Source organism: Emys orbicularis, chromosome 5, assembly GCF_028017835.1.
Source record: "Emys orbicularis isolate rEmyOrb1 chromosome 5, rEmyOrb1.hap1, whole genome shotgun sequence".
Classification (NCBI taxonomy): domain Eukaryota; kingdom Metazoa; phylum Chordata; order Testudines; family Emydidae; genus Emys; species Emys orbicularis.
In genome coordinates this window covers 137,684,378-138,261,093 of record NC_088687.1, presented here as the reverse complement: position 1 = coordinate 138,261,093, position 576,716 = coordinate 137,684,378, and the positions used below count along the sequence as shown (strand labels likewise).

The window sequence follows — 576,716 nt, the reverse complement described above, 5'->3', positions numbered from 1 at the left end:
CACTAGAGATTCTAGTGAGGCTGGTAAGAAGAGCCTTTACTTACATGTTGTGCAGAGCCGAACAACATACCAGACAGTGCTGCAGTTCTTGGCTGCTTCATCTTTCTGAAGCAAAATGGCTAGAGACTGTTTATCATAGGATAGCTAACTATGCAAGCGCTTGGCTCCAGTTTCTGATCCCAGCTACACCGGTGCAAATCCAGAATCACTCCATTGCTAACATTCACGAGGACCTGATTCCCATTTACACTTGGACAGTGAAGGAGCCTCAGAGTGGCTGCAAACATGTATACCCTACTTGGTCCCTTCCCACAGGCAAAGCAGTGCAATGGGGCCATAAGGGTATGAAAATCCAGCCCATGAAACTTCCAGCACTTGTGAATGTTTCCAAGAATTCAGCCCATCGTCTGTATACTCATTGTGATGGGCTGTATAAACTTCACACTGGGTAACAGGCGCCCGAAGCCAATTAAACCACTCTTAAGTGGCACTCTTGGAAGGTGTGAGGCATAACTGAGGCCCAAACCCAGCTGGGGAAGAGCTCGGTTTTCAGAAAGAAAGGAGCACAGATGGAATGCTCCGGGGCTGGAGCACCCACGGGGAAATCAGAAAGTCGGCACCTACAAGGGAGGGGACCTAGGTGAGAGGTAGCTGGGAGTTTCCTTCTCTGGGCTAAAGGCTGAGAGAAGCATGGGAGGCCTAGAGACAAACTAGAGGGTCCTGGGCCAGGAGGAAGCCAGAGAGGTTCGGGGCGCTGAACCCTGGGGACTGAGGTGAGTTGTCCTAAGCTGGAGGCAGTGAAGCCTAAGAGGTGTTTGGACTGATGTTTAAGGGGCTACAAGGACGATTTCTGCAGTGACTCTCTGGGACTAGAAAGACCAGGAAGGTCAAGGTGGAAGCCTAGGAGGAGAGTAGGCCATGAGATCCTTTCCTAAGGACAGAAGTCTGGCAGGAGGCCAGGGGAGACGTGGAATGGCCGCTGGGGTTGGAGAAGGCTCTGGTGGTGAGGATCCCTGATCTGGACTTCCAGGGAAAGAGCCCAGGGAGGCGTTCAGTGGAGGAATGTAAAAGGCATGAAAGGTTAAGCCTGAGGAGAGCAGAAGTTGGTTTAAGTTTGGGATTTGGGGTTTGGGATTATTGGTGGGTGGGTTCCGGGGGAAAGCCTTGTGAGTTTTGACCCTGGAAGAAGGGTGAATTTAGAGAGCTTGTAGGGGGTAAGCCCAGAGAAAGGTCTGGTAGGAAGAAGATGTAGACAAGTTAGAGAAAGTCTAGAGGAGAGCAACAAAAATGATTAAGTGTCTAGAAAACATGACCTACGAGGGAAGATTGAAAAAAATTGGGGTTGTTTAGTCTGGAGAAGAGAAGACTGAGAGGAGACATAGTAACAGTTTTTCAAGTACATAAAAGGTTGTTACAAGAAGGAGAGAGAAAAATTATTCTAGTTAACCTCTGAGGACAGGACAAAAAGCAATGGGCTTGAATTGCAGCAAGGGCGGTTTAGGTTGGACATTAAGAAAAACTTCCTAACAGTCAGGGTGATTAACAGGGCCGGCTCCAGGCACCAGGCACCCAAGCACGTGCTTGGGGCGGCACCTGGTAAGGGGCGGCGGGAGGAGCGCGGCTCGACATTCCACGGGGGGGGCACTCCAGCGGCGGCGGGGGGGGCGGGCTCTGGCGGCGCGGCGCTCGGCGGGGGGGGCAGCGCGGGGCTCGCGCTGGGGGGGGGGGTTCCGGCGGCCTCGGCACGGGGGGGGCGGGCTCCGGCGCGCGGCAGTCGGCGGGAGTGGGCTCCGGCGCGTGGCGCTCGACGGGGCGGCGCGGGCGCGGCGCTGGAATGGGGGTTCCGGAGGCGCTCGGCAGTGGGCGGGGGCGGGCTCCAGCGGTGCGGGGCTCGCGCTGGGGGGGGTTCCGGCGGCGCTCGGCACGGGGGGGCGGGCTCTGGCGCTCGGCGGGGGGGGGCGGCTCGGCGATCGGCTGGGGGGGGGGGTTCCGGCGGCGCTCGGCGCAGGGGGGGGTGGGCTACTGGCACGCGGCGCGGGGGGGGGCAGCGCTCTGGGGGGGGGGGTTTTCCGGCGGCGCTCGGCGGGGGGGGCGGCGCGGCGCTCGGCTGGGGGGGGCTCGGGGGCAGCGCTTTTTTTTGCTGCTTGGGGCAGCAAAAAAGCTAGAGCCGGCCCTGGTGATTAAGCACTGGAATAAATTGCCCAGGGAGGTTGTGGGATCTCCGTCATTGGAGATTTTTAAGAGCAGGTTAGACAAACACCTGTCAGGGATGGTCTAGTTAGTACGTAGCCCTGCCTTGAGTGCAGGGGACTGGACTAGATGACCTCTCGAGGTCCCTTCCAGTCCTACACTTCTATGCTTCTATGAAGTCCAGGGAGATGGCAGCGAGGAGTCTGGTGGAGTCAACCCTGCCTGTCCTGCGCTCCTGGAACCCAACATAGAGGGCAGACCTGGCCAGAGGGCTGAGTACAAGAGAGACCACAGGACCAAACTGATGGTCAGCAGGGGGCACTAGAGCAGAAAGAGCTGCTGTGTCACGCCCAGCCACGAGAGGGCGCACCACTGGTGAGTCCACCCTTATACATTCAAGAATAATAATTTAGCAGTGGAGTCAGTTTGTTTATTCACAAAAAGAACAGGAGGACTTGTGGCACCTTAGAGACTAACAAATTTATTTGAGCATAAGCTTTCGTGGGCTACAGCCCACTTCTTCGGATGCATAGAATGGAACATTTATTGAGGAGATATATATATACACACATACAGAGAGCATGAACAGGTGGGAGTTGTCTTACCAACTCTGAGAGGCCAATTAAGTAAGAGAAAAAAACTTTTGAAGTGATAATCAAGATAGCCCAGTACAGACAGTTTGATAAGAAGTGTGAGAATACTTATGAGGGGAGATAGATTCAATGTTTGTAATGGCTCAGCCATTCCCAGTCCCTATTCAAGCCTAAGTTGATTGTATCTAGTTTGCATATCAATTCCAGCTCAGCAGTTTCTCATTGGAGTCTGTTTTTGAAGCTTTTCTGTTGCAAAATTGCCACCCGCAGGTCTGTCATTGAATGAGGAGACAGGTTAAAGTGTTCTCCTACTGCTTTTTGAGTGTTATGATTCCTGATGTCAGATCTGTGTCCATTAATTCTTTTGCGTAGAGACTGTCCGGTTTGGCCAATGTACATGGCAGAGGGGCATTGCTGGCACATGATGGCACATCTACCAATGTGATATATACCATCTTTGGGGACTTTGTCAAAAGGAACTTTGTCAAAGGCTTTCTGAAAATCCACCATGTTCACTGCGTCATCCTTGTCCACATGTTTGTTTGGTGAGGCATGATTTCCCTTTACATAAGCTGTATTGCCTCTTTCCTCAACATATTGTGTTCATCTGTGTGTCTGATTATGCTGTTCTTTACTATAGTTTCAACCAATTTGCCTGGTACTGAAGTCAGACTTACCAGCCTGTAATTGCCGGGATCTCCTCTGGAGCCATTTTTAAAAATTAGTGTTACATTAGCTAGCCTCCAGACATCTGGTACAGAGGCTGACCTAAGCAATAGTTTACATATCACAGTTGTTAATTCTGCAATTTCACATTTGAGTTCCTTCAGAACTCTTGGGTGAATCCCATCTGGTCCAGGTGACTTGTTACTGTTTAATTTATCAGTTTGTTCCAAAACTTCCTTTACTGAAACATCAACCTGGGACAGTTCCTCAGAATTGTCCCCTAAAAAGAATGGCTCAGGTGTGAGAACCTCCCTCACATCCTCTGCAGTGCAGACTGATGCAAAGAATTCATTTAGCTTCTCTGCAATGGCCTTCCCTGAGCGCTCCTTTAACACTCCAATTGTCCAGTGGCCCCACTGATTGTTTGGCAGGCTTCCTGATTCTGACATACTTAAAAAATATTTGCTGTTACTTTCTGTGGGTTTTGCTAGTTTCTCTTCAAACCCTTTTTTTCGCCTGCCTAATTATACTTTTACACTTGACTTGCCAGAGTTGTTGCTCCTTTCTGTTTTCCTCAGTAGGATTTAACTGCCAGTTTTTAACAACTTTTGCTATCCTCTTTACTAGGATCTAGCGTTCCCCCTTTAATTCATTCATCCCTAAGGGATGTCTCAGTCTGAACTGTGTGCTCCTCTGTACCTGTTGACTTTCCCCCAACACTTAGTTTAAAAACTCCTCTACGTCCTTTTTAATTTTACATGCCAGCAATCTGGTTCTGTTTTGGTTTAGCTGGAGACCATTTCTCCTCTATAGGCTGCTCCTTTCCCCAAAAGTTCCCCAGTTCTGAATAAACCAAAACCCCTCCTCCCTACCCTATCATCTCATCCACGCGTTGAAACCTGCAGTTCTGCCTGTCGAACAGGGCCTGCGTGTGAAACTGGAAGCATTTCAGAGACTAGGTAATCTCTTACCTAGCAGCCTAAATTTGGCCTCCAGGATCTCTCTCCCTATGTCACTGGCACCCACATGAACCACAACCACCAGCTCCTCCCCAGCCCTATGTATACGGCTATCTAGATGTCTTGTGTCTTCGAACCCAACAGGCAATTTACCATGTGGTTCTCCTGGTCATCACAAACCCAACTACTTATAATTCTAACAATTGAATCCCCCACTACTATTGTCTGTTTCTTCCTAGTAACTGGGGTCCCCACCCCCAAAAGAATATCCTCAGGGTGAGAGGATACCATGACATCATCTGGAAGGAGAGTCCCAACTATGGAATCATTTCCCTCTGCTTCAGCGTGATGCTCTCCTGCCCCGAGACCTTCATGCTCTTTAACAGCGCAGGAGATGGGACTGCTCTATGTCCCTGAAAGTCTCCTCTATGTACCTCCGTCTTCCTTTCCTCCTCCAATTCTGCCACTCTGGCCTCAAGAGCGCACACTCGGTCTCTGAGGGCCAGGAGTTACCTCCTATTACCCCCAACCCCCTGTCCCGATTTTTCACACTTGCTGTCTGGTCACCCTATTTACACGGCTAAGCCTTCCACATTCAGTTATAGGAAGTTCAACATTTAGGCAGTTAATCTCAGGCTAGGAAACTGATTAAAATAATGGAAATGAAAAATAAGGACATTGGCAGCTTGCTTGCTCTGTCACAGGCACTTGCTGCTTGTGATGGGGTGTCTGCCCCACACTGGTCTGTAAAGGGTTAATGGAGCCTTTGGAGGCTGTGCCGAAAGCAGCCGATAGTAGAGAGGCTGCAAGGAGCAGCCAATCAGGGCTGGGCAGGCCCATATAAGAAGAGTTGCAGGGCAGAAGAGGTTCAGTTGCTCTTTGGAGCTCAAGGAGGAAGGACTGGCTGTGTTGCAGGCAGAAGAAAGCCAGCACCCTGGACAGAGCAGTGCTGCTAGCAGGGACCTGGGGAGCCAGGGAAGAGCTCCTGGCTGGTGGTTGGGAGTTGCAGGCTGAGGCCCTGAGGCAAGGGTGAAGAAGGTGCTCAGGCCATGGGGAAGTGGTCCAGGGAAATAGACTGAGAGGTTGGAGGGAACGTAGCATGTGGCTGTCATCTACAGGGTCCCTAGGCCGGGACCCAGAGTAATGGGCAGGCCTACATCCCCCCCATACCCATGTGCCACTGAGGAAGTGGCTGGACTGTTGGACTGTGGTACTGTCCCCTGGAAGGAGGGAGCACAGGGTGCGGCACAGCCGGAGGGCTGTGTCCTGAAGAGGATGCAGCAGTCCTTGGAATGAGACGGGTCCAGGAGCAGAGGTGAGAGCGGGTTAGACACCACTGAGAGTCAGCGTACCGACCTGTGGAGCTGATCCGCAAGGTGAGCAGCAGCAAGTGCTAGTAGGGTGAGTCCCACCCTGTTACACTGCTCAAGAAGCAAAAACACCCAGTGCATTATATTGTTTGTTCCCCACTGGATAAAACCATTATGAAAATGAAGGCAGAAGCTAGGCTTTAAGGTTTGAGGCCTGTGCTTCTGATCCTGTGAGGTGCTGAAGAATGGGCCTCAATATAATCATCTTAGAGCATCACTTCCATGGAAAATCTGCAGTGCATTATGGGAGTCCTAGCCTGCCGTGCTGGCTGGAGAGACCTTTGCCCACAGGTAATGAGCTATGCAATAACAGCACCCCCACAAAAAACCTCTTGCAATGCGCTGCACCCAATTTCCATGAGTAAACAGTGTTTTACAAAGTATCTGTTTGCACTACCTCTGCCTGCCTTTTAATAATGCCGTTGTCAAATGGAGAACACACAGTATAATTGATGGGGTGTTTTTAACTCCCTCACATGGAGTGCCGTAAGAACGGACAGTACCACGGGGGGGTAAATTGCGTACAGAGGCAGCGTTCCTTGCCTGAAATGCTCTGCCTGACACAACGCCTTACGAAACCTGAGACCCACTTCGGGAGTGCTGTCCACATAGCTAGACTCGAGGGGGAGGGGGAGAACTGGAGGTGGAGTAATCTCTCTTTTCCCTTCTAGGCTACAAAGCAGGAAACCCTCACTTGACTCACTAGCTTTTGAGTGCATCCACGCCACTGAGTGCAGAGATACGACTCACCTGAGCATCCGGCTATTCTCTAAATGGGGGTAGGAGAAATCTAAGTCGCTCGTAGGCTTTAAGGCCAGAAGGGCAAATCGTGATCATCTGGTATGAGCTCCTGCACATCGCAGGCCACAGAACCTCACCCACCCACTCCTGGCATCAGAGGCGGACGATAGTTTTGTGGAGCACTGGGCGAGAGCAAGTGGGGGCCTCTCCCCACCCCTTCTGCCTGCAGTCCTCCCCCGCCCCGGTGCTCCTACCGGGGAAATGGGATCGGGGCACGGGGGCTTGCCTCGCTGCGCCCACCTGCCTGGCACTCCTGCTGGAGAGAACTCGCGCCCGGACCCGGAACCCCAGCAGGAGTGCCAGATGAGCAGGTCAGGGTTCAAGGGCACCTATTTTTCCAGGGGCCCCCAATTGGCCAAGGCCCCTGGGCCCAGGCCCTGTTGGCCCAGTGGCTAATCCGCCACTGCCTGTAGTAGGCTCATAACCTCTGGCTGTCCTCAAATCATGATTTAAAGACCTCAAGTTACAGAGAATCCACCATTCACTCTAGTTCAAACCAGCAAATGACCTGTGCAGAAGGCGGCAACAAAACCAAACCAAACCAGCCTCTCTGCTAATCTGACCTGGGAGAAAATTCCTTCACAACTCCAAATATGGTGGTCAGTTAGACCCTGAACATATGGGCAAGACCCACCAGCCAGACACCTGGGAAAGACTTTTCTGTAGTAACTCAGAGCCCTCCCCATCTAGTGACCCATCTTTGGCCATTGGTGATACTTGACATACAATTGCTTGAGTATCTGGGCAGGACCTCCCAATCCCACCTTTTCCCTCTCATCACCTTGAAGCTATGCCCTCTTCTCCCCTTTATAGGATCATAGAATCATGGGACTGGAAGGGACCTCAAGAGGTCATCTAGTCCAGTCCCCTGCACTGAGGCAGGGCTACCTAATATCTTCTAGCCTAATTTTACTCTGGTTAAAATATCCTGGGGAAGCCGTAACACTCTCACTGTGGCATTAACTCCTTGTGATGTGGGTAGGAGACACACCTGTTGTGGGGGAACCAATGGCAGTGTGGCCCTGCAACTTATTTGGCTATGATTGGGGGCTGGGGGGGAAAGGAAGGGGCCTAGGAAGGGAGCACAAAGAGACTTGGACTGCGTGTGCTCGGTCAGAGACAGGGTGAGATTAGCGTTACCTGTGTATCCGTGCCCTGTAGACCCAACTCCTGCTGCTTCCATGAATCTGCCATTCCCTAACTTAAGCAAGGGGATAATATGAAAAAAACAACCTGCTGGGTTCTGGAGATAAGCCTCCCTTTCCACTATCTTTCTACAGAACAGGTTGATTTAGCCCTCGGGTTCCCATGGCCTTTCTCATAAAACCCTTGCCAAATTCCTATAGAGAGAAAACAGTTCCTCTGTTGGCTTAATTGGTTGTGTGTTCTTCGCTTCCAGTCCCAAACTGTCAGGCAGTCTTGCTGTGTTCATTGATGCTAAGGCCAGAATGGACCTTTAGATCAGCTAGTCTCACCTCCTGTATATCATGGCCCATAGAATTTCCCATGTGTACCCTCAGTGAGGCTCCTGTGACTTCTCCCACAGAGGTGCCTATCAGTGGGTGGTGAGGTGGAAGTAGGCCAGTATATTGGGTTTGGGAGTCAGGAGATCTGGGTTCCATTCCTGCTCCTGCTGTGTGACCTTTGCTGATAACTGTCTTAGTTACCCAATCTGTAAAATGAAGATGATAACTTTGTAGAGTCCTTCAAAATCAAAGGAGGAAAGGTACCACACAAGACCTGAGTAATATTATGATGTGTACTGTACAATCTAACAAATTTTATTTGGACATAAACTTTCGTGGGCTAAAACCCACCACGAAAGCTTATGCTCAAATAAATGTTTTAGTCTCTAAGGTGTCACAAGGACTCCTCGTTGTTTTTGCTGATACAGACTAACACGCTACCACTCTGAAACTGTACAATCTGTAATTCAGTGAAGGAGTTTAAAGCCTCTGGAAGGAGCTCTATAAATCTACTTAGTATTATTATTAATAAATGAGAGGTTTTATCAGCGCAGGAGGTTGTGCTCACTGAAAGAGGCGGCGGCGGCAGCAGCAGCATGTGGAGAAAACTACTGAATTGTTACATTGAAAACCAACTATTTGTGAACCTACCAGGATATAGCGATCAGTATGTGCACAAATGTTTGTTGCATGGTGGACAATGGCGCTGCACTGAGTTCATGTGCTCTTACCCATGCTAGAGGTCGAGCATGGTGCAACACCTATTGGTAAGGTTACCCAAGAGTTTCCATTTTAAAGCCCCTTTAATTAGCTGGTCATAACTCTTTTCAAATAAGTTAGGCCAGGGGTTCTCACACTTCATTGCACCGCGACCCCCTTTTGACAACAAAAATTACTACACGGCCCCAGGATGGGGGAATGAAACCTAAGCCTGCCCGAGCCCCACTGCCCCAGGCGGCGGGGGGGGGGGGGGGGACATAGCCGAAGCCCAAGGGCTTCAGCCCCAGGCTGGGGGCCTGTAATCTGAGCCCCACCAGCTAGGGCTGAAGCCTTTGGGCTCAGGCTTTGGCCCCGGGCGCAGCACGTCTAACTCCAGCCTTGATAACCCCATTAAAATGGGGTCACAACCTACTTTAGGGTCCTGACCCACAGTCTGAGAACCGCTGGGTGAGGCCTAGATTTTCTAGTTGGGTCTCTGTGACTGGATGACTTTTCTCCCCTGATTTAAATACAATTCAGCCATTTTTCAGCAGGGAGGTGATGGGAGAACCACTTATACCAATATTTTTAAAAAAAAAGTTGTGCCTCTTTTAGAGTGCTAGCACCACTTCAGATGGAAGAAACCTGAAATCTGTCAGAGAGTTGGTTCTTCATCCATGTGCCTTGCAGGGGCTTGTGGGAAATTCCATTTTGACTTAGCTGAGTGGAGGCATCCACTGTGGTCTCAACTGCCAGCTCGGAATCTGTCAGCAGCAATGAGTGGTTGGCTAAAGACATTTGCAATGGTTTCCTCGTTGCTGATCCGACCGTTCGACCACCAGCACTTGACCTTTCATGTCAGCTTTGGACTTTGCTGAACAGGTTCTAAACTAGCCCAGGAATATACTCCACTATCCTCTACACATGAGGTTAGCGTGATGACCCACTTTGTCAATGTTGCCTCCATCAGCCAATGGCGCATGTTGACGACAGTGTCAACTAACTAGATTTCATGGTGGCCTCAGGGTCCTTCATTCTATTGATGCCGCTGCTGTTGGTGACCCAGCAAGCACTGCAAATGCTAGAAGAACTTAGCTGAGTTTCATAGTTTAAAGGACAGTCTGGGCGGAGGAGTGAAATTCACCTCCATGCAGGGGGCTAGCATGTACTTCTGCACTATGTACATCCCTATGAGCAACTCTGGAACCCCGGCCATGTGGCATAAGCATCATCGTATATCACCTGGGTGAGGTTCTATATGCAGTGGGGTCCAAACCTCACTCTGCTTATACACACGTGTGAGTGGTGCACTAGAAACCTAAGATTAACCCAAGCCAACGGTTTGCACTGGGGATTGAATACCAGTCCTCTGCTCTAATCAATAGCCAAGCCTGCCTCTAACGTGGTGGCATCCCTATAAAGCTGATTTTTAAAAAAAATAGCTTAGTGTGGGCCTTATCCTCTCTGATCAACTTTCAGTGCATGTCAAATGTGATTTCCCATAAGAGCCCCAACACTTTAGGATCTGGGTACCCTTAATTCATGCCTGTCAGGCATGAAACAGCTATTATCCCCATTTTACAGCTGCAGAACTGAGGCAGAGAGAGAGACTAAAGTCAAATCAATTGGAGCTGGGCACCGAGGTGCTTTTGAAGATCCTGCTGGGGGCCTATCCGCATCTGTAGGCTCCTAAATAAAAATTGGGTGCTACGGGTATGTCTACACAGCATTGTAAACCTGGACTCAGATTTGAACCCAACCCGCCCCCAATCATCCACCTACAAATCTCTCTAATTTGGGTCAGCAAGCACACAGGAAGGGTGGCTCAGAGCCCCAGTCCCCGAGACTCTTGGCCAAGCCCTGTCATTTTGCAGGGTGGACGCGGCTCAAGCCGCAGCCTGGGGTCAGAAGGTCTGCAGAGTGCAGGTGTGAGACCCAGATTCAGCAACTGGAAACCCAGGTTTACCAGGCAGCGAGGAAACAAAGTCCCGCAGCCCGGATCCCACAGAGCCGGGTTTTCGGGGCAGCCTAGACCGCCCCTAATAAGTGACTTGCCCAGGGCATCTGTGGCACTGGCAGGATTCGAACCCAGGTCGCCTGCATCCCCGTCACGTGTCCTACACCTCATGCTCCCCCCCCCCCCAGGAGGGGCTCGGTGCGTGGCTCCGTGCAAAAGCCTCGCGTGGCTGCGAACGGGTTAATCAGCTGCTAAACGGGGCAGCGGCTCCTCTGGGGAGCCGGCGGGTGGGGGCCGGAGCGGGAAGAGTTAAAGGGAAGCAGCCCGGGCACGTCCCACCCTCTGCGCCTCTCCCCAGCTCTGTTAGGCTGCCGGCTGGCGGGGGGTGGGCCGGGGGCTGGCTGCTCTTTGCCGCAGGAAGGGGGGAACGTGGCTGCGAGCGGGGAGAGGAGCCGAGCCCCCCTCAGACCGCGAGGAGCCAGCGGGATCGGCCAAGCGGCTGCAGCCCTGCACGGAGCCGGAGCCATTGATTGATTCTTTTCTGGGAGGCGTTTGATTCCGGGGCCAGCCTTGTATGTCTGTCTATTGCTCCGCCAGGGAGGGGATCACCCCTCCGGACGCTGGATCCAGGCAGCATCACAGCATTCCTGCCAAGAGTAAGGCTGGGGGGGGGGGCTCCTACCTTTCCCCACGCGAGGGCGTTTTGGGGGGTGCGGGGGGGAAAGGTGTGTGCTGGCTGTGGCAATGCACTTCAATGCAGTCGCTGGTGCAGCCTGGAAAATTGCATGGGAAAGGGGGGTGCAAATCTGGCGCATCTTGGAAAACCTGTATGGGGAGGGGGGGTAAGGGTGGATGGATTTGTGGGCCAGCACCCTGGTTGTAGCCATCGAATCAAACACTTTGGGGAGGGGGGGGAGGATTTGGGGGCCAGCTGCGATTTCTGCTTTGGAGAAATGTTTGTTTGTGCCTAAGGTAGCACATCATTTGTTTTTTGCTCTGCGGTGTCCATTTGGAAACAACCAGCACCCAAAATATAAACGGGGTGGGGGGAAAAAACTGCTTGTCAGTGGTGGTTGGTGTCAGTCTTTGCGATGATGTCACGAGTGGGGTTCAGTCCAGCAAGTGAGATGCTGGCGTGCGGGTGATTAACATGCGCTAGCTGTGAATTATGTCATCTGCCTCTTGTGCACTGTGTGAGACTTTAGCAGCAGCAGGGGGTACGGGGGGGAAGAGCTCTGGGGCCTGCTCCTTTTGCAATAAGGAAAGCGGGTATTTTAATCCAGCAGAGCAGGGATGATTGAACAAGGCTCTAGAATATAGATTTGGGGAGGACCCCAAACCCCTCTGGTATCTGCCTTACTATTCCAGTTCATAGTCCGGGTGTTGGATCGGCTAGGTTTTTAATCCCTTGCCTACTGGGAACCCCAATAGACCATGTGTGCACCTGCACCCTCGTAGTCCTGTATGTAACCAGCTAGCTCCTCAGCTGGGGTGTCAATCCATGGAGTTGTGGATCTGGCCCTGTACAGGGGCATTGGAACAATTTGTAGAGCAGGGGTGCTGAAAGCCATGGAACAAAACTGTAAGCCCCGTCTATGATGGGAGCCGTGCATTCAATTGCTACTATTGCTTCAAGCCAGGGGGTGCTGCTACGGCTGCACCCCTAGTTCCAGCTCCCCTGCCCTATACGCCCTACATGTCAAGGAGAAGCAAAGATAAGTTGCTGCCCTGAATGAATGCTTGCCTTCCATGTCTCTGCTGGGTATGGGCAGGTGCCTGGGGTTGGCACGAGCTCCCAGCTTGGTTTCAGAGCTGATCTCCCCGGGAGAGAGCAGGGCAGCAGCCTGACTGCAGTGCAGCAGGCAGGGAGAGAAGCTAGCGCTGCTGTGGCTCGCTCCTGCTCGCTTTCACACCACCCCTGGCTCCCTGCATGATGTCCGCACTGGCTGGGGCACCCGGGTCAGCTGCAGATGAGCAGAGGGGAGCCCCCCTCCTCTGGCGTTCACTTTACTGGGAGCGCGTGCATGTGTGTTTTGGGGGGGAGGACTTCATGCCAGACCGTAGGGCCTCGAGCCCCGTGATCTCCGTGGCTGTGAGAGAGGGAGAGGAGCTGGGGATCACCCCTGTCAATATGCAGGCTTGCTGCAGTCAGCTCCTCTCCCCAGATCTAGCACCACTGGCTTGTGTAGGCACCAACAGTAGGGTTTGGTACCACCTCGCTGCCACTCATGCAGTGCCTTGGTGGGGGAGGGGGAAACCTGACCGATTTTTAAACCATCCCAATGGCTCACGATCTCCTGCCACGGAGCCGAAGAGACGTTCAGAAAGGGAACTAGGCTCTTTGGTAAACTACCCATCTAGCCTGAATAAGGGCAGGTGCAGATCAAGGAAAGGCCTCCTGCGGTTATAGATCATGGTCTGTCTGGCTTGTAAACTCCTTCAGGCAGAGACTGAGCCTTGTTCTGTGACCAGTGCACGCTGTCACTGACTAGTAAATGGTCAAAAGCCCATGACTGGGGCGCGCCCTGTTGATAGGTGCAAATCATGAGCTGTTATGTTTAAAGAATCGTTGACACTTACGAATATCCTGCCTTTAGGATCCTGCATTTAGGGCTGTTGACGATCCCAAGGAAAGAGGGCTGGGAGAATAGTGTACGAGTGCCATTTTTTGGGTGTATGTTAGGTGTGTCTTCCATCATCGCGGGCCACTTACAGGCTGGGGTGGGGGGTTTTACCCTCTATTATAAGTAGAGAAATGAGAACAGTCAGGTTGTGTTCCTGATCCAGATCTCCGCAAAGGGGGCTACTCTGTGTTTACACAGAATCGGATCGCCTCTTTAATTGGGAGTGGGGGCAGAGGGAAGTATGCTAGCAATGCATTTTATTTAACATTGGGAGTAACTGAGCTAAATTTGAGCATGGGCCTGGGCATCAGAGCTCCTGGGCTCTATTCCTAGCTCTGCCATTGACTCACCGTGTGACCTTAAGTAAGTCACTTAGCCTTTCTCTGCCTCAGTTACACCATCCATAAAATACTTACCAACCTCTTCTGGGTGTAATGTTACTATTTATTTATTTGTATTACAGGAATCTCTAGAGGCCTCACTCAAGGATCAGGGACCCATTGCACTAGGCATTGTAATTAATACTTGCTTTTGAGATCGTCACATGGAAGATGGTATAAAATATTTATTAATAAAAGGGCGATCAACTCCCCACCAAGCAGTGGAATGGTGTCGCTATTTCAGCGAGTCTGTTCTATGTAGGTTCTCCGTCTCTCATCACTACGGTATCTGAGGACCTTCCAGGAGCGCATTAAGCGATGTGACTAACATCTGTCACATGTGGTTCATTCTTTCTCTTGTCCTCTCCCCAGGGGGAGAATTGTGTGTGCAGCGTAGTGTTGTTGCCTGTTTATATATGCGCACAGTGCTAGGGGCTATACGATTTCACATGCCCCTATATAGAATGCGACAATATCATCTGAGTTCAACTTAATTGTGGAATTATTTCCTTGAAACGTTTGAAGGCTGTTCTTTGGAAAACAAGAGGGTACAGTTATAGGCTGTGGTCCTGCAACCCTCTTACACCCGAGTAATTCTTCATCAGTGATACCAGTGCTCCTATTTGGGTGAGGAAAGGTTTGCTCGTGTCAACGAGGCATGCAGGATAGGGCTCATATGTTTTCTTGTTCTGGTAGGCCCTGTAAATTCACAAATACATTATCCAGGTGCACACCTGCAGAGACCTGGTCCAATGGTCCGTTGGTTAGGACACTTGCTAAAGTCAATTCCCTGCTCTGCCATGGACTTCCTGTGTGACCTTTGGCAAATCACTTAGCCGTCCCATGCCTCAGTTTCCCCATCTGTAAAAGGGGGTGATAGCAGTGCCCTACCTCACAGGGGTGTTATGAAGATAAATACATTAAGATTATGAAGCACTTTGAGACTTACTGATGAAAGGTGCCGTATTAGAAATAGGCATCATTAAGAGTAATTGGAGGGGAGTTACTATAAATTAAACATCCTCTTTCAACTATCAAAGTTAAAGCCTGGCCAGATAAAAATCATCATGCAACAAACAAGCTAGTGGGTACCTGCCCCCTAATGGATGAAATTGGAATTGCCCACTGTATCCGAGGCCCTATCCTGCTGATTGTTAGCAGAGATTCTCCTTTAGCTCCAGTGGATCTGAGTTCTGTCCCCGTGAATACCGTGAAGCCCAAGGGTGTGGAACAGCATATGGAGGGGACCATATGTGGGGGGAGGCCTTACCACTGCCCCCCACTTCCTGGGACTCCACAAAGGGATCTCTTTGTAGGGTCTGGGTGGTGGGCGGGGGAGAGGGGCAGAAACAAGGTAAGCCCGGGGTGGAGAATGGGCAGTTTGGGGGGTGAGGCTGGACACACTGTACACTCTTCATCCCACCCCCATGCAGCCTTGTGCCAATGATCCTGAGAAGGTTTTTTATGGCGTCTCCATGCTAAGGAAGCCCCCCGTGAGGACAGTCCCATGGGACCCCATAACCAAGAGAAGCCCTGGAAGTGAGGCTTGGAGCGAAGCTGAACTAGCCGGGATTGGCTCTAAGGGCCATAGTGCTAATACAGCATCACAGGCTCTTATTTCCTGCAGAACCCTGGATCCCCTGGGGACAGGGTCATCATGGCTTGTTCTGTTGGGGGTGGGGAAAGCCCATCCCAACTCCCAGAATGGCGTTGAGGGGAAAACGGAGTGACCTCCTGAGGGAAATTCTGCTGGGGTGGGGGATCTGGCCTTGATAGAACTGCTAGAGAGACCTGTTTCTCTAGGGGGATGTCACGATCCCGGGCTCCAATCCTGCAGCCCTCTTGCCGTGAGTGGGGACTGCAGGAAGGGGTCGGTGGCTTGCCAACTCCGAGGAGGAGGGGGTGTGAAATGCAGGCGGCTGGTTTGATCGTCCCAGGTAAAAGGGGCTGAGAACTTCTAAACCGAGCAACTTCACGACAGGGAAAGGTCAGTGTTGACACTACACCGTTGGAGCTGTTAGACGGATTGAAATCTTACTGGTTTTAGTAGGCGGGGAAAGGGACATGGAGGAGCAGGAGAAGCACAGACACTGACAATGTGCAAAGAGCCGTCAAATGCATCCAGGAAATAAACGGCTGGGGAAAAAAGAGAGGGATATTTTCCCCCTCTAACCGTTCTCAGTTAGTCATCCTATGTGTTACTTGGCATAATAGCAGGTAAATCTGAATAACAGATGTATCCAAAATATGAAAAGGGGCACCTCTCTGAGTGCCCCTGTCTCAAATGATTCAACTAAAATGAGATCTCCCACAAGCCCCCGAGCTCTCTACACCCCACATACACATTGGATTTCTCCGAGGGAAGTGCAAATTCTGAATTGGGGTCCCTTCAATTCTCACACATCTGAGGGTAAACTGAGGCCCAGAGAAGTGAAATGACTTGTCCCCTGGGTCACAAAGCAGACAGGTAAGGATCTGGGACTCATTCTGGGACCCATAGGGCCAATCCCAGCCAGTTTGGCTCCACTGCAAGCAAATTCAGACGGGAAATAAGTGTAATTTTTTAACACTGAAGGTAATTGTTGCCGTGGTTAATTTGCCACGGATTGTGGTGACTTCCCCATCGCTGGCAATGTTTAAATCAAGACTGGATGGTTTTCCTAAGAGATCTGCTCTAGGCATTGTTTTGGGGAGTTCTCTGAGCTCCTGTAGAACACAGGCCAGATGAGATGAGCACGCTGGTCCCTTCTGGACCTATGAATCAAAGCCGTTTGGGTATCATAGCTGGGACTAGAGCCCTGGAGTCCCTGCTCCTGCTCCTTGAATCCAGGGCTGCATCACAAGCCTTTTGCCCTCCGCTCATGCTGAAGTCAGTGACTGTTCAGTGCCCAGAGTTCGGCCCCATTCTGCTCCATCTTCTTAGAGCCTCCGCTGGCTTAACCAGCTCCCAGGCAATCCACCTTGGGGGCAGGAGAGTCCCTGGGTAGCCTAGAGCTGGCCAGAGCAGCCCTACAATACCATGGTTGCTGGCGCTCTAGCACAGTGGACGTGGCTAGGGTGCTCCCTTGCACTCTGGCTAGTCCTAGCTGACGAAATGGCCTCGAGTAATTCAGCACCTTGTAGGATGTCTGTTGTGTGTAGCTGACAGACCGCTGGCAGCAAAGAGCCGTCCGATCCCCTGCGGTGCTCAAAGGAGCTTTCGGTGGGGAATTTTCGATGCAGATTAAAAGATTATTGCCCTAGCTGTGGCGGTTGTGGCTCAGTGCTCCAGGAGAAGGAAAGCAAAGGTATCCCAGCAATACTGAACTGATCAGGTATTCAGTGGGCTTCTCGCGTGAGGCCATTTAGGAAAGGGATTTTCTCCATTTCCCTCTATCCATGTTGACCCCGATGCTCACTGGAAAGTGAACATGACAAGCCTTAAAGGGAGGATTACGACAATAGATCTTTGGTGCCCCTCCACGACTAGGAGAACGTTCGTTTGATCAGATGGCTTAGTATCCCGCTTGTTGTGTCAGGCCTGGGTTGGGGGCCTTCTAAGGGAAAACGCAGGTGCTGCCGGACGTGGTGTGGGTGGTTCATTAGGTGGTGCTCTTCCCTCTGTGAATCAGCACCACAGCTGGCATTGTGCTAGAGGTGCTGTGCTCCTCGAGGTGACCTCTTCCTGATGGCTGGGTGAGCTGAGGAATGGAAGCCTAATGGGCATCCGAACTCCCCAGGGCTATGTTGCAAGGGTAGGCTATCGGCATGGCCGCTCTGGGTTTTTATGTTCTGCCTCCTGGAATCCGCTCCCACAGTTTCAGTTGGATATGGCATTCTTCTCCTCTTGGCCTATATATGACATAGAGCTGCTGTGTGCAGTTAAACGGCTGCCGTGTTCTACCCCAGAAATGGCTGCATTTTGGTGGCAGGTGAAATGATTGTGTGTGTGTTATATACGCACCAGTTTGTGGTGCAGCAGTAAAGGTTGAGACACACGCACCATACCTGAGATAAAAGCAAAGAAATGAAAAATTAATCCACATAAGAGTCCATACCACTGCAGCAACAGCACCCCAAGGACCACATACCATAACTTTAACTCTGCCCCTTAGGGATGCCAGCCTTCCTTCATTCCCCAGATCTCTCTTCCAAACACACCAGACCCTCCTTTCTGCACGCACCCATTTACCAAGCTAACCCCACACAGCACTTAGCTGCGGAGGTCTGGTATAATTTGCTGGGGAGCTGGCGTCCTTATGGGAACAGAACAAGTCCCTTCTGTGTAAGGTGAATATGAAACCTCACCACCAGAGTATATGAGCGGAGAACGCTGATCTGGTGGGACTGTACAGTCGCTGCACTTGCAGGGCCTGACACGTTAGCACAGATGTTGGGTAAAGTTCCAGTGGAATAAAACGGGGGGGATTCAGACCCACTTTGCTCAGTTTAGGCAGGGGAAGGCATCAAGTGAAGGAGGCCAAGACCGAGAATGCCATTTTGGGGGGGCAGCCATCCTCCGAAGCATCAGGAATCCTGGTTTTCAGGAAGTGCTAAATACCCCCCCCCCTTTGAAAATCAGGTTCTTTCAAGGTGTCTCGAGTGGGGGTGGCCCAAACAAGAGGGATCCCAAACATAATAAGTCACTTAAATCTTGGCTTAGATCTCTCAAAAAATTGTGTCTGAATCAAATCCTCCTAGACTCAGGAATCTGACCCTGTGTTAAGAGACCCACATGGTTCCCACCAAACAAGAGTTGAGGGGAACGAATGTAGGAGAAAAAGGCATGGGAAAGAAAAGCATGTGATGACCCATATCCCATGAATCAAGGGCTCACTCCTCCAACTCTTTGACCAAGAGGCCTAAGGTCTGATCCAATTCCAGTGAAGCCAGTGGAAAGACTCCCATTGACTTTAGTGAGCTTTGAATCAGGGCCCTAATGAGCTGCATTTGACGGCAGGTGACTTCTCCATGAGCTTCATTAAACATCAGGCCTCAGAAAGCAATCCCGGATGGTTCGTAGGCCTTCTGAATACAAAGGAGGGTAGAAGGCCCTGATAACTTTTTGGACCGAATTCTGCCATCTGAATCTGACGCCAGAAAGAACACAATTCAACTCCCAGTTCCTAGCTTGAGTTTTCAATGTCTGCAATTCGATCATGCTCCCTCCCCCCAGAAGCGTCTACTGACAATCCGAGCACATTTACTGTGGAAGGTGTTGCAAAATGACGAAAGATTTCAGTACAGCTGAATGGTCACTGAGAGACGATAGCAGGACTCCCAACAAATTACGGAGGAGAGTGACTGGTGTCCATTAGTGTTTCTATCTCCGTGGAATAGGACAGAGAGATCTGCAACCTCTTTCATAGCATGGAGCCCATCTTACTAGAGAGAATGCTTAGTAGACCAACTCCCCGCTCTTGTGATCAAATACCATCCCTGACACAATCCCAATAATTCCTCACATGAAAGCAGGTTTAATAATCATGAGTCCATATTCCCACAATCATGAGATCGTCTTCAGTCAGAAAGGTTGGCCTTTTCTTTGCCCATTTTCCCCCCTTTTCCCCCCCCCCCCCAGCCTTTAGGGTGTGCTTGCTTCATGTTTTCAAGCTTTTTTCTGCAGTTACTAGCCCTTGTGGCTATCTCTTTCTTAAATGAAAGCTGACGTGGAATCCTACTAGTGCATGGAAACAGCTGGGGCTTCACGAAAAACACTAAAAATCACGAGGCTCATGATCAAATTGCAAGAGTTGGCAACACTGTGTAGGAAAAGGAGATATTTTTAGTTGTCTTTTAATGTGATGAAGCAGGATATAAAAAGGACATTAGCACCATGTGGCCAGCCAGCATTTCCTGGTCTATGGACCACAGCTTGAGACCCTCTGGAATAGCAGATGCGGGGGGAAAGGCATGGCTCCGGGACTGCGGGTGGAGAATAAGACTGAATTTTCTTACAAAGGCAGATCACAGCTTTCATGTGCCCCAGGGCTCTCCATTGGATGGAAGGTCAAATCTTATCTGCATTGCCCTCCAGTGTCTGGAGGCCTACAAGGAATCTATTACTCCTAGCAGCTCAAGTAGCAGGGTCCTGAATCACTGGAGCAGAATGCTTTGGGTTGTAGATCCCATGAAGCATGTGTGCAGTAGAGCTTAAAACCAGGATGCATGTATAGATGCAGCCACAGGTTCATTATACTGCCCTTGGTAGCTAGCCTGAGCTTCACCGCCCAAGAGCCAATCTCTATTTCACTTCAGCAGGGCAATTCCCCAAGCCTGCTTCTAGCAGATGCCGGCAGGTAGTCTGAATTGCACTGTGCATTTGAGATTCACTGGGGCAAAGATAAAGCTCTCGCTGCTCTTGCTGACGGTACAGCCCAGCAGTGTATGAACAGATAAGTAGCCCCGGCTTCTTTTAGATTCTCAGGGCCAAATCCTGATCTTGATTACGCTGGTACAGATCAGAAGTAATTCTGTCACTGATGGAACAGAGCCCCTTTGTCTTACTTTGTACCCAACTGGGAAGAAATGTGATCATGTTATTGACACACTCTGCTCTTCCCACAAGCAATCTCACAAATATTTATTAGCTGGAGAAGTTACTTAGCAGCGCCAAAGCCAGCTTATGTAATGCTAGACGCTTTTAACTAGATGTGTCATGAATTACCCAGTTCCATTGGTACGTGGCCCAGTGACATGTTTTCCTGTGGAATCAAAACAGCAGAAATAATGATCCGAGCCAGGAAAAACAAGGATCAGCAATTTCTTCTCTTTTTTTGTGTCCGTCACCTAGTGAATGCCGGTGGAAATTGGTTCCGTGCAGCAGGTGATGCAAACAGATCAACCTCTACAAGACCTTTGTCTGCTGGGGTATAAACCACTAGGAATGGTTTTAGTTTTGTAAGAGAGGTGATAGAAGCAGCCCTGACACAATAGACACAATTTCACATTGTAGTGAACTGGCTAGCATGTATGTGTATGCTGCTGCTGTACTCTGTTGGATAGACTCAGAAGTGCTGGACTCCTGTGTGTCACAGGCCCTGTACTGCTAGGAGATTCTCCTATAGGTCAAGTAGTAGGGATTTCTTGTTGCAGAGTTCTCCAGATTAGTGTCACTATTGCCTTGTCCCCCTACCCCACTCCACTGTTGTTGGTGGAATCCCTTGTCTCTTACCACATGATAGGGTTGCAAGCTCTTTGGGACAGGATCAGTCTTTTATTGCACGTTTTGTACAGTGCCTAGCACAACAGGGCCCTGATTCCTGATTGGGAATATAATACAAACGATAAATGAATTTCCAGGCAGAGGGAGATCCCTCCACCCCCAGTTGGGGCCTGCCATTCTGCAGTCCATTGGTGTGTTCCACCATGCCCCACCCCACATCTGATAGCATCCATGCAGAATGGAACACTGCAGGAATTATTCATGACATTTGGGTCTAGTCTTGTCTAGTGGTTAGAGCAGGCAGCTAGTAGTTGTGACTTGTGCCCCTGGTTCTGCCACTGTCTCTGACCTAAACCACTCTGTATTTCAGCTGACTACTCTGTACAACAGATAGAACTTACAGGGATGTTTTATCAAGTGTATTAGTGAGCTGAGGGGTGAAAACATTATCTACTATTAGCAGCTAGCTGCTCCAACTGAGAGCAGGACTCCATTGTGTACAGAAAGACATACAGTAAGAGAGTACTGCCCTGGCGACCATGCAACCAAAATCAGTTAATAGAAAGGGAGGTACCATTAGCCCCATTTTATAGATGGGAAAGTAAGGCACAGAGGGACTGGCCCAGGGACATCCAGGAAGTCTGTTGCAGAGCTGGGAATTGAACTCGCATCTCCTGAATCCCCGGTCAGTACCTTATCCAAAGACTGTCCTTCTCCTCAGGGATGATTAATACATCCACAGGGCTTAACATTAAGGGATTTCAATATACACTGCAACTCCGATTGGGTGCTACAGAGCAGCTCCATTGCCTGTCTGAAAATACCAGCATGCTCATGTGCAACGAGGGGACAGGTGATGCATCTGCCAGCAAGTCGGTGCGATTGTAAACACCGTGTGGAGGAGGCAGCTGTGGAGAGCACGCTTGCCTGTGGATGCCCAGATGGTGGATTCTTGGCTGTCTAATATTAATCTCTGGCTGCTGGAGCAGGGCGTTTTGTCTCCCGGAAGGGGGTTCGCTGCAGGCTTTGGATTTTTGCACCAGGCAAGTTGCTTTCATCGCCCTCCGGCTGCTCCACCGTACTCCGCTCCGCTCCACCGTTCAGGCGTGGTTCCTTGAGCTGTGACGTTTCCTCTGACCCTCTTCCCTCCAAACGCAGGGCGTGTGGGGAGCTCCGCAAGGAGATGTGGCTCTTGTCTTTGAGCATCCGCATCCGCAGAGAGCATGTCTGTGCGGGAGGAGGGGAAGTCTGCTCCCCAGGAGCCAATGGGTCCATTTCTGGGGCTTACACTCTACAGTCACTGCTGGCAGTCGGCCCATCCCACGTGGCTTTAGACCTGTTGGACCTGAATCTGGTCCCTCATCGGTGCGAATCAGGAGTCGCTCCATGTAAGCCCAGGGAGTCTGGATCAGGACCACGATGGCATTTCTGAGAGAGGTGCGAAACCGTTGCTTATTTTCACTGTTGGTTGCCCTGTTGGACTGGAATGAGCCATTACATCTCCAGCCACGTCTTTCTGAGTTACTGGGCCAAACTCATCCCTGGTGGATCTCCACTGGATTTGGTGCGGTTGCACCAGCTACGGATGGGGCACAAACTCCCCCAGTCAGTATCTTTCTTCCTGTTAGGAACAGACAAGGGGCCGAAGACTGCACAGAAACCTTCTCTTCAGCTCCTTCAAGCGTCCCACAGCATCTGTCCTTCTGCAGGAGAATGCAAAGGTCTCTCGTGGGAGCACAGTGCAAAGTTTCCCGGTGAGGGTGAGATTACGGGAACCACACGCTTTCCCAGCCCTGTCCGCCTTGCTGCATCACGGCTGTGGCAGGGGAAACCCAGGACAGATTGACCCGGTGAGCTTGACATCTCCAGTGCCCCATCGACTAGTGTTCAAGCAATACAGCGCTGCTCTTCAGCAGACTAGGGGTTAATTTCGAAGCATTGCTAGCAGGAAAGTCCCACTGCGCCCGGGCAGTGTCATGGCATGGCTGGCCTTGTAAAGGGAAATGTGACATTATGAACTCACCTCCCTGGTGGGGAAGAAGAAAATGGATCCTGGGTCCAGACCACTGGGATCAGTGAGAGGGGGGAGAGAAACTTCACCACAGGCCTGGAGAAGGCAGCAGATCAGGGCTGCAGAGTGAAGAAGGGTCCTGCAGGAGATCCCGAGCTGCCTGGAGAGCAGCAGAGGGGATCTGCCTGCTGGCCTCTCTGAGCCGGAGAGGGGCCAACCCAGGGAAAGTGCTGGATCCTCTCCTGGGAGGAAGGAAGGACTCCAGGTAGAAAGGCCCAGAGGTGGCTGGTTGACTGATGAAAAGCCCCAGGACTGGTAGAAAATGAGTGTTGTGGTGCTGGACTTTACTTTGGGATTTTGAGGGTTGTTCCAAAGTGTTTGTTATTAAACCAGGGACCTTCTGAGCTCCAAGAAAGCCTTTCTGGATTCATTCCAAGGACCTCAGAGGGAAATTGAGGCAGGCCCCCCCGGCCATAAGGGAACGCTGTGGAGGACAGGCAGCCACTGACAGCCGCAAGCAGCATCCAGCAAAGGGTTCCCGTTCCTCTGCTGCCCAGGTGCGCTGGAAGGAGAGCAATTGCCACGCAAGGCGGTGCAAGAGAGCAGCACAAAGATCTCCGGACTGAGCACCGGCCAGCCCACCGGCTAGGAGAAGGATGTGCTGTTATCCCCATTGTACAGATGGGGAACTGAGGCACACCGAGACTAAGTGACTTGTCCACGGTCTCACAGGGAGTCAGTGGTGGAGCAAGGAAAGGAACTCAGATCTCCTGAGACCTAATCTGGTGCTTTAACCACAAGCCCCTTTATCTGTAGTTTAGTGCTCTCCTTTACAGGGCCCTGGGTTTGGCAGACCCAGAAGGCCTTACGGAAGCTGGCTAGGCACTGTGCTGTGATTGGAGAACCCAGAGGGCAGCAAATAGCTGGAGGCATATGTGTGTCAGATTGATGAGCCTTTAGAGCACGCCTCACCTCCTGCTTCTGTAACCGGAGCTCTGCACTTTGCTCTCCTTCTCCTCCGGCCCTGTTTACCACCGGAGATGCTCGCATGGAGACTGGGAATTCTGCATGCTGACGCTGTCATTGTTCGCTGGTCTGCAGCCGGGCACGGTCTGCCGTCCGTTCTGCCAGGCCAGCCATGGTGCAGTGCTGGGGCCCCCACCGGATAATCGCTCCAAAGCAGGAGGTGGCAAGCCAGAGCGAGCCGCCCGGGCAGCACCCCGAGTGCAGGGCAGGGAGTAACGCAGGGCAGAGAAGCCAGGCAGGCTCGGTCACACAGGCAGCTCCCAACCCCCACAGAAGCCCTCTCAGAGCCATGCAGCTGTGGCCCCTTCCAGGCAAGGGCAAGCGGATTTTCAAAGCAGGACCTGGATTGCTGAGAGGTGGGAAATCAGGGGGGTGCACATGGGTGGGTTTTAGCACCTCTGGGGGAGGGAAGAGGGTCCTTGCCCTTCCTTCAGTCGCGCAGCAGGGCCAGGAGTGGCTCTGAAGTAGGTTTGCACCCTCCAGGGCAGGAGGAGAGAGCAGAATGGCTTTTTGGAGGCTGGGATGGCACGAGAGGTTCCCCGTTGTCTGGGGCATCTGGTTACCCTGTTCTCCGGAGAGGCAGGGTAACATGGCAGGCTTGGTAGGGGATGGAGCCAGAAAAGCGCATGCACTCATCCAGCCTGCTGTCGGTTTCACCAGCTCGGCTGGCCAGCGGCTGGCAGTTGCAGGGGTGATCTAAAACCCAAGCCGTCACATCTGATTCTGTAAAACCAACCAAGATGCTGGGCTGGCCCCAGAAAACGGGGCCATTCAGCACCCCTGCAACCAGGTGGGAGGTCACAGGGACCATAGCAACAGGGGTCCAAGCTAGGACTGCCCTAGTCCATGCCAAGTGTTGACCCGGCCCCAGCAAGCCCTTGACAAAAGAGGCACATGTCACCTCCCCATCACTGCTCTCACTCTGGCACCAACGCAGGGGTAAGTTGGGCCCAGATGCACCGAGTGTTCGGATTTCTCCCTGTGAGGAGCAGTACTGTAGGTTTCCAAGTGGCTGTCACTGGCAGCCAAGGATGTGCTGTGTTCTGTTGGGGAGTGGAGGAGACATAGCCAAGGAGTGGTACCAGGGGGATTGCCCACCAGTTAGACTAGGAAGCAGTTCTTTAGCTGACTTGTTCATGCTTTGCCAGCCTCCTGTGCTGAAGGTCAGAGCTGATTTGCTGTTGATACGGGGGTTGAGAGGTGACACCGATTCCTAGTATCAGGGGGTAGCCATTTTAGTCTGTATCCACAAAAACAACAAGGAGTCCGGTGGCATCTTAAAGACTAACAGATTTATTTGGGCATAAGCTTTCTTGGTAAAAAAACAAGGTTCCTAGGGGTTCTCACTGGTTCCTAGAGGCAGCCAGGGGTGACCCAGGCACTCTCGAAACTCTGCACTTTCACAAGCAATTGAGACAGGGTTACAGGCAGGAGACCAAACTTTAGGTGAGGCAGGAGTCAAAACATTAGCAGGTGATGCTTGGTGGCTAGAAAAGCATCCTCTTTTAAAGGAGAGCTGCAGGTTTAAAGGTGACCTGCAAGTGGCATGTACAGAACTTTATCCCCGAAAGAAAATATTCCATACAGAAAGTGTAGTTTTAATGCAACATTTGGATTCTGGTTCTCCGGGTTCCTCTGTGGCCCCTCGTGCCAAAGTATCTGAGGAATTGCTTACTCAGAAGTCAGGAGGGCACAGTTAAGGTTGGATGTGCATCCTTAACTCTGTTCTCTAGTGCCTTTAACCTGTGTTCTCTCTGTATATACATCTGGTAAACAATACAGTTTATAAAATGTGATAGAAAGTTCATCCCTCCCAGAGGGAGGGATAGCTCAGTGGTTTGAGCATTGGCCTGCTAAACCTAGCATTGTGATTTCAATCCTTGAGGGGGCCATTTAGGAATCTGGGGCAAAAATCTGTCTGGGGATTAGTCCTGCTTTGAGCAGGGGGTTGGACTAGATGACCTCCTGAGGTCCCTTCCAACCCTGATACTCTATTAAATGGTTGCACAATTCTATGAAAACTGGAATCTCTTATACCTTTGAGGAAAAATCCTACCATGCATGGCCCAAATTGGCAACTTACAAAACTCATATCTTTAAAATGACTGAAAACCAACTTTCTTCTAATGTGACTTGATTTTTTTTTAAGTCTCTGAAATCTTCCAAACAAGCCAAGTGTGAAGGTTTTACTTTGGATCATTTTGAAGTGATCCAAGCACAAATTTTCAAATTGGTCCGTCAGCTTAGATCACCTTTGAATTTCACCCAGTTGTGCGTAAGGTGATCTCCCTGCAAGTTTTTAGAGTTCTGTTTGGTGAGAGAGTTGCTGGTGGTTATTTTGAGTCGACTTCCGTTAATTTGCTACTAATGCTGGGCTGTAGGGGAACAGTACAGTGTCCCCTGTGGAGGAAAATTATTAAGGCATTATCCAGGTTCATTTGCAAATTCAGTACATTTTTGTTGGGGGGCCCAGGCTTTGATGTATAGATGTCTGAAGTCAAGCTCCTAAATTCATAGTTAGATGCCTAAATAACTGGTCTGATTTTCAAAACTGCCGAGTACCCAGCAACATTCACTGAAGCATGCCAGGGCCTCATCACAGTCCCCTTCTCACCAACTGTCTTGATGTATGGTCCTGTCGTCCTATCCCAAAATGGAGTGTGCCAGCTATGGAGACAAACTATTGCCTCTAGGTACCGGTAGAATCTATTTCTGTGCGCTTCCAGAGCATTTTGCTGACCCTCCCCGGAAGATCTATGTACCTGAAGAAGTGCCAATATTTCTGGCTGCTTAAGGAGTCCTGTTACATTTCCTTTAAAATAAATACAGGTATAATAGACTACCTGGGCATACATGGACTTAAGGTACAAAGGATCTCAAAGTCTTTTACAACTTATGAGCCAAATCCTGCGTACTGTAAGAGTGCTGTCCCACTGGCATGACTAAATCTAGGGTTGGCAAGAGAAAACTCACGCATGTGTAAGGGCCACTTAGAGTATGTCTACACAGCAACTGAACACCCATGGCTGGCCCAGGTCAGCTGAGTCAGGCTTGTGTAGAGCTTGGGCTGCAAAATTCCTGTGTAGACGTTCAGGCTTGGGCTGGAAGCTGAGCTCTGGGAGTTTCCTCCCTCCCAGGGTCTCAGATCTTGGGCTAGAGCCCAAGCCTGAATGTCTACACAGCAATTTTTAGCCCCACAACCGGAGCCCCCCAAGCCGGAGTCAGCTGACATGGGCCAGCCACAGCCATGCTGCAGGTCTTTTATTTCAGTGTAGATGTACTCTTAGCTCCCATGTCAAGACTATTTTGAGGGCTTAAGTGAGACTTCAGTTATAGACAGACCTGGTGTTGGGCCCCCTGCCCAGGGTTTGATTACATGTGGAACTGGCAAATGTCTCCTTGAAATCTCTCTGTACTGAAAGGGGGGAGAAAAGTTCTGTTGTTAATTAACATCCCAGGTTTCATGGTGATGGGCGCCATGACGACGCTGTTCAATATTTGCATCGCAGTAGCCCCAGGGTGCCCCCATTAGGGATCAGGCCCCTCATTGTGCTCGGAGCTGTACGAACACACTTCATGAAACACAGTTGCTGCCCCAAAAACCTACCGTGGAGAGAGAGTTCTGGATCTGCTTTTAGGTCCTGATTCAGGGAAAGCACTTGAGTACATGCTTGATTTCAATGGGACTTAAGTGTGTGCTTAACTTTAAATATGTGCTTGAGTGCTCTCCTGAATGGGGGCCATAACGAGCATCTAGAGGCCTACTAAGCATGTGCATGTGTGCGCTAATATGTCGCATAAGGAATTTTGCAAGGCATGAAATTTGTTGTTTGAAAACAAAATATTAGGAGATGAATGTTTATTAAATAATGCAGTGATCAAATATGTCATTTCTGCATCTGTTACGGATCTGGATTATTTTGGTTTTGTTTTGGCTGTCATTAAATTTCGAACTACTGTGAGCGTGTGAGACATTTCCTCTTCTTGCTGCTGCCAAAGACCTTCTAACAGGATTAGGAACCATTCCTGCAAACACTCTTGGTCCTACATAGCTTGACCCGGGGGAGTGGTTCCATGGGGCTGTTTGTGTGAATGAAGTTCCTCAAGGTGAATCAGTGTTTGCAGGATGGAACCCTGGTAAGCCCTGAGCCTGCTAACTCTCACACACAGGCTTCGCCTCCCTCATCTGAGCAGCCGCATTGGAGCCAATAGGACTACTCACATAAGTCACATTGGGGGGTGGGGGGGAGCGATAGCTCAGTGGTTTGAGCATTTGCCTGCTAAACCTAGAGTTGTGAGTTCAATCCTTGAAGGGCCATTTGGGGCAAAAATCTATCTGGTGATTGGTCCTGCTTTGAGCAGGGGGTTGGACTAGATGACCTCCTGAGGTCCCTTCTAACCCTGATAGATATTCTATGATTCTAAGTATGTGTGTAAGTCTGTGCAGGATCAGGACCTTAAAGTAAAGTTATCAAGGCAGGGGCATCCTCTTACCATACATTTGAACAGTGAGGCCTGCTAGCTGTTATAATGCAAATAACTAATCATCAACCTGGTAGCCTGAGGCAAGATGGCAAAGGGCCAGTCTCACTTATAGCTTCCCTCACGCTTACATACCCTCAGGCCTGGTGGGGATGTGCATTCCTCTCTTCCTCCCTGGGTAGCTCTGTTGAGACTGGCCTTACCTCTGCACTCCTGCAGTTTTGCGGTGTGGAAGGGAGGGTGTTAGTGTGAAAGCTGGTCACTTGCAACAACAAAGATCAGTTCAGGTCCTGCCCCTGAGACTCCCTGACAGTCTGGGGTTTCCCAGTGTAGCCTGAGCCTATAATGAATGCCAATTGGTACTCGGCTAATGAGAGGAGTGTGCTAAGGTTCGTGCCCCAGAATCAGACACAACAGAGTCAAAACTGACAAGTTCATGATCTTGTATGAAACCCCAGGACGTATGGCAAGGGCACTTGCATGGCGAGCAAAACACCCCCTTAGCCATCTTTATTAATACAATTAATAGAGCCAAGAAAGCGCCCAACCACATCAGCAAATAGCAATAACAGAGTATTGGAGAACTCTTAAAGGTGGTTATCCCTTGCATAGCATATGCTCATACACTTATATACTCACCACCCCATTCTTAGAGATCTGCTGGTAAGAGATGAAGAGACAAAGGACCAGCCCTGTCTCTGGCATGCCAAATGGGTCCGATGGTCCAGATCCCCAGTGCGTGAAGATGGGTGATAGATTATAGAACTAAAATATTGAAGAACGGAGGGCTTGCTAGCTTCTTCTTCCAGGTTCTTGCTTATGTAGGGCCTGGGAATCACCATGAATATTCATATAAACACCCAACCTCCTCTGTCCATATCCAACTTCCTCACCCTCATAATATTAGGGTCCTTTTGCCTGATAGGCTAACATATTAATCCCTATTTATTCATTACCATATTGCTAAAGCAAGTTGGTGGTGAGACATCTGCCAACGATCCTCTCCTAAAATATCCAAGTTTAGTATCGGTTCAATATTCCGGCGGTTGCTTAGTTTGATTTTTATGCCCGCTTGCCTCTTGAGCAAGTTATTCCCAGTTCCCCAAAATCTAGGGCCACTTTATCTGTGCTCAGTGTCATAGGCCTATGCTTCGCTTATGGTAACTTGCTTAAGCCAGTGTCTTACAGGACACAGGCCTGTTCCTTACTGCTAAGTAAAAGAAGGCTAAGCTGGTTTTAAGGGCTACCCCAGTCCCGTTTTCCTGCTATTTTTAACAGCGTTTTCCTCTCCCTGGGGTGGTGGGAAGGACCCACGGGTGAGCGTTCCTTGGCTTCACTGGGAATTTCTTCCCCTTGCTCAGTTCCGAATTCTGAAGGAGCCCATGGACTCTGGGTTTACTCCTCTAAAAATGTGAGTAGAATCTGGCCCGGGTGTTTTATAGAGAGGCCACTTGGTTTTCTCTTGCCTTGGAGACTCACCTAATGCGATTTCAAGAGTCACCCGAGCAGCTGGCCGCAAAGCCGAGCATAATGGGCTAGATCCTCAGTTGGCGTAAATTGATGTTGCTCTGTTGATTTAAATGGCATTACCCCCACTTTACTCCAGCTGAAGATTTCCCTTTTGGGGGGGATTGGACTTCTGGTCAGAAAAGGGGATTGGGGCCCCTGCTTCCTGTTCCGGGCCCCTGCTTCCTGTTCCGGGCCCCTGCTACAGACTTGCTATGTGATCTTGGGCCAGTAAACTAATCACCCTGTGCCTCCGTTTCCCCTACCTGCAAAATGAACCTAAGGCTATGTCTACACTGGCAACTGAATAGACAAAACCTTTGTCTTTCGGAGGTGTTACTGAAATATGTCTTCAGGGCATTGTAAGGCGGAACTCAATATTTATAAGCACTTTGGGGCCTGTGGATTACAGGGCAAAGTTCTATATTGTATTGACCAATACTAAATCATTTCTTTTCCCCCTTTGCTTGCGTACTTCAGATATTTGTCACGTGTATTTTACTGTATGTGCTTTGGTTTATAGCACTTAAAGAACCTAAATGGGTGCTTTACTTGTTACTTGTTAAAGCTGCAGATATTTTTGAAAGTCACCAAATTAAAAAAGAAGTTACCCTCCCGTTCTGTTGGTATTCCTTTCTTCCTATGCTCAGGAATGTGTGAGAGGGAGGTGTTGCTATTTCTTATCTATGAGAGAACGCTTGTGAAATAGATTACACAGCGAGCTTGGGGGGGATAGCAATCGGATATGGTGTCTTTTTCTTTTGGGTCATCTCTCTGAATCCAGCCCAGGCTTGCAAGGCATGAAATGAGTCATTCGCATCCCATGGTGGTTCAGTGGCCCCTATAAGCTAATGTTCTCCATCAGATTCCTAGTAGAATGCATCCATGTCACCAAACCCACCCCTGTTGAGGATGCTCATTGGCTCCTTTGTTGGCAGTCTCAGCAAAAAGCGGTGTTACCAATCGCTGTGATTTTTACCATGAGTCTCAGGATAGTGGGGTTTTTTTTTTAACTTAAAGCCCCAGCTCCTGGAGTCATGTGAGCAGAAGAGAATCTCAGCTTTCATTTTTTTTAATCCCGTTTCTAGCCCTCGTGGTTGCAGAGAAAAGATTGAAAACATGATCCAGGTGCGCTCTAATGGCTCTGAAGCCAGAAGACCGAGAACCGAAAGTGCTTTGAAATTGGTTGGGTTTTTTTGTTTTTTTTGAAATCTCATGATTTTTTGCAGTTTGACTCATGGCTTTTAAACACGTAAGGCTGGCAGTACTGAGAGAGGCCAACAACTGAATGGAGCTTGGGGACTGAACTCCTCTCTCATCCCTACAGGTGACCCCTCCGGGTCAGAGGCAAGACCTGTTGGGGGGCAAAATGGCAGAAACAAAATAGCCGCTATTTTGGCCAATGCACCCGGGATTGAACTGGCAACTTCCAAAGCATGAGTACACCGCTCGAGCTAAGGAGCCAGGCTGTAACAGATGCAATCTGTCATCTCTCAAGAGCATTCAATTAGCTTTAAAATTCATACAAACAAAAAAACCAAGCCACAGAGCATTATTTCTTGCACAAATAAGGGGGCTGAGGTCTGGTCCATTGCAGACACTGAGGAAAAGAGGAGAACAGTTGGTGAGGAGGGCAAATCAGACCTCTCCCTCTGTGGGGTAGATCTGTAACCCGTTCCTGGAGGGGGCGGGGGGCGAATCGAAAGCTCCTAACGGTAGAATACCTTGTGGCCCTGCACTTCCTGCTGTCTGTGAGTCATGCATGCTAATGGTTGATTGGTAAGGATAGTCTCAGAGAGGTACATATGAGGAAAGCTAGAGAATTTACTCCTTCAGCCCGCTATAAATCTGCTGCTTTATATTGCAATGTGGGATGCAGGGAGACAGCAAAATGCTAAGAATAGGGCCCTTTGCCGGCACATAATTTGATTGTTTAACAGGCATAGCTCCCTGCTGGTGTTACATAATGGAGGAGCTGCTTTTTGAATGTTTAGAAGGTATTTGTCATTTTAAAGACACTGTGGCTGAGATCTCAAAGCTGCCAAAGGGATTTAGATGCCTGATTCCCTTTCGGATGAACAAGAATTGGGCGCTGAGATGCTTTGAAAATTCCACCCGATTCCCGTATTCCACATGGAATAATAAAAACAGTTTTTTTTCTCGGCCTCTTACCTAAGCTCCTCAATTCTCCTTTCAGGAGAAACTAATGGTAAAAAGCCGCCATACCCGTGCACACAATCTCTTGAGGTGTAGCTGAACCTATAGGCTACTCAGCAGTTACTCCAGGAAGGTGGGATGCAAAAAAGTGGTTCCTCCTTCAAAAGTAGCGAACATTCTGCAGTGTTCTTTTTACCGCGGCAAATATTAATAAAAATGTGTAAATGACCTAACAAGTGTAACGCTGCCCCGCAGCGTGTGTAAATCAAGAGCAACAATGCTGAGCTGGTTCATGAGAGCCAGGAAGTGAGACTGACGAACTCTAGTTGTGTCATGCCTGACTTTTCCCTTGAAGAAAAGTAAAAAACAAAAAGATATATTGGATCATCTAGCCCAGGGGTCATAGATTCATAGATTCTAGGACTGGAAGGGACCTCGAGAGGTCATCGAGTCCAGTCCCCTGCCCGCATGGCAGGACCAAATACTGTCTAGACCATCCCTGATAGACATTTATCTAACCTACTCTTAAATAGCTCCTGAGATGGAGATTCCACAACCTCCCTAGGCAATTCATTCCAGTGTTTAACCACCCTGACAGTTAGAAACTTTTTCCTAATGTCCAACCTAAACCTCCCTTGCTGCAGTTTAAGCCCATTGCTTCTTGTTCTATACTTAGAGACTAAAGTGAACAAGTTTTCTCCCTCCTCCGTATGACACCCTTTTAGATACCTGAAAACTGCTATCATGTCCCCTCTCAGTCTTCTCTTTTCCAAACTAAACAAACCCAATTCTTTCAGCCTTCCTTCATAGGTCATGTTCTCTAGACCTTTAATCATTCTTGTTGCTCTTCTCTGGACCCTCTCCAGTTTCTCCACATCTTTCTTGAAATGCGGTGCCCAGAACTGGACACAATACTCCAGTTGAGGCCTAACCAGTGCAGAGTAGAGCGGAAGAATGACTTCTCGTGTCTTGCTCACAACACACCTGTTAATACATTCCAGAATCACGTTTGCTTTTTTTGCAACAGCATCACACTGTTGACTCATATTTAGCTTGTGGTCCACTATAACCCCTAGATCCCTTTCTGCCGTACTCCTTCCTAGACAGTCTCTTCCCATTCTGTATGTGTGAAACTGATTGTTCCTTCCTAAGTGGAGCACTTTGCATTTGTCTTTGTTAAACTTCATCCTGTTTACCTCAGACCATTTCTCCAATTTGTCCAGATCATTTTGAATTATCACCCTGTCCTCCAAAGCAGTTGCAATCCCTCCCAGTTTGGTATCATCTGCAAACTTAATAAGCGTACTTTCTATGCCAATATCTAAGTCGTTAATGAAGATATTGAACAGAGCCGGTCCCAAAACAGACCCCTGCAGAACCCCACTTGTTATGCCTTTCCAGCAGGATTGGGAACCATTAATAACAACTCTCTGAGTACGGTTATCCAGCCAGTTATGCACCCACCTTATAGTAGCCCCATCTAAGTTGTATTTGCCTAGTTTATCGATAAGAATATCATGCGAGACCGTATCAAATGCCTTACTAAAGTCTAGGTATACCACATCCACCGCTTCTCCCTTATCCACAAGACTCGTTATCCTATCAAAGAAAGCTATCAGATTGGTTTGACACGATTTGTTCTTTACAAATCCATGCTGGCTAATCCCTATCACCTTACCACCTTCCAAGTGTTTGCAGATGATTTCCTTAATTACTTGCTCCATTATCTTCCCTGGCACAGAAGTTAAACTAACTGGTCTGTAGTTTCCTGGGTTGTTTTTATTTCCCTTTTTATAGATGGGCACTATATTTGCCCTTTTCCAGTCTTCTGGAATCTCTCCCGTCTTCCATGATTTTCCAAAGATAATAGCTAGAGGCTCAGATACCTCCTTGAGGTATCTATTAGCTCCTTGAGTATTCTAGGATGCATTTCATCGGGCCCTGGTGACTTGCAGGCATCTAATTTTTCTAAGTGAAAAATTCGCGGCTCCCACTGGCCACGGTTTGCCGTCCCAGGCCAGTGGGGGCTGCGGGAAGTGGTGCGGGCCGAGGGACGTATTGGCCGCCCTTCCCGCTGCCCCTGTTGGCCTGGAGCGGCGAACTGCAGCCAGTGGGAGCCGCTATCGGCTGAACCTGCGGACGCAGCAGGTAAACAAACTGGCCCAGCCCCCTGATCTAGCCCATCCTAGTGGGGACCAGCAAAAAATCCGAATCTGTTCCCCACTGCTCTTTTGCATGTCCCCAAGAAGGAAAATACCCTTCCTTCTTTTGGGAATTTGTCCTCCAGGATCGTAGTCTCACTGGTGCAATCCCGGGCACCACTTAAATCGTCAAAACAGGACTTAAATGGGGATTAACTGGTGCCTATATAAGCTTTGTGCTGGTCTCTGTCTCAGGTGTGAATTTCATCCAGGAATCCTGCTACTCAGCCAAAATTTCCATCTCACAACTTCACCCCACTTTTCCCTGTTTAGATAACCCTTAGCATTGCCTCTCTTTCCCTGATTTACTTGGATGGTTAATGCCCGCTCCCTCTTCGGATGCCTCCAGTCTGCCCCTGGAAGCCCAGATCTGCGAGGACTGGAATGCTCAGGCGGCTGTGAAGGGAGATCAGGTTAAAGAGAGCCGACATCTTGGTGGGAAGCCTTGAAACTCTCTTTGAAAGAGAAAGCAGAGGCTCTGGCCTGACCTACGCCCCAGAGAACAGGCGGTACGGCGGTACTGAAGAGGCAGCCTCTTCAGCTGAAACGAGGCTTTTGTGCAGAGGAAAGCGAGCAGAATAGAGACGTCAGGCAGATTGCCAGCTTGGCTGCCAACAGCCAAGGGAATTTCGCTGGTTGTGATTAGATTTCAATTACACTTGGTTAGAGAGGGTGAGAGTTTTTGCTTGTCTCTGTCCCGGCCCTGTGACAAGCACCTGTGTCGCGGGGCTTGGTGAAGGGAGTGTATGTGATGAGGAGAGTCACCCCTTCATCCTTGGCTTCCAGAAATGTGAACACACAGCACATCACTGCACACACAGACCGGGCTGCATGCAGCATGGTCACTGCTCCCCAAGAGACTGGGCTGCATGAGGCCCATTTCCTCCCTGCCCCGCCATGGGCTGGATCCCCTGTGGGGTACATTCCCCCCACACAGCCGGGGTGGGGGGTGACTGCTGCCACAAGCCTATGCTTTGTGCTTGCATTTCCCAAAGGAATTTCTTGTCCATAAAAATTAAAGCAACTCTCACTTAATCCCAAAGAGGCTTCCTGTGGATTTCATTACGTGGCTGAATTCTGTTCTCTTGTTTGACACCAAACAGCAATGAGAGAGACCTCCAGGTCTGAGCATTCTATCTACATCACCTCCTGAGGGGCCTGGCTTTCCTTCGGTATGCCTGATCTGCCATAATCTCTCCCTGCCCTGGCCCTGCTCAGATCAAGTTACCTGGTTTCTAAGCTGGCTGTACCTGTTTGAAAGCCAGCCCCATCCTGCTAGTACCTGGAAACATCTGTGATCAGAGAGCCCCCCATTTCAGTGTAGAATGGATCTGGTCCATTTCTCATGTCCCAAGAATCCAGCGTTTAGATATGAAGGGGTCAAGTGTCTCAGATGCACCCTAAATAGGGAGATGCTGGTAGGTTAGAAGAATCTACTCAAAGCCTGTGTATTCATTTCCTGCATTGGCACAGTGCACACATCTTAATGTATCATCTGGGCTCTCCATCCCTCACCTCAACTACTGCAACTTTTTCCTCTTTGGCCATGCCAAGTCCCATCCTACCTCCCTTATATCTTTGCTGCTGCAAAGATCACTTTCCTGGCTCGTCAGTCTGACCACATCGCCCGTCTCTGTGCATCACTCCTTGGCCCCCACCTTCGTGTCGCATCAAACCCAAATACTTATCCCTTTCCGGGCCCTTCGCTGCCTGTCCGTACCTGACGTAGCCTGCCTCATACGCTATCGAGATGGCAGCTCTGCTCCGCCAGTGATGCCAGCTGTCCTCACTAGAGCCCTGCAAATCTGCGGATATCCACAGACCAAGTTTATGGATTGCGGATTGGATGTGGATACAAATTGTGTATCAACACAGGCCTCTAGTCATCACCCGTTTGTTGCCCTTTTGAACAGAAACCTCTGTTTTCTTCTATGCCACCCCCAGCACATGGAAAGCGCTCCCAGTAAATATCCACAGAGCCTCGTCCTTGTCCTCCTTCCAATCCCTCTTTCAAAGTCTCCTCTGCTGTGATGGCTAGAAAAAACATTGCCCGGGGTTAGGCAGCTGGTGCCCTCTGACCACTGCTGTTCATGCTGGCTAATACCATCTCCTTGTCACTTTGTGCTGTCTGCTGCGTCCACCTGTCAGCTACATCCTCCTGTTGTCTCACTTTATACTTGGATTGTGAGTTCTTTGGGACCTATTTAAACAAACTTGCGTGGTTTTATTTTTTAAAAAATCCCCGAATGTTCATAGGAATAAAACCTTAGTCTCCATTAACAACTGACTGTAACTTTTTTTTCCCCCAACCAGCTGTTCCAATGTGCAGTATCATTGTCACTCTGCCATAACCTTCCTGTCCCTTCTCCAGTATGGACCTGATCCAAACCCCACCTTCCAATAGAAAGTCTCCATTGATTTTGATGGACTTTGAAACAAGTCTTTTAATATCTGCAGTACAGAGATGGTACTTACCTGTCTCCCCCCCGCATTGCCATAGTACCAGAAGGATTGTGAGGATCAATATGCAATCCCTCTGTTAAATGGGGAAGTGCTATTATGCCCATTGTACAGATGTGGAAACGGAGGCACGGAGAGCTAATGCTACCTCCCCAATGCCACACAGGCTGACTATGTGGATAAGAGATTTGAAGCTGGGTCTCTCAAGTCATAGGCTAGTGCTCTAACCACTGGGTACTTCTGCCTCACTGCTAGATTGAAGGGGGCCATATAAGAACATGGCTAGATAGACAGATCCCTGGTATTTCCGGTGTTTGGGGTGGCTCTGGTGGGGGTGAGAGCAGAGGGGAAGTTTAGCTGAAGAGCCAATATTCTCTCTCCCTCAGGAATTTAGGGTGGATTTCTTCTGCCCTTCTCCCCCACCCCTTTTTCCCCCCCCTCTAAACTCTCAGTCAACTCCCTTAGCTCATTTCTCCAGCTCTTTCATTAGCCACTTCTGGGGTGGCTCTGGGGGGGTGAAGCAAAAGTTCAAGCTCTTTAGTTCACTGCCTCGTGTACATAACCCCAATGAGGCAAAGAGTAAAACCTCTCACTTGCTCTTTGCCTTGGGCTCAGCACATAGTGTTTTATTTCAGTTTAATTTGCTTTTAAAAGCATTTTACCAGGAGTCTTTGGAGATTTGCATCTCGTTTCCCAGGGAGGGGAATGGGGATTGGTGGCGGCGGCAGGACCAGCAAATCTCTCTTGCTCCGAGAGGGATAAGGGACCCATATAGTCATCCTGTGTGGTCTTGGGGAAGTCACTTTAGCTCTTTGTGCCTCATCTTCTCCATCTGTACAATGGGGATAATACCACTGCCCTATTTAACAGAGGGATTGTGTATTGATCCTCACAATCCCTCTGGTACTATGGCAATGGTCGCGGGGAGGGAGGGGGGACAGATAAGTACCATCTCTGTGCTACGGGTATTAGCACCAGTCCTGGATGGTAGAGATCAGAGGCCGGGCATGTGCAGTTTCCCTTCCCCCTCAGGAGAAAGAAATGGCTTGTCATCACTCTGTCCCATCCCCCCGCTGAGCAGAAGGAGGGATAATAGGGGACTGATTTCCCTGTTGCCTGAATCGATGGCCTACAAGAGCCTTTCACCTCTAGCTCTGTGGTTTGGCTTCCGTGCCACACTGACAGTGACTGGGAGTTGTTACCATCCGACGGCTAGTGTGTAATGAGTTCTTGGTGCAGTTCCTCGCGGAGGAGGACCCAGGCCACCAAAGCCCTGTTACAATTGGTGTTAACCGCCCTCCTTGCTTCTCCTCCCAGCAGAGAGGCCAAGCACGTAGTGAGCCATGGGAATGAGAGCGGCATTGATTTCTGATGGGATGCTCAGTCCCCCTTCTGTTGCGCTGACCCTTCCAGTGTTCCTAACGTGACGCCGCTGGGTGTAACGGCATGGTGAGGGTTAATGCAATGGACGAGTGAGCAAGCTTGGTGCCAGCTGGCCAGTGGAAATCCCTGATCTTGAGCCATAAACCATCCACACCCTCACTTTCAGTCCCATCTGGCCCTGACCCCCTCATCTGGTCCTTTGGGCCAGATTCTGCTCTCGGTGTAAATCCAGCATTACTGCTTATTTACACCAGTATAACAAATAGCGTCTCCAAGCCCATAACGCCACTGACTTTCAAAGTTCTTTTATTCTGGGGGCAGCCAATGCTCTAATTATAGAACTTCTCCGGGCCATCGGAATGGACCGTGAGATCAGAGGGGTGGGAAGGAAGGTCTAGAGAGCCATCCAGGCTATTCCACGCTGCGGCAGGATCAATTGCCTAATCCATAATGGAGGGGGTGTCTTATCCAGTCGTAAATGCCTCCTGTGCTGGTGAGTCCAAACCTTGCCTTCTGTTCCATTTAGCTTCTTATACTGCAGCAAAAGTAGCGGTTCTCCCCGCAGCTCCCAGCTGTTTGCCGCTGCCTTTCCCCATAGCCGCAGCTCCCAGCTTGCCGGCTCCAGCATCTGCTGGGCAGGGAGGAGGCCCGGCGGCACCATGTGACCAAACGGGGCCAGCAAACCCTGGTAGAAATCTAGGGGGGCATGTGACCCCACATGTCCCCCTCGCACATCGGCTCTGGCTTCTGCCCAGAAGGGAGGGGTCTCGGGGCTTCAGCTGTAGCAGGGCTGAAGCCCCAAACCCGGGCAGGTGCCTCCCGCGGGGCTGAAGCTCTGAGCCCCAGCAGGTACCCCCCACCTCTTGTACTTCTGAAGATTGTCGTATGCGGCTCGGAGGGTCAGTAAGTTTGGCCTCCCCTGATTTATACGGTGCTGTTCAGACACATCTACCTAGGTTCTTATATGGCCCTCCATTGCTCATGCATCTAACGGCTGCAGACCGCTTAGTGTAGAGGGAGGGGAGATCACTCAGTGCAGAGGGAGGGGAGATCATCCCCATTTGCATGCAAAGATAGAGGCCCAGATTAAAAAAAATATCAAGGCATTGCTCTGCTCAGCATTGCTAGGCCCAGCTGGCTTAGTTGCTGAAGTCTCCTCTTCAAAATGATTTAGGAGCATAAGTCCCGTTAACTTTCAATGAGGTTTAGACTCCTAAGGTCCTGATCCTCCAAGGTAGCTGGGCTCCTAACTTCCATTGATTTCAATGATTACCTCTAAATACATTTGAGGATCTGGGTCTTAAGTGTCTAAGTCACTTCTGAAAATGACTTAGGCTCCTGCGTCAGTTAGGTCTTGAAACGCGGAGTGGAGCAATGCCTGACTACCTTTAAAAACCTGGGCCAAAATGGCTTGCCCACGGTCATTTGGGAGACCAGGAGTTCTCCACCATCCACATACACTTGCTTTGCTCCTTGGTAAATGGGACCCTGTGGCAGAGTCAGGATTTGAACCTCTGTTTCCTGAGACAGCCTCATGCCTAAACTACAGGAGCAACCTCATTCCTTGCCCTAGATAGCTGAGAAAGGCTAGATAAAGTGAGACAAGACATGGGACAACAGCTCGCAGAAGGGCAGGCGTGGAGTTACTGGTCGAAGGTACAAAGTGAAGCAGATTTAGAAAGAGGGAGAAGGGGCTTGCCAGCGAGCAAGAGACAGCAGGGTCTAGTTTGGTGTTTCTCCATGAGAGTCGCAACTCTCAGGGCACACACATGGCAATGGGGGGAGGGGAGGGGTTGTAAGGAGTTAAACTTCATTACAGTCTAAAGCAGAGAGAATCTTGCTCCCCCACCTTCCCTTTATCTTCAGGGTCAGGTACTATAGAATGTAGGGCTGGAAGGGACCTCGAGAGGTCATCTAGTCCAGTCCCCTGCACTAAGGCAGGACCAAGTAAGACTAGATCATCCAAAACAGGTCTTTGTCCAACCTGTTCTTAAAACCTCCCCTGGAAGCCTGTTTCAGAGCTTAACTACCCATAGAGTTAGAAAGTTTTTCCTTGTTTTTAACCTAAATCTCCCTGGCTGCAGATTAAGCCCATTACTTCTTGTCTTACCTTCCATAGACATGGAGAACCATTGATCACAGTCCTCCTTATAACAGCTATTAACATATTTGAAGACTGATATCAGGTCCTCCCTCAGTCTTTTTTTCTCAAGCCTAAACATGCCCAGTTTTTTTCACCTTTCCGCAGAGGTCAGGTTTTCTAAACTTTTTATCATTGTTGTTGCTGTCCTCTGGACGCTCCCACTTGTTCACCTCTTCCTTAAAGCATGGCACCCAGACCTGGACACAGTACTCCAGCTGAAGCCTCACCAGTACTGATCAGAGTGGGACAGTTACCTTCCATGTCTTGCATACAACGCTCCTGTTAACACATCCCAGAATAATATTAGCCTTTTTTGCAACTGCATCACATTGTTGGTTCATGTTCAATTTATGATCCACTATAACCCACAGATCCTTCTCTGCAATATTACCACCTAGCCTGTTATTCCCCACTGGAACTGGAATTAATTTGCAAACTAGATACCATCAGATTAGGCCTGAATAAAGACTGGGAGTGGTTGGGTCATTACAAAACCCAAACTTAATTTCCCCAATACTAATTTCTCCCTACTGTTACTCACACCTTCTTGTCAACTGTCTGTAATGGCCACTCTCTTACCACTTCAAAAGTTATCTTCTCTCCCTTGGTATCCTGCTGTTAATCGATTTATCTCATTACACTGACCTAACACTTGGTAAAGCACCCCCATCCTTTCATGTATTTATACCTGCTCCTGTATTTTTTACTTCATACATCTGATGAAGTGGGCTCTAGCCCACGGAAGCTTATGCCCAAATAAATTTGTTAGTCTTTAAGGTGCCACAAGGACTCCTCGTTTTTTTTTTTTTTTATTCCCCACTGGGTAGTTCTGCATTTGATTTTCTTCCTAAGGGTAATACCGTCAGTGACCAAGTCGTGGATGGTCTTGCCTACTGGTTGGAGCAACAGTCCAGCCTACCAATTAAAGCTGAATCCAGCTGGGGCAGGGTTCTGGAGCAAAGCCAAAAGTCAGAACCAGGAATCAGAAGCCAGGATGGAGTGGGGTACAGAGACAGGAATAGGTACAGGCTGGGACAGGAACAGGTGCAGGCAGGGATGGGGCTAGAGAAAGGATAGGACCAAGCACTGCTACAGGCAAGGAGCACATTGAGCAGCCTCTGGACTGCTGCTGCTACTGACCTTAAGTATCAGCCTGCTGACTCCTGCAGCCAAGCAGGTGGTTCAGTCAATGAGACAACTTCTGTCAAGGCCAGCTGTGCTCATTAGGTTACTAAGAGACTGGCTCTGCTGCAGGCTGTTCCCTGACAAGTACTTTGCACTTGTCTTTATTGAATTTCATCTTGTTCAGTCAGACCAATTCTCCAATTTTATCAAGGTCACTTTGAATTCCAAGCCTGTCCTCAAAGTGCTTGCAACCCCTCCCAGTTTGGCATCATCCGCAGATTTTATAAGCATACTCTCCGCTCCATTATCCAAATCATTAATGAAAATGTTTACTAGAATCGGACATGGGACAGACCCCTGTGGGACCTCACTACGTACATCTTCCCAGTTTGACAGGGAGCCATTGGTAACTACTCTTTGAGTACAGTCTTTCAACCATTTCCATCCTTAGATGTTTTTAACGCCCGGCTTGACAATGCCCTGACTGGGATGATTTCGTTGGTGTTGGTCCTGCTTTGAGCAAGGGGTTGGACTAGATGACCTCCTGAGGTCTCTTCCAACCCTAATCTTCTATGATTCTATGATAACCAGTTGTGCACCTACTTCATAGTAATTTAATCTAGACCACATTTCCTTAGTTTCATGATGAGAATATAATGTAGGCCTGTGTCAAAAGCCTTATTAAAATCCAATGTATGTCATGTATACAGCTTTCTTCCTGTCCACTAGGCCAATAACCCCGTCAAAGAATGAAATTACGTTCGTTTGGCGTGATTTGTTCTTGACAAAGCCATGGTGGCTATTACTTATAACTCTATTATCCTGTAGGTGCTTACAAATTGATCGTTTAATAATTTGTTCCAGTATCTTTACAGGTATAAAAGTTATGCTAACTAGTCTATAGTTCCCTGGGTCCTCTTTGTTTTCCTTTTTAAAGATAGTTACTATGTTTACCTTCTCTAGTCCTCTGGGACCGCACTCGTCCTCCAGGAGTTCTTGATGATAATTGCTAACGATTCCGAGATTGTTTCAGCATGGTCCATATGTATCTTAAGGTGAATTTCATCAGATCCTGCCATCTTGAATACACCTAACTAGCCTAAATATTCTGTAACCCGCCCTATTCTGGCTTGCATTATTCCACCTTGTTAATATTAACTGTTAAGTACACCTCTACCTCGATATAACGCTGTCCTCGGGAGCCAAAAAATCTTACCGCGTTATAGGTGAAACCACGTTATATCGAACTTGCTTTGATCCACCGGAGTGCGCAGCCCCCCCCCCCCCCGGAGCACTGCTTTACCACATTATATCCGAATTCGTGTTATATTGGGTCGCATTATATCGAGGTAGAGGTGTATCTGCTCACAATTCGCCTTTTTAGTGAGCACTGAAACAAAATAGGCATTAAACACTTCCACCTCCTTGGTGTTGTCTCCTCCACTAAGTAGAGGACCTACACTTTCCTTTGTTTCTCTCTTGCTCCTAATGTATTTATAGAACCTCTGCTTATTGGTGTAACTCTAGATGTAAGTCATTTTGTACCTTAGTCTTTCTGATTTTGTCCCTACATGCTTGTGCAATTCTTTTGCACTCGATTTGTTCATGTTTGCATTTTTTGTAGGATTCCTTTTTGATGTTCAGGTCACTGAAGAGCACCAAAAAGAGCCATATTGGCCTCTCCCTCCTCTTCCTTTCCTTTGCATTGGGATAGTTTGCTGTTGTGCCTTTTATATTGTTTCTTTGAGAAACAACCAGCTCTTCTTAACAACTTTTCCCCTCAGATTTTCTTCCCGTGGGACCATACCTACCAGTTGTCTGAGTTTGAAAAGTCTGCCTTTTTGAAGTCCATTGTCCTTATTCTGCTGCTTTCACTTGGTCTTTTCCTTTTCCTCATCTTTTCCAATCAAGTTGCCCTCAACCTTCAAACTTCCAACCATTTCCTGCCTGTTAGTTGGAATCAAGTTTTAAATGACTGTCCCCCGGCTGCTTCCTCCACCTTCTGAAACAGAAAGTTGTCCCCAATACATTCCAAGAACTTATGGGAGATTTTGTGTTTTGCTATATTCTTTTTCAGCAGATATCTGGGTAATTAAAGTCCCCCCCATTACTACCATGTCTTGTGTTTTGGATATTTATATTCTTTTTGTGGTAGAAACGCTTCATCCACCACCTCTTCCTGATCTGGTGTGCTACAGTAGACCCATACCATGATACCCTTCCTGTGGGTTTTTCTCCCTTTTTTTTTTCTCCAGTCAGAGACTATCAACTGGTCTGCCTCTCACATCCTTCTGAACCTCAGAACAAGTATATACAGTGTTGATGTACAATGCAACACCTCTTCCCTTTTTTCCCTGCCTTGTTTTCCTTAATAAACTATATCCCTCTATAGCAATATTCCAGTCATGAGATTTAATTCACCAGGTCTCTGATCCAATTACATAATAATTTTGCTTGTGTACTAAGACTTACAGTTCTTGCTGTTTATTCCCCATACTCCTTGCATTTATGTATGAACAGCTAAGCTGTTGAGCAGATCCCCTCCCCTGTTTACCCTCTTGTTGCTCCCATGACCCTATTGTAATTGTCCACCTCCTCTCCCCCCCCCCCTCCCCACACTTGATCTACAGGCTTCTGATTGTTGTTATGGAAACTTTATTTTATTTTCACTCTTGTGTTCATAGTAAACATAAGTGGGGAGATCATGAAATTTTTTTTTTACTTTGAATAAGGGGTCGTTAATCTGGAAAGGTTGAAAAACGCTGATCTAGTGGCTAGGGCCCTGGCCTTTGAGTGTGGAGATCTGTTCTGTTCCTAGCTCCACCACTCACCGGCTGAGAGATCTCTGATAAGTCACTTCCCCTCTCTGTCTCTCCCTTCCCCTCCCACGCGTAACCCATCTGGTCTATTTGAAGGGTAAGCTCTTAAGGTCAGGGACTGTGTGTTTGCACAGTGCCTGGAAAGACGAGACCTCGAGGTGTTAATGTAATACCACTAATAATTTAAGGTGGAGGTCTAGCCAATACCAAAGTGGAGTAATTGTGTTGTAACCTAGGGTTACCATATTTCCACAATCAAAAAAGAGGACACGGGGGGGGGGGAAGCCCCCATCCATTCCCTCCCACTTCCCACCCCCTGACTGCCCCCCTCAGAACCTCAACCCCCCCGCTTCTTGTCCCCTGACTGCCCCCTGCTGAGAACCCCCCACCCTAACTGCCCCCCCTAGGACCCTACCTGTCCCCTGACTGCCCCGACCCTTATCTACTCACATGGGTGGCAGGGTTGTAGAAATTTTGGTGGTGCCCAGAACCCACCCCCTCCCCACCTGCCTAAGGCTCTGGGTGGGGGGTTGGGTGGGGGGTGCAGGTCCTGGGCTGGGGATTAGGGTGCAGGGTGCAGGTTCTGGGATAGAGTTTGGGTGCTGGGTGCAGGCTCCGGACTGGGGCAGGGGGTGGGTGTGCAGGAGGGGGTGAGGGGTGCAGGCTCTGGGATGGAGTTTGGGGGTGGGAGGCGATGCAAAGGGAGGGGGTGCAGGCTTTGGGAGGGAGTTTGAGGGCAGGAGGGGGTGTGTGGGAAGGGGGAGGGGGCTTGGGAGGGAGTTTGGGGATAGGAGGGGATGCAGGGGTGAGGGCTGTGGGTCTGAGGATGAGGGGTTCATGATGCAGGAGGGGGCTCAGGGATGGAGCAGAGGATTAGGGTGTGGGGGGCTGAGGGGTTTGGGGCGTTGAAGAGGCTCAGGGCTAGGGTGGAAGGGCAGGGTAAGGGCAGCCTGTCTTCCCATTAGTGGATGGGGGCACTAGGACCCGGGGGCAGCAGACAGCAGTTGCTGCTGGCTCTGGCAGTACAAGCAGACAAGGGAGATGCAGGGAGGGGGACGCCCACAGGGGGGATGCGCGGAGGGGGGGTGGCAGGTGGAGGCTGGGGACCCATCCAACACTCCCCCGCTCCCTGACTGCCCCCCCCCCCCGGACTCCCCTTACCATTCTGGCTCCACGTGTTTGCAAAACACGCTGCCCGGTGGGTCGGTTTGGGTGTTACACAGGGCTGCAGACAGAGGGAGGGGGGAGCAGGGGTGGGCTCTGGCTGCTGGAGGCCAATGGGAGCGGGTCAATCGGCCCAGCCGCCCAATCAGCAGCCGCATTCTGCATGGAAGGGAGGGAGGGAGGTGAGGGAGAAAAAAAACCCTGGACATTTTAACCTTGTTACCAATTCCTCCCGGACGGCTATTTAGAGACGCAAAAGCTGGACATGTCCGGGGAAATACGGACGGATGGTAACCCTGTGTAACCTATAAAGAACAGGAAGGGCACTGACAGCAATCAGGGGGCTTGAGGGACTGACTTATGATACTATCTAGCTGTAAGTTAGTGCTTTGCAGCAGGTGATCTTTACAGAGGAGGTCAGTACCATTATCCCCATTTTGCAGATGGGGAAGCTGAGGCACAGAGAGGGGACAGGACTTCCCCAAGGTCACCCAGCAGACTAGCGGCAGAGACAGGAATAGACCCCCGTTCTCCCGAATCCCAGTCCAGTGCTCTACCCACTAGGCCCCATGTTTATGAGAAGCTACATCTGCTCAGTCTGTCTAAGCACCAACTCATGGCGTGAGGCAAGGAGGACTTGATAAGTTTCCATACATACGAAGGGTGTAAACATCAAGGAGGAAGAGGAATTGCTTAGTGCAACAGCTAGGAGTAATGGAATAAAATCAAGACTGGGGAAACCGAGGCTGAAATCCCCTGGCTGCGAGTTGTATTAAGATGAGGAACAGAATCCAGGGCAAGTGGTGGAAATCAGTATATCTTTTACGTATAGCTTTCAATCTCAATAGGACAGATCCCTAGATAATCTCCTGGAGGGAGCCATCCTGCATTGTCTTCAGGGTAGACTGATGGGGGGATCCGACGGGGCTTCGCCAGCGCTGAACATTGGGTTACTTGTGCTCTGAAGCTTGCCATTCGTGCTCAGCACCGTACTGATGGTTCATCAGCAAGATTTTGATTTTCTATAATAATGACCAGCTGGCAGAAAATAGCGGTCTCTTCCGTTCCCTGAGAGGCCCTGCCTGAAGCATTCAGAGCTCAGGTGATGCTCCAGTAGGTGAATGGCTTGGAGACAGGGCTCTTATTTCCGTTGCTCCGGCTGGTCCATCTGTCTAAGCGCCCAGATTCCCAGTTCTTCCCGGATGGGTGGGAGCGAAGCTGCCCAGTCCCAGACAGTGTGCAAAGATGAGTGAAGGTCGGCCAATAAATTACCCTCCTCAGTTGTCAGTCGCGCTGTTTTCACCCAGCCCTGCTCTCTGGAGCAGACATATATAATGCTACAGAGCTCTCAGGCATAATTCTTATCTGCTTCTTTGTAAAGGACGGACGCATCAGCCGTAGCTCCAGATCTCACAGCGACTGGGGTTGGGGGAAGGGAAGGAGGGGGATGCCTGCCTCTTAATTAACTTCCTTGAGCGGTTGCCCTTGGGGCCAAAGGAAAACCTGCCCTTGTCACAACAGATGGGAGCATGTTGGACAAGCACACGGAGAAGGCTGCGGGGGAGCAGTGTGGAGAGGGGCTCAGATTAAAGGCTGGATTGTATGTTTGTATTATGAAGCCTGCCGAAAAGTCTCTGAGAGGTTTTCTGTAACCGCACATCCCTTGGCTGGACTTATCTCACAGGACTCCCGCGTAAGAAACTACCTGTGATTGGGGTCTGAAGGCTGTACTCTGGGGGAGGCAGTATATCCACGTCCACCCCAAAAAAGAAACCCCCTCCCCCCAATTGCTTGGTGGAAGGAGTCAGAGCTTTATTCCATGTGAACGGAGTAATGAACTTCGGGTTCATTAAATAACAAACCAGTGAGTGAGACAGGAATAAAACTTTAATAAAACAAACTGGAGAACAGCTGCACATAGGCTAGGGTGACCAGGTGTCTGGTTTTTGACCTGAAGGCCACATCTGGGTGGGGAAATTGTATGTAGGGCTGGGGCAGGGGGTGCGGTGTGCAGGAAGGGGTTCAGGGCAAGGGGTTGGGGTGCAGGGTACAGGAGGGGTTCTGGGTGTGGGCTCCGGCCCAGCGCCACTTATCCTTGAGTGGCTCCCGGGAGGCAGCAGGGCAAAGGCAGGCTCCCTGGCCCTGTGCCACTCCTGTAAGTGGCTGGCACCATGTCCCTGCGGCCCCTGGGGGCGGGGCAAAGGGCTCTGCACGCTGCCCTCACCTGCGGGAACCTCCCCTGAAGCTCCCATTGGCTGCGGTTCCCTGTTTCCCCCCCCCCCCCTTCCCCAGAGGCCACAGGGACGTAGTGCCAGCCATTTCCGGAAGCGGCACGGGGCCAGGGCAGGCAGGGAGCCTGCCTTAGCCCCGCTGCGCCATGGGGTTGGCAATCCCACAGGCCCGATCCAAAACCCTGATGGGCTGGATTCAGCTCGTGGGCCGTAGTTTGCCCACCCCTGCTCTAGATGTCTCTGTGCGTTGTACAGAGTTCCAGAGTGTGATAAATAAGGGAAACAAAGCTGGGACTGGAGCTGTGTGGAAGCCTGTTTTGTATCTGTAGTTGTAGCTGTGTCTGTATAATTAAGACAGCAAGTCCATGATTCCATATAACACAGAGACAAGATGGGTGAGATAATATCTTTTCTTGGTCTCTTTCCCCAGCAGAAGTTGGTCCAATAAAAGATATTGTCTCACTGACCTTGTCTCTCTAATATCCTGGGACCAATATGGCTACAGCAACACTGCACACAGTCCACATATCGTGACCGTTTGTAACTTGAGGAACGCCAATGTTGCTGATCCCTGAATTAGGGCAGGTTTCATGTGTATCTCAAGAACTTGTTAAAAGGGGGCTTCAGTGTACATTAATCTACATACCCTAAAGAATGTCTTATAAATTAAAAACAATGTTCTTGTTAATTTGTGAATGGCTTGTAGAGATATTGGCAAGTGAACTTCTTTATATTATGCACTTAATTTTGCTGCATGATAAGTGAAACATATTCCATTTTATACTAATCTGCTAAATCTCAGGGCAGCCAGTCACTGAAAATTCCCTTCCTTGTCTGTGCCGTAGTGCTTGGGTGTCATACAGTAATGTGAATGGCTGTAAAAATACAGGAATCCAGGCAATTTAATGTAAACCCAGGTCTCACTAGGACAGCGAGTGTAGCCAGACCTTGGGATCTGATTCTTGTACTCATTAAGGGCGCAATCCTGCTGTCATTGAATTCAGTGACAAAACTCCCATTGACTTCAAAGTTTTAGTTCATGGCCTAAGCCAGTGCTTCTTAGGCCTTGGCTACACTGGCAATTCACAGCGCTGCACTTGCTGTGCTCAGGGGTGTGAAAAAACACCCCCCCTGAGTGCAGCGAGTGCAGCGCTGTAAAGCGCCAGTGTAATCAGCGCCTGCAGCGCTGCACGCTCCCTCGCAGCGCTGCAAGCTATTCTCCTCGGAGAGGTGGAGTACTTGCAGCGCTGCGAGAGAGCTCTCGCAACGCTGGCGGCGCGACTACACTCGCGCTTCACGCCGCGGCAGCGCTGTGAATCCGCGAGTGTAGCCAAGGCCTTAAACTTTTTGTACTGGTGACCCGACCCCCAGTTTGAGAACCCCTGGCCTAAGCAATCCTCTCTGTTAATGTCAACATTCATTTCAGTTGTTGGGTTTATGGGGAGCTCCTGGGAGCTATTCCTCCCTGACTCACTGTGAATTGGGGCAAGTTGCCTAGGCCAAAATACGTGATGATTATTATTTCAATAGGTGCTAGCATAAATAGGCCCGAACCATGATCAGGCCCACTTTGTGCTAAGCACTGTGGAAACACATAATGAGAGCAAGTCTCTGCCCTTTTACAGTCTAAACAGATAAGCCAGACAAAGGGTAAGAGAGAGGAAGGATCGGCCTTTCGTCTGTGTTTGTACTGCCCCTGGCACAATGGGATCCTGGTGCATGACAAGGGCACCGAGGGGCTATGGTAATACAAATAATAAAGAATACTAATTATCCCCATTCTACTGCTGAGGATCAGAGAGAGGGAACGTGGCAGGGTTGGGAATTGGTCTGAGATCTCAGGCATCCTAATTCAGTGCCAAGATCACCCTTCCTCTATAAAATATGATCTCTTACGGCTTGGACCACCTCAACTTCCACTGAATTAAAATGGAGATGGGGGAGTGCCACTGTGGGGGTCAAGCTGTAAATGATTATTTAAAAGTGCCCCAATATGGACTGAGGAGCCCAACTGGAGGCAGCCAGCTTTGGAAGTTGCAGCCTCACCCTGTCAGAGTGGATTTCCCCCATCTGTAAAAAGAGGCTGTAACCCCTTATCTTCCGTATGGGGATTGCCTGAGGGACTAATGCTAATACAGTGCTTTGAGATCCTTGATGGAAGGTGCAGTACAACCAGTGCACGGAGCTAAAGGGGACAGGAGACAGTGCCTCCAGCTTTGAAGTGAGAGGGTGGAGCATTTCAGGAGCTTTCCAGCTCTTTTCCAGGGGAAGAGGTATGGGAAGCCTGCTGCATGTGCCTGAAGGAAGGAGGCACCCCTGAGCAAAAACAGCTCTGATTGGCTGCCTTCTCCATTGTCCCACCTCCCAGGGAAGGGCAGCCAATCAGAAGTGGATATCCCTTTAGAATGAAAACTTTTCACCATAGCCTAAAAACCCGCAGATCACAGGGAGTTAACAGGATTATAAACAGCTGCTGTGTCTCCTACCCAAAGGGGGGGCTGCATTTTGGCAACACCCGTGTCTAGTTTCTAAAGCACGTTAGGATCCATTGAGTTTTGTGTCACGTTATCATTTACTAAGGGGTATTATTTGGCTGGGCCCCAGCACCATAGAGCCACGTTGCACCAAGAGACTTGCCCTTGACCCTCCTGTCACAGGGTGGCTGGCCTCTTTACGGGGTGATGGGTCCCTGCCCTGCCTCTGATGCACTTTCCTCACCTTCCCAGGTGGAGAGAATGAGTAATGCCACAGGTGGCTATGTCAGGCCTGGGTGGGCAGGGCAGATAAGAGAAGCCTGTGGAGAGGGCAGAGGAGGCCTTGGGTCCTCTCCAGAGGGAGAAGGGAGACTCCAGGTAGAAACCTACTGCTTGAGTGGGAGCAGAAAAGCGATGCAAGCAGCCCTACACAAAGACTCTTCTTAGCTCCCAAGGACAGGGCTGTGGAGTGCAGAAAGGCTGGAGCGTAGGGAGCAAGCAGGCGGGGTTCTGTTTTCCTTAATAAACTATCCCCCCCAAGAAGCATGGGGGGAGGTGTTGTCTGAGTTACTGAGGAGTCTGAGAGGGGAAACTGAGGCAGCAGAGAACATGAGCCTGCAGCAGGTAGGTGGCACAGTGAGACCTCCCAATAGACCAGCTCCAGCTCAGGAGTTTCTCAGCTTGCTTAGAGCACTGGTCAAGGGGGGGCAGTGTTTGCTCCTTAATGAGGCTGTAGTGCTGGGGGGAAGTTGCTCGGTGGACAGCTATATAGACTTCATCCACAGGCCAGATGCAGCATCAGTGGCTTCCCCCACACTGTCCCAGCTCTGACCTATACAGAGCCCGTTGCAGAGTGGAATTTCGGGATTGCCAGAATGGCTCAGAGCCACAGTCTGTTTAGTCCAGGGTGCTGTCTCCGGCACTGGCTAGCCCCCGATGCTTCTGAAGAAGGTGTAAGAACCCAGCAATAGGTACGTGTGGGATAATCTGCCTGCTATGAAGATCTCGTCCTCATCCCCAATAGTTAGAGATTGGTTTAAACTCTGAAACATGAGCAATACTATTGTTAGCATTAATGATGATAACTCTGGATAGTCTTGTTATCCCTATAAACGTCCATTCCTCTTTCGAGCTTGCTAAATTCTAAGTCTTAATGATCTGCTGTGACAGTTCTGCAGTCTAATTCCGTGTTGTGCGAAAAAGCAATTGCACATTGAGTGAAAGGATAGAGTGTAGTCCCACTATGGTCCGTTCAGTCCTTGGTCCCTCTGTCAAAATTGCCAACAGTATTGCTAACGATCAGGTAGACACATTGGACGGAGGCCACCAACCACATTTCACACAGGCCACCACCCAATGCTAGCCACTTAAGGTCACTAACAGTTGGGCGGGATTTGACCTAATGACCTGTAAGTCAGAAGCCCCGTGTCCCATTACCAATCTCTTCTGAGCTAGCTACGTCCCTTGGCAAGTGCCTTACTTTTCCCTCCTCAAAAACACAACAAAATCCCCTCCCCTTGTTACTGGCCTGCTCTGGCCCTGGTGGAAACTAAGGGTGTGTTTAGGCATCTCTTTAAATGGTGAGGAAAAACACGCAGGCATTAGTACAAATCTCAAGTCTTGAAGCTTCACGTGTGGGAACCAGTTTAAGCTGAAAATAGCTCTGAGTGAGTGCAGCGAGGTCGTAGATAGCATGAGTCACTAATGCCTTCTCAAATCCTCTGCGTTTGATTTTCCCTGGCGCAACTCTGGCTCAGCAGTGCCTGGAAATATCCCGTCACACTGTTTCCATACAGGTTCAGCTTCTTGCAGGGCTTCTCTTCAGAGATTTAACCCACCTCTCCGGAGAGCCAGGGCAAGTAGGCGTGGTTTTTAGGGCTCGTGTTTACACCCCATGCAGTTGCTTTGTTAGAAGCATAGTACATAGCAGGAGTGGCTTTCATCTGAGTCACCTTGGCAGATATCACCTAGTTCACCTGTGGAAACTAGGTTTTCAGGTCAGTGCTAGTCTGATGTTTCCAGAACCCTTTGGACCCTGCTGCTGCTATCTGTGAGTAGCTGGTGAAGGTGAAAATTGGGCAGCAGTTGGATGCCGCATTCTTTGCACAATCAAAAATCCCATTGGAACGTGAGTTTGGATGCAGAAGAAACGCAGGATCAGGCCATGAGCAGGTGTGATCTCATCTAGGGAATAATAGCCAGGTTGTGATTTACTGAGAGCCGTGTGTGTGCTGGGTGCTGTATGAAAGTCTCTGCCCCAAGAGGTTTCTAATCTACACTGGATCGAATGTCCAGTTCAGACACAGATGCCGTCTGGCCAGTTTCACAGCAGCACAGACACCATTTGCTTTCCTTGGGGAGTCTACCGCTGAACGATTTTGCAGAGGATGATGTATGTGTGGAGGGACGAGAGAAGGAAGATTTGGGTAAGGACATGGTGCTCATCAAAGGGAGAATAACTTGGTAGGAGACGTACATGCAGAGATTCCCATTTGAGCGAGTTTCCAGTTTATTTTGTGAGCGTCACCCCATGGTCCTTCATTGGGTTTCTTGGGCCCTCTGTGCAACTGCTTCCCAATTACTTCCTGGGGTTCTTTAACTGTCCCAGAGGTTGCAGGATGAATCTGAGCACATCTATACAGCTCCTTGCACTGCTGCCATCCCCACCTCACTGCTGACCTGAGGCCTTATGGGGCAGGAGAGCGGTGTGATGAATTAGTGCTGGGAGGGCAGGCCCAGTGGAAGGAAGCGCAAAGAAGAGTGCGGCAGAAGTGAACAAATGGCGGGGGACACGGCTGGCGGCAGTTCAGGAGTGGAGGGGGGCTCCACTAATGTACTTTGCGTGTGTAAGGAAGGGAGGAGAGGTGGTTAACAGAGCGGGCTGGGACTTTGGATTCAGATCTCCTATTCCTAGCTCTGCCATGGCTTCCTGTCTGAGCTTGGGCAAGCCGATTGCAATGGCAGTTAGGAGTCTAAATATCTTTGAGGAGATGCCGCCAAGTTAAAGAAGTATGGGCTGGATGAATGGACTGTAAGGTGGATAGAAAGCTGGCTAGATCGTCGGGCTCAACGGGTAGTGATCAATGGCTCCATGTCTAGTTGGCAGCCGGTTTCAAGCGGAGTGCCCCAAGGGTCGGTCCTGGGGCCGGTTTTGTTTAATATCTTTATTAATGATCTGGAGGATGGTGTGGACTGCACTCTCAGCAAGTTTGCAGATGACACTAAACTGGGAGGCGTGGTAGATACGCTGGAGGGTAGGGATCGGATACAGAGGGACCTAGACAAATTAGAGGATTGGGCCAAAAGAAACCTGATGAGGTTCAACAAGGACAAGTGCAGAGTCCTGCACTTAGGACGGAAGAATCCTATGCACTGCTACAGACTAGGGACCGAATGGCTAGGTAGCAGTTCTGCAGAAAAGGACCTAGGGGTCACAGTGGACAAGAAGCTAGATATGAGTCAACAGTGTGCTCTTGTTGCCAAGAAGGCTAACAGCATTTTGGGCTGTATAAGTAGGGGCATTGCCAGCAGATCGAGGAACGTGATCATTCCCCTTTATTCGACATTGGTGAGGCCTCATCTGGAGTACTGTGTCCAGTTTTGGGCCCCACACTACAAGAAGGATGTGGAAATATTGGAAAGAGTCCAGCGGAGGGCAACAAAAATGATTAGGGGTCTGGAGCACATGACTTATGAGGAGAGGCTGAGGGAACTGGGATTGTTTAGTCTCCAGAAGAGAAGAATGAGGGGGGATTTGATAGCTGCTTTCAACTACCTGAAGGGGGGTCCAAAGAGGATGGAGCTCGGCTGTTCTCAGTGGGGCAGATGACAGAACAAGGAGCAATGGTCTCAAGTTGCAGTGGGGGAGGTCTAGGTTGGATATTAGGAAACACTATTTCACTAGGAGGGTGGTGAAGCACTGGAATGGGTTACCTAGGGAGGTGGTGGAATCTCCTTCCTTGGAGGTTTTTAAGGCCCGGCTTGACAAAGCCCTGGCTGGGATGATTTAGTTGGGAATTGGTCCTGCTTTGGGCAGGGGGTTGGACTAGATGACCTCCTGAGGTCACTTCCAACCCTGATATTCTATGATTCTATGTCCACACTGAGAAAAAGCAGGTATTGTTAACACATTGCCTCCACCAGCTAATATGTGTTGTGTGAAAATCCTTGTGGAGACGTGTTAGTTAAGACCTTAAACACACTTTTTTCCTAGTGTGGTCCTAGCCTCAATCTCGCTCTGCCAGTTTCCCCTCTGGGAAGTGGGGATCATAACTGCAGCTGGTCAGAAAACGGATTTTCCATCCCACAGAAAATGTTGGGACAAAAAGCTGAAATTTTGAAAAAAATTTGCAAAACAACATTCTGGGGGGGAAATTTTGCTTCGGGTCAGTCAAACTCAAAATGAAATGTTTTGATCTTTATTTTTTATTTATTTATATATATATATATATAAAATATTAATATAATATTATTTTGAAATGAAAAATCAAAACTTTTTTCATCCAAAAATGTCAGTTTACACTGATGTGGGGTTTCTCCCCCTCCCCCCAACACGAAACGTTGAAATTGGTAAGATTTCCTGAATATTTTTGGTTTTGTTGAAATGGCATTTTCGGATGGAAAACTCCTTGGACGAAAACTTTCTGATCAGTTCTGATCATCCTTCGTTTGTCTGTCTTGCCTGTTTAGACTGCAAGTTCCATAAGGAAGGAGTTGTCCTTTACTATGTGCGTGGACAGCACCTGGCACGCTGAGGGCTTGTCTATACTATGGCTTATGGCGATGTAATTTACATCGCGCAGGGGTGTGAAAAGACCACCCCACTGAGCAATGTAAGTCACATCAACTTAAAGAGCTGTCTGCACCACGTTGTGTAGGTGGGAGACACTGTTCCACTGACAGAGCTTCCACCTCTCGTTGAGGTGGAGTAATTACGTCAACGGGAGAGCACTGTCCCGTCGACTTAGTGCGTCTTCGCCAGATGTGCTGCATTCGCACTGCTGCACCAGTGTGGTGGTGAAGGCCAGCCCTGAGGCTCTGGGACTGTGAGGAACAACCTGACACTCTCCTCCCTAGGAATAGGTTAGTCAGTACCTACCAGAGTTGGGAGAAGAACCTACGTCTGATTCCGTAGAACTTTTCTGGCACATCCTCTCTGAGCCTTTATCGTGGCTGGTGGAGGAAGGCAGAGTAGGGACATGGCCTGGGTGCTGCACAGGGCAGGGGCAGAATTCTGCATCTATGAGCACAAGGTGAAAGGTGAGGAGTAGGACAGGGAGTGCAGGTGACTTGAGGTGACCCTGCGCCCTCATTAGTGAGAGTGGTGCCTAATGGCGGGAATGAGGGTGAAGAGAGGCACATGATATGTTATCAGCACAGTGAGAATCACACTTATGCCAGGCATGCCCGCTCCTCTCCATGCCCTGCCCCTTTTCTACCCAGTAAGGGAGCAGGCATACAGCCTTGGGGTAAGTCCTCTGTACTCAGCAGTTTCTACTGGTGCAAAACACAACTCCCACCATTTCTTCCAATGCAACAGAGCAAACTTGCCACTCCCCAGCCCCCCCAGCAAGGACTGGCGGGATGGAGACTTAGGCATGGAGCCTGGATTCAGACCACACCATGCAGCTCAGCTGGAGCTGTCAGGTTGGAAGGGTCAGGGTGTCGGCCACTGGCATCCGAAGAAGGAGCGTGTATCACATTTGGATCGACTGGAATAAACCCCATTGATTTTTGCCCCCCCCCCCAGCCCGCCAATTTCAGGCTAGACCGTTTCAGCTCCCCGTATTGCCCAGCTCTGGTGTGCATTGAGAAGGTCATTACGCTGTTTGTCAGGCTAGCTGCGGCTTTTAGAGGAGACTGTCTAGGCAGGAGCAAGTTCTGGAGGGCAGCCAAGTGGAATTCGTCCACCGCACGAGCCAGGAGGTCAGAGATTGTCTAGGTTTTGTCTCCCGTGTATTTCCCCCTCCGGGTCCATTCGTACTCCTCCCTCGCCCAGGGAACGGAGCTGCAGTTTTGTGCCCATCGGGCTCCATTTCTAATGGGGTTCGAAGTACTGAGGTTGGAAAGCAAGAGGAGACTTCCCAGGTTCTTAGGGAGTTCACACATCGGCATGGAAGGACTCGATGGAGCACAGAAGTGTCAGCTGCCCCGAGCAGGTCCCGTTGTCTTCCCACCCAACCCAGACTCAGCATTTGCAGTCAGGTTCGGGTCACCTGGTGCAGTAGGGCTCTGTCCCTATATTAGAGTTTGGGGCATTGCCACAATAATAGGAGTAATGGGATGGGAATGAGCAAAGGAGCATGGACGCTAAATACTAGACAGGTCAGGTTAATTCGATGGTGGAACTATAAATTATAACTGAAAGCGGAGCTTTCTATAGTGACTGTGTCTAGTTAGCCGTGTTGTCCCCCAACGGTGGTGCCTTTGGAACCTCTCTCTAGCCATCAGACTCTGCACATCCTTTGCCCGACCATTTCCTTGTGTTCAGTGTCACCTTTGCACACTCCTAGAATCAGGAGCCAGGGGGCTTTCCCCTATGGATGTCTGCCAGTACAACAGCAGGGTTCCTGCCCATTGGGGAATCGGTGGTCAGTGATGGTGATGCACCTGAGTGCTGATGGTCCATGATACAAGAACAAAAGGTCTTTCACTAAAACTAAGGGTTAATCAATGTGGAATCAGTGAAAGACAATGCTGTTACGTGCAATGTGTAGTGCACCTCTGGAATTTGCTGCCTCAGCAGACTGAGTCACATGATGCAACTTTAGAAAGGGCCGGATGATTTTATCACCACTCGCGACAGTTTTTTGTGTTATAAAATAGGATGTAACATCATCAGAGATGTCCCTCTCATGGTCTGTGATTCAGTAACATCACCGGCCAAGGAGTTGAAATGGAGGGTTTAGGAACCTGAGAACATAGGAATGGCCATACTGGATCAGACCAATGGTCCATCTAGTCTGTATCCTGTCTTCCGATAGTGGCCAATGCCAAGTGCTTCAGAGGGAATGAACAGAACAGGGTAATTTCATGTGATCTATCCCCTGTCATCCCGTCCCACCTTCTGGCACTCAAAGGTTGAGGGACACCTGGAACATGGGGTTGCATCTATGACCATGTTGTCTAATAGCCTTTGATGGACCTATCCTCCATGAATATATCTAATTCTCTTTTGAACCCAGTTATACTTTTGTCCTTCGCAGCATCCCATGGCAACAAGTCGCACAAGTTGACCACACATTGTGTGAAGAAGTACTTCCTTATGTTAGCTTTAAACCTGCTGCCTATTTAATTTCATTGGGTGACCCCTGGTTCTTGTGTTATGGGAAGGAGTAAATAACACTTCCCTATTCACTCTCTCAACACACTCATGATGTTATAGACCAGTACTTCTCAAAGTCGGGCCGCCGCTTGTTCAGGGAAAGCCCCTGGTGGGCCGGGCCGGTTTGTTTACCTGCCGCGTCCGCAGGTTCGGCCGATTGCAGCTCCCACTGGCCGCGGTTCGCCACTCCAGGCCAATGGGGACTGTGGGAAGTGGCGCAGGCCGAGGGATGTGCTGGCCGCCCTTCCCGCCGCCCCCATTGGCCTGGAGCGGCGAACCGCGGCCAGTGGGAGCCGCGATCAGCCGAACCTGCGGACGCGGCAGGTAAACAAACCGGCCCGGACCGCCAGGGGCTTTCCCTGAACAAGCAGCAGACCGGCTTTGAGAAGCACTGATCTAGACCACTATGATATCCCTCCTTAGCTGTCTTTTCTAAGATGAACAGTCACAGCCTTTTTAATCTCTCCTCGAATGAAAGCTGTTCCATACCCCTAATCGTTTTTGTTGCCCTTCTCTGTACCTTCTCCAATTCTAATAGATCTTTTTGAGATGGCGTGACCAGAACTGCATGCAGTATTCAAGGTGTGGGCGTAACGTGGATTTATATAGTGGCATTATGATATTGTCTGTTTTATTATCTATCCCTTTCCTAATGGTTCCTAACATTCTGTTCGCTTTCTTGACTGCCGCTGGACACTGAGCAGATGTTTTCAGAGAACTATCCACAATGACTCCAAGATCTTTCTTGAGTGGTAACAACTAATATAGACCCCATCATTTTATGTGTATAGTCGGGATTATGTTTTCCAACATGTATTACTTTGCACTTATCGACATTAAATGCCATTTGCCTTTTGTGCCCAGTCACCCAGTTTTGTGTGATCCCCTTGTAATTCTTCACAGTCAGCTTTGGTCTTAACCATCTTGAGTCATGTTGTATTGTCTGTAAATTTTTTCCCCTCACTGTCCACCCCCTTTTCCAGATCACTTATGAATATGTTGAACAGCACTGGTCCCAGTACAGATCTTTGGGAGACACTGTTATTTACCTCTCTGCATTCCGAAAAGTGACCATTTATTCCTACCCTTTGTTTCCTATCTTTTAACCAGTTACCAATCCATGAAAGGACCTTCCCTCTTATCCCATGACTGCTTACTTTGCTTAAGAGCCTTTGGTGAGGGACCTTGTCAAAGCCTTTGTGGAAGTCTAAGTACACTATGACAGGTTTCAGAGTAGCAGCCGTGTTAGTCTGTATCCGCAAAAATAACAGGAGTACTTGTGGCACCTTAGAGACTAACAAATTTATTAGAGCATAAGCTTTCGTGGGCTACAACCCACTTCTTCGGATGAAGTGGGTTGTAGCCCACGAAAGCTTATGCTCTAATAAATTTGTTAGTCTCTAAGGTGCCACAAGTACTCCTGTTATTTTTAAGTACACTATATTCACTGGAACACCATTGGTCCACATGCTTGTTGATACCCTCAACAAATTCTAATAGATTGGTGAGGCATGATTTCCCTTTACAAAAGCCATGTTGACTCTTCCCCCAACATATTGTGTTCATTTATGTGTCTGATAATTCTAGTGTTTAGTATAGTTTTAACCACTTTGTCTGGTACTGAAGTTAGGCTTACAAGCCTGTAGTTGCCAGGATCACCTCGGGATCCTTTTTAAAAAATCGGCTTTACATTAGCTATCCTCCAGTCATCTGGTACAGAGGCTGATTTAAGCAATAGGTTACATACGACAGATAGTTGTTTTGCAGGTTCATATCTGGGTTCCTTCAGAATTCTTGGGTGAACACCATCTGGTCCTGGTGATATACTACTGTTAAATTAACCAGTTTGTTCTAAAACCTCTTCTATTGACACCTCAACCTGGGACCGTTCCTCAGATTTGTCCCCCAAAAAGAATGGCTCAGGTGTGGAAATCTCCCTCACATCCTCTGCAGTGAAGACTGATGCAAAGAATTCATTTAGGTTCTCTACCATGGCCTTGTCTTCCTTGAGTGCTCTTTTAGTACTTTGGTTATCTAGTGGCCTCACTGATGGTTTGTTTGGCAGGCTTCCTACTTCTGATGCACTTAGGAAAAAAACTTGCAGTTAGTTTTGTGTCTTTTGCTAGTTGCTCTTCAAATTCTTTTTTGGTCTGCCTAACTATACTTTTACACTTCACTTGCCAGAGTTTATGCTCCTTTCTGTTTTCCTCCAAATAATTTGACTTTCAATTTCTAAAGGATGCCTTTTTGCATCTTACCTCCTTTTACTCTGTTTAGCCATGGTAGCATTTTTTGGTCCAGGAATGGGGTTTTACATTTAGGTTGAGTCTCTATTAGGGTATTTTTAAATAGTTTCCTTGCAGCTTACAGGCATTTCACTCTTGTGACTGTTCCTTTTAATTTCTGTTTAATTAGTATCCTCATTTTAGATTAGTTCCTTTCCTGAAGCTAAATGCTGCTCTGGTGGGTTTCTTTTGGTATTTCCCCTCTACACGTATGTTAAATTTAATTACACTATGGTCGCTGATACTGAGTGGTTTAGCTATATTCAACTTTTGGACCAGATCCTGTGCTCCACTTAGGACTAAATCAAGAATTGCCTCTCCTCTTGTGGGTTGCAGGACTAGCTGCTCTAAGAAGCAGTCATTAATGGTGTCTAGAAACTTTATTTCTGCAGCCTGTCCTGAGGTGACATGTACTCAGTCAATATGAGAATAGTTGAAATCCCTCATTATTATTATTATTTATTTATTATTATTGAGTTTTCTATTTTTGTAATCTCGCTAATCTCCCTGAGCATTTCACAATCACCATCACTATCCGTCAGGTGGTTGATCATATATATTCCTACTGCTATACTCCTATTATTCAATATGGAATTTCTATCCATAGCGATTCTATAGTACTGTTTGACGCATTTAAAATTTTTACTATATTTGAATCTAGTCCCCCTCCCTCCAAGTTTCTTTGATTCCTATTATTATCAATATCTTCATTTAATACCAGGCACTAAAGTTCCCCCATTTATATTTCTATAGAAATTCTGTGCCACTGCGCACACACAGAATTCATGTCTCTTGCAGATTTTTTTCTCTGGAGAAAATAGATTCTGCCAGAGAGGCGCTGCAGTTACACCTTTTGCCCACCAGGGGTTGCTGTGGTACCTGAAAAGAGGGCAGCTGGCTCAGTGCTTCAGCAGCCAGATGCAGATAGGGAGGAGTCAGAGGCTGCATTCCTCACAGCGCCCTGCCCATGGAGCCCGGTAAGGAGACATGGGATATAGGGAAAACTGACAGAGAAGGGCACATAGGGGTGCTGGGAGGGGGGGATCACATAAACTGGGGTACACAGGGGCTAGTGGGGGATAGACTGGGGCAGGGGCACAGGAGCTAGTGGGGTGACAGCATTGAGCTATGGGCTGAATGGAAGGGGGTGCAGGGATACATGGGGACGGGGTGAATGGACACCTGGGGACAGGGGCAGATGTGCCTGGCTGAATGCAGATTGGGGGTGCAGGGACACTCCGGGAAGAGGAAGATAGCCCTGACTGAAAGGGAGAGGCTAGGGGTCAGCCAGGATATGCATTGGGGAAGCTCTCCAAATCCCTAACAATCCCTCCCACCCCCACAAAAAAAAAACCTGTTCCATACTTCTCCCACCTACACCCAACAACCCTCCAGGTTCACTCCCAGTTCCTAGCAATTACTTCCCTCTCTCTCAGCTCCTCCGTTACCCTTGACTCCCCACAAGTCTTTCTAAAGGGAGCGGGAAATACATTTCTGCATTGTAGTCTAAATGCATTATTATTCAAATAATTGACACTGGTGATTTATATTGTGTTATTCTGACAAATAAAATACGCAGAATTTTGCAGAATTTTAAAATAGTTTGTGCAGAATTTTTAATTTTTTTTGGTGCAGAATTCCCCCAAGACTAATCCTAGTATTTAGACTTCTACATTTGTATACAAGGACTTTTGTTAATATTTAGTTTGCCTTCATGTGATGTAATTGAATGGGACTCTTTTTCATTTGATTGTTTCTCTTCAGTTCCTACCTGTACTTTATCAACTTCTGTCCTCTCCCCTTTACTAGAATCATAGAATCATAGACTTTAAGGTCAGAAGGGACCATTATGATCATCTAGTCCAACCTCCTGCACAACGCAGGCCATGAAATCTCACCCACTCACTCCTGAAACAAACCCCTAACCTATATCTGAGCCATTGAAGTCCTCAAATCGAGGTGCAGAGAATCCTCCAGCAAGTGACCCATGCCCCACGCTACAGAGGAAGGCAAAAAAAAACCCCAGAGAATCCCCGTTAATAGAGCCTCCCCTAAGGAATGTCTCTGTCTGGGCTACATGCTCCTCCGCACCTGCTGGCTTTCCCCAAGCCCTCATCTTAAAAACCAGATGTAATCTCGTCTATCTGTGGCACTTGCACCACGCCTGTTGTAGTATCTGAACACCTCACCATTTGGAATTCATTTCTCCTCACCCCACTCCTGGGTACTATCCTCATTTTACAGATGGGGAACTGAGGCACAGGGAGACTCAGGGGCAGAGTAGGGAATTAAACCCAGGGCTAGCATCCCAACTGTTCTGAGCGAGCAGAAAGGAACTGAGAATGGTTAAACCCTCACTCCTTCCATGCTGTCCACAAGAAGCGAGCAGTGAACTCTTTTACATGTATTACTGTTATTTAGTTGTATTCTAGCAGTGCCCGCAATAAGCCAGGCACTGTCCCCAAGAGCTGACTGCCTGAAGCTCTGATCCAAAGCCCATTGAAGTCAATGGAGAGACCTGGATTTCAAAGTGTTTTGCCCTAAGAAGGCAAGCAACCTGCAAAGGATTGGGGCCACAGTTAATAAAACTGACTGACAATATTTTTGATACTTGTCCAGCATGATGGTAACTTGCCAGCCCACGTTGGTGGATCTGGGTCAAACGTCAAGTATAATTACTGCTGTCTGGCTTCGTCTCTGGCATATTATTGGAATACCCAGTATAGATAAATACAAAACATCCAGGAGCCAAATAGTTCCCTGGTGAACTGTAGGGACTTCAGTGAAGTTCTGCCATGGATGTAGAAGACCTGAAATGTGAATAATAGCTAGCTGTTGCACCGCCCTTTCCATCCGGAGATCACAAAGGAAGTAAATATCATGATTCCCATTTGGGCTAATGAGGCAGAGGGCAGTAAAGTAGTGTGCCCAGCATGTTGGTGGCAGAGATTTCCCGAAAGCCTGTGACGAGGTCCCTCACCAAAGGCTCTTACGTAAATTAAGTTGTCATGGGATAAAAGGGAAGGTCCTTTCATGGATTGAGAACTGGTTAAAAGACAGGGAACAAAGGGTAGGAATTAATGGTAAATTCTCAGAATGGAGAGGGGTAACTAGTGGTGTTCCCCAAGGGTCAGTCCTAGGACCAATCCTATTCAACTTATTCATAAATGATCTGGAGAAAGGGGTAAACAGTGAGGTGGCAAAGTTTGCAGATGATACTAAACTGCTCAAGATAGTTAAGACCAAAGCAAACTGTGAAGAACTTCAAAATGATCTCACAAAACTAAGTGATTGGGCAACAAAATGGCAAATGAAATTTAATGTGGATAAATGTAAAGTAATTCACATTGGAAAAAATAACACTGGTCTACAATTTTTGAGAAGTCGTCTGCTTCAGAGATAAAATGTGCTATTTATTATGTATTTTGATGTGCTGAATTCAAATATGACAATTAAAACAACTGATTGGCTACTGTTTCTAAGATATTTAAGTTTTTACATTTTATGTCTATGTATATTGTGTAGGTAGTAGAGTTTTAATCATAAATTGTAAACCTAGGTCTTTTCATGTGTTTATGGTTGCTTTACATGATAATATTTCACCTGTCCTGTTTATGTAACACTTTAAAAATCAGCAAAAGGGTTATATAAATAAAATTTATTATGAAACAAAAGGCAAAAAACTATTCTGTACATAGTTTAGTCCTATTCAGTGTCTACTCGGCGCTTCTTGGCTTGTCTCTTGTATTCATTAAATGGAGTATCTCTTGTCACTGTCCAGCAATAGTCTGCAAGCATTGATGGGCTCCATTTGCCCTGATAGCGTTTCTCCATTGTTGCAATGTCCTGGTGAAATCGCTCGCCGTGCTCGTCGCTCACTGCTGTGCAGTTCGGTGGAAAAAAATCTAGATGAGAGTGCAAAAAATGTATCTTTAGTGACATGTTGCAACCAAGGCTTTTGTATGCCTTGAGGAGGTTTTCCACCAACAACCTGTAGTTGTCTGCCTTGTTGTTTCCGAGAAAATTTATTGCCACTAACTGGAAGGCTTTCCATGCCGCCTTTTCCTTGCCACGCAGTGCATGGTCAAATGCATCATCTCGAAGAAGTTCACGAATCTGAGGACCAACAAAGACACCTTCCTTTATCTTAGCTTCACTTAACCTTGGAAATTTTCCACGGAGGTACTTGAAAGCTGCTTGTGTTTTGTCAATGGCCTTGACAAAGTTCTTCATCAGACCCAGCTTGATGTGTAAGGGTGGTAACAAAATCTTCCTTGATTCAACAAGTGGTGGATGCTGAACACTTTTCCTCCCAGGCTCCAATGACTGTCGGAGTGGCCAGTCTTTCTTGATGTAGTGGGAATCTCTTGCACGACTATCCCATTCGCAGAGAAAACAGCAGTACTTTGTGTATCCAGTCTTCAGACCAAGCAAGAGAGCAACAACCTTCAAATCGCCACAAAGCTGCCACTGATATTGGTCATAATTTATGCACCTCAAAAGTTGTTTCATGTTGTCATAGATTTCCTTCATATGGACTGCATGACCAACTGGAATTGATGGCAAAACATTGCCATTATGCAGTAAAACAGCTTTAAGACTCGTCTTCGATGAATCAATGAACAGTCTCCACTCATCTGAATCGTGAACGATGTTGAGGGCTGCCATCACACCATTGATGTTGTTGCAGGCTACAAGATCACCTTCCATGAAGAAGAATGGGACAAGATCCTTTTGACGGTCACGGAACATGGAAACCCTAACATCACCTACCAGGAGATTTCACTGCTGTAGTCTGGAGCCCAACAGCTCTGCCTTACTCTTGGGTAGTTCCAAATCCCTGACAAGGTCATTCAGTTCACCTTGTGTTATGAGGTGTGGTTCAGAGGAGGAGGATGGGAGAAAATGTGGGTCCTGTGACATTGATGGTTCAGGACCAGAAGTTTCATCCTCTTCCTCGTCTGACTCAAGTGAGAATGATTCTGGTGCATCAGGAACCGGCAGTCCTTCTCCGTGGGGTACTGGGCGTATAGCTGACGGAATGTTTGGATAATGCACAGTCCACTTTTTCTTCTTTGACACACCTTTCCCAACTGGAGGCACCATGCAGAAGTAACAATTGCTGGTATGATCTGTTGGCTCTCTCCAAATCATTGGCACTGCAAAAGCCATAATTTCCTTTTCCTGTTCAACCACTGGCGAAGATTTGTTGCAGCATATGTGTGGTGCCCACCTCTTGTCCTGATCTCCAATTTTGCAGCCAAAATAAAGGTGATAGGCTTTCTTAACCATAGTGGTTAGACTGCGCTTTTGTGATGCAAAAGTCACTTCACCACAAACATAGCAGAAGTTATCTGCACTGTTCACACAAGTACGAGGCATCTCTGCTCACTTTGGCTAAACAGAAATGTGTCCCTTTGCAAAATCAAACACTGACAAATAAGAGAGCACGACACTGTATGATTTCTAGAGCTGATATAGGGCAATTTGTTCAGCAGAGTGATGTAAGCTTCGTTATGATTGCATCATCCATGACTTCTAGGAATAACATGATGCAATTCATATCATGTATGACGCAATACCAGCTTCAGATTGCATCATTCATTGTTTTGCCTAAAAAGCAAGTACTGTCCAAACCCAGTCATAGATTTATTCATAGATCCAGTCAAAGATGTATTTTGTCATTTCTGGTTTAAATTGAGATCCCTTCCCTTTATAACTCACTTATCCTCCGCCATTCCCAAGTCAAGGGTCGTATATACTGACCCAATAGCATATCTTGAAAACTAGAGCCAATCAACAATTTTAAGCATCATTTTCATTCTCAGTGACCCAGAATTAGTAAAGTTTGACTACATTTATTTCAGAAGCATTTTGGCTGTAGAGCAGTGTAACCCCAACTATACATACAATATGATGGGGGCTAATTTAGCTAAAACAAATCAGGAAAAAGATCTTGGAGTCATAGTGGATAGTTCTCTGAAGACGTCCACGCAGTGTGCAGAGGCGGTCAAAAAAGCAAACAGGATGTTAGGAATCATTAAAAAGGGGATAGAGAATAAGACGGAGAATATATTATTGCCCTTATATAAATCCATGGTACGCCCACATCTTGAAAACTGCATACAGATGCGGTCTCCTCATCTCAAAAAAGATATACTGGCACTAGAAAAGGTTCAGAGAAGGGCAACTAAAATGATTAGGGGTTTGGAGAGGGTCCCATATGAGGAGAGATTAAAGAGGCTAGGACTTTTCAGCTTGGAAAAGAGGAGACTAAGGGGGGATATGATAGAGGTATATAAAATTATGAGTGATGTGGAGAAAGTAGATGAGGAAAAGTTATTTACTTATTCCCATAATACAAGAACTAGGGGTCACCAAATGAAATTAATAGGCAGCAGGTTTAAAACAAATAAAAGGAAGTTCTTCTTCGTCAACTTGTGGAACTCCTTACCTGAGGAGGTTGTGAAGGCTAGGACTATAACAGCGTTTAAAAGAGAACTGGATAAATTCATGGAGGTTAAGTCCATTAATGGCTATTAGCCACGATGGGTAAGGAATGGTGTCCCTAGACTCTGTTTGTCAGAGGGTGGAGATGGATGGCAGGAGAGAGATCACTTGATCGTTACCTGTTGGGTTCACTCCCTCTGGGGCACCTGGCATTGGCCACTGTCAGTAGACAGGATACTGGGCTAGATGCACCTTTGGTCTGACCCAGTACGGCCGTTCTTATGTACTACCAGTCACCATCTAGAGTTAGGAATAGAACGCAGCTGTCCTGAGTCCCACTAAGGTGCCCTATCTGCTAGGCCACCCTGCCTCTCTAAATTAATCTGCCCCGTCCTAATGAAAATAAAAATGGGCCCAATCCAATGCCTTCCCATTGGTTTTAGTGGGTATCTTCCCATTGACTTCAGTAGCCATTGAATGCGGCAACAGCTGTTCAGGCAGAGTTGTCTAGGGGAAGGGTCATAGGCTAGAGTGTTAGAGAGCCCTAAATTCTAATCCCACTGCTCTCGCTAAATTGATTCGTGGCTTTGGACAAGTCGTTTGTCTTCTCTGTAAAATGGGGGATAATCATTCCAACCTACAGCCCTTCACGCGACGATGGGGACAAATGACTGTTGTGCGGCGCTTGGAAGATACAAAGTGCTAGCGAAGGACTCGCTATTAATAGTTGTGATCTGCTTGTTCCTGACAGTTAGACATAAGACTTAAAACATTAACATGGCCAGCAAGTGTCTGAGTCACCAAAACCTCACTTCCAGTCGGGGAAATAACCCTTTTAGTTTCGGAGATTGTTGTTGAGAATTAATTCATTATAGATTAACTCAGGATTTTTCTGGGAGGTTAGGCATGAACTGTGCCAAGAGGTGTTAAATCAACATGAGAAAATTGGGCCATCAAAGTACGCAGGCCAGGAGTTTAATTTTGGCTGAAAGTCACATATGCTTTCTTACTTCAGAGATCTTATAAATGCTTTGGCTGTTATTGAGAATATTATAGCTTCTTCATTACCCCCACCCCACCCCCCTCATTCTGTCTATTGGGTGCCTATTACACTAACCTCTGAACCTCTCACAATCTTTAATGTATTTGTCATCCCCACACCCCTGTGTGGTAGGAAAGTGCTCTTATCCCCACTGTAAAGGTGGGGAAACCGAGGCATAGAGCAACTAAGTGACTTGGCCAAGGTCACACAGGAAGTGTGTGGCAAAGCAGGGAGTTGATCCCAGGTCTCCAGCTAGCACTCTAAGCCCTGGCTCATACGCCTTTCATTCAGTTCTAAGCTTTGGAGGTCAGGCGCACACATGCAGAGCAATATAAATTGTTCCATGGTGGAACTAGCTATTCAGCCTAAGAGCTCACTGCTACGGGGGCTGCCGCCCAGTTAGTCCCCGTCCCACCCCTTTGCAAGGAGGAACTTGCTATAAAGGGGGCAGGGAGAGGGTTGAGGAAAGGAGAGTAATCAGAACTGTGGCTCCATCCCATCTATGCACCAGGGAAGCTGGCTAGCTGGGCAGGGGGAGGCATGCTACACTCTTTTTGCAATGTCTCCAGGGCAGCGCACCGCCGCACTGCCCCCTCCAGTAGGCTCGATGGTAAAAACGTACTCCACTCCGCACAGCAGGGAGGTCAAACCTGTTCCCTGCACAGGCCCAAATTGCCTTTTCAGCCCGAGTCCGGGGGCCAGCACTGAAGAGCTCACTAGCAAGAGGCTAATTTTGAGGGCTTGTGGGACTGCAGAAGGTGCCTCTCTTTAGCTAAAGAAGTTAAAGACCTGTGCAGAGCTAATTCAAGACCTCTTATTGCTTTATTAAACACTGTTCCCTCCTCAGCCATTCCCACTAGGCCTCCTGCTCCCTCAGGCCCCTTCAAGTGCAGTGCAGGCAGCTATAGGCATGTCATTTTGAAATAAGTAGCATGAAGTCAAGGCCAAGAAAAGGATCTTAGTGCTGAATTGACACCCCTGCCGTGTACATGAGCACTGATTATTATTAATTGGTTGTATTGGGGTAGCACCTAGCAACCCCATTCATGGACCAGGACCCCACTGTGCTAGGTGCTGTACAGTCACAGAACAAAAAGTCCGTTCCTGCCCCAAAGAGCTTACAAGGTGACTGCTATTTGAGCATTAAAGAATGAAGCTGGTGTAACCCCCACACCCCTTGGGTGTGGTGTTCTGTCCCATCCAGTGGCACCAAGACCGCTTAGAGAGATTGAGTTTGCTCTACAGCCTTAGCTAAGAGCTATATGGCTTTTAGCTAATGCAGTAGTGGCTCATGCACTAAGCTCCAGAAGCCCCAGGTTCGATCCTGCCCGCTGACGACCAGGGTCTGTCAGTATTACACTGGCATATGACATCATTTAAAATTGGCCCCTAAGACAACATGGGAAGTTCTAAAAACTCCTTTCATCTGGCAACCTGGGAGAGCTGGTCCAGACAAATGAAACGTGTACCCACGGCCTGCACAAAAAACTCTGCACTTAGTGTGGCTGTATTGACCTCGCAGTATATCTGACCCCAGGCTGAAATTAGAAATTGGCCGTCCAGACCCCTGTAGACCTCACCATGCAGCTGTCAGATCCAAGAAAGAAAGGTCTAATCCTACGAAGAGCAAGCATAGCCGGAGTTGTAATGGTAAATACTAAAGAATAAGCAAACTCTTGGGAAGGGATATGACCCGAACCGTAACCCTAAACCAACTGCTAAATACTCTGGTTTCTCTTCAGAGCAATGTGAGCAGGGGGAATACAGCACTGGACTGGGATGCAGGAAACGGCTTTTTTTCCTGGCTCTGCAAGTGGCCTTGGGCAAGTTGTCACCTCTCTGTTCCTCAGTTTCCACACCTGTAAAATGGTCATAATGGTACGGACTTCCTTCGTAAAGCACTTTGAAATCTACTGCTGAAAAATGCTAAGACCTAGGTGTTATGCCTGAAGAGAGTCACAAGAAAGCAGTGCCTGGGGGCACCATTATCCCACCTCTGCCTGCTGCGTGGTTTCTTGCCCTGTTTCTGAAGCAGGTGGTACTGGACACCGTCCGGGGAAGGATACTGGACTAGGTGGAGCAGTTTCAATTCCCAGGATCCTGCGTCTCATCCCATACTGCCCTGTGGCTAGCGCGTAGGTTTCCAAATCAATAGAGCTGCTGAGCAATGTTTCTGCCTGTATTTTTGCCTGTTTGTGTGCGTGATTTTTGACTCTGTGACAATCCTAAGCCACCTTTTGCAGATGGATCACCTCATAAAAGCCACCTCTAGCACCAGGTACGCTGTCCAGGTGCTATGGCAGCCATCTTCAGCAACTGCGGCCACTGGGAGCCGTGGGCGGCCGTGCCAGCGGACGGTCAGTGTAAACAATCTGTCTTGCGGGCCGCCAGCGGATGATCCTGATGGGCCACGTGTCACAGGTTGCCCACCACTGGTCTAAGGGCCTGTCTACACAGTAATGCTACAGCAGCACAGCTGCAGCTCTTACACCACTGAAGGGGTTTCTCCATCAGTCAATGGAAGAATTCTTCCATCAACCTAGTGTCTGTACCGGGACTTAGGTCGGCTTAATTACATCTCTCAGGGGTGTGAATTTTTCACACGCCTGAGCAACATGCCTATGTCGACCTAAGTATTAGGTGCAATCCAAGTACGTGTTTTGGGGCCATAATACATGGTCTCCAACCATGCTTTCCCTATGGGAGGACAAAGCTTTATTGCTGGGATATGCAAACAGGAAGTGATTTCTACCCTGCTATCAAGGGAGATCCAAGCACCAGCTAATACGATGGGTGACTTAATTATGTACAGTTATGGGACACTTCGGATCAATGCTGAGGATGCTGGCAAGTTGCCGACGTGGCACTTGGGGGTTGCAAAATTTGGATGGCCCATGCGCTGGAGGGGAAAGGTGCCTTATCTCTGCCTATATAGGGCAGAGAGCAGTGGGGGTGGGGGTGTTGACCATGGTGGTTCCTCGGCCAATGATGTCTATGGGAAAGGTAGTGATCAGGTTAATCTTCACCCAGCAACTTGAAAATCTGTCCTCCACTACCTGTCTTTCCAAAGGTCCTCTTGGTGCATAATGGAATTATTAGAGGCGGCTGCATTCATTCAGTTATTGGAGGTGGCTAGGTGAAGACCGCTAGTTTCAACCACCTCTAGGCTGCCCCCTCTCTCTGCCCCCCCCTGCAAGTGGGCTACAGTCAGGAGGGATGCTGCTGCTGGCAGCTCAGGGCGCAATTCTCCTTGGGTCAAGGAGAATTCTTGATACAGGGTCCTTGGCGCCCTACCCCTGGAGATGAGATGAGGCTGAGTTTGAGCCTTGACACCTTCAGAGTACTCAGTGGAAGACTCCTCTCTTTGAACAGGCCTCCCCTTAATAAAGGGGGCCAAAAGCAACCCCAGCATCCTTTCCCATGTACGCAACCTACCAGAATGATCCTTCGGAAACACAGCAAGAAGGGCAGAGAATATGGTCCTAGTGTGCTAATCCCTGTCAGTGGCACTTGGATACTACAGTGATGGATGCATTAAAAACCGGTGGGGAGGCGAGGATGTTTTCTGTACCCTGTGTAGCAAGAAGACGGTAGGCAAGAGCTTGGACTAGGCAGGAATGTTACCTAGAGGTCAGGGAGAGGTAAATGATGACTGATAGCTAGTGCTTGGTGCCATAACGTTCTGTTCCAAAGGAAGAAAATCCTAGCTTGTAAATGACTGAAAGCAGACGTGGGATGAGTCAGGAAGTTACGGAGCTCTGGGACTATGTTAAACAACTAAGGACATGTGCAAATCTGTGCTTCCTGATTCGCTTATCAGGGGTGAATACCATTTTTCTGGACCTCTAGGTTCACGGCCTCTTTAAAACGTTCCCAGCAAATAAACAAGCCACTGATACACTTGAGAAATGCATGGCTGGGATAAAGCAGTAGCCATGTGTTTCTCATGAAGGTAATGAGAGCCTGATTTTTGAAGTGCTGATCACCTGCAGCTTCCGTTGACTTCAACGGGAGTTTTGGGTTCTCTGAAAAGCAGGCCTGGAGACTATTGCAATGAACTGGATAGTGTATGTGTATGTCCTCTGCTGAATGGAAAAAGTAGTGCTCAGCTGTGTATCACGTAGGCCCTATACTGCTATCAACTGATGGAGATTCTTAGGAGGGAGAGGCCTATGCTTTTTGGAGCAGGAAACACTATCCCAACTGTCACTTGAAGTTCCGAATGGCCATGACACGCAGCATAGCACTCCCATGAAGTCCTAGGTGACCACAGATTTGTTATGATATATTAACTTAGCTCAGTAAGCCTTGCTGTTTACCTCAGCAGAAATGAGCACCTGGTTATTTTTCACTAGGTTGCAACCACCGCTGATGTCGCTGTAAATTAACCCGCAAAGCCAAGATCCCTGAACAGTCTGTCATCTGGCAGCACCCAGACATGTGGTGTTTTGGCATGTTTGTTGAATCAAATTCTGAAGAGGTAAAGCAAGGTGAAGTAAAATCAAAGGCTTCTTAAAACAAACAATAGCTCTTCTTGAGCAGATGGACCTATTTCAAGGACAGACACAGGGCAGCATTAATCATTGCACACTTATCGATTCACTCCTTGGACAAAACATAGCAGAATATCGAAAACTAGCTTTCGGTCACCGGCAGTTTACAAGGGGGAACAATAAACCTTGCCACCCTGAATCTGAATTGCAATTCGCTCCAGAGATACTAGACATGCTGTAAGAAGAAATCTGATGGGGGGGTTTTGGGAGGGGGGTTATATTTTGCAACTCCTTAGTCCATACTGATTTCAAATCTCTTTATAAGAGAAGGGGAAAAAATAGAAATAAAAAAACAAAGCCTCTATAGTCAATCTGGGAAAACTGCCTTTAATGATTACCTAAACACAAAATAGACATATGATACGCAGTTCTGAGGCTCCAATACAGACTAATTTAGATAATCTAGTAGTTTACATTTCATATGACTCACGTCATCCATTTGTATCACAAAGCACTTTGTAAGGTTTGCATACAGCTTTACATATAAGCTTGGGATCACTTTAACAGGTGTTGAAATGCAGCCACTTCTGCGGTGCAAAGTGGTGACAGTTTAACAGTACACAACAGGAAATGGCACAAATCGTATCTAATGGAAACTGAAGGGAATATTTTAGCTACAGGAAGTCAAATGTAATTATCTGAGTTGAAATTTGGCTGGAACACCAGGGCTCATGCCCTTACTCTTATTTGAAAGGCAGTGTGACGGATATCCTGGACAAACCATATTGAATTAAACTTTTTTGAATTACATTTAAGTATTTTAGGAATTCATTGTATTAAAAATGCAATTAGTTGGGGATTGGTCCTGCTTTGAGCAGGGGGTTGGACTAGAGGACCTCCTGAGGTCCCTTCCAACCCTGATATTCTATGATTCTATGATTATTGTGGGATTGCATGTAACTTCTTTATGGAGGAAACAAAGACTAATGTAAACCCTGGGAAGTGTTATGAGCTTCAAAGGACGCTTTGGAACAATGTGAGCTTTTTAAAGCTAAGTGGGTTTCCCAGGAAGTATCGAGGGGGAAATACACTCAAACGTCAACTCCTCTGGGTATGCAAAAATTCAGCTTTCGTAGGTTCTCAAGGCGGGGAGGGGACCTTTTGTCTGCTGATCACCTGTTACATGAGGACAGATCCAGAAGGCCCAAACTGGATTAAAGAGTGACTCTCAGTTTCATGGGGATGCTTTACTCTGAGCCAAAGCGGTTATGAACTTGTAAGCAATGCAAAACCGCTGAGTGGGCTTTGAAGAGCTGTTTACTAGCCAGAGCCCTTGTTGGAGACGGGGTGATCTATCGTACGCTAATTGGCACGTGTGTAGGTTCTTCTATTGCTTTTAATGTTTGCTTGGTAATGCTTTCACCTTGAGAATAAATGTGCTTGCTTAGAAAGGCCAATGTGGTACTTTGTAATGGCTGGTAAGTACACACTGTGTACCAACAGGCCTGCCGAGACAGTCTGCATTTTGGGGGATTCACCATGTAGGCAGAGAACTGTGCAGCCTGGAAAAACCTTGGGCAGGAGGGAGAGAGATGCATGTCTCCGCCCAAGAGAGGTGACAGCTGGAGAGCCAGAAACCTAAGAGTGGCTGCCCTTGATGGACCACGAGGGGGAAATACAGGTGCAGTTGCCCTGGACTGTGACAGGCAGCAGCTTCCATATCTTTGCACCCCCTAACATCACACTGGGGGTGTTGGTTCAGTACTGTCTCCTACCTAATCACCAACACCACCTCCTGCAGCATGTAAGTGTTTCTTGGAGATGGCAGCCCTGGAGAGGGAAGTTCTCCAGTCACAGAATAGGTACAGCACTGGTAGCTTCAGCAACACCAGCTTTCCCCAGCATGATCTGCCTGTGTGACTCAACCCTGACTTCGATGGATCACTTGTGTGGGGCAGAGCGTAGGTGCCCACTCAGTCCTTGCCCTCTTGGTTAAGACTGGGCGCAAGGGCATCAGTGAACACCAGTGGTCATGGTGTTTGTGACTTGGGAATTGGACTGAGACCCGCCCCAAACTCAGTTCACATGGGCCTCCAGACAGTCATCGCTTTGTCACAACTCTTGCTCATTACTGACTTCAGCTGGGTTTGAAAGGCCTCATGACCCATTACCAAACCCCTGAGCCAAGGTGTCACTCTCTAAGTCTACTGTTAAAAACAAATGCCCGAAGCCCATAATGTTTGCCTATATCTGTCTAGAGGACTAGCAGTTATCTGTTTGAATTTGCTTGCAGTAAAACCTGCAGTTGAGCAGCTTTGTCCCCAGCCTGTGATTTCTCGGAGAAGGTGGAAGTACTGTGGTGTATTGAAAACTGTTAGGCTTAAAGTAATAGCTTATAGTTTTAAGGGGGTTCCTGGGCCTGCCTGCAGGCTAGGGGGCTCTGTAGGGAAGCATGAGATCTGGTTCTTCAGCAGGCAGTTTGCAAAGAGCCAACCTAGGGCAAGGTGGCGTGAGTTGTGTCTCTCTGCCTCAGGGAGCAGCCTGTTTTTGTCTGTCCCTGTTTTCTTGTGTGTTAAAGTAGTGTTAAGTTGCAGCCTTTCAGAAAGAGTACTGTTTTTTATCTAACTTCTGCTTGTATGCCATGAATATAACAGATATGTTTCAGAAAACATTTGCCCCAGCCCAGCCACTCCCCGTCCTCTCCAGAGACTTATGTAGCACCCCTGTCCCAGAGCATTTGAATCCGAGAGAAAGAGATGTCTGGTGAGGGAAGTTCAGTGATCTGTAGTCCTCCTTTCTAACGTGTTTCTTTCAGCACATTCACTGCGCTGAGAGGCTGTTAATGTCTTATGCTGTGCTGGCTTCACCACCCACACACGTCTGAAATGCCAGCTAGCGAGAGGTTAAAAGTCTCTCACAAAGTAGTTCTGGAGCTTTGGGAATAGGAGAGACAGGGAACTCTGTGTGTAAAGAGACAGATTCATGAAAAATTACTTACAGCAGCTCTGAGAGACGCAGGCAGGGCTGACCTGTCTTCCCAAATGCTTGTATCTGCCTGCACTTCTTGAATGTGTTTATTTATGATTTTGCTGGCGTTGGTTTAAATGCAGTGGCAGCAGCCCAACACTCATGAGCAACCCTTCAGTTGCTAGTTCAGTGGTCCCCAAACTTTTACCCTTACCAGTAATAGAATGTGTCTCCCCCCCCCCCCCCGGTCACCCCCCCCCAGCCCAGGAGCAGAGGTGCAGCCGGGCTGGGGGCCAGGAGCGGAACTGGGGCCGCGGCTGGGGGTGGGGCCGGAGCAGAGCTGGGGACAGAGCAAGGCTGGCGAGACATCAGGAGGGGGAATTTGGGAGGGGAAAAGCTGGGGCATGTGTAACTCTTGTCACCTCAGCTCTGTACTGCTGTGCATTTGGGTTGCACGCGCAGGTTGGCCTAGACTCTGGCTCTTGGCCAAAAGACACCCTGGCATTTCTCTCCTCGCTCTGGCTCTCCTGCCTTCTCCGGCTATCTGCCAGGCAGGAGACACAGCCGGGGACCAGCCGAGAGAGTCCTGCAGGGGCCTCCCAGCTCCTCCCTCACTGGGTCAGAGCTGGGCCAGGCTGGCAGCAGAGTTCCCCATCCTGAGGCAGCAGGCCAGGCCGCTGTGAGGGGGTGGCTCTAGCTGCGGGGAAGCGGAGCTTGAGCCCTAAGAGGCAATTGAGGGGGAAGGTGGGTTTGTGTGTTGGAGAGGGAGAGGATTAATTACGGGGAGGGTGCAGCCAATGGCCCACTGAGCTCCAGGAGGTCAGAACCTACAGGAGACCGTGGGAGGGGCAGGGGGGAAGGCGGGAGGCAGACATGAGGGAGATAGCAATGAGCCTGCAAATGTTATGCAAATTAGTTCTTGGGGGTGGGGCACTGTAGAAAAGTCTGGTTGTGCAGGAAGGTCCACTGGGTGGAGCACTGGACTGGGGCTCTGAGGCCTGGGTTCTATTCCCACCTCTGCCAGTGACCATGGGAAAATCCCGCCCTACCTCCCATGCCTCTAAAACGGGCGCACTCAGTAGAACTGCTTGAAAAATTCTGTTCCTTTCCTCTCCTCCAGAGGCAAAATGGACAAATCAAAAAGGGAGAGAAAGGGGGAAACAACACAACGAAGAATTTGGGGAGGATGGAGGTTAAGTCCGAAAATCTGAAAATTTTGAACAAAATGAGAACTTGTAGAAAGTTTTTGCTTGGGGGTGGGTGGGAAGGGCCATTTTTCATTGAAAAATATTCTGGAGTGAAAAATTCTAAGCAGCGCTAGTGCTGAGCACTGTGAAGAGTGCAGATAAATATCAATATCTCTGTTTGGGCAAATGGAAGTATCATGGTGTTTGGGCTTTACCACCCCGTCCCCCCAGGGAGCCATTTATGGAGACAAAATAACATGAGACCTGATCTTCTCATGGTATTTCCGCCATTGAGGCACTGCGCTGCCGTGAAAAAAGCCTGTAGCAAACCAACGCAGCTACAGGACTTTGGAAAAAAGTCAAATGCTAGATCCTGCACGTGCCCCTGAAAGATCAGGCCTGAGCGCTAGATTTTTTTCACCCTTGGGGCAGGGACTGTTGTTTGTACAGTGCCTAGCACAATTTGTCCTTAATCCGGATGGCCTCCATCCAGGTACTCCTGCAATGTACATTTCAGATAATAATAATGAACTTCCACAGATCCTGCCTGCAAGGTGCTGATCGTCCTCCGCTCCCATGGAAGTCAGTGGGAGCTCCGAGCACTTGTTGGGCCTGTAGTTACCAACGCAGCCGATCACCCATCTGTTGCTTGCGATTGCTGTGGAGTTAATGATTTGGAGGAGTGGGTCACGTGAGATATTACCAGGAAGCTTGGTGATTGACTAAAGCTACCTAGCCTGGGTATTTCCTTTCAGTAGCAGTAAGTGATGAGGGCAGCCTTGTCCAGGAATAGCTCAGGGAGCTGTCTGCATAGCGGGATATCTGCACAGTTAATTTTGTCCGTGCTCTCATAAATGTGATTGAAGGCTTTTCGCACTGTTATAACTGAGTAGTCCTTTGGCACCGAGTGAAATGAAAACAAACATAAGCAAAGCTGGGTAACACGTGTAACACAAGCAGCTTTCTCAGTCCTCAGACACACCAAAGACAGTACAATGCAATTTGATTTGACCCAGTGTCTTTCACACAAACTCAGCCCCTCAAGTGCTTTACAGAATTGAATGTAGTACCAGAGAGTGGGCAATCAAGGGCACGCGTTACAGGAAACAGTGGCGTAAGCCATTGTATGGAGAATAAATTAAAGCTTTCAGAGTTAAAGCTATTAATAGGTGAGGAGGGAATTTGAGATGTTTTCAGCAGAGGTGAGTCAAGTTGGGGGCTGCTCAGATCCTGCATTTTGAGTAGGGCCCATCCTGTATTTACATGAGATTTTTAAAGAGGTGGAAAATCAGTGAAAGGAATAGTTACAGGAAGTCTGTTCCAGATGGTCAGAGTTACAGAGGAAAAGGCTCTTGCACTAACCATTATGAGTTGTAGGAAGGAAAAGAGGAGCCAGGAAAAGGAGTAGAAAGAAGGCAGGTGTGTGAACACTAGAGATGTTTTTTAGTAGAAATAAGTGAATAATGCACACAAAAAAATTTCCACAAATATTAATTTGGATTTTTCAGTGGATTTGTTTTGGTCCTGTGTGTCCCCCTGTTGTGTTCCTTTTCTGTGTGAGCATTTGATTTTGTTGATGAATGTGTTCGTCTAAAGCAAATTTCAACTGCTGGTGATGACTAGCTCGTCTCACTGAAAGAAAACGCCATCAGTGATGATATCCGTGGTGACAGGGAAGGCCGGCAGTGTCTGCCCTGCTGGAAAGCTGGTCTTGCAGCCCAGACCAGGGTTTTAATGTGTTTACAAACACTGTGATGGAACTTTCCAGAACAGGCATCAAAATCCACCTGTAAAACGTGTCCTTCACAAAACGAGTCATTGCACGTTCAGCTTCCTGTTGGTCCCACTGCAGGTTCATGTATTTGTTTTAAGCACAGATCTCAGGTGACTGTTTCTGAGAACCTAGCCCTTGTGACCAGATTGGTAAAGAGACAGAGACCCTTAAGCCTATAGGCTGAAGGTTCAACTTCAGAAGCTGGGAATGGGCGAGAGGCAGGGCCGGTGCTACCATTTAGGCAAACTAGGTGGTTGCCTAGGGCGCCAAGATTTGGGGACGCCAAAAAGCGGTGCCCCCAATTTTTTTTACAGCGTTTCTACGCCCCCTCCCCGAGCGCGCTGTCGCCGCTCCACTTCTCCCGCCTCCCAGGCTTGCAGTGCCAATTAGCTGTTTGGCGCCGCAAGCCTGGGAGGGGAGGAGAATTAGAGCGGGGGCGGCGTGCTCGGGGACGAGGCGGAGCAGAGATGAGCTGGGGTGGGGAGCTGCTGCGGGGGCGGGGTGCCTCAGGGCAGAGGGGGGAGAACTGCCTCAGGGGGGGCACCTCGGGGGGGGGGGCGGGGAGCTGCCGCAGGGCTGGGGGGGGGGGGCGCAAGGTGGAAGTTTCACCTAGGGCGCAAAACTTCCTTGCACCGGCCCTGGCGAGAGGGGATGGATCACTTGATGATGACCTGTTCTGTTCATTCCCTCTGAAGCACCTGACTCTGGCCAGTGTCAGAAGACAGGATTCTGGGCTGGATGGACCATAGGTCTGACCCAATATGGCCATTCTTATGTCCTAAACTCCATCCCAAGAATGTAGTGAATGACCAGAAGTTATCATTGTCTGATGACCATTCAGTGGCCTATGGGAAGTTAGTTTGGTGGTTGTAGTGAAGTTCCCAGTGTACAATGTCCACATTACAGTTGGCAGCCCTAGCAGAGAGGTCAAGGAAATGGGCCATGGAGACTGAAGCATCCTCTCCCTTCTCCAGTCCTCAGAGGTGGTCTCTGCAGGTCAGGGTCAAGAAGTGCTGGCAGGGAATGTGACAAAGCTTTTCATAGATTCTAAGGCTAGAGGGGATCATTGTGATCATTCAATCTGACCTACTTGCTCTGCGGCTGCCCTGTTGTACCTGCTCACTGGAGAAGCAGATGGCTCCAGCCCATAGGACTCTCCACAGCATCTTTCATGGGGAGTGTGCATGCACACAGAAAATTGGCCCTTAATGTTTTATAATAAAGTTTGTTCTCTGGCTGCTGAATCAGCATAACATCAAGATGGCAAGTTGAGTGTGTCACACCTTCTGCCACTGGGTTCCTCGCTAAAGTGCAAATGTCATAAAATGGATGTCTCTTTCAGCAAGATGCCAGCAAATCCTTTTATTCCAGGTCACAGTCTGATGAGATTAGAAAGGTGTTCAGATTATATGTACCTGTGAAACTGGATTCAGTATTTGGGATGGGAGACTTCCAAGGCTAATGCAGTCCTAGGATGCATCACGTGAGGTATTTCCAGTAGAGACAGGGTAGTGTTAGTATCATTATACAAGGCACTGGTGAGACCTCATCTGGAATACTGTGTGCAATTCTGGTCTCCCATGCTTAAGAAAGATTAATTGAAATTGGAATAGATGCAGAGAAGGGCTATTAGGATGATCTGAAGAATGGAAAACCTATCTTATGAGAGGAGAGTTAAGCGTAACCAAAGGAAGGTTGATGGGAGATATGATTGGTTTCTATAAATACGTGAGAGGGACAAATACCAGGGAGGGGGAGGAGTTGTTTAAGTTAAGTGCCAATATGGACACAAGAACAAATGGATATAAACTGGCCATCAACAAGTTTAGACTGGAAATCAGAGACCGGTTTCTAACCAACAGAGCAGCGAAGTTCTAGAACAGCCTCCCAAGAGGAGTAAAAAATCCTTTTTTGGGGGCAAAAAATCTAACTGGCTTCAAGACAGAGCTTGATAAGTTTATGGAGGGGAGGGTATGAGGAGACTTCCTATAATAGCATGTAGCCAATCTGCAACTGCTAGTAGCAAATACCTCTAGCAGCCCATGATGGGAGACCAGTTCGAGAGGGCTCTGAGTTACTACAGAGAATTCTTTCCCAGGTGTGTCTGGTTGGTAGGTCTTTCCCACATGCTCAGGGACCAACTGATCACCATATTTCGGGCCAGGAAGGAATTTTCCCTAAGGTCAGATTGGCAGAGACCCTGGTCAGATTGGCAGAGACCCTGGGTTTTTTTTGCCTTCCTCTCCAGCATGGGGCCCAGGGCACTTTCAGGTTTAAACTAGTGTAAATGGTGGATTTTCTGTAATTTGAAGTCTTTAAATCATGATTTGAGGACTTCAGTAACTCAACCAGAGGTTAGGGGTCTATTACAGGAGTGGGTGGGTGAGGTTCCGTGGCCTGTGATGTGCAGGAGGTCAGACTAGATGATCATGATGGTCCCTTCTGGCCTGAACGTGTCTCTTCAGGAACAGTCAAGTACTCCAGGAAGTGGTGTTGGTGTGTCTCTGAGCAATGCTCTTGACATAAAGAGATAAAAAGACTTCCTTTAAAAAGTGGAAGTCAAATCCTAGTGAGGCAAATAGAAAGGAGCACAAACACTGCCAACTTAAGTGCAAGAGTGTAATAAGAAAAGCCAAAGAGGAGTTTGAAGAACGGCTAGCCAAAAACTCCAAAGGTAATAACAAAATGATTTTTAAGTACATCAGAAGCAGGAAGCCTGCTAAACAACCAGTGGGGCCCCTTGACGATGAAAATACAAAAGGAGAGCTTAAAGATGATAAAGTCATTGCGGAGAAACTAAATGGATTCTTTGCTTCAGTCTTCACGGCTGAGGATGTTAGGGAGATTCCCAAACCTGAGCTGGCTTTTGTAGGTGACAAATCTGAGCAACTGTCACAGATTGAAGTATCACTAGAGGAGGTTTTGGAATTAATTGATAAACTCAACATTAACAAGTCACCGGGACCAGATGGCATTCACCCAAGAGTTCTGAAAGAACTCAAATGTGAAGTTGCGGAACTATTAACTAAGGTTTGTAACCTGTCCTTTAAATCGGCTTCGGTACCCAATGACTGGAAGTTAGCTAATGTAACGCCAATATTTTAAAAGGGCTCTAGGGGTGATCCCGGCAATTACAGACCGGTAAGTCTAACGTCGGTACCGGGCAAATTAGTTGAAACAATAGTAAAGAACAAAATTGTCAGACACATAGAAAAACATAAACTCTTGAGCAATAGTCAACATGGTTTCTGTAAAGGGAAATCGTGTCTTACTAATCTATTAGAGTTCTTTGAAGGGGTCAACAAACATGTGGACAAGGGGGATCCGGTGGACATAGTGTACTTAGATTTCCAGAAAGCCTTTGACAAGGTCCCTCACCAAAGGCTCTTACGTAAATTAAGCTGTCATGGGATAAAAGGGAAGGTCCTTTCATGGATTGAGAACTGGTTAAAGGACAGGGAACAAAGGGTAGGAATTAATGGTAAATTCTCAGAATGGAGAGGGGTAACTAGTGGTGTTCCCCAAGGGTCAGTCCTAGGACCAATCCTATTCAATTTATTCATAAATGATCTGGAGAAAGGGGTAAACAGTGAGGTGGCAAAGTTTGCAGATGATACTAAACTACTCAAGATAGTTAAGACCAAAGCAGATTGTGAAGAACTTCAAAAAGATCTCACAAAACTAAGTGATTGGGCAGCAAAATGGCAAATGAAATTTAATGTGGATAAATGTAAAGTAATGCACATTGGAAAAAATAACCCCAACTATACATACAACATGATGGGGGCTAATTTAGCTACAACGAGTCAGGAAAAAGATCTTGGCGTCATCGTGGATAGTTCTCTAAAGATGTCCACGCAGTGTGCAGAGGCGGTCAAAAAAGCAAACAGGATGTTAGGAATCATTAAAAAGGGGATAGAGAATAAGACTGAGAATATATTATTGCCCTTATATAAATCCATGGTACGCCCACATCTCGAATACTGTGTACAGATGTGGTCTCCTCACCTCAAAAAAGATATTCTAGCACTAGAAAAGGTTCAGAAAAGAGCAACTAAAATGATTAAGGGTTTAGAGAGGGTCCCATATGAGGAAAGATTAAAGAGGCTAGGACTCTTCAGTTTGGAAAAGAGAAGACTAAGGGGGGACATGATAGAGGTATATAAAATCATGAGTGATGTTGAGAAAGTGGATAAGGAAAAGTTATTTACTTATTCCCATAATACAAGAACTAGGGGTCACCAAATGAAATTAATAGGCAGCAGGTTTAAAACAAATAAAAGGAAGTTCTTCTTCACGCAGCGCACAGTCAACTTGTGGAACTCCTTACCTGAGGAGGTTGTGAAGGCTAGGACTATAACAATGTTTAAAAGGGGACTGGATAAATTCATGGTGGCTAAGTCCATAAATGGCTATTAGCCAGGATGGGTAAGAATGGTGTCCCTAGCCTCTGTTCGTCAGAGGATGGAGATGGATGGCAGGAGAGAGATCACTTGATCATTGCCTGTTAGGTTCACTCCCTCTGGGGCACCTGGCATTGGCCACTGTCGGTAGACAGATACTGGGCTAGATGGACCTTTGGTCTGACCCAGTACGGCCTTTCTTATGTTCTTATGTTCTTTCATCTGATTCATTATTGAATCAATGCCTGAGCCAGCATGGAGTCAGGGGACGCTTGACACTGCCAGAGATGCATCTCTTAGGTGAACTGCAGAACAGACATCCTGACCACTTCTGCTCATTCTCCTGGCGCTTTCTGATGCAATGTCAGGGCGTAAGGCTGGCCATATTCTAGTTGAGATAGTTACATTCTGTTCACCCCCATAGCCTTCCCTGGAGATTACAATTGAGCACAGTACTTTTTCTTCACTTCCGGTCCTAAACTGTAGCACTGTGTTGCCGTGCACTGTCAGACCAGCTGTCATGTCCCGCATTAAAAGTGGCTGCACTTAAAAAGCAGGTGGCATGATTCTAATGGCTCTATTTCAGGCATTTTTTAATGCATCCATCACTGTACTATACTAGGTGTTATATTAAAAAGCATCAGTCAAGTTAAATCAATCGCATCATGTATGTCAACTTAAAAAGCATTAGTACCATTTGCAAAGAATCTTACGGCAAAATTGTCAAACGTTGGGGACCTAAAATTGGGTTCCTAAATCCATATCTAGGCAAGTGACTTGATATACCAGAGAGGCTGAGCAGACCACAAATCTCTTTTCTGCCAATGGGAAACCATGAAACCAGCACCATCACTTATTAAGCAGCTTAAATAGGGATTCGGGACTCTCACTTTAGGCACCCAGCTGCAGAATGGGAGGCTGTGGGTGCTCTGAAAATCAGGTCCCATGTTTGCAAATGTTGACCTTAATCTGATCACTTCCAACCCTGCGAGGCATTTAAACGTATAATGAAAATGTTTAACATAGTGTTCTCTTTCCTCCAGCTCCTTCTCACTCCCTATGGTTGTGTCCATTTAGGAGTTTTGATTCATTTTTTTTTTTTTTTTTTAGCTTTGGTAGCAATCCCCCATCTCCCTCTGTTTTCCTAGAGTTGTCTGTCACGCTAAAAATTTCAAAATATTTTCCTTGTGGGCAAAAAAAGTATAATAAGGACCTTGGCACATGCTTGGGAGAGAGCTAATTATAGGATTTTCAAGCTAATGTGATAATATTTTACTTAAATGTGCGGCGTAGATGTAATTACTCCTCCAGAGATGCCAGCCGCAGAAGAGGATGAGGCAAGATGCTATTATGTAATCTCCTGTTATTGTGCTGCTGTGGAAATTTTCGCTCTCTCACCACCTTCCCTCCTGCACAGCCCCAACCTTTTCCTCCTAAACTCATCCCTGTTGCTTCTTTTAAGGGGATCTTGTTGTTGAGTCTGGTAGGTCAGCAACAGACCCAGCCTTAGCTGTTTGAGAAGCTCTTGGCAATTCCAGGGCCTCCATCTATTCCCAGTGACTGGGAGTAGTGTCTTGTTTCTCACTGTTCTCTGGGCCTGATCTGTTGATGTCAATGCGATTGGGGTCTGGTCCCATCTGCCTTTCCACTAGCAATACTGGAAAGTGGTAGCTCCTAGGCCAGGGATCTCAAACTCAAATCACCATGAGGGCCACATGAAGACTAGTACATTGGCCCGAGGGCCGCATCACTGAAACCTCCACCCCTTCCATGATGCCCCACCCCTGCCCCGCCTCTTCCCACCCCTTCCCCGCCCCCATTCCAACCCTTTCCCCAAATTCCCACCCCAGCCCGCCTCTTCCCCGCCTCCTCCTCTGAGTGCGCCACGTTGGCTGCCGGTGGGTGCAGAGCACCCACTAAGTTTTCCCAGTGGGTGCTCCAGCCCTGGAGCACCCATGGAGTCGGCGCCTATGGCGGGCCACGTGTTTGAGACCCCTGTCCTAGGCAGACTCCTCCACCCAAGCCACCATCTGGTAGCTTGGAATCCTGCAATCTTAGCCAAAAATCCATCCCACCTAAGGCATCATTGCAGATGTCCCGGTTTAGAGGTTGCTTTTCCCCTTTTATTCCTTGTAGTGCAGTATGTGTCAGGCTGTGATCTATCATGGCCACTAGAGGTCCCTAGGGCTGCTTCTGTCAATAAAATGATGGCGTGTCCGTCAGCCTCCAATCAAAGATGCTTTCAACCAGACTAGTTCTAGCCCAGTCTATGGCCCTTTTAGGGCTTTGAAGCTTTTTTAGCCAACTAAAACTGTCTCTCTCTGTCGCTTCATTGCCTTTCTGTGGGTGTAACTACAACTCTGAGCAGATTAGTGGATGATGATGATAAAAGTTGGAGGGGTTGCAAATACACAGGAAAATTGAATCAAACTGCAAAGCGACCTGGAGAAATCAGAGCAACAGGGGCTGCAGGAGGAGATCTGGTGCAGAGGACCATAAAGTCCCACACCCGGGGAGAAGACACGCACAGCCCAGGTATAAAGTAGGGGGATGGAACCAAGTAGCCAGATTCATTTTTCTGTCACATCATCTTCATCCTTACTACTTTTTTCCTGTAATCAAGCACTACAGTTGCGGGTGGGGAGATGTAGAGCTGGGATGGAAAGGCTAGGCAAAGACATGTTCACAAGGGCATTTCTGCAGGTATCTTCAGAACAGATCCATAATATGAAGGGGTTTGAGAACCACTGGTTTAGTGCACTGAGCACTGGACTGGGGTCCAGCCACTCATAAACTCTTATCCTTATCTTGTACACTGACTGCCTCTCTGGCCTTCAGCAAGTTACCTCATCCAAGGCCTGCTGAAGTCAGTGGAAAAAACACCCTTTGGTTTTGTTGAGATTTGGATCAGGCCCCTGATCTCTTTGCCTCAGCTTCCCTCCCTGTAAAATAGGGATAACGCTTACTCGCTTCATTGGGGTACTGCGAGGATTCATTCATTAATTCTGGTGAAGTGCATTGGAGATCATAGAATCATAGAATAGTAGGGTTGGAAGAGACCTCAGGAGGTCATCTAGTCTAACCCCCTGCTCAAAGCAGACCAACACCAACTAAATCATCCCAGTCAAGGCTTTGTCAATCCGGGCCTTAAAAACCTCTAAGGATGGAGGAGATACATAGCTATCGTCCAGTAGAGGGAGTAGCCATAGCCATTCTGTGGGCTGTGCCACAGGATCAGAACAGATGTGCCTAGAGGTGAGTTCTCTCTCTGTGAACTGGCCTGCAGGAGATGGTGTTTGTTTAATTCACTCACATTTAATGTCCCAGTTTTCATTTCATTGACCTTATTCCCCTCTTCCATCCGAACTTTCAGTTGGCCCAGGGAATATAGGACAGCCCTGCATCTCAGATCCTAATTTGTTTGTGTCAACAGACTTAACATGTATAATTTATAAATGATGAATTATGTAGCCAGGGTTCTGGGAAACCTGCAGCACTTGAAATCTTGCTTTGTCATCAGGGTTTCCTGCTCTGAAGTTTCCTGGCAAGGAAGTTAAGTCCAGCAGGAACCATTCTGATCATCTAGTCTGATCTTCTGTGTAACACTGGCCATAGAACTTCCCCAAAATAATTCCTAGAGCGTCTCTTTTAGAAAAACATCCAACCTTGGTTTAAAAATTGTCAGTGATGGAGAATCTACCACAACCCTTGAAAAATTGTTCCAGTGGTTAATTACCCTCACTGTCAAAAATGTGTGCCTTATTTCCAGTCTGAGTTTGTTTAGCTTTAATTTTCAGCCACTGGATCCTGTCAAATCTTTCTCTGCTAAACTGAAGAACCCATTATTATATATTTGTTTCCGATGTAGGTACTTATGGACTGTAATCAAGTCACCCCTTAACCCTTTTCTTTGTTAAGCTAAATAGACTGAGCTTCCTGAGTCTATCACTAGAAGACTTATTTTCCAATACTTTAATCATTGTGATGGCTCTTCTCTGAACCCACTCCAACTTATCAACATCTTTCTTGAATTGTGGGCACCAGAACTGGACACAGGATTCCAGCAGAAGTCACACCAGTGCCAAATACAGTGGTAAAATCTCTTTACTCCTATTCAAGATTCAACTGTTTATGAGATACTAGACATGCTGTAAGAAGAAATCTGATGGGGGTTTTTTGGGAGGAGGGTTATATTTTGCAACTCCTTAGTCCATACTGATTTCAAATCTCTTTATAAGAGAAGGGGAAAAAATAGAAATAAAAAACAAAGCCTCTATAGTCAACCTGGGAAAACTGCTTTTAATGATTACCTAAACACAAAATAGACATATGATACGCAGTTCTGAGGCTCCAGTACAGACTAACTTAGATAATCTAGTAGCTTACATTTCATATGACTCACATCATCCATTTGTATCACAAAGCACTTTGTAAGGTTTACATACAGCTTTACATATAAGCTTGGGATCACTTTAACAGGTGTTGAAATGCAGCCACTTCTGCGGTGCAAAGTGGTGACAGTTTAACAGTACACAACAGGAAATGGCACAAATCGTATCTAATTGAAACTGAAGGGAATATTTTAGCTACAGGAAGTCAAATGTAATTATCTGAGTTGAAATTTGGCTGGAACACCAAGGCTCATGCCCTTACTCTTATTTGAAAGGCAGTGTGACGGATATCCTGGACAAACCATATTGAATTAAACTTTTTTGAATTACATTTAAGTATTTTAGGAATTCATTGTATTAAAAATGCAATTAGTTGGGGATTGGTCCTGCTTTGAGCAGGGGGTTGGGCTAGATGACCTCCTGAGGTCCCTTCCAACCCTGATATTCTATGATTCTACGATTAGCTCTTTTGGCCACAGCATCACACTGGGAGCTCATGCTCAGCTGATTATCCACCACGACTCCCAAATCTTTCATAGTCCTCGCTTCCCAGGATAGAACCCCCACCCTGTCGGTGTGGCCCGCATTCTTTGTTCCTAGATGGATCCAGTTACATCTGGAGTTTTGGCCAGGAGACTGGGCTTCAACAAGCCTAAGATGAGCTACAGCTCTGCTAGCCCCCTCTCAAGTGGGTCCAGGGAGCTGCTGGGTGGCAGCTGCAGCCCAAGCACTAGGGACCTACGGACCTGGATTCAAGACCTCCAGTCCCTCACAGCTCGTATCATTCCTCCCTCAGAGAGAGAGAGAGGAGGGAGAGGGAGGGAGTTCTGTGGTAGCGAACAAACCTTTGAGGACACCGCTACAGGTGAAACAATTTCCTTAAACACTGCGCTGGAATAGGGTTATCTGCTTCTTGGGCATTGGCTGACTGCCAGGGCGGGAGCTAGCATGTGGAAATTGTTGGGAATGACCGTTCAAGCACTTGGATAATCTGGAAAGTGGCGGTTGGTAGTTTAAGGTGTGTGCACACAAACCCGTGCTCGCTAGATGCATATTGCTCGGAGCTTTGGGTTAGTGCCAAGTGGCTTTTGGACCAAGCTGGCTTGTTTTCCAGCTGTACATCGATGTATAAATAAACCCTGGAGTTCGGGTGGAATCTCAGGACAGGCAAGTCTGAGGGTATGTCTACACTACAGGATTAATTCGAATTTATATAATTCGAATTTAGGAAACCGATTTTATAAATTCGAATGTATTCGGCCACACTAGGCACCATTAATTCGGTGGTGTGCGTCCAAGCTACCATAGTAGCATCGATTTCCAGAGCGTTGCATTGTGGGTAGCTTTTACATAGCTATCCCATAGTTCCCGCAGTCTCCACCCCCCTTGGAATTCTGGGTTGAGACCCCAGTGCATGATGGGGCAAAAAACATTGTCGCAGGTAGTTCTGGGTACAGCCTCCCCCTCCCTCCCTGAAAGCAACGGCAGACAACCATTTCGCGCCTTTTTTCCTGAGTGAACTCTGCAGACTCCATTCTGCATCAAGCATGGATCCCGTTGTGCTCCAGAACGCAGTCTTGAACATTATAAACACCTCGCGCTTTCTCGTGGAGTTTATGCTTACACAGGACCAGAAACAAGAGGCGAGGAGGAGGAGGAGGCGGCGATTGCAGCGCAGCGACCAGCGTGATGAGGACATGGACACGGACACAGAATTCTCTGAGACCGCGGGCCCCGGTGCTTTGGAGATTATGATGTTAATGGGCCAGGTTATAGGCTTTGAACGCCGATTCTGGGCCCGGGAAACAAGCACAGACTGGTGGGACCGCATAGTGTTGCAGGTGTGGGACGATTCCCAGTGGCTGAGAAACTTTCGCATGCGTAAGGGCACTTTCATGGAACTTTGTGACTTGCTTTCCCCTGCCCTGAAGCGCCAGAATACCAAGATGAGAGCAGCCCTCACAGTTGAGAAGCGAGTGGCGATAGCCCTGTGGAAGCTTGCAACGCCAGACAGCTACCGGTCAGTCGGGAATCAATTTGGAGTGGGCAAATCTACTGTGGGGGCTGCTGTGATGCAAGTAGCCAAAGCAATCACGGAGGTGCTGCTACGAAAGGTAGTGACTCTGGGAAATGTGCAGGTCATAGTGGATGGCTTTGCTGCAATGGGATTCCCTAACTGTGGTGGGGCAATAGATGGAACCCATATTCCTATCTTGGCACCGGAGCACCAGGGTACCCAGTACATAAACCGCAAGGGGTACTTCTCAATGGTGCTGCAAGCACTTGTGGATCACAAGGGACGTTTCACCAACATCCATGTGGGCTGGCCGGGAAGGGTTCATGACGCTCGCGTCTTCAGGAACACCAATCTGTTTAAACGGCTGCAGCAAGGGACTTACTTTCCGGACCAGAAAATAACCGTGGGGGATGTTGAAATGCCAATTGTTATTCTTGGGGACCCAGCCTACCCCTTAATGCCATGGCTCATGAAGCCATACACAGGCAGCCTGGACAGGAGTCAGGAGTTGTTCAACTACAGGCTGAGCAAGTGCAGAATGGTGGTAGAATGTGCATTTGGCCGTTTAAAAGGTCGCTGGCGATCCTTATTGACTCGCTCAGACCTCAGCCAAACCAATATCCCCATTGTTATTACTGCTTGCTGTGTGCTTCACAATCTCTGTGAGAGCAAGGGGGAGACCTTTATGGCAGGGTGGGAGGCTGAGGCAAATCGCCTGGCTGCTGATTACTCGCAGCCAGACACCAGGGCGATTAGAAGAGCACACGATGAAGCGCTGCGCATTAGGGAAGCTTTGAAAACCAGTTTCATGACTGGCCAGGCTACAGTGTGAAATTTATGTTTGTTTATCCTTCCTGAAAACCCGCCCCCTTTATTGACTCATTCTCTGTAAGGAACCCACCCTCCCCCTTCCCCCAGCTTGCTTTCAAAGGAAATAAAGTCACCATTGTTTAAAAATCATTTATTCTTTATGAATTGATTATAAAAAGAGGGAGAGAACCTGAGTGGGGTTTGGGAGGAGGATCAGCGGGAAGGAAAAGCCCAGTAAAAAAAGGTTAAGAAAATGGCAGCCTTTTGCTTGGGCTGTCCACTGGGGTGGAATGGGAGGGTGTACGGAGCCTCCCCCCCCCCGTGTTCTTACACATCTGGGTGTGGAGGCTATGGAAAATGGTGAGGAGGTAGGGGGGTTATACAGGGGCTGTAGCGGCACAGAACCTGAGTGGGGTTTGGGAGGAGGATCTGCGGGAAGGAAAAGCCCAGTAAAAAAAGGTTAAAAAAATGGCAGCCTTTTGCTTGGGCTGTCCACTGGGGTGGAATGGGAGGGTGTACGGAGCCTCCCCCCCCGTGTTCTTACACGTCTGGGTGTGGAGGCTATGGAACATGGTGAGGAGGTAGGGGGGTTATACAGGGGCTGTAGCGGCACTCGGTTCTCCAGCAGCCGTTCCTGAAGCTCCACCAGACGCCGGAGCATGTCTGTTTGCTCACGCAGCAGCCCCAGCGTTGCTTCCCGACTCCTCTGATCTTCCTGCCGCCACCTCTCATCTCGAGCGTCTCTCCTCTCCTCACGTTGGTCCCTCCTGTCCTCACGTTGGTCCCTCATGTCCTCACGTTGGTCCCTCCTGTCCTCACGGTCACTGGCTTCTTTCCTATACTTGCAAACCGTCTCCTTCCACTCATTCAGATGAGCTCTTTCATTCCTGGTGGATTGCATGATTTCGGAAAACATCTCTTCTCTCGTTTTTTTTTTACGACGCCTTATCTGGGATAGCCTTCGGGAAGGAGGAGGGAGGCTTGAAACATTTGCACCTGCTGGAGGGAGTGAAAAAAGGAGAGAATTTTTTTAAAAGATACATTTTTCAGAACAATGCTTATACTCTTTCACGGTGTATACTATTCACATTACATAGCACATGTGATTTCTGTGCAAGGTCGCATTTTGCCTCTTAATATTGAGTGCCTGTGGCTTTGCTGCTAGAGATCACAGACGCAGGTCGGGGAAACAGAATTCACCTTGCATGCTGCCATGGTAAGCCACTGTCTTTAGGCTTCTGCGCCCTGCTTTCCCACATACCAAGCAAAGCCCGTTGTGCTGCAGTTTTCCTGTTAGCTTGTTTTCTGCTGCTGAAGGTTAACACCCCCCCCCCATCCAATTCTCTGGGATGAGTGCTTTATCCCTCCCCCCACCGCCTGGCTGGTATCAGGGAAGATCCCTGCAGGAACCAAACTAACAAACCCCCCCCACCCGCCATGAATTCTCTGGGATGAGTGCTTTATCCCTCCCCCCACCGCGTGGCTGGTATCAGGGAAGATCCCTGCAGGAACCAAACTAACACCCCCCCCCCACCCGCCATGAATTCTCTGGGATGAGTGCTTTATCCCTCCCCCCACCGCGTGGCTGGTATCAGGGAAGATCCCTGCAGGAACCAAACTAACACCCCCCCCCCCCCCACCCGCCATGAATTCTCTGGGATGAGTGCTTTATCCCTCCCCCCACCGCGTGGCTGGTATCAGGGAAGATCCCTGCAGGAACCAAACTAACACCCCCCCCCCCCCACCCGCCATGAATTCTCTGGGATGAGAGCTTTATCCCTCCCCCCACCGCCTGGCTGGTATCAGGGAAGATCCCTGCAGGAACCAAACTAACACCCCCCCCCCCACCCGCCATGAATTCTCTGGGATGAGTGCTTTATCCCTCCCCCCACCGCCTGGCTGGTATCAGGGAAGATCCCTGCTAGCAAAACGCGAAAAGCTCTGGGCCAATCCTCCCCCCCCCCTTGCACTTGGCTAAATGCAGGGAAGGATTTCTTTTCAGCCACAGGCAAACAGCCCAGTAGGAACGGCCACCTCAGTCCCCTTAATTAAATTCCCTTATTTCAACCAGGTTACCCTAAGCGATATCACTCTCCTGAGGATTACACAGCAAGATAAAGAACGGATGTTGCTTGAATGCCAGCAAACACCGGGACCATACGCTGCCAGGCTCTGTCAGGCAATGATACCAGATTACTTGCTACTAGCATGGCGTGGTCAAGTGTCCTACCATGGAGGACGGAATAAGGCTGCACTGCCCAGAAACCTTGTGGCAAGGCTTTTGGAGTACCTCCAGGAGAGCTTCATGGAGATGTCCCTGGAGGATTTCCGCTCCATCCCCAGACATGTTAACAGACTTTTCCAGTAGCTGTACTGGCTGCGAATGCATCCCAAGTGCTCAGGGCAAATTAATCATTAAAAATGCTTGCTTTTAAACCATGTTTTATATTTTAAAAGGTAAACTCACCTGAGGTCCCTTCCATGGGGTCATGGTCTTGGGTGCTGGCTTGGGAGGCTTGGGAGGGTACTTCAGTCAGGGTGAGAAACAGTTCCTGGCTGTTGGGGAGAACGGAGAGCTGGGTGCTCTCTGCCAGCTCGTCCTCCTCCTCCTCCTCCTCTTCCCCTTCCGCGGAATCATCAGGTGTCCCTGATGAGATTATCCCCAGCTCGGAATCCACAGTCAGAGGTGGGGTAGTGGTGGCGGCCCCCCCTAGAAATGCATTTAGCTCAGCGTAGAAGCGGCATGTCCGCGGCTCTGACCCGGAGCGACCGTTTGCCTCCTTTGCTTTTTGATAGGCTTGTCTGAGCTCCTTGACTTTCACGCGGCACTGATCTGTGTCCCTATTGTGGCCTCTCTCCATCATGCCCTTGGAAATTTTTTCATAAGTTTTGGCATTTCGTCTTTTCGAACGCAGTTCAGCTAGCACTGAATCCTCTCCCCATATAGAGATCAAATCCAGTACCTCCTGTACGGTCCATGCTGGTGCTCTTTTTCGATTATCAGCCTGCATGGTTACCTGTGCTGATGAGCTCTCTGTGGTCACCTGTGCTCTCCACGCTGTGCAAACAGGAAATGAAATTCAAATGTTCCCGGGGCTTTTCCTGTCCACCTGGCCAGTGCATGCGAGTTCAGATTGCTGGCCAGAGCGGTCACAATGGTGCACTGTGGGATAGCTCCTGGAGGCCAATAACATCGAATTGCGGCCACACTAACGCTAATTCGAATTGACAAATTCGATTTTGGCGCTACTCCGCTCGTCGGGGTGGAGTACAGAAATCGAATTAAAGGGCCCTTTAATTCGAATTAAATGGCTTCGTTGTGTGGACGGTTCCAGAGTTAATTCGAATTAAAGCCACTAAATCCGAATTAAAGGTGTAGTGTAGACCAGGCCTGACTCTTGTCAGAGTCCCACTGCACCGAAGCCCAGTTTAGCTTTAGGGCTAATCTAGAGGCAGCCTCGGTAGCTAGGCCAGAGGGAGAATGGGCCAAAGTGACTCTGGTCTTTACTATCAGAACTGAGACTCATTGGAGGGGAGGGGAGGAGAAGCTTGCACGGGCTGGGCTGTACCTGGGGATAAACACAGGACTTCAGTCTCCAGGGCCGTTAATCTGCCACCTTTTCACCTGTACTAAATTCACTTGACTAAAGCAGGCGTGTTGAGAGTTAAGGCACTGGGCACTCACCTCATTTCCCGGCATGCACCGAAAAATAACAAGAAGCCTGGAGTTTGTGGAATAAATTACAGCCCTCTTTCCTGCACGAAGCAGTTGGCAGACACGTGCCCCTAATTGCAGGTGAGTCCATATCGCTAGGCAGGGGAAAGAATAGAAGCTGCAAAAATCAGACGTGCTCACTTTATCCTGAGAAGGATCAAAGCCGGGAAGAACTCCCATTACACATCTGGAAAGATCCCTCCCGCCCCCCAGGAAGACTTCACTCTCCTCACCAAGCCTGGCCATGCTCACACTGCTCTGACCCAGCAGGCTGGGCTTGGCCGCTAGGTTTCATATCACAGCCTTTGTGGCCTGGCTCAGCAGGGTCTTTGTAGAGCCACTGGCTGCTCCCTGCTTCTCCCAGCACACGACTGCGACAGTGCTGCGAGACAGGCACTGCAGACCAGAGCTCTCTGGGGCACACAGCCTCTCGGCCTGTCACCACTGCTCCCCAAGCATCAGAACCACCTGGGTTATGGCCTTATACATTAAAGATTTCAAGTGTTTTGGGTTTAACTGGCAGGGGAAAAAATTGAACTGAATTTTGAAAATACTTAGTAGATGTATTGCTGGGACAATTTGCCACGTGTTCCAGTTGCTCCTCAAAGCATGTAGGGCCATGCTGCTCCGTTCCGGGTCTGGACACGACAAAGATGGAAGAAGGAAACTTCTACATCTGGATATTCCTGTAGAAGGGAAGAAGCTCCGTAGCTGCTTGGGCCATGGAGAGGTCCTGGCTTATTTTCCAAAGTGTCCGTGTAGGACATGGGATGCAGGCAGACATCAGATTTAATCCTCGGAGACTTGCACCGGAGTTGGAAGGGCTGAAATCCACTTCTAACGGGTTTCATCTTTAAAATAGAGGCTTGAACTTTCTTTCGGTCATACTGGAGTAAATCCGGATTAACGCCATTGAAGCCGATGTGTAAAGCTGCTTGAGGTCAGAATCAGAACCCTTGTCCTTAGAATCCGATACGGCCGTTCTCTCCAGTGCTCAAACATCAGTATGACCCCAGCCAGAGACTTTTAGAGTCAGCGATTTCATTTCAGTCCCACTGAATGCTGAATTCATTATAAATCTCTAGATGACAGGCCGGGTTCTGATCTCTCAGTGGTGTGAAAATCAGCCCTCCTATGGAGGTGTCCACCATTAGGTGCCCCGTTGGGAAATGTTAGGCTAAGTCTCTCTGTAGCCTGGGGTTAATGGAGTATTTACCCATTTGCTTCTCTTGCAGGGGTGGAGATGGGGGCGGTAGTTAATCACGAGTCAGATCAAAGCCTCAGTTGTTACTCAGGCAAAACTTGAACGGATTTCTTCCCCTGGGCCCAGCAACCTCCCTGTCCCCTTTCAAATCACTCATCAAAACCCCCTTCACCTCTGCCCCCATCCTATGCTGGTCTGACTATTACAAAAGACAACGGCCGTGCTGTTATTAATTGTTACTAGATTATAATATAGATTTCTGTATATATTAATAATTGAGTATATAAAATGATTATTATAATTTTGAACATATATGCATTATTATATCATCATTTATTATCTGAGTCCTTGAAGGCATGTTCCCTTGAGCAAATTCTCTCCCCCCCACACCCTTATTTTCTGGTAGCTCCCCTTCTTTTTTCACCCCAAACCCTAATAATTTATTATGTCTTACTATATTTTATTTATATTGAATACCATAGCAGCTAGAGGCCCTACTGAAGTTCAGGGCCCCCTGGTGCTACTCAGTGTATAGACAGTGAGGGATGGTCTTTGCACTAAAGACACAAAGGTTGGGAGGGGAAACCGAGGCAAAGAGAAAGTGATTTGGCCAGGGTGCCGTGGGGGGTCAGTGATAGAGCAGGGAATAGAATCCTAGAGTTCTGGGTTGCCGTGCCGTGCATTAACCACTGGACAACACTGCCTCCTTGTAACAGGGCCCTCTGGGCTAGGGAGCAGCCAGCTCTGTTCTGAAGAAGAGCCCAGCAAGCAGGTAGGTGCTGGGAAATCCAACCCAGCTGGGCAGCATGAGGTGATTGGGGCTGGTGAATCCCAGCTGGAGGACGTAAAGGAGGAAGCCTGGGCCCAAGAGGGCTGGGAAGACGTGTTTCTGTACCTGTAGCAGAGAACTATGAGGTGGTGAGACCCTGTGGACCTAGGGTTGCCAACTTTCTAATCGCCAAAAACCGAGCTTTGGTGTAAGGGCTAGGAACTGACCTGACCTGTTTTCTCAGGTTGGTGACTGAGTGCCCCAGCCTACACTACTGTTTTGCTTATTAATGGAGGAAGGGGCTACCAGACTTTCTTCGGTGGTTGAGGAAAGGAGCCGAGTGTGAGCAGGACAGTGTCTTATCCGTAAAGGGGTTTGTGGACTGTAAGCTCTTGGGGTGGGGACTGTATCTTCCTACATGACTGAACAGCACTGAGCATGCTTTGGGCCTGGATTCAGCAGTGCCAGGGAGAGCCCTCGTAATCAGGGAATGGTGTGAAGCAGGAAAGGACGTTGGGTCAGGTAGATAGGAGGCTGAAGGAAAAGAATGAACTATTTGCAAGTCTTTCACCATGGCTGGCCACATGGGAATATGTTCCTTTTTAATGATGCATTTGTATGAGCAATTCTGTCTGTGTTCTGTCACCAGTGTAACCTCTTGGGCTTTTGTTCTGGGTTTAGAGGAGACGCACACAATGGACTCTGTGAGCGTGTGGCTTTTGTCACAGACAGACGAAACATGACGGCAGGAGTCCTTTGTTAATGTGCACATTCTTTAATTCCTAGATCATATGGATGGAGCTCATTTGGGTGCACTTAGTTCCTGATCTTGCAAACGCTTATGCACATGAGCAGTCGCATTGAGTTCAATGTGACTGCTCGTGTGTGTTGAGCCTATGCGGGTGAATGGGACTACTCAAGTGTGTAAGCGTTTGCAGAATGGGAGCCTTAATGTGTGGGCGTCTGGAGGCAAAGGCTCTCCAGATTTCTTTTTAAAACTTCCATGTGCTCACACCTACTTCAGGGCCCTTGACACACTCTTGGCATTTGTACTGTTAGTGCAAAAGCCTTTTGCTCTGCAGGCACTTTTGTCTGGAACAGCCTTTCTGGCCTTTCCATCAGCTCTCCATCTCTTTTCAAATTGCATGAAAACATCCTCCCCACTTCTCCCACCCCCAGGTCCAAGCTGCTGAGGTTCTCTCTCCGGCTGCTATTATGTATCACTTAAGGATCCAATTCTACAAATCCTCTGAGCGCAGCACTCCGGTTAAAGTCCAATGGCAACTCCAGGTATGGAGGTTTGGCAGGTATGAGACCTTATTCTGAAAGGTGGTCTGAGGCATAGTTTCTATGAAAGAGTAAAAATTGCAGCAAAGTTTTTATTTTACTGCTTCATAGCAAAAGTCTAGGAAGTCCCTGGAGATGGACAGCGCCTATCACTTCTCTGTATCAGAATGGCGCTACATTGATTTACACCGGCTGAGGAGCTGGCCCTATGTTGCTAGCTTTTATGGCTGCAACGTCAGTCTTCCATATCTGAGCCAATGGGCTCCTTTCTTTCTGAATCTGCACCCAGACAAATGGTAGCTTGAAGTGAGGTGTAAACTGCCTCCAAAGAAGCAAAGGGGTCGTCATTATGGCTGAAGACCAGTGAGGGCAATTTAAAGTTTACCACCAACTCTTTTGTTGCTGATCTTTTTTTAGCGGAAACAGCCAGGTCCTTTGGGATTGTGGGCAGTGCTGGAGTAGAGAACCATCCATCTGTTTCCCTCCAGTCAGACTCGGGGAGGTTGGCTCCATTTGTTCCGGATAGGTATCCCAAAGCTGGAGGCTTGTCCAAGTCTCTCTGGGCTGGGAATTGGACAGGAAGTCTGGTGAGATCAGGTTTTCTCAAGAGATGCGAGTCTGAGACCTAGTCTGGAACGTCACCAGAACAGCCCCTTTTGTGGTATTTTGGTACTTCCAGTCCCAGCCAACATCAGGGAGCAGGGAAATGTGGCAGGGAAAATAGAACATAAAGATGCTACCTCAACTTCTTCAGATCTTGGTCAATTTTAATTTAATCCAGACTGGTTCTCTCCTCCCCAGTGGAGTCTTCATGGAGGCATTTCCCGTGGTTGACAAATAAGAAGTGGAAACCCTGATCTCATATTGGGGATGGATTTTTTTGCTAATTCTTTGAAGGGGAAAATGAGTGATTTAATGTTTCTTCCCCCTGTTGCTGAAGAAAAGTTATGATTAGCAGAGCTCTAGAAACAGACTGAGGGTGCCAGAAGTTTCACAGCACACCCACCTCAAGTTATCTTTCTGTAACGGGGGGAGGGATAGCTCAGTGGTTTGAGCATTGGCCTGCTAAACCCAGGGTTGTGAGTTCAATCCTTGAGGGGGCCACTTGGGGATCTGGGGCAAAATCAGTACTTGGTCCTGCTAGTGAAGGCAGGGGGCTGGACTCGATGACCTTTCAAGGTCCCTTCCAGTTCTAGGAGATGGGATATCTCCATTAATTAAAAAAAAAAAAAAAAAAAAAAACCTGACCTAGATTGCCTGGCCAAAAAATAACTTCTGTGCATTACAGTGGATATACACTTCTTGTGGATATATTACCCTACCGCTGGACACTCAGGGACCTAGTTATTGTTTACACCAAGGCCTGGTCTACACACACAACTTGTACTGGTATAAATGCTTCAGCTAGGGGTGTGTTTTACCCAAACAGTTGTACTAGCATAACCCCTAGTGTGAAAGCAGTTACATCACAGTAAAGATGCCTTGTACTTGAATAGCTTATTCACCTTCCTGTATGGGAGTAAACTACCCCGGTATAAAAACTTTTATAGCAGGATAACCGTCCACATGGGGGCTGAACCACTGGTATAACTAGAGCCTAGGGCCTCTTTCTCCAACTTGAGCAGTGTAAACTGGCTTTAGTGTAAATGGCAATCAGGTCTTTTCTTTTGTGCTGGGAGTAGAATCGAAAGGCTTGTCTGAACACAGTCGTACTGCTGTAGCTATACTGATATACTAAAAGCAGAATAAGTCCCTGAGCGTGAATGCGGCTATACCGGTATAAAAGTGTGAATTCCTGTCTGGGAAGAGGAGTAAACTATACTGATGTAAGGCACCTTTATACTGATATATATGGGTCCACGCTAAGGGGTTTATAGCTATTCCAGTTAAAAATCACATCTCTAGCCAAAACAGTTATAGCAGCACAAAAACTGTGTAGGCCAAGCCTAAGACCAAATAATGTAATGCTTTATCTCTCTGGAAGCATGAGTGTCCTGAGGCCAGATCTACACTACAGACTCCTGCCCGCACCTGTGTTGGGCAGGGCTGTGAAGAGGTGTGATTCCAGACGGACCTCTCTCTTGTCTATTTAGATAGTGACGGCCCCTGGCCTGAAGATCTTACTTTCAATGAGTCTGTGTTTGAGGGGATCTTCCTGGTTCTAATGGTTTTGAAAAACATGTTCACTTTAAACAAAGGATCTTTGATAGAGGTGGGGGGAAGGGGCTCTTGCAACTCCAAGAATTTTTCTGTTGAACATTTACTACCCAAAGCTTTTAAGGAAGGAATGCTCGTGAGTAGTTAGACTTGAAGCCTGGGAATTGGGACACTTGGGGTCTCATCTGTACTACAGACTTGCTGTGTGTTCTTGAGCAAGCACTTAACCTCTGTCTGCATTAGGGCTTTTCTGCATGGAGAAAAAGCCCAGAATAGCAAGTGCTGTATAGTTATTCTGCACTAGGCACTAGCTCCCCATGTGGACACTCTTAGGCTAGGTCTACACTGGGGGGGATCAACCTAAGATACGCAACTTCAGCTACGTGAATAGCGTAGCTGAAGTTGCGTATTTTAGGTCGACTTACCTGGCTGTGAGGACGGCGGCGAGTCGACCGCTGCCGCTCCGCCGTCGACTCCGCTTCCGCCTCTTGCCGCGGTGGATTTCCAGAGTCGACGGCAGAGCCATCAGGGATCGATTTTATCGCGTCTTCACTAGACGCGATAAGTCGATCCCCAATAGATCAATTACTACCCGCCGATCCGGCGGGTAGTGAAGACGTGCCCAAAGGCATTCAGTGTGAAATAAGTGTCTGCACGGAGAGTTAGTGCAGACTAGCTATTGCACTGGAAATTCACACACTAGCTACTTTGCAATAGCTTTCCCATGACTTCCCTGTGTAGACAAGCCCTTAGGTTCTCTGAGTAAAATCCTGGCCCCTTGAAATCAGGACAGAACTCGTATTGGCTTCAGTGGGGCCAGGAACCAGTCTGTAAAATACAGAAAATAATGCTTTCCCAGTTGTGCAGCTGTAATCCTTATTGTTTGTGATGTGCTTTGAGATTCTTAGGCTACGTCTTCACTACAGGGGGGGGTTGATTTAAGATACGCAAATTCAGCTACGCGAATAGCGTAGCTGAATTCGACGTATCTTAGCCGACTTACCCCGCTGTGAGGACGGCGGCAAAATCGACCTCCGCGGCTCCCCCGTCGACGGCTCTTACTCCCACCTTCGCTGGTGGAGTAAGAGCGTCGATTCGGGGATCGATTGTCGCGTCCTGACGGGACGCGATAAATCGATCCCCGAGAGGTCGATTTCTACCCGCCGATTCAGGCGGGTAGTGTAGACCTAGCCTTAGAGGAAGGGGTCCTTTGTATGTGTAAAGTACTGTTATTAGAGCTGCTCACAAAATGGTATTTATTTTCTGCACAAAAAAAAAAAATGAAAAAAAAGTTTGGGTATTCTCTAAGTTTTTAGTGGTTTTATTAAAAAAATCAAATTTTTGCTTTCCAAAACGTAACTTTTTGTTTGTTTGTTTTCAGGGTTTTTTTAATTTTGAAAACTTTTTTCCAGTTTGTCATTGAAAAGGTGGCTTTTCTTTTGAAAAAATTTTTGCCGAAACATTTCATCCAGCTCTAGTTACTCTGACCCAGAGCGGTTGTATCTCTCTCCTGTAGCAGCCAGTTCTGGGTATTCCTTGAACAGAGAAAGGAATCTGTTTTTAAGATGCAGTTACTATTTTTCCTTCCGTCCAAAGCTGCAAACCTGCACTTAAACCTGTTCTGCACTATTAAATAAACCACAGCCTAACTATTCGTATTGAAACTCACCCCCTTCCCTGCATATGAATGTAGTGGTCATGCTCTTAAGAATGGCTTCTACTCCCCACTCATATGTGGTTCAGAAAGGGTTTGTTGCCTTAGTTTGAACAGACAGAGAATGGGCATAGAAGGAGGCAAACTCTGTCTTACTCTCTGTAGTGTCATGGTGATTTCACCCCATAGAGTGTGATCAGCGTGGGTGGCGCCATACTGCAGTTCATGGTGCAAGATAGCATGTTGTCTGGAGCATTGATGCTGGGGGAAAAGAGATGGGATTTCTCTTGGCCTCAGTCTGTATCTCTGCTAACGTGGTTCTAAAAATGTCCCACCTTCTTCAAGGATCAAAGCTTGGAGGGATTCAATTCAGGTTCTCACACCACAGCCATTACCCCCATGGTATCTGAGAACTTGATTATTAGACTCTGCATCCAGTTCCTCCTCCTGAGCAGTTTCCTATCTATCTGCCCACCCATCCCATGCTCATCACAATAGCATCTGAATACCTCACCATGGTATCTGAGCACCAATACGTGTTGACATGTATCCCTTTATTTCTCCCTCCCAGTGGGGCTTTTAGTCTTAAGGATCAGAATTTCTTTAATGATTTCCCAGGTAGGAAAGAATGTCTCACCTTTCTGAGAACCACGAGGCTGCAGATAAAGAATGTAACCGCTTGTAAGAGTGCCCATGAGAGCAACTTAGAGCCTGGCTCACCTGCCTGGGCATGGAATGCCCTGAGAGAACTTGCTGTGTCTTTGCTGGAGTGAGATCTTACTCCTGTAAACATGTCTGATTTGGGAATGTCCCTCTGGATGTGGTGAGCAGTCCGGTATAATGATCAAAACAGGAGGATGCACAAATCAGTCTGATATACAAGGGTTAAACTGGCTTTCCCAAAATGTTTTCCAGAACTCTAGAACAATAGAGTTGCATTGTGCTACTCTGATACAGATAACAGTTGAAATGCATCATGTTGCAAGATGGTACCAGAAGAGCGTCAAGGCTAAAGCCTAGTTGGAAAACATGCAGAGGCCAAGGCTATACTATAACTCGGGACCACACGTATAACCAGATGCCCTGACGTGGCTTGTCTTTGTAGCATAGCTCAATTCAGATAAGCACTCAAAAGGTTGGACGCTTGTCAGAGGCTTTGCCAAACCTCTTGAGTTTGCAAAATTGGGCAGAATGGCTTGTGATACTTCTGGCTGGGCTGGAAGCAGAGTAAGGTAAGTTTGTCTCCTGGTGTTTTGACACCTCTGCTTCTCCCAGTCAGAGCCGGGAAGGGCAGTGGGCATGAGAGTGAGAAATGCTTCTTTTTTGGAGGGAGCCAGGGGGATTCGAAATTGTAAGCTCTTTGGGGCAGGGACTGTCTTTGTTCTACGTATGGACAGCACCTAGCACAATAGGTCCGTGTGGTCCATGACTGGGGTCCTAGACTGGTCCATGACGGGGGCTCCTAGGCACTACTTCAATACAAATAGTAATGCTAACCATAATTCTCAGCCTCTCCCCAAAGAGGCTCAGCTGATGTGTTGGGTGAAGGTGCTTGGGTGACATGGTGGGAGTGTGGTTTAACTGTCTAGGTCAAAAAGAAAGTGGGGAATCGGTTCTTATTTAATCCAGATTGAGGGCCTGATCCAAACCCACATTGAAGTCAATGGCACGAGTCAAATACTTACAGTTTAGCATGAGTTTGAGTGTGTCTCTGGGTAAGGGCCTGAGCACACAGCACCTTCCAGGATCGAGCCTGTCGGGACAGCAGAAACGCAGAGACTACTTAGCCTCGTTCTTTGATTGGCTGTGGGCAGAGGTGAAAGTAAGCCGGTACGGTACGGTGTACTGGCAAGAGACGGTACACAGCTGACTTTACTGGCAAGGGGCAGCTTCCCCAGGCCGGCGATTTAAAGGGCCTGGGGCTCCCCACAGCAGCCGGAGCCCCGGGCCCTTCAAATCGCCGTCAGAGCCCTGCAGCTGGAGCCCCAGGATTTAAAGGCCCGCCTCTTTCAGTTGAGGCCCCGCCCCCTTCTGGTTGAGGCCCCGCCCCCCTGCTCAGGACTCCGGCGTGCCGGTAAATCCTTTAAGTTACTTTCACCCCTGGCTGTGGCCTCATTCTCCTGTAGCACGGAGACAATTTTCCCTTAGCACTGAAGAGCAACAAGCACAGTTACTGTCATTCAAGCAGCATATCCGTGTGTGTTTATTTTCTTCCTTGCTGAGGCTGCGTCTATACTGTGACCTGCAGCGGCAGCACCGCAGCTATGCCACTGCGGTGCCATAGCGTGGGCATTTCCTGCGCCCATGCAAGGGTTTGCCTTCGATGCAGTTAGTCCACCTCCCCGAGCGGGGTTCTCTTCCATCGACCTAGCCACACCTACACCAAGGGCTAGGTTGGCCTAACTACACGGCTCAGGTGTGTAAACTTTTTTCACAGCCCTGAATAACAGGAATAGTTCGGTCTCAGTTAAGTGTCGACCAGGCCTTAGGTGAATGACCTAATGGGCTGGGGATGAGGCAAAAGCCTCTCTCATTAAGGGGCTTCTGGGAACTGATATGTTTGGAATTCCAGCTTATGCTCTTCCCAACCAATCATCAGGTAAACAAGGCCCCGGTGAGGTGAGGGGAGGGACCTGACGGCATCTCAGGAGGAACAGTACCGGCAAGTTGTATTTAAAAACAATGACCTTGTATAATTAAAACCTCTTCACTGCAGAGAGCTTTTATTTATATTTCATAGCAACGCGAAGGCAGCATTATGAATGCCTAAGAGGTGTCACAGCTTTGCCTTTTGGCTGTCACTTCTTGCTAGCTAGCATCTCTGCTCCACAAGTTCAAATCCATCATCATGTCATTGCTTAGATGAAAGAATCCTCTTCCGAAACCTAGCTTCCGGTCTGGGGTTGCCTTTGCTGAAACTGGGAATATGTTGCCAGTAGTGCAAATTGATCTTCCAGGAAAAGAACGAGATGGAGAGTGGGGAACGGTGCTTTTTAATCTTAACTCGCTGAGTCTGGAACCGTTTGACCTAAAAAAATCCCACCCACTCCACGAGATTTCTCGTGAATGGGAAGCAGGGTCTGAATGAGCACAGTCAGTGCAACTATGGGAAAGGGTATATCAATCAAGCGATTAAAGACTTGCTTAGAAACGTGCTGCTGGGAACGCTCAAAACTCTTCCTCTCAGAGGTCAAAAGTTTGTCTTTCAACCATGTGGGCATGGAGTCTGTAGAAAAGGGTTTTCCCCTGCTGTCTTCTGTGTTCTCTGAAGCATCTTCCTCTGACTTATTTATAGATGGAGAGCACTAAGACACGATAGAACTCCTGAGGAGAGAAATGAGTGTGTTCCAAAAGCAGCTGTAACGCTGGGTAGCTGCTACACCTATTTATTAAATGCTGTCACAATTAAGCCTTGAGAGCTTTGAAATCATGTTTATTAAAGGAATGGATACTTTGCACTTCCATAATACCTTTTATCTGAGGATCTCAGAGAGCTTCAGAAAGCCACACAATGTCCCATGGGTTTGAATGGGTAAGGAACCTACAGGAGAATTACTTCACCTATCACTGAAATGCAACCGCCTCTGAGGCGGAATGTTAGCTGTTTGACAGCGAACAGCAACAGCGTGTGCACATGCTAAGCATTCTGCTCACGTGATCAAGGTTTTAGAGTTTCCACATAGTCCAGCAATATATGGAATAATCGTTTCTTTTAAAATTTCGTGCTCCTAAAGTCTAAGGACTAAATTCATAAATTCCATGGCCAGAAGGGACCATTGTGATCATCTAGTCTGACTTCCTCTATAAAACAAGCCATAGAACATCCCCAAAATAATTCCTAGAGCAGATTTTCTAGAAAAACATCCAATCTTGATTTAAAAATTGTTGGTGATGGAGAGTCCACCACTATCCTTTGTAAATTGTTCCAGAGGCTCACTGTCAAAAATGTATGCCTTATTTTCAGTCTGAATTTGTCTAGCTCCAACTCCCAGCCATTGGATTGGGTTCTACCTTTCTCTGCTAGACTGGAGAGCCCATTTTTAAATATTTGTTCCCCATGGAGGTACTTATAGACTGTAATCAATCACCCCTTAACCTTCTCTTTAAGGTAAATAGATTGAGCTCCTTGAGTCTATCACTATAAGGCATGTTTTCTAATCCTTTAATCATTCTTGTGGCTCTTCTCTGAACCCTCTTCAATGTATCGACATCCTTTAGGTGAACCTAATTTAATGTAATTTACACCTTTCTTCTGCCCTCTTGGGTATATATTGCATCACCTTAAATTCATTTAGACTCCCTTAGATTTCCTTAAACTTACCCCCACTTACCAATGTGCAACTTACACCCCACTACTTATTATTATTACAGCAGCGCTATTGTAATAATACTGTTGCCTTACCTGGTGCTTTCCTTGATTTTGTAGTGTTCATGCTGATAGGAAATGCATTTGAGAGCACAATGCTATGTGAGCTGTGTAGGATTGGTTCTCTAGATTTGTTCCTCTTCAAGGTCAGAAATGGACTAGTTAATATATTCCTAGGAGGCAGGGAGCCCCCAGAGGGTAGTCCGATAATACAGCCACCGTAACACTTTCAGCAGGAGGTACCTGGCCTTGGCAAAAGAGACTGCAGTGAGCCCAAACCTGACTCCCTTGTGATGAAATTGCAAGATCCCATTTTGCTAAGCCTTCCCCCTGTACCAAAATCCTTCCAGGGGCTAGTGCATGATGGGGGACACTGAGGGACAGACAGGAGAGCAAGGAGAGAGAGAGAGAGAGAGAAGATGAAGGGGGAGGGGACAGTAACATTCTGGAACTGTGGAGAGGCAGAGAGATAAGAGCACTGGGGATGTGCTTAGTGTTAATTAGCCGTGTTTAGTGCTTAGATACGATGGTAATAGGTGCCTTAGAGATACCTGAGAGAGAGCAGCATTTTTCTAGCTAATCTGCATAAATCAAGACCTCCCAACTTTATTTGGTCCATCACAGGAATCCCTTCACTCACCACTGTGAAAAGCAGCCATACTGGAGGGCACAATACAGCAGGGCAAATTGTCAAATCTGCTCCAGCCCCCTTGTGTTGCTCAAAACTGTGGGAAGTCCTCAACTGGTGTAGCACCAACATAGCCTGCTCCAGGGCCAACCCCTGAGCCCAGCATGGGAGGTCTGCTAGAGGCTGGAGAAATACAATGCTTCAATAGTTCTCAGCTGGTGGGTGGACCTTGGGTAGTTTAGAGCAGCCCTCAGGCTGCTTTAAACTACGCTGAGAATGAGCCGCCCAGGGAGCCGCAGCTGACTTCCTTGCAGCCCCTCACCACCTACCGCAGCAGAGAAGAAGCTAGGGCAGTATCTAGTTAACAGTATAACACCAACATTACCCAACAGGTTAGGAAAGGGAGCGAGGAAAGAAGAGTGCCATGCCCAGGTGAGGTTGCAGAGGGATTTGGCAGAACGTAGTTCCCCTCACTGGGTTTTGGCTCGGACACTGGAGTTCACACACCTCTTTGATACAAGTGCCATCGCCCCAGGTGTTCTGAACTTGAGGCATAAAACCCATCTTGCACAAATAACAAATGTGCCTTATACTTGCTGTAACAGCAGAAGCCCTGGCTGGGATGATTTAGTTGGGGTTGGTCCTGCTTTGAGCAGGGGATTGGACTAGATGACCTCCTGAGGTCTCTTCCAACCCTAATCTGCTATGATTCTAAGCAAAAGCTGTTAGTATTATTACTCCCAAGAGTACCATAGATCCAGGACATGTCTCCACCTTTGTGTACTAACGTTTGGATGGCAGTTATATCCGACAAGAGACATTGACGGTATGACTCTGAAAACAATGGGGCTGTAATGGAAAGTAGGCGGTGGGGAAATAACCTAATAAAGGGTTTACTAGTTAGTCACAAAAAGAGATGAAGAAAACTGCCAAGAGATGCATGGAAGTGCATAGTGCATCTTTGGTAGAAATACATCTTAAAGAGATTGCAACATAGCAGACACACACTGTATTCAGGTTATCGTGTGCACAAAGTCGCTTTCAGTTCATACCCAGAGTTGCCGCATGTCTATCCTGCTGGACGAAGCCACCACATCACTATGTCTTTCGTGCAGGTTAGAGAAGAGGCAGGACTCAGTTGAAATGAACATAAAAGATTCTTTATTGAAGTGACCGGACACAGATCCTTTGGTCCTTTCTGGCTCGCTTGCTCCCTGACTGTCACTGGTATACATGCTGCTGTCTAGTGTCTCCTTGAATTCTGGCCTGGCTTTAGCTCTGAGGAAAGCTATGTGACTCCACTTCAGCCACTTTTGCATTGTGACTTCTTGGTGTTGTCGGTATGCCATGACACAGCCTTTGTGACGTCTCCGGCATCCATGAGTGAGGCCAGAACTTGCCATTACACTAGGCGCTGCTCTTTGGCACATCTCTAGCAGAGAGTGACTATTTTTATTAGGTCGTGTTTTGTTCAGGAAGATAAATTGGGCCCAAAATTGACCCTGGATTCACCTCTACAAATAAATATAGGGAAGTAAAAGTGTCCCATTTGCTGTCTCCCAGGAGAGTTGCTGCTGTTGCTACCAGCCTTAGCAGGGTAGTTTGTAAACAGCTTTACTCCACCACATGCAGATTATAGGTCAGTACCATGTGGCAATAAATGATGGGCCTTCCATCAGCCCTTTGGGTAACAATTTATGTATGAATTCATTGTATGGTTGAATAGGTCCTGCGAGGGCATGTGCAGCAGAGTGAGGGGAGGTATTGAAGTACCTACACTCACGCTACACACAGCAGGAATATGGGGATGCCTGTGTGTCATAAAACTGTTGCGCTATCAGAGCCATTGAAAAGAAGGTGAATGAGACATTACTAGACCAAATAACAGGAATATCCCAAACACAAGACCAGGTAGTAATGGGGGACTTTAACACCTGTTGGAAAAGCAACATGGCAAAACACACAATGTCCAATAAGTTCTTGGAATGCCTTGGGGACAACTTTTTGTTTCAGAGCGTGGCACAATTAACCAGGGGGCAGCCATTTTAGACTTTGAGTCTGACCAACAGGGAGGAATTGGTTGTGAATCTAAAGGTTGAAGGCGAAAGTGATCATGAAATACAGATTTCATGATTCCAAGGAAAAGGGGTAAGAGTAGCAGAATAAGGACAATGGACTTCAGAAAAGCAGCCTTTATCAAACTCCGAGGAGTGGTAGGTAAGGTCCCAGGGGAAGAAAATCTAAGGGAAAAAAGAGAGCTAATATTATCTCAGAGATAATATTAAAGGCACAACAACAAACTAGCCTGATGTGAAGAAAAGATAGGAAGAATAGGAAGAGGCCACTATGGCTCCATTCGGAGCTTGTTAATGACCTGAAAATCAAAAAGGAAAATGGAAGAATGGAGAAATTGTGAAGGGTGAGTACAAAAGAACAGCGCAAGCACGTAGGAATAGCATCAGAAAGGCTAGGGCATAAAATGAGTTACACCTAGCATGGGACATAAAAGGTAATAAAAAGAGGTTTTATAAATACATTAAGAGCAAGAGAAAGACAAAGGAAAGCGTAGGTCCATTACTTAGCAGGGAAGGACCACTAATAATGGACGACATCAAGAAGGCTGAGGTGCTTAATGCCTGTTTTGCCTCTGTGTTCACTAAAAAGATAAATTGTGACCAGATACTTAACACAATCAATATTAACAATGAGGGGAAGGAACGGAAGCTGAAATTGGGAAAGAATAGGTGCAAGAATATTTAGGTAAGTTAGATAAGCCGAGACTCATCAAGCCCTGGGAGCACTACCCCTTCCTGCTTCTCCACGTGGGCACCGATGATACTGCCAAGAATGACCTTGAGCGGATCATTGCAGACTACATGGCTCTGGGGAGAAGGATAAAGGAATTTGAGGTGCAAGTGGTGTTCTCGTCCATCCTCCCTGTGGAAGGAAAAGGCCCGGGTAGAGACCGTCGAATCATGGAAGTCAACGAATGGCTACACAGGTGGTGTCAGAGAGAAGGCTTTGAATTCTTTGACCATGGGATGGTGTTCCAAGAGGAAAGATTGCTAGGCAGAGAAGGGCTCTACCTAACAAAGAGAGGGAAGAGCATCTTCGCAGGCAGGCTGGCTAATCTAGTGAGGAGGGCTTTAAATTAGGTTCACCAGGGGAAGGAGACCAAAGCCCAGAGGTAAGTGGGGAAGTGGGATATACCAGGAGGAAGCACGAGCAGGAAAGTGCAAGAGAGCCCTGCCTCATACTGTGAAAATGAGACGATCAGCGAGTTATCTTAAGTGCCTATACACAAAAGCAAGAAGCCTGGGAAACAAGCAGGGAGAACTGGAAGTCCTGGCACAGTCAAGGAACTATGATGCGACTGGAATAACAGAGACTTGGTGGGATAACTCACATGACTGGGGCACTGTCATGGATGGATATAAACTGTTCAGGAAGGACAGGCAGGGCAGAAAAGGTGGGGGAGTTGCATTGTATGTAAGAGAGCAGTATGACTGCTCAGAGCTCCAGTATGAAACTGTAGAAAGACCTGAGAGTCTCTGGCTTAAGTTTAGAAGTGTGAGCCACAAGGGTGATGTCGTGGTGGGAGTCTGCTATAGACCACCAGACCAGGGGGATGAGGTGGACGAGGCTTTTTTCAAGAAACTAACAGAAGTTGCTAGATCACAGGCCCTGGTTCTCATGGGAGATTTCAATCACCCCAATATCTGCTGGGAGAGCAATTCAGCAGTGCACAGACAATTCAGGAAGATTTTGGAAAGTGTAGGGGACTATTTCCTGGTGCAGGTGCTGGAGGAACCAACTAGGGGCAGAGCTCTTCTCAACCTGCTGCTCACAAACCGGGAAGAATTAGTAGGGGAAGCAAAAGTGGATGGGAACCTGGGAGGCAGTGACCATGAGATGGTCTAGTTCAGGATCCTGACACAAGGAAGAAAGGAGAGCAGCAGAATATGGAACCCTGGACTTCAGAAAAGCAGACTTTGACTCCCTCAGGGAACTGATGGGCAGGATCCCCTGGGAGAATAACATGAGGGAAAAAGGAGTCCAGGAGAGCTGGCTCTATTTTAAAGAATCCTTATTGAGGTTGCAGGAACAAACCATCCTGATGTGTAGAAAGAATAGTAAATATGGCAGGTGACCAGCTTGGCTTAAGAGTGAAATCCTTGCTGATCTTAAACACACAAAAAAAGCTTACAAGAAGTGGAAGATTGGACAAATGACCAGGGAGGAGTATAAAAATGTTGCTCAGGCATGCAGGAGTGAAATCAGGAAGGCCAAATCACACTTGGAGTTGCAGCTAGCAAGGGATGTTAAGAGTAACAAGAAGGGTTTCTACAGGTATGTTAGCAACAAGAAGAAGGTCAGGGAAAGTTTGGGCCCCTTACTGAATGGGGGAGGCAACCTAGTGACAGAGGATGTGAAAAAAGCTAATGTACTCAATACTTTTTTCGCCTCTGTCTTCACGAGCAAGGTCAGCTCCCAGACTACTGAACTGAGCAGCACTGTATGGAGAGGGGGTGACCAGCCCTCTGTGGAGAAAGAAGCGGTTCAGGACTATTTAGAAAAGCTGGATGAGCACAAGTCCATGGGGCCGGATGCGCTGCATCTGAGGGTGCTAAAGGAGTTGGCGGATGTGATTGCAGAGCCATTGGCCATTATCTTTGAAAATTCATGGCGATCAGGCGAGGTCCTGGATGACTGGGAAAAGGCTAATGTAGTGCCCGTCTTTAAAAAAGGGAAGAAGGAGGATCCGGGGAACTACAGGCCAGTCATCTTCCCCATAGTCCCTGGAAAAATCATGGAACAGGTTCTCAAGGAATCACTTTTGAAGCACTTAGAGGAGATGAAAGTGATCAGGAACAGTCAGCATGGATTCACCAAGGGCAAGTCATGCCTGACTAACCTAATCGCCTTCTATGATGAGATAACTGGCTCTGTGGAGTAGGGGAAAGCAGTGAACGTGTTATTCCTTGACTTTAGCAAAGCTTTTGATACGGTCTCCCACAGTATTCTTGCCAGCAAGTTAAAGAAGTATGGGCTGGATGAATGGACTATAAAGTGGATAGAAAGCTGACTAGATCGTCTGGCTCAACGGGTAGTGATCAATGGCTCCATGTCTAGTTGGCAGCTGGTATCGAGCGGAGTGCCCCAAAGGTCGGTCCTGGGGCCGGTTTTGTTCAATATCTTCATTAATGATCTCAAGGATGGCCTGGATTGTACCCTCAGCAAGTTTGCAGATGACACTAAACTGGGAGGAGTGGTAGATATGCTGGAGGGTAGGGATAGGATACAAAGAGACCTAGACAAATTAGAGGATTGGGCCAAAAGAAATCTGATGAGGTTCAACAAGGACAAGTGCAGAGTCCTGCACTTAGGAAGGAAGAATCCCATGCACTGCTACAGACTAGGGACCGAGTGGCTAGGCAGCAGTTCTGCAGAAAAGGACCTAGGGGTTACAGTGGACGAGAAGCTGGATGTGAGTCAACAGTGTGCCCTTGTTGCCAAGAAGGCTAACGGCATTTTGGGCTGTATCAGTAGGGGCATTGCCAGCAGATCGAGGAACGTGATCTCAAGTTGCAGTGGGGGAGGTTTAGGTTGGATATTAGGAAAAACTTTTTCACTAGGAGGGTGGTGAAGCACTGGAATGGGTTCCCTAGGGAGGTGGTGGAATCTCCTTCCTTAGAGGTTTTTAAGGTCAGGCTTGACAAAGCCCTGGCTGGGATGATTTAGTTGGGAATTGGTCCTGCTTTGAGCAGGGGGTTGGACTAGATGACCTCCTGAGGTCCCTTCCAACCCTGATATTCTATGATTCTATGTATTCAAATTGGCAGGGCCTGAAGCAATGCACCCTGAAGTACTTAAAGAAGTAGCTGAAACAATCTCGGAACTGTTAGCTGTTATCGTCGAGAACTCATGGAGGATGGGTGAGGTCCCAGATGACTGGAGAAAGGTACTATGTTTGCCCATCTTTAAAAAGCAGAAAAAAAGAGGACCTGAGGAATTATAGCACAGTCAGATGCAGGATGCTGGAACAATTTGTATAGTGGGGGTGATGAGAGCCATTGAACCAAACTGTAACCCTGTATATAATGGTAACCACTTCAAGCCAGGGGGCGTGGCAGCACCCTTCGTTCCAGCACCTATGGTCAGATGACCTTCTATACCTGAAAAGATACTGGAACAAATTAATCAATCAATTTGTAAGCACCTAGATGATAATAGGGTTATAAATAATAGTAAAGATGGACTTGTCAAGAACAAATCATGCCATACTAACCTAATTGCTGACCGAGTGGATGGGGAGGAAGCTATAGATGTGATATATTTTGATTTTAATAAAGCTTTGGACACAGTCCCATATGACTTGCTCATAAGCAAGCTAGGGAAATGTGGTCTTGATGAAATTACTGTAAGGTGGGTGCACAACTGGTTGCAAAATCCTACTCCGAGTAGTCATCAATGGTTTGTTGCCAAACTGGGAAGACCTATGTAGTGGGGCCCCACAGGGGTCTGTCCTGAGTCCAGTACTAGTCAATATTTTCATTAATGACTTGGATAATGGAGTGGAGAGTACACTTTATAAAATGTGTGGATCCCCACAAGTTAAGAGGGATTGCTAGCACTTTCATAGAATATCACAGAATATCAGGGTTGGAAGGGACCTCAGGAGGTCATTTGGTCCAACCCTCCTTTGGAGGACAAGATTAGAGTTCAAAATGACCTTGACAAATTGGAGACATTTTGGTCTGAAATCAACAAGATTTAATTCAGTAATGACGAATGCAATGTACTACACTTAAGAAAAATGCAAATGCACAACTACAAAATGGGAATAACTAGGTAGGCAGTAGCACTGCCAAAAAGGACCTGGGGGTTATTGTGGATCACAAATTTAATACGAGTCAACAATGTGATGCATATTAACAGGAATGTCATATGTCAAACACCGGAAGTAATTGTCCCGCTCTGCTTGGAACTGGTGAGGCCTCAGCTGGAGTACTGTGTCCAGTTCTCGGCATCATGCTTTAGGAAAGATGTAGAGAAATTGGGGAGAGTCCAGAGGAGAGCAACAAAAATGATAAAAGGTTTAGAAAACCTCACCTATGAAGAAAGGTTAAGAAAAACAAGCTGGGCATATTTAGACTTGAGAAAAGAAGACTATGTGGGGACCTGATAAGTTTGTTATAAAGAGGACGGTGATCCATTGTTGTCTGTGTTCACTGAAGGTAGGGTAAGAAGTAATCATCTTAACCTGAAGTAGAGATTTAGGTTCGATATTAGGGAAAAAATTCTAACTTTAAGGAAAGTGAGGCTTCTGAGGAAGGTTGTGGAATCCCCATCATTGGAGATTTTTAAGAACAGGTTAGACAAACACCGGTCAGGGATGGTCTAGGTTTACTTGATCCTGCCTCAGCACGGGGGGATGGACTAGATGACTTCGTGGAGTCCTTTCCAGCTCTACATTTCTATGATCAGTGTTTCTGTCATTGCAAATGGTCCTACAGTGGAAGCTGCTGTTTTCCATCTATTCTGTGTTCTTTCAGAGATGGTCTCTGTCTTCTCCCTCCATCTTTGATCATCTCGAGGGGTTCCAGAAGAGAACCCCGTGTTTTAAACATTCTTAGCCAGCTGCAATCAAAGATGACCAGTCTGGGGGCGGGCGGGAGTTTGTTTGTTTTGGGGGGGGGGGTGCATTCTTTTTGTTTTTTTGGGGGGGGGTATTTTATTTTATTTTAGTTTAGTTTTTGCTTCAAGGGTTGCCCAGTCACTTCCAGCTAAAACAAACCTTCTTGTGATTGGTGGAGGAAATCCCAGCACTTTGACAGTTACCACCCGTTTGCACATTCTCTATGCCTGCCTAAAGGAAGAGCTATCACTAGCCCTACATTTGCTCACAAACTGAGCAAACGGTCAATATAGCTAGTGGTCAATATAAATTAGGATAAGTTCCAGATTTCATTTGAACTCTTTTTTTTTTTTTTTTCCCTCCCCCAGTTGTTCATAACTTTCTCAAAATTCCGTGTTGGGTTGAAATGTTCTATACTTGGTCTATGCCCAAAGGTTGGGATTTTTTTTCTAGGTAATAAGTTTGAGCTAAATTGATGGAGCTGTTTTCAGTTATTTGAGGATGAGGAAAATCTATGATTCCTCAAATATCAAACTGGGTTTCATTTGTAGATCTTAGTGAGACTTTTTTTAGATGAAGTCACGTTGAAAATAAAATTAGGCAGTTTTAAAGTTATGTATGTTTAGTCTGCCTCAAAATCAGAACTTAGAGTAGGTGCCTGCAAACTTTAGTAGGTGCTCAAGTTTGAAAATTGGGGCCCATGAAGATTAGAAAGCTCTTCTGATGATTTTTAAGTACCTTAATTAATGATCTTTTTAGCATAAATGAAAATTTTCTGCCAAACTAAGCAATGGTACTTTTACACTGTCCATTAATGAGTGACCAAAAATCTTTCAGCCATCTTTCATCCTTTCTGGTGGGTCTGCCACTGGAGTATATATGCAGTGTTGTAGCCATGTTGGACCTAGGATATTAGAGAGATCTTTTATTGGACCAGCTGAAGTATATTTTAACATTGAAGGGTGGAGGGGGAGAAGAGGAGTGGCTTATATGTGGGCGATAGATTGTGTGGGTTTGGGGCCGGTTTTCCGAAAGTGAGTAGTGAGTTTAGGTGCCGGATTTTCAGAGGCTGTGTGTGAGCACTTAAAATCAACCCCCTGTAAGGGGTCTCAGGTTGAGTCCCCCAAAAAGTAGGCACCCAAAATCACTCTGTAAAATCTTGGCATTCACTCCTGAGTCGGGCATGGATTAATTCCACAATGATTTTTTTTTTCCAAAGCTTGCATCCTGCAAGGAAAGAGTTAATGAAACTTAAGTGCTTGGAGGGAGCAGTTCCCTGGTATTAGCCAATCAGAGGGGACAAAGGTTCAGCTCTGTGCCTGTGCTGAGGTAACAGGTGATTTGTTGTTTACAACATGTAGTTTTGTAGAGTCCCCTCAGGCACCGGGCAGGTAGAGAAGACCTTGCAGCCCTGCCAGGAGAGCATGGGAGGAAAAACCTCTTGATCGCGGAGGTACATGTGCAGCTAGCTTACTTTTGCTGAAAACATTTTCTGCTTTAGTCTCTTAAAGGAAGCTCTGGGTAAGGTGACACTATGGCGCTCCTTTGTTAGAGAGCACGCTTCCCAGGAAGGGTGGAAACAGCAGAGAGCAGCCAGTCTGGACAAGGAGTACAATGCCTTACCGTCCTGTGTGCGTAAGGGAAGAGCATCTATCAGTCAACTCAGTGGATTGTGTTAACCAGGAGCATTGCTACACTGGAATGGACAGAGAGGAAAGACATACCCCAGGTTTACGACTGTTCTGACCATTTGTGTGGTGAAGGAGTTGGGAAGATTGGGTATGGTATTGTTTTCATTTCCTGCCTAATTATGAAAGGTGTAGAAAACATGACCTGTGAGGGAAGATTGGAAAAACTGGGTTTGTTTAGTCTGGAAAAGAGAAGACTGAGGGGGGACATAACAGTTTTCAAGTACATAAAAAGTTGTTACAAGGAGGAGGGAGAAAAATTGTTCTCCTTAACCGTTGAGGATAGGACAAGAAGCAGTGGGCTTAAATTGCAGCAAGGGAGGTTTAGGTTGAACATTAGGAAAAACTTCCTAACTGTCAGGGCGGTTAAACACTGGAATAAATTGCCTAGGGAGGTTGTGGAATCTCCATCACTGGGGATTTTTAAGAGCAGGTTGCACAAACACCTGTCAGGGATGGTCTAGATAATACTTAGTCCTGCCATGAGTGCAGGGGACTGGACTAGATGACCTCTCGAGGTCCCTTCCAGTCCTCTGATTCTATGATTCTAAACAGCAGCCACTTTTCACTCTAGGGGCGGCTGCTTTTTGAGACATGAGTGTAGCGTTGTGTGTATATATTTATACCACGCTGAACTGGGTGGTTTGTGGGTGCCCCACTGCTCTCTGCTGGAGAGAGTCAAAACTGCTCTACTGTGTACCATAGGGCCTATGCAGCTTATGGAGCTTTAGCATAAGTGGTAAGGAACTGGGACAGTGGAATAGTAGGATCTGACTTTGGAGCTGTTGCAGAGAAGTTTTGAATATGTGGAGCATACAGCGATCTGATATGACACTACCGCATGTAGGAAGCAAAGGAGTTGCAAGTTGTAACTGAGAATGTACCCTATGCTTTGTAAAGTCCTTTGGTATCCTTCAGCTTGAAAGGTGTTGTCTGAGGCTTAGATAATACTCCCTTCCATTCCTGTGTCATGCCTTTTATTTGCAGTGTTTGTGCCATTCTTACTGTAGAATGTAGTAGAAATGCAAATGATTCAGGCAACCCCAATACAAATCATAAGATCTACTATTTATGGCAGCAGGATTTTTAAGCAACGTAGGAACTGGCTTATTCTCCAGTCAGGCCGCTCCCATCCAGGGAGGGATAGGAGGGAAATGAATAATGAGAAAGTTTCCATTGGTAGTGGTGTGTTGCAGGGCTGCAGGTGGGAGCTGTATCAATGCCCTTGAAATTCCTTATGCCCAGTTAATTATAAATCGAGGCTGGATTCACAATACTGAGTTGTTAAAGCCTTGGCGAGGGAGGCGGAGGCGGCTTGTTCTGAAAATGGGCATGGTTTGTAAACACACCTTGAATGGTTTTTTTTTTTTCTCTCTACCCGTGAGAATGTTGGGGAGGCTGGAATGAGAGGTAGTCGCCTTAGCCTGCTGGCGCCAGAGACATCAGCCAGCTGGCTCTGTGTGCGTGTCCCACTGTGGAACAGGAGATGAGACTGGTGGCTCTGATCCTCAATGGAGCTACACCAATTCACATCAGCTGAGCATCTGGCCCGTGTACTCCCAATGCTTTTCACAACTCACTGGTTTAATAGACACCTCATTGCATTCCAAAGGGATAATTTATAAGAGGGTTCTCAACCAGGGGTACGCGTACCCCTGGGGGTACGCAGAGGTCTTCCAGGTGGTACATCAACTCATCTAGATATTTGCCTAGTTTTACAACAGGCGACATAAAAGCACTAGTGAGTCTGAAATTTTAGTTTGTACTGACAATGACTTGTTTATACTGCTCTATATACTATACACTGAAATGAACATACAATATGAATATTCCAATTGATTTATTTTATAATTCTATGGTAAAAAGTCAGAAATTTTTCAGTACTCGTGTGCTGTGACACTTTTGTATTTTTATGTCTGATTTTGTGAGCAAGTCGTTCTTAAGCGAGGTGAAACTTGGGGGTACGCAAGACAAATCAGGGTCTCGAAAGGGGTATAGTTGTCTGGAAATTTTGAGGGCCACTGATTTCGAATGTAAGAACAGCTATACTGGGCCAATGGTCTGTCTAGCCCAGTTCCAGGTGCTTCAGGGGGAACGAAGAGAATGGGACAATTATCAAGTGATCCATCCCTTGTCATCCAGTCCCAGTTTCTGGCAGTCGGAGGTGTAGGGACACCCGGAGCCTGGGGCAATGCAGAACCCATGTGTGATTGTAGAACACGGCTCTTCCAGGCCACTCCGTGCCTTAACAAAACAACACTAAGGTGCTGTGCAGCCCATAGGTCACGGGTGTGACTTGCCTGGACAGCCAGTGAGTCACACTTGTCTAACTGAGGGCAGAATTGGGCCTGTTAATTAACCATAACTGGGCAACATGCCTGAGTAAATCCCTGAGAGGGTGGAAATCCCCATTCAAACATAGGGCCCACTCCTGCAAGGTACTGACCCCTTCAGTTCTCGTTGTGGAGTGGAAGGTGCTCGGCACCTTGCAGGATCAGGTCCTTTGAAAGCTGGGATTTACTTTACTAATCACTAGAGAGTCTCCCTCTGCCAGGGGAAATCTCCACTGGCTGTTTGCAGCCACAGCTCAGCTCCCTTGTGCTGCCTGTGGGACACAAACGGGCTGGATCGCAACAGAGAATCTGGCCTTTAATCTTCTCCAACCTGTCCTTCAGCGCTGGAACGTTTATTCCATTTACATGGGGCTGACTTGTGCCAAGAACATTTCATGCTAACTCTACGAGCCCCCAAGGATTCAGTACTGCTTAGCACTTCTGTGGCGCTTTCCCTCTGGAACGCTCAAAGGGCCGTACCAAGGTGAGCACCAAGCAGTATCCCTGTTTCTCAGATGGGGAAAATTTGTTTCTTCCTGTAGACTTCTGTTCTGGTAGATTTTTGCAATTTCTCCATTTGCACCTGGCTCAGTAGGCAAATAAGCCTGCAATACACAAATAGCCGGAGTAGGAGCCAGGTGTCAGTTACCTTCACCTGAAAGGAACATCTCCGAGGTATATCACCTCCTGGTAACCTGCCTTAGTCTGGTCTACACTAGAAAACTAGGCTGGCATAACTACACCACTCAGGGGTGTAAAAAATCCACATCCCTAAGCGGCATAGTTAAGTCGACCTAAGTCCCCATGTAGACGGTGCTAGGTCCACAGAAGAATTCTTCCATCACCCTAACTACCATCTTTTGGGGAGGTGGATTAGCTACACTGATGGAAGAACCCCTCCCATCGGCATAGGTAGTGTCTACGCTGAAGCACTATAGTTCACATTGGCTTGGTCAGCCACTCACATGTTCACAGAAACCAAACCGACCAGTGAGGTCCTGGTCATCTTTGAACCTGAAGGACAAACAACATCGCTGTGCCGCTGTAGCGTTTTAAGTGTAGACAAGCTCTTAACTCCAAGACCTTAAGAACATATTTTCAGTCTAGGTACAGAACTCCTTATATAGTATCTGTATGTACATGTCACACTGATTATGCTGGCCAGTGGGCTACTGGCTCTCAGCAGAGACCTCACATCCAGCCTTTGATGACCTGTTATGCAGACATCTGACCCAGGGGTTCCCTGTAAAACCCTATGTACCCCCTGTGCCCTCTACCAGTTGACACCAAGGGTCCCTGGATCCACAGGCGCCAACTTTTCAAAGTGCCAGGGGGTGACCAATCCCCAGCTCTGCCCCAGACCCCACCCCCACTCCACCCCTTCCCCCAAGGCCCCACCCTGCCTCTTCCCGCCCCTGCTCCACCCCGCCCCACCTCTTCCCGCCCCCACCCTGCCTCTTCCCGTCCAGTTCCTCCCCCTCCTCCCCCAGAGCCTCCTGAATGCTGCGAAACAGCTGATCATGGCGGGCAGGAGGCATGGGGAGGGGAGAGGGAAGTGCAGATCTGCAGGGCCCGCCGGTGGGCAGGAGTTGTTGAGGGGATGGCGGGGAGCTGATAGGGGAGCTGCCAGTGGGTGCTCAGCACCCACCATTTTTTCCCTATGGGTACTCCAGGCCCAGAGCACCCACGGAGTTGGCACCTATGCCTGGGTCACACCCTTACCCCCCCTTCCCTTCAGTGTCCCCTCTTCCTTCACTTTTCTTTCCATTTAGCTGATTCCCCCTCCTAACTAAACCCATCCCCCCACCAAAAAAAAATGGTGGCACCAACATGCCATTTGTTGCCCTGACGTTGTACCCTCTGCTTGTGTGTTCTACCCTTCCCCCACCTTGTGCCTGTCTTGTCAACTTAGATCGTAAGCTCTTTGGCCTGCGGAGGGTATGGGCTCCGCGGAGGCAGGAGCTGTGGGGGGCCACTTTGGGGGGCCCCACAGGCCCAGAGCGGCCCGGGGGATTAGCGGGGAGCCTGGCGCCAGCAGCAGGAAGCGGAATGACCCGGCCCCAGCTGTGTCACTCGGGGGGAGAGGGCTTGGGGGAAGGGGTCCGTCCCCCCCACACACACCTGCGGCGGGAAGCAGAGCGACACAGTGGGGAGCCAGCGGAGTGGAGCAGGCTGGGGCTGGGTTCCTCTGCTTCCCACCACCGCCAGTGAGTGCAGGGGTAGGTCTGACTCCTGCTGCCAGCGTCAGGCCCCCCCGCTAATCCCCTGGGCTGCGTCCATCGCTGGGGGAGGGGGCTTGGGAGAAGGGGTGCAAAAAGGGGGCGGGGTGGGGGCGGGAAGAGGTGGGGCAGGGGCGGAGGGAGTTGTCCCCGGCCCTGCACCCCCCTAGGAACGTCCCTGCCCCTTGCAGTGGGTGCACCCCACAGGGGGGCCCGCTGGGGGATGGAGTTGGCCACCAGCACTGCTGCATACGAAACCCGCAGCTGCGTAGGGCTCCATGAAATTTGGGACAATTTGGTGCCCCAAATTTCGTGGTGCCCTACACAGCTGCGTATTCTGCGTATGCCTGAGGACAGCCCCGGCCGTATAGTTCACAAAACCAGCTTGAAGAGGGATGATCTTCTTAAAAAGAAAGGCCAAGACCCCACCCTCTTTGCCAACAGAACCAGGAGATGTTGGCAACCCTTGTGAAGGAGAAAGGAAGGGCTCCGTACTGGGCTAACTAAGGGAAATTTAATGTCCAGTGATCTACGGGAGGTCAGACTAGAAAGGTGATCTAATGGTCCCTTCTGACCTTAAACTCTGGGTGCTCCCTGTAAACATCCACAAGGCCACTTCACTGTTCTCCTTCAGATCCCTCCTGAAAACCTTTTCTGTGCTGCCTACAAGCAACTTGACAACGGTCAGGCTGCTGGTGTGCAGAGAGCACTGCCCGTCACGGTGACTGGAATTGTCTCATTGTTCCCTTGTAATCGCCCCCATCTGTCTGTACCCATCTCTTGTCTTCCGCTTAGATCAGAAGATCTTTTGGACAGGGGCCATGCTTTTTTTGTTGTTCTGTGTTTGTACAGCACCTAGTGGGGCCCTGGGCCGTGACTAGAGCTCCCAGCCACTACGATAACACTAATAATAAATACTAATGCAGCTGTGAAGATTAGCCTCTCCAGAAACTAAACCCTGGAGGGATCAGACTGTACCTGGAAGCTTCTGCAAGATCTATCTTACATTTTTTATTATGGGCTGCGGGCCAGGTTTACAAAGCGCCGGATTCTGACGGTCCTAAGAGCATTGTGCAGCATTTTACTCCACAACTAATCCCACGGCATCGTAAAGCAGGGTGTTACTCAACATAAGATGTAGGACCAGATAATCCCTTTGATCCACAGCAGAGCTCCTGCCGATAGCAGGAAGAGGCTTACACCGAGATCAAGGGTAGCATGTGTTCCCGGTGTAGTCACGGTGGGCTTTCCGAAAGCTCTCCCCACTGGCTTAACTGTGCTCTCACTGACTCCAGTGGGACTTCACTTTTGCAAACCACGCCCTATACACCTCTACCCCGATATAACGCGACCCGATATAACATGAATTTGGGTATAACGCGGTAAAGCAGCGCTCGGGGGGGCGGGGCTGCGCACTCCAGCGGATCAAAGCAAGTTCGATATAACGCGGTTTCACCTATAACGCAGTAAGATTTTTTGGCTCCCGAGGACAGCGTTATATTGGGGTAGAGGTGTACTTTTAGGGCTTGCTAGTCTTTGTATCTAGCTAGTCTTTGTAAGCATGTGTCTCCTATCTCTGTTACCCTCCTTCATCCCCTCTGATCGTTTTGCACCCCGCTTTATCTTCAGTTGGATTGTAAGTTCTTCAAGGCAGCAGGAACTAGCTTCCAGTGTGCATGCCCGCAGTGCCCAGCACATTGGGTCCTGATCTTTGTTGGGGCCTCTGGGTGCTCCCACCCCAAAAATCACATTGCAATTAGTGGGGTAAAAGTGATGCTGAGCACTTTTAGAACCCCTGCTAGCTGGCTATTTACAGGTGATTACCCAGTATGTGCACTTCATTGCAGTAACTGTATGAGTTAGGTGCATGATTTTACCCCTAAATTATTTGAAAATCTGGCTAACTTTAAAAGGCGCAGGTCTGCTCCAAAGAGCTGCAGAGGGGGAAGAGCATGATCAATGTCTCTGAAAATCAAGCCATTGCTGCTGAGCAATGATACTTCCTCACCCCTGCTCCATGCGTCTCTGGCTCCTTCTGCCATGAGAGAACCTTTAACCTTCTAACCTACCTGCCTGACCACTGTTCTCCAATAATGGACAGGACACACAGGGGCAGTAGCGTAGTATAGAATCACCTTTTTATTGTATTGACGACAGCTACTTTTTGCTCATGTACATGGCTGTGTTTTTTTCCCCCCGTGCTGAGTAAATTTAAGGTTGTTTCATTACTACTTTGTCATTTGCCATCCAGTAAATGCCTTGTCTACACTAGGGACAATAAACAATCAGAGGCCCTAGAAGGCTTGTAGAACGCTTTGTGTCCATGCACCAAAATGCCCCGAGAGGTCTAATAGCTGGGTAGCACAGCCAGCCTTCCGACAGGTTTAATACCTGGTTAAAGCTTCCCCAGTTCATTCTGAACCAGTTTAGTCCCAGTGTGGATGCTAACAAGCTGAAACAGTACAGCTAGTCCTCCTGCTACTGGCCTGGCACCATCTCCCAGAATACACTGCTGCTGGGAGCCGAGGCGGGCGTTGTGGGATAGATCCCCAGAGGGCACGGCAGTTAAAATGGGTTGGGGGAGGTTCAGCATGGCTAGTGGGGGCTCACTGAGCCGTTTGTTCTTAAATGGGTTCAGTTACAGCTCGTTCACTTTTCTAGGGTGGTTATGGCCAAAATGGAGGCTTAGCATGTCCAGAATCTCCTGGACAAAGGCTCTAGGTGTACGTCTACGCTGCAGTGAAATACCCACGGCTGACCCATGTCAGCTGACTCGGGCTAGGGCAGGGGTGCGCAAACTTTTTGGCCCGAGGGCTACATCGGGGTTGCAAAACTGTATGGAGGACCGGGTAGGGAAGGCTGTGCCTCCCCAAACAACCTGGCCCCTGCCTCCTATCCGACCCCTCCCACTTCCCGCCCCCTGACGGCCCCCCTCAGAACCCCCGACCCATCCACCACCACCCTGCTCCTTGTCACCTGATTGCCCCCCCCCGGGACCCCACTCCCTATCCAACCCCCCCTGCTCCCTGTCCCCTGACTGCCCCCTCATCCACTCCCCTACCCCCTGACAGGCCCCCCGGGACTCCCACGCTTATCCAACCCCCGCCCCATCCAACTGCCCCCAGCTCCCTGTCCCTTGACTGCCCCCTGGGACCCCTTACCCCTTATCCAACCCCACCGGCCCCCTTACCATGCCGCTCAGAGCAGCATGTCTGGCAGCCGCGCCGCCCGGCCGGAGCCAGACACGCTGCCGCGCTGCCCTGCAGAAGCACACAGCCCCGCCTCCCAGAGCGCTGCCCGCATGGCTGCGGGGAAGGGGGGACAGCGGGGGAGGGGCTGGGGGCTAGCCTCCCCGGCCGGGAGGTCAAGGGCCGGGCAGGACGGTCCCATGGGCCGGATGTGGCCCGCGGGCCGTAGTTTACCCACCTCTGCGCTAGGGGCTGTTTAATTGTGGTGCACACATTCAGGTTCGGTCTGGAGCAAAGGCTCTAGCACTATCCCCTTTCATGGGGTCCCAGAGCTTGGGCTCCAGCCGGAGCCTGAATGTGTACACCACAGCCCCGTAACCTGAGTCCCATGAGCCCAAGTGTGCAACATAGACACACCCTAGTTGTTATTTAGGAACCATCCAGGAGGGAACGGTGCAGATTAAAGACTATTTTCTTCGCAAAATGATCCCTTGGCATCTCCAAGTCGAAAGCAGCAGCACCAGTCGGTAAGAGAGAGATTCCAAGCCTGAAAAGCACAGGCGGGTTATTTTTCTCCCTGCAGGTAGGAGAGAACTGACTGAGCCTTAGCGCAGTTTCATTCCTCCGCCAGTTTTGGGTCGCTTGGGTGAAGTTGTTTCAATATGTGACGGAGGAGGAGGATGTTGGGGAGATGGGGGGGGTTCAGACTCAGTTAGCTGTGCTGACTCTGCCTTGTGTTGCTGGCTTCTAGTGAGATGTGGCCAGCACTTCGGGGGGAGGGGGCAGGAGAGGTCACAAGGGGCTGCAGACCCAGCCAAAAGATAAGTTTTTGAATTGATTCGTGTTGCTGAGAGGTGTGCTTTCAGCACTATCTTACCAAAGCTCTTGCTCCCAGATTAGAATCAAAGTTTTTTCAGACCACTTTAAGCAGTGGACCTGGTGGCTCTGAAAGGCAAACCGGAATGTCTGTGTTAAAACAAACGCAACTGGACTAGATCCTGCCAGATGCTCAGTCACAATCATTAGCAGCATTTCAGCCCCACACCTACCCCCTTTCCCATCTTCTCTTTCTCCAACACCACTTCCCTGCGGTCCCTTTACTGCTCTGCTCACGCCTGCTGGTGACCTGGGAGGGCATTCAGACCTCTGTGGCTATGGAACAAGCAAGTCTTTCCTTGATCACTTGCCGTGTGTTTTTATTTTTTTGTTTCACTTTCTCATTTCTACCACACAAGGAAATAATGTCTCCATTAGTCACACTTTAGATGAAAGTGCCAAGGATTGCAGGGTTGCCAGCTCACGGTTTGACAGCGAATCTCGTATCTTTCTGCTGGGCCGAAGGATCACGTAAATTGAAGAGAATCTCAGCTTGCAATTTAAAAAAATAAATAGGTTTCTAGGCCCTATGGTTGTGGGGAAAAGTCAGAAAACATGAACCTTAAAAGCTCAGACACCAGCAAGCAAATACAAACACCACCAAGTTGTTCTTTCGAAGCCAAGCTTACTATTTGGAAGCGGTCCAATGCATGATGTTTAATTTTTGAAAATCATGATGGGTGTGGAGAAAGTAAATAAGGAAGTGTTGTTTACTCCTTCTCATAACACAAGAACAAGGGGTCACTAAATGAAATTAATAAGCAGCAGGTTTAAAACAGATGAAGTATTTCTTCACACAACACAGAGTCAACCTGTGGAACTCTTTGCCAGAGGATGTTATGAAGGCCCAAGGGTTCAAAAAAGAACTAGATACATTAATGGAGGATAGATCCATCAATGGCTATTAGCCAGGATGGGCAGGGATGGTGTCCCTAGCCTCTGTTTGCCAGAAGCTGGGAATGGGCGACAGGGGATGGATCACTTGTTGATTACCTGGTCTGTTCATTCCCTCTAAAGCACCTGGCGTTGGCCACTGTTGGAAGACAGGATACTGGACTAGATGGACCATTGGTCTGACCCAGTATGACCGTTCCAATGTTCTTCTTATTTGGGATTGGCAATCCTGGGAGCGTGGCACGAGAAACTCAGCTTCCTGATGGCTGCAGCTTCCTGCTTTCTGAGTGGGTGGAAATGATTCCACTTTTTCCGCTGGCCCTACCCTGCAGCCCAACAGATTGGGCTTGGAGGGAACAGAGCAGGGATCTGATCCACCCTGCGTCACCAGATAACACTTAGGGCTAAGTATCTGAATGGGGGAGGGGTCAGCTGCCATTTTTGGCCATTTCCCTCCCTTGGCTTCAGGGACAGCAGGAGCCACTGAGCAATCTACCCTAACCCTAAACTCTAAAAGCCCGGGGATGGTCAAGGGGGGATAATAGCTGTTGACTGGGTCTCCTTCTCTCGCTGCCGGGTAGGGATCTGCAACTGGGCAGGCAAGGCCTTTGTGTGTTGGATTAAAACAAAAAAAGGGTGAATTGTTCCCTGTGTAACTCCACAAACTTCAGTGATGTTGCTTTGGATTTACACTGGTCTAAATATGTGCCCATTGACAGCTCTCAATACATAACAACCCCCAGGGGCTCACTTCTAATCTCACTCCGGTCACTTCAATGGGGCTGCTCCTTAAGGGGCGGGGGGTAACTCAGTGGTTTGAGCATCGGCCTGCTAAACCCAGGGTTGAGAGTTCAATCCTTGAGGGGCCATTTAGGGAACTGGGATAAAAATCTGTCTGGGGATTGGTCCTGCTTTGAGCAGGGGGTTGGACTAGATGACCTCCTGAGGCCCCTTCCAACCCTGCTATTCTATAATTCTATTGACCAGTGCACCGAACTCAGATCAGAATAGGGGTGGATGCGTGCTGGTGATTGGCTTACCTCTCTTTAGCGACATTGAGACCCTGGGCCAGTGCCCCAGCCCCATTGTAGTTACCGTGAAGTAGAGCTTTGAGCTCAGAGCCTGTATCACTAGGGATCTTGCCAATTTCTGCTTGTTTCTTTGAGTGCTTTAAAATAAAAACCTGGCACAAAATTAAATTCCTGGGTAAGATTATTTCTTTAGACTCTGCAGAGGGCAGATCTTCCACTGGTGCAAACTGGTGCAGCTCCGCGGACTTCAGGGAGAGCAAAGGATGTGTCCCAAGGACTGTGCAGTTGCTATTGGCCCCGAGCAGGATCTCCCTGACGTGACATAGGCTATCACCGCTCTTCATCTGGCACGCTGTAGACAGTAGATGGGCTTTGCTGTAACGCCTGTCTCAGTCCCAATCACCCCTGCAATGCTCCCAGAAAGAGTTTCTCTCTCCTTAAACATTCAGTAGATTTTTGTAATTAAATGCCCAGTGGGCATAGGCCACATGACCAGAAGGGCTATTCTTCCTGCAAGGTCAAATGAGTTTACCCCTGTAAGATTTTGATAGCCAGCTTTCACGACTCAGTCTTTTGGTGCTGCTCTCCTTTTTCTTTTAATTAAAGCAGTTGAAGGTCGGCGCGGGAAAGCCATGAGCTGTTTGCTGGATTACTTGACCTTCCTTAAGAATGTGTAACATAAGCAGCTGGTTCTAAAACTGTCTGCGTGAGTCTTGGCTTCCGTGTTTAAAAATGAGTCTAGCACATTGGGGTTGACGGGATATTTTCTCGGTGCTGTAATGGCTTGAGCCAAAGCCCACAGAAGTTGCTGAGAACCTTTCCATTGACTTCCGTGGGTGTTGGAATGGGCCCTGGTCTAGAAATGTTGGTGAACAGCCCGGGAAAGTCTCCACAATTCAGTTGGCTAGTGTGATACTTTGTTTAAAAAAATGTGTCCAGCTCTGATAACCAAAAGCCAGAACTTGCAGCCCTTGTGGGAGGAAGGGCTGTATCATTAGTTATAATTTGGGTGACAGGCATGCCTAGAGGCCTCACTGTGCTAGGTGCTGTACGTATAGCCTAGTGAGAAAAAGTCCCTGCCCTGATGAGCTCACAATTTAAATAGACAAGGCACAAAGGGGTGGGAGGAGACACTGAGTCACACAGAGGTGAAGTGACTTGCTCAAGATCATACAGTAGGTCAGCAGGAGAACTGGGAATAGTACACACGTCTCCTGATTCCCAGTCCAATGCTGTGTCGCCTGGCCCACGCTGTTGTAGAATTAGGTCCTCGGTACAAACTAGGAATGTTGAGTGTGAGCGGTTCATACAGTACTGGCCCATGCAATAAGGCAGTGCTGCGTTTGTATTCAGCAGGCATAACTGATGTCAGTCATCGTCATGAGATTGTGAGCGTGCCCTGTGATATCATCATTTTTCAACTTGCTCCCTGGGGTGAGCGTTCTCACTGGCAGGACCTCAGCTAGGAAACTCCTGCCTAGAGCCTTACCCTAGTTGCATTCAGAACAAAGCGGGAGACTCGATGAGAGCTTAGCTATTCAGTCGAGTCTGAATAAGGACCTTACTATTGATTGATTAGTTGTTTGTCACGTGCTTGGAACACACAAAGGCCCCATAAGTGCTGAGTCATGATTGAGTCTTACATTTGTATAGGAGCTGTCATCCAGACAAATCCCAAAGCATCTTAGGATATGTCTACGCTGCAGCTTGGAACGTGCCTCCCGACCTCGATAGCAAGACTCGCGCTAGCTTTGATCAGGTTAGCGTGCTAAAAATAGCAGTGTGGACGCTGTGGCTCGGGCTATCCGCCTGAATACAAGCTCAGGTGTCTAGTCTGAGCCATCCACTCATGCCGCAGCGTTCACGCTACTATATTTTAACGTGATAGCTGGAGCAAAACTGGTGAGTCTTGTCTACCCAGATCTACCCTCTTGTCTTGTCTTGTCTACCCTCCCAGCTGCAGGGTAGCCATACTTTACAATTGCCAGTAACGGTTTGGATCTCCCAGTGTGGCCACCTCCAGGGTGGAACATGGCAGCTGTTGAACAGCGCCCTACAACACTAAACAGCAGCTAAGGACAGGAAAGAAAGAAGCAAGTAAAATTGATAGACATTGTAGCGGGACAGAATGTACATATCCAAGTTGGTGTTTATCAAGGAGAATGAAGTTAATACCCCTACTTTTGCCAAACATGCTGTGGATCTTTGATGAGTACAGAGTGGCCAGGACCTTGGTTTTATGTTTCCATGTCCTCCTGAGGCACTGGTTTGAGTATCTCTTCGAAAAGCAAGAGCTCCACTTGCTCAATAAGCAACACCATCAATAAGTACTTTAGGACCTAAGCTATTAGGTTCGGTTTGATTGTTAAGCTGTTGCTGTTGTGTCATCATCCTAATATCTAGCTCTTATCTAGCACTTTTCATCAGTAGATCTCAAAGCTCTTCACAAAGGAGGTCAGTGTTGTTATCCCATTTTGTAGATGGGGAAACTGAGGCACAAAGGGGGAGCGTGATTTACCCAAGACTACCTGGCCGGTCAGTGGTGGAGCCAGGAATTGAATGCCCGGGTTTTCTAAGTCCCAATCCAGTGCTCTATCTGCTAGGCTGCACTGCCTCCCCTAAGACAGGGTAAGAAATGGAAAGATGTGGGCTATCTGGAGTAGCTGTTGTGTGGGCTTTGAGGACTGAGCTAGCACACAGAGAGGTACTTGCCCAGGAGAACACCATCCCCAGCCTCTCCAGCTTTAGCCTCAGTCTCAGCCTTCCACTGGATGTGGTCTTGTCCAAGCAATGAACCTACCAGCCAAGTACAAGCCCTGTGGAGATGCACACCTTCCCCTGATCAGGAAATACCCAGCAATCAACAGCTAGGACAGAACAGGCTGGGTGATTGTAAAGCACCTTCAACCCAAGGGATGCATAGCAGGATGATCGAAGGGCACATGAGGAAAAACTGAGTGCATGCCCTTGAAACAAATAGATCTGCTCTCTCAGTACTTGCACATCAGAGAAAATTGAACTGACTTTTGTTTGACCTGTTTGCTTTTGTGAAGGTGATGCTTTTTCCATTTCTAGGCAGGAGCAGCTGGGGAAGAGTCATGGGAGGCTTCCATTCAAAAAACAACAACAAAACCTAGCTCTCATGATTGCAAAGTTGGCCCTATGTATGTGAGCACAGCATAAATTTATGCAGTGCTGTCTGCCTGAGTCTGCAGGCTGACAGCGCCCATGCTGCCACTGCTACCCGGTCAGTTTTCACAGCGGCCAGTCAGAACCGTGTGGTCAGCTACGAAACTGACAAGAATCAGGTCAAGTGTTGCTGGTTGGGAATGCTTGGAGCAGCAGGAGGGGTAGAATCTGGATAATACACTTGTGACTTCTCTGCTTGGGAGTAATGCAGCCATCCAGATACAAGCTGATAAAAACCTTTACAGTCCAGCCTGCCATCACCTAGCCCCTATAGGATTTGTGTGTGTGTGTTTTGCACAGCCCGATGGACTCTTGTATGATTACATAATTGTCAGGAACACTTTCCAATCCTAGATTAGTTGTTTAGGTGCACTAGTGCCCCTTTACTCTTCCTCCTTCCCCTACTCCCTCTGTTCTCTTCTCTTGCTGCCCACATGATGACTCTCCTCTGTCCCTTGATGGCTCCCTTTATCCTCCCATGCTGGCTAGTTCCCCTTCCCCACTCATGCTTACCAACCGTCCTGTGAGCGCCAGTAGTGGCTGGCTGCCTACCACAGAGCAATCAGAGATGGCATGTGTTTTCCCAATTTCTGCTGGGTGGCCTGGGAAAGGAGCATGGATGTAGGGCTGCCCTCCTGTGAGCAGCTTGTGGGAGCAGGAGGGGAAAAGAGTTGAGTGGGAGAATTTATTTTATTCACCAGGAGAGTACATGTGAGCAAGACTGCCTCCCAAGGGAGCTGTGATCTGTTCACAGAGTGTTTGTTATGATGGTATGGAAAGCATTGTTATGATGACCCCCTCCAGCTACTTCCTTCTGAAAGGAGGCTGAAAAAACTAGGACTGTTTACCTGAGAGAGAGTGATGAAGGCATTAAAAAGTAACAATTGATCTAGAGAAGATGGATCGAGCTCCGCTATTCGTCCTTCCTCTTAATACAAGAACAAAGGCACGTTCAATGAAACTGAAAGGGGGCAAGTTTGCAAATTGAGTAAACGGAATATTTTATATACAATGAACAGCTAACCTGTGGAACTCATTGCCACAAGCCATTGGTGAGGCAAAGAGCTTAGCAGGAGTCAGAAGCTTGTTGTCTGCCTAGAGCAGCAGATTTCTGTCTCCACGGAGGCGCTGAGCCATCAGAGGTTGGGAGTAACCTTGTATCTTCAAGTCTTGTTTTGTTTCTTTTAAATAACTTAAAATAATGGAAGCGTTGTGAGAAATCCATTTTCCATGGAAAAGGGAGGGTAAACTGGCGAGCACATGTGGTTTGTATCACTGTCCCCCTCTGGAGAGAGTCAGGATTTCTCAGCTGTGTGACTTAGTCCCTATACAGCTAATGTTGAGTCTCCTTTAGCTTAGGTGGTAGGGGCCTGTGCTCTTGGAATAAGCGGAGCTGAGTTCTATCCCTGCTGTCACCATGATGTTCAGCATTGACCATCACGTGTCACACGGGCAACCGTGAAGTCCTAGGAAACCAAGTAACAAACCCAAATGAGTACAAAATACTTGTGGAAGGGCTATGAATGCAGGGTCCAGAGTGATGTCATGATGTGAAAAGTTGAGTAACGGACTATTTTTAGCGAGAGAATACCAGACTGGATGGAGCATTATCCAGCTCCAGTATGGCATTTCTTAGGGCCGAGGTCATGTATTGCGTTTGTGTGTAGCACCCTTCATCCCGAAGGATCACAATACACTCCACAGCTACACAGGAGTCAGTTCTGCCACTGTAATGCTGCCAGGAGGTGTTGAACACTCCCCAGCTGTGTAGGACAGAAAGTGAAAAATAACTTGCCCAGCTGAAACTTCAGGGGGAGCTTAGATGGGCAGAATGTGCCCAAATAAGAATCTGGGGCTCACATCCTCAGTCTAGCGAAAAACTCCATGGGAACTAGCTCCATGAGGGCTCAAGGCTTGCTCCTGTCCCCTGTAAAACATACTGGCTCTTCTGCAAAGTGTTAAGTGGGTTCTGATGCATCAGGGAGAAATTCTCTTGCTTGAATGCAATTATCTAAACATGATACAAGAGGGGGGAAAAACTTATGACACAAGAAAGTTACTCCTAAGATAACAGTGAGTATTTTTAAGATTCACAGCTCACTTGTTACTAGAGTAAATGGCGGTGTCTTTTGGGGTCACTACAAAACTCTCTCTAAATCACCCCTTTCCAAAGTGAGATTCACCCAGTCACTGCCCGTCCAGAGAAACCCCAGTTAGTCAGTCAAGATGAGCCTGATTCAAGTCCGACTGGAGTCAGGATGGTTCATTTCATTTGGAGTTAGATTGAACTCTTGGTCTGTTGAATATTGTCTCTTGCTCCTGATTCCCCTTTTCCCCAGTTTTAATAATGGATCAGATCTGTAGTGTGGCTGGCCATCAAAGGCCTGATTCAAAGGCCATTGAAGTCAACAAAAAGGTTCCTAGAGACATGAGTGGGCTTTGCATCAGACCCCAGGTGAGCACAATACTTACTTAGGTTGTAAGCTCTTTGCGTCAGGGCCTACTTAGCACAATGGGGCCTTATTCCCTGGTTGGTGACCTCCAGGCACAACCACAATACACATAATAAGTCTGATTGATACACCCGGTTGGGAGCAGGATGGCTCCCTGGAAATCACAGCCCTTTTACTACTAGGCAGTAACTGGGATCATAGAATCATAGAATACCAGGGTTGGAAGGGACCTCAGGAGGTCATCTAGTCCAACCCCCTGCTCAAAGCAGGACCAATTCCCAGACAGATTTTTTTGCCCCAGATCCCGGTGGCCTCCTCACGGATTGAACTCACACCCTGGGTTTAGCAGGCCAGTGCTCAAACCACTAAGATATCTGCCCCAGGAAGGCCCAGTGGATTAGATGCACTTCATTTGCCTGGTTGCAGTAGCCAGTTTGGTGGTTCACAAAGCACTTCTTTATATCTTTCAGAGTCTGTTTCAAGTGGCACCGATGGGATTTTTACACATGTAACTCCTAATGGATCCAAATCTGCCTGTGAAGAGAGAGAAAGAGACAGCTCAGTCTCAGCATAGTTCCAACCAGGACTTGGCAAAAGGACTGATGCTTCAACCTCTCTAAAGGTTTGGAGGTCAGTTTAGATGAGCACCCAGAAGTTTGGTTGTTTGTGTGAGCTGTCAGAACCCTATATCCTGTTTGAGTCCATCCTCCTGCAGAGAGCTCAATTTCCACCCTTTTTCCCAGGAGCTTTCAATTTCTGTTTTGTTGTTTGGGGTTCACTGGTGCTATTTTAATACAACCAAGAATCTGGGCTAGGTGCTCTATGGACAAGTAGCAAAGACGACTCATAGTCTCAGCCCAAAAGAGTTTGCAGTCAAAGTGTCCGGATGCAACAGATGAACCAAACAGACACGTAGGATACGGGCAGGAGAATTGGGAGGAAGAAATAACCATAAAACAGAGTCTATTAGAAATCTCAGCTTTAAACTTGAAAGCTTGCCTCTCTCACCAGCAGAAGTGGGTCCAATAAAAGATATTACCTCACTCACCTTGTCTCTCTCACCAGTGCCAGACAGGAGTGACTTGTCGGTATAATGGCAGAATGGTTCTGATATATAGGACCCTACCTGAAAACCTAAATCTGCAAAACTGGTCTGGAAATATTATACTATTGTTATTATCTATGCATTACTTGTATTGCAGTAGTGCCTAGGAACCCGAGTCATGGACCAGGACCCCATTGTGCTGGGCACTGTCCAAACCAGAACAAAAAGACCATCCCAAAGCGCTATACTCTAAGTATAAGACAAGAGATTACAGATGGATAAAAAGCTCTCTAGTATGTTCAAGGCTACTGTATGTTAACACTCTTAATGAACGGTCCAGGAGACAAAAATTTTATTTAATAAGCCTTTTTTATATTAACAGTAAGGGGGACAGCACAGTCTGGTGGCTGAACATGGGACTGTGACTTTAGGAGTCCCCAGTGCCATTCCCATCTCTCTCTCTCTCGTGCAGAGTCACGGATAGCTCTGTGCCTCAGTTTCCCTATCTATAAGACGTGAGTAGAAATACTACAGTACTGCACAGGGGTGTTGTGAAGGTCTTTTCATCCATGTAGAGTGCTCTGAGCTCCTCAGATGGAAAGATCACAGAAGGGCAAAATGTTAGTCAAGGAATTCAGATGTGCCTGCTTACAGTTTGCTACCAATTGACATTAACCAGTTTCTTGTTGAACACTAACTGCAAGACACTGCTTGGCTGTTCCAAACAACACTTTAATGTCAGCAAAGCCTTTTATATGAGCAGGTTCTCAGTTAGCTGCTGTTTGTGGAATCCCTCCCTCTTGCCTGACTGCCCTGTGAAAGCCAAAGACCAAACGGGCACGGCCTTTCTTGTTAGTTTTGAGAGCCTGCTCAATACAACTGGGCTCTGGGCTTTCAAGGAGCTCTGTTACAAAGGGCTTTTGCTCTGTTTTCCTTGGGATTCACTTTTGAAAATGGACATTGATGAAACAGGGTGCTGTTTTTCATTTGTCTCGCAGGGAAAGTATTGTAGCTGGATGGGTAGATTTGATTGTCAACTCTGTGTATTGGAAAACCTTACTCGGGCTTCCAGTCCTGCGTTCCTTGCACATCCAGAGCTCCTTCAGTGGGGGTTTCGGGTGTGCAGGAAATGAAGCCTCAATGCCCATGGAAGCTACTGGGAGTGATGGATGTACCAGGAATGCCATCTAGCTCTTCGTGGGGGAGAGCAGGAGACTGAGGCTGACTGCAGGTTTGAGTATAGGTGCAGGCAGGCTGAAAATACAGCAGGGACAGCGTTTTGCCACTGGCTTCAATGGAGGCAGGCTTTCACCCAGAGTTTGTTTGCTTTAGACACAACAAATCCTGCATCGTGGCAGAGGGTTAGACTAGATGACCCTTGCAGGCACCTTCTAACCAGGGCCGGCTCCAGGCACCAGCGTAGCAAGCAGGTGCCTGGGGCGGCCAACGGAAAGGGGCGGCACGTCTGGGTCTTCGGTGGCAATTTGGTGGCAGGTCCCTCAGTCCCTCTCGGAGGGAAGGACCTGCCGCCGAATTGCCGCCGAAGAAGGAAGAGGCAGCGGTAGAGCTGCCGCTGAAGTGCCGCCGATCGCGGCTTTTTTTTTTTTTTTTATTCCCGCCGCTTGGGGCAGCAAAGACGCTGGAGCCGGCCCTGCTTCTAACCCTATGGTTCTAGGATTGCTTACATAGGTTCTGTCGCCTTTCAGAACTTTCTTCCAACTTCAAAAACAGTTCAGTTAGACTTGAGGGCAAAGAATTGTAGAAAGGTCATAATTTGTGTTTTAAGATGAATTACTCCATACTCATATGCTGTTCTATTTGGTTGGTCTTGCCCTTTAACGTACAACTGTGCTCTGAAAAGTGGCTTTGTAAAAATGCTTTTGTGGGACTCCATGGTTGTGCCTCAGTGGTTCCCGATCAAACGTGCTCACTCCACAAGCAAAACCACAAGTTTTCCAGCTGCCGGCCCTGCAGCCTCAGCCTGGGGTCTGAGAGTCCTGCCAGGTTCAGGAGAACAGTGAGGAAGGTGATTTTTACCTCCTGTGGACTGCATTGATGAGACTGAGACTGGAATACTGTGTCCAGGTTTGATGCCCACATCACTTAAAAGGGCTGTTGAAAAAATTGGAGAGGATGTAGAGATAAGCCACAAAAAATATTTGAGGGCTGGAGAAAATGCTTTACAGTGAGAGACTTAGAAAGCTCAATCTGTTGCGCTTGAAGATTGAGAGCTGACTTGATTACAGTGTATAAGTACCTTCAAGGGGAGAAATTACAGGTATTTTAGGGCTCTTTAATCTAATCTAGTGGAGAAAGGCACAACAAGAACTAGTGGCTGGAAGCTGAAGCCAGACACATTCAAATCAAAAATAAGGCACAGTTTTGTAACAGTGAGGGTGATCAAGGGAAGTGGAGGAGTCACCATTTCTTGACATCTTCAAATCAAGACTTTCTGGAAGAGGCTTTAGTCAAACACAAGTTATTGAGCTCAGTGCAGAGGCAACAGTGAGATTCAAGGGCCTACGGTACACAGGTCAGACTAGATGATTTTGTGGTCCTTTCTGGCCTTAAATTCTGTGAAACTTTACTTCTCATGCAGCATTACTAGTGGTAAAGGTTCTACAGGTCAGGTGATGCTTTCAGATTATGCCTTTAGTGACACCTGTGAAACCCATTGCCTTCCCCTGGCATGGATGAAACAGATTGGAATTTAGTTAAGAATTTTGTTGATGAAAGAATAGGATCCAGTTTCCTCTCCCTCGAACCACACCGAGGCCCGAACCACCATGTTCAGGTTCTGGTCCAAACTCTCTCCCAAAGTTCAGGAGAGGCATGTTGTATCTGGGGTTTTGCCTTAGTCAGCTATTCCCCACTCCCAGTTAGAACCAGGTCCAATGCCTATTGAAATCTGTGTGAGTCTTTCCGTTGACTTCACTGGGCATTGGATCAGGCCTATAGTAACTAAGCTTGAGCAATGATAGTTTGGGATTTGCTCTGATTCAGCTCTCACCATAATAATGACGGATGAGCACAGCTGGAATGGCATGCAGTGAGTGCACGATACTCTGTCATCCCTGCATACAGTAGGCTAGTAAAGTAGCAGTCGCTTCATTACCTGCAGGTGTTGTACGTCAGCCTTGTGTTATTACCGTTGGGCAGATGCGTTGGAGATTTGTCAAGATGTCGCATTCTGTACAAAAACCCGAGAGCATTAAAGAAATGAGGCCTGAATATCTCAGCTCTGCAGTCAGCAAGGAAGGAGCTTCCGCGAAATACGGGAAATAGCAGAGCAGCTTAACTCTTCAGCTAAACTCCAGTGCACCCTGTCCCGGAGCATGGATGTGTGTGTGCTCCCTCTACTCGATGGCGCAGTGCTGCTCCTCTACACATCAGGGCTCGTTCCTTTGAAAAAGTAGCAGGACTCTTTCTTTAGCTGAAATCTGGGAACATGCGTCGTTGGAGCTTGAGGTTGTAGTTTCTCTTCCCCATGTCCCAGGTGTGTGCGCGCGCACACACACACACACACACACACACACACACTATTCTACTGGCCGATCTCCGGTCCCACTAACTGATACCGCTAACAGTGCTGGGGAAAGGGGGATCTCAGGACATTTTGGCAGGGACAGAGTAAATTACTTTTCATGATTTTTAACTGTTTCCTCTCCAGCATTTGTTAATATTGCCCTAGACTCTTTGTTCTCTACTAAATCTGTCCTCTTCCATATAGTAATCTATCTCCCGCTCGTCCCTCCACTTCCGTGTTTCAAATGGAGCTGAAATTAACATGGCCCTTTCCATTTAACATCACTTACTTTTATTTCTACAGTACATCATCATGCCAGAATGAGCCATTGTTCCTCCAAGCGGAACAACTCTCTAGGAATAGTGTCATCTATTTAATTACTGCTGTAGAACCAAAAGAGGAAGCACTAAATATTATGTTTATATGTAGGTCCTACAAAAATGTGGCCAGCATGTTTATTGGTAATAGAATGTTTTATTTAAAAAAAAAATTTAGCTAATGAGGGCCCAGAAAACTCTCTCCATTGATTATAACTATTATTAAAATGGGGCAGATATTTGACCTTCAAATACCCTTGACGACAACCCTATTCTTTAAAAATCAAACAGGGACCCCCATGCTTTTGTGTTGATGCAAATTTACTGAATTTTTCAGGCTGGTTATTAGAATTTTGTATTCCTGAGATAGCAGGTTGATTCCTTTCAGCAGCTGGAATGGTACAGAGGCTAGGTATGTCTCCCAAATTTGTTTGTAGTTACAGTGTTAACAATTAACCTACTAGATCAGAAATAGTGAGGTCTTTATAATCTGGCCTAGTTCGCTGTTCAACTGCTTATCTGAAAGCTTTTTTTAAAAAAATGCAAATGATTATAGACTTTGCAAACGAATTTGGCTAAAGCAGGTCTGACTATACAAGAGTAATCTAATCAACATTATTATTGTAGCACCTAGAAGCTGCAACTGAGATTGGAGCTCCATTGTGCCATGCGCTGCACAAATACATAGTGAGAGACCATTGCTGCCCTAAAGAGTTAATGAGCTAAATAAGCCAGAGATTGGCAATAAGAAGTCTGATCATCCTTAGTTCACAGATAGGAAACTGAGACACAGAGAGATTAAGTGACTTGCCCACAGTCCCACATTGAGTCTGTGGCAGAGCCAGAAATTGAACCCAGATCTCCTGAGGCCCAATCTAGCATCTTAACCACAAGATGATATTTCCTCGCCACTTTTAGAATTTAAGGCACTCCTACTGCAGTGATGGGCATGCAATATATTCCCAGGCAGATAGAAGGGTGATTGTATTAATTAGATATTGGGCTGGTAGGATGTTGTTAGGGCCATCTTTTCTATCACAACATTAGAGAGTTAATTTGGGGTCTGTGCACTTTTGCAAAAGGATTTGCTGGGGAGCCCGCTCCACTATAATCCATCCGGACAAAGGAATTCCTCTCCAGCTTTTACTGAACACACAAAAAGAGTTCAGATTGATATACTCGGAAATGGAAAGTTAGATCAACATTCATTCTGGAAAGGTTCCCTTGTCCTCCTTTTGTGTTTGCATAAAGCCTCTTAATCCAGGTTTTCATTTAAAGCCCCTTGGTAACCAAATGCCCTTTTGGGGGAGGGGGTGAAGAGCTGGTTCAATATTGATTTTTGGCTTAGTCATTTTTGTAGGATGCATCCTGCTGTTAAGATAAACATAACACAGGAGCGAGGATTGTAGTGAATGGAAAACCTCTCTCTCTCTCTGTCTCCCTGATGCTTGGTCCAGTTGTGTGCTGCGGATGGGATACAACACAGACACAGGTCAGTCACTAACAGGTTGCTTTGCCCTCCGGGCCCGGTCTTGATTCCCAGTCTGAGATGACTTCTGGCTGGTATGTTCTGATGCCCTCTCACCTGGGTCTCCCCTGCATCACCGTAGGGTAACTCAGACTATTTCAGGCTGCCATCGTGGTATAATGGAGGGAAGTCTGTTCCAAAGTGGGCCAAGCTTAAAACCTATTAGACAGAAGGGACAATCTAAACAGACAAGCAAAATGTTCTGGGTTGTAGATTCGTAGATTCCAAGGCCAGAGGGACCATTGTGATCATCTAGTCTGACCTCCTGTATAACACAGGCCAGAGAACTTCCCCACAGTAAATTCCAAGAGCAGATCTTTTAGAAAAGCATCTATCTGTCAACTCTTGTTTAAAAACTGTAGGGTTCAGCACAACATAGTTCAGAGCAGCATTGGTGGAGGGAAGGGGTCTCACTTGGGCACCTAAAATCATGGCCAACATTTCCAAAAGTGGCTTCTCACAGCCATCTAGCGTTTTGAAGATGGGATAAAAAAAGATAATAGAAGTCTAAGAGAAGGACGGATGGTCTTGTGGTTAAGGCTCAGATCTAGAAGCAGTAAATATGTAGCTAACAGCTATATCCCAGTAGCTTTTGAGAGGAGACTAGAGTAAGGTAGAAAGGCTGTGGACTGAGACTCTGGAGGCTTGGGATCGGTTCCTAGCTCTGCCACAGACTTCCAGGGTGACTTTGGGATCTCTGTGCCTCAATTCCCCATCTGTTAAAGGGGATGATCATGCTTCCCTTCTCCCACCCTGGGCCCATGTTCTCTATTTAAATTGTCAGGTCTTTGGTGCAGGGACTCTCTCTTAACGCGTGAATGTACAGTGCCTAGCACAATGCAACTCTGATCTCAGATATCGCCTCTAGACTCTGCTGTAATATCAGTCACGGACCCTGTGACTGTCCCTATGTATCTGGGGTTTTGTGCAGCCCCCGTGGCATGGCGTTGGGTGTACTTGAAATGTGACCGAAAGTAAGGGCACTAGGGACCCTCGTCAGAATGTTTTCCAGCCTTTCTTCCTTCCCCTCAACCAAGAGTGAAGTTTCGTGACCACTCTCTCTCTGGGGAGCTGCCCTGCGGAGGGAAGGTGCCAACCGGGCAGTGGTCAGGCTCCCCAGGAACTGCCTACAGCCGAATAAATTCCATTTAGCCAGACGACAAGAACCTGGCATAGCCCCAAAGCCCTAGAGAGGGGTGTGTACGACGTGCAGATGACAAACACCTGTCCCCAAGCTGGTAGGTTAGTTCCAGATATTTTTCGTAGCTCTGTGCTATACCCTGCAGGGCCAGGCCTAGGAATTGGGTGTTCATCCATTCAGGAACAAAGGTCCTGCAGCCTTGGCATCTGTGCCATGTTCCTAGTCCTGTCCCTGCCCAGTTCCCAGGGGCATCCCGTTCTGCTCGAGGGATGCATCAATCATATTCTTCTTTAACAGCCAGCAGCACCTCAGTCTGTAGCAGAAGAGTGGGACCACATAGATCCTCTCCTACCTCCCCCTTCCAGACCAGATATCTGCTACTTAGACACCGTTCCCCTCTCCACCAGGCAGAGTGGAGGAATGGTCCCTAAGCAGAAGAATTTCTATGTGCTGGTCAGTGGGGAGAATCTCATGAGGCCCAGCAGAGCTGGGAACACTAGATCTGCTTTTCTGATCTGTTTCTCTAGGAGGGAGGCCGTGTGGTTCAGTGGCTAGTGTACAGGCCTGAGAGTTAGCAGACTTGGTTTCTAGTCCCAGCTCTGCCACCAGCTCAGTGTGTGACCTTGGATGAGTTACTTCCCCCCTTTTATGCCTCAGTTTCCCTGTGATGGGCTAATGATTCTAGCCCATTTTTTATATCTGTGGATGAAAAGCTCTATACAGCAATTATATTATCTACCAAGGCATTTCTAATGAGTCTATCCCCATGGTATCTGGGCAGCCTATTTCCACAGGGCCTCATCCACTCAGAAGGCAGATTTGGCAGCCAAGGGATCTCTGTAAAGAAGGAGCCTTGCTGAATGTGGAGATGATATCATTAAAGCCTTTGTTTGATGTCATGTACAGTTGATAGGCAGGCTCCTGACTCCCCTCACTTTGGGCTTGTCTACACAGCATTGCAGTCAGTGCAAGCTAGGGGGAGTGGTTTCTAGCGCACACTAACTGCCCCATGTAGACCCTGCTGGTGCACTCTAAAAGGTATCTAGTGCATGTTAATGTAGTCCTGTTTGAAACGGGACTACATCAGTGCAAACCATGTACCTTTTAAAGTATGCCAGCAGGTTCTATATGGGGTGGCTGGAGCATTCTACAGTTCATACCCCCATAGACTGCACTGGGGCACCATGTAGACAAGCCTTTTGTCCTGTTCACACAACTGACCACAGGAAAACCCTCATTTCTTCTGGGGTGACCCTCATTTCTTCTTCACTATGGCAATGGGAGCCAGGCACAAAGGAGCCAGACTTCAACTCAGCTAGTAATTTGCAGTTCCTTTCTTGGCCTAATTAGCAGTGAGAGCTGCCATCCCATTGTCCTACTTTCCAAGAGAGCTTGTTTCTTTAAGAACATAAGAATGGCCATACTGGGTCAGACCAAAGGTCCATCTAGCCCAGTATCCTATTTTCCGACAGTGGCCAATGCCAGGTGCCCCAGGGGGAATGAACAGACAGGTAATCATCAAGTGATCCATTCCCAAACTTCTGGCAAACAGATGCTAGGGAAACCATCCCTGCCCATCCTGGCTAATAGCCATTGATGGACCTATCCTCCATGAACTTATCTAGTTCTTTTTTGAATCCTGCTATAGTCTTGGCCTTCACAACATCCTCTGGCAAGGAGTTCCACAGGTTGACTGTGTGTTGTGTGAAAAAAGGCTTCCTTTTGTTTGTTTTAAACCTGCTGCCTATTAATTTCATTTGGTGACCCCTAATTCTTGTGTTATGAGAAGGAAAAAATAACACTTCCTTATTTACTTTCTCCACACCAGTCATGATTTTATAGACCTCTATCAAATCCCCCCTTAGACGTCTCTTTTCTAAGCTGAAAAGTCCCAGTCTTATTAATCGCTCCTCATACAGAAGCCGTTTCATACCCCTAATCATTTTTGTTGCCCTTTTCTGAACCTTTTCCAATTCCAATATATCTTTTTTGAGATGGGGCGACGACATCTGCACACAGTATTCAAGATGTGGGCGTACCGTGGATTTATGTAGAGGCAATATAATATTTTCTGTTTTATTGTCTATCCCTTTCTTAATGATGCCCAACATTCTGTTTGCTTTTTTGACTGCCGCTGCACATGGAGTGGATGTTTTCAGAGAACTATCCACAATGACTCCACGATCTCTTTCTTGAGTGGTAACAGCTAATTTAGACCCCATCATTTTATATTTATAGTTGGGATTATGTTTTCCAAACACTCAAGTCCTTGGCTTGGTTACTTTGTCCTGTGCCATCATCCCGAGTGCATTGCATGGGAAGGCTGAAGTCCTGATGCATTAACCTGTCCAAGTTTTGGTGTCTTTGGGTGGATGTCTTCTCTCTTGGGTGCTCTTTTCATGAGAGCAAGGGCCATATTTGGTCATGCAGATATATAGCTCCACTCCCAGCAGATCAGACAGCAAGAGATGGTGAAAGAGACTCTTGCAAAGGAATATTATTCTTCCAGGGACATTCTCAGCTGCCCATCTGCAGCTAACTTGTGCTACTCCAGTCATACAAAGAGACCCTAGTGGAAGCATAAGGTCTAGCCCAGTGAATGTGAATGCATATTGCTACAGGCATAGATACAGGGACCAACATGGTCTGTGACTGCGCTATACCTTGGGAACCCCGTAATCACACTGGGGAGCAGTTACTTGTGTGAGTAGTCACACTGAATTAATCGCTGACCAGTGTGAACAAGGGGGATTGTGGTTTGAATGGGAGCATTCCGCCGTAGCCGTATTTAGGGAGTATATGCACCGTGCTACCCTACAGCAGCGCAGCTTTAAAGGACAGGGATGAGGAGTGCCCAGCCAGTTGGTTAAATGCCCAAGATTCCTAATCCTTCAGTGAGTGACACACCTAGACAAAGAAATGCCCCTTACATCACATCCTAAGCACCAAATCCTGAGAGGTGCTGAGAGCTGGGTGCTCAGCATGTTTGCAAATCAGTCCTAAGTTTAGGCACCGTTTGTTGAACATCTTAGTTATCATGTCCCTAGTAACTCCTTAGTGATAGTGATATTTTAGCCCTCCAGCCACTCGGCTGCAGAAATCCCTTCCTCGTTAACTCACTCCGAGGTAGTTTGAGAAGCCAGGTATTTTAGTCTGTGTACGTTAGGTGCTTCCCAACACCATGGTATCTGAGTGACTATGGGAACAGAGTTTGGTGGACTGGATCCAGTTTCAAGCATGCAGGTGTTCACATCACAAGCCCACCATCAACTGGCAACCAGACTAGCCTCCGTACTGGCAGTCTCAGAAGCGAAGCCAAGGAATGAGTGGGCTATGAAAAAGGCACTATCCTCCCACCACTAGAGGAAACTGTTCCAGGCAAAGGTTGTGTATATGGAACAGCATGGGAGAATACTGCATTTCCGCTCCCATTGCTGTACCATATTAGGCAGCCGGGTGTGTACATTGGTTCTGTACTGGTATCACTATTCCATGTAGGGGTGTGGCTGTTTTGATTTAAAGAAACAGTTATACCCATACACCCTACATTTCTGGGAATACGCTATACCAGCATAGGCACCTTATATATAAACTGTGTCCATGCTGGAGGTGGGGGAGTGTACCACTTTAACTGTACCAGTACAGTTATACATCTTTTGATTGTAGACAAGGCCCTTAGTGCAGAATGTCAGTCCCCCGGGCTGTCAATATGGCACCTTTCATTGACACTTCACCCACGTAATGAACACCGCGAAGGCTTCGTACAGCTCTAGATGTGTGGGGGAGGGGTAGAGGAAGGCCACGTGGAGTCAAGTGAGGCTTTTCTGGCTATAGGTTCTTTTGACCTGATGCAAACAGACTTTGGAACCTCTGCATTCCATCTCTCCTCCATGACTCCACGGTTTTTCTTTTATTTATTTATATGCGGAGCCAGATTTGCCTCTAGATCTGCAGTCTTGATATTAAATGGCACAAGAGACTTTTTCATGTCATAGATATGAGAGCTATTTATGAACATAGTAGGCAGTATAAATTATGGAGGCACCACAGCACCCCCATAGTTAGGGTTGCCTAGAGACGTACACCAAAAAGAGGCTTTAAATTTCTTTGTTTGAATAATTTAGTGTAACTTCCCTAAACGTACAGCACTTAGGGCCCAACCCTGCAAAGATTTAAGCATATACTTAACTCTACTCTTGTGAGTAGTCCCAATGGAGCCAATAGAATATTTCACATGAGTAAAGTCAAGCATATGAAGAAGTATTTGCAGGATCAGAGAGTCTGATCCAGCTCCAGTTAAGTCAATAACAGTCTTTCCATGTACTTTGAGGGGTGTTGGATCAGGTCCAAAATTAATCTACAAGTAACTCTGTAATTAGTTGGAGTTATAATCCATTATAAATTACCTGTTTTGAATTTTTGAGTGGAGCGAGTCCAACTTTTTTTCCCTCCCATTCCTCTTGCAATTAAATGGCTGATGTTTGAGATTTAATAGTTAATTTACTGCCCAAGAGACTGTTTGGATGTATATATTATCAAGTTTGCTAGTTCGTTATGGCACGGCCAATTCCTGTCTTAATGTAACTCACAAACCTCTTAATGATTTGACAGAGTTTACTTTGGTCATACCGTAGTCTTGTCCCTAATTATGTTTTCCTTATAATTATTTTGTACAGTAGGAAGAAAATTATTGTTTTATATATTTATATATGACTTTTGAGCGGGTTCTATAAAGAAACATGGGATTAAATAGATAGATGATATCCGGGTAGCCTTTAACAGTTCAGGTAACTTTTTTTCATTTTTGTAGACCGCACATGGTTGGATGAAAGCTCAAACTTTTTACAATCTTTGTATGAAAAATAACAAAAATAATTAACTACATTACAGTTTAATGGGCCATATCCTCAGTTTGATCTACACTGATTTATACTAGCTGAGGATCTGGCCCTAGGCTGCTAAAGGCAATTTAAGATCAGACATGTCCTTATTGCAGGGGTAGAGAGAGGGTTATTTGGGTGCTGATGACTGAGGATTTTTGCACGTAATGGTCTGTGTGCCTGAACTGAGAATTAAGCCTTGTATCAGAATTGTTTATGTAAACTCTGCTTGTGAGTTCCATATTTGAATTCTGGGGTTTTTTTAAGGCTGTGTTTAATGGTGCTTCTTTTGAAGCACTACGCTGGAATTGAATGAAGTTTTTGGTTGGTTACTTGTGACCTCTCTGTTGCCACTCAAGAAATTCATGGTATGCAACCATGGAGTTTGATGACAATTGCAAGGACAGAGTCTCTCCTTCCTATTCCAATAGCACAGTCCCCCTAATACTTGTGTTAAAGGGGAATCCTCTGCAGCTATTAACAGTATAAGGCCCGTGACCCATGGCTGAGCAGTTCTTATTCCATCCACTAGAGGTCAATGGTATACCATCCCATTCCTGGGCATATGTAAGGCGTTATTTTATTGAAATGCCATAGACAGGCCTTCTGTCCACTGTTCTCAGCAGATGTGAGCAAACTCCACTGCAGCCGACACCAAGTTCATTAAAAAGCCATTAGCCTCATGAAATCTTTCTTTTTTTCTCCAGCAAAAATTTGTAACGAAGGCAAAAGTTCTCTCCTCAGTGACTAACATCAAAGCTGTGTTGCATGAAGGTTTGGGATAGTTGAGGTAACCATCCCAAGATTCATAGGCTGATCTGAAGCTTATCTGAGCCTCTCTGCTTAAGAAATCAGGTTGGGAATCTCATGTGAACTGTGTTTCTGTTTTTTGCCAGCGAGGTATGGAACACTGCAAGACAGCATCTGTTATGGTATTTAATGAGCAGGGTGTTCTCTGGGAAGGACTGTTATACACTCATCTGTGATCCCAAAAGGAGACAAATCAACCAAACAGGGCCAAAGAGTGAGGTAATTAGTTTTAACCTCAGTCTTCTCTTCATGGGACTTTGTCTGAGGAAGGACTGAGGTAAAAACTGACCTAAAATCAAAGCTGGTCTTTTTTTTTTTTTTTTTTTTTTTCCCCAAACCAATTTTTTTCCCTTAAAAAATTACTTTTTTCCAAAACAAAATTTTTGCATAAACCGTCATCAACATTTTTGAAGTTTTTCAATTTCTCTGTGGAAAATGGAGTGCTTTTTATACTCTCTTCAAAGTCTGTTGTTCAAAAGGTTACCGACAGAGATTTCAAAATGCTTCATTTGCCAAAACTTGACTTTTCAGAAACAAATATATCAACAGCCATTTTGATACCAGTCTTCATGTTTTCCATTAAAATTCCAGAGGAAAAATTCATACTTAAAAAAAAAAAAAAAGAAAAAGTGGGAGGGAGAGGCGTCCCTTTCAAACCCTTCAAAGCAAAAACGTGTTGGCTATTTTGAAATGTTTCAAGAAGTAGGTGTTTGTGTTTTCCAACCAGAGGGCTCGTTTCGGTGAATAGCGCTTTACTCCAGGAGCAGTCAGTGGAATTGCCGAAGGAAGGGCACAGAATCTGGCTCTGAACAAGGGCTGGCTGTCGGTCACTATGTGTGAGGGGCTCGGGTGTTGGCTTCTTTCTGGGTGCCCACCGAGCAGAGAGTGGTGGTGAGAGTAACTTTGAATGGATGTCGTTCAGCCGCATGTTATGGGCCTGGGGTCTGCTACTTGCCCTCGTGTTGACAAGGCCTGTGGCTTTTCCTCTACCACAGGGATGGGCAGCTTTAAGGTAGGAGAAGGCCACAAAATCCACTCAAATGCTTTGATGGGTTGTGTCCTGCCCAGGGGATGGGAGGAGTTGGAGAGCGAGCCCACCCCATATTCACCCCATGGCTCCTGTCCCACAGAGTTGGGCCCAGCTCCCTACTCGTCCCATTTGTCTCTCACCACAGAGCTACATGACATGTGCAAGGTCCTCCCCCCAAGCATCCCTCCCAGCTCCCTTCCTGGCCCTGGCCAACCAGATCCCACCCCCAAGCACCTACCTGAATCCCAGCAGGCAAAGAGTTAACTCTTGGCTTAGACCTCACCCAGGTAGACAGGGCAGAGATGCAAAGTAGGGATGGAGGCTGAAGGCCTAATCAGGCCCTTGGAGTCAAGCACTCTGCTCACTGGACTCAGTGGAAAGATAGACACCCCCCCCCCAAGAGCAGCTTTATAGGAGCAGAGAGGCCAGGAGTCTCTAGGGAGGCAGGGCTCCCCTGTTGTTTGATTCCTGGGCTTTAGCCTGAGCCGGGCCTGGTTTCTTTTGTTGATGGCCGTGGTGGGCTGGCTCAGGGGGTTGCTTCGAGGACCCACTGACTTTTGGGTTAGCTCCTCATCTGGTGTAAGCTGCCATAGCTCCTTCAACTTAATGCTAGGATAGTTTTTCCACCAGCTGAGGATCTGTCCCTTGTCTCTGATGCCAGTTGGAAGCCAGCCCAGGATGGTGGTAATTGAAAGTGGTGGCCATCAGACTGGTAGCTTATAGGGGGTCAGGTGGTGGGTCTCAGGACAGTTCTCAGTGAGCAAGGGTTCACGTCACAAAAACCATCACACAGTGTTAGCAGTCTTAGTAAAGAGGCCAGGGCAGGACTCGGATACTACAGGGAAGAGGGCCATATAAGTACCCGGACTGATAAGTCCAGAAGGGGCCCTGGGGCTGTGAAGGTGGTCCCTGCAGGGCAGTGTGGGGCAAGCTTTCAGTGTCTCTGTGTTAGACATTGCCTGGCACGAGAGAGCTGCCTTGGGGAGTGTTAACAGTCTGCTTCTTTCACCAGCACTAAATTGACATGCCATTTTTTTTAAAAGGATAAAAGCGTCTCTCCGGTTACTTCATCTTGCCCTCAAAAAGTCAGTGTAAATGTCACCATGAAATTTACAAAGCTGATAACACTAAACTGGATTTCTTCCCCGAAACCCTGCTCACTTGATAGAGAACTTTGCATGGAAGTCGGTAACATTCTCTACCCTGGCCTAGAACTGGGACCTTGCAGTCACTCTGTGATATCAGCCACCGGCAGCTGGGATACCATAAAGGACAAGCGGCCTATAAAGACCAAAAATCCTCCAAAGTCATTGAAATAAAGATTACTCCTAAACACACATGTAATTAACTGAATGAAAAGTCTTCCCTGATTAGCATAATCCTCAGGCACAGGATGGGATGAGTTTTATTTGAGCCAGTTGATTTTTTATGCATCACTTTCCTGGGTGATCGTGACAAACCAAGTCTCTGCAGTGCCTAGGAGACGGCTGGATTTATTGTGAGGCAGTGCTCTGTCATGGAGTTCCTGTCATGTTCTTCCTCGAGGCCTTATGTGATGCACAGTGAGGTGGATGCAACTGTTGCACAACAGTGTAACCTACACTAACACCTTGTGGTTGTTTGTCCCCCTCTAGTGGCTACACCATCTGCAGAGGCTTATGAGTCAGCTACTGCCTCAGCTCACCCTTCGCTCCAGTAGTAGAGGCTCATGCTTTTAAATCCAGAGGTCTTGGGTTCGAGCTCTACAGCAAGTCAGCCTGGGCAATGGTTACACCAGCACATGTGAGTGAAGTCTAATTTGCCCTGAGCAGCAGCAAGGCTCTAGCCCCACTGCAAAGGAGTCAGAAGCGCACAGGGTGAAAAAGGGGCATAGAATAGAAGTGTCTGAGGTGTGATCCTCATCATGATCATGAGGCATCCCTCTCAGGCCTAGCTTCTGCCGCTGGGCTGCAACAAGTTGGTGTCTGCACAGCAGTGCTCTCATTAATGCAGGGTCAGGGTCCCCAGCACTCCCCCATCTTCATCACTGCTGACACGTTGCATTCTTCACTGACCCTGGACATAGTTGGGTCCGGAGGGGGCGAGAAGACAAACGTGAATACACTTGCGCTCTCTTTCATTTCATTTATACAATGTTTTGTGCCTTAACCGTGCAGCGTCCCCACCCTGAACTGGCAGGGCCACCTCAAGTGTGTCTACGCTGCAGTTAAAAACCCGCGGCTGGCTTATCCCAGCTGATTCGGGCTCCGGCTAACGGGCTGTTTATTTGCAGTGTAGACATTCAGGCTCGGGCTGGAGCCTGGGCTCTAGGACCCTGTATGGTGGGAGGGTCCCAGAGCTCGGGCTGCAGCCTGAGTCCGCATGGCTATACTGCAGTTGAACAGCCTCTTAGCCTGAGTCAGCTGGCACAGGCCAGCCGCGGGTTTTCAATTGCACCCTCAGTCCCTCCGCTTTCGGTCGCTAAACTGGGACAGCCAAGGGGGCCAATGTTCTGACCGGTCTGGAGGTCTTTTGCGATGTGGGCAGCTGTCCACTGGACTGAGGCTACTAACTCATTTGACACTGGTCACCAACCTGTCATCCCACAGTCGCCACTTAAAATCCCTGGCAATCCCAGGGTGAAAGGGTTCCTGTCCCTGGACCAATCCGCTGAGCCTTTTCTTTCTCAGTCAGCTGAGAGCTCTAGCTGGGAAGAAATGAGGCAGTGGTTTGTCGGTGTCTGGCTTTGCGATGAGCTCATCTGTCGGAGTTTGTTGCAGCAGCAGCTGATCACCACTATTTCCCAGCAGTGCTTGGCAGGCACTTCGCTCCCCCGGGCTCATCAAGCAAAAGAACAAACATCCAGCAGAGGAGCGTTGGAGAGTTGCCAGCCAGGTGCATGTCGCCTTACGCACCTCTCACTGTCATTTTGTCATGGAGTTGCAGCTCTGTTCAGTGCGCATGTGGTACTGGGCTTAGCACGGCCGGAGCAACACAGAGCTGACGGCGCGCCATGAGGGCGACTGCTCGCTTACAAGCACCTCTGACTCCTACTCTCCCCCCACTCCCTTCCCTGACTGCTAAGCATGTGCTCCAGGGAGCTCTGGGGAGAACCCTGACTCCCCTGCTGTTCAGACAGTTTCTCCTGTGACGCCATTTCAGCCGAGGGCAAAAGCAGCGCGACTAGCTGGAAAAAGAAGGCCCTAATCCTTAGTGCTATCGGTGTGAAAGTGAATGGACAAAAGGCAATGAACTGCTACATATACTGCTTGCACCAATATCTAACTCAGGGGGGAAACTCCCATTGACTTCAGTGGAAGCAGGGTTAGGCCAGTGCTAAGCAGCGTGGATGTGAAAATCCCACTCTGGAATGGAGAAGCCCTGTGACAGTAGATCACAAGTTCTCTCTCCCCACTGGTGCAGGTTTGTTCACTAGTGTATGGTCCATAGCGTTATCCTGCTTCAAAGAACAGAGGTTCCATGTACCTTCGGAAACTGATCTGCAGTCAAATACACCTCACTGCTTGGATGCTTTTTGTTTGTTTGTTTGTTTTGGTTTTGTTGCTCTTCAGTCTAAATTTTCCATAGTTCAGTTTCATCCCATTACACCGAATACCAACCTCTGTTTCCCTACATGACTGCTTGCTCTTTGGAGCTTACACCCTTCAAATGTTTGTGCGCATTGTAGCTGTTATACCCCCCCACACACACCCTTGTACCAGTGTTTTCCTGAGGGGGTTCTGCGGACTCCTTGAAGCCAGTGACTTATTACCTTGCCCGGATATTAAAGAAATAGGATCAGCTACCTAAAGAGAGAGGACTTAGGGTGTGGGCTGAGCAGTCCTGAGGGAGGAACCGTAGGAGCAGCCAAGCCTGAGTAGAAGGTTTGAGCAGAAGTTTGTTATATCATTGTTAATTTTTTGTTGTTAAATACAAACCCAAGGAAGGGGGTGAGCTTTGAGTCTTCCCAGTGTGTGGACACTGGTTTAGAGCAGGTTGGAAATTACATCTGCTCACACCCCTCCTTAGTGCTCTTATGGAAAAAATTCCATTGGATTTAGTGGAGATTAAACCAATAGGGTGCTGGAGACATAACTCTGAAATCCCTAGAGTGTTATATCCCTACTATAGACTCATATAGGCTTGTTTAAACACTGATAATGAGGGTATCCTTCTCTATTCACTTCTCTAGGGTTTGTCCATAAGGGATGGTCCCTTAGCCAGCCAACCCACAATAAACTTAAGCTTTCGTGCTCGACCAGATCCTCCAGCCCAGTACTTATTTAATGGCTTTTTTTTCTGCATATCCACCTTGTCGTCATTGCCTTTCTGTTACACAAGTGCCAGGGACTGGACTGGCTGATCCGAGTGCTAATTTATTTCACTCCGTTAAAAAATGACTGTGTATATTTAGATTTGCAACAATGAGGGGCTGGAGGGCTCAGTGTTTTGCCTTTCCAGTGGACTAGATCAGCGGTTCTCAACCAGCGGTCCGTGGCCCCCTGGGGGTCTGCAAGCTCTTTCAGGGGGGCTGCGGAGCCCCACGGCTGGCTCTGAGCTCCGAGCTCCGGCGCTGAAGCCGGGAGCAGCGTGGGGCTAAAGCCAGCAGCCCCACCCCCACCCCCACCAGGAGCAGTGCAGGGCTAAAGCCAGCAGCCCCAGCCAGGAGCGGCGCAGGGCTAATACCAGCACCCCGTCAAGCCCCCGAAGCCGCAAGCGGTGTGGGGCTGAAGCTGGCAAACCTCCCCCCCAAGCCAGGAGCAGCACTGGTAGCCCACACACACAACTGTACACAGCCCGTAGCTACCCCCTGCCTGCACCCTGAGCTACTCCCTCACTTCACACAGCCCCTAGCTACCCCCTGCCTACACCCTGAGCTACCCCCTGCCTACACACAGCCCCTAGCTACCCCCTGCCTACACACAGTCCCAGCTATTCCCCTGCCTGCACCCTGAGCTACCCCCTGCCTACACACAGCCCCAGCTACCCCCTGTCTGCACCCTGAGCGGTTTTTAAACTTTTTGAAGTGAGTCCCCGCTTTGAGTTATATTTTTTTGGTTGTGTCCCCCCACAGCCCAGACATGCTCAGTGGCCAACTGAATGAGTCAGGGGGTGGAGGTGACGTCCCTCCCTGCTGTGCGGAGCTGGCTCGAGCCAGCCTTACTGTAGCGGTACACCAAACAGGTGTAATTCATAAAGTCAAAAAACTTAACATTTGGATGGCAGCAGCCCATAAATCCCAGCGATAAGAACATAAGGCCATACTGGGTCAGATCAAAGGTCCATCTAGCCCAGCATCCTGTCTTCCGACAGTGGCCAATGCCAGGTGCCCCAGAGGGAATGAACAGAACAGGTAATCATCAAGTGATCCATCTCCTGTTGCCCATTCACAGCTTCTGGCAAACAGAGGCTAGGGACACCATCACTGCCCATCCTGGCTAATAGCCATTGATGGACCTATCCTCCATGAACTTATCTAGTTCTTTTTTGAACCCTGTTATAGTCTTGGCCTTCACAACATCCTCTGGCAAGGAGTTCCACAGGTTGACTGTGCCTTGGGTGAAAAGTGACAGCACCTCACTGCCTGGAAGTCACATTGAGGGGTGGGAATTCTACCGCTAACCTTGTGTCACCTCCCCTGTCCAGGGTTTGCTGTTTGAAATATATTCTGCCCATTGTACTCTCAGACTGGATTTCTGTATAGGAGCTGGGGATCTTTTATTTGCTTAAAGCTATCAGGGTGAGATTATTTACAGGAAAGACCTGAAGCTTTTACTAACAGGACACAATGAGAGACTGACCTGAACCAGAACCCCAGATCGGAATCCTCGCATGCCTTTGTACCCTTACTCGCAAGAGCACAGGGTTAAAATATGGGCAGGGTACAGGTTTGAGCATCTTCTTCATCATCATGCTGTTGGGAAGCTTTTAGCTAAGCCCTTGCCTCATAACTTGACAGCCACCTGGCACCAATCTCATTAATATGTGATCTTGGTCCCCTACCCGGTTCACCGGTTTTTCTCCTGTGCTTAGGTGCACAATTCTGCTCACCTGCCCTAGGCAGGATCAAGCCCAAGGGGGTGTAACGTGCAGGGCTGCGGTTTGATCAGGTCACCTTTTCAGAGCAGAGCCCGGGGAGGGTGGTGGCGACGCAAAGGGCAGTCTCTAGAAATACAGTTGAATAAAAGAAAAGTCCAAAATCATGGACCTTATTGTAACCTTTTATTTTTCCATTCCATTTTTAGTGCAAATAACCAGACCCGTGAGTGTGCTGTGATAACAGGGGACACTTGGGAGCGTAGGAGTTGCTGTATCGGAGCCGACCTTTAGACCTAAGCTGGCTCGCCAAAGTAAATAAAACCGATTGTCCTATTTTGCTTGGGGGAGGGCTAACCTCACAATGACACCCTGGGAGAACGAAACCTCCCACTGAGACCCCAGCATGGTCTGATCCTTTGTGTCACCGAGCTGCTATTAACAGATCAGACTCACATGGTACTTTCCATTGAGGATCTCCAGGGTGGGTCGGCATCATTATCTCCACTGTACGGGGTGGGAACCTCTCCAGGATGCCCTGAGGTTGGATTACTGCACTCCCTACAGCCAGTCCACGTCCACCCACGATCAACACTAGGTTTTAGCCTGGAAAACCTAGAACTGAAGACCCCTGCAACAAAAGACCGGCCTTGCCTCTCTCTCTCAGATGTTGCAAGGTTTAATTGCAGGCCAGGCCAGATTCTCAGCTCGTGTAAATCAGTATAACTCTACTGAAGTCAGGTGCGGCTGATTTGCATTAGCTGAGGATCTGACCCAATATTTGTAAAGTGCTTTTGAGATCCTTGGATGAAAGGTACTATGGAAGTGCCAAGTATAATTAAGCTCTTCAGGACTGGGACCTTGTCGTCTTACTGTTTGCAAAGCACCTAATGCACCTCTCGTGGGACAGACCCTGAAGTGCTTGATCAGTGCATAGTCAAGCAAAACTTGAGGTGGGTAGGAATTTACCAGAGTGAAGAAACGAGGCAGGCCCTTGGGATTTGACCCAGTTTCTATTTTGATTAGTGTCTCCCTCTTATTTCTACCACCTCCATTTCCCATCATTTTGATTGGAATAAGCATCTGCTCTTGTTAGCCAATGACCAGTCGGGTGCGTATCATAGCTTGCAAAACTCTTGGCAGTGCTTTTGACAGGCCCCGCCATGCTCAGTCAGAATGAAATCCAGGAGCCTGATTCTCCATTGCCCTGCCCACTCCATGTTGCCGTTTACACCTGCGAAAGTGAAACACGACTTCCAAGGTGCACAGAATGAAGAAATCAGGCTTGGTAGTACATTACACCCCCTTCGTACAACCATGAATGACTACAGTGAGTGTAAGGTAGTGGAGAATTGGTGGCTTTTCAGTGAAATGGGATCAGTGTCTGTCTGGATAACAGCATATAGTTCTATAAGATCTGGCCTACTAGTCATTGAAGACAATGAGACGCTTTCCATTGACTTTAATGACTAAGGGGATCAGGCTCAGATTATTGTCACATGGCTCTTCTTTGTGATTTTTCTTCTGCCCTCACATTCAGAATATTGGCCTTCTCTTCTAATAAACAACTGCCCACAGCTAGTATTGGATCAAATTCTCCAATAATAACCAGTAGGGTGATCAAAATAAAGGAATTTCAGTTTTGTTTTGTTTTTTATTGAAATGATTTCATACTGATGAGGTGCTGGATTGAATTAACTAGTGATTGAAATGAATAGAAAACCCGGTGTTGTCATCAAGTATAACACTATCATCCTCCCAGAAACCCTATTCAGACAAAATCTAGAGTGACCCGTTTTAGGGCTTTGTATTTTATGGGTTGGCCATGTCTTCAGTATCTGGTTGAGCATGGGTTGTGATGCCCTGGGGGTGCACATCTAGATGTCTGACCAGGATCATAACCAGAGACTAAGGCTAAAAAGTACATCCCAGTCTTTACACCCACCCCGTGCATGCTGGGGCAGAACTTTGGGAGCTTATTTAGCATAGTTTGGATGCTTGTGTAGTGCAGATGTGATCAATAAAGGTCATAAGCCTAAAGTTTCAAATTACTAGTGATTTTGGGTACCCAACTTGAGACACTTTTAAAGAGGGCCTGATTTCCATACACTGCTGACCAGCTGCCCTCTGAAAACCCAGCCCATTTAATGTCCCTCATGTTGAGGACCCAAAAAGTGAGGGATCCAAAATCACTAGTTGTTTTTGAAAACACAGTCCATAGTTTGTCACTCTAGAGGCTCAAAGCATTGATTTAAAGAACTCCCCTGTGACCTGGAATGTAGCCATGAGGTCATCTCTTTGGCCAATCACTTAGTATGAAGATGTTCCAAGTGAGATGCCTGCATTGGAGAGAGGATGGAGATGGTCTTCTGGGGCTGGAGGTTCAGGACTGGTGCATGCACACCTAGAGCACTCTGGCTACATTTAATGGTGATAAATATGAGGGAATTCAGAGGAAAGCCACACAAATGTTTACCAGGCTGGAGAAACCGACATGGGAGGAAAGAATTAAATACCAATAGCTTGGCTTCAGCAATAACGAGGAGGAACAAGATAAGCATCTGCAAGCGTATGAAGGGTAAACAGCCAAAGGGGACAGGGCTTGTTTAGGGTGATCAAAGGGAGAATGTTTAGGGATAAAGAGAGTAAAAATTTGTCAAGGAAAATTTTAGTATAACTGTTGTGGGGGAAAAGGTTTTTATTCCACAGCCTCCTACAGCTCACATTTAGTCTCTCCGGGGAGGTGGTGGAAGTGCCATCACTTAGGACATTTCAAACCATACTAGAGAATTTACTGGAGGGAACAATTCCACCCAGGCCCCGTGATGGACCAGGTGGGACCTCCATGGAGGAATGTTCCATCTGCAGTGACTGTATGAGGTTATTTTGACCTGAGAGATATTGCAGCAGTGACTCGGTAGCTGGGTCACCTTAAACCTATCAACCCCCAGTAGAGTGCTGTTGGGCAGCGCTGCAACACATGCCTGCTACAGCACACTTCCTGCTCCTCCAGCTCCGGTGAACACAGCCCTAAGATCCCCAGATGGAGAGGAACCAGAGCAATTCTGCTGCATGGGGATAGACAGGATTTGGGGAACCTATGCAGCAGGGCTTCCAGCATGCTCTTGCCCATAGAGGCACACAGAACTGGGCAGGGGCAGATTAGGAGAGGAGCAGAGTCAGTGGATCTGCTGCTAGCGGAATCCACCAGCCATTGCCTCCCACCGGCGAAGCAGGGTCTCAGCCGTCATGGGAGTTAACACGGTCACCGGAGCAGGTGCAGAGCAGTAGCTGTCCCGCTCCGCAGGCTGGGAGGGGAGTATTCCTGCCCCAGCACACACAGCCCATGTGCTCAGAGACACATTTGCTCCTCTGTGTTCAGTGCTGAGCAAAGGGAAGATAGCAAATAAAGGCAATCCAGTAACACTCTTCTTTTCCTCTCTTTCAGTGCCACTGACTCGTGCCTCAACTTCACCTCTGAGTTGTCATGGCCAAGTTAGAGACCCTGTCTGTTCTTAGTGACCCAAGCTACCAGAGCCAGGACACCTTCCACTCGTTTGCCTCCAGGCCCTCTGAATCTGCCTCCCAAAACACTATGGGAAGCGTGGGCAGCGGAGTCGCCAATGAGCAAGAGTTTGCGATGAAGAGCGTGGGAACCAGGACTCAGAGCAGCAGCAGGCAGGCTGATGGCTCGCGGAATGGCTATTCCACACGGGAGATCTCTAACCGTTACTCCGGGGAGGAGAAGACCTACAAGTCAGAGAAGATCTCCAACTCCCTCTACATCAATGGGGACCTGCGCAAGAGTGAGAAGATGAAGACAGACATTTGTGGGAACGTTACCACCAACAACGAGAAAAACCTGCCGCCTCCTCCCCAGTACAGAGAACCCAGTAACCCACCAAAGATATTGCCGGTCTCTGGCAAATTGGACCAGGTAAGATTCCGTTATACCTTGGTGTCCTGTGATGCTTGCAAGGCATAAGTCCAGTGATGCAAATCCAGACAGTGAAGCAGAGAGAACAGGACAGGTCTTGGTCTGTAATTCTTAGTGGTCTGAGCAGAGTAAAACTTTACCTTCTGGGAACTCGTGGGATTGGTAATGAGTCTTTCACTGCTAGGCTACTGTTAGGTCCAGATTTTTAAAGGTATTTAGACATTCTTAGCATTGCAATGTCTCTGTGAATTAGGAGCTGAAATACCATTTTCAAAAGGGATTTAGGAGCCTGTGCAGGTGTCACATATGTACGCCTCCATGTAGAGAGTTGGCTAATGGCAACAGAGAAGCTAGACTTTTATGGGTCAGGCCTGGCTGTGAAACCTTGGACAAGTCCCTTCACCTTGCTGTGCTGAACTGATATTTGAAGTATTTTGAGATCCTCCAGTGAAAGGCTCTATGTGGGTCCAATCCAAAGCTTACTGAAGTCAGTTGAAAGACTGCCATTAATTTCACTGAGCTTTATCAGAGCAAATAATTGCCATCGCTAAAGTTTTTTCCATACTAGTCCAAGGGCTTACTTTAGTTTTCAATAAAAGGGGGTATATTCCTTTTAAAAACACACCCTTATTGACTAAAGAAAAGCCTTTCAAAACATAGTCTGACGCAACAAATAGCACCATGGAACTTGAAGATAATGCTCAACAAGGAGCAATTTCTATCTGGGCTGTCAAACAACTCTGAACCATGGGAGGATGACACCTTTTTCTCTTACAGAGAAGAAAATGGTGATCACCTGAATAGAGTGTAAAAGGATGATGATAGGATCTTGGAACAAATTCTGATTCAGTTCAGTCACAGAGCGAGAGAGATTGAGAGGGGGAATGGAGTGCTTTGAGCACAGCGCTGGCAGTAGTTACTCATGATGTCTGTCAAATATGAAATCCAAAAAGCTACATTGTCTTTTAAAGTTGAGCAGTAGAAAACCATGGGGCCTGATTCTAAGCTGGGGTAAGTCAGTGTTGCTCCATTGACTCTAACAAAGCCTATAGAGTTACACTGATTTACCCCAGCTCTGGATCAGTCCCGTTAGCTTTTGTGTATTGTTACAAAGCCTGACTACGTTTGATGTGTGATTCTTTTTTCCTTTGCAGAGCAATGAGCCCTTAGTTAGACCTTCAGCCTTTAAACCAGTAGTTCCTAAAAACTTCCATTCCATGCAGAATCTCTGCCCGCCGCAGAACAATGGAATAACAGAGAACAGAAAGAGTTTGAATCACACCAACAGCAATAGCCCATCTGCAGGCAAAAGCGGACTGGAGAAGACCAGCCTTAATAGGACTACAAACCAAGTGGGAGGTCTTTCCGATTCTGGCCGTAACTCTTTGACGAGCTTGCCCACTTACGGGACGGGCTACAGTCAGCACGTTGGCCCAATGAGTGCTTCAACTAGTCACATAAACCGCATTGGCACAACCTATGTAGATAAGAACATAGTGGGATACAATGGAATATCTACCTCAGACAGTGGACGGTCTTCAAGCAAGAGTACTACTTCTTTCAATAGGCTCAACCATCTGAATGAAACAATGCCTTTCCATTCACCCTCGACAGATGACGTTATCCAGGACCTGGAGGACAGGCTGTGGGAGAAGGAGCAGGAGGTCTTGCAGATGAGAAGAAACCTGGACAAAAGCGAGGCTGCCATCTTCCAAGTGTTTGAGGAGAAGCAAAAGATCTGGGAACGTGAAATGGAGGACCTCAGGCAAAATTATGCAAATAAACTGCAGCAGGTCTCCAAGAAGGCCCAGCGGGCTCAACAGGCCTTGCAGCTCCAGATCTTCAAGCTCCAGCAAGAGAAAAAAAAGCTCCAGGATGATGTAGGGCAACTTCTCCAGCAGCGAGAAGAGCTGGAGAAAAAATTTGTGGCTTTCAAGAAAGAACAGGCTGAGTTTCTTCCCAAGATTGAAGAAACCAAGTGGGAGGTAAGGGCCCAGCAAAATCACAGCATTATACTAGTTACACCAGTGACTGGGGAGTGAAAGCATCAGTCCATGCTAACATAGATCCCAATCCAGCAAAGCACTGGAACACTAATTTCAGGGGGGCTTCTCACATGCCTAAAGCTAAACACACGATCAAGTGCTTTGCTGGATCAAAAAACATTTAGTTAATCGAGTACAACAAAGAGGCCAAACTCAGATAAAATCCTCCGGTATCTAATGGACTGAAGGATACCTTGCCCAAGCAATCTGGGCATGAATAAATAATTGCTCAACATCAAAGATTAGTAGACACGTTGGCTTGTGGCCACAGCAGAACAGTGGGACCCTAGCCTACTGGATTCTCTTCCCAGCCTCCCTACTCTTAAATCATAGAACCTCTCTTTGTGCCTTATTTTCCCCAGTGGGGTGATAATCCCATAGAGATGTTGTGAGCTAGGGTTCATGAAGCATTTTAGAAGTGCATGAACTGGTGGGAAAAGAAATGGGGGTTTCCATTGTGCCCATTTGCCTTTTATCTCTGTCAACATCTTTTACCTTATTCCCATTGGCGGCAGAGAGGTTGTGAGAATGGCACAACCACCATCAATAACTGGTGCCAATTATTATAATCCTTGTTACATCCGGATTTGGAAGCTTCTTCTGATCTGTTCTATGGCATGTGGTAATACAGCCAAGGCTTCGTCCACACACCGAGTTGCTCTGGATTAACTAAAGCCGTGATCTCTTTTTAAACTGATTTCAGTTAAACCAGTGCAACTTTGTACGTGCACTCTCTTTAGTTGAGTTAAATCTGGTTTATGTTGGTTCAGCTGGTAGGTGATAGCTAAGCTGATGTATGTCAGGTTTAAACTGATGTTGTGTCCACATAGGGGTTTGCACCACTTTAAGTAAATCAGTTTTTAAACTGATTTAAACTAAACTGGTAGAACTTCTGTGTTTAAACAAACAAACCCTTGAATTCACAGCTCAAATGCTTTGTTTTTTTATTTGAGAGAGAGAGAGAGAGAGAGAGAGAGAGAGAGAGTTGGCAGTGATGCCTATAGTTAAGGCTTCCTAATACTTTCCATTATCAGACCCAGTTTTCAGTTGCTGACACGTTTACCAAACTTAAACATTTCAGGCTGAAATTTTCCATTCCTGGTCTCTGCCTCAGGCTGACTATTTTTAGAAGTAAGCTTCGGCAAACATGAATCAGCCATTTCCAAGAACAAAGTTAGCCAAAAGGAAGTAGTTTTGCCAATGTTAACATGTTTGCCCTAATTAGGGTTGCCAACCCTCCAGGATTGTCCTGGAGCCTCCAGGAATTAAAGTTTAATCTTTAATTAAATATTATGTCATGTGATGAAACTTCCAGGAATACATCCAACCAAAATTAGCAACCCTAGCCCTAATGTTGGTTGGTTGGTTGGTTTTTGAAGAGCTCTATCACCCCCGTGCACTGGAGTGGGAACAAAAAAATTTAGAAGGGATAATTCTGGGGTCAAGGAGTTCCCCCCTGCTTATCCCATGAAAAGCCTCTGATTTGGCCAAGTTATAAGCCACTGAAAATTGCCATTTGCACATGTTGCGCTCTTGTGAATAGCTCTCACTTGCTCTTCCAGGTGTGCCAGAAAGCTGGTGAGATCTCACTACTCAAGCAACAACTGAAGGATTCACAAGCTGACGTCTCTCAGAAACTGAACGAGATAGTGGGGCTGCGGACTCAGCTCAAAGAAGGTAAGAACTTCCTGAAAGAGAAGGAAGAGCAGATCGTCACCCTGAAAGACTCCTACAGCTCCAAGACTGTCAACCTGGAGATCTGCGAGAATGAGCTGCAGAGAAAGATGAATGAGGTGCAGATGCTAAGGGAAAAACTCAACCACTGTGAGCTGGAGGTCTCTGGCCTGAAGCAGACGCTGGCCAGCATGGGGCACCATGGCCATTTCAATGCAGAGCTCACCGAGAAACTAAGGGACCCGTTGGCATGTGAGAGCGATGAGGCCAAGATGAAGCGCCAGAACGAGGACAGTGTCATTGCCCTGAAGAAGGAGGTTGAGCGGCTCCAGACGGAGCTGAAGCTGGAGCGCCAGCAGCGGGAGCAGCAGGTGATGGACTTTGAGGAGGAGCGGCGCACGTGGCAGGAGGAGAAGGAGAAGGTGATCAAATACCAGAAGCAGTTACAGCTGAACTACGTGGAGATGTACCAGAAGAACCAGCTCCTGGAGCACAAGGTGAATGAGATGACCACCAAGGCTACCAGCCCGCCTTACACCGAGGAGAAAAAACCATGGACTCCATCCAGGCTGGAGCGAATAGAGTCCACTGAGATCTAACAAGGGACCAAGTCAATAAAAGTAATTTTTATTACTGTGCATGTACTACCTACTCCAGCCAGTGATCTTCCTAAGAATAATGTGCTATTTTACCAGAGGTGTGAATGCACCGAACCCCCCACCCTTACTCTCTTCCTCAGTGCTCTGTAAGTAAACTAACCGTGGATGTACATTGTTATACTATTGATGATGCTACATCAGTTTCTCCTAGTACAGCTAGGAAGGGCCCAGTGGCCCTTTAGGAATCTGCCGTGACTGTTACTTCTCTATATGCTGCCATCCCTTCCACCATCATCAATTCCCCTGCCCTCTGCATTTGTTTTTTCCCCCCCCTATCAGTTCATGCAGCAAAACAGTGCAAAGTGACAGGGTTTTTCAGGGCATTTTAGCCACATTGGCTAATAGAGCAAATCTCTGGGGATCAGAAGAACCGTGCAGTTCAGCACGTCACGGTATTGATGATACTTGTCTGACGGCCTAATCCAGTGAAGTCAGTAGGAGGTTTGCCATTGACTTCAGTGAAACCAGGCTTTGACCCTATTCAAATAAGTCTCTATAGCAAATGCATTGCTAACAATTGCCAAGGTCCATGATGTCACTAGGGGCTAGAATAAGCCAGTTGAGGTACAATGAGCCAACACCAACCGCTGCCCAAAATGAACTGAGAGTTGCGTTTGAGGTTCCGAAAACATGCTGTGCTTTCGCTTTGCTATTTACATTCACGTCCCCTTCCACTTCTTGGCAATGATCAGGACTAGAAGCAGAAATGGCAGCAAACCCCACTATTTTTCCTGTATTTCCAGCCTGGCCAAAATAAGGAGTCCCCAGTAATTCAGGCAGCAGTTCCCATTCCTCAGGCGAGATCCCAGAGGAAAGAACTTTGACTAAGCTTCAGAGAAGCATTCAAACTCCTTCCACGTTTGTCCAAATCAGAAAGGAAGCCGTGGGGGACGCCAGGTGGCGACACTATCCTGCTCCCAAAAGAAAGCTGACTTTCCTCTTGCCGTTGTTCCCTGGAGAGGTGGTCTAGTTACAGAAGGGCCTCAGGAAACCGCCCACACATTTGCAGACTCTGCCGTGCTAGTGAACAAGCATCAGCACCATGGATAGATGTGGCAGGAGTTAAGACCCTAGCATAGGAAGTAACTTAGGCCCCAGTTCAACAAAGGACCCAAGCACTGGAATGGGTTACCTAGGGAGGTGGTGGAATCTCCTTCCTTAGAGGTTTTTAAGGCCCGGCTTGACAAAGCCCTGGCTGGGATGATTTAGTTGGTGTTGGTCCTGCTTTGAGCAGGGGGTTGGACTAGATGACTCCTGAGGTCTCTTCCAACCCTGATATTCTAGGCATGTGTCTAAGAACCATGCTGAGTCGGGGACGTAGGAAAATCCTAGGGGCCCAGGTCTGCCTGCAGATGCAGACGTACAATTGCCAAGTCTCACACCTGGACCCAAGGGCAGCATTCAGCCATAAATGGGCCTGATTCTGTCTCCTACTAAAGATGTGTCACACCCTTCCGGAAGTGTAACGGGGTCTTCAGGTGGGACTCCGTTGAAGCAGTGGTGTGTGTCACTCAGGAGGAAGCCCAGTGTCCTTTCCAGAGGGAGAGCTAGAAGGAACAAAGATGCACAGGGTGTCGAATGAGCAGCGACACAAACCCTTACACAGTGATTTCAATGAGAGTTCAGGCCCAAGCGTGTATTGAGCGAGAGCAGCAGGACGAGACAGGCTCAGCACTGTGGAAAGAGCAGCCGAGAAAAGTCATGGAAGCTGCTCATTTTCCATATGTCCCCTCAGCTGAGCTCGCACTACGAGCTGGTGGCTCACAATTCCTCGGGGGGGGGGGGGGTGTTGAACTTTGGTTGGGATTTACAACATCTTGGGGAAAGCCCAGGATTCAGCAAGCAGGGCTCACGGCAGAAAGGGGAAACTGACCAATTCTCAGGGAGTTTCAGGCTGTCGTTTTCCAGCTGACTTTGCCCTTTGAGCAGGCGCCAGCAGTGACCAGCACGGGCTATGGGTGGTGCTGGGGGATGACAATGGTCGCTGTTGCTGTACAAGTGAAGGCTTCTCGCAGGATGACCCATCGCAGCCTGTCCTGGGAGGGCTCCTCAGTTTTCCCCCTGCTGCTCTTGTACTAGGGGAGGCAAAGAAAATATATTGCATCAGTCCGGCAAAAACTAAAGCAAATACCTGTGAAACTGGCTGTCCCAGAGAAGAGCCCAAGCCAGCTGCCTCACAAACGGTGTTTGATTGATGGCCAAATGGCACTGTCCTGGTCTTGGGGTGGGCTATGTAGGACAAGGAGTGGGCTTGGCGCTTGGAGATGGGGTGCACATACTGAATATACAGGGTGGGCCTGATGCAAAGCCCAGTGGAAAGTCTCATTGACTTAACGGGCTTTGATGAGGCCCTAAATCAGCTGCTGCTCCATTGAAGTCAATGGGACTCCAGTATAACATCCTTGTGAGAGAGGAGTCCGGCTCTGACTGTAGGCCCTGTAGCCCCGTTATGGGAGCAGAAGCACTTACAGTAGGAGGGAGATTGACGTCAACAGGAGCAAGATCAGTGGCAAAGCTCCCAGTCATATGAAGAGGAGCAACCTTAGCCACCGTCATCTCTGTCTGTAGAGCCAGGACGGCGCGGGAGGGGGCATTGCTTCCCAGCCACCGTCCGTCAGCGAGGGCTTCAGCTGGGCGCGTTATTGCATTCCAGTCTTAACAATGGACGAGACCATTGCAAGCTTGATTTCTCGCTTTGCTGCCCATTTGTAATGGTACAATTGTGTCCCTGCTCGGGTCTCCAGGTGCCGATCGTTAATCCGCCCCCAGCCAGGCAGCAGAGTGGGCAATAACAGGTGCTGCTTGAGGGCGCAAAGGGCTGAGGCTGTGTGCGCAGAGCAGCATGCAGACACCAGAGAGTAGGACTCGGCTAGAACGTTGGCGTGGCAGCGCCTGCCAGTTCTGCTGCTGTTAGACCTGGCGCCGTTCCCAGGCAAGGGCTTGTTTTCCCTCCCCGGTGCCTGCAGTTACAGTCAGTGCAGTTCCACAGGCAAACGTTCTGTGCACCGGGGGCGGGAGGGGGTGTCTGTGTCTAATTTGCATGCCCAGTTGTTGGCCTGTTGGAGCCATACCTGGGCCACATAGGTCTGCAAATGCCTAGTTTGTGGGTGAAGGCTGAATTACGTGTGTACAAAATTAGGCCCTGTTTCTGTCATTTTAAATTAGCTGGGCCTGTTCCTCCACTGGCGTAAAGCAGAGTAACTCCCTTGACTTGAATGGAGCTGGCCCCCCGCCTACTCCTGCGAAGGGCCGAGCACCCTGAATCCCCGTCAGTCAGTGTGAGGTGCTGAGTGCCCTAAACCCTCAGAGTTAAGCTTCTTCATGAGTTAAGGGATGGTGGGGGCCTGTGTGACCCGGGGCAAACCCTCTTGCTGGGCCTCAGTTTCCCCATAAATTAAACCAGGATCACCATCCTTCCCTACCTCGCAGGGATGAATTTATTCCTGTTCACAAAGGGCTCTGAGCTCCTTGGGTGGAAGGGAAAAGTGCTGAGCAGCTACAAATATTTTTAATAGATTTCAGACCAACTTTACATGTAATTTTTCAGGCCATCATGTAACGAGAATTTTCAGGGAACAGTAGCTGCACTCCGAATGGGATGAGCCCCAGGACCTGTTAGATCTCCTCCATTACTATGGGTGAAATTCTGGTTCAAATGAAGTTGATGGCGAAACTCCCACTGAATTCAGTGGGGCCAGGATTTCCCCCTATCATTCTAAAGGGCCCCAATCAGCCTTTGAGAATGTTCACACCCCTGATGTTCACCTGTGTTCCCATTGATGCCATCCAGAGGACCCTTCTACCCACTCAATGCATACCTGAGATTCCTACTGATGCCCAACAAGAGCAGAACAGACCGATTGCAGATTTACATGTTCTGCAGGCTTGAAACATTCCCTAAATAACGAGTGATCTAATCAGATCAATAGTACGCCTCCTTCAGGGTATGTCTCCACAGCAAAGAAAATCCCACTGCTGGCCTGTGCCAGCTGACTTGGGCTCTGGGGGGTTCAGGCTGTGGGGCTGTTTCATTGCTATGTAGAATTCTGGGCTTGGGCTGGAGTCCGGACCCTGTGAGGGTCCCAGAAGTCTACACAGCAATGAAACAGCCGAGTCCCATGAGCCAGAGTTGGCTGGCACAGCCACAGGTGTCTAGCTGCTGTGAAGATATACCCTAGGTGGGTCCCAGAGTAGGGAGGCCAACAATCCATGCATTAAAAAGCCCCTAAATACATATTTATCCAATGCTCTGTAGCATCCCAGATCTTTGCAGTAAAGGGGGAGGGGGGGTGTTTTAAGACCTCCCTTAATGTCCATTGTACGCCATTGAGGCGGGTGTGTGAGATGATTCTGGGCCAGAACCTGAGCTACTGTAAATCGGTGTCGCTCCACTGAAGTCGGAGCTAGACCAGCTGAGGATCTGGCGATGTTTAAGTGACATTAAGGCTGTGACAGGAATCAGCCAGTGCAAAGGGAAATTAAAGAAAAAGCTGAACCTTGAACACTCCACGGCCCCTTCCTTAACTGGCTCTGATTTCTATGCAAATTAGCCAGACACTTTAACAAGCCAGACAGCAAAGTCACCGTTTCTGCAGGGTGACTGTGCTGTGAATTGCTCTTTATGTATGACACCCGCCCGCGTGTTGCCATTACAAAAGGGTGGCTGAGGGGCCCATTTGAGGTTACTTATCCCATGAATCCTGTAGGGTCCCTTCCTTTCCCTGAGTCTCCACCAGAACTGTTGGGGTTGGGTGATAAACAGACTCATTCTGCTGGACGCGCTGCCGATTTTAGGAACCACAGAGCCACTTAAGGACAGGGGAGGGTGTTGTGCAGAGAGTTTCCACCTTACAGGCAGAAGATGCCTGTTCCCAACCCTCTGGTCATGTGTCATGACCATTCTTCCTGCAGCTACGTCACCTTGGATTGGGATCTACTCAGATCTCTTGAACTATGCAGCTGTGAGCCCGCCATTCCTTCGGTGGGAGAGCCGCACCAAATACCCGAGGTGCGCTCGGAAGTTAGGCTGGTAATTCAGTAAAGGGCATTCTTCCCTCCCAGGTCAGCACTGAGCTAATGCCCCAGCGAGCTGCCGGAGGTGCCTCTTGCAGGTGAGTTGCCAAGCAGAAGGTTCTGATCCTTAATGACTCCATTGAAGTCAGTAGGGCAGGTCTTTGGCTGGTGAGCATCAGCATAACTTCATTGCCACAGAGCCCCGGACTTACGTTAGCTGAAGATTTAGCTCAAATGAGTCACACTCGTGTAAGGGAGGGAAGAATCAGATCCTTTATTTCTTTGTGTGTTTGGTTTTCTTCCATGATTTTGCTTCTGTTGCTTTAAGACGTCACACCTGGGTTGCTTTGGCTCGTCTCCAGAGCAGCAGGTGTGTAATGGCTTCACAGCCCTACGGGAAAGGATTAGAGATAAAAACTGCGCAACTAGCTATGCCCAGTACGGCTTAGTTTCCACCAATCGACTGACCGGTGATCAACCACATCGCTGCAAACAGACAAGCAAACAATAGCGTTGCTAGCGTAAACCTGTAGGAAAATCACTGACGGTTTTCTGTGTGTGAAGTGCTTATTAACTGAAATAGGAACCGAATCACATACTATATGCTGCTAAGTTATACAGAGACAAGTGTACTTGGATGTAAATAACGGTCTAGTTCTGTATATATGATTATTAAACAAAACAAAAAAAGAAACCTCTGTGACTTCTATGTGGGTGACTGGGATTGGCAGTATGAGCAGAAGTCATTTTCAAGAGCAAAGTTCTGGACTACAGGCCTGATCCTACAAGGTGCTCAGCATCCTCAAATCCCCATTGACTCCAGTAGGAATGGGAGGTGTTCTCCATCTCCCTGGATCACATCCCTTGCTGTCCTGTTTATCTGTGTGTTCCTTCTGCCCACTGATAGTCCTGTGGGGAACCTGAGATGTTGACGTCCTGTTGTTGCTTTGGCGCGAGCCTTCCACAAAGCCCACCTAGGCAAGGCCATGAAGCTCCCTCCATTCTTCTTCTGAGACTTGGATGCTCAGAAGAAATGCCCAAATCGGGATAGCCTCATAGGAAACCCACTGTTGAACTCTGCCACCAGCCCTATTACCCCATCTACCTGGCTTCAATGGCCGTGAACATGGCTAATGATCCAGTATGCTCCAGGATTTCCTTCTGCTGATGGCACTTTATAGCTTGTTTGAGATGATGAGCCCAGGGCCATCATGACCAAAGGCCAAGTTAGGGTGTTTGAATTACGGGTTTGGAGTGGTTTCCTTCATTATTTCCTTCATTATTCCTTCAATAATTCCTGGGATTATTTAGTCTGCAGAAGAGAAGAATGAGGGGGGATTTGATAGGTGCCTTCAACTACCTGAAAGGGGGTTCCAAAGAGGATGGATCTAGACTGTTCTCAGTGGTAGCAGATGACAGAACAAGGAGTAATGGTCTCAAGTTGCAGGTTTAGGTTGGATATTAGGAGAAACTTTTTCACTAGGAGGGTGGTGAAGCACTGGAATGGGTTACCTAGGGAGGTGGTGGAATCTCCATCCTTAGAGGATTTTAAGGTCGGGCTTGACAAAGCCCTGGCTGGGATGATTTAGTTGGGGATTGGTCCTGCTATGAGCGGGGGGTTGGACTAGATGACCTCCTGAGGTCCCTTCCAACCCTCATATTCTATGATTCTATGTTTCTATGATTTCAAATGGTAGACGATGCTAGGGCATTGGGTGTGGGCTTGCAGAGGAGAATCTGTCCACTGGGAAAGGGCTCAGACTCTATTAAGGAAATAAGCGTTGATCAAAACTTCCTCTACACTGGGGAGAGGGAGTTGAGAGATCTTGGTTCTTTTCACAGTTCTAGTGCTGACTTGGGCAAGTCTCTTCATCTCTCTGTCTCTGTTTCTCCAGAAACTTCACCTGCAAAAGCACATTGAGATCCTTTGATTTCAGGGGCTGTATGAGTGCAGGGTTATAGAACTGGCCTACGCCAAATGAAGGGTGTCATTTAACTCCCACGGACTCCCTGGACTTCAGTGGGAGGTGGATTGGGAATCTAAACAACTCTGTTTATCGTAGGCTAACAGCTAGCAGCAGCACTGGGTCCTGTGAGTGTCACTTTATCTCTGTCCCTAATAGCTCCTTAATGCCCAGGTTATTAGGGAATAAAAGATTTCAGAGGCAAAACCTGAAGTCAGACTCCTTTATTCATGACCCCTGCTTGGCATGTCTGGATAGACTCAGCCCATCTTAACTCAGGAGTGAGAGATGCTCCCATCGCTGAGCCCGAACTCGGGCTCCATAAAGGAAAAATTGCAGCATGTAGTGAAATGAGACTTATAGGTTTTCCCTTCGTGTATTTCTCTGCCAACCTAGTTATTCTCATCAGCCCTAGGAAGCACAGTTGAGTGATTAACGACTGGGACTGGCAGTAAGGAGATCTGGATTCAGTTCCCAACATGGCTGCTGACTTGCTAAATGATCTTGGGCAAGTCCTGGCATGTCTCTGTGCCTCCGTTTCCCCAGCTGTAGAATGGGGATAATAATCCGTCCCTGTCTCAGAATGGTGTCCATTCTTTACTGTTTGTAAGATGCTCTGAGATCTCCAGCTGAAAGGGGTTGGAAAAACAGACCTATTTTTGAAAGTGCTATGGGAGAACAAAGAGAACAGCCTTTCCCCCATGCCCCCTTGTGCCCCTCGCCTCAAAGGAGAGAACTTATTAAATGTCTCTCAAAAAGAATAAACTTCCTATAGGTAGTAACGTCTCACTGATTGAGGTGGGGCTCAAGGCCACAGCAGGCCATGGGTTGGCACAAGGGGCATGCCAGTGTGCTCTGTAGTGATCAGGCTAATGTGTGTGAACTACTGCCCACTGCTGGATGGAATTTGAACTGCTCAACTCCGTTATAGGACCTATGCTGTTCGCACCCCCTGGTGAGAGGCCATTAGCTCAAGCAGTGAGGAACTGAGCTGCTGGGGTGGGTTTCGGCAGCCAGGATGTGCAGCAGTGACAACAGTGAAAGCCTGGTTAGCCCCAGATTTGATACAGTGCGAAGAATTCTCCTGTTTTTACCCCTGTAGCTTAAGACATAAAATCCACGCACATGACCACTTCTGCCCCTCCAGGACATTTGCGACCAGGGCCCTTCTCCAAACATCATGGAAGTTGCCCCTGCACATTGCCTGGGACCGTGCAAGCACCCCTGAGAGATGTTGCACCAAGGAGCCATCGCTCCATTTCCCCTTCCCTTTGGAACTCCTAGCAACTGGCTTGGCAAGCCAGCCGGAGTCAGCCCCTGGCAGGGTGAGTCTCAGTGCCTGCTGGACAGGGGATCGCAGAAGGGCCTGGATCTTCCACTATTAAGGAAATATTGCCCATCTTTTCTTAGGAACCACCTTCTGTTAGTAATCAGCTGCCTTTGGCAGCTCCTTTGCCATGAAATTATTAGCAGGATCTGCTCTTATCATCCCCATCTGTGTTTAGAGCTTGACCTATGCTAGCTACCGGCCAATTCAGGATTGCCTCTCTGGGAGCTATGCTTGTCACCTGGTTTCCAGCACATTTATTGATCCCCATGATTTCCCTGTCCAGTGTGCGCAGATATTTCTTGGAACAACTTGTGCTAGCCAATAACATGCTCCGGACTAGCTCCCAAGTAATCTAGTTCTCATGCTCTGCCTATATTTGCCTAGCATGCGCAATTGTCGCATGGCTTGTCACTGCATTAGTTGGGGGGCTCAAAACAGTGTTACAACTGCAGCCAGCTGGCGGCAACCATGCTGGAAAACAGTTCCAAACCTAGCAACAAGCCGCAGTGCGGACTCAGCCTCAGCAACACCTCATACACGCCGCAGAGCAGCAAGTGAGGGAGGGATCCCTTAGAACTTCATTTGCCAGCTGTTACATATATACACAGCTGTTGCCACACCCCCTCACAGGTCCCACAGATCACTCTAGGTCTGAGTAGAAGAGGGAAACAATGACAGTCATGGCTCCTGCAGTGTGGGAACTATTAGCAAATGCCAGCTTGTTAATGGAGACCTCCCTTAGCAGATCAAACGGAATACAGGGTTCCGGAGCTAAGTTAGACACATGGCAGTTTATTGGAGCCATTGGGGGTATGGATGAAATTGGTAGGTGAGTCTGTTCGTTTAGATCATAAATCCTTGAATAATATCCAAAGAGATTATCATAAAATCCGTAGCTTGGCTCAGTGTCAGGCAAGGCGCCTGAAGAGCAAGGATCGTACTTTTCTGGATTTGAATGGTTATTTTCTCAGAAGAACTCAATCTTGGCTTTCCCTTACAAAGATACATTGGCCCAAACCCTGGTTCAAACTCCATCTGAGTAAGTAGGAGTCTTTCCATTGCCTTCCCTGGGCTGTGAAGCAGGCCCCTAGTATGCATGATCATGTCTCCCTCTAGGGGCTGGCCCCTGCAACTATAACAGCTTTCTACTTCTTGACAGAAGGAGTCCTTTAACTCAGGTGTAGGGCTTGTGTTTATGGCATTGAAGGTACCAGTTTGATCCCCACTGGCAACCATTGTGTCTGTACGTTTACAGGCTACATTCAGATCCAAACAGAGACCGGGGCAACTCTGAATTTTGGACTGGGATCCAAACTTGGTCAGAATCCAAGTATGGGCAGGTTGGATCCAGAGTATCATTTTGGGCCCATCTCTTAGGAAGACACTGTATTTCTCTAGTCTATCGGCATGGTACCTTGGCTCCTTTCGGATGACTGGAGGGACAAAACCACATGGGCAGATCTACCCCACTGGTGCAAAATGCCACACCCTAGTAGTGTGCTGAGCAAACCAAATGCCTATGCAGTTTCTTACCATGTGATGGTGGAGTCAGGTTCTGAGCTGGAACCTCTGAAGGGCGTTTTCATTTGCACTGCCTCAGATCTTCTCCAAGTCTGACATTTGCTCTTCTAAAAGCTCTGAACTTGGGACCCTGACAAGTGACCTGACAGGAGTGTGTCCAACCTGCCTTTACATTTACATTGGGTTTTTTAAATCAAAACTAAATTCCCACCGCTTATTTGCTTGACTCTGTCTTGTGTCTGTTCCTTTACAGGAACCATGAGCCAGATCCTCAGCTGCTGGCAATCCACGTAGCTCTGTTGACTTCAGTGGTGAGATGCCAATTTAGGCCAGCTGAGGCTCTGGCCTAACATGTTGTCTGGGTTCACCGGCAATAAAAACCCCGCAGCTGAACAGGTTGGCGCCTGGCCCTGCCGGCGGTAGGGGTTGGGTTAGCCGCAGGCGGCTTTGTTGGAATCCGCATAGACCCGCAGGCAGCACTTGGGATGGCCCTACTGTAAACATAAGTCCTGACCTTGTGTGTTGTGTTTCTTAAAGTCTCCCTCGCTATCTGCTCTTACTGTGAATTCAAACCAGAAGTTAAACTGTTCCCCTGTGTTCCGCGTTGACTGTTGATGGGTCTCTCTGAACTCGGTCTAGCAAGACTTGGAAAAAACATCCTCAAAACAAATACTTTCAAAAGAATAAGTATTAATTAAAACAGACCTAAGTGTGGCTCATGTCCCCATTCAGACACTGTCGCATTAACTGTGCCTCTGGTAAATGTCTTTAAAGAAAAGAAATTTTAAAAAAAAATTGACTTTTTGTACAGCAAAGATGTATCCATTTAGAAACCTATTGTTAAACCTCTAGCACATTTCACAATCAACTAGTCTATTGTACATCTCCATCGGGTTATAACATTGTGAAGAGTCGCTGCCTTTTGGATTTTCTACAGTGTACATATATAGATATGTCCATATAGAGATAGGTGTGTATATATATATATGTAAAGATCTATATGTATACGTATCTCTAGCTATCTCTCTATATCGATATCTGACTGTGAAGGATTTTTATTCCATCAAAATAAAATGGAGAAAGGCCCCTTTTAAGAATCTCCATTTCTGGCTGGTCTGTATTTTCGTCGATGGAAAGGGGCAGTGGGAGCGAATGCGCAGAAGCGCTCGGCGTTCAGACCTCGGCGGCTGTGTCTGGGGTGGGAGAACTCACAGAGGTTTTAAAAACAAACCACAAAAGAAAGAAACTCTCACCTCAGCTCAGGGCTGTGAGCTTGGGGCAGTCTGGGTTTTGCTGGCTTTCATTCAATGAATGGATTTGTCACAGTAATAGAAGGGGGCCTTCATGCACTGGGTGGGAGAGTATATTATTAACCATTTGCTTACTAGATAGTCCTTAAGGGATTTTCAAAGCACAACTGGGTGGTAGGCACCCAATTCCCATTGAAAGCCGAGCCCCTAACTCCCATTTGTGTCTGTGCATCCAGCTATCCCGTCCTTCCCTGATTGACAGATAAGGGCACTGTAGCAAGGAGGAGGCTCATCCAGGCCAGGTAGAGCTAATCCTAATCAGGCCTAGCTCCACCTTCTGCCCCAGCTGGCAGGTCTGATGTGCGCCTCCATCCTTGTTTCTGAGGCTGACCACCCGGCCGGGAGGGAAGCAGCAAGCTAAGGCTGCTGGACACTGGTAATGTCTCAGCAGGACGGTCAAGGCAAAAAAGGGGACAGGTAGTGAGGGGCCAAAGTCACTGGATTTGACACCAAGGGATTAACAAAGTGATCATTGTTCCTCTGTTCCACCTGAGAGCCTGAGAATGGAGCTGCGAGCACTGGGAGGGTCCTGGAATGTTTGTTCTGGAGAGGTTCCCGCCTGCTATTTATTTCAATAGGGTTATTTATTAGCTTCTTCATTCCTTTCCCACCTTTGCTACACTCCAGCCAGGCTCCAAGAGAGGCCCTACGCCTTCAATGCATGTTTCTGTCTGACAGCTGTTACAAGCAACCTCCTGCCATCACTGCCCTTGGGGAGAAAGGGCCCCCACCGCTCCCTTTTTAGTGTGATTACGGCTGTGGGTGGGCGCAGGGCCAGGCCTGCATGGATCCAACTGAGGATCAGGACCTTAATGAGATTCCCTGCTGTCTGCGTGAGGGAGGGAGAACAACTGTACAGGTAAATGCAATGGTAAAACCCCCAAATTTGCCCAGCAGACCAAAGGGCAGGAGTTGGACCTGAACTTGCTTGTAACTCCTTGAGTGACATTGACTAGGTCTTAAGCTGATGGGATTCCATCAATAAAACAGCAGGAGGGGAGGGGATCAGATGAATGGGCTGCTTAACCTGCCACCATCAGTTTGCTGCTGCATTGCCTGACGCCCCACCTATTCTGGACAGGTTTTGAGGAGGTGATTTTCAATCCCCTGAATGTCTTTGAAATCCCACCCCACCCCCAGCTGCCAGAAGTCCTGTTCTGCTCAGATGGAGCTGGAGGGAGCCCAGTGCTTGAACACAGAATGAACGCTGGTTGTTCCAGAGGCTGAATAGAAACTCCAGGGTGCAGCTTGTCATGTCAGTGTCCTGGCCTCTGCCTTACACTGTCCTATCTGCCCCAGCTCCGGAAACGTGGGCTTGTGAGCATATGATGAATAACGATGCGCTGGGAGAGGCTGGGTTGTGGTAAGGGATAAGTCACTAAAGCCGACAGGTTCTTGCACCCCGGCTACTGCTGTGGTTCAGCCATGACACTCAGGCAAGAACTTCCAAATCCCAATACACGGAGATGAGCAAGAGTGATGAGGGGTTTCCCAGAGTCGCCTGGAGGAACCATCAAATATTCTTGCTCTACCCAGGGAGCTAGCAGAGGGCTCTCTCGCCTCAGCCCACTTGCCACCATTGCTGTCTGGGTAATCAACAGGGCAGGCAGCATGAAGAGGTATCAGGGGATCGCAACCATCTTGGTCTTCCTCTACTGCTAAATGGAAGGTGGATCCTGACTAGATCCCAAGTAGGTGGGAAAGGGATCCCTGTACAGAAAAGGTTGAGTACCACTGAACTTCTGTTGGTTCTTATAACAACAGCACAGACACTGCTCTACTGTGTGTCATAAGCCAATACTGCTGATGGTGACCCTCCTTTATTTCAAGTGGTAGGGGCTTGTGCTCATGGAGCTGAGGTCTGTCCCCAGTTCTGCATGGCTGGGGTGTGCAGCATCATGAAAATGCAAAGTCCCAGGTGGGCACAGTGTTTACAGCATGAAGCAACACTCACATAAATGAATGGCGTGCAATTAGAACAAATGGGAACCAGAGCACTAGACTGGGTGACAGGAATCCCTGAATTCGAACACTGACTCTAACGCATAGGGAAGGGGAGCACAGGATGGGGGGCTGGAACAGAGAGGGTCAGAGGACGGGGAGCACAGGCTTGGGGAGTTGGATCTCTGAGGGTTGGGGGAAGAACACAAGTTGGGAGGTCAGATCGGTGAAGGTCAGGGGAGGAACACAGGTTGGGGGGTCAGCTTGGTGAGAGTTGGGGAGGAGCACAGGATGGGGGTGTTGGATCGGTGAGGGTCAGGGGAGGAGCACAGGATGGGGGGGTTGGATCCATGAGGTTTGGAGGACGAGCACAGGATGGAGGGGTTGGATCGGTGAGAGTTGGGGAAGGAACACATGATGGGGGTTGGATCGGTGAAGGTCAGGGGAGGTTGGGGAGCACAGGCGGGGGTGTCAGATCAGCGAGGGTCAGGGGAGGAGCATAGGATGGGGGAGGAACACAGGATGGGGGTGTTGGATCAGTGAGGGTCAGGGAGGAACAGATGATGGGGGGTGGATCAGTGAATGTCGGGGGTTGGGGAGCACAGGCGGGGGGGTCAGATCAGTGAGGGTTGGGGGAGGAGCACAGGATGGGGGGGTGGATCGGTGAGGGTTGGGGGAGGAACACAGGATGGGGGCGTGAATTGGTGAGGCTCAGAGGAGGAGCACAGGATGGGGGTGGATCAGTGAATGTCAGAGGAGGTTGGGGAGCAGAGGCAGGGGGGTCAGATCAGTGAAGGTCGGGAGGCAGGGGGAGTGGATCGGTGAAGGTCGGGGAAATTGGGGAGCACAGGCCTGGGGGCTGGATTGAAGAGGGTTGGAGGGACAGGGAGCACAGGTCATGGGGGACCTTATCAGGGAGGGTCACAAGTCTCCCTGAAATGAAATTGAAATGTTGGTCCGTTTGCCCGCCCTGTGTTCTGGAACACGACTGGGGAAATCTCACACACACACAGGAAGCTGGGATTCACATCCAATAGTAGATCCCTTATCTTGCCTGTGGGCTGGCACACTCATTCATCCACACAAAGATGGTTCATTGCAACACACACACAAGAGCAGGTCTGATCCCCCCAATACCCGCTCCTGGCTCACATACACCTGTTGGGACGTCACACGGTAAGTGAATGGGTGACATGTAACACCGAATTCCCAGCGACCTGAGCACTTCAGCCATCGTCCAGTTGGTCATGTTACAGCTGCTCTCTACCATAGTTATTTCACATGGCAGCGGGTGAATTGCTCTGCTCAAGATCCCCTTCTGCCCCACTGCCCAGGGGGCTGCTGCCGAGCTGACTGTATACTGGGAACAGTGAGGCCTATTTAAAACCCCAAAGTCCCTGGCGCGGTCTGACAGCCTCAGACCCAGCATGAGCCGCAGTTAGACTTTTCCTCCTGGCCTTGCCGCTGGACGAGGCAACAGCTGCACAAGGCTAATGCGGCCTGTCCTAGCCCCAGAAAAGGCAACACATCTGTCTGGAGCGGCTGGTTTCCCCTACGGCAGTAGTTGTTGCATGTTATGACTGTCAGATGGATGTCCAGGGCTCCCCCATAGCTGCAGATTAATACAGGAATATACCCTGTGATCAGTGACTTATACTAGCCACACATCAATGAAGCAACATTACACGGGAGCTTTAAGAACATTTTTTGACCTCATACAATGGTGGAACGACGTGTGACACTGTGTGGCAGTGCCATGATGCTGGCATGACCCCAGGTAGCAGGGGTGTGACACCATGTGGCACTGGCATGATACTGGCATGCCCCCAGGTGGCAGAAACGTTACACTATGTAGCACTAGCGTGATGCCAGTGTTAGCCCAGATGGTGGGTAATTTTGTCAAGTGTCCGTCGCACAACATGGTGGTGCCGATCCCTGGCGTTACCCCACATGGCTGAGGCGTGACAAAGCATGGCAATGGCGTGGCACTGGCATGTTGGTGTTAGCATGAGGCTGGCGTGATCCCAGCTGGCAAGGGCATGACATCAGGTGGCATTGGCATGACAACAAGTGGCATTGGCATGACAACACGGGGCAAGGGCGTGACATCGGGTGGCGTTGGCATGACAACTGGTGGCAGGGGCGTGACCCCCGTTGGCGCTGATGCCCCCAGCCAGGCGCGCGGCGCGGTCTCTGCCCAGGGGCCGGGCACAAGCGCAGGCCCCGGGGAGGGGGTGGGCGGGGCCGAGTCGGCCGTGCGGGGAGCGAGCGCTCTCTGGCGGGCCCACGCCGACGCCGCAGGCACAGCGCTTCCCATTACAGGCGCGGCCTGGCCCCGCTCGCCTCCCGTCGCGGCGGAAGTGCGTAAGGGTCAGGTGACCGGAAGCGTTCGGCGGCGACGGGGCAGGGTGATTCCAGGCAGAAGGGCGATACCCGGCAACGGAGACAGCGAGCGGCGCGGCCCCGGTGAGTGCGGGCAGAGAACCCGGCCCGGGGAGAGGCCCGGACCCCCACCGCCGCCTGTCCCCCGCGAGGGGCCGGTCCCCGTCTCGCGCCCCCTGCCCCGGGCGCGCGCCCCGCGAGTGTCCCTGTCACCGCCCGCCGGGCCCTTCTCGGGCCCCCGCGTGCGCGGGCAGACACACGCCTCCCGCCAGCGCGTGCACGGTGCGTGGGGGGGCGGGCGTGCCCCGCACACACGTTACACGCCTGTCGTGCCCTGCCTCCTGAACGGGCGCGTGGCGTGTGTGTGTGTGTGCCCGGCATGTGTGCGCTGCTGCTGCTCCCCGTGTGTTGCGTGTGCACTGGGCCGGGGCAGGCGTGCCTCGCGCGCGCGCACACACACACACACACACACATTGCACAGGTGCTGCTGCCGCCTCCTGCGTGTTGCCTGTGCCCCGTGCATGTGCAGACACGTACAAATGTCCTGGCCAGGCGGTGCACACGTTTAAATGCCCCTCTCGCTCAGGCAGGCCACGCAGTTTCCTGCGTGTGTCCTTCATGCCTGGTCGCCTGCTCATGCTGCCTTCTGTAGGGTGGGTCAGGTGCTCCTGGGGTCGTAGGGTGACCAGATGTCCCGATTTTGGGGTCTTTTTCTTATATAGGCTCCTATTACCCACCCACCCCCTGTCCCGATTTTTCACACTTGCTGTCTGGTCATCCTAGGTGACCCCACACAGTGCCAATCTCAAGCTTTTCTACCCAAAGTATAGCCTGCAAGTTCCCTCATGTGTCTGCCTTGTTCAACACCAGGTGGCAGCAGGCACCTGTATCTAATCCTCCATGATTCCTGGGTGTGAAATACACCCTGGAGCTCTCACCCCTCCAAATACTCTGAATACACAATTGGAGCAGCTCTGCTGAGCGCAGGTGCTTTTTTTAGTCATTCCTTTGTCCTTAACACACTTTACAGGCGTTAGCTATACTCTTAACCAAACCTGAATCCCATATAAAATATGCAATTTCACACCTAATTTTAACATTTGGGTCCAAATTTCCTGGTATTTGTTGGAAGATAATATCTTCCCTTCCATTTTTAATTTATGGGGCTAGCATAGTGTATAATACATAACTTATTTGATACATAGCAGTGAGACTGTGATGGGAAATGTACTCCAAGCGGGAATGACACAAAGATTTCTTAATGTTAGTTATCAAGTGTACATTTGTAATTTTTGAGTGTCCAAAAGTGCATTAGATGCTTCAGACTCCAGGAGAGGTACAGTTCCTGTCCCGTAGAACATATAGCCCTGGGCTCCTGTTCTGCACAATTGGAACCGTTTTGTCATCCTTGGTGCTCCACAAGGGTCCACCTGTCCAGATCCACGTGCAGGATTGGAGCCTGTATTAGGCATGACCCACAAAATGAGGGTCAGAAGGAAGGGGCTGAGGAAGGATAAGATGGACAATGTAATCTCTTGGGACTTCCATAAGACATGCATGCAGCTTGAGGGGTCCAGTTATGTTTGCTTTTTAACTTGCTTCTCATACGTGACACAGCAGAAGTGAATTTCCAGGAGGGATTTGAATGGAGAGAAGAGGGGATGTTGGCAGCCTATTTACACATGGAGAAGAGCATAGGAAAGAGTACAAAGGTGTGAGAGCAGGAAGGAACAAAGGGCATTGAGGCTGGCATGTGTCATTGGTGGTGGGAAGAGGGACCTATAAAAGAAAATACATTTGGAGGAGGAAATGAAGGACTAGCTTGAAAGTTCATCTGGCACATCGTTGGGATTCGAAGATGGGAGTAACATAGATTAAGTGATGAGCAAGAAAGGTTCTAAAGTGTCTTTCTCTCAAGACTTGGCATTTCTTGTCCACTGTCCCTCCCTCTCCTTTCTTTCTCTTCTCCATGTTCTTCTGTTGACTCTCAGGAGGGCTAGTTCCATGGATTTGAAATGAAGGGACCGGTGAATAAACTCTTAACTCTACATAGCACTTCCCAACGCACTTCTGATTTGTTTTACAAAGCTTCATACCAAACCATTCTAACAGGGTTCTTAGCATGATTCTGGTGAGCTCTGTAACCCTGGGCACATCACTGACTGGGCAAAATGGGGATAACCATCTCATAGGAATGTTTTGAAGGTTAGTTCACTAATGGTAGCAAAGTGCTTTGAGATCCTTGGCTAGAAGAGCAAAGTAGATTCATTTATTTTTAATCGATGGCACCCCTTGCATCAATGAATGTGTGTGTTCTATTAGTGGAATAATTAATATAGAGCACATAGAATAGACCAAAAAATAGACTGTAAAGAAACCTGCGTATCCTGCACTTAAAGTGGTCTGACAGTCAACGACTAGCTTATATTGGGCCACAAAGGTAACCTAATTCAAGCTCCAGCAGACTTCTGGAAGAGGAGGTGGTTTCAGAGATGGGTGGGCCTTTACTGCGAAGGTGCTTCCCAGTATACATGCTAACTACTCAGGCTACGCCCTGGGGCCAGATTTTGGGCCTTACACAAATCATACTTCTACCATTCCAGGCTATCTATCTGGAGACCTGGGAGGATGGCTCTGTGTCAGTTACGCTCAACGCCAGGTTGCCCTGACAACCCTAAGAGCTAAAAATGTTTTTGTTTTTAAAGGAAATCTTGGGTTCTGCAGGCATTGATAGGGAAGGCCAGAGAGAAGATTCCTACCCGCTGTTACAGTGGATTTGCTGTGGCCTGCATTGTGCCAATATGTAATGGCTATTTGCTTTATTTTTATTGTACGTGTACTGGGAGGTGGGTTTTTTGTTTTGTTTTGTTTTATCAGAGCATCTGATAGATTAGAGGGATTGGGTGGCATTCTCGCACATAGGATGAGCTGTTGCTTTCTGCAGCATTAGCCGAAGTCCCAAGCACAATGCGTTGCTGTGATTCGGAGCCGTCAAGACTGAAGAAACCATTATGATCTCATCTGATCTTCTCTTGGGCTACCAAAGGCATGAATTGCTATGAGGAGGCTGGTGTTGGGTCCAGCACTGACATCTAACTTTGTGCTGTGCTGACATGGACAAAAACACTGCTATTGCCCTAACCTATGCGGTTTAGACACAGATAAGGCATCAGACAGGAGTAGCTGCAAATGAGTTTTATCTACCCTTTAATATTTTTTTAAAAATAAAATGTCCTCTTTTCTAGCAATCTTTTCCTTAATTCTTTCTCTAGAATCTCTTTTTTCTTGCTTTGATTTCTCACATGATAACCATTTCCCTTCTTCTTTTGCTTTCTCCTCTGGTCTCGATCTCTTCACCCAAGTTGTTTTTTCACCTTTTTGCACTCTCCTGTTCTAGACCTCCTCCTGCCACCTCCATGTTGCCATTCTTCCAGCAACAGAAAACGTGAATGAGGCACCCTATGCAACATGGCTAGGAAAAGTAGGATAAATGATAAATGAAGCACTGTGAGAGGGCACTACTGGTCTATTTTTTTTATTGCTGCTACGCTGGAGAATTCTGCATAAAACTCAGCTAAGCATTTACTAGGCTTTTCTTCTTCTTCTTGTCATGGGGTGTGACATGCTTGTCCTCAGTCAGGAAGCTCTATTTGTATGCAGAGTCATAAAGGCATCCATAACAGCTTACTGTCCCTGTGGCCGGAGGCCTTTGTGCAGAGGAGCACAGAAGCTAATACATGTTGCTGTTGTAGTGTCTTCACCGAGCTTTGGCTTCCCTAATTACTTGGCATCCTGCAGTTCCAACACATGTTTCTTCTAAGTAATGAAAGAAAGAAAGTGAGCTTTTAAGGAAGTTGAAAATGCTAGAAGATGGCTGTCTAATACCTCCTCAGGGTTAGCCACACAAGGCGGGGGAAGTATATATTACACAGAGCAGTGACCTGGTGCTGTAACTAATCACCATCTGACTCATCCTAAAGAGGCTAAATTGGCTGCTTACCCAGGATGGCTACACTAGATTTTTGTTTTGGCAATTTTCCCATCATTGCCTTCCATCTGCAGTAGCAGTGGTGAGAGCACTCTTCTAGCCAAGGCCCCGGGTGGTGACTAGCGTTTTAAGCACTACGTCATCCAAACCTGTAGAAAACTTCCCCAGGCCTAAAGAATGGAACTCTCTTTGGTATCCTTACAGTTCTTCTGAGTACTAATTTTCAGTGTGTGATAGTGTAACAGCAGCTTGTGACTTTGGGGGGTTTCTCTCATGCTTTTCTTCCCTAACAGTGTTAACAGTCACTAACAGCAGCCATTTACTTTTGTTTTGGTGGTAGGGTGCCAATCCTTCTGGCAAGCTAGTGCCACTCCAGCTTTCATTCTGTGTACCACTTCATAAGAGAGACACCCTCTCCTGTATCCACCTCCCCTCCCAATACCCCAGCCTTACCTTATGTAGTCTCAGAATACTTCCATCTGTGGAGCAATGCTTGTCCTTGGGCCTCATTTTCAGAACTACTGGGGTTCTGGCTGGTGCTTCTTAATAGAACTGAGTCATTTGAAACACAATCTAATGGAATTATTAGAGCTTTGATGACACAGAGTTATAAAAATGTTAAAGGGACACTGTCAGCTTGAAATCTAATCAGTTTTAAAAATGAGTTAAAAGTACCTTAGGTTCTTTCACAAACTGAAGAAACAGAAATGTTTCCCCTAACGTGAGAGCCATTTTATAAGTTACTTGTAACAGTTGCATTGCCAATCCTATCAATCCATAATGCGTCAGGTCTTCCATTTTGCAAAATAACTTGGGTCATTGATCTTGGGTAGAGTTTGCGTGTGGTAGTTTTGGACAGTACTCTCAGCTGCTGACTTGCAGGGAAACACCTGCTACTCAGTAATTCTTTGTGAACCATGTGGGAAACCAGGACACTCTCATACCATCTAACGTACTATAGTGTTAAAGGTTATGTTTTTAAAAAATGCATCATGATAGATGGAAGCCACTCATTCTTCATCTGCCCTTTTTTCAGTACCTGGAGACAATTCTGAGCCCAGTAAGTTGTGATCCATGGCTACAGTGATAACATGCCGAAGATTTCCAGGAGGAGTTCGCAGCATGGTTGCATTTTCAACTACAACCAAGTGCGGGACCAAGATGAGAATTCCTAGTAGAAAACAAAAGGAGGATGAGAGCCCTGAAGTGAGTGACACAGATGCTAAAGCTGCGGCTTCTATCGGATTGCTGAACCTTCTGGAGTACAGAGTACTTTATAATCCATCGGCCTACACAGGAACCAAAACCGCATCCCATCAGAATGCTGCTAGAAACTGTGAAGATAGTGAAGGGCCACTTGGAAATGAATTCTCCAGCCTCAGTGCTAAGCAGTTTCAGAATACGTACAGTGTCACCTGTTCTCGAAGCCGGTCAAGCACAAAACACACCTTGCTGGATCTGGAGTTCCATAAAACTCTTTCCACACAGGCCAGCTCAGTACCTCCAGCCACGCTGGAGCCCAAGGAAGACAAATTGCTAGACGCTGATGTGGAGACCTTTGACTCTATGAAAGTCTCCAGAATGTTTCAGAAGCACAGACCCGAATACCGATCTCTAAGTTATGACAAGTCTGAGACCTTGCAGGTCCTTCCTCTAGAAGAAGGTGACTTGATATTACATAAAGCAACTGTACCTAAGAGTGGCCTGATCCCAGGAACCATTGTGGAATATTTTTGCAAGCTGAGCTGTTTGCCAGTGGAGCAGCATGTGATGGTGATATCCAATATTAAGTTTAAGATGCTGTGTCGTTACGGAGTTGAAAACATCCAGCTGTTTAGCATCTCAGAACTCACTGACATTTTAAAGGCCTTTATCCGTTTAGGCATTCCACCAACCGACTCCATGCTGAGTGTGTATGAAACTGAATTTTGCCATCGAGTCTGGAACATGAGCCTGGATCAGCTACTGCTGGTGGCTGACCTGTTGCGCTGCTTGGGATGCAGTGTGCCTCACTATTTACAGATCTCCTTCAGTTATATTAACTTGCATTGGCAAGACCTCACCTTGCCTCAGCTGGTTCAGTTGATTTATATCATAGGTGAAGGCCGGAGAGTGCCCCAAGCTTTAATGCAGAAGTTGGAGACTTTAGTGTTGAAGTACTTGAATTCCTTCAACTTGGAGGAAGTGGGCACCATTTCCTTGGGGTTCTTCAAGTCCAAGAGTGCCTTTTCTGAGCATCTCATGAGAAAAATTGGAGACAAGGTGTCAGGCCACTTGGCAGACATGAGCAATTATGCTTTAGTGAATGTACTTAAGATGTTCCGCTATACTCGTGTCATTCATTTAGAATTCTTGAAGCAACTTGGGAAAGTCGTTCCTCCTCGGATTGGTACTATAGGCATCCAGGGTGTCATGCACATAACTCTTGCCTGTTCAGCCTTGCATTATCTCGATGAAGGGATTATGAATGCAGCAGCCTTTTTGGTGCCTTCCAGGGTGATGTATTGCCGTAGCAAAGATGTTGCTAAATTCTTGTGGTCATTCGGATACCTGAATTATGAGCCGCCTAATGCAGAGAGGTTTTACTCCAGCCTCATAGAGCAGATGTACAGAAAGATGTATGAATTTGAGAAGTTCCCACAACATTTCCTCACCTGTTTGTTGGCTCTGGCATTTGCTGGGCACTTCCCAGATGACCTGATAGATTACGCTCTGAGTGCTGAATTTATTCAGTTAACCAGGGAGAATAAATTTGCTCTTGAAAAGGACCTGTTCGCTCTTGGTGGCAGTGTAGAGATCGAGTGTCCAGATTACAAAGGTAATCGCCTTACGCCGCAGTTTCGGCAAGAGGTTACTGAGATGCTGTGGAATTCTGTGAAGAAGGAATTCTGCGTAAAGCCGGAAGTGACAGAAGCTGTCTCTGTACTTGAGGTAATGTTAGGTGGACCCCAGTATGTCAAAAACCACATGATTTTGCCTCACACTAGATCAAATGATATAGAGGTCCACTTGGGCAAAGACCGAAAGCCGTTACCTTTTAACTTAGAAGCTGCCGCAGCAGCTAAAGGAGAACTGCAAGACATTGGAGTCAGTCTCAAATATAACTTAAAGAATCAGCTGCTGAAGGAGTCCAGTGGCAAGTCACCTGTGGGCAATAAAACTCAGACAGAGACTTGTAGCCAGAAGGAGGCAGTAGAACAGAAGCAGGCTCCACCCATTAGGAATCATTCTGCATTTTCATATGAGGTTCCTCTGACTGATACCATTTTGAATGTCTTGACCAAACCAAAGACCTCTCCTGAAAATCGTCTCTCCCAGCTAAGGCCGCTGCCCAGAGACGTGAAGCTAGCCATTCAGGTGTCAAACAAGAGCCACTATTGTTATTGTTCTAAACAGTTGTTGGGACTGCCCAGCTTGAAAAGGAGGCAGCTACAGAAACTGGGCTATGTGGTAGTCGAGGTGCCCTTTTGGGAATGGGTTCCTTTGCTCAGACAGACCTATTCAGAGAAACTGAGCTACCTGCGCCACAAAGTGTTCGACTCGGTTCTTTAAGAATAACAGTGTCCTCAAAAAGCTGTTTGACAAATTAATGCCTGAATCAAGTTCTGAAGGGGAATCTGCCTGGCTATACAGAGTGAAATAGCCATACAGATGCTTCTGTCTGTTGTTTCTCATCACTGTTTAAAATAGTCCCTCTCTTAAAGTAACTTACTTTGGTGGCAGAGCATGTAGGCAGAGACTTGACAACCATGTTAGCAGGTTCATCCTTCTGCCTCATCTAAGGCTGTAAATCCCAAGCTTGTTCAGCTGTGTAAGGAGATCCCAGAATGATTCTATTAAAAATAAAATCTCTGGTAACATACTTTTTTATCCACAACATCATTTCCCTTCAAGCGAGAGCCCCGGTGGGTTTCGTTGCTCAGTGTGTGAAAACCAGCCCCTCTTTCAGGGTGATGTATCAATGCAGTCAGGACACCTGGAGAAGAATTGGGGAATTCTAAATTGTGCACGTGCCCCCTGCTACAGACACCTCTTGCCCATGGGTACCTACCACACTGGTCTGGGTGTCGGGGAAATGGGCTTCCCTGTGCCTTGGCTCCTTCCAGTGCTTCTAGTTTGCGGATGTATGGGAAGGATTCCAGGGCTTCCCCTTTCTTGGGCTTATATCGAAAGTGAGGGAGCTGGTGAGTGGTATGGGGCTGGGTTGACAGCATGAGTGCTGGAGAGGAGGGGGATGGGTGTGAGGAGGGACTGTGCTCTGTTGGCCATTGGTTTCTCATGCATGTGTGCACACACAAAAAGCCTTAGAGGGAACATAGGTCTTGGATCACTTTCAGTGGAGAGGCATTCACCTTACACAGCTCCCAATTACATTGGTACTAATTAGCCGTGTTGATGGCAGTCTGACTCACACAGGTAAAGGCTGAACGGCCTAGAAATCCAACTATCCATCTTAAGTGGTTCCTCCAAGTTGGGGTTGAATCACATAGACCAGGCAGTGTGGCAGAAGCTTGTACTGCTGCTGTCTGGCATATCTATTCTGTAGATTAAAAGAGGGTTTTAGTCGTCACCTGCTTAGTTGATATACTTATTGCATCACATCTAAAATTAGATGGTAAAATCTTTGGGGGCAGGGAATAGGTCTTTGCTCTATAAAGGTCCTAGCACATTTTGGAGCATTATGTAAATTATCATCTTATTTTATACCATGTTTTATTTCGGATCCCATACTAATAAACCATGCTAGTAGCGGAAAGCCTGTGCTGTCGCTTGGGTGTAATTGTTAAAGTTATGTGAGTAAATATGGGGGCTCTTATTTCCACGTGCTGTGATGCAATGTTGCCCTTTGTACATGTGCCCCAAATTTTGTGCCCAGAGTTGCCCCCTGACCAGAGGCAGAACCATCTTTTTGTAGTCCCACTTCCTGTCATCAGCTGTCACGGTCCAACCACCACCGAACCCTTGGACTCCAGCATTCCATCTGGTTCTCACAGGGCCCAGGTATGATTGAACCTTGCAACATGCTACACAACATGAGCTTTCAGCTGTGCTTATCGCTGTTACCATGTCTTCCCGCTGACTCAGCAGATATTCTAGGCCTCCGAGTGACCGTCCTGGAAGAAGTATTAATTTGTGCGGGTGGCGAATGAGGGTTGTGTGCTGAGGGGAGTGTCTGTTTGGGGTTACTGTGCATGCCAGTTGAATTGAGTGGGTGGTTGTGTTGACTGGGGCATTGTGCTGGGAGATCTGCGTGGGTGGTAGTTTGGGTGTGTGACGGGTTGGATCACAGAAACCCCCTTGGGAGCTGCCACCCGATGTGCAAAGACTACCCCTGCTCCTGTTTTCCCTGCCAGCTCAGGACTCCAGCACCCTGTCTTGCTGGGCCAGACACTCCCGTCTGCTCCAACAAAGACCCAGGGTCTGAATCACTTGCCCCAAAGCTGCAAGTTTACCTGAAAACAGCTCACAGAAGTGTGCTTGTCTTTAGCACTCAGATGCCCAACTCCCAATGGGGTCTAAACCCAAATAAATCTGTTTTACCCTGCATAAAGCTTATGCAGGGCAAACTCATAAATTGTTCGCCGTCTATAACACTGATAGAGAGATATGCACAGTTGTTTGCTCCCCCAGGTATTAATACATACTCTGAGTAAATTACTAAATAAAAAGTGATTTTATTAAATACAGAAAATAGGATTTAAGTGGTTCCAAGTAGTAACAGACAGAACAAAGTAAGTCACCAAGCAAAATAAAATAAAATGTGCAAATCTAGGTCTAATCAAACTAAACACAGATAAGTTCCTCACCAGTTCCTGAATGCTCCCTTTTACAGGCTAATCTCCTTTTAGCCTGGGTCCAGCAATCACTCACACCCCCTGTAGTTACTATCGTTTGTTTCAGTTTCCTTCAAGTATCCTGGGGGGGTGGAGAGGCTCCTTCTTTAGCCAGCTGAAGACAAAATGGAGGGGTCTCCCACGGGTTTAAATATACTCTCTCTTGTGGGTGGAGACCCTCCTCCTCCCTCCTATGCAAAGTCCAGCTCCAAGATGGAGTTCTGGAGTCACCTGGGCAAGTCACATGTCCCTGCATGACTCAGTCTTTACAGGCCGAAGCCATTGTCCACATGGTATCTTGCATGTCTCCAGGAAGACTTCTTATGTGGATTGGAGCATTCCAAGATGCATTGTTCTCCAAGTGTTTCCTGATCAGGTACTTAACCTGGCGAATTCCTTCCTAAAGAAGCTGACCAAATGCCTCCCAAAGCTTACTTAGAAACCAAGCAAGCATACAGCCCATATTCTTAACCTCAAGTAGAAAATGATATATATATGTACAAATAGGATGAACAGATATAGTAGACCATGACCTTTACGGAGATATATTACATGGCACAGGCAGCACAAAACATATTCCAGTTATGTCATACATACATTTATAAGCACCCCCTCCCCATAAAGCCTTATGGGGTACACTGTCACAGGGTGCTCCGCTGTGGCAGTTAGACCAGGCAGTCCACCATCTCTTCAGTCTGTCTCCTACAACCAATGAACTGTTGCTTGCAAAGTAGCTGTCGTGTAAAGGTGGTAATTAGTTGAAGTACCTTTGATATCCCAATGGTCTAGGACTCCTGATATAGCATAGATACGTGCCTTACTGTAGCTGTACACCAAACAGGTGTAATTCATAAAGTCAAAAAGGCTGAGAACTTAACATTTGGATGGCAGCAGCCCATAAATCCCAGCGATAAGAATATAATGCCATACTGGGTCAGATCAAAGGTCCATCTAGCCCAGTATCCTGTCTTCTGACAGTGGCTAATGCCAGGTGCCCCAGAGGGAATGAACAGAACAGGTAATCATCAAGTGATCTATCCCCTGTCGCCCATTCCCAGCTTCTGGCAAACAGAGGCTAGGGACACCATCCCTGCCCATCCAGGCTAATAGCCATTGATGGACCTATCCTCCATGAATTTATCTAGTTCCTTTTTGAACCCTGTTACAGTCTTGGCCTTCACAACATCCTCTGGCAAGGAGTTCCACGGGTTGACTGTGCGTTGTGTGAAAAAATACTTCCTTACCCTTAGTTCTTGTGTTATGAGAAGGAGTAAATAACACTTATTTACTTTCTCCGCACCAGTCATGATTTTATAGACCTCTGTCATATTCCCCCCCTTAGTTGTCTCTTTTCCAAGCTGAAAAGTCCCAGTCTTATTAATCTCTCCTTGTATGGCAGCTGTTCTATACCTGTAATCATTGGTTTTTCCCTTTTCTGAACCTTTTCCAATTCCAGTATATCTTTTTTGAGATAGGGTGACCACATCTGCACTCAGTCTTCAAGATGTAGGCATACTATGGATTTATATAGAGGAAATATGATATTTTCTGTCTTATCAATCCCTTTCTGAATGTTGCCCAACATTCTGTTCGCTTTTTTGCCTGCCGTTGCACATTGAGTGGATGTTTTCAGAGAACTATCCACAATGACTCCAAGAGCTCTTTCTTGAGTGGTAACAGCCAGTTTAGACCCCATTATTTTATATGTATAGTTAGGATTGTTTTCCAATGTGCATTACTTTGCATTTATAAACACTGAATTTCATCTGCCATTTTGTTGCCCAGTCACCCAGTTTTGAGAGATCCTTTTGTAGCTCTTCGCAGTCTGCCTGGGACTTAACTATCTTGAATAGTTTTGTATCATCTGCAAATTTTGCCACCTCACTGTTTACCCCTTTTTCCAGATCATTTATGAATATGTTGAATAGGACCGGGCCCAGTACAGACGCCTGGGGGACACCACTATTTACCTCTCTCAATTCCAAAAACTAACCATTTATTCCTACCCTTTGTTTCCTGTCTTTTACCAGTTACCAGTCCATGAGAGAACCTTCCCTCTTATCCCATGACAGCTTACTTTGCTTAAGAGCCTTTGGTGAGGGACCTTGTCAAAGGCTTTCTGAAAATCTTAAGTACATTATACCCAGAAATTTGGAGCAATCAGATTTTTGAATTGCTCCGCTCCGGCTCCGGGCATAAAACCTACTGGACTGCGCTCCAGCTCCGGGCTCCGCTCCAAAGCCCTGCTATATCCACTGAATTCCCCTTGTCCACATGCTCATTGACCCCCTAAAAGAATTCTAGTAGATTGGTGAGGCATGATTTCCCTTTACAAAAACCATGTTGACTCTTCCCAAACAAATTATGTTCATCTATGTGTCTGACAGTTTTGTTCTTTACTATAGTTTCAACCATTTGCCTGATACTGAAGTCAGACTTACCAGCCTGTAATTGCCGGGATCACCTCTGGATCCCTTTTTAAAAATTGGCGTAACATTAGCTAGCCTCCAGTCATTTGGTACAGAAGCTGATTTAAATGATAGGTTACAGACTACAGTTAGTAGTTCTGCAATTTCACATCTGAGTTCCTTCAGAACTCTTGGGTGAATATCATCTGGTCCTGGTGACTTATTACTGTTTAGTTTATCAATTTGTTCCAAAACCTCCTCTAATGACACCTCAATCTGGGACAGTTCCTCAGATTTGTCACCTAAAAAGAATGGCTCAGGTTTGTGAATCTCCCTCACATCCTCAGCCGTGAAGACGGATGCAAAGAATTCATTTAGCTTCTCTGCAATGGCCTTATCGTCCTTGAGTGCTCCTTTAGCATCTTGATCGTCCATTGGCCCCACACATTGTTTAGCAGGCTTCTTGCTTCAGATGTACGTAAAAAAAATTTTGCTATTACTTTTTGAGTCTTTGACTAGCTGTTCTTCACATTCTTTTTTGTTCTTCAAATTCTTCCTGATTATATTGTTACACTTCATTTGCCAGAGTTTACTCCTTTCTATTTTCCTCACTAGGATTTAACTTCCACTTTTTAAAGGATGCCTTTTTGCCTCTCACTGCTTCTTTTACTTGTTGTTTAGCCATGGTGGCACTTTTTTGGTTATATTAGTATGTTTTTTAATTTGGGGTATACATTTAAGTTGAGCCTCTATTATGGTGTCTAAAAAGTTTCCATGCAGCTTGCAGGGATTTCACTTTTGGCGCTGTACCTTTTAATTTCTGTTTAAGTAACCTCCTCATTTTTGTATAGTCCCCCTTTCTGAAATGCTACAGTGTTGGGCTGCTGTGGTGTTTTCCTCACCACAGGGATGTTAAATTTAATTATATTATGGTCACTATTACCAAGCGGTCCAACTATATTCACCTCGTGGACCAGATCCTGTGCTCCACTTAGGACTAAATCAAGTATTCTCTCTCCTCTTGCGAGTTCCAGGACTCGCTGCTCCAAGAAGCAGTCATTTAAGGTGTCAAGAAACTTTATCGCTGCATCCAGTCCTGAGGTGATATGTACCCAGTCAATATGTGGATAATTGAAATCCCCCATTATTATTGAGTTTTTTATTTTTATAGCCTCTCTAATCTCCCTGAGCATTTCACAGTCACTATCTCCATCCTGGTCAGGTGGTCAGTATTATTCCCTACTGCTATATTCTTCTTATTAGAGCATGGAATTACTATCCATAGAGATTCTATGGTATAGTTTGGTTCATTTAAGATTTTTACTTCATCTGATTCTATGCTTTCTTTCGCATGATGATTGAATGATTGAAACTGGTGATATTCTGAAGAAAAAGAGCTCTAAGCTATGGTTATAGGGGTTTCCATCACTTCACACTGACTCATCAGACAACCTAGGCTTCAGAGTGACAATCCTGTAATAATATATAATCTTAGATAGATATATTTCAATGTAGTAGAGGCAGTAGATCCTACTGTAATATTACACACAAAACTATGTCAAATGTCAGAATTATGGTTGCCTGTGCAACCCATTCCCTCCCCCCAAGTGCAGTCATTTCTGCACCATCCCCTCCAACCTCACCATGTCCCAATGTTTTCACCCAGCTAATCCCAGTCTCCACTCCTCAGGCCCAGCTAGTCCCTAGTCTCACCCCTCTGGATTCTTCCTCCCAGTCTCCTTGCTCAGCCATTCCCAGTTCTCCCCCCACACCAGGCTCCTCTCCTGATTTTTTTTTTTTTTCTGTCCCTCATGCTGTCCATGTTCCCTGTCCCCACTGGATCCCAGTTCCAATTTCCCTCCCTGGCCTCATACTAGTCTGTGTTCACCTGTCTCTTTGTACCAGATTTTTTGTGCAGCCAAACCCAGTTCTTATCTGAGGCCAGGTCTACACTACCGCGGTAGTTCGACAGCTGGCAATCGAACTTCCGGGTTCGATTTATCGCGTCTGGTCTGGACGCGATAAATCGATCCCGGAAGCGCTCGCCGTCAACTGCGGTACTCCAGCTCGGCGAGAGGAGTACCGCGGAGTCGACGGGGAGCCTACCTGCCGCGTGTGGACCGCGTCTGAACCGCGGTAAGTTCGAACTAAGGTATGTCGACTTCAGCTACGTTATTCACGTAGCTGAAGTTGCGTACCTTAGTTCGAATTTGGGGGTTAGTGTAGACCAGGCCTGACTCCTCATCAGATCTGTCTCCCCTCAACCCCACTGGTTCTCAGCCTCTCTTGTCCAGCTAGTCAGTCTCCCCCCACCTCCTCATCCGATCCCAGTCTCCCCCCCCCACCTACTAGCGCCTCGTCTTCCCCCCCCCGCCCCTTCCCACACACACACATTCAGTTTCGCTCCCAGTTTCTTTACCCAGCTAATTCCAGTCTTCCCTCCCCCCCATTGCCAGTCTCCAGTCCAAGTCTTCTCCCACCACATCCCAACATGCTCCTTGTTCCAAGCCACTCACTCATCTTCCATTCCCCCAGGTCCGGCTCTTGTCCCCTCTGCATTTGAATCAAGTAACCTCCTTCGCCAGATTCCCCGGGCCCAACAGAGAGAGCATTGAGAGCACAGGAGGGACAGTCTTCCTGCTCTCAGTTCAGGTGCCCGGACCCAGCATAGTCCACAGCAGGGAAAGTCCTGTCCAGCTCTGGGCTGGAGCACGCCCAGTGTGGATGGAAACTTTTGGGAATTTAGCTGCTAAAATCGAGTCTATATTGAGCATGTGTGAATTTAAGTTTTTTTGAAAGGCTTTAATTTGGCTAAATTGGGGCAGATTTTCACAAGAACAGCAAAAAGCACATCCCTGACCCAAAGGCCCACTCCCCTGCCAAACTTCAAGTCCCTGCTCCAAAGCATGGGGGCACTAGAGTTTTTCAAAGAAAACATAGCCATTAACATGTGCAAATCATCATTTTTCCTAGCCTTGCTCTCAGAAACAGCTGAACTGTTCGGGCTGAAATTTAAAACAAACAATTCAGCCTGAAGCCGACGCCCAGTATGGAAAACCAAATGATTAAAGTTTGTCAAAGTTATAAGCAACTGAAAAAAGGATCTTAGGATGCAAAATGCTGGGCAACCTTAACAGTAGGTGGTATTACCAGCCCCACCTATCATTACTTTGGGGTTTGAAAGGATTGGTGGAGGGCGAGGTTTTTCCCCCCTCATCCTACTCCTGTTGTAATTTTTCCCACTCCTCAGTGGAGTTATAGTTCACCGTTGCACACACAAGCTACAGAACATGCTAACAGGCCTGACAAGCTTATTGATACCCTATTGAGCTGAATAACATTTATCTCAAATAGTAGCACCGTTTATTTTAAATCTCCAGTGTTTCAGCTCAAAGGAAATCAGTCCTTAAACTGAACAGAACATGAGCTGCCCATTGACCAAAACGCCCACAGCTCTATCCAGGCACTTATCTCACAATGGATTGCCCCTCAACCAGAATATTCCTTGCACCTCTCAATAAGGGAAGAGAATACTAAGCTACATATCATACGTGTCTGTTGCTCTGAGCTGTGCGTCTGTTGGTGCCACACCCGCTTTTCAAAATTACTATGAAATACACTTTGTTCCTTGGTCAGAAATCACTCCAGTGGAAACAAGTATTCTGTGGTCACCTACGTGAGCTGTACAACATTCTGTCCTGGGATACCTTATGTGATAAATGAAGGCGGGGGAGGGGAGAGATCTCCCTTTTATGAACACCAGCAGGCCAGTTATAAAGTCCCTCTTGGTGGCTGTTCTCTGCTTGCTTTACCTGTAAAGGGTTAAAAAGTCCCCCAGGTAAAGGAAAAGGAGTGGGCACCTGACCAAAGGAGCCAGTGGGAAGGCTAGAGCTTTTTTAAATCGGGGGGGGGAACTTCCCCTTTGTCTCTGTTGTGGTTCTTCGGGAAAGAGGGGAACAGGGAGCAGTTATGCTATGAGAAGCTTTAAGCCAGGTATGATCATAGAATCATACCTAGAACTACTTATTTGGGACCCTCAGATGTGTAAGTAGATCAGGAATGTTTAGAAAGACGCGATTAGGTTTATTTCTGTTTATTTCTTATGGCTAGTGGACTCCTCTGTGCTAACCCCAGATGCTTTTGTTTGCTTGTAACCTTTAAGTTAAACCCCCAAGAAAGCTATTTTGGGTGCTTGATTTTTGGAATTGCTCTTTTAAAATCTAGCAAAAGCCTAAGTTCCAGATGTATTTTCTTTCTTTTTTGTTTTTAATAAAATTTACCTTTTTTAAGAACAGGATTGGATTTTTGGTGTCCTAAGAGGTTTGTGCACATGTTGTTTAATTAGCTGGTGGCAACAGCTAATTTCCTTTGTTTTCTTTCTCAGCTCTTCCCCACAGGGGGAGTGAAAGGGCTTGAGGGTACCCCACAGGAAGGAATTCCCAAGTGCACCTTCCTGAGTTCCAAAAAAGGGGTTTTGCATTTGGGTTTTGCCGCGTTTAGCAAGCCAGGGTCAGAGAAACGCTGTAACCTTGGGAGTTTAATACAAGCCTGGAGTAGCCAGTATTAATTTTTAAAATCCTTGCGGGCTCCCACCTTCTGCACTCGAAGTGCCAGAGTGGGGAATCAGCCTTGACACCACACATCCCAAAAGCAGAAAAGACCACTTTGATCATCTAACCTGTCCTCCTGCATAACATAGTCCAGAGAATTTCCCCAAAAGAATTCCTAGAGCAGAACTTTCAGAAAAACATCCAGTCTTGATTTAAAAATTGCCAGTGATGGAGAGTCCACCATGACCTTGGCAATGTGGTAAGTTGTTCCAATAGTTAATTACTCTGTGTGAAAAATGTACACCCTATTTCCAGTCTGAATTTGTCTATCTTCAGTTTCCAGCCATTGGCTCGTGTAATACCTAGATAGAAGAGCTTGTTATTAAATACTTGGTCCCCATGTTGGTACTTACAAACTGTAATCAAGTCATCCTTTAACCCTCACTGTGTTAAGCTACATAGTTTGAGCTCCTTGAGTCTATCACTATAAGGCATGTTTTCTAATCCTTTAATCTTTCTCATGGCTCTTCTCTGAACACTCTCCAAATTACCACTGTTGGTAATGCACAGTCTGAGTTCTCTTCAAAGGCTGCTATGATCGTATCAGCCCAAAGCTGATACTTCAGTTCTGGGCATCAGCATAAGAACCTTGCTAGATAAATAGATTGCTCTTGTTTTTTATATATCTATATTTCTCCCTGCTGAGAGAAAGTGATTGACGAACTAATTCTTATAGATGAGAAGCAGCAGAAACAGAGGCAGATGAGATGTTTTGTTTGTATTACCATAGGGTCTAGGAGCCCCAGGTGTGGAGCAGGACGCTGCTGTACTAGGTGCTGTTCAAACACAGCACAAAGAGATGGTCCTTACCCTCAGATTGTAAGCTCTTTAGGGTATGTCTTCACTACCGGCCAGATCGGTGGGCAGCAATCGATCCAGCGGAGATCGATTTATCGCGTCTAGTCTAGATGCGATAAATCGATCCCCGAGCGCTCTCCCTTCAACTCCTGTACTCCAGCTCGGCGAGAGGCGCAGACAGAGTCGACGGGGGAGCAGCAGCAGTCGACTCACCGTAGTGAAGACACCGCGGTAAGTCAATCTAAGTACGTCGACTTCAGCTACGTTATTCACGTAGCTGAAGTTGTGTAACTCAGATCGATTTCCTCCTCCCCACCCCCGGTGTAGACCAGGCCTGAGTATAAGACAAGAGCCAACATGTTGATGCCAACAAACAGTTGAGGGAGTACAAGGAAACAGTGAGACATTATCGGTCAGCATGATAAATAGTGGTCTCATTGCACCAGCACCATTCTCAAAGGCACGGAGAGAACAATTTGTGAGGAGAGCTACACGCTAACAAATGGGACAGATAAGATAAATTGGACACTCATACATATGCTTTCTCAAAGTATAAGAACAAGGGGACAATTAAAGTGAAAGGCAGCAAATTGAACAAGAAAACATCTATGCAATATATAATTAACCTGTGGAACTCATTGTTGCAAGGTACAGTTGAGGCCAAGAGCTTAGTAGAATTCAAAAAAGGCCTACGCACTTACACTGTACTATGGATGTTCTCAGTGGATAGGCTAAAACATATTTTGAATGGATTTAAACCTAGGATTTAAGCCAGCCAGAAACTGCCTGTGGTTAGGAAGAAACTTCTCTTATGAGCAGCCTATAACGTAATTCTGCACTATAGAATGGCTAGTGCCTTCCTCTCGATTATCTAGTGCTAGTCCCTGCCAGAGATGGGTTGCTGAACTGGATGGGCCAAAAGTTCCGTGAGATCTTTAATGATCAGGAATGGACAGATGTACAGAGAGTTCTACATTTCGAGAGATGGTATTTCCAGCAGCAAGCCTGGCACTGCTATAGATTGCAGACCTGACACTTTTAAAAGAAATAGAGACTTGAAAATGCTTCTCTGTTTCTCTTACGTGACATTGACATTTATTACATGTGAGCACACTGGTCTTCTTTTAACACACAAAGCCTGATCCACCAAAAACAATCAGGCAGGCATTGGTAACATAAGCTTCAAACTCACCCTTTCGTGGGTGGCTTGAGATATTTTTTACGTTGAATTTGGACTTTAGAGCCAATGTCACCATTTATCTGTATTCTGACATCTGCACTTAATCAGTGTTCTGGCTGCATTATGCTCGCATGTTTACTAGACAGGTATAGGAAGCATTACATGCTGACCTGACCTCAGTTCATTTTATAATCCCATGTACACCTAAAAGAGCTTGCAAAAATCCAGTTAGGCTGAACAAATACCCTCCATTGGAAATCATTTAAAGGGCTCCTTTTTCTTGATAGAAGTTGGAATTATGTGATTACAAGATTGCTCCAAGCAATGAGGTTTACACCGTCTTTAGGAGGTTAAAATTCTTACTTTACAGAGAATCTTATTTTAAAAAGAATCGTGTCTAACCAGTTTGTTTAGTTCTTTGAATGCAAAAGATTGTGTGTTCTCCTGGCTTCCTTTTCTGAACATGTTTGAAAGAGTTGACTTGATCAGGGCTCAGAATTTTGTTGATCTCCCTAAAGCACCCAGTGATCTGTTGGATAACAGAAAGCAGCTACTAAATAATGATTATTAATTTTGCATTCAAGAGTAACTTTCATCTGAGGATTTCAAAGCATTTAGAAACATTTATCCTTGCAACACCATTGTGCATTGTTACTTATTTATATTACAGTAACCACTAAATCCCTTGGTTGAGACCTCACATCCTGTTGTGCTTTTACTACCACATAGACCGTTTCTGCCCCCCAGCTTGTTTACAACCTAAATAGACAAGACAGGCACAGGATGGAAGAGGAAACAAGGACAGAGATGTGAAATGATTTGCTCAAGGTCATGCAGCAAGTTGATGGCAGAGACAAGAATAGGTCTTCTGACTCCTAAACCATGGCCTAGCCCCTAGGCCATGTTTCCTAGCCGGCATAGTGTAAACTATAGAGTGATTAAGTGATTTGACCAAGGTCTTAGCAGGGAAGATTTGCAAAGACACAAAGGGGAATTAGGCTGCTGAGAGTTAGGCACCTTTGAAAATCTCCCTCAGGTTGAATGGATGGCAGGGCAAGGACTAAGTCCCTACCAAACTCTTCCTCTCTAGAGCACACTCCCCTTTGATAAGGCTTGCATCTAATCACCGGTTTATTTACAAATGAGAACTTTTCATAAAAACACTCATCCCCTAGGCTTCCTTCTCAGATGTTTTTCTCCTTTGAATCGTGAATGACTTTAACTTGATCTTGCATCTTAACCCAGAATCGCCCATGACACACTCCCTTGGGTTTCTCTTGAGTGCTAAAAGCCTCACTCACTTGAATTTGAACTGCATTTTGTGAGCAGTCAGACTTGCAATTCACCTGTGACTCAGGAACTGTTTTACACAAGAGTCTCCTATTTTCCACCGTTCACTAACATTTATGTTTTGCTTTTGCCTTTAGTTTTACCAGCTGACTCTGATGCTTGGAAGGTGAGCCCTCAAACTGCAAATATGGTGATAAACATCTGCCTCCCACAGTTCAAGCCAAGAATTCACTGCAGCAAGGTAAAAATAAAAAAGCATTGTGTTTTCTGCAATTTAAGGCATAGAGGGTCAGCTCTGGTATCCCTTGGTTAGATGGAAAGAATAAGCAGTCCTTGTCTCTGCTGGACAGAGTAGACAAAGGAGTGCTCACTCACTACATCATTTGTGTCTGAGATAATGTGGCAATGTTTCCTTAATTAAGAGCATTCTCAGATGCTCATGCAAATCTTTTCTAAGAAAACACAACCAATTTTACTCACCAGGCTCTGTGGCGAAATAGCTCAGGAAACACCTGAGCAGTGTCTGTTGGAATTATCTCAGTGTAATGTGCAGAGAGATGCTCTTGTGGCATCACACTTAAAGGGCCATGGTCAGGTAGGTTACAGCAAAAACATAACAGGATTTTTTAATTGTGCAAAACTGGATGGAACTGCTTGGGGGATTGAAAATTTATTTTTAATTTATAATTTTATTTTATTTTTTGTGAAAGCCCCTCAAATCTTCAAGACTCAAATCTTCAAAGCTAACCAGTCTTATTGCAAAGAATTGGGGTCTTGTGGTATAATGGTGAGTTAGGACTCCTGGGTTCTTTTTCTGCATCTGCTAATTTGGGGTAATCATAGAATATTAGGGTTGGAAGAGACCTCAGGACGTCATCTGGTCCAATCCCCTGCTCAAAGCAGGAGCAACCCCAACTAAATCATCGCAGCCAGGGCTTTGTCAAGCCGGGCCTTAAAAACCTCTAAGAATGGAGATTCCACCACCACCCTAGGTAACCCATTCCAGTGCTTCACCACCCTCCTAGTGAAATAGTGTTTCCTAATATCCAACCTAGACCTCCCCCACTGCAACTTGAGACCATTGCTTCTTGTTCTGTCATCTGCCACCACTGAGAACAGCCAATCTCCATCCTCTTTGGAACACCCCTTTCAGGTAGTTGAAAGCAGCTATCAAATCCCCCCTCACTCTTCTCTTCTGCAGACTAAAAAGCCCCAGTTCCCTCAGCCTCTCCTCATAAGTCATGTGCCCCAGCCCCCTGATCATTTTCGTTGCCCTCCGCTGGACTCTCTTCAATTTGTCCACATCCCTTCTGTAGTGGGGGGCCCAAAACTGGACACAATACTCCAGGTGTGGCCTCACCAGTGCCGAATAGAGGGGAATAATCACTTCCCTCGATCTGCTGGCAATGCTCCTACTAATACAGCCCAATATGCCGTTGACCTTCTTGGCAACAAGAGCACACTGTTGACTCATATCCAGCTTCTTGTCCACTGTAATCCCCAGGTCCTTTTCTGCAGAACTGCTGCTTAGCCAGTCGGTCCCCAGCCTGTAACGGTGCATGGGATTCTTCCATCCTAAGTGCAGGGCTCTGCACTTGTCCTTATTGAACCTCATCAGATTTCTCTAGGCCCAATCCTTCAATGTGTCTAGGTCACTCTGGACCCTATTCCTACCCTCCAGCGTATCTACCTCTTCCCCCAGCTTAGTGTCATCTGTGAACTTGCTGAGGGTGCAATTCATCCCATCATCCAGATCATTAATAAAAATGTTGAACAAAACCGGCCCCAGGACTGCCCCCTGGGACACTCCACTTGATACCAGCTGCCAACTAGACATCGAGCCGTTGATCATTACCCGTTGAGCCCGACAATCTAGCCAGCTTTCTATCCACCTTATAGTCCATTCATCCAGTCCATACTTCTTTAACTTGCTAGCAAGAATACTGTGAGAGACTGTATCAAAAGCTTTGCTAAAGTCAAGGTATATCACATCCACCACTTTCCCCATATCTATAGAGCCAGTTATCTCATCATAGAAGGCAATCAGGTTGGTCAGGCATGACTTGCCCTTGGTGAATCCATGTTGACAGTTCCTGATCACCTTCCTCTCTCCAAGTGCTTCAAAATGGATTCCTTGAGGACCTGCTCCATGATTTTGCCAGGAACTGAAGTGAGGCTGACCGGTCTGTAGTTCCCCGGGTTCTCTTTCTTCCCTTTTTTAAAGATGGGCACTATATTTGCCTTTTTCCAATCGTCCGGGACATCCCCCGATCACCACAAATTTTCAAAGATAATGGCCAATGGCTCTGCAATCACATCAGCCAACTTCCTCAGCACCCTCGGATGCATTAGAGCTAGACCCATGGACTTGTGCATGTCCAGCTTTTCTAAATGGTCCTTAACCTGTTCTTTCACCACTGAGGGCTGGTCACCTCCTCCCCATACTGTGTTGCCCAGTGCAGCAGTCTGGGAGCTGACCTTGTCTGTGAAGACGGAGGCAAAAAAAGCACTGAGTACTTCAGCTTTTTCCACATCCTCTGTCACTAGGTTGCCTCCCCCATTCAGTAAGGGTCCCACACTTTCCCTGACCTTCTTCTTGTTGCTAACATACTTATAGAAACCCTTCTTGGTACCCTTCACATCCCTTGCTAGCTGCAACTCCAGTTGTGCCTTGGCCTTCCTGATTACACACCTACATGCTCTAGCAATATTTTTATACTCCTCCCTAGTCATCTGTCCAAATTTCCACTTGTAAGCTTTCTTTTTGAGTTTAAGCTCACTGAAGATTTCTCTGTTAAGCCAAGCTGGTCGCCTGCCATATTTGCTATTCTTTCTGCACATATGGATGGTTTGTTCCTGCGCCCTCAATAAGGATTCTTTAAAATACAGCCAGTTCTCCTGGACTCCTTTCCCCCTCATATTAGCTTCCCAGAGGATCCTGCCCATCAGTTCCCTAAGGGAGTCTAAGTCTGCTTTTCTGAAGTCCAGGGTCTGTATTCTGCTGCTCTCCTTTCTTCCTTTTGTGAGGATCCTGAACCCGACCATCTCATGGTCACTGCTGCCCAGGTTACCACCCACTTACACTTCCCCTACCAATTCTTTCCTGTTTGTAAGCAGCAGGTCAAGAGGAGCACAGCCCCTAGTTGGTTCCTCCAGCACTTGTACTAGGAAGTGTACCAACACCTGCAACTCCTGTTGACTTCGTTTGGAGTTGTGGGTGCTCATCACTGCTAAAAATCAGTGCCAAGGTATTTCAGGTTGGGACCCCAGTTAGGAGGTCACTCTGAAAAATTTGGCCCTTTATCCTTTCTCTGCTTCTGTTAACCTCTCTGTAAAATTGGTGTCATAAAACTGTTACACCTCATAGGGGAGTTCTGAGGGTTAATTAGTTCTGAGATCTTCAGATGAAAGGTGGTAATATTTGCATTATTCAAGTGCTTACATAGTCAATATTTTAATTTTATAGAATCATAGGGTTGGAAGGGACCTCTGGAGGTCATCTAGTCCAACCTCCTGCTCAAAGCAGGACCAATCCCCAACTTTTTTTTTTTTTTTTTGGCCCCAGATCCCTAAATGGCCCCTTCAAGGATTGAGCTCACAACCGTGGGTTTAGCAGGCCAATACTTAAACCACTGAGCTATCCGTCCTCTCTCTCCCCCCCCCCCCCCCCCCCGATACTTTTTTCTCTCTCTCCCACCAGAAAATTCCCTGTGGCTCAGTAAAATGTGAAACACTTTCCCATTTTTCTTTCTAAGGTGTCAAACTACTTATAATAATGAGTTGAGCTTTCGTGTTTGATTCTTGGAGTCATAGAAATGCTTAGAGATTATCCAGTTCTTAATTCAAAGCCTATTTTGAATGGCAAGGCCCCCCCAAACTGTATCTCAAAAACAAGAGAACCTGGGTTTTGTCCTGTGAAAAACGCAACATTTATTTACACGGTATTTAAAGCCCTTCCTAGATGGGTTTGATTACATTGCTGGTCTGAGACTCCAATTAAGTCAGTGGAGTTGCCTGCTCTTACAGCAGGGCTGAATTTAGCCTCTCCTCCATATTTTAGCCTAGAATGAATATATGGCAAAATTCTTTACAATAAATGTTTTCAATTAAATTCTCATTCCCTTAAAGAGGCACTGTTATAATTGGTGAATGCTTCTAACATCTTGAGCAACATTACTGTACCAAATGGGTTTGCAGAGCCCAGCACCCCTAGAATAACAGCTCAGGGACACACATGCTCTGGGGAGTAAAATCAAGAGAGCACAGCTCATCCTTTAAGTTTTGTTATTCACCGCTGATCATTTAATGCCTCATTTACATTTTGTCTCGCAAATACTGTAAAAGTGGTTGCAAACTCACTTTCCTCTTTTGGGTCAAATCAAGCCCAGTATCCTCTCCTTTCTCTTTAAACACAGATTTCTGCTGATGGTTATGAAGTTGAGAACCTCATCTCTGAAGACCTTGCAAAGAGAAACCGGGGCTTTCGCAGTGAATATTTTATCAAGCCCCCGGTCCATGTTACTCTCTCCTTTCCCTTCAACATAGAAATCTGCAGGATTAACATAGACATCTCATCGGGTGGGTATCAGAATTTCACGGGGCTGGACATTTACACGTCTACCTCATTGAACAAAAGCTCTTGGAACAGCCCGGAGTCTCAGTTCTCAGGTCTGGCCGGTCAGCCTGTGTCGGACAAAGACGTTTTCACGCTAGTGGGCAAAGCCGTTCTAAAAAATCAAAGCAAAGTGACGTTCAGCCACAGGGGCTTCAAGCCAAGGCCTCCTTTCCATCAGATGGAAGCTGTCTTCTACCCTGGTTCTGCATCTCACGACCTATGGAATAAAGGCCCTGCCTCACTGAGCAATGTATCACATTTAAAAATTTGCATCTCCCATGTAGCAGGAGGTGGCCTCCCTTGCATTAAAAGACTGGAGGTCTGGGGGCAGCCAGCCAAGTCGTGCCCGCAGGAAGTGATGGACAGCGTGTTCCGAGTGGCCTCTGAGTGCCTGGCTCAGGGCTTGGGCGTCCAGAGTGCCAGTTTCATTTTACCAATGGAAAGCGAGTGTGTGCCCTTAAGCAACTCCGACAGCGAACAGCAGAGTCTCCAGAAGCTAGTCGATGTTGTTCAGGATATCCCTGAAGAGTTCTTGGACCCTATCACTCTGGAGATAATGCCCTTCCCAATGCTGCTGCCGTCTGGCAAGGTGATCGACCAGAGCACTTTGGAGAAATGCAACCGGAGTGAGGCTTCCTGGGGTCGGGTGCCCAGCGATCCTTTCACTGGGGTTGCCTTTAGCCAGCACTCCCAGCCCCTCCCTCACCCCTCTCTAAAGGCGAGGATAGACCACTTCCTATTACAGCACAGCATTCCAGGCACCAACCTCCTCGGGAGGGCTCAGGTCTTAGGGATGGTCACACCTTCTTCCCTAACCATGTCCTCTCTGAAAAGGAAAATGGACTGCATGGAGCAAAGCCCTGATGACAGCAACCACGTAGAACCCTCCTATTTTTCTACCACAAACTTACTAGCCATGTCTACCTCAGAGAGCAGTGCTAAAAAAATGAAAACTGAGAGTGACTCGCATTTGGCCCAAATGGACTGTTCGACAGGTATCTCGCCTCCCTAATTCTCATTGTTTCTTCACCTTCCTGGTCTCCCAGGACCAGAGTCACACACACCATCCCAAATGTGATTTCACTTAATCCTCACATCTCCTGCAGATTCTCACACCAAAACCTAGGGGCGCTTTTTGAGGCTGTTGTCTTTTAATCCTGCCAAACATTATGGAAATGGTTTTAGCGTATCATTCATGTCTGATTTTCCCCTTTCCTCTACCCAGTACGTTCTTTCTTTCATAGCCAGATTTTACTTCTGTTTTATGGTGGTTGTTTTTTCAGTCCCTGACCGCATTGTTCTGCCTATGTCAATCTACACCATTTATTTGCCCATAATTGATTCAGATCACTTAATTTTTCCATTAGTCTTTTATTTCCTTTGTCCCCATTATTTTCAGTTCATTGACAAGTTTTGCTGTGCTGGAAAATCATCTCTCTTGCAGCCTGTGCAAAAAAATTATTGGGATTCTACTAGCCCAGGCACACAATCTGCTGGCCCGTCGTCCCCATAATGGGAGGAAAAACCCTCAAATGTCTTCCCTGCGCCGAATGAACTGGTTCGTAGGATCATGTGTGGGCTGCTTACACAGATCACTGTGATCACAAATGTGGTCCTACTGACCCTTCTGCTGCTTACGCTCCTAACGGTTCTCCCCCAAGTGGCACTTATTTATCGCAGCACAGCTTTAGAAGCACTTGTCAAATCCCAGTCAATAACACTAAATGCTTGTGTTGATGGACATCCCTGCCAAGGGAGCATAAAACCTCAGAACCAATGGATAGCAGAATGAGGTGTGTGTGTGTGTGTGTGTGTCCAATCACAGTGAAGTGCTAGAGGCCAAGGGACAGCACTTGAAAGGCTGGAGGGGAAGGTACTACACATGGGCTGTGGGTGATTAAACCAGAGAGGACATTTCCAAAGAAGAAGCCTTTACAGTTGCTAAAAGTGGGCTGTAGCAAGTGTCCGGGGGCTGGCAGTTTGACACTGGTATCTCTCCTCCTTCCCCCCCCCCCCCCCCCCCCCCCCCCCCCCCCCCGGTATTGGTCGCTTTTACACTGTTAGAAAAATGTCTGTGAGCAGAGCCATTGGGCACGAGCTCGTCTGTGAATCATTTGCCAACTGTCATGTCACCAGCTATGGGCCCAGTCTTGCACCCCTGGCTCGGTGAGCAGTCCCATTGATCATCCAAGGCTTTACCACACAGCTTAGGTCCCTTCTGTGCTACAACCTGTCATTGTCAACCAAGCCAGGAGATAGCCATGTTGTGAGCGGGTTCTCTGGCTGGGGTGTACTTGCTGTAATGTAGGCAGCCTCTTGGGCTCCCTGTCACTGTACGTTGGGCGTGGGGCACTGGCTAGCTCTACCAGCGATCGTGGATTGATAGCGCACTCAAGCTTTTTAACTGCTGAGCCAGTTACACTGATGGGAGAGGCAGGATGGCTCTGGGGTTAAAGCACAAGACAAATGCATCTGCCCCTCCAGAATGAGACCTACTGCTTCTGCTCTTTCATTCTCTAACAAGTAGTGCGTTCGGTCTCTCTGTCCTCTAACGAGCAGCTTAGCACAAGGGGGATGATAGGCCTGCTGTCTCCAAGCATGCTCGGTTATGTAAAGAATTAATTTTTTCTTGGCATATTTATTTCCTTCCTTGTTTGTGCTGAAATACCTAGAATGTGTTGAACCTGGGCTCACTCTGGCTTTGCTCCAGAACGCACAGCCCTTTATATGCAGACAACTCCCTTTTGCTCTGCATCTTTCTTACCCGTTGTGTGCCATAATCGTAGTTACTGAGTTATTTAATAACATTGCCGATAAAGAGAGGTAAATGAAGTTGAATAACCAAGGGAGAAGAGACTACGTGGGCAGGGGAAATTTGAAGAGAAGTGGAGAGTCACTGAGGCAGTGAAGTTTAGGTAGTCTGGTCCACGTACAGCAATGTTAACACCCAGCATATGAGTGTCTGTTGGACACAGGAGGATTGTCTCCCTGAAGAGCTGAGTTGAATTTTCTTTAATACATTCTGCAAAGGCTTAATATAAACCAAATAGGATTTGGGCTGCAGGTGGCATGGAGAAAGTTTGTCCACAGCAGGTACATGAAAATATCAAAGGTGGGCCAAAGCCGCACACTTCAGCTCTGAAGTCTCCCAGAGTTTGGGGCTTGTTGATTCAGGGCAGGCTTCAGAAAACGTGACGATTTATTTTGTATTACAGTAGCACTTAGAGACCTCAACTGAGATTGGGTCCCCATTGTTCTAGGTGCTGTGTATACACACAGTAAATGAATCCTTGCCCCCCAAGGATCTTCTTCCCATATCTATTGAGCTTCTGTAGCCTTCATCTCTGTATCTGAGCATCCATAGTCGAAGGATCTCCCCGGGGAGATTTATTAAACAGACCATTCACACAGTAATGCCAGTTTACTCATACATGGTCTTCAGCTAAACTAGAGCTTTGGGACCATGTAGGGGGGAAATGCTGCCATACCTTGCAAAGCAGCCAGAGGGTTCCAGGCCCTGATGACAAGACACGGTCTTCTAGCTTAGGTCCCCAGTTCAGATTTATGTCTCCGAAACCAAACAAAAGTACAAAATGGAGGGGTAATGTAATGTAAAATGGAGGGGTATCCATATGAAAATGAAAACAGCATTTTCTTTTTGGTTTAAACATTCCCCATCAGCGTTAGAAACCAAACCAATGGCACTGAGCTAGTGCCTACAGACCAGAAAGTGAAACTGACCAGTCTAGCATCAGCTGGCCAAGCTGAGCGAAATGCAGAAGTAAAGAAAGGGTGATTGGGATTTTCAAAAGGGCTCAAAGGAGTTAGGTGCTTAAATGCCATTGAAGTACAGGCTTTAAGCAGGCACATAAGCATTTGCAAGATCGGGGCCTAAACGTCAATGGCATTCAGGCACCTAACTCCCTTAGTCCTCTTTGTAAGCCCCAAGCAATAAAAATAAATAAATCGTAGCATGTATATTGGGCTTGTCCTTCATAGATCTCAAAGCACTCTACCCAGCTGGGCGAGGTATCCATATCCCAACTTCACAGGTGGCCAGCCATGCGTTAACTCAGCCCTAAGGCACAGTTTTGAAGAGAAGTAAAAGGGCTTTTGTCTTATGTTGAGATCATCCCTTCAAAATTAAAAATATGTTTAGTAGCGAAGCAGCATTTATTTTGTCCCTTGATGCCTTCTCTTCCCTCTCCCCCTCCCTCCCCCCCCCGTGGCTATTTCTAGATCTCATGCCTCTCTCTGCAGGTCCAGTCTCTCATGAACAGAAGCTGTCCGAAAGCTTGGACATTGCCTTGACCTCTGCACTCAGCTCTAGGCCATCATTTACAGCTAGGTTGATAAAAGGCCAGCAGCAGCTGCATAGCGAGGGGGGTTGCAGCAGTTCGTGGAATGCAAATGCCCTAGCTGGTAAGCAGCAAACCGACTGGTTTCACTTTGGGCATGCGGAAGCCCTAGAAAAGGAATATAGCAATGGTAGTCTGTAGGTTTTGCATTAATATAATTTAGCAAGAACCCTGAGCTTCCACAGGTTGGATTGTTCAATGACTTTTTTGTTGACATTTTTCCCTTCTTTTGACCTAAAGAGTAGTTTGTAAATCTACCCGAAGTTTCTCCTAAAACGTCTTACTTAGCAGTAACCATCTGAATACCTCCCAGTCTTTAATACTTTATTCTCCCAACCCCCTGGCAAAGCACAGCTGTACTATTATCCCCATTGTACAGATGGGGAACCGAGGCACAGAGACACTATGTGATCTGCCCAAGGTCACACAGGAAGTCTGTGCCAGAGCAGAGAATTGAACCTGCGTCTCCTGAAGCTCAGGTCAGCGCTCTGACCACTAGACCATCCTTCCTCATCAGCTGAATGAAGCTGTTGCCCATTTTCTGTGTCAGAAATCAGATGCTAGGCGCTAACTTGTGCCCTCGGAGGAGATGGGACCACGTGCAGTTCCCATAGAGAGTGCAGCTATCTGAGCTGCTTTCCCCAGCGGTGTGTTATACTGTTGAGCTTTTTAGTTTATCTTTTAAAGCTATCACCATTGAGATGGAATCTGAATAGCCCGCTCTAGGGATTATGGGCACGAAAAGCAAAGTGGTATTTAAGGAAATACGTTAAGTTCTTCATACAGTGGAGTATGATACCTGTGCAAATGTCTGACGGAGACTGGGTACAGTACTCAAATTCTAGTGTTTGAAAAGAGGGGGTGATTTTTAGCCTAGACAAAAGCGAGAATTCTTTTGCTAGCTTTCGTCCTCAATAAAATTCTGGTGGTACCAAACTTCACCTTGATGTAGTCTGCCCAAACAGTAATGCTAGGAAGAAGGGGAATACCCTTGGAGTTTGGACATGGTAGCTTGTTATAAGGAAAACAGGGCCCATTCCCAAGATAATGTGAGCGCTTGCAGCTCCAGCTGCTTGTAGGTACACCTCACCTCAGAATCGGGCTTATAGCCTACGTCTAACCTCTTGTGCCAGAGTTTCAGGTGTGGAATAGGTACCATGTTGCCAAGGTTGCTGTAGTATCAACTGACTTGCATTAACATTGACAAAACTTTCTTCTTTCAACTTTCCAGAGCACAATAGCAGCCCAGTTCAAGGATGCGCTTCCTGTAATAGAACATTTTCTTCTTATTTCAAAACGGAGCCTGTTTACCAGCTTCCATGCGGCCACCTCCTGTGTCGTCCTTGCTTAGCTGAAAAGCAGAAGTCCTTAACGATACTGTGCATGAATTGTAAAAGGTCAGTCTCCGCTCATGATGTGCTGAGGGTCCACTTCTAACTTCTTGCGCGCTGCTATTGAAATGGCTGGCTGAAAGGCCCCCAGGAGAGCTGGAGCCGCTGCTGTTCTACTTGCCTGTATTGAATAGTACAAGGACGTGGTCCTTTAAAGAGCTTGCCAGATGAGTGCACATAATTCTGAAGAGGACTTTGTCTTCTTATGCTTACAAAGTAGCGGGGAGGTTAGAGCATTGCCCCAGAGCAAAGCGTTACAAGGATAATAAAGCCATACGCTTCTTTAACAAGGAAAATGTATTTATATGAAACTGACATCCATCCAATCACGCACCATCACTCCACCATTCCAACGGCTCAGTGGTTAGCATAGGTGCCTTTTGAACTGTGAGTTTAGCTTCCCTGTCATTTAAAACCATTTCAATATTTGACAAGTAGCCGTTCAGTCCTGGGCCACATGAAGTCCTTGTGATTGAATCCATGCAAGCTACCTGACTTCTCCCCTCTCCTGCCCCCACTCCTTCCAATTTCCCAGCCGTGCTAAGAGCACACAGGTCACCTGTTCTGAAGGCCAGTAAGTAATGGAAAGAGGGGCTGGAGTTAGTGCGTAAGTAACTCTGACAATGATCTCATTCTGCTCATACAACTTGTAGAAAAGCCATTGCATTACACACAATGTCACTCTGTTTGTCATGTGACAGGACCGGCTCCCGTCTGGCTGATAGACATTTAAGCCTTAATAAAATTATGGTTAAAGTCAGTTACTTTCTTCTGCCTTGTAATTGGTCTCTTTGTGAGTCTTCCTAATGCTCTCGCCTTGTGAGTTTCTTTTCAGAGCTCAGTCTAAAAGTGAAGGAAAAAACCAAGTCGATACAAAGGAATATTCTCCCCAGAGCCATATATTTTCAAGGGGGTGATCACAGTAACCTACTCTGCGGTCTATACGGACTTTAAAAATTGATATTCATATGTGTAAATCCATGGGGCTGCAGTTTGCAGATATCTGCTGAGAAAAGGCACTCAGGAAAATTGCTCGGATACCTTCTGTCACCGGCATATCCTGGATATTTTGGGAACAAATGGATATTGGAGGGGTTTGCTAATATTACTCCTACGGGAATTCTGCATCAAAAAGTTAAAAATTCTGCACACAGTATTTTAAAATTCTGCATGTAACACAATATAATCACACCAGTTTCAATTTTGGTAATTTTGTTCCAAAATAGCTGTCAACAAATATGTCTGTAACTATACAGACCAAAAAAAAAAAAAAAAAAGAGTCAGGAAATGTTTTTTGACAAATAGATTCCTTACTAGTCATATTAATACAGAACTCTGAGTAATAATTAATTTAAACTACAATACAGAAAAGTCACAATAACTATTGAGAATTTCCTAAACCTAAACACATGAAAATTAACTTACAAATACTTGGTAACCAATACCATGCATTTCAGTTATAATCCTTGATTTTCATTTAAATTACATTACAGAAGACCAAACAGCAAAACAACATTAAAGTAGAATGTCATTTTAAATTGCTCATTTTATTCACTATCGAACAAAACTGCATGCTATTGCACTTTACATGAAGTGCTGTACACACATTGTCGATCTGATGAAGGCATGAACTTTAGGTGGGCAGTCCCCTGCGCACACATGGGTCCTCACTGCAGGATCAAGGTGTAAGTTACCCTAAAATAGGAGAGATGGGAAGGAAGGAAGAGAGCAGATTAGTCAGTTGAGAGAATGCATTAGCTGAGTGGGATCTGTCCCCAGTCTCTTCCCAGGGAGAGGTGAGGGGTGCTCCCTGCTTCTCTGAGGGCAAACAGACCCCAAGACCCACTTAGCTGCACCTAGCCCCACACCCTTCTTCAGCTCCCCCTCCATCAGGATCCTTGCCCCAGTGACTGTTCTCCCTCAGCTGCTCCTCCCATACTCACTGCTCCCTCCCTCAGGGCACAACCCTATGCCCTCATCTCTCCCTTCTGGAGATTGACTCTCACACCCACCCCCATGTCTGGGGGCTCTGTGCTCCCTCGGTTCACCACGACCACTGGGGACCCCTGTGCTCCACCCTGACTGACCCCTTCCTTGCCTGCCCCACCCCCAGAGGCCTTTGTGCAGCAGAGGAAACTGACGGCTGCAGCTGGAGAACCCTGGTTCCTGGAGAAAGGGACCTGCCTGAGCAATGTTGCAGGTAAGCGCCCCGCCTGGGGTGTACGCTGCGAGCAGACCCCTCGTGCAAAACCCAGAAGGCAGCAGGTGACCCCCACCCTCCCTAAATGGCACCCCTGGCCAAGGCTCCCTGCAATTTCCCCATAGCTGCTTGTGTCAGCCCCATGCCTCTGCAGGCCATGTGCAGTGACGGGGGCAAGGGGTGCACACTCGGGCTGCTTCCCAGTAGGGAGCGCAGGCCACTGGCTGCACGGAGATGGGGGATCACCCTGTAGCCTTCCCTTACCCCTGGACACAGGCTTGGCAGCAAGGCTGAACTCGACAGTGCAAGGGCCAGGCCTGCCCCAGAAATGCACCAGGGCCCTGCCGCTCCACACCGGTCACACCCAACATCCAAACCAACGTGCCCACTCAGGACCACTGCTGGGGAGGGGCGCATAACCCCTCTCATGGTTTCCCTTTGCTTCCCTGTCAGAATCTATTATTCTGTGGGGAAACAAAGAAATCTGCGGGGGACATGAATTCTGCACATGCGCAGTGGTGCAGAATTCTCCCAGGAGTACCATATACATACTTTGATACTGCCAATCGATTGTCATGGGCAGAGTCGACTTCCCTGCCTCATCTCCTGTGCCCCTTTTTTAGGGTAGTACAGCTTTAAGATGGATCAAGTCAAGCAGTATGTAACCCCTTTTTATACCTTTACTTACAAACAGAATCCTTAATGAATAATCCTAAGGTACATCTACACTGCAGCTCCATTTGCTGAGGGTTGTCAGACCAATTTAGTGGTGATGTGAAACTGTTCTCACATCACCATTAAACTAGTCTGACTTCTGGTTTGAATTGATGTGAGATCAGAATCGAGCTCCATATGGATCAGAAAACAATACATAATCTGATGTAGCAGGGCTTCTGGACTCTACTGTAAATAATAAATTATAGAAAAATAAAATATGCAAACTCTCTAAATTCAGAGGCAATAAACACCCCATTAGGACTGCCAGGCATGCACAAGTTTGTGTTTCCAATGAGTTGAGCCATCCAGCAGCGACTCACTATTCAAGCCTCCTGCACCTCATGTCTTCTCCAAGGTACAATCCCCTCCATTGGGAGATTCTAGCATACATAGCCCTTCCTTTCCCTTTTTCTAGAGCTTAACAGAACCCAGCCAACTCCAACTCAAGCCAAACCACAGCTCAGCCAGCCAGCCCACTCCCATACCCAAAAGGTATACATGAAGCCATCCTGGAAAATGACTTGATGTCACCTCTGGAACTCCTACCTGTTGCAGAGACCATCTCTCTGCACACTGGACCAAATTCATGGACAGTAGCTGCACTGACCCTTGTGCAATGGCACTTGGGAGTAAATTTGCTCATTTGGATCTTGGTTCCTTTTTCCCTGCTTGCTCACATACCCCAGGATTTCATAAGAAAGGCCGTACTGGGTCAGACCAAAGGTCCATCTAGCCCAGTATCTGTCTACCGACAGTGGCCAATGCCAGGTGCCCCAGAGGGAGTGAACCTAACAGGCAATGATCAAGTGATCTCTCTCCTGCCATCCATCTCCATCCTCTGACGAACAGAGGCTAGGGACACCATTCTTACCCATCCTGGCTAATAGCCATTTATGGACTTAGCCACCATGAATTTATCCAGTCCCCTTTTAAACATTGTTATAGTCCTAGCCTTCACAACCTCCTCAGGTAAGGAGTTCCACAAGTTGACTGTGCGCTGCGTGAAGAAGAACTTCCTTTTATTTGTTTTAAACCTGCTGCCTATTAATTTCATTTGGTGACCCCTAGTTCTTGTATTATGGGAATAAGTAAATAACTTTTCCTTATCCACTTTCTCAACATCACTCATGATTTTATATACCTCTATCATGTCCCCCCTTAGTCTTCTCATTTCCCCCTAGGAGCACATGAATCTGCAGCACCCGCCACCCTGGGGCCATCCATCAGGTACTCAGTAGCCTAGGAATCCTCAACCTTCTGAAGGGACAAGAACAGGAATAACTGAGTGTTATTCTCCAGTACTGTGTGCATATTCCAGGGGCAGGTCTATTTCTCCAGTACCAGTGAGCGTCTTTTTTTTCCATTTTCCTTCTAAGGATGGGGAATATCCTGTTGCAAATACCTCCCCGCTCTGTGCCATTAGTAAGGTTTGGCACCAGCCCCATCTTCAAGGCTTTACATTGGCTCGGAGCAAGAGAACGAGGTCTCTTTCAGAGATGGTCACGCCTGCTCCTTACTTTGCCAGAGGGGAGATGCTGTTCAGCAGCATAAAGCGTTTTCCATCTCTTCACACAGATGGCGCAAGCACCTGGGCCTGGGAACAGTCTGGCTTCTCTCTGCAGCTAATCAGCTGGTGCTGTGACCCCATGAATTCTACCTACCCAATATCTGCCACCCACTGTGTTATCTAGGATTGCCAGTTCTCCAAGGAGAGACCTTCAAGTAACCTTTAGGGGCTGCAAGAAGTGATATCTGTGTTTTAGTCGGTGGTGTTTTCCCTTGCAAGTCAGCACAGAACCAGTTTCCCAGCAAAGCACTGGGCAAGTGAAATGGGGTCTTTTAGAGGAGACTGAAAACCAAGGTCCTGAACACTTGTGGTCTAAAGAACCCATGGAGCTTTTTCTAACATAAGGGTGCTAAGTGACTCACCCAAAGTCTCACTGAATTATTGGCAGATCTGGGAAAGGAACCCAGAAGTCTGGATCCCCATCCCTGCTCTCCAGGCTCTGCCCACTACATTGTGCTTCCTTCCTTAACAATTTTTAAATGGGGCTCGACTCAGAAAGTGACGCTCAGAATGACATGGAGAGGTGCCACATTCACTGCATCTCAGCAATTTCAGACGAACCGTGCTCCGTTAATAAATAAGAAGATGGTGGCTTTTTTGCCTCCCAATTGGCAGCTCAGAGAACTCAGCCTGGGAGCTGAGTCAAGCTGGGTTCTTTCCCCATCGCAGATCATCACTGTTGATCATTGCTGCAGACTCAATGATGCCCTTAGAAAAACTTGTGCAAGTCCATTGTCTAAATCCTGTCCCTCCAGCCCTGTCTTCTTAAATAGCTTTGCAAGGATGTAAATGTGTTAGGAGCAGGATAAAGCATGCTAGGCACAAGGAGGAGGTGCAGAATCCAGATCCCTCATCCTTAGCTGCGTTGGCTCTGTGGGGCGCAACTCATTTTTGGCACTGAAGTCGGAAGATCAGCCAGAACGTGGCCAAGGGGAAGAGCTGAATAGAAGGTGCTGGTTTTATGCCCACCTCAGCGCAGGGCCTCGCTCTATGATAACGTCACGGCACTGAATGCTTGATCTAAAGACGGCAGCGCTTAGTTTGAATTTACAGCGCGTAGGGTCTGCGTTGTTCCTCCATCCACGATAACTCCTTTACGCTATGGTGACCAGATGTCCCGATTTTATAGGGACAGTCCTGATTTTTTGGGTCTTTTTCTTATATAGGCCCCTATTACTCCCAACCCCCTGTCCCAATTTTTCACACTTGCTGTTTGGTTACCCTACTTTACACTCGTCTCCTCAACTAGCACCCTATTAAGCTACAAGCCTGCAGTCGCTTTCACTTTGGACCCCTGTGCTGTGCTCACTTAGATTGTAAGCTCTTTGGGTTATGTGGGGCTGGAGACTCTACGTGTAACGTACTGCAGCTGGTAACCTTACTACTTTGTCCTCTCTGAAATCATGGCAATGAAGCAAATACCCAAGTCCTGTGTCTTTAACTAAGCCCCTGGGCTGGGATAATGGGGTTCCATACAAGCCCTTCACCTGAACGGGTTTCAAGTGGGCAGCATGGAATGTAAAATTGGAGTTAACTGATAGTCCACACTTAGTTCATGGTGACCGAATGAAGCACCTTGAGCCTTTGCTAAGTATTGGTGAGATTCAGTCGAATTAAGGAGCATTAGTTCACCTATAAAATAAAATGGATCTCGCCTTTGGCAACATGATCTGCCTTGTAGCCACAGAACACCAGTTACGTTTATTACAAGGGATCACGCTATTCTCAGGGCTGTTAGGCAGCCATCTAATCAGCAGTCTCTGCTTGTCCATATTAAAGGGACAATTTATAAATCACACTTCAATCTGAAAATGTTTTACCTATTACTTTTCCAAGTACTGTAGCATCCAAGTTGCTATAATCTTTCTTTGATCACAATGGTCCTTTCTGGTCTTAAAATCTATTAAGCTGATTGGGTTCTTATATTGCACTGACTACTGCTATCTAAACAGCTTACCACGGTATTAAAGCGAATGCAAAAAGATTTGTCTTTCTCATTCTTACCCCCCCTCCCCCCAGCCTCCATTCTGTAGGGACTCTTAAAAGGAGATATTTTGTTGGTATTATTACTATAATGAACCATTCTTAGTACTGGGTTTTACATTTTGTTCTGGAGGTGCTGAGGCTTGTAGTCATTCAGTGGACAAGATGAGAAAAATCATTGTCCTTTCTGTACCACAAAGAGAATATTTAAAAATCTCTCTTATTTAGTGTGTGTATTTTGTGCTTTGAACAGTACAGTGTGCAGCATGGTCATTGTCATCGTTGCCACATGTCACAAAGTACCCGCTTAGGGCTAGGAGTGGAGCCGTGGCACCCTGTCTCAGTTTCCCTTCTTTGATTCCTCAGTAACTCTCAACAGACTTTCCCGAGTCCAGTGACAACAGCCCTTCTTTTGAACATGACGTTCAAAATAAACACAAAAGAGCCTGAGACCCGGGCCTGAAGCTGGACACAGCCCCTGCACCTGGAAGTCTTGGCGGACTTACTTTGCTTTTCTGCACTTCACTTTCCCAATCTGCATATTGAGTGATGTGATTCCTGATTAGTTAATGTTTGCAGAGTACTTTGCCGACAGAAATAAACCTTACACTTCCCAGAGCTAACGAATGCCCAGCCGTCACAAATCTTTGGGGCTTTTCTTTCAGAGCCGCTTACCACCCACTGTGGCGCGAAGAACTGCTTTACAAAAAGCATCCGCGGCAAATTAACTCTGCCGATTAGATGCTGCCCTGTGTTTAACTAATGACTCGCATGTCGTTACAATATTAGTGAAAACAAAGGGCCCCTCTGGGGCGAGAGTAGCCTCAGAAAAGAACGTCAACAAGCGTGTCATGCGGCAGGCAGACAGAGGCGTCAATACAGAGTTGGTGGCAGTGTGAGCTGGAAATGAGACCCAGTCACCAAGTTCCGGCCCCTCCGTAGCTGATCCATGGGGCTGCTTTTTAGTCACTGGTACAGGATGGGATTCACTTGGCCTGGCCCATTCCAGGGTTAGGCCTGCTCAGATTAGTTGCTGGAGCCAGGGCAAGGAATCAGATTTGGGATTCGAAAAAGAACAAGCAACTACTTAATTCTCAACCAGGCAAGGACACACCCAGCCTGGGGTAGATTTTCAGAAGTGCTCAAGTGATTTAAAAAGAGACTTAGGGGTCCAAATCTCACTGACTTCTAATGAAACTTAGGGATCTGAGTGCCTAAGGCATTTGGAAAATGTTACCCTTAAGACTAGATACACAAAGGGATTTAGGTACCTAATCACCATTTTAAGCACCTAAGTCCAAATTTAGATACTCAAAACCCCTGCTCAGCTGCCACCTAGCCCTGTAGGCCCCTCAGTTTCCTTTGGTAGAGTCCCCTAGGCCAGTGGGCATGCACCAAGTCACTTCAGTCCTGACACTGCCTGCAGGATACTCAAACCAGGCGTTCCCTTGCCTATCTCAGCCTATGTCTAAGCCAGAGGGCATTCTCCAAAGCCACTGAAGAGCACACCTACTGAATTAGGCCCTGCAAAAAACATGTGTTCCCCCTCTGACCAACAGCCCAGTGGTTACAGCACTCACCGTGGGAGATCTGGGTTCAAAACCCCACTTTGCCCAGTGCTCCCGCCTGTGCTGTAACCACTGGGCTAGGGTCATTCTCTTGCTGGCCCAATGAATGTTTATTCCATATAAAGTGGGGCAGCGTCAACAGGAGCAGGCTCAGGGCTGCAGATCCCCACTGCAGGCAGGCTTCTTGCTTCAGCCCAGCGTTGGGTTCCTCAGCCCTTTGAGAGGCCGGGCATAGACCCCACTCCGCTCCTCAACATTTCCTACTGGCTAGCTTGGGCAGCTCCCCACCCAGCGTGCTGCCTCCTGTGGGTCCCGTTCTCTGACACCTCACTTACCTGTGTATTTTCTAGGGAGCCTGGGGGCCTGACTCTTGGTTTTGGACTCCACTAGGCAGCAATGCAATGCTCAGCCTAAGTCCCCTTTGTGGATCTAGGCCTCAGTGACTCATTAACAGGTCACTTCCCATGCCAGAATGGACAACCATGCCTGTCACATGACACCTGCCTCTTCCAGCTCCTGATGAACGGCCCAGCAGACAGTAGATTTCTTCCGCATCAGCGTCTGTCTCCCTTATAGTGCAGCCCCTTTTGTCCTTCCCAACTACCCCCATCCTTTGTGGACGACTCGATCCATCTAGTTGCAGTAGACGTCAGTTACAGCAAGTTCACCCTGCCCATAAGGCAGCCAGTGGCAAATTTCCAGTGGGTAGAAATACACATAATATGATGACTCGTCAGCCAGGCGCACAGATGAACCTCTAGTGACTCAATCTCTCAGGAATGGAGTGCTCAGATGACTAGTGGGTTCAAACCTATGGTTCCAAGGAAATGGAGTATTTCAAAGTGGGGACTTAGGCTGTATGTGATCATCAGCAAATGGGGGGATTTTTTCCCCCTAAGATTCATAGATTCCAAGGCCAGAAGGGACCACTGTAATCATTTAGTCTGACCTCCAGCATAACACAGGCCAGAGAACTTTGACAAACCAATTCCTACAGCCGATCTTTTAGAAAAATGTCCAATCTTGATTTAAAAATTGTCAGGGATGGAGACTCCACCGTGACCCTTCGTAAATTGTTCCAGTGGTTAATTACTCTCACTGTTAAAAATGTACGCCTTATTTCCAGCCTGAATTTGTCTAGCTTCAGCTTCCAGCCATTGCACTGTGTTATGCCTTGCTCTGCTAGATTGAAGAGCCCATTATTAAATATTTATTCCCCATGCAGGTAATTATGGACTGTAATCAAATCACCCCTGAACCTTCTCTTTGTTAAGCTACATAGATTGAGCTCCTTGAGTCTATCCCTGTAAGGCAGGTTTTCTAATCCTTTAATCGTTCTCGTGGCTCTTCACTGAACCCTCTCCAGTGTATCGACATCCTTCTTGAACTGTGGACACCAGAGTTGGACACGGTATTCCAGCAGTGGCCGCACCAATGCCAAATACAGAGGTAAAATAACTTTTCTATTCCTACTCGAGAGCCTCCTGTTTATGCACCCAAGGATTGCATTAGCCCTTTTGGCCACAACATCACTTGACAGGCTTGACAAAGCCCTGGCTGGGATGATTTAGTTGGGAATTGGTCCTGCTTTGAGCAGGGGGTTGGACTAGATGACCTCCTGAGGTCCCTTCCAACCCTAATATTCTATGATTCTGTGATCACACTGGGAGCTCATGGTCAGCTGATTATCACCATGACTCCCAAATCTTTTTCAGAGTCACTGTTTTCCAGGTTAGAGTCCCCCATCGTGTAAGTGTGGCTACGTTCTTCGTTCTTAGATTTATACATTTACATTTAGCCATATTAAAACACACATTGTCTGCTTTCACCCAGTTTACCAGGCAATCCAGATTGCTCTGTGTCACTGACCTGTCCTCTTCATTATTTACCACTCCCCCAGTGATTGCGTCATCTGCAAAATTTATCAGTGTTGATTTTATGTTTTCGCCAGGCCATTAAGAAAAATGTTAAATAGGGCCATAGGGCCAAGAACCAATCATGCGGGACCCCACTAGAAACACACTCATTGATGATGATTCTCCATAATAGGCCCTACCATTGAGCCAGCTTGTAATCCATTTAATGTGTGTTGGGTTAATTTTAGTTTCTAGGGGGTTTTTTTTAATCAAAATGTGATGTGCTATCAAGCCAAACACCTTACAGAAGTCCATTACAACAACACTATTACCTTTTTCAACCAAACTTGTAAATTAATCATAAAAGATATCAAATTAGTTTGACAGGATCTATTTCCCATAAACCCATGTTGATTGTCATTAATTACATTACCCTCCTTTAATTCTTTATTAATCGAGTTCCGTATCAACTGTGCCATTATCTTGGCTGGGATCGTTTCAGACCAACAGACCTAGCATTACTCAGGTCATCCCGTTTACCTATTTTAAAGACTGACAACATTAACCTTCTTCCAGTCCTCTGGAACTTCCACGGTGCTCTAAGACATACTAAAAATTATCGTGAATGGTCCAGCTAGCTCCTCGGCCAGCTCTTTTAAAACTCTTAGATGCAAGTTGTCTGGACCTGCCAGCCTCACCAACACTCCAGAAGGGGAAAACAAGAGGAGGGGTATTAAAAGAAGACCAAGATGAAGATGGCTTGAAGGGCCTCTCCTCCCCTTACACGTGGAGAGTTGTGGTGAGCTAGCTCTGCCATCAATACAGTCCAGAGTGCCCCTAGGGCCTGATAGCAGACTTGCCCTGCTACTCATCACTGTTTGGCAGGGTAAGGGGCAATCAGGTGCTATGGGCCTAGTGTAAGTAGAGCTTTATATACAAAGACCGTGACTTGACATATTGTCAGCCATGGCTGCGCAAGTGTTATTGACACCCTCACTCCCATGTAGTGGAGGAAGCAAGCAGCCTCTGCCATTGCATAATATATAGTTGGATGAACTGTCTTCCACCAATGCTGCTGTCCATCATGAATGAGGCAACAAACCAGCCACTAGCTGCCTGTAGTCAAGAGGCAACTTCCCCCAGGGCCAGTTTATTCCATAATTGGCCCCAGGGGAGTTTCAGGCCCCTTCCTCTGAAGCAGCTGGTCCTGGCCAGTATTAGAGCCAGACTATGAACCCCAGCTCTGATCCAGTTGCTATTTATCTCCGTTATATGCAGTGGCCACATCATCCTTAGCCTCAACAAGTCCCACACCTAGCACTTTTCCTTACAGAGGCAGGGCACAGACCAAGAGAAACTTTCCCCTGATTTTCTTTGGCTGACCTGGTGTTTTCTATCCAAATGCCCTTTTGTGGCTTATGCTTTTTAAAATTTCTCTCCCTCCTGCCTTAGCTCCCTGACTGATCCTCCGCTTGATTCCATTAAGTGATTCCAGGCCGCGGCTGTGAATCCTCTGCAATGTGGAAAACATTTGATTAACCTACCTTGACTTTTAAGAGCGTGATTACATTTTAATCTTATATTCCCGCGTTGGCATTCCAGACACAGAGTCATTTGAATGCTGATCATTCCGGCTAATGTAATTTTAAGATACAGTAATGAAGAGACGGGCATGATCGTGTAACATTGTTGCCCAATTTAGCGATGACATTTGAGTTTCTTTTGAAATAAGTTTGCCGTCACATTTTTCGCTTACTCCTCGGACTCTTAGATTTGGATCAGTTGCTGAACCCACTGGGACATGGACAATGTGAGGGGAGCGTGCAGCTACCAGGTGCTGATAGTACCTAGATAGGTGCCTAAGGATATCTACTGGCTACATGTCTCGCAATGCCGGCTAACACCTGAAAGCCCAGTACCTAGCATGTGTATAAGTTAGGGAGTGTAGTTTACCACTGAGAGCAAAGGACTTTTGCAGCAGGACTGCTGGGGCCTAGTTCCCACCCTGCCACTGAGAACGCTTGGTGTCACCTCGTGCAAGTCACATGAGGCCATAAAGCACTCAGCGCCGGCTGCTGGGGAATGGCTTCTTCTAGAGAGCTCCGCTCCCATTGGGGTCCTAACTGAAAAGGGTCAGATTCCCAGCAGTGCTTGGCCAACCCCAGGGAGATGCTCACTTGCCCCACTGATAACGAAGGGAGCTGGTGGGCGAAGAGCCCTTCTGAAGAGTCTGGTCTTAGTCCCTCTGGATCTTGGTTTCTCCCAGCTGTGAAACAAGGTTTTGAGATGTGCCTGCCCCGTTGGGCTTGATTATTTTTCTTGAACCACCTGAACGTGAGTCTTAAGTCTCTGGGAATTAAGCCAATGATTCCACTTACCTTGTTTTAAGGGCAGGAGATGGTAATAGGAGGGGGGAAATAAGTGTGGGTCACGGTGACATTGATTCATTTCCCGCTTCTCAATCCTAGCACATGCTCTCCTCCGATGCGAGATCCCCGAGCTTGGCAGTGTATTTTACTGCCATTTAAATGTAAAATGCTCCTTTGTGTCATTCCAGGAAAATTGCATAAAATAAGCCTAACCTGTGATAAACTGAGCAGCGAGCATTTTTCCGTCAAACAGCTTGCATGACAGGCTGCTGGGCCCAGCACTCCGGGGCTGTAGCAGCAACGCTTGTGGTGTTGTCTTTACCAGCCTGAGGAAGCAAATCCTGCATGTTTAACGCCTTCCCTCCTCAGGGTTCAGGACACAGCCCCGTCTCTTGGTTGGCATGGCTCGTCCATCAAATGTGTACAGAGGAGCCCGTCTGTGAGGCCAGGTCCCAGGCTTGCCATTGCATCTGTAAGCTCAGATGCCATGGTGATGGGCATGGTTATAAAAACCTGAATACAGCACAAGAAAATCTTTCCTCCATTGTGAAAGCATTAGACGCTGTGAGCCTTAGTGATCTCAGCAGGCCAGGTCAATTCACGGCTGCAGAGACGCCAAAGATGACGTTAGCCCTGCCCCAAAGGGCAGGGACCTTGAGACGTCATCAAGTCCAGCCCCCTGTCCTGAAGCAGGACCAAGTGAACCTAAACCAGTGATCTCCAACCTTTTTACGCCCAAGATCACTTTCTGAATTTAAGGGCAACCCAGGATCTACCCCGTCCCTTCCCCAAGGCCTCGGTCCTTCCCCAAATCCCCACCCTGTTCACTCCATTCCCCCCTCTCCATCACGTCTCTCCCCCAACCTCACTCACTTTCACCGGGCTGGGGTAGGGGTTTGGGGTTTGGGAGGGGCTCTGGGCTGGGGCCAAGGGGTTTGCAGTGTGGGAGGGGGCTCTCAGCTGAGCCTGGGGTGCAGGAGGGGGTGAGGGTGCAAGCTCTGGGAGGGAGTTTGGGTGCAGGAGAGGGCTCTGGGCTGGGGCAGAGTGTTGGGATACAGGAGGGGGTGCGGAGTGCTGGCTCAGGGATGGGTTTGGGGTGCAGGAGGGGGTGCGGGGTGCTGGCTCTGGGAGGGAGTTTGGGTGCAGGAGAGGGCTCTGGGCTGGGGCAGAGTGTTGGGGTACAGGAGGGGGTGCGGGGTGCTGACTCTGGGAGGGAGCTCAGGGATGGGGGTTGGGTTGGGGGTGCGGCCTCCCGCCAGGCAGCACTTACCTTGGGCGGCTCCCGGTTGGCAACAGAATGAGGCTAAGGCAGGCTCCCTGCCTGCCCCGGCCCCATGCTGCTCCCGGAAGGAGCCAACACACCTTTGCGGCCCCTGGAGAGGGCAGGGGGCACGTGGCTCCGCACGCGGCTCCTCTCTGCAAGCACTGCCCCCCCATCCCCCATTGGCCACAGTTACCCGTTCCCAGCCAATGGGAGCGGCAGGGGCGGTGCTTGCAGGCAGGAGCAGCGCGCGAAGGGAGACCCCTGCCCCCCACCCGCAGCGCCACACTGGCCACTTCCGGGGGCGGTGTAGGGCCGGGGCAGGCAGGGAGCCTGCCTTAGTGGCAGCCCTGCTGCACCCCCGGAGATCGCAATCAACTGGGAGATCCTCTAGGATCGACCAGTTGGTGACCACTGACCTAGCCCATCCCTGACAGATGTTTGTCCAACCTGTTCTTAAAAACCTTCAATGACAGGGATTCCACAACCTGCCTTGGAAGCCTGTCCCAGCCCTTATCTCCCCTTAGGGTTAAAAGGTTTTTCCTACTGTCTAACCTAAATTCCCCTTGCTGCAGTTTAAGCTGATTGCGTCTTGTCCTGCCGTCAGTGGATATGGAGAACAGCTGATCGCCACCGTCTTTCTAACAGCCCTTCACGTGGCTGAAGACTGTTATCATGTCCCCCCTCAGTCTTCTTTCCTCAAAACTAAACCTGCCCTGTTCTTTAACCTGTTCTCAGAGGTCAGGGTTTCTAAACCTTTGATCATTTTTGGAGCTTTAAGAGGGAAAGAACCCAACAAGGGCTGTAACATGATATCTTAATATTATTAAGCTCCAGCAGTGTGCAAATAACCAGACGCACCACGGGTCAACTCTTCAGCTGGCGTTAAACTGGTATAATTCTATGGAAGTCAATGGAGCTAGACTGATCTACACTAGTTAAGGGCACATCCACACACCTCAGCCTTAGGGTTCTGCAGGCAAAGAGAATTGTTACTGGTCTCACAGTAGCACCTAGAGGCTTTTGTGCTAGGTGCTGTCCAGGCACATACTAAGAGACCAGCCCTGGAGCACCTACACACTAACTAGAGCAAACAGAGGGAGAAAGGAAGGGAAGGTCGCCCTACTTTGCAGCTGGACAACAGAGGCAATGAGAGATTAAAGTGACGTGTCCCCAGGAGTCTGAACCCACATCTCCGGAGTACCACTCCAGTGCCTTAACCACCAGGCAAGGCTCAAACTGAACCTGCAGTGGGGAACGCCAAGACCAGAGCTAGCCTAAGTGAGTGATGGGGGCCTTGTGCCAATTGATGGCATCAGGGTTGTGACACTGACATCAGTGGCACCAGGATTTGGCGCAGGAGGCTTAAGTCTGGGACAGTTAGTTGGGCTAAGTCTGCATTGGGTTTAGTACCAACCCTTTGCCTGCTTCCAGCACCTCTTGCCTTTAGGATCCCAAAGCACGTTACAAACCTTAATGAATTAACTGTCACAAGCCCCCTGGGAGTATCTAGCCTTGTCCCTATGGGGAAGCTGACTCCCAGAGGTCCAGATCCTCAAAGGTACTTAGGCACCAAACTCCAATTGACATCAATGGGAGCTAGGCCCCAAATCGCTTTGAGGAGCTGGGCCGGAGCGACTTGTCTGAAGTGCATAGTTGGCAAACCTCAGACCAGAACGCAGGTTTCATGACGTCCGTTCCCTTGCTCTAACCACTAGGCTGAGGCCCTGCTTCCCTGGCCCTTTTTCTATGTGTCTCCTCATTGGTTCTTGCTAGTGTAAAGGGTCGTGCAAGCCTGGAGGTGTAACACCGACAGACCCCCGGTCGTCGGCCAGCAGGATCGAACCTGGGAAGCTAAATGCATGAGCCTCTACTGCATGAGCTAAAAGCCTCCTGGCCCTTAGCGAAGGCTGTAGCAGACTCATTAATGTCTAAGGGGTCTCGGTGCCACTCGTGGGGACAGAACGCCACACCCAGGAGGTGTGGGGGTTACAGAGGCACCAGCTTGTAGTGGAGATTCTGAAATGTGGCTGTGACCCGGGTCTCTACTAGCACGTCAGCTAATGAGTCAGGAACTTTTCCGGGGTCAAAAGGACCATCCAGCCAGCTGCAACTGCCTGGCATTATTGCTGAGGGGACAGGAACGGGGGTAACCTGGAAGAGCTTAACAAAAATCAGCCCAGTGCTGGCAGACTATGTGAGCGCTACCTAGCCAGGTATCCAGGAGGAGGAGGGTGATGGATGAACGTGGAGGACGGGGACAGATGAAGGCGGCTCGACCATCACCTTGCGACGGCGTTTGTTCACTTAACCGTCTCGGTCTACGCCCAGCTGTTTGTCTGTGTATAAGGTCCTGGCTCTGCGTATTTAACATTGTCCTTTGGTGACTGCCCCGCAGTGAGGGCATGGGCCCTGCTGCTTCTCCCAGCTAACAGCGGCAGAGGCCTGTGTTTTGGGAGCAGGAGGAGGTAGATGCTAGGCTTCGCTCCTCACCTGTAGGTGATTTCTCTACCTCTGTCTCTGCAGTAGCGGTGGGGTGTGGTTTCATTGACGGAAAGGCTCTGAGATCCGGCTAGGCCTGCTACTTGCAAGGGTTAATAATGCCTGCATTCGTGCAGAATATATTCCCTTGGTGGTTTTGCTCAGCATGCCAGGAATCCCAAGTTAGCTTGTCCTCTGAGCCTTTTCTATGGCTTTCTTTGTTTAACAGCTGCCTTTCTAAGGCTCTTCCAGAGCAGGGCTTGTCCGCTTTGCTGATGAATAGCACTGCAGGTGATGTAGCCCTACCAGGATTTCGCTTTGGGGTAATTGCTCCGTTTGCAACAGTAAATGGGGGGGGGACGGGTCTAAGGATGATGTACGTTTGCGCTCAGCCTGCCCTTGCCCTAGCAAAAGGATGGGGGTGGGAGAGAGCCACAAAGGGATGTGGGTGTTGCAATGCTGAGTGTGGCAGCACTCAACTTCCAGGTGCCCTGCTGCCCAGTGGAAAGCACAGCCCCCAAGGAGGCGCCCCGGTGCCCTCTAGAATGCACGGGGGGAGTTTAGGCCCCTGGGGACTGGGTCGCTGAGCGGGGAGCCGCGTTAGGTAGCCAGTAGGACACACTGAGGAGTTGGGAGGGAAGGGGGTGCAAGCACCTACACAGCTGACCCAGTTGGCGTGCCTGGCTGACGGGCAAGCACAAACCCTCTCCTGGAGTTAGGCTCCTACACCTCGTCAGCCCTGTACATAGCCCAGAACACTTGAAACCTTCTCTCTCTCCTCCTTATACTCACTACCTCTCTCACACTAGCCCTGTGCCCCTGGCTGTCCTTTCTACAGGGGCCTGCACTGGCTCTCCTGCTGCAGGGTCTGACAGGGATCGGGTCTGAGAGCGGTCCTATGGGGTCGGGCTCCACTGGCATGCTGGGCATTCCCCCCCTACCCCCCGTAGTTTTAAAATCCCATTGTGAGGCCTCAGGGGCTTCTGCTCCAACTCGTTAGCTGTGGGGTGGCAGCAGCAGTTGAAAATGCCAACTGTGGGAAACGTAGGCACCTAGGGGAGTTAGGCACCTCCAGGCTTAGATGGTGCCTGAGCTCCTGCGTTGAAAACGTCAGTGGTGCCTACGTGGTGGACTTAGGCATCTGCCTGCTTGTTTGGGTGCCTAAATCCCTTGAAACATCCAGCCCCAGGCTCCAGCAGGATTTCACCAGAATTCATCCCAAAATGCCTCCTCCCACCTCTCTTGCAGGAGGGGCTCGCCGCTGGCTCACAATCCGACCCGGTGCTCAGTGGCGCCCGATGCTGATCGCTGCCTCCAGCTGTATGTGTCACAGGGCCCAGGCCAACACAGCTCCTCCTTCTCTGCTGGGGAACGCTTCCTTCCTCCCCCCTGTACAGACAGCCAGACACCCATGTCCTTTATACCGACCCCTCCTGCAACTACCGACCCTTCCCTCCAGCCATCTGCCATAGCTTCTCCCCACTGGCCCTTTCTCCCTGCAGCCACCCTTCCCTCTACCTCTCCCAATTGTCTGTCCCTGTTTCTTTCCATTTCCCCTGCCCCTCAATAACCCCTTCCTCCTCTTTGTCCCCCTTCTCCCCCCACACCCTGCTCCTCTATAACCCCCCCCCACACACACACACACACACACATGCTCAGCCATAACCTTTTCCACTGTCCTGCATACACCCCACCAGACCCAGATGTGACCAGCAAAATACAACAGTCATTTTGGTGCCACGCGGTTGCTTACTGTGTCGTTAGCACTTTGGGGCCCCCTCCCCCTTCGTTAGACTCTGACAATGACCTCTAATAATTGCCTCTAAAGGATGAGAAGTGGCTGCCGCGCTGCTCCGCCGGGGCCATTGGGCGCTCTCTGAGGGGGGCTGCTGACGCGCTCATTAGGCAGATGATTCCCCTCTGCATGTTAATTTCACGTTGCTAAGGTCACCCTCTGCTGGAGCCTGCCCTGGGCCCGTCCCCACCGGGATCCACACCACAGGAATTGCCTGGCTCTGGGGCTTGTGTTGCTAGGAAGAGGACCGGGGACAAAAACAATGGGAACAATAATACAGATAAACCGGGTCTTGTTTCCTCCACTGCGAACAACAAAACAAAAACCGACTGCCAAGAAAAGGCCCGTTCGGCTGGGAATGTAACTAGTTAATGTAATTAGTGGCGGTGGGGCTCTTACAGCTACTGGGCCTTTGCTTCTCGCCCATCAGGGCTTCATTGGGACCACTCCTGATTTACCCTGGTGAGAGGAGAATCCGGTCGATTAGCTCCCCTCTTTTAATGGAAGGTGCTGGGGATTTTTAACAATTCTAGGGACCTGGATCTTAGCTTTCTGTTTTGGCTGGCTAAAAGCACTGCCGCACGCCCTGCTGGAGCATTGGTTTCATAACGGCTCAGATCACACGTCTTGTGCTACATCCCCAGCACCCTTTCCTGCAGCACTAGCTGGTCCCTGGAGATTAAGGGGGTCTGTCTGCACTGCAGAGTATGCTTGGGCTCTGAGCCCACACCTCCCCTTCCATGCACACACAAATCAGTCTGACTTAGGTCACCAAGCACTCGGTACCTGGGGTCTAGGACCCTGCTAGGGGGATGGGTCTGAGCCAGAGTCCTGCTGGGACTCAAGGTCCAAGCCCGGTCATTTTGCAGGTCACATTGCAGACCCGAGTCAGAAGGCCTGCATAGTGCAGTAAGGGATAGCTTAGTGGTTTGAGCCTTGGCCTGTTAAACCCAGGGTTGTGAGTTCAATCCTTGAGGGGGCCACTCAGGAATCTGGGGCAAAATCAGTACTTGGTCCTGCTAGTGAAGGCAGGGGGCTGGACTCAATGACCTTTCAGGGTCCCTTCCAGCTCTCGGAGATAGGATATCTCCATTATTAGAAAACATGGCTGAGAGCCCCAGGGGCCCAGGTTTATAATGCAGATGCTCAAGCATAGGAGACAACAAGCCCACAAGCCTGGGCCCTACAGAGTCGGGGGTGCAGTGCACTGCAGACCCTCACTTGGTTCACCCTTGTAGGCTCTGATGGTACAGTCCCAACACTCTAGCAGGAGTAGTGTTGCTCCTAGGCTAGCAGCAGAGGGGAGTGGTGGAAAAGAGGTGCAAAACTGGGAAATAGGGCTGGCTACTAACCTGTCGCCTACTATAGTACCTGAGAGCCTTCCAGTAGTGCCTCAAGTGAGGTGATTGACATCTGTCACCTGTGGTTCCTCCTCTCCCCAGGGCAAGAATTACACATGCAGGGGTAGGTTTTTCCTTTGCTGAGGTTTTAGTTTATTTAAGATCAAAAACCCCTTTGCAGTCATTCCGCTACAGAAAACAGCCACACTGCAGCTGTCGGTCACCTGTTCAACGTTGCAAGCTCTTTGGGACGATGTCTCCGTGTGCATTTGTAGACCACCCGCTATAACCCAGAGGTGCCACCCCAATATAGGTGCTGGGTGATGTAGCAGCGCCACTGGATGATCAGGAGATTCAGTTCGCTCCACCTCCGCCTCGCCAGGAATGTGTCACAGGTACAAAGGCTTGGAATCTCAGGCTGCCAGGGAACCAGCCTGCAGGCCGCTAAAAACAAATCTGTGTGGTGCAGAAGTCAGGGCCAAAAACCACTTGGCATGACTCACTCAGCAGATGGAGCTGGGTCGTGGAGGAGTGACATGCAGCTAATGCTCCGGAGTCAGCCTTGCTGCCTTCTTCATGAAACACCAAACCTTGACTCTTGTGTTAGCATTGAAAGCGTTTTAAAGCTCTGTCAGTTCCTTGGAGCAGTGGCTCTCAACCTTTCCAGATGACTGTACCCCTTTCAGGAGTTTGATTTGTCTTGCGCACCCCAAGTTTCACCTCACTTAAAAACTACTTGCTTCCAAAATCAGACATAAAAATACAAACGTGTCCCTCCCAGCACACTAGTACTGAAGACGTTCTCATTTTGACCATAGAATTAATGAATTGGAATATAAATATTATACTGACATTTCAGGGTGATACTTGAGCCTGTTTTTCGTTTCTGAGACGTGTCTGAAGCCCAAGCGACAGGCCTGAAGCCCGAGCACCAGGGACGATGCATGTAGCGTAGTTTTGCGGGCATGGAGCCCTGGGGAAATTGCCCTGCTTGCCAGTCCCGATGCCAGCTTGCAATCCCCTTAAACCTGTCACATGACCTCCCTCTTGGGGCTGCAACCCCCAGGTTGAGCAACCCAGATCTACATGAGTTGAGTACCTCCTGGAAGATCTTTGTGTATCCCCAGGGGTACGTGTACCCCTGGTTGAGAACCACTGCCTTGGCGAATGCTACTGGAGTGTGTGGTGTATGTGTGTGTGAGAGAGCCTCAGCTGGTGTGAACTGGCCAGTGGAGGCTTTGGCGCACAGAATCAGGTGTTGGATCCACTCCATGCAATGTAAACGCTGCACGCATTCCGACCAATCAGGAAGTGGAAGAACACAGGCTGTTGCATAGTAGAATACATGTAATAGCATTTAGACCGTACGTGGCGCGTTTCACTTGTAGCGTTCCACAAGCTTTACAAAGAGGGGGAGACACTGTTATGTCTGTTTCAAAGGCAGGGAAACTGAGGCACAGCGCTATCACAGCAAGTTATGGACAGAGCTGGAAATAAAGCTAGATTTCCTGACGCCCCACTTCAGGCTTTACCTGCTGGCTCATATGGCCTCCCCTCAGCCATACTCAGAGCCCTTTGCAGTCCTGAACGAGCTCATCACAGCAAACCTCTGAGATAGAGCCGTAAAGGGCAAGGAAGGAGATAGAAGCAGGGAGTGGGGTTAGAAAGCACAGCAGGTTGCTAGGCAGCCTAGGAATGGGTCTCGCTGAGGACCTGCTTGTCTGAGTGTTCATCCTAGTCTTAGGTATTCATACACTCCAAACCCCCGTACTGAGTGTCTCACAATCGTTAATGCATTTAGCTACATAGCACCATTGTGCGGTGGGGCCGGGCTTTTCGCCCTGTTGTACAGATGGGGCGTTGCGATACAGGGCGAGACTAAGGCTTAACTTTCTAAAAGTATTTAGGTGTTGTTGCATTCAACATTGCAACAGCGCACCCTGATTTAGGAGCATCATTTTGTAAAAGGGATTTAGGCACTTAGGCACCTAAATCTTATGGTGGTCAGTGTTGATATTCATGTAAAAACCCAAGCCTCAGTGACTGGCCAAAGTGACACGGGAAGTTTGTGGAAGAGGAGGGTATTGAACTCAGAGCTCTTCAGTTGTGGGGGAGGGCCCCTAACCACCGGCCCCTCCATTCTCAGTGTAATGGGCCTGAGGGGGAGGGGTGTGTGTGTGGTCTGTCATGCTTTGGCTCACCTTGCCCTGCTCGTACAGTCTCACCGGAGGGGGCTGGGAGGCGTTTCGCCGATGTCAGACAGGGGCCCAGAGGGCAGGGGATGGCTTCCATATGCGATGCCAAGTCCAAGCCCCACTTCTCCAGTGAGCCTTTTCACCTGGCTAGAGCCGCCATCTTTGGGCTAAGGCTGGCGCTGTCCAAGGGCCCAGGGGTGCTGCAGTGTGATGTCGCGGGGGGGGGGGGGGGGGGGGATCGCCCAGGGGGGGCCGAGGTAAAGCTCAGCGCTAGTGCAGTGCTTGCAGATGGCTGCCCATGGGGTGGGCAGAATGCCCTGGCTGGGTGGGCGGATGAGTGCCAGTGTGTGAGGAAGGGGGGAGGGAATGCTGTGTGGTCCCATCTCTGGGGTGTTGCTGAGTCAAACCATGCCAGGGGTTATTGGGACGGTGGCGTGGGTGGAGCCAGGAGAAGGTGCGTCTCCGACGGTGCCCAGATGTCCTTCATCACCCAGCAAGGTATCTAGCACACACCCCCGCCCAGCCCCCCCCCCCCCCGCCCCCGCCCTTGATCGTGAATAAAGCAGGGGATGAATGTGTGCGAATAGTTTCAGCTACCGGCTAAGCCAGCCAAGCGTGGGTGGCTGCTGGCTTTGGTGTTGAGTGACGGCGACTGACTTCAGAGGGGCCACGCCATCAGCGGCTGGCTCACCCCCTGCAAGCAGAAAGAGGGGAGGGGCTGAACAGGGCTTGGCGAGAGGCTGCAATGTGGAGGCGAATGCGGGGGGGGGGAGGGCCTGAGAACCAATGTAAGTCAACAGACCTGCTTCTTTCCTAGGCAGAGCTGAACCTCAGCACTGTGGCTAGGGCCCCTCTATTACAGTAGGACCCAGTGGGCACGGCCACGCTCAGGGCCCCATTGCAGTGGGTAATGTAGAGCTACAGCATGACAGCCAGCGTGTGCCCCAAAGACCTTCCAGCCTAAGCGTGGGTTGCTCTCATTGGACAGCTGGGAATGGAGGCGCAGAGCTGCAAAATGAACCAAGAGACTCCCCATTCCCGAGCCAGCACTTTAACCACCCACCCACGCTCTTCTCTGGAAGAGTCAGAAGAACGGCCGTACTGGGTCAGACCAAAGGTCCATCCAACCCAGTATCCTGTCTGCCAACAGTGGCCAATGCCAGGTGCCCCAGAGGGAGTGAACCCAACAGGTAATGATCAAGTGATCTCTCTCCTGCCATCCATCTCCACCCTCTGACAAACAGAGGCTAGGAACACCATTCCTTACCCATCCTGGCTAATAGCCATTAATGGACTTAACCTCCATGAATTTATCTAGTTCTCTTTTAAACCCTGTTATAGTCCTAGCCTTCACAACCTCCTCAGGCAAGGAGTTCCACAAGTTGACTGTGCGCTGTGTGAAGAAGAACTTCCTTTTATTTGTTTTAAACCTGCTGCCCATTAATTTCATTTGGTGGCCCCCTATTTCTTGTATTATGGGAACAAGTAAATAACTTTTCCTTATTTACTTTCTCTACATCACTCATGATTTTATATACCTCTATCATGTCCCCCCTCAGTCTCCTCTTTTCCAAGCTGAAAAGTCCTAGCCTCTTTAATCTCTCCTCATATGGGACCCGTTCCAAACCCCTATAGTCACACTGTTCCCCATCTTAAACTGGCGTCTTTATCAAATCTGCCTTTAAAAGCCTCACAATCCCTTCAGAAGATTCCCCCAGACTGGCCCTACTCAGCTTTCAACTGTACTAGTCATGCCGCCAGGGCTAGATGGTTCCTTCACCATGCAAAGTCCACACAACCGGCTCCAGGTCATAACCAAGCGGGACCCAGGATTGGCCCTGCTGCACTCACCAAACCAGTCCCCTAGGAAGGAGCCAGTGCATCAGCTGCTCATGGGCTGCTCTGTAAAAAGAGCAGGAATCTATTTTACACACATATACATACCCCGGAGCAGCCCACAGCTGACATGTGGAGAAAGGGCTTCTGTCGTTGTCTCTACTGGTCACAGCCTGGGTTGGACCAAGGTGCAGGCCAGGAGTTCCCCTCCCTCAGAGGCCAGGCCCGCTTCTGACCTCAACCCAGAGCACCAAGGTAGCTAGGTCTCAACATTGCAGCTATCACCATGGTAGCTGCATCCTCACACACAGGAGAGCGAGGAATGTAACAACATCATTCAAGCTGCTCCATGCTTGTCTTCTCTGCAATGTGCTTGGATGAGCTGGACCGGTCCCCAGTCTCGCCACATGCCGTATGACTGTAGCGTATTGTTGGGAGCGTTGGCTAGAATTCCACACGCCCAGTGAAAGTCAGACTTGTCTGCTGTAGTAGTTAACCAAGTTTTTGTGCGTCTGTCCCTGGGTGGCTAGTGATTTATTTATGAATCTCCTGGGGTTTGAAGCTGGAGGATAAGAATATATTTATTACGAGCATCCCCTATTATTAAGATTGCCCAACACTTCCCATGGTAAGACTCTGTTTTCAGTTGCTTAGAACTTTGCCAAACTTTTACTGTTTGGGCTGAAACTTTCCATGCTCCATGTCTGCCAGGCTTCCCACTTCAGGCATCTGAACTGAAAGCAAGGGGACTGTCTGGCCGGTGCCCACGATGCTCTCTCTGCTGGGCCCAGGCACTGTGGAGGAGGAAGCTGTCTGATTCCAGTGCAGAGGGACCAGGAGCCAAACCTGCATGGGGAGAGAGCAGCCTCATGAGAACCATAGCGGGAGAACGGGAGTGGCGGTTGACAGGGAGGAGGACATGGGGAGCCTGGGAGCTGAGGAGGGGAGGGAAACTAGGACTGATGGCTGGGAAAGGAGACTGGGAGCGGGACAGGAAGCCAGTGGTAGGGAAGAGACATGACTGGGGCAGAGACAAGTTGGAGGGGATGGGAACCTTAATTTTGGCATTTCCTAACTTTGGAGTGCTTGACTTTGCAACATTAATGTCCTCAACATTGTGTGTAATTATATAGCTATAGACACAAAGAGCAAGCAAGCAATAATGCAAACCATAGCAAAATGTACACGAGGAGAGGGCCAACTAGACACGGAATTGCAATATGGAGGCTGAGGTCTCTCTAATTCAGTATCCTCTTTCCCACAGTGGCCGGTAGCAGAACAATACATTATTTGGGGCTGGGAAGTTACTCAGCCTTTAGCGATAGTGGCCAGAACACAAACTATTAAGTGCCTTATTCATATAAGTCAATGGTAGTTTTTCCTGACTAATGATTTGGGGATTTACCCCAGAGAGGTAATCGCTGTGGCTTCTCCCTCCTCACCTTGCTACAACTAAACCGGCAGGCAGAAACAAAAGGCACACATCTTGGTGCAGTGTGGTAAATGTTCCCTGCACAGCGGAAACGCTGCAGGAGAACAGTCCGGTCTGGTAGTTAAGCGCACTGGAATGGGACTCAAGCAAGCTAGATCCTATTCCTGACTCTGTTGTGTGTCTGTTTCTTTCTGTCTTGTTTATTTGGCTTGTAACCTCTTGGATGCAGGGCCTGTCTCTCACTATGTTTGTACTGCACCTAGCACAATGGAGCCCCAGTCTAGCAATCATTAATATAAGCTCGCGCGAGCAAGCATTGTTAGATAAAAGGGACAGCTTCATGCCAGGGTTAACATCATGTGGCTCAAGTTTAACCTCAATTGTGGATGCCTTTGATAGTCACCTAACTATTTATACAGCACCAGTGGTGTGGCAGGGGCTTTGGAGGCAGGTGTGACAGCAATGGGCCTGATTCTCCACTGCCTTGCACCTTGCTCCAGCCTTTACACCTGTGCAATAGGAGGGCAAAGTGTTGGCGTTGAGCCCTCGCTGGGCACAGGGGTGAACGGCTGTGCACGGTGAAGCTGGTGAATCAAACCCAGAGAGCCTGATTCTGAGCTTGCATGAGTGGCAGTCAGAAGCAGCCCCACACTAGCGAACCAGCCTGGAAGCGCTCACAAAGTGAAGCCCCAATCTGGGTTATGTGGGCGAGGCTTACTCACCTGAGTAAGGGGCAGCAGGACTAAGCCCTCAATAAGCAGAACCCATAAACGACTCCAGCAAGCACATCCCAAAACACTTTTTATATCTGGAGCCTCAACTGCCCTCTGCTTCTGCTGTCTGCCCCCAGGTTTCTAGACGGGGTCAGCACAGGATTGCCCCAAGTGGTGCAACCCAAGGAGGAAAAGGCCTTTTACCCTTAGGAGTCAATAAGCTGTGTGAGCTGGATGCTCAGCTGGTATAAATCGACACAGGGCTGACGATTTCAGTTACACCGGTTGTAGATTTGGCCCCACGTGCCAAACCGGAGGCAATGGCTGGGTCTGGTTCTCCTTGTGTTCACGGGAGGCTCCATTGACATCAGTGAAGTCACTCTGGACTGGCACAGGGCTGAGTGAGATCAGAATCAGACCCAGCCCCCCCCCCCCCGAGCTATCCTTCCCCCGCAACGTGTCCACAGTTTTCCTGCTGGGATTTCGCATTGGGCTGGAAGGAAGAATTATTCATCAGCACCCAGCTAAGGCTCAGAGGAGCTGTTGAGCCCGGGCTGGCTGTTTGTGCCTCTGCACTGAATCACCTCAATTACAGTATTTGCTTTGAGTCTAGTTTGGGAAAGAGGTTTAAAAAAAAAAAAAAGCCCCCTCCCCCTGGCAGTGGTGACAAAGGCCAAGAAAGGCGTTACGTCGGCACCGGGAGGGGTATAAGTAGGCAGCTGGTCCAGAAAGGAGCCAGATGCAAACAGGAGGCTGGAAAGCAAACAAAGCTTCTCTCTGTGCGTGTGAGATCCTGGCAGCCCCCTTCAAGATGCCCAAAACCTCTCTTCCAGTCCACTTCCTCTGTCTTCTCGCCATGTCTTCAGCCTGCTACATCCAGAACTGCCCTCGAGGAGGAAAAAGAGCCTTGCCCGACACAGAGATCAGACAGGTACGAGAGGGGCTGCTTGCAATGTGCGTGGGGGGGGAGATAATTCCTCACGGTGTGGTGAACTGTGTTCCCATATAAAGTGTGTGTGTGTGCGTGCGAGAGAGAGCGAGATTGTACTTCAATACTCTGGGCACAAGGGACTGTCTTCCAGTCCTGGGTGTGTGACATTGTACTTCAATTCTCTGGGCACGAGGAACTGTCTGTCTTCCAGTCCTGGGTGTGTTAGGCAAACTCTACTTGAGTTCTGGGTGTGAGAGAGACAGGGGCAAACTCCTCACTGGCTGGCAGCTAGATTCAGCTCATTGGCCTGAAGCTCAGATAGGCATTTTTTAAAGCTTCTAGTTCTTGCTCCAGCTTGCTTTCTTTACAGAAATGAAGTTACATTGCTTTGAGCGAAGGAGCTTTGCATTGATGCTTCTTAGGAGACAAAGGGGGTGGGGGAAATCTTTATTTAGATTTAGGAAAGGTGTCTTTAAGTCCCCCGCCCCACCCCTTGGCCCCTAATTGGAAGCAGCAGAGAGAAAGGCGAGGGAGAAAAATAGGGAGCCAGTCCTTAAATCGACTGAAATTCTTTGGACTGGGAAACTGTGGGGGATGGGAGGGAAGTGGTAAAATGATTGTCACCCCACTAAAACAGGGGCTGCACCTCCTAAAGAGGAATAGCTGACATTCGTGATTTCCTTCTGCCACCTAATACCCTTTTAATGCAATCTTGCTCCACAAACTTTAATAGTTCTTTTGGCTTGTGATTAAAGAACAGAATGTTTGCTCTGTTGCTAGTTGTAACAGCCTCACTAATGCACTAGCAGAGAGAGGACATCTGAAGCCCATTTGAAGAGCCAACTCCTCAGCTGGTATAAATCATCTTCAATAGAGCAATGAGAACACCAGCTAAGGATCTGGTCCCCAAGAACCCAGTACTTATATTTCTTGTGCAAAGAGAACAGATGAAAAAAAATTAAGTTACAGACCTTCAGATGTACTTAGGGTGAAATCCTGGCCCCACACTGGTCAATAGGAGTTTTGCCATTGACTTCAATGCAGTCTGGATGTCACCCTCAATGCAAATGTGAAGTAGCAATAATATATTTAGAGTAATTTCAGAAAGAAAAGCTTTATCATAAAAGGAATAGCACCAGTGCCTTTTAAACACACATTGATTTACATGAGGCACTACTGTATTACTTACTTAAACCATTTCAGTCACAGCAAAGTGTTTTACACCATTTCATTTTGATTCTACCACATTTTGAGCAGATCTGAACACAGCAGTTAGTTACCTGAGACATTATATATCAATTTATAGACATGCAGGTTATATCAAGAGGATTTAAAATAACCAAAGTTAATGTGATTGTCTCTTCCTGTTGTGGCTGACTTGATTTTTAGACAACGTCTCTGATGTCTGGTAGCCTGTCCACCTATGGAAATTTGGTCCCAAAAGTTTTCGGGCCATTAAAGAACCTAACAAATTAAGCACCATGGACAGAGCCACTGTGCTGACCATTCAGAGCCTTTTTAAACCAGTTCCTTCTGATCAAAAGTTCAAAGTGTCCCCAGTCACCAAATAGAAGAAAAGGTCATGTTTGAATGCAAACATCTCTAGACCACAATTTAATTTTCCATTTCAATAGGATTCACTGTGGCTGGCTTTAGACTGATGTGGCTTCTAAGTGTAATTACTAAGGTTAAGATGTTGTGTCAGTTATTTTTAGTAAAACTCACGGACAGGACGTGGGCAATAAACAAACATTCACGGAAGCCTGCGACCTAGCTGTGACTTTTACTAAAAATAAGAAGGGGGAGTGGACCGGGGGTGGAAGACTACCAGCACCAGCCCCCACTGCCTACAGCAGTGGCTGACAGCCGCAGGGCCCCTCGCCACCCCAAGGCACGGGGCTGAAGCAGAAAATGTCCTGGAGATCACTGAAAGTCATGAAATCTGTGACCTCCATGACAAAAATCTTATCCTTAGTAATTACTTTCCCCTGTGGTTTGTGTGTAGCCATGATCCCGCTGCTGGTGGGCAGTTATTAAGTGAGGGGGCCTTTGACACAGAGATACACAGCATGTAGCCTTTCCCTTTTATCCTGAAAAGAGGGTGCAAAATATAGCCCCTTCACGTAACGGTCTGCAGTAACCTTCCTACACTAACTGTGAGCTGGAGTTAAATGGATTATAGAGCACAGGAGTTAATACTAAGGCCTGTCTCTTATGTATCGCTCGTCATCAGCAGATCTCAAAGTGCTTTACAAAGGGCAGTGTCATTATCCCCACTTCACAGATGGGGAAACTGAGGCACAGAAAGGTGACGTGACCCACTCAAAGTTATCTACCAGGCCAGTAGCAGAGCCAGGAACTGAATCCAGGACTCCTGAGGCCCAGTCCAGTGCTCTAGTCAACCAGTGACCTCTCCCAGCCCACACAGGCTTGTTCCCTACTAAACACAGCCTGCCGTTCTCTCCTGGCTAAATCCGCCTGAGTGATGGAGAGGCTACCCCTTCCCTTAGGAGGCCATTGCAGAGCCAAAGTGAGCTTTCTGTTAGGCGGTTTTATTTGCTATTCATCTTAAGTCCTCTCTTCTCTCATATGGCTAATAAGAACATCCAGTATTAAAAAAGTTAATGACGTACAGTGTGGAAGGGATACTAACCCACATACTGCAGGCCAATTGCAAGCCAATCTCTAGTAGAGACTAGAAGGAGCCCTAATGCAGGGGGCAGATTATCCCACATCTGCCTACTGTGGGGCTCTTGCACCTTCCTCTGAAGCATCTGATACTGGCCATAGTCAGAGACCAGACACTGGGCTGGATGGACCATGGGTCTGAGCCAATCTGGCAATTCCTATGTTCTTTCTTAATGTGACCCCCATCACTTCTAGCTCTTCCCCCTTTGTACTATCCTAAGTAATTCCTCCCACCCGCTTGAATGGAATGATCCCCATCCCTCCCAAGAGGTCATCAGCCAGGTTGACCCCCAGACCTTCAGCACTACAACACTGATCTCTAGCACTTGAGCTAAAGGGATAACTCTGTTACTGTTAATAGCAGTAGGTTGTTATCCTCCAGTGGCTGGACACACACACAAAACGCACTGTGCTAGGATTGGTTCCACTTTCAATGTTTGTAGAATCATGCCTACCCTCCCACCCTTAGTCACGGCTTAGCCAGCCTGCCCATATTTAACCGTTTCCCTCTTTCTTAGCAAGACTGTCCCTCCAGCCCCCTGATCACTTTTTGCTGCTCTTCTTTGAACTGCTTCTAATTAATTAATATCATTCTGTTAATGAGGTGCCCGGAACTGAATGCTCTGTTCCATTGGTGGTCTCAGCAGAGCTGTACTGAGAAGAGCACTTGTACCTCTTTACCCCGTAATGCAATAAACCAACATATTGAAAATTCTAGAGGGGAGGAAATTCCATTGACTAGGAAGTTCTAAACATGGGAGAAGAATTGATATAGCCCTGAAAGCAACCTCATTCTACAGCTTGGCTCTAATTCCTTTAAGGCTTGAAGGCATCTTTGCAAACGAGCCACCACCATCTATGAATGACATTGGCTTCCATATAATATGGTGGGATCCAAATTGTATGAGCCATTTAAAACAAGACTGAACAAAAAGGGGGCACAATCTTGCATTGCCAACAAGGGAAAGAGCAGACAATGCAATGGGCCGTTTCTGTCTCTTGGTTTTTGGACAAAAACGATGACTGCTAATGCCAAGCGCTTAGCTAAAGAACTGGGAGCCACAGAACATTTAAACCCCTGCACTTACTTCCAGGGTTTGAGAGACTGAATGGGCTCATCCTTTTGCTCAAAAAAAACTAAGGTAACTTATAGCATCATCTTCCATCTACTGTCCATGGAAAGCTCTGATCCCAGCTGCTAATCTAGCAACTGAAAATGATTGTCCCCTACATTGGTAACTTTGCAGGGATGCGTCCTCCATTGAGAAAGCTGCATATTGCTTCAGGGGAGGACGAATATTATACTTAAAGTATTTGTCAGTTTTATAAATACCCGATGAGGTAGGTGTATATATGACTCAGTTCACCCACCACTGAAATGCAGCCATCTAGTAAACGGAGTAGGTGCCCAGATGATGGGCATGGGATACAAACACGAAGGGGTGAAGCACAGCACCTGAAGCAGAATATCAGCTCCAATTGAAGCTGCAGGGGGCGCTCAGGGAGGCAGGATGTAATTACCTGGGTGCGGTTCATCCGGGACACACCCACTCTTATGGGCTCTTTCGTGGCATGGAGGCCTTGTCTGCAGCAGGTGGAGAGCGATAGGGAAAATGTGTGACCATGCAGCTGGTTTTAGGGTTGATCTCAGAGACCCAGTCCTGCCTCCTAGCTCAGGTTAAACGCCTGCTGAAGGATTTGGCCCATAAAAATCAGCTAAGAATTAACCGCCATTCAACACAATGGGAATTTTGCCATTTATTTCAGTGGGGAGCAGGACCTGGCCCACAACCTTCAGACCTGGCTCACTGGTTATAACAGCTTCCCATTCATGCACCCAATTCTCCTGGCTGGTTACTCCATGGACTCACCTCTGATTCCCACCGGTGAGATCAGGCCCCGTGCTCATAGCATGCACGAGGGGTTTAGCTGTTCCCTAAATGAACTTTCCCTCCCCGTGCAGCCCCTGGCTTGCTGATCTGTCTCCTGTCTCCCCAGTGCATACCCTGTGGCCCTGGGAACAGAGGGCACTGCTTTGGCCCCAACATCTGCTGTGGAGAGGAGCTCGGCTGCTACATGGGCACTTCCGAAACCCTGCGCTGCGTGGAAGAAAACTACCTGCCGTCCCCTTGCGAGGCCGGCGGGAAAGCCTGCAGCTCAGGAGGGAAATGCGCCGCTCCCGGCATTTGCTGCAATGATGGTAATAGAGGAGCACCCCCATACCCAGAACAAATACAATGGGAGGGGGAGGCACCTCAAATAGTAACAGCCTTTGCCTAGGGGATCATCTCCTCTCCTGGATACTTCACTGGCCCCCATCTCTGTAGTAGCTGAGCCCCTCACAATCTTTAATGGACTTATCCTCATAACACCTCTGTGATGCAGGAAAGTGTTGTTAGTCCCACTGTAGAGCTGGGGAATGGGCAGATATTGGCCACCGTCAGAAGCCGGATAATGAATGAGATGGTATGATCCAGAATGTCAACTGCTTGACTCTTGGATTGGACCATTTCTGGAAATATAAGGAACAGTAATGGACCAAACCTGCCTGACAGCTTTAGTTTTTGCTCAGTCATGAATCAAACTGCTATTGACTTCCCCCGGGGGAAGGGGGGGGGTTGCATGAGTAAGGACTGAGTAACTGACCTCAATGGGCATTTTGCATGAGTAAGGATTTCAGGATTTGACTCAACACAAAAGCCTATGGCTGATATAACACTTTATAGCTTCAAAGCTTTTTACGAGCATTAACTAAAGAGCCCGGCAGACTCAAAGGTAGGGTTGTAAAAGTATTACTATAATCCCGATCTTCCAAATGGGGAAACTGAGGCACAGAGAGGTGACTTGATTTGCCCAAGTCTACATAGCATGTCAATGTAAGAGATAGGATTACAACTCAGGAATTCCCGGTCCCCCCCACTCCTAACCTCCATTTCTAATGTATTTGCCAGCAATATGTTATTCATCCACTAGATGTCTCTGTTTGCTATAGTGAGTTCCAGACAGGTTGTGGTCCCTGGTAAACAAGGGAGACAAAGCTGGAACAGAAGCTCTGTGGAAGTCTTTTTGTGGCTGTAGTTGTAGCTTTTCTGTTTAATAAGTCCCTTCTGTTTAAGAAAGTGCATGGGATCACAGCCTATGACACCAATCCCTGGAACCCACTGCTTCATGTAACATCAGTGATAACACTTTGGTTTTCTTTTCTTGTTTCGAAGAGAGCTGCACCATGGATACCATTTGCCTGGATGACGATAGTGACAGAAGTCGAGAGCCCTCAGAGAAGAACCTGACTGTGCTGGATGGCTCAGCGAGTGACTTCCTGCTCAAGCTGATGCATTTGGCAAACAGGCAGCAACAGGGGAAGCACCCGTTCTACTGAGGGAAAGAAGCAAGATCAGAGATGAGTCTAACAGCGAGTATGTTGCTTACATGTCGCAGCACCTCAGAAAATCATTACAAGGTGTAAAGGAACAGCCCTTTGAGCGCATTGTAAATATGTGGCCAATAAAGTCTTTTATTGCACTGTGCTATTCAACGTCGTCCTGCGTCATTTGCACTGAAGGCTTCGGCACTAGGGGCTAGATTTGAAAAGAGCTCAGGACTTTGGGTGTAGAGCTCATTTGAAGATCTGCCCATCAATGTCACAGCGAGAGCTGAGCTCTTTCGAGAAGCTGGGGGGTGCCAAGCACTCGGAAATCTGGCCCTTTATGGTTCAGCAGCCCCGCCTCATTCAGTGGAGGGGAGAAGGAGCACCACATGTGCCATCACTGTTCAGAGCTTCCAAAAGTCTTTGCCAAGTTCCCCCAGCTAAGAGAGGCAGCAGATAGTTCAGATGTACAATGCAGTCAGAAACCAGACCTCATGGGGTACAAACCTTCAGCAGCACAGCTCCCACTAGCCCCCTCCTGGAGCACTGACTTAGAGGTTCACTCCTGGCAGCACGTGAGTTTCCCAGAAGACTCCCATAGGAGTTCTGTCCGGGGACAATCCTGCACAGCTTGGGATGTCTGAAGGAAGCACCCCCTCAAGGCAGGCTAACTGCAGAGAGTGGCGTGGGTAAAGTTTTCAAAGGTTAAATAAAAATATATGGAGATATATCTATCTCATTGAACTGGAAGGGATGCTGAAAGGTCATTGAGTCCAGCCCCCTGCCTTCACTAGGCAGGACCAAATACTGATTTTGCTGTAGATCCTTAGGTGACCCCTTCAAGGATTGAGATCATGACCCTGGGTTTAGCAGGCTAATGCTCAAACCACTGAGCTATCCCTCCCCGGGTTTCTGAGCACCTGTGGGTATGTCTACATGGCAAGCAGAAACCCATGGCAGCAAGTCTCGGAGCCCGGGTCTACAGGCTGGGGCTCACAGGACTTGCACTGCAGATATTCAGGCTCGGGCGCTGAACCTCACCCCCTCGTAGGCTTCAGAACCGGGGCTCCAGCCTGAGCCAAACATCTACATAGCTGTGATTAGCACCATAGCACAAGTCCTAGCCTGTAGGCTCGGGCTCCAAGAGTGGTTTCTGCTTGCTGTGTAGACGTAACCTTCGGTGACGGTAAGGCCCATTGACTTTCAGTGAGACGTGGGTTCCGAAGTGCCTGTCACTTTAGAAACTGGGATTTAGGTACCTAACTCACTTAAACACTTTTTAAAATGTTATCCACTGGATGTTGGACACAAAGACATCTTAACCCCAGTTGGTGCCAAAGACTGTCTTTGGAAACTACCCCATAAGATTCCTACCCCACCCCCTTTTCTGATTCTACGTATACAGCCCCTCATCACCGGAGTAACTGAACACCTCATGGCCTTTCTCCTGCAAGGTGCAGAAGCATCATCTCCATTGGATGGAGGCAGAGTGTTTAATTTGGGGACGTGCCCAAGGGTCATTTGCAGCAGAGCCAAGAACTGAACGCAGGTCTTGTGTGTCCCATGCTACTGCCCTGTCCATTAAACCAGCTTTCCTCCCATAGTTAGCTCTTGAGAAGATATTAATAATCAGCAGATAGGTTCAGCAGGCTCGAAGCCACAGGGCCAGCTCCCAAGACCTCAGACAAAACTCTCACATTGACTTAACAATCTCCTCCCAGCTCTGTGAGGGGCAAGCCAGGAAGGGCTCCGATTCCACCAGACCTTGAGGGAGGATGAACCCAATGCAAGAGGGTGAACGGGAACTGGCCGTTCTCTGCCTCTCCAGATCATCTGCCACAGAACCCTGCTGAGGGCCAGGACTCGATCCCTGCTCCCACCCTCTCCCCTCTTGCATGTGAGCTCCATAAGGACAGCATCAGCCCCAGATGCTGAAACCTGACACTGGCAATGAGTGTTCTGCTGCAAGATACAGCCTAAGGGCCAAACTCTGCTCCAGGCTACACCTGTGTAAATTGGGAGTAACCCCACTGAAATCACTTTGGGTTTACACCCCTGCAACTTCACACACCCCCTATGAAGAGGTAATTGCTTTGCCGGGTCCAATTCTGCTCATATTTGCATCCAAACAACCCCATTGGCTGGGCAGAGTTTGGCCCAGGGGCCATAAGGTCAATCCTGGTATAAGCAAATACAACGTCTATTGGGCCAGGTACTCCACTGGTGTCAATCAGTGTAGCGCTGCAGTGGAGCTAGGTTGATTGACACCAGCTGAGGATCTGGCCCAAATGACTTCAGCACAATGTGAACTAAGGTTCACCAGCCCTGCTAACCGGGTGTCACACAGCTTTCCCGAGTGATGTAAGTTAATTGCACCAGCCAGCCTGTTGCTGATGCTCTTCTATTGCCTAGAGCAGGGTTTCACGGACCCAAAATTGGGTCACCAGAATGTTTCAAAGGGTCACGTGACAGCTCCTGTGGCTCCTGCCCCATGAGGCTGGCTGGGCTTGGCTCCCTGCTCCAGGCACTGCAGCCTGTGGGGTCCCAGCGCCACTCAGGTTTGGCCCCCAGCGCGACTCAGGTTTGGCCCAGCCGTCATGACAACGGGAGTCCGGATAGGCCAAATCTGAGTGAGTGGCCCTGTCACCCCATGAGCCAGGTCACAACTCCACTCACACACATTTGGTACAGTCAGGGGTGCAGGGCCAAACCTGAGCGGCGCTGCACCCCCGGAGGCTGTGATGCCCAGAGCGGAGAGCCAAGCCCAACCAGCCCCACAGCACAGGGGCTACAGGAGCTGCCACTGCGGGGTGAGTGCTGGGCAGGGCCCAACCCCCTCCCAGGAGGCAGGATCCAAACAAAACCACTCCAGGGCCTCCACCCCCAGACTATTTACTGGGTGGCAACAGGGTCATCAACATTTACCAATGGGTCCTGAGCCCAAAAAGGTGAGAACCGCTGGCCTAGAGGACATCCTAGACAGTATTTGGTCCTGCCATGAGGGCAGGGGACTGGACTCGATGACCTCTCGAGGTCCCTTCCAGTCTTAGAATCTATGAATCTATGAATCCTCCAGGAAGAGCAATAGGGGTGGTTTGCACAGGGCAGTGCTCTGATGTGGGCGGCTGATTTAACGCTCTGGGTTTCTTGCTGTCCAGTTGGCACTAATCGCGTTTACCGTATTTACAGAGTACAGAGCCCTCTGCACTGAGGGGCTCAGACTCTGCGGTGACGGTACTTAGAACGGATGGACAGATCCTTAGGGACATGGGTCGAATGAATGAATTTGGGGCTTTTTAAGTCGAAAATTCAACTGGGTGAAACAATGATGAAGACTTTAACTTACATTACAAGCCCCTCCGGACCAGGCCTTCAGCTGGCATAGCTTCACTGAAGTAAATAGCCTGCACCAATTCACACCAGCTGTGTACGTTCTCCAGTGCTTGGCCTAGTCTGTTCTTCGTTGACTGGGATTGGGGGTGGGAATGGCAGAGGGGGGTCCTCTGCTACTCTTAGGATTTCTTCCTGACTGGGTGCTGTGCGAAGTCTGGCTGTGATGCACCATGGAAGCCATGACAGGCAGCACCCTTATTGCTGATGGTCGCCTGCCGTGCGTGGTAATAAGCATGAGCACAAAGACGCAGACGCTCGACTCGCTGGCCGATGCGCCCTTGGATAGGAGCGGCCCTGGCTGGTTTTCATACAGGGTAAAACCCTCCTGTCATTCAGGCTGGCAGAACCAGGCAGCCAGACCAAGCCCTGGGCTTTGTGCCTGGGGCTCAGACGTCTGCGGAGCAGCAGGTGAATACTGGGGCAGCTACGGCGCCTTCCCCCAGGCAAGCCCTGCTCGGCTTGGAAAGCTAAGGGCCCGGCTCTGACGCTGCTCTGGGCAGCGGCTCCCTTGGGAGTTCAATGGGCGCTCTGAGCATGGGGGCACTGTCAGACCCTCGTTGGCTGCAGCCACCCTGGAGCTGAGAGAGGAGCTTGGCTGGCCCATGTGTAGCACTGGAAGCAAGTGTTACCTGGTTCCCAGTTTCGTGACAAACCCGGATCTCAGGCCAGAGGGGCTGTGCCCTGGTGACCGTGAGAGCTCAGGCTGGGGAGGCGCTTCCTGAGTGAGCCCCATCACTCGGGACATTGAAAACGAGGCATGGGGGGAGAAGAGCCCTGCCTTGGCAGGGGTGGGACTGGCTCCCCCAGCAGACCCCATCCAGCTCCCATGAGGCAGGGAACACATTTCCCAGGCGCCCAGGGCTACTCTGGGGTTTGGGGTGGAAAACATGAAACACTGCAGTTTTACACGTTTCTCTTTCGAGGCTCCCAGGACACTGGATTCGGCAGCCCAAAGTTCAGGGTTGTGACCCTGCCAAAGAACAGATTCCATGAGCCCTGCGCAATGAACCCCCTGCCCTGCGCTGCCCATTACACAGCAGCCCTCAGATTGTCCTTGTGCTGCTAGCAGCTTCTCCCCCTCTTCACCAGCGAACCCTCCCAGGCAAGGTAGCAAGTCGCGCTGTGCAGATGGGGAAACCGAGGCAAAGTGGCTAAGAGCCATATTGCATTTGGATTTGCTGTGAGTGCACATAGAGTGTCACACCCCATTGCACCGTGTGGTGGCTAGTAACAGCCACAGACCCTGCTCCCTCCTAGTGCCTCCTAGGATCAGGGCAGTGGCACACATGGGGCAGCATGTCTAAAAGTAGGTAACTTTCGGTGCAGTCCTCATGCACACCTGGGAGCTCCTGGGGAGACCGTACCCTGAGGAGCTGTCCCTGGAGTGCATCACCCCTATGCAGATTTCACCATCTCATCCTTAGTCACTTGTGGAGGGAGTCAGCGTCAGACTCAGGCTCCTAGTTCAGGAGTTCCTGGCTCCCGGACTCATGCTCAGGCCACGTCGCTCTGATGAGACCGTACTTCAGCTGAGGGGCAGTCAGCCAGCCCGAAAGGGGAAAGCGGCTGGGAAGTGTATTCCTGAATACAGAGCACAGCATTGGACAGGCTTCTTTCTTAGGTCTCATTGTGCTGCCTCTCTTGCAGGGAATTTGCAATGAGAATCAGATCAAGCACGCTGGCTCATTTGGTGCGCCAGTCTGCCGTGGTCAGAGCAACCTGGGCTGGGAGACACAGGGCCGGGAAGCGAGATTTCAGAGCTTGTCACCGCTGTTACTGCGGGCGGGGAATATTAGGGCATGTCAGCATGGCCAGAGCAGAGGGAGAGAGGGCACCAGCACGGGGATGATTCCAGCCCATTCCTCTGACCTGCTGAGCAAATAAACAGCAGATCGAGTCTTGGGAGAGGAGGGAGGCCGGCAAAGCAGCCAGCGAGTTGCCTGGAGTTACAGTGAAGCGAACGGGTTCCTGAGGAAGGCATACCAAATAGCCCCCTTCGCTGGGTAATAAGGGGGCTGGTTTCTGAGCACTCAGTACAGTACAGCCAAGCACCCCGCCCTTACAGCTCTTCTCTCATTCCCCTCCCTCTCCAGCTCTTTACTATTCATGGCTTCTCCACCTCCAGCTCCTCCCCTCTCCCTCAGGTCCCTCCTGAGAACCCACCTGTTTATTTCAGGGGAGTTCTCTGCCCAGTGCTACACAGGAAGGCAGCCCAGAGGAGCACAATGGTCCCCTCTGGCCTTGGAATCCATGAAACCTCTTGCAGTGACCCCTTCTCCTCCATCTACTAATGGCCTTTCCTCTCCTTGTCCCACGGCTTGCGTGTGCATCTTCAGTCTCTATCGGGGATCTCCACAGCACCCACCACCATAGCATCTAAGGCCCAGAACCTCCTGGGTGTGGTGTTCTGTCCCATCTAGTGGCACCGAGACCACTTAGAGAGAGATTAATGAGTCTGCTCTTTAGCCTTAACTAAGTGCCATATGGCTTTTAGCTCATGCAGTAGAGGCTCAAGCACTGAGGTCCCAGATTCAATCCCGCCCGCCGACGACCTGGGTCTGTCAGTGTTACACGCGTGCATTCACACAGAGCTTTGTTCTGTTAAGGACTCCTATAGCCAACCCCACTTTGGTGGCAGTGGGATTCAGATGCATGTCCTTCAGAGCAAAAGGCCTTGGCAGCTACAAACAGAACTGGAGGACACGGGGTCAGAGTTTGAATGGTATCGAGGTGGCTGACGATTGAAATCGATGGGAGATCCACACCTAGGTGTTTTTGAAAACTCCACCAGGTACCTGGCTGCGTTTTTAGGTGCCTAAATACCTTTAAAACCCTGGCCCAAAGTCCCCAAGCCGGTAGCAATTATAAACCTCCCATGTAAGCCAGCCACCAGAGGGCAACAATACCCCACACCGTCTGGAGATTATGTGTACAGTGCCTAGCACAATGGCATGGGGGCCTCTAGACACTACCCCAATAAATTAACACCAGGATCAGAATCTGACCCATCGACTCAGTTGAGTTAGTCTGCGTTTATACCCAGGAGAGGTCAGAATCAGGCTCCCTGATTTCAGTAGTGTTGATCGATGGGTACACCAGTGTACCTGACAGCAGAAATTCTCTCACTCGTTACTTTTCTTTAATGCCTTGCATGTTTTTTTGTAAACAAAGCAGAGAGACAGGTCTTCCATCTGAGCAATCTGCACCCGCATCACACAGCAAAACGCGGACGCTTCTGGACTAGAGCAACACAGTCCTTTCAAACCGTCAGGCACCCTACGTTGAGATTCCAGTGCCTGGAATTGCATAATGCCACATTATCTACTGATTGCCTCATCACGTATAGCTCCCAAAGCTGGCGAGACAGAGAAGTGAGTTCAGTGGGTCTCAGGCTGTAAGCACCCTTGCAATACAATTAATAAATAATCTTACAGTTAAAGAGCTCTCAGTCCTACAGGGTGATTAGCCAAGTGTATATCTAGTGAATCACACAAATCAGAGACAGCAGAGAGGCTTGTTAGGGCCACCCCACCCCACAGCTGTGCAGGGTCACTCTCCACTGCATATTCATTCTCTGGTCGAGTCAGGTTCAAAGTGAGCCAGGCCATGGGGCTGCCATAATTAACCAGATCTCCCGGGTAGGGAATTTGCCCTGATAACTTACCCTTCCCTTTTGTTCCCAGGACTCTCACCCTCGCTGGCTTCCTGTTCCATGGAGCAGCGTGAAGTTCTGGGGCTGTTTAACAAACTGGCGCTAGCTCCCGACACGGTTCAACATTCTGTGTGTTGGTGTGACGTTCTGCTCAGGACAGCCAGAACCGTAAGCCACGGAGTTACCCCTCTGCCTCAGCAGAGATTAGCCTGTGTGTCAGCTCCTGACCCTGCCACACCAGCCCGCCCGCTTCACCAGCAAACCCCTTGAAACTCTGCCAGTCTAAACCTTGCCTTGCAGGTAACAATCAGTGACTTGCAGTTCCCCGGAGACATCTCCCTGCAGCATCTAGTCCCTCTCTCTGGATGCTCACAGAAATTACTAAATCCGCTCCCTCCAAAGAGACAGCGTGCTCGTCAGCTGGTTAGGTTTGCTGAAGACTCACACTTACTTCAATAGGATAGCAGTGAGATGGTTTATAGTAAAACTAGGGAGAAGTTTATTTACAAAGAACAGAGACTGAAGGGATACTAAGCAAGTATAAAAGAGAGAAGTGTGATTACAAATAAAACAAAAAACACTCGATAGTAACTAATTTTAGCAAGTTACTATCTTTGCCAAAGCAGTTTTCTTCCTTACATGAAGTTACCATCATCCCTGACCCTCCAGACTAGGGGATCCAACTTTCACAGGCTGCTGTACCTTATGTCCCCACAGTAATGGATCACTAAAAGGTCTTTTTGCTCCCCTTGTATTATACAAAGTCCATTGTCTTGGCCACAAGAGCCAGGAAGTCTTCCTAGGGTGCATATTCTGTCTCCCAGCATGACTGTTGAATGGTCTTCTCCTCTATTTGTTTATCTGGATGGCTTTCTTTACCTTATATGTAAATGTACTTTCATTGTCCTCTGCCTGAAGACTGGCTGGTCAGACAGGTAAATACACACCCCTTTGTGCACTGCCTCCCAAACACACTTTGAGAACATGTTTCCAGCACACATCTGTAACTCTTTAAACACAACCCATACGTCCATCACATGACCAGCGGGTACCTTACATGGCACTTTTGAGCTACATATTATGACAACAGTGTGTTGGGGCAATGCATATGTCAGAGCTGATGTGAGTTACAGTATGGGGGGCTCTCTGCTAAATTGGCACAGAGGGGCTCTTAGGGTCACAGCTGAGTTAAACCTTCTTGTTGTGTGTCTTGGCTGCTTTGCTTTTTCTATTGGGGTGTGATTCGGGACAAGTGCAGAGTCAAGGCACCACCGGGACCCTCACCCTGGCCCCAATGCAGGAGAGGGATTCATCCCCAGCGGTTTGCAATATCCTTCTCGCTTCTCTATTCGCCCAAAAACATCATAAACATCAACATCCCCTTTTGTTCGGGATGAATGTGAAGAAGTGACTGAAATAAAAGCCGCCTCCAAACCCAAAGTACGGGCACGTGGCTCTCCCCCAAACAGAGGCAAATACAAAGCTGTCCAGAAATCTGAATGAGTTGGGTGGAGGGACTCTTTGGGTATTGTTGAGCAGCGGGAGGTGTGTACATGTAAGAGAAGCAGGAGACAGCACACACACACACACAGAGAGACAGACACAGTCTGGACAAGCTCAGTGGGTGACCCCGAGAGGAGCCTATAGAAGGGGTCTGGTGCCAGAAAAAGAGGCTTGGAGCTGTAAGCAAAGAACCTATCTCCTGTTTGGTTCTTTCTGTGTTGAGGGAAACAGGACTTTGTGTTTGCCCCTTGTAAATAAACAAGATTGCAGCAAAGAAAAGCCCTGATTCTGTCATCAATTTCTCCTTTTAACTGGAACTAGCCACAACCCCCCAAATTCAGCTAATCACTCGGGTCCAAACGGGTAACGGTATTGAAAAAGAGAAGGAACACACTTACCCGTTTGACCAAGGGAGCGCTGGTTTGATGGCAGGCGACCCAAAGGCACAGCCTCAATCGGCTCTGACGGTCACCAAGCTTAGGAAGCAACCGTTTATAGAGTCCCCAGAGGGAGGAGGCATTCCAGGGAGGTGGAGCCAGAGGCGGAGCTTCCAGCGTCAAACCTGGCCTCCTCCCTGCTGAGTAATGCCGTGTCTGAGGAGTCCCAGCCTTTCTATATGTTGCTGCACCTGCAAATCACACTGCTGCTTATGAGGGTTCTCTCTTAGAACTCTCTTTTGAGTCTCGGTCCTGGTCCCAGGGGAGCTGTGTGTGGTCAGCCAGGAGGGTGAGGCTCATCTCGCCTAGCTAACTGGGATAAGAAAGTTTACAGAACCTGGTCTGAAGCCCTTTAGAGTGAATGAGAGTCATATAGGCTGGATCAGGCCCATAAACAGCAACTGTGTCTGTGTGTAATTAACAGGAAGCTTAATAAGGAGAGAGAGGAAGCTCTTCCCCCCCTCCCCCTGTCATTTTCTTCTGCATTTTCTGTGACCAGCTGTTTTTGACTGTTTCTCAGGGACATGCATTAGCCTTGCAGCCTCGCAAGCGGGTCTCCCGGAAACAATCCTGAACTACAGAATAATCAGAGATGAGAGGAAATGGAAACCCTGGCGCCGACACCCACAGACTTTGAGAAATAGCAGATCTGGACCCACCAGCATCCTACAGAACCAAAAGCCTAGCTCTGAAGCCGGCATTCAGCTCTGGATTGTGGATCTAGGCTATTGGTCCACTGCTTCCTTGTGTTGTCTCCCGCTGGTGGAGTCCTATTTTCCCTTTCTCCAGTGGGCTGAGAAAGGGCAGCCCTATGTTATACCCCAGTGCTCAGCCCCTTTTCCAGACAGGGGCTCTCAGTCGGTCTAAATCACCTACAATAATACATGGGGGAGAGTTTATAAATGCAGTCCTTTCTCTCTAGTGGAGGTATGTCTTTAAGTCTTTGAAACACTCTTTTTTCTGATTTCAATGGGAGTTTAGCGCTTAGGCGCCTTTGAAAACCTCACGAGGGGTTTTGACACCTAAATATCTTCGTAACAATGGCCCTCGGACTCCAGATTCCTGGATTCAATTCTGGCTCTGACACTGACTTTCTGTGGGCTCGTAGGCAAGTCGTTTCCCCTCTCCCTGCCTCAGTTGTCTATCGATCCATCTGAGGTATTTATAGGGCCTGTTCTGGTAACTGGGCCTACAAATGTACCCAAATTGTGAACTCATCTGCAAAGAGCGCGTGAAAGTTCATTTCAAGTTACAATAACCTGATACAAGAAAGGTTGATGGGAAAAGGGGGGAGGGATAGCTCAGTGGTTTGAGCATTGGCCTGTTAAACCCAGGGTTGTGAGCTCAATCCTTGAGGTAGCCACTTAGGGATCTAGGGCAAAAAATTGGTCCGGCTAGTGAAGGCAGCGGACTGGATTCAATGACCTTTCAAGGTCCCTTCCAGCTCTATGAGATAGGTATATCTCCATTTATTATTATTATTATTATTATTATAAGGTGCAAAAGGGAGACAGAAAAACAGCACGAGTCCAAACAAAGAGGCCTCCCCATAGAACTCACAGGCTGTGTTAAGACCATGCCTGGTAAACAAGAGAAGTGTGGGACTGGAAAGCAACAAATCAAAATGGGTGTGTCAGAAACTAGGCCTAATTGGTGGACAAAATAATGAGAGGAGAGGCTATTCCCCCCCCCCCCCTATTTTGGGGTCCTCAGAAAGAGAGTTTGGGGGGAATAAGGAGCAGGCTATCATGAAGCTGGCTGATGAAAGGAAGGGAAAGGAGCAAGCTTCACTATCATGGCCTCCGTGCCCACCATCTCCCGGGACTCTGGGCCTTCTTCTGCCTGGATTGAAGCAGAACGGGAAGAAGGCACAGAAGCAGCTCCAGCGGCAGAAAGGGTAATTGAGCCGCCACTGACCTACTGCTGCTCAGCTTAAAAGCAGGCCTCCTGGCTCCCTGCAGCCAATCAGGCGGTCCTGCCCTGACCCATTTGAGCTTATTAATCCGCCCAGAGCTGGTCTGGCTAGGCCACAGGTTCAGCTGAAGGCGCTCACTCCTGACAGCCTAACACTGCTTAATGCTGGAGCATTGAACTGGGTCGTGATAACACTGTTGATTCTTTGGGCCCCTCTTTTCCACCTACATTAATTGAGGATCTGGGCCTAAGTGACTTGCCCAAGGTCACACAGGAAGTCTGTGGCAGAGCAGGGAATTTAGCCCAGGTCTCCTAACCTAGTGCCCCTAACCACTAGGTCATCCTGTCCCCATCTGTGAAATACAGGCACGCTGATCTTTACCTGCCTCACACAGTGTGTGAGGTGCACTCGGTTAAGGTTTGCAAAAAGGTTTGGGGGGAGGGATAGCTCAGTGGTTTGAGCGTTGGCCTGCTAAATCCAGGGTTGTGAGTTCAATCCTTGAGGGGGCCATTTGGGGATTTAGTTGGGGATTGATCCTGCTTTGAGCAGGGGGTTGGACTAGATGATCTCCTGAGGTCCCTTCCAACCCTAATAATCTATGATTCTATGAAAAGCTTTGGGCTCTTTGTATGAAAAATGACATTACAGTCCCCCGTCCCTAAGGGCATATTCTGCCCTCACTTACTCTACTGCCAGAGCAGTTCTTGTGGGCCAGATTCTGATCTCACACTCATTTTGTACTGATGGAACTCCACTGAAGTCACTCTTAACTTATACCATCATGCAGGAGACTGGACTCAGGCTAAATGGTTTGAGTGGAGTCACTCCAGATTTATAGTGGTGCAAGATAAGAATCAGGCTCTCAGACGACAGCCGATGACAGCAGAGAAGATTTCAGAGCTCTCTAGAACAGGGGTCCCCAAACTTTTTATGTTGCACCCCCTATTACATGTAATGGAGCCTGTCCGCCCCCTGCTGGCAACCATGGTCAAGAGCTGGGAGCGGGACCGGAGCTGCGGTTGGAAGCTGCCCAGAGCCTGAGCTGCAGCTGGGGCTGGAATGGAGCTGGGGGCAGACTGCATTGGGTGGTGCTTCTGCCCCACCCCCTTTGGGGGGCTGGCCCAGGCCCTGCCACACACCCCAGATGTTCCTCCGGGCCTCGCTATGGGGGCACATCCCACAGTTTGGGGACCACTGCACTAGAAAGCTATTAGTATTTACCCTGTGTCCTTCTTTTCCCATTCATTGGTTTACGTGAGGACTCACTGCTTAACGCTAGGGTGACCAGATGTTCCGATTTTATAGGGACAGTCCCGATTTTGGGGTCTTTTTCTTATATAGGCGCCTATTACCCCCCACCCCCTGTCCCGATTTTTCACACTTGCTGTCTGGTCACCCTACTTAACGCTGACTGGCTGACCCTGCTCAGATTCCAAAAGCAAGGCTGGAACAGCCCCTCTGACCCTCTCTATTGTCTACCATGCCCTCGCTAAGTGGCAAATATTAAAGCAAGCCAACGAAGATGACAAAGGTTGCGGCTTAGACTACTGTTAAGTGTCTGGAGCAATGTATGCACCATTTATCCAGGCCCTGGGATGGGTGGTGACGGTGCCAGGATAATATAGTCAATAAACGTAAGATTTTCAGGACGTTGTCCATGTCTGACGAATTTATGCTAGACGGGAAGATCTTAATTGAGCTAATGAAGGTGAAGGGTCAAGGTGAGCAGCGTCCCTGACTGATTTCACTATCTGTCAATCTCGCTCATTAACGCTTAGCAGCATTACTGGCTGTCGGCGCCTCTTCAGTGCCGAGACAGCTGCTTTTCTCCCGATGATTCAGCGCCACGTTGGGCAACCCGGGGCGTTGTTGCATGCAGAAAGTTAGTGATCGCAAATCACCATGGGGGCGTCGAGGAAGTCACTTTGGGCAAAATGGTTCAGGCCCACGGTGGGGGCTCTGAGGACAGAACTCACGCACCTGCAAAGCAGCCATGCTATTCAGTTGTGGCAGAGCTGTTGTGATGTACACACCTGAACTCAGAGTGCTATTATCCCCAATGCACCAACAGGAAACTGAGGCACAGAGCAACTAAGGGCATGTCTCTACTGCATGTCTCTACATCTTGTGATTGCAGCTCAAGCAGACACCTTTCCGCTGGCTTTAATCTAGCTAGCGCCGGTACCGGAGCTGAAGGCTGGCAGGAAATGAATGCCCTTGCAACAGGAGCTCAGTGGTACTCCAAGGAATTCACCCTGCAGGACAGCTGGAGTTTCCGGGCTGCAGGATCACTCAGAAGTGGTGCACATGGTTGTGTAAGTTAGCCTCCCCTTTGGTGGGCAGGAAGGAATTTCAATCCAATAACCTTATCACCTTCAGGGCAACTACACCTGTATTCCCTCTCCAGGGTGTAGCCAGGGCATAGGCTCCTGAGCTGTCACCCCTCCTGGGCAGAGACCTATCTCTCTCTCTCTCCCTCCTGACCAGGGTTTTTCACAGCTGCCTACACTGTGAATGCTCCAGCAAGTCAGACTGCCTAAGCAGGCCTGCTTTGCCTTCTCTTCAGAGGCTATGAACAATTCTAAGGCACTACACAGCTTTTCTTATGCAATCACATTTATTCTTAAGGTGAAAGCATCCAAGAGAAAACATATTAAAAACAATAAAAGAACCTACGCGACTACACTTACCAGAGATCACCCCAACTCCAACAGGGGCTCTCACAGTGTCAGCCCCCTCACAGGGTTTTTCTGGGGTTACACAGTCATGACACCCTTTGCTCAGCACAAGAACACCCATGACTTGTTCATTCTTTCCTTTAAACAGTTTGGGCCTCTGACCTCGTCCTCATGTAACAAGTGATCAGCTGCCAAAGGTCCCCTCCTCAGGGTGAAGATTCCAAAGGCTGGGTTCTTGCCTAGGCGGAGGAGTTTACATTTGCATACCCTGCCCTCTAGAGACTTCCGGGAAACCCCACTTTAACAGGTCATTCTTGTCCGACACATTGTTTCAAATCGTCTTTTGACGTTTATAACCCTTCCCAGGGGTTATATTAGGCAAGTCTCCCCGCATAGAGCTGTTGCATATAATCCCACAATAGTACATGACCATTTGTGTTTTTACTACAACGAACGCCTAAGATACTTAACCCAGTAACATTTAACGTCACGCAATGAGGTTTGCCTGGAATATTGCAGCAAACTGCTGTATCTCTCGTGGTCCTCCACACCCCTGTGATCCTGGCAACCCTCAATCTAACCTGCAGAGAGGGAGCCAGCCAAGGAGCGTACAGGTGCTGCGGGAAGTGGCGCTGGTGTTTCAGGGGGTGGCACTGTCCCCCTGAGGGTACTGAACGAGGTTGGGGGGTGCTGTCAGCTAAAGGGGAGGTGTAAAGCCACAGTCTTCATCACAGGTAGCCATTTACACTCCCATGATGTTGCTGGGCACTGTCAAGCAAGGTGGACAAAGTGCTGCCTGTTGATATTTGTGTACTGCTTTAGGTGCCTCTTGGGCTGAAAGGTGCGTGAGGAAATGTAACTGTTCGAAAATATTCTTCTGCCAGGAGCAAAGCAGGGAACCGCCCCGTCCTGGGACCTAAAGGGAAAGTGAGGGCCTCGCCAACCCCACTCGCTGACCCCCAGCGGCCCCGATTGACTGTGCCAATTAAAGGAAACTCGTAGACATCAACTCATGTCTCGCCATGTTTGGAATAAGTGCCAAGGAGCAAATGATTCCTTCTTCGCTGACCTCACATCCTCGACCCTGGATTATTAGCAGTGCTAGTTGGTGTGAAAAGCAATGCCTTGTATTTTTTAAGGGAAATGAGTGACGATGGTGGTGGCAGTCTAAGTAGCTGCAGCGGGCGCTATATATACCGGCACGCCGGGAGGAGCGGAGACAAAACCTGGAGGGCTTTCTTGAGCCCACTCGAGAGCAAAGCAGGGTCAGCAGCAGCCACCATGTCTCAGAACACTCTCGCCATCTGCGTCTTGTGGTTCCTGGCTCTCTCCTCGGCCTGTTACATCCAGAACTGCCCCATCGGCGGAAAGCGCTCAGTCCTGGACATGGATGTCAGAAAGGTACGTGATGCATTCCTTACCGTCAGGCTGTTTAGGGCTGGGTAAAGACACCCCATTAACAGCCTGTTAGCGTGACGGTCCCAAGCTGCCCTGATACTGCGCCAAAGCTCTCACCTCCTGCCCAAAAGGATCCTGTCCAGGGCGCGACAGGGGAGATTGCTGGCAAGGGGCTGAGCTGTGCCGGCTGCGATGGTAGCTGTCTAAACCCGAGCAACTCGACATGCGTATGTTTTGATACCCTGATCAATACCACGAGCAGCTAGACTGTGGCTCACCGACGCCCTTCACACAGATGTGGTGTGAATTTTGTAAAGCTTTGAACAAGCATTAACGAATATTCATTACCAAGTCCCTCTTTTCCTTCCCTTCTCCTATGCCCCATTCCAACCATCTCTGTGTTCAATGTTCAGCCAATCAGGAAAGCATAGACTATAGTGTATGCCAAACTCCTGGGCAGTAGAGAAGTGCATCTTGTGATTGTCAGGATCTCATTCAGCCTCTTTAGCCAATATATTACCTACGCAGCTAAAGCTGAAAGTATCGTTAAGAAATAATGGAACACACACGAGCCCCTTTGCAGATGAGTGGTAAGCAGCCAGACTTTTCAGCCTTGGTCTTGTGGTTAAAGCATTGGATGGAGACTGAGAGGGGGGCAGGCGATCTGGATTCGATCCCCAGCTCTGCTACAGACACCCTGTGTGATCTTGGGCAAGTCCTTTAATCTCTCTGTGCCTTAGTTCCCCATCTGTACACTGGGGATAATAATCTTTCCTTTAGCTGTCTTGTCTCTTTAAAGTGTAAACCCTCCGGGGCAGACGCTGGCTTTACTGTGCGTGTGTACAGCACCCGGCCCAATCAGGTCCCATTTCAATCAGGTTCTCCAGGCACTATTGCACTACAATTATCAGCCCAGCTGTATTGAGGACATCAGAAGTCTAGTTTGGTGGTGAATTGTAAATACTGTTACAAGTGTAGATGTCTATATCAGATTGCCTTATAGGCTGGACTGGGAGCAGCATCTATTTTGAAGGATGTCCAATACTTCCCCACATAGGCCTGTGTTTTCAGTTGCTTATAACTTTGCCAAACTTCAACTGCTTGGTTTGAAATGTTCCATGCTGGGTGTCTGCCTCAGCCTGAATTTTCTTCTGAAAGGTTCAGCTAAAATATCTTGGCCACTTCCAAGAATGAGATGTGGGGACCATTGTTTTGCCCACTTTAAAAAAAATTCTTAAATCTGTTTTGTTGAGGCGCTCTAGCATCCCCATCCTTTGGAGACGGGACCTGAAATTTGGGAGTGGGGTCGCCCTGGTATCAGGGATGCGCCTTTTGCCAGCCCCGTGGAATAAACCACTCAAATGTGGCCATGTCACAAGCCTCTGCACTTACTTAACAGAGATGTGTCAGAGTTTGGCAGATAAATTCTCTGAAGATTCCATCTGCACTGAGCATGTGCCAGCCCCCCACAGGTGCTACATGTGACTGGCCTGTGGATGACCCATTCCCCAGAATGGCTGAGCAGGGCTTTCCCTGCAGTTGTGCTCCCAGTTGCTGTGGGCCGGCGGGGAGCGGGCACTGTGATGCCAGGCACCAGACTAACAGCAGAGAAGATTCTCTCCTGTGCTCTCAGCAACCCCTTGTGAGTGCCTACGCACCTTGAAAAAAGAACAGGAGTACTTGTGGCACCTTAGAGACTAACAAATTTATTAGAGCATAAGCTTTCGTGAGCTACAATCCACTTCTTCGGATGCATATAGAGTGAAACATATATTGAGGAGATATATACTCTGAACAGGTAGGAGTTGTCTTACCAACTCTGAGAGGCCAATTAAGTAAGAGAAAAAAACTTTTGAAGTGATAATCAAGATAGCTCAGTACAGACAGTTTGATAAGAAGCAAGTGTGAAAATACTTACAAGGGGAGATAGATTCAATGTTTGTAATGGCTCAGCCATGGAAGAAGCTGCCTGACTCAGATGCAGAGGGGACAAAAACTGGATTAGGGCAGTGGCAGTGGGACTAGCCTGGAGCAAGGTGCCTTGAGGGGGCTGAGAGCACATGCTAATAGGCTCGTGCTGAAACACAGAGGAAAACACCGCAGGGATGCAGGCAAATAGTCTGCATGGCATGTCAGGAATGCCATCCAGTGGGAAATGGCCAGCCAAGAAACACCTGTGATAGCCCAGCGGCCCAGCAGCAGGCTGCGGCATCAGTCAAATCACTGATGGCCAGTTACTGAGCGCTGGGTTTGGGAGAAGAGCAGTGTGGGCAACATAAGGGGCAGTCACTAGCTGAGATGAGTTTTCAGTGCTCTGCTACATGTTCCTCCTGCTGCCTGTCCACAGGCACAGTAGGGACTGGGGGAGAAAAGGCCTGCAGCCTTTCCCAACCTATGCCACACTGTCAAGAGCTATTTTGCTTAGGAGGAACTGATCATCTTCTGAGTCAGTCTGTACAGATGTAATGTGTATCCTGTACACATGAGAGGAGATAATATCCCCAGCATCAGCTACACTGGGGAGCAGGAGGGCAAAGGGAACAAATCCAATCATACTCCCTGTAACCCCATTTAATCAAATGGTTCTGAGGGAGGCAAAATGTTCTGGAGCAATATTTCCCTACAGCAGGAGGCCACTGCATAAGAGGGCCACAATTTGGGTGAGGAGGGAATACATTTGCGCTGGTTAGAGTTGAGAAAGACACCCAATGGTTACTGATGTATTAAAATGATAGGACGAAATTCTGCTCTCTGTTGAGCCACGAATGAGGCTGGGACGGCCCAAGTAAAAGCAAAGTCTGGGGGTGGGGGTTAGGTCTGTATTCGTTCATGTGACCTGCATTTTGCACCGTTTCTTCAAAGCGTCCCTTTCCCTAGCCAATGAACTCCTAATTCAAATGATAGGATCTGTCTGCTTTCAAGTGCACGGGGAAGGGCTGCCAGGAGATTTAACCCTGAACTGATACACAAAGGCACCAGTGTTTTGTAGAACCCATCACAATAGCTGCTCCACTGCCCTCCTCGGGACATTGATCTTCAGGCAAAACTTGGGGACTTTCACATAAACAGCATGATCTAGCCGGAGCCCAGGAAAGCTGTTAGCACAACTAAACATTGTGCTTAATAAAAGAAATACACTAGGAGACCCAGCCCAGCAAGCGTAGCGGAGTTCTCTAAATAGGAGTCACAGGCAACGTATCAAACGCTACTGTGGTCAGTGGAGTTACACACTGGATTAGTTCAGCCCAATTTGTTCAGGCTGGTTTCACCTGTTTATTAAAGGGGCTCTGTCTAACACATAACGTTTCCAAACAATTCCCTCCCTGCGCTGGCAACTAACCCCGTCAATTATTTAACAGTCGCAAAACAAAATTATCCTTTATCCCTCCCATTCCCAGGTTGTGTTTGCTTCCCCCTCCCCCACCCTCTCATGCACACATAGCACCGAGCTAGAATCGTGACACCCCCACTGGTCAATGTCAGTTTGGGGTGCTGATCATTATTTTCTCGTCGGTTTCACTTTCTGGGGATGCGAGCCCAGGCTAGCGTGGCTGGGGTTCTGACCCCTCCAGAGCACATATCATTCCCCACCCCATCCAGTTCCACAGAGAGATCCCAGGAGAACATTTCACTTCCTAGTCAGGTTTCTAATACCAGTTGAAAAACTAGAACTGAAGCGCTAGGCCTGAGCTGAGCATACAGGGGCTCCTTAGATACTGGCACATGATGGCAGAAAGACACCATCCATGCACTGAGCGCAGTGGCAGTCTTTCCAACAGGCTTTGAATCAGGACCCAAGCAACAAGGGATGCGGTTTTCCCCGTTAACCAGCCTTTGGGTTTCTCTCTCCCACCAGTGCATCCCCTGTGGACCTAGGAACAAAGGCCACTGCTTTGGCCCTAGCATCTGCTGTGGAGCGGAGATGGGATGCTATTTCGGTACCTCAGAAACCCTGCGATGTCAGGAGGAGAATTACCTGCCGACACCCTGCGAGTCTGGCAGGAAGCCATGCGGGCCCAACGGTGGGACCTGCGCGGCCCCTGGGATCTGCTGTAACAATGGTGAGAGAGCACTTGCTTCGCTTCGACTTTAACCATAGCTCCACATGAACTAGCACAATCCCTCCCTCCCACCCACCCACCCCTGCAATTTATGGCTGTTAAAGTAACACTTCATGTCTATTCTCAATGCTCTCATGCACTTTTAACACGGGGAAGACGGGCCTTGTGATTAAGAGACGGGGGGGGGGAGGGAGGGGAGAGAAGGGGCTTAGTAGATATGAGCTTTACCCCTGCCTCTGCTACAGACTCCCTGAGGGACTCTGGGCCAGTTGCTTAACCACTTTGTGCCTCCGTTTCCCCATCAGTAAAGTAGGGATAATTATACTTTCAGCCTCAGAGCTACATTCACTGATGTTTGGAAGCACTTGGAGATCTTTGGACGGCGCGCAGTGGCACCGTTACTTCAGTGCTGGCGCATGCACAAGTGGCAAGAGTTCTGCAAAGGCCGTGGGCCATTATCTACTGCTCAGGCCATAGTATTTGTGGACAGAGAAGAAGTGGGGAAGTTAATATTGGTGGCAGTCCAGCAGTTTCCTCCTTTCCCAGAGGAGAGAAGTCTCAATTGGCCTGGGCATTGCCTTCATTGCCGCAGGCAAAGTTGGCAGCAGTATCACATCAGGCCAAACCCCATGCACAGAAGTGAAATTCACCCAGCAGGAATAGTTTAGAATACCTCTCCCTTGGCAGGAAAGGCACCACCCACACATCCTAGGCCAGATCCTCAGGTGTGTATCTTGGTATAGTACCATTGTCTTCCATGGAGCTATACGCATTTACATCAGCTGAGGATCTGGCCCACGGTGTTATCTAGCAGAGCTATACATAACTCCAGTGGCCGAGTTCATGCGCCGTTTCCTTTTATGTGCTTTTGTTTCTCTTCAGAGGGCTGCATGGTGGACTCGGCCTGTGACCAAGAATCGCTGTTTTCCTAGACCACCCGCTACACAGGAGGGATGAAGCCACAGGATTTGCCATCTACGAGGCTGTGCAAGACCAAAAGCCAGTCCAATAGGATGCATTAATCCTGGCCGCGCTGCGCCTCGGCAGTCATTTAAATGACAACCCCAGCTAGAAATAAAACTTGTACCAAAAAATCCTGCTATTTCCTTTTTTCTCCCTTGGCTTTGTAACAAACTCAACAGCTTCGCTGTCTGCCTAGCTGGGAATCACATCCCCCCTCTGGACAGGAGACGCTGCTTCTTGGTACAGCTTGGATGAGGGAGGAGAGGAATGTAGGTGATTTACCTAAGCAGGCAGTTAAGGACCAGGATGGGGATTTTTGTGACGCTTTTCAACAGTCCCCAGGATTGGGAGGCACCTCACTACCACCTGCCCTTAGCATGAGGGAGCCTTGTCTGTGCATGCCTGGGGTCAGCTCCCTGACATCTCTGGCAACACAAACACTCCCATCCAGGCCTACGTAGGCCCTACTGCAACACGCCATCCCCCAAGCCCTCTGAGCGTATCCGTGGGGTATCCAGCCCATGGTCACTGGACACTCGCCGAGTTCAGAGCCACTGCTCCCAAAGCAGCTGTACACCCCAGCTCTACCTCAGATCACTGCTCCACTGCACACACAGCGCTGAGATATGTTTAGAGAAAACAAGCAAAAGTGTAGTTAGCAAGTGCAGAGATTCGAGCGATAGCACGAAGCAGCACTGGAAACAAATGGCTACATTTCAAATAAAATTCCAACATGCATTTTAGACCCTAGACTTAAGTAACAAGATAATCTCCTGTCTAATGCAGTATTACTCACCAGCGCTTTACAGCCAGGCCTGGCTGGGATCCCTCTTTCATGAGACGTAACATGGTGTCAGCTTGCCTCCTCGGTGAAAGGATCCAGGGTGCATCTTGGCACCCCCGGTGATATCCCCACAAGCCATCGGCCTTACTTGTAAACTGGATGCCCCCTGCTGGTTGTTTTTTCATGTATACCTTTCTTCTTGACTGCGCAATCTCTTGATTAGTATTTGGTTCAGTGTGCAACTAGGCACCCATTACAAAGCATACAATACGCAAACCACAGGACCAGAGAGAGAGTGGTAAGCACCTCCTGCCTGGGGACCTGTCTTAACTCCTAGCCTTTAAGAACATAATTGTTAGTATAGATACATAACTCCTTAAATATTATCCATATGTACATTGTGCAATGATTACAATGACTAGTGGGCTGCTGGCTTTCGATAGCCACCTTACGTACCACCCTTTGGTGTACTAACATGTATATACCTGGCCCAGGGGATCCCTGACAGCCTGTAGGCACCTCCTGTGCCCTCTTCCAGTTGGCGTCAAGAGGTCCCTGGGTCACAGTTTTATCCAGCACCCGAGGGAGGTTCTCTGAAAGAGCAGGGTCAGTGCATGCTGAGGACCTGGAAAGCCATACTAGGAATTATGAGCGCGGGGAACTGTGTGTGATCAGAGCAATGGCCCTGCCACCCAGATGCTCTAGGTGCTATCCCAAAAGGATGGATGTGGGATTGAGGAGGTAATGCTAGAAGAGAGAGCAGAGAAAAAGAGGACCATGTTGTGCTGCTGTTAAAGGGTAATCAGAGGAAATATAACTACGAAGGATTTCTAAGCACCTAATGGCAGCATATGCACTGAAAAGCAAAGTCCTCTTTTTAACCTGCTGGGTGGATAGTTCACTAGGTAATATGAACACAAGAATGGCCATAGCAGGTCGGACCAAAGGTCCATCTGGCCCAGTATCCTGTCTTCCAACAGTGGCCAATGCCAGGTGCCCCAGAGGGAATGAAGAGAACAGGTAATCATCCAGTGACCCAGCTCATTGCCCATTCCCAGCTTCTGGCAAACAGAGGCTAGGGACACCATCCCTGCCCATCCTGGCCATTGATGGACCTATCCTCCAGGAATTTATCTAGTTCAGCAGTTCTCAAACTATGGGTCAGGACCCCAAAGTGGGTCGCGACCCCCTTTTAATGGGGTCGCCAGGGCTGGCTTAGACTTGCTTGGGTTCGAGGCTGAAGCCCGAGCCCTGGGCCGAAGCCTGAGGTATTCAGCCCTGGGTGGCGGGGCTCAGGTTACAGGCCCCCTGGCTGGGGATGAAGCCCTTGGGCTTCAGCTTTGACCTCTTCCCCGCCCAGGGCAGTGAGAATCAGACGGACTCAGGCTTCGGTCCCCACTCCTGGGGCCGTGTAGTAATTTTTGCCGTCAGAAGGGGGTCGTGGTGCCATGACGTTTGAGAACCCCTGGGCTAGTTCTTTTTTGAACTCTGTCACGTGTTAAAAGATGCCAATGGGGGGACAGAAGAGTTTAAATAAGGCAGAATATTGGAAGCCCAAAGGAGGTCCCTTCAATCAGAACTGAACCTTGGTTATTCACAGCTCTCTGAACAACTCACTCAGTAACTGTCACAACAAACGCTAGAACAGGTCAGGAACCAGAATCTCCATTCTGCGAGAAGCTCCAACATTTAAAAAAAAACTTCATTTCAATTCGGAACAGAGAGCCACAAATTTCTGCAAAACGAATTCCTGAACTTTTGCTTTGATAGCGTCAAAACGTTTTGTCTTGACTTTTATATTAGCCAATCTATTCGACATACAGATTAAATAATGTAATATTAAAATGTTACTAAATTAAAACCTAAACAAAATGCATTAAAATTAAATGCTTCCACTATTTGTCAAATACTGATTGAAATCTCCATCTTCCCAGTCATTCGTGTTGTATAGAAAGGTTCTACCATGCAATTTAAAAGGAAGGGTTTTGATTAGGGACTTCATGGCAGGTGGGGGATGGAGTGCCCCAATAATAAGACCATGAATGTTTGGGAGAAATGCCGGCTCAATAAAACCTCCAGATTAAGAATCTATCAATGAACAGGAAAAACAGAGTAGTGAATGGCAGAGTCCAAACACTTGATATGAGGAGCAAGCCACATGGAGTGCTACAGGGGGTAGTAATGAGACTCGTAAGTATCATTAATGATCTAGAGTAGGGTTCCCAGCCTTTTCCATACTGGGACCTCGGAGATCCTTCCTTCATCCAGTCAGGACTCTCTCCCATTTAACATGGGATAGAGTAGTCCCATGGGGGGGGAAAGGATAGCTCAGTGGTTTGAGCATTGGCCTGCTAAACCCAGGGTTGTGAGTTCAATCCTTGAGGGGGCCATTTAGGGATTTGGGGCAAAAATCTGTCTGGGGATTGGTCCTGCTTTGAGCAGGGGGTTGGACTAGATGACCTCCTGAGGTCCCTTCCAACCCTGATATTCTGATTATATGTGCTCATGAACCCCCACAGAGAATCCATGACCTAAAGGATTTAGAGACCACCAGTGATGTACTCTGTGCGCCTCACAGACAAACGTATTTCCCTGAATCAAGCAAGCAAATTCAGCCATGATCAAGTTTGCCAGTGACACCAAAACCAGAAGGACAAATCCATATGAGAACTGAACCAAACCATGACATAGCCAGCAGGGATTAGAAATGTGAGCAAAGCATGATTCAGTGCATACAAATCCTAAGGCCACCTAGTGGAAACAATCAACAGAATCTAGAGGACAGCTGTCTGGCAAGCAAATATGAGAAAGATCTAGGGTGAGAACAAGTGGTGAACTCAGTGTAAACATCAAGTTCAATCTCATTACAAGGGCACAGTTAAGAGGGCTTGTATGTCTCAACTGTGTGTTTCCATAGTTTCAAACATGTGGATTTATTTTAAAAGGTTTGACCTTAACACCGAATTGCCCTGGTTTTTAATCTTTTTTCCTCATTTTTAATACTACGAAACTTCTTATAAAGATTTCCCCCCCCCAACCTTAATTTGCAGATAAATGCTCTCAACCCTTAACTAGAGTTTAATAAAGATTTTTGTCTAAGAGGAGGGTTAGTTAAGGGGTAATCAGAGGAAGTAGCACTATGAGAATAGAAAGAAATTAACCAAAAAGAATTTATGCTGTAAATCAGTAACAGATCTCCAGACAGCAAGATTGTTTGGCTACAGGGCAGTTTTCCCCAAGGAATCATGGAAATGTAGCACTGGAAGGGCCATAAAGAGCTCATTTAGTCCAGCCCCCTGTGCCGAGGCAGGACCAAGTAAACCTAGACCATCCCTGCCAGGTGTTTGTCTTCTTAAAAATCTCCAATGGGGATTCCACAACCTCCTGTGGAAGACTGTTCCAGTACTTAACTATCCTCAGTTAGAAAGTTTTTCCTAATATCTAACCTAAATCTCCTTTGCGGTAGAAGCAGCTCATTACTTCTTGTCCTATTTTCAGCGGACATGGAGAAAAATAGACCACCATCCTCTTTATAACTGCCCTTAACATATCTGAAGACTTTTCAGGTCCCCCCTCAGTCTTCTCGCTCCAGTTTGTCCACATCTTTCTTGAGGTGTGGTACCCAAAACTGAACACAGTACTCCAGCTAAGGCCTCACCAGTACCACACAGATCAGGATAATTACTTCCCGTGTGTTACATGCAAAACTCCTATATAGGGTACGTCTTCACTACCCGCCGTATCGGCGGGTAGCAATCGATTTATCCGGGATTGATATATCGCGTCTCATTAAGACGCGATATATCGATCCCCGAACGCGCTCACCGTCGACTCCGGAACTCCACCAGAGCGAGCGGCTGTAACACAGTCGACGGGGGAGCTGCGGCCGTCGATCCCGCGCCGTGTGGACCCCAGGTAATTCGATCTTAGATACTTCGACTTCAGCTACGCTATTTGCATAGCTGAAGTTGCGTATCTTAGATCGATCACCCCACAGTGTAGACCAGCCCTAAGACACTCCAGAATTATATTAGCCTTTTTTGCAACTGCATCACATTGTTGACTCTCATTCATTTTGTGGTCTACTATAACCCCTCCAGATCCTTTTCCGTAGAACTATCACCTATTGTTATTCTCCATTTTGTAGTTGTGCATTTGATTTTTCCTTCCCAAGTGCCATACTCTGCACTTGTCTTTGCTGAATTTCATCTTGTTGATTTCAGACCAATTCTCCCATATATCAAGGTCCTTTTGAATTCTGATCCTGTCCTTCAAAGTGCTTGCAACCCTCAAACTTGGCAGCATCCACAAATTTTATAAGCAGTCTCTCCACTCCATTATTGAATTCATGAATGAAAATACTGAATGGTGCCAGACCCAAGACAGACTCCTGCAGGACCCCACTAGGTAACCATTGATATCTGCTCTTTGAGTAAGTCTTTCAATCAGTTATGCAACCACCTCATAAGCAAATTTCATCAACACCACATTTCCCTACGTTGCTTATGAGAATGTCACATGGGACTGTCTCAAAAGCCTGACTAAAATCAAGAGGTATCACATCTACAGCTTCCCCACATCCATTAGGCCAGTAACCCTGTCAAAGAAGGAAATTAGGTTGGAACGTTTAGAAAACAGATTAGGAAAGTGATAGAAGTCCCATGACTAAGCGTCCAGTGATGGAAAAAAGCTACCACAGCACCAATCCTTGGAATATTTTGCAGGGAATAATCTTGAACTGGCAGAGGCTTGACTGGGCACTCAGACACTGCAGTGATGGAAGCTATATAAGCTCATAGATATATTCAACTAATACTTCTGAACTATAGTGCCTAAGAAATTAAGAACTACAGCGCTGTACAAAACAAGTTCCTTTATTTCAGAGACAACAGCAATTCGTCCCAAAGCAAAGGGACATGAGTTATGAAGCAGGTGACAACCTTTCAAGGCAGGAATTGCGACTGGCACCAAAGGGCTGTTTGTCAAAATGAAATTCCACGGTCGACTTGTATGCATGATGCTCCTTTCCTCATGCTCCTGCCCTGAGCTCCGCATCTGGATGGAAGCCATGGGAAAGTCTTCCATCCAAATTGTCCCGATCAAGAGAGAGCCTCTAGGATGGCATGCTCCGCTTAACGACGCGCCCTTCTTTATCGATGGCGAAGTTGTAGTTGCGAGGGTTATCCAGGCACTCTTCGATTCGCTCGTCCAGGTTTTCAGGGGTGATGAAATTTCTGGCTTCCTCCTAAAATCAATGAAAGGTGGAAGCCAACTCTCAGTGCGTGCAGCATTTGTGCCCACCGAGGCAGGTGATTAGACACAGAACACGGAATGAGACTATGTTTCAGGGCAGAGGGGTCGGGGCTCTGCACTCTGACATGCTCCATTTGCCTTGATCTGAAGCCAGGGCGGGAGCTGATGAAACAGGCGAGAACTGGAGAGGGATGAGCACCCCCAGAAATTCTCCTTTAGCTTCTCACCCAAACTCCAATCTCAATTCAAACCCAATGGAGCATGCACAGTTACTACCCCACAGGGCAGCTGCTCCCGTAACTTGCGTTTATGGGGCCTGGAGTGGCTCTTCCAGCAGCTCTGAGGTTCTCAACCCTCATTCAGGAAGACAAAGCCTGGAGACCGCAACAAAGATTCTCATTACACCTCAAGAGGGGCTCAGGACTCATCAGAAGCAAAGGAGAGCTTGGCACTGTAATATTCTTATTGAGGAAACCCTGGAAACACGTGGATCCCCATCTCCCACCCAAATTTATTCCCCAACCCGCTCTCAAAGGTCTCAGGCAGGACATACTTATTGCACTCCAAGATCATCAAGGCTGCTCCTTGAGGCAGCTGGGAAGGCAGGAGTTTGCCACAGAGCAACGTAAGCCCCTTCTCCCCTCTCCAGGGTGTGAACCTGGTGCCTCCACAGAACTCCCAACCCATGGGTACCAAACCGAACAGTGGGTGGCAGCAGGTTACAATCTGAGGGGTTCACAAAGTCAGCTAACACAGTGATCACTGCCCTCAAACCCAAGCCTTCCATACCTGCAACTGTAGGACCTCTCTCTCCTTCTGCTTAAGAAAATCCTCCATTAACCTGGCACGGTTGAGGGCTCCTTGTAACTTACGGTCCTGCAATTCTTCCTCCTCTCTTCTGAGTCGCTCCTCCCTATCACATGACCACAAGAGAAATGGGATACTGGTGAGCCCTCCTCAGGACAGCGGGAGGCACAGCACAGCAGCCTCGCAGGGAAGTGTTTAATGTTCAGGTGAAACCTGCCACGCTCCCATGGGATGAGGATGGTGAAGCAAGGTGCTAGCAGGCCTAGCAGAAGGTGATGGGGTGGTGAAAAGTTCAGCATGACAGATATGGGGCCTGAAGTCCTAGCTATTCACAGAACAGGGATAGCTTGGGCAACAACAATGAAAATTCCCCTCATACATACCTAGCATAACTAATGCAATAGGGGTACAAAAGAAGAGAGAATTCAGTGAAGGGGGGGGGAGAAAGGCACTAAAAGGGGTGATTTTTACCTTTGTATTCTCCGTATCAATTCTTTTTTCATCAAGGCACCATGAAAAATTCAGCTCATGCTGAGAGTTTATAATCTGTGGTTTGGTTTTTGCCATTTCAATGAGATTACTACAAAATAAAGGTTTCGAGCTCCTATTTAAAAGTGTCCTCAAATGTAATCATAATCCCGTCCATAATAAAAGAGGGGAGGATGCAGTTCAGTCTCTATGATCCAGCCATTAAAGGAGCCATTTATTGCCAGCTGTGCTGGTGTTACAAGAGGGACATTTGTCTGGCTAGCAAGTGTTCTGACACCAAACCCATTTTGTACAGAGGGCTGAACTGCCAGCAGCTAGTAATACCTCTTAATACGGTGGCCTGGGCTGGATTGAAGCTAGAGGTAGAAGGCTCCGGAAGCCATTAGCCTACCTCAGAAGTCATCTTTTCAAGAAACAATCAGTTTAGCAAGCTTGTGATTTTTTTTATCAACTATAAGCATGTACATGGGGAACAAATATTTAATAAAGGGCACTTCAGTCTAGCAGAGAAAAGTTTTTACACGATCTAATGGCTGGAAGTTGAAGCTAGACAAATTCAGACTGGAAATAAGGCACACATTTTTCACTGTAAGGGTAATTAACCATTGGAACAACTAACCAAGGATTGTGGTGGACAATCTCCATCATGGACAATTTTTAAATCAAGATGGATATTTTTCTAAAAGATCTGCTGTAGGAGTTATTTTGGGGAACTTCTATGGCCTGTGTTATACAGGAGGTCAGATTAGATGATCACACTCCAAGGCCAGAAGGGACCAACATCTAAGAATCTATGAATCCACGTGGTCTCTAAATCACAGACGAGAGAAGGCTCCTAAGACCCTTTTGGGGTGGATCACAGCCTCCCTGCGTACCTCTGGCATCTCACATGGTTTCATTGCACTGAAGTGGCACTCCAAGCCCTTCCTGCAGCAGGCCTAAGGGCCACTACTTACCTCTTTTTCCGCAGCCGCTCGTTCTCAGCGCTGTTCCATGCCATCAGCTTCAGGTGCTCCTCCATTGCCTCCGCCCCACTCTCTTTATCAAGGCGCTCCTCATGGTGCTTCCGCAACACCTCTTGCTTGAACTCCGCCCTGGGAGTGAGGAGAGAAAGGCCTTAAGCACGGCACAGTCACATCAACATTGCTTTTCACAGGATTACCAATGCTTCTGTCCTGGGAGATGGATTCTAAAGCAGGTCTTTCACCAGCTAGTGGCCTTCACCTGCCACTGGGCCGACACCACTAGAAAGCTTGAATTGACGACTTCCAGACAGTCACCTGACAGCGCCATTTCCCTTTCCAAATGTTTGGGGGAGGGGGGTTCTTTAAAACTTGGAATTCTGAACATTTATAAGACTTTCCCCCTTAACTCCTGCTAAGGTTTACAGGGGTCCTTTCAGCAAGGCAGCCTACACGTACACGTGCCCGCCCACTGGTTTCTACCATAGAAATCATCACACCCAATCCTATCCTACATCTCGACTCCTCTCCAGGACCCGAAGAAGTAGTTCTGGGGAGTGATGAACGAACACACACACACACGGTCTGGACCTTCAATCTCATTGCTCCCTGGGCACACACAGAGGGAAGCGCGGGCATGTTAAGAGACCACCCTGGCTCCCCAGCCCTGTGCAGGGTAGAGTGACCAGACAGTAAGTGTGAAAAATCGGGACAGGAGGTGTGTTTGGGGGGGGGAAGGGGGGTAATAGGCACCTATATAAGAAAAAGGCCAAAAAATTTGGACTGTCCCTATAAAATCAGGACCTCTGGTCACCCTAGTGCAGGGGGACGCACGAGGCTGGGCTCTGGTCCCTACTGCTCCCTGGCTCCAGGCAGGGGCCTGGGGAAAAGACCCCCCCCCGCGCCCCCGGGGGGCGCGGACACCCCGTGCCCCGGACAGACCTGAGCGCCTGCAGCACGAGCCGGTACTGCCGGTAGCGCTCGCTCACCACCAGCAGCTCGGCCGGGTCCACGGGCGGCGGCACCTTCAGCCTCCCGGCCTTGGACTTGGCGGGCGGGTCGTGGCGGGACTTGCGGCCCCGGGCCGGCACCAGCAGCGGCAGCGGCCGGCGGCTCAGCGGGGCCCAGCAGCGACTCAGCGCGGGCAGCATGGCGGCGCCACCGACCTCCGGCTGGGCGCCGCCATGGACCTGACCCCTCGCCCGGAAGCGGATGCAGGACGCTGACACCGCCGGCTCCGGGCCCGAGGGGGTGGGGCAGGGGCATGATGGGAAATGTAGTTCTTTCCGGGCCAGCAACTGGCGGGAGGGGCCGCGGGGCAGACAGTCAGCCCCGCCCCCTGGGTCTCTGTCTCCTCAGCCTCCGCTCCCGCGTACTTCTCCTCGTCTGCCCCGCGGCTCTGGGCCGGGCTCCTGCTGCCCCCCGGGGCCGCCCCGCGGCTCGGGGCCGGGCTCCCGCTGTCCCCTGGGGCTGCCCCGCGGCTCGGGGCCGGGCTCCTGTTGCCCCCGGGGCTGCCCCACAGCTCAGGGCGAGACTCCTGCTGTCCCCCAGGCCTGCCCCACCGCCCCTGGCCCGGCCCGGCCCACCACATAGGGCCGGGCTCCCGCTGCCCCCCGGGGCTGCCCCGCGGCTCAGGGCCGGGCTCCCGCTGCCCCCCGGGGCTGCCCCGCGGCTCAGGGCCGGGCTCCCGCTGCCCCCCGGGGCTGCCCCGCGGCTCAGGGCCGGGCTCCCGCTGCCCCCCGGGGCTGCCCCGCGGCTCAGGGCCGGGCTCCCGCTGCCCCCCGGGGCTGCCCCGCGGCTCAGGGCCGGGCTCCCGCTGCCCCCCGGGGCTGCCCCGCGGCTCAGGGCCGGGCTCCCGCTGCCCCCCGGGGCTGCCCCGCGGCTCTGGGCCGGGCTCCCGCTGCCCCCCGGGGCTGCCCCGCGGCTCTGGGCCGGGCTCCCGCTGCCCCCCGGGGCTGCCCCGCGGCTCTGGGCCGGGCTCCCGCTGCCCCCCGGGGCTGCCCCGCGGCTCTGGGCCGGGCTCCCGCTGCCCCCCGGGGCTGCCCCGCGGCTCTGGGCCGGGCTCCCGCTGCCCCCCGGGGCTGCCCCGCGGCTCTGGGCCGGGCTCCCGCTGCCCCCCGGGGCTGCCCCGCGGCTCTGGGCCGGGCTCCCGCTGCCCCCCGGGGCTGCCCCGCGGCTCAGGGCCGGGCTCCCGCTGCCCCCCGGGGCTGCCCCGCGGCTCAGGGCCGGGCTCCCGCTGCCCCCCGGGGCTGCCCCGCGGCTCAGGGCCGGGCTCCCGCTGCCCCCCGGGGCTGCCCCGCGGCTCAGGGCCGGGCTCCCGCTGCCCCCCGGGGCTGCCCCGCGGCTCAGGGCCGGGCTCCCGCTGCCCCCCGGGGCTGCCCCGCGGCTCAGGGCCGGGCTCCCGCTGCCCCCCGGGGCTGCCCCGCGGCTCAGGGCAGGTGACCGTTGCTCCTCGGAGAGAAGCAGCCCAAGGAGCTGCACAAAACGGCGGTGGGAAAAGCGAGGCAGGCAAGAGCGACAAAGGATGGAACCGGTGCCCAACAGAGGGCAGGATGCTGCAGTGCATCGCCTCAGCCACCCCAGCCGCCACAAGCACACCATGCCTGGCCTCCGCCCTACCCTGTCTCTCCACGGAATAGCCAGCCCCGCTCACGGGCTTGGGCCTAATCGTCTAGGTCAGTGGTTCTCGGCCCGCAGGCCACTTGTGGCCCAAACAGCACAGCTGCGGCCCATGTGACATCCTCAGGGCCCTAACTAGGGCAGGAGGGGCACCTGTCCTGGGCGCAGAGCCAGCATGGTTTGTGTTTGTACAAAAATGGGGTGATGCAGGATTAGGCCCACCAGCATCAGCTCCTCTGCCAGGATCAGGCCCAGCAGCATCAGCCCCCCCCCCCTCCTCCCAGCAGGCTCGGGCCCAGCAGCATCGGCAGGAGGCCAGGGGGCTCAGCGCCCCCCGTCCCTACAGGATCGTGGGTCCAGTGACCCTGGCTAGAGCAGGCTCCCTGGCACTAGGACTGCAGCGACAGGCAAGCTGCAAGGCAGAGCTACCTGCAGTCACAGTAGGAGACCAGCGGGCATGGGGAGGTGGGTTCAGGGAGCTAGGGCTACAGGGAGGGGGGGCAGCCTGTGCATGGGGGACAGACTCTAGGTGGGAGAACTGGTGGCAGTCCCTGTGTGGGGGGCTAGATACTGGGGCACAGTCCCTGGATGGGAGGATTGAGTGCGGGGGGCTGTCCTTGTGGGGACTGGGTGTTGGGGGCAGTTGCTGGGAGGTGCTAGGGGGCAGTTCCTAGGGGGGCCGTTCTCCCCTGGACAGGCCATGCTTCCCTAGACAGGGCATCCTGTATCTGCAGGGCAGGCGCATGTGCTAGCCCACTGTTGTGAGGTCTGGATGCTGGCGGGACAGTCCCTGTCTGGGGAGGAGCTGGAGGGCAGTCCCTGAGTGGAGGGGCTGGGTGCATGGGGGACAGTCTCTGGCTGAGGGGGCACCCCACACTGGGCAGGGCTCACCATCTTTGCAGGCAAGCTCCACAGCCATGCTCTCCGGGCACTCAGCCATGTTGCTGTTGGCAGCAGCGTGGAAGTGAAGGTAGCAATACACTTTGCTATGCCACCATTACAGTAAATGAATTAATTTTAATACTTATTTTGCTAATTTAAAATGCTCTTTGTAGACATTTGCAATGAAATGAAAGGTACGACGTCGATTTTAATCGTATTGCTGTCATAATACTAAACCGTATTATTTTTGTAGATGCACAGGTAAGTATATATATTGTGTGGATGCGTCCCACATAGCACATAGAGCGCTGTATATGCAGCCCACAATGATAAATAGGTTGAGAACCACTGGTCTAGGTGCTCCAGGGCTTGGGTTCAGGCCCAGGGTACAAAAAGAGCTTAAAGCCCAGTGGTTGGCAGCAGTGCACCTCTGACACACCAGAGCACTCTGCAAGCAGGATAAAGTGTCTCGGTGCAGGAGATGAATAGGGTTGTCAGGCGTCTGGTTTTCGAGTGGAACACCTAGTTGAAAAGGGACACTGGCGGCTCCAGTCAGCACAGCTGACTGGGCTGCTAAAAGTCCAGTTGGCCGCAGTGCCAGTGGGGCAGGCAGTCTCCATGCCTAGCTCTGCGTGGCTCCTGGGAAGCAGCCAGCATGTCCCTCTGGCTCCTAGGTTGAGGGGCAGCCAGGGGGGCTCTGCAGCCTGTCCCGTCTGCAGGCGACGCCCTGAGTGCTGGCTCCGCAGCTCCTATTGGCCAGATAAACACACAAAACCCTGCCAAACCAAAACACTCCAGTGCTAACACACATCACCCCCTGGGGAGAGGAGGAGAGAAAGAACAAACCACATGTGACAGAGGGGTAGTCACATAACTTAGACTGCTGAAGGTGCTCAGATGCTACAGTTATGAGGATGGCATAAGAACCTTTATACAATACAGAGAATATTATAATGCCATTATATAAATCATTCATGCAGCCTTCTCTCGAGGCTGCGTGCAGTACTGATTACCCCATCTCAGAAAAGAGATTGCAGAAATGGAAGGGGTTCAGAGGAGAGACAAAGAAAATAGAGTTCAGTGATGAAAATTATCAAAGGGCCTGAAAAAACTCCTGTGAAGTGAGATTGAAAAGACTGGGATTGTTACCATAGAAAGGCAATGAACATGATAAAAGTATATTAAATATTGAATACTATAGCGAGTACAGCTCAGGAGCTTCTGTCCTCCCTGAGTTCTTTTAATGCAAGAACAAGGGGACAGTCACTGAGAGGAGGGCAATTCATAGTTGATAAAAGGAAATACTTTTGCACATAATGTGTGTTTAGGCTGTGGAACTCATTGCCACAGGAATTTGTGGTGGCCAAGAATTCAGCAAGATTCAAAAAAGGTTTTGACATTTATATGAAGAAGAATATCCAGACTTATCATAATTAATGCAAAAAATTGTGGAAGGGATATTATACCTCGTGATTCAGGGTTTAAGCTAAGCTCTAACTAGGAGACCTAATGTGGGAAGTAGATTATCCCATATCTGCTACTCCACGATTCTTACACGTGTCTTGCCACTGTCAGAGACATAATACTGGACACTAGCTGGACCCTAGGTCTGATCCAGTCTGGCAATTCCTAAATTCCTATAACTATGGATTTCCTCCTCATGCAAGATCATTGGAATCAGTAAGTCTGATCCTATTTCCACCCATTTTATACTGGCGTAACTCCATTGATTTCTGTAGAGTTACTTCTGATTTATATCAATAAAAGGAAAATTAGGCCAGTTGTTTTCAGTGGACTTGAACATGGTATGAGTCAGGGCAGAATACAACCCCCAGTTTACACTCAGCTAATAAAGAGCCAAATTCTGATCTGATGTTACACTGGCTTGAATCCAGAGTACACCCCCACCATTTGCCCCTCCCCTCAAAGTCACTGGAGTTACCCTGGTTTTATACTGATGCAGTTGAGAGCAGAATATGGCTCTAAGTTTGTAAGTTGTTTTGGGGAATCTGTGTGGATGCAAGGTGCTATATAAACTGGCTTGGAAATATGAGGGTGTTATTTCTCAGAAATGTTGAAATCTAGTTCCAAGAATTTTTGCCTCATTTTAATTGACACATTTTTCACATGAGCAGCAAATTAAAACAATCCTTCATTACCAACTGTTTTTTATTCTTAAAGCAATCAGTATAGAGATTGAGATTCCCAGCTGATTTAGAATAAATCATATTTGATCACTGTAATTCATATTCATTTCAGTGTAACTGACTGCCATATAGAATGGATAGCAAAACAGAGAAGTTGTCAGTGAGTGAAACTCTCGGTATGTATTTAAACTCTGTGTACATGTTGATTGACAGTGGATTTATTCACATTTGGTTTTGGGTGGAAGAATTCATACCTACCTGCTCCTTACATCTATTATGACTTTGGTTCTGTGCACTGCACCTTTAATGACATTACTTCACTGCTGCAGAAACAGCTACCAATTCATGGCAGATGTAGCCTGCTACAGACAAAAGCTACCCTCTTTGGGCTGTCTTAGGTATGTATATGAACCCCATTACCACAGTATCTTCACAATCTCTAATGTATTTAGCCTCACAACACCCCAATAGGGAAGTGCTATTATTTGTACAGAGAGGAAACTGAGTCACAGAGAGACTAAATGACTTGTCCAAGGTCACACAGGAAGGGCTTTAACCTGGGTCTCCCAAGTCCCAGACTAGCACTCTAACCACTAGATCACGTTTCCTTTTGTTATCTTCCCAAGAACCTTACCATTGCTCTTTCTTATTTTCTTAATATGAATGTGAGAACATCAAACCTTTCCAAGGTTACATGTACCCCAATATTTGTATCTCTGTGAATAAAAGGCCGTACATAGGACGTTTTCTCACATTTTGAATCAAGTTTGGCAGAATAGTCCAGCACTCAGCCAGAGGCTGAACTACCCAGAAAGCAGTGCAAGGAGGGCCAGGAATTACCAATAAAGGGCCTTGTGACCCGACTCTTGTTCAAAAATCAGTGCGTGCTTAAAACTGGTTTATGGGGCTGGAGATTAGTTTATTTTTATTTTTTTAAGACATGGGTAAGGACATAAATGTGGATGGAATTGTGTATGTAGCAAAATAAAGTATTTTATTCAACATGGTGGAGTTACACAAGTGTGTAAAGAACTCCAAACGGCCTCGTTCTGGTTGGTTGATGGGTCGGGGGCATTTCTCAAGCATTACACCACTATCCACATTCCCAGCATTCGAGTGCAGTCAGCCAAGATGTTCATAAGAATTCTTTAACGGTCAGATACATGGAATCTACAGACACACCATCATGTTGCAAAGGAAGTGACTGAAAAGCCAGTAGGGCTGGCAAGCATTTCGGAAAGAGTCTGTGGAAAGGCTCACTTCTTCTTCTGTAGTTGTCTCGCCAGCAGGTCAGCCTGTTTGGCAACAAAGAATTTTTTTTTAAAAATCCCACAATTTATTGGGCCTGTTTCTCCATTTAATCGCATCTGATTGATCTCAGACCATTTGTTCAGCATCTAGCACAGTGGAGTTGTGATCTACAGTTGGGGCCTATACCACTGCAGTACAAATAATAAATAATTTTCCCAGTCTTTTAAATGCTGAATGTTTCTCTCTCTACGTGGGCACTCCACCCATTATGTCTGGCTTATCTTCCCCGACTTTCATTACTCCTTCAAAGCCCTCCTTTCAAGGCTTACATCTTCCAATTAACTTTCTACCACTCACCTACCCCTCTTGCCTGACTGTGCTCCCTAAAAATTCATTATTATTATTATATGTATATTAAGGAAACAACAGAGGCCACATTCAGATACCCCCGTGACAGGAGCAATGTAAGAACTTGAATAACCTGGACGTTTTATCTCTTGAGCTCTTCCTATCCGGACATGTGTCCTGGCCATGATTCTGAACTTTTCATAGGAGATGCCCAGCATCTTGCTAGATCTTTACGTTCTTTTGGGCAGACAGCTGTGTTTGTGGTTTGTCTTTAAAAGCCTTGGCATTAGAGATAGAAAATACTTCTAATCATTGACAATACCGGATTGTTCACTACTGCCCCCACTTTCGCCTCCTCTGGTAAATGCTGAGGCACTCTGGTAGCTACTGGAGAAGGTTGCATGTTGTTCTTACCAGCAGAGTGTTCACAATGGTTTTCTTTGGACTTCTCAGATAAGCACACTCTTCCCCATCACAGAGTTTGATTTCTTCTGAAGCCTGAACTCACAAACAAAACAAATACATTTCCGGGATTGGGTGGCTACATGGTCTTTCCTCCCTAAATTAAATCCAGCCCTGCTCTGTCATGAAGACACTTATATTCACAGTTAGGGGGAAAGAAACAAGGGATATAAACCCTCATGCTGTGGAGTATAAGCCTGCATGAGCAGACGACAAACTTTCGCTATGGACTGGTTATTACATAATTGTCCACTGAAGAGTGTCTTGTACTTTCCTCTTAAGCTGCTGGTACTGGCCATTATGAGAGTCAGGATGTTGGACTAGAACGAGTGATCAGTCTGATCCGAACAGCAATTCCTATAACCCTAGAAGTGGAAGCGTTACCACCGATGGCTGTTTGGTGTCCTGGTATGAAATGAGTTAGTAGCCTCTGTGCAGGACCTACAGGGTATTTTTCTGTTAACAGAGCTATGCGTTAGCTCATTTCTCTCTGTTACCTCTTCATGCCTTTCCAATGTGCATGAAATTTGCTGCGCTCTAATGTCTGGATATTGGATGGTGACAAAATTCAGTCAATGCATATTGGGGGGGGGGGGAAGTCCCCCAAACGGCTGAATTCAAGATGGAACCCTTCTCCACATGGATCTGCCTTGAAGGGCAGCTGACATGCTGCAGGAAAGGAGGAAATGGTGCATGCCTTAAAGCTAGCATGTGAAAGCACTAAAGGCTGTCCAGCTTTGGCCCTCTCCCAGTTGTGTCTGTTAAGATGCCGCAGCTGTGCAGATCAGAAGAACCCTGAGCCGTGGACAGTTCAGATCCTGATTGGTGTCTGAAGGCCGTGTGCTCTGGGTGGTGAGCACAGGGCTGGGAAGTGGCGATGAAAGGTTTCTCTCTAGGTATGTCAGCATTTTCATTAAGGACCTGATCCTGAGAGGTGCGGAGCACCCACAATTCCCACTGGATCCCATGTGGATGCTCAGCACCTCCCAGGATCAGTCCTTAAATTAGGGCTGCAGAACAAGATGTATTTAGAACGTACTGTGGGCTTTCAAGTAATATGGAAGATCCCCCTGGGGAAAGGCTGGAACTCACCTCTGGAGTCTGTGACAAATCTAGTTCTCTTTTCCCTCCGGGATACCAGCCGTGGGACCAGTGCTGAGCTCTCGACAGGTGGGTGCCGACTATTAGCACGACAAAGAGCAAGAGCAGGAGAGGTCGTTGACATGCCATGGCGCTGTCTGGCTGAATGGGGAGATCCTGCAAGGAGAAGGGAGGAGCAAGTCGGACATGGCCTGGGAGCAGTCAGCGGAGGAAAAAGTCCCACAGCGTGCGTGGTTCTTGAGCCATATGGCAGGCAGCGCCTCATTCCCTAGCACGCAGTGAATCATAGAATCATAGAATATCAGGGTTGGAAGGGACCTCAGGAGGTCATCTAGTCCAACCCCCTGCTCAAAGCAGGACCAATCCCCAACTAAATCATCCCAGCCAGGGCAGGGTGCGCACAGGCAGCATGGCCTGGTGGGAGGAGATTGGAACAGGGAGCCTGGGTTCTCTTCCCAGCTCCCCCACTGGGTGACCCTGGGCAGGTTGCTGTGTGTCTGTGTTCCTCAGCTGTATAATTTGGATAACACTCACCTGCCTGGCAGGGTGGTTGTGAAGTCCAACTGGTTAACATCAGTAATGGGCTACGTGGCCCTCAGATGAAAGACACTTGGCTTCTAAAGGGACTAAGGATAGCATTAGCTCAAGACCTATAGGCAGATCTGACCAAAAGAGCGAATGTGATCTGGGATACATAAACGGAACTCTCGAGTAGGAGTAGAGAGATTATTTTACCTCTGTATTTGGCACTGGTGCAACTACTGCGCGAATCCTGTGTCCAGTTCTGGTGCCCACCCATTCAGGAAGGATGTTGATACATTGGAGAGGGTTCAGAGAAGAGCCACGAGAATGATTAAAGGGTTAAAAAACCTGCCTTATAGCGATAGACTCAAGGAGTTCAATTTATTTAGCTTAATAAGTAGAAGGTTAAGGGGTGACTTGATTACAGTCTATAACGGGGGTGGCCAAACTTACTGATCCTCCGAGCCACATACGGCAATCTTCAGAAGTCTGAGAGCTGGGGGTGCCTGCCGAGGCTCGGGGCCTCAGCCTTGTGCGGAGGGGGGTCTCGCGGATCAGGGCTGAAGCCTTGCTCCTGCTGAAGCCCTGAGACACTCCCCTTCCCACTGGACAAAAGCCAGAGGCAACGCGTGGCTGAGAGATGTAGAGTCTTGTGCCCCTCCCCAGAGTTTGCTGGGCCCACTCGGTCACATGGTGCTGCCAGGCCCCCTCTCTGCACAGCAGCTGCTGGAGCTGGCAAGCTGGGAGCTGCGGCTGTGGGGAGACTGGAGAGGCAGCGACAAACAGCTGGGAGCAGCGGTTTTCCCTGCAGCTCCCAGCTGTTTGCCGCTGCCTCTCCAGGCAGAGCTAACACCTGAGAGCTGCAGGGAGGGGCCGCTAAGGATAAGGGGTGTGTGCACCTTGGGGGCATGACTCAAGCTGTTGGGGGGCCCAAACCTTTATATTGTGCCCCCCCATACCAGGCACCAGTCGTCTCTGACAGAAGCCTCTGCCCCACCACCCTGCCGCAGGGCAGAAGCCCTGAGCTCTCCCCCCAGCGTGGTAGGCAGAGAATGGGAAGCTTTATAAAAGAGCTGCAGTTTGGCCACCCCTGGTCTATAAGTACCTACAGGGGGAACAAATATTTGACAATGGGCTCTTAAGACTAGCCGAGAAAGGTATAACATGATTCAATGGCTGGAAGTTGGAGCTAGACAAATTCAGACTGGAAATAAGATATACATTTTTCACAGTGAGGGTAATTAACATTTGGAACATTCTCCATCACTGACAAATTTTAAGTCAAGATTGGATGTTTTTCTAGAAGATCTGCTCTAGGAATTATTTTGGGGACGTTCCCTGGCCCGTGTTCTACAGGAGGTCAGATGAGATGATCACAAGGGTCTGTTCTGTCCTTAGACTCTCTTTATCTGATGGCACTCCCAGCCTGTGCTGCCTCCTCCTGGATGTCACCTCATTGGGTCTCCCTAGGTCCTGCCTTCAACTAAGCAATCCTGGAAGGAACTGATAACTGCACTAAAACTTACACCAGTGCAAAGCAAAATGGGGCTAATCTGGATTTATCCCAGCACCTCTGACACCCCAGTGGCATTACTCTGGGTTTACACTCGTGTAACAGAGCAGGATTGGGTCCATAGTGTTGGGGCATTTGCACTGGCTGGGGAAAGGGAGGAGTTGCTGATCCAAGAGGTCTTTCCCCAGGGTTCTGTGGTGCAGGTTTGAGAGAGCAGGGCAAAGCAAAAAGCTCTGAACGTGCTCCATTGAACCTGTACGGCCAAGCCCTGCAGTCAGCCTTGCTCCCTGTGTTAGAACAGTTTGCAACTGACTCTGGTGCCATCCCTTTGTCGGCAGCATTTGTTAGGTGGAGCTAACCTAAGAGCCAATCCATCATCCCCTCTCACATACTGGTCAATGGTACAGCAGAACCTCAGAGTTACGAACACCAGAGTTATGAACTGACCAGTCAATCACACACCTCATTTGGAATCAGACGTACACAATCAAGCAGCTGCAGAGACGTAAAAAAAAAAAAAAGCAAATACTGTACAGTACTGTGTTAAATGCAAACTATTGAAAAAAATAAAGGGAAAGCAGCATTTTTCTTCATAGTAAAGCATAGTAAAGTTGCAAAGCTGTATTAAGTCAATGTTCAGTTGTAAACTTTTGAAAGAACAACCATAATGTTTTGTTCAGAGTTACAAACATTTCAGAGTAACAAACAACCTCCATTCCCGAGGTGTTCGTAACTGAGGTTCTACTGTACTCTCAAGCCACTGAACACAATGTGAGCAGTGTTTGTGATTTCATCAATATCCTAAATCTGGGAAAGAAGCGTGTAATTTTACCCTCTTCATTTTACAACCTAAAGAAACTGCAGTGACAACTATATACCAAGGCTTTGTGCTTCAGCACAGAGGGCCTTGAAGTGCTTTCTAAATATCAATCCAATCCCCTAACACCTTGAGGAGATTATTATGCTCCTTTTAAACATGGAAATATTGAGATGTTAAGTGACTTTCCCAAAACCACACAGCAAGTCAGTGGCAGAGTTGGGACTAGAACCCAAAAATCTTGATTCCCCCTGTGCACCCCGGGCAACACTTTGTTCCAGTTTGTGGCACTTCCCCGTTCCACCAGACACAGCATCACAAACTCTTCTGAACAGGTCTCTGCGATCAGGGTTTAGTGAGATCTCAGTCAGGATTTAAAGCATTCTCAGCCAAGTGCCAGGTCTGTCATTAAGTCAGGATGGAATTTAATTCATTCATGGTATAAAACAGTGCCTATAATCAGTGACTAAATTCTCTTCACTCCATCTCAAAATCCTCTCTCTTTTTTCCTGAAGGCTCCAGGGAGTTGAGTCTGTGACATCCCAACCCATTTTAAGCTTTGATAGGAAAACCCCCGCTGCAAACTTGCCCTCTTCAAGGGCTCCGATGGTGATCAAAGACCACAAGCACTTGGCTACTGTGGGGCTGAGTGCAGGCTAGATAGAGATTAGATGGGATCCTACAGGGTTCTCTCACTGATGTCAAGAATATTCATTATAAGAATTTTTTCCCCTCTTGTTTTTTTTTTTTTTTTTTAAAGCAACTGCATAACTAACTTGTGAGACGTATCCAGCCTGAAGCAGCGTGATACCATCTCCAGGCTCACCCAGTTCTGCAGGGGAATTTACTCTGTGCTCAACTGCTGTGCGGTTCTCTGTCATTTCAAAATATTACCATCTTAACAAAAGAAAGTCAGATCAACTATTACACGATGAAGATATTGTAGCTGGCAAGAGGAAGGCAAGCCAGCACCTTGCTGCTGAAATACTCAGGTTGGCTGGGGTTGATTAGCCACTATGTACGGTTTTGTTTTCATATCTAGAAGGCAAATTCTGACCCCAGTTTCACCAGTGGAAAGCTGGACGAATTCCACTGGAGCCACTGCAGATTTACACCGTCCGCAGAATTTGACTCTTTGAAAGATAATCACATACATGAAATCCATTTGCATTTAACGCCTTTAGGATACCGTGCCCCCAGAAGTACTTCTGCTATCGGATAAGCTTGTAACTAACACGGTTTGCAAAGCATGAGAGAAATTGAGGTACTCACCCTGTTCCGATCTCCTGCTCACTACGTCCTTAGACTTCACCGATGCCTGCACAGTTTGCTCTCAGTATTTATACCATTCCCTGTGTGCTTCAGTGTAATTGGTCTCCCACTCTGTTGGGGCTGCCTGCTGACGTTCATCGCATACTCTGCTGACGACGACGTGCATGGATAGGTTTAAGCCCTCTTGCCACCAGGTTGGTGCTCTGATGAGACAGTATTGAGAAAGGGTCTTCTGGGAATACCCGCCTGCCAGCTCATTAGCTGGCAAAGACCCCTTGAGCTCCGCAGTGGACGTTTCCTTGTGTCCATAAGCAGATGGGAGCAGAGTTGTATTGCAGGGCAGTTGCCAACAGTGGCAAAGGACATCCAATTTAAATAGTGGCTCTTCAGCATCTACTGATGTCTGGGGCAATGAGCAGCCTCGTGAGTGAAGCCTCCACTAGTGAGCACTGCAGCGGAGTCTGTCTCAAACTGAATGAGATTGGGACTCATCCCAAAAATTCGGGGGGCCGGAGGTGAAGTTGGTTGGTCAGATCTGGGCTTTTGGGCCTGGGCCTTTATAGAGAGAGGTCAGTGGTGGAGCTTACATCCAGAACCAAACTCGGGTTCTCGGAGCCAGGATTTTGGCTCATGCTGATCTCTAGCTACGAGATTCCTACATCCCCTCCAGCTCTTACTGGCATACTGCATCTGTCTGAGCTAGCCTGTAGGCCCCTGGCAGGCCACTGGGACTTGTTTGTGTACACCAAGCAAATGCAATCAGAGACTGGTGAAGGAGGCAGCTAATTGAATAAGGTTGCCATAAGGTCCTGTAATGCAAGATCTATTCAGCAGGGGGTGCTTGAATGAACATACAATTAATAAGACCAAAGTCAGACCTGCTGCAAGGATGTGAAATTCCCAGTGAAGTCAATGGGAGCTGCACCTGCTTACCCAGAGGCTGCATTTGGGCCAGTGCATGTGTGATATTGGGGTGCACCACAATGTGGAAAATCAGGCATTTAGGGCCAAAGAAGGTGTAAAAAAGAAGTAGCTTAGAACTAGAGATGGATCCAGATGGGAGCCCCAGATCCCAATGCCCCTCCTTCCCTGCAGGATTTGGGGGCATTTAAATCCAGATCCTAGCTCACACTAGAGTTGATTGAAAAACCATCCCCCAGGAAATTCTGATATTTTGACATTTGTTTTTGTCCTGAATCAGGTTGAAAATTCAAAATTTGTAATGAAACAGGCAGTTCAGAAAAATTTAGATTTGAAAATGTCAGAATTGATTCACTTTGGGCTGGTTGATATTAATCTGCACCCACTTGAGATGCTGCAGTGCCTCATGGGAGTTGTAGTTCAGGTGCTTCATGCCCCTATTCTCCCCTATGGGCTGGGCTCCCTGGTCAGACTACATCTTCCATGATGCACTATGTTCTCTTCCTCAGGTAGAGAAGCTGTGGGGTGTCATGGGAGATATAGTCCAACCAGGGAGCCCAGTCTTTAGGAGAGAATGGGGGTTTGAGGCACCCAAACTACAACTCCCATAAGGCACCACTGCAGCTCATGCTGATGCTAAGATTAATTGGAACCCAGCTTGAAACAAAATGTTTTGTTTAGATTTTTCCTGATGGAAAAACAATTTTTTTGTGTGGCAAAAATCAACATTTTCCCCTCAGAAAATTTAAATTTTCTGTCAAAACAAGATTTTTATGGAAAATTCCAGACCAGCTCTACCTCACACTTGGACCCTACCTCTGAAATGGGCTGAACTGGAATCCCAAACATCGCAGGGTGCATAAGTAACTTCTGAGACACATCCAGCCTGAAGCAGTGTGAATTTGAGGGCCTGGGCTCATCTGTTTCGTGCTTGTCTGAATGAGAGACAGCCAGGATGGCACATTGGCCTAAACGTATAAGCAAGCCAATAATAATCACTGATATTTATACAGCATCTTCTATTCTAAAGGACCCCAAGGCACTTTACTGGCAAACTACTATACAAACCACCGAGAAACATCCCTTCATCCAGCTGTGTGCTGGCTCATGTCATCAACTGGATCAGCTGTCCAATGGTGTATGACATCAGCACACACCAGTTCAGGACAGGATGTGACTGAGATTACTGTATCCAACTAATGCTGCAGGGGGCATATAAATGGGCAGAATAAGCACTCTTCCTTGGTTGGAATTCGGCTTGGCCTCCAGCATCACCAGCTTGGCTCCCACACAGACTGCCATGGGGTCTTTAATGACCACAGTCAGCCAAGGCATTGGTTTTACTTCTTGTCCAAAAGGTGGCACTTCCAGCCACGGCCACCCCTTCCCGCCATGCTAGTGGAGGGATTGATTCAGAGCGAAGTATGGCACCTACCGAATCACCCACACCGTTTCGTGTAGCAACTTGAGCCCAAAGCTACAAAATATATAGGGTCCTCACTTCCACTGATTTCAACTGAAGATAGATGCCTGAATACCTCTGAGGATCTGGGCCTTGGTGACCTGAGAGGATCTCCCATACAAATACTCAACCAGGCCCAGCCCTGCTTAGTTTGGGGTACCTCAGAGGATCCCTTACAAGGTGGTGCCACTGGAGGCCATTGGGTCTTGCCCTGTTCCCACGTGATAAATTTAAATTAAATTAAATAAATAAATTTATGGCAATATCCCATCTCCTAGAACTGGAAGGGACCTTGAAAGGTCATCGAGTCCAGCCCCCTGCCTTTGCTAGCAGGACCAAGTACTGATTTTGCCCCAGATCCCTAAATGGCCCCCTCAAGGATTGAACTCACAACCCTGGGTTTAGCAGGCCAATGCTCAAACCACTAAGCTTTTAGGTGATGGGGCAACCTAAAAGGCACGTTCACGTTCTTACACCTGATCTTCAATCAAATTCCCCTTCACTTCTCTCCCTTCAACCCTAAATAAGCCAGTATTTGTTCAGTATCTCCAGGCTTCTAGCTATCTTGGCTGCCCTTCTCTGGACCTCCCCATTCATGCTGGGATCTTTGTTAAGGTGAGGGCATGAAAACGGGGCTCGGCTCCCTGATGAGAGTGCTCTGTCACTGGCTAGAATGCTCCTATAAGCGCATCCTGTATCACTGCATCTCAACACGACGTGGAAAGCAGCTGAGCATTTTCCAGCCGAAGTGACATCCGGCAGCTGCAAGCTCTTCGTCTAATAGGGAAAACGTAACCTTGCCAATGCGTGAGGTTAAACTCATCTTGTGAGCGGACAGGCAAACACAGCGTTTGTAAATTAACTTATTTCCGAGACACCGGAAGGTTTGGGAGATGTCACCCTCTTTTTATTTTACTATATCGATTTCCTCTTGTAGCCCTGTTGACCCTGGCTTAAAAAACACTGATAAGCAATTTGCTTTGGATCCTTTCGCCTTTGTTAGCTCATCAATGCCTCCTTCGTTCCCTGCCTGTTGATATGATGACTGCAAGGGAACGCTCAGTACCAAATACGAAGATGCCACATTTGTATCAGACACCTCATCCCAAACGGGCACAAACAGAATGCCCCAAAATACAGCCTGCATTGCTTCATCCCCCATGCAATTGCAGTTACCTCTAGGGTAGAATACAGTTAACTAACAACACCCCACAGCATCACACTACCATTCAGCACCAGACACAGTCATACATCCCTTATGTAGCTGAAACTGCAGTGGGCAGCACGTCATTCCCAAAGCTGGACTCTAGCCAGGATATCAGCTAACAGTCCTGCTGTATGAAAATCACCCAGGGATCTCGATGGGCACCAATATCAGAATTTACATCTGTAACGAGCCAGAGAGGGACCTTCTCTAAAGGGAAAGGGGGGATGGCCTCTCTGCTGGGAGTGCCACAAAGATGCTGGCTAGTCCCTAATGTGGCGGTGGTTTATGGGAAGTGGGATGAATAACCTGTCACACAAGCCACCAGACAGCTTTCAGCTGCTACAAACTGCAGTATCTTTAAACACTAAATGTACAGCTCCGCTTACTACCTAACTCTCCTTTCATTGCTCCTCTCTAGTGAGGTCTGGGAGAGAGGCAGGAAGCAAGCAGAAAGGAACCAGCTCTGACACGGACTTGCTTGTGATCGTATGTAAGTTACTTCACATCCCTGCCTTTGTTTCCCTTTCTTCAAAATCAGCTAACAACAATTCCTGATTTCACAGTCAGTTGATGTGAAATGAAAATAAGTGGCTAATATCACAATCCCCTTGGACTATGAAAAGTTCTATATAAATGCTGGGGAGGGTGGTGGTGTGGGGGGGTGTTTTGCTGGTGCTTACAAAACAACTCAGGCAAGCAACTCCAAAACATGAAGGAGAATTGCAGAGGAAAGCATCAGGACCTGAATATCACTAGATATTTGAACTGGAAGGAAAGGAAGAAGGTGCTTTCATTCCCAGCTGCTGCCTCGACTCTCTGATTTCCTTTCAGAAGAATTGGGAGCGCTTTTTAGTCCAAGATGAAAGATCCCTCCCGACGATAATGGTGGCACGTACAGAAGGCACTAATGCTGCAAAGCCAAAGCCCGTGCTAGGGTAAGGAAAGACACTGCTTCAGGCACTAAAGCCTTCTGTCATTGTTGGCAACTTCAAGCCAGCGCGCAGATGGGGATGGCAGAATCTCTCCGCGCATTTGCCAAGTGGAACAACAGGCTGGTTCTGATGTCACAGTGCTCAATGTATGGAAATATCCTGTTGTCTCCAAAGGGATCTGCTTGAACTTCAGAATAACTCTGTTTGGAGAAGTGCTGGCATCACCCTAGAAGAGGAAACTTAAGCCTTATCTTTGGTGATAATTCCCTGCAACCTCTGACCCTCAGGGGAAAAACAAGGCTTCCTGAGGGCTGTGATAGCACCTGGCAGGCCCATTTTGATGAGCTGGTAGAGCAAGATGCTGCCCTATACAGATTCATGAATTAATTCTCTGTTGGAGGTGTCCAAGCCGGGGGAGCCTCCTGATTCATGCAGTGATAAGCATTCACACTAAACTCTCATACTCCAGGGCATAAATTAGTTTCTGGAAAGGTCAGGCAGGAAGACTTTCCTCTTGCATACAGCAATAAACATTGTACAGGTGCATATGGAGGGCTGTAGTTTGCCTTTCTCAGACGTAGGCCATTGCCAGAGGCAGATCAGACATGATCAAGTGGCCTGAGCTGGCATGATAACTGTAGCGGGGTGGACACCCGCTCCTGCCCTGAGGGGTTGGAAAAGCCCTGCAGAGGGCTGGGGCAGGGCAAGGTAAAACCCTGGCTGATTGGGGGAAGTGGCTGCAGCTGGGCCACACCCTAATCAGAGCCCAGCTGGCCTGTATAAAGAGGCTGGGAGCCAGGAGCTCAAGAGTCTCTCTCTGCCTTCAGAGAGAGAAGGGCCTGGCTGCAGGGCGCTAGACAGGGTAGCTGTGGTGGAGCAGGGCTAGGGAGCTCCAGCCTGGAAAGCCCCAGGCTGCGGCCTAGGAGAAGGCCAGGGGTCCTGGGGGTTGCAGAGGGCAGCCCAGGGCTAGGCCAAGGCAGCAGGTCCAAACCCAACCTTGCCGATGATGAGTGGCCTATACTGCAGTCTGCCCCAGAGAGTGGGGGCTAGTTGGTGACTGGCAGTGGCCTTATCCTGAGGTGAGGTTAGTGGGTGGGGGTTCCCCTGGGAGGGGAGACCTAGTGTGTGTGGGTATTGCCAGGGGGTAGCACCCAGAGCAAGGGGCACCGGGGGTCCTGGGAGGGACACAGAGCTAGTGCAGAGGACAAGGCGGATCACCGCCCTGCAGAGGGCGCTCCAGAGGCTGGTGAGCTAATTCCCTGGATGACCAGCAGGAGGCACCGCAGGGGTGAGTCTGGACGTCTTACAATAACCCTACAGTAAGAACCCACCAGGATCCTCCTACATATCACCGTAACATGTAGGGGCCTCAACCAAGAGACAGGCCCTGCTCCAAACAGCATAGAATCTAAATAAGTGAGAGAGGGGGAATATTGTGATCCCCATTTTGCAGCTGGAGAACTGAGGCAATATGGGTTTGGTCCAGTTCCACTGATCTCAGTGGGAATCTTACCATTGATTGCAGTGGGCTTTGGATCCAGCCTTAGGTGATTTACTCAAGATCACACGGGGAGTCTGTGGCAGAGCTGGGAACTGAGCCCAGATCCCCTGAGTCCCACTCCAGAGCCTTAAACAGAGCCCATTACGTGCCCCTTTGCCCCTGGCCCCCGCTGCCTCTGTAGCCACCTCCCCATCCAGGGCTTACTTTGTGGGGGCTGAGTAAGTCTGCTGTGAAAAATGATATTAACAAACATGCAAATATCACTTTTCACAGCAGACTTACTTATAGCTAGCAAGTCTTAAAAAAACCCCAACAACCCAAATACATACATACACACACACACACACACACACACACACACCCCCAACAAGAAAAAAGACAAGCATGTTCAAAGCACCTTATTTGTGTTTCTATTCTGTTTAGGTCCAGTAAAGAATAGAGACAACTGTGCGTTATTTTTATTATGGAGTCTGCAAAAAAACCCACCACCCTACATAGATAAATTACTATGATTTGAACATGTGTATTTGTATGTTTATTTATTTTTCCTAAAGTTAATTAAGTATTTTAGGAAAAATTGTCAAAGTGGCCACCGGCAAGAATTGGTGGCCGCACTCTGAGGCCACCAAAAAGTTTGTTGCGAGAACCCCTGCACTAGCTCATTAATCCAAGCCGCAATGGTTGGTTGCAAACACTGCTGAGGAAATGGCAATGGATTTCCAAAGGGATTTTTTTTTTAAGGAGGGAAGTATTTCTGTGGGCGTAGGGTAAGAACGCATTTTAAAATCACCTACGTTTTTGGAAGCAAAGTTGACTTGACGTTGGGCCCTTGATGCATAATACTACCCTGTGTTTCTGCAGCACCTGCCCTCTGAAGGCCTGACAGCCCGGTGCAAACGTGAATGAGCTAAGCCTCTTGACATTCCTGCGAGGTACGTAACTGGCGTTAGCTACGTGTTTTAGATGGGGAAGCTGAGGCCATGAGAGGCCTGTAGCAGGAATAGAAACTAAATCCCCTGCCTCCCAGCCCTGTGCTTTAACCCTAACACCATTTTGATTCTGAGGTTCTCCAGGGGCAGCTTTGATGTAGTGACCTGAATGCAGGGCAGAAAGTCAGGACTCCTGGGTTCTGTTTCTAGTGGTGCTGCTCACTCGCTGTGTGACCCTGAGCAAGTCATTTGACTCCCCAGTGCCTCAGTTGCTCAGTCTGTGAAAAAGATATGACAGTGCTGCTCACCGGCCTTGAGCTTGATAGTCCAATATAAATGGAAAGCAATGTTATTAATGAATGTCTGAACAGCGCTTTGACTGGTGGGATGAAGGATGCAACCGAAGTGCCAATTATTAGTAATACATTTAGCATGAAATCAGTGCAAAGTTGCTTTAAATATTCCTTTAGAAATATAGAGTAGCTGAGACTGGGGCTATTTACGAGGAGGTTTCTACCATTTCTTAGGTATTATGAGCAAATCTAAAACAAGATTAAAGCAGGAGGATAACCTGCCAGCAATGTGATTTTTAGCAGTCGCTGTCTTTTCTTTCTGGAATAGAAAACTTGCAAGTTAATGCTTAACTATGACCGTAGCTAGCTTTTCTCTCCCTGCACCCCCTCCCTTTCAGAGCCCTCTGCACTCAGTCGTAATTGGACAGCACTGTTGAGAAAAAGAAGGCAAAGTATTAATAAAAGTACAGAGGCAACTTAAAAGGCCAAATTGACTCAAGGTTCCAAAGCAAAGAACCAGAGCACAATCAATACGCTCATTTCCGTCCATGTCACTTTATGACAGCCATGAAACATAAGCACATGGCTAGAGATGGGGGAACAAAACCGAGGGGGGAATTTGATCCATGGATTTAGCTTTTCTTTCTGATGGGAAATTATCCCCAAACAGATAACTTCTGTTCATTTATCCACCATGCAGAATAGTTGATGCTAACAGATTTTGGACTATTGATTCTTTTGATTATAAACTGTTCACCACAGGTATTCACAATTCACACTGATTGGTCACCTGGATTCACAGATTTTAAGACCAGAAGGACAATGTTATCTGACCTCTTCATAGAATTTCACCCAGTAATTTCTACCCCAAGCTCATCACTTCTGGCTGAGCTAGAACATATCTTTTTGAAAGATATCCAGTCTTGATCTGAAGACTTCAAGTGATGGAGAATCCACCACATCTCTAGCTAAATTGTTCAAATGGTTAATTACCTTCACTTGAATATGTGCACCCTATTTCTAGTCTGAATTTGTCTAGTCATTGGATCTTGTTATGCTTTTATCTGCCAGACTAAAAACCCTTCACAATCAGAGGTCTTTCCTCCATGTGGGAACGCATGGTATAATTTCTGTTTCATGTCTGGGTGACCTCCACTTTATGAACAATTGTCATTCTTTTCTCAGAGGGGGGGTGAATTAGGGAAGTGAGCAGTTTAGGAACACATGCATATATGTGCACGCACACAGAAACAAGCCCGGGGAATTTCAGGAAATAGTAAACCATTTCTCTTCTCCTTTGCACAAGGAACAGCATTTGACATAGCTATCTACAGGCCCACCGATTTAAAAATAACCAGGTTCCTTCTTGCCTGAGGAAGACAGATAGTTATCAGTCAGGTTTGGTTGCCCAGCAGCCTTTACATTCCACTTCCCCTCATCATGTTCACACCAGGTCATTGCATGTGCCTGTATGTGGGTGGCCCTGTTCACGAAGGCTGCATCCAGAGCCTTATCTGTCTGATGTAGGGAATGTCTACACAGCAAAAGCTGTGAACAGGCTTAGCTGCCTGAGCTAGCTTGAATCCAGCTAGTGTGGGTAACCAGAGCAGTGAAGCCAGCACAGCACGTGCTTCCAAGCGGGCTAGCTGAGTATGTACTCAGAGTCTGTGCCAGGCTTCTACCTCCCGCGTGGAAGCCCATGCTGCACCCTCTTCACCACGGTTCCCACCCATACTAGCTGGATTCAAGCTCGCTGGGGTAGGCTAGCTCCTGCACAGCTTGTGTTGTGGTGCCAGACCCTTAACTGCTTGAACACCGAGAGGCGAGGGACCAGACCTGAACACAATTTAATGAATGAGAGCAGAGGAATTCTGAAACCATAGAAAATAAATCAATGACACATCCTCACCCACAGTATCCTGTTCCACTCTATCACCGCGGGGCTCACAGCGAGGGAAAAATAAAGTGAGTGGTTCTACTCCAAGTTCCAACCACCAGAAAAGCTCCTCCCTCGAGGGAGACCACTCAACAGATTGTGTGGTGTTCACTGATGAACATGCATGTTGGCTGGGCTCTTTGGACTTGGCGCCTCCTCAGTGGGGCTGGAGGGCATCCATGCTCGACTTCCCCTTGGGGGGGCCTGGGTGCCCTTCTGGTTTCTTGTGCGTGTCTCCTTGATTGGGGGGAAACTATTGGTGGTGTCTCCCAAGGCCAGGGCTTCCAAATGAGCCAGCACTCGGCACAGATTGTGCAGACCTTCATGAAAGGATCCTACTTGCCCTTTCTCCCACGCAGTGACATTCAGCCCACTAGCTAACAATGGTAACTCCACCTACACCCACTGAGGCGAACGGGGGCCAGAGATCGTGTCTCAGGCTCTCTCCAGATGTTGCTGCCTCAGTTGCACTCGGGTTCACATGTTCAGAGTTTTCTTTGCAACCAGGAGGGCTAGAGACTGTTACCAAAGGGACATGGGCATTCCCGAAGGATCCTGAAGAAACAGGAGGCTGGATTTTATCAGCTGGTTTTGGTACGGGGCGATTACCCTGGTAAGCAGGATGGCCGATTGAAGAGGGCTCTGCAGTGGGGTTTAGGAGCTCTCGGTTCAATTATTGGCCCTTCCACTGATCTGCTGGGTGACCTTGGGCAAGTTCCTTAGTTTCTCTGTGCCTCAGTTCCCCATCTGTTACCAAGGGACAATATCTCCCTCCCTGCCACACAGGGTGTGGTGAGGATAAAATCCTCAGGAGGGTGAGGGGCTACTCAGGTACTGTGGTGATGAGGGCCATATAAGGAGGAGCCATTCCAAACCCTGCAGCCCTAGTGGCTTTGTGGGGCATTACTTTAGTACTCTGTGGAGCAAGGGGAATAGTGAGATGCGAGAGGATGCTAAGGAAATGCTGTGTGTGGGTAGGACACTTTACCCAGTTATTAATAGATCTAATGCATCTAGAGCATCTTCTAAGGATCTCAAAGCACGTGGACAAACTGAGCTTCCAAATACCCTTGCAATTCAGGGAAGCACTAGCCTCATTTTACAGATGGGGAACCTTGCCTCAAAGAGTGGGAGTGACTTGCCCAGGGTCACCCAGCTGGTCAGTGGCAGAGCCAAGAATAGGACCCAGCTCTCCTGAGGCCCCATCCTGTGCTTTGATCACTAGATCAGGCTTCCTGCTTTCCTCTCCCAGCAGCGTCGAGAGGGGGAGCTGGGAAATCAAATACTAGGCCACAGCAGCAGCAAACATCCCAGCATAGTCTCATTGTCTTGACCATTGCTAGTAGCTGGACACTCCATGCAGGAATTACTGGGAGAACTCTATGCCCCGCGTTAATCAGCTCAGCGAGATGATCAGAATGGTCCCATCTAGCCTTAAAGTAGATGAATCATAGGATCAGTGGGTTAAATGCCTCCCTGCCCCCCTACAGCCTGTGGTCCTCAGCAGGCTCTGCCCTGGAGTAGAGCAGGCACTGCTCACATTGGCTTGCAGAATCACAGCCAGCCAGGTCCTGGGTTTCTTGCAGCAGGGGCTGATTGTACCAGCTGGGGCCTGTGTCTCGGCCCCATCCCTAGATCCTTGCTAGGGAAGGAGATGGGGGTGGCTGCGGTCTTCAGGAGGCTGCCTCTTAGCCGCACCATCAGAGCCTTAATCTGTTTGCTGTAAGTCGCAGCTGCCCGTGCGCCTGGGCCAGGAGGCGGAGGTCACTGCTGCACTTCAGGGCTGCTGGTGACATTTACTCGGTGCTGGTTTCCACCCCGCCGGGAGCGTCAGGAAGGCAGATGTGACTTTACGTGCTGCAGCCAGCGAAGCCATGAAATGTCACTGCCTGTTACGACTGCTGCTCCTCTGCGGCAGAGGCTGAGCCACGGGCAGCCAGAAATACGCCTCTGACACATGGCGGCATTGGCTGCTCCACTGATCTCAGCTGAGTCTCAGGCATCATTGCAATCCCAGCTGAGGGAACCTTTGAAGCCACTCTAGGGGGAGCTGCGTAAGGGGCTCCATACAAGGGACCCAGATTTGGGAGGCAGGGCCAAGGGACGTAGCAATTTCACTGATAGGCATTTGTAAGGCGCACACGGCGCTGGAGTAGCCGAGAGCCTCACGATCATTCAAGAGGCAGCAGGATCACCTTTAGGAGGCAGAGCCTCTGCTCCCTTCTCCTCTGAGGCTGGCTCCCCACAGCGATGGGAGCTGCTGGTAGATGACCGCTGTGCTGGGTGCTGTTCCTACATGGTGCTGAGGGGGAAGCTGCATAAGCAGGTGTGACGTGCAGCGTGAGCTGCAGGAGAGATCTGGGCTCAGCTTGATCCGCTGCAGAAGTTCACTCCGTTTCGGAGGCCTTTCACTTCCTTGTTTGCCCACCACCAGGGGAAGCCTGGGCTCTGTGAGCTGCCATGTCCCTGAGCAGGGCATCAGGAGGGGAGCAGAGAGCTGGTTCTGAGCTCAATTGTTTCTCTTTGCATGAGGGCGAGGGCCTCAGATCATGCCCAGCATTCAACGGGCCATTAGTGCAGGGCTGACGCGATGTACCTGCACCAGCTGGCTGTGCTTGGCTTGTGGGTTTCTGTGTATTTCCCTGCTGTGGTTTCCGGGTAGCCCCTGAGCTCAGCTTCCAGAGGAGTGAGCAGTAGTCTAGTCTGGGTGTGAGAAACACAAAGGATAGTGTTGCTAGGTCCATGTTTATGCCAATGGGTCTGGCTACTTGTCCAGAAGTGTCGGGCTGGAAGGGACCTCGAGAGGTCATCTAGTCCAGCCCCCTGCACTCAAGTCAGGGCTAAGTATTATCTAGATCATGCCTGGCATGTGTTTGTCTAACCTGCTCTTAAAAATCCCCAATGATGGAGATTCCACAACCTCCCTAGGCATTTTATTCCAGTGCTTAACCACCCTGACAGTTGGGAAGTTTTTCCTAATATCCAAACTAAACTGCCCTTGCTGCATTTTAAGCCCATTGCTTCTTGTCCTATCCTCAGAGGTTAAGGAGAACAATTTTTCTCCCTCCTCCTTGTAACAACCTTTTATGTCCTTGAAAACTGTTATGTCCCCCCTCAGTCTTCTCTTATCCAGACTAAACAAACCCAATTTTTTCAATCTTTTCAAGACCTTTAATAATTTTTGTTCTTCTCTGGACTTTCTCCAATTTGTCCAAATCTTTCCTGAAATGTGGCACCCAGAACTGGACACAATGCTCCAGTTGAGCCTAATCAGCGCAGAGTAGAGCGGAAGAATTACTTCTCGTGTCTTGCTTACAACACTCCTGCTGATACATCCCAGAATGTTTGCTTTTTTGCAACAGTGTTACACTGTTGACTCATTTTTAGCTTTGATCCACTCTGACCCCCAGGTTCCCTTTCCACAGTACTTCTTCCTAGGCCGTCATTTCCCATTTTGAAGGTGTGCAAGAGAAGGTTACTTACTGTAACTGGAGGTTCTTTGAGATGGGTGGTCCCTATCTGGATTCCAAACATGGGTGTGCATGCGCACCATGCGCTGGAGCCAGAACTGTTCATAGTAGTGTCCGTTGACCCGCACGTGGCGCGTCTGAGGCTTTAGGAGGCTGCTTGGGTTGATGCTGCTCCAGTTCCCTCTTACCCAGCGGTAGTAGAGCCTGGAACAGAGGGAGTGGAGGAAGGGATTGGACAGTTGGGCCCACTCCTTCCTTTATGCCCTGGAGTGGGGTGGAGGGAGGGTCAGGGCAGCGAGGACACAGGTGTAGCTCCACAAGACACTGCTGGCCAAAAAGAATCTGATCTCACCTGCATGGGGTGGACATGGTCCAAGAGTGGAATTCACTTGGACAGTCTCTTGAAGAACATTTGGATATTTATTCTTAGAAGAAACACTGTTTCTGAGCATTATCTTACCAATTGTAGTTAGAATGTGTTGGCCGACTCAGCACATGAGAATCGAATCAGAGTATGACAATGTGGCAGTATGCCCACAATTGTGGATAGGGCGGGTGCCCCTGTAATAGAACAGGCCAACATCTATTATGGTATAAACCCATTAAATCCAGATTGTACAATGTATCTGTAGATCTGCACCAGGATGCCAAGCTACATGCTCGTTGTCTGGATGGTGCCTGTTTTTTTCATAGCAACGATGGGCGGCAGGACGGTTCCATCCATCACCTGACGGCACTGGGATGACTGGCACTAGGGTCTGGTTAATGTGAATCACTCTCCAAGTTCAGCATGCCTCAGCATGGGAGTTGGGATGGCCTTGAGGGACTCTGCTGATTCCCATTCCACATTTCTGGTCTTGTTCTGGAGTGGATTCACTTAACCATTTACAACGAGAGGGTCCTCAGACACTAGGAGCATCCTGTAAACAGTAGCTCCGATTTCCATGGTGTCCCCTGCGAAGCACTGCAGGAAACACCTTTGAAGTACAGTGGGAACCAACGCAACAGACCCAGGGTATGGCAGTGAAGAGGAATACTGGTGAGAAGGTTTTGGGATGGAAGAGGCTGAGAACCTCCTGCATTTCAGTACTTCTATGGGATATTGGCAGCTGTGGTTTTATTCCCCTCAAGACGGAGAGCAAAGAAATGAGAATAGACCCATCTAGGTTAGGTGAGTATGTTTAGCTTCTCCAATGTCCTGCTGCTGTAAAGGCACAAACAAGCCAGTGGCCCCAACATGCCCTTGCGGATGTACAGCTTGAAGTCTAAAATGCCAGGACATGAGATCATGATCTGTAGGCCTGCACATGGTTGCAACACCATTAATTAGCTGACTGTGCACGTGGCATCCTGGGTAACAATACTTCAGTTAATAGATCACTTCCCATCCCCAAAGGGCCAGAGCCTGCTAGAAACTTCAATGGATACATCACACCCTCAGGCATCCAAAAGGGGCATCAAACCCTCTGGACATTCAGTGGTGCCCCTGACTCTGAACAGCCGGGGCTCCCCAGTACTGAGCCTCCTTGACCCAGCCAGCCAAGAGGAAGCCAGCTGATACTATTCTCATGCTGAAACTTTTGACACGGGCAGGGTTTCCCCATCCTTTTCCTACTACAACCCTCTCTTCCATACTGGTAACATCCAAGGAATCCCTGCCCATCTCACTCACACGCACGTCCGTCCGGGAATGCATCACAGCATTCAGGAAGTCAAACACCATCACGCTTTTGGAAGGAGCACATTTATTTAAGAGTATAACTTACAGCTTGGCCAATGTCCCAAAATTCAGGATTTCGGTCAAAATTTATTTACAAAGTTAATAGCAGTTACTGATGTTAGGATTAATGGAGGCTGTACACTTGTGAAATCACTAGAAACCACATCTCCAGGTGCTGCAGAAGCAAATCTCCACTCTCAGAGGCTGGAGAGAGCACATTTTGCAAAAGGCAAATAATGAAACTGCACCAAAGGGATAAGAAAGGTCACTTGTCAAGGTTGCATTGGTCCATGTCACCGCAAGGGGATGATCTCTGACAAGGAGCTCATTTTAGCGCCAATCCAGAGCTTTACTCACAGTCACGTGCCAATAGTGCCCAACTGTCTAACTTTAGAAAGCATGACTCACGGAAAGAGCCCTGCCTCTCCCAGGTCAGTACACACCCCTCTCCTCTCCCATTTGACTGGCTTTGGACAGAGTGCTACGGTTGTGCAGCCAAAACAAAGGGGTATTATATTCCCCAGGGCAAATGCACATCCAGCCTTGGCAGATCTGCCAGTGTCAGGAATGGCACGTCTCCGTGCAGCAGAATTGCATGGGACCATAGGAGCACTCCCTCCACGTGACACACAGCAGGGCTACATGGTCCCCTTGTTGAGCCACTCTGGAATGGTAGAGGTGACTCTTTGCGTCAGATTTTGACCTCACCTACTCTGGTGCAAGTCAGAAGTCCACTGAAGTCAGTGGGGCCAAACCAGCATAGAACTGGTATAGGTTAGAGAACAGCCTCTCCCCCGCTTTCAGCTGTGTCTGAACCTCATGAGCAGTTAAGACTGCTGGTCACTGGGAAGCTGATTTTTCTCCCCTCCTCCCCCTTCAAGACTGAGGATCTAGGGTGCTTGAATCATCACAGCTTTTTCAACGGAGCCCTCACGTTTCATCATTTGAATGTAAAATCTCCCCCCCACCCCCCAACAGAGAAGCAATCCGGGTTGTAACGGTGTCTTACAGGGAGGGAATGGACGTCTATAGAAAAAGCATTTTAAAAAATGTTCCAACAAAATAAATACAAGATTAAAAAAATTAAAACTTCCTGTAAAAAATATCATTCAAAATGAAGGCGGCATAAAACGTTACTACCGCTACAGAAAGGAACAGCTGGGAGAAAAGGATTGGCCTGTTTTTGCAATGCTGCGATTTCTTGGAGAAACTCTGTTGAAATCGATGGCTTTACAAGCTGGGAGAGATTTAGCATAAGGTTTCTTGTTCTGGCCCATGAGGCATTTCCGAAGAGGCAGGACATGGAAGAGTATGTGCAGGACCCCAGTGTAAGAAAGCTAAGAAGGCTTGGCTAGGGGGAGGTCAATAGGCTCGGTTCTCCACTCGTTTACACTACTTTAAATCAGGAGTGACCTCAATGAGGTCAGCGTCAAGTTCATGTGAATGGAGACTCAGGGCCATTGACGAAATATGGCACTGATATAGCGGGGGGCCTGATCCTGAGACTGGCTGAGCACCCACAATTCACACCAGCTTCAGCAGGAGTTAAGGGTGCTTACCACCTTGCCGGAGGCAGATGGCCCCATGAACAACAGTCCTTTTTGTCTTCAGAATCATATCCAGTCTGTCTCTCCTGTTGGCTGCACAGAGCTACCAAAGGGCAAGCTGGATTCTGTTCCACCTATACAACAGCTAAGGTGGTCAGCTAAGTCTCCACTGCAGGATGAGAGACTTGGAGATGCTGACAGAGGCCAGAAGAATCCAGCTTGACTTTCAGATCCCATTGGGTGAAAAAAATCATCATATTTTGGCTTGCAAACGGGGCACGTTTGAGCTAAATATCATTGAAAGACAAATGGCCCCAATCTGCTCCCATTGGTGTTACCAGGAGCAGGACTTTTCAGTCTGCACAGTTACCCTCACTGCCATTGTGTGATAATTCAATGATTACAATTTGCTCCTTAGAAAGAAGGCATTTGGGAGTCAGATAGTTCTTGATGATCAGCTACAGCGGTGTAAATCAGGAGTAACTCCACGGCAGCCAATGGAGTTGCACCAGTACGAAACTGGTGGCAGTGAGAGAAGAATCAGACCCATTGGAGCATTGCCAGCATAAGACAGGGCTACATGAGATCACAATCAGGCCCACTGTGTTTTAAACTCCCTTCAAAGTTCCTATCCTGAGAAGTCTCACGGGATGGCAGATGTGGGCATAACCCCACCAACATAACTGTCCCGGTGGGGGATGGGGGAGAGAAAGTACAGTCCCTCCAGGTAAAGTGATTCCAAGATGCCAACTGTTCATAACTTTAACAAAAACGTGGCAGGTACTTTCCACATACAGGGAATTCAGACATCTCCACTGGCACACACACTCATGATCTATAGCCTCGGTAATGAGTATGTATGGGCAGGTCTGAGTGAGGACTTTCTCCCTGCTGGAATTAATCTGTGCCCAAGCCACCTTGTGCCCAACTGGTGCTTACTGGGAAGGCTGTTTGTGTCCAGTACATTCAAAAAGATGCCATCGCAGCAGCAGCTAAGTCACATTCTAGGACCTCTGGCAGAGATTCGTGCTGTGAGGGCGTACGGCTTATCTTCACAATGGGGCCCATTCCTGACATCAGTGACAACTCGCCTATTGCCTTCAATGGCAGCTGAATCATGTCCCAGAAATGTCTTTCTTTTACTGATTTAACCTTGGTTTACACTGTTCTAATTCAACTAACTAATTAATTAGAAAACAATCAAGTTTGGCAAATGATTTGGCCATGACACGGTCTGTGCATTTCTTGGGGGAGTTTTGAAGGGCACTGTGGCACAGAAGGCCTTGATGAGCTTGGTGGACAGATAAAACTGGGTCAGTTATATAGGAACTGCAGCACTTGGAAACAAGAACTTCCCCCAGGGGTATTTAATAGTGCAAGTGCTGTCACAATATCAGTATGTAAGTCTGTACCAGAATCAAAGGGCTCTGCTCTAGACAGGGCCAATATGCTGCAACATTATGGGTTGGATTCTTACTGCTTATCATGCACCCCAGCAACCCCCAACACACCCACAGACTCTCCGTGCCGAGGAGATCCAAGGTACTTGGTGAGATGCATCTGCTAGAGGATTGAATTGCACAAAGCAATGGCCGCCAAATCATACTCGGAGGGTGGGATATTCAAAGGGGCCTAAGGGAGTTAGGCGTCCATCCCACTGAAATTCAATAGTATTTGGGCACTTAACTCCCTTAGCTCTTTTGAAAACGCCAGCCTAAAGGGCCCACCAGAAAGTCCTTGCTCAGGCTGATTTCCCAGTGGTGTCAATGGAAGCTTTGCTTGAGTAAGGACTGCAGCACCACGCTCCAAGAGTAAGCTGTGTAAATAATGCGCTGGGTTCATGGATGTTTGCTGTTTTTGAAGAGGGCCTTAAGGACTTATTGGATCTCATCAACCCAAATAGCAAGAGGGATGGAGTGTGAGCCTTTGAATTTGGACTATCCCTGTTTACAGAGAGTTAAGTCATGTTAGTTAAACATACCGCTATCTACACACATACTACAGAACACTTGTGCGGATCAGCTCTCATGGATACACACACATCGACATAATTGTGTCACAGACTTACTGACAACACTACACCATGGCCATTTTTAGCTTCAGCATAGCAGTAAATTCACAGATTATTTGGAAAGACTTGATCAGCAGTACCCAGTATGGTGCTCTTCAGAGACAGAGGCCATGATATTCCAGCAGACAGTCCCCTCAGTTTACTCCACAAAGCAGTGAAGGTTGACATTTAACATTTTCACTGTCATATCTATAGAAGAATTGGGAAATCCTTTCAGAATTCATGTATAGCCTACTAACTTGGCAGACAACTACGGCCCCGATCCTGCAAACACCTATACACACACTTAGCTTTATATATGCAAGTAGTTCCATTGATTCCAGTGGGACTTCTCATGACAGTAACGTTAAGTGTGTTTGCAGGACCAAGGCTTAATGCATGGGGGACTCCTATCAATTTCAACAGGAATTCTGTGCAGGAAGTGGCTGCAAATTTGGCCCCAAAGACAGGTTTTCCAGACGAAATTCTATAGCTAAGGAAAATGGTCTCTTTGCAAATAGTCAGGGGGATACACACATACAAACCATATCCCTTACAAAGGTAAGGGATATTTCCGAGTCCTTCGAGATCTCTCAGTCCTTTCTCTCTAACCAATCCTGGGTATTAAACAATCAAATGTGATATCTGAACAGTAAAAAGCTAAACTCAGTTCCCCATACTCTTACACAGGCCTTCTGCAATAGGAACTTAACTTCTCCGCCACAAAAAGACACCAACAGATTTAGCCTTATAGACACAGCTGTCTAAAAAACCACCAATCTTGAAGGACACTTTATAAGACCCCCTCCAGTAAGAATGCAGGATTTATATTGGATTTGTGTGTTGTTAAACCCTCTTGTTTGGCATATAATATTCCCCCACTTCCCTCACACACACACCCTATGATAGATTTCACTAACGCTTGCTTCACACTGGATTGCCTATGGCTGTTTGTATCTACAATGCATCTCAGCTTTCAGACTCCGGATTTTAAAGGAAGTTGTTATTCAATTTCATCTTGTTGATTTCAGCCCAATTCTCTTGTCAAGTTGTTTTGAATTCCAATTCTGTCTCTACAAAGTGCTTGCAACCCCTTCAGCTACATGTCAACTGCAAATTTTGTGAGCCTACATTCCACTCCATGACACAAGCAGTTGGGCCATTAATACGAATATAGTGCATGTTAAATACACCAAGCCAACCTAGCTTTTTCTATCCATTATTATTGTCCTAAATAAACACAGATATATTTTACTGACATGCATGCACACATACAGTCATGAACATTGGCCCATTATTGGCCCAGACCATCCCCACCCAGGCCATCTGCAGGATCAGGTCCAAGAGGTGAATATAGCTGGACCGCTTGGTAATAGTGACAATAATATAATTAAATTTAACATCCCTGTGGCGGGGAAAACACCACAGTGGCCCAACACTGTAGCATTTAATTTCAGAAAGGGGGACTACACAAAAATGAGGAGGTTACTTAAACAGAAATTAAAAGGTACAGCGCCAAAAGTGAAATCCCTGCAAGCTGCATGGAAACTTTTTAAAGACACCATAATAGAGGCTCTACTTGAATGTATACCCCAATTTAAAAAATAGAACCAAAAAAGAGCCACCTTGGCTAAACAACAAAGTAAAAGAAGCAGCGAGAGGCAAAAAGAAAGGAGCATAAACTCGGGCAAATGAAGTGTAAAAATATAGTTAGGAAGGCCAAAAAAAGAATGTGAAGAACAGCTAGCCAAAGACTCAAAATGTAATAGCAAAAAAAAAAAAAAAAAAATTTAAGTACATCAGAAGCAAGAAGCCTGCTAAACCACCAATGGGGCCACTGGACAATCGAGATGCTAAAAGAGCACTCAAGGATAAGGCCATTGCGGAGAAACTAAATGAATTCTTTGCATCGGCCTTCACGGTTGAGGATGTGAGGGAGATTCCCAAACCTGAGCCATTCTTTTTAGGTGACAAATCTGAGGACCTGTCCCAGACTTAGGTGTCATTAGAGGAGGTTTTGGGACAAACTGATAAACTAAACAGTAAAAAGTCACCAGGACCAGATGGTATTCACCCAAGAGTTCTGAAGGAACTCAAATGTGAAATTGAAGGACTACTAACTGTCATCTGTAACCTATCATTTAAATCAGCTTCTGTACCAAATGAGTGGAGGATAGCTAATGTGATGCCAATTTTTAAAAAGGGCTCCAGAGGTGACCCGGCAATTTCAGGCCGGTAATCCTTACTTCAGAACTGGGCAAACTGCTTGAAACTATAGTAAAGAACAGAATTGCCAGACACATAGATGAACATAATTTGTTGGGGAAGAGTCAACATGGTTTTTGTAAAGGGAAATCATGCCTCACCAATCTACTAGAATTCTCTGAGGGGGTCAACAAGCATGTGGATAAGGGGGATCCAGTGGATATAATGTACTTAGATTTTCAGAAAGCCTTTGACAAGGTCCCTCACCAAAGGCTCTTAAGCAAAGTAAGCAGTCATGGGATAAGAGGGAAGGTCCTTTCATGGATTGGTAACTGGTTAAAAGATAGGAAACAAAGGGTAGGAATAAATGGTCAGTTTGCAGAATGGAGAGAGGTAAATAGTGGTGTCCCCCAGAGGTCTGTACTGGGCCCAGTCCTATTTGACATATTCATAAATGATCTGGAAAAAGGGATAAACAGTGACATGGCAAAATTTGCAGATGATACAAAACTACTCAAGATAGTTAAGTCCCAAGCAGACTGCTAAGAGCTACAAAAAATTTCTCAAAACTGGGTGACTGGGCAACAAAATGGCAGACGAAATTCAATGTTGATAAATGCAAAGTAACGCACATTGGAAAACATAATCCCAACTATGAATATAAAATGAGGGGGGGTCTACATTAGCTGTTACTACTCAAGAAAGATCTTGGAGTCATTGTGGATAGTTCTCTGAAAACATCCACTCAAACAGAATGTTGGAAATCATTAAGGGACAGATAATAAGACAGAAAATATCATATTGCCTCTATATAAACCCATGGTACGCCCAAATCTTGAACACTGCGTGCAGATGTGGTCACCCCATCTCAAAAAAGACATATTGGACTTGGAAAAGGTTCAGAAAAGGACAACAAAAATGATTAGGGTTATGGAACGGCTGCCGTATGAGGAGAAATTAATAAGACTGGGACTTTTCAGCTTGGAAAAGAGATGACTAAGGGGAGATATGATAGAGGTCTATAAAATCATGACTGGTGTGGAGAAAGTAAATAAGGAAGTGTTGTTTACTCCTTCTCATAACACAAGAACTGGGGGTCACCCAATGAAATTACTAGGCAGCAGATTTAAAACAAACAAAAGGAAGTATTTTTTCACACAACACACAGTCAACCTGTGGAACTCCTTGCTAGAGGATGTTGTGAAGGCCAAGACTATAATAGGGTTCAAAAAAGAACTAGATATATTCATGGAGGATAGATCCATCAATGGCTATTAGCCAGGATGGGCAATGATGGTGTCCCTAGCCTCTGTTTGCCAGAAGCTGGGAATGGGCGACAGGGGATGGATCACTTCATGACTGCCTGTTCTATTCATTCTCTCTGGGGCACCTGGCATTGGCCACTGTCGGAAGACAGGATACTGGGCTAGATGGACCTTTGGTCTGACCCAGTATGGCCATTATTTTCTAAAATGTAAAGTTCTCAATCCTCTTGTGGAGTTTCCTTCCTGTTCTTCCATCAGAGGAAAGATCTCCCTTGATGAGAGAAGCAAAGGATTCAGCCCCTGAGCCTTACAGATCTTGGGTGACCTGCGGGAAGACTAGTGCCTCTTCCTGGGCTCTGGGCCCCCGTGTAGTACAGCTCCAACAAAGCCATGCTGACAGGGACTGTTCCTCTTAGGTGCTGACGGTGGTGGGGTTCCACAGCATGTAGGAATGTGCTGTAACATGCAGTGCTGAGCCAGCACTCATTGCTGGTGGTGGGCTCTCTCCTCCCTTAGTGAAGGTCACCAAGCTATTGGGAGGGCTTCCTCAGGGTGCAGGCCGAGAGGAGTTTGATGGTGTAGAGGCACCATGCCTGGCCCCTAGACAGGGATCCTACTGGCCCCTATACTCACCAAGGTAAAGGAGACAATATGTGCTTACATTCCAGGACAGGACTTCCTCAGCTCTTGAAGCAGAGGGCACCTGGGTCCAGTACAAAGTAAAACCCAAACGTCAGCCTTGCTGAATGAGGCTCCATTTCTTTGGCTACAACTCCAAGGTGACTTGCCCATTGATGGGAGGTGGTGGAAAGCAGGCTTCTTATTGGGGGAAACCAAGCTCCTTTTTTGCAGGCAATATCCCTGCTGAAATAAAACCATGCGCTGAACTGGCATTGCTAGATTCTGGGGAGGACAGAGAAAGGAACAAAGCTCATGTGGCAGATGTTAGTCACATTGCTTAATGAGCGACTGGAATGTGCTCTGATACTACGGTGAAGAGGGCAGTATAAGGATCTACATAGACTAGACTAGAGGCAGCCACGATATAAGGAGCTCCCTACAGGAACATAACCGGATTAGCTAGACTGGCCCCCCAGCAGGTACATGGGTATTCAAATTCCAAGGGAGTCCACACCATATCCCCTGTTGAGAATCTATCACTGGTATTTGTTAGTAAAGATCTCATTGTGAAGCCTTAAAATAAAACTGTGAATAGCAAAAGTACCTTCGAAATAACAAGTGTGAATGGTGCTAGTGTCTCTCAAGCAAGGCTGCTGTTGCATTGATTCTTTCCCGGCTGTAGTTGAGGACCCAGAGGATCGGCTTGGCACTTGAATGCATAGGGAAGATACATTCTATTGGTTAATTCAGTAGCTGGGAAAGTCTTCTGTTTAGTCATGCATTCAAATGGCTTTGTCTCAGCCCTACTCGATCTGACCACAGAGCGTGGGCTCTGATTGTTCACTCTACTTCCTGTATTTTAGACCCCTGAAATCAAGTTGTAATTCAACTTTCATTGTAAATTAGAATAGGTCAGACATTACGCTGCATCTTCCTTTAAGAACAGTTCAACTGCCTTCTCCTCTCATCAACTACAATCTTTGAGCTCAAAACCAGGATTCATTCAAAAAAAGTCTTCAGACACACACAGAAAAGGTCTATCTAGTATTTAAAGACAGATACACTTCAGAACTCTCTTCTAGAGAGAACAATTGAGCCAAACCAACACCATATCTAGAAAGAGGAAATAAAAGCTACCCACACCCTTCCTTTTAAAAACGGCAGAAAAGTTAAGAGGTCTTAAACGTTTTAAGATTTGTCTACAATAAAAGCCACAAAACCCAGGATAAAATTTCATATTCAAAGGAAGGTTAATGGAAAACTTTTAGGAGACCATCACATGGTCCTGCAAATATTTAAGTGTAGGAGTAACTTTACTCATTTGAATAAAATTACTCAGACATGTAAATGTATAGGATTGAGGCTACATAAAACTGCAAATAATGTCATGTGGCTGTGGGAGGGCTCGGCCTGGGCAGAACAAGCCTTAAAGGGGAAAATACTTTCCATGGTTTTCAGTTAAAAGTGAGTGTTGCTACTAAGGAGAATAGGCTCCTTGCTTTAGCCATCATCTCTGCTCTGGCTGGGATGTGGTGTCTATCACTTGAAGTCTAGCTCAAGATTGGATGTCTTTCTTTAAGATCTGCTCTAGCTTAGCTACAAGTTACTGTGCGCTTGATGCCAAAATCACTGGGTGAAATTCTATGGCCTGTTCCCTTCTGGCCTTAAACATTATGGATCTATTTATTTTATTACTATCTGTGAAGTGTGATACATTCTTGGTGCCTCCTTTCCATCAAAAACCAACAAGTCCTTCTTGGTTTCAGACTAGCTCCTAGAGGACAGGTATCCATGTCACCATTCTTGGCACCAACTGGAGTTTTTAGCCCCTGATCCTGCAGGCAGGCCTGTGTATGTACGGGCCCTGACTCAGGAAAGCATCCCCATTTGGGACAGTGTGTGCTGGCTTACATGCTCTCCTGGGTCAGGGTCACGCAGAGCCCTATGACATCCACAGGACTCTGCATGGGCATAAGGGTCCAACTGCGTGGATCAGAGTGCAAAATTGAGGCCTTTGCAGGCTGTCTCTGTAGAGAGACCAACGTGAACGAGGCCTGGAGACGGAAATCTCCTCTTACACTCAGAAATGATCCCTTCAGGCAAGGAGTGAGGCAAACTGGTGGGGTATTCCGTGTGTGTGTGTGTGTGAGTGTGTGAGAGAGAGAGAGAGAGAGAGAGAGAGACAGACTATTTCTATGTGTATTTAGCTAGAGCAAGCCTACGCTCTTGGGGGATGGATCCCCAAGCCTGTTGGCACTTTCAACAGTATCACATTCAGTGTAGAAATTAAAAATAAAACCCCTCCCCCAAACAAAAGAAGCCTCCTCTAGAAGAACCTGATTTTCTGATATTTTCCCCTTGCACAACTAATCTGGGATGGAGAGGATTTACACAGTGAGTGTGTGAACTCCCCCACAGGAGGGCTGAGAAGACATCTGGTCTTCCACAATTAACTCAGGCAAACAGGGATGATACCAGAGACCTTCTCCTGGTGACTTTTATTAGTAGTGCTGACTCCCGGAATGCTGCAAGGATCAACTCCTCTATTTTAATTTTCATTTCAGTGCTAAGGAAATACAGAATTGGGCCTGTGGACCGATAGTATCCTTGGCAGAACCCCCCACCAGGCCTGATCCTGACCTCACTCCCACCAGTATGACTTGTGTGTAAATCCTCGGCTTTCATTGTAGTTATACTGGTAGGAGAGGAAAGTCTAGCCCAGCAGCTGCTAAAGGACCATTCATAGGGTGTGGAGGGAAGGAAGAGATGTATCGGGGAGCTGATCGCACTTGATGTCTGAGGGACAATCAATGGCTGGCTGAAGTTTGGATTGTTATGGTGCCACATCCTCTCTCCAAACCATGGCACCAGCACTTAGAAGAGACCTACTGAAAGGAAGGCCCCTCCTCACTCTCTTTCCCTCAGTCCTTCTGACCACAGAAATGGAAAGGAGTAAAATTAAACACATTTCTTGGCCATGGAGGCTCTGATATGTTGACAGCCAGCAAGCACATGGCCCTCCTGCCTCCAAGCATAAAGGAAACAGGGTCGGGCAACCCATAACTGACATGGGCCAACAAACACCCTTGGCAATTGTAAGACAAGCATGAAGTAAACACGGCTCTCATGGCAGAACACAGTCCAAGCCCTTGTCTACAGAGGGGATTTGCCCCAGCTGCAGCCATTGGTGGAGCTGTGCCCGTGCACACTCCCCATGTAGACAGGCAAAGCTGCAAGAAGCCATGATTTGCACAAGTGTAGCTTAACCCCAGTTTCAGGCAGAGGTACAAACAGTGACTTTTAGAGGCTTTGCCTGTCTACACTAAGCATTTGTGCTGGTGAAGCTACACCACTTGCTGGACACCAATGGCTGAAACTCCCAGAGTACACAAGGCTAGAGTGAAACATTTGGCTTTGCCTAGAGAGAGAGAGAGAGAGAGAGAGAGAGAGAGAGAATATGAATCTTAATACTAACAACAACAAAGCTGCTACTGTTCACTGATGAACACAGATGGACAGACAGAGCCAGAGGATTTCAATGGCCTTTGTTCATTGCAGGAGCAGGTAAGGCCATCCACTTATGTGACTGCACCTGTAGTTCAGCTAGACATCTAAATGACCTACCGTGCTGCCTGCCAATAACTGCCAGACAAGGCTGTGACTGAGAGGCAGATAAAACCAATCTGAAATCTGGCACACATACAGGGACCTTTCCTTTAGGGAGCAAAAATCCTTTTTTTTCCTGGTTGAAATCCCAACTGTTGCTGCCACTTACAAGTCCATTACCATTTTCAGTTGGCGACGCAGAGTTATTTAGTCCCGGAGAAAGAAACTTTTGCTTTTTCTCTTTTTATACAAAAACTAGGATATATACAGAATAAGCTTTTTTCTTTCTTTCTTCCTTTCTTTCTTTCAAGAGCAGAACAGCAGGAAAATGTGAAACCATTTCCCCACAGGTTTGGAAAAGCTTGTGCTTTTAGATGAGATCCGGAATACTATTATTTTTTAAAAGGCTTTACTCCCTCAGGGAAAAAAAAAAAAGATTTACAAACAAAACAACAGCCTATATCAACTCTCCAGCAGAGAGATGGATTGACAATATTAATCCAAACATCACGCTATTTAATTCCCCAATAAAACATTGGAAAAAAAGGAGCCAACAGTATCCGCGCTAACACTTTTGCTACATATAAAATCTCCAGCTAATATGAAGCCTATGGTACCAATCTCTAAAACAGTTAAGATATATACACATATTTTGGGGGGTATATTAACAAACAGAATATTACAAAATATTAAAGAAGGCAACTCTTCTGTCATTTGTTTCTTTTTGTTTTGTTTTTTCACTTGAAGTTGGCGTAGTCTGAGAAGGCGTCAATGTATTCCTGCACCACCTTGTAGCAGAATTCGTACTGTTCCTGTGATGTTTGGGAGAGGAAAAGCACAGCATTAGATGAGGAAAGGTACTTTGCACTTATGGCATGTGTTATGAAGGGGTCAGGCTAGATAATCACAGTGGTCCCTTCCTGTCTTGTATCAAAACAATTTCAACCGCATATCTCAGAGTACGTTACAAGAGAAGGGTGAAGCACCATTATTCCCATCGTACAGATGGGCAAAACTGAGTCATGAAGAGCATCCACAGCTCAGCAGAAGCTACGGATGTTTGGCACTTCTGTCTGTAAGTAACTTCCCGTGGTGAAAAAGAAAGTCAGTGGTAGTGTCTGGAACAGAATCAGGTCTCCTTATTCCTAGCACAGTTCTCCCTTCCTGTAGAACTCAGGTTGTTAGGAGGAAGGGGGTCGGGGAGAGAATCCTCCTTCTCCCCACCATTAGGATTATTTTAACTAGGGAAATTTCCACTCAAAAAACTTGGTTGAGAGGAAGGAAAATTTGCAGGCACATCTCAACTGAGATCTGTTAAGGCATGAAGGGAGCTAGGTAGTGAAGACGCAATAACTCGTGCCTACCAGTGTCTGCACCATATGCGGCCTCTGTAATCTTAAACTCTTCACTGTCTGAAAGACATCCAGAATCCCCTCGGCTTTAACCCTTTCCAGGACAGTGCTCAGTGCACAGAAGGTTCCTGTTCTTCCTGCCCCGGCACTGGTAAAGAGACAAACAGAAGAGCACAGAAAAAGTGAACATCAGTACAGAGCACATTCATTTGGCTGCATGGATGCTCCAACTCAGGCAGTGGGAGGGAAATGCTGGGGAACGTGAACATCTTGAACAGTCTCCTTTGTGCTTTCTAGTTTAACCACCATTTATAGACAGTTGTTTTCATGTGAAGCATCCCATCGGACTAACTATCCATTGTTCCCTCCTGTCTTGGGCACCAGCTCATGTCTGGCCAGAATTAGGAGGTCAAACAGCTAGTCAGATGGTGAAGAAGGTTTGGACATCCTATGACATGAGCTGAGTGGTCTCAGACCAGTTCCCAATTTCTCCACATCAAAACCCCCCACAAACTCAATTGTCCCTGATATAGGAGGAAGAGATGCCAAGGACAGAATGGGGCCTGGTGACAGAATTATTCCCGGACCCTTCCAGCTCCAGGTTGAGGCACATTGGCTGGGGCAGCGTGAGGGAACCTTGCACCACAGCTGTCTGTGCTGCTCCTGATCAGTGGGCTGAGGACGTTGGTCACCAGCCCAGTCCCTTTCACTGGCTTGCAGATCTATCAAAGTTACCCAAGACCAGAGCAATGCTGTGTCCAGTCCCTTGCCCTGACGGGGCTGTACCTGCAGTGCACAGTGATTGGATGGTTCCCAGACTGCTGCTGTTGTTTCTGCACAGCTGCAATGATATTGATCATTCCTTTCCCATCACTAGGGATTCCAACTTCCGGCCAGCCATGGAAATGGAACTGTCGAATCTGCCGGCTCTTGTTTTCCTTGCGGGAGAAAAACAATGACAACGTCGCTCCACTGGACCAACCTAAGTCTAGGTGCATAGCTGGAAACAGACTGTTGCAAGGGCTTGGGAAGAAAGGTTAGAAGAGAATGATCAGAAGGGCAGTGGCAGCCGATGCCCAATAGGACCAGTGGCAGTGTGCCAGGGAGTCGGTTGGTGGGGGTGCCCTGGGGGACAAAGTTGGGAACTGGAAACCAGGGAGGGTTTGGGTGGCCCAGGAGGGAGCCAGCAGAGGAAAGAGTATGGGCTGGATGGCAGCAGGGAGGTGGGGGGCAGGGAGCGGATAACAGTTTCTGGTGGGGGAAGGGAACCCCGCAGTGGGGGAGGCATGACCAGAAGTCAGTGGGAGAGGAGGGTTAACAACGGAGAAGGGGATAGGACAGCAGTGTGCAGGGAGTGGGGTGAACAGGGAGGGAACTGACAGTGGAGGTGTCATTTTGGGGTGATTGTGGAAGGGTATGGAAGCTGAGGAGGGGCCAGGGGAAAGGGGGAGAATCAGCATTTGGGACAGGGCTGCAGGAGCAAGGGGAAGCAGGGCACCTATAGACAGAACCAGGGGTTAACTACAGCAAGTGCCCAGAGATCCCACAGCTGCCTTCCATGGTGAGGGAGAGAGACTCCTACCCTGGTGTTTGTTACTAGCAGGTCCCGCACTGTGTAGCTCTCACATTCCTCCTCTTTTTTCAGCTCCATGGTGATGTCTCCATAGGACACAGAGCCATCAGAAGGCCAGTACTGGGCACATTTCTCCTGAGAAAGCATGAGGTGACGAGGTGAGAAACCTTCATGTGGCAGCGTGAAATCCCCTCCTCCCCATCCTGGCCTGAGGGGTCTGTTACGAGAAGGCCTCGGTAGGCCAGCCGTGGGACTCAGAGGTTTAGAGGGGAATTAGGATGCTGCTCTCTAGCTTTGTGCATGAGTGATGTTGCTCTCCATTGGCCAGCACCCAGACAGTAACTAGTGAGTGGCCATTTAGCTCAAGAGGTGTTTTGGGAGCGGAATGTCTTGGGTCCTTGTCCCATCTCCTCACGTCTGAAATTTATACTGCGTCTATAAGCACGTGGATTCTTTGGGGGTAAAACTAGAAGTCGGGCTGCAGCACGAGGTTCTCCAGAGAAGGTTGGGTGCGTGCGAGTTAAATAGTTACATAATTTGGGATGTGTTGGGAACAAGTAATAGGGCCGTCAAAGGGCTGTAGGGTCTTGCATTGATTTTTCCTACCAGTGGTGGAGTCATAATGATGTTGCTTTCCCACCAGCTGCAGGATTAGTTAATCCCAGGCACTTACCTGGCCTCTCTCTTCCAGCTCTGTTAACATAACTATAGAGCAGGATTTCCACTCCCAGATCATCCTCCAGAAATCCTCTATTGTGTGCTGGAGAGGTCCCTGGCTAGCAATGTATGAGTCCTTCTGGCGATAACCCTGCAATTTCAAGCCATAGTTGTTGGGGCGGCAGAACTGATGCAGACTGGAAATCACCCCAGTGCCGTCAGCATCTGCAGCAGCAGCAGTGTTACCTGACACAGAGCTATGCTGCAATGAACTCCCTCACAGCCACTTTGAAAAGTTCATCCACAAAGAGATTACTATCAGATGGTGCAGAGCATATGGACAAGAAGTGTGAAGGGTTGGTGACAGTGGGCACGTGGGGAACTGGGTGGGAACTCACTGGGAGAGTTCTGTGAGTGGATCAAAGGCTCCAAAGCACAGCTCATATGAAACCAATGTGTTTGGTTTCAGGAGGAAACCGCACCAAAGCTCAGTCTCCCCCATTTCTCTCCCCACACCAACCAGAACCTGAAATCCCTTCCTGGTGGCAGTTGAAAAACTTGGTCCTTGTTTGCCCAAGGCTTGTGAACTTGGCTGTCTTCTGCACAGGCAGGGAAGGGGATCAGTGCTGCAACAAACCTTTTTCATCTCTAACTTCTATGATCCCGTTTCCTTTTCATTCAGAAGTTGGACGCTTGAACAACTTCTTGTACAAAATTACTTGGTGTAGATCTTCTGCTGTGTAGCACATGGTTTTTTATCCTTTTCACGGCAGATAGAATCACAAGAGTTAGAGACAGAAATGGCCCTTTATACCCTCCCTGCCAGTACAGGGTCAGACAGGGGGTGCAGATCTGTTTTAAATGTCCCAGGTGATGAGGCTTCCACCACAGGGAGACTGTTCCACAGGGCAATACATCACATTCCAATCTCCCCTATTATGACATAAACCCATCACTCTGGCTTATCCCCAGTATATCACGTAAGTAACTGCTTTCCCCTTCTGGCACCTACACCCTTGACGTATTTGGAGGCTGCCCTTTCATCCCATGATCCAAATGTAAAAAGTCAAGATGGCAGCATCTCTTGCTCTGCCAAGGCTCTGCCATCACTCATCTCCGCTCTATCAGCTCTGTTATGCCTCAATGTGCTGCTTCAGTCATGCTCCATGGTGAGGACTCACACTACAGGCCATTACTTAGACATAGTCAAAACATTCTCCCTTCCTGGGGAGCCTTGTTTTTTAGCATTGATTCTGACCCCAAAGTAGCTTTAATTCCAATGCATTCAGCCTTCCCAGGCCCACCTTTCAGCTATGACTCATCACAGGCACATCATTGAGCTTAGCTATCCAATCACTCTGCCCTACACAGGGTGGTCCAGTAAATTAGTGGGTAACACAAAGGAAACAGACGATCAAGAGTCTTGTACATGTTACATAAAGAGCCTTACAGCATGTCAAGCATGTGCCTCTCTTGTGTTGGGCAGCGCGTCTCCTTTTGGGTCTTTGCCACGCATTGTAAGTGGCCCATGTTGCTTATTTGGCTCTTGAAGAATTGAGAGCTGTAACCCATGGTACGAAGAGCCAGAGATCAGGTTTCCAGCTTTCTGCACCACACAATGGTCCTATTTCTCATGTACCTTCCACCCATGGATCTCAAACTGCCTGACAAACCCTCACTAAGCCTCCCAGCCTCATTGTGAGGCGGGTGTTCCTGTCCTCATTTTGCAGGTGGGGGAAGATTGAGGCATATAGAGGTCGACAGGAATGCGGGGCAGGGTCTGTGGTCCTGACTCACTCAGTCCCAACAGTGGTAGGAAGAGAGCCTGGCTCCTGCAGACCTTAGGAAGGCTGCAGGCGGATGTGGAATGGACTGCACAGGGGACTTGGAGGAATCAAATTGGCATCCTCTTCCTGTGGACCTACCCAGGTCTGCATGAAAGAGAACCCCACCCAGCCTCAGGGGGCTAACTGGGGACACTCAAAGTCCCTAGGAGCCTTGGTAGGTCTGCCAGTCCTTAGCGAGCTTGTCAGGGGGCTGATGAGGCTTTTGGTAGAAATGTGTCTTTATTATAGTAAGAAGCCTTCACGGTGATGCAGTGACATCAAATCTGAGCTCTGTCTCTGCACAGTAAGGGGCTACAGACTTAGGTCTTGTCTACAAAAGAAAATGGTTCCGATTTAACTACACTGCTTTAGAAACCGCTGTAGTAAACAGCTGCTGGTCACTTGTGTGAACACTCAGATTCTAGTTTAGAAGTGTCCACACAAGGGGATGACACCAAATTAACTAACTCAGTGTCTAACGCAATGGAGTTAAATCAGGACCAGACCTGACTGCGTCTGTAGAGGAAAGCTCCCGTCTCCAGCCAGGTTGTGCTTGGCTAAGCACAGCCAACAATCCACAGTGATGGTCAAAATTAAAAAGTTGAGGTCTTTGGAAATTAGGTTTTAGTCAGCTAAATATTGGTCCTGGGCACTGGCTCACTGCCAGGGCTGCCAAACAAACTCAAGAGGTTTTTCTCCTCTTTGCAGTTTTTGTTTTTGCTACAGAGAGGCAAAAAACCACCACCACGAAATGACCAAAACATCAGAAGCCTCTTTGGACCGCGGAGAACACCCGCTTTTAGGATGTCATAATTCAGGAACCCCTTGTTTGAGTCAGTTCAAATTTTGTAGAAAAATTTTACCCTGGGCCCAGACCTAACCTACCAGTTTTAACGATGTAGCTTTTACTGTGAATTTTAAGCAGAGAGGAGCAAAACCAGGCCTACACTGCAATCTCCAGTACAAGGTGACAACTGCTGTTCCACAACCAAGAAACATTGGTTGACAGTCAAAGTTTCTGTTGTTCTTTTTCATCAGAGTTTGCAGTGAGAACACAAAGATGCTTAGTCATGTGGAGCGTGTCAGTCAAGCAAAGTTCAGTAGAGGCAGGAAATTGAATTCTCAACAAAGCTGCCTACACCGCATCAAGGGCTTTCTGACCTAGATTCATGACAAACAAACAGGGCTGGGATGCCAGGAGGACTGCTTATACTGCGCTCTGTTTGAAACAGATAGAGTCAGAATGTAATGACAGATCAGCATAGCGGGACTCACCCGTTATGGATGATACTCATTAGAAAATTACACTGCAGGGGGATAGATAGCTCAGGGCGTTATGAATGTGATACAGTGCCTTTCCCCTCTCGGTCACGGGTTCGAATCTAGCCCAGGACAATCATAATCAAAAATGACTTGCCTTTGGGAGCAACTGTCATCTGGGGGATAGAGACAGGATTGGGTGTCAAAAGACCCGGGTCCTATAGCACTTACTCACTGTTGGGTGGATTGCGTGTAGATGAATGCTAATGAGAGGCTTCCCGTTGACACCAACAGGACTACCTGTCAGCAAGGACTGTGCGATCTAGCCCTTGGTGAGTAGATCACTTAACCTCTTTGCCTCATTTACTCCAGTCTGAGGATAATGAGGTTGATCTGCTTTTGTCAAGGGCTTTGAGAGCTGTGTATTATTATTACATTGCATTGTCTGGTGGATGTTCAGTGGCCAAATGAAAGGAGCTGGTAGTCCCTGTTCTATGCCTAGCAGACAGTTATCCACATCATTAGAGTCACTATCAAACTTGTTGGGGGGCTCAGTGGAGGACCCTAACGGGGCTGAAATCACCCTGAGATGTGTCTCTTCAGGTCATGGTGGGGCAGGATGGAAGCTCACGCTGCTTCTGCCTGAGCTGTACATGTTATCAGGATAAACAGGGGACTCCAGTCCCCAGTCAGCCTAGCACCTTCCATCAGCTCTAAATACAATAAAAAACCCCCAACACACTAAAAAGCAAGCATTTCAAGACTAGGCCCATCCTGGCTATGTTTGAGGTGGAGGATTATTGGCTGCAGGTTGTTAGAGTATGAACAGGAAACAAGAACTTACATCAATAAAGGACGCATTGACATAGTCGGTGTTCTCTTCACCTCTCTTCACTGGAATGATCACTCGATTGAACTCATCTAAAATAGAAGCCAGACAAGCAGGTTGGAGTTTTGGGGAATACTTTCAAAACACAGACACTTGCTACTCAGGCATCAACCTTAGGATGCCCAAGGGTGCCATCAGATTGAGACAACTGAGATGAAGGATGGCTCGGTGAACAGGGAGCTAGCCTGGGACTTGGGAGACCTCCATTCAGTTCCATGCTGTATCCCAGACTCCCTGTGTGACCCTGGGCAAGCCACTTAATTTCTCTGTACCTCAGTTCCCATCTACACATTGGAGATAACAGCATTTTCGTACCTCACAGGTGTGTTGTGTGGATACATTCATTAAAGATTGTGGGGGGCTCAGATAATGGATAGTAATGGGGACCCTGGGGCTCTTGGACAGATAAATCATAGTGTTAACGACACACTAAAGCAGAGTGAGAAGTGTTTGTGCCTTGGGCGAAACTATTTAGGAATAGAGCTGGTCAAATTTTCACTGGAAAAAAAAAATGAATAGTGGTACTCAAATTCTGAAATATCAAAATTTCTCATGAACCAGAAATCCCAAATGTTGACCAGCTCTGTTCCTAAACCATACTGGGAATGGACATTGTCCAGCATGGTCTGCCTCCTTTAGCATGAACACAGCAAATATTCACCCATTTGCCATCTCAGTTCAAGATAGCACTTTCCCCCAGTGACTACCATCTTAATTCTTTTAAATGAAAGTTGAGGTTAAGTCTTGAGCCTTCATGGTTGCAACCTGAAATGTGAATCCAGGAACCAATGCAGTGCTGTCTACACAGCAGTTTGAACCACTCCTTTTCAGACCAATGGGGTGTTGACTCTGAAGCCCAATGATGACAATTTAAAAGTCAGAACTGCTAACTATTTCATGGATCAAAGATTGGAAGGAGAGAGACCATGGAATTCCAGCAGAGTCTGCTAAGGGTGACTTGTCATTTTGGTGTCAACAGAGGGTGGGGCTTAGGAGAGTACTAGTGTTTATTTCCCCCCAATCTGAACCCTCACATATCAGTATCTAGGCACTGTAGAATAATTGCTTGCAAGCACATGGAGCACGGTTGGCACAGCCAAAATTCACATGGCCTAAATCATTAGTATTATTAATTTGTATTGCAGTAGCATCGAGGATCACGGATCAGTGCTAGACACTGCACAGATAACTAACAAAGACAGTCCCTTGTCCCAGACAACTATCAGATGGAACGCAACAGGTGGATAAGACGGAAAAAAAAATCTGCATGACGTGTTGCATGGCTCTGGCTCTTCATCTTCCTACTTCTACACATGGGCACCAGTGATACTGCCAAGAATGACCTTAAGCGGGTCACTTCAGACTACATGGCTCTGGGAAGAAGGATAAAGGAGTTTGAGGTGCAAGTCGTGTTCTCGTCCATCCTCCCTGTTGAAGGAAAAGGCCCAAGTAGGGACCATCGAATTGTGGAAGTAAATGCGTGGTTATGCAGGTGGTGTCAGAGAGAGGGCTTTGGATCTTTGACCATGGGATGTTGTTCCAGGAAGAAGGATCGCTAGGAGGAGATGGGATCCACCTAACGAAGAGAGGGAAGAGCATCTTCGCAGGCAAGCTTGCTAATCTAGTGAGGAGGGCTTTAAACTAGGTTCGCCGCGAGATGGAGACCTAAGCCCTGAGGTAAGTGGGGAAGTGGGATACCTGGAGGAGACACAAGGAGGAGGGTGCAACAGGGGAGGCCTCCTGAATCGTACTGAAAAGGTAGGCCAATCGGCTAGTTATCTTAGGTGCCTTCACACGAACACAAGAAGCCTGGGAAACAAGCAGGAAGAATTGTAAGTCTTGGCACAGTCAAGGAACTATGATGCGATTGGAATAAGAGACTTGGTGGGGTAACTCACATGACTGGAGCACTGTCATGGATGGGTATAAACTGTTCAGGAAGGACACGCGGGGGAGAAAAGGTGGAGGAGTTGTACTGTATGTAAGAGAGCAGTATGATTGCTCAGAGCTCCAGCATGAAACTGGAGAAAAGCATGTTGAGAGTCTTTGGGTTAAGTTTAGAGGCGAGAGCAACAAGGGTGATGTCGTGGTGGGCATCTGCTATAGACCACCAGACCAAGAGGATGAGGTAGATGAGGCTCTCTTTGGACAACTAACAGAAGTTTCCAGATCACAGGCCCTGGTTCTCATGGGGGACTTCAATCACCCTGACATCTGCTGGGAGAGCAATACAGCAGTGCACAGACAATCCAGGAAGTTACTGGAGAGTGTTGGGGACAACTTCCTGGTGCAAGTGCTGGAGGAACCAACTAAGGGCTGTGCTCCTCTTGACCTGCTGCTCACAAACAGGGAAGAATTGGTAGGGGAAGTAGAAGTGGGTGGCAACCTGGGCAGCAGTGACCACGAGATGGTCGAGTTCAAGATCCTGACAAAAGAAAGGAGAGCAGCAGAATACAGACCCTGGACTTCAGAAAAGCAGACTGACTCCCTCAAGGAACTGATGGGCAGGATCCCCTGGGAGGCTAATATGAGGGGGGAAAGGAGTCCAGGAGAGCTGTCTTTATTTTAAAGAAGCCTTATTGAGGGTGCAGGAACAAACCATCCTGATATGCAGAAAATAACAAATATGGCAGGTGACCAGCTTGGCTTAACAGTGAAATCTTCGGTGAGCTTAAACACAAAAAGGAAGCTTACAAGAAGTGGAAACTTGGAGAGATGACTAGGGAGGAGTACAAAAATATTGCTCAAGCATGCAGGGGTATAATCAGGAAGGCCAAAGCACAATTGGAGTTGCAGCTAATAAAGGATGTGAAGGGTAACAAGAAGGGTTTCTACAGGTATGTTAACAACAAGAAGGTGGTCAGGGAAAGCGTGAGCCCCTTACTGAATGGGGGAGGCAACCTAGTGACAGTTGATGTGGAAAAAGCTGAAGTATTCAATGCTTTTTTTTGCCTCAGTCTTCACAGACAAGGTCAGCTCCCAGACTGCTGCACGGGGCAGCACAGTATAGGGAGGATGTGAGCAGCCCTCAGTGGTGAAAGAACACGTTAAGGACTATTTAGAAAAGATGGACATGCACAAGTCCATGGGGCCGGATGCAATGCATCCGAGGGTGCTGAGGGAGTTGGCTGATGTGATTGCAGAGCCATTGGCCATTATGTTTGAAAACTTGTGATGATCGGGTGAGGTCCTCGACGATTGGAAAAAGGCAAATAGTGCCCATCTTTAAAAAAGGGAAGGAGAACCCGGGGAACTACAGACCAGTCAGCCTCATCTCAATCCCTGGCAAAATCATGGAGCAGGTCCTCAAAGAATCCATTTTGAAGCACTTGGAGGAGAGGAAGACGATCAGGAACTGTCAACATGGATTCACCAAGGGCAAGTCATGCCTGACCAACCTGATTGCCTTCTACGATGAGATAACTGGCTCTACAGATATGGGGGAAAGCGGTGGATGTGATATACCTTGACTTTAGCAAAGTTTTTGATACAGTCTCTCTCAGTATTCTTGCTAGCAAGTTAAAGTAGTATGGACTGGATGAATGGACTATAAGGTAAATAGAAAGCTGGCTAGATCATTGGGCTCAACGGGTAGTGATCAACGGCTCGATCTCTAGTTGGCAGCCAGTATCAAGCGGAGTGCTCCAGGGGTTGGTCTTGGGGCCGGTTTTATTCAACATCTTTATTAATGATCTGGATGATGGGATGGATTGCACCCTCAGCAAGTTCACAGATGACACTAAGCTGGGGGGAGAGGTAGATATGCTGGAGGGTAGGGATAGGGTCCAGAGTGACCTAGACAAATTGGAGGACTTGGCCAAAGAACCTCATCAGATTTCTAACAAGGACAAGTGCAGAGTTCTGCACTTAGGACAGAAGAAGCCCATGCACTGCTATAGGCTGGGGACCGACTGGCTAAGCGGTAGTTCTGCAGAAAGGGACCTGGGGATTACAGTGGATGAGAAGCTGGATATGAGCCAAAGGTGTGCCCTTGTTGCCAAGGCGGCTAATGGCATATTGGCTTCATTAGTAGAAGCATTACCAGGAAATTGAGGGAAGTGATTGTTCCCCTCTATTCGGCATTGGTGAGGCCACATCTGGAGTACTGCATCCAGTTTTGGGCCCCCCACTACAGAAAGGATGTGGACAAATTGGAGAGTCCAGCGGAAAGCAACAAAAATGATTAGGGGGCTGGGGCACACGACTTATGAAGAGAGGCTGAGGGAACTGGGCTTATTTATTCTGCAGAAGAGAAGAGTGATGGGGGATTTGATAGCAGCCTTCAACTACCTGAAGGGGGGTTACAAAGAGCATGGAGCTCGGCTGTTCTCAGTGGTGGTAGATGACAGAACAAGGAGCAATGGTCTCAAGTTGCAGTTGGGGAGGCCTAGGTTGGATATTTGGAAAACTATTTCACTAGGAGGGTGGTGAAGCACTGGAATGGGTTACCTAGGGAGGTGGTGAAATCTCCTTCCTTAGAGGTTTTGAAGGTCAGGCTCGACAAAGCCCTGGCTGGGATGATTTAGTTGGGGTTGGCCCTGCTTTGAGCAGGGGGTTGGACTAGATGGCATCCTGAGGTCTCTTCCAATCCTAATCTTCTATGATTCAATGATCTCCTGGGCAGGCTACTTTGTACTGTGCAGTTAGTCATCTCTTCTAGTCTGCATGCTGCTGCCCAGCTTCTCCCAAACACAAAGAAGCGTGGGCACATGGCCTGCCACAGAGTAAGCTGGCCCTAACAGCCAGGCTTCGCCCATCTCCCCAGGTGGAGGGAATGAATACAGAGGTCACGTGATCAAAACATACGACTCAGAACCAGTTATACTAGAAGATGTAAAAGGCAGCGTGAACTCAGTGAGGGAGAGTTTGAAGAGAGACTCAAAGGAGCAGAAGAGCTGCTCTGTACAGAGTTACAGGCCCCTTAGCTTCCAGGCAAGGGGTCGGGGGCTGGAGAGTGGGGAGCCAGCCTGCTAGAGGAAAGCCTTGGCAGGGACATGTCTAAGAGCCCTCCACCAAGGGTGTGAACCAGCAAGGAAGGCTGGGGGAAGTTTTCAACTTTTTTAATAAATCAGACTCCCAAAAGGGGAGAATTATTGAGAAAACACCTGCAGTGTGAAGTTTTCTAAACTGGAGAAGAAGGGGAAACCGAGGCAAGGGCAGGGCCCAAAGCCAGACTGGGTAAGCCCAGCTACAGCCTCAATGCTCAGATGCCTCCACTGGCTCCCCATTCATTTCAGGATCCACTTCAAATTTACCTCATTTGTTTTCAAAGCCTTCCATCTTATGCTGACCACTCTGCTCCCTCCACTCACAGTGGATCCTCCCCATCCCCTTCACAAACTACTGTTGGTGCGAGAGCCACCTTCTCCGCAGCTGCTGATGCCTCCCAAATGACTCACCCTCTATATTTATTCATTTGTCCCCTGAGCGTGTCTTTGCCCTGGGCAGGATGGAAGAAAAACTCACATGGAATTATTTGAAGCACCCTGTTTTTCTTCATGTTTGCCGGCAAGTTGCCTGTTCTCATCTTGTCATTCTGGATTTTGATTGAAGTTAGTTTCTGCATGGGGGACAATAAAATCAACCTACAACTTTCAAATGACCAAAAGAAGCCAAGACCATAACAGTCAAAACGCCCCACACCAATCGCCCCAAGCCTGCACGCCTGCCCAGGCCCTGTGCCAGTCCGAGCCAACTGCCCAGTCTGAGTGAACTGCCTCAAGCCAGCAGTTCCCAGCCACTGGGATATGCACCAGCAGAGGGAGCTCACGCTTTCACCATTGTTACTCTAGGCCATCCCTCCTCTCCTTTAAATAATGAGCCTTGAGGCGGGTCTCTGCATGATGCCACAGCCTGTGTCTCATCGTATGCAGCTGTGCACACTATATTCTGCAATGGAGCTGTCAGAGCTACGATCCCCCTCTGTACTCTCATAAGGATGGTCAGGAGACTTGGCTCAATTCCTGGCTCTGCCAAAGATTCCCAATGTGGCCTTGGGCCAGTCACTTCATCTCTGTGTGCCCCAGAGGCCCATCTGTCAGACAGGGATAGTAACAGTTCCCTAGTGCTGATCTCTGCAAGACACAGACACTGACACTACAGCAATGGGGGCCATAAAAGTGGCTAGACAGAGAGAACCCACTCTACTGTACCCAGTCCCCAGCCCTGCCTCCTCCTGTTAAGTCCTGACTGTTGAGCTGGGAACCAGCAGTGGGAAGGCAGGGGGCACAAGGAGCTCATGTCAAGAATCAGAGTGCGCTTTGGCTTTGAAGGACTCCCTCGTGTCAGGAGTCCCAGGCCACGCTTCTCAGCTGACAGCTGCTTTCCCTAATCTTTGGGCTAGCATTCCCCTACAGGACTCCTCCAAACCCTCAAACCAGCTGGCTTCCAGGTGTCACTTACAGAGAAACTGCACTGGTTACTACAAACACACTCCAGTGAAATGTTCCTGCTGGGGGAACTAAGGGCCCCCTTGTATTAGATATTTAAGGAACAAACAGATCATCCAGCCTCTTCATGCCAGTGGAGGGCTGTTCCCTCTGCAGGCACTGCCTAGCATTTTGTCGAGTCTGGCTGTCACTCTCCCTGGAGAACCTGCTGGCTCAGGATGGGATTGGATACAACTTTCATGAGACACCTGGTCCTGGTTTCTCTTTACAAGGGCACTGAGCCAGCATGGTTTTGGCAAACCCACCTTGAACTCCTCCTCTAGCCCGTTGCTGCTGGTCCCGGGCACTTTGTTGTAGATTTTCTGGACGTGGGTCTCTAGCGAGGTCACTTCTAGCTCTGTGTCTCCATACAGATAGTGCTCCAGAAGTGCTTGGTATATAAACACATATTGCATCTGAAAGGGAAGGGAGAGGTTACAGGGAGAGATGGCAGCTTCCGTACCATGCTCTGAACCCATTCAGCTCTCTGTCTTTAGACTGAGCGCACTCTAGGAGAGCGTGTGTGGAAAGGGTGGAACCCAAAGTCCAGGCACCAACATCAGCACAACCACATATTAAAGTCAATGGGAACTTTCCCCCCATCTGGGAGAGGATCAAACTCTTATAACATGTTCTCAGTGACCAGGTACAGGGCGGGGCCATGGGCTGGCAGATCAGGAGATGCTCATGGCTGAAGGAAACAGGGTGGGGGAACAAGGGCAGACCTGGTATGCATAGAACAATGAAGAGTGGCTCAGAGAGGAAGCTCCTGGCTGCCTGGAGAGCACTGGTGTTCACACGCAGGCTCAGCTGGAGCAACAGGACTTCCCCTGTCCATGGAGAATGGGAAAGGCCACATGCTCTGTTTAAAAGGCTGAGCATGGTTGCTGCTACCGAATGTCCAGAGCTGGACTTCCAAACACTGATGCATCCCGAAGCAGAGGCTACTTTTTAGAATATTGGCCTTGCCCCCACTGTGCCTCAGTGTCACTGTCTGTAAAACGGGGATGGTGATACCTGCCTGCAACACAGGCTTAGTTAAGGTTTGCAAAGGGCTTGGGGATCCTTGCATGAAGGGTGATATATAGTGGTGTTGAAACTGTGGGGCGTGCCCCCTAGCGGGGCACAGAGGGATGTTTGGGAGGCCAAGCAGCGATGTCAGGCGGTTCGTGTCAGCCCCCACAAGGGGCATGGAGGGAGAATCACCTCCACCCGACTCACCTCAGCAGGCCACCCAGCCTGTGGGTCAGTGTGCGGCGCCTAATTCCGCTCCCAGCAGCCTCCACCCCGAGAGACATGCCTTCCCCCACCCTGAAAACCCAACGGGGGAGGGGCAGGTATTGGCCCTGCCCTAGCAGTGCAGCCTGGCTGCAAGGAAGAAGCAGCCTGCTGCTGAGGAAGCCTTGGCTGTGTAGTAATGGGGAGAGGGGGGGACACAGGCAGATTCCGTTACTGGTAAAGGGGGCATGACTGGAAAAGTTTGCGCACCACTGCTACAGAGGGCAAAGTGTTATCAGCCATGCTCCAGTAATGGGTGGAAGCTGGAAAGTGCCATGGTCTGGAGGAATGAATGGAGATTCTGGGAGTCAGTAGGTCTGCCTCTGCCACCTACTTGCTGTGTCCCCTTGGGCAAATCACCTCACCTGTCTGTGCCTCAGTGCCCCTTCTGTAAAATGGAGGTGAGACTGACAGGGGTGCTGCAACTGATTAGCGTCTGTCTGCAGTGTTGTGAGTGTGGGAAGTGCTTTGTAAGTGCCCAGTGTCACAGAGCGCCTCTCCAGCGCCTTGGAGTGGACTTACATCTGTCTGTACCATCTGGCAGCGCTGAGCCCGGATCCGGCTCACGAAACCGTACACATCCACCTTCCTCTCTGCATGCATCATGTCCAGCATGGCATCAATGACGATAAAAGTGCCTGTGCGTCCTACTCCGGCGCTGTAACACCAGAGGAACAAGCAGTCAGTGCAGCTGCCATTGGAGTGTGGCCCCTTCCACTGCCCCACACCTGCTCAGGGAGGTTAACTGCTGCGCAAAGCACCAGAAAGAGCCAGGAGGCTACAACAACTCACCCTAGACAGCAGGCAGCTCAACCCATTCCAGACAAGAAAGAAGAAGGGAGCTCAAACTCATACCCAACTACAGCAGAGGCTATTCTTGGGTCCAAAGGCTACAGCTGAGACAGACATTTCTAGACTCCAACAATCCCATCCCCTGGGACTCAGAGTTCACGAGAGCACAGAGCAGGCCACAGTGAACCCCGGAGTCAATTCAGACTGGTAGTGTCTTGAAGCGCTGCCTGTGGCTGTTGCCTGGCTGTCCTCTGCCCCCCGTTTCCTTCCAGCCTGCCCTCTCCCCTACAGGGGTGGGCCCATGGCAGCCAGTCACTCTGACAGGCCAGAGCCCAGCTCCGTCGCTCCTCTCTCGGGCTCTGGCCATGCTTTGGGTTCCTGTTCTCAGTGCTCAGCTCTCAATGTAGCAAGGGGGAGATGAGCCCAAGCGAAGGTCAGGCTTGTGGGAACGTTTCATGGAAGTGTTTGTAGAGCTGGAGAGGCTCAGGGTGGATTCTCGCACTAGCTCGAACTCACGCAGACTCCTTGGAGTTGCAAGTGTGAGTCCTGTCAGGGAGCTTGAGGGAGACACATTGAGTACCATGCCCTACTGTGTGTGTGTTTGTGTTTGTGTGTGTGTGTGGGGGGGGAATTTGGCCTGCAAGAGGGATTTGCCCAACATCCTCAATCAAATCTTCTCTAGCTCACCCTGTTACGCTGGCTGCCACGCTCCTCTCTAGAGGTGGTTGCATATCAGTTCTGCTGGGTCCTTCTAGTTTGTGAAGGATGAAAGGGGCTACAGAAGTGAACGGCATTACAGGCAGCCTTTTCTCATGACCAGAGCAAGGGAATGGGAGTCAGGAGCGCTGGGTCCAACTGCTGGTTCTGCCATTCACTTGCCACCATGACCCTGAGCAAGTCAAGATGCCTGGCTGGCTCCCACCCTCCCTGGCAGTGCTCTAGAACCAGGGGTGGGGCATGCAAATATGGTGGCTATTACCCCAGGCAAGCTCTGCAGCTTCTTTGTTATTCCAGGTACAGAGAGAGCCTGGAGCTCATTGCTGGGTCTGGGATCCACTCCAGTAAGGGTTAAAGCCCAAATCTCAAATGCAGGATGCTGAAATGTTCTAGCCTGCTGTGATATTACCCCCTGGTGGCTGGATCCACAGAGCAGCCAAGTGAGCTGTTACTACTACTCCTGCTAGTCACAGGCAATCTTCTTTGGTCACCATGACTCATGTGAGGCCTGTGCTTTTGGAAGTGAAAGGGCAGGGCTCTAGTCCCAGCTCCCGTGCATGTGATTTATATGTGTCTATGGCTGTTGCTTGCACTCATGTAGTGAATCCAGCGTCAGGTAGCCAGGACCCCCTCTGCCTGCCCCTGCCAACCTTCCGCAGGAGATAGAACAGGTTTCTCCGGGTAGCCCCCAAGAGCAGTCAGGTAGAGATACATGGATGAGGAGGAGGAGGGAGGGCTCTTTGGGAGACATGGCCCTGGACTCACCTGCAGTGAACGACAATCGCTCCTGCATACTGGGGGTTACACGTCTTCACCTTCTTCAGGAACTTCAGCATCCCAATAGGGGTGAAGGGGACCCCAAAGTCAGGCCAGCTGGTGAAGTGGAACTGGGTCACCAGGCGCTGAGGCTTTTTGTTTGTGACATCACCTACCTGCGGGGAGATCACATGCCTTGGTTACTGTCACACACTCAGCTTCATTACCTTCCCCCAGAAACTGAGAGCAGAGAGGGGCTTCCAGTCCGGGGTTTAAGCAGCCCTAAAGTTCAGGGGGGTCGAAGCCGGTTTGGGGATTCAGGGTTGGTTCCAAAGGCCTGATGGCTGAAAATCAGGTATTGCATCCTACTAGTGCCCCAAACTCCAAGACCATGAAATCTCAAGGAATTGGTTAGCTTATACCTCAGCATTTCTTAAGTCCTAGGACCAGAGTCTCAGCTGCACTGAAGTCAATGGAGGTAGGCCAATCTCTTCTGTGTCTCCTGGTGTTTACTGAGGGAGGGGGAAGAAACTAGATGGGCCCCACACAATTCCTCTAAGGCTTTTTGGAGCCTGCAATTGTCCTGTAGTGCATTCTCAATAAGGTAGCGCCAATGGAGACTCCAAACCCAGAAGTCGACGTCTGGGGTGGTCAGGAATCCTGCTGGCTGCTTGGCTACCACTCCAGGAATTTCACTTTGCATTTCAAGATGAATCAAACCAGGTCAAAGCTGCTGCGTTTCACTCCTACACAACCTGAGGGCACAGAGTGACCCAGCATTCTCAGGAGTGGCTCACTTAGCAGGACTTGGATTCATAATAGGGCACGTTTTCACTGTTCCAATTCCACTGTAAACGTTTCACACAGCTCTCCTGTTAACCTCTGTCCTAATTGTATAAAGGGGAGAGAGGCGCCAAGCACAGAAAGGATGAGCCAATGGTCAATGCACTGGACTGGGACTCAGGAGATCCAAGATCAATTCCCAGCTCTGCCACAGACTGCTTGTGTGACACTGGACAAGTTGCCTCAGTTCCCCATAATAGCACTGCCCTGCCCCACTAGGGGATTGTGAGCATAAACTCCATTAGTGATCATGAGGTGCTCAGATTCTATGGCAAGTGAGACCATAGAAATAGAGGGGGGAAATAATTGCAGCTTTGGATTCCATCTCCGCTCGAGATGTCTAACATTTTGCTAAGCGCACGCGGCCACATGCTCCGTAACAGAAAGTGAGGGCCCAAGTGCAAAAATACACAAGCAAATGCATGACTGTAGCAGTGTGTGTACACTGGGAAACTGCATGCACAAGGGGGAATTTAGGCCCTTACTGGCCCATCTGGGTCCGCACCTGCCCCACTTCCACATGCAACTGTGGTAACTGCACATGCAAATGCACATGTAAAACTGTGTATGCTAACTATTAAAGCAACACTGGCCCATCCTCAGATCCTCAGCTGGTGTAAATCAGGGCATCTCCAATGGCTCCAACAGAGCGATGCAGATTTACATCAGCTGAGGAGGTGGCCTTAACTAACTAAGCTGAGTTAAATGCAAAAAGCTATGGTGAAAACCGAGTGAGGACTCTAGTTATTTCACTCTCAAAACTCAGGGCGCAATTAACAACACAGGAAGAACTATTTTTTTAAAGTGTATAATTTTTACCATGACTGCGTCCTTCAAAGAGGCACACAAACCATCCCAACCTGTGCCCCAAGGGGGCACTGTGAAAGTTTGGGGCTTTGTAGTGAGTCAGCCAATCCTCGCTACAGGCAGGAGCACCTTAATTCTCTCCTGCTTTCTGAGATGGAAAGCGGTGATGGTAGTGAGGAAGCGAAGGAGAGTAAGTGAACCATGGTACCTGTTGAATGCAGAACTTTCGCACTGTGTAGTCAACCAAGACAGTCACATCCTCCACAGACACCCGGATGTTTCCATAAGTCCAGCAGCCCTGATCTGGCCAGTATTGAGCACATTTGCACTGGAGAGAAATGATACAAAAGCAAGGCAAGGAATTATTTCGGGAAGTTCTCTGGCCTCTGTTATGCAAGAGGTCAGACTAGAGGATCATAGTGGTCCCTTCTGGTCTTGGAATCTATGAAAGCCCAGTGTCTAGAGACCCAAGGATGAGCCTGGTAAAAGTACCTGGGAATTGCCATCTTGGATTAGACCAATTCCCCAGGGAGCCCAGCAGTGACACTGCAGTAACACAGTGGGGAACTGGGCCTTATGAGTTTACAGCTGAATTGTAACAAAAATAAAGACACTGGATCAGATCCTTAGCTGCTGTAAATTGGCTCTACTGAAGTCAATGGAGTTATGCTGTTTTACACCAGCTGAAGATCTGGTCCCCTATCCTGTTCCTGTTGAAGACAAGGGGAGTTTGGCCAATAGCTTCAACGGGAGCAGTGCAGGCCCTGACTGTTTGCTTCCTTGTGTGTGGAGTGCATGTTTGTCACATCTGTTAAGGGCAGAGGAGCTATGGGGAAATGTGCAGAAGCTCATGTATCAATTATATCTGCAGACCCCAACACATGGATAACTCAAGCTAACGTGCAGCTCTTTGTCCCTCTCTAGTGGCTGGGTCACATATAAAAGTGTACAAGTTTACTACTGTCTGCAGGCTAATGGATGGGGTCTTTTAGTGCAAGCAGTAGAAGCTTATGCTTTTAGATCCAGAAGTCCCATGTTCCATCTCACAGACAGCCCTTCTAGGGGCTTTGTTCCCATGGGCACATACAAGTGAAGTAACCGCTTGCCTAGCTGCCCAGTTTTCATGTGCTTGTCCAGCGTGTGGCAAGCCCAGGAATTCCCCATGCCTCCATTCACCATCACAGCAGGTTAAACGTGTCCATGTGGGTAGTATTCCCTGACATTCACCTCTTTTCTCTCTTTCAGATTAGTCACCATGACGATTGTCGCTGTGTTCTGCTCCCAAATCATTCTCCAGAAATCATTTACTGTTTCTTCTTTTGGTCCTAAAAAGACAAAGACCAAACAGAGGTATTATGCACTGGAAGGGCACATCATCCAGCCAGTGCCAGATTTTCTCCTAGTAAAAACCAGCAGGGAGAGGCACATACAGAGTTGGTAATAGGTTTCAGAGTGGTAGCCGTGTTAGTGAAGTGGTCTAGCCCACGAAAGCTTATGCCCAAAAAGAGTTGGTAATGACTGTGCAGCAATGTAATAGGTTTTCCACTTTTTCCCCACTAAGTGGCAGCAAAGGGCACTCAGATTCCTCTATATATAGCTGTATTTTTAAAAGGGACTGGATACATTTTATGACCAGTAATTACATTTGTAGCAATGCATGCTAGGATAAATGTGAGGGGGAAACTGAGGCACAGAGCAATAAAATGACTTGCCCAAGGTCACACAGGGAATCTGTGACAGAGCCAGAAACAGAACCTGGGAGTCCTGATTGCCAATCCTGTGCTTTAACTGCAAGATCTTCCTTAAATTTGGTACTCATTAGTAGAGCCCTGTACGGATACAAAATTTATATGTGCATCCGATCTGCGATCCGCCAAAATGGTCTGTGGATGCGGCTATCTGCGGCTATAAAAAGAGAATATTCGCGGATTTGCAGGGCTCTCTCAGAAGAGTAATTACTGACCGCCCACCATACAAGCTGCTGAACTGTACCTAAACATCCTGACCCAAACCCCAGGCTATGGCTGGGCAACACACAGTACGGGCATTGCCATCCCTTATGCTGGGCTGGCTGAATGCCAGGCCCATCCTCTAACATGACTTAGCTGTAAGACTGCTCCAAGTTACAACAGTTGCCACCGGCCCATGGGGTTGTTACAGCAGGTGGTGATCAGCAGCGTGTAGGGAAGCCCCCTATGCCAGTAGCAGGGATAAAGGGTGGTGGGGTAGGGTAGGAGCTGCTACACATTCTACACCACCAGAGCCTCTTCCTTTACTGGCATGGTCCTCCCATGGCTTTAGGGCCACAGTCTGCTGGGCATGCAGCAGAGTGGTTAGTACCACATACAATGCTGCAAATCCACCAGTGCCAAGGAGGTACAGATGGTGCACAACCCCCGCTCTGGACTGGCTTGTGGGGGTGGGAGACAGGAAGGGTTTGGCAAGATTTGAGAAACTCGCCCACTTGTTAGTATCCAACACTCCTCCCCCTGTCATGAAGGAAAAGTCTCGCCATAGTGAATGTTGCAACTAAGTTTTTCTGTTGATGCACCACATTTTAATGATACACCATTGCCTACTGATGTACAAAAGGAGTGGAGATTAGACCAAATAAGCCTGAAACTGTTTTCACATCAGTAGACGCCTGTGCTTTTATTATGAGATTTGATTGAGTCCAATAGCTTACACCATTTCCAGAAAGGGCTACAGGCCTATATGAATCACAACAGCCCGGCAGTTACACTAGCAGGGACATGCGGTTGTAAGTACCCATGATCTTCATGCTTCAGGGCACAAGCTGAACACCAGCTGAGGTCAGGAAGGAATTGCCTTGACTTCCTCCCTAAGATCCAGTATTGCAGAGACTGGTTCCTGGAGTTCGATGCCTTCCTTTGACACATCTAGCACTGAACTTGTACATGGGCTTACAATCTGTCCATACTATGGCATTTCCTACATTTCCATCTCAGACTCCCTGGATTTAGACAAAGATGATGGGTCCAGGGCTGTTGAGCCACAGGTAAAATTTCACAATTTCATAGATCAGGGAAGAATTACCCCCATCAGCTTGACACAGTAACCAGAGCAGACTACAGATTTTACCTTGTGCAGCAATAAACTTGTTTTTTTCTTGGTACCCCTGCAGAGACACAAAAAGAGAAAGGAACACCACAATGAAAGAGCAGCCTTACTTCAAGACAAAGCTGGGTGCATCTCAGCCTCCCTCTCTCTGGAGCACTGTGCCCGGTGTTCACATCAGCAAACATACAAGGATTCCCTTCACTGTGCATTTTGAGACCACACAACAACGCTCTCACAACTCCGCTGACCCTGGCAACTTGGCAGCATCCATACAAGAGGAACCTTGTATTAGTGCTGCAGAGTGACCTGTTAATCCTAGCTCTCAGAGTTGAAGGAAATCTTTCTCCATTAGCAGCAATCACAATGCAGTTTCAATTGGATATGGTGTTCTTCATTTGCTTCTCGTCCAGCTGTAAGCTGCTAAAAAGCAGTTGCTGTGTTGCACCCCAGAGATAGCTTCAGTCCCATGGTGGGTGATGTGATCCATATTTATAATGCAGCAACTTTCATCTTGAAGGATCCTACAGCATTTTACAAACTCTCTCTACCCTAATCTAATCTCTCCTAAGATTGCAAAATAAATTGGGAATCCTTTGGGATGACAAGTGGTATTATAAACATCATACATTATTCCACCAGTAGATGGTGCTTGGCTTTATATGTGGAATGGGTCAGCAGCTGGAAGTGCTGTGTTATAGCAGCCTGTGGCTGGGTGCGCTTCTAGTGGAAAGTGCAGAGAAAGGCTTTTGGAATCCCTGACCCCATGCCTAAGCAGATGTGCTAAGAATGCAGAACAGCAGAGTGTAAGGGAGACCAAGAATCATGACGTGTTGCCAAGTGGTTAATAAACTGAGCTGACATTCACTTACTCCACTGCTGACCTGCCCACTCTTCCCAACAACCAGTCCAATTCCCAAACCCATCAGCATGGGCCCAGCAGGCTCTGGTTGGAGAAATAGTGCCCAAGCCAGGCAAGGACCATGACCAGAGGATCCCCTCCCTGAAGGAAGCACAGTCTGGCCTTGTATGATCTGCGGAGTCATTGAATTTGCCCATCAAAGGGGCTGAAGTAAGGAATTTCCCCCAAAGCACAGGCATAGTGATGTGTGATAACTTTACAGCTGAGCACCACTCAGTGTCCACACAAGTCAGCAGACACCCTGCAGGCTCCTGGCTAGAGTGTTCAAAGGGTTCTTTGCTTTTCTTGTTGATGCCAATTTGTATTTTAGAGAGAATAAAATGGATTTCATTCCTGGCTCACCTTGCTTTTCTTTTGGTGCATTAATACTCCTTTTAAAATACATGGAGTACATATTGCTCCTCTTAATAGTTCTTATTGCTACTGTTAATTATCTGCATTACGTTAGCTCCAATAGGTCCCACATGATTTGGGGCTCTGTTGTGCTAGGTTTTGTACATATACATTGTAAAACAGTCGCTTCCCTGAAAAATCTACCATCTAAACAGACAAACACTGGGAGAAAAAGTATTGTTAGCTCCATTATACAGATGGGAAACGGAAGCACAGATTAAGTGACTTGCCCAAGGCCACACAGGAAGTCAGTGGCAGAGAGAGTAATTGACCCCCCCAAATTTCCTGAGTCCCAGGCCAGTGATCTACCCACAAGATCACCCCTCTTCTCTCTAGTAACTCATTTGTGCAATGATTATGCTTTATTGTTTATTTAAAGGGAAACAGCTTCTGGGAGTAACTCTATAGACGGGACTCTGGATTAATCGCTCACTCAATGACCTGTCACAGAAAGGGACACATTTCATGCATCAAAATAGGTATCTGTTGAGGAGATGGGGCTGCAAACTCAACCTGATATCTGAAAATCAAACTATGTTTTTTCTATTCACATCACCATGTTTCACTAGCAAAAGCCATGATCTCCTTATCCCATCTGAGTCAACAGCAAAACTCCCATTGACTCTAATGGGAGCAGAGCAGGCCCAAAGGTGCTATAAGCAGAATTTAGCTGGTTGTTTTTTCATACACTTTGTTTCCAATCCTGCAAGTTCTTTGGCTGCCTGGCTCCCACTGGCTACAAAGGGAGCTCTGAACATGGAGGGATTGCAGGACTGGGTCCTCAGTAATGTATAGATTTTAAATGCCAAATGGGACCATGAGATCATCTAGTCTGACTTCCTGTATAACAAAGGCCAGAGAATTACACTCATTTATTTACCTCTGCACTGAGCCCAGTAATTGGTGCTTGACTAAATGGTGTCTTTCAGAAAGGCATCCAGTCTTGATTTGAAGACATCAAAAAACGGAGAATCCACCACTTCCCTGGGGAGTTTGTTCCAATGGTTAATCACCTTCACTTAAAATTTGTCTTTCAACCAGGGATGACCACAAAGCCCTTTCCAAACATGAAAGCTAAGCTCCACAACAAAGGCACAGAGAGATGTGACCAAGGTCACACAGCACATCAGTGGCAGAGCAAGGAACAGTGGTGTTGGCTCTCAGCCCCTTGCTCTAAGACCACATTCCCTTTGTGGATGTATGAGGCAGAACAGAACACAGCTCCCTCTCCCACAGGTGTATTGACGCTACAGCATTGACAACAGCATAACAACTCTTGGCCAGTGAACTAAGCAGACATGAGTCAGAGAGGAAGAGAGAGAGAGAGAGAGAGGCAGTACCAAGGGGCCATATCTTAGCAGTCCCTTTCCTGACCATAACCACACTCCACGTATGGCACATGCCTAGTGGCTAGCCTCACTCCAAGTGAAACAGGCCATCACAGGACCAGGCACCCTTCAAACCAATCAGTAACAAAGTCCATGCAGGAACTTACATTAATGAAGGAGGCGTTAATGTAATCAGAATCCGGGACACCTTCGATGGGAGTCAGATGAACCCTGGAATGATCATCTGGAGAAAAATCAAAACTATGCATTAAAAACTAAATAGATGTTAATGAACTTCTATAGCCAGAGGAAGCGGATTATCTGATTGGTGTCTCAGGTAGAGGAAGCCTTTGGCTGGATAGGTTCCCAAGGTTTCACTTCACTGCATTTCTAGAAAGCTTTATGCACTGAAATCATCATGTGCTTAAGCCTACAGATGTGATAAATTCTGCAGAGCATCTAAACTAAGAGGGTTCCATGCCCAGTGCTCATCCAACCCTTGACCATGCAAATACATTGTCTCTCTCCAGTTACATTCAGGCAATTGAGAGTTCTTGGCCTCCTGTCCAGTTTAATTTTGTATCTTCCCCACCTTCCCACCACGACCTGTGCTCTAGCTACTGCCTATGATGTACACCTGCATCCTTCCAGGCTATAACTTGACCAGTTTAGCATGTGTTAAAAGGCAGGTGGCCTTGTCTACTCTAGACTTTGCAAATGTGTTAGATAGCGTGTGTTAGCTAAGTGCAAACGTCACACTTTAAATCCTAGTCTAGACAAGCTCAAGAGCGAGGAGTTCACTCTCCAGGGCCCATTCAATCTTTGCCACTAGGGTCGTTACAACAGCATGGACACCCGTCCAATAGAAACTGTCCTGAGTCTTTCCCGCTTGGGCTACAGCTGCAGGGAGCTCTTTCTACTATGTGTTAACTGGACCTAGATCGGACGAAGCAGCCTGCACAGTGGTGGGAACCAACCTCACCTCTCCTATTGCTTTAACTCAACACCTTGTATGTGGTTTCCTGTTACTTAGCAATCACCACTCAGCAGGCCTGTTACACTCCCCACTTCCGTCCATAACAGCCATATAGAATGGAGAAACAGGCCAACAGCAGAAGCATCAGCCGCAATTGGCTACACCACCCCCACAAGCCTCAATGGAGCTGCACCGGGAGCAAATACATACAGGGCAAAATGTTCACATATCTGTTCTTCTCTTTGTTTTCCTCCTTGGAGGCGGCTTCACAGGTGGCCTGGATGGGGCATGCTGGGAGAGCCTGAAAGGGCAGGAGAAATGAGATTTCCTGTTATACTTCCACGGTACGCAAGGTTGGGGAAGAGCATGTCATTGTAGTAAACACAAACCAACCAGCAATTCTATACAGTGATCAGCCCTACTGTATCTCGAGGGTCTTTCATCCAAGATCTCAAAGGCGGTAAGTCAGTAGCCTCTCATTTGGGGGGAAATGAGGCACAGAGGTTACAGGATTTACCTAAGATGACACAATGGAAATGACACAAATGACAACTGGAAGAGCTAGGAATAGGACCCAGGAGTCCTGACTCCCAGACCCTTGCTCTAACCTCTAGGCAAACACTGCTCCCTCCATAACAGATCACTGTCAAAGGGAAATGCTGAAGGCTCATCTTCCTGTCCCCTTCAGAGAAGCTGGCTAGATCAGGAGAAGAGTGGGAGGGGGTACATAGAGCAAAGGGACAGCACATGCTCCTGTAACAGCAAAGGGATCATGGGAAACAGCCAGGGCTCAGTTTAGTGCAACTCTGCTCTGTTGAGCTCTTACATGAGTACAGTGGGAGGCCCTTAGAAAGGCTGACCAGGGGAAGCCCCTCTACGCTTGAGGCTCACAATCCTCCACCATCTCCCCATCCCTTCTCCCAAAGCCAGAAGGCACAAATGAACTATTAGGGTTTCATAGTTCCAATAATGCTCAGTGCCTTTTGTGAAGTGCTTTAGGATCTGTAGATGCCCTATTGCTACTGCAGCATGGCAGGAGAGCACGTCTCTGCTAGCACTATTCATAGAGGCAATTCATTTCTGAACACAGACATCTCAAGATGGAAAATGGTTAATGAAAAATGAGCCTGTCTAGATGGAGGGGAAGGTGATGGAATAGAGGCTCAGATAACTTTACACAAGCTAAGGCCTCCTTGCAGGGAGCAAATCTTCACCTAATATGAAATAAGGTGCCATATTATCCAGAAACACAAGGTGGCAGCAAATCCTCCTCCAACACAAACCGGACCATCCCATCAGCACATCCGAGACAGGGTAGGTGCAGCTCAGCTCTTTTCCCGTTACCGCAGTTTGTCAGATCCCAAATGCCACCAGTGATAGAGCAGACTGAATCAGGGCTTGGAGCTGGCTGGTCAGCCCCATATCCCATTAGTTACCCCCACCCCATATCAGATGGGTGGAACATTCTATGGTACCATGAGCCAATTCTGGGCACAGGGGCTATGGGCTTTTCTTCTTTAAAAAATAGCCAAGTGAATTGAGGGTTGATTCAAAGATAGCAGCCTGAGAGCCCTGGAAAGTAACGTCCTCTCTCCACAGAGCACAAACAGCAACTGAGCAAGCTTCCCCACTCTGCCTTGCCAACTCACCCCAACCGGGACCTGGATAGACCCCTTCCCAGGGGATTCATTCTCCACAACCCTGCAGTCCTGGGCCTCTCTGGCAAGATGGTCAATTGGAGCTAAATGTGCTAGTGCTGTGATGCAGACCCATCTCCGGAGGAACTGGACTGAGACCTACCGAGTTGTTCCATGCAAGCAACCAAATAGATGGCAGAGGGTGACAACTTTCAATCACAGTAGATCAGATATGATCATAATGTGATTTCGTCCACAACTGGGGAAGTAGCAGGTATTTAAGATTGAGGGGAGAAAGAGTGGGGTTTCTCAGCATTGGTGATCTTATGTAGCCCACTAGCTCAGTGTCTTCCTCTACTGGCTGTCCACACAAGAGGATAAGAACCTACTGCTGCTACCAACTAAAGAGTCATTCCTTTAGCTCAAGAGACAGAGGCCTGTGCTTTGGGGACAGAAGTCCAGGGTGCAATTCACATTTCATCAGAAATGATCCCAAAGAAGTTTACTGACTACACTAACACTCAATTACTGAAATGCAGCCACTTCTGTGGTGCAAGGCAGCAACCAACTGGCCCAACAGCAGTTGGGAGAGGGGAAATGTTTGGCTAGGGCACAAGGAATTCTGGTGGGTTTGTCTAACAGTAAGGTATTGTAATTCTACAGCCAAGGCCCTGTGTATCCTGGGGAAAACCAGACCTAAATTCTGCAACTCAGTGCTGAAAATCTTGTAGCAGTTCTCAAAGATTTTCTTTATTAATCATGACAATGGAGAATCCATTCAGTACAGCAGCTCCTAAGCACTTTATTTCGATACTTAATTCAGTTATTTTACTTTGCCCCCTACATTATTAATTTTCAGTGTGCCAAAGATTTTTGTATTGGCAAGGTTTAACTGCATCAGCGATGTAGTCAGGGAAAGCTGTAGGTTTTGCCACTGCACAGGGGACAGCTGAGTGCAGGCACTTTGAGAGACATGGGAGACAATTTGGGATTGTGAGATAAGCCCAATACCTGGATATGTCAGCAGAAATGACTGGTGATGAAAGTGGTAGCAGTGCTGATGTTTCAATTGTCACCATTAGGTTTCTGAGTTAACACTACATTGAAATAACTAGGATAGTTTCTTTCTCACTTACAGCTCCTGTTTTTGGCAGTCTGTAGACTCTGGAGGGCAACACTGCATTGTTTTAACATCCATGTCATGTTTTTTTAAGTTCTCTTTGCAGCCATAAAGACTAGAAAAACTAAGCTTACATTTTGGGGCCCCGCTCCACAGTGATGGAACCACAGCATACACAGGGTCTTGTCTATAGCACCTTCTATTTGAGATTAAGAACATAAGAATGGCCACACTGGGTCACACCAATGGTCCATCTAGCCCAGTGCCAGATGCCCCCCAGAGGGAATGAACAGAACAGGACAATTATCAAGTGATCCATCCACTGTCACCCAGTCCCAGCTTCTGGCGGTCAGTCTCTAAATATTTTCTAAACATTAGCAAATTAAGCCTCATACACTTCTGTGAGGTACAGGTTGGTGTTCTTATCTCGGATTTGAAGGTGGATACACAGAAACACAGAGAGCTGAAGGGACTTGTCCAAAGTCACTCAGAGTCAGGAGCAGAGTTGGGAATAGACTCCAGATCTGCTCACTCCAGTCCCACGGTCTAATCACAAGACATGGTTTGCACTGTGTTAGCTCTCTACTGGCCCAGATAATATGGAATTCCACTTGTGACGCTCCAGGGCCAGCTCTTCTGAAGCTGGACACCTGTTACTGGAAACAGAGACCTATTCATTATCTTGTCTTATCAGCACAATTACACTTCTTCATTCATGCAATCATCCCATCATGGCTAACACTGAACACTGCTGCAAATGGTACAGAGAAGGAGGAACCCCCAATGGAAATACAATAATTGTCACGCCCTGGGTTTAAATAAATAATGCAGGGACTTATTTTAACAAAGGAAACAGGAAGATGCAGGGGAAGAGGGAGTGAAGGAATCTGGAAGGGGCCCAAGCAGCAGGTCAAGTTGGGGAAAGCTGGCAGACCTGCTGATCCAGAGCAGCTGGGTGTGTGGACGACAGTCACATAAACAGGGTACTCTTTCAAACACAGAGAGAGGGACATCCTCTTCATTGTTTCTGACCCATGTTGCCCAGCCAGAAATGTATCAACCTATTCACTTGTTCTGTAAAAAACTGGTTGGTGTGTCTGAGCACCACTGCCCCCTGCTGGATAAGATCAGACTGCCCCACTGTAGGTCATATGCCCTATACCTCCAACAGCTACCCTTTTAGCTCAAGCAGTTGGGGCCTGTACTGAGAAGACGGGAGGATGAGAATTCTATCCTTGTAACTGCGAAGTTCTGGGTGGCCTTGGCATGTAGCATAGCAACAACTGTGAAGTTCCTAACAGGCGATAGATTGGTTACAATATTGTAACCACATCTAACATTGCTTGCTTTGCAGAGCTACAGAGAAACCGTCTTGATTAGCTTGAGAGGTGAACGGCAGTCTAGACTGGTTTGGCTCAATCTGCTATGGTAAGTACTTCTACCTGATAAACAAAACACCCCTTTCATTGTTCAACCCAGTGCAATCCCCTGCATGACTGAACCGCGTTCAGAAGATAGGCATTAACAAAGCACTCACGTTGAATTCTTCCCGGAAGAGCTTATTGTCGTCTGCCATTCGCCGGTTAATCTCCTCTTCCAATTTATCCACAGGCAGTGGCGGGTACTTCCTGTTGGTGCTGGGCGATCTGGCAAGGAGCGGCATGCTCTGAGGCTCTGCAATATCACACAGACTATTACAACGGTGTTCATTTCTCCACTGACATCGTCCGGGCAAAGCTGAGCAAACGGATTATGTTTGGTAAATTTTGGTATTATGTTTGGTACATTTTCAGGACAACTTTGCATCTCTGACAGAATTATTGTTATCCTTTTCTCCTTCTACAGCAGAGGTGGGCAAACTCCCGCCCGTGGGACCGTCCCGCCCAGCCCCTGAGCTCCCGGCCGGGGAGGCTAGCCCCCAGCCCCTCAGCCGCAGCATGCCGCCAGCGCTCTGGCCCGCCGCTCCTGCCGGGCAGCGTGTTTGGATCCGGCCAGGTGGCGGGGCTGCGAGCTCCTGCTGCTCTGAGCAGCATGGAAAGGTGGTGGGGGTTGGATAAGGGGCAGGAGGTTCCAGGGGACAGGGAGCAGGGGGCGGTTGGATGGGGCAGAGATTCTGGGGGTGGTGGTCAGGGGACGTTGAACAGGGGGGGTTGGATAGGTGTGGGAATCCGGGGGAGGGAGAGGGCTATCAGGGGGCGGGGGTGTGAATAGGGGGCAGGCCAGTCAGGGGGCAGGGGGGGTTGGATTGGGGGTGTGGTCCTGGGGAGCAGTTAGGGGCAGGGGTGTGGATAGGGGTCAGGACAGTCAGGGGACAAGGAGCGGGGGGGTTGGATAGGCATGTGAGTCCTGGGGGGGGCCTGTCTGGGGGCGGGGGTGTGGATAGGGGTTGGGGCAGTCAGGGGACAGGGAACAGGGGGGTTAGATAGGGGGTGGAGTCCCAGGGGGCAGTTAGGGGCGGGGGTCCCGGGAGGGGGGGGTGTCAGGTGACAAGGAGCAGGGGGCGTGGATGGGTCGGGAGTTCTGAGGGGGGCAGTCAAGGGGTGGGAAGTGGGAGGGGGCGGATGGGGGCGGGGGCCAGGCTGTTTGGGGAGGCACAGCCTTCCCTACCGGGCCCTCCATACAGTTTTGCAACGCCGATGTGGCCCTCGAGTCAAAAAGTTTGCCCACCCTTGTTCTACAGCATCTGCCATGCAAGGATGTCCCAATGCTTTGCAAACATTAACAAAGTAACTCTTTCAACATCCCCGTGGGGTGGGTATTATTGTCCCCATTTTAAAGAACTACAACAGAGTACAAGCAAGGCTAAGTTTTTGACCCTGGATACCTAAAATTAAGTCACTTAAATTCATACTATGGCCTTGTCTATGTGGGAAAGTTTTACCAGTCATACTATACACTCTACTTTTATAACTCTCCCACATGGAAACGCATTCTGGTAGAAGAGTAGCTTTTTTTGGTTATGTAGAAACTGTTTTCCAAGCAACGTTAGCTAAGCCAAAAAAAGGCCCTCACACCAGAGTGAGAGTGGCCACATGGGGGTTATATCGGTGTAAGCACAGAAATTTAAATTCACAACTTCGTTTATATCAGTATAAGTTTCTTATACAGACAAGGCCTTAAGCAGCATAATAAACAGAGGCTGATTTTCAGGCTCAATGTGCTACTGACGGGTATTCCAATATCATGCAGATGCGCTCAAGTTCAAGGACCTAAACAGAATTCAGAGGAGCAGAGCACACATTACAGCTCTGATTTAGGTGACTACTTCAGGCACCCAACTGTGAAAGTTTTGGCCCAAAGTCACAAAGCAAGTCACCCGCAGAGAAAGGAAGGGAAGCCAGGTGTCATGACTCTCAGTCATGTGCCTTAAAAGGGACTTGCAATGGACTTTTAAAATTGGGCTTGTACCCTTTTTTTGACACTTTAGGATGGAAAAAAATAAGTGTCCAAGATTTTTAAAAATAGAACAGGGGGTGTTTTTCCTGTGTTTTTTTTTAGCTGAGAAATATCAGAAATGTCAAACCTGGTCTCCCCTGGTTTTGCTGGATGACCTCGTAAAAGGTCTCAGAGGTCTATTCAGCTTTTACCCTTGAATTGAAGCAGATGGGGCTGTTGGAACTTTAACAACGAGGTCTTTTCTCCAAAATGTTGGTCATAGGACTTAAACAGGTACAGATGCAACCCCAAATTATGCAAGCGTTCCGTTCCAGAACGCCTTGCGTAAGTCAAATTTTGTGTAAGTCGGGAACGTATACCTGACAATTACACAAAACAACAAACCAAAACAAAACAAAAACAAAACAAAAGTACGGAACTTTTTCCGTAAGTGCGGATTTGCGTAAATCAGGTTTGCGTAACCCAGGGAGCGTCTGTATTAACAAAACTGAAGAGGAATTTTCAACTGTCTGATTATTATAGGTGGTCATACATTTTCCATTGGAATGTTTCTTTCACTGGAAAATACCTTTTCAACTAAATGGAAATTTTTGCAAAACAAGTTCGATTTTGTCAAAAAACAAAACAAAACAAAACACACCAACCAATTTTTTTGTTTAATGAAAACCTAAAAAATTAAAAGGAAGTTTTAAATGAAAATAGAAAAAAATTGCTTTTCAGGAAAATATTTCATGAGGAAAAAAAAAAAAATCACTGTACTGCCTGCAAATCCCTTCCCTGCTCAGTTATCTAGCTTTCTGTTGATTGACATTTGTGGTGCCATAATGTCACTATTTCTCCAGGCACCTCAGAGTCTCGGGTTTGTACAGTGTCTGGTCCAATGGGGTCCAGATATTGGGTGGGGCCTCCAGACTCTACTGTGACCTTACCACCACCACTCTTTCAGGCCTTCCATACATCATAAATAAGTGAAAAGGGGGATAAGATCAATTCCCCCCCCTCTTTGCAGCTTGCCACAAAATTACCCCTCAAACTGATGTTTGAGAAATGAGGGTGCCCTTTCTAACTCAGGATAGCTTATATTCTCACTCTCAACTCCTATACAAGGTGATGCCAGGTACCACTTTTGTCCTAATTCTGAAAAGACGTACACATTAATAATAATAATTATTATTATTTGTACTTCAGTAGCACCTAGGAGACCGCAGGCTTACCTTTATGCACTGAGTAGTCCTATTGAAGTCAATAAGACTACTCACAGTGTGTAAAGTTAAGCACGACCATCAGTCTTTGCAGGATCAAAGCCTGTGTGTGTAGAGCTGCTTGAAATTATTTCAAATAAGAAAAGTTTAGTGCAAAATAGCCTTTTAAAAGAAACTCGTGACAATATTTTGATTTTCTTGGCATTTTCTGGTTTTTAATTTTATCATTTTGGGGTTTTGTTTTCATTTGGGGGAGAGTTACTGCTAATTTTGAGCAGTTGGTTTAGACAGAGTTGTGGTTTTTTAATTATTTTTGAAAATGTTCAGTTTATTTCAAAACTTGAGAAAACGTTGTTTTGGATAAAAGATTCCATGCAAAATTTTGGAAAATGAACAATTTCAATTTTGCAAACAAGCAGAATGAAACCATCTCAGAGCTGATCAAAATGTAAACCAAAAAAAAATCTGAAAATTTGTGCGCACGCACATTTTTCAGTGCCCAAACTTTTGCCCAACTGAGGGCTGCATAGACAACTTCCCAAGAGCCTGAAGATTGCACCTAACTACCATAAAATGAACTGACTGCTGCCATTAATTCTTCATATGGAGGTGTAGTCCACTAACCCACAGGCTCTAGCATACAATGCGACGCTTTGAGCCAAACAGCCTTCCAGGGGTATTTGGTGCAGGGATGGCTCAGAAGGAAGAAATATTTAGCTTTTCTTTGGAGGATTCCCATGCAACAGCTAACCCAGCTAAGCTCTGTTTAGCTGCAATCAAGCACAATGATGAATAGTGGAAGTATATATTTTATAAACGAATTAATCTCTACAAAACATGGAAACGAACACATTTTTTCATCCCAGTAAAAAGGGGACAACGTAATTTACTCCAAAAACAGGGGGAGAGCTGTACCAGTTTAATGAAAACTACAAGAGGTGCTACACTTAGTACCATTATATATAGATTATAAACCCAGGAGAGACCATTGTGATCATCTAGTCTGACCTACTGTATAACACAGGCCAGAGAACTTCCCTGAATTAATTCCTGTTTGAACTAGAGCAAGATCTTTTAGGAAAATATTTCACCTTGATTTAAAAATAGCTAGTGACAGAGAATGCACCACAACCCTTGATAGGTTGTTCCAATAGTTAATTACTCTCACTGTTAAACGTTTGCAGCCTATTTCTAGTCTGAATGTGTCTAGCTTCAACTTCCAGACAGTGTTTCTTGTTATACCTTTGTTTGCTAGATTGGCAAGCATTCTATTATCAAGTTTCTGCTCCCCATGTAGGTACCTGTAGATTGATCAAGTCATTTCTCAACCTTCTCTGTGTTAAGCTAACAGATGAGCTCCTTGAGTCTTTTATAACCAACCCAGCAAGGTTTGAACTCAGGACTTTCAGTTGTAACAGCCTGAGTCCCTACTGCTTGAGCTTATGGAAAATGTCCCCAATTTAGCAGCTGAAGCAAACTCATTAACCCATTATATGAACTAGTCACTAGAGGAAGACAAAATCCACATTCTCTCGGGGGGGGGGGGGGGGGGGGTGTCACAGAGAATGGAAAGCAAAGATTCACCTGCGTCATCCGTTCGGCCATTGGACAAGCGAAATGAGTTGGAATGGCTCCCAGCTTGCTTGTATTTCTTAAACCTAATGAAGGAGAGAGTACAGAAAATCAGCAGCTGCCCATCCAAGGAGATCAGTTAAGACTGATTTATTTGGGTGAGAAATATACCCAAGTTTCATAGAATCATAGAATACCAGGGTTGGAAGGGACCTTAGGAGGTCATCTAGTCCAACCCCCTGCTCAAAGCAGGACCAATCCGCAGACAGATTTTTACCCCAATTCCCTAAATGGTCCCCTCAAGGATTGAACTCATAACCCTGGGTTTAGCAGGCCAATGCTCAAACCACTGAGCTATCCCCCCCACCCAAATTTTTTTTAAAAGGTCACTGAGTCCAGCCCCCTCCTGCCTTCACTAGCAGGACCAAGTACTGATTTTGCCCCAGATCCCTAGGTGGTCCCCCCTCAAGGATTGAACTCATAACCCTAGGTTTAGCAGGCCAATGCTCAAACCACTGAGCTATCCCTCCCCCCGAGTTCCACTAGGTGTTTCTTCTCTCCCTTGCCACTCAATAGCTTTTAGTCTTGGAGTCATTTATAAGAAACCTCAAAATAACTAACAATACTACCTCTCATCCAGTACTGAGTACTTTACATCTTTGAAGGAATTTATTGGGGTCATACAGGTTGTAACTTAGGACAGAATATGGGTGCAAGATTCACAGTCCCCATGCACTGTAGGAAATAGGATTTTCCTTATTTTACACACAGGGAAAGAGCGGCCAAGATCAGAGAGAGTGTCAGCGGCAGAATTAAAATTAACACTGGGGAGTTCCTGGCTCCCGATTCAGTGCGCAGACCACTAGTTTACGTATCTAGTCATTAACAGCACAGCCCAAAAGGGAAGCAGGGCCTGTTCCCATTCACACATATTCACAATGTGCCTCTTCAGGCATACATCAGTTACCACTAAGCTTCAGAACAGCTGTTTTGGGGATCTGTACCATAATTTAGGAGACACTTAGGACATCTGGTAGGAAACGGCAGAGCAAATTTGCTTCTGCAGAAGTCAGTTGACAATGCCTGTTAACCCCTTTGGAGGTCAGAAGCCCCAGTGCTGAGAGCAGCTGAGATGTTGCAGTATTTCCCTTTCTGAAACCTTCATGAATTCACCACCACACGCTCATTAACATCACATGCTCTTAGATACTATGATGATAGGAGCTATAGAAAACCCTAACACAAACACACATCTAACCTTCAACCAGCTGAGATTCAAAGGATTCTAGAAGCCTAATGCAGAGGTGAGTGAGAATGACCAGCATTAAGAATGGGGTACCCCAGAAGCGTATGTTCTGTGGCCTGATTCAGCAAAGCACTTAAATACATGCTTAAATTCATTCCTATTCAACAAAACATTTAACCAGGCACTTTTTACTTCAAGCACATGTTTAAGACCCATTGGCTTAGGGTTAATTACTTTGCTGAATAAAGGCCTGTAAGTGGCAGGAAAGAGAGAGGCTACTGACATTGCTTTAGAAGAGCTAACAGTTGTCTGAAGTTCCAGGTGGCCAGGGCCTAAATCATGCTTATGCTGAAATCAAAGGCAAAACTCCCATTTACTTCCATCAGGGCCGCATTGAGCCCAAGCCAAGAAATGAAGGGAATTTTCCCATCACCAAAGGAAATTGCCTTTTTTTTTTTTTTTTTTAAATCGACTAAACATTCCGGCAATTAAATAAAATGTTTACTGGAGATGAATAAACACTCACTCCTAGTTGACCATTTGCAATCAAGGCGAGAGCAGTTAATGAGGCTACAATTCAGAAAGGTCCAATCTAATGCTTTGCATCTTTAAAAATGTACTTAAGAAAGTTTCATTAAAGTATAGTTCCAGTGACTGTCATCTGCTCTCACTAATAAGCTACATTTATAGAACACATCACAAAAATGTGGGGCAGGAAGGGACCTTGAGAGGTCATCTAGTCCAGCCCCATGCACTGAGGCAGGACCAAAATAACCTGGACCATCCCTGACAGGAGTTTGTCTAACCTTTTCTTAAAAATCTCCAGAGACAGGGACTCCACAACCTCCCTTGGAAACCTATTCCAGTGCTTAACTATCCTCATTGTTAGAAAGTTTTTCCTAGTAACGAATCGAAATCTTCCTTGCTGTAGATGAAGCCCATTACTTCTTGTCCTACCTTCACTGGACATGGGCAACAACTGATCAAAGTCCTCTTTAGAACAGTCCTCAACCCACTTGAAGACTTTTGTCAGGTTCCCCCTCAGTCTTTTCTCAAAACTACACATGCTCCATTTTTAAACCTTTCCTCATAGGTCAGGTTTTCTCAATCTTATCATTTTAACCCTCTTAACTCTCTCCAATTTATCCACATTTTTCTTGAAGTGTGGCACCCAGAACTGGACACAGTACTTCACCTGAGGCCTCACCAGTGCTGAGCAAGTGGGACAACACTCCTGTTAAAACACCCCAGAATGATATTTGCTTTTTTGCAATTGCATCATATTCTTGACTCATATTCAATTTGTGATCCACTATAACCCCCAATCTTTTTCAGCAGTACTACCACCTAACCAGTTAATCCCCATTTTGTAGTTGAACATTTGATTTTTGTATCCTACGTGTTGTATATTGAACTTGTCCTTACTGAACACATGCTGTCGATTCCAGACCAATCCTCCAATTTGTCATGGTAATTTTGAACTTTAATCCTGCCCTCCAAAGTGCTTGCAACACCTCAGAGCTTGGTGTCATTTACACATTTTTATAAGCATGCTCTTCACTCCATTATCCAAGTCATTAATGAAAATGTTAAATAGTACTGGACCTAGGACAGACCCTTGCAGGACCCCAATAGATACACCCTCCCAGTCAGACAGCAGACCATTGATAATTACTCTAAGTACGGTCTTTCAACCAATTGTACACCCATTTTATAGTAATTTTACCTAGACATTTTCCTAATTTGCTTACAAAACTGTCATGTGGCACTGTGTCAAAAGCCTTACTAATATCAAAATATATCATGTCTACAACATCTTTCAGTTTGAAGGGTTCCAAAGCTTTTTCCAGACCAGAGAGCCCACTTCACACACCTATTAAATGCATCCACCTCTAGTGCAGAATGGGGCCACTGTTTCAAGGCCTGATGCAGAACACATTGAAGTTAATAGAAAGACTCCCACTGGCTTCAATGGGCTTTGAATCAAGGTTGAAGTAGAAAAAAAAAAAAATCTCCAGCTCTAAATGCAGAGGGATTTTAGTTAGTGAGTATAGTTACCCAAAATAATATTTAATCGGTAGCACCCTTACCTTTGCAAAAAGTATCAACAGACTTTTAATGGCACAAGGAGTCGGGACCTATAATCTCAAAGAATCCATCTTTAGTAGCACAGCACCGCCTACCTTTATGATGAGGATTTGCTTTACACTGATCCAGAGGGAAAAGCATCCCCTACCCAATTACTAGCACACTACCTGCATAGTGCTTGGAGGTCTCCCTTGTAAACACTGGCTAAGCCAGCCCTGCTTAGCTTAGGAAACAGAACAAAAGGCCCAAGCTAGCATAGCTGCAAGCCACTTGCTTAATAGTGTATGTTAATTAACTTAAGGAGAATGAAAACATGTCACTAATATCCCATAGGGAAGTGTGTGTTATAAGTGTTTCTTACCTTAACATGTACAGCACAATAATTATAAATACTATGACTAGCAGGGAAGATAGGGCCACCATTACAGCTATAATTGGAGTCTCATCTGAAACAAAAAAGTAGAATCAGTTAAAAAAGAATCAGCAGTTATCTTAAAACATCCAGTTACATCATTTTACAAGCCAGCTCACTCTACAATTTCTGGCCTAAAGACGATCAAATTGTTGAATAATGATGCATTGTCAAGTCATACAGGATAGAAACACATATTGTATACTTCAGCATTACTGATCACTTACAGAGTGCCCCAGACTGATATCCTATTTTATACTCTAAATACGGATTCTGTGCACCCTAACCTTCCTTGAAAAATCTTTTACTGCATGATCTGACTCTAGGAATGGAACTATTTTAGGGGTATTTCACACAGTGGAATATCTCCCTTTCCTTCTACATCGGGGCAGACAAAATACGGCCCATGGGCCAGATCTGGCCCGCCTAACATTTCTGTCCAGCCCGCCAGGCTTTTTGGCTGCCCCCTCGCAATCTGCTAGCTGCTAAAAGTCCCGCGGCATAGCGGGGCACTCAGGCAGGTTGCCTGCCTGCTGTGGCCCCACGCCGCTCCCGGAAGCGTCCGGCTGCTGCTGGCAGGTCTCTGCACACCCCTGGCAGGGGGGGAGGTGGCTCCGTGCTCTGCCCCCACTCCCAGCACCGTCCTCACAGCTCCAGGAGCTGGGTGGCAGTGCTTGTGGGCGTGGGCAGCGCACGGAGACCCGCTGCCCCCTCCCCCAAAGGGGCGCACAGAGACATGCCAGCAGCAGCCACTTCTGGGAGCAGCGTGGGGCCATAGCATGCAGGCAGCCTGCCTGAGCCCTGCTGTGCCGCCAGCCAGGAACCGCCTGTGATAAGCGCCTCCTGGCCAGAGCCTGCACCTCGCACCCCCTCCTGCACCCCAACCCCCTGTCCCAGGTCAGAACCCCTTCCTGTACCAAACTCCTTCCCAGAGCCCACATCCCTCATCCTCTCCTGCATCCCCAACACTCTGCACCAGCCCAGAGCTCCCTCCTGCACCCAAACTCCCTCCCGGACCCCGCACTCCCTCCTGCACCCCAATCCCCTGCCCCAGGCAGGAGCCCCCTCCTGCACCAAACTCCCTCCCAGAGCCCATACCCCTCACCTGCACCCCAACACTCTGCACCAGCCCAGAGCTCCCTCCTGCATCCAAACTCCCTCCCAGACCCCTCACCTCCTCCATTAATATAGTAGAAATGTGCAGCCCGTGACAACGTACCAAAATTCATGGAGTGGCCCCCCTGCAAAAATTATTGCTCACCCCTGTTCTACGTGTATTAGAGGCATGATGAGCACAAGTCACTATGTTGGAATCCACATCCAAAGTTTAGTGGCATCATGGTTTTGATTCAGGACCCATCTCCCTCTCCTATGTACTGAGAGGGCAATATGAACAAAACAAACCCCTGACCTGGACACTTCTGAAGTAGGAGGGTTCAAATCCGAATCCAAAATTTCCCAGAGTGCAAGGTGATTAAATTTAGCATCAATTTCAGCCCATCACAGAGAGGGGCGTGAGCAAACTCAGAGATGGGTTTTGGTTCACATCTCTATTTCTCTCTCCCTACGGATATTTAATTTATTGAGAATGAGATTCTAAGCAAGCCGCTAGATATGCTGTAGCACTTAACACTTGTAGGTTATTAGCTAAAACTTTAGTAAAACTGTTTAACTGTTAGTTTGTTCTCTCTCTCTCACACACACACACACACTTTTCATGGGCAGGAAATGTGCGACTCCTTTGCAAATTCACTGCAGATTTAACTATACAAAATGCTCTCATCCTTTGAAACATGCAACAGGTTTTACAAATGAGGTGCTTGCAGCTGACCATTGAGAGCTGCCAAATTGGTTGCTGGTGCTAGTGACCTATATGGAGAGAGATGGGGAGCCAGGCAAAGTCAAACAGACAGTGAAGTAGCCCTGAAGGGCATATGCTGTGCATTTGTAATGAGCTGGAGCAAGCGGGGATGCCAACAATACCATCTGGTGGCATTTTCAGGGGCATTCGCACTCAGCTTTGGCTGTGTGTATGGAGAGACCTTCTCCTCTCTCTCAACAAGCATTTAGCAATCACTAACCCCTGTGCAAGACATGGTCACAAAAGCGCTCTCCCTATGTTAACTCATCATGAAACGCTAGCTCACAGAGGACCTGATCTACTACCGTGAAAACCAGTGTGAGTTTTGCCATTGACTTCACTGAGAGCAGCAGCAGGTTCACACAGCATGCAATATCTGTCTGGGATGGGGGTGGGAGGGGGAGCAGATAGGGGGCTCTCCATTTTGTTTCCTGCTTGGGGTTTTCTAGGTGGGCCAGGCAGTGGGACCACAGTTAACGGCCACAGTAGAAAAGCTCTAACTCGTCAGGCCAGAAGTGTCAAAAGTATAGCTGTGAAAAACCCCAAGCTTCCTGCATCCTGCTGCTAGATGTGCTCCCTTTCAAAGCCACTGCCTATTAATCATGCCTCACACCAATCGCCTGCCAACAGCAGCTGGAAGGGTTTGCTCTAGGGCAGTGTTTTTCAACCTTTTTTCATTTGCGGACCCATACAAAATTTCAAATGGAGGTGTGGACCCCTTTGGAAATCTTAGACATAGTCTGCAGATACCCAGGGATCTGCGGACCAGAACTTGAAAACTACTGCTCTAGGGAATCATTAGCTTGGTCTCTTTATTTGGGCTGCATTTCCAGTGAATGGAAGTGAAATGAACCAACAACAACAACATTTAGTGCTTGCTGGCCCGGGGAGGGAAAGGGGATTGCAAGTTGGTCTATAGTTAAGACTAAAGCTAGCTCCTCTTTGTGGGCTGGATTCTGTTCCCACGAATGTCAACAGAAGTCATTCCATTGACATTCGCAGGAGCTGCATCAGATGATAAAATGTCTGGACCCTCACACTCTCCTCTCTCTCTCACCCCCTCTCTAAGAACCTTACAAAGAAGTTGAATCTCCTGAAATTCTGCACACTGCATCCCATCATGGGACGTTTAGTAAATATCAAAGCAAGACTTCTAAAGTGAGGGTGTTCTGAAAATGCGCCTTTAGTTTATGCTTGGAAAAGTAGAGGTTGTTTATTCTGGCAGTGTGGCCCAGCAGACAGAGCAATGGAACTGACTAAACAGACCTGGGTTCTATTTCTGCCTTGGCCACTGGCCTGCGGGGTGACCTTAGGCAAGTCACTTCCTCTCCCATGTCTCAGTTTCCCCATCTGGAAAATGGGGATAATGATACTTTGTAAGTCACTATATAAGAGCTAGATATTATTAAATTATATCCCTAAAATGGTTGGCCAAGATACGCATTGGCCTTGCTGAGGCAAGGGGCCTTTTTGTGGTTTTAGGAGGGCTGGGGCTGTTAAGTGCATACCGAGAAAGGTTTATGAACATAAACTGAATTCAGCTGGTAGACTGCGCCAGATGGGGCAGGGAGAGGGGTAGGTGATGGGCCAGGGCCTGGACTTCAGAGTAGGAGACTAAAGGGAAATGTGGAGAGGCACAAAATCTGGGAAAGGACATGATACAGAAGGCAGCGTGACCAAAACTCAGAATAGCGGGTTCTTTTTTCTTAAAGCCCCAGCTCCCGGAGTCATGTGATTATGTGAGCATATCAACTTTCATTTAAAAATTAAATTAAATTTCTAGCCCTCATGGTTGCAGAGAAAAGCTTGAAAATGTGACTTGAGTGCACCCTAATGGCTCAGAAACCGAAAGGCAAAGAAAACAAACCATATATTTATTTTTATAAAATTAATAAAATTTCATGATATTTAAACCAATCTTATGGTTTTTGAACATGTAGGGTTGGCAATATTGAGGGAGGGACATGAACCAGTGGAGGGAGCTGGAGAGTGGGGTGAGAGTGCACACATGGAGTGGTACCCTCTGGGCTCTGGGAAGGCAGGAGGAGAAGGAAGGGCACTGGTGAGACATGAAGGGGTGATTCAGGGCATGTGGGGACCTCTGGAGGACAAAAGGGAGTTAGCATGGAATAGGGCAGGGGAGAAAAGGCACAGAAGGTGGATGCAGGACCATGGAGGCATAGAGGGTGTGTGCGCACAGGGGACCTGGGCAGACAGAGGGGCCCAGCAAAAGGCCGAGTGCTTAAAGTTCACTATTTGGATAGAAGCCTTCCCACTGCCCCCTCCATTCCTTCCCGCAGTTCATATCTCATGGTCACACATCCCCCCTATGCCCTTGCTAGTCTCTGCAGCAAGAGAGCCTTGATCTGGCGGGTCTCAAAAGCTCCTATGAGAGCAGGGCTCCCCTCCTGCACACACTTTCTAAGCCCACAAAGGAGTTCAAACGTTGGTGCTCATTTAAAAATAGACAGGGAAATTCCTGCACAAAAAAATTAGCTAAAATTGAAAGCGGGTTCCAGTGGAATCCAGTTAACACCCAAAACACAGTGGTGTTATTAATTATTCACATTACGATAGAACCTAGAAGTTACAACTGAGATATGGGCCCTACTGCAAAGATGGTCCAATGGGTAGAGACAGTCTGGGATCTGAGGAGACTTGGTTCAATTCTCTGCTCTGCCCTAGATTTTCTGAGAGACCTTGGGCATGTCACTTAGTTTATCTGAACCTCAGTTCCCTATCTGTAAAATGGGGATAGTACCTCCCTATTCTGACAGAGTTGTGAGAAGCTCTACACTAAAGAGCGAGGCCCTCATTATTATGGTAACGGGGGGCATATAATTACCTTAGATAGTGCTAGGCACTGTACATACTATATATATATATATATATATATATATATATATATATATATATATATATATAGTAAGAAACAGTGCCTGTCCCAAAGAACTCACAATGTAATTAGACAAGAAAGACAGCACAGAGAAATGAAGGGCCAGATTTTCAAGAGAGATCAGCACACTGGTTGCCCCCATGACTGGTCAAAGGTCTTACACAGTCTGTGGCAGAGCCATGAACACCCCAGTCTCCTGAGTCTCAGAACTGTGCCTTAACCACAAAGCCATCCACACTTCTTAAACATTGTCCAGAGGCTGCAGGTATTCATGCTGCCAACCTTGTTTGGCTCCCTTCAGTTTTCTTTACAATCAAATTTGGAGAAAAAGAGAAACTAGAATAAAAACAACTCAAGATAAACCAAAAAGAGTTTGTTCATAAAAGCCCAGTGAAAAAGTAAATCATAAAGCAAGGAGCTCAAAGACTCCACCCACTGCTATGTGCTTGTTGCTTTTTCAACACCCTAAACCAGCAATAGACAGTGTGGTTGGGTGGGGTGTGGGAATAGGGAAAATAAACCAGGTGTGTTTTGTTTGGATATTTTAGTTTAAAAGGCCATATTGACTTTAGAAATCAGCACAGGCCAAAGTCAACAGCAACCCATCACTGTCAAGAAATCCCATGGAGGGGGATGGGGGGGGAAAAAGGCAAGTCATTGAGGCTGTCTCATTAAGTCATTGTTATTGGTTCCATCCCTCACTTAGTCTAATACAGTCTCCCTGTTGACGGGAGCTGCTAGACTCTTGTCAGCACGTGTTTGGGGTTTGTAAATGCAAAATGAATGCACACATATACACACATGCAAAAATGTGTGCACATCATTTACAGACATTATTACAAGGATTGCAACAGTTACAGGAAACGTGCACACAGCTGAGTGAAATTCTCCCCAAAGCAGAGGGCCAACATAAGGCCAAGGCAGCAATTAAATCCACCCAGTTGGGAACAGCTGACTCACAATTCCCAGATTTCCATAGGACATGTGGGATTTACTCATGACATTTTGCAGGTGAAAGCTTCAAGTCCACTATGGAAAATGTACCTCACATTAGCAAGTTTCTTTCATTTTTAGCTATTATTTGCATTAAAACTGAGCCACATGAAATCAGGGCATCATCGTGCTAGATACTGTATATGCACTAGTTAGAGACAGTCTCTTCCCCAAAGAGTTTACAGTCTAAATAGACAAGACAAAGGATGGGAGAAAGGAAGGATCATTATCTCCTTTTTACAGATGGGAAGGGAAGACTCAGAAATTAAGTGACTTGCCCAAGATCACACAGTGAATTAGTGGCAGAGTCAGGAATTGAATCCAGATTTTTCCAGACCAGTGCCTTGACCACAAATTCATCCTTCCTCCAGTCAAGGTGTTGCAGATAAGGAATTTTAGAGGAAGTTTATGTTGACAGTTCTTTCAAGTGCACAAAAGGAACTAGTGTCTACCTCAGTGATATCCTTGAAACTAGTAAGAGTGGGACATATTCACTCCTAGTGTAAGTCCACCTGTCCTAAGGAATTACAGTACCTCCAGGGATGTATTTGGCTCACTGGTTTTAATTCACTAATTTCTAATTAAATAACGGATTAACAATCATAATGCCGGGAAGGAGATTAAAGGTCTTCATGCTCTTATTTTCTTTTAGAGTCTAAAAGCCCTCTCTGCATCTATGGTTCAGCATATTCAGATTCCCTGTCTGATCATGATTCAATCTATAAAAATATACAGGGCTAACAAAGAAAAGCTATTACCATCCTATTAAACAAGGGTGTATTTGATGTAAAGCTTCATTTGGGAGTGTTCACTAATAAACAGGTTTGCATTCAGAGTTTTCTGGAATCCTTGCTGACATTTCATAGCAGACACGTCAATCAGAAGAGATGAAAATCAGTACCAGACAAACTAGATAAGTGCTCTGCCCAGCTGTGGAAAAACATGGTGCAAAATCTGGGAGAGGGGGACCAGTCCTAGAAACCTAGCAGAGCATGCATGCACACTTTTTTTGCCCTGATTCCTAGCTGGCTGCCAGATGGGCATTCCAAACTGCAGCTACCACAAGGTTCCTCAGGACTAGGGGGCAGCAGCAGAAACAATTTTGTTATTAACAACAACTATAGTCCCTGGAACTGGCAGAGATGGGGAGAAGGAAAAGTTGGAGCCCATAGAGGGTCTTAGATGATTAACCCACTTTCTTTGAAGTGGATCTGGCTAGGACAACAATCAATACAATATTCTCTATACATGGCTTCCACGTTCTCAAGTAGCATCCTTAGGGTAGTAAGGCAGTGGTCCCCAAACTGTGGGGCACGCCCCCTAGAGGGGCCGTGGGGGAATGTTCAGCGGAGCACAGCAGGGCCCTGGTCAGCCCCTATTGGGGGTGGGAAGGGAGCACCACCCAGCCCTGCTCTGCCCCCAGCTCCACTCCAGCCCTGCCCCCAGCCCCAGCCGTGGCTCCGCTCCTGGCTCCGGCTCCTGGCCGCAGCTCTAGCCCTGACCACAACCTTGTTCCTAACCGCAGCCCCTACCCTGGTCCCAGCCTGGGCATCTGACCATGGCTCCCAGGGGGGCGCGGACTGGGTAAAGGGGGAAGCGACTGAAAGTTTGGGGACCACTGTTCTAAGGAGTAGTATACAGAGGGACTCATAACCAGCCTCTCTTCTTTTCCCCTTCCAGCAGGAATCCTGTCTCCTCCCTTGCTCCCAACTCCCTGCCATAAGCCATCACACACATTACTTTCTTTCCATCCACAAGCCACACGACTTCCCAACTACCTCCCTCCACCTATTACCAGCCTCATCTCTCCATTGGCTCCATGCCACATGTTCCTAGCTCCTTCCTGGACTGCTCTCCTGATGTGACCTGCCTTTCCCAGGCTGTATCATGATCCTGCAGCACATGCATGCATACAAAAATAAGATTTACATATAGGTACTAGGGCTGTCGATTAATCGCAGTTAACGCACGCGGTTAACTCAAAAAAATTAATCGTGATAAAAAAATTAATCGTGATTAATCGCAGTTTTAATCGCACTGTTAAACAAGAGACTAGCAATTGAAATTAAATATTTTAGATGTTTTTCTACATTTTCATATATATCTTGTATTCTGTGTTGTAATTGAAATCAAAAAGTGTATATTTTAATTACAAATATTTGTATTGTAACAATGATAAACAGAAGAAATAGTATTTTTCAATTCACTTCATACAAATACTGTAGTGCAATCTCTTTGTCCTGAAAGTGCAACTTACAAATGTACATTTTTTTTGTTACATAACTGCACTCAAAAACAAAACATTAAACTTCAGAGGCTACAAGTCCACTCAGTCCTACTTCTTGTTCAGCCAATCGCTAAGACAAACAAGTTTGTTTACATTTACAGGAAATAACGTTGCCCGCTTATTTACGTCACCAGAAAGTGAGAACAGGCATTTGCATGGCACTTTTGTAGCTGGCATTGCAAGGTATTTACGTGCCAGATATGTTAAACATTCGTATGACCCTTCATGCTTTGGTTACCATTCCAGAGGACATGCTTCCATGCTGATGACGCTCATTAAAAAAAATGATGTGTTAATTAAATTTGTGACTGAACGCCTTGGGGGAAAATTGTATGTCCCCTGCTCTGTTTTACCCACATTCTGCCATATATTTCATGTTATAGCAGTCTCGGATGATGACCCAGCACATATTGTTCATTTTAAGAACACTTTCACTGCAGATTTCATAAAACTCAAAGAAGGTACCAATGTGCGATTTCTAAAGATAGCTACAGCACTCGACACAAGATTTAAGAATCTGAAGTGCCTTCCAAAATCTGAGAGTGATGAATGAGGGAGCATGCTTTCAGAAGTCTTAAAAGAGCAACACTCCGATGCAGGAACTATAGAACCTGAACTACCAAAAAAGAAAATCAAACTGCTGCTGGTGGCATCTGACTCAAATGATGAAAATGAACATGCGTCGATCCACACTGCTTTGGATAGTTTTCAAGCAGAACTTGCCATCAACATGGACACATGTCCCCTGGAATAGTGGTTGAAGCGTGAAGGGACAAATATTTAGCGCATCTGGCACTTAAATATCTTGTGACGCCGGCTACAACAGTGCCATGAGAACGTCTGTTCTCACTTTCAGGTGACACTGTAAACAAGAATTGGGCAGCATTATCTCCTGAAAATGTAAACAAACTTGTTTGTCTGAGCGATTGGCTGAACAAGAAGTAGGACTGAGTGGACTTGCAAGCTCTAAAATTTTACATTGTTTAATTTTTGAATGCAGTATTTTTGTACATAATTCTATATTTATAAGTTCAACTTTCATGATAAAGAGATTGCACTACAGTACTTGTATTAGGTGAATTGAAAAATACTATTTCTTTTGTCTTTTTACAGTGCAAACACTTGTAATAAAAATAAATATAAAGTGAGCACTGTACACTTTGTATTCTGTTGTAATTGAAATCAATATATTTGAAAACATAGAAAACATCCAAAAATATTTAAATAAATGGTATTCTATTATTGTTTAACAGTGCGAATAATTTTTTTAGTCGCTTGACAGCCCTAATAGGTACGTGCATGCTGCATAGTTGGGATCTGGAGCTGAACTTCCCCATACCCAACAGCATTTGGATCAGGCCTAATCTCTATATTTACAGTACCAGGAAATCGACAGTGAGATGGGAGTGTGGTCTAGTGGATGAAGCACTGTTCTCCATGTCTCCCTGTATGTACAGAACGTCCTCCCTGAACTGATCCATAGGGCCAAGTTCCTTCTCCTCCATATTTCTCAATGCTCACCTCTGCTGAGATACCTGCAAGAAACTAGAGGTGAGGAGCAAGCAGCTGTGGGGCAACTGGAATAGGCTGATACTCACAACCACCAAAGAGTACCAACATACACTACAAAATTCTATATTTGTTATTGCATATTTCTCCCCAACTGTTTACATGTTGCTCATCTTCTTAGATTGTCAGCCCCAGGATACAGGGATAAATTTGGAGGTTGCTTAGTACAATGGGCCTCCTGTGAGTTGCTGGATTACTAGGAATTTTTAATAAAATTCAGCAATATCTATGAAAAACAATATTTTGCAATTATATGATGCATCTCATCCCAAGATCTCAAAGCACTTGACTTGCGTTATTTAAGCCTCAGTACACCCTTATAAAGTAGAGATGTATTTCCATTCTACAGATGGAAAAATGGAGACACAGAGACTTTTCCATCTCTTGTCTTTAAATGAAGACTGGATGTCTTTCCAGAAGATATGGTTTAATCAAACTCAAGTTATTGGGCTCAATACAGGAGTCACAAGAGGAAATTACTTGTTTGGTGTTATACAGGAGGTAAACCTTGATAATATAATGGTCATTTCTGACCTTAAAATCTATAAATCTAGGTGACTTGTATAAAATCACACAGTGAGCCATATGTGAACTGATCTCCTGAAGAACTCAGGAGTCTTGACTTCCAGTCCTTTGCCCCAACTACTAGATAATATATCTATCTTTGTACATATTGTAATGAACTGGCATGTATGTGTGTGCATGCACACACGTGTGTCTACAAATGCAACCCCCCCCCCCACTATCTTCTGCTGGATGGAATCAGAACTGCTCAACTTTGTATTGTAGCCCCTATATTGCTGTCAGCTAAAGGAGATTCTCCTCTAACTCAACTAGTAGGGGCCTCTGCTTTTGAAACAGGTGGTTCTGGGTCTAGTCCTGAGGAAGTTCTGAATGGCCCTGTTGTGTGTAATGTAGTGACAATGCTATAAAACCAAGATCTGGTACGATATACATATTTTCATTCTGAAAATACCATATTTAAAGAAACAAATCAAAGAACAAGGAGGCATTAATTCTCTGGCATAATCCATCAAGCTCAACTTGTTCTGCAGTAATGAATCTTACAGTAGCACTTGGAATTCCAAACTACAGCCATCTGAGGATTAAAAAACAAACAGAGAAACCAAATTCTTTCAGGTTTCTAGGAACATATCTTATACAGACGCTGCTATAGGTGTACATATGAAAGAGAGAGAGAGACACAGAGTGTATAAGTAAAATGAAAGGGTTATTTGTTTTTTATATAAAAGCCCTAAATAATTTATTCTCTAACATTTACCATCTTGTACCACTCCTCTTGAAAGTTTAATGATCACGGGGGGAAAAAATACAGAACATTTTCACTCACTTCCAGTGAAAGCTCCTTTATGTCACTTGCATTAAAGACATCACTAGCAATTTGTTAAGGGGGGGGTAAGTTTTGAAGTGTCGTTAAAAATATTGCTGTAACTTTCTTTACAAGTGTACCAGCAATTTCCCTCTTCCTGATACTAGATACTTTAAAAAATGTAAGTAGCTCCCAATAGGTATTTGCCCTGACTTCAAAGAAGACAACAACTATTTTTGCTCAAAGTCTTCACTTCCCTATAAACTCTTCATAATGTTTGCTCACAATGCTCCTTAGATTTAAAGGAAAACTCCAGTGTAATTTCAAAGATGCTCTATTCATAACAGGCCTGATCCTGCAGCAACCAGTCCTGATGAAGTCAGCCAATGAGCCTGATTTTAATCTCTGTCATGGTTTCACAGTCATAACTTCACTGAAGTCAATGGAATTACTTAATGTACACATCATTGTAAGAGAAATCAAACCAGGTCCAATGGGAGTTCTTGCATGAGTAAATAATGCAGGTTCAAGCACCACAACTAGAGTATCTAAACACAAAGAAGAGTAAAATCAGAATGAAAATATGAGACCTGATCTGCAGCAGGTATAAATCAGTGTAACTCACTGACTTCAATGGAGTTACAGTGATTTACACCAACAGAAGATCTAGTTGATAGGATAAAATTCTGCTCTCAGGTACCCTAGTGCAACCTCACAGATGGCAAAAATTTAGGTTTAGGCAATAAAAATGTTTTGTTGTATCTAATGGGAACAAAAGCGTTTTCATGAGACTTAAACAAAACAAAAAAAGCCCAACTCAACAAATGTGGGTGTTTGTTTAAATATCCCCCTTGCATTACTTAAAACACCAACACCTTTCACTGGTCCCTGAGAACCAGGAAATGAAATTGACTGGCTTAGTTTAACTGTCCAAGCCAGAGAAGTGCAAAAAATAAATTAACAGCAACAGAGATGAAAAGTAAATCAAATTTTTTGTTTCAGCATCTGCAGGTGTGAGAGGGCATTGAATAATACACATGCTGTGCTGGAGGTAGGGGAATTGTGCAGAAAGTTTCCATAGGGGTACAACCAAATTTTAAAATGAATTCACTTGGCCTGTATCCCTTTTGTTTTCACTTTCTGAGAATGTTCTAGCAAACATGTTTATTGACAAGAACATTTGCAGAAACAGAGCATCTACCTAGTTATTTACACTGTGCATAGCATCATGAGAGTTGCAAATCTAACCAAGTTAATTGGAGCACCTTGTAATCTAATCTAGTTGAAACACTGAACAGAGTACTGCTAAAATATCTGCAGAAAGCTGATTTCAAAGTACAGAAAACCAAACTAAAAGGACCATTGGTCTGATCTGGTCTGGCAATTCCTATATTTCTGAATTAATTTGCAATTGCAAATATTCCAGTGGGAAACCTGAGTCTCTCAGCTAAGCTCAACCAATCACATGACAGAAACAGACCAAATGACCTATCATTATAATCAAAACAGCTGGAATTTTGAGTATTTGCTACCAGATCTGCTCATGAACAAGAACTATTCACAGGAATTATTCGGCAAATAATTTTGAAAAATGAACACATTAGGGGAAATCATGATTAACAACAGGCAATTCCCAAGCAGAAAAGGAGGGGGAAATTCTTCAAATAGCTCCCATAGATACAAATTATTCACCTAGCTCTATGGAGGTTCTAATGCCAGATTTTTCAAAAGAGTTTAGAACTCCCAATAGAAGTAATTTTTTCAAAAGAATTTAACATCCACAGGTGCCAAACAGGGGACAGATTTTCTACAGAGCCCAAACACATTAGGCAGAAAGCACTTTCAAAAATGTGATCAGAATGGTCACATGGGGAACTGCTAGGCTGACCAGATAGCAAGTGTGAAAAATCAGGACAGGGAGTGGGGGGCAATAGGAGACTATATAAGAAAAAGCCCCAAATATTGGGATTGTCCCTATAAAATCGGGACATCTGGTCACCCTAGGAGCTGCTGGATGGCTGAGTACTTCTGAAAATCTGGACCTTACTTGGATTTCTAAATGGAAGCTGAGCTCATCTAGTCCAAGGTGCTGAGTTCTTGAAAATCTGGCCCCTGAGGACTTTCAATATCCTGCCCCTAAGAATGCATTCTGTTCTTTCAAACACTATTAAAAAAAATCCCAAAGCACAGTTGGTCACGCTTAGCAGAGGAATACACAGTATACTGACATAACATGGCAATGAGATGTGAACTTCTCACCTCTTCTCTCCTGATCAGAATCACCTGCACAACAAAAAAAGAACAAAACAAGAATACCTTAGCCAAAGAGAAATACAAATTGTAAGAAGCAGGGGGGAGGGCAGAAATTGAGACAGAACAATATTGTGACAATTAACCCTTGTGATTTTAGTGCCAGCCTCACAATATTTGGTTCTTCTTTTAATGCCCTATCTGCTGGAGTGCTGTGATTACATGAGAACCTCAGCTTTCATTTCAAGAAAAAAGTACATTTCTAGCTATTCTGGTTGTGGAGAAAAATTTGAAAACATGATTTGAGTGAGCCCTAATGTCTCAGAAACCAAATAAAATAACTGCAACTTTTTTTTCCCAAATGTCCTTATATTTAAACTGATCTTATGTTTTTGAGATCTGACTCATGATTTTTGAGCACTTGGGGGTTGGTATTGCTAGAAACATACCACTCACCAGGTCCAGGAAGGATGGGCAGATAAAGGTTTCAATGGCTATTGAAATGGACTATAAAAAATAAACTGAGAAGAACTCAAGATTATTTTGTATAAAAATATAATAGCAGTGGCAAATAGAACAGGAGTAAAACTAGCACACAAGACTGAGGACATTCTTAAGGCAAAGAAATCACTTGTTTGTAAACAGTGGAAGTATGACAAATACCATTTTCAAATGGAATTCAAACTTTTTATTACATTCTAATGAATGCTGGCTTGTAGCACTGAGAACCCTGTTCACTTTTATTGCCACTTAACCTCACACTGGGGTCTCAGCTTCTCAGCACATTATGATCCTATGACCCCTTTAAGAGGGAGTCCTGTGCTTGTCCCATTAGCTTTGCCTAGTGGAAGATGAAGCAAAAAGTGCTGCCAGACAGGAAGATGAATCCAGAGATTACTGTCAGGCTGAGCAGACTCTGAAATGGGGGCTGCTGCTATGTAAAATTTGAGGTTGGTTTGAACCACCCAAGGCTCAGTGGGAAAGACAAGAGCCCTCTAAGAATGTGACTGCACATAGCTACGCAGAGCATAATTCTACACCAGTGCAGCAGAGAACAGTGGCCATGTGCATGCATGCTTCTAAAGACTGTGGGTCAGATCCTCAGCTGGTGTAAATCAGAATAGTTCCATTGCCTTTAATGGGGCGATGCCAATTTTTATCAGCTGAGGACCTGATCCAATAAAGAAACTGGGTCCAAGAATTCTAGGAATGGTTACTCTTCAAGACACACATTTGTAAGACAAAGCACTGTAGGGAACAGCTATGGACTGGCAGAGGGTGGACCAGATGTGACCTAATAGGTCTTTCTCAGCCTCTAACTTCTGTGATCCTTGTTTGTGTTTTTCTTACTTGTAGTATCTCCTGATAAGTCAGCAGCAGTGTAAAACAATTGTCTTCCTTAAAACAGTGTGACATGCACATGGCATATGGGCTGGAGGAGGTGGGGAGGGGAAAAGGAGGTGAGGGGATGAACAGGTACTGCTTCCAAAACATAAAAGAACCAAATAATTCATTGAACACAAAGTGAGATTTAAAGTGCATTTCTCCCAGAGTTTCCAGCTTTTACAAAGCCAGCTTCTTTTGAACATTCATGCTAGGGAAAAAACCCACCCACATCTCCTTCCATGGACCCACTTCCCTCCTGGGAATGGCAAGGCAGAGACATGGTACAAGTGACGAAGCTTGAGTAAGAAAAGGTAGAACCAACCATGTAGAAACAAGGCTCACACTTTCCCATACGAATCCATTTATAAATAGTTTACAAAGGGTTGATAAACTACTAGATGTTTTAATAAACTGTTAATTGATTGTTATTGAGTCCATCAGGTTGCTTATAACCATGGCTTATGAACCTCTATAAACACTTTTTAGTGTGGTGCTTATAACAATTGATAGCATATGCTACTTGTGTCTGTAACATGCATATAACATTTATCAGTCATTTATTAACCCTTTATAAAATATATATTAATGGTACCTTAATACGAAGAATGATCGAACCAAGGGTTCAGTTAAAACCAGTCAGGCCGTAGGTTAGAGAGAGAGTGTCTAATGGTAAGTGCTTACCTGGGCCTTTTGATGGGTCACCTAGAGAAAGCAAAACAAACCATAATGAGTGTCAGTGACTGAACCCTTACTTCTTTCACCAGACTTTGTTATTCCAATCCCCAGCACTTCTATAGCCCCTTCCATCTGTGGCTCACAAAGTGCTTGAAACCCTCCTGTGTGGCAGAGTGGTTTCCCCCATTTTATATAATCATAGATTTTAAGACCAGAAAGGACCACTATGACCATCTAGTCAGACCCACAGCATAACACAACAGAGAATCTCCCCCAAAAGGAAGTATTCTCCTCATTATACAGATGGGAAACTGAAGCACAGATTGATGAAATGACTGTCCCTAGATTAAACAGCAGGTCAGTGGCAGAGCTAGGAAAAGAATTCAGGTCTCTTGCCCCCCAGGCCAGTGCCTTAGCCACCGAACCACAGTCTCTCAGTTTACACAAAAACTGCAGCACAGAAATCAAGGGCCACATTTGTAAAAGTGGCCTTTACTGTACGCTCTCTGGAGCAGGGACTGCCACTGTGTTATTTGCTTATTCAGTGCCTACTGCTAGGGGGCACTGATCCCTTTCCTGGGCAATTCCTTCTTGGATCCCATTCAGAACTGTGACCTAGGTCATCAGCTCTTTGGGGCAGGGATTGTTTTTCATATGATGAGTCCTTGGCTCCCTGACTGGGGTCCTTAGGTGTTATCAAAATACAAATACGTAGTGATAATATCTGCCCTTTGGACTATTAAAGCACTTCAGCTGAGCAGGATCCCAGTGGGTTTTTTTCTTGCTTATGTGTTCTTTTAAAGACTGACTTCACAACCAATGGGACTGGGCATCACCAGACCCTTTTTACAGATGAGGAAAGAGACAGTGGTGATGTGACTAGCCCAAAACCTGTGGCAGAAATGGGACGAGAAATCAGGACTCCTGGCATCCCAGTCCTGTGCCTTAGCCACATACCACTGTTCTTCCCTGGACACAGCCTGAGTTTTGTTTCCCTGTCTTCTAAGTATAAGGGCCAGATCATCAGCTGGTGTAAGTCAACTTTGCTCCATTCATTTCAATGGAGAGGGGCCAGTCTACATCAGCTGGGGCGCTGGCCCTAAAAAGTTTACTTCTGGTTTCCAAATGCTCTCAGGAAACAGAAGAAAGGAGAATAAAGCCAGGTATTAAAGGGGCGAGGGGCCTGGAGCACAGAGAAGAAGAGGAAGGAATGAAAAGTGTCCTTGCCATACCTGAAGTGACAATGGTTTCTGGAGAAGTTACTGCCATAGTGATGTTCCCCATTGCAGGCACTGTCTTTACGTCTTCTGAAGCTGTTTGTGCAGCAGAATATGTGGTGCTGGGTGGACTGGAGGTGGACCCAGGTGCAGGCACAGTTGTCCTCATGGTGCGGTTTTCATTGCCCGGCAAGCTGACAGTGGTGTTCGGAGGGAGCTCTGTGGCTTGCATGGTAGTAGGCCCAGGCGCCATGGTAACTACGGTTGTTGGAGAGCTAGCGTTCAGACTGTTTGGACTAGTGCCCTTTCTGCCATCTGGCTCTGATGTAGGGGCTTTCATGGAATGCATGGCGGAGGTGTGCTCTATGGACGGTGGCACTGGAAGCAACAAAGCACAAGATAACCTCCAATGTCCTTTTATTCCTTCCCCTCCCCAGCATTGGGGCAGCTGAACCTGGGAACACCAAATGGGACCAATTCTCCTCTGGCTTTACTTCAGTGTAACGCCATTGACTTCAGTCGAATAACACTGGTGTGAAAGGAGAATTAGGCCCTGCATCTGAACCGCAGGAGTTCAGTGACTGGTAGGTGTCTGATCCAGCTCCCGTTGAAATCCCTGGGAGTCTTTCCAGTGGCTTCAATGGGAGCTGGGTCTGGCTCTAGGCAACCAGGGATGTGTGACAATCTCAATCCTTCCCATTCATTCTCAGCCACAGATTATTTAAAAGGCAGGTTTTCAGTATTAAATGCAGCTGACCTCAGCTTTCATTTGACACAGCAAATGTTTGCACTGAGTTATCAGAGTCCAAATATAGTTTCACTTGGCACTGTGGGAGGGTCTGAATGGAGGACAAGATGACCTCCCACTATATTCCCTGTTATGGCAGTAAGATCAGCGGGGGGATATTGCCAACAGGAAGGCACAAAGGCCACCAATGTCCATCATCCACAACTGCAGGATTTTGGTCAGGTGGGATGTGCCCACTAAAAAATGCTTCAGGGTAAGGCAAAAAATTCCTCAGGGTTCCAGTCAGCACACTGTGGGGTAAAACTTCCGTCCTGCCCCCATCAGGCAATCAGGATTGTCCACCTGAATGGAATCAATGAACCAAGGATTAAAAAGAATTTGCATAAACCCTGCTGATACAGTATCTGTGTATTCCTAAAGCACCTATTACCTTGCATGCATCAGCAGTGATCGATGCATCCAGTGCACACACATTGACTCAATCTCAGGGTCTCTAAACACATACTAGACTTAGGGTCCGGAAAGGAAGAATTTTTCAGTGGGATCATTGGTAAGACTGGTTAATCAGCATATAGAGCTTTCCTAGCCTTGGGGAATTTGCACAGTCGAACTTCACTGATAGGTTACACTGGTGCAAATCCTTAATATAAACACACGGCACTGGTGCACAATAGGGCCTGCACCAATGTATCTTATCCCAGTAGGTCACTGGGTATGTCGCATTAATGCAAGCCCCATCTTGCATCACATGTACACTTGAGATTTGCACTACTGTAGCGACATCAGTGCAAAAAAAAAAAAAACCCAAAACAAAACAAAAAAACCACAATCCCACAGTATGGAGATGGCTTTAGATACTGCAGTGATGAGGGCAATATAAGAGCAGATGTTTTAGACAGATATTATCCCCTGCCTTTGCTACCTTAACTATGAGCATGACTAATTAAAAAAAACAAACAAAAAAACACAATAAGTGAGGATCTTCGATGTTTGCAGGCCCAGCATTATCTTCTAGCAGACACCATATACTGATCATCTTCTACCATCTGCAACTCCTGTCAGACACTTCTTCATGGCAGGTAATTAAGGGGATGAGGGCAGTAAATCACTAAGGATTTGAGGATCTCCTCATTCAATCCCGACTACTGTTTACAACCAGGAGAGGAAGCGATGAACATGTCTCACCTGAGGTAGTGATGCGCGCACCTAGACACGTCAGGCCACTTCCAAGCAAGAGGACAAAGAACCACGAATCCATGTTGACCTGGGAAAAAAAGTGAACATGCTGTATTAGAAATCCTGTGGCACTTCCCCATATCAGCTCAATCACAGGGTGCATTACCAACCACTACTCACTCCCACATCCAGAAGGATAGAAGACTGAGATGGAAAAGTCCTACTACTAAGGTTAAGTATCAGAGGGGTAGCCGTGTTAGTCTGAATCTGTAAAAAGCAACAGAGGGTCCTGTGGCACCTTTAAGACTAACAGAAGTATTGGGAGCATAAGCTTTCGTGGGTAAGAACCTGAAGAAGTGAGGTTCTTACCCACGAAAGCTTATGCTCCCAATACTTCTGTTAGTCTTAAAGGTGCCACAGGACCCTCTGTTGCTTACTACTAAGGTTAGTTAGTCCATCTCTCCGCCCCATCACATGCAGGGAACAATTGTAGGATTTCACTCTACAGAATAGACTCAATGACTTTGTCCAATACAGTTATTGATAACACTTTGCTCTTATATAAAGCTTTTCCCTAGTAGATCTTAAACAGCTTGACAAAAGGAAATATCATTACCCCTATTTTACTAGTGGGGAAACTGAGGAACAGAGCAGTGTCTAAGGTCACCTTGCTGGCTAGCGAAGGAACAGAACCCAAGTCTCTTGAATCCTAGTCCAGTGTCCACTAAGTTACATTGCTTCTCACTGAGGCCTCTGAACTAGAGACTAGTAAATTCAGTAATTGCATTTTAATCTGCTTATGTTTTGGACCTGATGTTTGATGTTAGTACAAATTAATCTAAAAGCACAATTCAGTTGGCTCACAGAAATCAGAGATGGAGAGGACCTACTAGATCCCATTTAGTTCATCAGTTTCCATAGCAGGGTAATTCCCTGTAGTACATGCTTTTGGCATTTGTCCAGTTTAATTTTCAGTGTCTCCTGGGACAAAGTTTCCACCGCTTTTCTTAACTGACCGTTCTACTGATTAAGCAATCTCATTGCCAGAGAAGGTTTTACTCTTGATGTTCAGCCTATTTTTTCCCTTCTCCTATGACATCTGTTCTCAATGTATTTATTTTGCTCTGTTTCAATCTGGGCCCATCCCAAGCTCTGGGCGCCCAGACAACACTGAAGTCATAAACACACTAGAAACAATGTCCAAAATACAAGGTCCTCCCAGCCCCACTCAAACTGGGACTCTCACACCACCCGGTACCACCCACTCAGCTCTTTTTCCCACAGAAAGCCTTGCAGAAATCAAACTTGCAGGATGACCTAAAGGTCAACAAAACCAGTCTCTGCTGGACCAATGGGGGGATTTAGTTCTAGAGACAAGGACCCTTCATTGAAGTCACTCTGCTGCCAGCCCCTCCTGATTAAACAAGTAATCTGAACTACTCTGGTATCACACAGGGAAGATGATGTCTCTGCGACCTGGTCTGCCCTCATGAGAGCAAATCGCTTAGAACACATTGCATCCACACACAAGAATGTTCCCCAAATGGCTTCATAACCAGTTAGAACAGCTAGCCTTTCAGCAGATTTAATAACTGGTTAAAGCTTAGCCAGTTCAGTCTGCAACAGTTTAGTGCCAGCGTGAACAGAGGCAAGCTGAAATAGTTCAACTGGTGGTCTTGTAACGTCTCCCAGAATGCACTGCTTCTGGAAGCCAAGCCAGGAATTGTGGGATAGCTACCCAGAAAACATTACATCTGAACGGGTTTAGGCTAGGGCTAATATGGATGCATTCAAGTGGTTCAGGCATGGATAATGCATATACACTGAACAGCTTGTGCTGAAACTGGTTTAGTACAACTGGTTTAATTCTCTATTGTAGGCAAGACCTCAAAAATTCTGAACCTAAACCTTTTAAGGCTTTTAGGGTTACAACCAACTCTTTCACACGTAACCGTAAACCAGTGCAGATCCTGGAGCACAGGTATAAAGCAAGAAGCATCATATGCTCAGTACAACTGTTCTAGTTATACTTTCTCCCTTGAAGCATATAGAAGAATCTAGAAGCATACAGATTCCCCAGGTTTACACCAAGACTATGCTAAACTATAGGATTTTAATGCAAAAAACACACAGCAAAGCAATTTCATTCCAGAGCAGAGATGGTCCTAAGCCACATTGTTTGTATACAGTTCCTAACTTTCCCAAACTTCTGGGGGCTGGGGGTTGGACTGAGGCTTTTGTCTCAGGCTTCTCTGTACTTCAAAGGTTTGTGAATGTGAGCAAACTTCACCATAAACCATGCAAGCTTCCATTCTGCAAGGAAACCAAAAGCAGGAAAACCCCACCTGGTGTCAGGTTGCATCACAAAGACTTTTTTCACTACTGCCATCTCAAGCATAGCCATTTACTTTTCTCAGTATGAATTACAAGTCTGTGACTGATCACAAGTAATGAAGACAGAGCGGAAGGAACACAGAATCAGAAATGTAGGGCTGGAAGGCACCTCAAGAAGTCATCTAGTCTAGCTCTCTGCGCTGAGGCCCCCGGACAAGTGTTTGTCCAACCCGTTCTTAAAAAGCCTCCAATGATGGGAATTCCACAACCTCCCTTGGAAACCTATTCCAGTATTTAACTATCCTTACAGTTAGAAAGTTTTTCTTAATATCTATCCTAAATCTCCCTGGCTGTAGAGGAAGCCCATTATTCCTTGTCCTACCTTCAGTGGATATGGACAACAAGTGATCACAGTCCTCTTTAGAACAATCCTTAACATATCTGAAGACTTATCAGGTTGCCCTTCAGTCTCTTCTTTTCTCAAGACTAAACAGGCCCAGTTTTTAACCTTTCCTCATAGGTCAGGTTTTCTAAACTTTTTATCATTTTTGCTGTTCTCCTTTGGATTCTCTCTAATTTGTTCACATATTTCCTGAAGTGTGGCACCCAGAACTGGACAGAGTACATCCACTGAGGCCTCACCAGTGCTGGTTAGAGTGTGACAATTACCTCCCAACTCTCACATACACTCCTGTTAATACACTGCAAGATGATATTCGCCTTTTTTGCAACTGTATCAGTGTTGACTCCTATTCAATTTGTGATCCACTATAACCTCCTCCCCCAATCCTTCTAAGTAGTTCTTTTGTCTAGCCAGTTATTCACATTTTGTAGTTATGCATTTGATTTTTCCTCCCTATGTGAAGTAAAGTGGAGTCGCATCATAGGCGCATTTAACGTACGTGATTTTAACTATATGCACTTGGCAAAACAAAAAAACGAGAAAAACAACAATTTAAATACTGTACCTGTAGTGCAGGCAATTCCACCCGCCATTCCACTCAATGAGCGTTTGACTATACGCGATTTTCGCCTTACGCGCTGACTTCAGAACCTAACCCCCGCGTAAGATGCGACTCCCCTGTACTTTGCCCTTATCTTTATTGAATTTCATCTTGTTGAATTCAGACCAATTAGCCAATTTGTCACGGTCATTTTGAATTCTAATCCTATGCTCCAAAGTGCTTGAAACCCCTCCACAGCTTTGTTTTATCTCTAAATTTTATAAGCATAATCTCCACTCTGTTATCCAAGTCATTAATGAAAATATTTAATAGTACCAGACTCAGAACCAACCCTCACTGGACCCTACTAGACATGTCCTCCTAGTTGACAACGAACTATTGATAATTACTTTGAGTATGGTCTTTGAACCAGTTGTGCATCCACCCTATATTAATTTAATCTAGACCGTATTTCCCTAATTTGCTTATGAGAAGGTCATGTGGGACTGTGTCAAAAGCCTTACTAAAATCAAGATATCATGTCTACTGCTTCTCCCCATCCACTAGGCCAGTAACCCTGTCCAAGAATTAAGTTAGTCTGGTTTGATATGGCTTGTTGTTGACAAATCCATGTTGTGAAATTAGCCTCAACTTCACACCTCCAGCCATACACTAGTGTGCCTCTCCGGAGAAGAGCACATACATGGCTGCTAAAATTCAACATGGGTTTGGCCACAAAGGCAGACCCCACATGCCATAATCATTCAGCTGCTGGAAAATGAATTCTCCAAACACTTGTTAAGAGGTGCATGATTAAAGATCAGGGGCAGTCAAAAGGACCCCAGCAGGGCAACCTGCGAGCTCTGGAGTTTTCACAGATTACAAGGTATGTGGTTCCTCCACCAGATAATCTGATGAGATGCTTATTTCTGGCAAATAAGATAGGGAAGTCTCTCTCCTCTCCCCCACCTTTCATTTTTAAAACACATTTGGGATTTACTCGCATATGCCAACACTGGATTTAGAGTAACATTTTGTACAAAGATGAACAGATGAGTCACTGTATCTGGGAGGCTTCCTATTCACACTGAAACAACACCACTTAGTACTCACATGGGATTTCTGCTCTTCAAGTCTCTCTACGCAACCCATATCTCACTGATCAATGGAAAATGTGTATATTGCACCTCCCACCACCACTTCTTATTTCAACAGAAAGGAATTTTGGACTGTTCCCATTTTCCATAAACTGGATACCTTCTTGTTGCACGCCTAAGCATACTGCATGAAGGAACAATGGCATTATTTGCCCAACATCACTCGGTAAGTCAGTGACAGAGCAGAAACAGAACCTATGGGTTCAGATTCTCAGTCCCTTGCTGCTAACAGCTCAGGTATGTGGGTGAATGTATAAAACTAGATATGTATCTTAAGGTTTTATAGTCCTGCCTACCAATAGTATCTAAGCATCTTCCAAGTAAAATCAATAGCAGTAGCGAAGTTCCTAAGGAACTACATGGAGTCCCTAGCTCTTCTACCTGCCCTAAAACATCCTCATTTGGAGTCTGAATGAAGTCTGGTTGCAAACAATTACTTCCTCATTCTGATACTTCCTCTCTTGACAATATGCTATCAGATAGAATATTAACTACCACCACTTATATAGGGGTTTTAATCCATAAATCTCAAAGGGCTTTACATATTATCCCCATCTTATAGATGGGGAAACTGAGGTACAGAGAGGTGAAATTTTGTCCGAAGTCCCAAAGAATCAGGAACAGAACCCAGGAGTCCTGAATCCAAGCATAATATCCTATCTACTGGATCAGGCTGCCTCCTCCTGTGGTAGAATGAGGTTCATAAGGCACTTGTCTTTTTCTTTTTGATTCCTCACTAACTGAAGACAGGGATGAAATCAGACTGCACAATGACAGCAAAGAGAATGTTCTCCATACATAGCCATTATCACTGTATTGATGAGGGCTACAGGCACTTACATCAAAGACACACACCAGTTCCTGGAATGGCCCTGTGGGCAATTGCTAGAAAGGCCATTAAAAGACAAAATGATGCAAGTCCCGCCTTGCCTGTACACGGCTCCGACATGGTTTAGGATTACATCAGTTGTAATGCAGCTGTCTGCTTTAACAGCCCCCTTGACATATGTTTAAAAAAAAAAAGTTTGTTGAATCTCAAGCAGATTGCACAGGGAGGAGAAGGGTTCAGAAATGCTCAGATAGATCATTGAATAGAAGGCTTGGGAGCTGCTAATGTCATCAACTATCACTTGCCAAAGCTGTTTCATCACCTTAAAAAATGATCCACAGTGCAAAGCAGCAAAGAGCACCCCATGTAGTATGAGACCTTTGCAAGTCAGTCTTGTCCCTGAGAGAATCTCTCCCGTCCCTTTATTTAAATAAGTCCTTTTCCCAAATGCAGTATAAATAAATGACAGTGCTGTGCTGAGTTCTTAACATAAAAGGCCTCATGCATCCCTCCCCAAAGCAATCTGAGCCTCCCCGCCCCCACTCCTCCTGCTGCTGCTGATTCGGAAACGGAGAGGAAATACTTGTAACGTTATCAACATAAACACAGCTCTTGGCTGACTGCAACATCCTGTGTGCTTCACAGAAAAACACCCTGACGTCATGTCTCTGGATCCACCAGAGAAAAAGGACCCGACTGTAAGATGGCTTTCGCCAGACCTCCGCAATAAGTGTTAGCAAGACTGTGCAGGAGCAGGAGTGGGGGAGATGGGGAAAGCGACAGGGACTGCACCAGCTGAAAATCATTTCCAAAAGGTCAATGTTCTCAGCTTTGTAACGCGGCTTTAAAAATTTATTCTGAAATATTTTCATATTTACATTAGATAACAGCCATGTGCATTTAAAGAGGCAGACTCATGAATGGAGAGTATGCAGGGAATACCAGATCCCCTACAGTAAAGCTTACAATTGCACTACTGCAGTTTGAAGCTATAGAATACAGGGAGTGGTGGAGGGAAGTAGATACTGTTATGACGACTGACATCCCTCAAAAATATCTTTGTGAGGCACCACATGGCTCAGATGAATGGTACAGGAAACAGAGCTGCTCAGCCATAGGTCAGCAAATGAAATCCAGCCCAGGGACACTGTGACGGGTTGGATCACAGAAACCCCCTTGGGAGCTGCCACCCAATGTGCAAAGACTACCCCTGCTTCTGTTTTCCCTGCCAGCTCAGGATTCCAGCACCCTGTCTTGCTGAGCCAGCCACTCCTGTCCGGCTTCAACACAGGCCCAGGGTCTGAATCACTTGTCCCAAAGCTGCAAGTTTACCCGAAACCAGCTCACAGGAGTGTGCTTGTCTTTAGCACTCAGATGCCCAACTCCCAATGGGGTCTAAAGCCAGATAAATCCGTTTTACCCTGTATAAAGCTTATGCAGGGCAAACTCATAAATTGTTCGCCCTCTATAACACTGATAGAGAGATATGCACAGTTGTTTGCTCCCTCAGGTATTAATACACACACTGAGTAAATTACTAAATAAAAAGTGATTTTATTAAATACAGACAGTAGGATTTAAGTGGTTCCAAGTAGTAACAGACAGAACAAAGTAAGTCACCAAGCAAAATAAAATAAAATGCGCAAATCTATGTCTAATCAAACTAAATACAGATAATCTCACCCTCAGAGATGCTTCAGTAAGTTTTTCTCAGACTGGGACACCTTCCAGGCCTGGGCACAATTCTTTCCCCTGGTACAGCTCTTGTTCCAGCTTAGGTGTTAGCTAGGGGATTCTCCATGATGGCTCCTCTCCCTCTCTCCTCTGTTCCACCCCTTTATATATCTTTTGCATAAGGCGGGAACCCTTTGTCCCTCTGGGTTTCCACCCCCCCTCACTGGAAAAGCACCAGGTTAAAGATGGATTCCAGGTCAGGTGACATGATCACATGTCACTGCAAGACTTCATTACTCACTTGCCAGCACACACATATACAGGGAGACTCACAGGTAAACAGCCATCTGTAGACAATGGGAGTCATCAAGATTCCAAACCATCATTAATGGCCCACACTTTACATAATTACAATAGGCCCTCAGAGTTACATTTTATATTTCTAGTTTTAGATACAAGAGTGGTACATTTATACAAATCAGATGATCATACTCAGTAGATTATAAGCTTTGTAATGATACCTTACAAGAGACCTTTTGCATGAAGCATATCCCAGTACGTTATATTCACTTTTTACCATATTTTTCTAAAACTATCCCAGTTACATTATATTCACTTATCATGTTTTTATAAAACCATATAGACTGCACAACGTCACAACTCACTTTCTAATATCTCCTATACATAACTCACACGGAGCTCCGTAGCAATTACCCATATCCTACAGGGGGAGAACAGAGCCCCTGTAAGTAGAGGTGATCACAGATAGCTACCATCAGACACTTGTTTATTAGCATGGCACACGTGTCCATGCCATTATGGGAGGCAGCATGGTCTACTGAGTAGGACACTGGCCTGAGAATTAGGAGACCTGGGTTCTACTCCCAGCTTTGCCCATCCTCCTAACCTACTGTGTGACTTTGGGTGAGTCACTGTTTCTCCTCCCACCCTTTGTCTGACTTGCCTATTTAGATTGCAAGCTCTGTGGGGCAGGGAATTATTATGTTTGTACAGTGCCTAGCACAATGGGGCCCACATCTCAATTGGCTTTCGTAGGGTTACCATATTTAAACTTTAAAAAAAAAAGAGGACACTCCACGGGGCCCTGGCCCCGCCCCCGCCCCAACTCCACCCCTTCCCCGCCCTAACTCCGCCCCTTCTCCTGAGCACCCCGCATTCCCCCTCCTCCCTCCCAGCCATGCAAAACAGCTGCCCGAGCGCTACCGGCTTCACGGCTTGCCGGCCAGCCCCCAGACCCTGCGCCCCCGGCCGGGCGCTTCCCCAGCGCAGCCGGAGCCCGGGAGGGGAAGCGCCCGGCCGGGGGCGCAGGGTCTGGAGGTCTGGGGGCTGCCCGGCAAACCGTGAAGCCGGTAGCGCTCGGGCAGCTCCGCTCTTCAGCTGCACAGCTGAGGTGCCTGGGGGGAGCTGCAGGCGGATTCCCCCGCGGCGGTGGCTGCTGCTGCTCCCCCCAGACACCTCAGCTCTGTGCAGCTGAAGAGCCGAGCTGCCCGAGAGCTACCGGCTTCACGGTTTGCCAGGCAGCCCCCAGACCTCCAGACCCTGCGCCCCCGGAGATGGTCAGCAGTTTGTAAGATGGGGCCTTGTATGAGGCAACTTTATTTCTCTTTCTCTCTTTTTGTTTCCTAATGCCACACTGAAGCTCCAGAAGCCTTTGCATGTTGGATTTTACTATTATTTTTCATTAGAGAGGGATCTCTCCCTAAAAAAACCAAAACAAAGTAGCAACCTCCTCACTGTCATAGAAGCAAGGGATTTTTGCAATTTTACATTTTTATTTTAAATCCTATGGTGCATTTTTTGGGTACATTAATATGGATTGACTAACTCCCTGTGTAGATCTCTGCCACTTAGACTAGGCCTTTGATGTGTCACCAAACATTTCCCCCCTCCTTACCGTTTGCATTCCACAGTAAATAGAAAGGATGAGTAATCGCAACAATTACTGGCCCTTTCCTAAAGCTCACCTCATTTTATTTTTGCTTTTGTAGAAGCAGATCACTTCCATGTGAGTGACAGCAAATACAGCACATGCTACATGGAGAGGAAGGATGGGTTTGTGGTTAAGGCACCAGGCAGGAACTCAAGGAGATCTGGGTTCAATTTCTGGTTCTGCTACAAATTTCCTGAATGATCCTGGGCAAGTCACAATCTTTCTGTGCCTCTGTCCGCTATCTGTACAACAGCACTTCCTTTCTCTTGCCAAATGATATTGTAAGCTTCTTTGGCCCTATCTCATACTATGTGTACGTATGGCACTTAATACAATGGGACCCTATTTCACCTGGATCCTGTGAAAGCAACGGGAATTATTATTGACTTGTATTACCTTAAAGCATAGCAACCCCAACTGAAGTCAGAATCCCATTGTGCTAGGCACTGTACGGACACATAGTAAAGTCCATCCCTGACCTGAGTAGCTTACACTATAAATAGGTAAGATGGACAAAAGGCCAGAGGGGGAACAGGCAAAAAGAGGCACAGAGACTAGTCCAAAGTCATAGAGCAGATGAGCAGCAGAGCAAAGTTTAGAACCCAGGTCTCTCAAATCTTCATCCAGTGTCCTAACCACTGGTCACACTGCCTCCCAATGACAATGCCTCCCAATAATAATAATACATAAGCATTACACAGTATAAAACTCCAGCTGCCAAGGGCCATGACCCAAATGCAGAAAGTTATCTTTAATGGGACCACGATTAGGGAAGGAATGTTGCTCCATGACTAGACCTGGGAATAAGAATGTTATTGTTCTCTCTCTAGCTCTGCCACAGGAAGTGACAACAGCCTTTGTCTCGGTTTCTCCAACTATAAATGGGCACGTCAATATTATTTGTTTATTCCCAAGATGCTGTGCAAGGTTTAATTAATTCATTAATGTTTGTAAGGGCCTTTAAGACCACAGATGTAAGGCTCTCTGTGAGCTGAGGGGTGAAAACATACTCTATTTTGGGACCTTCAGAAGTATCCTTGCAGATAAATGCCAGTCTGCAGAGCCAGAGAAGCAGAGAATAGGGTCTGGGGGACACTGTTAACATCCCGCATTTTGTGGGACATTACTACATTGCACACTAAGTAGTACTGTAGGAACCCCATCACAAGCTCCAGGCTCACTGGTCCTCCCTGAGGATCACTATCCAATATGTGCTAATGCATACTTCAGTTTGACAAGTTGGTATAATGAGAATGCCCAAGTAATCACTACATCAAGATCACTGGTCGCATCAGAGACCTCACTGAGTAGGAGGCAGAATCATCACAACATGGAGATGATGATGGGCAGACATGAAGCTATTCTGAGAGAACAGTATTTCTTGAGCCTTCTCTATGAGTGCAATCACAAAATGCATAGCATTAACAAATGAACCTCATAATAGCCTTGTGGGTAGGGAAATATTACTAGCTCATTTAACAGAAGTGGAAATTGAGTGTCAGAAGTTCAGGACATTTAAAAACAAACAAATGGGGTTTTTGTTTAGGTGCCTAGGCAGCCAAATCCATATTTAGGCCCATTAAGAGAAGTGGCATTGAGGGTACTCAGAAACTTTGTAGACCCAGGACCTTTAACTCCTTGCACTGCCTTGATGTTAGGGCTATTAATTAGCCAGCTTTTACTCCATTTAATATGACACACATTAAAGGGATTAAAAGCTGGTTCACTGATATGTCTCATAACGTAATTGTAAATGGGGAATCATCCTTGAACAGATCTGTTTCTAGTGGAGTCCCACAGTAATTGGTTCTTGTACTATTTAACATTTTCATTAATGATGTGGAAGAAAACAAAATAATCACTGATAAAATTGGCAGATTACACAAAAATTGGGGGAGTGGTAAATAATGAAGAGGACAGGACACTGATACAGAGTTATCTGGATCACTTGGTAAGCTGGATGCAAGCAAACAATATGGGTTTTAATATGGCTGACTGTAAATATATGCATCTAGGAACAAAGAATGTAGGCCATACTTTCAGGATTGGAGGACTATATCCTGGGAAGCAGGGACTCTGAAAAAGATTTGGGAGTTGTGGTGGATAATCAGTTGAACATGAGCTCCCAGTGTGATGCTGTGGTCAAAAGGGCTAATGCAATCTTGTAGGCATAAATAGGGGACTATCAAGCAAGAGTAAAGAGGTTATTTTACCCCAGCATTTGGCACAGATGCAATCTGCTGTGCCAAGTTTGGTGCCCACAATTCAAGAAGAATGTTGATTCACTGGAGAGGGTTCATAAAAAAAAGTCACAAGGATGATTAGAGGATCAAAAAAAATCTGCCTTATAGTAACACTAACAGACTCAAGGAGCTCAATCTATTTAGCTTACCAAAGAGAAGGTTCAGGGGCAACTTAATTACAGCATGGAAGTACAGTAAAAGCTGTTTTATCCAGCACGTTGGGAGGAATGGGGGGGTGCCAGTAAGTGAAAAATGCCGGTTAACTAAGAGGGAGGGAGTTTGGGTGCAGGAGGGGAATTGGGGCACCAATCTAGGTAATTATACGGCCCCAATTACTATGCTGTAGTACTCAAGATCTTCCCTCTAAGGAGTGCCATATAACTGAGCAACCAATAAAGTTTAAGCATCACGATAGCTATCATGTCTCACCTTTAAAATAAAACTGTTAGAGGATACCGTGCACATTTGACATCTTTCAAATCCCATTACAGAAGCTAAGCTCCAATTAGAAGGCACTCTCATGTAAAGGATGCTTAATTATGGCTCTTGACTACACTGAAATCTATGCTAAACACCGTTATGATAACGGGAAGAAGGCAGTTTGCCCCCTAGAACAGCTTTGTTAAGAAAGCACAGTGCACACAAGGAATAATAATTTACCTGATATAGTGCAGCAACCACTTGATAATTTCCTCCCTGTTGCCACAGCAACACTTCTGGTATATCAAAGATTGCTAATTACAAAACTGGGAAATCAGAGATTGCTAATTAAGATACATTTCAGTTCGCTCAAGGCTCCATATTAACTGCATTACAATTGTAAGCACAAGAAACGGCATGTCAGAAAGCAAAATTTATGTGTCATTATTACAGACTAAATTCGGGTCACTCCCAAGGGAAACCATCTTTTGTGAGGATGCTTTTTCAGTGGTAGTTGACCTGGACCATAAGAGCTCTCAAGCATTTTAATGTGTTTATAATCTTCTTCTATTTAAAAGAAAGTCAACATTTTTGGAGAAGCAGTGTCTTTCTCCTTTAGAAGATTTCAATATAAGCAATAGCTAAGGACAGCATATGAAAGGGTGATCTAGCGGAAAGGCACAGGACTAGTGAGACCTGGGCTCAACTCCCAGCTCATTCAAGACTTTGTGTGTGATCTTGGGCAAATCACTTCATCTACCCATGCCTCAGTTCCCCAGCTGTAAAATGGGATACTACTTTGCAGAGGAGGTTGTGAGCATAAAATCCATTAATGATTGTGAGGGCTCATACACTATAGCTATGAGGGCCATATAAGTAACTTGAAAGATACAAGTTCAGATTTGTTACTAAACTACATATTAGTCACTTGCAACTTCCCAGGGATATAACAGCTCCAAAACCACAGGCACCTGCCATTTGAGCTAAAGGCCTTTGAGGGAGGCTAGGGCCTGAAAGCTTTTCCCTTTCCTAATATTTTCTTCTTTAACTGCAAAGTAGTGTGGGCTATAGTTTGTATGGAAGACTTCATACAGAAGACAGTTGGTTGAGGTCAGTGATACTGCCAGGCATGAACATTTCACGTGTATGCTAGGAGTTCATTACTGGAATCTGGCAAATAGTGCCACAAATTAGTTAACTCACACAGCTATGGGGATAGAGTTCCCAGTTACAATGCCTTATTTTTCCAAATCTCACTGGACTGCAAATATGATTAAAGCGGTCTGACATTTCCCCAGCACTGACTAAGTAACAGGAGGAGACAAATCCCACAAGAAACACCTGGAGGGGGCAGGGAGGGAGGAGAGGGCTGATTGCTACCGCAAAGGCATTACAGAAAAGATGAATAAACAAGTTCCCCAAACCTTAAAATTTTGTTAGCGGCTAATGAAATTCTGTTGTTGAGAAATGACAGACCAGGCACTTCTCTGACCCTCTGTCAGTCCTGCCTAACACATAACAGCTGAGTTATATTCACTTGGGCCAAATTCTCCACTCACTCTCTATTTACACTAGTGTGAGTGAGTACAGAGTAAGAGACCCACTGTTCCAAACTAATCTAGAAGTCTGGCAATGAAAGAAGTCGCCCAAGTTTAATATTTAAAGTGAAAGGCAAACATGTAAAAGAGATGCACACAGATCATAGCCGGATCACAGAGCGCGCGCTGAGTGTGTGCATACACCCACCCACCCAAATCTTTATACAGTATACATGGATCACTTCATCCATCTCTGAAATGCAGCTGTCTCTGGAGTGGATAGTGGCAACCATTTAACAGTGTACAGTAACATTCCCCCAAGATCTAGATTGTAGCATTTATACCACTGCTCTACATGGGGTGGGTGGAGATGCACTGCTCCATGAGAAGTGCTACCAAAATGGTGCTTTAGGAAAGTATGATCTCTCCCAGGGCTGCACCATGTACATTGGATGGGGTGTGAGCGCAATCTACCCCAAGCTTTATAACAGAACAGGTTGCTCCCCGGCGGGCTGGTATGGAGGAGGGAGTTATGGCATCATGTCCCGCCTCCATTTCAGTAAGTTACTCCGCAGGGAGAGCAGAAGCGAAGCAGTCCCAGGATCCCCCAGAGTGCAGGGACCACAACATGGGAAGCCCTCACAAGAAGCGGCGAAGAATTCTTGTGTGCCATGCCCCCTACCTCATGTGTTAGCATGAGGGCCACTCAGATGTTGGTCCCAAGTGTTTAGAACAAAAAGTGTGGGAGAATACTGTATCCAGCTGAAACTGCAGGGGGAGTTTTAGGCAAGTGTCATGTAACTAAATAAACTGGGACACACAGATGGAGCAGCACATGAGAGCAATCTACAGAGACCCCAGAACAGGAGTCTGATGTCCTTATGCTGATTTTCTTCCACCGACAGAACATTAAATAGGACATCATTAAGCCTCTCTGTCTGAAAACATTGCACCATTTTAGCTTATACCTGGAAAAGTTGATTTGAAGCAGGTATTGTGAAGCAGGCGTAAACTGGGAAGCCAGATTGTCTAACACAGCCATGTGACACACCACTTTAAAAAAAATACTGAAAGTGTGACAATCAGAAGAATTTCTAGGACAATGATCTTTGCTTCCTAGCCCGTTACCTGACATGGCTCAGGATCACAAAAGCTTAACAATACCTTGTCCCATGACAAGCTCAACACTCATGGACTCCAGTGGCTACTGTTAGACTGCATTTCATATCAATCAGTTTTCAGGAGACCCTGCCCCAAGGCTGCCCAAATTTTCCCCATCTGAGAGGCATGCTGGTAACTTGCTAGAAGCCGAAGGGATGCAGCTAGTTTGCATAGACACTGAACAGATCACTGGTGCCCTCAACTAGGACATAAAGATGCAGCCCACCAGAGATTGCACAAGGAGTTTGGATCAAGCTAGTGTATTACATGCTGAGATGCAGTCATCACAGGCACTACTGGCTACAATGACTCCAGATCACAATCACCACCCTATCTTAAAAAATGCCCCTGTCCCTGCGCATTAGATTAACAGAATAAAGTAAAGCGAGGAAAACTATACAGCTGCTATTGGCTGTATAACTGTGCTCTCACCGCTGGACAAATAGAGAGGACTTTAGACATGGACCAAACGTTAAAGATCGGAACTGTTCTATGCCAGTGGTTGTCAGAATATCATCTAGCAAAGGACTGCAGGGCATCCACTCCCCCAGCTTGCTATCAGCAAACAAAAGGACCGTGTGCTTGTGTCCTGCTCTTAATTTCTAAAGCCCAATCTCTCTGCCTGGATATGTGCAGTGGAGTCAGCTTTTGCAACATGCATCTGTTTTTCCCCAAAGGACAAAAGAGAGACTCAAACCTCCCCACCTTTTCTTTTTTCATGACTGGAACAACTGATTACAGTATGAGGGCTTTTTTTTTTTTTTTTTAAAGACGGGTCTAGACAATGCTTCCCATTTACTGTGAAGGAAAAAAAAGTCATATGATGAGAAAGGGGGTAAAAACTGCCAGCCTCACTTTAACACAACAGGCATCTTTTAGAGATCTAAAGCCATGTGGAAATCCATTAAACCAACAGGAACTATTCAATTATCAGTTGACAATTAATCAATGGTGCTGTTATTGATTACTAATAATCCAATTAGCACTCAGCCACTGATTGTAGTGGCACATCGGATTAATGACAATTAGACTAATTAGTTTGTATTAAAGTAACAGCTCTTTTCTCTGCAGTCTAGCTACTTCACATCAACTGGGTTGGGTTAAAGCAGAAATGGTGCAGTGCTTTCAGTATAGGAGGGTCATATATGTGCTATCTTGGGATACTCTGGTAAAGGAGCAGCAACAGTGCGACATCAGACCGTAAACTCTTTGGGACAAGGAATGTGTTTTCCTATGTGTTTGCACAGCAGCAAGCCCTGGGATTCTCAAACATTTCCCTAGCATGGACCATATCTTAACTGAGAGATTGTCATGTGGACAAACTCCTCTCCCACTCATGACTGCATAGACCATCTCCCCTTCCCTTCACAATCACATACCATCCCCGCAGTAATAACGTACACAGGAAAGTAAAACTGCGGAAGTATGTAACATACTGTTCGCTGTCTCAGTGTGATTTAACAGTTGGGAACAAGGCCAAGAGCCAGCATCATGTAATCAGACAGCACACTGACCAAAGTCTAAGAACCAGATGGCCCAACAAAACAGGGCTCCAACCCTAAATGCAGGACCGCCCAGAGGATTCAGGAGGCCTGGGGTCTTCGGGGCACTTTGGCGGCAGGTCCCGGAGTGAGTGAAGGACCCGCCGCCGAAGACCCGGAGCGGAAGAAGCCCTCGCCGCCGAAGACCCGGAGCGGAAGAAGCCCTCGCCGCCCAATTGCCACTGAAGATACGGAGCGGAAGAAGCTCTGGGTCTTCGGCAGCGGGTCCTTCACTCGCTCCGGGTGTGTTTGGCGGCACTGAAGGACCTGCCGCCAAAGACCCGCTGAAAACTCTCGTGGGGGCCCCTGAAAACTCTCATGGGGGCCCCTGCAGGGCCCAGGGCCTGAGGCAAATTGCCCCACTTGCCCCACCCCGCCTTCCCGGGCGGCCCTGCCTAAATGAATTCTTTAGGGGGCTGCCACAATACAACAGTAAGTAAATAATAATCCTACTGAAAACAGTGGGCTTAGGCTGTAACTATAGAAGGAGGTAAAAGTTTTAACCGTTTACTAGCCTTAGTATGAGGAATTAGTATGAGACTTTGGTGTGATCACATCTGGAGTGTCTGGGAAATTTGTTAATAAAAAGATATGGACAAACTACAGGAAGTTTAGAGAAGAGCCACAGAAATGACTGAGGAGGGAGGACTGAGTTATGAGGAAAGACTGAAGGTTTGTCCACATAGGGAGTTATACTGTAAAGCTATTTGTGAATAAGTCCATGAGTGGACACTCTTATGGAATAAGAGTGCCCCTTTCTGGTTTAGCTTAATCCAAAAATTGGATTAAGTTAATGCAGAAATAGCCACTCTTATTCCAGAATAAGAGTGTTCACCCATGGGAGTTATTTAAGAATAACTATTCCTCTTTAATATCCACACCCTGCCATATTCCAGAACTTTCATATGTAGACAAGCCCCGAAAGAGTTAATATGTAGCGTTTGGCTAAGAAATTAGCAGTGAGGATATTGGGATACAGTAACAGGCTATGAATATATGAAGGGTGAAACACCCCAGAGGCTGTGGAATTTAGGATGGAAAAAGGGACAGATGTAGAAGTAACAGGATGAGATTAAAAAGAGGAATATGACAAAGCTTCCTGACAGCCAAATGTACTAGACTGTGGAACAGTCTCCCAAGTGACGTGATGTGCAGGGAGTAAAGCTGGAGGTTATAGCAGGAATTTACCTCTCCCTGATCTCTGTGATTACTCATATTATCTGCATATTGTCAACTGATTATGAATTCATTTGCTTTCTTCTTTCTTGAGTCAGGTGACATGACTCATGATGACAGCAAATGGAATCTGTCTGAGCAGCAGACCAAAGTATGCTGCATTGCTCTGCCAAGCAATCTGGGACATTTCATTCTGCCTCCTGCCCCATTATAAAGGTGAACTCTGAGAAAATTCAAGATAGGTTCAGAAAGATATAGAAGTTAGGGATGGAAACACTCTGCAAGGTTGCCCAGCCCAGCACTCCTCATCAAGGCAAGATACCCCACAGAAAGAAGACAGAGCCAGGGCTTTGGAGGGGAGCCCGGAGCTGGAGCGTGGAGCAGCTCTGGAGAAGTGGGGCTGCAGGTTTTTGCCTGGAGCTGGAGCGGAGCCGGAGCACAGCTCCAAAGCCCTGGACAGAGCAGACTAGACTCTCCAATTTTCCTTCTGTGGCTCATCTCCCACTTAACTAGTTTCCCCATTAATCGCCTCTCCCCTGCTCAAGAGACAGCTACACTAAAGCACAAGACCTGCAACCTCATTCAAGAGCACAGCAATGGTTTGGAGTGACCAGTAGGAGACAATGGGACAAGCAATGCTTTTTCCTCATGCCTACCGTCCGAGGCTAAGACCAGCACCTCTTATCCTTATCCTCCCAGAATTACAACTTGGGAAAAGCCTATTCACACATACAAATCATCTTTCTCATGCAGCTCATCTTTCTGCCAATGCAGGATTGTTACCCTGAACTCAGACTAGGAAATAATCCTATTCTCTGGCAGCCTGAGACAGCCAAATATGGAATTTAAGTATTTAGGGCCAAATTGTCCTTTTTCAAGCATTTGCATGAAGTGGAGGGACAAAATTAGAATGAAAACCACAGTGAATTTTTACACAGAGTTACTGATGTACGCTCCCCTTTCACATGATATATGGAATCACGGTCCTATAGGGAACATTTATTAGAGAAAACAGCTTCACTGTAGATCTAAGCAGGCAGGCTTTCAGACTGACCCGGGTCTCATTTCACCATCCAATCTGAGCAAGGTGCAAAGGTAAATGTTCAGCATGACAGATATTGCAACCACATGGGGTATTTTGAGGGACTTTATTGTACGAAATTTATGAATGTTCTGTGTCTTGTTGTGTGTTCGGGATTGTATTCCACTCCATTACCACAGTACCTTCAGGGACTAAAAACTGTAGGGGTGATTACTGCAGTCCCTGGCATTGTACACAGCTCCAGAGAAGTACCACCCCATTTTGATTCAGCAAACTGATGTGACCTTTTGTCCAACGGAAGACCCAATCCTGCCGAAAGGCTGGAAAGATGGGAATTTGTCAGGGTCTCCATAGGACTGACTGGTAAAGCATTTAGATCCTGTTATTGTTTTATGTTTTTTCTGTATGCGTTTGTCCTTAATGTACTCTGCTTTGGAAGAGTTATTTGGTTGTTGTGAAATTGTGTCAATGACCTTTTAGAGAAAAAGCAAAGAGTAGGGCTGGACATATGTCATACCTGCTTGGGGAGAATCACAGAGAGTACAAGTTTCAGAGTAGCAGCCGTGTTAGTCTGTATCCGCAAAAATAACAGGAGTACTTGTGGCACCTTAGAGACTAACAAATTTATTAGAGCATAAGCTTTCGTGGGCTACAACCCACTTCTTCGGATGCATATAAAGAAGTGGGTTGTAGCCCACGAAAGCTTATGCTCTAATAAGAGAGTACAAGGGCACTGCAGGTTAAAACCCTGGGTCAGGAGGGAGCGGGATGCACGTCCCTTCCCAGAAAGAGGTGACTTCTAGAGCCCTGAGAGGGCATTCCTGGAGCAGACCACAGGGAAAGGGCAAAGGTGCAGTTACCTTGAAACTGTGACAATCAGCTCAGAGGGTGAAAAGCAAGTTAAATTTAATTTTTTTTCAGTTAACCTATATAAGATGCAACAAAATTCCTGGATCTTTGTGCCAGATTCTGAATTCATTTACCCTTATATAAAAGTCTGGAATAACCACACTGACTTCACAAAGTACCTGCAGTGCCACTGACTTCAAGAAAAACCACGAGTACTCAGAAGTTCTGAAAAAAACCCAACTGCTTATTTAAATGCCTAAAATATGAATTCAGATGACTAACTTTAAGCACACACATTTGAAAATACTGCCAATAAGTCATACCCTGTTTCCACCTACCACCAAGAAGGCCGAGTTTAACTATGATGTTTTCAATTAGGACTTCTACATCAGCCTTTCAACTGTTCCAGGCATAGTAACAAATAGTGATTCCCACAATAGAATAAAGATATGAAGGGACTCAAAACAGAAAACTGTTGCTAAGGTTTACAACCAGTGATTTTTGGCACAGCTCAACTGATGAGTATTTCAATTTCGCCACATGTTAAAAATGTGATACAATTGGGATTCAAAAGGGAAACAAATGCCCGTCATTCTATTCTGCAGTATTTCTTCCACAAGGATGTCATTTAAAACTGTAATCTTCTGTTACAGGCTTTAAATTGAAGTGAACTTCTAGAGCAGGCTGTCATTTTCAGTAGGTGTCACATTATTTAACCCCACACTGCATTGCTTCCATCTCTAGTGTCAGACAAACCAGACTTGGGACTCACATCATGTGTTAGCAAGGTTGGGAAGAGGACCAGGATCAAAATCAGTAGGGTTAAAAGTTCAGAAGACTTCAGGGTACAGAGCAGCAAAGGGTGTGTGTTTGTTTTTATTATAGAAACTAGGAAAGAGGAGAAAAGCAGCCCAAGTGAGCTGGGTAGGAGAGCTGTGCAATACTCACGGGGGTAAATTCAGGAAGTATCAGGGGCATCCTTTGTCTAGTTCTGCACCTCTATTACTTACATAGCTCCCTGAACCCTTGTATTCATTGAGGTATCTATGGAATTCTCTCACTGTTGCACTAGCACAAGTGCAGCTCCACCAATCCTAACAACATTGAGGACAGAACAGACCATCATGTTGTCTAGACATGTTGCAAATGGGGTTCACTGACACTGTGATTAATAAGACCCGAAGACTGCACTAGCGTTCCCAGCACTGTCAGTTATGGTAGAGCTGTACTGATGTTATCACAACCGTGGAAGAATTTGAGAACATCATGAGCCAAAGTCTTCACTGGCATAAATGGCCAAAGCACCACTGAATTCAATGGAGCTGTACTCATTTATTCCTGCAGAGAATCTGGTCCCCTCAATGCACATACTGCCGAAGTGTGCTAGGTACTTCATTTTCAGACCCATAATCTCAAAGCAATCCCCAGCCCAAACCATGGCATTTTGCCTTTCAAACTGAAACCAAGAAAAACCACAGAATCCTATGTGGTTTCTGCATTCTGGGTTTGTACCAAACTAGTAGCTAAGGAAGTTGCACCTGCCCTGCTTTTGGGTTTCAAAATGGAAATCCCAACCTCTTCTTCAACTCTGACAGAATAGAACTGAATTTGGCCTTGTTTTCCTCCATATTTTGAGAACCTCAAAGCTTTCTGCAATAAGGACCTTTATACTGTTGGGGGCAGTAATGCTGTAGGCCAATGGGTAGCCACAGTGCCTTCAGCAATACCTCACAGGTATCTGAAACTACTTGGCGGAGAGAGGGAACATTGGGTAAGAGAGTGTGGGGAGTAACATCCTACCCTTGTCAAACAGGGCCCTTGGATCTTTCACTTTCTCCTGAACAGTTCAAGTGAATAGATTCCATTGGTGTGGAAGTCCCACCTGGATACCACATTGCATATTAGCAATAGGGTGAGCCAAAATTCTGGGGTGGAACTCGTGAAAAATGGACAGGACTTGTAGCAATCCCCCAAATAAACCAGTGTGGATAAAAATTGGGTTGTTTGTTTTTTAAATGGTTTTTTTATTTAAATTGGATTTTTTTTTATTTTGTCATTTAAAAGTAACTTAGACTGTTCCATTTTTAGGAGACTTAGATGAGTAAGAATATAAACCCGTCACTTTCATCTAGGCATATTTGAATATTTCAGGTAAACTTGGGAAAATTATCACTTTAATTCACTGACTACAGTTAATCCCTCTATTCCTTTAATAAATCATTTAGTTTTAAATGTAAAACATGTTTTAATAAGAGAAGTTTATGCATCCAAAACAGTTAAGGTTATTTTGTTTAATAAAAAAATTAATTATATATGCTGTTTTGTATGTTTAATTAAAGCCAAGTCACCATCCTCATGAAGCTTGACACTAATCATGAGCAAAAAGTAAATTATCTAGTAAATGAGCGATACGATTCACCATTTTCTAAAATACTAAAAATGTACAATAAGAAACTGAAAATATTAAACTATAATTGCTTAAATAAAATGTATATAGTTATGGTGTACCTTCCTAATAGCAAAAAGATATATCAAATTATAAAGGCTCTGTTTAGTTGTAAACCAACATGTTTTAATGGTTATATCAACCACTGAGAACATACCTCTCTTTAGAATATAACTGACATACAAATGGAAAAGTCTATTAAATCTGTTTGATAGATTTAAATCATATTGACCCTGAAATAATCTATCAAACAGGCAGATTCCCTGTTTACAGCATTCCTTAAATGCTGTATCCTTACAGACTCCAGGGGCTCAAGCGCAATACATGCATACACAAGATAACCAGGTCCAAGCTCAGAGTATTTGGCAGGTTTTCAGTTTCACTCGAGACACCCAAGGGTCTTTTCATCATGACGGCCAGGTAATGCAGTCAGATATCCATCTAGAGAGACTTTTGTTTGGAAATTATAGATCCTTTCAATTTGTCCGCAATAGACACAAATAACCTGCGAGATTTTCTAAATGGCTTAGTCCTGTCCTGCTAAAAGGGAAAAGCCCTTCTGACCTCAAGTGCGGGCAACACTGCGTCATCCATATTCAGGTGTGCTTTAGGGAAGAAAGTTGGGAGATGAATAGGCTGGTTAATGTGGAACTCAGAGGAGACCTTTGGTAAAAGTCTGGGTTGTGGTCATAAGGTGAAAAACAACATGAAAGGGGGATATGCCAACAGAGTTCCTATTTCCCAGCTCTTTGAGCAGCCGTAATGGCTACCAGGAATGCTGTTTTCATCAATATGTGGAGGAGGGAGCAGGTTGTCATAAGTTCAAAGGGTGACCTCATAATGCATCTAAGCACCAAGTTGAGATCCCAAGTCAGGGTAGGACATTTGACTTGTGGGAAAAGATTTCCCATCCTCTTGAGGAACATTGTCACTGGATGGGCTATCGGGGCATGGAAGGCTGTAATTCCTGACAAATGAACCCCGATGGAACTCAGAGACAATACCAACTTTTTCAATTCCAGGGCAGCGGCTAGCTGGCACATCTGACAGTGAAGAGGATGTAGGTGGTATATGCCTTAGGTCACATCAGTGGCTGAATCTTGTAATACATACCTACAAAAATGGACAAGTAGACCGTTTCCTGTTATGTAACAGTACTCTTGACCTGCTTGGAACAGGTTCTTTCTAATCCTGCAGACAATTGACTAGCCATGCTTTGAGGCGAAGAACTCAGAGGTTGGGCTGAAGAATTTGCCTGGATTCCTCAGAGAGGACATGAGGATGGTCTGGAGGGTGATTAGTTGACAAACAGCCAGCTGGATGTGGTAAGGGAACCATGTCTGTCTTGGCCACGTTGGGACCACCAGGACCTTCTCTTTCCTTATCTTGATCAGCACCTTGGATATTAGAGGAGTTGGTGGAAACACATGCTGCAGACCCAACATCCACCAAAAGGAGAAAGACATCTCCCAAGGACCGACAACCCACTGTGCCTCTGGAACAGAACTAGGAGCGTTTCTTGTTTCTGGCCTTGGCAAACAGGTCTATCCAAAGGATGCCCACCATTGAAATATGTGGTGAAGAATGATGGAATCTATTTGCCTTTTGTGGTCCTGAGAGAAGCATCTGCTGAGAGTATCCATGGTAATGTTTTACATGCCCGGAAGGTAAGCTGCTATAATGTTAGCTTGACTGAGTATGCATCAATTCCAGAACTTTACTGCTTCGGTGCAAAGGGAGAGTGATCTCACTCCTCCTTGATGATACTTATAAAACATGCACAGTGTGTTATCTGTTATGATATTTATGTATTTGCCCCGATCAATGGCAGAAATTGGAAACAGGCATACCCGACTGCCCTGAGTTGCAAGTTGATGTATAGTGTGCTCTCGAGAGATGACCACTTGCCTTGAGCAGTGTGTGTCTCTATGTTTGCTCTAAGAGGGATGCATCTGTTATTACTATTGTTGGGGATGGCTGAGCAAAAGGGATTCCTGCGCACACATTGTGAGGGTCTTTCTCTACCAGTCAAGGGATTCCTTCATGAATGGGGGCATAGAAAATAGCTTTTTAAATTGTGCCTGTTTATTCTCCAAACAGTTCGGAACCATGTCTGGAGGCAGCGCATCCACAACCTTGCATGGCTGATCACAAAAGTACCAGCTGCCATATGCCCCAGCAGCTGGAGACAGTTCTTGACTGATGTCTGAGGGCTGATTTGGACTGTTATAACCGGACCCGATAGTGCTATAAGCCTGTATGTTGGGAGGTAGGCTTTGGCTGTTACCGCATTGAGGTAAACTCCTATGAACTTCAATCTTTGTACTAGGTCAAGGTGGATTTTTGGGTGTTGAACTGCAGACCCAGTCTGAGGAAAAGATCTATGGCCTTTGGAGTAGTCTCGGTGCAAGAATGTCCTTTCAGCAGCCGCGAGCAGAGTTGAGGCCAAATGAAAGTACTCTGTATTGAAAGTTATTCTGACATAGAATGAATGAAACCTTCTGTGGGAGGGGTAGACACCTATATGGAAATATGCATCTTGAAGGTCGAGGGCTGAGAACCAATACCCTTGATCCAATGATGGTATTATTGCTGCAAGTGTTACCATTTTGAACTTTAGTATCTTCACAAAGGTATTGAATAGCCTTATGTCTAGGAGGATCTCCAACCACTGTTCTTTTTTGGAACCAGGAAGTACCTGGAATAAAATCCTTTCCCTCTATGTTGCACTGGCATTGGTTCTACACCACCCAAGTAGAGATGAGAATCTATTTCCTGCTGCAGAAGGTGCTTAAGAGGGGTACCTGAAGAAGGATGGGGAAGGGGGATGGATGGCAGAAGGGAAGTAAGTATCCTGTCGATATGATCTCCAAACCCCACTTTTCCACAGTGATCAGTTCCCAAGCCCTCCAAAAATGGAAAAGGCGACTGATGAAGTGAGGAAGGCATGAGAATCATTGTATCTGGCATGGAAGGGGATGGTAGCTCAGAACCTACACCATCCCACCAAGACTAGTGTTTAGAAGATGAAGGTTGTGAGGTTTAAGTCTATGTGGTAGATGGTCTCTTTCTCTGGAACGTCTACCTCTCACACCAGGATTCATACGGTCTCTGGGAATTGCAGAATTGAGTGGGAAAAGATCTCTGCACAGTCTGGGGTTTACCAAATTTCCTCTTATGTGCAGGTGTGTAAATTCCCAAAGAACGGAGAGTGGCCCTGGAATCCTTCAATATGTGCAGAGACTCGTCAGTATTTTCCACAAACAATTTCAATCCTTGATAGTATTCTGGACCTCTCTCTGGAATCTGGAGAACTGAAGCCACGAGGCTTTCCTCATGACCACCACTGTAGAGGCAAAACAAGTGGCTATATCAGCAGCATCAAGAGAAGCCTAGAGAAATATTTTGGCAAGAAGCTGACCCTCTGCAACAATTGCCTGAAATTGTGGAAGATGCTCAATACATGAATTAAACTGACTCACTGGTATGATTATATTTCACCATCCACACCTGGTAGTTGGCAATTCTAAAATTGCAGCGTGGATGGCGAATATGATTTTCATCCAAACAGATTGAGACGCTTCTGATCATTATTGTGTGGTGTTGATTTAGCACAGTGCTGCCTTCTGCATTCATTGACTGCCTTGACAACTAGTGAGGTGGGAGAGGGATGCGAAAATAAAAATTCCAAATCCTTAGATGTAACCATTTTTTTTTTATCTGCTCCCTTACAGATGGGCAATATTGTAGCTGGGATATGCCAGACAACTTTTGCTCGATCTAGCAGAGCCTCGATAAATAGGGAACACAATCTAGGCCAATGACGCTGCATGTAGGATATCAAGGAGTTTATGTAGTGACTCCTTAACCTCCTCAAGTGGAATCTGTAAGGAGTTCGCTATCCTTTTAATGAGGTCCTGGAACTGCTTGAAGTCATCAGCCAGGGATGGTGGAGGTGTGTGTGGCAGAACTGTTTTATGCGGGGTGTTGAAGAGATGTTGGTTGGCAGGGTGACCTCTTCATCTGCCCTTGTCTCGTGTTCCTTGTAGATCTCTTCCTGTGGTTCAGGCCTTCTAGAGAGGGAGGATTGTCTACCTTTATGGCAGGGGGTACTAGAGGTCCTCAAGAATTGTTATTGATAAGCCGCCCATGGGTCCCAGTGCAGCCAAGGAAGGGATGCACATGTATGGGGGGGGGCACCCAAGGATGTTCATACCATTGAGATGAGGACTGTAAGTGCCTCTCATGAGAATACTCAGTTTCACCAGATGTCTCTGGACAATTACCCCTTTGAACATGAAGGAGAGATCCCTGAACTGAAATTTGAGAGACTGAAGCAAAGTCCTTATCACCGTCCTCCTGCTCCACATCATTCTGGAATCATGGAACACCAAAAAAAACCAAGAGGTGACCCCATCAGTAACAGGTGAATGTGTGGAGAGAATTGGAAGTACTTGATACCGAGAAAAGGTTGGTACCGAACTATGGTGAGTCAGGCATCTTAGATACCACAAGGCCCCAATGAAATCTAAACTCCTGTGGCACCAAGAGAATTGCCAGTACCACAGTCGCACCAAGAGAGTTGCCGGTACCACAGCAGCAGCCTGGGAGAAGGTGATCGTGGCTGAGGGAGTAGATACACTCCGAGGAGTGCCTGTTAATTGTCTGCCTGGTCTTCTGTACTGAATAAGAAGAGGTAGACCTCTTCTTGCCGCCTCGATCCCCTGATGGCACTGATGACCTTTCAGAGCCTGAACTCTTAGACTCTTTGGGCTTAGTGATCCTTACCTGAGGAGCCTGCAGCCTCGTGGGTACCAGGGTCAGAGACCACTGCGTGCAGAAGTGGATGGCTCAATCAGTGACCCCGGTTTCTTTGAGGTAGATTCCATACCTGGAGAACTCAAGGTCCGTTCCTTGGAGGTTTTTTTTTTTAGAAGATTCTTGACTCTTCCTCTTAGATGCTGTAGGCAAGTGTGACGTGGAAGTGGTTGGAGCAGCTGACTTGTTTGGAGATGTTATACGGGGGCTGGGCACCTGGCCCGGATGAAAAGCCCTTTGGAGAGAGCTCACCATCATGAGGAGACGTAGTTTAATTTTCCAGTTCTTTCTGACCCTTGATTTTTTTTTTTTTTTTTTTTTAAAGTTGCATTTTTTAGGGATGTGTGACTCCTCAAGGCAACGGACACACCAGGAGTACCTGTCACTTATTGGGATAGCCTCCAAGCATGACAGCGTTTAAAATTGGGAGAACTGGACATGCACTCCCAGCAATCTAAAGCTCCCAGGAGGGGAGAACAACTGAAAGGACAACAGTCCTTAACAAGAAAAAACAAACAAAAAAACCCCTTAATTTAAAACTACCACCACTACCAAATACTATCATTAAAAAACTAAACTACTAAGAGAAAAGGAATGCAGCTGAGATAACATCAATTTGGACCCTGCTAAGCTTTCATTTCAGGCCCAGGCGGGTGAGACAGAACTGAGGGCGGTTCATCCAGGTAGCTCTCTATAGCCACGGTGCTGTGCATGAGGCTGGACAGAACACACACTGCTATCTAAAATCTCCAATCGAAGGCACCTGAGGCACATGCGCCCCTGAGGTAGAGCACCCACAGGATCACTAGAATAATATGTTGCTTCTTTGAGTATTTTACAGAGGGGGAACAGAAGCAGTGAGAGATTAAGTTATTTACCCAAACAATTAATTTACCCAAATAAATAACACGTGGAATCTGCAGCAGAGTCAGGAATTGAACCCAAATCTCCTGAGGCCCAGTCCACTACATTCCTGGGACACGGACACTCGTCCAAAAGGAACTGGTCTAACACCTTCCTAACATACATCACAGAGGCCATCAAAATGATGGTACCTTTTGGTTACTACCAGTCCAAGCTGACTGAGGATTGGTGACCTAGCACTGTACCCCATAACTAGTCTCCTGAGCTCAAAAGCTTACAAACATTATAATTTCTATATAAAAGCAATGTCCTGAGCCTAACAGTCTTGAGTATCTTTTAAAGGGATTAATACTGGAAATAGTTGTTCCACTGAAAACCTCCATTTCCACTATCTCCCTCTCTGGGAATATAATACACAGAAGATTCTTCAGTGTTGCCATTAAATACGAGACTCCCCTAACCAGGCATTAAATGGTACAGGAGATTAGAGACAAGAAAGCAACAAAGGGAGCTTTTTGTAGTAGCTTGTTGCAGTACAGACACAAGACAGCTGATGTTGCTAAAGCCCAACATTGTATGTGTGTGCAGAGTGGCCAAGTCTAATGAACTAATCTCACTTTGACTGCCTGAAATCCAGTCTGCTCTAGGTCAGGGGATAAATCCGCCCCTGATTTACCTCCATCCCCATGCAACTGCACCATAGTCAGGGGTGTGAATCCTGGCTGATTTAATCCCCTAACCCTTGTATGAATGGTAGGATATTGCTTTACATGCTCTGGGGGATGAGCCCAGCACCAGTTGTTCCACTTACAAATTAATTGGTATTGCATTAACCAATCTCCCAGAGTAGTAGTTCTCAAGCTGGGCTCCACAGGCAACTGGTGGGCTCCCGAGTGTTGCAGGTGGGTCCTCAAAGCAGCTTCTGTCACAATGGGGAAACATATGTCAGTCTCCAAGCCATGCTGTTTCCTGTTAGACGAAGCTCAGTCCAGAATCTTTGTAGTGTCTCCAGAGGCCTCGTTTTTAAAACCAGCTAAATTAAACTCAAAAAACACTTCACACCTGCACAGCTGCTTTAAAATCTCTGTGTGGGGCATCTTCTGTGAAATTGCAACCACAATGAAATTTGCAGATAAAACCAAAAGGGGGAGCTAGAGGGGGGAGGGAGCAAACGTAGTACCAAATACTAAGTGACCTGGAGAGATCATAGTGAAGATAAACAGAGTCCTACATGCAGAAAGTGGCAATATTCAACACGTACAAAATGAGAGGGATGTAACCAAGTAGTTGTATTCACCAGACTAACATTGATTTAATCATGTCTTCTTAATAGTGTCCTCATGTTATTTTTTCCTGCAAAAGCCAAATCTTACCAAAGTAAGGGCCTCAGGTAAAATTTTCAAAAGCACCTAAGTCTCATTTTCAAAAATGAAAGACACTAAATCCCACTAACTTTCAATAAGACTTCGGCTTCTAAGTGCCCAAGTAATTTTTGAAAATGGGACTTGGGCTCCAAAATCACTTTTGAAATGTTACCCCAATCTTAATTTCCATGGATTTCAATAGGAGAAGGACCCAGCTCTAAAGTCCAGAAGACTGGTTGTAGCACTGGAGCTGATGTTTTCCCTCCAAGTCTAAGTACTGCCCTACAGCAGCTTCCAGAAAGTGTTTATGATTAATGAGTGTTAACATTCTCGCTACAACAGTGTGAGCAAAATAAATGTACAAGAGAGTGTTGACTATTTCATTAAAAAAAAAAAATTTCCAAGAAACACCAGCTGGAAACATTCTTCTTCACCACTTCTTTATTATAGGCCGTGACCCAAGGTTTAACCCATCTCATTGAGCTATCAGTACGGAGCATTTGACAGGATATTTACTCTAGGACCCAGGTCCTCTATCCTAATGAGTTCGGGGGGGGGGGGGGGGGGAATGGGTAAAGGCAAACCAAAGCTGTACAGGGGCCAAGGGAAATATTTGGCATGAATACTAAACGCTTGGAGTTGTTCTCAGGTTGAATCTACACTGTACAGTTAGCTTGAGTTACCTACACTCAAGTTAGCCTCACTTGAGTGAGAACAGTAACACCGCAAAACAAACACTGAAACCACACAGTGATGGGATGAGCAGCACTGAGCTTTTGGTTTGGCAGAACAGAGTAACTGCATCCCTCTACATTACTAGCTTAGGCAGCAGCAATCAAACTTCAACCCATGACTCCCAACAGGCCACCCTGCTCTAGCTTAAGCAACACCTAACTTGAGCTAGAGATCTGTGTGTGCGCCTGAGAGTTAGGGTAGAGGAAACACTCAAGTTATACCTCAAACTAACACTGCAATAATGACAAGCCCTTAGTCAAGGCAATAGTATTTTCCTAACTGAATTTATCACTGACCGAAAGGTGCCAGTATTGACAGCTCCTGAGACAGAAGTTTGGTATGCACATAGAAGTTTCAGCGCAGGTAAAAGCAGCGTAGGCTTCCCCACACCCATCCTACAAATGACTGCCCTCTAGGGATGAAAGGGTATTTCAGTCCATTCAGTCCTTGACCTCTGTTGAGACTGCCACCAGGAACCAGTTGCAATGGTAGACTTTGAGATATCTATTAGGAACTGGATGGAGAAATCCTTTCATTTGAGCCAGATTCCTTTCACATAACTACCAAATGGCCATCAGATGGGAACGACTCAATCATTACCAACCTGGGCTGGATTCGATCTAGTGACCTTGAAGCAAAGATTCAATGATCCATCTCCACAGCCAGCCAGGCAGTTCTTTCCATTCTGTCAACTGGATTTAGATACACTCCAGAATAGTCTTTACACTCATCCTCCCTGTACTATTTAGGCACGGAGACATGACCCTTAGGGTACTTCTACACTTCAATCAGACACCCCCAACTGGCCCATGCCAGCTGACTCGGGCTTACGGGCTTAAGGCTAATGGGCCGTTTAATTGCAGTGTAGATGTTCAGGCTTGGGCTGCAGGCCGAGCTCTGGGATCCTCCCACCTTGCAAGATCCTAAAGCCTGACCCCAAACATCTAAAGTGCAATTAAACAGCCTCTTAGCCCAAGCCTCACAAGCCTGAGTCAGGTGGCATGGGCCAGCTGTAGGTTTTTAATTGCAGTGTAGACATATCCTTAGAGCTAGCTTTGAAGACCTAAATGCTATACCTCAGTAGCCTTTTTGCATGCTTCCATTACCTCTCCCCCGCACCCCATGCTCCCAAGAAGTAATTTCTGGGGCTGATTAAAAAAAAAACAACCCACAGTTTCATACTTAGGAAGACCTTGCCCCCTGCTTTGCGCTCAATTCGAGACAGTCTATGGGATCATACAGTCATGCACAACCAGAGGGAGTGTAGGGAAGATTCTTTATTCTTCACAGAGCCCATGGCAAGTCTGGCAGTCAAGAGTCAAAACTCATGAAAGACCCTTTTATACCAGGGTGAATGTGAAATACAGAGGGGAAAAGAGTGTGTCAGATGACCCTGTTTAAGATGCAGCTATTACCAAAAGGCTTTAACTGCTCATACCAGATTACCCTTTTGAAAGCTGCCAATTTGACAGCAGCAAAGTGATTTCCCTTGCTAAAATGTTGCCAGGTTTCACTGTCCAGATTCTGAATAGCTGTGCTTTTAACCATACAGGAGATTTAGCCCTGGTTTTTCAAAACTGAGCCTACAGAAAAAAATAAATCATAAAGCTATCAGAGTTCCTGGGAGGAACTTCACTTAAAGACAGCTTTAATTTCTTCTCAGGTTAACTTGCCCAATAGAGGTGAGGGAAAAACAGGTTCCATTAATCTGCATGCTTTTCCTGGACAGTTCTTTCCTATTAAAACAGACATGGGATGAACTGGAACAGTACACTGCCTACCCCTTGCAGAGGTTCCGATCCCAAAATGGATCTGAGCTTTTCACCTTGGGCCCCGTCTCTAATGAGACAGCGAAACACACTTGCCACTCATTCACACTAGCCATCATATTTAAGAGTTAGCTGGTCGTTAGCTGGTTAAAGCAGACCTTTCACCTTTAGATTAGTCACGATTGTGTCGGCTGGCAAAGTCCATTACCATATGAAGGCTTCTTGGTGGGTTATGTGGACTGAGTCTGTTATCGCCATTCAGTTTTTATTGGGCAGCCTCCCTTCCCCCATTGCTAACTCCACTATAGTTGGCACCCTTGGGCCCAACCATGCACACTGCTGAAAGCACTCAACTCCAGGTGGGCCTCCAATGGGCATAGAGACTGCACTCAACCTTGCTGGATAAGATTCCTCATTGGGATCCTCAGTCGAAAGGCCAAGGACTGATTGAGTCATTGAGACTGATTTTACTTATTGCTAGAGCTATAACAACAGGGTATTGTGGGGTTGGGGAAAGCTTGTGTAACCACCTGGCATGCTGTTCCTGGTTCTATGTGTAGAGAGAACTTCACGTATAGGAATATAAGAAGATGCAAACGGCCCCATTGTTCCCATAAAACGATCAACAAATATACAGGGGAACATGGGCACTCTCTTCAAACTACAGGGGAAAGCAGTGAATGTGTTATTCCTTGACTTTAGCAAAGCTTTTGATACGGTCTCACACAGTATTCTTGCCAGCAAGTTAAAGTAGTATGGGCTGGATGAATGGACTAAGGTGGATAGAAAGCTGGCTAGATCGTCAGCCTCAACGGGTAGTGATCAATGGCTCCATGTCTAGTTGGCAGCCGGTATCAAGCGGAGTGCCCCAAGGTTCGGTCCTGGGGCCGGTTTTGTTCAATATCTTCATCAATGATCTGGAGGATGGTGTGGACTGCACCCTCAGCAAGTTTGCAGATGACACTAAACTGGGAGGAGTGGTAGATACGCTGGAGGGTAGGGATAGCATACAGAGCGACCTAGACAAATTAGAGGATTGGGCCAAAAGAAATCTGATGCGGTTCAACAAGGACAAGTGCAGAGTCCTGCACTTAGGACGGAAGAATCCCATGCACTGCTACAGACTAGGACCGAATGGCTAGGCAGCAGTTCTGCAGAAAAGGACCTAGGGGTTACAGTGGACGAGAAGCTGGATATGAGTCGACAGTGTGCCCTTGTGCCAAGAAGGCTAACGGCATTTTGGGCTGTATAAGTAGGGGCACTGCCAGCAGATCGAGGGACATGATCATTCCCCTCTATTCAGCATTGGTGAGGCCTCATCTGGAGTACTGTGTCCAGTTTTGGGCCCCACACTACAAGAAGGATGTGGAAAAATTGGAAAGAGTCCAGTGGAGGGCAACAAAAATGATTAGGGGGCTAGAACACATGACTTAGGAGGAGAGGCTGAGGGAACTGGGATTGTTTAGTCTGCAGAAGAGACAAACGAGGGGGGATTTGATAGCTGCTTTCAACTACCTGAACGGGGGTTCCAAAGAGGATGGATCTAGACTGTTCTCAGTGGTACCAGATGACAGAACAAGGAGTAATGGTCTCAAGTTGCAGTGGGGGAGGTTTAGGTTGGATATTAGGAAATACTTTTTCACTAGGAGGGTGGTGAAGCACTGGAATGGGTTACCTAGGGAGGTGGTGGAATCTCCATCCTTAGAGGTTTTTAAGGTCAGGCTTGACAAAGCCCTGCCTGGGATGATTTAGTTGGGGATTGGTCCTGCTTTGAGCAGGGGGTTGGACTAGATGACCTCCTGAGGTCCTTTCCAACCCTGATAGTCTATGATTCTAGGAGTCTAATGCAATCAAACCATACACCCACCCACCCCTCACCCCCTCAAAATGGTTGGAAGGTAGAGACCACAATGAGCAGAGTCCAGTAAATTCAGTAGATTGTACTGCAGAGGGGTAGAGTCTGAGCCCTGTGTATAGAAAAACAGCTTATGGGGAGATTATCTCAGGTAGGTTTCACACCTTCATTTTCTGTGTTTTGGTTTATTTTATGAAAATTTACACTAAAGAAATGCACATTTCACAGCTTTTGTAGACTGAGCTCTTTGTATTCACCAGAGATGCTCCTTGTTTCCCTCCATTCCCTCCTACAAGCTCCCTGTATGCCACCCTCCAATATCTCCTATCGCAGGGACTCCTTGCCCCACTCCCACCATGCCTGGGGCTGTGCCCTCCACCATAAGCCAGGGCTCTGTGCCCCCATACCAGATCCCTCATATCAGGGGTCCTCCACTGTCATCCCTCCCATGCCAGGAGTTGCATGCCACCCCATTCCCCCCATCCCCCACACACCAGAGGCTCTGTGTGCATCACCCAAACCTCACTTACTCTATACTACTGTCCCTCCAATTCTCTTCCATGCCAGGGGCTGTGCTTGCCTCCTCATTCTCTCCTTCCCAGTAGAAAGGGATGTGTGCGCACTGCCATGCAGGGGCTGCGTCCCCCCACATTACCCTTCCCCCCATATCAGGATCCCTTGTTCTGCCATACTAGGGGCTCTGTGTGCACCGCAGTTGTCATCCCCCACCATTTCTTTGAAGCTGGCCAGAGCTAAAATGGGGGGTGGTATGCCAGAAGGTATTAATGGCTGGCAGCAGTTAATTCTGTGATGTATAGACAATTAGAGTGTTGAATCAGTTGGGTCTGCTAACAAGATACAAGGGGATCCAAGTGTCTCCCCTATTTCCTCCGTCCAGTTTTATGAATTTCTCTCTCACACAAAAAAAATCAGTTTCTGCTCCGTGACACCTAGAATATTCCCTGAAACTTTGGAATTGATCAGACAGCACTCAAAAGTTATGTTACAAACATACCAACATGCCACAAGTTGAAAGTAAGGCCCTATAAACTTGCCCAAGTATATAATCTGAAGTAGTATTCAATTTAGCTAAGGGAGAGGACAAGCCAGGGGTGCTTTGGGCATAAGATGGAGAGCTGGTTGCCTGCGGCACCATATTTCCCAGGGGGCTTTGCAGGTAGATGTCAGGTCTGTGGGAGGAGTACCGACTGCATGAAGAAGGTGCCAGGCTGGTAGACCCACTCGGTCTAGGGCCCTGTGTTCCATACATGTATGGGCCCATCATGCTGCTTTTTCTGCAGAATGTGCTGTGAGTAAGAGGAAAATACAAGATCCACTGGGGGGTGGGGGGGGGGCGAGGGGGAGGGGGCGAGGGGAAAAACAAACAAAACCAAAAAAAAAGAAAACCCCTAGTTTTTGGGTAGTACATTGTACTAGTAAATGGTAGTACATTAATTGGCTGATATAACTCACTAATCTTTCTCCTCTCCCATGCTCACGGAACCTGGACAATAGTGTAATTTCACATATCACCTCTCTGTGGCAGGGACGGTCTTTTTATCATATGTACACACGGCCTTAGTCCAGGACGGGAGCTACTAGGCACTACCAAGATACAAGTAAGTCAATCGTATTTACCAGACCCCAGTATGTTTAACTTCATCCTTCCCAGTCACTATTCCATTTTCTTTAAATAAATTATTGTTACTGTAATAAATTGTAACTAACCTCCGTCTGGCTGAGGATAGATTTTCATGCATGTTTAAAATTACAACTGCGTACATATGAAGAGAGACAAGGCAGATGAAATAATATCTTTTATTGGACCAACTTCTCCTGGTGAGAGAGAGAAGCTTTCGACCTACACAGAGCATTTCCTCGGGTCTGGTAAAGGTACTCAGAGCGTCACACCTCGCTACAAGTCAAACAGATAGTTTAGCATGTGACCCTGAGTACCTTTCCCAGACCTGAGGAAGGACTCTGTGTAGCTTGAAAGCTGGTCTCGCTCACCAGCAAAAGTTGGTCCAATAAAAGACGTTACCTCACCCAGCTTGTGTGTCTAACATCTTGGCACTGACACAGGTACAAAAACACTGCATATATATGAAGAGCACATGCACACATATGCTTTTTGTCTGGCTAAGCTACCACCCCTAATTAAAACAAAGGACTCTCCTGCAGATAAAATTACAGGCTATCTTCACAGTCCCTCCTGATCTGCCTCTGCAGCCCTGTCAATCTGCAGATATTTAGTGATCGCTGTATCTGGCATGCTTCAGATTCCCTCCATTAGCTTTCCCTTCATCTCCTGGGACATCTGTGTCCATTGCTGGTGTCTGTCCCTCTTTTTTTTTTTTTTTTTAATTAAATACACCAAGGTCTAATTCCTCTCTTGGTAAACTGCCATTGCTACTGCCACCTTAGAGCTCCTGCTGCTGACTCCTAATCTGCTCTTCCATTAGAGATGTATTTGAACCATTTCTCATTTATCTACTCCAATTGCTTAGCTTCCCTCAGTTCTCACTTTATCTGTCTTTTCCAGACCGCAGTTTTCCCCTGATTTTGGTGACAATTTTAGCGCTCTCAGAAAATGCAGGATATGTGGAGTAAAGTCTTCAAGTCTGCACTCAATGTACAGCTTGCAGTGAAAACTCCTCTCCCCTCACATGTCCCAGCAACGTGTCCCAACACTAGCAGAACAGATCACCTTTAGGGTTGAGAAGAGAGCTGAATCTCCATGATCTAATTATCCTTTACTTCTCTGCTGTGGTAACCATTAGTGCCATAGGGAATAATTTGTGCTAACAACTGGATTATAGCTAATAGCATTTCACATCACAGGTCACTGGTCAACAACTTCCAGCTAGCACATAACACACTCAGAGCGCATGTCTACGCTACAAGCTTTTGCCGACACATGCTATGTTGGCATAAAGCCACCTCAGTCAGTATGTTGCTTGTCTGTGTGCATACATGGCTCCTTGCATTGGCACTGAGCATATCCACCAGGTGTATCATCACAAGTACTCAGGGTGGTGCACCATGAGTAGGTATTTCAGTGTGCAACTCACCAACATCTAGCATGTAGTCTTTTTGGAAGTTTTGGTAATGCAGAGTGCGGCAGAAATGAGTCATATGCAAGGGTGACGGGGAGTAAGGGGTCAACTTCCTAGCAAGCAACTTTCGCCATCCCATAATGTCATCTATATCCCATAATGTTCACGCCTTTTTTAAAAGTCTCAAACCCCACATGGCCCTCTCTGCCAGAAGTATGGAGCCCGCACAGCTCTGCACTATTGTCATGAGCACTGCACAAGGCTGCACAATCCTCCAGTATTTGTAGAGCCACAAGCACTGAATCAGCAGGGAACGTGATGACTGTGTGGAGGACAGAGTGCTGTGGGACACAGCAAACACCAATTCAATGTTGGTGGTGGTGTTCATGGAGTAGATGCAGATGGTGGAGTGCCACTTCTAGGCTACAGAAACAAGCACTGACTAGTGGGATTGCATCATAATGCAGGCTTGGGATTACAAGCATTGGCTGAAGAACTTTTCGGATGCACAAGGCCACAGTCCTGGTTGTGTGTGCCGAGTTCACCCCCGCCCTCTAGCACAGGGATACCAAAATGAGAGCTGCACTGACTGTGGAAAAGCAAGTGGCGATCATACTGTGTAAACTTGCAATACTGGATTGCTACAATCAGGGGGTAGTTATTTTGGAGTAGGAAAATCCACTGCAGAGGCCGCTATCATGCAAGTGTCCAAGGCCGTTAATCATCTCCTGCTATGCAGGAGTGAGAGTCTAGGCAATGTGCAGGACAGAGTGGATGGATTTGCAGCAGTCAGGTTCCCAAACTGGTGAGGCGATAGACAGCACTCATATCCCTATTTTGGCACCAGACCACCTTGCCACAAAGATCATCAACAGAAAGGGCTACTCTTCTGTCATTATGCAAGCACTGGTGGATCACCAAGGACACTTCACTGTCAAAAGCGTTGGCTGGTCAGGGAAGATGCATGACATTCGCCTCTTTAAGAACACAGGACTGTTCAGAAAGCTACAAGCAGAGACTTTCTTTCCCAACTGGCGCATAACATTGGTAATGTTGAAATGCCAATAGTGATCCCGAGGGACCCAGCCTACCCTTTGTTCATGAAGCCATATAGCGACCATCTCGACAAACCCAAGGAAAGAGTCAACTACCAGCTCAGCAGGTGCAGAATGACAGTTGAATGTGATTTTGGTAGACTGAGGGGACACTGGCATTGTTTACTCAAGCTTGGATCCCAGTGGAAAAAACATTCCAATGGTTATAGCTGCCTCTTATGTCCCATGTAATATCTGTGAAGCAAAAGGGGAAAGTTGCTGCCGGGGTGGAGGTAGAGTAGCTATTTGCTGAGTTTGAACAGCAAGGCGGGAGCTCAATGCGGAATATATGGCTCAGGGAGGCCATATATTGAAAGAGCACTTTAACAGTGAGCCACAGTAATGCACTGTGATGGATTGTGCTCTACCTGGTCCTGCTGTTTTAGGGCCCGTTAGAAATCATGCAGTGCTTGTTGCTCATCTAGGACTATAACACTGTCAATGCACCTATTAATTTTGTGGAGCTTGCTGTACATTTATAATTATTACACTTTGTCACTGATCCTGCGAGTTGTATCACAGTGAACAACATGAAGAAAGAGTGCTTTAGGGTATTACTAGACTTTCTACAATATATGTTGGAAACTAATAAAAATGAATGATTATCCAAACAATGGAAGTTTATTGAGTAAAAAAAACACTGCAAAAATACTCTGTGCAAGTTAAAAGCAAATATATTAAAACTTAATACATTAATGGAACAAAACTTAATAAGGGGAAAGAGCATTCATGTTCATTTTAGCTACACATACAACAACTGTGGCTCTTACAGGTCAGCGTATGTGAAGCTGTGGTTGTCAATCTTTCCGGTGTGGAGAGGAGGGGTAGGGATAGGGATAGGGATGCAGCCCCTGATGCCACAACAAATGTTGAGGGACAGTGTACGGAGGTGCTATAATGGAGGCCTCCATGGACTGTAAAGAAATGCAAGGCTGTTGAACCTGTACATCCACAAGAGTCTTCAGCATCTGTGACAGGTTTCAGAGTAGCAGTCGTCTTAGTCTGTATCCGCAAAAAGAACAGGAGTACTTGTGGCAACTTACTATATGTTCCATTCTATGCATCCGATGAAGTGGGCTGTAGCCCACAAAAGCTTATGCTCAAATAAATTTATTAGGGTATGTCTACACTACAAAATTAGGTTGATTTTATAGAAGTCGATTTTTTAGAAATCGATTTTATACAGTCAATTGTGTGTCCCCACTAAGCGCATTAAGTCGGTGGAGTGCGTCCACAGTACCGAGGCTAGTGTCGACTTTCGGAACGTTGCACTGTGGGTAGCTATCCCACAGTTCCCGCAATCGCCGCCGCCCATTGGAATTCTGGGTTGAGCTCCCAATGCCTGATGGGGCAAAAACATTGTCACGGGTGGTTTTGGGTACATGTCATCAGGGCCCCCTCCCTCCCTCCGTGAAAGCAATGGCAAACAATCGTTTCTCGCCTTTTTTCCTGGGTTACCCATGCAGACAACATACCACAGCAAGCATGGAGCCCGCTCAGCTCACCGTACGTCTCCTGGGTGCTGCTGGCAGACACGGTACTGCATTGCTACACAGCAGCAGCTCATTGCCTTCACGGCAGCAGACGGTGCAGTACAACTGCTAGCCGTCGTCGTCGTCTCCTGGGTGAGACGTCTTCTCGGTGAGGTCGGTCAGGGGCGCCTGGACATAAATGGGAGTGACTCCAGGTCATTCTCTTCTTTAAGTTTCGTCTCATGGAGATTCGGTCCTGCCTGGAATATCATGCGAGCTGGAGGCTTCTGCCTCAGGCTGCTCTCCCAGCCGGCAGCACCACGCGGTCGCACCTACCCCAGCCTACCCCTTGCTCCCATGGCTCATGAAGCCTGGACAGTAGTAAGAAGCAGTTCAACTATAGGCTGAGCAAGTGCAGAATGGTGGTAGAATGGTGGTTAAAAGCACACTGGAGCAGTTTACTGACTCGGTTAGACTTCAGCGAAACCAATATTCCGATCGTTATTACTGCTTGCTGTGTGCTCCACAATACCTGTGAGAGTAAGGGGGAGATGTTTATGGCGGGTTGGGAGGTTGAGGCAAATCGCCTGGCCGCTGATTACGCGCAGCCAGACACCAGGGCGGTTAGAAGAACGCAGCAGGGCACGCTGTGCATCACAGAAGCTTTGAAAACCAACTTCATGACTGGCCAGGCTACGGTGTGAAAGTTTTGTTTGTTTCTCCTTGATGAAGACTCGCCCCCTTGGTTCACTCTACTTCCCTGTAAGCCAACCGCCCTCCCCTCCCCCTTTGATCTCCGCTTGCAGAGGCAATAAAGTCATTGTTGTTTCAAATTCATGCATTCTTTATTAATTTGTCACACAAATGGGGGGATAACTACCAAGGTAGCCCGAGAGGGGTGGGGGAGGAGGGAAGCACCGGGTGGGGTGGTGGAGGAGGGGAGGACAAGGCCACACTGCACTTCAAAACTTACTGAATGCCAGCTTCCTGTTGCTTGGGCAGTCCTCTGGGGTGGAGTGGCGTTCTGATAGCACGGATTCCTCTCCCCACACAGCTATCAGATCCAGCACCTCCCGTTCGGTCCATGCTGGAGCTCTTTTGTGATTCTGGGACTCCATGGTCACCTCTGCTGATGAGATCTGCACGGTCACCTCTGAGCTCGCCACGCTGGCCAAACAGGAAATGAAATTCAAAAGTTCGCGGGGCTCTTCCTGTCTACCTGGCCAGTGCATCTGAGTTGAGAGTGCTGTACAGAGCGGTCACAATAGAGCACTCTGGGATAGCTCCTGGAGACCAATACCGTCAAATTACGTCCACACTACCCCAAATTCGACCCACCAAGGTCGATTTCAGCGCTAATCCTCTTGTCGGGGAGGAGTACAGAAATCAATTTTAAGAGCCCTGTAAGTCCACAAAAATGGCTTCGTCGTGTGGACGGGTGCAGGGTTAAATCGATCTAACGCTACTAAATTCGACCTAAACTCATAGTGTAGACCAGGGCTTAGTCTCTAAGGTGCCACAAGTACTCCTGTTCTTTCAGCATCTGTTTGCGCTGTCAGAGAAGCCCCATTAAGTCCTGGTGCATCTCCCTCTCTTTTTTCTGCTAGAGCTCCTGGGCTTTTCCCCTGTCCACTCTTTCCTTCTCCATAAGTCTGAAATATTCACCCTCCAGGCTCTCTGCTCACAGCCTGATGCAGCACTGACTTGCAGGATCTCGCTGAAGAGGTCATCCCAATCCTCTTCTTTCTTCTCCCCACCTGGCTCAGGCGCTCCACAGGCCCGGTGGGGGAACGCTTCAAGGCCACTATGGCAGCAGCTACAGATAATACAAACAGAGGTACCATTGTCAATATAGTCATAATGGAAAGCAAACCCTAAGATCAGAACTCCCTTCCCTTGCTCCCCTAAAGTTTTAAACACAACACACTTATTGACACTTCTGCTTCAGAGTGGTTGTGCATGGCATGACTCATAGCACCAGAAATGGTCAATATGGCCTCCCAAGGCTGAAGGAAACGAGGAGGGAATTGCTCAGTTGCATGAGTATGGGGCAATGGCACTGAATACTGGCACCATTTTCCCTCAGGCAGTGGTGATTTTAGCAGATATCTCACTTCTGAGGATGACAAAGGCACAGAAAGCACAGCTGCCTGTATGTCGCTAGCTTATTTACTATGATAGTGTCCTGCTGAAGTTATCGCTGACTAGTATGGGAAAGTGGCCTAATGCAGAGGAAGAAATAAGCCCGCCATCCCTAGAAAGCTTTGGGAGAGTACTGCAGAGTACCTCCCATTAAAGTTTTATTGAGATCTCTTATGTGAATTCAAGGGACATATCTGTGTAGATAAACAAGCTGCCCCACCTCCCCCCACCCCTCTGCCTACCTCCACAGATAACCTGTTGTACCACGGCCTCTTCTAATATAAATAAACTAATGAAAAGTCAACAGCTATGTCCAGTTAAGTTGGGGATACCATCATTGTAATGAGAAATACATGTACACACTTACCCAAGATTCCTTCCCTGCATCAGGCTTGTCCATGCTCGACTGCTAGGACTGACTGGACTGCAGTAGCATCTCAAACAGGTCCTGGCTTGCAGCATAGCTTGACCACTCGGTTGCATGTCCCCCAGTCACATCATTCATCCTCCTCACTGTTCACCGAGGGGGCCTGTGACTTGGGCTCCTCAGAGGTATCCACAGTGGCCTACGGGGTGGCGAGTCTCCGCCAAGTGTGGCATGCAGCTCTCATAAAAGAGGCAGATCTGTGGATAGGCACTGGATTGACGGCAGGCCTCCCTGGCCTTCTGATATGCCTGCTGCAGTTCCTTTGCATGGGGGATGCAGGAGAAGGGGTACAACAGGAATCAGTAGTAGTGCTGTGTGAAAGCAATCTGTTCATAGATGTCCACATTTCTATGGCTAGCCCGTAGCTGTGCCTACACAGCCTCTGCGCTTCCCCGCAGGCGCAGGAGATCCAATATCTCCTGTCTACTCCAGTCCAGAACGCATGTGGAGCATGTAGCTGGCTTGGGCAGCTGCACACAACAATGGAGAGCTGCTAGGTATGTTCATCAAGCTGGACAATCAGTAAATGGCATTTCAAAAAAATCATGGGGCTTTAAAGGGGGGCTTTCAGTCTAGGTGACACCTGGGCAGTGGAGTTCATAATTGTCGCCAGTGTCAGGCATTGTGGGACAGCTGCTGGAGGACTATCAGGGATAATACATAGATAATACAGTGTCTACACTCATGATGCATTGCCCAGAGTACATCAACCATGGTTCAACTCTGTTTGGGGAGGTGGTGTTACTGCGTCGCTGTAACAGGGTGTTTACATGGTTGGGAGACAAATTTAAGTGTAGACACATGCGCAACTAGGTTGACGCAAGGCAGCTTACATCAACCTGACTTTGTACTGTAAACCAGGCCTCATACTCGAATCAGTGATACAGGTTTAAGCCCACAGCCATCCACCATGCAACATTTTGCTATTTCATTCCCTTCCTTTCCCATCCCGATTCTCTTTTGCATTTCCTCATTAATCCACAAGCTCCTATAGCAGCAGAGCATCTAGTAGAACTTTGCTCTACTGTTATTACCGTAGTGTCCAGAGGTCCCAGTGAGAACCAAGCCCCATTGTGCTTGGCACTGTTTACATACTTAGTATGAGATAGTCCCTGCCCCAAAGAATTTATAATCTAAATAGACAAGATGTATGAGTTTCAATCTAGTACTTTAATCACAAGACCTTCCTACCTCACCATATATAAGATGTACTATGTTTTGTGTCTTACCAATGACCAGTTATTGTGTCAAATAAAGAGTAGCTTAAGCTAATGGCTCTACGATGTTTTCTCTAGCAGCCCCCTGATCCCTATCCAGGGTAGTGGCTTTGGAAACCCATTCATCCCCTTCCCATGCTTCCATAATGTAGACATAGGTACAGATATCTACTGAGGAAGCTTTTGTTTGGAAGGGTATGAAGGTGGCCTCAGGTACCGAGTAAACAGGCAGTCACCTAAAGTGCCACATCTAAGGAGACTTCAGGGTAGTACTGGGCCTGCTGTAGTCATGCACCAACAGGTCAGCTCCAAGTGGCTCACCCACCTAAGTCCTCAACAAAAGGAGGTTTCCCCTTCTGCTCAGCTGTGCCTTTGGCTCTCAGAAGTGGCCCAGAACCGTTTAGCCCAGCTCCCCCATTTTCTCATTTTCAATACCCCTTCATCCAGCGCAAAAGAATCTGGGAACTACAGATGGCCAAGTAGAAATAGGTTCCTCTTTTTGTAAGAGAAACGGTTGTAAGTTGACTGATCTTGTCCCTATCTAAAAGATATTGATGCACCAGGACAAGACTTGAGCTAAGCAAAAACAGCTTTCTTTGCCTGGGTTGTTTTAACTTTAGTGCTGCTGAAGGATCTTCATGTATAAAAGGAAGGGAAATACACACAGTGTGTTAGCAGCTAAAAGGGTGAAGTGAATTCCAGCTTGCCCCTTACTTCTGCTGACCCCAGCCAGAGGATTGCTCCAAAAGGAATAACTTACTAAGCTCTAATACAAGTGAACACATTTTTTCTTCTCCCAAGCAAGGCTGCAAAATGAAAAGCATTCACGGCATTTGATTATCCCATGTCCACTAGTGATTTCTGTGGTTTGGGAGGAAAAAGAGCTAAATGTTTCCAATGTAACTTCTTTCCCTTCTTAAACCACAGTCTATCCAAGGTGGTTTGTGGAGGGAAATCCACAATAAGAAGAAAGGCAGAGGTGGTTGCGGGGTGGGGGAGGTTGGTTGTAATGATATCAGTCTCCTACAGTACCTCACACCCTGGAGGATTCCGAAGTATTTTACAAATCACAGACTCCAGTCTGTTGCTCTTTTGGATACAGGGGCAGAGAAGAGCTCTGCCATGACTTTGCAGCATAAAATATTAGCATTCAAGGAGTTCCACTAACAAGGTCATGTCATACGAGCTGTTTTTAAGTAGAACTTCCCATGTAACCATGACACTATAATATGGCCTTGAGTCAGTTTAAGTGTTCCCCCAAGCAATATTTGTGTTGGCATCTGATTTCTGACAGTCTACTGTCCATGGGCTCAATACTTCCTCCCCCATGGAATTTACTTGAATCTTAAGTAGAGGAATGAGGAACTTCGCCCCATGTGAGTGCTGCTTCCCTTCCAAAAGCGCCCATGAAACTGGCAAAGACGTTTCACATCCTTCAAAGAGAGAAACAAAGTACGTGAATAAATAATAAGAAGCTCTTGCAGAAAGCTGTGTGGATGCAGAGCCCAGTTTACAGACTTTAATCTTGGCTCCCTCTTTTCCTCTTCATCTGAATGCAGCTTTCAAGATCTCCATGCATGCAATTCCAGGTTTCAGCATTCAAATGGCATGTATGCACCTGAACAGGTTATGTGGGCACCCAACGATAGGATTTGGACATCCTAGGCTTGGTCTACACTACAGAGTTAGGCTGATATAAGGCAGCTTACGTCGACCTAAGTATGTCAGTGTCTACACTACAGTGCTGCTTCCGCTGAAGTAAGTGGCCTGCTATCCCAACATAATAATTCCACCTCCACGAGAGGCGTAGCACTTATGTTGATGTAGTTAGGGCGACACGGTCTATGTAGACACTGCATTATTGACATTGGCTGTCAGCTCCGAATGGAGCGCCTCCCGCCCCCGGTGCTGACAGCCTCCTGAGAGTTGGGGCGGGGTGAGGGGGAGAGAGAACTGTGATCCCTGCACCTACAGTTGAGGTCGTCAGCCCCAGGGCTGCCAGGCTCCAGCTGTCAGTGTCCCGCAATGATCCACTTCAGTCAGTGGAAGCTCTGTTGGTGAGGATGCATACCACCAACAGAAGCAACAAGTGTGGACATGAACCACCACTTTAATTACTGTAGTGACTGTATGTCAACTTAAATCGACTTAATTCTGTAGTGTAGACAAGCCCCTAGTTAAGACCCACATCAGAAAACTAGACCTACAGAGTGCATCAGAAATAGCAACTTATTTTGTTTTAAGGCATGAGAATCAATTCTGACTCACATACCCAGCCCCCTAATAAGGAAGGGATGCAGGCAACTTGGCCGGAGCGCACAAAGGGCATCCGTAGCAACTCCAAGAACAGAGCCCATCTCTCCCAACTGCCAGTACAGTACTACTGGACTAAGCTGCCTCCCTAATGATGCTCATAGTTTAATGTTTTTAACATTCTCAGTCGTAGACACTTGCTCTGTGCTGCTGCTTTTCTGTGCAGTACTTTGAGATTAGCAAAAGATGCATTACAAAGTCACAGGAACGTGCCCAAGCCAAGACCTTAGATTCAAACATGTTCACAAGCAGCAGAGCCCGGCCCTATTGTCATGTTACAATCTATGCCAGATGGACCAGATACATTGGACAGACGCTCAGGGAAGCTGAAAGCACTTTTTCTACAAAAAGCTCCTGTTGGGAATGGGCACTTTTCCCACTGCCTAGAAAAGGGTTAAAGCTAAGCCATGGTACCTCCACTCCCTCTCCTGCGTGCCCCCTGCAAGCACAGTGACATACAAGCTTTGGCGCCAGCAGATTACATAGGTTGCCCGACTGACCCAGTTTGTAAAAACTGGGTCAGTAAGGACAAAAACATTTTCTTTCACCAAACCCCCACATTAGCCAAGGTGCATTTTTCACATTGTTCACATCACTTTACAATCATACACAGCCTCATCCGACCCATTTACAAAGTGTTTAGGCCATATACAGTCAGTGATCTTGAAGGGAGAATGGCATTCACCATGGCCTGAAAGGCTAAAATTACACTGCATTGCCAAGAGGCAGCATAAATTGACCCCTCTAAGCAAACTGGTTGCCAAACTTATCTTCCCCTCATTGTTAATTTACAATGAAGCAGAATAATTAGATGATAAAGGGCTATACAAGGCACTACTGGAAAGCTGTGCCGTAGCAACTCAATTGTGACTATAACATCTATGTTGGCTATTACATATGACTAGGGGTTTGAAATGCCTGTGGGCCTGAGTCTGATCTCACACCAATTTTATATCCATGTTATCCCCATAACTTCCCTGCAGTTATTCCTGATTTACACTGGTGAGAGAGTGAGAGCAGAATTAGATTCTATCTATCTATATGAAATATTCAATAACGTGTTCTGGTATGATATGGGAAGTGACTTCTTAAGGGGCTAATGAACTGTTCTGTTTATATTTTCTAGTTCTTTATTCAGTCTAGATTTAAAGGTCCCCAAATCAGATTTAAAGGTCCCCAAATCTAAGATTAGTGACACTCCACTTGGGAGACTGTATCATGATGTAAATAATGCAATAGAGGGGACAGGAATTTCAGAACATTAAGTTTATAAACTTACTACCATTTTAAACACATTGTTTTGTAGCTCCCTGAATACATGGAGAGCTGTGAATCATTGGACCAATGATCTTGGAGAGAAAAGATAAGATAAGAGGAAATGTCTTTCAAAATGGTTATGAAGAAATCGATCTACACACGATATTTGAGAGTCTTAATACTTTAAGTTATTGAACATAATTATATGTCTGCTGCTAGGATGTAGCTAAATAGAGACTAAGACCACATTATCAAGTGCAAGAAAAAGACTGGACTCCAAAAGTAACAGATTGCTTCATTAATCCCAGGTGTCAAAGTTTAAAATTCCATTGTGCTATTTAGAGATTTTGCCATTTGTTTACTTAGAGCATCATTCTCATGAGACAATGGAAAACAGGCTGATCAATTTCCCCTTGCTTTCTAGTCAGTTTCACTTTCTGGCTGTAATGTACTAAGGCCATAAAGCAATGTCTGGGTTGTAAACTCTCATGTTAATTTGTTTAAAAGGAAAAAGAAATCATGGGACTGTTTCCACTGGCCTTAAGGTTTTTACAGATCTTAAACATGGAGCCAAATTTGACCTGACAGTGTACCCTTGAATATGGAGAAATATTTAATCTTGTGCAAATGAAGAAAGAGGATTAAGATAGTTTTGAAAAACGTATCTGAAACATAAATTAGGAAGTACTTCTGGATGAGCGTGGTTATGGGGTGGAATATGAGCAGATAACAAATTGCATCCCTTCTCTTCCTTACCCCAGTGCAAGTGAGGAGGGATTCCATAGACATCAGTGGGATTTCAACCAGCGTAAATGAGAGAAAATTCAGACCCACATTATTCTGGTAATTGATCTCTTTTTCTGCAGACACTAACTAGCACCGCTGTCAGAAACTTGACCTTGAAACATGTGCGTCTCATTTTCAGAATGCTCCGTCTTAACAAGCCTGGACCCAAATGAGGTCCCTTGAGACCTCTCTGTTTAGGATAGGAAATGAGAGATGGAAGTGCCCATTAAGTGGGACTCAGCTTTTGGCATTCAGAACAAGAGGAAATAAAAGGCCTGTGTTAGTGCATCAATACTCACCAAAATAAAAAGGGACATTTCACTTCTCAAACCTCTATAAAAAAAATAATGTGCAGGTATTCAGATGTGCAATAAAACGTGAAATTATGTGCTGATGTTCCAGGAACAGACACGTTTACAGAGGTGAGGGCAGCGCCACAGTTCGGGTGCTGGTGGCATGGCCTGCCACTCCCCCCCCCAACACACACACACACACACACACACACACACTTACTTTAGGGACCTTCTGCCATTCCTGACAGGAAGTCAACCCCAGCTGACTGCAGACGCTACCTCCACTATATATTTTGCTGCCAGGAAGCATTTCCAGATTAAATTTTCCTTTTCAAAACTGAAAAGTAAGAAATCCGCAACAAACTCCACCCTCACCAATCCACATTTCACTCCCAGCAATTCCTGTACCATTACCTTCTAATAGCTTAATACTGAAAAGGAACAAAATAAAAGTAACTAATCCACTGCCTACATTCTGTTTTTGTTCCCCATTGAAACCCCACCTTGTCAGAACAAGTCTGTTCCTTCAGAAGGTTCCCTTTTCTTAAATTAGTTCCATTACTCCTAATTATACCGCCCTACTGTGATACCCAAACCAATCCACAGGGAGAGGTCGTGGGGGGGGAGGGGGAAGAGCTGGGGATCCAATTCAACAGTATTTAAGTACATGCTGAAGTCAATGAAATTTTAGCACATAATTAAATGTAAGCATATGCTCAAATTCCATTCTGAATGAGGACTATACTTCTGAATGTGTTTTAGAAATTACTCTCTCTCTCTCCTCTTTTAACAGTCAGAACTACGTGTTTGGTAATGTAATCAATTCCATGCTTACAGACAAGTCACACTTAACATACAAGTCATACACACCTTGGGAGCTGGGACTAGAACCTGGTCATTCAGCCCCCCAAAAAGAAAAAAATAAACAAAAACAAAACACACAGATTTCTACCCCTGGAGCAAAAGGAGAACTCTTTTAAAAGCCTTTATTGACTTGCGGCCTAAATCCTTCCCTATTCAGCAAAAGGACTTAAGCACATGCTTAACCTAAAACCTATGCTTAAGACTCACTTAAGCACATGCTTAAATGCTTTGTTGACTGGGGATGATCTGCTGAATCAGGGTATGAAAGGGAAGGGGGCCTGAATCTCCCCTATTACTCCTACAGCTGCTGCATCCAGGTCAGTGCTGAAGTACATTGATGGAATAGAAAGGGGGAAAGCTTATGAGGCTGCTATCCGTCCTATAGCTGATGTATGGAATAGAAGAGGTTTTACTGCTACCAAGGCTGGTAGTCTTTCACCAATTAGATAAAATACACGCTGAAACACCACAATTCTTTAAAAATTTAATATTAGTTACAGCATATCTAGATCTACAGTACACTCACTTCTGTCTGCTTTTTCTAGAGAGTGCTCTCTTTTTTATAAACCTCCTCTTTTCCTTTGTTTAACTTCCGTGCATGTGGGCATATTATAGCACACAAGCTTTGCTATTGTGAAGGTGGACTGTATAGAAGGTTGTATACATATATACACACACACACATTTTGCATGGGAGTTGTAAAATGAAGCATTCAAGGAAATAGCAAACAAAGTAGAAAGGAAAGTTGGGACAGGAAAATGCAGCTGGGTCTCTCAATGTCTCTTGTGGTCTTAGCCGTTAGGCACAGTAAGAAGTCAATTACACAGCAGTCAGCGGCTTTGGAGTCACAGCCAGCATATCCACCAAGCACAATGCCCGCCCCAAATCATTTGTTGCTAGGTGGTGGGAGTGAAGGGGTAACTGAGGTCCAACAAGCAAGTACAAATGGCTTGGCAAGAACTCTCCTCTCTGAACTTTTCAGTATTGCACTTCATTAATCCTTTATGCTCTTACAAGCACCGTAATGGGTAATATCCATGAAGCCTGAGACCTATTTGAGCATCCCCTCTCAAAAAGGATAAAGAAACAGAAAGAGGCCTAGAGAAGGGCAATGGAAATTATCAGTGGTATAGAAAGACTTCCATGTTAGGTGAGGTTAGAAAGGTTAGGGCTGTTTAATTTAGAGGATTAAAGAAGGGACATTAAGAGAGATAAAATAACGAAAGATATTGAAAAGGTCCATCAGACTCTCCCTCCTTCTCATGATATAAGAACAAGAGGATATTCAATAAAGGCAACAGATTTAAACCAATCCATGGAAATACACTTTTCTTTAGATATAATGTGCCCATTAAACTCATTACCTTGAGATCTCATTTAGGCTAAGAGTTTAAAAGGATTCAGAAAAGGATTAGACATTTATATGGACAATATCATCCACACTTCGCTGGGATACAAAATTTAGAAGGGATATAAATCCTCATGCTTCAGGATATAAGCCTACCACTAACTGCTGGGGGTCAGGAAGAAACTTCCCCTATGGGCAGGTTAATCCATAATTGTTTGGTATGGGGTTTTCTCAGACTTTCCTCTGACGCAGCTGGGCCTGTGACTTGCCCTGAAAAATAGATCATTGGTGGGCCTTTATATTATGGGGCTGATCATTATTTGTTTTACAGTAATGTTTAGATGTCCCAACCAAAATTCAGGGTCCCATTACAAAAACATAGTAAGAGATTGTCCCGTGCCCCAAATACAATCTAAACAAATAGACAAGATAGGCAAACAGTAGGATAAAGTATTATTAACCTCCATTTATAGATGGGGAACTGAGGCACAGAGATGAAGGATTTTCAAAGGTATTTAGGTGTTTAAGATGCAAACAGATGCTTAAGGTGCTTTTGAAAATCCCACCAGCAGGTTAGGTGCATAACACCCACCGATTTCAATCGGAGTTAGGCGCCTAACCTAACTTAAGCACTACTGGTCTATTTCCCCTTCCAATTTTCACCAAAATCAATACGGTTCTGCTCACTGATGCCTAGAATATTCTTGGAATTTTGGAATTGATTGGATGTGGTGTTCACAAGTTCATGTTACAGAGAAATGCCATCAAGTAGAATGAAGAACTCACATTACTCAGTAAACAAGTTTTCAAATGTTTTCCTCTCACAGATCACTTCTTCAGATAAGGAACATTTCTTCTCCCAACCCGCCCTCCCTCACACCTACAGTACCCCGCAGCAACAAGAGAGCTAAGTGACATGAAAAGGTAATTTTAGGACAGGATTAAGGGCATGGGTGCAAACAAGGTGGTTTAAAAGTGATGGGTGCAGTCAGTCGTTACATCCCTTATTTCACATCTGGGCTGTGTATTCCCCTTCCCTGGGTGTGGGACTTCATGTTTATTTGCAATGAATCTCCCCATAGTGCCTGTAGCCTCCACCACACTCTCTCTCTCCGGAGCATGTTGCGGATGCTTCTTTGAGCTTGCTTTTGCACAGCAAGGTGGAACACCAATTGGATAGTTCCCTTGTGGGGGCATCAGCCATACACTGTGCAAAGAGAGGGGGCTGTTTGTTTTTAAGTAGCTTACTCAGTTAGAGAGCCTCTGGAAACAGAGGATTTTGGACTGAGCTACAACTACCAGGAAAAAAACAACAAGGAGTCTGGTGGCACCTTAAAGACTAACAGATTTATTTAGTCTTTAAGGTGCCACCAGACTCCTTGTTGTTTTTGTAGATACAGACTAACACGGCTACCCCCTGATACTTAACTACCAGGAAGTAGCACTTCTTGAAAATGTGTGCAACTCCTCCATGGAGCATTTGGAAGCATTCCCTGGGCCACTGCAAGAGAACCTTCAGTATAAAATAATATCTCCAACTCCATCTTGCTCATGAGCTTAGCGTTCTACAATCATGTGGGAAACACTGGGGCAAAGGCACTTGACTGGCAGATCATCATTGTTTATAGCATAATCACACCCAGAGGCCCCAACCAGACCAGTGCCAGAGGGCACTAAGTGCTGTGCAGAATAGTAAGAAATAGTTCCTGCTATGAAGAGCTCACAACCTGAATTTGTTCTACCTCAGTCGTGAAGTATGACACAACTCTGATTATGATGAAGAGCCTCACAAAAGGAATGGAGTGTTTAAAAAGGACACCAGTGCAAATCCTTTCAGGACTAGTATGGTCCCCCCCCAAAAAATGGTCATGACCAGAAAAAAGGTTAAAAGTTTTTTGTATATATATAAAGAAGATGATGATGTTCCATGTCTGTGTCCCCGAGACAAGAGGCCTTGGTAGACCAACGATTAAAAGGAACAAGATGTAAATCATGCTGCTTTGCACTACCACACTTCAGAGCCACTGAGACGTTCTTGCTATTCCTTTGTCTATGGCAGGGGTAGGCAACCTATGGCACGTGTGCCCAAGGCGGCACGCGAGCTGATTTTCAGTGGCACTCACACTGCCCGGGTCCTGGCCACCGTTCTGGGGGGCTCTGCATTTTAATTGCATTTTAAATGAAGCTTCTTAAACATTTTAAAAACCTTATTTACTTTTCATACAACAATAGTTTAGTTATATATTATAGACTTAGAGAAAGAGACCTTCTAAAAATGTTAAAATGTATTATTGGCACACGAAACCTTAAATTAGAGTGAATAAATGAAGACTCGGCACACCACTTCTGAAAGGTTGGCGACCCCTGGTCTATGGTGACATTTAGCCATGTGCAGAAGGACAGCACAAGGCCTATGAAACATTTCATTATGATCTGTATTATCATAGCACCTATGAGCCTTAGGTCATAGACCACATCCCATTGTGCTAAGTGCTGTACAAACAGAACAGAGTCACACTTTAAGCCCTCAAAACAGGCTGGCAAAATAAGTGGGTCTTGAGTGATGCCCAAGCCATACACTGGCATTCTACATTAGGGTGAATTTCACACTTAGAGAATAGTGCTTTTACAGCACTCCACATTTGGTCATCCCCAAGGGATAGCTCAGTGGTTTGAGCATTGGCCTGCTAAACCCAGGGTTGTGAGTTCAATGCTTGAGGGGGCCAGTTAGGGAATCTGGGGCAAAAATCTGTCTGGGGGATTGGTCCTGCTTTGAGCAGCGGGTTGGACTAGATGACCTTCTGAGGTCCCGTCCAACTCTGGTATTCTATGATTCTTATTGCTACAGACACTTAAGATACAGGACTTGGTCTAAAATCCTTTGGAGACTAAAATCATACATCATACAGTGAAAACTGTTTTAAACAACCACCCTAGGGAACAACAAAAACAGAGTGCCCAGCAGAGATGATCTTTAATTAAAGGTCAAATAAAACTGTGCTGCATGCTTTAAAACAGTCACTGCAGAAGAGAAAGTATTCAGCCTATCAGAGGTTTCACCACCTATGTTGGCTTGGGAAGAGACTCATTTGGGGTCTGATTCAGAGCGCACTGAAGTCACTAGAAAGACTCATTTAATCGGGTTTGGCGCAGGCCTTTTGGCTGACACTCTGAAAAGACAACAGCCTTTTAAGAGTTAATGGATTCTCCTGTGAAGCAAAGTAGCATAATTTCCACTCCCATCCCCACAGAGAGTTTTTTCTCCAAGAAGCTTACTCGAGATCAGTAGTTTGTTGGGGTTTTTTGGTTTTGTGCCTATGAATATTTTTAAGCCTCTCTGCTTGACATTAGCTGGCGATTTCGGTGCCACAGACCGCACCTTTGCAGAGATGAGCCCAGCAGGAATTTGGATGCCTCACTGAAGCCCAACAGCCTCCTGTGGGCTAGGCCAGCAGCCGGAGAGTGGACGATACGTTTCATGTGATCAGTCATTTGGGGGAAAATTTGCATTATGCACAATATGTGGCTGAGCTTTCATCTAGCAGATGTGAACTTCCCCGACAACTTGATTCAGAGGGGAAGCAGCAGTAGAAATACAGGGTTGGGTGCTTTTCCTGTAGCAAGCATCTTTATGAAACTTTGCTTTCCATGTTGCCCTTCACAGTGAAGCAACTAGGGGCCTTTCCTTTGATTGTAAGTATTAAAAAGGTGGTGTGAGAGCAATAAACTAGTCTGAGGCTTGCAGCTAGTATCTATTCAGATGAAGGCAGCTATTCATTGATAGTTGAGAGGTTATTTACCACCTGGATTTAGATCCTAATCTGGAGAGGGTTTTTGTTTTATTTTTATGAAGGAGCATGGTCTAGTAATTGGAATAAGGCACTCTAAAGCAGAAGCAGTGAATTCTTTTCATAGCTTTGCTACAGAACATGCAGGAGCTGCATATGTTGCTGATTCAGTACATTTTATACTTCCTTTTGAGTTGTTGCTGATTCAGTGCCCCAACATGGTATTAGGGGTGCTGTGCTGTGGGAGGTGCTGTCTTCCAGATTTCATGCAGTTCTAAATTATGCAACCTTCCTAACCTTGCATTAACACAGAATTTTGAATTTAAGGCATTGGACTCCAACTCCTTCGGATATTTCACTTTCAAATTCCTTTATTCACAGTCACAGCTGTTATCATAATCCTCCCTGTGATTCAGACCTATAAACAAGGAATTATTTTTGACTCCTCCCTCTGCTTCAAACATCCAGGCTATGTCCAGTGCCTGGCACTCCCCCCTCTCCCACCCAAGAACATTTCTAAATTCAAACCTTTTATCTATGCTCACAACTAGAACTCTTGACCAGACCCTCAACTCCTACCTTGACCACTTCAACGTGCTCCTCTCCAGCCTCCTTAGCAGCTTCTAGAGTATTCTTCCCTGCCTCTTGCCCCCCAGTTCTAAATACCTCCACCAACTCCCCTTTTCCACTGCTGCTTGTCCTCCCCTTCCCCTTCACAGCTCTGCCCCTTCTCTTATCCATTTTTGTTTCTTACTGACTTGCCCTCCCTGAATTGATCTGCCACTACCCTTTCCTCCTCCTCCTCCAAATCTTTCCTCCAGACTCACTTCTACTATGATGCCTACAAAGAAAGAGGAAACTAATAGTGGCTACAGACAGGACCAACGGGGACACTAACTATGTGTTTTTTAAATTGCTTGTATGATTTATCCCTTTCCTACATCCTTCACAGACTTATTTTTCTAGGACTTTATCCTACATGTTTGGAATCAATTTAGCACAGTGGTTCTCAATTTTTTTCCATACCAGAACCCCACACTCATCTAGCAGGGATCTAGCTGAGACCCCCTTCCATTTAGCAATATGGAAAGGGAAAGATGGAGCAGATCTCCCCCACCTCTCCTGGACACCTATTTGTGACCTGGCTCAGTTGAGAACCCATGGCCTAACATGTGGTGTATGCTACTATAATCCAAATTAATACTATTTACAAATATAGTAAAGACTATAGTAGAGAGATCTAGATAAATACATAATTGGCTAAATGATTTTAAGCTGCAGAAAGAAGAAGATGTTCCTCATCCCTTGTGCCTGTTCTAGGAAAGCTCAGACACCAATTTATTTGCCAAAAGTATCAGAGACAGGTTAGTTATTTGGTTAACAGATACAAATCTTTCACAGCAGCTACAATTAAAAAAAACAACCACCTTAAATCTCCACACAGCTATTCAAGTAGCAAAGCAGTCTGAGCTGCAGAGACAGCAAAACCAATAACAATTTGCTAAACCTGAAAAAGAAGAAAACTAGCTTAGAAACTGTTAACAGACACAGCATGAGTGCTTCAAGTTGTTACCATAAGACCTCTCATGGCAAGAAGAAATAACTCCCAGGCTAAGAAGGACAAATTCCAATCAAACACCAAAGCATTACAGCCTAAATGCACAAGATGTGGAAACATTCATATCCTAAAAGATGATGCATGTCCAGTCAAAGACACAAAGTATAATAAATGCACAAAATATGGACATTTTGCAGTCACAGAATTGATTCATATTACAGACAATCAAGAGCCATTATTTCTTGGATCTATCACATGTGATGACAGAGCCTGCCTGGACAGTGAAACTAATTCATGAAATACTATTGACTTTAAAATAGACTCAGAGCAGACATCACATGTCATATCAGAAGGGACTTACAATAACCTACAACCCCTCCTGAAGTGACTTGATACAGCTCTGACTAGAGATGGAGGTATTCTGAACTGCAAGAACCACTTCACCACAGAAACAAACTTACAAAGACAAAGCTATGCATTCAGAGTATAAGCAATCAAAAGATCAACGACGAGATGAGCCTACTGAGAAAGGTTTAAGAACACTGAATATTTGATGATACTGGACTTTTGAACGGAGATCCAGTACAAATAAACTTGAGACAATGCTGAACCATACAAACACCTCTACCAGACAGACCTTGCAAGAGACTAGCTGCAGATTTATGGGAATTCAGAGGACATTACCCAGTCACAGTGGACTATTTTTCCAGGTAGATAGAAACTATGTACCTGAAAGACATAACATGTCATGGTGTTATCAAGAAACTGAAGTACACTTTTTCTCATGTTGGTAGTGACTAATGATGGACAGCAGACCACAATTCACTGAGGCAGAATTTAAGACATTCTGGCTGAAATATGATTTTGACCATATTACTAGCAGCCCACATTACCCAAAAGCAAATGGAGAGACAGAGAGCAGGAAGATCCATTTCTTGATCTTCTGAGGTACACATCAACACCAATAGTAGCTATCAGATATAGTCCAGCATGACTCCTGGCTATTAGCCACGATAGGCAGGGATGGTGTCTCTAGCCTCTGTTTGCCAAAAACTGGAAATGGGTAACGGGATGGATCACTTTACCTGTTCATTCCCTCTGGGGCACCTGGTATTGGCCACTGTCGGAAGATACTGGGCTAGATGGACCTTTGGTCTGACCCAGTATGGCTGTTCTTATGTTCCTGATGGGAAAACAACTCAGAACTACTGTTCCCACATTGGAAAAGAATCTCTCTGCAAAGTGGCCAGATATGAAGGGAGGAGCCAAATCAGATAAAAAGGCAAAAAGTGCTTACAAACACTTTTACAACAGACTACTGCCAAGTCTAGAGCCTGGTCACTACATTTGTATCAAATTGGACGGAGAAAAAGGATGGACAACTCCAGCTATTGGAAAGAAAAAGAATTTAACAACCAGATCATATGCAATTGAGACTGATAGTGGAGAGTTCAACAAAAGCCATTGACGCTACAGTTTGTTCTTCAGAAAGAACAACCAATACAGCAAACTCTACAGATGATAGACGCAGAACAAGAAGATGACTCAAGGATTCCAAACTGACCACAGCCACATGAAAAAGTTGTTACAATTCAGTTTGTGTAATTAGAAAATCAGGATGATTCAGACACTTAGACTGATCCGTACTGAATATCAAATATAGAGCGATAGTACAAATTCTGTAAACGGTAGGAATGTATAACAAAGCAGAGGTCTCCAAACTGTGGGTCACCCCCCTGGCGGGGCACAGAGGAATGTTCAGGGGGGCGGGGGGAGAGCAGTGATCCCAGGCCAGCCCCCATGAGGAGCAGCGAGGGAGTGCCATCCAGACCTGCCCCAGCTCTGCTCTGGCCCCTCCCCCAGCTGCGGCCCTCGTCCCCGGCCCCACACCTGGCCCAGTCCCCAGCCTCGGTGCAGCTCTGCTCCTGGCCTCGATCCTTGGCTGCGGCTCTGGCCCTACCCCCACCACCAGCTGCAGCCTCAGACTTAGCCCCTTTACACACCTGTCCGCATCCCCCGCCATGGGAGCTGCAGCCCCACTCCAGGCAGGGATGAAGGAGCAGACAGGATAAGGGGGGGCACGACCCCAAAAAATTTGGGGGACCACTGACTTAAAGGGAGAGACGCTATGGAATGCTAACCTGTATTATACTGTTCAGCCACTAGGTGGCACTGTGTGTCATATACCTTATTTAAACTAACCTCAGCCAACTAACCAGCAGAACATTAAAGCCAGGGTGCCCAACCTACAGCCTGTGGGCTGTACACGGCCAATCAGTATATTGTGCTGAAGCAGGCCGTAGGCCTTAAGAAATGCTCTGTCAACAGATTCATTAGCATTTTGTTGTCATATTTACATCATTTTAGGTTACAAGTGTGTAAACAAACAACACTGTACACAGAAAACACCCTATCTAAATACATACCAAACAAGCTGAACTTAAAATATAAATCAATACAGGATGTTTGGCCCACACAAGGTGGTGCTTAGGTTTATGTGGCCCTCCTGAGTAATAAGGTTGGGCACCACTGCATTAAAAAAAATCTCATAGTGAACACAACTAGTGTGCATCTCTCTCTGAGAAGGAAACTCTGCAGCCAGTCCATATTTGGTACAGAAGCCTGACTTTCTAGAAGTAGCCCTTCAACCTACTGTGTACAATACTTGAATTCACCACATCAGGTCCTCAGTTATCTTTTAAATTCACACAAATATCCCAATAACTCATTTATGGAATCTATATAGGTTCCTGCACTATCCAGCTGCCAAATCAGTTGCAAGGTGTCAGTTCTTTGTGAATGTATTTCCGAATTGCAGGTCCTGGAAACTGCCTCGGGGACCTCCAAGAACAACAGCTGGAATCGAAGGGATCACAAATGTTCTGTGATCAGATATGCAACACTAGCACATACTCCAGGTAACCTACAGGCATGCAAAATAATGCCAAAGGGTTTTCCCAATCACCTGTAAGAGCAAGACCTTCTGCTGCACAATCTACTGCCAAAATTACTAATTTCAATGAGCTAATTGTCAGAGACAAGGCAGAAGGTGTATTTGTTTATATAAACAGCTCAAGGTATTGCTAACAGGTCCCAGCATGCTTCCTGGCATGGTCCGTATGGACTGTGTTTTATTTAACTACACAAACACCAGTGAATCCAGAAAGCAGGACATTGGTGCACGTGTTTAATGCCAGTGCTATGTGAAACAGTTACCATGAAAATCAAAACCTAGATAATTATAAATGCACAAGAAAGATCAGATTTTGCAAGAGTCTTGTGAAATGTGGCTATTTTGCTAGAAAATTCATGCAAGTGAAAGACATTTAAGACTCAAAAATAGTCCTTTTTCCTAATTTTGTGCACACGGCGAAGGATTTTCAAAAGAATTTAAGTGATTTAGGAGCACAAACCCCCATGACTTTCAGTGTGACTTGTTTTCTTTTTACTTTTGAAAATACCGCCTTTGGTCAGTTTGCAGACAGTTTGCATCCTCCAAAAACCTGACAGTCTGATTTTCAAAGAGGCTGAGAGCCTGAGCTCCCATTGGTTTTTACTGGAGTAACAGGAACTAAGCCCTTTCAGAAATCAGGCCCTCTTTATTTCACACAATTAAATGTAAAACCTGCAAAACCACACAGCTAAAAACGTCTGGATTGTGAAATGGCCCAGAACAAAATGGGGAATGTGCCTCGCCACCCCTCCCCCCGGCATCATTTAAAAAACAAACACAAAACTAAGACATTTTTGAACATTCTAATTTTATAGTATAAACTGTAGATTACAGAATCATAGGACTGGAAGGGACCTCGAGAGGTCATCTAGTCCAGTGCCCTGCACTCATGGCAGGACTAAGTACCGTATATACTCGTTCATTAGCCTGTTCGTTTATAAGCCGACCCCCCAAGATGGTTAGGTAAAAATCACAAAAACTGTATGACCCTTTCATAAACCGACCCTATATTTCAGGGGTTGGAAAACTTTGGCTCCTGGCCTGTTAGGATAAGCTGCTAGCAGGCCTGGACGTTTTGTTTACCAGGAGCGTTCACAGGCACGGAGCCCCTCATCTCCCAGTGTCCGCGGTTTGCCGTTCCCAGCCAATGGGAGCTGCAGTGCCTATGAACGCTCCAGGTAAACAAAACGACAATGTATTACATATTCAATTCAATGATTCCATAGAGTTTAAAATCATCAAATTTTGGTGTAGACCCGTTTATAAGCCGACCCCCGCTCTTTGATGCGTCACTTTTTTTACCAAAAATATTCGGCTTATGAATGAGTATATACGGTATTCTCTAGACCATCCGTGACAGGTGTTTGTCTAACCTGCTCTTAAAAACCTCCAATGGTGGAAATTCCACAACCTCCCTAGGCAATTTATTCCAATGTTTAACTACCCTCATAGTCTGGAATTTTTTCCTAGTGTCCAACCTAAAGTGCCCTTGCTGCAATTTAAGCCCACTGCTTCTTGTCCTATCCTTTGATGTTAAGGAGAACAATTTTTCTCCCCCCTCCTTGTAACAACCTTTTATGTCCTTGAAAACTGTTACCATGTCCCCTCTCTGTCTTCTCTTCTCCAGACTAAACAAACTCAGTTTTTTTTTCCAATCTTCCCTCATAGGTCATGTTTTCTAGACCTTTAATCATTTTTGTTGCTCTTCTCTGGACTTTCTCCAATTTGTCCACATCTTTTCTGAAATGTGGCACCCAGAACTGAACACAATACTCCAGATGAGTCCTTATCAGCACGGAGTAGAGTGGAAGAATTACTTCTTGTGTCTTGCTTACAACACTCCTACTAATACATCCCAGAATGATGTTTGCTTTTTTTTTTTTTTCCCTTCAAAAGTGTTACACTGTTGACTCATATTTAGCTTGTGATTCACGATGACCCCCAGATCCCTTTCTGCAGTACTCCTTTCTAGGCCGTCATTTCCCATTTTGTATGCGTGCAACTGACTGTTCCTTCCTAAGTGGAGTACTTTGCATTTGTCCTCATTGAATTCCATCCTATTTGATTCAGACCATTTCTCCAGTTTGTCCAGATAGTTTTGAATTTTAACCCTAGCCTCCAAAGCACTTGCAACCCCTCCCAGCTTGGTATCATCCACAAACTTTATAAGTGTACTCTGCATGCCATTATCTAAATCACTGATGAAGTTATTGAACAGAACTGGACCCAGAACTGATCCCTAAGGGACACCTCTGGATTTGCTCTTCCAGCTTGACTGTGAATCACTGCTAACTACTCTCTGGGAATGGTTTTCCAAGCAGTTATGCACCCACCATATACTAGCAACATCTAGGTTGTATTTCTCTAGTTTATGAGAAGGTCATGCGAGACAGTACCAAAAGCCTTAGTAAAGTCAAGATATAGCACATGTACCGCTTCCCCCCCTCCGCCCCCCATTTACAAGTCTTGTTATTACCCAGTCAAAGAAAGCTATTAGGTTGGTTTGACACCATTTGTCCTTAACAAATCTGTGCTGACTTATTTATCAATTTATTATCTTCTAGATGTCTGCAAACTGATTGTTTAATTATTTGCTCCATTACCTTTCCAGGTACTGAAGTTAAGTTGACTGGTCTGTAATTCCCCAGATTGTCTTGTTTCCTTTTTTTATAGATGTGCACTATATATGCCATTTTCCAGTCTTCTGAAATCTCTACTGTCTTCCATGACTTTTCGAAGATAATCGCTAATGGCTCCGATATCTCCTCAGTCAGCTCCTTGAGTATTCTAGGATGTATTTCATCAGGCCCTGGTGACTTGAAGATTTCCCCCCTATGTTCTCTCCTCTCTCCCTTATCCATGGTATAAGGGCCCATGTTACTCCCACATTCCAACCCTTCTCCCAGTCTCCATGTTTGTTTAAAAGGTCTTTTAAAAGCCACTCTTAAAATTGGCTTTTGGAATGGCCCTAACGGCTGATACTCAGTTGCTTCTGCAGATTACTTAGCGCTTTGATTAAAAATACTAGTACGGGTTATCTATCTGCATACCCATGTCAAAGCTGATTCTCAAGTGTTCACTGAATGTCAGAAATGTGGCAGTAGACAACCTTCTTTCATATCATGTGGGAGTGTCCCAAAGACCGATCTGTTCAGAGGTAAAGGAGTTCACAATCCCTGAACTAGGGGGTTGGACTAGATGACCTCCTGAGGTCCCTTCCAACCCTGATATTCTATGATTCTATGAACAGGGCCGGCTCCAGGGTTTTGGCCGCCCCAAGCAGCCAAAAAAAAAAAAAGAGCCGCGATCGCGATCTGCGGCGGCAATTCGGCGGAAGGTCCTTCGCTCTGAGCGGGAGCGAGGGACCGTCCGCCGAATAGCCGCCGAATAGCTGGACCTGCCGCCCTTCTCCGGAGTGGCCGCCCCAAGCACCTGCTTGCCAAGCTGGTGCCTGGAGCCGGCCCTGTCTATGAATGAAGTATTCCTAACCCAAATAAGCAATCTGCCTCCCGGCTGTAATCACCATGAGGTAAAGTTCTTTTCATCACCATGAGGAGGCCAAATCTGTTTCATGTGAACAAGGAATACTTTTTCTTCAGCGTGCAAGCATGTTATGAACAGACTGTCTTGAGACACTCCTATGCGGCATGGCAAACTGTCTTCTACCGCATTTTAATACGGCAAATTGTTCTACATTGAGTGAATAGTCTCCTCTTAAGGAGACTAGTCTATCTGGATATCGTTGGTACCTATTTGGCCCCCATTACATTAGCAGCCAAGTGCCTCATCATCTTTAATGTATTTATCCTCAACATCCCTGAGGTAGGCCAGTGCTATTATACCCATTTTTCAAAGGGGGACATGGAGATCCAGAGACACAAAGTGATTTGCCCAAGGTCCACAGGCAGTCTGTAGTAGGCCAGGGAACTGAACCTGGAGCTCGCAAGTCCCAAGCTAGCACCCAAACCACTGGACCATTCTCTCTCTGAGTCACTGGCTGTAATGTTAGTACTGTAGAGGGAGCAAGACACTCAAGGTATGTCTATGCTGCAATTAAAAACCCACAGCTGGCCCAAGCCAGCTGACTCAGGCTTGCGGGCCTCAGGGCTGCTTAACTACAGTGTAGACTTCCAGGCTCGGCCAGAGCCTGAGCAGCTATACAGCCCCGCAGCTGGCACAGGCCAGCTGCAGGTGCCTAACTGCAATGCAGACATACCCGCAGGATACTTCTATCCTGCAGTCAGCTGACTCGGGCTCACAAGGCTCAGGCTTTAGGGCTAAAAATTGCAGTTTAGACGTTCAGGTTTGGGCTCCATCCCAGGCCCTGAGAGCCTGCAAGGGGTCCAGCCCGAATGTCTATACTGTGATTTTTATTTCTATAGCCCGAGGCCATTGTCCCAGGCTCAGACACAACGACAGGTTTTTACTGCGATACAGACATACCCTCAGAGCCTGAGTCATTTACACCAAGGCCACTTTTCACTGTTCTGCTGAAAGTGAACCAAGCGTAAAGATAATCAACAAAAATTAAAATGATAGGACATGGTTTGCAGTGTTGTTGTAGCCGTTTGGTCCCACATATTAGAGAGACAAGGTGGGTGAGGTAATATCTTTTATTGGACCAACTTCTGTTGGTGAGAGAGACAAGCTAGATATCTGTGTAGCTCGAAAGCTTCTCTCTTTCACCAAAAGAAATTGGTATAATAAAGGATAGTACCTCACCCACCTTGTCTCTCTAGGAATCATAAATGAGAGAGGGGAAGATCATCGATTTCCTCCTGCACAGAAGCCAGCAAAAGAATAATTCCCTTCAGTCTATTTTCCAGACTTTTGTCCAGTCTGGTTTTAAATGCATCAAACAGAGTTGAGGTTTTCACCACTTCCTTTGACAGCTTACCAGATCATACTAGGCATGAAAAAACAACATTAATCTCAAACCACCACCTTGCCACCCACTGCCTCCCATTTGCTCAGTATATCTACACTTACATTTTTATTCAGAAGCATTAACACAACTATAAATTCTAATGTAGACATGACACCAAAACATTTGTTCCAGGGCACAGACGTTAGGCTACTGGTTATATTTAATGCTGAAGCCTAAAATATACAGTTCTGTTAGTTAACAGTTCTCAAAATAAACACCTCTGTGTTGACATCACTCCTGTTTATTTCAGCTTATTCTAGCTCTCTCCCCAACTCTAGTGTCATTAATGAGAATGGATAAGCCACTGAAGAAGCTTCACTCAGCTCTATTCTTGCTCCTATATTTCTCAGATTGTACAATTCATAGATTCATAGATTCTAGGACTGGAAGGGACCTCGAGAGGTCATCGAGTCCAGTCCCCTGCCCTCATGGCAGGACCAAATACTGTCTAGACCATCCCTGATAGACATTTATCTAACCTACTCTTAAATATCTCCACAGATGGAGATTCCACAACCTCCCTAGGCAATTTATTCCAGTGTTTAACCACTCTGACAGTCAGGAACTTTTTCCTAATGTCCAACCTAAACCTCCCTTGCTGCAGTTTAAGCCCATTGCTTCTTGTTCTATCCTTAGAGACTAAGGTGAACAAGTTTTCTCCCTCCTCCTTATGACACCCTTTTAGATACCTGAAAACTGCTATCATGTCCCCTCTCAGTCTTCTCTTTTTCAAACTAAACAAACCCAGTTCTTTCAGCCTTCCTTCATAGGTCATGTTCTCAAGACCTTTAATCATTCTTGTTGCTCTTCTCTGGACCCTCTCCAATTTCTCCACATCTTTCCTGAAATGCGGTGCCCAGAACTGGACACAATACTCCAGACATGCGTCTGACGAAGTGGGCATTTACCCACGAAAGCTTATGCTCCAATACATCGGTTAGTCTTAAAGGTGCCACAGGACTCTGTTGCTTTTTACAGATCCAGACTAACACAGCTACCCCTCTGATACAATACTCCAGTTGAGGCCTAACCAGCGCAGAGTAGAGCGGAAGAATGACTTCTCGTGTCTTGCTCACAACACACCTGTTAATACATCCCAGAATCACATTTGCTTTTTTTGCAACAGCATCACACTGTTGACTCATATTTAGCTTATGGTCCACTATAATCCCTAGATCCCTTTCTGCCGTACTCCTTCCTAGACAGTCTCTTCCCATTCTGTATGTGTGAAACTGATTTTTCCTTCCTAAGTGGAGCACTTTGCATTTGTCTTTGTTAAACTTCATCCTGTTTACCTCAGACCATTACTCCAATTTGTCCAGATCATTTTGAATTATCACCCTGTCCTCCAAAGCAGTTGCAATCCCTCCCAGTTTGGTATCATCTGCAAACTTAATACGCGTACTTTCTATGCCAATATCTAAGTCGTTAATGAAGATATTGAACAGAGCCGGTCCCAAAACAGACCCCTGCGGAACCCCACTTGTTATGCCTTTCCAGCAGGATTGGGAACCATTAATAACTCTGAGTACGGTTATCCAGCCAGTTATGCACCCACCTTATAGTAGCCCCATCTAAATTGTATTTGCCTAGTTTATCGATAATATCATGCGAGACCATATCAAATGCCTTACTAAAGTCTAGGTATACCACATCCACAGCTTCTCCCTTATCCACAAGACTCATTATCCTATCAAAGAAAGCTATCAGATTGGTTTGACACGATTTGTTCTTTACAAATCCATTCTGGCTAATCCCTATCACCTTACCACCTTCCAAGTGTTTGCAGATGATTTCCTTAATTACTTGCTCCATTATCTTCCCTGTCACAGAAGTTAAACTAACTGGTCTGTAGTTTCCTGGGTTGTTTTTATTTCCCTTTTTATAGATGGACACTATAGTTGCCCTTTTCCAGTCTTCTGGAATCTCTCCCGTTTCCCATGATTTTCCAAAGATAATAGCTAGAGGCTCAGATACCTCCTCTATTAGCTCCTTGAGTATTCTAGGATGCATTTCATCAGGCCCTGGTGACTTGCAGGCATCTAATTTTTCTAAGTGATTTTTAACTTTTTTTTTTCATTTTATCTGCTAAACCTACCCCCTTCCCATTAGCATTCACTATGTTAGGCATTCCTTCAGACTTCTCGGTGAAGACCGAAACAAAGTAGTCATTAAGCATCTCTGCCATTTCCAAGTTTCCTGTTACTGTTTCTCCCTCTTCACTGAGCAGTGGGCCTACTCTGTCTTTTGTCTTCCTCTTGCTTCTAATGTATTGATAAAAAGTCTTCTTGTTTCCCTTTATTCCCGTAGCTAGTTTGAGCTCATTTTGTGCCTTTGCCTTTCTAATCTTGCCCCTGCATTCCTGTGTTGTTTGCCTATATTCATCCTTTGTAATCTGTCCTAGTTTCCATTTTTTTTATGAGTCCTTTTTATTTTTTAGATCATGCAAGATCTCGTGGTTAACCCAAGGTGGTCTTTTGCCACATTTTCTATCTTTCCTAACCAGCGGAATAGCTTGCTTTTGGGCCCTTAACCGTGTCCCTTTGAAAAACTGCCAACTCTCCTCAGTTGTTTTTCCCCTCAGTCTTGATTCCCATGGGACCTTACCTATCAGCTCGCTGAGCTTACCAAAATCCGCCTTCCTGAAATCCATTGTCTCTATTTTGCTGTACTCCCTTCTACCCTTCCTTAGAATTGCAAACTCTATGATTTCATGATCACTTTCACCCAAGCTGCCTTCTACTTTCAAATTCTCAATGAGTTCCTCCCTATTTGTTAAAATCAAGTCTAGAACAGCTTCCCCCCAGTAGCTTTTTCAACCTTCTGAAATAAAAAGTTGTCTGCAATGCAGTCCAAGAACTTATTGGATAGTCTTTGCCCCACTGTGTTATTTTCCCAACATATATCTGGATAGTTGAAGTCCCCCATCACCACCAAATCTTGGGCTTTGGATGATTTTGTTAGTTTAAAAAAAGCCTCATCCACCTCTTCCACCTAGTTAGGTGGCCTGTAGTAGACTCCTAGCATGACATCACCCTTGTTTTTTACCCCTTTTAGCCTAACCCAGAGACTCTCAACACTTCCGTCTCCTATGTCCATCTCCACCTCAGTCCAAGTGTGTACATTATTAATATATAAGGCAACACCTCCTCCCTTTTTCCCCGTCTATCCTTCCTGAGCAAGCTGTACCCATCCATACCATTCCAATCATGTGTATTATTCCACCAAGTTTCAGTGATGCCAACAATGTCATAGTTGTATTTATTTATTAGCACTTCCAGTTCTTCCTGCTTATTACCCATACTTCTTGCATTTGTATATAGGCATCTGAGATACTGGTTCGATCTTGCCTCCCAGTTTTGCCCTGACCCTCCTTTCTCTCTGCCATTATAGCCCACACTCCCTCTTGTTTCCGACCCATCTCCCAGGTCTCCATACGGCATTTGATTCTTATGGCAAGTTATAAAAATAGGGGGAAAGTCTCCTTGACAAAGTCAACCTTTCAGACGATGGACATGTGATTAGTTGATATGAACCTGTAGCATTTGTTTAAGCCAGATGTCCACTCATTCTTTTTCTTTTCTTCCTTGTGTCTAGCCACGGAGTTTTATAACTAGTTTATTCAATCCCCTGGCTTCAGTTTAAATTTCACCATAACCAGTGTGTATGTTAGAGCTGAGCTGAACCAAGAATTTGATGAACAGGCTTTATTATTGTGTGTGTGTAAAAAAAACCTTTGGGTCTAGGTGACCTTTTCCTATTTATGAGGATGTTTCATTATTCATAATTATTCACTGAAGAACTTGGATCAACAGTTTTCAGCCTATGGCTTGCCTGAAAAATTCAGCTACTTGCTATTTGGTAGCTAACGTGTGTTAAACTAATAATTTTACAAAAAGAAAATGCCTCTAAAGGAATACTGGGGTATTTCGCATCAAGCAACTGACAAGAGCTAAGCATCACAGATTCATGAACATTAAGGCCAAAAGGGACCACATTACGGTCATCTAGTGCAACCTCCTATGTAATTCAGGCCATATAATTTCTTCCAGTAATTCCAGCAGTGGAGGGAATCATTCTTTCCAGCTATGTAATTGAGCACTATTGCAAACCAAACACAACTGTGGAAGAGGTTAAAGGAATGAGAGGCATATCTGAATATCTCCATATGTACCTATGGTGCTGTCTATACCAGAGAAAACACCCTTGATTGTAGTTACTGACTAGCATTTCATCTAACTTCATCAAAAAAGACTACCTCTCCCAAGAGGCAGGATAACCAAATGGGCTTTAACATGGCATCTTCTAGACACTGCTTGAACCATATATAGACTCATCTTATGGATGCTCAGATACTACCGAAAATGGCATGAATGCCTATACAGATGTTCATTTTGTGAAAGGAATCATCCATGCAAATTCCTTCTCAAGTACATTCCACACTGCTCTTATCCTAAGCCAAACAAGAAGTGCAAATACATTTAAGAGCCACAAACCTATTGTAAATCATTTGCTCTTGTCAGAACATGAATTTCCATCTCTTCCTCCAACTACCAACCAGTGAGCTAACACTACCTACGAAACCCACTGTTTCCATTGGTGTTACCAAAGGACATCGCCCGTTTTACAGAATGCAGCTTTCTTGCACTGGTGAAGAATGGACACACTGGATCAAATGTTCATTTATGATACATTCTTGCAGTCAACTGGGCTGCATGCATGTAAGAGGGCAAAATCCAGCCCACAATGCGGCACTGTGCCTGCGCATGAAATCTTGCATACATGCCTCCAATCTCACTTCCATGTACCTCTGGACGGGAATGATGTTAAATTGGTGGGAATTTAGAGGTTGATCACCACTCTGAAGGCAATGGCAGTCTCTCTGTGGACAACAGTGCAAGTTGTATTGGGCCTTTAGAGAAAGGGAAAAAAAGATGAATGAGGCTGGACTTAAATAATAGGTCTAGAGTGATAAAGCAATGCAGACGGGACAAGAAGAATTAATAACTATCTACACGTTTGGGATTTGGAGGGTTTGAACTCCAAGTGGGTGTGGGAGAGGGAGGGGAGCCTTCATGTAGGGTGGTCAGTGGGGGGGGATAACTAGGAGTTGTGAGATGAAATTGAGCAAGGAAACATTTAGACTGAATAACAGGAAGAAGTTACCTAATGGTGAGATCTCTTAGGTTGTGGAACATTCAGCCAAGGAAAACTAGAGCATCAAAGGAGATACTGTAAGAGAATTCTTTATTGGCAGAAGGACAATGACCTGTTTTCCACTCCATGCGTCTGATGAAGTGGGTTTTAGCCCACGAAAGCTTATGCCCAAATAAATTGTTAGTCTCTAAGGTGCCACAAGGACTCCTCGTTGTTTTTGCTGATACAGACTAACACGGCTACCACTCTGAAACCAATTACCTGTTTCTATGATTGCAGTCTAATGTCTGCAACATAACATCATGACACATTGTGCTGCCCATCTCAATCATCTCCTTCTAGTCATGGCCAAGTGAGCTCCATATGACAAAGGAGATCAGAAGAAAGGATGCCAAAGAAGTAGGTAATGATAGCCATCCTTCCTTTCATTCATTGTGTGTAACTGGAGAACAAGTCTGGATTTAATATTCCTGCCCACACATACATACCTCATACCTTCTTCCATACCACCACCCATGCATGGAACATCCTGCCTACCTCTGCTCTCCAAGACACTTCCCAATCATTTAAGTCCCAGAATCCAAGTCTCTAGCTCATACAGTTGCTAAGAAAGCCTTCAAAATATGAACCAAGAGTAAAGCGGTGCAGTGTTTCTGTGCTCTAGTCTGCAGACAAACTGAAACAGTAACTCCAAGTGGTGTGAACTGTCCCTCATTGCAGTGATAACACTTCAGCCTAATAATCTCACTAAAGATTGCACACAGAGGTGTTCTCATTTAGAGCCAGATTCCAACACCCTTCCCCACTTTCCAGAATATCCTACTCACAAGTAGATTCCCATTAATTTCCTGTTGGACTCCTCATGGAGTAGAGTACTACTCAAGATGAATAGTGGTGTCAGTTTCTAGCCCTCTGTCTTGTACAGTGCCAAACAGTATCAGTGAATCCTAATAATATCAGGAAAAAAGTTCTAAACTACTATATTTAGTATAGTTTTTTGACTGGCAATTCATATTTCTAGTCTCACTATAGTATTTCATGTTTGCTGGGGTTTTTTAGTGGATTATTTGCAGAGAACATAATGTAAGTTGGTGGTCAGCAGAATACTGCTGGAGTGATGGCCAACACATATATAAGGTAATTCTCGCTGTCTCTACAATAGTTCCAGTACAGCTCCACCAGAAGGTGGCAACAGCAAGAGAACTAATGTAGAACAGGAAGTGTGGATAGAACAGGCAGTGTGGATAGAGCACTACTATGAAAATCAGGAAACCTGGGTTCTACTACCAGTGAACCTATGTAACATTAAAAAAATCTGTTCCCCTCTGTCTGTTTTCCCTCCTGCCCCTTATCTTGTCTAATTCAACAAGAAACTCTTCAGGGCAGGGACCGGCTTATGTGTGTGTGTACAGAGCCTGGGACAAATCGACGCTCTCAGTGCTACCACAATACAAATAATGAGTAGGGCACTGGTGTTTTACTGTTATGATGCCTAATCCTGCACAGATCGTGGTGGTGAAAGTGCACTGTCCACATTCCATTTTAGCTACCAGTGGCAGAATGGAAACACAGGAAGCTTTCTGAAAAGTGCAAATATAGACAAGACACAAATCCTACAGTGATGAGTGTCACAAAAATATCTATAAATAAATATCAGGCCTGAGTCCATTTATATTTGCTTTTCAAATCCTTTCCCAGTATATTTATGTTTTCAGCAAAACAAGAATTCTTCTGTATCTAATTAATTAATCAGCAATGGCAACACTTCTGTACCTACCATGGCATCTGGGGACAGACTAGGTGACCACAGCACTTCAACATGATGGAAATAGACTAATAAAATATATTCTACTTAGGGGCTCGAAATGACAGATGAGAACCTGAATTGCAAACTCAACCACTTAGTTTCAAGAGAACAAAAATTACTGGACCGAGCTCTTCAAATAAAAGTTTTTACAATTTAAAGAGCTTCTTATTATCCTTAAAAGAGAGAGTAGTATTTTTTCCATTGTATATTATGTTCCAGGTTATTCTTAAAATGCAAGACAATGCTTTTTCCATTTAAAGGGACATTTCTAAGAACAAGTTAGCACTTTAGCAATGTCCCAAATACCACCTCTGATTATTAGTAAATTTTAAATAAAGCAACGACTATAATTTGCCTTCTAAATCTGAAGACCTGCTTCAAGAAGAGGGGAAATTGGGTGATGCCAAAATAAGTGACTCTTTCCCTTACCTTAATCATCGTAAGTACATCATCCATCTGTAAGTTCTTAGGATCCCATACAGGTTTTTCTAAGGGTGTCCCCTGCAAGCAAACAAATTTTTTTTTTTTTAAATGAAGACTTAATTCAACAACTATGCAATTACAAACATTTTTAGGAAAGGTATGAAAGAGCAAAACACTTGCAACTGCCTTCAGCAAATCACTTCCACTTCACTTGCTCTCTATCTAGAACATAAATGTACCTGATGTTATTGTAAAACTATAAAGAGACCCTGAGAGAGAGAAAAAAAAAATATATGGACACATCTTTAAATTCCACTAAAATATGATGGACATAACCTCACCATGTTTCCAGTGTCTTATATGGTAGTAAGCATGCATAGGGGATAATATGGCCTTAAAATGAGCAATCAGTCTGAAAGCAGTCTATAGGAAAGGATATGGTCCACACTAGGGATCAGGTGGGTGTGATTACTTTTTGAGTTCAAATCACCCTCAGAAGAGTCACCCCTTCTTGCTGTTGATGAAAACCAAGACTGAGGCTAAATCACCAAGCAGAACACTATGACATATGCAATTTTTCATGGAGCATCAGTTTCGGGAACATCCTTCAGGAAAATGTACCAGAGACCCCCCTCAACCCTCCTACTCCACCTCATCATTGTCCTGAAACATGTATCCCAGCTGAGTCTTCATTACTATGTGACCTACCAAGTTCGGGCATGAGTCCCATCTTATGTATGGCCTGGGAAAAAGCAGAATGTCTTGAGCAGCCTACAGTGACACTCATGGGACAGAGGGGTGTCTCTATATCAGATCAGAACTGGCTTTGGGTGTGCAGGATACCCATATTTGACTGGGAGGAGAGGTTGTTTCTTAGCTGGTCTCTTGGATTTACAGCACAATGCTAAATTTAATCTGAGGCTAGTGGAGTCTGCTGCTGTTTGAGCAGAATGACCGGGGGAGTTGGAAGAAAGGAGGGAGGGAAATCAGAGATAGGCAGTGAAGGGAATAACTTGAGCTCAGCTCTCTTTGAGATGGGGGTCACAGTCAAGACCCAGCACATTAGGGTGACCGTATTTCTTAAAGTAAAAATGGGATGGCACAGGGCTCACCCAAACTGCTCCCTATAAAACAAAAACATTGTATTTCCACACAAAGGCCCCAAACCCACATTAATAGTGAAATCAGTATTACAGGCGGAAAGCAGGAACTCAGGCACCAAGGCTCAGTTGCATTTCATTGCCATCTGGCTTAGAATGGGATCACTTTTTATTTTCTAAATTTTCAGTGCTCATTTCCTGAAATGCCATTAGTTTGCTATTAAAATGTATTGTTAATAGGGCTGTCAATTAATCGCAGTTAACTCACGCGATTAACTAAAAAAATTAATCGCAGTTTTAATTGCATTGTTAAACAATAGAATACCAATTGAAATGTATTAAATATTTTGGATGTTTTTCTACATTTTCAAATATATTGATTTCAGTTACAACACAGAATACCAAGTGTACACTGCTCACTTTATATTATTTTTTTATTACAAATATTTGCACTGTAAAAATGATAAACCAAATAAATAGCATTTTTCAGTTCACCTCACACAAGTACTGTAATGCAATCTCTTTAGCGTGAAAGTACAACTTATAAATGTAGATTTTTTTTATTACATAACTGCACTCAAAAACAAAACAATGCAAAATTTTAGACCCTACAAGTCCACTTAGTCCTACTTCTTGTTCAGCCAATCGCGAAGACAAACTAGTTTGTTTACATTTACAGGAGTTAATGCTGCCCTCTTCTTATTTACGTCACCTGAAAGTGAGAACAGGTGTTCACATGGGACTTTTGTAGCTGGCACTGCAAAGTATTTGTGACAGACTGGAATGGTGGCCGAAGCATGAAGGGGCATATGCTAAACATTCCTAAGGACATGCTTCCATGCTGATGACGCCGGTTAAAAAAAATTAATGTGTTAATTAAATTTGTGACCGAATTCCTTGGGGGGAGAACTGTGCGTCTCCAGCTTTATTTTACCCACATTCTGCCATATAGTTCATGTTATAGTAGTCTCGGATGATGACTCAGCACACATTGTTCATTTTAAGAACACTTTCACTGCAGATTTCACAAAACGCAAAGAAGATACCAATGTGAGATTTCTAAAGGTAGCTACAACACTGTACCCAAGGTTTAAGAATCCGAAGTGCCTTCCAAAAATCTGAGAGGGATGAGATGTGGAGCATGCTTTCAGAAGTCTTAAAAGAGCAACACTCTGATGTGGAAACTATAGAACCCGAACCACCAAAAAAGAAAATCAATTTTCTGCTGGAGGCATCTGATGAAAATGAACATATGGTCAGTCTGCACTACTTTGGATTGTTATCGAGCAGAACCCATCATCAGTATGGACTCATGTCCCCTGGAATGATGGTTGAAGCATGAAGGGACATATGAATCTTTAGCCCATCTGGCATGTAAATATCTTGCAACACCAGCTACAACAGTGCCATGAGAACGCCTGTTCTGACTTTCAGGTGACATTGTGAACAAGAAGTGGGCAGCAGTATCTCCTGCAAATGTAAACTTGTTTGTCTGAGCGATTGGCTGAACAAGAAATAGGACTGAGTGGACTTGCAGGCTCTAAAATTTTCATTGTTTTATTTTTAAATGCAGGGTTTTTTTGGTACATAATTCTACATTTGTAAGTTCAACTTCCATGATAAAGATTGCACTAAGGTACTTGTATTAGGTGAATTGAAAAATACTATTTCTTTTGTTTTTTATAGTGCAAATATTTGTAATCAAAAATAAATATAAAGTGAGCACTGTACACTATATATTCTGTGTTATAACTGAAATCAATACATTTGATAATGTAGACAACCTCCAAAAAATATTTAAATACATGGTATTCTATTATTGTTTAACATTGCGATTAATCGTACAATGAATCACGATTAATTTTTTTAAGTGCTTGACAGCCCTAATTGTAAATATTACTCAAATAATAATAATTGACTTAGCAAAAGTCTGCACACTGAAGGCACTTGGATTTTGGTGGTTTCAGTTTTTGTTTCTCCTTCCTTGCAAGAGCAAGAAGTTCCAGAAGAGCTGTTAGGGGACTTAAATTGATTCTTCACATGGAGTGTGTCAGCATTTCTGAGATAGTTCTTAAACTAAGTTCAGAGAGAGAGAGAGGTACCTTTTGAAGTCCTTATGTGTGTTCAGCACTTAACACAATGGAGCCCTGATCTTGTCTCTGGACACTATCTGAATATACACAAAGTCATTCAGCAAGTCTGAACAAGTCAGAATAGAATAAAGGCATCCCCACTTCTGGCCTGGGCTTTAGCCACAGGAGCTTCCTTACTTTCCTTTTAACAAACTTCAACCATTGCTTAACCTCATATTCAGCTACTATTTGGCCATACAGGGCTCTAGATACCATATAGCATTGATAGAGTGAATCGTGTTCCTTGGTTTAGAACCATATAGGACCACTTCAGAGTTAATCTCTGTTTATACACAGCTAAGTTTCCATTAAAGGCCTATGTAGGCAGTATCACATGTTCCACTCCTTGCCCCACTGGGTTCTTCTGATTGATGCAAGACTGCTTGAAACAGATAGGAACAGTGTTTACTCTAGGATCCATCATCAAAGCATTTTTACCCCATCCAATTACATCTAGGATTTTACCCCATCCTCAATTACATTTGAGGAAACTGTTCCATACACTGGTTTTTATTTTCAAGTCTGTCTCAAAACCCAGAGGATCATAGAAGCCAAAAAGCAAAATACATCCATCACCAAAACTTTTGTTGACCAAATCTCATTGGTAGGGCTCTACCAATTTCACGGCAATGAAAAATGTGTCACGGACTGTGAAATCAGTCCTTCCCCATTAAATCTGATCTCCCCTGCTGCTGGGAGCCCGGGGCTCCTAACTGCTAGCCCGGACAGCTGGGGAGGGACAGGAGTTGTCCTTCCCTTGCATGGCTGCTCTTGGTGGGGAGATCAGACCCACCTCCAGAGGCAGTGCAGAAATGAGGGTGGTACACCCTCACTTCTATGCTGCAGCAGCCTGGAAGCTGGGCTCCGGGCTTTCATCTCCCTTCCCCCGCAGCTTTTGCTCCCCCAAAAGCTACTGCCGGGCTGGGGACTTCTGCTCCTGGTGGCTGCAGCCGGGGCAACCTGGGCTCTGGGCTTCTGCCCCCCAACCTCACAACTCCTGTCACGGCTCTTGGCACAGAGCTCAGGGACTTCTTCCCCGGTGGCTCCTGGGACTGGGGGCTTCTGCTCCCCCCAGCTCCAGCCAGGGCAGCCCAGGCTCAAGGCCTATCCCCCGCTCCAGCCAGGGCTTGCAGGCAGCCCAGACTCTGGGCTTCTGCTCCCCACCGCTCCAGCCAGGTCAGCCCAGGATCAGGACTTCTGCCCTCCCCGCCTTCTCCGCGGCTCCTGCCAAGGCTCCAGGCTTCCTCCCCCAGTAGCTCCGGCCTGGGCTGGGGGCTTCCGCTCCTGTCAGCTGCGGCCCGGGCTGGTGGCTTCCACCCTTCCCCCAGCCAAGGCAGCCTAGGCTCGGGGCTTCTGACCCTCCCTTCCCCCCCCCCCCCCCCCCCGCCCCACAGCCAAGGCAGCCCGGGCTCAGGGCTTCCGCACCACCGCCACCTCCCCGGCTGAGGCAGCCTGGGCTTGGAGCTTCCGCATCCCCATCCCCCAAGCCGAGGCAACCCGGGCTCAGTGTTTCCGTCCCCCAGGGCTTCTTCTGCGACTGGGGCACCCTTTTCTCAAAGGGGGGCCCCCAAATTGGCCAGGGGCCCCTGCCTTAATCTGTAACTGACCTGGACTAGCAGCATGGGGGAGATCCTACCCACCTCCAGGAACCTTCTCTAACTGCAGGAAGCTTGGAGGCTGCCGCCTAGGCAGCACAGAAGTGAGGGTCGCAATCTTGGGACTCCCCGTACAACAACTTCGCAACCCCCACATCCCACAATCCCATTTTGGGTTTGGGCCCCCCATGGTTACAACACTGAAATTTCAGATGTAAACATCTGAAATCGTGAAATTGACCAATTTAAAAACCCTCTGGCCATGAAATTGACCAGAATGGGCAGTAAATTTGGTAGGGTCCTACTCATTGGTATTGCTAAACAAGCAGAAGTCAATAAAAAAAAAACCTAGATCCAAACCCCTCTGAACACTCGATTAGATTTAATTCTGCAGTTCAGATCTCTAACAGAAGCTGGTTGAAATGTGCAGAATTTTTTTAATAAAAGATTTTGAAATCATTTCACACACAAACAAACCCCACACTCCATTTTTCAGCCACTATTCCTCTAGTAGCTCCCTCTCCCCCAGTATAGAAGGATCAGCAGCACAAAAGCTCAGCGGTATTGCCTCAAACCTCTTTTACAATCATGCCAACAAGCTTATGAGAAAGGTATTCATATCCCTAGAGAAACTGAGGCACAAGGAGGAACTGTGACAGGAACAGAGTTTACGGGTCTGATTCAAAACCCATTGAGCCAATGGAAAGATTTCCATTGACTTCAATGGGCACTGGATTGGGCCCCAAGTTCAGATAGTTGTTGAGGTCACATGAACAATCAGTGGCAGAACTCAGACTAGAACTCAGTAGTCTGACTCCTAATCTTCTGTTCTAGTCCTTAGACTCAATGCCCTCCCTAGTTCCTTTTGACAGGTGTTAAATACAAGACTGTGCAGACATGTGCCAAGATATCAACGTAAATGTAGATTTAACATAAGCTAATATTACTATATACACCAAGAAGTTCATACATCCAGACCTGCACTTGGAGTTTAAATTCATATGGTCTGTGCACATAGAAAAAATGTGTTTGCAACTGAATAAGTTTATACAGCAGTATTGAAAGGGGTAGGAATGTATGTTCTACATTCAACTTAGTCAGCACTTGCCAACTGTACAAGTATTTTCACTAGGCTGCCTTGCTAGGATTGGACTGACTCAGTGTGCCTGCAATGTAATCCGATTGCCAGATAACCTTACAAAAATGCAATATCCTGAGGATATGACTATAATGCAATCTTGCCATGGAGTAGTCAGCTGACTGTGACAAGCCATGTTGTATTGAGGCCATTGCGCTGCAGATGTGATCTAATTAGGCTATCCTTGTCGTTTGTATATTTGGATGGCGGCATTCTTAAATAAGTGACTTTGTATACTGCTGGGGGGCACACAAGACACCAAGAGAAGGGCCTCATCTACATTGAGGGGTGTAAGCCTTCTGTTGTTGTAAGCCTGGTCAGCTCCATCTGCACTTGCAATATTGGGAGTGCTAGCACAGACATGGCTCAAGTGTTTCTACTACTGGGATGTCTAGAGGGCTGTCCAGAGGGCTCAGGAGGATAAAAAATTGCTTGTATGGAGACACACTGTGCTTTAGAGGTTGATCATTTTTAAAATGAGGAAGATAATTTTCATCCGAAGAAGTGGGTTGTAGCCCACGAAAGCTTATGCTCTAATAAATTTGTTAGTCTCTAAGGTGCCACAAGTACTCCTGTTATTTTTGCGGATACAGACTAACACGGCTGCTACTCTGAAATTTTCATCCAGAAACCATACATGAATGCAAGATACGCTTTACAAACAAGGGCAGTATTATCCCCATTTTACAGATAGAAAAGGTGAGGTAGAGATATTAAGGCTAGGATTTTCAAAAGAGCCTAACGGTGTGAGGCCTCCAATGTCCATTGAATTTCAATGGGAGTCATGCTCAACTTCAGTAGGCACCTTTCGAAAAAAATCACAGCCTAAGGGTATGTCTACACTACCAGCCGGATCGGTGGGCAGCGACCGATCCAGCGGGGATCCATTTATTGCGTCTAGTCTAGAGGTGATAAATCAACCCCTGCGCCCTCTCCCGTCAACTCCTGTACTCCAGCGCCGCGAAAGGCGCAGGCAGAGTCGATGGGGGAGCGGCAGCAGTCTACTCTCTGTGGTGAAGACACCACGGTAAGTCGATCTAAGTACACTGACTTCAGCTACGTTATTCATGTAGCTGAAAAGTTGCGTAACTTAGATCGATCTCCCCTCCCCCCAGTGTAGACCAGGGCTAAGACACTTGACAAGATCTCAGGACCAGTCAGCATCAGAACCAAAGTAGGACTCAGGAGTTCAGACTACCAGTCCCATGCACCAAGCCATACTGCTTTAGTCATGACCTACCACACTGGGATGTTGTGTGACTTTCACACATGCTGCAAGTCTCCAAGATTCATGCATCAAAAGGTGTTGTGTGCAAGAGCAGTTTTGTAACTGAGTTAGGGCCGTTACCATCAAGTTCCCAAGAATGCTTAAACAGACAGACTTCTCCCCTGCAATACCTGCACTTTGAAGGACTGGAGCGAGAAGGGGGGTGAGGGGGGAGAATCTCATGAGTTAATTAATTTTTCAGAAAAATAAGAGGCAAAAAAAGTGTAATGGTAAAAAGTCACAGTACACTGTTACATAGGGCTGACCTTAAGCACAAGCAACAGCTTGGGATCCTGTGTACTCCAGAGATCATGGGCAGTGGCCCCATCTCCCCTACCCAACAGCAAGACCAGAAGGCAATGTGTTGGGTGGGAACTCAACCCTCACCCCCCCCTTTTTTCTGGCAACAGAGGCATCATTCCTCCCAAACCCACCATCACAGAGTTTAGGGCCCAACGATTAGAACTTAAGAATCTTATATTTACACAGCCCAAGAAAACTATTGTCTAGTTGTGTGTGTTTAAGGCTGGGGGGTCAGAAACTCCTGACTTCTAGTCTTTATCATTTGTATTATATTAGCATCTAGAGGATCCAATTGAGATCAGGGTAAGAGACAGTCCCGGCTGCAAAGAGCTTACAAGTCTGTACGTAAATAACACCAAGGGAGGGAGCAGAAACGAAATCACTCACCCAAGATCACAACAGGTCAGTGGCAGAGCTGGGAACAGGTCTCCAGACTCCCAGCCCAATGCCCTAACCACTAAACCATACTGCTTCTGAAACAATCTCATTGTGTGATCACAACCCTTCTGTATGTTTGATAATATGTATCCAGAGATGCCAATGAGAGGAGTCATGTTTGGAAAGTGCTTTGATGAGACTTTTAAAATACATATTCACCATTATTGTTGTAATGCCTACTAAAGCTGAGTCTTGGTGCACCTCCAATACAATAAACTAGATAATTTTTTCACTTCAAGGTCCCAGAAACAAAGGCAAGGTTTTCATCTCGAGGCCAAAAGACCAAAACATCAAGACACTTGATCACGGCCTTGGATAGACCAAGAGACTACCTACACTTGACCAGAGCTCAAAGAGCCGAGAAGCAATTAGTACACAGTGGTGTTGCTCTGAAAAGCTATTTTTATTTAATCCAGGGATGAATTAGGTGACCTACAGCTATAGGTTTGTTCCTCTCTCTTATTAAAATAATTCTAAAACAGGTATTAGTTGGCTAGATGGGACCAAATCCCACCTCCTGTGTAACCCACCTGAAAGCCAAAAGCATCAGGACAAATCAAAGCTGCCTTTAATCCTTATAAATCTCAGTATCTTTTATCCTTCGTTGCTCCTGCCCCCAGTTATTATTCCTGATGGACAGACACCTGTTCATGCTGCCAATATTTCAGTGTCTTCCATCAGGAAAGACAGATGAAAGTGACATGAAGAGTAACATGCTAGTGACACAAGAAACTGATCTCTTGGGGCGTGATTTACTGTAGACAGCAGAAGCATAGACTTCCGCTCCTGTTTTCCAATCAGCTAGTGGCGAATTCAGATTTCTTGTTGCTGCCACAATACAACTGAATAGGTTGAATAAATTCAGCATAAAACTATATCCATGTGTATCAACATGCATAAACTAGGCTCACTTGTACATAAATTAGGCAGAGTTATTATGCTAATTTAAACGGCATGACTATACCAAGTCTATGTTTGCAGTCTCCTATGATCCTCCGGGACAGCACTGTAAGCAAGTTGTTACATCTGAATAGGATAACTTTATGCTGGCAATCTGCCACAGTTTCACAGGTAAGCATTGCAAATGAGCCATTATATATTCCCCCAAAGCAAACTATTAATAGAGAAGAATGGGTAAGGGGGCTATTTAGAATTACTGTCACTCCACATTAACTCTGTTGGAAATTAATCTCCTCCTCCTATCTTTCTCCTGAGCAATAATAAATCTAAAAATAACTCTCTTCCCCTAAATCCCCAACCATAAGTCCTATAAAACATGCAGAATCATCCAGGTCAGGCCATTATCCTGTATGACCCATTCTACCTCCCTTTGTCTTCTAGGAGCTAGCGAACAGGAGCAGCAAACAGGGGAGCTTTGTGAGGGAGTTTTGAGGAGGAGTGCAGGAAGCAGATACACCTAACACACTAAACTTAGGCCAATAATCTCCCCTCCCTCCCCCCAAACTCTGCAAGAGTAAAAAATAATGGTACGGAGGGTGATTTAAGTGACAGGTTACATACCACAGCTAGTAGTTCTGCAATTTCATGTTAGAGTTCCTTCAGAAATACCATCTGGTCTTGGTGATTTATTACTGTTTAACTTATCACTTTGTTCCGAAACCACCTCTATTCACACCTCAATCCGGAACAGTTCCTCAGATCTGTCATCTAAAAAACTATGGCTCAAGTGTGGGGATCTCCACATTCAAAGAATTAGGGCTTGTCTACACTGGCAATTTACAGCGCTGCAACTTTCTCGCTCAGGGGGGTGAAAAAAGACCCCCGAGTGCAGCAAGTTTCAGCACTGTAAAGCGCCAGTATAGACAATGCCCTGGTGCTGGGAGAGACGCCCCTCGTGGAGGTGGGTTTTTTTAGAGCTGCGCCGCGACCACACAAGGCACGTTAAAGTCTGCCGCAGCAGTGCTTTAGCGTTCCCAGTGTAGACTAGCCCTTAGTCTATTTAATCATGAATGGTATGTGGAGAAAGTGAATGGGGAAGTGTTATTTATTCCTTCACATAGCACAAGAACCAATGGTCACCCACTGAAATTAATAGGCAGCAGGTTTAAAGCAGACATAAGGAAGTACTTCTTCACACAATGCACAGTCAACCTGTGGAACTTGTTCCCACGGGTTATGAAGGCCAAAAGTATAACTGGGTTTAAAAAAAATTTTTTCATAAACTCATGGAGGATAGGTCCATCAATGGCTATTAGCCAAGCTGGTCAGGGATGCAACCTCATGCTGCCAGAAGCTGGGACTGGACAACAGGAAGGATCACTAGAAACTGCCCTGTTCTGTTCATTCCCTCTGAAGCATTGGGCACTGGCCACTGTCAGACAGAATACAGGCTAGATGGAGCATTAGTCAGACCAAGAATGGCCATTCTTATATTCTTTCTTATAGGCCACAATCCCGCAAACACTTATGCATGTGAATAACTGTGTATGAGAGCTCCAACTAACTTCCTGAACCACTGAGCTCTTTCCTACGTGAGCGAAAACATCCCATCAAACTCCATTAAGCTACTCACACCTTTACTCCTTCAAATTATTTAATTGTTTGTATCACAGCAGTGTCTAGAGGCCCCACCTGAGATCAGAACTCTGTGGCTCAGGGTACGGTACAGACGCATATTAAGACAGTGACTGCCACATATAGCTTACAATCTAAATAGACAAGACTAAGGATAGAAGGGGAAAACAGAGGAACAGAGATGTGACTTGCCCGGTGCCATATTGGATGTCAGTGGCTTCCCTCTTTAAAGTCTTACCTCTGCAGTGATGCCCACCAAACAATCATCTACTTGTTATGCAAAATCACGCTCACTTTCCTGTTACTTTGGCCTCCCCCGATGCCTCTTCCCTTCTTGGTCTGTTCCATCCATCATAAGTTATCATAAACTTAAGACAGTGAGCCCTTGGGGGCAGAAACTATCCAGCACCTAGCACAGGAGGGCCCCCAATATCTACAAGCTACTATAATCCTACCCACATTTATGGTGTATGGATCAAAGACCCTAGACTGTAAACTCTTGGGCAGGGCGTGTCTTTGTGTTTGTACAGCACCTAGCACATTTGGGGCACTACCATAATGCAAATAATAAGTAAAAAATGTTTCAGCTTTGTCATCAAAACCAGCTCACGTAACATGGTTATTTGTTAAGTGTGATCCGTATGACGACAGAGGACCCTGCCCCTAGCAGCTGACAAGCTAGAGATGGGAAGCCCTAAAAGCTCATTTAGTCCACCCTCCTACACCTACACAGGAACATTCATTACAGTATGTTCTGCCGTGCTTTGCCCAATTTAAAACCACTTTCCCATGGGAAAGAGCTCCCTAGACTAATCTCAAAGCTAAACACCAGTAATGCACTCAGTACAGTACAATAAATAAATTAGACATTCACTGTCTGAGATCATTTACAATCAAGTTTTCAGACCAAAACAAGATGCCCTGGGAGCCCCAGAGCCAGGTGTGCAAGTTTCCCCCACCTCTTTTTGTATTATTTGCTCATATAATTCTTTGGGATAGAAAAGCATATGGGCAACACAGAAGATGGTCTTTATCATCTATTAATAGTTATTATGGCAGCACCTAGCGGCCTCAATCAAGGCCCAGTTCTGCAAGACACTGTGCTCACAAAAAGTACAAAGACAGTTCCTGCCCTAAAGCCCTCACAGGCTGAGAGGAACCTAAGGAAGTTACATGCAGCCCTAACCTTGTTCGACAAAATGTAGGAAATGGACAAACCAGACCAACAGGTGGGACAGGAAGCAGGGAAGAGGTAATGGCACTCCAGCTTTTGCACAAGTCGCAGTAGTTATAGTTCAACACATGCCTAGGAGTGCTCTAAATCATGAAAGGATGGGCGCCTAGTGCACTAAGATCATTGCCTGCATAGTGGGATGGGGAGGAAAGGAATCAAAAAGAGGTGGTGGGGTTGGCAAAGTGAAAAAGCTGAGAGAGCAACAGGATATGAAACAAAAACACAAAGGTACATCCTAGGCAGAGCTGTGGAACCTACCACCAATAATCAGCCGGTTCTCCTTTGTTATTTCATAACTCTCTATTATACCCACACACACACTTCAGATCTCCCAGAACAATTCCTTCCCTACCACACCTATGTCTACACCCTGAACATGCTTTTACAGCTGAGCAGCAAGTGTAAACGCCAATTCGCCAGCTGCAAAAGGAAAGTCTGATAGTTAGCAGTACCCTACATTAACACCTTAACTCCCATCGCTCCCCCAGCCCAACCCTGAAAGGGCCAGACTATATTACAGCAGCAGTTTGGGGGCACTTCAAGGATTTCATTTCCTCCCCTCTTTTGTTGTGTGGTACAACTGAATTAAATTCTGACACTGTTCCAGATACCAACTAATCAGCAAAGCTTAACCAAGTTTTGATCCTAACGAATTACTCAGCTGCCAATCAGTTAAAAAAAAAAAAAAAAACACACACACAGACACACCACAGGGGGTGGGGCGTAACTAGCTGGCAAGTTATTTTAATTTATATAGCACTTTCCATGATGGCAACCTGGAGCACTGAATACAGCAAGATTTAAAATGTAAGGCCTTCCCTCACTCTATCCTGGATCCATTACCCTTATTAGCTCCTTCTTCTGATCCTATTACACTGCCCCTTCTGTCACAAGATTACACAAAACATTCCACACACTTATTTTACAAACTTAACACCACACTGCAGACTCGTACATGACAGCACCAGAGACAGTGGGGGCCGTTCATGATTTTACTCATTGATGTTGCCTGTCGATGTGAGCCAGAAACATTTCCAAGATAAACAAGCAGACAGTAGTGGGGGGAGCAGCATGTCAAAAAAGCAGCAGCTCACCACATAAGGTGGCAGTTTTCACAGACACAAACCCAAGGGCTAAGTCCTAGCGATTGCAACACAATCTGTCGCTGTTATTCAGTATATAAACAGATACCTTTAACTCTGTTCCTTTATTATTCCTTGAGCCCAAATATAGCAGGGCTACCCACTGGCTCAGGGGTCTGTCTCCCTGAACAGATCAACTTGCAGGATTTGAGCATTACATTCTGAAGAACATTTTTTTAATCAGGCAAAACCACTTTCTGAAGTGAAAGTGGGAATTCCAACCCAACTTTCAAGCCTTCTCTCTCTCTCTCTCTCTCTCTCTCATAAAAAAGGAAAAACGGGGCACTAGCCCAATTTATTTTCTGCTTTGCAGGTCACCTTTAAAGGCATCCTATTTTTTTTTCTGTGACTGTGTTCCTTTACATAAATGTTAGTCCCGCCCCATCCAGAGAATCAGCACTATAAAGAGCACAGAACTCCACTGAAAACAAAGGTGATCAGAAAAATAAAAAACGGAACCAGCATATTTTGTGTGCGCTCATCTCCGGCGCAGCAACTAGCAGCAGTACAGTAGGATGCTGTTACCAAGACACCACTTCCTGGTCAACTTGGAACCAGGGTTAAAACCTGTAAAGCCATTATTAAATACAGCTAAATTTCTGTACAGCTTCCATTCCATAAAGAGTTATCAAAGGGGGTGATTTAGCTGAATGCTGTGTCCAAATAGCACACTTTTTTTTTCAGGCCAAAAAAATGAAAAGCACATCTGATAGCTTACCAGCCTCAGAGGAACAGAGTACAGAATGCAGAAAGCACCTCCTTGATAGAGAATAAATATGGTTAATGGCATAGAAGACAACAGTTCAGCTCACGTTCTGAATGGTTGTCAATGGGTATGAAAAACTCTGATAAAGCCATTTGAAAATAAACCACCACCACCAGCAGCACTACCTGGTGTTTCACTAGATCCCCAGTGTGCTTTGGAAAAGCAGACAAATACAAGAGGTCACCATATCTTCCCATCTGGGTGCGGTGTTATGCCTCAGTTCCCCCGCTTCAAGGACCACCTAAATAAAGACTCAAACACTGAATTTTACAACCAAGTGACCTCTACTGGAGTTTCATTTATTATGAAACAACCCCTTGCGCTTGTACTTGGGCTTCTCCTGTCCTTTCAGACCTCTTACAGAGTCAATAGTCCTAAATGAGACCCTGCAAAAGGGTCTGGAAAACACTAGATTGGGGCTTCACCTCACATCCCTAAACCTGGACTCCTGCTAATCTTGCTCCTGCCCCAGTTCACCACAATCCCTTTGGCTCTCCCAAAGCTCACACTAGACCTTTGGCCACTGCTCTTTCTCCAGGCAACCAGCCTGCTATTCTCAGTGGAAAGCTCCCACCCCAAGTCTCTCCTAGTCCCTGACCCCTCTCTCAGAATAAACCTAGAACACAGCTCTGTACAGTTTCCCCACACTTCATCACAAGAATATCTTTGCATTAAATGCAACCAGCTGTGGCCCTTCTACTGGCCTAAAGACGGAGTCTGTCCACCCTGTTTTTCAGATTTCTCCAAAGTCATGGGTCCACCAACCTCACAACAAAGTCCATGGCCACCAATTTGGTAAACAACTCTTTCCTAGGTCTCATCTATCCTTAAAAATTGATTCAGATTAAGGCAGGACGTAAATTTAAAGCACAAAGCTATATATATTTTATATGCAAGCCCTTATACACATTGGGCCTGATCTTGCAAGATCCAGTGCACAAAGTTCCCATCATTACTCGGTCCCCAAATACAGATTACTACCAAGAAATCCTGCCAGTTTCTGCAACAAGAATTTTAGGTTAATGGGTTCAAAATGAGAGTTGTATAACCTATGATTAATCTTTTAGCTGTTATTTTCATGTTTTAAAAAAAGAGAGAATCTGTCCTCTCTCTCTCTCTCTCTCGTCGGAGCTGATATGAAAGCACATTCACAGCACCCAAATTACAAGAGCCCTAATCTAAAAAATCTGATAACAGCCTTTCCTCAGGCAGTTTCAGGCAATATAATTTGCATGATTTAATGAATTGATGGTTTCAGCTTTCTCAGAAGCCTCTGATTTCCTGTACAGTCTCCTTTGTACAGAGACTGCAAATCCGGGGCAGGAAAGTCAGGCAGCCCTTCAGGAAGCAGAGTCAAGAAACACAAACTCCAACCAGGGATTTCTAAAAATGGCTATAGCTTCTGAAAGCAATAGGGTATTCTTCATTCCTGTGCACAGATGGTTTACATGGATCTTAAGCTTAAAAATATAAATATGACATTGTTGTGGCCTGGATATTGTGCCTTTTACCTCTAGGTCACCAGTTTAAGTCTACAGCATATCTTCTTCTTTCTTGGTAGTCCATCGAATCCGATGATGACAAATCTGTGCAGATCATCAGTTGTTGGTCTCATGGTGTGCCCTCTGGTGACTGTACAAGCCAATTCTAGAGGTGCACATTTTGCTGCAGATGGTGCATGGGAAGTTCGCGGTCAGTGGTTTGTGCGCTGCTGATGCTCTGTGACGTCGTTCGTGTGCCTCTTGTAGACGCCGGCAGCGGTCTTCCTCAAAGGCGATGCAAGTATTTCTGACTGTTGCATGCCACTGTGTTCTGTCGCTGGCAGCGTCCTCAAGGTCCCTAAGTTTGATACTGCTGTAGTGCAGATTGGCTTTGATGGTGTCCTTGTAACGTTTCCGTGGACGAGCTATATGCCGGATGCCCTGGGAGAGCTCAGCATACAGAAACTGGCGGGGGATTCTGTTGGCATCCATGCGGCTGACATGACCGGTCCAACGTAGCTGTGACTTCATGATCATCATTTCGATGCTTGTCATCTGGGCTCTCTCGAGGACCTCGAGATTGGGCACTTTGTCTTGCCAGCAGATCTTCATGATGTTGCGGAGGCAGCGCATGTGAAATGCTTCGAGCTGCTTGATGCGACGCCTATATAGTGTCCATGTTTCGCACCCGTACAAAAGAGATGAAAGAACAACAGCTCTGTACACAAGCAGTTTTGTTGACATCCGGATGTTGAGGTGATTTAAAACTTTGACACGCAGACAGCCAAGTGCCTGGCTTGCTTTGGATATTCGTGCATTGATCTCATTATCCAGTGATCCATCACTGGATATGACACTACCCAGATATTTAAAAGTTCTCCACTACTTTCAGCTGAGTGCCGTCGATGGAGATACTCTGGACAGAAGCATTTGATCCAGGTGCAGGTTGATGGAGAACTTCTGTCTTTCCGAGGCTGATAGATAGTCCGAAAAGTTGCGAGGCCTCAGCAAACTTGTTGACAATGTGCTGAAGATCATTTTCAGTGAGAGCCATGAAGGCACAGTCGTCAGCAAAGAGTGCCTCAAGAAGGAGTTTCTGCACTGTCTTAGTCTTTGCATTCAGGCGACGGAGGTCAAAGTGAACCATCATGCCGGTATTTCAAGTATATACCTCGGTCCAGATCTTTCAGTGCATGGTTAAGGACACATGCAAAGAACAGGTTAAATAGGACAGGAGCGAGAACACATCCTTGTTTCACGCCGTTGGTGATGTTAAAGGGGGCTGATGTGGCTCCATCAGACAATACAGCCTGTCATGCTGTCATGAAAAAGGCATATAATCTGGACAAATTTTCTTGGGCAGCCAAGTCGTGTTAGAATGGTCCAAAGGGCTTCCCTGTTAACGGTATCAAACGCCTTTGTCAGATCTATGAAGACAGCATACAGGTGCATGTTCTGTTCAATGCACTTCTCTTGTATTTGTCTGACCGCAAACACCATGTCGACTGTGCTCCGGCCAGGTCGAAAACCACATTGACTTTCAGGCAGATTTGCCTCGGAAATACTGGCTATTAGGCGGTTCAAGATGATGCGGGCGATGATCTTCCCTCCAACAGAGGGAAGGGATATGCCTCTATAGTTTCCACATTCTGCTTTGCTGCCTTTGTTCTTGAAAAGAGAGACAATAGTAGCATCGCGAAGGTCCTGTGGTATGTTTTCCTCCTCCCAGATGTTGATGATCACGCTGTGGAACGCTGCTAGTGCTGCTGGACCTGCTGCTTTATCTCTCTCTGCTGGTATCCCATCTTTTCCAGGAGCTTTCCCTGAACTCCTCTGGCTAACAGCTTTCTTAATCTCATCTATAGTGGGCGGAAAGTCAAGATCTGTCAGAGCAGGTGGTTGTGGAATTTCATTAAGGACATTATTCTTCACAGTTGATGGTCTATTGAGAAGGTTGCAAAAGTGTTCTCGCCATCTTTCGTTGATGTCTTCTTTATCTTTAATCAGCATTGTGTTGTCTAATGAGAGCAATGGGGTGGTCCTTGGTTTAAAGGGTCCATAGACAGTCTTAATAGCACTAAAGAACATCTTTAAGTTGTGGGTCTCAGCATAGTGCTCAATTTCTTTGGCTTTGCTCTCCCACCAGTTGTCTTGTATCTGACGGAGGTCTTTCTGTGTTTTGCTCTGAAGGTACTTGAAATGCTCCCGTTTAGAGACTGAGGAGGGGTCATTCTGCCATTCGATAAAGGCTTTTCTCTTTACTTCCAATGCTGAGCATATTTCTTCTTGGTTCTCATCAAACCAATCCTGATGTGTTCTTTTCTTTGGTCCAAGAGATGTTATTGCTGTGTCAGTCACTATCTGCTTGAACTGGTCCCACTTTTCGGTTACAGTACCGATCAGTTGTCCGTGGGATGTCAGCATATCAGTACTGATCAAAAACCATCACTCCCTGAGGGCTATTTGTTGGCCTGTATGAAGTAACATGATTGATCAGCTCCAGTTCCTAGAGGACACATATCACATAAGAACGGCCATACTGGGTCAGAGCAAAGGTCCATCTAGCCCAGTACCCTGTCTTCCGACAGTGGGCAATGCCAGGTGCCTCAGGGGGAATGAGCAGAACAGGTAATCATCAAGTGATCCATCCCGTCACCCATTCCCAGCTTCTGGAAAACGGAGGCTAAGGACACTGTCCCTGCCCATCCTGGCTAATAATCATTGATGGATCTATCCTCCATGAACTTACCTAGTTTCACTACACTTGGCATTAAGTCAAATCTTTTTGGTCAGCCTCCGCCCAAAAGGACAGGAACGTAGGACCTGGTCCTACTCCCACTTAAGTCAATGTCAAAAGTCCCACTGAACTAGAATGGTGCAGATTTACACCTGTAGTGGCTATTAAGGCTGAACCCTCTAGAAGAGGATTAATGTACATTAGCAGGGAGCAGCTTTGCACTTCTGCCCGTCATGCTGTACCATTTCTGAGCATGAATGAAAGATTTTTAGTCTCTAGACTTGTCAATCCAGCTCCAACATTAAGTTTGCTATTAATAATATATATATTATTGCAAAATAAAGGATACACAATATTTGTTTTTTAAAAACACCTGTTGCTCCAAGCAGTTTTATAAATATACAAATATGTATCCATCAGATATCACTTTTGGTCACCTGCAAGCCAGCTACATATGGATAAATCATCCAACTGAGCCATGGAGTTCCTCAAGTGACAGTTTTAAAGGGTGGGAAATTGCATCCAATCAACAGTCATACTGAAAATGTGGGCTTTACCTCTCCTTCTTAGGGGTAGGCAATAGCCGGCTCAGGACTATGGACCCAGAGGGTAAGGTCATCCCTACTTCATGAAGGCAGAGTTTGCGTTTAAGATTTTCAAACCTGGTTGACAAAGTTAAGCCCCCAAATCCACATATAAGCTCCTAAAATAAATTGCTCCCACTGAAGTCAATGAATCTCAACATTTCAATTCAGGACAAGATTGCTTTGGATGCCTAACTTTAGACAAACAAGTATGAACACTTTGGCTAAAGTGACTTGCTCAAGATCACACAGAAAATCCATGAACAACTTGGAATAAGAACCCAGCCTGAGTGCTCACCCAGTGCCTTAACCAAAAGGCCACCCCTTCCTTGGGAGCCCACATACCATCTATATTACACAAACACCCCCCGGAATTCCACAGCAACTTTGGGCCACATTTTTACAGACAAGATATGAGCATTTTGCCTTAGTTGTCAATATTTGTGCTGGTGGGTTGCTGCAGGGCACTGCAGGTTAAAACCAGTGGGACACATGTTGGTAGCAGTATCCCAGGAAGGCTGGATTTCACACAACTGGACAAGGAATAATGCTCGGCAGTCATTGGAATTCTGTAACCTTTGAATGCATAAAGTTATGTCCAGATATGTGGATTGAAGCAAGACCTGTCAAGGACTGGAAAAAGTCTACCATAGAGATATGGCTCCAGATGTTGCATGGAGCGGTGGGTTTCCATTTTAATCCTCCTCATCATAATCTTCCCTCATTATTAAGGAAGGCAGAGCACCAGGGACACTTGGGGCCAGGGGGAGGCTACTAACCAGCAGGGAATCATAATAAGCAGTCTGAGAGCCTCAAAAGCCATTTCTGAGTATAAACTTGCATTGGTTTGGTTAAACTGGTGCAAAAAACCTCTTTGTGGACTTTTTTTTTTAAATGACTTATTTTGGTTTAGCTTAGACCTGTTCCGGAGGAACTGCCCAATAGAGGTGGTTTGGGAACAAATTGATGAATTAAATAGTAATAAGTCTCCTGAACCAGATGGTATCCCCCCAAGAGGTCTGAAGCACCTCAAATATGAAATAGCAGAACTAATTGTGGTATGTAACCTATCACTTAAATCAGCCTCTATACCACATGACTAGAGGATAGCTAATATGATGCCAATTTTTTTTTAAAAAGGCACCAGAAGCAATCCTGGCAATTACGGGCTAGGAAGCCTAACTTCACTACCAGGCAAGTTGGTTGAAACTATAGTAAAGAACAGAATTATCAGACACATAGATGAACAAGTTATTTCGTGGAAGAGTCAATACTGATTTTGTAAAGGAAAAGTCATGCCTCACCAATCTATAAGAGTTCTTTGAGAGGCTCAACAAGCATGTGGACAAGGGTAATCCAGTTGATACACTGTATCTGGACCTTCAGAAAGCCTTTCATAAGGTCCCTCACCAATGGCTCTTAAGTAAAGTGAGCAGTTATGGGCTAAGAGGGAAGATCCTCTCATGGATCAGTAACTTGTTAAAAATAGGAAACAAAGGGTAGGTATAAAGGGGTCAGTTTTCACAATGGAGAGAGGTGGACAGCAGGTCCCCTGTGCTGATCAACATTCATAAATGATCTGGAAAAGGGATATCACTAAACTGCAACAAAACGGAAGATGTAATTCAGTGTTGACAAGTGGGGGGAGGGATAGCTCAGTGGTTTGAGCATTGGCCTGCTAAACCCAGGGTTGTGAGTTCAATCCTTGAGGGGGCCACTTGGGGATCTGGGGCAAAATCAGTACTTGGTCCTGCTAGTGAAGGCAGGGGGCTGGACTTGATGACCTTTCAAGGTCCCTTCCAGTTCTAGGAGATGGGATATCTCCATTAATTATATTATATTATTATAAGTGCAAAGTAATGCATGCTGGAAAACATAATCCCAACTATACACACAAAATAATGATGGGGTCTAAATTAACTGTTACCATTCAAGAAAGATATTGGAGTCATTGTGGATAGTTCTCTGAAAACATCTGCTCAACGTGCAGGGGCAGTCAAAAAAGCTAACAGAATGTTAGGAACCATTAGGAAAGGGAAAGATAAGATGAAAAAATATGGTAATGCCACTACATAAATCCATGTTCTACCCACTCCTTGAACACTGTGCAGTCCTGGTCTCCCCATCTCAAAAAAAGATATATTAGAATAGGAAAAGGTACAGAGAAGGGCAACAAGAATGATTAACGGGTATGGACCAGCTTCCATATTAGGAGAGATTAAAAAACTTGGGATTGTTCATTTTAGAAAAGATACAACTATGGGGGATATGACAGGTCTATCAAATCCATGAATGGGGTGGTGAAAGTGAAGTGTTATTTACCCCTTCACATAACACAAGAAGTAGGGATCACCCAATGAAATTAATTGGCAGCAGGTTTAAAACAGATAAGGAAGTAATTCTTCACGCAATGCATAGTCAACCTATGGAAGGCATTGCCTGGGGATGTTGTGAATTCCAAAAGTATAACTGGGTTCAAAAAAGAATTAGCTAAATTCATGGAGGAGTGACTACTAGCCAAGATGGTCAGCAATGCAATCCTATGGTCTGGGCATCCCTAAACCTCTGACTGCCCGAAGCTGGAACTGACAAGGGATGGCTCACTTGATATCTGCCCTGTTCTGTTCATTCCCTGTGAAGTATCTGGCACTGGTCACTGTTAGCAGACAGGATACTGGGCTAGATGGATCACTGGTCTGACCTACTGTGACACAGAAGCCCATTTATGGTTCACGACTCTGTGTTAGCAACTCGTCAGGTCTGACATACTCACTACACCTCACACATTGGTGTCATTTATTTAAAAGGTGGCATGTAATATACTGTTTGAAATCTAACACACTACTCATCAATGTCACTGTGAAATATTTGTAACAACTCTGTAGGTGAAATTACGGATGTTCACTGATTATGTCCTGGAGACTATAAACAAAGGGAGGAGGGGAGAAAAAACAAACAAACAAACAAACAGGTTTCTTTTATATAAAGGGAAAAGAAAATATGGTGGCAGATGCCCTGTCCAGGAAATAGGGCTCTGACCTGCAGCCAGTGAATAACCCTCCTGCAGTTTTGTAATGGAGAGAGGAGGTGCAACTCTAATAGCATCCTAGTGCCAGAGAGCAAGGGACTCACTAGTTTCAGGTAATGAGATTCAGCTGGCCTAACCAATTCAGCAAGCCCCAATGCACTATGGTTATAATCTGTATCTAAAGAGAGGTCATGTAGTATGTCATAGAAAACTAACAACTCCTTGATTAATATTCTTGCGTGATTAAAAGGTATGGATATACGGTGGAATGATTACTAAAATGTGTTTAAGTCAGGCATGGTAAATAAGTCTGCCCCGACAATGGAATGTGTATTTCCTTCTCTGGCCATCCAGGTCATCAGGCAGGGACGATGAACGTCCATTTACATATTAGGTAAGCAAAGCTACCAAGAGAAACTTCATCTGGGATATAAAACCAGGCGGTCTGAACCTCATGTGACAAGTAATTGAATCAACTGATTGTATACAATGTTACTGTAATTATAAAAAATGTATCAAGTGAGGGGTCCTATGAAATCTTATGACACTGGTGATAATACACACATTTCACAATGATATTAAACACCATATGAGGAATTATGAATATACACTGATATTATGCTTTCCAGTCTGTGACCAAACAAAGAGAAACAGGCTTTCCCCCAGACAGGAGGGAAGGGAACTACCTACCCACCTCTAATGAAATAAACAGGGTGTGACCAGAAACAATGAAAAAACTATTTACATAGAAATCAGCAAGGGGATGGGAAGACCACAGGAAGAGAAGGATAGCAAGAGGTGATCCTGCCTCTTGAAACAAGGCCATTGAACTTTGGAAGATATAAACAAGGACAGAGGCCATCTTTGGCATCCATCACGAGAGACACAAGGGGCTAAAGCTCTTATAAGTTGATAAAGATGGGTCCTTCAACCAAGGGGTGGGGAGTTGAAGTCTCTGGAAACTGAATATAGGTGAGAAACCTGCTTAGGCAAAGATCTTTCACCTAGGAAGAGAAGGGAAACCAACCACTTGTGCTTCTGTAGAAGATCCTGACAGAGAAGGTCAGCCATGGCTGAGAAGGAAGACTGGTGAAGATAACCATCTTGAACACAACTTGTTCCTTGCCAGATTAAGTTTTAGACTTTTAGATGCATGTTTTCACTTTTGTTTACTTTGTAACCCTTTAACTTTATTCCAATTACTTGGCATCATTTAACCTATGTCCTACTGTTAATAAATTTAATTTGTTTTATTTTTTATTATAAACCAACTCAGTGCTACGTTTGAAGAGAGATGTATTTACCCTAGTTGGGTTAATAAGATTAATGTGTATTTGTCTCTTTAAAGGAGCAACAAACCTTATTTCTCTGACCAGTCTAGGAGAGAGCTAGACACTTCACAGCACATGGTTTGGGGGAAATTCAGGACTGGGAGTGTGTTGGAGTCACCCTGCTGGTTATAACCAAGGCTGGTGGAAGCCAGAGTAGAGCCGTGAGGCTATAGATGGGCATGTAGGGCATGACCTGCATGCTTGGAAGGCTGGCTGTGAGTGTCCCAGGCTAAGAGCTACAGCAGCAATGCATTGTCAGGCACCCAGGGTTGAGGGGAAGTGGTGACAATTTCTTACTGGTATGGACTGCACTCAAAACCCAGCAACACACAGTACGGCCATTCTTACGACAAACTTATTTTAGTTTAGCTTTTCTTTAGAGTGGCCAGACAGGAATTTGCACCAGTTTAAATTCACCCTTTTAGTTAAACTGGTGCAACTTTATGTAAACAATGCCAAAGATGGCCATTCCCTTTGTGACTACTATTACCTGCTACCAAGATTTCTTAAAAACACATTAGCAATGAAGGCGTTAAAGTACAGTGCCAGCTTTCTAGAAATCCAAGTGGGTATTTTAAATTCAGGATGATGGGGATTGTCTGCTCATCACCCATTCAGGCTGTTGTCAGCATCATTACAAGTAAGAGTCTTCCTCACCTCAGTCAGTGGGGCACTGCACAGTCTCTCTATACTGGGAACACACAATAAAATACTAACCAGCCTAAGTACAGTGGGGAAGAGAAAGACACTGCAAAAGCCTCTATTAGCACTAGCTTACAGAAAGCCAAGTTCAGGCTCGTCTGCACTTGTGTAGCTCACACCTTTATAGCTACACAACTGTGTAACCCCCTAATGTAGATGCACTGCACTGGTGTAAAATGTAACAAGCACTGGTGCAGCTCAGCCTGGTTTCAAACAAGGCTTGGTTGCACTGGTGCTAACCACTCTTTGCAGCAATGCAATACCTCTGCACTGGACATTTACTCTGATGCAGTCATGTCACTCTAGCTACTCTAGTTCAGAAAACCCCAGCGTAGACTTGTCGTCCTCTCAGCAGATCCTACCACCCTTTAAAATACTATTAAGTTGGAGTAAGGTGGAGGGGTATTCTATACTTCTTTTCCCACCTCCAAAACAGATTTGAGAATGCAGAAAAGTGTAGGGTCCTGCTGGCATTTTAGTAGAGTCCTATTTACTTGGACATCAGAGATCCACCGACACTGTCCAGAAAACCAGGGCATTTACTCATGTCCTTAACTAAAGTTTCCTTTCCCATTCCCTATTGTAGAGCATGTCCACCCAGCTGTCATCCTACACCCCAGAAGAGGTTCCCATGAAGTGGTCTTATATAAGACAATAAAAAATAATGCTATTTTCAAATTCGTAGACTTTCAAATCAGAAAGGACCTTTAGATCATCTAGTTAGACTTACTGTATAACAACCCATGGGTTGAAATTCTATGTACTGAGGTGGATAACTTGGGTTTGAGCAACACGTCTTCCAGAAAGGCATTCAGTCTTTATCTGAAGAGCTCAAAACACAGAATCACCATTTCCCTTGGCAGTTTGTTCCAGTGGTTAGTCATCCTCCTGTTAACAATGTGTGTCTTATTTCTAATTTGAGCCTAGCTTTAACTTCCAGTTTAGCACTGGGAGCTCATGTTCGGGTGTTTGTCTGCTATGACCTCTAAATCTTTTGCTGAGCCACTGTTTTTTTGGTTTTTATATAGCACTGCTCATCTCCTTATTTCAAAATGCTTTACAAAAAGATAACTAAGAATCATTTGCATTTGACAGGGAAACAGACAAACAGATATTAAGGGACTCCCCTGGGGTCACAGGAGCAGATGTGGGACTAGGACCCAAACTTCTGACTCCCAGTCTCCTGCCCTGTCCATTGGCCCAAGCTGGTGGACAGTGTGTGGAAAGCTTTAGGGATGAAAGGCATAATGCTATTAAATGGGGATGACGACATGTCCACCCATGCATGCGCTTGCACATACACAGGAAGAGAACAGCATTCTGACTGGGACTGAAGAATTTTTCTGTATTGTGCTCTTTGGTGTATCTACTGTGAAGCTGTGATATAAAGGAACAGAAATCTGTTTCTTCAGATCATCACATGATTATGAGTCAGTTGCTTCCCCAAACCTGGCTATTAGCCTCATAAAAGCCTTGCAAGGGGATGCATTTAATAAAGAACAGTAGCCGTTCTCTGCCTCCAATCAGGAGAGCACTTCAGAGTCACACTTTAATGAATGAACAGGATATGTGCGAGGCTCTTAAGTGGTATAACTGTTCTGCTAGCTGGATACATGATGCCTCAAAGGCTGACTTGCTCTTTAAAGAATCATTTGTGTTAATGTGTCAAGTTCATTAGAGTAATCAGCTACAATGGGGGTCAGAAAAATAGCCTGGCAAGAGAGATTTAAATCTCTAACTCCTCTTAAAAACCTGAGCTCCAGGAGTGCTTTCCTGAATATCCTGTACACTTCACGGGGCTCAGTTAAACATCAGTAAAATTTAGTGAATAGGACACTGTACTGGGAGTCAGGAGACCTATGTTCTTTTCCTGCCTCTGATCTGCTATATGATCTAAGTCAGAAGCACAATGAGGAACTGTTTCCCTCCCACCCGTTGTCTGTCTTGTCTAGTTAGATTATAAAGCCTCTGGGGTAGGGACTCTCTCACACTATGTGCACAAATAATAATCTACTAGGGAATAAAATTGTAGGGCATAGTCCAGCCTACATCGAAGTCAATGGTAAAGCTTCCATTGATTTCAAGGGTGCAGGATCAGGCAACTGCAGCAACTCTGCAACTCAGGATCAAATTGAATTTTGCTCACACAATCCTATGTAAAACCATAATAAAAAAATTCTTTAGCCAGGAGACAAAACCTTCTGATTTCTTCTCAATTTAGGGTATTTACAGCCAATAAAGATGGGGAACTGGCGTGAATTGCCTGGAGCTTCTCTATTGTTGAAAGGAGGAGGAGTACTTTTGGCACCTTAGAGACTAACATTTATTTCATGAGTGGCTGGGAGAAGCATTCATGTAACTCAGTTGAGTGTGTCCCTGCCTGTGGATGTCTATGCAAGTGCAGTACCTGCCAGAGGTTTGTGGCTTAATACAGCATCACAGTGTGAGAAGGATACCCCAGGTTGGCCGGACGGAGGGCTCAGTGGTCCCACAGTCCAGGTTGCACTCAGGGGACCCTGTCACAGTGCCATCTATCACCACACCGCAGTAAGGGAAAAACCCCATTGTGGTGAAACCATCCACTAGGTCCTGTACGTTGCCCATAGTCACTATCCTTCTTAGCAGAAGTCGATGCATGGCTCTACAACAGGGGTAGGCAACCTGCGGCATGCGAGCTGAAGTTTCTTAAACATTTTAAAAACCTTATTTACTTTACATACAACAATAGTTTAGTTATATATTATAGACTTATAGAAAGAGATCTTCTAAAAACGTTAAAATGTATTACTGGCACGCGAAACCTTAAATTAGAGTGAATAAATGAAGACTCGGCACACCACTTCTGACCCCTGCTCTACAAACTTGGATCACAACAGCTCCCACAGCGGATCTGCCAACTCCAAATTGATTCCCCACTGACTGGTAGCAGTTTGGTTTTGCAAGCTTCCACGGTGCGATAGCCACTTGCATTTCCACTGTCAGAGTAGGACTCATTTTAGTGTTGCTGTGCTTCAGGACTGGGGAAAGCTCTTCACAAAGTTCCTGGAAAGTGGCCTTCCGCATTCGGAAGTTCTGCAGCCATTACTCATCATCCCATAACTGCATAACAATGCGATCCCACCAGTCCCACCAGCTGTTTCCCGGGACAAGAAACGGTGCTCCACCGTGTTTAGCTGCTGCGCGACTGCCAGCCGCAACTGGGAATTGTTTCATTCTATGGCTTGCAGCAGGGCTACTTGAAGGACATCACAATGGTACGCGCCATCGGCTCATGTCTCGGCTCTGGAAATACTGCAGGATAAGGCGTGAGGTGTTTGTAATGTCCACAACAAACGTGCACAGCTAAGCAGGGTCCATGATTCTCGGGCTATGGCATACGCGCCGCTAAGCCAGGCTTTTGAATAAAGGGGCGAAAAAGTATGGATTGTTTTCCCTTGACATCAGGATAGGGAGGGAGGGAGAGGCTAGCTGCACTGTTGGATAGCTACCCACAGTGTATTACTCTCTGCACTGATGCAAGCACTGCTAGCGAGGATGCACTCCACAGACACAATGAGCATTGTGTGGACACGCTCAACCGACTTAATTACTGCAGCAGCTGGATGTCGACTTATATTAAGTCAACTTAACTATGTAGTGTAAACATGCCCTAAGGGGAAAAACAAACCGTTCAAGACAGTTGGCAGTTTTTCAAAGAGACAGTACTAAGGGCACAAGAGCAAACTGTCCCACTGAATAGGAAAGATAGGAAGTATGGCAAGAGATGACCATGGCTTAACCAGGAGATCTTCAATGATCTGAAACTTAAAAAGAGAGAGTCCTACAAAAAGTGGAAACAGACCTCAACTCTATTGTCCCTCTGCAAATTTGTGTACACAGAGTCAATCCCTTACCTCTCTGTAAAAGTGCAAAGTTTCAAAAAGTTCAATTAACAGAAGACTGTTGGGGTGGAACAGATCTGGAAAAGGAGGAGAAGTCTGGAGATAAATGTGAGAAGCGAGGGACATATGCTGGTTTTGTTAAACTATTATATGTTTGCTGTTGAAGAAAAAAATCCAGAATACTTAACGTTGTTTCAGTTAAATAAAACAATTTAAATGTCTGTCTGGTGATGTTCTCCTCCTAATACAGCACGGCAAGAAAAACCTGCAAATATTAATGATTAACCTGTTGAATTGGAGATATTTATGAGGTGAACTATCTGCTTCAATTACCTTTGGTAAATGAAATAGCCAAACAATCATTCATTTTCTGATACAGCTGTAAAACTAATCTGAAAAGTTTTCAAAATTAATCACTGTTTCAAAATGTATAGTGTGTACCTTCTAAAAATGAAACCTACATCTATCTGAGTTATGAAGAATATGTATTCAGGTTATAACAACCAACAAGAATGCACTTTTATGCAGAAAACCACAATAAAATCAAGTCTTCTTGACTAGTGATTTAAATCGTGATTTAAATCAAATAAGAATAATATGGACAGCAGTGATTAAAATAGTTTGAAACTGGAAGATCTCACTGCACCAGCCAATCGGGGGGGAGGGGGCAGCAGAGTGTTGTCCCTCCAAGCCAAGAGAGAGGGGGCCCACCTTCTTGCCACTCAGGGGGACTGACAAGAGAGCTCTGGCCATAGCAATGGACCTTCCCAAACAACAGACTCAGCACCAGTGCTGGAAACATATCTTCAGATCTCCTATTGTGGGTTTCTTTTGTATTCTAATCTCATCCTTCAGCCACTCACCCAGAGCCCTCACCACATCACTCTTCTGTATCCAACATCCTTCTCCTTCCCCCTTTCCTTCTCCCCACTGGCTCCATCTTCCCTTCTTGGTTACCCTCACCCCTCAACAGTTCCCATCAGCTCTACTTGCTCCTCTTTCACTCTCCATCCTGATCTCTACCCTCGTACTCCCCAGCACAAGTCTAAGTGCAGCAGGCCCCAAGTGCCAGGAGAAAACCAGTCTCATTCTGGCCCTGTGCCTTTCACCTGAACCATCTGTGGCAAGGAGTGCTGCTCACAAATTGGACTTTTTAGCCACTCGAGACACTGTAGCATGACACATAGTAACTGAATTGTTTTGGTGCTTACACAATCATTTTTTGATATGGACATCTCTAAGATACAGCCTTTTCTATCCATCCAGGCAGCTGAAAATCATCATCACGATTACTGTAACATCTGTCTCTCTCTCTGGGGGCCTTAACAAATGCATTGAATATCGAGAGATTGACTCCCACCTCCAATGAGCCCATGATGCCAGTCTCCATCACCCACTTGTTACATTTTCAGACTCAAATTATAATATATGGAGATATACCTATCTCATAGAACTAGAAGGGACCCTGAAAGGTCATCGAGTCCAGCCCCCTGCCTTCACTAGCAGGACCAAGTACTGATTTTGCCCCAGATCCCCCTAAGTGGCCTCCTCAAGGATTGAACTCTCAACCCTGGGTTTAGCAGGCCAATGCTCAAACCACTGAGCTATCCCTCTCCCCCTCATAGACTCCAAGGTCAGAAGGGACCATTATGATAGTCTAGTCTGACCTCCTGCACAACACAGGTTACAGAATCTCATCCACCCACTCCTGTAACATACCCCTGACCTATGTCTGAGCTATTGAAGTCCTCAACTTGTGGTTTAAAGACTTCAAGGTGCAGAGAATCCTCCAGCAAGTGACCCGTGCCCCATGCTGCAGAGGAAGGCGAAAAAACCCCAGGTCCTCTACCAATCTGCCCTGGAGGAAAATTCCTTCCCAACCCCAAATATGTCGATCAGTTAAACCCTGAGCATGTGGGCAAGACATCAGCCAGAAACCAAAGAAATAATTCTCTGTAGTAACTCAGATCCCACCTTATCTAGTGTCCCATCACAGGCCATTGGGCATATTTACCGCTAACAGTCAAAGATCAATTAATTGCCAGAATTAGGCTATCCCATCATACCATCCCCTCCATAAACTTATCAAGCTTAGTCTTGAAGCAAGATATGTCTTTTACCTCTACTGCTCCCCTTGGAAGGCTGTTCCAGATCTTCACTCCTCTGATGGTTAGAAACCTTCATCTAATTTCTAGTCTAAACTTCCTGATGGCCAGTTTATATCCATTTGTTCTTGTGTCCACATTGGTACTGAGCTTAAATAATTCCTCTCCCTCCCTCGTATTTATCCCTGATATATTTAGAGAGAGCAATCATATCTCCCCTCAGCCTTCTTTTGGTTAGGCTAAACAAGCCAAGCTCTTTGAGTCTCCTTTCACAAGACAGGTTTTCCATTCCAAACACACACCTTTGTGCTTTCTCCCATGCTACCTCTTTTGCTTAAGAAGAATTCTCTCTGTAAACATCCACAAAGCAGCCCCATTATCCTCTTTCAAATCTCCTTAAATCTTTGCTGTCATGCCTACAAATAAAGTGACAATGGTTAGGCTGCTGCTGTGCTGAGGCCATCATGCTGGCCAACTGTCATTATTTCCCTCTTTACTGCACCTAATATCCATCTATTATTATTTCATATTATACTTGGATTGTAAGCTGTTTGGGGCAGGGATCTCTTTATTCTGTATTTATAATATATGGAGATATACCTCTCTCATAGAAGTGGAAGGGACCCCGAAAGGTAATTGAGTCCAGCCCCTGCCACGTAGGAGCCAGAGAAGGGACATGCCACTGCTTCCAGGAGCCACTTGAGGTAAGCACTGCTCGGAGCCTGCACCCCAGATCCTGCACCCCTGAGCCTCTCCCCACGCCCCAACCCTCTGCCCCAGCCATGATTCCCCTCCCACTCTCCAAACCCCTCGGTCCCATCCCGGAGCACCCTCCTGCACCCCAAAGCTCTTATCCCCAGCCCCACCCCAGAGCCTGCACCCTCAGCTGGAACCTGCACCCCTTCCCACACCACTGCCCCAGCCCTGATCCCCCTCCCACCCTCCAAACCCCTCGGTCCCAGCCCAGAGCGCCCTCCTACACTCCAAACGCCTCATCCCCAGCCCCACATCCCAACCCCAATTTTGTGAGCATTCATGGCCCGCCTTCCTGACGTGGTCCTTGGGACAAAAAGTTTGCCCACCCCTGTGCTAGATGCTATAGCGGTGATAATGCATCAAGTGCTTGTTGAAGAAATACCAAAGGTTTCTCCATTCCTGCTTGCAGTAGGAGATGTACACTCCAGCTTCACAACATGGAAGCTGTGGTATAGCTGAGAAAGTCATATTTGGCAGGGTCTGGAAAGCTGTTTACCAAGGAAGAGCCACAACCTATGTGGCGGATGGGTAAGAGGGTGGGTCAGGAGAGCCAATTATATAAAGGCACCACAGGGTGGGTTTCTCCCCAGTACATCCCAATCTTGTCATAGAAGAATCACTTTGAACAAAGGAACGATGTGCTTTGTGCTTGGACTTGTAATGTCTTTATGAAAATATTAGTGAAAGGAGCTGAGCATACAAACTGCAATGGTTGCTTGGTGAAAAAAAAGAAGAGGAAGAAACCTACAATGGATGCTTGTTTGCATTGTAATTGCCTGTCTGGATCATTTAATTAACTGTATTTGAGTGGGCTCAGGAGAGAGAGTAGCTAGAGTCTCAGGGTTCTTCAAACCTCTTTCCAGGAGCAGGTGTTAGTCAGACTAGTGCAAGGGGGATGGAGAGAATCCTGGAGGTTAGAGAGAGAAAAGACTTATTAGATCTTCCAATCCATCCTGCTGCCAGTGCAGATGGTTCCCTCTAATCTATATTTGATGATGTTTTGTCCAGCACAGATTTTTTAAGTATCCAAAACAATAGAGTTTCCACCACTTCCTTTGGGAGACCATTCAACAGCCTAACAAGTCTCCCTGCCAACAGCCATTTTTCCAGAGAGTCACCCCGCAGATTTGTCTGTATCCTTCTCCCAATGAGATGTTCTAGTCTGAATGCAGTACCTGAATGCAGGGAGTTAACAGTCATCCCAGAGCCATACAGAAAGGAATGCCCACTTCCCTATCAGAGGACAAGGTGGCAGATGCATAGAGCCCAAAATTGTGTACACAGACATAGCCAGAAACACCACAGAAGCAGACAGAGAAGACATCAGAAAGCCATGGACACCCAGAAAAGCACACGTAGCAGGACCCTGAGAGAAAGTGAAGAGGGTGCTTTCTGGGTAGAATGCTGGAATATCAAGCAAGGAAACTATCTCCTGTTTGATTTCTATTGTTTTCAGGGAAACAGGGTATTCTTCGTAAATAAACAGGACTGCATTTAAGAAGTACATGACTATCATCAATTTCTCCTAACAGAAACAGTCTACAAGACCCTGAATACCAGCTTACCACTTAGGTTATAAAGGGGTAACACTAGCATAAACAATGGGATCTAGTTTCCAAGGAGAGAAATTAAGAGCTGGTATTTCTGTTGAACCAAGACTGAAAAATGGAGGTGCTCACAGAAATCAAAAATAGCCAAAAGGAATCAACACAAGACCAAAAGGAATTGACAACATGACCTAAAACAGCAGATGGAGGCTTCACAAAAAATAATTTAAGCAAAATCTGGAGGTTTTTGAGAAAAGGCTGAGAGGTTACATGCAGGCAGAGTTGAAAACTTCTGACTGAGCAGCAACTATAGAGTATGTCCAGGCAGATTAGGAAGCCCAGCTGCAACACTCCCAGGTTGGAATGGCAAGACGTATTGATAAGGTGACCAGCAACTCACCTGTCAGGGACCAGAAGGTTTTCCACAAAATAGGGAGACCCCAAGAGCTTTGGTCAACTTGGAATTTATTAATAGATATGAGCTGCAGCAAGTACTTAAGGAGCTGAAACATCACCTTAAGAAGGAAGTGGTTCACAAACCACAGTGGAAGTCAGCCACCTGGATGTAGAACTGAGCAAGCCAAAGGACTTAGGTAAGACCAAACATCTGCAAAACTTTTCTACACAGTTTGTAATCAGAGTTGTCCACAGGCGAGAGATCAGGCTGTTCCAGCTCAAATAATGCAAGACTCCAGTATTTTTGAGTGAGGGGAAAAAAATACTCCCTGAGGTGAGTATTTAGTTCAGTTCAGCATCATAGCCGAAATGAATGGCTGGAATGGTGGACAGAAAGGAGGGTTTCTAGCAGCCAACTTGAGTGGCACAGCTCTGATGGCACACCAGAAACTTCCCCCCAGAAAAAAGAGAGAGTGTGTGTGTGTGTGTGTGTGTGTGTGTGTGTTATCCAGACCTGGACCAAGCCCTTAATATGCACTTTGAGCTAGCCATCAATCTGAGCCAGTCAGGGCAAAGCTAAGAGCTAGAAGTAGAGGGAAAGAAGAAACCACACCTGAACTGACAGAGGATCAGAGGAGACTTGGGTTCCTGACATATCCAGACACTAATGAGGATAAAATGGTAACAGATCAATTTATAGAGGCTCAGCTGGAATTGGACTTGAAGATCAAGAAGGCCAAAGACATTTCAAAGAACTGTGGAATTTGCCATGGAAATTGAATCTTTCCTTGCAACCGTTCAACAAAAAAGAGGAATCAGGCATTAGTGAGGAAGCTGACTGCCACAAGCCCTGTAAGTACAGAAAAGGAGAATTCTAACGTGGTTCGTAACATTTTTGGAAGAATCAGAAAGAGGGATAAATTTGTTGTTTTTTTTTTTAAACAAGAAAAATGGCATATCACGCACAACCCCCCCCCCCAAAAAAAACCTAAGGAGAGCAGTTCAGTTAAATGCTGAAACTGAAAAAGGCTGGCCATAAAAAGAAGAACTCAAATATAAGGTAGGCCAGGACAGAAAGCCACAAGCGTATAGCAAAAGCCCCTCAAGTTCAGAAAACAGGAAGGAGAGGTGAAGGGAGGGAGGGGGGGAGAGATGACACACTAAGTTGAAGGGACATAGCTTGGGAGGTCCAAGGATCAGACGTGCACAGTTTTTGTATCCATCTGGGCAGTTAATGTGAATTTGGCTATTGAATGTATACCAGAATCTGTGAAAAGCACAGGATTAGCTGATATTGGCTCAAGCACAACAGTTATTAGACCAGACATGCTAAATAGTCTAGGTAACAGGGGATCCAAAACTGAAGCATTTAAGCTGAGACTGGGAGAGTTGTGACAGTAATGATCTCCCCTTTAGGAGGGAATGGACAGAGTCTGCTCTAGATAGCAGATTTCCTGGAAACAACAGACTTGCTCAGTGAAGCCCTGAAGAAAGTACTCTCCCGGGTGGCTGGAAAGAAACCTGGCAAGAAGAGGAAAAGCTACAATGAGATTTGGAAGGGAGTAAAATCAATTTGGGTTGGTGATGTGAAAGTGTCTTGACAGAAAGACACACTATGTAAATAGTTAAGCTTGTATCATTTGTTATTTGCAAGTTATTTCTTTTCTTTGTTTGAGATGTCTGACTCCCTGTATGGCTATTTTGGACTTAGATGATTGGCAAAGCTGAGATGGGGGTAATAGCTGCCCTTTACTCAGGATAAAGGTTAGAAACAGTTAAGCTCCTTTTGGAGTAAGAGATTGAACAGGACCCATTACTCAAATGCACAAGCCACGTGCAAGGCTGGTCAGAAACCAACTATGTGGGTGGAGGGGTTTGGCTGGGTATTGTTTTGATGCAGCTGGAAGGGCATGTGCGCACACATGCATGTACATCCATACAGAGCCAGCCAGAAACACTACAGAAGCAGACAGAGAAGGTGGCAGAAAAAGCCAAGGACAGCCAGAGAAGCACTTGTAGTGTGCCCCTGAGAGAGCTCTCTGAGCGGAGTGATGGCTGGAAAAAGTGGTTTGGAATACTGAGTAAGGAAACTATCTTCTGCTTGAGTCCTACTCTGTTTAGGGAAATAGGACTGTGTGTACTTTCTTTGTAAATGAACAGGACTGCATATGAGCAACACCTGACCTCATCAATTTAGCCGCCTAAGAGAAACTAGACCCCAATGCCCATATCAAAAGGAGTAATAGGCCCTTTACCCTGCCATATCATTCTGTAGACTCCTCTTCACTATTGCCTCTAAGTCTCTGTCAGTACTTTGCCTCCCACTGAATGCTGCATTTCTGATTAGTTTACTTTTCCTCAAAAGTATTTGTTTGGATTTTTCCAAGCTGCATCTCACTGTTATTTCCAGTTTCTATAAAACCACCACCCAGCTCAACATGGAGCTTTTCATCTCCCAATCACTTTGCAAAGAAACTTTGTGGTTATTATCCCCATTTTATAGATGGGGAAACTGTGACATAGAAGGTGAAATGACTTGCCTAAGATGACCTAGCAGGTTAGGGGAAGAGCTGGCAATGGAATCCAGGTCTCCCATATCCCAGTCCAGTACCATATCCATTAGAACATAGGGGCCGTAGTTTTCATGTCCCTTTCCATTCTCACTAGCTAGGTACTTGCATGGCCGTCATCACTATAATACCAGAGTTTCTCCCAATTTCATTAAACAAACCTCTCCTCTCCCCCTACCTCCCAGGCAGTTTAAAGATTGGGATTTTTACCCCATTCATGGGCTTAACTACGTGTGAGCTTTGTGGCATTCATAACTCCAAATTCAGTATGATCCATGAATCTCTTTTACAGTCTGTTTATTAACAACCATGTTAAATAAGCCTGCACCTAACACTAAGCCTAGAGGCACCTCACCAGACACCTCCCTCAAAGCTGATAAAATGCAGCCTAGCATTACTCTTTGTATACAGTCCTTCAGGAGGTTTTTAAGCTCATCAAGTCTCTCTCTTTAGCAATCTGAATTCATTTTGAGTGCCATTTTTGGTGAGATGCTGTCAAATGTTTTCCTGAAATCCATACACAGCACCTACTGTGCTTTCTCCTCCCACATGAATTTAATAACTCTGCCAAAAAGAATCATTGGAATTTGTTTCAAACTTTTTTTCTTAAAGCCTGCACTGGTTAGTAGTCAAGGTTCCATTTTCTCTTAGGTACTTGGGGTATGTCTACACTACAGGATTAATTCGAATTTATATAATTCGAATTTAGGAAACCGATTTTGTAAATTCGAATGTATTCGGCCACACTAGGCACCATTAATTCGGTGGTTTGCGTCCAAGCTACCATAGTAGCATCGATTTCCAGAGCGTTGCATTGTGGGTAGCTTTTACATAGCTATCCCATAGTTCCCGCAGTCTCCACCCCCCTTGGAATTCTGGGTTGAGACCCCAGTGCATGATGGGGCAAAAAACATTGTCGCAGGTAGTTCTGGGTACAGCCTCCCCCTCCCTCCCTGAAAGCAACGGCAGACAACCATTTCGCGCCTTTTTTCCTGAGTGAACTCTGCAGACTCCATTCTGCATCAAGCATGGATCCCGTTGTGCTCCAGAACGCAGTCTTGAACATTATAAACACCTCGCGCTTTCTCGTGGAGTTTATGCTTACACAGGACCAGAAAAAAGAGGCGAGGAGGAGGAGGAGGCGGCGATTGCAGCGCAGCGACCAGCGTGATGAGGACATGGACACGGACACAGAATTCTCTGAGACCGCGGGCCCCGGTGCTTTGGAGATTATGATGTTAATGGGCCAGGTTATAGGCTTTGAACGCCGATTCTGGGCCCGGGAAACAAGCACAGACTGGTGGGACCGCATAGTGTTGCAGGTGTGGGACGATTCCCAGTGGCTGAGAAACTTTCGCATGCGTAAGGGCACTTTCATGGAACTTTGTGACTTGCTTTCCCCTGCCCTGAAGCGCCAGAATACCAAGATGAGAGCAGCCCTCACAGTTGAGAAGCGAGTGGCGATAGCCCTGTGGAAGCTTGCAACGCCAGACAGCTACCGGTCAGTCGGGAATCAATTTGGAGTGGGCAAATCTACTGTGGGGGCTGCTGTGATGCAAGTAGCCAAAGCAATCACGGAGGTGCTGCTACGAAAGGTAGTGACTCTGGGAAATATGCAGGTCATAGTGGATGGCTTTGCTGCAATGGGATTCCCTAACTGTGGTGGGGCAATAGATGGAACCCATATTCCTATCTTGGCACCGGAGCACCAGGGTACCCAGTACATAAACCGCAAGGGGTACTTCTCAATGGTGCTGCAAGCACTTGTGGATCACAAGGGACGTTTCACCAACATCCATGTGGGCTGGCCGGGAAGGGTTCATGACGCTCGCGTCTTCAGGAACACCAATCTGTTTAAACGGCTGCAGCAAGGGACTTACTTTCCGGACCAGAAAATAACCGTGGGGGATGTTGAAATGCCAATTGTTATTCTTGGGGACCCAGCCTACCCCTTAATGCCATGGCTCATGAAGCCATACACAGGCAGCCTGGACAGGAGTCAGGAGTTGTTCAACTACAGGCTGAGCAAGTGCAGAATGGTGGTAGAATGTGCATTTGGCCGTTTAAAAGGTCGCTGGCGATCCTTATTGACTCGCTCAGACCTCAGCCAAACCAATATCCCCATTGTTATTACTGCTTGCTGTGTGCTTCACAATCTCTGTGAGAGCAAGGGGGAGACCTTTATGGCAGGGTGGGAGGCTGAGGCAAATCGCCTGGCTGCTGATTACTCGCAGCCAGACACCAGGGCGATTAGAAGAGCACACGATGAAGCGCTGCGCATTAGGGAAGCTTTGAAAACCAGTTTCATGACTGGCCAGGCTACAGTGTGAAATTTATGTTTGTTTATCCTTCCTGAAAACCCGCCCCCTTTATTGACTCATTCTCTGTAAGGAACCCACCCTCCCCCTTCCCCCAGCTTGCTTTCAAAGGAAATAAAGTCACCATTGTTTAAAAATCATTTATTCTTTATGAATTGATTATAAAAAGAGGGAGAGAACCTGAGTGGGGTTTGGGAGGAGGATCAGCGGGAAGGAAAAGCCCAGTAAAAAAAGGTTAAGAAAATGGCAGCCTTTTGCTTGGGCTGTCCACTGGGGTGGAATGGGAGGGTGTACGGAGCCTCCCCCCCCCGTGTTCTTACACATCTGGGTGTGGAGGCTATGGAAAATGGTGAGGAGGTAGGGGGGTTATACAGGGGCTGTAGCGGCACAGAACCTGAGTGGGGTTTGGGAGGAGGATCTGCGGGAAGGAAAAGCCCAGTAAAAAAAGGTTAAAAAAATGGCAGCCTTTTGCTTGGGCTGTCCACTGGGGTGGAATGGGAGGGTGTACGGAGCCTCCCCCCCCGTGTTCTTACACGTCTGGGTGTGGAGGCTATGGAACATGGTGAGGAGGTAGGGGGGTTATACAGGGGCTGTAGCGGCACTCGGTTCTCCAGCAGCCGTTCCTGAAGCTCCACCAGACGCCGGAGCATGTCTGTTTGCTCACGCAGCAGCCCCAGCGTTGCTTCCCGACTCCTCTGATCTTCCTGCCGCCACCTCTCATCTCGAGCGTCTCTCCTCTCCTCACGTTGGTCCCTTCTGTCCTCACGTTGGTCCCTCATGTCCTCACGTTGGTCCCTCATGTCCTCACGTTGGTCCCTCCTGTCCTCACGGTCACTGGCTTCTTTCCTATACTTGCAAACCGTCTCCTTCCACTCATTCAGATGAGCTCTTTCATTCCTGGTGGATTGCATGATTTCGGAAAACATCTCTTCTCTCGTTTTTTTTTTACGACGCCTTATCTGGGATAGCCTTCGGGAAGGAGGAGGGAGGCTTGAAACATTTGCACCTGCTGGAGGGAGTGAAAAAAGGAGAGAATTTTTTTAAAAGATACATTTTTCAGAACAATGCTTATACTCTTTCACGGTGTATACTATTCACATTACATAGCACATGTGATTTCTGTGCAAGGTCGCATTTTGCCTCTTAATATTGAGTGCCTGTGGCTTTGCTGCTAGAGATCACAGACGCAGGTCGGGGCAACAGAATTCACCTTGCATGCTGCCATGGTAAGCCACTGTCTTTAGGCTTCTGCGCCCTGCTTTCCCACATACCAAGCAAAGCCCGTTGTGCTGCAGTTTTCCTGTTAGCTTGTTTTCTGCTGCTGAAGGTTAACACCCCCCCCCCCATCCAATTCTCTGGGATGAGTGCTTTATTCCTCCCCCCACCGCGTGGCTGGTATCAGGGAAGATCCCTGCAGGAACCAAACTAACACCCCCCCCCCACCCGCCATGAATTCTCTGGGATGAGTGCTTTATCCCTCCCCCCACCGCGTGGCTGGTATCAGGGAAGATCCCTGCAGGAACCAAACTAACACCGCCCCCCCCCCACCCGCCATGAATTCTCTGGGATGAGTGCTTTATCCCTCCCCCCACCGCCTGGCTGGTATCAGGGAAGATCCCTGCAGGAACCAAACTAACACCCCCCCCCCCATCCAATTCTCTGGGATGAGTGCTTTATCCCTCCCCCCACCGCGTGGCTGGTATCAGGGAAGATCCCTGCAGGAACCAAACTAACACCCCTCCCCCCACCCGCCATGAATTCTCTGGGATGAGTGCTTTATCCCTCCCCCCACCGCGTGGCTGGTATCAGGGAAGATCCCTGCAGGAACCAAACTAACACCCCCCCCCCCACCCGCCATGAATTCTCTGGGATGAGTGCTTTATCCCTCCCCCCACCGCCTGGCTGGTATCAGGGAAGATCCCTGCAGGAACCAAACTAACACCCCCCCCCCCCACCCGCCATGAATTCTCTGGGATGAGTGCTTTATCCCTCCCCCCACCGCCTGGCTGGTATCAGGGAAGATCCCTGCAGGAACCAAACTAACACCCCCCCCCCACCCGCCATGAATTCTCTGGGATGAGTGCTTTATCCCTCCCCCCACCGCCTGGCTGGTATCAGGGAAGATCCCTGCTAGCAAAACGCGAAAAGCTCTGGGCCAATCCTCCCCCCCCCTTGCACTTGGCTAAATGCAGGGAAGGATTTCTTTTCAGCCACAGGCAAACAGCCCAGTAGGAACGGCCACCTCAGTCCCCTTAATTAAATTCCCTTATTTCAACCAGGTTACCCTAAGCGATATCACTCTCCTGAGGATTACACAGCAAGATAAAGAACGGATGTTGCTTGAATGCCAGCAAACACCGGGACCATACGCTGCCAGGCTCTGTCAGGCAATGATACCAGATTACTTGCTACTAGCATGGCGTGGTCAAGTGTCCTACCATGGAGGACGGAATAAGGCTGCACTGCCCAGAAACCTTGTGGCAAGGCTTTTGGAGTACCTCCAGGAGAGCTTCATGGAGATGTCCCTGGAGGATTTCCGCTCCATCCCCAGACATGTTAACAGACTTTTCCAGTAGCTGTACTGGCTGCGAATGCATCCCAAGTGCTCAGGGCAAATTAATCATTAAAAATGCTTGCTTTTAAACCATGTTTTATATTTTAAAAGGTAAACTCACCTGAGGTCCCTTCCATGGGGTCATGGTCTTGGGTGCTGGCTTGGGAGGCTTGGGAGGGTACTTCAGTCAGGGTGAGAAACAGTTCCTGGCTGTTGGGGAGAACGGAGAGCTGGGTGCTCTCTGCCAGCTCGTCCTCCTCCTCCTCCTCTTCCTCTTCCCCTTCCGCGGAATCATCAGGTGTCCCTGATGAGATTATCCCCAGCTCGGAATCCACAGTCAGAGGTGGGGTAGTGGTGGCGGCCCCCCCTAGAAATGCATTTAGCTCAGCGTAGAAGCGGCATGTCCGCGGCTCTGACCCGGAGCGACCGTTTGCCTCCTTTGCTTTTTGATAGGCTTGTCTGAGCTCCTTGACTTTCACGCGGCACTGATCTGTGTCCCTATTGTGGCCTCTCTCCATCATGCCCTTGGAAATTTTTTCATAAGTTTTGGCATTTCGTCTTTTCGAACGCAGTTCAGCTAGCACTGAATCCTCTCCCCATATAGAGATCAAATCCAGTACCTCCTGTACGGTCCATGCTGGTGCTCTTTTTCGATTATCAGCCTGCATGGTTACCTGTGCTGATGAGCTCTCTGTGGTCACCTGTGCTCTCCACGCTGTGCAAACAGGAAATGAAATTCAAATGTTCCCGGGGCTTTTCCTGTCCACCTGGCCAGTGCATGCGAGTTCAGATTGCTGGCCAGAGCGGTCACAATGGTGCACTGTGGGATAGCTCCTGGAGGCCAATAACATCGAATTGCGGCCACACTAACGCTAATTCGAATTGACAAATTCGATTTTGGCGCTACTCCGCTCGTCGGGGTGGAGTACAGAAATCGAATTAAAGGGCCCTTTAATTCGAATTAAATGGCTTCGTTGTGTGGACGGTTCCAGAGTTAATTCGAATTAAAGCCACTAAATCCGAATTAAAGGTGTAGTGTAGACCAGGCCTTGGTGATTTTTCCCAACAGGAGGGAATACTGCTCTTCTCTATCACCGCATAAATCTCAGTTTAACAGGTTTTAATTTGTGGGTTCTCTTTTCAGCCTTTATTTTCTGAATATAAAAAACCTGCACCTTTTTCAGTACTCCTCTGGTATCCTCTCTGTTAGCCTCTGGAAACCCCACACAGACAAGCAATACAACATCGTTATTTGGTACAGCATCTGTTATACAAGCTGCATTACAAAATGCTTTAAACAATCGCAGAGGGAGAGCAAACTTAAAGCACTACAGGCCGGGGGGAAAGAGGAGGTTTAATAATAAAATGAGAATACCAACACTTATGTAGCAGATCGCAAAACACTTTACAAAAGGCAGCCAATATCATTTATCCCCATTTTACCGATGGGGAAATGGAGACACAGAGAGGTTAAGTGATTTTCCTAAGGTCATCCAGCAGGCCAGTAGCAGTTGGCAATAAAACCCAGGTCTGGGTCACAGTCCTGAGCTCTTTCCACTAGGTCAGACTGCCCCCCTGTAAGGCAAGAATCAATAAGGTGGAGAGATATTAGGAAAACTGTTCCAGCTGCAGCAGAAGGCTGTTGCAGGCACAGCACAGTTAGTAAAAAGGGGCAGAAAGGACTGAAGAGCTAAATGAGCTGAGGGAACAGGGAGAGGAGCAGATAGAGACCAGGGCCTACACAGCTCTCACTTGCACCCATTTTACATTGGTGTAAACTCCAGTGACATGAGTTAAGTTACTCCTTATTTACACTGGTTTTCTGGAGATCAGAGTCAGGTCTAAGATTCACAGGACAAGCTGAGCCAAGTCCATAGATATATAATTTTAAAAGGCAAAGGAAGGCAGTCATGGGACTGGTTTTGGAAATTAATGCAGAGCCAGTGGACTTTTTGGGGGGGATGGAGGGGGGAGCATAAAGATGATACACTTATGATCTCAAGGATGTTCACTTGCCCCTCTGGTCTAACTTGTTGCTAGCTGAAAAACCCTTGCTGACAGTCTCAACAGAAACACCAAAAGGCCTGAATGGGATATGGACACTGAACTCGCCTCTTAATTGTATGGGTAGTCCATCCAGCCTAGTGTTGAGGCTTATTAGCAAAGGGTAGTAAGAGAAGCCTAGTAGTAGCAATCAGTGTTCCCTCTAATTTTTTAGATCCATGTGCGGAATGAATTTTGTTATGTGCACCAATATGGAAGTGCTGTGTGGCGGGGGTGGAGCCCAGGGGTTCGGAGTGTGGGAGGGGGCTCACTGCTGGGGCAGAGGGTTGGGGGTGAAGGCTTTGGCTGGGGGTGCAGAAGGGGGCTCAGGGCTAGGGCAGGGTTGGGGTGGGGGGTGCGGGCTCTGGGATGGGGCTGTGGATGAGGGGTTCAGGGTGCAGGAGGCGGCTCAGGGCTGGAGCAGAGGATTGGAGTGTGGGAGGTGAGGGCTCTGGCTGGGGGTGAAGGCTCTGGGTTGGGGCAGGGGATGAGGGCTCTGGGGTGCAGGCTGCCCCAGGGCTGCGGCGGGGAAAGAGACTCCCCCCAACCCTCTCTCACTGCAGCAGCTCAGGGCTGGGGGAGAGAGAGGTGCCACTCCCAGGCCGCAGCAGGTCTGTCTGGGCCGGAGGAGGGGCACCTCTCCCTGGCTGCAGTAGCTTCGGTGGAGTGGAGCGGGGCTGGGCTGGAGGCACCTCTCCCCACCTGTGCGGCTCTTGATAGCCTGCTGCACAGCTGCGCAGCTTAGAGGAAACTTAGGTAGCAGTAGGGCCTAGAGGCCCAAACTGAGATCATGGCCCCATTGTATTAGGCACTGTACAGACATGGTAAGAGTCCCTGTGCCAAAAAGCTAACAATGTAAAATAGACAAGACAGAGGGTGAGTAAAGTATCATTTCCAATTTGCAGATTTGGAACTGGGTCACAGATATATATTCAGGGACTTGCCCAAGATCACACAAAATGACTATGGCAAAGCTGCAGATCTCCCAAGTCCCAACCAGGGGGGATAACACAGAATATTTAAAAATAAATAAATAAAATCTGTTTTAAATAAAATCTGCTTTTTAAATTTAAATTAATTAAGTAATTTTTTTTTTAAATAAACCCATTGAAAATTAAATTTGAAATTGACCACCTGTGTTAAGGACTAAAATGTATAATCATTTAAATTGTAGCCATGTAATAATCATAACAGGAATTAAAGGATGAAGGGGTAAGGAACTGATAGCAGAAACACAAGAGACCTATAGGCGTAGATCTAGAACAGCTCAAGCAGTTAGCATAAGGCCTTATAGCCAGAGTAGGAGTAGTTGCTCAGTAACTTAGTATAAGTAAACAAACTAACAGAGACCTTAAAAGTCACAAGATGTGACAAGGCTTTGTTTATTATTTTGTAATAAACACAAGTGTTGTAAACTGCTGATAGGTACTGTAACAGCAAGAAGGAAGTTTGTACCAGTTTAGGGTATTTTTGGAGGGGGACATCAGCAGATGCTTAACAAGTAATCATAGTAATCCAACTGATGTATGTGTTAATGAGTTTAACCTAATTAACGTACTAACCTATAGGGTAAGGACACCCCCACATCAGGAGGGTGAGGAAGTTAAGGTGTGGTAAAGGAAGGAAAAGGTATGCATACATATGTATGAGGAACACTGAGGCCTATAAAACAGCCATTCTCAGCTACAGCCATTGGAGTTCATCACCGGCATGCCAGAGTCAGACTAGGATCTGTCTCAACCCTAAGGGTATGTCTACACTACCCGCTGGATCGGCAGGCAGCGACCGATCCAGCGGGGGATCCATTTATTGTGTCTAGTCTAGACACGATAAATCGACCTCCGAGCCCTCTCCTGTCGACTCCTGTACTCTGATCTTGGGATGAGAATTTACCAAATTAATAACCGGGCAACAAAATTAAATACAAAATATAATATTAAGCAGTACATGTTTGCTGCCAACTTTTGAGAAAGTCAGACTATGAACAGGTGGAAGTCCCTGGCTAAGCACCTGGAACCAGAGTTTAAGTGTTAAACCAGCTTTGGCCAGCAGCAGCCTCTTTTGCAGGTGCAGAGAGAATATTTTCTTCATTTAAATTTATTCAATTAGTTTAGTTCAATGACTTGCTCATTCAAAGTTAGAAAACCAATTTGAAGTTGAAAGCACAGAAAAGTCTATTTTCCTCTTCCAGTCCAGTGTGACAGGATGAGAACTACTAGTTCTAAAATCCTGAAGGACATTGTGACCAGAAACAATCAATTTAATTCACTCGCTATAGCTATTTCCTTTGTTTATTAAATCAGTTTTAAATGCAAAACATGTTTGATAAACTTCTCTTATGTATCCCAAACATTAAATTAAAAATTACAATTCTTTTTGTGCATTTTACATTGAATTTTAATTTCCAAACTAGAGTTTGACGTAAATTGCTAGAAAGAAAAATGCATCATTCACAATTTTATTAAAAAAAAAAAAAAATGTAAAAATTAAGAACCTGAATAAATGTAAGTTAATCTATACAATTGCTTACCTACATATAGATATGGCCTATCCTCCTGGTTTGCAAAAAGAAGCACCAAATTTAGTGTAAAGGTTATATTTAGTTGCAAATTAACACGTTTCAATGGTTACCAACCAGTGAGAATCAACTGTTAGGAAACTAAGTACCACCAACACAAAAAAAGAATTAAAATCAATTATTTAAATCAAGGTTTCCTGCCTGTTGATTTAAATCTTGATTAAAACTGGTGATTTAAATCGCTTTAAAATCAATCAATCCACCCTGCCCCAACACAATGAATTACTACAGACCATCCCTCCTCTCTCAGGGAAAGATTATGAACCCCTTTTGGGACTATCATGTGAATCACCGCTCACCAATGGGAATAAGAAGTTCATGATTTGGTCCAGAGAGGGAAAGGATGGTTTTATGGCTACCTAGACTTAATCTTGCACTATCGCTGCCAATGATGTGTGTTCTGAGGATTAACAACTTCAGCACAACACCGTTCATGAACTTCATGAAAGATTTTGCTTAAAAGAATGATTAAAAAATTAAAATAAAGAGATTTTAAAAACAAGCAACTATAGAAAACACATATCTGTGGTGTGAGGAGGCGGCATTAAGGTAACATATTTGGTCACAGAAATGAGACTTGTGAAGTCATCCAGACTACCACTGGATGCATGATTCGTCCCCATAGGACACAATTCCAAGCCCTGAACTCAGGAAACCTAGGCCTGGTCCACACTAACCCCCCACTTCGGACTAAGGTACGCAAATTCAGCTACGTTAATAACGTAGCTGAATTCAAAGTACCTTAGTCCGAACTTACCGCGGGTCCAGATGCGGCAGGCAGACTCCCCCGTCGATGCCACGTACTCCTCTCGCCGAGCTGGAGTACCGGCGTTGATGGCGAGCACTTCCAGGATCGATCCCAGAAGATCGATTGCCTGCCGCCGAACCAGGAAGTAAGTGTAGACGTACCCTTAGAACACATCACAAAAAGGAGAAACTTCTTTCGAAACTAACCAGCAAGTTATTACTTTCCAGCTCTGGAGCATAGCATTTCATGCTGTATTGCCAGTTTCAGGAAAGTCATATGGCCTTCAATGCTGCAAGGTTTATTTACTAATAAAGAGTCTGATCCCCAGCAAAATGGCTACATTTCCTCTCCTCTGTGCCCACACTCCTCAGATTAAAGTCTGGAGAGACTGCAGTGTTTATATGAAACATAAATCAATTAAAACTGGTATTTAACAGTTTAATTTTAAATTGGTTCTAAAAAAGTAGTAAGGAAAATACATTTTAACCTCATATCATCTATAAAGATCAGGACTCTGAAAACCTAACTTCCTCCCTAATACATTTTATGGCACAGAAGGCTAAATTTGACAGATCCACAAATAACAGTGTGGGCAGAATCCTGCAGAGATCCCATTAATTCTCCTAAGTTAACTACTGCCACAAGACAAAGCTTTTTTTAAAATGCTTTCCCAGCTGTGCTCCTAAAGCAAGAACAGTGAAAGCAAATTAATGCTCAGAAAGTACATTCCTCTTGCAACTCTGAGTTTTGCAGATCACATCTATTTTATGAACAGACTCACTTCACAGAAAAAGTAGATTTTGTATTATGTGTGTGCGTGTTTAGCATTCTGCATACACCCTGCCCTGGATCAGTACTATACACATTTTGATTCACAGGGAGCTGAATGGGGGAGGGACAAAAGTATTATAATAAGCCACAGGCATATGGATTTTTTTTTTTTTTAAACGCTACTTTCCAAAACACTTCAAAGAAATTCCATTTTGAGAATCAAACATATGATGCATTTTCTTCACCTGCCAGAGCCCCAGTGATTCAAGCAAGCAAATGCTACAGATGGATGCTTCTCTGAACATGTGCACTGAAAATGGTTTTAACACTAAGGTAAAAATTTAGTCACTCAGCTACATTTTAGAGGTGGGCTAAAGCTCATGCATATAAATCCAGACTCTCACAAAGGATGCAGAGCTTCAGTGGGAGCCCATCTGTTACATTTCGCTATAGCAATGACTTGTTGCTCTGCAAGGTTTCAAATGAACTCGGGTCACTCCAAGTCACTCCAGAGGTCTCTGTTACACTGACCAACACACTTAAGAGATCTGGGCAACCAATCTCTGTTCAGAAAAATTTGAAAGAGTCTTGACCTTGACCTTTTGTTGCCAGAGGTAAAGAGCATGTTTGACGGACACTTTACATGACAGCATTGCTGTAGTGGCCCAAAAGCCATTTCTGCCACTATTTGCACTTTCTCTGTAGAAAATTAGGGTAAGAATTTCATTTGAGTTCCACATCCAGAAAGACAATACTAGGTGGAACGAGTCCTCAAGAAAAATAATACCTTTGATTTTGATCCGTTGTGGCCCCATGGGGCCCTGGAGCTCCAACATGAGCTCAACTCACCTCTTCGTATCTGAGCACTGGTGATGAATCCTGGTCAAGTGCCGCCTGAGGCACGTTGCGCATACACGAAGAGGACGACCACATGGCTAACTCTCTGTAACTGTGGCAGCATTTCACCCCTACCAGAAGCCTAAGCTGGCACTTGTTTGATTTCCTATAACTGGCTTGGCACTCTTTTGCAGCAGGGACAGGACTCCCTAACTATGCCGGCTATTTGGCCATTCCTCCTCTCCCCCAGCTGTTTGTGAGGTAGGATATCCAAGAGTGCTTTATCCCTTGAGCTATTAGTTTCACTGTGTATGTCCTCGGGGCACTATATGCCAGAGGAAGCACTATGGGATAGCTGCCCATATTTACTCAAAATGCATTAGTACACACAGTTAGGTAGCACAGTAGATGCAGATGCATAAAGCCGCTTCAGCCAGGTTTGTGAAGCTTAAGGGCTGGGTTGTGGACACAACTCAAAAAGCATCTCTAGTAACTAGGTCAGAGGGAGTGTGGCATGACCCGTTTAAAAAAAAAAAAAAAAAAAAAAAAATGTTGTGCCTGTATTGCAGTCAGGGCTTTAGGCCTGAGAATTTAGGCTTAGTAAAAAATTTAGTTTCATACAACAGCAATAGAAGTATTGCCATGGTTAAAAATAATAATTCTTCATTTGGATCTGAAGTGTCACGTGGCAGTACCTGGAACACAAACACTAGAGCATTGTGCTAATGCAGGAGAGCCAGAAACTGAAATTGAAAACTGGCTGTTTGTTTTCCAAGCAGAACGTGAAGCAAAAAGCAAAAATACCAATCCACAAAAATTTATACCTGGTAAAGAGCTAATCACGTTTTCAAACGTTTTAATCATTTTAAGTTTTAATGGAGACAAGGGCATTTCCCCCCTTTAAGTATACAGTTTAAGAGGAACTTGTTATGAAGTAGCAGCAGCAGAAGAGAGAAATTAAGAATATTGGGGAAGTGGGATAGATGTTTTCATGACCTAGCAAACAGGACACTGGCCTGGGACTCAGGAGACCTGGGCTAATTTATGCTCTGGGTTACGCCCACACTACCGCCCTAATGGGTGTTGCAGCAAAATAGGGCCCTGTGCCATTTTCATGATCACTCTGTCTACTGAACAACTACATTCCAGTTCTAAAATAAGAACATGAAAAGGATTGTCAACAGGCACAGTCACAGCCCCACCCTACCTACACTTCATATTTTTATAGAAGCGTGTGTAATTGCAAGCATGTCAGACACAGGGATACAAAAAAGTCACAGCACTTGACACAGGAGTAGACCATATGGGCCAAGCAAATAAAAAAAAAGTCTATCAGGGGGTTGGGTGATCTTAACCTTTTGTTTCCTGACCTATGAAAGGCTGCCATAGTTGGGATACTGTGCACATATAGGATTTAGAGTTGGAGGTTTGCTGCCAGCATGCTTTGTTTGCCATAATATTTTCCCCATCACACTCTATATTATCCACTCTCCAAACCAAACTTACTCAATTGCCTGTTAGGAATTCTGGGTAGTGTTGTTTCACAAGTATTTCCTGTCCTAAACACTATGGGGCAGACAGCTTACTCTGCTTGGATGTCAATAGATTTACTCCAGATTTACACTCGTGAAACAAGGCAGAATTTGGCCCTGTGTCCATCTATTACTATATTACAATAGTAATATCCCTGCAAGTTAAAACAACTTTCAGAAATCACTCAACAGGAGGCACAAATCTCTATTGAGATTAAATAACCTACTATGCTTTCCAGTTACAGATCATTCAAGCCACTATCTCATGCAGGGTTTAATCCAGGGGAATTTTAATTTTAAATCTAATAAGCCCAGAACCCAGAAAACCTCTAGCAGGGAGATTAAATGCAGCGTTATCTAAATCCTAAACTCTTGAACATGCAGCAGTTTATAAAAAGATTTTTCCCCCCCAGATGGGGGTATTTTGCTTGCAACAAAACAATTCTATGAGAAATTCCATCTGTCTAGATAAACAGGTTATAAGATTACAAGTCTGTCTCAGCAAATAATATTTACAAGACCTTCAGTTTGCTCCTAGTGATAAAAATAAACATTACCAATTTTTACAAGTTCTCCCTTTATAAAGACAGGGGAGCGGCGGGAAATTTGCCCCAGTGAAACTGTTGCAGCTGGAATCTCCAGCTAACAAGGGCAGCAGCAACAGCTTCTAGTTCAAAGTGCCTCTCCCCCAACTGTAAAGTGTAATGAGAGCAATAAGAATAGAGTGCATCTCTCAGACTCAAACCCAGACTCACTTCATCAATGGCTCAAGGGAATGAAGACCGAATGATTATAGTTTGAGGCTGGGGACATGGCCGTCTGGGGCAGAGAAATAACAAGACCTACCCAGTGATGCCTCCAGCTTTAAAATGTTACGGGTCAATCCTGTTTTTGGCATAATTTACCTCTTTCCCATCCTTACCACCATCTCTATGTTCATTGCTAGGCACATAGATGTGGAAGCAACATCTCTAGTTTCACAAAGAAGAAGCGGTATTTTCTAATCGTTAGATCAGGCAAGTTGAGACTTCTGTGTTCGGTCTCCAGCTCTCCCACTAACTTCACTGACACATCTTGGACAAGTCACTTATGGCCTTCAAGTTGCAGAAAACCCAAGACTTTCAACTAGAAATGAGGATGCTCTGTCCCTTCACCCCTGTGTGTAATGCGGATAATACCATAGGGTGCACTGGCCTCTCTCTCAAGCCCAGGATGGACTGACATTATGCCCAGAGCCTAGTCATGCCCTTTTTCCTCATTGTTTTATTTCTTTCACCTAAAATTGGTAACAAATTACACCTCAACTGTTCCTTTCCCCTAACCCTCATGTTGATCATAAGGCAGGGGTTCTCAACCGTCTTCTTTCTGATGCCCCCCACAACATGCTATAAAAACTCCAAGACCCAGCAGGGGAGGGGGAGGACCCAGGGCTCTTGGTCAGGGGGCAAGGGCTAAGGCATAGGTGTAGTTTGACTTCTATTTTGGGTGGGCAGGGTCCAGCAGGGCTCGAGCCAGCTCTGCACATCAGCGTCCAAGGAGGGAGCGCCACCTCCACCCCCTGACTCACCTCAGCAGGCCACCTGCCTGTCTGGGTTGTGGCAAGGGGGAGTGCAACCAAAAACTCAAAGTGGGGGGACTCGGCTTAAAAGTTTGAAAACAGCTCAGGGTGCAGGGAGAGGGGTAGCTAAGGGCTGTGTGCAGGCAGGGGGGTAAGCTCAAGGTGCAGGGAGGGGGGTAGCTAAGGGCTGTGTGCAGGCAGGGGTAAGCTCAAGGTGCAGGGAGGGGGGTAGCTAGGGGCTGTGTGCTGGGAGGGCTCCCCTTTGGTCCCTGTTCCTCAAGGGCTCTGCCAGCCAGGGAGCCGGGTCCCCCCCGCCCAGGTGGCTCTTACCAGCTGGGTGAGCAAAGGAGGCTGGGAGCTGAGGAGCAGCTTCAACCCCCTGCACCAGCAGGAGATGAGGGAACGCTGCGGCTGCCTGCTCCATGACACCAGCCAGAGCAGCAGCCGTTCTGCTCATACTGCCCAGCTCTGGGTTCCCACCTCCGATCTGGCCAGGTAGAGGTGGTGGTGTGGGAGGGGTGGAACTGCCCCAGGACTGTCCCGCTCTTTTTCGGGAGGGGGCAGCAACACCCCCTGTGTTCCCCTAACTCTGCCCAGGGGCTCAAGGCTTCTGCCTCGTGGGGAGCACTGGGGCTCAGGAATTCAGCCCTGCTGCTCCTGGTTTCAGCCCCCCAGGGGGGCCGGGGATCAGGGCTTCCACCCCATGGCTCTTGGCTTCATCCCTGCAGGAGGTGCTGGGCCTCGGGCTCTGGGTTGTAGCCACGGGAAACCCTGTTAAGAACCACTGCCATAGGGTATTCCCTACAGGTTTCCCCTCTACAGGCCATCTGCTTGAGAGTCGCAGCGCTCTTAAAAAAAAAAAAAAAAAAAAAAAAAAAAACCACCTCCGTGAGGGGCATAGCTCCCAGCACTGGTGCACCGTTTACACTGGCGCTTTACAGCGCTGAAACTTGCTGCGCTCAAGGGGGTGTTTTTTCACACCCCTGAGCCAGAAAGTTGCAGCGCTGTAAATTGCCAGCGTAGAGAACCCCTGAGTCTTGATGGGTGGCGCAGTGTCCACAATGATCCTGTTGTATGTGCTTGTGTGACAGCAGAAGAAGGGAATGTCTTCCTTACGGAAACAATTGATACATCAGGAAATGCACACACAGCAGAATACTTACAAGAAGTAGCAGTAAAAGCTATAACAAACTGTGAAAAAAAAATTCTAATGTCTAGTACGCAGCTTGGTCACAGACAATGCGGCAAATGTATCCAAGAGGAGAAGAAATTATTTAGAAAAAGAGAGTGAAGAGAGTCCCAAGCTAACATACGGCTGTAGTGCTCATTTGCTGCACCTCCTAGCCAAAGTCTTCAGTGTTCCAAAAATAAAGGCTAATGTTGTTGAAATTGCAAAATACTTCTGTAACAACCACTTTGCAGCAGCTGCTCTGAAAAAAGTGGGAGGAACCAAGCTAACTCTCCCAAGACATGTGATAGAACTCAGTAGTGGACTGTTCTGAGCACTATATCAAGAACTGGCCTAATCTGATGACAGTTTGTGAACAAAATTGTGAAAAAAATCGATGGCACTGTCATAGCCAAAGTTCTCAACATTGGGCTTAAGAGAAATGTTGAACACATGCTGAGTACCCTGAAGCCTATTTCTGTTGCCTTGAACAAAATGCAGGGAAATCGCTGTTTTACTGCTGATGCTGTTGCCATTTGGAAGGAATTAAAAAAACAAATGGGACAAGCACTATCTCCAGCTAATTTTCTTGCAAATATTCTCAATACTCAGTACCAGGGTCAAACCTTAAGTGCTGAAGAGGAGGAGTTGGCTATGACATGGATATCCAGCAATCATCCCTCCATAATGCCAACTAGAATAAACTTCAGAGCTAAGGGTGAACCATTCAAGAAATGTATGTTTGCTGATGATGTTTTAAAGAAAGTCACACCAGTGAACTGGTGGAAGTCACTTAAGCCCTTGGATTCAGAAACTGTTGAAGTGATCATCTCACTTTTAAACAGCAGTAGCTTCTTCTGCTGGTGTAGAAAGAATATTTTCTTCCTTTGGACTAATTCATTCCAAACTGAGAAATTTGGGACCTGAAAAAGCAGGAAAGCTTCTTTTTCTTTTCCAGATTATGAATTAACAGGAAAATGAAGGTGAAGACGACTGAGTTAGCTGCAGAAGCCAATATTTTAAGTTTCTCATCTTGACCTTGTTGACATAGTCAATTTAATTTTTGTTTTTAAAAAACCATTCATTTAACTATTTTAGTTCAAAACAATTTTAACAAAAACAAACCTGATTTTAAAAAACTTGAATGTTTAACTAAACTCAAAAATTCATATGCTTGTTTTGTTAAAATATTATATGTTTGTTGTTGAAGAAAAAAATCCAGAATACATAACATTGTTGTTTTAGTTAAACAAAACAATTTAAATGTCTGTCTGGTGATGTTCTCCTCTTAATACAGCATGGCAAGAAAATCCTGCAAATATTAATGATTAACCTGTTGAATTGGAGATAGTTCACCTCCCAATGACTTCATAAATATCTGCTTCAATTACCTTTGGTAAACGAAATAACCAATCATTCATTTTCTGATACAGCTGTAAAACTAATCTGAAAAGTTTTCAAAATAAATCACTGTTTCAAAATGTATAGTGTGTACCTTCTAAAAATGAAACCTACATCTATCTCTGAGTTGTGAAGAATATGTATTAAGGTTATAACAACCAACAAGAATGCACTTTTATGTAGAAAACCATGATTAAATCGAGTCTTCCTGACTAGTGATTTAAATCAAATTGATTTAAATCAAATCCACCCTGTCTGAAAGACCAACATACCATCATGCACACTTTAGCTGCTTCTAAAAATTAAAACATAATGGGATCCTTTTCTTCATACAAGACAACTGCCGTTGTTCCCCATTTCTCTAGGCATAACTACATTTTAGAATAACCGATAAGAATGCATATTGAACCACTAACTCCTTGGGTGCATATTCACTAGGGAAAAACTCCCTACGCTCCCCACTGATGCACTGAAAGCTGTCACCAGAGGCCTACATGAAGGGAGTTGGTGGTCTCTGTCTAGTTCCAGTGCGCAGACATCCACATCAGAGTTTGTTTTGTGACCATAGTTGACAATAGTCAGAACCTTTGCATGTAAGGCTTAGCACAGGCAGGAGGATTTAAAAAACAAACAGGATAATAGACAGCTCTATCACCCCTAGATGCCCATGTCAGTAATAGAACGTTGTTGTTCTTCAGTATTTATATGGCTCAGTGCTGCCAAAGTGAAAGCCTCTGCTACCCATGCTGTCCCTGTTCGGGGGGGGGGGGGGGGGGGAAGGGGGGAGGGAGAGAGAGAGAAGACGACTTCAATCTTCATGGCAAGCAAACCACTGCTAAATGCATATGATCTTATTTTTTTTAAAAGTATATTTTTGTACACTATAGCTCAGACAAGTCACTCATACTAGTATATTGGAACCTCTGTGCAATGCTATTTCACCAACAGCACACAGCATCCTCTCAATACAAGCGCACAATGGTGCTCCTGGCGGCCAGTCCTAAAGTCCTTACTTAGCCAAAACTCTGAAGTCAATGGAGCATTCCTTGGCCCTATTCACACTAGTTATGCAAGTGCATAGAAAAAAGAACCTGCCGCACCGACTGGCAGGAGTGATCCTTAGTGATCACTTGTAGATCTTCACAATGCACAGGCCTCCTGATGAAACTGCCTCATCTAAAGAGTCAATAATTGACGGTGGCTCCTAGTGGTCCATCTTATCTCTGCTTCCCTACACTTAGCAAGACAAACATCTAAACATCGCTGTACATCCATACCCCTTTCTGCAGCTACTCTGCATGGGCTGACCTATAAGTCACCATGAAAGAGTCCCACATCCCTGGCATTTGTAAAATAACTGCCGTAGCATTCCCCACCAGGGCAAGGGGCCTTGCAAGAATTTTTCTAAAACACCACTTTATCTGAAAGCTGTTCTTGAAAGTTATTCAAGTGTGCCAAACTAAGCTAACAATTTCATTATTGTACAAAACAGAAATGCAGCCCAGGCTTTGAGGGGGCCTGGATGAAAGGCCAGGGGAGAAACAATGTGGGTGTAGGAACAACAGGGAAAATAAACAGTTTGCTCCAAGTCACATTTCAATGATTTGTGTGAGTTTGTTCTGAATTCTAAAGCCAGGGCTTCGGTCTTCAATTCAAACCTGAGCTGCTTAAGCTGACAGAGCATGGGGATGCCCTACCCCCCATCTCATCTGCAAAAAATACACTTTCCAGGAAAAGTGGGTAGCTCAGGACATTAGTACAGATACAGCACCTTTCCCTTCTGGCTCACCAGCAACATGAACTGGGTGACCACGACAGCTTTATCTCCTTGTGCTGTCAGATCCCAACAAGCAGCACTGGTTGGCAATTCAACTCAAGAGGCCAAGGACTGAATGGACCACAGCAACTGAGCTTCCCTCTGCCCTCCCCCAAGTCAGGGAGGAGAGACACTAACAGGGCAGCATGGAGGAAGCTTACCAGTAGCTTCCAGTCCTATGGATAAACTGAAATCTGGCATCTTTCACCAGCACTTAACAATTCTAAAGATCACTGGTTAATATTTATATTGAAGTAATGCCCAGTGAGCCCAATAAGTGCCCCACTGTAGAGCCCTACAGGAGGACTGGGATCCTACAGGTCTCGTGCTTCCATGTACTTTTGTTGCAGGTGGGCAAAAAAACAAACTGTGGTAGTTTGCAGAGAAAAAAACAATTTTTTTTTAAATAAAGGTTTTAATACTTAAATTTAAGTGAGGATAGAAAGATTTGATGTCTATTATAACAGGAGTTTAAGTGATTTTTTACATGGTTTAAGCAAGATTTGTTTTATTCTTTTAGTGGTAAAAATTGTGTCTGAATTCCATTTATATGTATAATATATTAATCAACAGTGTTTTGTTTTAAAGTAGCATGGGGGAAATCTGTCTCTAGTGGGATATAAGGTTTTTCTGGCTTGCGCAGGATAAAAGCGCAAGAAAATGTGGGAGCAGGAGCAGGGCCGGCTCTGGCTTTTTTGCCGCCCCAAGCAAAAAAAAAAACAAAAAACCTGCAACGCGGCCGGAGCCAGGGTGCAGGGGGACTCTCTGCGCTGCAGACGTGCCCTGGCGGGGGGGGGAGAGAGAAGAAGGGCGGCCAGGGCTTCAGGGGGGCGGCCAGGGCTTCAGCGGGGCGCTCGCCACGCGGCCCCGACCGCCGCGCCACCTGCCGGGAGGGCTCCGCGCCGCTCCGGTTGGTGGGGAGGGAAGGACGCAGGCTGCCCTGCCGGGCTTGCTACAGACCAGGCACCGTCTGGAGCAGACGAAGCGCGCAGCCTGCTCCCAGCAGGGCGCTCCCCTCCTCCGCGCTGCCGCCCCCTACAGGGCGGCCAGAACGGCTAACAAAAACAAAACAAAACAAAAAAGTGTCCATGCCGCCCTACGATTGGGCAGAATGCCGCCCCGTAGAATCTGCTGCCCCAAGCACGAGCTTGCTCGGCTGGTGCCTGGAGCCAGCCCTAAGCAGGAGGGAGTGGATATTGCAGGGCGAGATGGGAGCGGGATTAAAAAGATAGTCCTGCACAGGGCTCTACCCGCCACTGTACGAGGTGCTATACACATAACCGAAACAGTCCCTGGCCCCAAAGATTTTAGAATCTAAGAAAAATATGGGTAGGAGGGGGAAAGAGAATCAAATGAATTAATTTTAAGAAGTTATAAACCAGAAGTGCTGCTGTTAGATTTTCACTCATGAAATATATCAGCTCATTTTCAGTTACAGAACTAAACTTGAATAGAATCAGAGAAGAACAAACAGGTGAACAAACTTGATGTAAACAGGTGCAACTCTGGAGTTCAATGAAGTTGCACCGATTTTATATCCATGCTCAGCACAGTCTGTATTTGACAGAACACTGCAAACAGAGGAGTTTGCAGGGGACAGTAAGATGGTTGGCAGTTGTCAAATGGCCTGACTACTTTCTTCACAAGGTTTAATTGTCAGGAAGCATTAAAGTCAGTCAGGATTCAGATATAAAAGGGTTTTATACAAACAAGAAGGGAGGGGGAAAAACCCTCACTCAGGCTTGTCTGCATTACACTTATAATTCCCCAACCATTGGTGGTCCCACTGGTGCAACAGTAGCAAGGGTGGTGAGTATACCCACTCCCGGGATTACAAAATGTTTTAATTTTCCTATCGTCTAACCCAGTTCAGAGCTGGCCTAGATAAATAGTTAAAATGCTAGCAGCCAATCCATACTACCATTCCTCCCACTGGTGGTAGCAAAAATGACCCTTATTTAGAACGCTCACTTTAGTCTTCACCAGAAAAATCATTCCATGTGTGATGGGTTTCTACCCACACGCCGGTCAACAGGTGTGGAAAATGCTGGTCCTTCTGTTATGTACAGAGTCAGAGTTATCACTTTTACTTCCATTACAATGCCTAGACATCCAACCAAAATCAGGGCTACAGCTAGTCAGAAAGGAGTTCCCCCTCCCCCACTTTCAACTTTTCAGCCAAAAGCCAAAATATGTAGATTAAAACTAGTGACATGGTGGGAGTTATTGTTCAGGTGATTTACACTATCTTTCTTCTCTATGGGCCAGGCTCTCTAGGTAGACCACATCCCACATGATGCACCACTTACTCCTCTCTTAATAAGTGGAGGAAACGCACCATGGGAGTCTGTAGCAGGGCAGTCACCCCACTCCAGTGTGGAAGGGGTTAAAAAACAGCCCTGGGTAGCCAATCAGAAGCGGGCTTGAGGCAGCCAATCAGGGCCAGGCTAGGAGTATAAGCAGGCCTAAGGGAGGAGCTGAGTCAGAGTCTCTCTCTAGCTTTGGAGAGAGATGGACTGAGCTGCCTGAAGGAGTGAAGGGTACCTCTGACAGAGCTGTGCTGGGGAAGGGGCAGGCTGAGCTGGGGAGCTCAGGCCTGGCAACCTCCCAGGCTGAGGCCTGACAGGAAGGCCTACAGAGGTACTGGGGCTGCATGGGAATAGACAGAGGCAGCTGGTCCAACCCCCATTGCTGATGATGAGGGGTTTATAGACTGCAGTTTGCCCCAGTGAGAGGGGGCTAGATGATGACTGGCAGTAGCCACTGAGGCAAGGTGGGTATAGAGGGTTGGGGGTTCCCCTGGGAGGGGAGACCCAGAGTGTGGGGGTACTGCTGGGGCAGAACCCCGAGGTAAAGGGGCACCGGGGTCTGGGAGGAACACGGGGGCCTGAGGCAGGTGAGCTACTGGCCGGCAGAGGGCATTCCAAAGCTGAAAAAGAGCTAATTCCCAGGACGACCAGCAGGAGGTGCCGCACCAGTGAGTCTCGATCTTGCTAAAGAGTCCCTGGCCATGATGCATCATGGGCTACATAGTGCAGTCAGAGAGCTCAGCTCATGAAGGAGAACGACAGATAAGGCACACAAACTACAACTACGATAAGTTGCTACAGCACTAATTTAAAATCAAGATGTTTCAGGGTTTGCCCAGAGTGAATTTTCCTCACAAAAAGTTCCCCACAGAAAGCAAGCTTTTTGTGAAGAGTGTCTTTTAGTAAAAAAGAAAAAACCGTTTAGATGGAAACATTTCTACCAGCCCTAATCAAGGCCAAACCAAGAAGGGTTGGGCAGGAAGCCTTTGAACAAACAAGTTACTCTGACACCTCAGTTGTTCACCATCTACCCACTGGTTCAAATCATGACCTACATGTAGTATAAGCAGCAAAACTACAGAAAGGTTTCAGGAAGGACTTAAATTGGTGATGGACCTGAAGATCACATATGTAAACTTGGTACTGGCTGCTAGGAGAAGAGCCTCAGCACATAATGGCATTTCAGTAGGTTTAATAAGACTCCATTTCTTACAGTATTGCTAATGAAATACTGCAGAATACCATATCTGCCTGTTTGTGAACAATGAACCCGATTTCCCTAAACAAAACAATGGTTTATTATTATTTTTATACACAGAGTGACCATGTGTCTGGTTGTGGCCAGGACAGTCCCCTTTTTAAGCCCTGTCCCGTGTGTCCTGATTTTTTTGGCAAAACTGGGCATTTGTCCCTCTGCTCTTGCCAACTGATCATCAGCAGTAAATCTGTCTTAACTGTTTCCATACTGTTTCAAAGGTTCAGCCAGGTTCATTCTGCATAAAATCAATTAGCAGAGACTGTGAAATTTCTTAATGTTGTTAGGACTTTAACACCAGATGCACATTTAATCATAACAATTTTCAATCACTTAATACACATTTTAAGGTTATGCATCATAGGACAGAAGTTTCCACTCCTCTTCAGAGACTTGCTTACGCTGAACTTTACTGAAGCATGCAGCATGTATGCAGTACTGTTGGCAAGGAACCAAACTGGGGTGACTCAACTCACAGTGAAGTCAATGAGAGCTTTTACGCTGAACATCAAAGGGAGATGGATCCGACTAAAAGCGGAGATCTCTCTTCTTGCAACACAAAGCCAAATCTGTAGCCTGGTTATATACAAGAAATAAAATCTGGACAATTTAGAATGATTCCACAAGGGAAATCACAGAGTGTAAAAAGGAGGGACAAGTTAGTCATGTCACAAATCCAGATTAGGGCTGTGTAAAACAAACATAAGAACAGCCATACTGGGTCAGACCAAAGGCCCATCTAGCCCAGTATCCTGTCTTCCGACGGTGCCAGTGGCAGGTGCCCCACAAGGAATGAACAGAACAGGTAATCAAGTGATCCATCCCCTGTCGCCCAGTCCCAGCTTCTGGCAAACAGGCTAGGGACACCATCACTATCCATCCTGGCTGATAGCCATTGACGGATCTATCCTCCATGAGTTCTTTTTTGAATCCTGTTATAGTCTTGGCCTTCACAACATCCTCTGGCAAGGCATTCCACAGGTTGACTCTGCATTGTGTGAAGAAATACTTCCTTTGGTTTGTTTTAAACTTGCTGCCTATTAATTTCACTTGGTGACCCCTAGTTCTTGCATTATGAGGAGTAAATAACACTTCCTTATTTACTTTCTCCCCACCAGTCATGATTTTATAGACCTCTATCATATCCCCCGCCTTAGTTGTCTCTTTTCCAAGCTGAAAAGTCCCAGTCTTATTAGTCTCCCCCCTTATGGAAGCTGTTCCATAGCCCTAATCATTCTTGTTGCCCTTTTCTGAACCTTTTCCAATTCCAATATATCTTTTTTGAGACGGTGTGACCACATCTGCACACAGTATTCAAGATGTGGGTGTACCACAGATTTATAGAGAGGCAACATGATATTTTCTTATTATCTATCCCTTTCTTAATGATTCCCAACACAGTTAGATTTTTTTGACTGCCGCTGCACATTGAGTGAATGTTTTCAGAGAACTATCCACAATGACTCCAAGATTTCTTTCTTGAGCGGTAACAGCTAGTATAGACCCCATCATTTTATATATTAGTTGGGTGGGATTATGTTTTCAAAGGGGGAATTACTTTTCATTTATCAACACTGAATACATACATACATACAAGCAAGGCATACCTGGTTTAGGTTTGCAGCAAACTATTCACTCTGACCATGTTTGATAAAAGATTAATAAAGTTTCCTATGTAAAGTTGGGCCAATTTATGCATCAAAATAATTCAAAAGGTTGCAGTGTCAGCAGGAACCCAGGTGAAATTTAAGAGTTTCAATTTGGGTGAGAAGGTGAAGGTAAAGGTGAATCTGCACAGACCAAAAGGCAATAAACATTATTTTGTATTATCCCCTGCTCCCACACAAATTGCCAGGTTTCCCCATAGAGCTCATCCTACTACTTTAAGATCTCAATCCTGGTATCATAGACAATTCAACTGTGAAGCATGGTTTCTTCAGAAAAGGGAAGAAATCTTGGGGTAGGGAATGTGTTTGGAAGCTCTCCCTAAACTACTTGGGAAGCTAGGGGAAAAGAAATCAAGTTGGTGCAAACTCCCTTCAATACCGTGCTGGTGTTTTGATTCATTCACATGCTGAACAATGCCTTGTAGTGCCACCAATTCCTGGGAAAGTTGTTTTTTCCCCGGCCAGACCAGCCCCGAGCAGTCAAATTTATCCTGGAATAAGCAGGTGTAGAGCCATTGAAGCCAATGGTCCTTAGGCCTACAATTCCACACCCACCCACCCACCAGAATGCCTGTTGGGGGGGGGGGGGGGGGAAACAGATGATAAACAGCCATTCAGAGAATAAGAAATAACAGAGGCAAACTTGTCTGCGTTGACTATCCCACACAGTAGTAGTCCTGGGGGCAGAGATGATGCTCAAGACAACCCTTCTTTAAAACAGAGTTAATGTTGAAAGAGTTTGTGTGTGTATATGTACGCCAGGCACCTCTCACCAGCAAGAGTTTCTCACTCCTGTTCGACCTCAGTGGGGAAAACAGACAAGACCCCTAAAGAAGCTTTGGGCATGGCAACAAAGGTAACTTCTCAAATCAGAGGGAGGGACCAAAAAAGGACGGGGTCAAGCGAGGAGTAGTGATCAGAGTCAAACTTGCTGGCGTGGGGGTGAGAAGAGACTACACCAGGGGCGGGCAAACTTTTTGACCTGAGGGCTGCATCGGGTTTCGGAAATTGTACAGAGGGCCGGTTAGGGGAGGAGGAGGAGGAGGTGGTGGTGGTGGTGGTGGTGGCCGGGCCACGACCCCCTATCTGCCCCCTCCCCCTGGACTCCTGCCCCATCCAACCCCCCCGTTTCCTGACGGCCCCCCGGGACCCCTGCCCCATCCAACCCCTCCTCTCATTCCTGACGGCCCCCCCGGGACCCCTGCCCCCATTCAACCCCCTATTCCCCTCCCCCGACCGCCCCGTCCTCTATCCACACCCCCGCCCCCTGACCCCCACCCCGAACTCCCCTGCCCTCTATCCAACCCCGCCCCCTGCTCCGTGCCCCCTTACCATGCTGCCTGGAGGACCTGTGGCTGGCAGCGCTACAGCCACACCGCCTGGCTGGAGCCAGGTCACGCCACTGCCGCCACCACGCAGCACAGAGCACCGGGTCAGGCCAGGCTCCGCAGCTGCGCTGCCCCAGGAGCTCACAGCCCCGCTGCCCAGAGCATTGCGGGGACAGCAGGGGAGGGGCTGGGGGCTAGCCTCCCGGGCCAGGAGCTCAGGGGCCGGGCAGGACGGTCCCGCAGGACCCCTGGACTACACAGAGCTGAAGACTCCATCAGAGAGATACAAACTCAACAACCCTGGTTACTGACATCCTCTATCTTCAGGGCAGCTTCCATGCACGCATAGGCAGTACAAGTTTCCCATCCCCACAGTGCCTCACCAACACACTTCAACTTTACTTGAAGGGATCATATTCAGGAGACCGAGAGACAGAGAGAGTGTTCAGTCTCCAGGATCCATTCATCCAGCCTTTCATCTCTGCCCAAAACTGTCCACAAAGTTTTTCCAAATACCATCAACCAGGATGGAGGGGTGATAGGTTGTGTTAGATGCATCTCTGTTGCTAAGCATGCCAATTACTGTTAACTGGAGTGTACCTTGCATGGTAGGGACATGTGCCCCATTAACGGTTTGGGCTGAGACCAATAACCCATTTCACACATGCCAGTGAACAACCTTCACAGGGCAGCTACTTTCTGCAAATGGCGATTATGTTATAAGCAGAATGGGGCTAAAGTTATGTTGTGTGGGGCTAGGATTGTCCCATCTGACAATTTGGGAGGTGGGGGTGGGACAGTGAAGAGCTCCCAATACAAACTAAATTTGCCACTCTTAATCTATCCTACAAGCTCATTTGGAAGCACATCAGCAGCCTGTGAAATGCATAAAGGGGAGAGACACAGAAGTAAAGAAAGGAGCAGACCTCTTAATGTAGGCCAGCTCTAGCACATTCCTGTAAACAGTCCCAGATTGGTCTCTGTGCAACCTATCTAGGTACTTACATTTCATCCCCACCATTATCGTATCTGAGCAACATAAACATTAAAGCATTTATCCTCACAAATGTTCTGTTTTGTGGACCGGAAACGGAGGCACAGAGAAGCGAAATGCCCAAGGTCACACAAGGAGTCTGTAGCAGACCCAAAAACTCAACACAGGTCTCAAGTCCTATTCCAATCCCTTAAACACAAGCCCACTTTTTATACTCTAGTGTTTTTTCTCATTAAGGTCTCAGATAGTGAGGCTTCCACCATCTTCCTTAATTTTGGATGCATAGCACCTTCCATCTAAATAGCCCAAAGCACTTTTATAAATGTTACACGGTTCATATCTTTAAACAGCAAGGCTGGACAAAGCATTAGGAAATACCCTGTCAGGAAGGAACTAGACCAGTGACAATCAGACTGAGGCTCGGGAGCCACAAGTGGCTCTTGAATGCGTCTCCTGCAAATCTTTGCAGCACATGATATTAAAACACTCGTGTGATTTAATTATTAACCAATCAGGATGTTTTTACTATGTTATTAACCAATTAAGTTATCAACCTGCACTAAGTTATTAACTTAATCTCACACACAATTTCCCATCATACTGTTTAAATAGGAACATGTAGTATTATAGCCAGATACGACTGTGGCTCTTTTGGGTAATGTTGATCGCTAAATAAGCTCCTGAACCACTGAGGTCTCAGTATCACTGGACTAGACAATTTAATAGGTAATTTCTAACACTTACTTCTATAATAAGCCTCAGGCCCCCACCACCAAGAAAGAATATTAAGCACTTGAGCAATTTGAGTGTTTGTAATCGTGCCTGTGCAGTAGGTAAAAGTTAATCCGCCCTCCCCTTTCACAGATGCTGAAATTAAGGCACACACCAGTTAGGCAACTCATCTAATGTCAGAGCAAGTCAGTAGCAGAGCCAGGATTGGAACCCGGGAGTCAAGTCCCAGTTCTCTGCTCTGTCAGATACACTTCTCACATAAAGCTGGGGGTCCCCAGGTTGCAGTGCAGGACTTGAAGAATTACAGCTTTCCCACTGGGATTTCAAGCATATTAAGAAATATATGGACAGCTTTGCAATACATATGTTTAAATCATTTTCTGTTATGTTGATCTCACTTATTTTTAAATTACAGAAAAAACTACAGAAGGTTACTTACCTTCCATAACTGTTGTTCTTTGAAATGTGTTGCTCATGTTCATTCCAATGTAGGTGTGCGCGCGCCCCATGCACCGCTGCTGGAAAGTTTCCCCTCAGTGGTATCTGTCCGTTGGCTCTGGTGCTCCCTGGAGACGCACCCTCATAGCACTAGTATATAGTGGCCTGCCACCCCACCACCGCTCCAGTTCCTTCTTGCCGGCCAACTCCGAGAGAGGGGTAAGTAGGGTGGGTTTTGGAATGGATATGAGCAACATCTCAAAGAACAGTTACAGAAGGTTAGTAACCGTTTTTAATTTGAGTGCTTGCTCATGTCCATTCCAATGTAGGTAACTCCCAAGCAGCTGAGCAAGTGGGGGATTCGGAATTCATGAACGTGCTGATTGTAGCACCGCTCGGCCAAAGCCAGCATTGTCTCTAGCTTGTTGGGTGATGGCATGGTGTGATGCAAACATGTGGACTGACAACCAGGTTAGCACCCTACAAGTATCCTGGATTGAAACTTGAGCCACCAATGCCACCGATGCTTGAGCTCTTGTAGAATGGGCTGTGAGCCAAGGAGCTGGGACCTTCGCTATGTCATAGCATATGCGGATCCAGGAAGTGATCCATGATGAGATTCTCTGGGCCGAAACTGGACAGTCCTTCATTCTGTCCGCAATGGCTATGAACAGCTAGGTGGTCTTCCTAAAGGGTTTAGTCCTCTCTATGTAGAAGACGAGCGCATGCCTCACATCCAGCGAGTGGAGTCTCTGTTCCTCCTTGTTAGCGTGTGACTTAGCATAGAAGACTGGTAGGAAGATATCCTGGTTACTATGAAACTGAGAGACCACCTTAGGGAGAAAGGACGGGTGTGGCCATAGCTGCACCTTTTCCTTGAAAGGACAGTACATGGTGGCTCGGAGGTAAGAGCCCAGATCTCTGAGACCTGTCTGGCAGAAGTAATGGCAACTAGGAAGGCCACCTTCCAAGACAGATAGAGGAGGGATCAGGTTGCCAGTGGCTCAAATGGGGGTCTTGTTAGGGAATACAGCTGTCTCAGCCCTTTAAGAAAATAGCCACAGATTGATTTTGAGAAAAACAGACCGTCCGCTAACCCCAGGATGAAATGCACAAACAGCAGCTAGATGAACCCTTATGGATACACCGTCAGAGGCTCCTGCTTTAAGTGGAGTAGGTAATCTAGAATGAAGGGCAGTGATGATTCAGTAGGCAAAACACCCTTCTGCATCGATCAGACTAAGAATCTCTTCCACTTTGCCCATTCTGATGGATTCAGGCATGGAGTTTCCATGTCATGCGGTGGAGAGATTTGAGGTTCAGGTAATGTAGGAGACCGTGGTCTTGAGAGATCAGAACCGGGAACAGTGGCAGTTTGATCAGGGTGTCCAACGAGAGATCTAAAAGAGAGTGATGAACCAGTGCCGGTGCAGCCGGGCTGGGGCTATCAGGATCAGCTGTATCTTGTCCCTTCTGACCTTCAGCAGGACCTTGTGTATGAGAGGACTAGGAGGGAACATGCAGAAGAGGTGGCCCGACCAAGGGAAGAGAAAGGCATCATAGGGCAGCCCCAAAGATTGAAGCCACGAGCTCAGTCTCTTGACCATTGCAGAAGCCCTGGAGATGGCTGCAGAGTCTGCCGCGTCCAGAGCTGCCTGGAGGGACATCTTGGCCACTGCTTTGCCTTCCTCCACCATGGCCAAAAACTCACCCCTAGATTCCAACAGCAGAGCTCCCTGAACTTTGCCATTGCAGTCCAGGAGTTAAAATCATACCTCCCAGGAGAGCCTGGTGGTTGGCAATCCTTAACTGGAGGCCACCTGTAGAGTAGACCTTTCTGCCAAAAAGATCAAGTCTTTTGGCATCTTTGGCATTAGGGGATGGCTCTTGCTGCCCTTCTCTCCCTTTCATTCACCGCCAAAACAACCAGTGAGCCCAGTGTTTGTGTTGGGGGGCAGGGTGGAGGTGTATGAAAATACCCCTTGGGTAAGAAACTATTTCCTCTCCAACCTCTTAGCAGTATGTTGGAGGGATGCAGGGGTCTGCCAGAGCACTTTTATAAGCTCTAGGATGACACTGTTCAACAGCACGGCCACCTACAACGGTACTGAGACCACTAAAATATCCACTAGGGGGTGGGAGGATTCAGAGATCTCCTCTGCTTGCATGCCCAGGTTCTGGGCTACCCTCCACAGGAGTTCCTGGTACACCGTATAATCATCCTCGGTGAGCGCCGTAGCTGTCCCCGCCACCACCTCGTCGGGGAAGGAAGATGATGAGGTCTGTACAGGCACAGGGCCCTGTGGTTCTCCCTCTGCTCCAGATAGGTCCCGTGAGAGGGAGTCCTGCGGCTCAGTAGTGGGCTCAGCACCGGGGAGCGATCCCCGCTCTGAGGGGTATGGCAGGGGAGCATGTGCCTCTGATATCACAGAGAAGGATCTCCTAGACTGGGATCCCTGGATAGGCTGGAATGCACAGGGGTTCCAAAATGGCCACTGCAGGGGCTTTTGCCACTGTGCCGATGGCCATATTGCTGGTAGCATGCCCTGACTCATGTCCGCCACAGGGTGCTGACAATTGGGAGCAACGTCTGCTCCTGCACGAGGCATAAGACTCTGCTTCCGAATCAGAGTCCGAGGAGTTGCTTCTCAGTGACCAAGGTGGGGCAGTGCCAACCAGTGCTGAACAGGAGTGCCATGAATGAGGGAATCTGTGCCATGACGTCATGGTCAGCTTGCCCTTTGCCGGTACCGACCTCGGTGCCATGGTGGCCCTCGGTTCTGATGCTGTCGCTGACATCTCCCAAATGGCCGGGGATGGTAGCACCAGACGGGAAAGGAGGTCTCTTGCTGCTTCAAAAGCCTCTGGCATTGACGGAAGAGCCAGGGCAGTTGCACCACGGCGGCTCTCCCTAGGCACGGAATCCAAAGGTACTGGACTAAACGGCACCCTTCCTGGGGCCGGAGTCAACGGTGCCGCATGCCCCGTTGATGCCTCTGAGTGGCCCAGCATGGATCGCACTCTACCAACGTCCCTATGGCCTGCAGACCTTGGGGTTTGGAGATCACCCAGGTCAGTCTTTTTCTGTTTTTTCTTCAGCACCGGCAATGGTGAGCGGCGTCAAGCTTCCCATACCGGAATTGACTTCTGCATCAGGAACTCACGTTGGTGCCAGGAATCCCATGCCAACAGTGCAGAGTCCTTTCTCGGTGCCGGGGACGCAGAACAACACTGCACCTCCCTCAGAGATGCCAGGGCACTTCCTACTGACATAGAAGTACACAGTGCCAATTCCACCTAAGTCGGCTCCGAAGAAGGATGGAGCGCTGCCTCCATAAGGAGGAACTTCAATCTAGTGTCCCTGTCCTTTTTTGTCCTGGATCTGAAACTCCTGCAGACCCTGCACTATTCTTGCATGTGGGCCTCTCCCAGGCACTTATGGCAACTCTCAAGCAGGTCACTAACTAGCATCAGTTTGTGGCACACCACCATTGTTTAAACCCTTGGGACCGAGGCATACCCGGATGCCCAGGGTGGGCTAGTCCCGCTAAGCATGGAATGCTACTAACTATACTACACTACTTAGCTAAAAGCTAATCTAATCCTAACGGTAACTATTTACAATTATTTTACAGAAAAGTCCACTGAGGAGGCACTTGCAAAACACAAGAGATGAGCCCAAGTTCCAGCGACTGTCACAGACAGTAATAAGGAACTGGAAAGGCGGTAGGCCCCTATATACCGGTACTACGAGGGTCCAAATCCAGGGGGCACCAGAGCTGACCTGATGGATACCACTGAGAGAAAACTTTCCAGCAGTGGTGCACATGGCACGCGCACACCTACATTGGAATGAACATGAACAAGCACTCAAAGAAGAACTTACTTTAACAGGATAAAAGTTGGGAAAGATCCATCATAACATCCAGTCCAACTATCTGCCATGTGATCCCTAGAGTGCACATTCTAGCATTTGTCTAGACAATGAAAGTCTATGCTTTTCAATGCTTTCTAAAGGGAAAGCTGATCTTTTCAGTCCTGTTTCATAGCACGAAGGGTATGTAGTAATCTCTCTCCCAACCAGACAAGGTCCAAACAGAGAACATGAGTGTGGCAAAGACTCAAACAAGAGATTTGTGCCAGAAGCTTAAGATGCCATGGGACTCATTCCTTCAGGGTAAGTGATTCTCTGACCTCGGTTTCATGATTCTTTATTTTAGATGTAAATAATTTTCAGAAATATAAGCGAAGCAACACAGGCAACTTTGGGAATGAAAGGAGTGATAACTCAAAATTACAAACATTTGAGAGGCAGTCTTTAAAAAAATATATATTAGTATAATATAGTTTACATGACACACAATCCCACTGACTTCAGAGGGATTGCCTGGGGTGTGAATCAGTACAGAATTTGGCCCTAAAGCAATATAAATTAATCCCCACAGGTGGGGGGGTTTTTTTGTTTTTTTTTTTTGAGTTGTCATATATAAACAGGTGCCTCAGCTGGGACCTTGCATGCTAAGTTTCAGCCCTCTAGCAAGCAATAATTTTCCTGTCTGAATTATAAAACTCTGAAAAGAAAACCCAATCAGATTTATAATGGAGCCGTTGACACAACATAAAAACTACAGCCATGCAAAGCCTATGCCACTACAATAGGCATGTGTTTGTGTATATACAAGCAGCTGGCTATTGTTCTATTTGGGGAGCAGAGGGGAAATGAACTCTTTTTCAAGAGACCTAATTAAATCCAGTTATAAGAGCCATTCAGATCCAAGAGCACCAAGTATTTTTGTGAGGTGGGGGAAGGTATAAACTGACTCCTAACTCAGGCAGCGATCTTTTTCATTGTTGCCTAAAAGTCTCATTTCTTAAGATTACAGTATTTCCACATGGTAAATAACAGTACAAGTAATATGTGACAGCTTCTTTCCAAGAGATCACAGCAAAGGTTTTAAACGGGGCTCAGGGAGGTGTGTGGGGGGGAATATGAGGGGATGGAGTTTTTTTAAAATAGAAAAAAAAAGTGACCTACTTCTTTCATTATAAATATCAATGCAAAAGGTAATTATAGACCACACTTCCTGCTGCAATCACAGCTGTTATTTACAGTACTAGCAGCACACTGGGACAGAGGCTAATAAATTGTTTAATGGCCTGGTAAATACTGATTGTTTATCTACTGCCAATTTCAAATTCTGACCAAAATTAATCATACTTTGCACTTCTATGTGAGGATATGTACTGTTTCTTTCAATCTGTAGCAGGAACCCAAAAAGATGGTGAACACAAGAAGGGTCTAGGGCAGGCAGAAGAAGTCACCCAGTGAAGCAGAGATACAAAATACCTTCATCTACTGCTGTTTTCCTTATTAGGGTAAGTTCTTTGATCAGGGTTAGGACATGACTCTACATTCGCTAGTTTTACATGAGGCTGTATAGCGGTTTACCAATGGTAACTTATCAATCTTCAACATCCTTGCTAAATGGTACTGCAGGTCACATTCACTTCTGGGGTGGAGCATTATAGCTGTTCAACAGCACAAAGCAACGCTACAGAAGAGGAGGTAAAGAATACTGTATCTGACTGAAACTGCAGACTGTAATATACTTAAAGCAGGAGGACATCAGATATCTCTGCTCTTTTGCAAATTATGATGCACTCTTAATGGCCTCAAATAAATGACTAAAAGATGAAGCTCTTTGGGATGATTATACAAAAGGCATTATATAAAAAAGTAACTGAAGACAGGGTTAGCATTTTAGCAATTTATAAGCCATCTTTAAACAATTTAGCAAGTTGCACTGTAAATAAAGCTATGGATACCTAAATTACTCGAAGTCAAACATACAGATGGGACATTTCATGCACTAAGGCAGCGGTTCTCAAACTTCATTGCACCATGACCCCTTTCTGACAACAAAAATCACTACAGGACCCCATGCGGGGCTGAAGCTGTAGCCCGAGCCCCGCCGCCCCAGTCCTGCTGCCTGACTTGGGTTTCGGCTCCAGCCCCAGGTGGCAGGGCTCAGGCTTGGGCGAGTCTAACTCTGGTTCTGGCAGCCCCATTAAAATGGGGTCACAACCCACAGTTTGAGAACCAGTGCACTAGGGGGTAAGTTTTTTGTTATTGGACATCATGACAACATTGCCACAAAGAGCCTATGGTAAATCTGAAATTACCATGCCATCAAGTCTACCAAGGCGAATCAGAGACAACCCAAGCCCAAAAGCTAAGGAGTCTTTGCTGAAGAGACCTTATGAGCAGTTCAGAATACAGCTGATCACTAACTTTACGTGTGCCACATCCGGACTCTATAATCTGCACTGAAATTTCTGGCTTGTTTTTGGGCAACGTTTAAGGTTTGATATATGAACCCATAAGTGGTCTGGGTCCTGCTCAGCTAAAACGCTCTCTCCCTACATCATACTAAAGCATTGCAATCCTCTGAAGTGCTTCAGATAGTGGTCTGAAGGTCCAGCATATAGGACATTAGATTGGGATTTAAGAGACCTCTATTCTATTCCCAGCTCTGCCCCGACCTGCTGTGTGACCTTGGGCAAGTCACTTCACCTCTGTTTCCCCTCCTACCCAGTCTGTCTTGTCTATTTAGACTGTAAGATCTTTGGGACCATGACTGTCTTACTGGATGCACATACAGGGCATAGCAGAGTGGAGCCCCAATCTCTGTTACAATACAAACCAACACAACAGCCCCCCGGGTTTAACCACTGGATAGGGCACTTTCAAACAAAGGGTGGAACTTTGGTCCAACAGAACTAGTATTGTGAACCCAGTAATCTGCAGATTCTCTAACGCACAGATTTTTCCATTCCTAACAGAGCACCTCTTCTGCTCTTGAAAGCCAAGGAACAGAAGTATTTTAACAGCAAGGGGAGATATCAGGGTGGGATTATCCAACTAGAAGGACCTGGAGCCAAGAGAAAGGAGCCTTTACGCAGAGGTCTGTCATTAGGGCGAGGGCATAAATGTATTTGGTATTATTGGTGGAGTAACACACACAAGTTGCTTCCGTTCCCATCAAAGAACGTTTTATTTAGCATGACTAGGAGACGGTTAGAGGATGTTTTAAAATTTACAGAGCTGCCAAAAACGTCAAAATTAGTGCACAGCAGGAGTTCATAATAAATCCACTCAAGCAAACCACAGAAAGGTCGGGTTTTGGGTGAAACCAAAATAAAATGTAGAGATCTACTAGCAATTACACCCAATACACTTCCTGTCTATGCATTAATCTTTGTTTTGTTTGGGTTTTGGTGGTGGTCGAGAGGGAGAGAGACTAAAATTTCTGTGGGAGACGGATTACAGCTACTAATGTAAAGGGCTCCGATTCTTTATCTGTGTTTAGGGAAGTATGCACTAAAAATGTCACTCTAAAAGGTTTTTGTTTAAAATCTGTTCCTGCGTCCACACAAAAAATAGCTAAAAACTATCTTTGTTTGTAACCCGTCTATATTTAAAATCAGAAATGATATAGGAAGGATACAGCTGAAATTAGTATTTTATTTCCTGCAACTAAAACTCAATGCTCCACTCCATCAATTTTCAGTGGACCCTAGGAAACCAAGCTTTAAAAGAGTACACTTTATGCAAAAAGGAAGACTGAAAGCAAGTAGAACAATGAAAGACAAGGAAGTTTGCTCAGAGGAGACATCTGGGAAGGTGCAAGGAGCAGCCAGGCAAAAGGAAAAACAAGCACAAGGATACAAATTCATTCAAACAACCATTGAGAAATTCACGTGCAAAAAGCTAGGACGCTGATCTGGCATTTATATAATATACAGCATTCAAAGAGTTTTTGAAGTGCTTTGTGATCCAATATTTAGTCCCCATCCTGTTTTCCCCTGGCCCCTTCCAACACACATACACAAACAATACAAGTAGCACATACTATAGTTAAGACTAAGGCTATGTCTACACCAGAGACTTTACAGCAGCACTGATGCAGCTGCACCACTAAGATCTCTCGCGTAGCCGCTCTATGCCGACAGGAGAGACCTCATAATTAAACCATCCACAACAAGCAGCGGTACCTATGTACACTACCACTTATGCTGGCTTATGTCACTGGGGGAGGGTGTTTTTTCACACCCCTGAGCAACATAAATTTTGCTGGCATAAGTGTAATGTAGACCTGGCCTAAGGGCCAAATTAGCCCCGTGCCGCTCAGGAGCCACAATCTAGGGCAAGCAGTGGAGGCCAAATTTGATTTTATGCCACCTTTGCACCTCCCAGATTCCACAATGCCTCGCACAGGCTTCTCTGCAGCTTGGAATAACCAGACTGCAGAGCATTCTAGCCACTCTTCCCCTCCTCCCAGGCTATGCCCTTAGCACTCATTTGTGCTGTGGCTGCAAAGGGATGATGCACATTATTTGGATTTATTAAAACAAATCTGGTATAATCCAAACAACTGGGTATCTTAGGGGTTTGATAATAAGCTGTGAGGTTCATCGCCACCTGAAGTTTAACTCAGACCAGTAATAACTAGAATCGGGGCACTAAAGAGCTGTCGTCCGTCCCCCCACACCACATACACACACCCCCTCCAACAGATAGCTGCAGTTCAGTCTCTAGAGAGCTCTCCCCCACCCAGAAGTAAATAAACTCATTTGCTGTCAGCACTAATTGGCTTGCTCAATGGCAGTCTCAGTAGAGAAGTGAAGGATCAAATGGCCCATGGAAACTGAAGTCCCATGTCCTGTGTTCCCTGTAAGCTGCGCAGCTGGGCAGCTGCCCAGGAGAGATTTAAGTGCCGCGCAGCTGATTAGCAGCGTGTGTTCAGGTGCCCCTCCCCCTGCTGCTTTGAAGCCACATTGCTCCTGCAGCTGCTCCTGGGACCCTCCCGGGACCTCCTTTCCCCACCCCTGTACCCCATCTCCACAGAGCAGGGCAGAGGGGACAGCCTGGCTTAGGACTCAGAGCTACTGCGGTCTGAAGACTCCAGCCTCCAGGCAGTGAGTGAGTGCCTTTCTTAAAGAGACAGCGCACTGTCTCGGACTTCCCCAGCAGCCAACTCACACTCCTCCCCCTCCTCCAGGCCATGTACCCCATCTCCGCAGAGTAGGGTGACCAGACAGCAAGTGTGAAAAATTGGGACAGGGGGTGGGGGGGTAATAGGCGCCTATATAAGAAAAAGACCTCAAAATCGGGACTGTCCCTATCAAATCGGGACATCTGGTCACCCTACCGCAGAGCAGGGGCAGTGGAGACAGGGCTCAGAGTCAGGACAGAGCAGGAGAGCTTTCAGTGAGTGCCTTAAAGAGACCGCACATGGCGTCTCTCAGAAACTTCCCCAGCAGCCAACACACACACAGTCTCTGTGTCTCTCTCTCTCTCACACACACACACACACACACACACACACACACACACACACACACACACACAGTCTCTGTCCCACTCACCTCCTAACACATACTTGTATTATTGTTGTTACTTCTTGGTATTTCCTACAATGCACATATATTCTCTGTAATTTTATTCTTTCAAAGTATGTTATTCTTTCAAAGTACGTTAGCTTGGAAAAGAGGAGACTAAGGGGGGATATGATAGAGGTATATAAAATCATGAGTGGTGTGGAGAAAGTGAATAAGGAAAAGTTATTTACTTGTTCCCATAACAGAAGAACTAGGGGCCACCAAATGAAATTAATGGGCAGCAGGTTTAAAACAAATAAAAAGGAAGTTCTTCTTCACACAGTGCAGTCAACCTGTGGAACTCCTTGCCTGAGGAGGTTGTGAAGGCTAGGACTATAACAGGGTTTAAAAGAGAAGTAGATAAATTCATGGAGGTTAAGTCCATTAATGGTTATTAGCCAGGATGGGTAAGGAATGGTGTCCCTAGCTTCTGTTTGTCAGAGGGTGGAGATGGATGGCAGGAGAGAGTCACTTGATCATTACCTGTTAGGTTCACTCCCTCTGGGGCACCTGGCATTGGCCGCTGTCGGAAGACAGGATACTGGGCTGGATGGACCTTTGGCCTGACCCAGTATGGCCGTTCTTATGTAGTGTTTTGACTGTTCTGTGCATTTCATAATTATTTTTCTTATACTTAAATGTAATTCTTTGAGTAGTGAGTTCTAAAATGCCTAACCTGTCCTGGCTAGAGTAATTATTCCTATGGTAACTTTTAAAATATATATATTATGTCTAGGTTTTTTGTTTCTATTGGTGGCGCACATCCACACATACCTCGATGCACATAAAATTAATTCCGCACATGTATGGAAAAAATTAGAGGAAACATTGCCCATGTCCCCTGGCACACTTGCTTGGCAGGGCAGAGGAAGCATGGACTGAGGCCGCCCAGGCTGTTTTTCACCTGTCTTGGGGTTAGAGAACTTCAGGTTCCAGGTGTCTGTATGTGGCCCCTTTCACTTTCACCAGCATTACGATTACTTGAAATATGAGTTTTTCTTTTGATTCAAGAGGACTTTCCCTTCCAGAACTTAAAGAGCTTCATGGCAGGTTATAGATTCAGCCCCCATGAAGATGGCAGTGCTCTATAACTATAAAAAAACAAACAAACAAAAAAAACACCACAAAATGCAGGACCATAAGCCTGCCCACAATGTCATTTTAATAGCTGGGGGTTTTTTACACTAGAAAGAGATTTGAGCAAGAGTTAGTGTTTCCTATTAGTTCCATAGCATCTATGGCCTGGTTAAAAACTTTGTGGGTGGAGAGCAAGGGCTTCAGTGGAGTTTTAAAGGGGGAGTAGGGGTAAGAGTCCTTCTGTAAGTCACTCATGTGGATGCTGAATTCCTCCAAGATGATGAGCCCTGTGAATTTTATCATCCTACCAGATGGAGTGTCTCACATCTGCTCTGGGAAGCTGTAGGTGTCCAGAGGTTTACAGATTAAGCAGGATGCCCAGGTTAGTCTCGTCTCTGGATTCACAGATGAAGTGGATATACCATTTTGATCTGAATCAGCTTTCCTTGCATTTGAGTCCAGAAGGTAGGTATCACCCCCATTTTACAGAAGGGGAAATACAGGTAGAAAGGAGGGGAAGTAACTTATTCAATGTCACATTGAGACAGTAGCAGGGCCAGAAATAGAGCTGTGGTCACTCAGTTGTCAGTCCTGTGCCTTAGTCATAAAAAAGAAAAAAAATCCTTCCTCCCCATGCACAACTAATGGCCATTATTCCTGGCAGTAGGAGTCAAGCAGGAAAAGCATGAAACAATTCTGTTTTAACAGCAGACCCGACAATTGCCTGCATGATAGGAGCATTTTCATCTTATCCTTTTCATTTCCCTCCAGCTTTGGCTAACAAAGAGGAGCCAAGCACAAATGAAGATGCGTTTTTGGCACATTTTTTTATCATGAATAATTAATTGTTCGGAATTTAGCATCCATTTTTATCACTTTTAACAGTGATTTGATTTTTTTTTTTTTAAGTTATCAGTGGATCTCAATACAGCTGAAAATTTTTCTATACACACTGAAGTGGTCCTGGATTTATCCAAGCTGAACAAGTCACTCCCAGATTGAAAAGGGAACCTCCAACTCTGTGAGTGAGTCTATATTGTTGAAATGAAGCTAAGCAGGCGAGACAGTAAGTGTAGATGAAACTGCACCTAGACTTTACTCAGAAGGTCAAACTGGAAACTTGTTGAAGGCCACATCTATGTGGCACATAACAGGGCAGACAGTAGCAAGGATAAGGGCAACTGCATTTATAAGACCAAGATGTCAGCAGGCAATGCTGTATCATGATCCAGACAACTGACAGGAAATATAGGTTCCAGCAATGAACACACAATGATTCTCTTCCGCCCGAGCTGAAGTCTTCACAGACTGTCCCTCAGTATTGGAGAGGTAGTCTGCCAGCCTTTGACTGTCCTTGAAATGGAGAGCCTCATGCACAGACACATGCATGTGCTTCTTAGGGGCATACAGTGTACACTCTTTGGAGAGCCATCACTGCCTCCACGCACACTCTGCTCAAGACCCAATGCTATGGATGAAATTCCTTTCAGAGCCCATCAATGCCACTCCTTAATTTGCCCCCGGTGGGGGAGGGGGGGGGGGGAGAGAGAGAGAGAGAGAGAGTGTGTGTGTGTGTGTGTCAGTATAGAGCATCAAACCACACCTCATCCTGGGGGGGGGGGTCACATGCTGTCTTCACAGCCCACTTCTGAGGCAAATAACTCACCCTAGATCTACAATAACTACGCTGCAATGGTCCCCCAAATATCACCTGTACTTTAATCTTTAGGGGCTTCAGAACGAGCAGCCAGCTAAACAATGCTCCTTTAATCAGGATACATTTGTTCACTGGCAGGTACCTGAGGTCCTCGGTAGAGGATGCAGACGAGAAAGCAGCCAGAAACACTGATGCACCAAGGGATCCAATTAACTTGCTGATCCTGGTGAGGTGCTAACATCCCATTAACATGGTAGGTGCTGAGTGTGCACAAAGGTATGATAAGCAAAGGAAATAGAACACTTCAAGGAGAAAAAGGATGTTGGTGCCTACATGCAAAGGAAGTGCTTGGAACATACTTATTATCCAATCCCAGTGTAAGAAGCAATGTCAAGATTACATGTCTAAAACTGATCATTAAAGATACATGTTGCTTTTTGTCAGCTGCTGCCCTGACCACATCTCAGCTTGGGTAACCACATTCTGTCTTCATTAAAATGCCCCGTCATTTCTGTTGACTACAGAGAGCCAATTCAGACCAGGTTCAAATAGAGCAGCTCCAGCATACACCATTTCTTATTTGCCCTAGTATTCTTCACCTACTGTTTCCACTTATGCAACTTGCTGTGCAATTGTTAAGCAGAGGTGGTAGAATTTCAATAGTGGGTTTAGTGATCCCTATGGTTCAGGCTGCAGTGTGTAAAGCATGTCAGGATCCATTCAACATGAAATAGGATTCTTTAGATCTGTTCATCTCAGGACAGCATAACTTGCCTCCCAAAGATACAGAAGATCATATAATCACTTAGGCAAGGACTGGTTGTAGGGGCTCTGCTTCCTTACCACACAAAACAGGATCTCAGCACACTTCAAACATTTAAGTTTGACTGCACCCCCATGAGTTGGATAAGAATTTTTCTTCATCTGAGATAACCTGAGGTTTGCGCTAGGTCTGAAGGAAAACCTGTGTCTGGGCCAGGAATAGAACACAGGACTCCTAATCCTGTACTTCAATCACAACTAGACCTTCCTTTCCTGATGCAGGGGACCACGAGTTGGGGAGTTTACTGTTTACAAGCCCTGTATAAAAGTAGCCTGAGAAGTAGCTCACAGGCACAGCTCCCCCAGTGGGATGAAAGCATGCTGCTAGGACAGCAACAGGTCTCCCAACAGAGAGACCTTCCTTCTCTCCCTGCAAGTGTCTGCAAGGGCAGAAAAGTGGAAGAATTGATTTTAAAAGGGGAAGGGAAGAAAAGGAAAAACACAGTTGTTGACTTTTTATAGTGTTTAGTTAATGAAGCACAAACTGAGCACAAGCTGGTGTGTTCTACATATCCCATCTGTTAGGTCTGCATTGAAAATTGTTGGTTATGGGCAATAGCTTGATTGAAGACCAATCTGCATGCTAGCAAGCTAGGAATGAGTTCAGACCAGGGACACCAAGCCTGATATGCTTTCCCAACACACACTGCATCATTGCTCCCCTTCCGAAAAATCTCAGACTAGATCAGTGGTTCTCAACCAGTGGGTCGGGACCCCAAAGTGGGTCGGGACCCTGTTTTAATGCGGTCGCCAGGGCTGGCATTAGACATGCTGGAACCGGGGCTGAAGCCAAAGTCCAAGCTCTGCCACCCAGGGCTGAAGCCCCTTCAGCCCTGGGCGGCAGGGCTCAGGTTTTGGCTTTAGCCATGGGCAGCGGGGCTCAGGTTACAGCCCCACTGCCATGCTTCAATCCCCCTTCCCAGGGTCGTGTAGTAATTTTTGTTGTAAGAAGGGGGTCGCGGTGCAATGAAGTTTGAGAAATGCTGGACTAGTGGAATAAGGGATGGATGGTTAATTATAGGCAGGGCTGGTAGCACTGCCTATTAAGGTTGTGCCACAATTTCTCATTATAAGACCCTGTTATCAGTTGCTTATACTTTGCCCAACTAACCTTTCAGAGTGAAATTTTCCATGTTGGGTGTGTCCCAGACTGAATTTTTTTTGGAGAAGGACTCAGCCAAAATGTCTCCGCTGTTTCCAAGAATGAGGCTAGAAAAAATATGCTTTTCAATGGTAAAAAGGTTTTGACAACTTTTACTTTGGAAAGCTCTAGCACCTTCAAGCTTTGGAGAAGGGACTGGAAATTTGGCATAAGTGGCTTGTGTTTCAGGGATGTGCTTTCTGCCATTCCTGGGAAAGTCCAACCAAATCTGTTATAAGCCTTTGTAAATTCTCCCCCCCCCCCCCCCCACCCAGCACTTTGCACATGATTAGTTGACACTTCCTAGAATCAAATATCCAAAAGCCTCGGAAGATTCTGTCCTCACAGAGAATGCTTAGGCGGCCCACTCTCAGCTCCTAGTGCTAACCAGACTGCGCATGCATCATCACCACAGAGCAACTTAGCATTTTCCCTCCAGCCCAGGGCTAGAGGGGCAAAGCCAGATTTTCCCTGCAATGCCTGCTCCTAGATGCTCCAGTGTGGGGCTGGGCACTGGAACAGAGAGCCGGAAGCCCATCTCTCCTGAGATCTTGATGAGACCCTGGTGCCACCCAGGCAGCATGGAGAAGGAAGCAGTCTGATTCAAGTGCCAAGGGGACAAGAGTCAGACCTAGGACAGTAGATTGGGACAAGAAGCCTGGGGCAGAGACTGAAACTGGAGACTGGCAGGGGAGAGGAGCGGGGGTGGAGACTAGGGGGTTGTTTAGGCTTAAAAACAATACAGTGACACAGCTGAGCCACTGCAGCTGTCCTACTGTAGCACGTCAGTGTAGAGACTACCTATGCTGAAGGGAGGGGTTCTCTGTTGGCTTAGGTATGGACCTCCCAAAGAGGTGGTAGCTACATCAACAGAAGAATTCTTCTGCTGACCTAGTGTTATCTACACTTGAAAATTAGGCTGTCTCAGGGGTGTGGATTTTTCACACCCAACTGACATAGTTAAACTGACCTAATTTTCTAGTGTAGACTAGGACTAGGGTAAGGGGCAGAGAGGAAACAGATCTGACAAGGAGCCAGGGGAGAAGACAAGACAAATTGGAGGTGAAGCCTGGGTAGGGAATCTAGGAATAGGACCCAGTAGAGATGGGGAACATGAGCGGAGAGGACCAGTGACTGGAGGTCATTCTCTATCTTTCTCCAATCCCTTGCCTCATTCATAATACACCTTCCAACTAATGAGGTGGGGGTTTTACAGTCTCCTTCACTACACAACCACAGCACAGCTCCTGTACACTAAATGAAAAAAACAGTCTTTAATTACGTAATCACATACTATCAATGTGTACTCAAAGGGGCCAAATTACGGTTGCATAGACAACTTTAATTCCAGCATCCCTAACTTTTAAGGGCTTGACTTTGCAACCTTAATAATGTTCTGAACATAGGGTTTTTTTTGTGTGCAATATCATTTAGATTGCACTAGTGCCCACAGTGGGCACTGAGAAAATCCTCCCTAACCCAAAGAGCATGCAGTTAGAGGTACAGAAGTCAGGAGATATGGGCTCAATTTCTAACTCTGCCACAACTTCTCTGATGGTAGGAAAGCTACATATGGACAGATTTTCAAAAGTATTTAGCATCTAAAGATGCATGTTCCTAGTGGTATTTTCAAAAACCTAAACTTCAGGCATTTTTGAAAGTCTCACTAGGCACTTAGCAATACAGATAGCTGCCTAAATACCTTCGAAAATCTGTACCTTAGATGTGGTCTAGATTACTGCTTCGGTCTGGCTGTAACTCAATTTATTTCCAATTAACTTGAGTTAACAAATGTGCCTCTCCATGCTAATCTAGACACTCCACAAAAAGGTTTGTTCCAATGTGTTTCCCCCAGAAGTAACCAAATAACTTGAGTTACAACAGGACCAAAATCTGATCTATGCAAGGCCCTTAATCTGTGTTTTTGCTTTCTTGTCTGTACAGAGACTAGGATAAATACCTTAGAGGAGTGTTGGAAAACTGAATTGAATTATGCTTATCATTCATTTTAGGATCTTCCAATGGCAAGTGCCAAGAATTATTTACAGGGAAAGCTGGGATTCAGATTTAATCTGTTTTGAACCAGCTTTCCTATATTGAGGTTATAGATGCAATCAACTCATATTAAACAAGTGCAGGAAACCAGTTTACAGAAGTCATGCCAGCTGCATGTCCAGTAATACATGAAACAGACGCTTCAGAGGTATGAGGCTGGTGCAAACTCATTTAAACACTACTGTAGCTACATTATGTGAAGTTAGGGTAGCTTCAAACCAGCACCACTAACAAAAATTTTTAACTCTGGCAAATGACATGTAAAAATATAATTAGGAAGGCCAAAAAAGAATTTGAGACCAGCTAGCCAAAGACTCAAAAAGTAATAGCAAAATAAATAAATAAATAAATAAATAAGTACATCATAAGCAAGAAGCCTGCTAAAATAAGCAGTGGGGCTACTGGATGATCGAGATGCTAAAGGAGCACTCAAGAATGATAAGGCCATTGCAGAGAAACTAAATGAATTCTTTGTATCGGTCTTCATGGCTGAGGATGTGAAGGAGATTCCCAAACCTGAGCCATTCTTTTTAGGTGACAAATCTGAGGAACTGTCCCAGATTGAGGTGTCATTAGAGGAGGTTTTGGAACAAATTGATAAATAGTAATAAGTCATCAGGACCAGATGGTATTCACCCAAGAGTTCTGAATGAATTCAAATGTGAAATTGCAGGACTAACTGTGGTTTGTAACCTATCATTTAAATCAGCTTCTGTACCAGATAACTTCAGGTTAGCTAAGGTGACACCAATTTTTAAATAGGGCTCCAGAGGAGATCCCGGCAATTACAGGCCGCTAAGCCTGACTTCAGTACCAGGCAAACTGGCTGAAAATATAGTGAAGAACAGAATTGTCAGACACATAGATGAACATGATTTGTTTGGGAGGAGTCAACATGGTTTTTGTAAAGGGAAATCATGTCTCACCTGTCTACTAGAATTCTTTGAGGGGGTCAAACATACATGTGGAAAAGGGGGATTCAGTGAATATAGTGTACTTAGATTTTCAGAAAGCCTTGGACAAGGTCCCTCACCAAAGGCTCTTAAGTAAGCGGTCATGGGATAAGAGGGAAGGTTCTCTAATGGATCAGTAACTGGTTAAAAGATAGGAAACAAAGGGTAAGAATAAATGGTCAGTTTTCAGAATGGAGAGAGGTAAATTGTGGTGTCCCCCAAGGGTCTGTATTGGGACCAGTCTTATTCAACATATTCATAAATGATCTGGAAAAAGGGGTAAACCGTGAGATGACAAAATTTGGAGATGATACAAAACTACTCAAGATAGTTCAGTCCCAGGCAGACTGCAGAGTGTTAGAAAGGGATCTCACAAAACTGGGTGACTGGGCAACAAAATGGCAGATGAAATTCAATGTTGATAAATGCAAAGTAATGCACACTGGAATCCCATAATCCCAACTATACATCTAAAATGAGAGGGTCCAAGTTAGCTGTTACCACTCAAGAAAGACATCTTGGAGTCATTGTGGATAGTTCTCTGAAAACATCCACTCCATGTGAAGTGGCAGCCAAAAAAAAAATCTAACAATGTTGGGAATCATTAAGAAAGGGATAGATAAGACGACAGAAAATATCATATTGCTTCTGTATAAACCCATGGTACACCCACATCTTGAATACCGCGTGCAGATGTGATTGCCCCATCTCAAAAAAGATACACCTCTACCTCGATATAGCACGACCCGATATAACACGAATTCTGATATAATGCGGTAAAGCAGTGCTCCAGGCGATCAAAGCAAGTTCGATATAACACGGTTTCACCTATAACGCAGTAAGATTTTTTGGCTCCCGAGGACAGTGTTATATCGAGGTAGAGGTTTATATTACAATTGGAAAAGATTCAGAAAAGGGGAACAAAAATTATTAGGGGTATGGAACAGCTTCCATATGAGGAGAGATTAATAAGACTGGGACTTTTCAGTTTGGAATAGAGACGACTAAGGGGGGATAGGATAGAGGTCTATAAAATCACGATGGGCATAGAGAAAGTAAATAAGGAAGTGTCATTTACGCCTCCTCATAACACAAGAACTAGGGGTCAACAAATGAAATTAATAGGCAGCAGGTTTAAAACAAACCAAAGGAAGTAATTCTTCACACAGTGCACAGTCAGCCTGTGGAACTCTTTGCCAGAGGATGTTGTGAAGGCCAAGACAGGGGTCAAAAAAGAACTAGATAAATTCATGGAGGATAGGTCCATCAATGGCTATTAGCCAGGATGGACAGGGATGGTGTCCCTAGGCTCTGTTTGCCAGAAGATGGGAATGGGTGACAGGATGGATGACTTGATCCCTGTTCATTCCCTCTGAAGCACCTGGCATTGGCCACTGTTGGAAGACAGGTTACTGGGCTAGATAGATCTTTGGTCTGACCCAGGATGGCCGTTCTTATGTTAACTGTGGGAATCATTCCTATTGCAGCCTTGTTTATTTGTGCTGGCAAAGGACAATCTGTGAAGCCATGAAGAAGTGTTGCATCCTCCTTAATGGATACACACATACACAAGAGGACAGAGTTAATATTGCACATGCAGCACTGAACTCTGGCATGGCCTGACTTTTGAACACACACACACACACACACACACACACACACACACACACACAAACACACAAACACACACGGTAGCCTGAACATACTAGCAATGTCTTTAAAAAAATTGAATTACTACAACTCAGGGTAGTGCTATAAAATGTAAGTGGATGTTCACATCACAAAATCACCCACAAAATCTCATTAGTGTAACACTTTTCTTTAAGAGCTTCATTATTTATTAATATTACAATAGCATCTAAAGCAGCGTTTGTCAAATGCGGCCACCGTGGCTGCATGTGGCAAGTATTTTAGGAAAAATTGTCAGAGCAGCCACCAGCACTGAGGCCACCAAAAAAATTGTTGAGAGAACCCCTTATCTAAAGGTTAGGGCTCCACTGTGCACAGCACTCTACAGACAGCCCGGCCAAAAGTTTACAATCTATACAGAGAAGACGAAGGGTGAGAGGAGAAACTGAGGCACAGAAGTGTGACATGACTTGCCCAATGTCACATAGGAGGTCAATGGCAGGGCCAGGAACAGAACCCAACAGACATGAGTTCAGGTCTAGTGCCACATCCACCAGATCACACTGCCTCTGAGGCATCTGTAAAGATTCTGCAAAACTTCTGAATCTATTTACAGCAGCTTTTGCAGAAGCAGGTTGGGCGAGATTCAATTTACTGAGTCAATTCATTAATTGCCAAATATGTGTCATTCTGATTACTGTGCATGCACTTTTGACTAGCATGCACACACACATGTATTTGTAAAAATCTTCCATTGTATTGATTTAAGATATTTGTAATGCAAGTAAGCACATTTTATTTTTAAAAATAAAAAAGTATTTTACATGGATGCATCCCTTTAAATATGTGGGTCTGAGTCTGCTCTCAGTGGGGTAAAATAAGGAGCAGCTCCATTAAAATCATTGGAATTATACTTGTGCAACTGGGATCAGGATGAGACCACCTTACTGTGAAGATAGCACTCACCTATCTATGCCCAAAGTTGTGGGGTGTGTGGGGGGGAAATCTTGTCCTGGGAAGGGGGGGCCCAAAAAAAAATATCCAAGGAAACTCTTGAAGTGATCCCCTCTTACCAGAGCCTCTAGTCCAAGCTATAAGTGATCCTAACCTAAGCCATGGGAAAGGTATGAACGAATTCCCAGCATCAGGAAAATCCCTGAAGTTTCATCAAAATCTTTTCTTTACAAAAATAAATAAATGGATTCCATGTCCAAATCGTACTTACAGTTCACATAAAGTGCTGGAAAGCAATTCTCAATCTCTGTGTAAAGTCTATGTGTGAAGTGCAGAGCCAAGCAAATTTTAAAGAAGTGTCTCCTCAGTCATTCTAAAGGAAGAACAGCCAAAAAATATATATATAAATAAATAAAAGGAGTATATGGAGCTGCTTGTGATCAGCTATGTGAGCAAAGGAAGAGTATTATCTGAGAATGAACATTATCATTGAATGAACACGCTCAGTAACTCTTTATAAATGCTTCAGAAGATATTGACAAACTCCTCCACAGTCAGAACTAGAGTTCTGGTTGGCATCAGTCTTTAGTCCATTTGGGTGGGGTAAGGAAAAAAATCCAACCTACTGCTCTCAATTTCCTTCCTTTGAGGATTCTTCTCCTCAGGTTTTCAGATTTGTGAAGAATTCTGGCCTTATAGACGACAGATCCTACCTAAGCAACAAGAACCCCACCCCTTCTGGGCTTGAAGCATTAGAGATTAAAGTCTTCCGGTTATCAGCAGTACAGGTAAACATATCACTACACCAGCATTCTCCAAGGATGAAAGAGGAGTTCAGTTTCCATAGCTCATTCAGCCAGGTCGCTCTCTCTCTCCCGAGACTAGCAACATGAGATTATAATTGCCAAAGTGTGTGGTGGTCCTTTTGAAGTAACAGCACTACTGCCACCAAACAGCTCTCACATCTACACTAGTGACAAACCATTACTGACATGGAATGAAACCCTCCCTGCATTTAAGTCCGGGGGACCAGGATTGCACCCTCGGATTCAATACAAGCCTAGATATGAAAGGCTCTATATATCCCCATAACCTATTTCTAAACCAATCTCTGGTCTAAACCATGAAGCTTCAAAGACAAGATCCTTCCTAGAGAAGAAGAATATTATTAAGGTGCTGAACTGGTACTCAGGAGATCTGGGTTCAATCCATGGCTCTGCTACAGACTTACTGCGTAACCTTGGACAAGTTACTTAATCTCTCTGTACCCCAGTGCCTTATCTATAGAATAGGGATAATAATCCTCCCCTGCCTCATAGGAGTGTAATGATGTTAAACCCAAAAATAGATATGAGGTGCTCAGATACTGCATTAATAAGGTTAATAGAAAAAAAGCATGCACACACACACGCGCGCTCTAAATAAAATAAGTCCTTAAATTGGCTGAACAAAAGTTTTTTGATCAAAAAAGTTAGTTGAAAAAAAAAGGACAAGTCTTTCACAATCTTAATCTTTTCTAAAAGAAGAAAAAAGCAGGATAGCTGCTTCCAGATAATTCCTACACAGGTCTAGAGTTGGCACCTTTTCATAGAAGAGAGCAAGAGTCAGGCCTTGACAACACAAACCTTGTTTTCCCTCTGCCGCATCAGGGAGAGGGAAAATAAAACAGAATAAAAAGATATCTTTTGGGAGAGACCAAACCATGCCTGGGAACATGTGCAAGAGAAATGTCAGTCACACTGCTCAGACAAATAAGCTACTGAACAAGGAATGCTGAAGTACATTTATAAAGAGATGGGCCCAAATACCCCCAGACCTTAGAGAAGTTTGGATGTGACCTCCACAGCCCAGGCCCATTTCTAATACTATTCAGAAACCTTTTCTCCCCTTCTGTCACATTACTAGACATGTCCTCATGAAAATAGCATTGATCAATCAGATTCTGCTGCTTAGTCACTACCTGAGCCCATAATCCCGTTTGTAACTAGAGACAAGTACCCCCCCCCACCCCACCCACAAATTCAAATTGTAACTTTCCAAAAGTTCGGGGAGGTTTGACTCCTGGGGTGTGCTTTGGACTCATCTCTAGGCTGAATTCTACATTACTCTTAACCCCCAAATTCTTAAGGGAGTAAGTGGGAATATTGGTGGCATAAAGGATACAGGATTTACTCCTCTATTTATAACATTGTGGTTGCCATAATTATGATTATTAAGTCATGCACAGGGGATTGCGACTTCATGCTGCTTAATCCCCACCTGAAATGATGAAATCCTAGGGAACAGATTTTATTTAAGTCTCCCTAGTGATTAAATAAAAGAGGGAAGAGAAATACAGTGTAGCTAGAGCCCCTCATCCCAAAGAGTTATTACCAGTACAGAGAGAACATGATCTCTCCTTTTCTGTAATCACTAGACTAATCAGGATTTATGGATTCAGTACCATTGGCTCACCGCGAGACCTTGGGCAAATCACTTACCCTTCCTCTCAGGTTTCTCCCTCTGTAAAATGGGGAAAAAGTTACAGGTAATGTTTTGTGGGCAGAATTCTTTTTTGCCTGTGAAAAGTTTTCTTAAAAAAGTTAATAACTGGAATTAGACAGATACAAAATACATAAAATGTAGCGTTAAAGTTATTAAAAAGGAAACTTGTGAGCAAGCCAATGATGCAGAGAAAAGTTAGGAAAGCCACCAATGCTTCTGAACAGGAAAAAAAAAAAAAAAAAAATCAGAGGTCACCACAAGGTCTGATTCTTAAAGTTAGATATGAAAGGTGCATTAGATCATCTTGGCCCCTAGACTATGTCATTTCCTAATGCTTTGCCCATACCGGTTTTAAGTGCCAAAAGCAGTAGGTTTTTACTATCATTAGCCCTGCAAAGCCAGTCCATGGTGGAGCAATCTGGATTTTGTTCTGCCTTGCACATTAAAAATACAATTATCAGTTGATGTCTGATCGCAGAATCTTTATGACAGGTGATGCTGTAAGATGCAGAAAAACAGCTTGATTTACAGATGGAGTTAAAAATATTAATACAACCCTTTCAAGTCTCAGTATTCACAGACCAGCAAAACTTAAGACTAAGCATATGAAAATGCTGAGGAAAGAACATCCTTTAGAATAATTTATTCTGAGCCACCTTTTTTAAAAAGGCAAATATGATGCAGGACTCTTGCAAAGCATTTGTACTCCTCAACATTTTGAAAGGAATGCATGGCTCACATGCTCTTGAATCCACTGTGTCCGCTTTCTGGAGGTGTACGGTGGTGGTTTCCGTAAGGAAGGGAAATTTTAGACGTTAAGAAATTAAAGCGAATGACAAAAAGGATACAGTTAATCTAGAATCAAGCAAAGTCTGCAAAAACAGCTAGGTTCTCAGACATTTCATTTCAGCTTGCTGAAATTCCAAACGGACTTTGGAGAATGGGAGCCGGTCAAGGCCAATATAATAAGATTGGCACTATAACTAGCCTTATACATGTGTGTGCTCAGTAAGGGTATTTTTGAAAGTACCTTTTTATCCTCTGCACAGCTTCCAGGCTACTGACCAGAGTCCTGCTGCCGCTTTGCAGCCCCCCCACCTGATTATGCACTGAATAGGCTGGGGCACCGGAGCTCATGCCCCACATGGATCTAGAAGAGCTATTTGATTTAATTAACATAAAATGGAGCACAGAATTGAAGTGACAGTACATTTGGTTTCTCCTATTTCCAGAATGGGGTAATGACCCACTGGCAGAGCTGCCTCTACTGGGGACTTCTGACCGCGTCTTAAACTCTCAGGGCCTGATCCTACAAGAAAGAGGCTCAGCATTCTCAGTTTTCACTGAAATCAATGAGAGCTGAGGGTAACCAGCATCATGCAAGAGTGAGCTCTTAGATAACTACTAGTAAACATCACAGTGGCAAAACAGAGACTAGAGACATCTGAATGCAAGCAGTCATACAAAAAATTCTCTCTGGATGTCTGCTATTCACCTTTCCATCTCAACCTAGAACTTGGTGCAGGCCACCAAGGAAGGAAGGATGGTCCAGTGCTTAGGGCAAATTCAATTCCTTGGTCTGCCACAGACTTCCTGTGTGACCTTGGGTAAGTCACTGTCTCTGTGTCTTGGTTCCCCGTCTGTAAAATGGGGACAATAGCACTGCCCTACCTCACAGGGGTATTGTGGTAACTACATTAAAGATTATGAGGTGCTCAGAGTACTTATGGCCCCAATTACTGTAATTAGATAAACAATGCAGCTGCTTGGCAGCTCCAGACAGGCTGCCACTGGGCAGGATGTGGAACCCTAGTTAATAACTGGAAAGTAAAAACTGGATGGTAGTGACCAAACAGAAGAGGCACCTCCCAGACTCTATGCAACCCCAGATGATAGTTGTGTGTTTCATGTACCATGGAACATGAAATAAAGATACACAGCTGGCTACTGCAATTCACATGCGAGGCATGGGAGTGGGGCAATTCACCTGATAAAACTAGCAGAGATCATGATTTTGTTAGTAATAACAGGACAGAGAACCATATGGCTTGGTTTAAGAGTTTGATAATGGGATACAGAGATATTCACCCCCATATTACCAGTAAAATCTGGGATCTTTATGAAAGGTAACAACAGAAGTCCAGCTTAGCAATTGACCAAAAGTTGTTGCTGTTCACCAGTCTGGTATGTGAAGCGAGCTGGTGGGTCCCTCTCCAATTCATAACTGGTGCCCACATCAGACAAAACACCATCATGATTTGCACTAACTGACCCATCTGGTCAGCTGTTCCAGCAAAGGGGTCAAGGATTGAATGGGACATGGAGAATGAACTCTTTTGACCCCCCTCAACATGGCCATTTTGGGTCACACATTAGGCACGTTGGCTGGAGAGCTTGCATTGCTGCTACTCATGCTATAACTGTCCTACGAACAGAGGATTTCCGTCTTCCAGGATGTCTATCAAGTTAATACCTTTCAACAATACTGGAGGCAGATTTAATTTTAAAATTAAACACCACACTGGAGAGAACAAGCTATCTAGCTTGAAGTAACTAATAAATTGCTCTAATTCCTCTTTGCTTACTGGCTATTTAAAATGTCCAATGGTAGCCAAACCTTAATAAATGGGAACACACTGGGGAGAAAACAGAATTATTGAACTGTAACAAATTGAAGAAAGTCCACAAGATTAGGGAGGTATTAAAATTCTGGATCCCCCAGCTGAAGCCAGGAAAGATTTAAAACACCTCTTTGCATTGGAAGCAGCTTAAAAAAAAAAAAATGCACGGCAAGAGGGAAGAAAAGTTATGAATGGGATAATAAAACTGGTAAGCTTTTGACAGCATGCTGCTGTGAGTAGGGATAGAACCAACTTATGAATAAGTTAAAAAAATTAAAAAGGAGGGAGGGACTGACTATATGCAGTTATCTGGCTGAAATCAGGCAGGTTCTACAGAATCCAGTGAAGCTGTACTCTTCAGGGGGGAAACCTGAAGAGAAGAATAAGGCTAGCTGGACTTTTCTGAATTAAACAAAAACCCTTTCTTTCAAAAGCTGAGCCTGAGTCAAGACATACTACAGATTCAAATCCCACTTTCCCCAAAGTGAAGAGATGTCCTAGCACATTATAGAGATAGAGCATAAACCCAGGACATGAAGTTCAGAGACAGATTCACCCAACACACTGTACACAATTTGAGCTCTGAACTGGATTTAATTGATTTTCTCTACCTTTTTCTCACAAGAGCACATTTGGAAGAGTCCATAGATCTACAGCTCTCCCTAACCCCTCTCTTCTCTCGCCCAGCCTCACTTCTGTCCCAAGCAAAAGGAGTCAGACTTCTCTGAAGCTTGGATGTGTTCAGATTCACTGTTTCAGTTCAGGCCCAAAACAGAAATGGACCCAAAAGGAAGTTCAGATGAACAATCAGGTCCAAACTTCCCCAAAGTTTTGGAGCATCCTAAGCAGTGTTCTATTGGCCCCCTGCCCCCATTCCAATTTTAATTTTAAAAAAGATGAAATTGAAGAATGCAATATCACAATAAGAAAAGACAAGGCCAGTACAACATACATGCACAACAACCCCATTACCTCCTACTGTTTCATGGGTGCATCCAAAGCGCATTGATAAATTGGGGCTGTCAGATGAATACGTGGACAGCTTTGAAAAGACTGCATCCTAGATCCCCAATTCTAATGCAAAGAAAGTCACTGAGGGGACTGACTCACTGAGACAGTAGATATGATATGGCACCCTAACTGTTCAAGTCTACTAAGGTTGGTGGCAAAAAATCATCTTTGGTCTCTGCTGAGGCTGTTTACAAGGCTTGGTCTACACTAACCCCTCAAATCGAACTAAGGTACGCAACTTCAGCTACGTGAATAATGTAGCTGAAGTTCGAAGTACCTTAGTTCGATCTTACCTCGGTCCACACGCGGCAGGCAGGCTCCCCCGTCGACTCCGCGGTACTCCTCTCGCCGAGTAGGAGTACCGCAGTCGACGGCGAGCACTTCCGGGTTCGACTTATCGCGTCCAGACAAGACGCGATAAGTCGAACCCAGAAGTTCGATTGCCAGCCACCGAACTAGCGGCTGGGTATAGACGTACCCCAAGGGTGCTAATGCTGGATCAAATCCTGAGAGGTACTGAGCTCTGTTAGGATTTGGTCCTTTGTTAATAGTTACTGACCCACATCCCTTTTTGTTTGGACTGAAACCACCAACTCCCTTCTCACACAAAAAAAAAAAATCAGTCTGGCAACTGCCACCAGCATCAGGATGGACTGATTTAAAAATCAAAGCAATTTAAACCACTGATTTCAATCATGATTTAAATCAGCAAGCAGAAAACCTTAAGTCATTTTAAATCACGTTTTGCACTTGTACATTTTAATTTCTTTCCTTTACAAAAAAAAAAAAAAAAAAAAAAAAAGTTGATTTTGATTCACGGGCAACCATAAAAACATGGTAATTTACAATTACAACTAAATTTAACCCTTAAGCTAAATTTGGTGCTTCTTTTTGCTAGCCAGGAGGATATACTATCTATAAATTTTATTTAAGCAATTACGTAGTTTAACTTACATTTATTCAGACTCTTAAATTTTTACTTTATTATGTTAAGAAGTACCATTTTCTATTTACTAGGTGATGACATTTTTTTACTTGTGATTTGTCAAATTATTTGGATGGAAATTCTAACAATTTAAAATGCTCAAACTTTTTTTATTCAACAAAATTACTTTAAATATGCTGGATAGATAGGGAAGTATGTTTATTCAAACATTTTGCATATAAAACTGATTATTAAACAAAAAAATATCTAATTAGTTACTTGAACTGACTGTTTCTGGTCACAATGTTTTTCGACTACTAATCTCATCCTCGCATACCTAGTTTTTATTCATGGACTGGAATAAAATTCACTTCTTGAATGTCCAATTGCCTTAACTTTGAATGAATTAGTCACTGAACCGAACTAGTAGAATATTCTCTCTGTACCTGCATAAGAGGCTGCTGCTGGCCAAAGCTGGTTTAGCACTGCAACAAACTCGGATTTCAGGTGCTCAGACAGTCAGTCGAACCACTGAACTAGTGGAACTTTCTTTAAAATTTGGCAGCAAACGTACTGCTTAGTTTGTTTGTATTTGTATTTAATTTAAATGATTTTAAACAGATTATAAGTGTAGGTCTTCACATAAATTAAATTTAAAATTGTCAACCTAGTTATAAAAAGATTTTTCCACCCTGGGGTTTGTGGAGAGAACCTCTGATTTACCACAGGTGAACTCCTATTTCTCAGGAGTTAATTTTATGGCATCTTTTTATTCCTTGCTTCATTTAGAATTTTGTTAATTATTTCTTACAAATGATTCCTCATGTCAGAAGGGCACTGCAGGCACAACTGTGCTGACAGGTTCATAATGGTGTGCTTGTTCATAATTTGTATCACAGCGGTGCTTAGAAGCCCTAACAAAGATTGGACTCCCATTGTGCTCTGCACTGCCCGGCTATAGCTAGAGACCGTTCCCTTCCCTGAAGAACCTAAAATTTAAATAGACTAGACAGATAAATGAAGTATCACCCCCATTTTTATGGGTGGGCAGCTGAGGCAGACAGACTGACTTACCCTCGGTTATACCAGGAGTCTGTAAGGAAAGCTGTAGATTGAACCCCGATCTCCCGAAAACAAATCCATTACCTTAAACTAAAAGACCATCCTTCCTCACAACCTAAACCCTGCAGTGTGGGGGAGGCGGGGGGAAGAGAGCAGACAGCTGGAACTCAGATTGCCCCAGCAATTTCACTGGGAAGTTCAAGTTTGAAAGAATCCCGCCTCCAAGGGAACCCCCTCACAAGTCCTCATCTCCCCAATATTTGTGGGAAACAGGGGACTTCCCTCTCCCTCCCCAGCTGCTTCTTCCTAGGCCAAGTATCCTGGAGAGTCTGCAAACCTTGCAGGCACTAGAGCCTTTTCCAACATCACAGGACCCAGCCTAGGTTTAACCAGGTTGGAGGCTCAGAGTAAAGTACATTACAGGTGCTCCTCCATCAGCTGGCATGTTGGCTTTCCCTACAGCAGTGATGTCAGAATGCAAATGATTCTCCATTACTGGTCAGGGGATTGATGCACCTCCCACTGGAACGCCTCTGCATCCCTCAATGACATTGGTATGCGATTATAGTATGTCCACAAAAATGCTGGAAATCTTTGTGATCCTGCCAGCCCTTAGTCTCCTCGAGCAAACTGTCCTAACACCACAACACAGATCTCTCATTTAGGGTTGGTCCCTACAGTATATTCCACAGTGTTTCTTAAATGTCCCATACAATGGAGCATCCGCTGCTTGCTTTTCTTGGGAAACAGTTTAACTCATCTCATAGCTGGAAAAACTTTCTTAAATGCCTAAATGAGCCTTTGTTATCCTTCTTTGGGCCACCCAAACCTTTCTTTCCCTTGTCAGCATGAACACCTTTTAAATCTTAGTGGGGAGCTAGACGTCGTCTAGCCAGGATATTGCATATTCCAGGGTGCATGTGTTAATTTACACAATGTCCTGTACGCTGCACTTTTCACACAGGAATCTGAGCTTAGAAAAGTTAGTTATGAAATGCCAAGTGCTTTCTTGCTTTAGGGGGGCACACTCCTAAGCGCTCTCCCCTTGTCTTTTCTTAGCACAACTTTATTTGGGCATAAGCTTTCATGGGTAAAAAAACACTTCTTCAGATGAAAGCTTATGCCCAAATAAATCGGTTAGTCTTTAAGGTGCCACCGGACTCCTCGTTTTTGTGGATACAGACTAACACGGTTACCCCTCTGATACTTAGCACAACTGTGCAGCAGCAGGGTAGAATATTTAGTCAGTAACAGAGCATTAACAGGGGGCCTGGCTACAGCACTTGATGCCCCTCTGTTGCCCAAAAGCAATGCAATCTTCTGAGGGAGGGCCTGGAGAGCCACTAGGCAGCTAGCAGCAGGTACACATTGCTTGGAACAGCTACAGTTCCTCTTTAAAGGAAAAATTGCACGTTCACTGCTCAATTCTCTTATGGCCACCCTGTGACATCTTGCCCTGCACAACTATTACTGCCTCTCTCCAGCCTGAACTAGCAGCAAAAAGCCAGATTGTATCTTTCTGTGTGGGTTTTTTTTTGGTTTGAATATGCCAGGTTTTTTATCTGAATCAGTTTTCTCAATAGAGTCCTGTGGCACTTTTAAGACTAACAGATGTGTTGGCCTGTTAGTCTTAAAGGTTCCACAGGACTCTCTGTTGCTTTTTACAGATCCAGACTAACACGGCTACCCCTCTGATACTTGAGTTTTCTCAACGTGCAATCTTGCAGCTTCTCTCAATTCACACGGAAGTCAAGGGGAGACAGAAGCACCTGCCACCTTGCAGGATGGTGCCTTTAGTTCCTGGGGGACAGAAGCCCACAAGTTGATATGAAATTCATGGCCACTATTTACTGTGGACTGCACTGAACTTGAAAAGGAGCCATTCACCCATCTGCAATGCTCATTTCTGCTAATTAGTCATTTTGAAAACAGCTCAGTTGAATGTATAAGAGTAATTCTAGACTTGATGCTGCCAGGATTTACAAGCTGCCTGTACTATACAGTATTGGAAGTCTCCCCACTAGACCATTTGAAACCATCCATTTTCATTTCCTCTCTCCAAACCAATGGGAACGAACCCAAAAACCCAAGCCACAAACCCCTTCCTAATTTTTAAGCCAGAAAAACTAAATGCTTGCCTTGAAAACCATGTTTGTTTGTGTGATGAATACTGGCCGGGGGTGACCTGGCAGACTCTCGACACCACTTTCAGTATTTTTGTTGAAGTGGCAGGGGATGCAGGCGCCAAATATAGCTAATGGAAACCTGAAACTGCACTCAGGTGCCAGGCCAGAGACTGGGTGACAAAGCAGATTCAGCAACAACAGGAAAACTGAACAGTTAAGGAATTTACCCACACTTTGATTTTTGATTTCTGATGCTGGAGCTGACTTTTTCTGCACAGAACAGATGTGGCATGGACAACAGTAGTGCTAGCTTCCCCACAGTCTATCATCATGGTATCTAACTCTGCCTTAAAGGTGTTCATTCTCCATGGCTAATATGACCTTGGCCACTCAATGGTTATGTGATGTGGATAGCAGTCCACAAGGAACAGAACTGGGCCACCAATTCACTCTACACCAGGGGTTCTCAGAGGGTCATGACCCCTCAGGGGTCGTGAGGTTATTACATGGGGGTCACAAGTACATGCCTCCCAGATATCACTTTTCACACTAGACTTACTAGCTATTAATGAACATACAAATACCACTTTTCATAGCAGAGTTACCACCCACTGCCACCTTTTCTTCTGCACTGCTGCTGGCAGTGGCGCTGCTTGCAGAGCCACCCAGCTCTGAAGGTGGCGGCACAGCCACCAGAAGCACAGAAGCAAGAGTGGCAATGGGATGCTAAGTCTGCTGTGAAAAGTAATATTAACAAACATACAAATACCACTTTAAATAGTGTTAAATATAAATGCGTTTTTAATTTATAAGGGGGGGTCCGCACTCAGAGGCTTGCTGTGTGAAAGAGGTAGCCAATACAAAAAGTTTGAGAATCACTACTCTACACTAACCATCAAACCACCACCTTCGGATGTTAACAGCTTTCAATTATTATAATTGATCAAAGGACTGGAATGAACAATGATGAAGTTGAGCTGGCAACCTAGAGGTGAAAAACTCCATATCCTATTCCACATCACTTCAACCAAGCAGTATTCTGGATCCGGCGGTACACGTGTCCATGCAGATGACCACCAGTTGGAACAGAGCTTCACAGAAAGAGAAGGCTCATGCACGGTCATCTGTCCAAATGCTAAAATGTAGTTTAAACATAATACAAAGGGGTGGTAAGTGGAAGGAGGATGCATTGCTTGTCTACTGAGGCAGCAACCTCTCTACATCTAGTAAGAGAAATGAATACATAAGCTACTCTAATATGGAGCCAGCAATGGGGTCTTCAGAAACATGGGTGAACTAATGAATGAGAAACATACACCGTTATCCCAGTATCCAGCCTTCATATGTGAAGCACTACCTTCCCTGCTCTGCCTGATACAGAAAGGTCTTTCCAAGGTATCTGTGTCCTGCACATCGATGTCTGAATCCCTGTATCCCTCACACTGTAAATGGGCCCTGAGGAGCACTCTTCATATTACTTGTGCTTATCACTTAAGCCAGGGGTGGCCAACCTGAGCCTGCGAAGGAGCCAGAATTTACCAATGTACATTGCCAAAGAGCCACAGTAATACATCAGCAGCACCCCCCCCCCCATTAGCTCCCCTGCTGCCAGCGCCTCCTGCTCACCGGCAGCCCCACCCCCTCCTTCCCTTCCCGCACCTCCTGATCAGCTGTTTCGTGGCATGCAGGAGGCTCTGGGGGGGGGAGGAGGAGTGAGGGCACTGCAGGCTCAGGGGAAGGGACAGGAAGGGGTGGAGTGGGGGCAGGGCCTGTGGCAGAGCCAGGAGTTGAGCAGTGAGCACCCCCCGGCACATGGGAAAGTTGGCGCCTGTAGCTCCAGCCCCAGAGTCAGTGCCTATACAAGGAGCCGCATGTTAACTTCTGAAGAGTCACATGTGACTCCGGAGCCACAGGTTGGCCACCCCGACTTAAGCGGTCGTCAACTACCAGGGCAGCCACTATGTTAAGGCTGCCGACTCTCTCTTCCTGCATCAACTCTTGTAGTATTGCCTAGATAGAGGAGTAGTAGTCCACCCAGACCTACCCAAGTTAGGGCTGTAATCAATTGTGTTTAAAACTAATTGAATAGAAATTGCTTTATTGGACTAAGCACCTGCTAGTCCGGTATCCTTTGGGTCAGTTACTAGTACCAGCTGCCTCAGGGTAAGGTGTAAGGAGCCTTGCAATAGGCAGTTACGGGAGAACCTGTCCCTAGGGAAAGTTTCTCCTAGCCTCCATTAGTTAGAAATTGATGTGTGCCCAGAAACACTGGCAACCAAATGCTGTGATAATGTTGGCGCCCACACTGAACATTGTGATTATTTTCTGATTGCCAAATAGTTTGCTCTATTTTGTACAGATGGTTAATATGACTACAAACTTGGTCAAGAAACTATGCTATGGATTTGCTGAGGGTTAACCCCTAACAGAATTGTCGTCTTAAGCAGAAAAAGAAAAAAAAGAAAAAAAAAAAACACAAATCCCTCTCCATGTGGAATTCACACTGGGCTGGAAAACAGGTCAAGTACATCTTCCGGCAAAAATATACTTAACCCTGGTGGTTGCATCTGGGCTCAGCAATAGGTGTTCTTTTCCACTATAGATGGAGCTTCAGTAACGGTTTCATTTCTCAGGGTTGTGTATCATATCCTGTATTCTGACTGATGAAAAAGTTGTTTGTTAACCTACCAGGAAATGACTGGTTTTTCCAATGCAGCCTGTCGGCTCTACACTGGAGCGGACTATACAAACTGTTCCTTACAGTTCTGGAAAGTGTTGAACGCAGTATGTGGTTGATTTTTTTTTTTTTTTTTAGTCTTTAGAATTAGCCTGTTTCATTAGATAATGGTCAGTTAGTTAAAGCTTTTATAACGAGCCTTGGCTTTTCTTAGTTTAATTGCTTGGGACTGACTGGGTTGTTGATTTGTATGGTTGGGCAGGAAGATTTTTCTTCTAGTGAGGGGAAAGACTGCAAATTCTCTCTCTTGAAAGTCTTCCTCACAAAGGTGTGGTAAAGGAATATTCTTATGTCTGGCTACCTACGTGGAGCATCCAGGTGAGATGGCCTAGCATTTGTTTGAAAATATCTCAGCTTCCTGAAACCGCACAATCAAATGACAGCACAGCTGTCTCGGCCTTTCATATCTTTGTGATAGACAAACTGAGTACAATGCAGTTTACAGTCTGTGTGTTTCAGATGAGACCTTATTAACCAATGGCCTCTGCTCTTGGTTAGCTGTTAAAATCCCATGGCCCTTTTGGCCAGAGTAACCATTTGTCTGGTGTCTTTGCACAACACTGGTAAATTCTGCCCAAAGTGCTGGCTGGTTTCTCCCCTATGGCTCAGAGGTGAGCTTACACTCAGGAATATGAAGGGGGACGGGGCAAGACAGAAAGCAGCTACATCATAGAAGATGCTTGCTTATGGTGGCAGGTGACTCATTTCTGAGAAACCAAGGGGCATGACTCATCAAGTGGGGAGGAATCGGGGAAACAGTCATGTTCTGCAGCATTTCTCTTATTTCAAGGCCTAATTCTCCACTCCCTTGCACCAGTACAACCCCATTGATTTCAAGCTGGCATAAGGGAGTGGAGAATCAGACCCACAAAGCAGTGTAATACATTCACAAGACAATGTATGTTTTAATTCACTGCTCAGAGAAGCAACTTAACTGAGGCTATGACAAATTGCTGAGGGATCATCTCTGTACCTGGGACAAGGGAACAGGCCAATGCCAACCCAGCTCTGTGCTGGCAGTGCCAGGGTAAGTAGAGGCACAGAGTAGTCCAGTTGATTTCCACTTTTTTTTCCTGCTGTACTACTCCATTCTTTGCTACCATGCAATGAAAGGGGGCAGTGGTAGTGGATCCTTGCCAGAGTATTTGAAGCACTGTGAGGGTTGGGAAGGTTAAAGATATTTTTCCCCTACCTGCTGAGAGGGAGATCCCTTCAGATGTAAGCACCTGTGCAGAAGGACTGACATCAACAGATTATGGTCTTTTCTCCAAGGTAGTGACATGTTCGCTCTTAAACAAAAATGTTGGGAGACTGAAAGCATGTTACTAAATGCTGAATTCAGAGTAGAAAGCAGGGAAAGAGAGAAACCAGTTCTGTAAAGGGGGACTGTCTAGCACCTTCTTTAAAATATATATCAGAAGTGACATATGATATCCTTGGTTGGGTTGTTGGTGCGGATGGAACTCAGGACCGCTGAACGTAAAAGCCCGCCCCTCAATCTTGACACAAAGGACCAGGTCCATGAGAAAAAGAAAAACTCTCAGCCTGTTACAGGGTGGACACTGTCTTCAAGAAATGCATGCAGACTCCTTCCTTACCAGCAGGCTGATAATGAGCTATGACACTGTTAGCTACAATCTTCATGAAAAACATGTCAGAGCCATTTATGTGAAATCTGGTATTGATTTTGTGGAAGCCCTACTGACCATTTCACCTCACTGTGACATTGTAAGTAGGTCAGTTTAAAATTGTGAGTATTTATAAACCTCCTGATGAAGCTTGGGAAACCACACCTCTACCAATACTTCAACATCCATCCATCTATGTTGGCGACTTCAATTGCCACCACACCTCATGGGGATACAAGGAAATCTGACAAAAATGGACTGGATGTCATATACTTGGCTTCTATAAGTGAGCTGTATCTCTTGCATGACCTTAAGCAGTCAGCAACCTTTCTTTCTGAACAGTGGAAGCAGGGCTAATCCCCTGACCCCAGCAGGGACCCAACTGTTATCAGACTCCTGTGGAGTTCGTGAAAAAGCTTCCCACACAACCAGCACCACCCCATTCTTACTCAGATCAGAGCAATGATTCTCGTAGTAATCTCCAAACTAGATGACTCTCACAAAACTGGGTGACTGGGCAACAAAATGGCAGATGAAATTCAATACTGATATATGCAAAGTAATGCATAGTGGAAAACAATCACAACTATAGTTACAAAAATGATGGTGTCTAGGTTAGCTGTTACCACCCAAGAAAGATCTTGGCTTCATTCTGGATAGTTCTCTAAAAATATCAACTCAATGTGCAGCAGCACTCAAAAAAGCTAACAATGTTAGGAACTATTAGGAAAGGGATCAATAATAAGACAGTAATACATAAATCTATGGTACTTCCACACCTTGAATACTGCATGCAGTTTTGGTTACGCCATCTCAAAAAAATATATTAAAATTGGAAGAGGTACAGAAAAGGGCAACAAAAATGATTAAGGATATAGAACAGCTTCCATATGAGGAGAGATTGAAGAGACTGGGACTTCTCAGCTTGGAAAAGAGACTACTAATGGGGAATGACAGAGATCTATAAAATCATGAATGTTGTGGACAAAGCGAATAGGGAAGTGTTATTTGCCCCTTCACATAACACAAGAACCAGGGGTCACCTCATGAAATTAATACGCAGCAGGTTTAATACTAAGATAAGGAAGTATGTCTTCACATAATACACAGTCAACCAGTGAAACTCGTTGCCAGCGGATGTTATGAAGCCCAAGAGAGTAACTGGGTTTAAAAACAGAATTTGATAAATTCATGGAGGATAGGTCCATCAATGGCTATTAGCCAAGATGGTCAAGGATGCAACCCCATGCACTGGGTGTCCCTAAGCCTTGGACTGCCGAATATTGGGACTGGACGACAGGGGATGGATCGCTCAATGATTGCCCTGTTCTGTTCTTTCCCTCTGAAGCATCTGGCATTGTCCAGAGTCAGAGACAGGATACTGGGCTAGTGGTCTCACCCAGTAGGGCCATTCTTACATTCACTATCCCTAGGTTGCAGTGGAATTACAGAAGAGCAGACTGGGAAAAAAATACTCAGATGATCAGTGAGCATGTAGTATACACACCACATAATATTTTGGTAGAAAACACATTCACTTCTCAAGAGCAGTCTTCAAAGCAGTCATTATATCTATCCCATTTGGCTACCAAAAGATATACATACCCTATTTAGATAAGGAATGTGCAGAACTTCTGAAACAGTGAAGAATCTGGAGACTCCGATATAACAAAACTACCTCAATGCCCATCGCTGGGAACCTTAAGTTACATCAAATATGGACATCGGGACTAGCAGGAAAGTGAGGTCACTCGTAAGGATGCTTGGAGCAGCACAGAAAACACCACCCATACATCAGTGTAAAGTGTCCCCAAACAGCATCACCATGCATCTAACTAATATGGCAAAAGCCAACAGGGATGAGCCCTTTGAGGAATCAGAACAGAGGAAATGGAGCAGATATAGATGGACAGACCTCAGAGCCAGGAAGACTTTTATAGCCTTTCTCCACTGAGGAAGTGAAGAGAGTATTGAGCTGCATGAAAGCAGGAAAAGCATAAGGCCTTGATAAGATTTCATTGGAAATGTTGCTATACTTTGGTAAGAAAAACATAAAATGTATGTGTTTGTTCTGATGGCTTATATTTTAGGGCCACTTTCGGTTAGCTCCTCAGGTTACGTAAATATGTGTAGCTCAGTTGAAGTCCATGAAGAACTGGCACATGATGCAAAGCCAGTTGAGTCATGAGTATGAGTAACTTTAACTTGCACACTTACCTATAAGGTAATTCAGAAGATTAAAGGGCAGAAATGGCTTACTAAATAAGCTTGCAGGCTCAGCTTGGGGAGCTAAAGTACAGGTACTGAGCAGCTCTGCGCTAGCTCTCTACTATTCAGTTGGAGAATATTGCACTCCTGTGTGCTTAAATTCTCCACACACAAAGCTAGTTAATGTAGAATTGAAGCAAACTACAGTATAAACAACAACAACAGGAACTATGAGACCAACAGACACTGAGTGGCTACCAGCCCTTTCTAATCATAGAAGATTAGGGTTGGAAGAGACCTCAGGAGGTCATCTAGTCCAATCACCTGCTCAAAGCAGGACCAACACCAACTAAATCATTCCAGCCAAGGCTTTGTCAAGCTGGGCCTTAAAAACCTCTAAGGATGGAGATTCCACCACCACCCTAGGTAACCCATTCCAGTGCTTCACCACCCTCCTAGTGAAATAGTGTTTCCTAATATCCAACCTAGACCTCCCCCATTGCAACTTGAGACCATTGCTCCTTGTTCTGTCATCTGCCCCACTGAGAACAGCCGAGCTCCATCCTCTTTGGAACCCCCCCTTCAGGTAATTGAAGGCTGCTATCAAATTACTCCTCACTCTTCTCTTCTGCAGACTAAATAACTCCAGTTCCTTCAGCCTCTCCTTGTAAGTCAATATCTTGCCTTCTAACAGCAGGCATTATACTGCAGCAAAGAACCTACGGTATGTAACAAAATCCAGGAGATACCACAAATATCACTTTTCAGAGATATACAGAAGGTGCCTGCCACCGACTCATTAGCAGAAGTTCAATCTGCACTATGTTATGGACCATCTCCATGGCAGACTGTCACACTTGCGAGCAGAATGGGAGCTGCTCCCTCTGTAGGAAACACCTCTCTCATCACTCAGGAACAGCCCTGTGTAGCTGTGGTGTGGCTGCTCATCTCGTGCTAGTCTACCAGGAAGACTTTCCAGAATCCACATTGCTGATCGCAAAGCGATCAGCAATAGAATGGCTAAAACATGCGCTGGTGTGGTGCCTACCCAAGACCGTTTGGACTTTTTTTTTTTTAAATACATCTCTTATCTTCCTACTTTATATTTTAAACCTTTTTCTAGCTTTATTGTTCTACTTATGCATTTGCTAATAAGCCCACCAACTTGCCAGCAGTAGCAGGTTCATCAACTCCTTTATATGGTTCAGCCACTATAGGGGGACATGGACCCATTTTGATACTGTTACATACACACCCATGTACCATCAAGCCATTTCCATTTCCATGTCTGTGGTATACAGTACTGCATAAGGAGGGGGGAGAACACATATACATTTCAGTCTGTAAACAGTGAAACATGCTATTTCAGGTGGGAACCATCCCTGGATCCTGAGGAGAATTTTCATTATTTTCCAACAGCTGAGACATTTCTTTAAACATGGAAATCATCACTATCCCACTCACTGACAACTCTAGGACTTTTCTATTGTTGGCTAGAGATAATACATCTCAGAATTACATTGAGGATAAACCATCTGTAATTCCTCTCTCCCCTGTACACGACTGGTATATGCGGTCAACTCTTATTCCTTTAGTTATAACTCTGTACATTGTGACTAACAGAGTTGGTAGGTTTTTTAAATGCAAATTTATTTTGTGCTCATGAGGGTGGATAAAAATTATTTTTTTTTAAAAGGAAAATCTGGATTTTTTATTTAAATAAAAGATTTGATTGAAATTAAATACATTTTTAAATAAACCTATTTAAAAATAAATTGTCAACCTATGTTAAGACCTACACTTACTATAAATCTATTAAAATAATTTAAGTTAAATACAAAAAATACTAAGCAGTACGTTTGCTGCTGAATTTTAAAGAAAGTTCCATTCGTTCAGTGGTTTGAGTCACTGGCTGAACAACTGGAACTAGAGTTTGCTGAAGTACTAAACAGCTTTGGCCACCAGCAGTCTCTTCTGCAGGGGCAGAGAAAACATTGTCTTCATTTCAGTTTATTCAACTAGTTCAGTTTAGTGACTAATTCATTCAAAGTTAAGCCAACTGGGCATTCAAGAAATGGGAAAGCTAGTTTTCCTCTTCCACTCTATGAATAAAACTAGGTGTGAGAGAATGAGATCTACTAGTCTGAAAATCTTGAAGAAATTGTGACTGGAAACAATCAGTTCAACTAACTAACTACAGATATTTCCTCTGTTAAATAAATCAGTTTTAATAGAAAAATGTGTTTTGATAAATATTTTTCCTATGTATCCAACACACTTAAAGTAGTTTTGTTTAATAAAAAAATTAAATGCTGTTTTTGTAAATTTTCAATTGAATTTCCATCTAAAAAGAGCCTGACACGGGGGGTGGGGGGGGTTAAAGTCATCTAGTAAATAAGAAGTGCATCATTCACCATTTTCTAACAATACAAATGTAAAAATTTAAGAATCTGAACAAACTATGTAATTGCTTAAATAATGTAAATAGATATACTGTATCCTCCTGGTTAACAAAAGCAGCATCAAATTTAGTGTAAAGGTTATACTAAGTTGTAAGTCAAGAAGTTTTAATGGTTACCAATCAATGGGGAAAAAAAAAAAATCAACCTCTCTTTAGGAAAGTAACTAAACAGTACAAATGAAAAAACATGATTAAAATCACTGATTTAAATCAAGGTTTTCTGCTATACACATCTAATCAACCCTGACAAACCTCATATCAATTTCTACACTCCTCTCTAGACAAAAGATCTTGAAAGCCTGCTCCAGGAAAAAACAAAACAAGAAACCACAACACAAACCCCAAAAGCAGTATCAATCTGTTCATGCAGCTGCAGAGACAAACCAGAGCTAATCATGCAGACTGCCTTGCTGCTTCTCTCTCTAGCATACCACCAGGTATAGCCTAAAAAATAATCAGACCTGACTAATTGACAGCGTGGCCAGTCTTTACATCTGGGAATCTGAAAGGTTTCATTGGTAACCAATCTGATAACATGTCTGTGCCAATGATTTATTAACCCAGAGATTTTTCACTCCCCCAATCTGAATAAAAACAGGCATTTTGCAAACTGATTGAAATTAACCATAGCTAACTGTATTCGGCTAAAGTCTACTCTTGGGAGAAAATCTTGAGGATTATCCATGCTTGCCAGTTATTATTCATCATCAGTCCTAAGATATACTGTATTAATGTCTTCTGGAAAACAGACAATAAATTGCAGCATTTGGGAGGATGCAGCTATAAGCAGCCCAGAGCAGTACATGCTGATCTGGTGTTTACTGGGATGAGGGCAGAATAAAGCCTGTGGTTCTAACCTGAGACTAATTGCACGTATCAACCACTGTGATTATATTATTCATAGATTCTCAGGCCACAAGGGAGCTCTGTGATCATCTAGTCTGACCTCCTGTGTAACACAGGTCATAGAACTTCCGCAAAATGATTCATTTGAACTAGATGTTTTATAAAGACATCCAAACTTGAGTTAAAAACTGCCAGCGATTGAGAATCCACATACTCATAAATATACGGAGGCCTAAACTTATACTCCTAAATCAATTGTTAGTCTACCTAAAAAAAGGTGACTTGTTTTCAAAGGTGATGAACTCCTGTAACTCTTACAGACTTTTACTGGGGGTTGTGGGAGCTCAGGACCTCTGAAAGGGGACAAAATGTATTCAGGCCACTTTTATGTAGGTGCCTAAATATGCGTTTGAGAGTCTGACTTCAGGCATTCTAATGACAGAGGACTGTTGATGTGGTACGAAGGCTTTATTACTGACAGATGGTGGCCATAGGCAGATATGCCAGTCCTTCAAACAAACATTAATAGACGTTTTATACCTCATTAGATCATCATGTGTACTGAATATATCACAAATCTTGCAGAAAAAATATTTTAGAACGTTTTACTTTCTGGCTGTACAAGTACTTATCATGAGTCCGAGTGTGCAGAACTTAGGGGAAAGATAGAAATCACAACCAATGCACTTCTTGATTAGAAGCTTCTAAAGGTTATTTAAAGTAGCTTTTCCACACAGAATATCACTTCTTTAAATTCTGGTGATTTGAGACTTCCAAGAGACAGAAGAAATGTTAGAGGCAGTGGACTGGAGACTGGACTGGGACTTAAAAGGGCAGAATTCTATGCCTGATCCTTCAACTCACCTGCTGTGTAATCTTGGATGAGTCACTTCCCCTCTCTGTGCCTCCATTTCTCTTCCCACCCTTTGCCGGACTTATCAATTTAGATTGTGAGCTATTTGGGGCAGACACTGTTTCTCACTATGGATAGACTTAGAAGGATTAGATTTTTATCTGTAAATGTCAATTTCACCAAAAACAAATCAACAAAAAAAATACTTCCATCGATAATCAAAATTTACAGATAAGCAAAGAAAAAAAAACATGTTTGAGAATTTAAGAGTTTCATTTAAGGATATTTACTTTGTCAACATCACACATCAAAATATAAAGTTTTATTACATTAATAAATTGTAACTTTTTGAATCTCAAAATCTACTGTCACTAAATAGTTGTCTGACCCATCCAATTTCCCACAACTGGGAGAATTTATATCTATAAAAACAAAAAAAATGCTTCAACATATACAAGTTATTAAAAAAAATCTGCCAAGCCTGTTTGTACAGTGCCTCACACAATGGAGCCATGATGATGCATGTAATATGAGTGACCATTTATATTACGGATATCAATATTACAAAATTGCAATAAATCTTACAAGATTTGCCATGTAAGGTATCCGTGGAAAAGTTATTTGGTAAGCACGACAACCTTGTTTATACGTATGCATCATCTCTGTATCATGAGTTATAAATGTGTGATATATGTGCATCTCAAACCTGTGCTGTGATTCTGGGGGACACCCCCAGACAGATTGGCATCAGCATTATCTAGCCTGTTTGATGGCACATCAAGGGCAATTGGCTGTACAATTAACCCATTGAGAGAAGCCCGGGACTACACCCCTGAGTCAGCAGGACACATAGGGACATGTCTGTGAACAGGAGACTCCAAGAGCTTTTCCATTCTGTGCACTGAGAGTTTACATTTGGGACAAAGAACGTACAAGCCACATGGCAAAGAATATAAAAAGGAAGCTGCATCTTGTCCATTTTGTCTTCAATCCTTCTTCTCACCTCTGGCGTAACTGCTCTACAAACTGAAGCTTTGCACAAAAGGACTGAGACACATCCAAGCTGCGCAAGCCAGCAAACTCACCAGTGCTGCTAAGAACCTGATATGTGGACTATGAAGTCATATGTATGTAGCTGATTACTTTGATCATTTAACAATTCTCTTCTCTTTCATAATAAAACCATTAGTTTTAGATACTAAAGGACTAGCCGGTAGTGTGGTATTTTGGGCAAGATCCAAACTAGTATTGATCTGGTTATGTGGCTGGCCCTTTGGGGATCAGAACATTTTGTATAGTGAATAGCGTTTTAAATAACTTCTCACTTTACTAGACCTATTTGCTGATTGGGAGCCAGAGACTGGAATGCAATAAAGGGGGCTTCTTGATAACCAGTGTGGGGGGATCAGGAGCACAGTTTGTGACTGGTTGGTGAATCTAACTTGTGTTAACCACCAGTTTGGGGGGAATCTGCTCTCCTTTTTGCAGCCTTCCCTGACCTTCCCATTCTCAGAATGAGCTACTCAAGGTACCTCAGGTCACAGGAGCCCCAATCTCCGTTGGGATTTCTAAATGCTACAATGAAGAATAGAAGTAAGTACTGTCTGTTCTTGTGACAAACTAGAATCTTCCCTTTCCAGTCATACAGATCCTGCTTCTAGTCCTGATGGTCTTGCTACACTGCACCTTAAACATATCACTGATACAGGAGTGAATATCGCTTGTTCTGTCTCTCAGAGAGGTGTACTATTTCTTGGGTTGATGGAGGGATTGCTGCATTATAGGGTGGGAAGGATGAAGGAAAAAAAAAATGTTTTTTTAATTTAGCTTGTAACAAAACCACCACCACCACAACCAAAACTAGCAACTGTTTGTCTAACGAGACATTATCAAGGGCACAAGAATAAACAGTGTAGGAAAAATGGGAAATATGGCAAGAGACCACCACCTGGCTTAACCAGGAGCTCTTCAATGATCTGAAACTCAAAAAAAGAATCCTACAAAAAGTGGAAACTAGGTCAAATTACAAAGGATTAATATAAACAAATATAAATTTGCAGGGACAAAATTATAAAGGCCAAGGCACAAAATGAGATTAAACTAGCCAGAAACAAAGGGTAACAAGAAAACATTCTACAAACACATTACAAGCAAAAGGAAGACCAAGGACAGAATAGACTCGTTACTCAATGGGGGGAGGGGGGGAACAATAACAGAAAATGTGGAAATGGCAGAAGTGTTGCATGATTTTTTTTGTTTTCGTTTTCACCAAAAAAGTTAGTAGCAATTGGATGTCTAACATAGTGAATGTCCGTGAAAGTGAGGTAGGATCAGAGACTAAAATAGGGAAAGAACAAGTTAAAAATTACTTAGACATGTTAGATGTCTTCAAGTCACCAGGGCCTGATGAAATACATGCTAGAATACTCAAGGAGCTGAGTCATAGAAGACGGGAGAGATTCCAGAGAACTGGAAAAGGGCAAATATAGTGCACATTTATAAAAAGGGAAATAAGGACAACCAATTTGCAAACGCGTCGAAGGTAATAAGGTGATAAGTAACAGTAAGCATGGATGTGTCAAGAACAAATTGTGTCAAACCAACCTAATAGCTTTCTTCAACAGGGTAACAAGCCTTGTGGATAGGGTGACCAGACAGCAAGTGTGAAAAATGGGGACGGGGTTGGGGTAAATAGGCACCTATATAAGACAAAGCCCCAAATATCGGGACTGTCCCTATAAAATCAGGACATCTGGTCATCCTACTTGGGGGGGGGGGGGGGGGGGGAGAAGAGAGAGAAGAGAAGCGGTAGATGTGGTATATCTTGACTTTAGTAAGGCTTTTGATACTGTCTCGCATGATCTCCTCATAAATAGGGTCCTACCAAATTCACAGCCATGAAACACGCGTCACGGACTGTGAAATCTGGTCCCCCCCTCCCCCCGTGAATTCTGGTTTGTGTGTGCTTTTACCCTATACTACATAGATTTCACGGGGGAGACCAGTGTTTCTCAAACTGGGGGTCCTGAGCCGAAAGGGAGTGGCAGGGGAGTCGCAAGGTTATTTTAGGGAGATGGTGGTATTGCCACCATTACTTCTGTGCTGCCTTCATGGCTGGGCAGCCGGAGAATGGCAGCTGTTGGCTGGGTGCCCAGCTCTGAAGGCAGCACCCCACCAGCAGCGCAGAAGTAAGGGTGGCAATACCATACCATGCCATCCTTACTTTTGCACTGCTGCTGGTGGCAGCTCTGCCCTCAGAACCGGAGAGCAGCAGAACCACCAGCAGCAGTGCAGAAGTAAGGGTAGCAGTACTGCAACCACCCCCCCAACAACTCCTTTTTGGGTTAGGACCCCTAGAATTACAACAGCGTGAAATTTTAGATTTAAATAGCTGAAATCATGAAATTTATTATTTTTAAAATCCTATGACTGTGAAATTAACCAAAATGGACTGTGAATTTGGTAGGGTCCTACTCATAAACAAATCAGGGAAATACAACCTAGATGGAGCCACAATAAGGTAGATGCATAACTGGTTGGAAAACCATTCCCAGAGCGTAGTTATCAGTGGTTCAGTGTCAAACTGGAAGGGCATATTGCGTGGGGTCCTGCAGGGATCAGTTCTGGGTCTGCTCAATATCTTCATCAATGATTAAGATAATGGCATGGAGAGTACACTTATAAAGTTTGTGGACGATACCCAACTGGGAGGGTTACAAGTGATTTGGAGGATAAGATTAAAATTCAAAATGATCTGGACAAACTGGAGAAATGGTCTGAAGTAAACAGAATGAAATTCAATAAGGACAAATGCAAAGTACTCCATTTACAAAGGAACAATCAATCAGTTGCACACATACAAAATGGGAAATGACTGTCTAAAAAGAAGTACTGCAGAAAGGGATGTGGGGGGGTCTTAGGGGATGCTAAATGACTCAACAATGTAACACTGTTGCAAAAATAGCAAACATCATTTTGAGATGTATTAGCTGGAGTGTTGAAAGCAAAATACAAGTAATAATTCTTCCACTCTACTACACGCTGATTAGGCCTCAACTGGAGCATTGTGTCCAGTTCTGGGCACCACATTTCAGGAAAGATGTGGACAAATTGGATAAAGTCCAGAGAAGAGCAACAAAAAAGATTAAAGGTCTAGAAAACATAACCTAGGAGAGAAAATTGAAAAAAATTGGGTGTGTTTAATCTGGAGAAGAGAAGACTGAGAGGGGACATGGTAACAGTTTTCAAGTACATAAAAGATTATTACAAGGAGGAGGGGGTGAAATTATTCTCCTTAACCTCTGAGGATAGGACAAGAAGCAATGGGCTTAAGTTGCAGCAAGGGTGGTTTAGCACTGGAATAAATTGCCTAGGGAGGGTGTGGAATCTCCGTCATTGGAGATTTTTAAGAGCAGATTAGCCAAACACCTGTCAGGGATAGTCTAGAATACTTAGTCCTGCCCTACATGCAGGAGACTGGACTAGATGACCTCTTGAGGTCCCCTCCAGTTCTACGATTCTATGATTCCCACCCCTAACCAGCTTCATAGTCCCAAGGCAGATGGGGTTCGGAGGCAAAGTTCAGGTGAGATGATCAGAAGTGTATGATAAATCCAATTTAGTAAATAAAAACACACCACAACATGCAATACATTCAACATACACATATACTTCACGGTTAACACCTAGATAGCATGGTGACTGCTGTCTTACAAATACCTAGATACTACATAAACATATGTCTATAGACATTATGTATAGATGGGCCTGAACCAGACCCTGGACATGACCATCTTTGGGAGGGAAGTGAGGAAGTTTAAGAACCAAGTTCTGGATTTTGCAGCTTGGGCCCTTCTCCAGTATAATTAAGTACCAAAATCACTTTACCAAATTATGTAACACTGTAGCGGGGTGGTTACGCGCTCCTGCCCTGCAGGGCTTGAAACAGCCCAGGAGAGGGCTGTGGCAGGGGCAAGAAGCCTGGACTGATTGGGGAAAGTAGGCTCAGCTGTGGCCAGGCCCCAATCAGGCCCAGCTGGCCTCTATAAGAGGCTGTGAGCCAGAAGCCCAGTAAGTCTCCCTCTGTTTGTAGAGGAAGAAGGGCCTGGCTGCAGGGACCTAAGGCCTTGTCTACACTACGAGAGTACTTCGATTTTAGTTAATTCGACTATGTGGAATCGATATTACTAAGTCGAACGTGTGTGTCCACACTAAGGACAGTAATTCGACTTTGTGAGTCCACACTAACGGGGCAAGCGTCGACATTGGAAGCGGTGCACTGTGGGCAGCTATCCCACAGTTCCCGCAGTCCCCGCTGCCCATTGGAATTCTGGGTCGAGCCCCAAATGCCTTCTGGGTAAAAAAATGTGTCGAGGGTGCTTTTGGGCGCCTGTCGTCATCCGTCCGTCACTCACGCCCGCCCTCCCTCCCTCCCTGAAAGCGCCGGCGGGAAATCAGTTCGCGCGCTTTTCTGATTACTGACAGCGCGGACGCCACAGCAGTGCGAGCATGGATCCCGCTGCGACCATCGCTGCAGTTGTGGCAGTTCTCAACGCCTCGCAGCTTCTCCTCCACCTGTACCAGAGGCAGCTGCAGATCAATCATGAGAGGAGGCTACGGCACCACCATGACGGCATGAAGTCGGACACTAGCTCCGACCTCTCTGAGAACATGAGACCCAGCGCCCAGGACATCTCGCTGTCACTGGGTCTTGTTGATACTGTTGAACGGCGATTCTGGGCCCGTGAAACAAGCACGGAATGGTGGGACCGCATAGTGCTGCAGGTCTGGGATGAATCCCAGTGGCTGCGCAACTTTCGCATGCGGAAGGGGACTTTCCTCGAACTGTGTGAGTTGCTGTCCCCTGCCCTGAAGCGAAAGGACACCCGGATGCGGGCAGCCCTGACTGTCCAGAAGTGAGTGGCCATAGCCCTCTGGAAGCTCGCAACGCCAGACAGCTACCGGTCCGTCGCTAACCAGTTTGGCGTGGGCAAGTCTACCGTGGGGGTTGCTGTTATGCAAGTAGCCAGGGCAATCGTCAAGCTACTGCTATCTAAGGTAGTGACCCTGGGAAACGTGGAGCTCATCAGAGATGGCTTTGCCGAGATGGGATTCCCAAACTGCGGTGGGGCTATAGATGGGACTCACATCCCTATCCTGGGACCGGACCACCAGGCCAGCCAGTACATCAACCGAAAGGGCTACTTTTCCATGGTGCTGCAAGCACTGGTGGACCATCGGGGACGTTTTACCAATATCTACGTTGGATGGCCTGGCAAGGTTCATGACGCTAGGGTGTTCAGGAACTCTGGTCTGTTTAGACGGCTGCAGGAAGGTCTTTACTTCCCGGACCACAAAGTAACTGTTGGGGATGTGGAGATGCCTACAGTCATCCTCGGGGACCCTGCATACCCGCTAATGCCCTGGCTCATGAAGCCCTACACTGGCGCACTGGACTCAGGGAAAGAACTATTCAACTACTGGCTCAGCAAGTGCAGAATGGTGGTGGAGTGTGCTTTTGGCCGTCTCAAGGGGAGATGGAGAAGCCTACTCACTCGCTGTGATCTCAGCGAGACCAATATCCCCATTGTGATAGCTGCTTGCTGTGTGCTCCACAATTTCTGTGAGAGCAAGGGGGAGACCTTTATGGCGGGGTGGGAGGTTGAGGCAAATAGCCTGGCTTCTGATTACGTCCAGCCAGACAGCCGGGCGATTAGAAGATCCCAGCGGGACGCGCTGTGCATCAGGGAGGCTTTGAAAGACAGGTTCCTGACTGAGCAGGGTCTCCAGTGACTGTTTACTTTGTGGACACAGATGCTGAACCTGCCCCCGTTTCTTTACCCAGTTACTGTTGACTATCCTTCCAAGTTACATACCCCCTTCCCCACCTTCCCAACAAATAAAATCTGTTCCGTTTTGTTAATGAACAAGGATCTCTTTCTTACTGTTTTCTCGGGAATGTTTTAAACCGGGGACGCAGACTGTGGCGGGGGGCGGGTTTAGTGTTTTGATGCAAATGATGCTTCTAAACTCCGGGAATGACAGGCTCCGCAGTGCTGGATTGGTTGTTTCAACGCAGCCTGCCAGCAGTCCTGGGCGGGACTGCATGTATGTGTCGGCCAAGTGACTTTCTGGCAGGGGGCGGAGGGTAACAGATCCCCTGCTGCGTGGCTCTGTGATCCAGGATAAGGACCGCGGCATAAGATCTCTAACTGCCCTCCCCCGCCACAAAGTCACAGATCAACCCCCTCGCACCCCAGAACATGAAAAACGCCTCCCAGACTGACCAGGGTAACTGGTGACTGTACTGTGTATGTGTCCTGATGCTGGACCTGCCCCCGCCTCTGTAGCCTGCTACAGGTGACTGTCCTGTCCAAGTAACAAACCCCTTCCCCCCCCTTCAGACAGAATCCCCTCTAAAAGACTCTCGGAAACAGTACTTAACAGAAACAGATGTTTTATTATGAACCGCACATGAAAAGGGGGGGGAGGAAACTTGGACGTGGGCTATTGTGAGATGGGTAGGAAAGGACTTTTCAAACTTTGGAACGAGAGCCTTCCACTGCTGCAGCAGTGTGCAGGGGCCGACTGAAAGTTTTAACGGCCCTTTCCGCCCCTCCTTCTTTGGACTTTTGGTGAGGGGGGTGTTGGACTTGGTGGCGGGGGAGGGTGGTTAGAGATAGACAGCAGCAGGGCTCTGTCCTCCTGCCTCCGGTCTTGCAGAACATCCACTAGGCGCCGGAGCGTCTCCGTTTGCTCCCTCATTAGTCCAAGCAGGGTTTGAGTAGCCTGCTGGTCCTCCTGGCGCCACCTCTCCTCCCGTTCCATGACTGCTCTGTGCATTTGTGACAAGTTCTCCCTCCACTGTGTCGTCTGGGCTGCCTGCTCTCGTGAGCACTCCATAAGTTCATAAAACATGTCTTCCCGCGTCTTTCTCTTCCTTCTCCTAATCTGCGCTAGCCTCTGGGAGTGTGATGCCAGGCTGGGTTGGGAGACAGTCGCAGATGTGTCTGTGGGAATGGGAAAAAGGGAGTAAATTCCTGAGACAGATAAATGAAGTTGCTAACAAAGAACATAGTCTTTCTCTGTGAACCACACCATGCACTGGACCTTTCACATGCGCACTCAGGACAAGGTCGAATTTTCTGCCCTCGCCTTCATTGCCTGGGGTCCTGCAGTTGCGATCAGAGAAGCGTGGCAGGACACCTCTACCTCTGTTGCAGGAAAACATGGTAAGCCGTAGACTTGTTGCAGCTTAAAAATGTAATAGTAGCACTGGGCTCCTTTCGCACTGAATGCAAGGCCACTCTCTGCTGGCAGCAATCAGGGAAGCATGAGCTCTGCCCCTGTCCCACCACCTCGCGGCTGTCCCCGGGAAAGCTCCCTGTATGCTGCCCCTCTGCCGCCTTCACCGCGTGGCTGTAAAGCAGTCCCAATACTAACATTCCCCTCCCTAATTTAAAGCAGGGCGTCATGTGTGACATTACACTGATGAGGATCTCGGAGACTGAGAGGGGAAGGATGCTTCGTGAGACCATGCAGAGGCCAGGGCCGTATGCCGCCATGCTGTGCCGTGCAATGATCCCGGACTACCTGATGGACTCATGGCATGGGAACGTGTGTTACCACGGGGGACCAAACAAGATCACCCTGCCGCGGAACCTCATGCGCATGCTTGAGCGGTACCTCCAGGAGAGCTATGCCGAGCTATCCCAGGAGGACTCTCTGTCCATTCCCGGGCACATTGACCGTCTTTTCATTTAAGTGCAGCATAAGGGACTACAGAGTGGAGCGTCCTGTGGTGGACTAATCATGAATATCCGGACATTATTTGATTTTCTATACATAGTTAGGACTAAATAGTTGACTAAGCCAACTAAATCATGAACAACAAATTGCTAATATAGTTAATATTCCTGTTTTGTTATAAATAAAAGTTTCTATGTTTAAATGAGTGACTGAAAAGCCCATTCTTAACAATATAAATATTCCAGTTATGTTAAAATTAAATGTTTAGATGTTTAAAGCACTCACTGCTTGATCCTTCCCCTGATTCGGTGTCCGGGGTAAGGGCTGTGGACGGTTGGTAGGGGATCTCGGTAAGGGTGATGAAGAGCTCCTGGCTGTCGGGGAAATCAGCGGTGCAAGCGCTGTCGACTGCCTCGTCCTCCTCATCTCCTTCCTCATCTTCCCCGTCAGCTAACATTTCCGACGAGGAACCGGCCGTGGACAATATCCCATCCTCGGAGTCCACGGTCACTGGTGGGGTAGTGGTGGCGGCCGCACCTAGGATGGAATGCAGTGCCTCGTAGAAACGTGATGTGTGGGGCTGGGATCCAGAGCGTCGGTTTCCCTCTTTGGTTTTTTGGTAGCCTTGTCTCAGCTCCTTGATTTTCACGCGGCACTGCGTTGCATCCCGGCTGTATCCTCTCTCTGCCATGGCTTTAGAGATCTTCTCGTAGATCTTTGCATTCCTTCTTTTGGAGCGCAGCTCTGAAAGCACGGACTCATCACCCCACACAGCGATGAGATCCAAGACTTCCCGATCAGTCCATGCTGGGGCCCTCTTTCTATTCTGAGATTGCACAGCCATCTCTGCTGGAGAGCTCTGCATCGTTGCCAGTGCTGCTGAGCTCTCCACGCTGTCCAAACAGAAAATGAGATTCAAACTGGCCAGACAGGAAAAGGAATTCAAATTTTCCCGGGGCTTTTCCTGTGTGGCTGGTCAGAGCATCCGAGCTCGAAGTGCTGTCCAGAGCGTCAACAGAGTGGTGCACTGTGGGATAGCTCCCGGAGCTATTACCGTCGATTTCCATCCACACCTAGCCTAATTCGATATTGCCATTTCGAATTTAGCGCTACTCCTCTCGTTTTCGAGGAGTACAGAAGTCGAATTTAAAAGAGCTCTATGTCGAACTAAATAGCTTCGTGGTGTGGACGGGTGCAGGGTTAATTCGATGTAACGGCGCTAAATTCGATATAAACTCCTAGTGTAGACCAGGCCTAAGGAAGATACCTAGATTGGGAGCAGGGCTGGGGAAGGGCCAGAGGAGCTGGGAGCTCCAGCCTGGAAAGCCCCAGGCTGCAGGCCTGACTATAGACCAAATAGGTGCAGGGTTGCAACAGGGCAGCCCATAGGTAGGCAGAGACAGCAGGTCCAAACCCCTTTGCCTGTGATGAGTGGCTTATACTGCAGTCTGCCCCAGTGAACGGGGGCTAGATGGAGACTGGGCAGTAGCCAAGACTGAGGAGAAGTGGGGATAGTGGGTGGAGGTTCCCCTGGGAGGGGGAGACCCAGAACTGTGGGGGTACTGCCAGGGGGCAGCACCCAGTTAAAGGGGCACCGGGGTCCTGGGAGGGATATGGGGGCCAGCAGTGGCGGCGAGACAGCAGCCGGAAGAGAGCGCTCCGGAGGCTGGATGCTAATTCCCGAGGGCAACCAGCAGGAGGTGCCACCGGGTGAGTCTGTGCACGGTTACAAACACTGACAACCCAACTCCTGGAGCAGAACGTAGAAGCTGTTTAGCAGTGCTACAGCAAAGTTTAGGAAAGGAAATAAAGGAATTTTGTATCCAAATAAAAGGGGAAAGAGAGACCGAATGCCATGCACCACAAAGTGCCATAGGATCTGTAGCAGTCACTAATGGTAAGGATCTCATCTTTATGTTTCATTAGACAGATGGCAGCTTAAGAAGCGCAGCACCTTCTAACACCATGCTGGGGCTTCTGCTCATCTGTGTTCTGAAGTTTTCTGACCCAGTTATTGACCCAACCTGCACCGATACAGCTTCTACAATAGAAAGGATCATTGTATAAGGTAGTATGGCTCAGTGGGAAGGTCCAGTGATGCCAAAGGATTTTCTTATTCTCAAACTCTCCAGTTATAATCATTTGAACTAGGACAAGAGAGGGTAGCCGAACAGTCTAGAAAGGAGGAGAAATAAGAGTTGGGGTCCACTGCTCAATCCCTCTTGGCCAGAAGCAGCAGAAAGACATCCCCTTCAGCTACTTCTGGAGGATATGAGGCAGTTCTAGTACTTTAATTGGTATTTAAATCAATCAAAATTCAAACCTAACCTGTGACACCCCCTACTATTGTAACCCTGATTACCCACACAACTCTTCTAGAGCTTGATCCAAATCCCACTAAAGTCAATAGAAGACTCCCATTGGATCAGGACCTGAATACATTTCAGTCTTGACACTGCCATTAGTATCACCAGTACAGAGGTGGTACCAGGAGGCTCAGGACAGATGAGTGGGTCCCATTATGCTGAGTGCTGTACACACAGTCCACATCTCAAGGAGCTCAAAAATTAAATTTGAAATCAAAGGTAACAAGTTTAAACAAACTAAGGCGGGGTCTCAAACTCAGTTTACCTTACCAGTCCTCAAATCCTCCCAGAGGGCCAATAACGTCTCTGAAGATGGTGTTCAGAAAAGAAAACATTTATATTGTATTTTTTATTTTGAATTTCTTAGAAATAATAACTGTCATACAACTTTATACTGTGTTTATTGTGGAAAAATGTGATGCTGCCTCCATGGCTGACTCTGCCCAGCAACTAGTGATGCTGCCTCCATGGCTGACTCTGCCCAGCAACTAGTGATGATATCTCTGTCCCTCTCCTCCAGCCAATGGGGGGCAGTGCCTGCAGCAGACAGAGCCAGCAGCGTGGCTGCATGGGTCTCTCCTCTGCAGGACGCAGTGGGGAGGTTCTCAGGCCACAGATGGCCCGTGGGCCGGGACTTTGAGACCCCTGAACTAAGGGAATGGGATGTGAAGGATAAGGGCAGTGTGGTCCAGCTGACAGGACACAGGACTGAGACTTAAGTGACATGGGTTCTATTCTAATTGTGCCCGTGGCTCTGCCACTGACCTACAGCATGACCCTAGGCAAGTCACTTCCCCTCTGTGTCGGTTTCCCTTCCCATCCTTTGTTTTGTGTATTTAGGTTGTAAGGACTGTCTCTATTGGGTATCTGTACAGCATCTACAACAGTGGTTCTTAACCTTTACTGCAGCCTGCACCCCTTTGGTTCTCAAAATATGTTCTCTCACTCCTTATCAAAAAATGTTCTCGCACCCCTTAAACCTAGATATGTTTGTATATGACAGTAATCATTAAAAAATGTATAATGTTAATACATAGGTTTGATTAAACAAAATAGTTGTACTAACATGCACGTGCTTAATTTGTGCTTTCGATGATTTACCTTCTAAAAAAAATCTGGCATATCTCACAACCCCAGAAAGGGCATCTCGCACCCCCTGGGGGTGCGTGCACCTCAAGTTGAGAACCACTGATCTACAACAAGGCCCCCGTTCCCAGTTGGAGCCTCTGAGCAACACTAATACAGTTTAGTATCAGGGGGTAGCCGTGTTAGTCTGTATCTACAAAAACAACAAGGAGTCTGATGGCACCTTAAAGACTAACAGATTTATTTGGGCATAAGCTTTCGTGGGTAAAAACCTCACTTCAGATGAAGAAGTGAGGTCTTTACCCACGAAAGCTTATGCCCAAATAAATCTGTTAGTCTTTAAGGTGCCACCAGACTCCTTGTTGTTTACTAATACAGTTTAGTAAATATTACATCAGTAATAAAACTGTGGCTATAGAATTTAGCTATGTGCACAATCTGAGGGCTTCAAATCATCTGAAGTCTCCCCCCACACTAATCATCTGCTGACCATCTTAGCCATCACAAGTTGTCACAGCCATTTGTATGCACCTCTGTGACAAAACAGAAGTCACAAGCCCAAGGTTCCACTAACCCAATTCCACAGACCATCTTAATGCTTTCCACTAAGCCAGCAGTAATGTTAAGAGTGGATCTTACAGATCCATGCAACAACCCAACAGCCCTTAAGGCTGGGGTGGTGAGAAGATTTTCCAACAAGAAGCTCCGCTAGCATTTGTTTATGGGTGGATGAGACGACTTAAGTTTAAAAGGGAGTTGGGAAATCACCTAAAGCAACACCGAAGATCCTATTCATGCAAAAAATACCTTAGACTATTAAAATGGGAAGAACTCCAACATCTAACTTACTATGTACAGTAGATGCTGTCTGATTACACAATGAAAACCTTACTTGTTAATGACAGGTTTCAGAGTAGCAGCCGTGTTAGTCTGTATCCGCAAAAAGAACAGGAGTACTTGTGGCACCTTAGAGACTAACAAATTTATTAGAGCACAAGTTTTCGTGGGCTACAGCCCACTTTTATCCGAAGAAGTGAGCTGTAGGCCACGAAAGCTTATGCTCTAATAAATTTGTTAGTCTCTAAGGTGCCACAAGTACTCCTGTTCTTTTTACTTAATATTTTTGTTCCTACTCAATTTCACCTCCAGTTCTCATGCTCAAGCCATGTCTGCAATATTTATAGAAACTTTACTAATAAGCCCCGGGAGCAGAAACAAGGGCAGGGTATGAAGCCCAATTTCTCAAGACCCCATTTCTCAAGCCCTAGAGCCAGACATGCCCAGGGCACTAGCCCCATCCTGCCACCTACCCCAGCCATATGTGCTCAGAGGAGCTATTTAAAAAAAAACAAACAAAAAACTCCAGAGGAGCAAGACAGCCCAAGTCATCAGAAGGACACTCTCCCTGCATACTGGTGAGATCAGACTGACTTGGAATATTAACTCTGGGCACCTTCTTCAATTTACTGATTGGCCCAAGTTGCACCCTCCCCGTCCAGGTCCTTTGGTCCGAGACACACTCCCAGCCCTTTCCCCTTCTCTCCAGGTTCAATGAGCCTCTGTCTATCCCACTCCATTGCTCCAATTAACTCATCCCTTCACCCAACCTCATCCCCTGTAATGCAATTTTAAAACTGGAACAAAAAAAATTGGAACAAAAATGACTTTTGCCCACCATCATTCTGCATACGTTGCATCATTTTTTCCCCACCCTTGTGTCTGTCTTACCTATTTACACTGTAATCTCTTCAGGCCAGAAACTACTCATACTACAACGCCCAGCACAATGGGTCCTACTCATCATTGGGGCTTCAGGAATTATATCAATTTTGTATTCTGCATATGCAGGAGAAATCCTAGTTCCTACACTATAGTCCAACACCACAAGCAAGTAAAAGTTAGTACAAGATAGAAGGTTATGGATAGTCTTTGCAGAGGTTTCCAGGAGCATTTTAGAGGAGAAGAGGGAGCTTGGCAGATAGTTAACCAAGAACACAGACAACAATGATATGAAGGACAGGAAGGATTAGGAGTGATGCTAGGGGAGACATGTAGCTGGAGGTGGCATGCTACAGGTAACAAGTACTTTCAGGATATGGGAAAGTTTTCCCTGAGCTTTGATTGTAAATACAGGTTTCAAGGCACTGCTTTGCACTAATCCCAAAAAGGCCACATAACTACAGTAACTCCTCACTTAACGTTGTAGTTATGTTCCTGAAAAATGCAACTTTAAGTGAAACAATGTTAAACTAATCCAATTTTCCCATAAGATTTAATGTAAATGCGGGGGGTTAGGTTCCAAGGAATTTTTTTAGGGCAGACAAAAGGCATTATATACTATACAGTACTGTACTGTGGTGGGGAAGTGCCCCTGGCTTACCCCACACAGGCACAGCCCGCCCCAAGGCAAGGACGCTAGGAAGCACCTTTGCAGCAGCAGCTTCCCCAGAGAACAGGCTCGGACTTTGCCGGGAATGCTCCAGGCCTGCCTCTTCCTGTCCCTGCTCCACTCCAGGCCTGCCTCTTCCCACCCCCCCTCCACCTCCTTTCTGGAGCACGCCACATCCCTCCCTCCCTCTCCCCTCCCCCCAAAAGTCCTAAGCGCCGCCAAACAGCTGTTTGGCAGCGCTTAGGACTTTCTGGGAGGGAGGGGGAGGAGCGGAGACACAGCACTTCCCCGCTCCTCCCCCTCCCTCCCAGAAAGTCCTAAGCACCAAGTGCTGGGAGGGAGGGGGAGGAGCGGAGAAACCCCGCATCTCCACTCCTCCCCCTCCCTCCCAGAAAATCCTAAGCGCCACTAAACAGCTGTTTGGCAGCATTTAGGATTTTCTGGGAGGGAGGGGGAGGAGTGGAGACACAGCGCTTTCCTGCTCCTCCCCCTCCCTCCCAGAAAGTCTGAAGCGCTGGGGAGGAGGCGGAGAAGCGGAACTTGTGCAATGCTCCTATGTAAAGTCGCTGCTCTTCCACAGAATCTTACAAGCAGGCCGCCAAACAACGTTATAAGGGAGCATTGCACAACTTTAAATGAGCATGTTCCCTAACTGAGCAGGGATGTAACATTGAAACAACGTTAAGCGGGACAATGTTAAATGAGGAGTTACTGTATCTGAAGATAGGGTTCTCAGTGTCATGAAGAGGTTTCTTAATAAATACTAACTTTTGTACCTTTCATCCCAAAAGTTAGAACCATAGGAATTGCAATACCAGACCAGTATCTGGCAGTAGCTGTATCAGCTGCTTCAGAGAAAAGTACATGAAACCCTGTAGACGCCAGTCATGGAATAGCCTGCATATAGGATATCTTTCTTCCTAATCCCCTCAGTAGTGATTGAGCACAAGAGTTTATATCCCATACCTGTAATATTAATCCTACTTAATGTAATTTCTGATGTTCTCATTATCCATGTAGATGTCCAAATCTTTTTTCAATCCTAAAGCACTTCACAAACACACACATTGGACATTTGTATCTATACAAATCTAATCCACCCTTCACCCACCAGTGAAATGCAGCTCTAAATAGCAAGAGTCTGCGGTCAGATTACAGATGGAGAAAAGACGGATAGCTGATAGCAAATGTGATGCTGACAGCCCAGGTGCCAGCTCAGCCCAAGGTCCCCAAGCCTCGGTGGAACACTGACAAATACCACGGCTAAAATCAGTCCAGCTCACCTGTGCGTTAGTACTGGTAAAATATATAGCAGAATTGTAAGTGTGTGGATAGTACTCAGACTTTCTGGAATGCTTGCAAGTTGTTCCATCCATTAATCTTATTTATAACATCTGTATCCCACATGATAAGGTATTATTTGAGTGTTTGCATTGTAAGCCTCTGTAACTGTATAAATTACCAGACAGAAGAGACATTAACTAGTGTGAAGTGCTGATCTCCAATAGAAGGTGTTACATCCTGGCCAACAAAGAAGGTCCTACCGAAACCTTCCAGAAATGGGGAAAAAAGTGGTTTCTGCCACTAGTTACCCTGAAATCACAGGTCTATCTAATGTAAAAGCTGAAACTGTGGCTGCTGCACATAGGTGCTGGAACTAGGGGTTGGGGGTGCTGCAGCACCCTGTCTTGAAGTGGTTTCCATTATATACAGGGTTTACAGTTTGGTTCAATAGCTCTCAGCACCCCCTACTATAAAAATTATTCCAGCACCTCTGCTACTGCCCTATTTATCATTTTTAGGGCAGTAGGTTTTCCCAAGGAAATCTTGTCAGACCATGGTGCAAATTTCATGTCTGTCGTTTTCAAAAGAGTTATAAGAGTTGGGTGGAGTGAGGCATATAAAGGTTGCTCCCTATCATTCCGAAACTAATGGTCTGGTAAAAGACTCAATGGGACACTGAAGTCTATGCTGATGTATGTTACCTGGTGAGAGAATGACTGAGATGTGTTGCTCCCTTATTTGTTATTCACATACAGGCATTATCCCAAGAGTCTATAAGGTCCGCCCCCTTTGATCTCCTTTACAGGAGACAGGTGAGGGGACCTTTACATTTAATTTGAGGCTCTTGGAAAGGGGGTACAGCAGAGTCTGGACAGCCTGTAAGGGAGCATATCACTCATTTTAAAGAGAATTTAAAGACTGATGAACTTAGGCATTTCAGAAATCCTGGTATAACAAGCATGCTGGAGAAAGATCTTTTGAGATGGGTGACGTTGTGTTGTTGATTCCAGTGAGGAAGAACAAGATGCAAGATTGTTTGGAAGGACCTTTTGAGATGACAGACAGCGCAAATGAGGTCACTTCTAATGTAATGAAATCCCAAGGCAGAAGAGCTGTGCAAACAGTATACGTCAATAGATTAAAAGCTTACCATAAAAGAAAGATGGTAGCGAATACGTTTTGTTTTGCTGACTCAAAAGCAGGAGATGCTGGCCCGCCATGCTGGCCCTCCTGAAATACCAGAGGTGGGTGTTTTCCAGCCTACCAGGTTTAACTATAAAATAGTGCATTCCATAGAAACTACAGGGCCATGCCCTGCCCCTAGCAGAGCACACCATGCTATAGGGAGGGGGTGACTGCTAAATCGAAAAGCCCCTGGGCATCTCCTGTTGTGATGGTATTTAAAAGGGATAAAAACCATGAGATCGTGTGGATTTTTGAAGGGTAAATGTCATCACCCAACCTGATCCTTACACTCCACACCCAGGACAGTGGATCTACTGAGGGGTGCATAAATACTCCAGATGCGGCTTGTGGATATTAGCAAATTCCCTTGGATGCTGATGCCCAAGAAAAATCATCTTTCATAGTGGAATCTGTCCTGTATACATTTAAGGTTTTGCCTTTTGGATTAATTAATGCAAGGGCAACCTTTTCAGAGGCTTGTCACGGAAGTGCTGCAGGGTTTGCACACCTTCATCAGGGCCTACGCAGACCACTTTGGTATCTTTAGTGACTCCTGGCAAGACCACTTGAACCATGTGGGAATTGTATTGCAGAGGTTTACAGAAGCCAACCTCACCATCAAGGTACCTAAATGCAAGATGGGGGCCTCAGAGGTAACTTCTTTAGGACACGGGATGAAGTGGGTTTATTCCCCCCGAACCTTTAAAAGTAGAAGCCATTTGGAATTGGCCTGCCTCACAAACCCAGAAGCAGGTCCAATCCGTATCAGTCTGGCCAACTATTACCAGAGGTTTGTAAGTAACACTATGGCCTCCATAACAGACCTTACAAAAACAGGGGAAGCCAGACCAGATGCTATGGACTAAGGCCTGTGAAAAGGGCTTCTAAAACAAAAAAGGCTTTGTCTAAAGAGCCAGTATTAGTTAACCCCAATTTCAGCAAACCCTTTGTGGTGTGCACCAATATTTCTAATGTTGGGTTAGGTGAAGTGCTAATCTTAGACTGGGGTGGGGGACACAAGGCACCCTACTGCTTTCTTGAATGAAGAACTGACCCTCACTGAAGAGATCTATTCTGCCATCGAGAGGGAATGTTCTACCGTAGTTTGGACTGTTAAGAAACTTAAGCCTTAACTGTATAATAAAAAATTAAAGGTTCTAACAGACCACCGCCCACTTGCATGGTTGCACTTAGCCAAAGAGACCAATTCCAGCCTACTACCCTGGCACCTAGCTCTACGTGGAAGTCATCCATATCAAAGAAAAAGAAAATATAATGGCAAATTGTCAGATTGTACCCTTATGTTCACCACTTTTACAAAACTATGATAAATGTTGTGCAAAGTATGCCTTGTGAGATATCATTTGAAAACTCATAATTCACTGATCATTATTATGCTGGTAAAATGTGTGGCAACATTGTAAAGTTATAAGATTCTACTGTATGATGTTACTAAGGCATATTGCAAACCTGGGTAAGCATCCCAAACCAGTTCCTCAGAGACAAAAGGCAAACAGATGCCTCAGCCAGGTATCAACAAAATAAACTTGACAATCAGCTGCGTAAGTAGCCATTCTTTGGCAGGAAGAGGGGTGAGAGAGAAATTTACATTTTAGCAAACAGACTTGCTGTCACCTGAACCCCAGCTGGAGATGATTCTCAAAAGAGGAGAAATGCTATAAGGGAGAATAGAGGACACAAATCACCTCTCTTCCCTCATCTCTATTTAAATCAGGTCAGTTGCACCAGTGAGAGATCTACGGTGCAACTGACCTGGGGTAAGTGACTGGTTCTTTGGTACTGGGAGTAACCTGAATACTGTTGTGATCCTTGTTTAAGGGACTATCACAAAGGTAAGCTTACCTGGGTAGCAAGACAGATTGGAGTAGGCAAGGGAAACTGATTCCATGTTAAGGCTGTTATAGTGCATGAGGAGTTTACACCTGATAATTGGTTGACTGGATATAGAATTCACAATGTGGGATTTGTGCCCCATTTCCTAACAGTCTGCCCTGAGGTTGGTACTCACGCTCAAATCACTGCAGGGCACCTTGACCGCACTCTATCTAAACGCTGACTACAACAGCTGGGTTTTTCTACTGAAGTGATCAGCAATGGCATGGCAGGATAGTAGCAAAACAGGCAATAGCACTCAAAAATGAGTCAGCCCACTGCCATGAACGCAGGCAGTTCCCACCTCTCTCAGCTCTATTCTTCTGCCTGTCTGCAGACTTTGGAAGACATCCCTATACTTGGTCAAGTTTGAAAGCTTTACTCTCCAACATTAAGGGCAGGGCTACATTTTATCTTAAATGAAAACTCATAGAATTCATTTTATCGGGTGACATCCTGCGTAACAGAGGCCAGAGAATTTCATTTAGTGATTCCTGCACGTGGCTTAAAGTTTATGGTTAAACTAGAGAATCTTTCATAACATTCTATACTGCAGGAACTAATAATGCCACCAGAACAGTGCTAGCCCAGCACACCGGTTAATGCCAGCTGCATGGGAAGCAACAACTGGTTAAGGCACAGTAACGCTATACAAGACCTTAAAACAGGAACTGGGGAATTTCGGCCAACCAGATTTAATAAACCAGGGCATGGATGACAATGAGTCTACTCCACCAAAGTGTCACAGGACTATTAGTGATCACAAGAGCTCAGTGCCTGGGGGTTTAAGTCTCATCTGAAAAACTGATGAGCAGGGAGCTCTGGCATATCACCACTGTAGCTCACACAACTCCTCACACTTGCACCTCTCACACATCAAGAATATTTTGCAATACCAACCAGCAGCACTGAAGTCTGAGTGATCATTGCTCACAACATTGTCTTTCCCTCTAAACTACACACAGCCTGTAACTTAATCTAGTATGATTGCAGACTAAGTCAGTGAAAGGAATTTGGAGAGGATGTTGGTGTTTGGCTGGGGACAGAGGGGATTAAAGAGGTTGTTCCATTAGGATGCTGGTGTTGGCATTTGACTGATAAAGTGGTGCATATTACACCGATCCAGGTTGTTAACGGATTGTTGTTTTGTTTTAGAGAATTCAGGGTCATATTTTTTTTTATTAGTCTAAGAACAATACAGCAAGGTAGATGCCAGGGAAGTGGTGCCCCTGGGAATGGGAAACACCTCTCAGGGTCCCTGCTGATTTGACAAAGTGTTTTGCCTAGTCTTTGTAAGCACCCACAGCCCACCCAAAGCTTCACAGCAAGATCCCTTACCCCCACCCACAAAATCCCTCAGAGCCAGGCCTCCCCACCAGAGTCAAGCACACAGGGTAGTGAGGAAGCAGGAGTGTTTCCAGACACACTGTCTCTCCCCGTGGACAACTACGAATACCTGTCCATGCACACTCCCCCGACTTCCAGCAAAACCGCCACATTTGTGCCCACCACATCACTATGCACCCAGGAAGCACTCCAGTTTTACACTGGAGTAACTACTGGTTTCATGGGAGTCATCCTGAATTAACACTCATGTTAGCCAGATCAGAATCTGTCCCAGGCCCACAGTGACCAGATTTTCAGAGTTTTCCCACATCCAGGATCAGACCAAGACAACTTGCCCTCCCTTCTCCTAAACACTCGTGGGCAGTCCTGAAACTCCCTAAACTGCATTTAGTTCAAGGGAAAAGGAGGGTTCCACACCTGCCAAAAGCAGCATAGAATGTAGTCATTAAATATCAGCATGGTGGATAATATAAAGGCCACACCTGGAAGCGCATCCACCCTGTATTTAAATAGAGGCTTTTATAGATAGAAACCAAATGGGTTTCCTCCTTCCATTGGTGGCCCACCAAAAAAAAAAATCTTGGCATCCCTGAGAAAGGAGCGGGGGGAGAGAGAAGAGGTAGGGAGAATAGGCCTGCACAGAAATACTGATACCCTGCCCTTATGTCCCTTCTCCCCCCACAGCCTTGGAAATTTGATCCTATATTGCACAATTCACAGGTATCCCATGCAGTATGGAGAGAATGACAACAGCTTGGTTCCGATGCTGGCTGGAAATAATTAAATCCTCCTTGTGGAGAGTACACACAAGTGACCCTGGAAAACGTGCTTAGAAGACAGAAGGAAATGAACAAACATGGCTGCTCATCACACACGCTGCAAAGACCACTAAAAAGGCACCTAGATTGCTATGAGTATGCTGGAGCAATTGCAAGTAAAATTAAAAAAAGGAAAAGAGGAGCTGCAGTTGGGTTGCATGTTTAATTCCTAATCCCCTTTGTCCCATTCACAGAGCTGGGACCAAGGCAGCACTTGTTGATCTGCAGTTAAACATTTTAAAAAAATTAACATTTTGGCTAACACACAAAGAGCAGAACAAAAACTTCTGTGCAGGAAGGACAACATTGCTTTTACATATCTGTCAGATTGTTCTGTAGCACTAAGCATTGCAGGTTCTAGCTAACATGCATGCCACCCTCTCTACCATTATTCTTTCTCTTCTAGAAATCCCCAAACAAACAGAAGAGAAAACCCAAAACATTTCCGTAGCTTCCTGAATGCTCTCAGCAAACTATTCATCAACAGCAGACAGCAAGAGAGAGGTGGTTAATTTCTAACAAACACAATGCTTTCAAAACTGGAAGAGCACTCATCCTGTAGGACAGCACTGAATTAAGCTCTGGAGGCCCATAGCAGGGTTAGCATCTTCCAGTTCGGAACAAAACAAAAACCCAACAACCTCACAGTAGAGTGGTGAGCAAAGTATAAGGCCCTCCTTCACTCCCCTCCCCCCCCCCATCCTCTCCCCTCCCACCTTACAAAAGAACCACTGGGATCTAGTTAAAAGAGAAGCAAGATTAAAATGGGCCAGGATTCTTTTCACACCGATATCTGCTATTCCCAGATTTTAATGTCACTCCATATTTAGCAGGAGAAAAAAGCCTCCCTTCCTTCCTGTCACATTTTCCATTCTTGATGACATCCCAGATGATCAGAAATAAGCAGATCTTCATCTGAGCCGGGGCTTTCCACCAAGGCGTGGGAGAGCAAAAGCCAGTGTTACTTACAAAAGTTTGGAGCAGTTAATACTACTATATTACATATGCATGCACACCCCTACCCCACTTCCCAAGGCAGGTAGGGAGAGATCCACCCTATGGAAAACGTACTATTTAGCAGACATCAGCTATGTTTGACAGAATTCTACAAGTCCCTTCCCACCTCCAGGTTTTAAATTTTGTATTTTTTTCTTGGGGGGGGGGGGTAGCGAGGGGGGGGAGGTGAGGCCAAAATAAAAGGCCAGATCCTTATCTGGTGCAGTCTGCATGGCTCTCCACTGACTTCCACAGGAGATGTAGGTCCCCAGCACCTCTCAGGGTTGGGCTCTGAGGGCCACATTCTCAGCTGGCATAAATCAGCATAGTTCTTTGAACATTAGTGGGAACCATACTGAATTATACCAGCTGAGAATCTGGCCCCCTAATTCAAGCCATGTGTTATTTGTTTTTCCTTATGTTAAGTAACTACTTCACACAACACTGGGGACCTTAAGCCATACAACAGTGCAGCAGTGTTACAGAATGCAGCACTGATACTCAGTTTATTACACAGCAGTTTAATTCCTGCCCCACAATCTATTTTGCTGTTATATTTGTGTACAGCACCCAACACAATGGGGCCTGTTCCCTGCTGGGAGGCTTCCACGTACTACTGCAGTATAAATAGTAAGTTAATTGTAATGAACGGGGGTTGCTGCTCTAGAATTATTTCCCCCCACTCTGCATGTATCCAAGATTTCCACTAACAGAAGCATCACTTTCCTCTTCATCTGCCATTTAGACTACAAATAGGGTGATTTTGGGGGACAAGAGGATTAAACAAAGTAAGACAGGCCTGGTTTACACACTAACAGCCATTTTTAACTTACACAGAATGTTCAGCCTATGAGCATTAGCCAACCATAATGACACCTGCTTATCTTGCAGAGGATGGCATCTCCATTTTTACAGCTGCGGGAACTGAGACAGAAATATAAAGTGACTTGCCCAATGCCACAGGGTAAGTTATTGGCAAAACCAGGAAGAAAACGCAGGAGTTCCACCTCTCAGGTCCCTGCTCTAACCAGTAGACAGCACTCTCTCCCTTTAATAAGTAGAATGTATACACGAACTAGGACCAAGGCACTGGGTTTGGACTCAGGAGACCTGGATTCAATTCTCAGCTCCCTGAATGACCTAGGCAAATCACATAAAAGACCCCAACCATGCAATAATCTCGCCATGAGCAGACACCAAGAGTGCAGATCCCCACTGAAATTAGCAGGGCTCCATGTGAGTTATACAGAGCTCACTGCACCATCTGAGCCTTAATCACTCTGTGTCTATTCCCCTCTCTGTAAAACGGGAATAATAATGTCTCTCCCACGCTTTGTCCATCTTGTCTGTTTAGACTGCAAATTCTTTGGGGAAGAACCATCTCTGTTTGTCTGTAGAGCACCTAGCACAATGGAGCATTGATCTTGGGGGAGAGGGATAGCTCAGTGGTTTGAGCATTGGCCTGTTAAACCCAGAATTGTGAGTTCAATCCTTGAGGGGGCCACTTAGAGATCTGGGGCAAAATCAGTACTTGGTCCTGCTAGTGAAGGCAGGGGGCTGGACTCAATGACCTTTCAGGGTCCCTTCCAGTTCTATGAGATAGGTATATCTCCATATATTTGCTGAGACCTCCAGATGCTATTGTAGTATAAACAATTGCACACACACTCCACCTCAATAGCTGAAGTTTTGTTTATACTTGGAAATTTACCAAAATACTTATTGGTCTTAGTCACGTTTCTCCCCTGCCCCTTTTTTGGGGTGTAGGGGGTGAGTGGAGAGAATGGGAATATTCTCGTCAACATATCTTAATCAATCAACCCTCATAAAGAGTTTGCATATGAGCAGTACTACATATTAGTACTAACACTAAGATTTTAACAGCATTTAAATTTGTGGCCCTGTTCGTGCCCTATGTGGAACATGGGCAGAATGCTGCATCTACACAGCAGGCTACACTGTTCAGGATACAGACCTAAATATGAAATTAAATCTCAATCCTGTTCCCACTGCAGTCTACAGAAAAGTTCCCTCTTGATTTCAAAAGCAGGATGATGACCAGAGTATGTGTCATATTATACACCCATCTATAATCCCTCCCTCAACATTTGAGCATCTTGCACATGGAGCTCTTTGCATGGCACTTATTTCTCCCAGTGAGGAATACATATGATGGAAAAGATGGGATTGTATTTCTAAAAATCGGAGTGAACTAAGAAAGTAAAAAATAAAAGTTTTTCCAAAGGCCAGTATTCAGGAGGGAGGGGGCAGCTGGTTGAGATCATTTACTCTGTAAACTGCTCTGAACCTGATAAATCACCTAGAAAACAGAAGAATAAGTTTGGCCTTAGCATAAATCACTTGAAGTCATCGTCTAAAATGGCAGCTGTGCTTGTTTACACTAGGACTGAATTTAATCCCAATTGCCTACAACATTTTCCACTGATATCCCTCTTTCTCCATTATACACCAACCCCCTCTCCTCCAACCTGCTCCATATGGATGCACAGAGCTTCATCATGCCTCCATGGAACAGTTTCCAGGATTGGGCTCACAAATAAGGACCCACTCTTGTAAAGTCAGTGGGAATTGGGGCACTGCGCACACAGCCAGAAAGGGCCAGCCCTCAGGCTAACAACCGTTTTAACGATGACGTAGCTGTGAAACGCAACTCCTATAACATACTCTTAACACTCCCATAGTAGAGAGACACAAACACTTAGGACTTGTCTACACTTGAAACGCGACAGCTGCACAGCTGCAGTGTGTAGAGTCAGACACTACCTATGCCAACAGGAGGGGTTCTCCTGTTGGCGTAGCTAATCCTGCCAGAGAGGCAGTAACTAGATGGATGCAAGAATTCCTCTGTTAACCTACTGCTATCTAGACCGGGATTTAGCCTGGCTTAACTATGCCCCTCAGAAAGGCAGATTTTTCACACCCCGAGCATCGCAGACTTAATTTCCTGGTGCAGACCAGGCCTTAGGAGACACCACGGTGAAGGGCAAGGTACAAGAACCTGAACAAGGCAGCGTGATTTCAGCTGAGTACCCAAAACCTCCTCACAGGGACAAGGATTGTTCACGCCGAGGATCCGCCCAGCGCCGCCCCTCAGCCCAGCACCCAGGCAGGATCTAACCGGGGGGAGGGGGGGCGCACACCGGGAATACCTGTCCCGCCCTCCCGCTCCTAGAAGGGGCATTTCAGACCCACGCTCACGCCCCCCCCCCCCCCCGGGGCGGCAGACCCGCGGGCAGCGCGCAGGCCGGAGGGGCCTTCGCAGTGGAAGTTGCCCATCGGATGGACAGGGAGGTCCTCACCCCCCCGGCGCGGCCCGCAGCGCCCTCATGGGGGTGGGCTCGTCCCCAGCCGGATCGGGGCGGAGACCAGCAGCCGGCAAACCCGCTCAGCCGGAGACACCCGGGGGCCGCCCCGTTCCGCCCGCCCGGAGCCCGCAGGCGGATCGGAGCGGGGGGGTCCCTCCTTCCCCGGTAGCCGGGATGCACGGAGCAGCCCCAGACCCGAGCCGCGCTCGCCGCCCACGGAGGGGGAAGCCAGGGTGCCCCGCCCGCTCGCTCACTCACCCTGCCGCGGGGACGGTGCGTAGCGAGCCGCGAGTGACTCCGGCGTGACTCCGCAGCGGCCCGTGGAGCCAGAGCATTTACCCCGCTCGCTCCACCCCCGGGGAAAGGGGGGGTCTCCCCGCCTCAGCACCCTGCCGCGGGGCTCGGCGCCCCCGCAGCCTCCCCGCCGTGGGGCCGCTCCATGCGCGGCGCGCGACTGACAGGCCGGCGGCGGCTGAGGAGAAAAGTTCCCGCACCGCGACCCCAGCCGGGCAGCTTCTGCTCTGCCGCGGAGCCTCCTTCTCGGGGGCACGCACCACGCGCCTCTGTAAGCCGCCCTCCCATTGGCCGATCAGACGTCCGCGCTGATTGGCCGCCGACGGGGCTCCCTTCTTCTTGGTCCTGTGGATTTTGAATGTGCTGCCGGGCGAGGGGGGGGGGCGGGGCTGGCGCGCGCAGGTTGCTGCAGCCTGACCACAGGGTCGCCTCCCAGGTCTTTCCAATGAGGCCAGGAGTCCGCACTGGGCAAGCGCCCTGCGCACGACTCTGCCAGCGCCCCCACAGCCACAGGCCATTGCAATCCCAGTGCTTGGCACCCTCTATCCCTGGCAGTGCACCCCCAGTCTGACCTACAGCCCCATTGCTGTTCCAGTGCTGGGCACCCCCAGCCCCCTGCAATCCCAGAGCCAGACCCACCCAGCCCTGCCCGTGCACCCCCAGCCCCCCCTGCAATCCCCTTGCTGAGCAATCCCAGCCTGACCCACAGGCCCCTGAAATCCCAGAGCTGGCACCCCCACAGCCCTGCCAGTGCACCTCCTCCTGACCCACAAATCCCTGCAATCCCCGGGCTGAGCACCCCCACAGCCCTGCCGGTGCACCTCCTCCTGACCCACAAATCCCTGCAATCCCAGGGCTGAGCACCCCCACAGTCCTGCCAGTGCACCTCCAGCCAAACAGCTCCCTGCTATTCCAGTGCTCTGCCAGTACCCCACCCTACTGACTTACAGCCCCCATGCTTTTCTAGTGCTGGGCACACACTCAGCTCTTCCTGTGCTCTCTAGTCCTGAGTTGCACTTCCTCCCAACCCCTTCTTGTCCTGACTCTGAGCACTCACAGATGGCTTGGCCTGTGCATCCCAATCCTGATACATGCTCACTCTGATGTTCAAATCCTGGGCTCCCTTCACATCTGCCAATGCACCACAGAAGCAACCTATATTAATACTGCTGGTTGTTCCACTCATGGATCTTCACCCATCTCTGCAATATCCCTGGATGTTCCAGTCCCAGGTTTACACTCTCCTTGATCCTGACTTACAACACACTGTTGTTCCAGACCCAGGTCCCAACGATAGTTATGTCAGTGCACTGCTCACTCCTCAAACCTCCTCACTTTCCTCACCTGTCCTTATAATCCCAGGTCTATTTGAGTTGAAACTGATAGTATTCTGAACTGTGTTGCAGACCATCATAATTGTACACCACACTAATTTTTATTTGCCACCTAAATTATGGTTTGAGTCCCAGATGCCCAGAGATAAGAGCCCCAATGCACTAGCTCCACTGCACCACCTAGTGGCACCCTCATAGTATTGTAGATAGGTATGTGGAATGGCAGACCACACAGGCCTTCAGGATTTCCTTGTAATTAAGTTATTTACAGACTCACTTTTAAATGTTTGTGTATCTACCATTTTTGCAAATGGTAGATACACCATTTCCAAACCCAGTTTAGTTTCAGAGTAGCAGCCGTGTTAGTCTGTATCCGCAAAAACCAGTTTAGTTTGTTAACCTTGGGTGTTCGGTGATGTAGCTGCCACCTCCGCTGCAGATGCACTAAAACAACAGGGAACAATAAAAGTGCCTATTCAAACAATATGCTTATCAGTTTTTCCTTTTTAACTCAGCATATAATTTAAGGGACACCATCATGATTTTATCATTGTTTCCCTTCCAATTGTTGCATCTTGTCTTTACTGTAAGCTCTTCAGGACAGAGACTGGCTTCTACTTTGTGTTTGGACAGTGGCACATGCAATGAGTCCCAATCCCACCCTCCAGCATTAAAAAATCATGACTCAAGTCCTAACAGTAATGAAAATGGCTTTTAAAAGTGGACATTTTCCTTTAAAAATAATACATTTGAGGTTCTTATTTGCCTTATGTTTTTTGAACCTGTACACACACACAATTTTTGGATTCAACTATCAGCAGGGGTCAGTATTGTCAACCCCAAGTGTCCAAAAATTATCAGATTGGCTTTAAAAAAAAAATCAGAAAGTTTGGATACTTTTTATTTGATTTTCTGCTTTTGGAGTTTAGGCTTCAGATGCTCCTCTCTGCAATCGTGAGGGCTACTGAAGTAAATGGAGGTGTGCAGATTTACACCACATAGGGATCTAGTGACTTCAGTGGAACTAACCACATGAGTCAGGCAAGCATGATTTAATCCCCAAAGTCTTTACTGATCAGTCACAAGAGTTTGAGACTCTCTGTATAGGTTGTTGTGTGATGTTTGTAGTAAGATACCATTCTTTGGGGAAAGCTGCTAAACCATTTCTGTTATACACACATCCTACAGCATTAGTCTAAAATGCCTAACAGAGAGGCACCCGATTTAGTGACCACTTACAACTCTTTGATTTGCAGATGATTTAGTCTCCCGGTTTCTGTGTACAAATTAGATGCAGGTAAAATTCCTGTCATGCCATAAAGCAGAATGCTCCAAGGCTGATATGTTTCAGGCCATCGGAAATAGGACTGTATGGATTCTGCAAGTCTGCTTTGCAAGAGCTGGAAGCAAAACTCAGAAAAGAACAACCCCCAGGGAGGATGTGATCCTGTGAGGTTAGGGGGGTGGGGGAATTGAGCCCAATGAGGCTTGTGGATTGCAGATGTGCAAGCAAAATTAGCCACAGCATCACAACTTTTGAGCTGAGGTTTCTAAAATCCTCACACCCTAGACCCAAGTCTTAGTTCAAGCAGATATAAGGCTAAGAGCAAATATTTCACATAGTGATCAAAGGCCATTGATGGGTACATACCAGCAATGTGCTTAAAAAAAAAAAAAAAAAAAAAAAAAACTCTGCACATTGGAAAAGTCTCTTGCCCACAAACATACTTGCTGTAATGTGTGCCCCCCAAAAATAAAAAGCCAGCTCACCCCCCACTTTCAAACATTTACTGCTTCCGGCTGCACTGAGGCACCAGCTCTGTAGTTAACACTCTCTACCTAAACAGGAAGTGCTGCACCTAGAGGTGGCCATTCCACACACAGGAAAGCATTTGTTATAAAACAGCATAGCTGGGCTCTGTTGTCTGTCAGTGACTCCCAATCAGACATGCTCAGTTTACAAGTAAGATTGTTTTTCCTCCTGTATATCAGTCCTGCAGATTAGCTTGAGATCAGAGAGCCAGGCTAGATTCTTTCCTTCTTGTACATCCTCAGCAGAATTTTTAAACTGCTTTTACTGGCTCTGCAGGACTGAGGGAACTGGATTCTATTCTTCCTTGTCCACCATCAACAGAATCATTTGCTATGTTCCAGCTGTTACACTTATGCCAGCCCATTGAATCATGAACTCACCTCCTCAGACTCTTCTTCTGTGTCCCTGAGCTCCTGAACAGCCAAACCTTTCTGCTTCTCATGAATGATAATTAGAGCTGTTTGAGTCAGACAAAGAGCTTCCTAAAGCAACAGGCAACCCACTCTGGCTAGCCTCAAGCTAAGCCCCACTCTCCAACCAGCTGAAAGGAATCCGGTTGCAGTTCATACAGGGCCAAATCCGGAGGTCTTTAATCAGATGAACTCCCATTGGCTATGAAGGAAAAAACCCCACCCCTACAAAAGAGGTCTCCTGTGCTCACCCAGGATAGCACCTCTCTCCCCTGTGCCAGTGTGCTCAGTCCCACAGGTGATGCTTTCTGAGTGAGGTGCGACCTTGAGTTTCTTAACACAAGACTAGTTGAGAGCAAGAACCTCAGTGATTTAGTCCTAGATGTGGCACACACTCCTCCTCTAAACTTGGGTTAAACACTGTTCTTCTCTCTGCCTCAGTGTCACGGTCTTTTAAATGAGGATGAGCACATATGTACGCAAATCTATAAGGAGAACTTATGGTGGAAAAGCTTTGACTTAAAGAAATGGAGGTTTTGCATTTTGTTCTGAATGCTGTGAGGTTAGCAGTCCTCCTAGATTCCCCTATAGCATGGCTTCCTCTCCTCCTTCACTCCAAGTTAAGCACTGTCACCAAAGTCTCCAATTACCACTTCCTGGCTGAATCTCCAAGTGTGAAATCATAGCCCTAACAAAATTAATGGCAAAACTTCCATTGATCTCAGTGGGGCCAAAATTTCACTCCAGGCTTGGACTCTACTCCCAGCCTCTTTGGCCTCTCTGCTGCCTTCAACGCTGTTGATCATACCCACTTCCTTGAACTCTCATCCTCCTTTGGCTTTCTCCATCTTCTCCTGTTCTCTGCTCCTACATCTCGTCCTTCTCTAAGTGGACCCTCCTGCCACCCTTCTCCCTCCTTCCCCATGGGATCTTTAACGTCCAGTTCATGTCTAAAATAATTATAATACCTAACTTGTATAGCACTTTTCATCCATACATATCTCCAATCACTCTACAAAACAGTCAATATCATTTTGCCATCTGTAAAATGGAGGATAAATAAGGGACAGAAAGTGAAAGTGACTTGCCCAAGGTCACACAGCAGACCAGTGGCAGAGCCAGGAAGAGAATCCACGTCTCCTGAGTCCCTACAAGATCCATAGACACCAAGCTCCATGGGATCTAAATCAATCTCTTCAGAGGGATGAAGGGCTTAGGCTGGTCATCCCAGGATCTAAATCTGGTACTGTGACAGTTCTTGGGCACCTAGGACTGACAGTCACCTTATTACCCTCTGCCTCCAGCATGAGGGAATCTGTCTCGTGGTAGCTGGATGTCAGCTCCCTAACACACCAGCTTTTCAGCCACTTGAGCGCTCTCCTCTGGGTTAGGCCAGCCCTAACTTCACCTTGCAGGTTAATAGTTGGTGCACCCCAGTCCCCTTGAATTGTTCCCCTCTGATATCCAGCCCACAACACTGGCTACTCACAGAAATTCCAGATGCTCTGCACTCAGATGTGCAGTGTGCCTCAGTTTACTAGTTTTACCTTAAACCACCACTCCTGTAACCCACATAGCACCTAAATAAACCTTCTTCTATTTTATTGTAAGAAATAAAGATTCAACTAGAAGTGAGAGAAAGTGATGGAAACAACCAGTAAACAATACAAAATAGAGTAAGTGTAGACCCACGTTCACATTTTATCTATAGTTACCTTTCCTAGATAATAAAGTAGATTTCCTCTCTGCTCCCAAAGTTCAGGCTCTTGCATAACTGGCTGATTTCACAAGAAGCAGGACCAAATGTTAATGAAAGCACCCCACTCCTTAAGTGGTTTTCTCAGTGACTGGATACAGAGGGCTTTTCCCCCTTGTGTGTTATACTGACAACAGCCTTTTGTTTCTATTCACAGACAGGGTGAATCCCCGACTCAGAGTAAAGCTGCTTTTTTACCTTCAAGTGGTTTCAGTTCAATGGGAAACCATCAGATGTAACAAAAACAAAAGTTGTAGTATTGCACAAGGCAAAACAATTAAGCCTTGCATTGCATCACCAGCCAAACAGGCTGGGGTGACAACTCGCCCTTGCCGAAATGGGTCATCACCAAGACATATTACCCTGGTGACTAATTTCTGTGCCAAGGCCATAAAGCATACATTCAATATGAATATATTATTCCTTCAATATTACCCATACATAGCAGGTCAGTAAGATAGCCAGCTAGCCTGCTGGTCAGGCAGTGGCTCCACAGTCCTTTCCAGCCTGATCATTCTAGAGTGGGCCCAGCCAAGTCATATGCAGCGGGCTTCAATCTCCCCTGAGCAGCTCTTCCACTCCCCATAGGGCTCTGTCATGGCAGAGGTATGGGGGAGCAAAGTAAGGAGACCGATCTCTACCACTCCACTAGATCCCCAAAAAGCACCCTAAAGAGGCATTATCCACTTGCTGGTCCCCTCTCCCCCGGTCATACCCTACCAGGCTGTTTGGGGCATGGTCACACAGGAGTGGGATAACAGTCAGTGGGATAACATCCCCTTCTCTTAATTAATGAGCCTCTTAGAGTTGGTAGGACAACTCCCACCTTTCCATGTTCTCGGTATGTGTGTGTATATATATATTCATCTCCTTACTATATGTTCCAGTCTATGCATCCGATGAAGTGGGCTGTAGCCCACGAAAGCTTATGCTCAAATAAAATATACCAGAAATAGATTAGCTGGACCATCTCCGAGGAGAAAGTAAACTGACTGGCACGATGGGCCTGGAGACTAGGATCTGCCTATTCGCCACCCACCTGTGCAAGAGTGGGAATACCAGACTGATAGGGCCTGCTCTTCCCAGGCTGTGATCCACCAGGCAGGTAGCCCACATGGGGGAGCAAAGGGGTCACCTTACGTTCTCTGACTCTGTGTGTGGAGCGCGGGGCAAGCAACGCCCATCCTAGTTAAGGAGCACTTCACCACTGACTCAAATGGGAGCAGGTGGAATGACCGCCATCTTCCCTGACACACCGGGGATTGAGCCAGGGACCTCCAGCACTACAAGAACCAATCCCAGCCCTTCCTCAGGCAAAACTCCCATTAAAAAAAAATTCAGGACTTCGGCCTGGCTGAGTACAGACTTGAGCCAAGGAGCTGAGAGACAGCTCTGAGGTGTTGTACAATGTCCATTTTCTGACCAGAACTGCACACAACTACACGAGTGAAGCTCCTTTGTCAAGTTTAAGTAGAACGAAGTCACAGTCCATGTTCTAGATGAAGGATTTCAGTCCCTGGGGATCCCCATTCAGCTCCTTTCCCTTTTAACAAGAAAGAAGCTGACTCATACGTATCTACTGCTTGTTCCCACTCTAGCAAGGCACAGGGGACATCTCCCAACCATGTGCTTTATGGCCGGTTCCTCCAGATACCTGGGCTCTGTCTGACAGAAGCATGAAGCTCTGTGAGGAGGAAGCTTCAGTGCCTTTGTCCTGATGCTTGGCCGAGCTTTTCTTTTGAAAGCCCTTTTCTAGCTCCTCCCCCCGCATCCGCCCCAAAAGAGCCCCGGGGAGATGTGGTGAAAGGCAGAAGATGACTCCCCATCCCCTCCTCCTGGAGCTGCACTAGTCCTGTTCTGCAAAGCTAAAGTCTGGGAGGATGCTGCAAGGCACATGCCAGCACATGCATCACACAGCTACTTCAAGCTCCCTCGGTACCATTGCCTCCCACAAAGTCTGTAGGCTAGGGCAACGAGAGCCTTTTCTATTCAGGTTCTTACACAGATACCATTGGGAATCTGTGAGGTATGGGACTCCCACAAAGGGGGCAAGCAGCTTGCCATGCCTGGCTAAGTAACAGCATCCTGCCCTCAGAGTATGGTCACCCAATGATGCAGTGCTTCTGCCTTATGCTTCATTGGCTGAGGGTGTTGACGCTGAGCAACTTGCAACAGGAATCGTGTGGGCGGCACTGCAGAATGAGCTCGAATGTGTAGTTGAATTAAGGCCTTGTCTAGGCCCAGAAGCAGCAGCTATCATTCTGCATGGGTTCAAGAGTATTTTATAAACTGTAAAGGCTCTGCATTGGTGCGGATCAGCACCATTCTGCTTTGGGTTAACGTTTTATCAGTTCTTTGTATTACAGTAGTCCCAACCAAAATTAGGCCCCATTTCTCTAGGCCAGAGAAGGGAGATGCAGAAGAACGTCATTTTTTTTTTTTTGGCGGGGGGGCCACAGCTCGAGCCTGGGCCAGCCCCGATGGGGGGATAGGAGGGAGCATCACCCAGCTCCGCTTCTGGCCCCCTTACCTGTCTGCATCCCACCCACACACCCGCGGAGCCACAGCCCCGTTCCCGGCCCCGGGTGGGGGGGTGGGGTGAGGTAAAATGTTCAGGGATCACTGCACATGTTGAGAGAGAGTTCCTGCCACAAAGAGTTTACAAAGACCAAGGCAGAACAGTTATCCCCCTTACCCAAGATCACACTGGGAAACGGCAAGCTGGGAATTGAACCTAGCTCTCCTGAATGCCAGTCCAGTGTCTTAACCACAAGGGGATCTCCCAGAGAGCTCTGTAACCCCACCCAGCTATAGGAGGGGCTGGTCCTGTTGCCAAAAGGAGCAGTCGGGCTAGCTTGGGAGTTATGAGATGCCCAGTGGTTGGTTTTGTTCCGAACTTCCTGGGATCAGATCCACACTTCCCAGAGCCCCCTTTCTGTGCCATCCTGTCCCACTGCCCCCAAAGAGCAATTCAGCTGGGGGAAGGCAGGCGGTGGCAATGCTGCGTGCCCACGCCGGAGTTTTCCACCAGGGGAGGGCAGCTCTAACCCCTGCTAGGAACTCCATCAAGCTGCATAGGGAGATGTATTTATCAATACATTAGAAGCAAGAGGAAGACCAAAGACTGGGTAGGCCCACTGCTTAGTGAAGAGGGAGAAACAGTAACAGGAAACTTGGAAATGGCAGAGATGCTTAATGACTTCTTTGTTTCGGTCTTCACCGAGAAGTCTGAAGGAATGCCTAACATAGTGAATGCTAATGGGAAGGGGGTAGGTTTAGCAGATAAAATAAAGAAAGAACAAGTTAAAAATCACTTAGAAAAGTTAGATGCCTGCAAGTCACCAGGGCCTGATGAAATGCATCCTAGAATACTCAAGGAGCTAATAGAGGAGGTATCTGAGCCTCTAGCTATTATCTTTGGAAAATCATGGGAGACGGGAGAGATTCCAGAAGACTGGAAAAGGGCAAATATAGTGCCCATCTATAAAAAGGGAAATAAAAACAACCCAGGAAACTACAGACCAGTTAGTTTAACTTCTGTGCCAGGGAAGATAATGGAGCAAGTAATTAAGGAAATCATCTGCAAACACTTGGAAGGTGGTAAGGTGATAGGGAACAGCCAGCATGGATTTGTAAAGAACAAATCATGTCAAACCAATCTGATAGCTTTCTTCGATAGGATAACGAGTCTTGTGGATAAGGGAGAAGCTGTGGATGTGGTATACCTAGACTTTAGTAAGGCATTTGATACGGTCTCGCATGATATTCTTATTGATAAACTAGGCAAATACAATTTAGATGGGGCTACTTTAAGGTGGGTGCATAACTGGCTGGATAACCATACTCAGAGAGTTGTTATTAATGGTTCCCAATCCTGCTGGAAAGGCATAATGAGTGGGGTTCCACAGGGGTCTGTTTTGGGACCGGCTCTGTTCAATATCTTCATTAACGACTTAGATATTGGCATAGAAAGTACGCTTATTAAGTTTGCGGATGATACCAAACTGGGAGGGATTGCAACTGCTTTGGAGGACAGGGTCATAATTCAAAATGATCTGGACAAATTGGAGAAATGGTCTGAGTTAAACAGGATGAAGTTTAACAAAGACAAATGCAAAGTGCTCCACTTAGGAAGAAAAAATCAGTTTCACACATACAGAATGGGAAGAGACTGTCTAGGAAGGAGTACGGCAGAAAGGGATCTAGGGGTTATAGTGGACCACAAGCTAAATATGAGTCAACAGTGTGATGCTGTTGCAAAAAAAGCAAACATGATTCTGGGATGTATTAACAGGTGTGTTGTGAGCAAGACACGAGAAGTCATTCTTCCGCTCTACTCTGCTCTGGTTAGGCCTCAGCTGGAGTATTGCGTCCAGTTCTGGGCACCGCATTTCAAGAAAGATGTGGAGAAATTGGAAAGGGTCCAGAGAAGAGCAACAAGAATGATTAAAGGTCTTGAGAACATGACCTATGAAGGAAGGCTGAAAGAATTGGGTTTGTTTAGTTTGGAAAAGAGAAGACTGAGAGGGGACATGATAGCAGTTTTCAGGTATCAAAAAGGGTGTCATAAGGAGGAGGGAGAAAACTTGTTCACCTTAGCCTCTAAGGATAGAACAAGAAGCAATGGGCTTAAACTGCAGCAAGGGAGGTCTAGGTTGGACATTAGGAAAAAGTTCCTAACTGTCAGGGTGGTTAAACACTGGAATAAATTGCCTAGGGAGGTTGTGGAATCTCCATCTCTGGAGATATTTAAGAGTAGGTTAGATAAATGTCTATCAGGGATGGTCTAGACAGTATTTGGTCCTGCCATGCGGGCAGGGGACTGGACTCTATGACCTCTCGAGGTCCCTTCCAGTCCTAGAATCTATGAATCTGTTCAACAAGCCCCATTTCCGGGGCTGCACTGGCCACTAACCTACTACAGGGGAGACTGCTTTCACCTTATGCTGGTACAGCTCCCCCCACCCACCAATTTCTCTGCCAGTGGGGGCCCCAGGCCTGGGCTTGCGCTGCCAGAGGTGTAATTCATCCCCCTGTGTGTGGCTATTTCTTTGGGGAGGTATAAAGTGTGCCAATCATGCACAAACAACTCACACAGCTTCATAGCAACATGGCATAGCAGGACAGTCCAAGCAAATCGCTAGCTGTTTATACTCCCTGCAGCCACCTTCCCGGCGAGACAGGAAGAGCAGGATACCCTGCCTTGCATGCAGTGCTTAATTTGTGCCACAGCTGAGCTACGGCACCTCTGGGTTTGCTGCATCAGTTATAAGTGTAAAAAAAATTACTTGAGCCCCGGCACCCTCTTTCCTTACAATTAAGCACTGCTTGCACGGCACTCTGGACTCTCTTAGGCTGGGAGCAGATGCACTGGCTGTAGCCAAGAGATGGCACCGGTTCTTTTCTTTTTCACAGCGGGGAAGCCACCATCTCAGACCCACTCACCACCTGCCTGCTTCTCTGATGCTCCCCCTACAATGCCTCCCCCATCCATTTGGCCCTCGATCCACAAATCAAGCTCTGCTCAGTATCCCATCCTACTTTGCAAAATATTTAAAGCCCTTAGCCGACTATACCAAGAGTGCTACTGCCCTCTGCTGGTGGAAATGCTTAATATCCGAAAGCACCCAGAGCCATCTCTCCCAGTAACAAATGCTGGCAACACAGAGTTAGGCCTGGTCTATACTATGGCCTGGTCTACACTATGACTTTAATTCGGATTTAGCAGCGTTAAATCGAATTAACCCTGCACCCGTCCACACAACGAAGCCATTTATTTCGAAATAAAGGGCTCTTAAAATCGATTTCTGTACTCCTCCCCGACGAGTGGAGTAGCGCCAAAATTGATATTGTCATTTCAAATTAGGGTTAGTGTGGCCGCAATTCGATAGTATTGGCCTCCGGGAGCTATCCCACAGTGCACCATTGTGACTGCTCTGGACAGCAATCTGAACTCGGATGCACTGGCCAGGTAGACAGGAAAAGCCCCGCGAACATTTGAATTTAATTTCCTGTTTGCCCAGCACAGGAGAGCACAGGTGACCACAGAGAGCTCATCAGCACAGATAACCATGCAGGCCGATAACTGAAAAAGAGCACCAGCATGGACCGAACGGGAGGTACTGGATCTGATCGCTATATGGGGAGAGGATTCAGTGCCAGCAGAACTTCGTTCGAAAAGATGAAATGCCAAAACTTTTGAAAAAATCTCCAAGGGCATGATGGAGAGAGGCCACAATAGGGACTCAGAGCAGTGCCGCGTGAAAGTCAAGGAGCTCAGACAAGCCTATCAGAAAACAAAGGAGGCAAATGGTCGCTCCGGGTCAGAGCCGCGGACATGCCGCTTCTACGCCGAGCTGCATGCAATTCTAGGGGGGGCCACCACCACTACCCCACCTCTGACCGTGGATTCCGAGGCGGGGGTAATCTCATCAGCCACACCTGAGGATTCTGCGGACGGGGAAGAGGAGGATGAGGAGGACGAGCTTGCGGAGAGCACACAGCACTCCGTTCTCCCCAACAGCCTGGATCTTTTTCTCAGCCTGACTGAAGTACCCTCCCAAGCCAGTACCCAAGACCATGACCCCATGGAAGGGACCTCAGGTGAGTTTACCTTTTAAAATATAAAACATGGTTTAAAAGCAAGCGTTTTTTAATGATTAATTTGCCCTGAGGACTTGGGATGCATTCGCGGCCAGTACAGCTACTGGAAAAGTCTGTTAACGTGTCTGGGGATGGAGCGGAAATCCTCCAGGGACATCTCCATGAAGCTCTCCTGGAGGTACTCCAAAAGCCTTTGCAGAAGGTTTCTGGGCAGTGCAGCCTTATTCCGTCCTCCATGGTAGGACACTTGACCACACCATGCTAGTAGCAAGTAATCTGGTATCATTGCATGACAAAGCCTGGCAGCGTATGGTCCCGGTGTTTGCTGGCATTCAAGCAACATCCGTTCTTTATCTCGCTGTGTAATCCTCAGGAGAGTGATATCGCTCATGGTAACCTGGTTGAAATATGGGAATTTAATTAAGGGGACAGAGGTGGCCCTTCCTACTGGGCTGTTTGCCTGTGGCTGAAAAGAAATCCTTCCCTGTAGTAAGTCAAGTGTGGGGGGAGGGGAGGGGAGAGGGGAGTTTGGCGCTAAGCTTTTCACATGTGGCTAGCAGGGATCTTCCTTGATACCAGCCACGCGGTGGGGGGAGGGATAAAGCGATCATCCCAGAGAATTGGATGGGGGCGGGGGGTTAGTTTGTTTTCTGCTGCTGAAGGTTAACAGGAAAACTGCAGCACTCAATGGGCTTTGCTTGGTACGTGGGAAAGGAGGACGCAGAAGCCGAAAGACAATGGCTTACCATGGCCGCATGCAAGCCGAATTCTGTTGCCCGGAACCTGCGTCTGTGATCTCTAGCAGCAAAGCCACAGGCACTCAATATTAAGAGGCAAAATGTGACCTTGCACAGAAATCACATGTGCTATGTAATGTGAATAGTGTTGTTCATCATGAAAGAGTATAAGCATTGTTCTGTAAAATGTATCTTTTTAAAAAATTCTCTCCTTTTTTCCCTCCCTCCAGCAGCTGCAAATTTTTCAAGCCTCCCTCCTCCGTCCCGAAGGCTATCTCAGATAAGGCGTCGGAAAAAGAGGACACAAGACGAGATGTTCGCGGAAATCATGGAATCCACCCGCAATGAAAGAGCTCATCTGAATGAGTGGAAGGACACGGTTTCAAAGTATAGGAAAGATGCCAGTGAACGTGAGGACAGGAGGGATCAACGTGAGGAGAGGAGAGACGCTCGAGATGAGAGGTGGCGGCAGGAAGATCAGAGGAGGCAGGATGCAACGCTGGGGCTGCTTAGTGAGCAAACAGACATGCTCCAGCGTCTGGTGGAGCTTCAGGAACGGCAGCAGGATCACAGACTGGCGCTACAGCCCCTGTATAACCCCCCTTCCCCCTCACCATGTTCCATTGCCTCCTCACCCAGACGTGTAAGAACGCAGGGTGGGGGGAGGCTCCGTGCACCCTCCCACTCCACCCCAGTGGAAAGCCAAGCAAAAGGCTGTCATTATTTTAACCTTTTTTTAGTGGCCTTTTCCTTCCCTCCGATCCTCCTCCCAAACCCCACCCGGGCTACCTTGTCAGTTCTCTCCCTCTTTTTATAATCAATTAATAAAGAATACATGATTTTTAAATGATAGTGACTTTATTTCCTTTGAAAGCAAGCTGTGATCGAAGGGGGAGGGTGGGTTCCTTACAGAGAATGAGTCAATAAAGGGGGCGGGTTTTCATCAAGGAGAAACAAACAGAAATTTCACACTGTAGCCTGGCCAGTCATGAAACTGGTTTTCAAAGCTTCTCTGATGCGCAGCGCTTCCTGGTGTGCTCTTCTAATCGCCCTGGTGTCTGGCTGCGCGTAATCAGCAGCCAGGCGATTTGCCTCAGCCTCCCACCCCGCCATAAAGGTCTCCCCCTTACTTTCACAGAGATTGTGGAGCACACAGCAAGCAGCAATAACAATGGGGATATTGGTTTGGCTGAGGTCTGACCGAGTCAGTAACGATCGCCAGCGACCTTTTAAACGTACAAATGCACATTCTACCACCATTCTGCACTTGCTCAGCCTGTAGTTGAACAGTTCCTGACTCCTGTCCAGGCTGCCTGTGTATGGCTTCATGAGCCATGGCATTAAGGGGTAGGCTGGGTCCCCAAGAATAACTATAGGCATTTCAACATCCCCAACGGTTATTTTCTGGTTCGGGAAGTAAGTCCCTTGCTGCAGCCGTTTAAACAGAGTAGTGTTCCTGAAGACGCGAGCGGTACATGGACGCACACAGACGAATTTATGTGCTTAGTGTGGCCACATACATTCGACTTTATACAATCTGTTTCCAACATTTGAATTCTGTAAATTCAGATTAATCCCGTAGTGTAGACATACCCTAAGTGCCTGTCACTGTGGGAGGGACAATGAGTTTTGCTAACAGCACTTAGTATCACTTCTCTTGTCACATGTGATAGGCTGACCTCGCCCAGGCCTTCACTCCCCAAATGCTGATGCATTCAATTAATTGAAAATTTTTAAAATCCCAAAAAGGAACTAGCAAGATGCAGCTGTCTTAGGAAAACTACTGAGGAGAGAGGCTTCGCTGTGGCAAAGGGGACTGAATTCTCCCTTACAACAGCTTGGCTCTGTTGCAAGTTCCATGGCAAGACAAATATTTAAGCTGCTCTCATGCAACGTAGCCCCCTTTCTGCTCCCGCCTTTTAGTGTCTTCTCTGTAGTAGAATTATTTTTATTAGTGTAATGCCTCAAGACCCAACTGAAATCCTGTTGAACTTGGTGTTGTAGAATTGTAACCTTTGGGTGGGCTAGAGTTCACTTCATTACCCTTATCCAGTGCCTAAAAAACCAACTCCCATAGAAGAGTAGCTGGAGACCCAGAGTTCAGTCTCTAAGGATTTTCAGCAAGGATTGCACAGGGTCAACCTCCCCACATTCAAGTCCCAAAAGGAACGAAAGAAATGAAGTTAATTAAATAAAACTTTATAAAATCTTATGGTAAAGAAACAAATAATCTAATTTTTACAGCACGACATGGCTATTTTATAATCCACCGACACCTTCACAGTTATACATAAACATAAATAAAGAAAAATTAAAATCTGAACAGTTCAGTCCCCACAGAAATACAATGAGAAGAAACGGAAAGTTCCCAAAAGCATAGGTTGAGTTCACCTAAGTCTCATTTAAAGTCTTTGATCACCAAATCTCTACAGTCTGCCGAATCTAAAACAACATCTTCCCGCCTCTTGCTTGTAGGAATCGTCAGCTAACTGATTAACCCACCACTCAGTTACGTGTATAGATTTAAAGAAAACCCTGCTGCAAAATGCTTCGGCGTTAGGGACACCAGCCTGCTGCCTGCTTCTGGGCTCAGCTTCTCCCAACTCAGCCAGGGCATGTGGCCCTTTGCAAAGCAGCTGCCCTGACTGCTCGCTCTCAGGGAGTCTGACCCCAGCAACAGGGAACCTAGTGGAGCAGACCCAAAACTACCACACCCAATTCCAGAAGCTTCTGGATGTGGAGTGTTAAATCTGCCTAGCAACGGTGACCCAGACACAACTCACTCCTACCTCCCCCCAGGGGGTCTCTTAAAGAGATATCTCCCTATTAGGCACATGGGTTACAGAATCACATAACAACAGAGGCCTAGCAAGTTAGCTGCAGAGCCAGGAAGAGAACCCAGGTCACCCAATTCCTACGGCAATGCTCTAATTAGGGTGACCAGAGAGCAAGTGTGAAAAATCGGGACAGGGGGTGGGGGGTAATAGGAGCCTATATAAGAAAAAGACCCAAAAATCGGGACTGTCCCTATAAAGACGGGACATCTGGTCACCCTAGCTCTAATCACTAGACCACATTGCCTCTGCAGGCAGCCTTCTCTTGTTGTGTTACTTTAATTATGGCCTGATTCTGCAACCCTGCCTTATACTGAGTAGCACCCACTCCTGCAAGTGGTCCCAATGACTTCAGTGCTACACAGCGTGAGTGAGGGCTGCAGAATCAAGCTGTTGTAAGCACCTTGGGACAGGGCTCAATCACGGTTTATCTGACTTTAAAGCACATAGCGCCCCATGTGACTGTATTGATAATTTATCATCTATACCCCATGTAACACCACAGAGCTCAATGGCCTTTGCATATTGAGTGCAGGGATAGATTTGACCCTATGCCAGCAAAGTGGCATGATGGTAACTTCATGTTTCCCTTATTTGAATGTACGTATTGGAAGGCAATTTTAGGCCCGAAGGGACCATTATGACTACCCAGTCTGACCTCCTGCATAACACAGGCCAGACAATCTCAGCCAGTAATTCCTGCATCAAGTCCATAGCTTCTGTTTGAACTATGGCAGATCTTCTAGAAAATTATCTAGCCTTGATCTCAAGGCTTCAAGTGATGGAGAATCCACCATGTCCCTTGGTAAGTCTTTTCAATGGTAAATTACCCTCACTGTTAAAATTTGCACCTTATTTCTAGTCTGAATTGGTCTAGCTTCAGCTTCCAGCCACTGGATCTTGTTATGCCGTTTTCTCCTAGATTAAAGGGCCATCTGCTACCTGAAATCTCTTCCCTGTTTAGGTACTTACAGACTGATCAAGTCACCTCTTAACCGTCTCTTGGATAAACTAAATAAACTGAGCTGCTCTAATCTCTTAGCCTAAGGCATGTTTTCCAGACCTAGAATCATTCTTATAGCTCTTTTCTGAAATCTTTCCATTTTTTCCATATCATTTTTGAAGCGTGGACACCAGAACTGGACACAAATTTCTAGTAGTAGTCTCACGAATGCTGTACACAGAGGAATACCACCTCCCTACTCCTACTTGATATTCCCCTGCTTACACATACATGTACCTTGCTAGCTACAGCAACACAGAGTG

The 576,716-nt window shown here is 46.7% G+C and overlaps 8 protein-coding genes across 10 annotated transcripts; 5 read left to right on the top strand and 3 right to left on the bottom strand.

The window, feature by feature from the left end:
* The first annotated feature begins 154,243 nt into the window (after positions 1–154,243).
* LZTS3 (leucine zipper tumor suppressor family member 3) lies at positions 154,244–159,011 on the top strand. Its single transcript, XM_065405622.1, has 3 exons — positions 154,244–154,693; positions 155,848–156,678; positions 158,301–159,011. The coding sequence occupies exons 1-3, from the start codon at positions 154,244–154,246 to the stop codon at positions 159,009–159,011; spliced, it is 1,992 nt and encodes a 663-aa protein (XP_065261694.1).
* A 15,526-nt stretch (positions 159,012–174,537) lies between these two features.
* UBOX5 (U-box domain containing 5) lies at positions 174,538–205,764 on the top strand. 2 transcript variants are annotated; one of them, XM_065404725.1, is made up of 5 exons: positions 174,538–174,616; positions 194,778–194,881; positions 199,056–200,250; positions 203,495–203,677; positions 204,845–205,764. In XM_065404725.1, exons 2-5 carry the CDS (start codon positions 194,828–194,830, stop codon positions 205,048–205,050), a joined length of 1,638 nt encoding a protein of 545 aa, XP_065260797.1. In that variant the 5' UTR covers positions 174,538–174,616; positions 194,778–194,827; the 3' UTR covers positions 205,051–205,764. The 2 variants fall into 2 exon arrangements, with proteins under 2 accessions (XP_065260797.1, XP_065260796.1); XM_065404724.1 differs by having other exon boundaries at positions 174,563–174,616; positions 199,056–199,218; positions 203,516–203,677.
* Positions 174,566–182,358, top strand: FASTKD5 (FAST kinase domains 5). The gene is made up of 2 exons (XM_065404723.1): positions 174,566–174,616; positions 179,557–182,358. The coding sequence occupies exon 2, from the start codon at positions 179,595–179,597 to the stop codon at positions 182,070–182,072; it is 2,478 nt and encodes an 825-aa protein (XP_065260795.1). The 5' UTR covers positions 174,566–174,616; positions 179,557–179,594; the 3' UTR covers positions 182,073–182,358.
* Positions 205,765–231,113: 25,349 nt separating the features above from the next.
* LOC135879459 (vasotocin-neurophysin VT-like) lies at positions 231,114–237,315 on the top strand. Its single transcript, XM_065405445.1, has 3 exons — positions 231,114–231,248; positions 235,935–236,136; positions 237,152–237,315. The coding sequence occupies exons 1-3, from the start codon at positions 231,129–231,131 to the stop codon at positions 237,313–237,315; spliced, it is 486 nt and encodes a 161-aa protein (XP_065261517.1). The 5' UTR covers positions 231,114–231,128.
* A 14,847-nt stretch (positions 237,316–252,162) lies between these two features.
* Positions 252,163–257,272, top strand: LOC135879480 (neurophysin 1). Its single transcript, XM_065405473.1, has 3 exons — positions 252,163–252,282; positions 256,136–256,340; positions 257,223–257,272. Exons 1-3 carry the CDS (start codon positions 252,163–252,165, stop codon positions 257,270–257,272), a joined length of 375 nt encoding a protein of 124 aa, XP_065261545.1.
* Positions 257,273–262,951: 5,679 nt separating this feature from the next.
* Positions 262,952–266,749, bottom strand: MRPS26 (mitochondrial ribosomal protein S26). Its single transcript, XM_065405064.1, has 4 exons — positions 266,541–266,749; positions 265,593–265,730; positions 264,130–264,253; positions 262,952–263,332 (listed from the first exon to the last, which is right to left on the bottom strand). Exons 1-4 carry the CDS (start codon positions 266,747–266,749, stop codon positions 263,201–263,203), a joined length of 603 nt encoding a protein of 200 aa, XP_065261136.1. The 3' UTR covers positions 262,952–263,200.
* A 5,753-nt stretch (positions 266,750–272,502) lies between these two features.
* On the bottom strand, positions 272,503–274,537 carry LOC135879168 (progonadoliberin-2). Its single transcript, XM_065405065.1, has 3 exons — positions 274,400–274,537; positions 273,260–273,343; positions 272,503–272,541 (listed from the first exon to the last, which is right to left on the bottom strand). Exons 1-3 carry the CDS (start codon positions 274,535–274,537, stop codon positions 272,503–272,505), a joined length of 261 nt encoding a protein of 86 aa, XP_065261137.1.
* A 30,159-nt stretch (positions 274,538–304,696) lies between these two features.
* On the bottom strand, positions 304,697–559,972 carry PTPRA (protein tyrosine phosphatase receptor type A). 2 transcript variants are annotated; one of them, XM_065405788.1, is made up of 24 exons: positions 559,928–559,972; positions 430,732–430,803; positions 361,143–361,221; positions 359,225–359,587; positions 357,999–358,019; positions 355,941–355,964; positions 342,695–342,779; positions 339,012–339,085; positions 334,367–334,503; positions 330,283–330,373; positions 329,264–329,340; positions 326,478–326,514; positions 324,603–324,700; positions 323,584–323,703; positions 321,735–321,901; positions 319,983–320,118; positions 318,449–318,598; positions 317,221–317,314; positions 311,710–311,786; positions 307,796–307,930; positions 307,132–307,257; positions 306,336–306,487; positions 305,562–305,697; positions 304,697–305,009 (listed from the first exon to the last, which is right to left on the bottom strand). In XM_065405788.1, exons 2-24 carry the CDS (start codon positions 430,756–430,758, stop codon positions 304,935–304,937), a joined length of 2,481 nt encoding a protein of 826 aa, XP_065261860.1. In that variant the 5' UTR covers positions 430,759–430,803; positions 559,928–559,972; the 3' UTR covers positions 304,697–304,934. The 2 variants fall into 2 exon arrangements, with proteins under 2 accessions (XP_065261860.1, XP_065261861.1); XM_065405789.1 differs by lacking the exons at positions 430,732–430,803; positions 559,928–559,972 and adding an exon at positions 388,932–388,998.
* Between the last annotated feature and the right edge of the window lie 16,744 nt (positions 559,973–576,716).

Bases quoted from the DNA above. Each gene is read 5' to 3' on its own strand.
- UBOX5 (XM_065404725.1), top strand. From the start codon at position 194,828: ATGGTGATAAACATCTGCCTCCCACAGTTCAAGCCAAGAATTCACTGC. The intron at 194,882-199,055 runs GTAAAAATAAAA...CTTTAAACACAG, and splicing joins CAAGAATTCACTGCAGCAAG to ATTTCTGCTGATGGTTATGA. The intron at 200,251-203,494 runs GTATCTCGCCTC...GGCTATTTCTAG, and splicing joins CCAAATGGACTGTTCGACAG to ATCTCATGCCTCTCTCTGCA.
- LOC135879480 (XM_065405473.1), top strand. From the start codon at position 252,163: ATGTCTCAGAACACTCTCGCCATCTGCGTCTTGTGGTTCCTGGCTCTC. The intron at 252,283-256,135 runs GTACGTGATGCA...CTCTCCCACCAG, and splicing joins TGGACATGGATGTCAGAAAG to TGCATCCCCTGTGGACCTAG. The intron at 256,341-257,222 runs GTGAGAGAGCAC...GTTTCTCTTCAG, and splicing joins TGGGATCTGCTGTAACAATG to AGGGCTGCATGGTGGACTCG.
- LZTS3 (XM_065405622.1), top strand. From the start codon at position 154,244: ATGGCCAAGTTAGAGACCCTGTCTGTTCTTAGTGACCCAAGCTACCAG. The intron at 154,694-155,847 runs GTAAGATTCCGT...TTTCCTTTGCAG, and splicing joins TCTCTGGCAAATTGGACCAG to AGCAATGAGCCCTTAGTTAG. The intron at 156,679-158,300 runs GTAAGGGCCCAG...TTGCTCTTCCAG, and splicing joins TTGAAGAAACCAAGTGGGAG to GTGTGCCAGAAAGCTGGTGA.
- LOC135879459 (XM_065405445.1), top strand. From the start codon at position 231,129: ATGCCCAAAACCTCTCTTCCAGTCCACTTCCTCTGTCTTCTCGCCATG. The intron at 231,249-235,934 runs GTACGAGAGGGG...CTGTCTCCCCAG, and splicing joins CCGACACAGAGATCAGACAG to TGCATACCCTGTGGCCCTGG. The intron at 236,137-237,151 runs GTAATAGAGGAG...CTTGTTTCGAAG, and splicing joins CGGCATTTGCTGCAATGATG to AGAGCTGCACCATGGATACC.
- LOC135879168 (XM_065405065.1), bottom strand. From the start codon at position 274,537: ATGGCATGTCAACGACCTCTCCTGCTCTTGCTCTTTGTCGTGCTAATA. The intron at 273,344-274,399 runs GTGAGTTCCAGC...TTGTGAGTTCAG, and splicing joins ATTTGTCACAGACTCCAGAG to GCTTCAGAAGAAATCAAACT. The intron at 272,542-273,259 runs GTAAGAACAACA...GTTGCCAAACAG, and splicing joins CCATTGTGAACACTCTGCTG to GCTGACCTGCTGGCGAGACA.
- FASTKD5 (XM_065404723.1), top strand. From the start codon at position 179,595: ATGGCTACAGTGATAACATGCCGAAGATTTCCAGGAGGAGTTCGCAGC.
- MRPS26 (XM_065405064.1), bottom strand. From the start codon at position 266,749: ATGCTGCCCGCGCTGAGTCGCTGCTGGGCCCCGCTGAGCCGCCGGCCG. The intron at 265,731-266,540 runs GTCTGTCCGGGG...CCTCACTCCCAG, and splicing joins CTCGTGCTGCAGGCGCTCAG to GGCGGAGTTCAAGCAAGAGG. The intron at 263,333-264,129 runs GTATGGAAGGCT...CATTGATTTTAG, and splicing joins GAGAGGTCCTACAGTTGCAG to GAGGAAGCCAGAAATTTCAT.
- PTPRA (XM_065405788.1), bottom strand. From the start codon at position 430,758: ATGGATGATGTACTTACGATGATTAAG. The intron at 359,588-361,142 runs GTGAGACATGTT...TGTTGCTTCCAG, and splicing joins TGCGCGCATCACTACCTCAG to TGCCACCGTCCATAGAGCAC. The intron at 307,931-311,709 runs GTAAGTTCTTGT...TTGAAATTGCAG, and splicing joins TCAATGCGTCCTTTATTGAT to GGTTATCGCCAGAAGGACTC.